General features: G+C 43.6%; 2 protein-coding genes and 1 long non-coding RNA gene across 12 annotated transcripts; 1 reads left to right on the plus strand and 2 right to left on the minus strand.

The window, feature by feature from the left end:
• Positions 1-20,328: 20,328 nt before the first annotated feature.
• On the plus strand, positions 20,329-345,826 carry DAAM2 (dishevelled associated activator of morphogenesis 2). Of its 6 annotated transcripts, XM_053305346.1 has the most exons (27): positions 20,329-20,506; positions 45,899-46,008; positions 168,537-168,742; positions 197,623-197,712; positions 227,505-227,579; positions 232,658-232,752; positions 249,094-249,427; positions 260,412-260,522; positions 261,003-261,106; positions 261,669-261,735; positions 263,582-263,699; positions 268,767-268,905; positions 269,701-269,759; positions 270,181-270,365; positions 271,420-271,740; positions 280,974-281,081; positions 283,659-283,691; positions 284,554-284,660; positions 301,917-302,001; positions 304,220-304,326; positions 304,852-304,940; positions 306,909-307,077; positions 307,436-307,543; positions 308,200-308,260; positions 319,169-319,300; positions 333,738-333,908; positions 338,628-345,826. In XM_053305346.1, the coding sequence occupies exons 3-27, from the start codon at positions 168,569-168,571 to the stop codon at positions 338,844-338,846; spliced, it is 3,261 nt and encodes a 1,086-aa protein (XP_053161321.1). In that variant the 5' UTR covers positions 20,329-20,506; positions 45,899-46,008; positions 168,537-168,568; the 3' UTR covers positions 338,847-345,826. The 6 variants fall into 6 exon arrangements, with proteins under 6 accessions (XP_053161321.1, XP_053161365.1, XP_053161337.1 ...); XM_053305390.1 differs by lacking the exon at positions 283,659-283,691; XM_053305362.1 differs by lacking the exon at positions 45,899-46,008.
• On the minus strand, positions 324,408-333,844 carry LOC128349323 (uncharacterized). Its single transcript, XR_008318739.1, has 3 exons — positions 333,493-333,844; positions 331,993-332,164; positions 324,408-324,645 (listed from the first exon to the last, which is right to left on the minus strand). It is a non-coding gene; the product is annotated as an uncharacterized LOC128349323 (long non-coding RNA).
• An 18,598-nt stretch (positions 345,827-364,424) lies between the features above and the next one.
• Positions 364,425-423,999, minus strand: MOCS1 (molybdenum cofactor synthesis 1). 5 transcript variants are annotated; one of them, XM_053305401.1, is made up of 11 exons: positions 423,735-423,988; positions 399,299-399,431; positions 396,847-397,014; positions 395,629-395,793; positions 385,614-385,675; positions 384,553-384,664; positions 382,895-383,010; positions 381,322-381,432; positions 376,831-376,951; positions 376,014-376,061; positions 364,425-369,562 (listed from the first exon to the last, which is right to left on the minus strand). In XM_053305401.1, exons 1-11 carry the CDS (start codon positions 423,897-423,899, stop codon positions 368,688-368,690), a joined length of 2,076 nt encoding a protein of 691 aa, XP_053161376.1. In that variant the 5' UTR covers positions 423,900-423,988; the 3' UTR covers positions 364,425-368,687. The 5 variants fall into 5 exon arrangements, with proteins under 5 accessions (XP_053161376.1, XP_053161377.1, XP_053161381.1 ...); XM_053305406.1 differs by having other exon boundaries at positions 369,426-369,562; positions 375,998-376,061; positions 423,735-423,995; XM_053305413.1 differs by having other exon boundaries at positions 369,539-369,641; positions 375,998-376,061; positions 423,735-423,999.
• Between the last annotated feature and the right edge of the window lie 152,717 nt (positions 424,000-576,716).

Raw genomic sequence — 576,716 nt, forward strand, 5'->3', positions numbered from 1 at the left:
CTTCTGGCAAAGCGTTTAATGTAAACAAAATGTCCCAGCTGCTCTTTTGTGAAATGAAATTACAGCCTTTGTGGGTCATAATGTGCATGAATTCTGTGGCTTTTAAATAATGTATTTGTGGTTCTTTTTTTAAAAATTATTTGAACAATGGAATTGAACAATTAATTCAAATTGGTTTGTATGGGAATACTTTTTCTCCCAAGATGTTGAAATGACAGGCTAGGGAGATTGAGAGGGCAAAGATAACTGATAACGTGGAGGACAGTAAAGTGATGTATGAATTAGCTACAAAGATCCACTTTAGTCTTGTGATGATCTGCCATGGCAACAGCTTGAGTTCAATATGCATAGTCTTATTTAATGTATATACTGCCTTCCCAAATTAAAAAAAATCAAAGTGATGCCTTGTTATAGCCAGTCCCATAGTGAGATGTGATTCTACAACCAATAATTGCTAAGAAATGCTCTCTTAAGGTCTAAATAGTCTAGAATTAGTGTAGTTAGTAAAGATCAAAGCAAATATCTTCTTGAACATGGCTATGTGTGTTTTGTACTTATGTTTAAAAACTAGAAATGTGCATAAAGAAAGTCCTAAGGAATGTTGCTAATCTTCAGCTCCAAAAGGAGCAGCTCCAAAAGGATCTCTCCAAACTGGGGGAGTGGGCGACAAAATGGCAAATGCAGTTCAATGTTAGCAAGTGTAAAGTGATGCACATTGGGACGAAAAACCCCAACTTCAAGTATATGCTGATGGGATCCGAGCTGTCGGTGACGGACCAGGAGAGGGATCTTGGGGTTGTGGTTGACAGCTCGTTGAAAGTGTCGACTCAATGTGCGGCAGCTGTGAAAAAGGCAAATTCCATGCTAGGGATCATTAGGAAGGGGATTGAAAATAAAACGGCTAACATTATAATGCCCTTATACAAAACTATGGTGCGACCACACTTGGAGTACTGCGTACAGTTCTGGTCACCACATCTTAAAAAGGACATTGTTGAACTGGAGAAGGTACAGAAAAGGGCAACCAAGATGATCAGGGGACTAGAGCACCTTTCCTATGAGGCAAGACTACAACACCTGGGGCTTTTTAGTTTAGAAAAAAGATGACTGCGGGGAGACATGATAGAGGTCTATAAAATCATGCATGGTGTGGAGAAAGTGGAGAGAGAGAGATTCTTTTCCCTCTCACACAACACTAGAACCAGGGGTCACTCCATGAAATTGATTGCCAGAAGGTCTAGGGCCAAAAAACGGAAGTACTTTTTCACACAACGCGTGATCCACTTGTGGAACGCTCTGCCTCAGGATGTGGTGACAGCCAACAGCCTGGATGGCTTTAAGAGGGGTTTGGATGACTTCATGGAGCAGGGGTCTATCAATGGCTACTAGTCGGAGGGCTGTAGGCCACCTCCTGCCTCAAGGGCAGGGTGCCTCTGAGTACCAGTTGTGGGGGAGTAATGGCAGGTGAGAGGGCATGCCCTCAACTCCTGACTGTAGGCTCCCAATGGCATCTGGTGGGCCACTGTGCAAAACAGGATGCTGGACTAAATGGACCTTGGGCCTGATCCAGCAGGGCTGTTCTTATGTTCTCAAAATCATGTAATTTCCTCTTGGAATTCCTGCAGTGATTTCACCAGAGCAAGGCCCTCTAAATTTGCTTTAGATAGGCTTTAGTAGTGATTTTAAAAATCATGGCTATCCAGGACCGAGAATAATTTATCAATATTAAACATGTAAAATAAACTTGCAGCACTCTTATACACTCTTACCTTGGAGTAAGCTTCATTTAACACAGTGTGATTTACTTTTGAGTAATATGCCTGGGATTGCACTGCATAGCTTTAGTCCTAAATACATTGATGGGGAGTAAATCCCATTGAAACCAATGGAATTTATTTCAGTGTAAACATGCTTAGAATTGCTCTGTTAATTTCTTTAAAAAAATACTGGACTTGCTTCTATTCAGGGCAAGAATGCAGGGTGAGCTAGGCTGGGTTTGTTTGTAGCCAGGGGCGTATCTAGGTTAGGGCAGGCAGGGCACATGCCCCGGGCGCCACTTGAAGAGGGGGTGCCATTTTGTAAAAATAAAAATAAAAATGGCTGCCAAAAACAAAATGGCCACCGTGCATGATCAAATGGCCTCTGTGAGGCCCTAAATCATGCCAGGCCTTGCAGAGGCCATTTGAGCATGCACGGCGGCCATTTTGTTTTCAGTGGCCTTTTTTTTTTTTTTTTAAGATTATTTTTTTAAATGGCTACCGCACATGCTCAAATGGTACATTCAAGGCCCTAGAGGCCAGCGGGGTGAGGGGGAACCTTTGCAAACCACTTCCCCCCACAGCCTTTAGGAAGCTCCCCAAAGGGGCTACAGGTAAAAAAGAAATTTAAAAAAATAATATAAGACACTGTACACATATTCAGATTGGCACTGTGTACAGAGAATCAGGGCTTGTGAATACTGAGCTGACGCTTATGACCTAGGATTGTATTCATTCGCTCTTACTTTGCTTCTTGTGATAAGTGAGTTAAATCTGATGTCTTGCTAATATGGCTATTAATGGTGAGTTCGTCTTTGAATCAGTGTGAAATCCTTAATCTTAAGGCCCACTGGGAGTTTCTTGCTCTCTTTCTCTCATTTTAACTGTCTTTCTGAAATACTAGAATATATTCCAAGCAGTGACACAGTTTACTCTGCATATCCTTTAATTATTTACAGAGTATCTGGGAAAAGTCAAATTCTCCATTGATTTTTAAAACTTATGTAATGGTGATGCTACAATGCATAGCAGAGAATTAAACAGACACTTCTGTTTAGTTTCCCAAGTACACCTCTACATAGTATTTGGGTATTTCATGAGCCCCAGCATACTGAAATTTGTAGTTTTCCAGCATTTTCTGGTCTGGCTACGTCCACTGCTAAATAGTTTTTGAAATATTAAAAGATTAACGAGCCTGACTTGTATTTTTCAGCTGATATTATGGTAAAGTTATCTGAAAGATGGGTGTCAGATGCTTGGAAAGGGGGTGCAATTTCAGTGTTTGCCCTTGGCACTATTTTCCCTAGATACGCCTCTGTTCATAACCCCTAGCCATATCTGTTAATGCTCTGGGTTGGATCCCCTTCATATTCATCTTGATGTTTAATGCAGATGATTATTGCCACCAAAGAGTAAAAGATAAGAAGAGAGTAAGCTGCTCTCGGTTGGAATAAATATGCAAGTTTCCAAATTACACAAATGCTTTGCCAGACAGCAAAGGTGTAGCAAATTGGGCGTGAACAGCAGCGACATAGGAAGAAGCTGAATGTATCATCTTATACTGTGAAGCAATGGCAATGGTAAACCTCTCCTGTATTCTACCAAAGACAACCACAGGGCTCTGTGGTTGCCAGGAGTCAACACCGACTCCATGGCACATTTTACCTTTACCTGGGAGAAAAAGTGAAGATGGGCCCCCTTCCCCCACTCCCACCTCCCTGCCTTTATCTGGGAGAAAAAGTGAAGATGGGCCCCCTTCCCCCACTCCCACCTCCCTGGCTTCCTCTTTGGAGATGCAGGAGGGGGAGCTTGAAGAACAAGTAGGTGTTCAGCTGGTAGCTCCCTCTCCCTCAGGGGCCCAGGGACATCCCCCCACCACCCCTTGTTTAGTTATAGGTAGAATGAAAAGCTAGCAAATGCGAAGAACTAGCAGCTCAGTTCTATTTTGCACTAGCTGTTGTGGCCTGCACTCTACTTTTCTTTAACAAAACAAAACACCTGATTAGTAATAATGGTAAAGGAAAGGCTTCTCTGGTTGCCTTTAGGATGCATTGTTAGACTACTTCTCAACCAAAAAGATCTCAAAGCAGTTTACATAGCAAAAGAGATGAGAAGATGGTTCCCTATCCCTGAAGGGGCTCACAATCTGAAAAACATAGTGTTGAAAAGCTAAAACATACATGTTCCTATTTCCTGTCTCCCTATAGGATATATCCCTATAGATGTTATTTCAGGTGAATTGTGACCTGTTCTTACGCCCATTGGAAACATGGTATTCATCTTTAGAGAATGTTAATGCATGCCTGTAGTGTACCTATCATGATTTGCGGGGTGGGGTGTAACTGCAACTCTGAAATTTTCTGCAGAAGCCAGTTGTGCCAGACTCTCTTAATAAGTGCTCATTTAGTGCTTCACTATAACCCACCAATCAGTTAATGAACTCTCCTTTCACAGACTTGGTTAGAGTATGTTTATCTGGCAATGCTCTCTAACCAGTGTTGTTGTAGATCAGCTTAAAGGGCAATAGCCAATTCAGTCCTAGATCTGCTAGAGAAACCATATTTCCAGGACTGTCCCATTGTTAATGTGCTTTAAATGTAGAACGAGGATGTGCTATGTCCCTCAATTAAGAGTATTTATTTGGCAATTGCAAGATAGGGTAAATCTACCTACCTTTCTTTTATAAAATATCTAAATATTTACTGATAGTTCAAATAGGGATTAGAATCACAAACAGACTCATGGACCTAATTATGGAGTCATAAGGACAGTCCTGCTGGATTAGGCCCAAGGTCTATCTAGTTCAGCATTCTGCTTCTCACAGTGACCCACCAGATACTTTTGGGAAGCCCACAAACAGGAGATGAAGGCATGTCCTCTCTCCTGCTCTTGCGCACATGCGATTGATATTCAGAGGCATCCTGCCTGGAGGCAGCCTAGACTTAGAAAGAATATTTACCAATGCATTAATTAAAATTGAAGAGAATATGTCAGGGAATTATTCTATCAATTCCATTAAATTTTTATACCGCCCTGAGCCTTTTGGAAGGGTGGTATAAAAATTCAATGAATGAATGAATGAATAAAATGCATTGGAGATTACTGATATACCCATCCTCCATGAATTTGTATAAGCCCCTTTTAAAGCCATCCAAGCTGGTGGCTATCACCACATCCCATGGCAGAGAACTACACAGATGAATTATGCGCTGTGTGAAAAAGTACTTGCTTTTGTCAGTCTTAAATTTCCTGACGATCAATGTCATGATTCAAGTGCTGTGAGGAGAAAAATTTCTCTCTATTCATTCTCTCCATACCATGCATAATTTTACAGACCTATAGCATGTCTCCCCTTAGTTGCCTTTTTTCTAAACTAAAAAGCCCCAGATATTGTAACCTTGCCTCATAAAGAAGGTGCTCCAGGTGCTGATCATCCTGGTTACCCTCTTCAGCTTTTCCAGTTATAAAATGTCCTTTTTGAGATACAATAACCAAAACTACACAGAACTCCAAATGTGGCTGCACCATAGATTTATATGTGGGAATTATAATACAAGTGGACCTCACTATATGCAGAACTGCTATTTGCAGTTCCACAAGTGTCTAACTGACACCCAACCTCATCATCCGGAGATACAAAAGGATTAAAATCCATGTATCCACGGTTCCTAGGTGGCCAGAAATGATCTTGGAGGTCATTTCCAGCCACCATTTTGTCAAGAGGAGCCATTTTGTGGTTCATTTGTTTTTTAAAAAGCATTCAAGGAAAAATTGGAAATTGGGGGCTTGTGGTAGGCATTCCTGGACATCTGGACACCCATGAAGTACAGTAGGGCACTTTATTTGCCTTTTTTCACGTTTCCCCCATGTTTTGGCACCAGTTTTCCAGCCTCCAGGAACCTACCCCCCCATCCCATTGACTTTAATATCCCCATTATCTGCAGTTTCGTTATCCATGTTCCCCTGCAGAACAGAACCCCTGTGGATAATGAGGTTCACATGTATTTGCAGTTTTGGTTTCAATCCCCTTCCTAATGGATCCTGAGCATGGAATTTGCCTTTTTCACAGTTGCCACGCACTGAGTCAACAGTTTTAATGAGCTGTCCACCATCACCCTAAGATCCCTCTACTGGTCAGTCACTGGCAGCTCAGACCCCATCAGTTTATATGGGAAGTTGAGGGGTTTTTTTGCCGCAATGTGCATCACCTTGCATTGAACCACATTTGCTATTATGTCACCCACTCATCTAGTTTGGAGAGATCCTTTTGGTGCTCCTCCCAATCTGTTTTGGATTTCCCTGCCCGAAATAGTTTAGTGTTATCTGCAAATTTGGCCACCTTGCTGTTTACCCCAACTTCTAGATCATTTATAAACAAGTTAAAGAGCACTGGTCCCAGTACCAATTCCTGGGGGACCCCACTGTTTACTTTCCTTCATTGTGAAAACTGTCCACTTATTCCTATACTCTGTTTCATTTTAGAGGGTTATCATGTTGTTAAAGTTGTTATAATTGTTAGTCTTGTTTCAAACCAGAATTTACATCAGACTGATGCCTATTTCACAGCACCAGAGGTGGGTGCTTTGGACATGTGTGTGTTGTTACTGAAGCATGCGGCATCTTTCTTGGACCATAAAAATAATGCTTGCCATACATTCACAAAAGACCTAGAGAAATACTGACATCAAAGAAATGCACAAATTAAAAAGTGCTCTGAGGGGTTTTAAATGAAAAACAAAACATTTTTTTTTTAAACTTAAAACAAGCTTAAGCAATACTCACACAGTATAATGTGTCAAATAAGTTACTTTTTTTTCAAAGCAACAAAAACAGAATTGGATATTTAGTCTTGTTTACAAAGCAGCTTCCAATGTTTTGTTAAGAATAAAGCAAGTTAGTTCAGTCATCTAGATTCCAAGACTGTAATCCTACATAGTTACATAGGCATAACAATGTCCAAAACTGTGAAGTTTCTCTGGGTGAATTCAGTTTAGTGAGAGCCATGCAGTAGTTGCTTAATAGCTTATCCCATGGAATGGCAGTAGTCTCTAACATTTGACCAGACAATTAAGATCAGGGTCTGCACTTTTTTTCCTTTCCTGATTTCCAGATTGCTACAGAGGTGTGGCAACACTGGGCATGGTCAGTGGTGCTAGCTGAAATGCTAGTCATCTCAATCCACATATAGACTGAGCCTGTTCTCACAACCATTTGGAGGTAGGTAGGAGCCAAGGTGAGATGTTACCCAATATCAGGCCTGCTCAATTTAGGCCCCCCAGCTGTTTTTGGACTACATCTCCCATAATTCTCAGCCAGAGCAGCCAATAGCCAGGGATTATGGGAATTGTAAGCCAACATCTGCAGGAGGGCCGAAGTTGAGCAGGCCTGCCCAATATGCAGCACACAATCACCATCTCTGTTGCAGTCTGCAGCCCAATCGGCACATTGTCATGGCTGGTGGTAGGTCTGCTACTGAAATGGGCAGCTTTGAGTCCCGCTGCCCATGGAAAGTCCTCCAAAGGCCTGGATGCATTTCCAGCATCCCCTTCCCTGCTAGCAGACTGGAAAAGCTTCATGATCAGTGGCTACCCTCCCATTGGCCACAAAGGAGCAGAAGGCAGACACAACCCTGCTGAAGCTGCTCCTGCTTAAGGAGCATAGAGTGTGCTTTGAAAGCTAGTCTGTGCGTGGACAGCAGCCACTATAGGCACAGCTCTTCATGGTTGCTATGTAGGTGAAAGAGTGCTGAGTGTCAGTAGCCAAGTAAGAGTGATACATTGGCTCTCATGACTGGATGATTGAGGTAGGAGGGCTTTGCTCCAGGGGCATATCTATGGTGGGGCAGGCAGGACACATGCCCTGGGTGCCACTTGAAGGGGGCGCAATTTTTTAAAACAAGTTTGTTTGTTTTTTAAAGGCCACCGAAAACAAAATGGCCACCGTACATGCTAAAATGGCCTCTGTGAGGCCCCAGGCCAGGCTTCAATGAGACCATTTGAGCATGCATGGTGGCCATTTTGTTTTTAGATGCCATTTTTAAATATATATATATTTTAAAAAATGGCCACCACACATGCTGAAATGGTCCCTGTGAGGCCCTAGAGGCTAGTGGGGGGAGGGGGAACCTTTGCAGACCCCACAGCCTTTAGGAAGCCCCCCAAAGGGGCTATAGGTTTAAAAAATTAATATAAGTCACTGTACACATATTTAGTTTGGCACTATGTACAGAGAATCAGGGCTTGTGAATACTGAGCTGAAGCTTATGAGCTAGGATTGCATCCATTTACTCTTACTTTGCTTCTTGTGATAAGTGAGTTAAATCTGATGTCTTAATAATATGGCTATTAATGGTGAGTTCATCTTTGAATCAGTGTGAAATCCTTAGTATTAAGGCCCACTGGGAGTTTCTTGCTCTCTTTCTCTCATTTTAACTGTCTTTCTGAAATACTAGAATATATTCCAAGCAGCGACACAGTTTACTCTGCATATCCTTTAATTATTTTCAGAGTATCTGGGATAAGTCAAATTCTCCATTTATTTTTAAAACTTATGTAACAGTGATGCTACAATGCATAGTAGAGAATTAGACAGGCACTTCTTTTTAGTTTTTCAAGTACACCTTCACATAGTATTTGGGTATTTCATGAGCCCCAGCATACTGAAATTTGTAGTTTTCCAGCATTTTTTGGTCTGGCTACTGCTAAATAGTTTTTGAAATATTAAAAGATTAACGAGCTTGACTTGTATTTTTCAGCTGATATTATGGTAAAGTTACCTGAAAGATGGGTGTCAGATGTTTGTACAGGGGGCGCAATTTCAATGCTTGCCCTAGGCACTATTTCCCCTAGATACTCCTCTGCTCTCCTCCACCCTTGGTAAAAAGTTGTGTACAAAAGCTGGGCTGGCCTGCCACAAGCAACCTGGACTGGGAGAAATGTGCGGGTTCTGATGATCATGCAAATCTGGATAGCCCATCTCCTACTCTGATTTTAATGGGCATGTGGACCTGCCTACTATCATTTTCTAAAGCTAACACTGCTCTTGCATATCTATCTGTCTATCTATCTGTCTATCTATCAATCATATTTCTATACTGCCTGATCAGTGTTCTTTCTAATTGTTTTCATCTGTGTGCAGAATGCATTTGTTCTGGGTGGCAGTATCAAGGCAGTGTGCGCGCACATGCATTCAGAGTGGGACCTTCCTGATTAAACCTGAGCAGGATCCAAAATTAACTGAGTGGACATCAAAATGTGTGTGAGTGTGTGAACACACACACGCCTTATAGGGAACACTGCACCTGATGTGCATCCCTAGGCAGCATACATAAATTAAAATACAACAAAAACAAGTTGTTCTAGTAAAAATTAATCTGCCTACTCTCCTTTCATTATCCTTACAACTGGACTAAATTTGGTTCAAATCGAGGTCCACAAGTTAGATCTCTTGTGCTTTAAATGTTCACATGTCCAACATCTTGGATCAGAAAGGAAGACATCATTACAAACTATACCATTGAGGTGTCCCTGTGTGTCACTCACTACTACTGTACCAAATTTAGTTCAAATTGGTTAGACAGTCCACAGGTTAGTGCACTTGTGCCTCAATAGTTCACATGTCACCTTAGATTGGGGTGGATTACATCATCACAAACTACACCATTGAGCAGCCCCGTGTTATTATTTATTTATTTATTTACATTTATATCCCGCTCTTCCTCCAAAGAGTCCAGAGCGGTGTACTATATCCTTAAGTTTCTCCTCACAACAACCCTGTGAAGTAGGTTAGGCTGAGAGAGAAGTGACTGGCCCAGAGTCACCCACCAAGTATCATGGCTGAATGGGGACTTGAACTCGGGTCTCCCCGGTCCTAGTCCAGCACTCTAACCACTATACCACGCTGGCTCTCTATGTGTCCCTACATCTGTAGTAAATTTGGTTCAAATCGGTTAGGCAGTTCACAGGTTAGCCCACTTGTTCCTCAAATGTTTATGTGTCCGCCATCTTGAATTGTGGTAGATCACATCATCACAAATTATGCCATTGAGGTGTCACTACAACTGTACCCAATTTGGTTCATATTGGTCCAGGCATTGTGAAGTTGATTTGGGGGGACACACAGAGACACACAAAATGCTGGGTGATCTCATAAGCCTACTGGAAAGTAGGCTAAAAAAAACCAGGATAAAATGATTAAAACAATTTTATGATATAAACTCAGTTAAAATTAATTAAAAGCCTGAGAAAACAGGTGAGTCTTAAGGGTCTTATACAATACAGAGGTTCTGCTCATATTGGTTAACATGACTTACAGCCGCCCATAGATTGATAGACTATTAATTTGTCTCATCCTTTTTTTAAAGATAGCTTTCTAACCTAGTGGCTTATCTTGTGGCAATGAATTCCATTACTTAATTATGTGTCACTTTAAGAAATGCTCCCTTTCTTTTTGTCAGAACTGCTGTTAGTCACTTTCATGAATGTCCCCAAATCCTATTGTGCTGAGAAATAAGTTTTTACTTTTCCGTTTACTTTTCCTGTTTTTAAGGCAATTCTTTAAAAATGCCTTAATGTTTTTTAAAAAACAAACAAGTCTTACTCCTTTCTTCATAATGAAAATACTCCAATGCTGACCATTTTAGTAGTCCTTTGATGTGTGTTCTCCTTTCTGAGATAGGTGACCAGAACTGTACACTATATTCTGAATGTGGTCGCACCACAGATTTATATGACTTTATATAATACTCCTGTTAACCTCCATAAGTCTCCACATGGCATATATTACACCATAATTCTTCTCCAATAGATATAAAACTACTTAATGAAGACTGGCTTGAAAGCTTATTGTCTTTGCGTCCAATTCCCAATCCTACTCAACTCTCCTTTTCCTGGGCTTCTTGCCATCTTCCTTTCCCCCTATCCTGTTGATGTTATGTGGAGTCAAAACTCTGAAATATCTACAGTTCATAAAGGAATCAAATAAACTGTTGTGTTCATTGGGTATTAATGAGTAAGTTAAGTAATGAGTTGGTTAAGTAAATGCAAGCATAAGCTAGCAAGAGGCAAATGCATAAACATATTTAAGCCAGAAAAAATTCCCAGGGAAATAATTTAGAGGCTTGTCAAACAACTCTTCCTACACAAAAGAACGATGATTTCCCAAAGACACATTGCATATTCTGGCATAGTAACTTTTTTATATGTTACAGTTTTTAAATTTAGTGTCTTGCATGTAAGCAACTAAAAGAGCTATAGAAAGGATAATAAAACCAAGCTTAGAGCACCCCTGTGAGGTAAAGAAATTGGATGACGTTTCGGTTTCTATGAGTGGATCCCAATTTTGTGTCTTCGACTCATCCTGGTAGCATTGACACACTTTTGTCAGCGCCAGGTAGTTGGGAGAGACCGTGGAGGTCTTCTAGTCCAGAGATTCTCGACGTGTGGGTCCCCAGATGTAATTGGACTTCAACTCCCATAATTCCTACCAGAGGCCACTGGGACTGAGGATTATGGGAGTGAAGTCCAATAACATCTGGGGACCCACACGTTGAGAAATCTTGTATCTAGTCCAATCCCCTGCTCAGTAAAAGAAACTTGCTACGGTATTCTTGAGAGATGCCTGTCCAACTTCTGGTTGGAAACCTCTGGCAAAGGAGTGCTCACCACTGCCTAAGGCAGCAGACTGTTCCACTGTGTAGGGGAATCCCCGAGATAGAGCCGATTGCTGCAGGTAAACATGGTGAGCTTCATGCCGGGGCTTCCCCCACCCAGGTCTTGCAGAGAGGACTGTATTGGGCAGGGGAAGAAGTAGACATCAGTAAGCCCACCTGGAAGCGTTCACACTGGCCCGAGCTGGGAGATGTTGTCTCGCCATCAACAGACAGCATAGGTTCACAGGATCGGGAGCAGCTTTTTTGTTAAATATTACAAAACCTTATATACCTGTAAAATATACTGAACTGTCTTTATATATGATAACTGCTGCTAGGATTCTTTATGCTTTATACTGAAAAGTTAATTTAATTCCATCATTAGAAGAGTGGCTATTTAAACTTTGGGAATATGCATCAATGGCTAAGATTACTTCATATATAAAGAATAAATCAGAGGATAAATATGTTTCAACATGGGAACTATTTATACAGTATAATTTAGTTCATGGTTTAATGCCACATCTGAGATTTGGATTTTCTCTGTAGGCCACAAGTTCTATATTTTTAATTTTCATGTTTGAATGGATGAGTAGATATGTTATTCAGCTGCCATTGGGTTAGAACAAAATGATAGGAGGAGACAAGATGGAGGAGTAGAATCCAAGTTGATGTATTAGATAACCATGAGGTATTGTTGGGTTTTGTTTTGTTTTTACTCTTTTTTCTTTTTGTTTCTGGCTGTTCTTTAATATTTCCTTAAATAAATAAATAAATAAATAAATGAGATCAGGAGCCGCTTTTGCGACAGCTCAAGGCAAGATCTCACGAGGCTTGCCCCAGGTGTCAGGACTATATAAGGCCTTCTTAGCAGCTGCATCACACTGCTGGCTCATGTTCAACTTGTGGTTCACTAGGACACCTAGATCCTTTTCAGTCTACAGCTGCTAAGCCAGGTCTCCCCCACCTTATACTGAATTTGTTCATTTGGTTTTTCTTACCTAAGTACAGGTGTTTATAGCCCCAAACTACCGAGCAGGACCAGGGCAGACAACTGAGCACTGCTACCAAGGATGAATGGAGGGGCTGAGCTGGGAAGCCCAACAGCATTTTGTCAAACTTAGATGGCTTCTCACAAGTCCACAATGGGATTTCGTGAGACTTCCATCAGAGTAAAGAACTCTTTAGGGCAGATGTCACGTGGCCAGCACCAAGGAGAAGAAGCAGGATCTACAGGGGCAGTTGGAGCCATTTTTGGAAGGGCGGCATAGAAATAGAATTAATAATAATAATAATAATAATCTTTTAAAGGACATTGTAGAACTGGAAAAGGTGCAGAAGAGGACAACCAAGATGATCAGGGGCCTAGAGCAGCTTCCTTATGAGGCAAGGCTACAACACCTAGGGCTATTTAGTTTAGAAAAAAGACGACTGCGGGAAGACATGACAGAGGTCTATAAAAATCATGCATGGTGTGGAGAAAGTGGATAGAAAGAAAATCTTCTCCCTCTCACATAACACTAGAACCAGGGGCCATCCAATGAAATTGATTGCCCAGAAATTTGGGACCAGCAAACAGAGGTACTTTTTCACACAATGCATAATCAACTTGTGGAATTCTGTGTCACAAGATGTGGTGACAGCCAACAACCTGGATGGCTTTAAGAGGGGTTTGGATAACTTCATGGAGGAGAGGTCTATTGATGGCTACTAGTCGGAGGGCTGTAGGCCACCTCCAGCTTGGGGGTGGGGGGCCTCTGGGTACCAGTTGCGGGGGAGTAACAACAGGATAGAGGGCATGCCCTAAACTCCTGCCTGTAGGTTTCCAGCAGCATCTGGTGGGCCACTGTGTGAAACAGGATGCTGGACTACATGAGCCTTGGGCCTGATCCAGTAGGGCTGTTCTTATGTTCTTATGGCATAGCTGCCAGATGTTGTGTATAATCTTCTTTGGAAGCGCACCAGCTTTGACTCAGAGTCTAAATATCTAAAAACTCAAGCCAGAGGCTTATGATAAATGGCAGAGGGCATTCAAGGAACATATACAGAGATTTTCAATTTGTGCTTAGGAGCTGAGGATTCTACTGCTTAACATGTATTTAGCACTATGTATCATAAAGTGGCAGGATCCTTGAGGTGAGAGTGCAGTGTATAGTACATTGGACAGATGAGCAGAGGGAACTGTACAAACTACAAATGCCATAGAAATGAATGACCTTAAAACAGTTGCACATATGCTGGTTACCTCCAGGTTTGACTATTGTAATGTGCTCTACGTGGGGCTGCCTTTGTACATAGTCTGGAAACTACAATTCGTACAGAATGCGGCAGCTAGATTCATCTCTGGGACAACACGAAGGGACCACATAACTCCAGTTTTGAAAGTACTGCACTGGCTGCCAATATCCTTCCAGGTGAAATACAAAGTGCTGGTTCTTACCTATAAAGCCTTTAATGGCTTAGGACCAGGCTACTTAAGAGAGCGCCTTCTTTGTCATAAACCCTGTCACCTGTTACGATCTTCTGGAGAGGTCTGGTTACAGTTGCCACTGGCTCGTTTGGTGGCGACCCATGACTTGGCCTTCTCTGTGGCTGCCCCAGGGCTTTGAATATGCTCCCTACTGAAATAAGAGTATCTCCTTCTCTGTTTCTTTTCAGGAAGAACCTCAAGACTTTCCTGTTTTCGCAGGCTTTTAATTAGAATTTCATTCTATTGTTTTTGTTATGTATTTTAATTTGTGACATGTATTTTAATTTGTGACTTTTAAATATTTTAAATTTTATACACAACCCTGATGTCTATATCAGGTGATATAGAAATATGATAGATTGTAAGCTCTTTGGGACAGGAGACCATTTTATTTATGTATTATTTATTCTTCTATGTAGACCGCTTTGATAATTTTGTTGAAGAGCAGTATATAAATATTTGAAATAGTAGTAGTGGTTAGATAGATAGATAGATAGATAGATAGATAGATAGGCAGGGCACCTATCACTCATGAATTTGATGTGAAGTATTTTATATTTCTGAAATAGCTGAAAATGTTATGATCCTTATGGATGCAGAACAAAAGCCTCTTTGGATAAGAAGACCCTGGCAAACTCAGGGTAACCCAGTGGTTCATCAGTTTTACTGATGAAACGGAAGAGGAAAACACTAAGGGAGGCAAAAAGCCTCAAAACTACCCTAATGTAACTCAATGGAGCACAATGTTTGCAGACTCAGAAAGCAGTTAACAGACATCCAGGTGGGTTGAGTTAATGGAACTCAGTAATTAGGAGCGGGAGGGGGGAGGGCTTGAACGAAAACAACAGGGAATTTCTCAGTTTGAAGAATACTCCTCAAAACAGTTACAGCCCCATTTGCTCCTGAGCAGAAAATGTACCTACAATTTTCACATATTCAGATAACACATACACTCGAGAGATATACTGCAACATTTTGTTGTGCATCCATATCTATCCCCCTTATTCTTTTAAAACTCAGCCTCATGGAAATGCATGTCTTTGTAAACCATGATGCTTACTGATTCTGTCAGTGGCTATAAAGTTTGAAAGAGTGTCTTACATTAATGTGACAACAGATGACTAACCAAAATAAGTAGTGAAACCACAAAACCTTCAGCGTAACATCAGAATTATACCACAGTAGCTCTCCCTCAGCTGGTATGCTGCCTCCAGCAGTAACTAAATACCTGGCAATTCAAGGAAGACAGAAAGCATAATATACCTGGCCAGTTCAGGTCAGAAATATCACAAATGGAAGAGATGGTATTCCCTTGGCTAGTCAATTTACACCCTAAAGCAGGAGTTCTCAAACTCGGGACATCAGATGTTGTTGGACTAGAATACACATCACCCCCAGCCTTTGGCCACTGTGGCTGGGAATGGTGGGAGTTTTAATCCAATGTCAGGGGACCAAAGTTTGAGAACTCCTACCCTAAAGCATGAGGTCTTGGATGATAGATTTCTTGGTCTGTTACTTTTATTATGTCATGAGATTTGATGAGAGCTATTCCTCTTATTCATCTTAGAGTGGACAACAAACACTGAATCCACAAAAGCTTATGCTTTGATATATTTGTTCAGTGAACTTAAAATGCCACAACACGCTGTTGTTTATTTATTTGTTTTATTTATTGTTAAATGTTTAATACTGCCTTTCATTAAACAATCCCAAGGTGGTTTACAAAATATTTAAAACAATATAAGACTATAAAAATTACACAATAAAAATATTAAAATTGATTCTAAAAATACAATCTTATTAAAGTTTTAAAACATACACAATTTTAATATAAAGGAGCAGCAACAAAAAAACACCACTCATCTAAAAGCCTGGGCAAAAAGCCAAGATTTTACTAGCTTTCTAAAAACTGTGATGGAGACTGAGGAGCATTCCAAAGTCTGGGAGCAATAACTGAGAAGGCCCTGTCCTGCGTCCACGACAGCCAAGCCTTCCTCATTGTCGGCATACAGAGCAGAGCCCCCTCCGATGACCTCATCAAGTAGTCATCAGAGTTGTTGTTTTTGCTGCTGCTGCTGCTGTTTTTGCTGCAACAGATTGATGTGGTTACTCTTCTAAAAAATTTAAAGAATAGCCTCCCTCCTGAAGTATTAGTTCTTACCACCTCTCTTTCTACTCTGGAGGTTTGAATAGTTAATAGTTCACACTCATTGGGACTATGATAGCAATGATTAGGTTGCTACATGATGAAAATGAGCTGGCTCCTGTTTTCGTAATGTAGTTGCTTTTTCCTGAAGACCACCAAATCCCATCTTTTCCTTTTGTATTATCATCCATTAGTGCTCTATAATTCTAAAACATACACTCAGGAAACTTGTTCTCAAACTTTGTGTTGGTTCTTTGGTCATTAGATCAAGGCTTTCGCAAAAGCAATGTTGGAACACACAACATTAAATACAGCCTAGATCCAATTCACAAGCTAAGTTGATATCAAGTTTGCTACCCACCAAGGAGGCAAACATCATGGCAATTAGCCTCATGTGTAAAGTAGCATCTATATGCTTTAACCAACTATAGCAGGGGAATTTCATAGAAAGTTGCCTTATACCAAATCGGACCATTCGTCCATCTAGTTCAGAATTGTCTATGCTAGTTGAATATTGTCTATACTGACTGACAGTGGCTCTCCAAGGTTTCAGGCAAGAATCTTCCCCAGTCTTACCTGGAGATGCTAAAGACTGAAACTGTATGCAAAGCAGATGCTCTACCATGGAGCTACGGCCCTATTTCCATCTCTTATGGAATGGGATATGTTCCCAAGTATGTATAGAGTTGGCCCCAACTACCTTGGTGCTGATACTTCCATAAGTGGATAAGCATGCAATTCAGCACACGTGCTATGGATACTTCTCTGAAGCTATTAATTTATCTTGTGGGTCAGGTCTCAATAATCACATTTGGACAATCTGAGACCCTTCAGCTGTTGTTGGAATACAACTCCCATAATTCTTGGCTATTGGCCATTATGAGTGGGAATGATAGGAAATGTAGTCAAACAACAGCTTTTATATAGAGCTTTGAATAACAGTTAGAGCCACTATTACACACCTTCAGGTAACTCTGTGGATGTAAGTGAAACATTGCCTGAGACCTCAGAGCACAATTCCTCAGGTATGTGAAATCTGCATTTATAGGGCCTGATGGCTATGACTACTAAAAATAGATATACTCCAAATGCACTGTTCCCATGCACACTCCTAATACCTTAAGTTGCAATGAAAGCCTATTGGGTCCTCTTGGTCTAGCAAAACAACTTCAAAAGAAGGCAATGGTGTTGGTAAGCAAACCATGTGCAAAAATTAGTCTCACAGATTAGTGCATTGATTCCTTATGATTTAAATTTTCCCTCCGGCTCTTAGGGACTGGGAACGGCATGTCTTCTTACAAATTAATCTGAGGGAATTATACATGAGTCATGGTGAACATTTTTCTCATTTCCAGCATTAAACAGTGCTCTTTATTGTTGTGTATTTATACATAGCAGCTCTGGGGAGCTGGTTCAAAGGGCAATACAAATAATTGCTACCTAGACATCTGCCTGTGGAACCTCTCCTGAAGAGAACTGCTGTCAAATCTTTACCGCAATGGCGTATCACCAGGCCTGACATTGGTGTCCAAGTATTTTGAAGCAATGATCAATGTCTGTTCACCAAAAACCAAACTAAGAATGACAAGTTGGGTAACGAAAGATGAGAACTGAAGGAATTCACACACATGGTAGAACTGCAGAAAGCATACTTATTTATAGCTGCTTATCCTCTGGGCTTGAATTTCTAACAAACTTATTTGAATATTTTTGAAGGGAGCAGTCATCGTGAGTGTTTCTTGTCGTAGAACTGGCTTGTGGATTCTCTGCATTCACTTGGCTTAACTACTGGGCAGAATTTTTCCACTCAGTTCTGCTGTCCTCAAGGAAGGAAATCTCCTTTTTGGACCTCAGTCTTTTAGTCATGATGGATATTATTATGTAGGCACCATGATTGTTTTATTTTATTGCATGCATGTCCCATTTTTCTTCCATGATCAAACTCAAGTTTCCCATTCCATAGAAGGTTCCTAGGTAGTCTCCCATCCAAGCATCAAGCAGAACCAGATCTACTTAACTTCAGCAAGGCTACTGCATCACGAACCCTCAGACCATGCCCTCACTGACAATAGTGGCTATTTGCAGTCCTTCCAAGATAACTGTCCAGGCCACAACAAGAGGTATACGAGTATGTAATGGCACCCTCCTTTGACTGGGTTGAGGGCTGGTTCATACATTACTGCGGTGGTGTGGGAGGCACTTCTATGGGGCCTGCCCTGCATTGATAACGTTTGTAAAGAGGAAGCAGGCAGAAAAAGTGCACATCTTGTGGTTTATTCCCCCATCAGTCCCATTGACTGCAGAAAAGTCCAGAAAAGAACTATGTAATTTGCCCCACACCATGCTTGTGGCATGGGACCAAATAATGCAAAAGCTGCTCCTATGCTACAAAAATACCATATAAACATGATCTCATAGATCACATAGATGACATCAAAGGTAGAAACAAGGGTTCTTCTGAGTGGCATGTGTGAGTTGGGCAAGACAGAAAATCAAGGAAGATGCCAGCCTGTTTGTCAATGAGGGTCATTTTTTTGTTGTGAGCTCTCTCTCCCTCCCTCCCTCTCCCCCATTGGTGAGTGAGAATTTCTAAGTACTTGCTGCTTTAGCTGTCCATCCTTGTTCTCCCTCCCCCACTGGTTTCTCCACATTTTCATCTGTGTACAGTACCACTCAGTTGTCAGTGTGGGAAATTAGTTTGCCATCAGAGCTATGTAGGAAATTTTGATCCTTGATTAGCCTTTTGTCAGAACTGAATGATTGAACCTTGACTGGCTTTTTGTCAGAATTTGTTCTTTCCTACTCCACACTGATGTGTCTTGTGGACACTAGTTAGGGGTTCCTTCAATACTGTAGATCCTGGTCACAATGGCAGGTGAGTGTGGGTTCAGCAGGATCACCACAGCATCTAGCACTATTGTACTAGAGTTCTGTTCAAAAACTAACAGTTTTGAGGCTTGGATACAAATACTCCAAATTGACAGCCTCATCGGTCAATAGCGTATAGATGGCTATTTTCATGTTTTTTTTAAAATAGATTAGATTAGATTAGATTGAGATTGCTTTCAGGCCAGGGGTAGTTGCTGCTCTCAGGGGCATAGCTATAATTGAGCAAAGGGGTTCAAAGAACCTGGGCCCCGCAGCTCCACTCCTCCCTATTTTCTTCATTATCTCCCTCCCTCTGAGGGGCTGCCCAAGAGAGGGGCAAACACAGGCCCCCTCTCCTCTAGCTATGCCTCTGGCTGCTCTACCATCTCACAGATTTAGGAGTTCTGCTCTATATCCAAAGGCAGGTTTGTAACCAGCCAGCCAGCCAAAGAAAAGCATTTGGGTTTGCAACTATATTCAAAGTCTACTGCTGATCCCTCCTTGATTTTTCTATGGTTTTTATTGTATTTACCCATTGTATTGTTTTTATGCTTGTATTTTATAGATTATAAATTTGGTTTGTTTTTATATTTTTTAGCTTAACATTTTTATTGTCTTTTTACTGTATGTTTAAACTTTTGTAAACTGCCTTGGGTTGTCTTTTAACGAAAGGCGGTATATAAATGCAAAAATAAATAAATAAATATTGCACTAAGAACAGCACAACTCTTTGAGACCTTCCTATGATTCAGCAAGAAGAATTGCATCATGTCTCTGAGAGGATCTGGGTTGACACTAAACAAGTGCAGCATTTCATCGACATCAGCTCCTTAGTGCTATGAACCAGTGGCATGGCAAGTTGGCCCTAATCTACTGGACACAAAAGAATGAAGGAAGCGCAAGCCTAGTTGTCTGTGAGGAGTTCAATATGAGGGACTGATGGATGATTCATTTCTTCTTAAACCCAGTCAGATGTTAGGAGCAGCACTGGGGCATTGCAGCAGCACAGGGTGTGGTGTGCTAAAGATGCCCTCCTTTGCCAATAGGAATGGCAGCCAACATGAACAGCACTTGCACACTGCATGTGGCAGTTACTGGATGGTGGTGGTGGTGGTGGGGGGGGACTCCTGGAACTGATGGAAGTATTTACCAGAGGACAGCAGCAGTTATTCTCTGCTGCACAGGCTGAAACAGCCATGCCCACTGTCTGCCGGAATCCACCTTCCCGTGTACGCACACAGCCTCCCCTTCGGAACAGCTGAAAGCATGAGAACGACGGAGCCCAAAGAGCTGCAATCCAAGCCCTGCTTAGGGAAACTTTTGACCATTTGAGCCAGAGATATCTTGCCGAGGCTGCCTGACGTCAGAGGCTTTCAGAGAAGGAGGCTGGTCTGAAAGTGAAAACAGCAGCAGTAGTTCCACTCGGAGGCCACAATAATCTAGAAGCAGTGAAAGGAAAGCAGGAGAAGCAGTGCTCTCTGTGTCTGTGTATGGAATATAGGATTGCTGCAGGGTAAAAGGGAGGCGGGCACAGAGATGAGGAGACTGCGACAGAAGCGTGGCTGATGCAGCAAGTGTCCTGGTGCCTGGCTGGGGGGGAAACCCCAAAGGAAAGGGTAAGCTCTGCTTTCTTTTCTCAAACAACCCATGAATGGTCTGGGGAATTGTAGGTTTCTCTGAAATGTTACACACAGGAGCTAACAGCAAGAACACTCTCAGGTTACTGTGTGTGCCTGTATATGAGTGAGTGAAGTGAGTGAGTGTGTATGAGAGAGAGAGAGAATGGAATGTGTAATATTAAAGCAGAGCTACCTGGGCTGTATCCCTGCCTAGGAACATGCACACACATCCAGCCCCCCTGGAAACCATCAACACAGAAAAAAGGTTGGAAAGGATTGCTTGTCCCTTCTTCACACCTTACAAACTATTGCAGAATCCCTCAAGATTTAACAGATGATTGCAACCAAGCTCCTGAGTACAAGCAGTAGCCCAGTTCGAACCCAACTTTTAAAGATTTCTTAGCTACGTTACGTATAGGTTTTTAAAACTCCTTCATTCTGACTCCCCCACATGGTGCCTTTTGATATAAAAAGCTAGAGAGAACACCACTCTCTGTCTAATCATGTCTGTCTCCACATGGAGACAAAAGCTAAATGACTTATTGGAGAAAAAGACCCAGAACTCTTTCCACTTGGGTTCTGTTTGCATAGTGTTGTGGTGTTGCTTCTCTTGGAGAAGAGGGGAAATACATCGGAGAGAGGCACTCTGAATTGATTTCAGGTGAGGAAACCAGCTCTCAGCAGGACTCTCTGAAAGGAGCTCCTGCAGCCAGGAAGACCTGGCTGGAAATTTTGTTAGAAGTGTGGACATCCTCTGCAATAATAAAAAAGGGGATTAAGGGTTTACAACTCAGAAGGGCAATTTAATTCACTGAAGTAACTTTTTTCCTGCTTCTGCAAATGAAAAGATGTTGAGTGTCTAGGGCTTTGCAGATTAATGAAGAGGGATGTAATGAGTACATGATTAAAAGCTCTTCTGCTAGTACAAATAATAAATTAACGAACACAGATTTTCATAAATGAAAACAGAATCCTGCTGTTTGTCACGTCGCTCACATATAGGGCCCCTCATGCAGCCACTTAGTCACATGGCCACTTAATTCAGTCGTAACCCTTTAAATTGGATTAAGCTTGTTGTACATGTGACAAGTGAGATTAAAAGTGAAACAATAGTAGAGGTATTGTCACTTTTTGTACTGCCTAGAGAAAAATCATGTTATTAAAAGTTCACAGTAGGCATGACTGTAAGAAACAGAATAACATCAGGGCACGCGAGTTTTACCTGGGATATAAGGAACTGTTCTGAAGTGCAGGTTCATATTGACGAAGTAGCTCTGTTTGATGATCTCCTTTATTTTGTTTTACATTCAGACCTACTCGTCTCAAAGTCTCTTCTCATGTTCCTTCCCTCCTCCCTCCCTCCCATGGCATCTGAAGAAAATGTATGTGTGCGTGTCTCTCTCTGTGTGTGGCATGCTTCACAATCTTCTTGGATTGCCTTAACTGGGTTGTTGTTGTTTTTTTAAGTGCTGTGTAAAATATGAGAATTGGCCAACATATCCCTTGTTACAAACTGGATTGTGTTTTGCAAAAAAGCCATCACAATTTAATGAGTAGGCATAAAAGATGTTAAGCTGGAGCAGGGGAATAAACAGGGGCACTTGTACAATGCCGGTCATGGTGCTCCACTCACTCGCAACCACAAAAGAGGCTCTTTCAAGGCTCTGCTGCTTTTGTAATGCTGCAAGGCTACAAATATTTTGTTTTTGGTGTGTAGGAGGGTAGGCTGCTGGTGAGGGAAGAACTGGATTGGATGGCGGCGGAGAGATGCTGTGTTTTGTAGAGAGAGAGCATGCTGATTGACTCTCCAAAACGTAATCATTGTAAGTTAAGCAGTTTCTGGAAGCTGAGTTCCTTCTGTAATGATGTGGGTAGAGGGTAATGTAATGTCTATGCCAGCTAATGAAGCCAGCTAATGTTTTAAGGGACAGATGTTCAAGGGCTAATCTAAGCTTGCATTTGCTGAAGAAAAGGAAATCTGCTGAGAAGGAATACGTGTGTGTGTGTGTGTGTGTGTGTGTGTGTATGTGTGTTTGGTTGTCCTTGTGCATGGCCTTCCAAAAGTTTTGCTCGATATAAATACATCTGGATTTGCAAAGGAGTAACACAGTAGTTGTTCAGTGCTTATTTCTCTGAGAATTTATTTCCAGTAAGTGGGCAGCAGCTTTTCCTAGAAGCAGCATTTCATAATGGACTAGTTCAGCAGCCTGGCTGGCACCTCAAAGAGAAATTCTCCAAAACTGGGCTAACATATTGTTAACTGTCAACCATATACCAGCCGGTATTTATTGATTGCATTTTGTTCTGCTTTTTGGGAGCCAGGGACCACAGTGTATACTATCAGTGCTGGGACTAGGTAGGATAATTTTGTTGGGCAATGGCATGAGAGAACTTTGGATTCATACTGAATGGTGAATCACAGAAAAATAAAAGCTGTGAAACAGGGATTAAATACTTAAAAAGTGAGTTAGTGGGACTCTGATCTACCTGAGCATAATATCCTCTGAACTGGACCTCCTGCAAACACACACCTGAATTCCATATAGTGTGCAAATGGGACATGATGAAGGATGGTTCACATGCTCAGAAGTGCTCTCTTTGGGAGCAGTCCCACTGACCTCAATGGAGCTCATTCTGGGAGTACACTCCAAATTAACACAGTGGGACTTAATTTCTGAGTAGCCATGCATAAGATTGTGCTGTAAATCATGTTTTTTAGCTTTGGCACAAAAGCAGGTTTCCAGGACTGAGCCCCAACACAGTGCTGAGGAAGGGTAGGGAGGGCTTCAAATGCAAAAATGAGTAGAGAACTGCTTAAATGATGTCATAAACAGACCGTGTGTGTGTGTGTGTGTGTGTGCGCGTGTGCAGTTGAATTTGCTCTTTGATAGCTTCAGCAGTTCCCCCACGTTTCAGTATGCGATTGCTATTCTCCAGCTTTCAAAATGAGCCCGTTCAAAGTAGCTGACAATGAACACAATGCACTGAAAACATTGGTTCAGCTGTCACTAACTTCACTGCATTCACTTACTATGACATGAAAAATGGACCATAGTTGGCAAAGTGGCAAAGTTCTGGCAGCCGCAGAAATGTACAGTACCTCTGCTGCAAGAGGGTTTCGGGGCATACACAGTCATCACAAAAATGGGAGCTTTTCTCTCTTTCAAACAGCAGCCACATGACTCCTCATACAGATCAGAAGGGGGCAATGGGTTAAAGCCCCCCCCCCATAGTCCCAATACAAATCTGCCTCCACATATACTAAACAAACAAAGAAATAGTTGCACTGCATGTGCTTAAAGCAGCGGTTCCCAACCTGGGTTTCTCCAGATGTTGCTGAACCACAACTCCCATCACCCCCAGCCACAATACACTGTAGCTGGGAATGTTGGGAGTTGTAGTTCAGCAACATCTGGAGGAACCCACATTGGGAACCACTGGCTTAACATCATTTGATTGTAAGACGACCTGGACTGAACTTTGGGGTAATTAGTATCCAGACTGAAGAATCCTGTAAGGAGGTGCTTGGTCTGATGAGGATCTCTGTGAGCTATTCTCATCTCTCATATGGTTGGAGCATATCTACAAGTTTTTGATAGGTTGGATATGTCGGAGCAACTACCAGTATATATGGCAGACCTGTGGATAATGGAGATAAAGATGGGGATACATACACATGGGTATGTTGTACAACATGTTACAAAGCATGGAGCCTCTGGGTTGTTTTTTTTAAAGATATTGCTTTCTTGAGCTTTAGGTTTAGTGCTAAAGCAGTGGCCTCATGGGAGAGCTGCCCCTACATCTACCCCAAATATGAAGCAAGTGAAACCCAATGGCTACAGGAAGAACACTGTAAGAATGCCTGTTCCCTTCGCAGAGCAGAGAAATAGCATTTGAGAATAGTAATGACTCCTCAACCTTTCTTTTTTGGTGGCGGGGGGGGGGATAATCTGTGACATCACTGAGGTTCATCTGAATAAGAGGATTCTTTGTTATCCTTAATAGCAGTACATCACTGTAAAAATAAGAAGAGAATTTTGTGGATGGAGCTGTAGTTCAGTGGAAGAGCATTTTCTTTGCATGCAGAAGATCCCAGGTTCAATCCCTGTCATCTCCAGGCAGGAAATACCTAGAAGGCAATACTCATCTGAAATCCTGGAGAGCATCTAGGGTCCCAGTTCCCTCCCTGGCATCTCCAAGATAGGGCTGAGAGAGATTCCTGCCTGCAACCTTGGAGAAGCCACTGCCAGCCTGTGCAGACAATACTGAGCTACCTGTAGATCAGAGGTTCTCAAACTTGGGTCCTCAGATGTTAATGGACTTCAACTCCCATAATCCTCAGCCTCAGTGGCCTTGGGTTGGGGATTATGGGAGTTGAAGTCCATTAACATCTGAGGACCCAAGTTTGAGAACCTCTGCTGTAGATGGACCTATGGTTTGATTCATTATATGGCAGCTTCCTATGTTCCTGTGTTCACTGCCAGTTAGTGTAGATCATTGGTTCCCAAGCTGGGTCCCTCCAGATGTTGCAGAACTACAGCTCCCAGCATCCTCAGCCATAATAAATTGTAGCTGGGAATTCTGGGAGTTGTAGTTCAGCAACATCTGGAGGAACCCAGCTTGGGAACAACTTGTGTAGACGATACTGAACTAGATGGACCAATGGTCTGACTTGGTATAAAGCAAATACCTATATAGGAATCACACAAACTGATTTTACAGATTTGCATTATATACCTCAATGCTATAAATATATTTAGCTGCAAGGGTGCACAGCTAGCTTCTAGTGCAAGACAGGTGAGCATGACCATCTTTTTATGCTGCCCCTGAGCTAAAGTCTCATTATAACATCTTAAGGACCATGTAGTAGTGTGTATGTGTGCACTGTACAAACCTGGCTGAGGGGTGTCTAGATGACCTGAAAAGATGTTGCACAAGTGAATCATTCCTAGCCCTGCTCATCTCACCCTCTCTCTGCTTAAGTCTTCACTGTGCAACTCTGTTCATTGGTTCTGGAATGGCCCATTTGGCAAGGGTGCTTGTCACCAAGGTAGCTGTGCTGACTGGCACTGGTGTATCAGTATGATATCTTGGGCAGTCCACAATGCCAGCATAGTGCTACATGACATGACGTTGCACTGGCACAGCACCCATTATGATCTTCCCTCAGTGTTTATTTCTCAGGCCAGCAGCTCATTGGCTTGCATTTGACAAACATAACTTCAATTTAACTCCTCTTATGGTAGGAGATGGAGTCATCACTCAGTGGGAAAGTATCTGAGGTTCCGGGTTCACTCCCTAGCATCTCCAGGTAGGGCTCGAAGAGACTCCTGCCTGCAGTCTTAGAGAAGCTACTGCCAGTTATTGTAGAGACAATACTGAGCTAGGTGGTCCAATAGTCTGACTTGGTAGAAATCAGCTTCCTGTGTTCCTGGGTTCCTAAAGATGAAATTCTGCTCCTGTAATCATCAATGAGAAACTTCACTAAGCCAGATAATTAATCTAAAACAGAGTCCAACCTTGGCTGCATGTTGTTGGACTGCAACTCCTTACCATTTCCATCAGCCCCATCCACAATGGCCAAAGGGATGATGGAGTTGTAGTCCAACAACATCTGGGGGGACACTGCTCCCTCTAACAAGGATTCCCAGTTGTTGTTGACTACAACTCCCTCAGGGAGAGGAGAGCTGGTCTTGCGGTAGCAAGCATGTCTTGTCCCTATAGCTAAGCAGGGTCTGCCCTGGTTGCATATGGATGGGAGACTTGATGTGTGAACACTGCAAGATATTCCCCTCAGGGGATGAAGCCGCTCTGGGAAGAGCAGAAGGTTTGAAGTTCCCTCCCTGTCTTCTCCAAGATAGAGCTGAGAGAGATTCCTGCCTGCAACCTTGGAGAAGCCACTGCCAGTCTGTGAAGACAATACTGAGCTAGATAGACCAATGGTCTGACTCAGTATATGGCAGTTTCCTATGTTCCTAACTCCCAGCATCCCCAGCTGCAATGACCTTTGGCTAGGGATTATGGGAGTTGTAGTCAACAACATTTGGGAATCCCTGTTAGAGGAAACACTGTGAGGGAGGTGCAAGGTTGGGAACCCCTAATCTAGAATATTTTCTTAAGCCCTGCAACTAGTAACTTACCAGGCTGGCTTTGAGGTCAACTCAATATATTAAGCAAGGATTCTTGACATATATCTAGATATATTAATGAAGGATACTTGAGGAAAAGAACCACTTCAGGAGACACTAACTTTTTAGTAGTATGAGGAAAAATAAAAGATAACCACACAAAGCATTCCATCTGATTAAAAATAGAAGCTCAGTTTTTTTTCTTGGGTTGGGAACATTTCGTTCTAGTCTTGATGGGTCATCTCTCTATAGTACTGACCCAGGTTTGAGTACTCACACTAATGTAAGGTTTGGGAGCTACAGTTCCTACTCATCCTCTCACTCCTTGTGCCAAGAAGTGGTGTCCTCCAATTTCTCAACAATCAGAATATGTAGCTGCCCTGGCTTGACTTTACATTCTTCTGGAGCTCCTTTGGAAATCATCCAGTAACCATGGTCAGCAAAGCAGTAGTCATTGTGACACATCTGGAAGATTTCTATGTGAGGCTGTGCAAATCCAGAGAGATCTCACTTGCTACTTAAACAATAAACAGTGGATTAGAAAGAAGTCTAAAACTACATGCAGTGATCTCAGTTGTTATTGGGGGGAAATATTTGACCCCAATTCCAATGGGTACATGTTCATGCTCCAGAAACAATTCAGCCAAAATGCTCTGCAGGTGTGGCACCAGCAAACACAAGCCACACATGTGATTTCATCAGCTTTATAGGATCTGGTGAAAAACAAGAAGCTATTTTAAAAACTGCAAAATTGGCCTAATCTTCTCTCTCCACTTGAAGATCAACATCAGTGGGATAATAAACACTGGTGGTGGCTTCCGCGGAGGAGTTCTTATCCAAGAGGGGATCATGAGATTATAACCAATGTACACACCCATTCTGGGCAAGAAAATAGAATGACAGATCCTGCTTTTGTACCAGAGTGCTATTTATATTGCATTTGTCCCTAAATAGAATTTCCAACTAGTCTCCCCCCCCCCCGCCTTGATTTTTGTAATAGGAGGGAGAGGTGGTTACAAAACCTATATTGGCAAAATAAATATAATTTATTATATTCATAATAATAAATAAATGCTGATAAATAAATCTCCAGCCACACAATAAGCACAGGTTCAACACTGCCATCATCCCCACATGCAACTGAAATCTGGAGAAGTACGGGGGAAACAGTAACGATGGGCTTACCAGAAATGACCCCACGGCATGTGATTCTACCTGCCACATGGCCAGATTTTTAGAAGCTACCATGTGGTTCTCAGCTATCTATTTATTTTGACAGGCTAGGTGGTTGATCTGCCAGTTCTTCTGTAAGCTATGAGTAGGCTTCCTGTGGTGATGTCCACAAATTCCCATTAGATTCCTTAGCATAGGGGTACCCAGCCTTCAGTCCCCAGATGTTGTTGGATTACAACTCCCATAATCCCACAGTGGCCTTTATGGAGTCCCGTGCTGACACAATAGATATAGCAGAGTCCAGAGATGATGCCTCTCCCTCTCATAGGGAGAGAGAAGAAGTCGGGGTTTGGGGACAAGGGCCCATTTTCACTTCTTGTCTCAGCCTTGTCTCAGGGCCCACTCCAGCCTTGTTACACCCCTGCCCCAGCCTTTGCTAAACATTAGAATATGTGGTAAGAGGTGGAGGTGGGGGAATTCATGCTACATTTTCATTAATGCAGACAAGCAAGCAACCATGTAATAGAAGACCCTACTGCCATGTGATAAATTATCACATAACAGTACTTTGTATCAGCTTCAGCTGATTTGACAGCTGTGCCCATTCCTTGAAGAAGACAAGCTCAAAACAGTGGTGCATCAGCTGGAAACCTCCAGGCTTGACTACTGCAGTGCATTCTATGTGGTGCTGCCTTTGTATGTAGTTTGGAAACTTCATTTAGTTCAAAATGCGGCAGCTAGATTGGTCTCTGGAGCACCCCGGAGAGACCATATTATGCCTGTTTCAAAACAGCTGCACTGGCTGCCGATATGTTTCTGGGCAAAATACAAAGTGCTGGTTATTACTTTTAAAGCCCTGAATGGCTTAGGTCCAGGTTACCTTAGAGAGTTCCTTCTTTTGCATGATCCCCACCACATGTTAAGGTCATCTGAAGAGGTCCGTCTCCAGTTACCAGTGGCGTATCTAGCATAGGGCAGGTAGGGCATGTGCCCCAGGTGCCACTTGAAGGGGGGTGCCATTTTTTTAAATTATTTTTTTTTAAAAAAATGGCCACCAAAAACAAAATGGCCACTGTGCATGCTTAAATGGCCTCTGTGAGGCCCTAGGCCATGCCAGGCCTCACAGAGGCCATTACAGCATGCGCAGTGGCCATTTTGTTTTCAGCAGCCATTTTTTAAGAATTTTTTTTTAAAATGGCCACCACACATGTTCAAATGGTCCCTGTAAGGCCCTAGAGGCCATCAGGGGGAGGGGGAACCTTTGCAGACCCCCCCACGGCCTTTAGGAAGCCCCCCAAAGGGGCTACAGGTAAAAAATTTAAAAATATATGTCACTGTACACATATTCAGTTTGGCACTATGTACAGAGAATCAGGGTTTGTGAATATTGAGCTGAAGCTTATGAGCTATGATTGTATTCATTTGCTCTTACTTTGCTTCTTGTGATAAGTGAGTTAAATCTGATGTCTTAATAATATGGCTATTAATGGTGAGTTTGTCTTTGAATCAGTGTGAAATCCTTATTATTAAGGCCCACTGGGAGTTTCTTGCTCTTTCTCTCTCATTTTAACTTCTTTATGAAATACTAGAATATATTCCAAGCAGTGACACAATTTACTCTGCATGTCTTTTAATTATTTTCAGAGTATCTGGGGAAAGTCAAATTCTTCATCTATTTTTAAAATGTATGTAATAATGATGCTACAATGCAGAGTAGAGAATTAGACAGGCACTTCTGTTTAGTTTTCCAAGTACACTTCCACCTAGTATTTGGGTATTTCATGAGCCCCAGCATACTGAAATTTGTAGTTTTCCAGCATTTTTTGGTCTGGCTACGTCCACTGCTAAATAGTTTTTGAAATATTAAAAGATTATCGAGCTTGACTTGTATTTTTGAGCTGATATTATGGTAAAGTTACTTGAAAGATGGGTGTCAGATGTTTGTATGGGGGCGCAATTTCAGTGCTTGTCCTAGGCGCTATTTTCCCTAGATATGCCTCTGCCAGCTACCACCGATAGGTCTGGTGGGCAACTCAGAGGCGGGCCTTTTCTGTAGCCGATCCTGGATTGTGGAATGCACTCCCTGCAGAAATTCATAATTTGAATTCTTTCTTGGCTTTCAGGAGAGCCCTCAAAGCCTATCTGTTTGGCATGGCTTTCCAGGGTTTTTAAATTGTTGTAAAGGGTTTTTAATGTTGTAACCTGATTTTTCAGGGTTTTTAAACTGTTCTGATTGTTTAATTGTTGTTTTATGCTGTTTTATAATTTCTGTTTTCACTATTGATTGATTTTAATGGTTTTGTTTAATTGTAAACCGCCCTGAGCCATTCTGGAAGGGTGGTATAGAAATTGAATGAATGAATGAATGAATGAAAAATAAATAGAATTGATAAATGCCACCTCTCAACACTGGAAGGTGTATTAGAACAAAATATTCATTTTGCCAGGTGGCATGGTAGAATGGCCACAGGGAGCCTTGACTACTATGAATAGTAAGAGAATAGGGTCTGTTTATGTTCAGGGCTCCTGTATGCCTGGTGAGCCCTTTAGCTGAGTAGAGTTAAAGATCCAAGGCACTCAATTCTGATCCTGCCTTGAAGTGTGGCAGAATTCATAGTAACACTAGGTGACCCTTACAGAGGCCTAGTGGTTTCCTGTAATGCATTATAGGGTTAAAAGGAAGGAGCTAAAGTGACTTTTCCCAGATGCTAGGAATGATCAAAGAGAAGGCATGACAGGATTACAAGGAGGGAGGAAAGTGGGGTGGTGTAAACATTGGATCAATATCTGGGGGTCTGACACATACGGGCATCAAAGAGAGAAACTTTGCTTACTTTCCAAATTTGCTAGCCTTAAAGTAATGATCCTGCCTGCAAGCCAACATCTCTGTTCATAGGCTTTGAAGCTGACATTTGTTTTTGTTCAAGATCTTCTTTTTTTCTTAACTGTATCCCAAAATGACTCAAGGCAGATGACATATATCCTAGTCAGTGAAGCTTTTCCAAGACTATTTGAATCAGGTGTTAGGCTAATGGAGACCTGGGCTGCTTCTTTTTTTTCATACTGTCCTTTGTGAATTTTGTTCTTATAGTAAGTGTGTGTGTGTGTGTGTGTGTGTGTGTGTGTGTGTGTATGTGTATGTGTATGTGTGTGTGTTCAGTTATCAGACCTATATTTTCTGTCTTTCCCTCCCACCCCGCTTTTGTTAGGAAAGAAGAAAATGCTTTTAGTTGTTTGATCATGGCCTTTATGGCCTATGAATCCCTGACAGGCTAAAATTTACACAAAGTCTAATGAGAAAGCTTTTAGCCTCTTTGAGGCCAGTACTCAGATATAGTTTCAATTTAAAGATCTGGATTGAGGGCATCACCCTGACAAACTGTATAAATGAAATAGATACACACTTAGTATCGTGTTATCTTTTCCCAGTCATGGGCAATGTGAATTGGGGCAGATGAGCACAAGCATTGGTCTACATGAAACATAAGCAAACATGCCAAAGCTTAAACCCTTAAATTGGGAAGAAGCAAATGCAAGCTCAAGGGCCAAATGCAGCCCTGGTCCCAGGAGAATCAGCTGTGGCAATGGTATTGGCAATCAGTTCATTGTGGGAGTTGGGGGTAGAGCCTCGGCCAACATCCTACACCCAAGCTCTAGGCATAGACTAGATGTGATGGCAGAAGATCCATGTGTTAAAATCAGGTTGCTGCTGTGCTGATATGAATGTATGAAGCTGCTGTATATTGAGTCAGTCAGACCACTGGTAGCTCAGTAGTAGAGGATCTGCTTTGCATGCAGAAGGTCTCAGGTCCAATCCCTGGCATCTCCAGGTAGGGCTGGGAAAGACTCCAGCCTGAAATCTTGGAGAATAGTTGCCAGTCAGTGTAGACCAGGCTTCCCCAACCTGCGGCCCTCCAAATGTTGCTGAACTACAACTCCCAGCATACCCAGCCACAATAAATTGTGCCTAGGGATGCTAGGAGTTGTAGTTCAGCAACATCTGGAGGGCTGCAGATTGGGAAAGTCTGGTGTAGACAATTCTGAGCTAGATGGACCACTTTTCTGACTCAGAAGGCAGTTCCCTATATTCCCATGATGTCGGAACCAGCCCATTGATTCATTGACCAATCATAGCAGACTGTAAACACTTTGCTTTAATCCAGTGAATCCAATATCTTACTTCAGTCCTGCCAGGAAACACCACTGGTGTCTTCTTATTCTATTGAAGCCAGGAGCATAATTTTTAATTCCAAAGCCTCACCATTGCCGTCCAGGCCACTGAAAGTGAGTTGCTAGCTGAATGGGACTTGGGTGAGATGCCGGCCCTTCTACTCTTCTGTGATACTCTTAGACAGAAAGGAAGTAATAACTATGGTAGGGGCCTGCCAATTTTGGCTGTTCTCCTACTGAGATACGATCATGGGTTCTCTGCTTTTTTCCATGTTTGAAGTCACATGTACTTACTCCTTCTGCTTCCAATGCAGAGGATCTGAAATGTGAAACCAGAGGCAGAAGCTCAAAGCTTAAGCTTAACTTTTCAGAACTGAAAGGTCTTTATGATTTAGACATCAAGCTCATATGAATACAATTTAGTCCCCAGAGCAATGAATAGATATATACAATGACAAAGAAAGAGCCACATCTCTTCAAATCACTCCTAAAATCCACCTGTTCCATTAAACATTTGTCTTAACTCCTTGGTCCCCATCCTCAGCTGAAGTGAAGCCTAAGAGTATGTAAATTTATGGCATGTACACCACCTAATGCCACAGGGGAAATGACTTGATTAGCAAGAAAGAAGTTGCCGGTTCAAATCCCCACTGCTTTGTTTCCCAGACTATGGAAGGAGATGTCGGCAGGGGTAGGCGGGGAGGAGGAAGGAGATGTCGGTGGGGGCAGGCGGGTGGGTGGGGAGAACTAGAGACACAGATGCTCTGCACCCAGCCCAGCTAGTACAACATAATGTCTGAATAGGGCAAATGTGTCCTCTAAACAGCTACAATTCTTTTAAAACACCCAGGTAAAGGAAATAAGTTTCTGAAATTCCCCTGTCAAAATGAAAGCAATCAGATGCCGATAAACTGTGCTTACCTGAACTTCCCAAAGGCATTTGGTTTCATTTCACTCAGACTGAGTTTTGTGCCACGTTTCCCATCTGTTTTTCGTTTATTTGAGCACCTCCATCCATCTCAAGAAGTTGTCCATAACTGTTTGTGTCAACTTCTCTGTGGCCAAACACAGAGTGTGCAGGCCCTTTTCCTTGAAAACCCTTGGCATTTACATAACCCCCAATTGTAGCAATGTGAAATGTGGCTCTGGTTACAATAACAAGGGTTTAGGGAATGTGGAGGGAGATTTTTAACTGCAAAAGCACAAAAGCAAAACAAAACAAAATGCCGCATACTGTTTTCATTTTCGATAGCCATGTGAGGACTGTCCTTTGGTTTTCAGCTATAAATAAACCACTGCTGTCATAGGAAGATGGAAAACAATTCACATTCCTCCTCCTCTCAATTTTTCTTAAAAGTTCCCTCCTTTAAAAAAAATTGTGAATTTTACTGAAGCAAAATGTATCCACCATAGAGGAAAGGATGCGGATTCATATAATGCTATCTCCTCTTATACCATGAAGATCCTATGAGTGTGCACACAGTGCACACAGAAATGCATGCACACAGGCTCCTTTACCAGGAACAGTCCCTATTTTTGGGAACCGATCCCTGATAAACCATTGTCCCTATTTTTTTTTTTTAATCAATAAATCACAATAAATCACTATCCCTATTTTTGCCTCTTGGGGATGCCTTGTACAATCTTTCTCATATGAGTCGCTAGAGTCATCATTCTACAGAGTTCAACTACCTTTCCTGAGTCTCTAGAGGCTAAATTTAGAGACTCTGAATCAAGTCACTAAATCAAGCAGGTGGGTGAATACATCATTTTGCTCTAGTACACATACATGTAAATGGGTACATATACACTTCGGTATTATGCTGTGCTTCAGAGCATCCAGAGCGAAATAATCTGCACTGCCCTTTTTGAACTGTATGAAAGCAGTTCTTCTCTGCACAGTACTATGTGCTTCTGGTGTGGGGCAGCTCCTTTATGGGAAGCGGGAAAGACACAGCTGGGATGACATGCAGGAAGTGGCAGTAGGTGTGTGTGAGGAATGCTGTGAGGGGTTGTCCTTTGAAGCAATTTCCTCTTAGAGTTATATGGGGGGCTACCCCAAGTCCCCAAGCATACCTCCTGCCATGGCTCATGTGCCTTAAGAAGCCCCCCGCCCCAGTGTTCCCTCTAATAGGGATTCCAAGACGTTGTTGACTACAACTCCCAGAATCCCCAAGCAAAAGCCATTGCAACGGGATTCTGGGAGCTGTAGTCAACAACATCTGGAAATCCCTGTTAGAGGAAACACTCCCACACACACACACACTTGTACCGGAAGTACACAGTATGGTGCAGAGATGGGCACATGGGGAGTGGCAAAGGGATGGTGTGTGGGTTATTTGGCCCAGGATGCTCTGACGCACATTCTTACTGCACAGTATATAGTGGGTGAAATCCAGTCTTCAGCCATTTACAAGAGGGGTGGGAGGCTTGGGCAGTAATACTTTGCATGACATTATGAGTGTATCTCTGTTTTCATCTGTGAAATGTCAGAGGGGATGGGCTTGGCTCATCTGCTGTGATAATTTAGAATAACAACAACAACTACTACTATATTTGTTAGCCGCCCTATAACAAATTGTTCTCTGGATGGCTCACAACACAATGAGGCGATTCTCATGATCGGTGAGAAGAGCCATAAGGGGGTTTGTGGGGAGAGCCCGCTTAGATGATCAGAAGGCAACCCTAGGCAACTGGATCGGCCGCCCACATGACTGCTGGCTCCGTCATGGAGCCAGCGGGGGCTGCCACGTGGCTCCCGGAAGTTCCAGGATGCCCCATGCGAGTGCACAGGGCATTCTGGAGAGACCCCCAAGCCCGGGAGGCTGCTTGCAGCCTCCCAGTTGGGGGTCTACTTGTGTGTTGCCGCGCGCCACGTCAATGGCAAGGGGGAAAAAAGGTGAATATTTTCACCTCTCCTTCTTTCTTGTGAAGAAGGAGTTAAAAATGAAGGACCGGTAGAATGTTTCTGGGGGTGGGGGAGGAAGGTCTGTAAACATAATTCTCCACCATTACAAGAGATGCGGGAGGGAAAGTCCATGATAATAACCATTGTAATGTATGAGGGTTAGCTGCCGGGAGCCACGCAGCTCCTATTGCAGCGCACAATCACCCAAAAGCAGGCTAGGCTCTCTTAGCCCGCTTTTGGGCAATCGTGGGAATCGCCTGAATGAAGTGATTCCCATGATCCGCAGAAATTGGGCAAAGTTTCTGTGGCCCAGTTTCTGTGGATTGTGAGAACCGCCAGGCTTGCGGGCAAGCCCGGTGATTCCACAGCAGCTAGCCCAACTAATTCCCTTTCCCCTTAAACCAGGTTAACAGAGCAAGTGCTCCATTAAACTGGGGGTTTTTTGGTCATGAGACACCACGTCACGTCTTCGTGGTGTGGCAACTCACAAGGAGAGCCTGACGGGGAAGCTAACACAAGTCTCCTGGCCTTGGGGGTCTCCCCAGAATGGCCTGCACACTTGCAGGGACCAGGCAGCCCCAGATCCCCACCACCCCTACTGGCTCTGTGACTGAGCCAGTAGTCATGTGAGCAGCCAATCTGGTCACTCAGGGACAGCTCCCCACAGAGCCCAATAAGGCTCTACACACCGATCATGTGTAAAGCCTCAATAACACAATTAACAACAACATTAAAACATAACACAACACACAGAGCCATCAAATTACAATAGAAAATACAATATACACTACAAAACATTTTAAAACTTTTTTAAAAAATCAGATTTTAAAAGCCTGAGTGAACAGAAAGGTCTTTACCTGGCATCTAAAAGAACAAAGTGCTGATGCCAGGTGAGATTCACTGGGGAGGCCATTCCATAGATGGGGTGCCAGCACTGAAAAGGTGGTTATAATGTGGAATAATGTGTTCTGCATGCACTGTATTACCTGTTTTCCATTTATGGCATAAATGGAAAACAGAATTACACATGACCACCACATTTCCAAGGTTACTTGGTCTTGCCCTCTACACATTTCACACAATTTCCCTGAAGTTACTTGGCCACACCACCTCCCTATTCATACTAGGTATGTCGCTATTTTCATTAGTGGAATGTTGGAGGGAATGCATGCATGCATAGCAGTTTGTGCCACTACAACTAAAGTGTTGCAGATCAGTTACTTATCTATTGTAAGTAATTGAACAGGATGCCAACTTTAAACAAGAAACAAGAGTTTGATATTTATTACTAACTAAAAACAGGCTAAGAAAACAACAAACAGGCTAACAGTCTCTTATACAGAGAGCGAGAGAGAGAGAGGGAGAACCTCTCAGTTTGAATTCTGATCAGCAAGTGAGGAGCTGAGAAACAAACACAGTGACTCCACCCCCAGGCCAATAGGGATGTGCAAACAGGTTCAACGTCGAACCAGTTCAGTTTGACTGTTCAGGGTCAAACCAAACCACCCCCTGTTTGGTCCAATCCTGGACTGAGCCCCCTTGGTGGTTCGCAAGCTTTTTGTTTGCTTGTTTGTTAAACTTACCCCCTCCAGGGGAGTTGTCCGAGGCGGCGGGGTGTGTGTGTGTGTGTCCATGGAGGTTCCCCCTCCCCACGCCAGCCTCCCTACAGCCAGTTTTTTACTTTTCTGTGCCGGGGGGGGGGGGTAAGGCTGAAAAATGGCCCATTTATGGACTAAGGGAGGAGGGAGAATCTCCAAAGACACCCCCCCCCCCACATACACACACACCTCAGACAACTCTCCCAGAGGAGATAAGTTTAAAAATAAATAAATAAAAAGCTCACACACACACACACCCTGGACCAGACTGCGGGTGAGGGGTTCAAGGGAGTGCCAGACTGAACCGGACTGGACCAGCCAATTCCGTTCACACCCCTACAAGCCAGTACACAGATACATTCAAATATATACAAACAAGCCCCATATAAAGAACTGAGACAATGTCCGTGACAAAATCCCAACATAAAGGGCATCTAAAGACAGGCAAGCAAGGCAGATATCTACAGCACTTTGTTATCTGACACTTCCCTCACCCTATTACTTATAAATGTCCCAGATGCAGAGGATCATAGGATAGGGTATGAAGGTGGATTTAGGAGCAGGCAGATTCCAGATTTAGGGGATTTGCCAGTCAGGGATGCTATGGCAATTTTCCGCACTGAGCAGGAGCTGGATTAGAAGATCTCCATACACAACTTCCAAAATCCTGCCCAACTCCAAGCTCTATTTTCATATAATCTCACGGAATTTTACTCTATGGCTCTGTGAAAATGGACCTTTGAGCTGTCAGGAGAACATTGGTTCCAGATTAAATGAAGATTTCTGGAGAATACTTCCAGATGTGGATCTATTCTACAGCTTCGATAGGATTAGGTGGTTAAGTAAGATGGCCTCAGGCAGTGGTGTAGCAACCTTACAGGCTGCCAGGGGACAAAGTGCAGCCAGCTCCTCACCCCCCCCCCCCGCCCCTGTTTTTCCATCGAGTGCGCAAAGCGACCACACAAGTGATGAGCTAGGAAATGTAATTTGATCTAAACGAGGACCAGTCTCTTGCATTCACCTTGGAATTGGCTTAGCAAGGAATGAGTGGGAGAGGCTCTGCTGTTTTGTTGGGGTCTGCATGTGGACATAGGGCAAGTGTTGGCAGGGAATAAATGAAATCCATGGCCACTGAATTTCCATCAGGAGTCACTGCTCCCAGAAAAAAGCAGCAAAGCGGAACGGGGAGAAAGACATTAACATGGCACAATGCAGAACTTTGTGTGGATACCCTTCCAACACCACCAGTAGCAAAGCACACACAACACATCACACATCTTTCCTGCAGATTGTACCCCCTTGTCCAATGGATGCTACGCCCCTGGCCTCAGGGCTGTCATTAGAGGGTTGCCTCCTCCCTCCACACATAGACTTCCCCACATGTAAACAATTAGCAATCTCTCCCTCTTTGCTAGCTTACTTGCGTTCGCCCTTTTACTTACTTGCAATCTCTTCCTCTTAGCTCATTCCTTGCTAAGCCACATAAATAAGATGTGAAAGATTTGGAAAGCAGATAGGGGTTCAGTTACTGACTGACTATCATTTAGCTAGCACATGGGATGATGGGAGTTGTAATTCAACAACATCTGGGACCTCTTGGTCTAGCACAGTGGTTCCCAGCAGGGGGTACTAGTAACCGTAGAGGTTCTTGAGGGGCTCCCAGGTACTCAGAGCTCACTTGCCTTCCCATACTGCAGCCATGCTATGGATGATCAACAAATTGAAACTTGTCCTATTAATTTCAACAAGACTGCTTATGATTAGCTTAGTGTGGATGTGAGCCAGTGACTGGAGTAGCCTGTCTTCCTAACTGTAGTGTGTGTGTGTGTGTGTGTGTGTGTGTGTGTGTGTGTGTGTGTAGACACACATATACATACATAAAAATACAAATGTAAGTAGCCTGTCTCATAACTGTGATATTTAAATGGGTGTGCATGCATGTGTGCACACACACACAAAATCTATGGGAGGAGAGCTGGTCTTGTGGTAGCAAGCATGACTTGTCTCCATAGCTAAGCAGGGTCTGCCCTGGTTGCATCTGAATGGGAGACTTGATGTGTGAGCACTGCAAGATATTCCCCTCAGGGGATGAAGCCACTCTGGGAAGAGCAGAAAGTTTGAAGTTCCCTCCCTGGCTTCTCCAAAATAGGGCTGAGAGAGATTCCTGCCTGCAACCTTGGAGAAGCCCCTGCCAGTCTGTGAAGACAATACTGAGCTAGATAGACCAATGGTCTGACTCAGTATATGGCAGTTTCCTATGTTCCTATGTACCTGAGCTGAAAGTTCATAACAGTAGGGGTATACGTGTTTTAAAAGGTTGGGAATCCCTGGCTATCATATCATGTCATAGCTAATCAATGGACTTCTACACTCAAGTCCAGTTTCAAATGGGAATGTTCCACAGGACCAGTGTGTTGATAATGATGCCCTTACTAAACCTCTGGGAAGTTTTTGCTTATAGTCACTCAACCCATATTCATAATTGCCAAGGTCCATTCCACTGATTTAACAACATTTTTCTTGATGACAGAGATAATTTTAGTCAACTTGGAAACAGCACAATAATCTAACCTCCGTTTCAGAAGCCCTGCTGTCTGTTATGAAAAATCGCTTTGTCTTGTCTGACTGATATTCTGTGTTGTCACACTGAGACTCTCTTTCCCCATCTTTAGCAAATGGATATGGATATTTCATAGCACCAACCATTTGCTTTAGTTATAAGCTGAATTCAAACATTTAAAAAATCTATCCTGAAGGTTTCCCCTGGTACTTTATCTACACATGATGGCTGGATCCAAAGAGCAGTCAAGGTGTGCACAGCATTTCCCACATATACTGGGGAGGAGAGCTGGTCTTGTGGTAACAAACATGACATGTCCCTTTTGCTAAGTAGGGTCCACCCTAGTTTGCATTTGAATGGGAGACTACATGTGATCACTGTAAGATATTCTCTTTAGGGGATGGGGCTGCTCTGGGAATTGCAGAAGGTTCCAAGTTCCCTCCCTGGCAGCATTTCCAAGATAGAGCTGAGAGAGATTCCTGCCTGCAACTTTGGGGAAGCCACTGCCAGTCTGTGTAAATAGTACTGAGCTAGATAGACCAATGGTCTGACTCAGTTTATGGCAGCTTCCTATGTCCCTATGGGGTGTCCTACTGCTACAGCTTTTCATGCACTTCATCCTGAAGTTTCCCCGAGTTTTCGGAATAGTTTGTAAACGTATGCAGTGTGGTGGGCTTCCTTTTTCACAAGAGAAGCTCAGAGGCCCCACAGCATGTATGGGTGTACCCCATATACCACTTTTGATCGTGCCAATATGTGAAACTGAAGTTATTCTCTACCAATATTGTAATATACACTAAAAGAAAATCTCTTGTAGGGGCTTGTGGGGTGGGAGATGTCTGATTTTGACAGACCCACAGCCCATTTTGCACCCACGTCAAGGCTAAGGTACTCCATACATGACTGATAAAATGCAGCTCACAGAGATTGTTTTCATGTCAGATACTGATTCCATCACAGTTAGAAGTGGCTTCCCAGTGCACTAAATGGGAGCTCTGCAAAGATAAATGGTGTGGGACATGATCCTGTCCCTTTTACAAGTAAGGAATCAGGTAATCCCCCATCCAATCAATGAGGCTATTCCCACGATCCACGGAAAGTGGGCTAAGCTTCCTTAGCCCGCTTTCCATGGATCATGGGAACCACGGGGCTTGCAGGAAAGCCCAGTGCTCCCAAGGTGGCTAGCCCACCTACAGCACCCTCCTCTTAAATGAGGTTAATGGAGTGAGTGAACATGTCTGGGCACTATAAGAACATAAGAACAGCCCTGCTGGATTAGGCCCAAGGCCCATCTAGTCCAGCATCCTGTTTCGCACAGTGGCCAACCAGATGCCACTGGAAGCCACAGACAGGAGTTGAGGGCGTGCCCTCTCTCCTGCCATTACTCCCCTGCAACTGGTACTCAGAGGCACCCTGCCCTTGAGGCTGGAGGTGGCCCACAGCCCTCCAACTAGTAGCCATTGATAGACCTCTCCTCCATGAAGTCATCCAAACCCCTCTTAAAGCCATCCAGGTTGTTGGCTGTCACCATGTCCTGTGGCAGAGAGTTCCACAAGTGGATCACGCGTTGTGTGAAAAAGTACTTCTGTTTGTGGGTCCTAGACCTCCTGGCAATCAATTTCATGGAGTGACCCCTGGTTCTAGTGTTGTGTGAAAGGGAAAAGAATCTCTCTCTCTCCACTTTCTCCACACCATGCATGATTTTATAGACCTCTATCATGTCTCCCCGCAGTCATCTTTTTTCTAAACTAAAAAGCCCCAGGTGTTGTAGTCTTGCCTCATAAGAAAGGTGCTCTAGGCCCCTGATCATCTTGGTCGCCCTCTTCTGTACCTTCTCCAGTTCAACAATGTCCTTTTAAAGATGTGGTGACCAGAATTGTACGCAGTACTCCAAGTGTGGTCGCACCATAGTTTTGTATAAGGGCATTATAATGTTAGCCGTTTTATTTTCAAGCCCCTTTCTAATGATCCCTAGTATTGAATTTGCCTTTTTCACAGCTGCTGCACATTGAGTTGACACTTTCAACGAGCTGTCCACCACAACCCCAAGATCCCTCTCCTGGTCCGTCACTGACAGCTCGGATCCCATCAGCATATATTTGGAGTTGGGGTTTTTCGTCCCAATGTGCATCACTTTACACTTGCTAACAATGAACCACATTTGCCATTTTGTCGCCCACTCCCCCAGTTTGGAGAGATGCTTTTGGAGCTGCTCACAATCTGTTTTGGATTTCACTACCCGGAAGAGTTTGGTATCATCTGCAAATTTGGCCACCTCACTGCTTACCCCTGCTTCTAGATCATTTATGAATAAATTAAAAAGCACTGGTCCCAGTACAGATCCCTGGGGGACCCCACTTCTTACTTCCCTCCATTGCGAAAACTCTCCATTTATACCTATCCTCTGTTTCCTGTCTTTCAACCAGTTAGCAATCCACACATGTACTTGTCCCTTTATTCCATGACAGCTAAGTTTCCTCAGGAGTCTTTGATGAGGAACTTTGTCAAAAGCTTTTTGGAAGTCCAGGTAGACTATGTCAACTGGATCACCTTGATCTACACACTCGTTGACACTCTCAAAGAAGTCCAAAAGGTTGGTGAGGCAAGATTTACCTTTGCGGAAGCCGTGCTGGCTCACTCCCAGCATGACATAACAGAGTGCTTTGTTAACTGCATATCGTTGCTCGTGTGTCACTACAGTGTGCAGCAACACACGAGTAGACCCCTGGCTGGGAGTCTACAAGCAGCCTCCTGGGCTCGGGGCTCTCTCCAGGATGCCCCGCATGCTCACGTGGGGCATCCTGCAACTTCCAGGGGCTGTGTGGCCCCCGATCCCCACAGTCCCCACCAGCTTCATGACAAAGCCAGCAGCCATGTGGATGGAGCCAGCAGCCCGCTGTCCCTACAGACTCAGAAGCAGCTCTTCTCACAGATTGTGAGAAGAGCTTCAATATGTTGCATGAAGAAAAGACCCTTGGTGGCCCCTTACAAGTAGGTGGCTCATGTTCTTTGAATGTATCTGCACAATTATAGCTATCCCCCTGGCTTTGGGGGGTTGCTCTCCCCCAGCTAAATACAGAGGATCACCAATCTGAAAAGTGCCTCTTGGGCTAGTTAGCAGGGAATTTTGGTGCATAAACCCCTGCTAACTTGGCAAAGAGGCACCTTTTAACGCGGTGATTCTCTTTATTTAGCAGGGGGAGAGTAATTGGCCCTATTCACCCCCAGCACAGTACCTCCAGTGACTGTTGCTGGTGTCTATCTTATGTTTCTTTTTAGGTTGTGAGCACTTTGGGGACAGGGAGCCATCTTATTTATTTGTTATTTCTCTGTGTAAACCACCCTGAGCCATTTCTGGAAGGGCAGTATAGAAATCGAATAATAATAATAATAATAATAATAATAATAATAATAATAATAATAATAATAAATAAATAAATAAAATATAATGCGTGGTTGTGGGGCTTGTATGCTCTGAGGAAGGTGAGAGCTATGCCAGAGGTCCAACCATACTGGACAAGTCTCACCACAGGAGCCAGATGAAGAGTGCCTCTCCCATCAACAATATGGTGAGACGTAACATTAATAAATAACAACAACAACAACAACAAACAGTATCTGCTCCAAAAATACCACCTAGATTCAAGGAGAATTAGAGATGTCCTGGAAATAATAAAGCAGCAAATAACAGCAGTGTCAAAGAAGATTAGGAGGTATGAAGCCAGAATTACACAACACAGACAGAATCTCCAATTCCAGACGAATCACAGACGTTTCTACCAAAGCATAGAAGGAGAAACTGCAAGAAACCTAGAAACAACAAATAAAGAAGAAACAGTGTAATTCTGGGGAAAATTATGGGACAATCCAATAGATTATAATAAAAAAGCAGGCTGGATGAAAGAGGTCAAAAAATGTAACCAACAAATGCAAGATCTAATAATAACACCAGAATTAATAAGTGAAAGAGCAAAGAAAATTAAAAATTGGACTGCTCCAGGTGACGATGAACTGCATGGCTTTTGGCTTAAACACCTAACAAGCCTTCATAAACAACTATCAAAATAGTTCAATCACATTTTTCAAGGAGGTGATATTGAACAATGGCTAACAACTGGGAAAACTCATCTCATCATGAAAGACCCAGCAAAAGGTGCAGTTCCAAGTAATTATAGACCGATAACCTGCCTGCCAACCATGTTCAAATTATTAACTGGAATAATAGCAGATGAAGTGATGCAACACTTATTAACTAACAAACAGCTTCCAGTTGAACAGAAAGGAAATTGCCCGAACACCAGAGGCACAAAAGACCAGCTGCTGATTTACAAAATGGTTTTAGAAAATTGCAAGAGAAGAAAAACCAATCTAAGTGTTGCATGGATTGACTACAAGAAAGCCTTCGATTCATTGCCTCACACATGGATACTAAAATGTTTAGAAACAACTGGTGTCAGCAAAAACATTCAGATATTTATTTTTAAAAAGCAATGAGCATGTGGAGTACACAGTTAACAATCAATGGCGAGACACTTGGACAGGTTAGCATTAGAAGAGGCATTTTCTAAGGGGACTCACTATCCCCTCTGTTGTTTGTAATTGCCATGACCCCACTTTCACAAATACTAAACAAAACAGGCCTTGGATACCAAACATCAAAACATCCAGTAAAATAAACCATCTGCTGTACATGGATGATCTGAAGTTGAATGGAAAGTCCCAGTCAGAAATCGAATCACTGCTAAACACTGACCGTATATTCAGTAGCGATATAGCAATGGAGTTTGGACTAGACAAGTGTGCTGCATTAATAATGAACAGAGGAAAAATAAGAAAAACAGAAGGAATAGAACTGCCCAATGGAAGCAAGATCAAGAACCTGGAAGAGAAAGAACATTACAAATACTTGGGCATTCTCCAGGCTGATAACATCGCACACACTGAAGTGAAAAGAAAAATGGGAAGTGAATACATCAGGAGAGTTAGAAAAATCCTCAAGTCCAAACTCAATGGCGGGAACACCATACAAGCCATAAACACCTGGGCTATACCTGCTATCAGATACAGTGCAGCAATAATAGACTGGACCCAGGCAGAGCTAGAGACGCTAGATCATAAGACCAGGAAAATCATGACCATCAATCATGCTCTGCACCCCCACAGTGATGTCGATAGGCTATACCTCCCTTACAGCTCAGGTGGAAGAGGAATGCTGCAAGTCCATCAAACAGTAGAGGAGGAGAAAAGAGGCCTTGAAGAATATATAAAGGACAGTGAAGAAGATGCACTTCAAATGGTCAATAATGCAAAACTATTCAACACCAATGAAAGAAAGCAGGCCTACAAGAAAGAACAAGTCAAGAACCGAGCAGAAAAATGGAAAAATAAGCCACTGCATGGTCAATATTTGCATATTTGCAATATTTGCAATATTTACAGTATCACTGGAAAATCAGACATCACCAAGACCTGGCAATGGCTTACGAATGGCAACTTGAAGAAAGAAACAGAGGGTTTAATACTGGCTGCACAAGAACAGGCACTAAGAACAAATGCAATCAGAGCAAAAGTCGAAAAATCCACCACAAACAGCAAGTGCCACCTTTGTAAAGAAGCAGATGAAACAGTGGACCACCTAATCACCTGTTGTAAAAAGATCGCACAGACTGACTACAAACAAAGGCATGACAAAGTAGCAGGGATGATACACTAGAACATCTGCAAAAAATACAAGCTACCTGTAGCCAAAAATTGGTGGGACCATAAAATGGAAAAAGTTGAAGAAAATGAAGATGTAAAAATATTATGGGACTTCCGACTACAAACAGTCAAACATCTGCCACACAATACACCAGATATAACTGTAGTCGAGAAGAAAGAAAAACAAGTTAAAATAATCGACATAGCAATACCAGGTGATAGCAGAATAGAAGAAAAAGAAATAGAAAAAAAATCACCAAATACAAAGATCTACAAATTGAAATTGAAGGGCTGTGGCAGAAAAAGACCAAAATAATCCCAGTGGTAATTGGCGCCATGGGTGCAGTCCCAAAAGACCTTGAAGAGCACTTCAACACCATAGGGGCTACAGAAATCACCATCAGCCAATTACAAAAAGCAGCTTTACTGGGAACAGCTTATATTCTGCAACGATATCTATAACAACAGCAACAACAAAGACAATAAAATTCAGCCATCCCAGGTCCTTGGGAAGGACTCGATGTCTGAATAAAACAAACCAGTCAATAGCACCTGTCTGACTGTGTAAACAAGAATTAATAATAATAATAAATAAATAAGTGAAGTTGAGGTATTCTGAATGTCTTGCCCTTTGTTTCATGATAGCTTTCTGAAAGGTTGTTTAATTGTGGAATATATGAAGAAAATGATAAGGAGCAAATTCCTATTGACTTTTCCCAGCGCAGACTGAAAAGCCCTGGCTCAAGGAGGAGGTCACCTTGGTGTTTTCTTGCATGACAGCAATCCAGTTGGGGAATGTCTCCGAGCAGAATTGTTTGGGTTTCTTTTCAAAATAAAAATAGCGCACCAGCAGAAAATGATTTGTAACAGTGATTCTGGGTTTCTTTAATGGAGTAATAGATGTATATGCTGTAGCCAAAATTACACTGCCCAAGAAATGCAGCTTAGCGGGTTTACACCAAACATGTCATTAAAGCAGACTGTCAAGGACAGAACCATAAAGCACAGCTCATTGGCATCTGGCATGTGGGAGCAGGTCCACAGAATATGTGCTGCTGCTCATACCCATATGTTCATACCCATGTGTATGTCATACACACAAACAACTATGCACAATTGTGTACTATATGTGTTTATGTTTTTCTCTCACAGAATATCATAAAAAGATTAATCAAGTCATTCTACGATGGGCACTGATACCATGATGATTTTATAAGGAGCTAAACAGACCAGAAAGGAAAAGTTCAGTTCCGATCGCACAGGTCAGTACTGAGCTGGATCTTGGAGAAGTGATTGTGATGGTGCTGTGGGGTGAATTCCTTTTAAACTATTATTCTGTTTAAAGTGTTATGATATCTCTGAAGACAGGGGCAGAGCCAGCAATGCACAGGGTTTCCCCCCCCCCACCCGCCAAAGAACCCAGGCCTCCACATCTCAGGCAACGCCCCCACCACACCCATGCATCTGACATGAGATGCAGGATGTGTGGCCGTGTTAGCAAATGGGGGCCGTGCACCCTGTTTGTAAGTAAAATCCAGGCAGTGCCGCATTTGCAGTTTCGCCGGGATGGCTCCTTGTGGCCAGGTTGAGGTGTTCCTGGCCAGGTTGCCTTTTCATGTAAGGAGAAGCCATCCTGGTCACCCTGCAAATGTGGCATGGTCTGGATTGTACTTAAAAACAGGGCACACGGCCCCATTTGCTAACATTCCCATGCCCCTTGTGTCTGATGTCAGATGCAGGGGTGTCTGACATCAGAAGCTGGGGGCGTGGCTGAGGTGGGGTGGGCCAGCAGTGGCAGGCTGAACAGGGGCTGCCAACATCATCCCTACACTACTGGCTGAAAATCTCTTGGAACTAATTGTGTAAGCATCTTTTCACCCAAGCTTTCTCAGCTTCCTAAATTTGGGGTTTTTAAATATCTGGTTTATTTTAAAATTCAAAACCTGATTTCGGGGGTTTTAATCACTGTAATTGTTTCACTGTTGTTTTAAAATGTTTTTAAATTGTTAATTGTTATGTTGTTTTTAAATTTGTTTTAAATCTTTACTGTTTTAGTGGTTTGTTAACCGCCCTGAGCCATTTTGGAAAGGCAGTATACAAATCAATAGCAATAGCAATAGCTATCAAGTCAATAGCAAGCAAGTCAAATAAACAAACAAAGAAACAAACAAACAAATTGCCAATATAGCTCAAAATGCAACATTTTGTATGATTATAGAGGGAACAAAATTTACAAGAGGAATGAATGAATTTTTAAAAAGATAATAAACAGACCGAAAACAGGCACATAGGGAGGTTGGTGGCAGCCCCCTGGCCCTGGCCCCACACCTGATGTCAGACACAGGGGGCCAGCTAGCCATGCGCCCGCATCTGACATCAGACACATGGGCATGGTCTCCCTCCTGCACAGCCCCATTTGGAAGGGAGATCGGCCCACACTGTGTTGGGCAGTGCGGGCTAGAGTGACTGTCCCTGCCTTTAAAGGCAGGGAGAGCCGTTCTGGCCACGCTGCCAATGCAGCATGGGCCGATCTTCCTCCCAAACGGTGTCACGCAGCCCTGTTTGGGAGGGAGATTGGTCCTGCTGTACTGGCAGCAAGGCCAGGAGTGGCTCTCCCTGCCTTTAAAAGACAGGGAAAGTCACTCCGGTCGCATTGTCGTCAGATATATCTGGTGGGCCACTGTGCGAAACAGGATGCTGGACTAGATCGGCCTTGGGCCTGATCCAGCAGGGCTGTTCTTATGTTCTTATTGCTAACGCTGCACGGGCCAATTTCGGTCCCAAACGGGGTTGCACGGCCCCGTTTGGGAGCGAAATAACACCCCCTCGTCTGATGTCAGATGTGGGGGTGGTGTCTGGGGCTGCACTTGCGGCCTCTGGTTGGGTGGTCCGGGTTCTTTGAACCTGTTCGGCCAGTTGTGGCTCCACCCTTAACCTAAAAGAGTTATATATATTGAGGCTGTTCTCACGAGCCGCAAAGTTCAGGCTGCCCATGAGAACTGCCAGGATCCATGTGGATCCTAATAGTGCCGCAACTCCAAACTCAACATCGAAGCCAGCTCCTAGCCGAGGTTAAGGGTGCATCTGGCTGCTGGGATCATGTGTCAGTGTGGGCTGTTTGTAACTCACACTGACACAGAGACCGGTGCCTAGAGTGCCCGTCCCCTGGGGGAATCCCCCAGTGTACCACACTCAGTGTAGGGGTGTGCACGGAACCATGGAGCTGCAGTCTGGCACTGGGGTGGGGGGTTCCATTGAGGGCAGGGGAGGGTTTACTTACCCCTCCCATGCTTTCCTCACTCCGGTGCCATATTTCCTTTACAAATCGGGCGGCAGTGTTTTTGTTTTTGTGAATAACCGTTAATGGTAAGCAAGATACAATACTTGTTTTAAGTAGTGTGTGTGTGTGTGTGTGTGTGTGTGTGTGTGTGTGAGATATGCATTTTCATAGCTGCAAATGGTACAGAATGTTACTGCATAGGGCAGGTGTTACAGAATAGGGCATGTTTAGACAACTTGCCTTCACCTGAAAGGAGAAGCCTTAAATTCAGAACTCAGTGCAGGATTGCAGCCTGCAGCTCTACTCTGTTTCTGATGAATATATTTTAAGCCTGCCAGGCTTTGGCTTCTCCCTATCCCAGTCTAAGTCATTTAATGTCCTTTTAAGCTTCAGTGCTGCCCATTTTCATGCACTAAATCCATGCTGACAAATGGCACAATACACCAGGAACTAATTTGTTGCTCTGTTTCATGGACATCTAAAAGCTGGTGCTCTCCTGTAATTGCTATTCATTTCAGCAGAGATGTTCCTGGACAACTGAGCCCAAAGGAAAGGTTGCTAGGCTCCTGCCCAGACCTGTGCTTATTCCTATAAATGGTTTGATGCATACTGAGAAGGCATGCAGTGACTGTGCTTATCACTCTATTCCTCCTCCCTTCCTTTCACATGTCCTGTAGCCAGCAGGACTGTAGCTTCCCCATGGGCAGAAGAGGAGACAGGAGGTGGGATGGGCCAAGAGGTGCATAGGCTGTATCCTGTCTCAGTCTGTTTAAAAATATCAGTGCCATCTGCAAGTGAGAACTTGGCAAACCTACCTGACTTCAGTACCTTCCTTCCTTCCTTCCTTCCATAGCTTGGGTTTCTCAAGGTATGTTCTCTCTTCCATACCGTGAGTTTCCTTTAAAAGGAAAGGTTAGGTAACCCTTGGGTTAGGGCGGTATAAAAATGTGATAAATAAATAAATAAATAAAAATGGATTGCATTCCCATTGCACTTTTGTAAGTATTATCTTCTTGTAATCCTTACAACAAACTCTGTAAAGTAAGTGAGTGTGATTGTCCTTACTTATTTTATTTATTTTTCCATTTATATACCACCCTTCCTAAAGTGGCTCAGGGTGGGTTACATTAAAATCAAAAACACATAATAAAACAATTAAAACAAAACATTTAAACTCATTAAAATGAGTTTAAACAAAAACTCATTAAGTTTCAAAAATAAACAAAAGATTCACACTCATTAAAATTGAAACTAATTGATGTTAAAGGCCAGGCTAAAAAGATGGGTTTTTAAGGCTCTCCTGAAGGCCTCCAAGAAAGATAATCCTCCCATATCCATGGGGAGTGTGTTCCACAACAAACGGGCAACAACTGAGAAGGCCCAATCCCATGTTTCCATCAGATGATGGACCCTTCCTGATTATCTTAATGACCAGTGGGGATCTTGTAGAGAAAGGCACTCTCTCAGGCAACACGGACCTAAGCCATTCAGGGCCTTAAAGGTAATAGCACTTTGTACTTTGCCTGGAAACATATTGGCAGCCAGTGCAACTGTTTAAGAACAGACATAATGTGGTCTCTCCAGGATACCCCAGGACATTTTGGACTAACTGAGGTTTCCAAACGACATACAAAGGCAGCCCTACATAGAGTGCATGGCAATAGTTCAAACTGGAGGTTACCAGATGGTGTACCACTGTTTTTAGGCCATTCTCCTCAAGGAACGGGCATCGGGCGGAGTTGTTGAATCAATTGTAGCTGTTAAAAAGCACTCCTGGCCACAGCCTCAACCTGAGCCATCTGAGCCACCAGGATGAGACCCGGGTCCAAGAGCACTCCCAAGCTACAAACCTGTTCTTTCTGGAGGAGTGTAACCTCATCCAGGATAGGAAGTTGTATCCCGTCTTGCAGATTATGACCCATAACAATGAGCATCTCCGTCTTACTTGGATTCAGCTTCAGTTTATTTTCCCTCATCCAGCCCATTACTGTCTGTAGGCAGGCATTTAAGGGGCTAATGCCATTTTCTGGTATTGATGACAAGGAGAAATAGATTTGGGTGTCATCAGCATATTGATAACATCCAGCACCAAATCCCCTGATGCCCTCACCCAGAAATTTCATGTACATGTTAAAAAGCATTTGTGACAGAATGAAGCCCTGAGGGATCATATAGCAGCTCCCATTTTGAAGAGCAACTGTTACCAAGTGCCACCATCTGAAATCTGCCCAAGACATAGGAGCAGAACCACTTTAAAAGAGTGCCTCCTATCCCCAAATCCCTCAGGTGATCTAGAAGGATACCATGGTTGATGCTATCAAAAGCTGCTGAAAAATCCAAAAGAACCAGCAGTCACCCTCCCTATGTCAATTCCCTGGCAAAGGACATCTGTCAGGCTTACCAAGGGCATCTCAGCTCCATAGCCTGTCCTAAAGCCAGTTTGAAATGAGTCTGGATAGTCAGTTACCTCCAAGACAGTTTGGAGCCAGTCAGCCGCTACCTTCTCAATCATCTTACCCAACCATGGGAGGTTGGAGACTGGCCTATAATTATCCATCACTAGAGGATCCAGAGTGGGCTTCCTAAGAAGATGTCTAACCATTGCCTCCTTCAAACGAAGTGGCACCCTGCCCTCCTTCAGTGAGGTATTAATGATAGCAACTAGGCCAGCTCCAACAACCTCCCTGCAAGATGAGATTAGCCATGTTGAGCAAGGATCCAAAGAACAGGTGGTAGGTCGTACTGCTCCAAGCAGCTTATCCACAACCTGAGGAGTCACAAGGAGTCATATGCTACCTATATTGCAGATCAGAGGCTGAAGCAGAATGGTCTCCTAGTGTGTTTACTACTACTACTACTACTACTATTACTACTACTACTACTACTACAAACATTTATATGCCACTTTTCAACAAAGTTCTCAAAGAGGGTTACATAGATAGAGATGATTCCCTGTCTCCACAGGGTTCACAATCTAAAAAGAAATATAAGGTAGACATCAGTAACAACCACTGGAGGAATGCTATGATGTGATTGGACAGAGACAATTGCTGCTAAATAAATGAGCACCACCAGTATAAAATGTGTTCCTGCTATCAGAGTTCACAGCAGAGATGAGATTTGAACCAGAGACTTCATGGTTTGTAGCTCAGTCTCTTAGCTATTATGCCAGACTAGCTTTTGTGAGTTAAGGGGATAACTTCGTTTTATCCCACCAACATGTTTCCTAAACACAAGTCTGTAGTTCATATGAATGCAGGGGCACATCTTTGGGGAAAGATTGGCAGTCAGTGGGTGCTTAACCCTGCCCATGCCTATTGATTATTCCCTGCCAATGCCCACCCCACCCTCTCCACCCCCATTGCTTTCTCCAGCCTTCTATAGACTTGGAGCTTGGAGGGATAAACAAACAGCAGAGATGGGGTTGAAGGGGAGAATCGGCAGCAGAAGTGCTAAGCATCCCTTCTGCCTGCTGATGACCCCTTGCAAATGACCCCTGCTCCTGCATTAGCATCACAAGAGTGAAATGGAGTTGGAATCACTGTGTTTCCCTCGCAAAGTGTGTTCCACCCTGAGCATTCCTCTTTGAAAAGCAAAGAGCCAGATTTCCTTAAGACCTTTGTCAGCTCTCCAGGAATGTTAAATATAGAGGAATTCCTGTAAGCAAAGCCAAGTCTTCTTCAGGAAATTGTGTGCCACAGGCTAACTAGGCTATCTTCTATGTGATGGGAAGGCAGGTAGTATTCAGGAAAAACCAGGGTGGGGTACAATGGTGTAATCAGCAACACTAAACCATGGGCTCGGGACTGCAGAGGAATGTATGAGTATTAGCCTGCAATCAGTTCTAGCAAGGCCTCCGGTAACAAGAAAAATGAATCCTCCCTCCCAGTTTTCATCTGGGTCATTTTTCCCTTTGCTTCTATTTAACTGTAAAATGTTTCTGTAGTGAAAAAAAGTGTTTATAAAACTGGCAAGCTTGGGCTTGGTTTCGTGCCAGGCTGCAGCCCTGGGGATTTGATTGGGGCTCATGCAGATGTGGGTCAAAAGAGCTAGAGGCAGTTGCCATGGTAAGGAAGAGAGCTGGTCTTGTGGTAGCAAGCATGATTTGTCCCCTTAGCTAAGCAGGGTCTGCCCTGGTTGCATATGAAAGGGAGACTAGAAGTGTGAGCACTGTAAGATATTTCCCTTTAGGGGATGGAGCCGCTCTGGGAAGAGCATCTAGGTTCCAAGTTCCTTCCCTGGCATCTCCAAGATAGGCTGAGAGAGATTCCTGCTTGCAACCTTGGAGAAGCCGCTGCCAGTCGGTGCAGACAGTACTGAGGTAGATAGACCGATGGGTTGACTCAGTATATGGCAGCTTCCTATGTTCCTATGGTCAGAACAGGTCAGGGTCAAGTGCTAGACTGGGTAGATGAGTATCAGAAGGGCCAGAGGCAAAAGTTAATAGTTGGGACCAGGCTGGGGTTGAGTACCAAGTGAGATAAGTGGAGGCAAAGCTGTTACTCTGTCAAGTGCATTGTTCAGACTGAGGAACCAACCCCAGAGCAATTGTTCTATCGGCCAGCCAGGTCTCCATTGGTTTCTCAGGTCATCTGGCTGAAGAACTGCAGTACCAATTCCTACCAGTATATGGGTAGCGCTATCCTGCAGCTGATATAATTCCCTCTGTCTGGCAGCTGCTGTGGAGGCACAGGGAAAAGCAAAAGGAGAGGGGGTACAGAAGAAATACAGCAAAAACACAAGACCCTAACTGTGCGAGGAAGAGAATATGACCTCTATAAAAGATTACAGAGGCAATTATTATATCTAAAATAAGTTATAATTAAATGAAAAGCAATTCAAAATAAATAAATACAAATAAAATAAGTGTGAACAACACCTGTTTGTTGTCCTACATTAATAAGCAGTAATACAATTGTAATTAATCTATATAATTAATTCTCCAAAATGTGCCACTTAGGAATGCGTGGCAACCTCTCACGAGAGTGGTGGCACCACTCGTGAGAGTTCTGCAATGAGAAGAAGCGGTTGTTGCTGGGCCGGCCAGTGGGGGAGGCGAAGCAGCCACTGGTGGGCTGAGGGAAAGCGGCTGTTGGCGGGTTGGCTGGTAGGCCAAGGGGAAGCGGCTGCTGCCAGGCCGAGAAGAAGCGGCCGAGGAGAAAGCTTGGGGAGGGGGGTGGCCGGCCAGAAAGCCGGGCATGCTAGTGTGTGTGTGTGTGTGTGTGTGTGTGTGTGTGTGTGTATGTGTGTGTGTGTGTAGGGGGGGAAACAGCGGTGGTGGCTGGGCCAGCCAGACTCGCAGATGCTCAGAGAGAGTTGTGTGAAGAGAGAGAGACAGAGAGTTGGTGTGTGTGTGGGGGGAAGAGAGCACAAGTTGTGGGGGGAGAGAGAGAGTGAATTGTGGGAGGGGAGAGAGAGTTGTGGGGGGAAGAGAGTTGTGGGGGGGAGAGCGAGCGACAGTGTTGGGGGGAGATAGAGGGTTGTGGGGGAGAGAGGGTGAGTTGTGGGGGGAAGAGAGAATGGTGCGGGAGAGAGAGAGTTTGGGGGAGAGAGTTGTGAGGGAGAGAGAGAGCGAGAGAGTTGTGGGAGGGGAGAGAGAGAGAGAGGTGTGACTTTCTTAGCAAGTCCATACCTACTTACTTGGAGCAGCAATAAGAAGCCAAAAAACCTGGAAAGGATTGCTTCAGCACGTGTGTCATTTTCAAAATGAGATTATGCGTCCTTTATCATGATCAATAAGTAGGGCTTGGTGGAGGGAGGTGGGGAAGGCTGCTCAAACTTTTCCCCGCAGACAATCCCTCGTTGCTTCATGGGTGGGCAGATCACCCGCCCAGACGATCAGGGTGCGGGATGCGGCCTCCTCACCCTCAAAACTCCCATAATGCACCACACGAGTGCAAGCAGCCGGTGCTGCACATGAGCAGCAAAATGGGGTTAAGGGAGCGAATGCTGTCTTAACCTCATTTAAGAGGGTGACTGGCACAGGTGGGTTTGCCACCTTGGCTGTCTTAGCCTGCTCTTGGCTGTGCGTGTGAACAGCCTCAATATCTGGACTCTCATCCTATAATTTTGTGATTGTGACTTGCTTGATACTTACAATCGTACTGTTGGATATTCATGTATGATTACAACCAGGTATTGTTCATTATTACACTATGGTTCTGTTTATCATTTTATTTGTATGTATGTATTTTATTATTATTATTAATTCGATTTCTATACCGCCCTTCCAAAAATGGCTCAGGGCGGTTTACACAGAGAGATAATAAACAAATAAGATGGCTTTTGATTTGTTTTTCATTTCATTATAAATTGTTACAAAGATTGTATTCTCTTTTTTCATACATACAAAGAGCAAAACACCTGAGCCCTGCTGTGAGAGTCCCTTAAGAACTTAAAAGCATAAGAACAGCCCTGCTGGATCAAGCCAAGGTCCATCCAGTCCAGCATCCTGCCTCAGGCAGCGGCCAGCCAGGCACACTTGAGAAGCCCATAAGCCTTCTTGAGAAGCCCATAAACCTTCCCCCTTCCTTGGTGCTTCCTAGCACCTGGTGTTCAAGGGCATGGCTGATGGGCATATGATACATCCTGATGGAAGTATATCGCTACCAGGGTTGATAGGCCTATCCACCATGAATCTGTCTAATACCCTTTGAAAACCATCTAGCTAGGTGGCAAGTGCCACATCCAATGGCAGCAAATTCCATAGTTTAACTGCATGTTGTGTAAATAAGTACTGCCTTTTGTCTGTCCTGGATCTCCCAACTGTTAGCTTCAATAGATGACCTTGGGTTCTAATATTATGAGACAGAGAGAGATATGTCTCTCTATCCACTTATTATACACTTTTGGCATGTCCCCCTTTACTCACCTTCCTTCTTGGAGAACCCTGGCACCTTACAAAAATATGTCAATTGTTTTCCAGCTTTACTAAGTCCTCAAGCAATGCAAAAGCTCACTAATGCATAATGTTTCCCACAAAAGCATGGTATGTTCATTTGCTCTTGTCTGATATTATTCCTTGCAGCCTCTTTTTTGCTTCAGATTCAGCAGTCAGTTTCAGAAATGACTCTAAGGAGAGTTGGGAATACTGACTAAATAAAAACAGATCTACTGGAAATGAATGAAAACTGATTGGGAAAGAGGAAGCAAAGCTGGGCCAGGATTGGAAGTGGAATTGCTTGCTCAGTCCAGATTTCATTAATAAGGAACATTCTGCTGCTGTGGTATTTTTCTTTTGTAATGTTCCGTGGTGCTGGAGGGTTTGGAAGTATGGAACAGCCTGTAAAATAGATGGCCTTAAGTGTAGAGCAAAGAAAAACAGCTGAAAAAGAGCAATCGGTTGTGATCTGGAGAAGGGACAAGCTCGATGCTGTAGAAATGGGACAAAAAACACTGTACCTTTCTCAGCCCTCTAGCCATAGCATTGATCAGTGCTGTAGTGGCAGTATTGAGTTTGAATGTGGTTTAAATCCTTGATAATCCACAAAGTGGCCCTGGCAAGCCACAATCTCTGAAGTCTAGGGTTGCCAGGTCCAGATGGTGAAAAAAGTCAATATGGTGGGGGGGGGGGGGACCTGCCAGGGAGGCGACTAAACCCTTAGATAATGAGGGCATGAAAGATATTATTAAGGAGGATAAGGAGATTGCTGAAAAGTTGAATGAGTTCTTTGCATCTGTCTTCATGGCGGAGGATACTGACTATATAGCTACTCTGGAACTGAGCTTCTCAGGTTTGGAAGCTGAATAACTGCGCCAATTTGAGGTGACAAGAGAAGATGTTCATAACTGTCTTGAAAAACTAAAAATTAACAAATTACTAGGGCCAGATGGCATCATCCAAAATTTCTGAGGGACCTCATGTGAAATTGTTGATCTCCTAGCAAAAATGTGTAACTTGTCCTTACAATCAGGCTATGTACTAGAGGACTGGAAAGTAGCTAATGTAACTCCGATTTCCAAAAAGGGATCCGGGGGGAATCTGGGAAACCACAGACCACTTAACTTAACTTCTATGCTGGGTAAATTGATGGAAAGCATATTTAAGGACAATAGTGTTGGTGGCTTTAGGCCACCTCCAGTCTCAGAGGCAAGATGCATCTAATTACCAGTTGCAGGGGAGCAACAGTTAGAAGCCCTCAGCTCTTGCCTGAGGGCTTCTCAGAGGCATCTGGTGGGCCACAATGTGAAACAGGATGTATGAAACTAGATAGGCCTTGGGCCTGATCCAGCAGGGCTGTTCTTATGTTTATTATGATTTCCATCAACAAAAATGTGGAAATAGAGGAAATAGTAGAAACACCAGCATCAGCCATTGAAGGAATGCTGTACTGGGGTTCAATAAGGCGATTTGCTTTTCCCATGATAAACAGAAGAAATTTACCACTTTAAAAAGATACCATTTTACTGAGTTAGCAGGTATAACTGCTGAGTAAAGTTAGTTAGCTAACTGCTAACTTCTATCTGCCACCACCACCACCTGAAGGAAGATAGCTGCACTTGTCGGCCCACCTACCCATGCTCCTGCATCGTGTGGCTCTGCAACCTGCCACTGAAGCAGAACCTGGCTTCCCCATTGAATGGGTGGTCAGGAGGAAGGGGAAGGAGACTGAGGAAGAGAAGCTGCTCATGAGAGCAAAGTTTTCTTCTGAGTGAACAAGATGTTCCAGTTGCCCCCCAGAACTTTGGACACTACAACACATGCAAAAAGTTGATTGGTCCCCAAAATAATTTCTATTTCTCCTAATGCAAAAAAAGTCATTTAGTTCCCAAAAAAGTCACATGTCCTCTATAAAAGTCCCTAGTTGGCAACTCTGCATGAAGGCAGTTGTGATGATACAGTGTGACTGTTTCAAGTAATTCTTTGTAACATGGAATACATATCGATATACTTAATTCTCGTAGATGTGCCGGTGGGGATGCATGGTGGAACTCTCGCAAGAGTGGCAGCACCCTCACGAGAGTTGCAGTTTGGGTGGGCAGAGGAGCCCCCTGCATGGCAGGAGGAGGTTAGCTGGTCGGCGGACCCGGCCTTGCTGGAGCAGGCAGCCAGTCGGCAGAGAGGAAAAGCAGCACCGCTGCTGGGCTGGCCGGTGGTGAGGGAAAGTGCTTCCTGGGCTGCCGCTGGGCAGGCAACAAGGGAAAGTGGTGCCACCACCAGGCTGTCTGGCAGGGGCGTATCTAGGGTAGGGCGGGCAGGGCATGTGCCCTGGGCGCCACTTGAAGGGGCGCGCCATTTTTGAAAATTAAAAAAAAATTAAAAATGGCTACCAAAAACAAAATGGCCACCGTGCATGCTCAAATGGCCTTTGTGAGGCCCTAGGCCATGCCAGGACTCACAGAGGCCATTTGAGCATGTGTGGTGGCCATCTTGTTTTCAGCAGCCATTTTTAAAAAAAATGTTATTTTTAAAAATGGCCACCACACATGCTCAAATGGTCCCTGTGAGGCCCTAGAGGCCAGTGGGGGGAGGGGGAACTTTTGCCGACCCCTCTCACGGCCTTTAGGAAGCTCCCCAAAGGGGCTACAGGTTAAAAAAAGGATTTTTTAAAACTATAATATAAGTCACTGTACACATATTCAGATTGGCACTATGTACAGAGAATCAGGGCTTGTGAATACTGAGCTGAAGCTTATGAGCTAGGATTGTATTCATTTGCTCTTATTTTGCTTCTTGTGATAAATGAGTTAAATGTGATGCCTTAATAATATGGCTATTAATGGTGTCTTTGAATCAGTGTGAAATCCTTAGTATTAAGCCCCACTGGGAGTTTCTTGCTCTCTTTCTCTCATTTTAACTGTCTTTCTGAAAGTCTAGAATATATTCCAAGCAGTGACACAGTTTACTCTGCATATCCTTTAATTATTTTCAGAGTATCTGGGAAAAGTCAAATTCTCCATTGATTTTTAAAACTTATGTAATAGTGATGCTACAGTGCATAGTAGAGAATTAGACAGGCACTTCTGTTTATTTTTCCAAGTACACCTCCACATAGTATTTGAATATTTCATGAGCCCCAGCATACTGAAATTTGTAGTTTTCCAGCATTTTTTGGTCCGGCTACATCCACTGCTAAATAGTTTTTGAAATATTAAAAGATTAAAGAGCTTGACTTGTATTTTTCAGCTAATATTATGGTAAAGTTATCTGAAAGATGGGTGTCAGATGTTTGGACATGGGGTGCAATTTCAGTGCTTGCCCTAGGCGCTATTTTCCCTAGATACGCCTCTGGCCAGCGGAGAGGGAAAGCACAGGCCAGGCCTGTGGGCAGGGAAGAAAAGCGCCAGGCACTACAGTGCAAGGAAGTACCCTGGGTGGGGAGGGAAGAGAAAGCAGACTGGGAGGGGGAGAATGGACTGGGGCTGAAGGGAGGAAGGTGAGACAGGGAGGACTAGGGGCGCAGATGTTATGCGTCCGGGTCAACTAGTTGAATAAAAAAACTGTTACAGGAATTTGAACATGGTTGGTTCAAGATTTTGTACATGACTAACTCACTGGAATTGTCTGACCGCCATCTTTGTGATTGTGCCCAGGCTTGAGTTTGCTGTCATCACTCATATCTAGCATCACAATAGGTTTTCTCTCTCCTCAAAATAACAGTAGTTGCCTGGTTTTGTTTTTGTTTTGTTTTGTTGGTGGGAGGAAAAATAATTAGAACTGCTGCTACTAAAAAAGGGATTTTTCGTTTCTTTTTTCTTCTGACCTATGCCGATGTATTTATTTTAAGTGGTTTATATAGTGCTATTCTATTAAAATTCCCAATGCAGTTTAAACAAACATTTATTGTTTTGTGATAAAGAGCACCATAATTAAAAACAGCAGCAAGAGGCAACTTAAAATCAGATAAAACAAAGAAAGCAGACCAATTAAATTAGCAGCCACCAATTAAAAGTCTTGGAGAAGAACAAAGTATTAGCCAATTGTCTTAAAAGCGGGGGCATTTCTAGCAGCCAAACCGGCTTAGAGGGGGTATTTCAGCACCAGCACTAAGAAAGCCCTCTCCTCAGTCAACAATCACCTGACATCCAAACCAGGGAATCTGCAGGAGGACTTCCAAAGTAAGTCTTAAATTCCAGGCTGGTTCATATGGTAAACAGCATTCCTTCAAGCATCCAGGTCCCAAGCTGTTTGTTTCCCCTTAGAATCACTATACTTAAAAAATATGATTTGCTGAGACTCAATTTCAGAGTCTCAAATAGTATATGGATATTTTACATTTTATTTTACATTTATAGCCTACTCTTCCTCCAAGGAAGCCAGATTGGTGTAAATAATTATGTTTATCCCAACATGGGATACTACATGTGAGCACTGTAAGATATTCCCCTTAGGGGATGGGGCCGCTATGGGAGGAGCACCTGCAAACTTGCATGCAGAAGGTTCCAAGTTCTCTCCCTGGCAAGTCCAAGATAGGGCTGAGAGAGACTCCTGTCTGCAAGCTTGGAGAAGACCATGAACCTTGGGAGACCATGAAGCTATTCTCACAAGCAGTGAAAACTGGTTTTTGCTGCGTGTGAGAACTGCTGGGAACCACGTGGCTCCCATCGGTGGTGGTAGCCCTCTTAAGTAGCCTGCCACCTAACCCAACTTCTGTGCATGAGCGTGCCCCAGAACCGGGCTGTGATCATGTGTCTGCTTGCAGCCGCAGCAAGCACACTCAGGAAGGGGTGTGTGCGGTCCAAGCAATGCACTGTGCTGTCACACAATGCATTATTGGGGCTGGGCGGGGGACACACATGGCAGTGCTTGCTTGCACCCAACCCCAAGAGCACTTGAATGAGGCACAGGAGTGTCGCAGGGAAGCCGCTGCTTGTCTGGGCAGGCGATTCACTTGCTCAGAGACCAATGTAGGATAGGAATGTGCACAAAACTGGTTTGCCCGGTTCGGTTCGAATTCGAACCAGGTTCGAACCAGGAGGGGGTAGTTCGGTTTTGGTTTTGCTTGAACTTCCCCCTGGTTCGGTTCGAATTTGAACCGGTTTGAACCAGTTCAGATACCCAAAAATTGGTAGGATGGTAGCTGGCACCCAGGGGTACCTGCCACCCAAACCCCAAAGCAATCAGACACTCGTACGATTTTTTATGAATTTTTGGAAATTATTTCTATTTTTTTCTCATAGGATATAATGGGACTCCAACCAGCCCATTATTCCTTATTGTGGAGCACCCATGGGTGCCAACAACCATGCAAACCCCGAAGCAATCAGACACCTCTATAATTTTTTATGAATATTTGAAATATTTTTAATTATTTTTCTTATAGGGTATAATAGGACCTGAACCAGCCCATATCCCCTATTGTGAAACACCTAGGGGCACAAAAGTGGAGTAGGTGGTAGACAACCAGGGGTGCCTACTATCCACAAAGTTCCAAGGCAATCGGACACTCCTCTGATTATTGGTGAATTTTAAAATTATTTTGGAATTCCTCATAGAGAATAATGAGGATTGCAGCAAATGTATAGCTTCACGTCGGGGAGAAAGGGGTGTACTAGAGTGGAGTGTGGTAGGTGGTAATTCCCAAGGTGGGCAAGGAAGCTATCAGAATTATTTGAAAGGAATTGGGCAAAAGGCTGATTTTTAAGTGATTTTTGAAGTTTATGTGACTGTAAGATTTTTCTCCACAAAGAAGCATGGAGGTGTCAGCAAATGTATAGCTTCACATCGGGGGGAAAGGGGTGTCCAAGAGCAGAGTGTGGTGGGTGGTAGTGCCCAAGGGGGGCCAGGAAACTATCAGAATTATTTGAAAGGAATTGGGCAAAGGGCTGATTTTTAAGTGATTTTTGAAGTTTATGTGTCTTTAAGGTTAGCAATGAGAGTGGATTCGTGGTTTGTCATTGAAAATCTTATATACTACCAAAGAATCTACACTCAGAACACTTCCGAAACAACAAAACCCAGTACCCCATGGGTTAGCAACCCATGGAGGTGGTTGGCACCCTCGCTCTGGGCCACCCCAGCACCCCCCAAGTGCAGTTATGGGGCTGCTGAAACCTCCATTCTTCCCTATGGAGAAAAACCTTAAAGCCACTTGTGGGGTGCTGGGGTGGCCCAGAGTGAGTGGTGGTCTAGTGCAAAGAGGGTGCCAACCACCCCCTGTAAGACCTGTAGCAGAATGGCAGAGCTTTCTTATAAGGAGCTTCATCATACTTTTGTAAGCTCAAGGACTGTACAGTTTCTCAAAGCCTGAGTTCTCCAGATTTAGTAACTCCACACTGAAATCCCATACTGCGGTCTGAGTGGAGTAAATAAAAAACCCTCTCAAATCAGGTAGCACTTTGAGTGAGTTTCGTCAGCATTTCAGGCTTAATTCTACCCTTTCAGGTGAATAAAGACCTTCTGTGACAATTGCAGACAGATCTTCTGTGACAGTATGAGGCATTCTGAGCTCAACCAAACCATGTCATGCTCAATGTCTCTGCTTATACACTACTACTTTGAGCTTGTAAATCCTCAAATCTGAATTTTTTTTTAAAATGGAGACCTATACATCTCCATTTCTTAAAAAAAGTACCTCTCATTCATCCTTCTCTCACCCTCTGGACAATAGATCAATATCATTCCCATTTTTCAGCTGGAGACACTGAGGTTAAAATTAGCGACTCAGCAGGGTCAACAAGAGAACCAATGACTGATATGAGATATCAAGCCATTTCTCCTAGCATGATCCGTACCAGCTCACTATGTCTGCTGTGCATGGCTCTGAAGCCAAATTGTTGTTTTTCCTTCAGTGAAGTCAGGATTTCTCTGTCACACTTCAGAGCAGGGATTAGAAGGGAGATTTTGCCACAGTGTGTCAGATGTAAGAGCCACTTATGCCTTCTAATAACAACATCAGGCATGGGTCTCCATCCATACAACAGGGTGTTTAACTTCTTTGTGAGAGAGAACAGGCAGCCTGGCACAGAAGTTCCATACACAATAAGCACCTTTGTCCTCAGCTTAACAATGCTCACATTCCTTTGTTTCGACAACTGATCTAACACACTATTTAGATTACCAAAGGCTGATACAGAAGCTTTTGCAGAAACAATTGATGCAGAAAACAATTCCCTTTTATGGCATAATCTCTCTTTTAAAAAGTTTCTCCCCTTAGCCTTTTCCCATCCCTAACCTTAAAACAGCTGGAGACATTAATGTCCATCCGGCTCTTTGTGGGACTATTTCACTGAAGTCTTGCATGAATTTATTTATTTATCTGGCACATTTCTATACCACCCCATATGCAAATCTCTGGGTGATTCACAATCTAAAAACACAACGAGGAGATTCTCACAATCCACCAAAAGCGGGCTAAGAGAGCCTAACCCTCTTTGGGTGGATCATGTTCTGCCATGGCTCCCGGCAGCAAACCCTCTTAATTCCCCCTCCCCTTAGACGAAGTGAGTGGAGCGAGCCCTCTGCTAACCCTGTCTATTTGATCGTGTGTTGCCACGGTGTGGCTCTGTGCCACGGCAATACATGAAGAGACCCCTGCCGGGAGGCTGAAACAAGCCTCCCAGCCCTGGGGGGTCTCTCCAGGATGCCGGGGCATCCTGGAACTTCTGGGGGCTGCACAGATCCTGATCCCTGCAGCCCCGGCCGGCTCCATGATGGAGCTGGCAGTTGTGTAGGTGGCCAATCTGGCCACCCTGGGCTGTCTAGGGATCATCTGCGGGGAGAGCGGGCTAAGCCTGCTCTCCCTGCAAACCCTCTGAAGGCAGGTCTCACCGATCGTGCGACTCGCCTCAACAATTAAAACATGAAACATTGAAACCAAAGGAATGGTAATGTTTCAGAAACCTCAGTATTGTGATTCCGGATTGTGGTGAATGGTGAGGGAGAGCAAAGACCAAATTATATGGGAGACTATGAAATGTAGGTTTTGTTAACTTCAAGGTACACGTACAGTGCAATGCTAGAAAATATGTGATTTTTAAACCTAATCTTGCATTCCTTAATACTCCTAATGCCCAGTGCTTCAAAGACACATATAAATCCTTAATTCTGTGCTCCATGAATAGTCCTAAAACACGGAGTACAGTTAAGCACCTTTGTAAACATTTCAGTTCAGGGCTTAGTGGGCTGTGTAGCTTCTTCAGGCATCTGTAACATACCTAAATATATGTTAAAATGCTGCAGCAGGGGCTGTAGTTTAGTGGTATGCTGCCTGGTTTGACTGCAAAAGGTCCCAGGTTGAGTCCATGGTATCTCCAGGTAGGGCTGGGAGCGATCCCCACCTGAAATCCTGGAGAACTGCTGTTAGTGAATGCAATAGACAATACAAAGGTTAAAATACCAAGGTCATTCACATAATCAAAAACTGTGTTCTACCCGGGTTTGGGAGCTGTGTGTGCTCTCAATTTTCTGTTGTGTGGAAGCAAGGTAGGAGGGAAACCTGGGTAGAAGTGATTGTGTGGAAGCAAGGAAGAAGGAAAAGCTACTCAAGTAAGTGTGTGTGTTGATTTGTTTGTTTATTTATTTGTTTGTTTATTGTTAAATTTATATACCACCTTTCATTAAAACAATCCCAAGGCGGTTTATAGCAAAATTTAAAAACAAGATTATAAAAATGACACATTTAAAATATTAAGCTAAAAATATAAAACAAATCTGAATAAAAAAATTAGAACACAAGTATAAAAACAATACAAAACACAAAGTACAAAGAGCAGCAGCAGAGACAATCATATAAAAGCCTGGGTAAAAAGCCCAAATTGAACATGCTTTCTAAAAGCTGTGATGGAGATGGAGGAGCGAATAACCACCGGGAGCGCATTCCAGAGTCTGGGGGCAGCAATAGAGAAGGCCCTGTCCTGCGTGCAAGACAACCTGGAGCAGAGCCCCCTCAGATGACCTCGTCAAGCGGGCAGCAACCCTTGGGAGGAGGCGGTCCCTCAGATATCCAGGGCCCAAACCATTAAGGGCTTTAAAGGTCAAATCCAGCACCTTGAATTGGACCTGGAAACAAACTGGTAGCCAGTGCAGCTCTTTCTAAATGGTTGCAATGTGATCCCATCGGGCAGCTCCAGATAAAACCCTAGCTGCCGCATTTTGTACAAGCTGCAGTTTCTGGATATTCTTCAAGGGCAGCCCCATGTAGAGCGCATTGCAGTAATCCAGCCATGACGTGAATAAGGCATGGGTAACTGTGGCCAGATCTGCCTTCTCGAGAAAGGGACGCAGCTGGTGCACTAGCTGAAGCTGTGCAAAGGCACCCCTGGCCACCGCCTCCAGCTGAGCTTCAAAAAGCAGAGCCGGGTCCAGTAATACCCCCAAGCTGTGTACTTCCTCCTTCAAGGGGAGTTCAACCCCATCCAGAACCGGTAAAATCTCCTCATCCCAATTGGCTCTCCTACTGACCAACATTACCAAGGTGTTCTTTCTACCTTGCTTCCACACAATCACTTCTCCCCAGGTTTCCCTCCTACCTTGCTTCCACACAACTGAAAATTGGGAGCACACACAGCTCCCAAACCTGGGTAGAACACTGTTTTTGATTGTGTGAATGACCTCACCATGTCCTGGCCTGGTTAGCAACTAGGTCTGTCAGGCTGCCAGTTTGACAAGAATTTTTCACTTTGAGTGAGATGTGGACCAAAGCTTCATGCCTCTCCATGCCTGGGAGGAGAGCTGGTCTTGTGGTAGCAAGCATGACTGGTCCCCTTTGCTAAGCAGAGTGAATGGGAGACTACATCTGTGGGCAATGTAAGATATTCCCTTTGGGGTGGAGCCACTCTGGGAAGAGCATCTGAATGTTTGGTTCCAAGCTCCCTCGCTGGCATCTCCAAGATAGGGCTGAGAGAGATTCCTGCCTGCAGCCTTGGAGAAGCTGCTGCCAGTCTGTGTAGACCATACTGAGCTAAATGGACCAATGGTCTTCTCCCTAGCTCAAGGGGCAAATGCAAAGCTTTATTGCCACAAATGCTGCTCCTCCACACCTCTCTTTTGCGTCTGGCATTTGCAGATGTGGGCAGGATGGGACTGATTTGACCCAGGGCTGCCAGCTCTTGACCTCTACTGTCCTGCCATTTGGAGCAAGCTCCCGCTACTTCTGAACCCTTGGTGATTTTTGAAACCCCATTCCATGTCCAGCAAAATTGTCACTAGAGTTCCTTTTCTGCATTTAAAAATAGCTGACCATGAACAACAGATTTATTTATTTTATTATAATTTTCTTATATACCGCCTCCTCCAAAGACTCTAGGCGGTGGACAACAATACTAATTACTATTCTTAAAAAACATAAAATAAATTAAAGGGCAAACGCCTGGCCAAACAGGTAGGTCTTAAGAAGGGCCTGAAAAGCAGCTAGGGAGGGAGCTGACCAAATCCGGGGCGGGCAGGAAGAGTGTTCCAAAGAAGAACAGATGTGTGGATGGAATGTCTATCCATCAGTGACACATGCATGCATTATTTAACAACAAGGAAAGCATGCTCTCTTTTTTGCATTAAAACTTTTATCTGTACTCATATGCAGATCTCACCAATTAATTAAAACACATATGATCAGGCAACTAGGATTTATATAATTAGATAGATAGATAGATAAGTTTATTTGGTCATTGACCAGCAAATTTATATAATTAGATGACAGCCCTTATTTCTAGGAGGACTTCGCTACTTTGGAAAATCTATGCAAAGTTTGTACACATAAATTGTATTTGTACCAATTCACTGTAAACATGGTCAGGAGCACAGAAGTATGTTACTGAGACACTGTGGTTGTGCAGAAGACCAGAAGTGGAGAAGAATTAATGTCATATTGTGGTTGGACAGCATTGCCACTTGCATTGCCAAGATGTACCTTTTCAGCGGTTAGCTGGGCATCTGTCTAGACCAGTGGGTTTCAACTACAGATCCTCACACCAGTGCCAGTTTGCTGACTGCTTCCTTTTGGTCTGCAATAAGACAAATTTTATTGCTGAGTCAAATGTTTTGTTCTCATCTTTCTCCAAGAACCAAACGAACCCTTCCTGCCAAGTAGCTTTAAAAAGGATACTTTCTCCCTTTTTTCCCCTGAGTGAGAGAAACTCTATGGGTGACAGAGTTTGAAATTTCCCCATACTATAGCTGCAAGAACTTGAATTTTGCTCTTGGGTCTATTAGCCTGCTGGGGTTTTAGAAAACTGAGAAGAGTCCTTCCTGATTCATGGATGTTTTATAGCTGCTGCCCTCTTAAACACAAAGCAATCTTATGTTTGTTTTACTATGCTTTATTTAAGCTTAAATAAATAAAATAAATTTAGAAACAACTCCATTTTTCTCCTTCTCCTTTCTCTCTCTTTCCTTTCTGACTCTACTCCCCACATTCTCTAAAGGATCCCCACTGGGACAAACTTCTAATTAACCAAACATACAATACTGCTAGATAGAAGAGATCCCTCCCCTTTATAATAAACAGAATTGAATTGATTTAAAATTTGGTGACAGAGTCTTGAAGTCTTTTAGGTGGTCTCCTGTCATGCACACTTGTCCTAATTCTTGAGGTCTTTGGCACAGGAGCTGTTAGTGATCTTTCTAGTACAGAGGATTGTCCATCACTTTCATCAAGTCAAAACCAGAGGCAAGATCAAATTCCAGTCCACTTCCTCTCTTGAAATCAGACTCCCTTCCCTCTTGTCTCATAGTATGCATGCTTGAAAGTCTTGAACTGTTCCTTTTATTTCCATCATCCAGTATATGACAGAATCTGCTTGGATTTCAATTTCCTTTGGTCCAGAATATCAGGAACACCCCATTTTCACTTTATAAGGCAACCATACTTGAACAAAGTCCCCCACCTGAAATGTTCGCTGTTTTGCACCAAGTTTCCAATCCACATACAATTTATCTTTTTGTTGCTTCTCCCTTACCTGATCATGAAACTCTGCATCCTCAGGGTGAGATGGCACAGAAAGCCTGATCAGTTGTTGCCATTGGGTCAGTTTGGTGGTAGCTTTGCATCCTCTCAGCAGTTCAAAAGGTGATTTTCCTGTAGTAGAATGAGTAGTTTGATAAGCAGAGTTTCATGGATTGCCTCCTTCCAGGATTGTTGTTGCATAGTAGCCAGTCATAAACTTTCTTTCCCTAATGTGTTCATTCCTCGAGGATGGTACAAGGAAATAGTCTTGTGTTTTACCCAATGATTATGCAAGAATTGCTCCATTTCAGAAGAGGTAAGCTGTGTCCTATTAGCAGTCACTGTGTCCCATCAGCAGTCTTCAGTCACTGTGTCCCATCAGCAGACCTTCCCTCGCAAAAACTGCAGCCATGAACTAGATCAGTGTTTCTCAACGTTTTGGAGTCATGGACCAGCACATTATTTGTGCACAGTTTCCCGGACCAGCAGTTAGTAAGGGGGTCTCCCCCCCTCACCCCCAAAACCCACCATCAAGCACCCCCAATAAACAATTTCGGGCAGCTCTCTGGAGCTCATTGCCAGGTAGCCCTCACTGCTTCTTCGAAATGAACATTATCCACCAGCGAGGGCTGTCTGGAAATGAACTCCGAAGAGCTCCTGCTGGCCCCCACTGGCCCAAAATTGTTATAAGCTCCTGCTTTGCTGGAATAAAAGCAGAGGTCTGTATAGGGAGGAGGTAATTGCAGAAATAGGACCTCCACTGTTTCCAGGGAAGGACAGGTTCTCCTGGGGTGGACAAGGAAAAAGGTGGTAGTGGGATATAAGCCATGCTGCAGTGGGCACCCAGTCATTGCTAAGGAAAAAGTACCTTTAGGGGTTGTGCAGCTCAGGAAGATGCAGAAACAATCAGCAGCAGCAATAGTAGAATGCAGCAATTCAGGAATGTAGACCCACTAATGCAATGAAAGAAAAATGCAGGAACCTTCACAAGCTTTGCAGGCTCACATGCATAGCTGGTTCAAAATCTTGTTGCCAAATGTTTTATAGCTGCTACCTTCTTAAACACAAAGCAATTGTATTCAGAAACGAACCCATTTTCCCTCTTTCTTCTTTCCCTCTCTTTCCTTCCCGACTCCACCCCCCACACGCTGTAAAGGATCCCCACTGGGACAAACTTCTAATTAACAAAACAAAAAATATTGTTAGGTAGAATACAACAATGAGGCTTAACTTGGAGGTATGCTGTTGTGAGAGGAAGGGCCAATGTAGACATGTGTCCCTGGCACAGACCTAAATGGATGGTACATTCTTGCTACAGCACAAAATGTAGTTTTCTGTTGAAAATGTGGGCATTTCTCATTAGTCCTACCTATGTACTTGGGCTTTCCCTGGGTGTGCTGGGACTTTCTGAGTTGTTTTTGTTAGCTTGGAATTGGTTGAACAGGAGCGAGAGATTTTAACTTTGCTTTGACTATGTTTATTTCATGGTTTTGTTTTCAAAATGCTACAAACTGCCACAAAACTCTACGGTAGGGTAGCGCTGAAACCTCTGAATAAATAACCAGGCAATTTTTAGAGACAGCAAGGGAAAAAAAGACAGAAAAATAAAATATATCAGCTTGTCTTAGCCTGGTTCTCATGACATATCCAGGGTGAGTGAATGCACAGAGAGAGGGAAGTTGGGATTAGAAAAATACAATTATTATTTTTTTGCTATATTTGGATTTATATCACAGCTTCCATACAAAATCTCAAAGCAGTGCACAACACAAATTAACAATAAACATCATAAAGCCAATCACTAAAACAACAACATCAAACAATAACAAGGAATTGAACAATGCCAGCATAAAATGCAGCTGCCTTCTATGGAGACAGATCATTGGTCCAGCAAGCTTAGTGTTGTCTGCTTTGATTAACAGTAGCCTTCCGAGGCTCTGAATCTCAGCCCTACCTGGAAATGTCATGGATTGAACTTGAAACCTTCTGCATCCAAGGCAGATGCTTGTGCCTTAAGCTGCAGCCCCATGCCTGGTCCCCTAGTAAAGCAGAGTTCTCAATCACAGGGAAAGAGCCTGGCATGTGTACGGTTCTACATGCATGCACACCATGAAGATATTCAAGTGAATGCATGTCAGTCACTCCCCTACTAGCATTCACTCCCTGGACCATCAGGCTTGCCTTTCTTAGTGTCCCCCCCCCCCAGCTGTTTTTGGACTACAACTCCCATAACTCCCATACAACTCCCCCCTGCTAACTGAGCAAAGAGGCACCTTTTAACATGGTGATTCTCTTTATTTTGCAGGGGGAGAGTAACTGGCCCCCTCCACCCCCAGCACAGCATCTCTCCAGTGGCTGTTGCTGGTGTCTCTCTTATATTTCTTTTAGATTGTGAGCCCTTTTGGGGTCATGGATCCATCTTATTTGTTTATTATTTATCTGTTTAAACCACCCTGAGCCATTTTTGGAAGGGTGGTATAGAAATCAAATACATACATACATACATAAAATAATCCCCAGCCAGAGTGGCCAAAAGCCAGGGATTATGGGAGTCGTGGCCAACATCTGCAGAAGGGCCAAAGTTGAGCAGCCCCAAGTCAAACCCTTGGTCCACCTTGGTCATGTTGTCTACTCGGACTGGAGGGGACTCTACAAGGTCTTACTACCAGAAATCCTTGTTCAGTTGTAGTCATCCACAGCTGGGGATGATGGGAGTTGTAGTCCATTTGGGGACACACGTTTGAGAACACCTGCTGCCCTAAAAGGTACACAGTGGTCACTTCTGCTTTGGGGCAGAGTTCCTTTGCCATTAAGAGCTACATAACAGGCAGAGATTTGCTTAATTTTATTGCTGATTTTCTGCCCATCACACCTTCGTAAAAGACACAGGCTCCCTGCCCCCCCCCCTAAAATAAAATAAAATAAAATGCTGGCAACCCAGTTAGGACACTTTGATTGGGGATAGGTAAAGCTTGCAGAAAGAAGTATGGAGCCGAGGCGTGATATCTATCTGATCCCTGCGCTGATCATGAGCAGCCGCCGCCACCAGACAATTAAAAGCTCCGCTATCTTTCCAGCTTCCCCCCTACCGAGGCCATCCTCCGACAGCAGCTGAACATGCAATTATATCGCCTGCCTGTCGAGTTGGGGCTTGTCCCTTTAAGAGAGCGTAGCACAGTAGCAGAGGAAAGCCCTGCCGCCTAGCTGAGCTTGCTGCACTGTAACCGGCCACAGGGACAGCGAAGCAGTTCCTGATCTTTATCCGAAGGATACAGTGGCGTGTCCTCCACGCCGCCTCCCGACTCGGTATCAACATCTCGCGTGGAGAGCAGCCCTGGGGGGGCCTGGCTGTCCCCCCTCCCTCTTTGCTATGGATGGGATGATCGTTCCTGAGCCCTGAACTCAGCTGTTGGGAAAGGCAAGTCGGGAAAGAAAACCTCTGGGGGAGATCGGTAAGTCAAACGAAAGTCACGCGTCTCCTCTCTCGGCTGCGGCGGTTTTCCAGTCTCTCTCCTGGCTTTCTAATCTCCTTTGCAAACTGCTGTTCTTGTCTTGGAAGCAGAGCAGCTGGGGAAACGCGAAGGCGATCCTCTCTTCGGCAATCGCACCACCCCTGCCGAATTTATTATTGTTATTCAAAATCCCCTCTTGCGTTTACACTTTGCAGCAGGAGCTAGAAGTAAGGCAAAGCTAGCCAGTGCTGATTCAGGGCGCAGCTGGTGAGAAAAGCTCTTTTGTGCTAAGGATGATTCATCTGAGATTTCTTTCTTTCTTTTAAAGAAAACAACAACACCTTTCTTTAAGTGCTTAAGATGACTAGTCATTTTATTTCTAAACGTGAATTGCACGTCAGCCTTTTTTTAAAAAAAAGTCGAAAAACTTATTGGGAAACAGCTATGCTCTTGATGAAAGCAAAGAGATTTGGGGAAAGTCTAGATTTTAGTACGTTCTAACCGCTGTCTGCACTCTGCAGTTATACGCAGAACTGAGCGCACCGGGCAGCGTCCGGGATTTGCAGTACTTGTGTGTGCCGACAGAGGGCGATGCTGCTGCGCCTGGTGACAATCCTCTTTAAAATGGCCAGGGTGAATAAAACTCAGTTAAGTGAATAATTCAATGGTGATAAGCTGGTAGAGTGTGATTCATCAGTGCAGAAAGCTCTGCACTACACCGTGGAAAAGACATCCATTCATGATTTTGAGAATATGAGTAGGCTAGCCATGTGAATTTTTTTTTATTTTTATGAATGAAGCATGGGCTGGTACAATCTGGTATTGCTCATAACATTAAGAGTTATAACATACCTTTCTGGAGTTTCAGCAGTTGATGCATGCTTTCAAAAGTGCTACAGGGAGCTACACAGAGCTGCTGCACATGAGCGACAAAAGTGATGTGCCGTGCTGTTCTGGGCAGGGCTACATCTGTGGATACATTGTGGATAAGGAAAAAGCTTTGGGGGATGCTTCACCTGCAGAAATTGCAGGTAGCAATGTTGATCCACTATCAGCTACGGTGACACAGCGGGGAAGCAGCTTGCGTAGGGAGCAGGAGGCTGTTCAAATCCCCGCCGGTGTGCTTCCCAGACTGTGCCTAGGAGATATATATTTCTAGTCACCTATATCGGGCAGCAGTGATATAGGAAGGTGCTGGAGGCAGATGCTCACTTCAGTGGGAACGGCAAAGGCATCGTCTCAGACTGCACAGGAGGAGGCAATGGTAAACCCCTCTACCAAAAGAAAACCACAGGGCTCTGTGGGTGCCAGGAGTCGAAATCGACAGCACACTTTACTTTACTTTACTTTAGTACCTTGTTTATGAACAGCCGTCTTCTACGGAGTCAGAACACTGGTCCATCTTTCTCAGTGTTGTCTACACTGATTGGCAGCAGCCCTCTACAGTTTCAGAAGGAGGTTTCCCCAGCCCTGCCTGAAGATTGCAGGAATTGCTTTTCCTGGTTTCGTTGGTTTTTTCTTGCCACTGCGTTACAGCCTTTCTCCTAAAGACCAACTATACTGTCACAAAGTCGTGGGTGAGTTTTTGAACCCTCAGAACTCTTCTTCAGGCTGGGAGTATTTTTCTTTTTTTTAAGGTTGTGATTGAATTTTTCAAAAAAGGTGCTTGGTGCATCTCTGCTTTTTTTTTTTTTAGCATGAAATCCACCTGAAGAAGAATTCTGGGAAACTCAAAATCTTGCTCACTGCTTAGTAGCATTAGGAACACAGGAAGCTGCCATAAACTGAGTCAGACCATTGGTCCATCTAGCCCAGATTTGTCTACACAGACTGGCAGTGGCTTCTCCAAAGTTGCAGGCAGGAGTCTCTCTCATCCCTGTCTTGGAGATGCTAGGAAGGGAACTTGGAACCTCAGATGCAATTCCCAGAGTGGCCCCATTCCCTAAGGGGAATATCTTACAGTGCCCACATGTAGTCTCCCATTCAGATACAAACCAGGGTGGACCCTGCTTAGCAAAGGGGGCAATGCATGCTTGCTACCACAAGACCAGCTTTCCTTCCGTAGATTTCAAATGGGGTCTAATCAATCTTTTGCCCTAATATTGCCTTTGTACTTTGGGATAGTTTGTTGAGTTCAATAAATACTTGTGTTGAGGGTCTTGAGTCGCACAGTCTGATAATGAAAAGAAATGTGGCATCTATATGCAGAAGTGGCCCAAGGATTGCGATGCCTGAAGCGAAGCACCAAATGCTGCCTTGCCCTCTACCCTGCTGGGGACCAGACTCCTTTTAAAGGCAGCTTCTGCAAGCTTTGAACTTGGTGCAGGCGGGGAGTGAGGAGGAAGGAATTTGCCAGCAGCCCTCTCCAAAGAGCTGCTCCAATGATATGGGGGGAGGCAAAATGCCACCTCCTCCCATGCCCCAATAATTGCCACTTGAGGCAACCATCTCACCTCGCCTCCTGAAAGCTTAGAATGAGCTGCCTTTTATGAAGTCAGACAAGTTGGTCTATTTTTGTTCCACTGCTGGCAAACCTGAGATAGCACTAGGTCTTGAACTTCTCTGAGATATTTTCTAGTGCCAGTGAGTAAGATCTCCTGATGGTGGGATGAGACTAGGGCATTAAAGTTTGCAAAATCCTCTAACACTGAGCTGTGATCCCTTCCCTCCAGCTCTCTAGCAAATATGGTCAAGGGCAAGAGATGGAGGACTTTGAAGGTAAAAAGCTAACCTTTATGCACTTTGCTTTTATATTGATGGTGCAATATTTGGAAAAGAGTAAGAGAGAGAGAGAGAGTGTGTGTGTGTGTGTGTGTGTGTGTGTGTGTGTGTGTGAGTGAATCCCTGCTGGTATGTTCCCCAGACTATGGGAAACACATATTGGGCAGCAGCGATATAGGAAGATGCTGAAAGGCATCATCTCATACTGCACGGGAGGAGGCAATGGTAAACCCCTCCTGTATTCTACCAAAAGAAAACCACAGGACTCTGTGGGAGCCAGGAATCGAAATTGACTTGATGGCACACTTTACCTTTTTTACTGCTTATTCCTTTTTAGTTCAGTATGGTAAAACTCACAATGTCTCAATCATGGTTTGTGGCTCTAGTCTTAAGCATACGTGTATGTATGTAAGGCCCATTGTGGACTGGGATCCATATCTCATTTTCAATTAATTTTCCTCAAAGAAAAGGAACCTCGGAGACCTTCTGCTGTGGTGTTAATGCAGATACTTTTTTGGTAGTGAAAAAATGAAGCTGTCTTATACTGAATCAGAACTTTGATCTATCTGGCCCAGTTCTGTGCTTAGATGTGAATCACTGAGAGAGGTCTTTCCCACCACCTACATAAGAGCAGCTCTGCTGTATCAGGCCCAAGGCCAGCATCCTCTTTCCCACAGCGGCCCACCAGATGCCTCTGGGAAGCCCCCAAGCAGGAGATGAAGGCATGCCCCCATTCCTGCCATTGCTCCCCTGCATCTGGTTTTCTGAGCCTGGAGGGAGTCTATAGCCATCAAGAATAGTAGCCATTGATAGACCTGCCCTCTATGAATTTGTCTAAGCCACTTTTAAAGCCATCCAAGCAGTGTTCTCCCTAACGGGGATTCCCAGATGTTGTTGACAACTCCCATAATCCCTAAGAAAAAGCCGTTGCATCTGGGGATTCTGGGAGTTGTCGTCAACAACATCTGGAAATCCCTGTTAGAGGGAACACTGCATCCAAGCTGGTGACCATCACCACATCCTGCTACTTGATCCTTAAAGAAAAGAAAAGAAAAGTTGGAGATGCTGGTGTTTGAACCTGAGATCTTCGGTGTGCAAAGCATGTAGGAACATAGGGATCTGCCTTATACCGAGTTAGACCATTGGTCCATGTAGCTCAGTATTGTCTGCACAGACTGGTAACAATTTCTCTAAGGCTGCAGGCAGGAGTCTCTTCTCAGCCCTGTCTTGGAGATACCAGGGAGGGAACTTGGAACATTCTTCATGGAAGCATGCAGGTGCTCTTCCCAGAGCGGCCCCATCCCTTAAGGGGAATATCTTAGTGCCCACATGTAGTCTCCCATTCAAATGCAAACCAGGGCATAACCTGCTTAGCAAAGGGGACAATTCATGCTTGCTTCCAAAAGACCAGCTCTCCTCCTAGAGGAGTACGCTTAACACTCCCCTAGCCGCTTAGTAGAACAAGGTAGCCTGAACTACAGACTTCCAATATATGTCCTCAAAATATGATTGTAGCTGTAGGATCCGAGATTCCTGGGACAGCCCCTCTTTAAACCTAGAACTTTAAAGAGAATTACTAAACAGGATTTACTGACTCTTTGCTGAGGTCATGAGCAGGTTGTTGTTATTATTATTATTATTATTATTATTATTATTATTATTATTATTATTATTATTTTATTGATTGATTGATTTCTATAGCGCTCTGTCAGAAATGGCTCAGGGTGGTTTACACAGAGAAAAAATAAATAAATAAGATGGATTGCCTATCATTTTTGGAAAAGCTGATAAAAACATTTTATGAAATCTGCTCATTCAGCTCCTTGTCCTTTACAATTCATTGAAGGTTTTTCAAGCTAGTGATTTTGGGTGCTGTGTTATTTATGCACTCGAGTGAATCTCTGTGTGCATATCCTGCTAGTTGTGCATGGGAGAGGAGCAGGATGCATATGTTCAAACTCACCCACTTTCTTAGATGTGACACTGATGTGCATCATCATCATCGTCAGAATATTTATTTCTTTTACTCCGCTTTCTTTCTTTCTTTCTTTCTTACACTTTATATCTCGCTCTTCCTCCAAGGAGCCCAGAGCGGTGTACTACATACTTAAGTTTTCTCCTCACAACAACTCTGTGAAGTCAGTTAGGCTGAGAGAAAAGTGAGTGGTCCAGAGTCACCCAGCAAGTATCATGGCGGAATGGGGATTTGAACGCAGGTCTCCCCGGTCCTAGTCCGGCACTCTAACCACTACACCACGCTGGCTCTTTATTTTTTTAAACAAAGTAGGGGAAATAACATTGTCAGAAGCCTGGGGAGGGTCTGAGAAAGCTGCTCTGGGCTTTGTTATTTGGAGTGAAGCTTATTGGACAATAAAGAGGCATTTTCATTGTTTCATGTTGTGAACAAGAGTCATTTGAAAGGATACCGTACTCTCAGACTGGGCTTCTCCCCACACTCCACTCTAAGAATTTGTAGACTGTTTTGCTCAGCATGGCACACTCACACTCTGTATCTCTGTATCAAAGGGATCGACAGCTAGAAGTCCCAGGGTCATATCTGATCACTGAGGAGCATCCTTTCCCCCACTCCACTTGCCAGACCCCGGGCAGGGCAGGACTGTGGGTATGGGGTCATTAGGGATGGGGCTATCAGTGGCAGAGCATTAGCTCTGCATGCAGAAGGTCCCAGGTTCAATCCCAGGCATCTCCAGGCAGGGCTGGGAATGGGAATGACTCCTGCCCGAAATCCTGAAGCTGCTACCAGTCAGTGTAGACCAGGGATTCTCAAACTTGGGTCCTCAGGTGTTATTGGACTTCAACTGCCATAATCCCCAGCCTCAGTGGCCTTTGGTTGGGGACTATGGGAGTTGAAGTCCAATAACACCTGAGGACCCAAGTTTGAGAATCACTGGTGTAGACCATATTGAGCTAGATAGACCAATGGTCTGACTTAGCATATGGCTAAGTCTGACTTAGCATATGGCTAACATTCCTATGTTCCTGCCACTATGGCAATAGGACTTGGTGGCAATCTACTTTATGGGATGGGGAAGGCTGGCCTACCATCCTCCAGCTCTCCTTCTAAGTGGCTCTCCCATAAAACTAGTTGGTGACCAGGCTGTGATTCTATTCCCACGATCACTAGATTCTATTCCCACGATCACTAGAAATTGGGCTAAGGGAGCCCAGCCCATTTTCTAGTGATCGTCAGAATCAACAGGCCCGCGGGCAAGCCTAGTGGTTCCACGGTGTTTAGCCTGCCTAAAAACCCTTCCTGCTAAATGAGGTGAATGAAGCAAGCTCTCCGTGAACCTTCTTTCTTTGATCGAGTGTCAGCAGCCCTCACACTTGGGGTGGCGGGGAGGGGGGACCCCAGGAAGGCACCGTGCACTTGTGTGGTGCCTTCCTGGGGTGCCAGGGGGCCTACACAGTGGCACTGCCCTTCCTCCAACCCCCGGAGCTCCCCAGTGAGTCGTGGCCAGACGCGGGCGCGCCCGACCAAAGCCGCCGCTTGCTCAACTGGGCGGCCGATCCTGCCACCCAGCCATAAGTGACTGCTCATGTGCAGAGAGAGTGGGCTAAGCCCGCACTCCTGGCCAAACCCCCTGAGCTCTACACCTTGATGGTGTGTAGAGCCTCTGTCTGTACTATGGAGTAACCACTGTCTGATCCTTTAGATTGGGGCTTCTCAACCTTGGGTGCCCAGATTGGCTACAGCTCCCATCCTTCCCAGCCACAGTGGCATTTGGCCATTGCAACGGAGGATGATGCGAGTTATAGCCCAACAGCAGCTGTGCACCCAAGGTTGGGAACCCCTGCTTAATATCACAGTTGCATTAATCACACTTTGCTCAGTTCTGGGAAGGACAGTGTTGGTTGGAATGGAAAGCATTAAATGCTCCTGTAGCAGGGCAGCAGGTTGTTCCTCATGGCAATGCTTGATGTGTTTGGTCTGTCAGAATCTTTGTTAATTATTCACTGTTCCTGCATTATCAGCTGCAGAGCCCTTAAAGTCAGTCTAGCAGTGCTTATTAGGCAGTTCCCATCACAACCAGGTGTTCTTGTAACATAACATTACCGACTAGAGATGGACATATCAGGTGGTATAAAAATATTATAAATAAATAACGAATAATGCCAGTTTCACTTTCAACAGATCTGCTCTTGCTCTTTTCATTGATCTCGCATCTGCAATGTGCTAGGTGTGGTACTACACAGAACATTGAGGCGAAATGCCATTCTGTGTGGTGGTCTACAATGGGCAACAAGCTTCATCGGTGATATGACTTGGCTGGAGAGCCCTCTGCCTATTGCAAAAAGGAAAGGGGTTTTCAAGTCTGTCATTATGATCTTTCCTATGCTTAAAAAATGTCCCCCAAACATGAAGATTCTAAGTGTGACAGCATTTTTTTCTACCTGTCAGCCATGGATAACCCTGAATTCTGATATGGGGAGTGCAGGTCTCCTGGGCAGTGATCTCGGTAACAAGGATTCCCATATGTTGCTGACTAACATAAGAACAGCCCTGCTGTTCAGGCCCAAGGCCTGTCTAGTCCAGCATCCAGTTTCCCACAGTGGCCCACCAGGTGTCTCTGAGAAGGCCACAGGCAAGAGGTGAGGGGTATGCCCTCCCTGCAACTGGTATTCAGAGGCATCTTGCCTCTGAAGCTGGAGGTGTCCTATAGCCACCAGACTAGTAACTATTGATAGTCCTGACCTCCATGAATTTGTCTAAGCCCCTTTTGAAGTCATCCAAGCTAGAGGTTATCATCTCGTCCCATGGTAGCTATAGATTAATCATGTGCTTTGTGAAAAAGTACTTCCTTTTGTTGGTCCTAAATTTCCCGTCCTTCAGTTTCATGGGATGACCCCTGGCTCCAGTGTTGTGAGAGAGGGAGAAAAATGTATCTCTGTCTACTTTTTCTACTCCATGGATAACTTTGTGTACCTCTATCATGTCTCCCCATAGTCACCACTTTTCCAAACGAAAAAGGCCCAAATGCTGTAGTATTGTCTCATAAGGAAGGTGTTCCAGGCTCCTATTCATCTTGGTTGCCCTCTTCTACACCTTTTCCAGTTCTACAGTATCCTTAAGATACGGTGACCAAAACTGTACTCAGTATTCTAGATGTGGCCACACCATAGATTTCTATAAGGGCATTATAGTATTAGCGTTATTATTTTCAGTCCCCTTCCTAATGATTTCTAGCATGGAATTTGCCTTTTTCACAGCTGCCATGCACTGAGTTGACAATTGACTACAATTCCTATCATCCCCAACTGCAATGGCCTTTGGGCATGATGGGAGTTGTAGTCAATAACATCTGGGAATCTCTGTTACAGGGAACGTTGCTATTGGGGAGGCAGTGACAGTAACATCCTTTCCTGGCTGACAGCTGCTTGGGATCATGCATAGGCAGATTGGGTGTCTTCTATCTGCCTGGGAAGGATGGGAAATGTGATTCTCAGAATTTCCAGTGCACCTGAATACTCTTGCATCTTATGATGCAACATTAGTAGGTGTGACAGAGATTTCCCATCCCTGACTGTCCACAGCCCTCTTGCATTGCACTGAGCAGGGGTGGGCGGGTTAGGGGGAGGAGAGAAGACTAAGTTCTGGAATTTCCGCTTTCTGAACTAATCAAAACCTGGCTGAGGAGAAGTCAATTTCATGCCCTTCTTAACAAGCAATTACATTTCTTCCCATTCATGATCCCCGGCTGTCAAGGGCCAAGGGGAAGATGTCTTCAAGAGAACACTTGGTTAGGGTATTGGGTTTTTTTTTTATTTTTAAAATCGCAATCTATAGGCAGGTTCTCACAACCGAAGCTGGGTGGGAAGAGTGTCCAACCAGGCTCCAAGCCCCATGCATGCTGCCGAGAAACAGTAGTGTGCTGGTGAAAATCAAGGTAGGAGGAGGGGGAGAGTGATCATGTGCTAGCCTCAATCTGGGTAGGATGGCAGTGGTCAATCCACATTGTGTACCCAGAACAGAGTGTAGAGGAAAAGCACGCTCTTCCTAATCCTACCCAGATCACAGCTCCACCATTGCTCAGGAGTACACACAGGACTTGAAGCCTGGCTGGATGTTCCTCTTGTGAAAACCAGCCTTATAAATGAACAGATGCTGGCATAGCAGCAGGAAAGCTTTGTTTGAACTGCTTTAGTTGTTCAAACTGCTTTCCTTTTTGGTTTGCAATTTTTGAGTCATTGCTTGGTCTCTAGTAGTAGTCGCCCTTTCACTTCCTGGGTAGTGCATCATGTTTCTTACAAATGGGACTAAAGCTCTTGGCAGTCTCTGCATGAATGTGCCTCCTGGAGTGTTCCCAGATGGCGATTTTACTTTGATTAACCACGGAATGGCAAGTGTGTGTTCACATATTGTCCAGCTTTTAGTCGAAGTCTCTGCGAGTTATCGGGGAGCACGCCATACACGATTCGGGATTTTCATTGCGCACTGAAACTTAGCCCAGTTCATGTCTGGGGTTTTAAAAAATCCAGTCTTTGCATTGGTTTTTTAAAGGTGAATTTGAAATATCCATAACTCGCAGTCCTTCACCCCTCTTAATCCCGTGATAAAGCCTGCTGTCTGGGAAAGCTCCTGCTGATACTAGTCTTAGCAGCCTGACTGTTCTTAAGGTATGCCAGACAACTTGTTTCTTGATGTTACGACAAGGGCCCATTTGAAATGATCTACTTTTTCAACCCACCATCTGTCTGCCACACTCATTTGATCGTTTGTATGATATGTGTTCATAATTAGAACTGTTCCTTAAATGCAGCTTTGTGCTTGGAGGATGTGATGATTGCAAGTTTCTATTCACTGAATGGCTGTATTCCAGGCATGGTAATGACTTTCAGCTCTCTTAGACTTTGCAGACGGTTCTATTTTGCATGTGGGTTGCTCTGTAGTTTCACCAATGTGGTGATGTGACTCCAGGGATAGAGTTATAGTAGGTGACTGCTGGACAGTTCTCTTGATATATTCCAAAGCACTGTTCTCCCCCCCCCTCTCATTTTGTACTGACGTGTAGAATTGACTTGTTGACACGTGTTTGAATGGCTTTCCTTAATGCTGAGACCTCTGGGGTCATAATGCCAGTGCTTCATTTTCATGTCCTTTTGCAGGAGTTGTGAACTTGGCACAGTCGGGAGGACCAGTTCTCCTCTGAAGTGTGGCTTTAATTGAAGGGCAGATATAAATTACATGTTCAGAAATATTACTGGGGCTTTAGAACCCAGGTTGGGCTGGGAAATCACACATGAAGGTCAGCACTTCAGGGAGAAATGTCCTAGCTGACCTTTCCCCCCACCAAAAATGCTAGTTCTCTATATGCAAAGAGGTGTGTTGTTTTTTTAAATAAACCTGGAGAGTTTTAGTCTACCATCATGACAGCTATATTTTCTTTTTAAAAATGCTTGTCGTTTTTCAGCTTCTTTCTTGGCTGATCCTGAGACTTTGGCTGGGTATATCTGTAATAAATATAGGCCTCACTTGGAGCAACTGTTGGGAGGGTGGGACTTTCCTAATAGTGGGGGAAAGCCCAGGAAAATAAAAACAGAAGGACCAGAGGACTGGGTGGGAACTACACTCAAAGCCACCTGCAGAATAAGAGAAAGCTTTGTTGTGTCCCAAGAGTGCCCTGAGGAAGCTGCCTGGAAGCTGAAGGCAGTAGGAAGATCCCTGCCTGTGAATGATAAGATAGGGACCAGTTCATTTAGATGCATGAGGGAAGTTAATTTCCTTTATTGTATTGCTTGCATCTGAATTGCCTGGTTAATGAAAACTTCTCTCTCTTGCAGTCTGCTCTGTGAAAAGACCACTGTTGCCTACCTATTTCTTTTAATCTAATAAGAAACCCTTGTTGGTGAAGTGTGCTACTCTTCATTTTGGGTCTGCCTTAGTCACATACCTCTGGAGGCCTAGGAATGCTCAGCCCCTTCTAGGGAGGGTTTTGCCCCTTTACCCCCCACTCCCCAAGAGTCTTATATGGAGAGAGTGGTTTGTCTCACATTAAAATAAAGTAGATGGTGGCAGCCTTCTATGAATCCCTTACAGCCAAACATACACCCCAGTGAATACACCCTCTCCTCCTCTGGCTCTGGTAGGAGGAGAGGGTGACAATATCAAACAGATCTACACCAACACAGGATCCAGGACATGATCAAAAGGCACATAACAAATCTGCCTTGCTGGAACTAAGCAGGTCTAGATCTGGGCAGAGCCTGGATAACTATCTGGGTGGGAATCACAGATAAACTACTTTAAGTTCCATAATGGAAGAAAGGTGGGTTGTAAATGTAATAAATAAACTACAATGCAAGGAACAGTTAAGTAGATAACTTATACGTGAAAGCTCTTCCCTTATTAGTAACCCTTGGCTTCAAAAAACAGACCATTTAAAAACCGTCTTAATACTTCTGAACTATAGAAACTGGATTTTGGTAATTTGCCAAACAATGGAAATTCCACAGCTGTGAAGCTGCCCTTGATAATATATCTCAATGTGTGCAGTATGTGCAGATGTGGCATTGAGATTATAGAGACTAGTCAGGCCAACTGGACTGGCCAACGTGAAGCTCTCCAGCTGTGGTTGGACTACAACTCCCATCATCTCTGGCCATAGTTTATTTTAGCTGGGGATGATGGGAGTTGTAGTCCAAAACCACCTAGAGAGTGTTGGGTTGGCCAGCGCTGGACTAGAGTACCCTTGGATCATATAAGATAGAATAGGATAGGCCAACATGCATGTTTTTGGGCATCACTCTGTTCTTTTGATGATTGTCCAGGAGCTGGAAGGATATTTTGTTTGCTGCGCAATCTGTTTTATTAGTCCTGCATTCAACAGCTTGTATGATCTCCTGTTTCTTCAGTGGCTGTTTCTTCTTCAGGCTTTCCCCCTAGAGATTGGAATTCACTAGGTTAAGATGATTGTGTCAGCTTTTTTGTTTCTAAAATAGTTTGGCATTGTCTTGAAACAGGTTTTATTTGCTGTCTAGGATCGCTCCAACAGCCGTAATCTTTCTACAAAGAATATTTCAAGAATGCAAATGGGAGTCTGTATTGTCTGTGTCTTAACTATTTCCTTATAAAACACAAACAAAGCTTTAATATGCCCACAATTTAATGATCCTGGCAAAAAGATCAAGATAATTGCCTATTTCTGGTAAGTGTCATATTTAGCTAACAAATCATTTTGTTAGCAGATCGTGAACAATGGTATTGTGGGGACCATCTTATTCTACAGTACCTCAATCTAGCATCCTCCTCCTTTCTAGGAACATGCCTTTATGATACTGGATTTATGGAGACTGGCTGGATATTTCTTTGTTGGGGAGACCACTGGCAGGATGTCTCCGAATAGCTGAGAGGCCTATAGAGGCCCTCTGAATGTGAAAGGCCACCTGGAATAGGTGTCCTCTAACTCAGGGGAGGTGCTGGGAAGGAGTGAAAAAGACTGCAATTTGCAGCTGGTGATATAGACTGCATATGGGAGACTAAGGGAAGAGAGCTGAAAGTTGGAAGCATCTTATGTAGGACTGTACAACTTCGATCCTCCAGCTCTTGCTGGACTACAGCTCCCATAATCCCAGGCACAGTTGCCAATAGTTAGGGATTATGGGAGTTGAGATCTAATAACAGCTGGAGGGCCAAGGTTGTGCAGCCCTGATCTTAAGCATTGCAGGGCTCTCTCTGGGAATTCATTGTGATCTGCTGATGACCTGTAGGAGTGTCTGTGTTGCTTGCCTCCACCTGATGCTCAACTTGTAGAATTGTAAACCAAATATTACAAGGACTCCCTAACCCTCCAGTGATCTCTCCTCCAAAGGAAGTCAAACCTTGGTAGTGCTGCCCCTGGAACTTCTCACCACTTGGTGAAGTGTAGAGTGCATGGCAATACTTTCCAGTGGATTCAAAATGCCCAATGAATGATTCTTGTAGTATGCCAGATAATAATCTGGGTCCATCTTGAAACAGTTAAGGGCAATCGATTTCAAGAATTCTAAGGGCACTTCCAAACTGATATTCTATAAGTCTTTGATGTGCTGAAGCAATGCACATGAAAACCACAAAGTTTTACAGGAACGATGCCTCTCTGCTGATTGCTGCTAACCCAAACAGGATAAGAATGGTTGGGTGATACAATCCAAATGAGTGTTTGTAAGGGCAGCCTGCACATTATGTTAAATGCAAGTGGCAGCTTCCCTCTTGAGGCTAATAGCCTTTTTGTCAGGACTATGAATACCAAGCATCTTAGTCTCCATCCAGTTGACTGTCCTTCACAGCAGCTATTTAGGAGTTGCTGTTGTTTTAAAAGAACAGCCATGCAGAACCAAACTACTCATTTAACCTAATCCAGGGCCACACAAGTTCAGCCCTCCTGTGGCTGTTGGACTGCAACTCCCATAATCCCTGACACTGTGTCTAGGAATGATGGGAGCTGTAGTCCAAAAACAGATGTTCAGCCCTGCCTTGCTAATGTATAGTTTGGTGGGTAAAGTTGTACCAAACCCCAGTGCTGATTGGTACATCTCCTCCCTGCATTTCTCATTGCAAGAGTTTTCTGGGGGAAGCTGCCCTCTGGAGCCAGCCCATAGGCATATGATATCCTGCTATTATAACTGTTGTCATCTTGCACAACCAGTTTATTTTGAGCAAACCTGTAGCAGATTATAAGCCTTTGTCTCAGAGCAAGCCCACGGGCGGGGAAGAAAAATGCTGAATCATCCCCTCTGAGCTTTCTGGCAAAGGCTTCTCCCAAAACTTTCCTTTATTTCCGGTAGTTCATGGCTGCCACCACCACCCAATGTCATAAATCTGTTAGCTCGGCTAACCCAACAGGATTTACAACCCCCTTCAGCACTCCCCGGTGAGTTAACAGAAAGCGGCAGTGGAACTGCACGAGTGAAAAATAAAAGTCTCACAGAGAAAAATAGTAAATGAATTAAGTCCCCTGAACTGAACTAGGTACCCCCCTCTAACAATAATTGAGTAATAAGTGAACAGAAAACACAGAGCAAGGAATGAAAATAGCAAAGGACAACAGAAGCAAGGAATTAACAAAACAAAGCAGGAAAGCATAAACAAGGCAAACTGGAACTCGGACAAAGTTTTGGAATTCAATAGCACACTGTCTGCAGACCAGCGAAAGTTGCAAACAGCACCTAGCAATTGAGAGACTGCCAAATATATATGGCTTAAGAGAACCAGCAGCCAATCAGGCTTCCCTGAGTCAGCACTTTGGCTTCCTCTCTAGTGATCTCCTGTGCCTGCGTGACTTCCACTGAGCCTCCCTCTTGAGCCATATTCTCAAGACAGGTGAAATCCCAGGCTCCTCCCCATCAGAAATCATGTCTGGCAGCTGTTGCGGGGGGCAGGAGAGCTGGTCTTGTGGTAGCAAGCATGACTTGTCCAGTTAGCAAAGCAGGGTCCGCCCTGATTGCATATGAAAGGGAGACTAGAAGTGTGAGCACTGTAAGATATTCCCCTCAGGGGATGGAGCTGCTCTGGGAAGAGCAGAAGGTTTCAAGTTCCCTCCCTGGCTTCTCCAAGATAGGGCTGAGAGAAATTCCTGTCTGCAACCTTGGAGAGGCCCCTGCCAGTCTGTGAAGACAATACTGAGCTAGATAGACCAATGGTCTGACTCAGTATATGGCAGCTTCCTATGTTTCCTATGGTCAGCTCCAGAGTATGGTCTCCCTGCCAACTCCTGTTGCTGTGCCTCTGAGCCTTCACTAGCAGGCGAATCCTCCCGTTCCTGCTCTGACTCTTCTGAGTCAGAAGTCTGAGCTGTGACACCCAATTATCAACAGAGTTTGCTCTCCCCGCCCCAGGCTTGGGTGGAATCTTAGGGAAGCTCTCTTTCCTCTGTTACTGGAAAAGTACAAAAACGTTCCACGTGCAAGCTTACACGTGGTATGAAAACTGGTAGATTTACTGAAAGTAACTAGGCGTGTTGCACCAGGGAAAACCCCCTTCCAGCCCCGCTTTCCTGTGTCAAAAACCCACTCAGAGAGGCTTTTTAAAATTACAAAGAACAAAAAGCTTTATTTAAAATACTACAGACGGCTTCTGTCTGAGGCTTTCTCAGCATTTAGTTACAGGTAAAAGAAATACTCAGTAGGTTACAAAAATACTTCCAAAAAGCACCCCGGATGATATCAGGGTGGCACACTTTAAAAATCATGGTTACCCAGTTACAAAGAACATGGATGTAAGAAAATACAAAAACACCTTCAAACTATTTTGTTTCTCTTGTGAAAGCATCCGATCAATCAAAAGTGTCATGTTTTCTTTTTCTGATCCAAACTTTGTCCTTCATGCAGCTGAATGAGGTGGGAAGAATTCTGAGTTGGTAGAATGGACCATCTCAGAATTCAGGTAAGGACACCAGTTTTGAATGGTCCTCCCCATGTAGAAACAAATCCTTGAAAATTAGAAATGCACATTGTTTAGCTCCGTTCACTTGATGTTGTGCTAATTTTATACTTGAAGAAAAATTTTCCCCATGGGGAGCATTAAAATATGAGCATGTACCTGCATTTGAAAGGGGTATAATCCATAATTATCCCTGTATTTGGCTCTCTAACCGTTCATTTGGCTATGGAGACCAGACTTTATTTGGCAACCCTTTTAGAATTAATCCCTGGACTGTATCTAAATGGGATGTGTATTCTATTCCATCATTTGGTTAGGTTTAATTATTGTTATCCAACCTGATAATTGAAGGGTGGTATCCCCTCCTCTCTCGGCTCCAAGAATGAAGCAAACCCTTCAGTGCTGACCTGCCTTACCAACAGAAGTGTGTGTGTGTGTGTGTGTGTGTGTGTGTGTGTGGCGCTATCTAGCTTATCAAACCAGTGGCAGAATGAAAGAGAACCAACTTCTCCTCATTCACCCCCAGCTGTCTTTGCCAGGCACCTGACACCCTGTCCTTAACTCAGCCTCTTGGGTTCTGAGGGCCCATCTGGGAAAGTTCGGTTTTAATGGAACCTCTTCACTACAAATGTTACATTCTTGTGGCCCCTCACTAGAAGAAGCGGCTCTGACATTTTTAGCCCAGACGTACCTTCCTTCCTTGTTGGCCTATTTATTATTATTTAAGGTAGCTGTAACAGAACTGCTGACTTGTGAAGGGAAGCTTATAGGAAGCAAAATGAATGCCAGAACCATTCATCATGCACCGTTCTCCGCTTCCTGGCCTTTCCCTCTGGGGTCTCACATTTGGTCTTTGGCAGTCTTGAGAGGTGTAGGTGGTTGAGAGGTTGTCCAATCACGGGATGCTCTTGCATCCTATTATTGATGCCTAATGCAATATCCATGCAGAGGAAGGTGGGTTAAGGACAGGCTGGATGAAAACCCCTCCCTGTTTTGATGATTTTCGCATTGGTGTCAGCTGCATGGCTTGAACCTGGCATTTTGTGGCTTTGCAAATATACAATGTGGGGGCCATGTAGCAAAATACAGCGGGTGTGCCAAAGTGTATATAATTCTGTGGCCGGTAACCGTACCTAGGTCTGGCTATTATGCAGCACGATCATATGGCTATGTTTTTTTTGAAATCTGCTGAAAGCTCTGTAACTTCAGCTCTTGGAGCGAAATGTTTCCAACAGTTGATGAAGCTGGAGTGCTCACCAGATGAAATGCTCTTGTGTTATCATTTTCAGTTAATTAAAAAAATAAACCTCCAAATCCCTGATAGAGGCAGTTTTACAAACACTGTGTATATTGCTTCAGCTCTGTGCTGGCTGCCTTTCCTCTTAAGAAAAGCAGCTGCCAGCGCCTTGCAGGATGACTGAGCCAGGGAGAAGAAAATGAGTTTGTTTCTCCTCCAGTAAGTATGTGTTTGACTAGAACGTTAAAAGTGCCCAAAGAGCATGAACTGGAAACTCTTAGCCTGCAAGTGAGTTTTTGATGGAAACGTTTTAAAGGATCAGTTTTATCTACTGGTAGGGAAGCAAAACATTTTTGTAGCAATTTGATAATACCAGTAAAATGAGTTGGGACTTGATTGGTTGTGCCAAATCTTTGTTTTAAGTAGAAAATACAATCCTTAAAAAAAAAAGGTGAATGAGAAATGGGGTTAGAGCATTTTTCTTGGTTCTCAATTACCATAACCATAAGATTACACCTTTTTGCTCAATTAAGCTGAACTGGCTTCTATCCCATAGTTTCATATGCACAATCACTAATGAATTACCTTTCTGGCATCTCCCCTAGCCATGTGTTGAGAGGGTGGGAAAAGACACTCTCTTGCTACTGAGCATTCTGATTCCAAGTACTGCGCCACATTAAGTGATGCTGCGTGTGCGCTTTTATGACCAGATGAACATAAATGTTGGCAGCTTATTTCTATCTATCTATCTAACTATCTATGTAATGATCTTTCAGAAAGGCTGTGCAGCTTTTCAAATGTGTTCTGGATTTGAGTCACCCCTTCTATTTTTCTTACGTTTTCTGGTGAGGAGTGCCAGCAATGAAGACTCTGGGCCAATTTACCCATCCGAGCAAATGCCAGGCAGTATCCTAGCAGTGATCCAATAAACATCTTTGTGATCATGGCTGCACCTTTTCCAGCAGCTGCAAACTTTAGATGGCTTCCAGGAATGGGTGTCTGCAGGGCTTTTCTGGGGGGGGGCAAAGCTAGAAATCTGATACCCCCCTCCCTGGGAGGATGCCCCATTTAATTCAATGGGAACTGCCCCCTCTTGCCCCCCTTCCAGACACCCATGGTGCCAGGTCACTATGTATACCATCAGGCTCACACAAATCTTTGTCCACAAGATTGTGTCCTGTGGAACATTTATCACTGCAAAAAGTGGAAACACTTTATAGGCTATGCTGCTGAGAAAAGCAGAAATGACAATGGAATATTCACTCCATTTTGATCACTACATTTCCACTCCTGTTAACATTTTACACTGAATTTGTAAGATGCAGCAAGCGGCCTGATCACACATTAAATATTTTACAAGACAACAGCTAGGTAAACGTTGCTGCTGCTATAAGTAAGCATGTCCAGGCAGATAACACCTGTCATGCTCTGCCTGCAATCTGATCCTGTATCTCACTCCCCCTTGTGGCAGCCTGCTACATTGCAAGCAGAATCCCTAAACTTTTGAAGCCCTGGGCAAGCCCCACCCTGGGAAATTACTCACTTGCTTTCCCCTGTCACAGGACTTCCAGGTGAGGCAGACCTTGCCTCAGTATCTGTGCTCCCTTGTGCTGGTGTGTTGTCTTGCTGTTTCTCATGATGGCCTTCTTGGTGTGATGCTTGGCTTTTCCTGGTTTCTGTCTAGCCGCCTGGCTCCTGAATACTCCTTGGCTTGAGCTTTGATGTGTTTCTAGCTTCCGGCTTCTGACTGGGCTTCTGGTTCCTTCCAGCTACTTGGCTTGACATCTTATGGCTTGACCCCCTGGCCCTGGACTGGTTACTCAAGCAGTAACCGTATCTGATAGAGCTCTGATATAGAGCTCTGATATAGCTGATATAACCAGTCTGATATCTCTCTGATTCTTCCATTCCTGGATGTGCCCTCTGTCAACTGCTGCCTATGTCTCAGCCCCTGATAATGCTGTTCCATGCACCATCACACTCATTAGTATAGACTGGTGGTACAAATGGAAACTTCCTGTACAGACTTGGATTACCGAGCCCTTATCTGAAAATCGTGTTTTGTTTTGTTTTTGGTGTGCTGGAGGATGGATCCACTGCTCGGTGTTGCTGATTCTCTCAGCCCCTTGGGAATGTTTGCCGGACTTAAATGTCTGAAAATGAAATGTGTAATACAGTGCTGTAGCTTTCCAAGCTGTTTATGCATGAAGGGATGGATACCTCATGTCTGTGCAATGGGGAGAGATAACAGGATGATGATGCAGCCTTTGATGCTGCGGTTTCCATGTGCTAACTTATATCCTTGGAAGGTCTTTTGAGATGTTGTCCTTACGGCCACTCCCTGCTGGCTTCTTCTTTGTGGTACTCTCTTCCCACTCCTTTGTGACTGTTTTGCTTTGGTATCTATGTATCTGGTAGATCTAGGAATCTTCTGTTCAGCTAGAAATCTTCAGAAATAACTTGTTCCCATTGAATTGTGGTTCCCTCCTTTTTAATGGCTCTGTGCAATGTTATCTAGACTCTAGGCTGGGCCTGCACAATGTAAGGCCTGGATCTGGCCCCTGGGGACTTTTTTGCTGGCCCACAGGTAGGTATATGCTGCTTTGCAGCAACACCAGGAGCCATGAAGAGCTCTTGGCCAACTGCAATTGGCCATCTGAAACCAGATGTCACCTGCCCCTGGGTCAGAACCCTCTGCCCCCTCACTTTCATTAATAATTAATTTTTAATGTAATGACATGCTGAAAGTTGATCTCGGCCTCTGCACAGCCAGTCATGGTTAGATTCAGCCCACTGGGGTTGAATTGTGCATCCTGAGATAGACTATTCTATCTTGGCAGCTGGTTCTAGGGACAGCAGTGTCTGTTCCTTTTCTGTTCATTGCACTATTGCAGTCCTCTCATCTTTAAATACCACCTTTAGTCTTAAGATGTTCCCCCCTGCAAAACCTTTCCACAGCCACCATGGCTTTGATTCACCATACCTATACCTCCATTGCTTCCTGACCTGACTTTGCCCACCTCACTTGTAAGTCCTTGAGTCTTTTGGGTTTTTTTATTCTGGGCTTATTGACATGTGTATCCCATATTATTTTCTAACATGTGTTTTGAAAATGCCTGTGGCGATGTGTTTGTGGATTTATGTCTTTGTCATATTTTATTTATGTGTTTAGTACATATGAATAAGTTGTACATGTATCTAAGATGTACATCTGGCAAAGCATTTTGTTTGTGTCTTGTAATCATACATGGCCACTCACTTAATGCAAATACATATCTGTGAGATTTTTGAACTGTTGGTCTCCCCAATTACTTGGATATGAAGAGATGCTTCTAGATTATGATGGGGAGATCTGCCTCCCCACCCCAGTCTTAACTGGAAATTATTATTATTATTCATTCAATTTCTATACTGCCCTTCCAAAAATGGCTCAGGGCAGTTTACAAAGAGAAATAATAAATAAATAAGATGGATCCCTGTCCCCAAAGGGCTCACAATCTAAAAAGAAACATAGGATAGACACCAGCAACAGTCACTGGAGGTACTGTGCTGGGGGTGGATAGGGCCAGTTACTCCCCCCCAATGTGACCGAACTTGAACAGTTCTGTATGGAGGAGTGGGCAAATATTGCTCCGTCTAGATGTGCAAGGTTGATAGAGAAGTATCCCAACAGACTCAAGGCTGTTATTAAAGCAAAAGGTGGTTCAACAAAATATTGACATGGTGGGGGGTGATCCTTTTTCAATCTCAGTAATTCTTGTTTTTTTATTTCTGACACTTTTTCTGGACTGTAATTGTGATGTTTTTCAGTTGGATGTTATAGGTTGCATTGGATAAGTACAGCTGGTGAAGGGAATTTTCTTTGTGTTTTCATTTCAGGATGTAAGGGAACCAGAATTTAAGGTCTATCAAAGGGGGTGATTCTTTCCTATACCCACTGTATATACTCGGCTTTGGTTGAAGATAAAGCTATAATAGACTGTATTTGCTTAACCATGATATTGTTTCTCTGCCATAGTAAAATACATTGCCACTAGTTGACCTTCTGTCATCTCTTATTTTTAGCCCAGTTGACATCCATGTATCCTACTACCTTGGGTTGCTCACATGCTGGTAGTATTAATTCCAGATCTGCTGTGCCCTTTAAATACTGTGCAATTCTTTTAATGCAATCCAGTCTTTCTTTGTTGGTGAGTTCATTTTCCAATGGATATTCCAACTGCTGCTGCAATATCACGATGTGGTACAGTTGTAATGAACAGTAACTTTCTAATTCCCATTCTGTAGTTTCCATCACTTTTCAGAGATTTGTTGGATTCCTTTTCCTTTAAGAAACCCACTTCCATCTCATTTGCCTTGGTTAAACCAAGACACTCAATTAAGTCTATTATCTTTTGCCTCTGAGTGTAAAACTTCCTTGCCTTTTTTATTTGATTCATCTTGCCTTTTTTTGTATCCAAGATTATATATTTCACCCAAATCTTTAATTTCTACTTCTTTATTTAAATACTTCACTATCTCATCATAATCTTTCTTATCCTGATGACAAACAATCAGGTCATCTACATATATAAGAATGTATGTCAATCTTCCATCTCTGTTCCTAGTGTACAGACAAGGATCAGCTTTTCCCTGTCTAAATCCTTCTCCCAGAAGCGATAGACTTAATTTACCATTCCAAGCTCTGGCTGCTTCTTTAAGTCCATATATACTTTTCTGGAGTTTACACAAGAGTTTCTTTACCTAACTCTTGAAAACCTGGAGGTTGCTGCATATCTGTCTGTCTATCTGTCTCCTTTGATATCACCATATACAAATGCAGTCTTTATATCCATTCCCTTAGATGCAGCAGTTGCAAGTAACAGTCTAATTTTTATACATTTTACTGGTGCAAAGTTCTCTTCATAGTCCTCATCATATTTCTGTGCATATTAATTAGCAACCAACCTGGCTTTATATCTTTGAATATCTCCATTTTCATTGTGCTTAATGGTAAACATCGATTTGCATCTTATAGCCTTTCTGTTTTCTGGTAACTTTACAATGTTCATGTCCTATTTGTATGAAGTTAACCAATCTCTTCCTTAGCAACCTGTATTCATTTATATATACCTGAATCGGGTATTCTTTTTATATTATGCCAATCTGTGGATCCAGGTATTTTCTCCTCTTTTGCCTCCAAAAGAGAATTTTTACCTGGAATCCCTTTATTAATACTATTTGAAAGTCTCACCTCTAATTGTGGTTCAGTTACCCCTTCTTGATCAGATCTCTCTGCAACATGATTGATTATTACTTTTTTGTTTTGACATTGTAGTTCAGCTTCTTCACCTGCTGGAAAAACGAAGTCATAATTAGACATTGTACTGACATTAGATTCCTGTTTCTCATTACAGTAAACAATACTATGCAATTTTATAGTATCTGTGGCAGGGTCAAGTATTCTATAATGTTTACTGCCCGATTCATATCCCACAAAAGATCCTTTCTCATTTCTACAGTCCAATTTTCCACTCTGCCATAATTCAAAAGGAGTGAAATCTTTTTGGTTTTAATAGGTAATCCATTTTGTAGATAAGTTGTAGGGATGTACATAAACTGGTTCGGAGGCCCTTTTACAGGCCTCTGAACCAGTTCAAACACAGCTCTGGCTTGAAGTTTGAAGCCGGTGGGGGTGCCTCTTTAAGGATGGGGAGGATGCATTCACCCCTCCCACCGCTTTTCCCCTGCTGGCACAGATATTTTTAGTATCTTATCAGGGCAGCAGTGTACCCCCCTGCCGCCCCGTTGTGCACCTTTTCCGGACATTACCGGAAGTTGCCGACATGCCTGCGTGCACCAGCACTGGTTTACTGGCATGTGTGACGTGCATGCAGGTGTGCCAGCAACTTCCGGTAATGTCCAGAGAAGGAGCGCAGTGGGGCAGCAGGGAGTATGCTGCCGCCCCAACAGGATACTAAAAATACCAGCGCCAGCGGGGGGGAGTGACGGGAGGGGCGAGTGCACCTTCCCTCTCCCTTAAAGAGGCACCCCCACTGGCTTCGAACCGCCTAGCAGCGGTTCCATGCACATCCCTAATAAGTTGCTGTCTTAATAGCTCCCTCCCAGTACTTATTCTCCAGTCCTGAGTCAAGTATCATGCTTCTGCACTTTTCTAGTAAAGTCCTATTTTTCCCCTCTCATCTACTCCATTTAGTTGTGGAGTATAGGGAATGGTTCTTTCATGCTTAATTCCCTGTTCATTTAAATACTGCTAGTTGTCATTTCTGCTGTATTCACCGCCATTATGAGTATACAAAGCCTTAGGTGTCTTCCCAGATCTATTGGTGACTTTGCTCACACATCTCTCTAAGTTTCATCAATACTTCACTCTTCTCCTCCTCTCTCCCTCTCTTTCCCCACCTTATAAATTTGTACATAGTGAGAAAAGTCATCAATCAAAGTCAGAAAACACAAATTCCTCCCTAGTGTTTTCACTGGGAAGGGACCACAAATATCACCATGGATTAAGTCTAAGACCTCACTAGACTGAATTTCCATGTTTGAAGAGTATGTATTTCTGATAGCATTCACTTTAACATACTCAGTGCACTCATTTCCAAATGTGCATGGCTTTATTTTTATATCTCTCTCCCAACAGTTTCTTTTCCAGCTTGAAGATGCTTTCTTCACTTCAGTGACCCATCCTATGATGCCATAAGATTATGCAGTCTTTGTGTACACAATCACTTGCTGTATTTGCCAGCTCTCTTCTACAATCAACTTCATGAAGCTCATTGTCTTTTAACATAGCTCTAAGTAATAACTGTCCTTGTTTAAACACAAAACAATGATTTCATCTAAAAATAGTTCTGCAGCCCCTTCTTGTAGCAGTTTTCACACTCAGTAAACTATTCTGCAAACATGGCACATAATAGGCATTTGGAATGCTTACTTCATTTATTTCAGCTGCTCCTACATTTCAGAAGAACTCTGCATTTTTCCTTATGCAGAAATTGACTGACCATTTGCCAAGAATATTTCAACTTCATAGTTCATATCAGTGTCTGATAAATCCTGTAGATTGTTAAAGAAATGTGAAGTTCCTCCACTGTCTACACATATCCTGTTTTTATTTTGGTTTGTATTAATTCTGAAAACAATTGCTCTTGTAGTACATAACTTTCTGTTATTTACAACTTTCTTTCCTTTCCTTTTTACATGCAGAAATCTGTTTATTAAAAAATCCACCTTTCTGAGATTTGTGCTTATCTGTCTTCCTCTCTTGGAAATTGTTTTTCTGTTCTCTGTTAGGACGTGTACTCTTTAAATGTCCTCTTTCTGCACACAACACTTTTCCTGCCATTAGTAAGTTTGAGTATAATTTTGGACTATTTCTTCTTTCTGTTTGTTCTCTCAGATCAAACTGCAAAAAAGGTTCTTGTACAGAACTTAAAGTCACATTCTCCTTTATTTGTAGGAAGTTAATACTTTCATAATGCTTGGGAGAAGTATTTAGCAAGAGCCCAATTTTGGCTGGTTCAGGTAATCTTATCTCTGATTCTTTCAATGCTCCCAAGAAAGAGCCTATGTGCTCCTGTAATTATTCTCCTTCTTTGAATCTTTTGTTGCACAACTTTAGCATGAAAGAGACTTGACTGGTCATCGTTTTATGTTGAAAAACCTTCTTCAGTTTCTCCCACATTTCTCTTGCAGTTTTCTTCAAGACCAGAAATTTCTGCAATATCAATTTATCACTTACAGCAGGGGCAGAGCCACTATTGAGCGGAAGGGTTCAAAGAACCTGGGATGCTGCCAAGCAGGGGCTGCACCTGGTGCCCCAGCCATACCCCTTGTGTCTGATGGCAGACTCACTAGTGTCTGATGTCAGATGCAGGGGGCGTGGCAGGGGGCTGCCGGTGGGAGGAACATGGGATGCCAGCTGGCTTCCTTCACCAGTGACTTACAGTTGAGATATGCCGTATGACCTGCATGTTTGCAGCATCTCATGCCTGCTGCTCTCTTCCACTCTGTAATGGCCTCTGTTCTTCCAGTACAAAAGACAGTCACAGTATTTAGCCACATTTTTACTTTAAATGACGAACTTCTATATTTTGTATCACTCAGCATCTCTACAGTTGGATGCATCTTTGTCAACCAGAAAGTAGCCATTTCTTGTTCATAAAGGTCTTGTCACCTAATAAAATAGGAATTTGGGGGGTCACACCCAATTGGCTTTGGGGGTGGCCATTTTTTGCCTACTTCTCACTTATTCTTCTGGTAGGCTTTCATTATCCAGGATGTTTTTGGTCACTTTGCTGAAGAGTGCAGGTCGGGGTAGGTTATCTCATATTGGTGTTTGATTGGAGGACCATTTTTAAAGTGAGTGGGAAGTTGAAGAACAGTCTTTGCAGGTTTTGCGGCCCTTGTAGGACCTGCCCCTAATCGGAGGCTGGCTGAACCCACCACTCATGCTTTGTGATCTGAGTCGGGTGGGGCAGGCTGTCCTCCCCTCAACGGGGATAAACCTCATGTTTGTGGTGATATCCGGACCTGGAGCAGGGCTGAATCAACACCCAGTCCTTTGCCCTGTTCTGGGCAGTCCTCCTTATTAGGCTGATCCACATGGGGGTACTGACACTCTATTTAATATGTTCCTTGTTGCAGGTTAATTGTAAATTCAGTCATTAAAATGGCCCTAGTTCTTCCAATTTATTGGTGTCCTGTCATTATTGGGGCCTGGGTGTGCAATTTGCAGCACTCTGGGCCCATAACCCCGTGTAACAGAGTGGAAACTGAAGTTTATTGAACAAAGTTACTAAAGTTTATTACTTAACTATTACCAAAACATAAACAGGCCTTTCTGTAGTTCCATCTTTCAGGAGGTTCCCTGCTGTCATGGCAGAACTCTCTCTGACATTGCCCAGCAGTTTGTTGGATGGACATGACTGCACAGCCCTAATAGTTAAGAACAATTGGAAGGGTTGGGTTTTCTTTTTTTGGCGATGTATTAAGGTTGTTGTAAGTTATGATTATGATATAGCTTTGAATCCAATTGTAGTTTTGCTAGACTGTCTGCAAGGAAATGTAAGAAATAACCACAAGGTTATTATAAGTATCATGTGGATGACTGCTTGTATTCTATTAGCAAAGAATTGGAGAACGGTATAATGGCCATCTATGAGGGTATGGAAACAAAGTTTTTGGCACACTATGCTGATGCATAATTTTATCTGTTATAAACAATTTTGAAGACTCTATATAGCTAGCTGGGACTTTCCAGCAATTGAACTTTTTTATTTATATAATATTAGAACTGAACTATGCCTAGAGAAAATGATGTAAGATTTGACAATGATGTAATTTCTTTGATGGAGGTCACGCTCTCTCTCTCTCTCTCTCTCTCTCTCTCTCTCTCTTGTTCTTTTTGTCAATTTTATATTTTTAATGAGATTCCTTGATAAGATTTTTAGCTTGCTTCAAACCGTTGCTGCTGCCCCCTCCCCCCCCCATTGGATATGTAAACAAGTTAGAGTTGGAGTGAATGCAGAATATGTTATCCCTGGAGATCTGATCATGTTCAGGTCAGAGTTGACCTTGAATATCTGTTTCAAATGAATTTCCTGGATACCATGAACTCTATCCTGGAGCTGTGTGTGAATCTCTCCATGGTATTTGATGTTTTGCTCTTCCATATGTATTATGATGGGCCAGAGTCAAAGATAGTCCTTTGACTAATGAATATGGTACTCTGTACAGGGATCAGGCAGAAGTTGCAGCCATTCATTTTTCTGGTCTCCAGTATCCTGAGTGACTAGCAGTAAAGTCCATGTCTTAATGTACATATGAGATGTACATATCAGGCAGTATAAAAATATGATAGATAGATAGATAAATAAATAAATAAATAAATATTCCCTTTAGTAGCTCTCTTAAGAACAGAATAGAACTGTGCTCTTTTATCCTTTAGAGAGGCAAGTTTTTGCTACTAGTCTTGTGGATAAATGGGGAATTTTTCTGTTGCAGGTAAATCTATCAAAATCTTTCAGATTTCTGAGGAGAACTATGTGAAATTGCAAGGGCATCCAGAGAAGGAAAGGAATCACATTTTAAACTAGCCAGTCTGAAATGAACTTCTGGGCATTTTCCTTTCTTGTGTAGCTTTTGGCTTCTTGCCTCATATGGCTCAGGGCATTCTTTTCTTCGTGCTCTGAAACAGGAGGAGTAGGGTAAACTCAAACATGCAGCGATGCTATTTTCCCCTTTAAGCCTGACTTTGCCTGGTGTGATCCCTCTTTTCATTAAATTATATGTTGTTCACTTAGCTCTGACACTGCCAGAATTAAAATACCTTCTAACAGAATCCCAGGCAAGTGAAAACCTTTTGCCCCATAATTTCTGTCCCAGTGGGTAATACAATACACAACAAAAGCTTGGAGGGCAGGAAATTCGGTTCCTCTGTCAGTTTGAATGAGGCATAGCAGGACTTGCTGAGAGCTGGTTGTGGGGGATACGGGGGTGGGTAGGAGATACCGTGGTGGGTGGGTGGCTAGACATGGAGCCTGAGTGTTTGCAAGCATTCTTCTGAAAATGTATAATAGACAGTAGCATCTTGCGTGAACGACACATTTAGGTGGCCTTTAAAAGCAGCCACCAGTGGGGTATTTTTATGATCTGAAGGTAACCATGGCTGACTGAGGAGAATTGTATTTTAATGGAAAGGATGCAAGATCTCCCCACTCCTTTTCCTTTCCTTTCCCCAAATCTCTTGTTGAGGTTGAAAGCAGATTTCTAGTTACAGGAAATATTTGAGAAATCAAGAGGCCTAATATGAGACTTGAGATTTGCAGTCTAGCCTCCTTCATTACTGCCCAACTTCTCCCCACCCCCCGAACTCCGAAAGCGTCTTCTCTTTCCTCTTATTTAAGCTGTGTACAAGCCCATCTGTTCATAAATGCACTGTTGCTTTAAACTAGAAGAGGGAAGTTGTTCTCTCTAGACACAATGAAGGAAAAAGGCAGAGCTGATTTTCATTAGCATATTGATGTTTTCAAATGTGTTGAAGGAGAGGGGATAATGATTCCCTAGGCCTCCATATATTAATATCCTTGAGAGACAAAAACAACTTGTAGTTTACATTCTGTCACTCAGCAGGGAATTGAAAATGTCACTCAATGGGGAATGAGGCCTCCATAAAGCAGGGCCTACTTCTGGGGGCTACTGCCAGCGATGGCACCTTTCAGATGGAAATGGGTGATGCTGTGAGATTAGAGGCCAGGCGGAGAGTGCTAACTGCATCCTCACAGGATTGCATTGTCACAGGAGCAGACAAATGAAAGAACCACCCATAGGAGCTTTGTAGTGTCCAGGGAACCAAGTGCACACCATACGTCCAACCCATTCCCACACATGGGAGTGCTCCTAGCCTTATAGCAGCTCACTGCCTAAAAGGGCCCCACGTGGAATTGTAGCTCGCTGGAACAACACAAGTTTATCATGGGAGATCCAGGGGTCGACTCCCGCCACCTACTATGGACCACCTGGGAAAAGGGCTAGCTTGAGGCATGCACCTGAGAGCACAGTGTAATAGAGTGATCTGTGAGCCAATAGACTCATTTTGACCTGTTGATGCCTTCTGTTTTGTGTACCTGCTTTCATCCCATTTAGTCATGTGCCCCCCACCCCTATGCTGCTTATAATAACTGCTGTTGGATTATTTTCTCAGTCGAGTTGTTGTGGAGCTTACCTCTGCCCCACTGTGACCCTCCACTTTCTGTAGCTTTACTATTAAGTTTGTTGTTACATCAGCAGCAGCAACAAGGGTGGGGTCAGGTGGATGTTGATCTGTTGGGGCATCCCTTCAGCATCTTTGGTAATAGGCAAGATGCAAATCCTCAGCCCTAAAGGGGTGGTGGAGAACCCACTGTTCCCCCTCTGAGATGTGTATGTGCTCCACGATGAAGACATTTGAAGGGTCACAGTTGCCTATCTGCTCTCATGAGAGCAGAATTCTCAGCACTTCGCTAGACTACAGTTACCAGGATTTCAAAGGCAAGCTGTCTCAATTCGTTGTATAAAATCTCCGTTTGTAAGCACAGATGGGGTCAGAGAGATCTCACGTGATGATGTGACCCAAGAGACCTGAATTCTAAACATCCGTGCTGATTGCTGGGCCATAAAACAATGGGATCACACAGACACCTACAGTAGCCCTCAAAAATGTAACTCTGGCCAGATTCAAACAATATATGGAACTGCGGGTCTTGTTACGGTCCAGGCCTGATTTATATACTAAATATGCTCATTAGCTAGCATACAAAATTAGGCCTGGCTCATAGTGTCACCAAATGACCAAGTTCTTTTATATGGTGACCATGTAGGATCTAGGCACATGGAAGAAAGGAGATCAACCCAATCCTCAAAGATTCAGTGGGCTTTATTGAGTATAAAAGAATAACAACCTTAATTCTAGTTGAGCAGAGAGCAGAACACTCTATCAATATTACCAACAGTATTTAAACAGAACATCCTAGCCAGTACCAATATTCAACCAGTGTTCCTAACTAACATAATTCAGATATAGATATAGCCTAACATAATTCAGATATAGACAGAAAAGGGGGGGGGGGTAAGGAAGGCTGAGGGCTGGCATGGTTTTGGGGGGATCAGGAATTAGTAGAGGGAAAGGGGGGAGAGAAGAAGGGGAAGGGATGAAGGGATCTAAGGCTTGTAAAGGCAGCATATTACCAGGATCAGAGAGACTTGAAAGCGGTGGGTCTCTTCAGCTGAAGGAGCGAGGCTCTTGGCTGGAGACAGGAGTTTTAGCATTTGCTCAGACCATGACTGAGAGTCAGAGCACCATGGCTGGGGAAGTCTTGACTTCTCACTGCGCAGTAGAAGTCACAGACAGCTCCTGTCCATGGACAGAGTTTCTGCTTGTTGCCCCACGGCTTAGCAGCAAACCCTGGAATTGCTTGTAGGCACAGCTTGCCCGTAGGCACAAGACTGCTTGTAGGAGACAGTTCCTGTCCATGGACAGAGTTCCTGCTTCTAGCCCCGCGGCTTAGCAGCAAACTCTGGCATTGCTGGTGAGTAGATCTTGCTTGTAGGCACAAGAATGCTAACTCTCTGTCCAGTAGCCTCATTCTTTATAGTGTATTTTCCTTTGATCTATTCAAATCTCATCTTTTCCTAGGTCCCCCCCAAAAGGGTGACAATGCTGTTACCTTCTGGACAATGTCTTTTAATTATTCAGGATATTGGCCAGTCCAGAGAGATCTGAATCTCATCTTCTGTAAACTGTGCACTTAGGAATGGGGGGAACATTGCCCAAAGCAAATCTGCATCACTGAGTTGCAAATGGGTCCCTTCCCAAAAGGTGTTTAAAGTCAGGAGTAAGTGAGAGAATTAGTTCTATTTGTGTGAGACAGCAATTACATTATTTCTTGTGTACCTCTATCTAGTGTGTAATTATAACAAGAGAATATTTAAAGTAACATAAAAAGGGGTACATGTGTGAGACGAGTTAATCAATACATTTGACTAAGGCAGAAGCATCCTGTCAGTGAGGTAAGAATTAAAGTCTACAGGTGTTTTCTTTGTATGCATTTACCTATGTTGAATCTCTGTAGAGAGCAATTGAGTTAATCGTTGACAAGGATTAACGCTGACTTCTTGCAACAGGAGAGGGGAGATCAGCCTCTGGCCTCTTCCACAGACATTATCTGGTAGTGAGTCACATTTTAGCATTTGGATATAGCATTTAGCATTCAGGCCTGGCTTTTGTACTCCCTTGAGTATCCATTTCACAATACAATGCTGGATTGCTTCCTCCTTCACAGAGCAGTTGACCTGGGTGTCAGTTCACCTTGAGTCCAGGCCTTAATTGAACTCTTAATATAAAATGAAATTAGACATAGGCCTGAATTCCACATACTTCTGAGTTGGTACCTTTTAAGTCTAAGGTTGGGGTACATACATGTGCCCGTAACAGTCTGGTGGACCTGCAGCTCCTCTCCCACCCGCTCTCCCGTCTGCATTCAGACCTATAGCAAGACTGCAGAGAGTCAGGGGAGCTGGCTGTGCAGGCTTCCTTCTTTCCTGAGGGACAGACTGTGCAGCCAATAGGGGCTGGAGCAAGAGAGGAGGAAAACTGGCTTTCTTCTGGTTGGAGGAAAGCCTAACTTGAGTAGCCAGATCGGATGGAACAAAGGTGCTGCCGAAATGTAGTTACTGGTAGTGTAACCCACTACAAAGCGAAGGTAACAATTGGAATTAGGGGAGGGAGACCACAGGTCGATTTTTCCTTCTTAACTACAGCTCCCCAGGTTCGGATGTTTGGGTAGCAAAACTGAAGGTGAATTGACCTTCCATATGTTGTCTGATTCCGGCTTTTCTTTGCTTTAAAGCTTTATTCTCCATTGTTTAAACCATGGGTTGACAGACTTGGCCCTCCAACTGTTATTGAACTGCAACTCCCGTCATCTCCAGCCACAGTTGTGATTGAGGATGATGGAGTCATAGTTCAACAACATTTGGAGGGCCAAGGTTTCCCACCCATGGTTTAAATATGTGAGGTCTGCTGTAAATACTATCAGCATTGTTTGCAACCAATTAACACAGTTGACTAGGATCTAGAGGAAGAGAGCTGGTAGTGCACATGAATTGTCCCCTTTGCTAAGTAAGGTCTGCTTGGTTTGCATTTGGATGGGAGATTACCTGTGAGTGCTGTAAGATATTGGAGGATGGGGCTACAGCTCAGTGGTAGAGCATGCTTGCATGCAGAAGGTCACAGGTTCACTCCCTCTGGCAACTCCCGGTAGAGCCGTGAGAGTCTCCTACCTGAAACCTTTGAGAGGAGCTGCCAGTCATTGCAGACAGTAGTGAGCTAGATGGAACAATGATCTGACTCTGTATAAGCAGCTTCCCTATTGCTTGTGTGTGTTTGTTTGCTGTCCCAAAGACAAGCTTTCCTGATTCCTGACTGATTATCCTATTAATCACCATAGGGCTTACTGATTGCTGTTTTTCCTGGTTTTGAGCATATTTCCTGCTAGTCCAGCTCTTTAAAGGGGTACCAATCCCAGTGTTTTTCATCTGTTGCTTCCCTGCTCCCCAGTTGCTGCCGCCATGGCTATTAGTTAGAAGGGCTTAGGACAGTTCCTATTACATCAGTAATAGGATAGATTACATCACTAGCTAACATGGAATTTGTGCATGTGTGGTCTCCATACATCGAAACAGCCAATTATCCACCCTGTGGCTCCCCCCACCCCCCGTTCTCTAAAACTAGTCCAGAGTTAGCATCCACTATAGAAAAGTCATAGGACCGATGGGAAAAGCTGAACTTAAAAATAGCACGGCTCATAGTGAATTCCCTCCCCTTCTTTCTCTGTGCTCAAACATTGCCTGCGTTCTTTGCAATCCACAGGGCAATTTCAGAATGGTTGGGAACTATATTCTGCTATATAGAAACTTGGCAATGCCTGCCTATTCACTTGGTGGCATGGAAGGAACTGCTGTTTCTTCTCTCTGGAAGAGGTCCTGATTAATTGGTTACTTCCCCCACCCCCATTTTGTGTGTATGCACATTGTTCATTAGACTTAGGGAAAACAATAGTCCTACATAAGTATTATGAAAAGGGCAACAGTCAATGTGTGGAGGGTAGGAGACAGTGTTCTCTCTAATCCTTTTCATCTGTGTGCAGAATGAGTTTTGTTCTGGGCGGCAATATCAAAGGCAGTTTGTGCGCAGATGCATTCAGAGTGGAGCCTTCCTGATTCAGCCTGAGTGGGATCTAAAATTGAGGGAGCGGATATCAAAAAACGTGAGTGTGCACACGTTTGCATGCCTTAGAGGGAACACTGGTAGGGGACAGGCATGCGCCAATTCACCATGGCCCACACTTCTTCGCTCTGCCCGCAACACTCACCACTTTCAGTGCTTGTCTGTAGAGGCAAGTACTGGATACTGGAAGAATTTCTCCCCACATTCCAGAACCATTCCCATCTGTCATTTAGTCTGCTTAGCAACTGTCTTACATCAGCCTGTATTTTGGTCTGGAGATTCTGCTGACACCTTATATAGGAAGTTGCCTTAGACTGAGTGAGACCTTTGGTCCATCTAGCTCAGTATTGTCTACACTGACTGGCAGTGTAGACTGGCGCTCCAAAGTTTCAGGAACGAGTTTCTCCCAATGCTGCCTGGATATGACACCTGCGGCCTTCTGCACACAAAACAGATGCTCCAGCAGTGAGTCATAGCCCCATCCATTTAACCTGTGCTTGAGTTGCAAGCCTTCTCACCAAATCAATTATCCCGTGAAAAGTGTTCTTAGCCATCATGGTTACCTAAAGATCCAAGTACAGCAACAAATTCAGGAACTGAAAGTCTGAGTGACTATCAAGGCTAAACCCTGCCTGAAGATGGTTTCATCTTACAAGGGTGCTTAGCAGTTCATTCCAACAACTGAGATCATATTGATTGTATCCCACCCAGTGGTCCCTCTAATGTTTTTCACCTCTGTGCGGAATGAATTTTGTTCTGGGTGGCAGAATCAAGGCTCTGTGTGTGCACATGCATTCAGAATGGCACCTTCCTAATTCAACCTGAGCGGGATCTAAAATTAACTGAGTGGACATCAGAAAATTTGTGAGCATGTACACATGCGCACACCTTAGAGGGAACAGTGATCCCACCATCTGAAGTTCAGTGAGTGGGGACTCTAGTATGGGCCTTTTTGAATGTAGCAATTAGATTGTCAAATGTCCTTTCCAGAGAGGCAGATATGGCTACTTTGCTGCTTGTGTTTCAACAAGCAGCTAAAAATGTGACTTATTGAGAGCATTTGGCCTGGATTAATTTTGTATGCTGGTGTTGTAAATCATATTGCTTAATCTTTGAAAATCTGCTTGGTAGCATCCAGATGATGTTAGTCATGACTAAATCCTATTACAATTAATGGGACTTAAGTTAGTAATGACGCTTTGCTTTGTAAAGCAACAGCTCTGAGATATAGATTTGCAGGAGGAGTCCGCACTGCTACCCAAGGGAATATACTTAGGTTCTCAAATTTTTAACTATAAACCAGCTGAATATTTAGACCAGATCTTGGTACCAAAATTTAGGAGATTTCTGACCCTCACGTGACTGAATATTCTCCCTTCAGCAGTACTTAATGTTAAATTCAAACTACTTCCTTATGGTCAGCGCTGTTGTTCCTGCGGCTCAGGAGATATAGAGTCTATCACCCATGTTATTCTTTATTGCCAGTTTTATAAGGACACTCGCACCAAATTTATTGCTCTTATTTTAGCCATTCTGGTCACACAGACCAATTTTGTTTGGAAATTATGCTGGCCAGTTTTAAACCTGTAATTTCAGATAATATGGCAAAGTTCTGTTTTGTGGCGTCGAAGCTCCGTAAAGACTGTATAAGTAATTTGAACAGTTTGTGATTTTGTAAACTTTTGAAATTCTTGAATTTTTTTTAAATTAATGCTATTAATTGTTATTGTTTGTTAATTTGGTCTGTGACCGCAATAAACATACTACTACTAAGTTAGTAATGACTAGTAATGATTTAGGTGGTGTTCAGTCATGACTAGCTAGTGCAGATGCTGCCCATTGCTTTTAAAACATTTGTCCTGTAATCTGCTTTGAGGGTCTCTGATGAAAAATGGGATATAAATGTCTTAGTCCCACAATATATGGGGACCCAGCTTTGTGAACCCATGTTTTTGTCCCCTGCTAACTGAGTAAAGAGGCACATTTTAATGTGGTGATTCCCTTTATTTAGCAGGGGGAGAGCAACTGGCCCTCTCCAGCCCCAGCACAGCATCCCTCCAGTGGCTGTTGATGATGTCTGTCTTATGTTTTGGGGTTTGTTTGTTTTTTAAAGACTGTAAGCCCTCTGGGGACAGGGAGCCATTTTATTTATTTATTTTATCGGTGGTGCTTTGATTCAAACGCAAATCGAATCAGCCCTAAACAGGCCAATTAGATTTGGACTTGATTCGATTGGAATTTGAATCTGAATCGATTTTACCCGTATGGGGGGAGGAGAGTTGAGAGGCCATTTGAGGGGATAGCCCAGTTTTGGGGTGTTTTTTTTGCTACCACACTGATGTTTTTGCGCAAAACACTGGCGTTCTAGCTAAAAGAACGCCAGGCTATCCCTTTAAATGGCACATGCACAGAAGCCATTGAAAGGGTTAGGTCGGTGTGAGCAGGCCTGCCACTGTGAGCTCTGCGGTTACCACTCTCAGGTGCAGTTCAAAGGTGCCTCCTTGCCTCGTGTTTTTAAAAGCAACAGCTGGCTGGCTGCAGGGGAATGGAAGATTAGGTCGCTGCCTCCCTCCCCCCCCTTGCTGCGGGCTCTGCACAGAGGCTCCCCTTCTCCTCCCTGCCCCTCCCCCATACAGGTCAAATTTATTTGGATTGATATGAATCGAATTTGACTTCTCGCACATTCTTATCGGCCATTGCCCCTAGCCGCTTCATGCTCAGTGCTGCCTGAGTTCTATTAGTGGGAGGGGACATGATCTCTGTGCCATCATTTTCAGGAAGGTCTATAGTAGTAGTGGGGAGCACTGCATGTGTCATTTTAGACTTGTGCAATTGTATGTGGCCTTTCACCAGAAGGTGGTTTGTGGCCATAGTTTGACTTGATGGATGGCTTCTACAGCCTTTGTTTTATTAGATGCCTCCAGAAAATAATGAATGCCTGTGAAAGAAGGAAAGATAGCACAGGGGAAAGGCTGTTTGTTTCCAGCTTGTGCAGCCAGTAGCTTAAGAGCGCTGGAGAACCATCCAAGACCCACAGCATTGCTTCAAAGCTCCAGTTAATACTGTCATATACAATGAAATGTGCATAATCCCCTTCTGTTTCTATCAGAAAATGACTGGCTTGTGTGATGAATTTCAAAAGTCCCAGGTTATTAATACAGCAGAGGCAAATGGGATGAGAGCCTGCCAAAGGCTGTCTTCTTCCACAGTTAACAAATGACCTCATTGTGGTTTTGATCTGTTGGAGTTCATGAGACCACGGATTTCCAAGATTTCTCTTGGAGGGTGCTTGCCCCACGATGAGGCATTTATGTTCCTCTCTGGGTGCCTGGCTTTTATGGTATAAGCATACTTTGGGGCTGTGCCGCCGTAGAAAGCGGATCGAGAGCTGTATTCTGGAATGGGCTGTGACTGCATGCCTGAGCAACGTGCCAATAGTTGAATGAAATGAAGAAGCTGAGGGGAAATGGCTTGCAGAACTCTGAATCCGTGTTTCCTGATAGGAAGCCTACAGGCACATTGGGTCCACTCAGCCTCTCTGAAGATAGCTGTCAGATACCCTGACTAAATTACTCCATAGTACTTCTCAAGATTTACTCTAAAGGACTACTGCATTTCAGTAGGATTCCCTCTAGTAAATTTAGTCTGGATGTCAGTCTCTGTATCAATTTGTACGTTTCCCTCTGTTATCTGCAAAGGTCTACATCCCAGTGGAGGGCTCATTACCAGTTCTTCCCACGACCCCAACCAGAGCTGTCTACGCCCTGCTACTCTCCCTCTTTGCTTTTATTGCCTGTTGACTGACACTCTTTGAGTGTGGGTCTAATGACAAGAGGGAAGAGAAGCAGTAGTGACCTACACTTGCTTGGTCCTCTCCCTCGGGGCAGTGGTGTGGATTGGGCCCTGAAGGAGATAGACAGCAGTGATGGTGGTGAAGGGTGCCATGCCCAGACCTCCAAAACAACCACCACAACCCTGAACCTGGCATTGCATATAGAAGACAATTTTATCAGTAGCTGCCATTTCTAATAGAGACATAAAACAGGACTGGGTAGGTAGCCTTGGCTCTCCAGCTGTTGCTGAGCAACAACTCCCATAATCTCTGACGATGATAAATTGTTGCCAGGGACAGTGGGAGTTATAGTTCAGCACCTGGGAGTTATTCGCACATGGCTTCATGCTGTGGGGTAAATGTTGAGTGAAGCCGCTTCGAATTACACTAGTGGCATTGAAGGAAGCAGCTTCCCTCTGCTCTCGGATTTTGTTCTGGTGCAAGTTCACATGGCATGCCTCCGTGTTTTCCTTCTAGCCAATAGGGGGGGGAAAGAGAGATTTCTAAAGAGCTATATCTGCATTTCTAAAGAGAGTATCCCTCTTATCATACTAATGATCGTACGGCAGTGCCTCTCCCTATTTGCTCCAGTGTTTTCAGAAAAAGTAGCTTAAAACCAGCATTTTAAAAACCTGGAAATAAATCGAGATAAGCTAGAATTGGCATTACAAAGCCCGATTTGTGTGTGGAGTGGGTCCAAGAATCTTGAAGGGACTTCGGGGTAAGTTTAGCTGGAGTGTGAACGCACACACTCTCTTCCGAAGGAGATTTGGAGTAACAGCCCTGTCTGTAAAGCCTCCTGGGCAGTTTTCACCCAAGGCTTTTAGCTCTCATCTCTTCTGGAATGGAGGGTGTGCATTCACATATCAGCCAGATTTACCCCGAAGTCCCTGTGAGCTATCAGGGAGCACTTCACACACGATTTGGGTTTTTCATTGCTCATTAGAGTGCAGTCCTATTTATATCCAGGGTAAAAAAAATCCACTTTTTGCATCGGGGGGGGGCAACTTTGAACTCGCAGTAAGGCCTTGCAGGACAATCTCAGTAAAACCTGCTGTGTTAAAAATGCCCTGGAGAGTCAGGGTTGCCTACCTCTGAGATTGTGCCCCAAATCATCCGATCTAGATACGGGTTGGTCCAATTGGATTAATGCTATTCTAGTACAACCTGTTCCTTTTAGAGAAATTAGATAAAGCCACATCCAGCATTTAACCTATTGAAATGCTAAACACAGCATTTTGGTGTGGTCAAACACATTGGGTGGTGGGGGGATAGATTTATTTAATTTAGGTTTTCCCACCTTATCCATATTAATTGTGAGATGGCTTGATGCAAGTTTAGACACTTCCACTGCTGGTTTAATATGCATGCTTTTAATAGGCATCTTTTTTTCTGATGGTGGGGGGAGGGAGGTTTATAGACCTATGGCAAATCTCCCCCAGCTTTGCCTGTCACGATTCTGTCAATAATGCAACTGGGAAAAATATCTTAACCATTGCATGTTAAGTCTTAGAAATGATTTTCTGCATTTGGCTATATGTTGTTTCCACTACACTCACCCACCCCCAACCCATCCCCTGTTTGGGGCCCAAACTTTACACCAAAAGTAATCTCACTGAATCAGCCATTCCAATCTATTGTGAAATGTGTCCATGCAGTGATGTTCTGATACGAGTGTTCCCTGAAAAGTGCTTGTGGGATTTGGCCATTGGCTTTGGATAGTGCGTATGCGAACGGGAGATGCAGAACAGTGTCGCCAGCAACTGCATTTTTTTAATGGGCCATATGGGGTAGCTGAGCATTTTCTTTCCCCTTTTTTAACGAAGTAGATAGGCTGATAAGCTTTGTTGCCTGTTCTGGTTCCTGAAGATGTTGTTTATTGCAGTTTGTTTTTGCACGTAGCTTCCGATGCATCTGAGTTGCAGTCCATGAGTTCCGATGCTGTGTGTACTTTGGGGAGCCTTCAGTGCATGCAATGGAAAAATACTTGCGTGCAAGCAGAGCCTTTCCTTCCTAGAAAAGAACAGGATGTCCCTGAGCGTGTGGGGCTTTGGATTGTGTGGCAGTCCATGTCTATGTGTATTTGAGCCCTTGAGAAGGAATATGATAGATTGTCTGACCAGACCTGAGCTCTGCTTCTTGTGGCTTCTAAAGAACTGACCACCACCACTGTTCTTGCTTCATTCTTTGAGGAATGGCATTTCATGTCATGGCCACCTACTTTAGAGCTGGGTATCTCCCCCTGGTTCTTAAATATGGAATGTATGAGAGCAGGTTATAGTTACTCAGTGGCGAGGGGGCATGTTCTCAGAGACAGTATACTGTCCATTGCTTCCTTGAAGCTTCCTTCTGTTGCTTTGAAACCAGTCCTAGAGTAGCAGCCTGGCTCCATGTAAGTCTTGCTCTCAGATGTATCCTGCATACAGTTAAAATGTGGCTTGCCTTGTGAGTAACTCGCTCTTGTCCCAGGTAAGACAAAAGAGTGAGGGCCGAGCTGGTCAGATGCGTTGAGACTGATGGGAAAGAGCCCTAAGGAAGAAAAATGCCTCTGGCTGCTTTTGCTGGTCTGCCAGTGTGGGTCTGCATTACGAGGCTGTAAATGCGCGTGCACACACACACACACACACACACACAACACACACACAATCTGTTTCCTTTTGTAATGTACCCCCCACACACACACACACCTTAGACTTAAATGTGCAACGCAGAAGTTTGTGGAATATAGGCCTGTGTCTGATTTCATTTCATTATTAAGAAATGAAATCACACCTAAACTCTGGGTGATCTGCCTGCTCGGCCTAAGGGTGAGACATTCCAGCATTGCATTGTGAACTGGATACTTAAGATAACACAAAGGCTGGGCCTGAGCTAATCAATATGCTAAAATGTAACTCACTATCAGATAATGTCTGTGGAAGAAATCTATGTTAATCATTTTTCAATGATTGGCTCTGCCATGCCCCAAGGGGGATTACTCAGTTGCTGTCTATAGAAATTCCATCCTGGGAGAACACCTGTAGATTTAGTCTTTCCACTAACACTTGCTTCCCACCCCCCCTTCCTGAGTGCACAGATTTCAGAAGATGAGATTCAGAATTCTCTGAACTGGCCAATATCCTGAGTAATTAAAAGACATTGTCCTGAAAGTAACAGCTTTGTCACCCCTTCTGGGGAACCCAGGAAAAGATGAGATTTGTATAGATCTAAGAGAAAATACACTATAAAGAATGAGGCTTTTTGAGACAGAGAGTTCAGCAATCTTGGCCTACAGCAATGCTGCTCACACGCTTGCCCAGGGTTGGCTGCCCAGCCGTGGGGCTAAGCAGGAACTCTGCCCATGCTCAGAGGCTATGACTCTCACTGCGCAGTGAGAAGTCAAGGCTCCCCAGCCATGGAGCTCTCAGCTATGACCTGAAGCAACTGCACAACTCCTGTCTCCGCCAGCGCCTCACTGCTTCAGCTGAAGTGATTCGTCTCTCTCCAGCCTCGGATCCTGGTAATATGCTACAAGCCTTGGGAATTCCCTTCATCTTTTTCCCCACTCCCTTCTCTTTCCCCCCTTTCCTGTACTAATTACCCCAAAACCATGTCAGCCCCCAGCCTTCCTTCTCCCTCCCCGTCTTTTCTGCCTGTATCTAAAACTGTACTAGGCTCTAGGAAGATTTAAGTGCACACACATATTTAGTTAGGAACACTGGGTGGAATATTGGTGATGGCTAGAATGTTCCATTTAAATACTGTTGCTAATATTAATAGAGTATTCTGCTTTCTGCTTTGCTAGATTGTTGCTAAGCCTTTTATATTCAATAAAGCCCATTGAATCCTGTTTGAGTGGTTTGCATCTCCTTTCTTCCTTGCGCCCAGATCCAACATGGGTCACCATATAAAAGAACTTGAAGCCAGACCTGATTTTGTATACTAGCTAATGAGCATATTTGGTATACCAATCAGGCCTGGTCTGTAACACTTTCATGAGATATGTCTATGTTAGGAAGAAGCACCTTTCCCAGCTGGGCCACTCTAGGGAGCCCAAGTGTAAACTCTGAGGACATGGCCTGGAAGATAATTGGTCCCAGCCAATAGCTCAGATTCCTAAGCTCTTCTGTCATTCTTTTCTAAACAGTGGCACAGGAAAAAAAATGTTATCCCGCTTGCTAAAACTCTATATTTCAGTCTGATTACTGCAGAACATATCATTTTCTGTTGGGTTTTATGCTGTGGCCAGTTGCTATTTAGAGCAGAAAAGTGAGGTTGGTGCTCAGATTCCACAGTGAGAGGTGGACATCTTTTGAGCCCCAAAGCACGGAGACCCATCAGAACCTCTTGTGTTTTGCTTTCACATTCCTCTTTCCTTTCTGTGTCCTGTGAAAGCTTGTTAACATTTTTGTGGGCCCCACTTGTGCTTGGGCCCTCTGTCGATGAGAGATGTGGCATGTCCACTTTGTAATGAAATGGGAATCTTTTAAAATCTCATTTACACATTAATATGGAAAAACGTTTCAAGCCCTTTCAAGTAGGAATTTGGACCAGGGAGCAATTTTTTCAGGGGATGCAGTGGGGTAGTCAGGCAAACCTGCAATTACGACTTCATCCACTTTGACATTTGGAGTCATCATTGCATTGCATAGTGAGTAGAGGTTCCTAATGAAAGTGAATAGTGCAATGCCTGTCTCTGTAACATTTCTAGCTTCTCTGGGTTAGGAACATAGGACTATCATAGGACTATCAGACCATTGGTCTATCTAACTCAGTATTGTCTTCACAGACTGGCAGCGGCTTCTCCAAGGTTGCAGGCAGGAATCTCTCTCGGCCCTATCTTGGAAAAGCCAGGGAGGGAACTTGAAACTTTCTGCTCTTTCCAGAGTGGCTCCATCCTCTGAGGGGAATATCATACAGTGTGCACACTTCTAGTCTCCTATTCATATGCAACCAGGGCAGACCCTGCTTAGCTAAGGGGACAAGTCATACTTGCTACCACAAGACCAGGTCTCCTTGCATGTGAAACATTGCTGTAGGTCGCTTCACACTTTACATACTTTAGGTGCACACCTAAGATGTTTGAAGTATACACCTGAACATATAAAGTGTTGGTGTAGCAGAAGGGTATGCAAACATGAGTATCATCCAGTGCATTTGCCTAGTGGCTGTATTTTGGCTGTTGAATGGACACTCGGTAGCTTGTCTTAGCTCTGGATAATGTGTGAAACAGCCCTGTATTACATGCTGGATATCTATGATTTGGAGTTGTGTGATGCTGTCTCTGGTGGAAATTGAGCATGCTTGTTAGGGATGTACCGAAACATGATTCAGTGCCTGAATCGCAGAGACATCCCTTTAAAAATGAGGGCTTACACAGCCTCTTTGAAGCGGAGGAGAGCAGGTCCTCCAATTGCCTGGTGCTCCCCTCAGCTATGCGCATCGGCGGGGCATCTCCCAGCTGCCCCTGCATGATGCCAGCACACAGAGGCAGATGGGACACTGTGCACAGGCATGGCTTGGTGGGAGTGCTGGGATTATGTCAATCGTGGTGATCGGAGGAGGAGCAGGTATGGATCTGCTCTCCCCGGCTTTAAATGGGCTGTGTAAGCCCACATTTTAAAAGGGATATGCCCATGATTTGTGTGCCAAGTTGCATTTCAAGCAATTTTTGTTGCCTCTGCTCCATAAGAGGCTTATAAGGCTTTCTGGAAGGAATGTGGACAAAATAATAGAAAGTTAGCCTTGGAAGAAGCCTTGCAGATCTCCTAGTCCAACCACCTGCTCAGTGCAGGAAATGGCTGTGTTATGATTGACAGATGGCCACCCAGTCTCTGTCTGAAAACCTCTAGAGAAAGGAGAGGCCACTGCTGCACAAAGCAGACTGTTCCGCTGTCGGACTGTTCTTGCCATTAGGACACTTTTCTTAATGTTTAGCCTAAATCTGCTTCCTTGTAATTTCAATTCATTGGTTCTAGTACTTTCCTCAGAGAAAGCAGAGATGAGGCAAGATCTTGCCAGCTTTACTGAGGCCATGATAATCTTTGACGCATAAAACTCAATTGTAAAAAAAGTTTGTTTGGGTGTATGTGTTACCTTATTAGCTCTTTGCTTTGCTTTCTTCTTCATTTTTTGAAAATCCGTTTTCCAAAGTGAAGTCAGGCAATTCCATTTATTTAAATTCCTGTTTAGATGAGCAATTCAGTTTGACTTTATATGGTTACAAAGAACAGAGTCTTCCCAACATTTGCACTGAGTTAATAATAAAGCAGGAACTGTAAGCTCCTCATTCTCTAGCAGTGCCCTGTTTTCCTCATTGGGAGGGTTTATTACTCTGGGTAATCCGGAACATTTCTTGAGAAGCCATATTCGCTTGTTATTTGTACAGCCAAGTACAATGTTCTTACCTGTGGTTTCTTTAACCCCTCTCTGTTTTCCATTTGTATTTTCCTTCCTTTCTTTCTGTGGTTGGAGTTGGCATTGCTGAATGTCTGGGGGCAATTTAAACAGAGATCCTTGCAAAACTAGCACCAGAAACAGGAGCCAAGCTAGAGAGGCACAGCTATAGTAAGGCATTGCCGCCAGAGCCACAAAAGGACCAGTGGCCCCTCCTGTCTCTTAACAGAGCTCAATGCCAGATGTTTCAAAGAAAAGCAGAGCTTTAGCCACAATAATACTGACATTTCACTCACTAGTGCAGCTGTTACAATTCTTACGGGTTTTAATGCTTGTTTTGCACCAGCAAGCATCGTGCAGGACAAAGGGGTGACACATCTTTGAGGAAGTGCTTAAATTATAAACCCTCTGGGATGACATCACTCAACACAGATTAACTGTGTTCTGCTAACTTAACACACTCTTTAAGCATTCTTTCATGTTCACAATCAGAGTGGCAAGAGAGTTCCCCCAACTGTTCCGTTCAGGGGCATTGGTGAAGTTTGGATTCCAGTGTATTGAGTGCCGAACCATGACATCATAGATCCTCCAGACTGATGAATGTGGTAAGCAAAGGGTGTACACAGCAAATGAGGGGAAAGGCTTGATGATAAGAACACTGGGTAAGGGAAAGTCCCCCAAAGATGAGGCTGACGGTCATTAAAGAAGGCTTGTTTGCTAAGGACAATCACCTGACTTCCTGTAATGCAACATGGAGTAATGCAATCCTCCAGAATAAAAAGCAAACAAAAAACCAGCATTTCTAAGAGAGGAAGTAATGATGTATTCCAGGAAATTTTGAAGCATTTCTTAGTGATATGCATTGTAATGATTGTCTCATGTCAAAACTGGCACGCTTTGGCACTGCAACTTGAGCTCTTATCTAACTCTTCCTTTTTCTTTTTCTATTATTGTTTTGGAGGGCATTGATATTGGAATTATTTGTGTATTGGATATGGGCATAAATTTGATGTATGATTTGAGAGAAAACCTGTACAATAATTTAGGGTGAGGGTAAATGAATATATTATCATCAACATTATCATCATTACGTTCTTGTATGTTTTATTTTGAATGCTAAAATTTGGAAATGTATGCTCAGGAAATTCTTAGTACCCATAATCTAGCATGTATTTAAATCCAAATTGAAAGTTCTGGGGTCTCTGCCCTCTTCTTCCTCCTCCCTCCTCCTCTTCCTTTGCAAAAGTTCCTTGCAAAGGCCCTCTTCTGCTGCTTGCTTGCTAATGTTGTAGCCTTAGGACTAGTTCATGCCATTACCAAAGCAGCATGAAAAACCACATCTCTGTGGTTTGGTTCCATGTTGCCTTGGTAACGTGGAAGATCCAATCACACAGAAGCCCTACTAATGTCAGAATTTCTATGCCAAAAAAGATGAAGCACTCAGACATTACCACCCTCAGTCAGCTAGGGGTGGTAGCATATGAAGTAACGATGAATGTGATCACAACTTGCAAACTATCTTGAGACAGTGTGGAAACAAATGGGCATTAGAGCACCAGTTTTTCAAGGGCTCTCACACTGCCTAAATAATGTATGAATGAGAACTTCACCTCCTGCTTTTTTGTTCAGATGATTTGCAGACCCCCAACTAATAAGCAGGTCAACCACAACTATTTCCCACAGTTCAGATATAGCAGACTTTCTCAGTAGTGGCTTAGTGATGTAGCATGACTGTTTGTGGCTTCGAGTCACAGGTTATCCCGTGTGATGTTGCTGTGGTGTAAAAGACCAGTGCTCTTTTCGGCTGTACCCTGGGAAAGATGAACCCACGGCCATAAGAAAGTAGGTTTCTCATGAGACTTCAGTGTGGTCACAGTAATTGTCAGTGCCTGTCCAGTAACGATGGTGACTACACTGGATGAATGTTGGGCGCTCTCAGAGACAGCTATGGTGGAGGAAGAGGAGTGACTCATATTGTTGAATTTGATTAGCTCTGCAGCTCAGTATCCTGACAGTGATAAATGAATGGGAAGGTAAAACTCCCTTGAAAGATGTGGGAAAATGTCAAGGATAAACTAGTATTTGTTTTCTTGCTGTCTCTCAACAAAAAGACCTGTTATTGCACAAAAAAGATAAACTAAAAGCTAGTAAACAGAAAAACATAAGACGTTTCGGTGTAACACACCATCCTTAGTAACTGAGGATGCTGTGTTACACCGAAACGTCTTATTTTTATGTTTAACAGCTTTTAGTTTATCTTTTTTGTGCAATAAAAGGTCTTTTTGTTGAGAGTTGGAGTTAATATGTGCATTGCATTTCTGACATAACAACTTTTTCTTGCCAAAGTTGTATTGTTCAAATACATTGTGTGTGAGCCCTTTCTAAAAGTATCATTGAAGGAATTTGTTTCAGTGTTTCCCTAAGAGTTCAAGAGGATATATGGAGGCAATTCTCACAATCACTAGGGTGTGTGGGCAGGCCGGGGTGCGGAAAGCAGGGTATACCTTACCTTCCTCACAGACCATCAAGGGGGAGGTGGTGGGAGTACACACATAGGTAGCCTTGCTCTGTGAAGCATGGAACAGGGCAGAGGGATTCGGGGTTGGAAATTGTTGTTTGCAGCCTACAGGCATCCCACAATGCAATGCGAGGCACACATGTTGCATTGGGGGATTCCCCCGTCAGACGGGTGCTCTGAGTTGGGTTGAACTCAGCCCAAGGAGACAAATGCTACTCATTACCACTACTGAGTAGCATTTGTCTCCTTAACATAACACACCCTTAACATAAACTAGCAGCTGGGTTTGTTTAGAGTGTTAGCGGGCAGGGAGTGGAGGAATCCGCGAGGATCCCGCCCCTTCTCACGACCAGCCTAACCCAGGCTGCACCACCTCAGGATGGGTTAGACTGACAGGGGCATAGCAAGGTTGGATTGGGCCCAGAGACAAGATTTTAAAATGGGCCCCCTCCTCACTGATGCTCAGCTCATGAAGTAAAGAAATCTTAAATGAGGCTGAATAGTGGTAACAAAAAGCATAGTAAAATTTATTTCATATATCTCCTATGAGCCACAATAGAACACCATCCTAAATTATTTTTAAAATGTTTTGTAAATTGTGGATGATGCAAGTCATGTAATGGTACTAGAGGAAGACATGCTGTTCTGGTAGCTCCAGGTCTTCACACTCACATCAACTTCGGAGGATGAATACAACTGAAGGAAGCCCGGACGGGTGCGTGGCTGGGGGAGTCAATCATGTGACTTGCCTCTGGGGGGCCCCCAAGGCAGTGGGCCCCCAGACAACTGTCTCCCCTTGCCCTGTTGTAGTTACTCCCCTGACTGATCATGAGAACAGCCTCATGTTCTGTTCATATACGACTCCAATGAGGAGTATATTGACCAGTCACTAACAAAGGAAGAATAATGTGTCGTAATAGCCATGGCCAGAGACAAGATTTTGGGTAAGATGGGGTGTTTCAATTTTTATAACTCATGAATGATGCTCTTAGATCATGTCCTTGTTATCTTTAAGAGTGCCACTAGGAGCCCTGTTTGTGTGGAAGGTTTGTGCTGGTTGGCTAGTTGGAGGATCCTACCCAAAATTCTTCATTCATTTGTGAAAATGTGGTGTAATCAAACACTTCAAATACTGACATTTTTACATCCACTTTTGGTTGTTCTTTTTTCTAGTTTGAAGATCCCAGCACACTTGAGTTCTGTTCAGAAAAATGTTGTTCTGCTTGTTCTTTTGTTACAAAGAAGCAAATAGGGTGAGAGAAAATCTAAATATTAAAGATATATGTTTGTACAGATTGGAGGGAAACAGGCCTGTCAGTTTCTGGGTCCAGTTTAAACTGCTGTAGGTATTAAAGTAATATAAGTACTTTAGGTATTTATGATGTGTTAAAAAAAAAAGGACGTTGTATATCACCTTGAATATATATTCTGCCTTTTTTCTTTTTTTTAAAAAAAAAAGGAAAGGAAAGAGAGAGAAATAAATGCTTTAAATAATAATAGGGAAAACATGAGCAATATGAATTGATTGTGAAATCAAGTTGTGCAGCCCTGCCTTAGTGATCGTTTTCTTGATTACATGACATTCAGTGGCCGTCTTTGACAGTGGTTGATTTGAAGTACAGGGATCATTTAGAAATGAAGATTGCATACTGTCTGGGTTTTTCTAAAAGAAGTTCTCTTTTAAAAATTTCTTTGTGGGAAGCTCTTTTATTTAAATAAATAAAAAGCCACATAAAAATAAAAATGTCTTTTCTAAGCTGTTCAACCGGCATCCCCTGAGAATCAGGCAGATGGGTAAATGCCTGGGGAAAGTACAGCCTATCTCTTTAGGAACCACTTTCCAGCAGTGGATAGATCTAGCACATTTTTCTGAAGCTGGATGCCTTCCACTACTTGCGTTCCATAGCTGGATTCCTGGAGCTGAGGATATCGTTGATGTGGAGTTGTAAACGTAATATTCTTAATGCAGATAATGCAACATACTCTCTTGGAGATTGAGCTGTCCTCTTGTTTAATCATCTGCCTACAACTAGCATGAATTTGTTTGCCCTTTTGGTTATCTGTGTATGCAGAAAACTCAATATGGCACCACCTTGGGTGGCTCATGTTTGGGGTGTTACAGGCGAGCGTTGCTATGGTGATTGAGATCACAATGGGCGAGGTTGGGTTCAAAGGCAAATTTAATCCTTCAGAGCTCAGCAACTGTTGTAACTCAGCACCATAGAGAGAGCATATATTTAGGGTCAATGCTCATCTGATATGCTGTCTGTGCTTCGTTCCTTAGCAATAGAAGAATGTGATCATGCAGTCACTCTTATTGTTGATGATCAGGCTCTGAATAGTAGGGTGAAGGTTATGATACATAGGCAGATACAGTTGCTGCTACCAGGGGTTGTTTACACCCTAAACAGGCAGAAATTTTATACGCCTATTCACTGATGACTCGTTAGCCACAGGCAGGCGGCTTCCACATGTGGACAAATACCAGCTTTAGCCCCAGCAAACAGGCACTGCTGCATCTACAGAAGCCAAAGTTACACAAAGCACAAAAAGTATTACCCTGGAATGTGCAGCGACCTGGGGAATGGCATGCAAACATGAGAGGAGAGCTGGTCTTGCAGTAGCAAGCATGACTTGGCCCCTTAGCTAAGCAGGGTCCACACTGGTTGCATATGCATGAGAGACTAGAAGTGTAAACACTGTAAGATATTCCCCTCGGGAGATGGATCACAATCTGAGAAGAGCAGAAGGTTCCAAGTTCCCTCCCTGGCTTCTCCAAGATAGGGCTGAGAGAGATTTCTGCCTGCAACCTTGGAGAAGCCGCTGCCAGTCTGTGTAGACATAGGAACATAGGTAACTGCCATATACTGAGTCAGACCATTGGTCTGTCTAGCTCAGTATTGTCTTCACAGATTGGCAGCGGCTTCTCCAAGGTTGCAGGCAGGAATCTCTCTCAGCCCTATCTTGGAGATGCTGCCAGGGAGGGAACTTGGAACCTTTTGCTCTTCCCAGAGTGGCTTCATCCTCTGAGGGGAATATCTTACAGTGCTCACACTTCTAGTCTCCCTTTCAAATGCAACCAGGGCAGACCCTCCTTAGCTATGGGGACAAGTCATGCTTGCTACCACAAGACCAGCTCTCCTCTCCGGAGAGACAATACTGAGCCAGATAGACCAATGGTCTGACTCAGTATATGGCAACTTCCTATGTTCCTATGTAACCTTTTCTGCGATGGTTGTGAATAACTGTGCTTGGTGACAGAATTGTAGCTTAATGTTGGCGTTCCTTTACTTGAAAGTAGGCCTGTAGCCTGCCTCAATTTTTTTTGTGGTGGGGATTGCCGGAGTCAGGGTAGGCAAGTTATAAAATGTCCAGTGAAAACAGTCAGCAAGGCTGGGGAGGGAAGGTAATTTTTGTGTGTGGCAGGTACACACTATGCCACCTGCTACGGGCCTGCTTGAAAGTCTGCTTCTTTGCTCTCTGGAGAAAGTTAATATTCAGTGGCCATTGCAAAATCCTTGTATCACATTGTACCTTGGTTACGATTCTGCTTATTGCTGCCCCATGTGGAAGTCTCCAGTATTGCAACAGGCTTTTTAGCCTCTAGACCAGGCCTGCTCAAGTTAGCCCCCACCGCTTTCTGACAACAACTCCCATAATCCACAGGCACAGTGGCCAATCACCAGAGATTATGGGAATTGTAGGCCAACTTCTGCAGGAGAGCCAAAGTAGAGCAGGTCTGCTCTAGACCCTGGCAAGCCCTGCCCTGTAGGATTAACTATTGGCTCCTGTTGCAACAAGAAGGGTACATGTAGCTTCCTATCTGAAGCAAGCCTTTCCTCCGTGTCTCCTTGGTCCTAGTCTATTGTAGCTATTGTTCTGGCTTGACTACTTGGCGTCTTTGAGCCTTGGCGCTGTTCCTGATGCCTGGCTTGTCCTCTGGCTTTCATCCAGCTTTTGACTCTTGACTCAGCGCCAACCTACAGCTTGCTGCATGATCCTGGTCAGCCTACCTGATTCCCGACCCTGGTTTCAACTCTGAATCTCATCCTTTCTTTTGCCTCTTGATTCATGATTGCCTTGCAAGACCCTGCTAGCCCTGCCCTCTGACCCTGCAGCCCTTGGAGTAAACTACCCACAGTTTAGCCTGGATTAGAGTGAAATATCCAGGTGGACATCCTGACTATTGAAGCGTGCAAGCAAGAAGGTTCTGCTGGGATCCTTCATGCCATTTCTCTAGCCCTACTGCATGCCAATTGCTGTGCTGGAAGGAGAAGACTTCCAAGCACTGCTCACACCCTGGAAGCACTCTGCAAGATTGCTGAAGGTCATAGGAACATAGGAAGCTGCCATATACGGAGTCAGACCATTGGTCTATCTAGCTCAGTATTGTCTTCACAGACTGGCAGCAGCTTCTCCAAGGTTGCAGGCAGGAATCTCTCTTAGCCCTATCTTGGAGAAACCAGGGAGGGAACTTGAAACCCATGTTTCTGATCTTCCACAGTGCTTCTGGAGTGCAAGCAGCGCTTGGAAGCAATCCCTATGGTGCCACAGTATGCATGCAGGAGGCTGGTGGGAGGTTGTATCGGCCTCAGCACACCCCTGCAGAACCTCTTTATATGTGACCTTCGGAATGCATATATACATATTATTATTATTATTATTATTATTATTGATTCGATTTCTATACCGCCCTTCCAAAAATGGCTCAGGGCAGTTTACACAGAGAAATAACAAATAAATAAGATGGTTGCCTGTCCCCAAAGGGCTCACAATCTAAAAGAAAAATAAGATAGACACCAGCAACAGTCACTGGAGGTACTGTGCTGGGGGTGAATAGGGATACACACACACACAGAGGAATCTGCCACCTACAGACCCTTGATCCTTCTAGCTCCGTATTGTCCACAAAGACTGGCAGAAGCTTCTCCAAGGTTGCAGGCAGAAGTTTCTCTCAGCCTTGTCTTGGAGACGCCAAGGAGGGAATTTGGAACCTTCTTGCTCTTCCCAGAGTGGCCCCATCTCCTAAGGGGAATACCTTGCAGTGCTCACATGTAGTCTTCCATTCAAATGATGACCAGGGCGGGCAATTCATGCTTCTTATCACAAGACTAAATGTCCTCCCTAGGAGTTATTTGCACATGGCTTCATGCTGCAGGGTAAATGTTGAGCAAAGCCACATCAAATCACACTCGCGGCATTGAGGGAAGCAGCCCCTCCCCTCTGCTCTTGGGTTTGGTTTTTACAAGTTGACAGGGCATGCTTCCGTGTTTTCCTTGTAGCCAATGGGGAGGGTGGGGAGAGAGATTACTGAAGAGCTACATCTGCATTTCAAAGACAGTATCTCTCTTATGATGCTAATGATTCTATGTCAGTGCCTCTCCCTATTTGCGCTTGCGTTTTGAGAAAAAGTAGCTTAAAACCAGCATTTAAAAAACCCCTCAAATACCTCAACATAAGCTAGAATTCGCAAGACAAAGCCCTACTTGTGGGTCCAAAGATCTTGAAAGGACTTCTGGGTAAGTCTGGCTCTTGTGTGAACGCACACACTTTCTCCCGAAGGAGATTCGGGATAGAAGACCTGTCTGTAAAGTCTCCTGGTAATCAGGATTTAGCCACAGGGTCTAAACTTTTTACTTTCACAGTACTGAAGACCTTGCAGTCAAAGCTAGGAAATCCTGTGTCAGTTTGAATGAAGATATCCATGGGGAGGAAGTAAAGGTTGTTCACAAGGTCTATATTGCCTGGCACATAATTTAGAGCAACCTTCTGCTGCTATGTATATCTCCCAGCAGAGCAGTGAGAAACACAGTATTTTTGTTACATCCATTCAGCTGTGAAGATAATTCACACTTCCTTTAAACCAATGATAACACATTAGGGAGTTTTCCATACAAGGTCAAACACACATAACAAACAAGCTTGAATGTCTGGGCAGTAGGAAATTGACATGAGTTCATTGGATGCTCTAGTATGAAAGGTGAGTGCAATCGACAAGTTATATGAATAGAAACATTGCGTATGATGCAGGGGAAGGACCGTAGCTCAGTGGAAGAGCATCTGAGGTCCCAGGTTCAGTCCCTGGCATCTCCATGTAGGGCTGGGAAATATCCGTCTGAAACTCTGGAGGACTGCTGCGAATCAGCATAGACAATACTGAGCTAGTCTCACTTTGTATGGCAGTTTCCTATGTAACCTATGATGTTGTCACAAATATTATATATATATATATATATCAGATGTGAAGCCTTTTCTGTCAGCACAACTTCTTAGTTGGTGCCATTGCACCAGCAAGTGGACTTGATCCCAGATTTGCAGACTCAGTGAAGACTACTGCAACCTTCTGTGGCATGAATTGGGCCAGATCTATACATTTCTGTGTTTCTCAGGACTGTTACCAATAAGCCTTTCCCGGTGCTAAAAGGGGAGATGAAGCATTTTGTGCACATCAAGTGGGGCGACGACGAGTGGGCGCCTTAAATAGAGGAAGGTGGGTCTTACCTGCCCCCCTCTGTTGCGCCTCCACCCTGCCTCACCACTGTGCTGTTGGGATAAATTGCTGTGCCACATGGCTGCAGTGCTGCTCCCAGCAGTCTGTGGGCATTGCCATCACATAAATGGTCTCTGCAAATGCATGGAAATCATCTTGAGTGGTCAGCATGGTGTTGAGTGGTCAGCATGCACAGACACCCTTTTCGTGCTGACTCTGCCCGTGGGCAGCTGGGAGTAGCACTGCAGCCGCGTGGTGTGGTATTTAATCCTGACAGCACCACAGTGGAGGAGTGATGGAGGGGCAGGTAAGACCTTCCTTCCTCCGTTTTAAGACCTTCCTTCCTTCCCCTGCTTGCCGCCCACCAAAATGATTCTGCTGGAGGGCTTAAAGCATTTTGGCGCCTCAAATTAGAGGCACCGAAATACCTCATGCACATCCTGAGCACTAAGCAGCAAGGCTTAATGCTCATGTTCCTCTACCAAGCGAGTTAGTAACAAATAAATAAACATGAGGTATTCACATGCCAAGACCAGGTAGCCTTGAGCCTCCAACACATAATGTGGAAATTGGCTCTGAAAGTAATTCCTTTGAGACTGGGTATTTTTAGCAAGGATAAGAAGTCAATGACTCTGTCTCCTCTGGTAGGGATAGGATGGATGCTGGTAGCTATTCTGCCACACCTGCTATGGGCCAGTATAACATAGCTGTTGCATTGCCTCATGTTAGAGTATTTGTTTTTTTCTTGATGACAGGTTTATGACAGGTCTGAGGAGTACTATTGAGGTAATGAAGATCTAGAAGGCAAGTTGCAGGTGAGGATCTCGGAGGCCTAGATTTTTCTGCTGAAGCTCTGTAGGGCTGGCTCTGTACATTGATTGGATGGGAGACTGCTTGGGAACTATACATCAGCTGTTCTGAACTCTGGAGGAAGACTGGGGTATAAGTTTGAATAAATAAATAAGAAGTCCTAGGAAGAAAGATGGAAGGAACTGGATATGTTTAGCTTAGAGACAAGAATATTTGTAGTGTGGCAGGGGGCTGTTGACATCTTGTCAGTTTTTGATTATTTAAAAGGATGTCGAGAAAGAACAACAATGTTTTGTATCTGTTAAGGATGGGAGAAACAGTGGGCTTAAATTAAGGGGAAGCAGATTTTGATTAAATTTAGAAAGTATTGCTCAAACTATAAGCAACAGAAGGAAGCTCCTGCTTGGAGAGATTCTGGAATCTCCTTCCTTGGAGGTTTTCAAGAAAAGACAGGACAGGACTGCCAGCAATGAATCTGAGCAGATGTTTGCTTGTAAGCAGGTATGTGTGTTCTCTTATCTTTGTACAACGTCAAGAATCCTTTGGCATGTTCACGAATGTGAAATTATGATGTTTGCAGTTAGCGAGTGAGCTTATGGTGTAACTATATATTACATGCTAATGTGTACAAGAAAGACCCAACAGCTGTGTTTTGCTGATTAATGCAAAAACAGCTTTGGGAGGGTGTGGTTTTGAGCAGAGGGACTGTGGAGAAAAAATGATGCTTAATCTTTCAGTGTTGGCTAGAACACCCAACACTGAAAAGTGAAGCATCCTTTTTTCTTGTCGGACATGCTTTTAAATAATCAAAGACTAACAAGATGACAGCAGTCCCCTTTCACACCACAAATAGCAGCCATTTCCCATCAAAATCTCCCAGCTGCTTTTCCACTTGAGAGGTTTCAGGCCCATGTTTGGAAACCCACCTAAAGAAAAATAGATGTCTTTTAGATGCCAGGTAAACACCTCTTTGTTCACTCAGGCCTTTTAAATTTTGATTTTTAACTGATTTTCAACGTGTTTTTAAATTGCTTTGCATTTTATTTTCCCCCCTTTTGTTCTGTTTTGATTGATTGTGTTACATGTTTTTATTTCATGTTTTAATACTGTGTCGGGAGCTACCCAAAGTTGTTGTTGTTGTTATTATTATTATATTGCAGGAGGAAGGGTTTGGAGCAGACAAAAAGCTGGCAAGGAAAAGGGTTGAGCATATTGGTAGTTGTTTAAAAACAGTCATTGGGATTTCATTGCATGTAACATTTCATTACATTACATTTGTGTGTAAGATGTACTTACACACACAGGCTGCCAATAAGGTCTGCAGACCATTAATAATGCAATTCTGGGTTTTGGGAAGTTGTATGTAGGCTCTTTGATTTTCAATATAGATTAGCAAATTGGCCCATTAATAGATAGTTAACTTCTTGGCATTTACTAGATTGAGGGGATTTTGAGTAATAAAATATTAGATTCTTCCACACATGTAACAGTGGCAGTTCCACCAGAATGTGACTTTTTGCTGGGGTGATTCCAGAATGAAGAAAGCATTCTGTAATTCTCTCTGTTGTTTTGAGTGCTATGTTAACATTATTGTTTTGCTTCGGATTGTGCTAGTGATTTTCCTCTGCTATTTTTCCAGCCGTAAAAGAAGGTAAAGAACGATACTAACAGCTGTCTGTTAGACAGCTGTGAGAGATGCTCCTGTCTTGTACATGAGGATAAACTAGGACTCTTCCAGAACTTGCTGAGACAAAATCCATGTGTTCTGCAAGGGCAGTGACAAATTATGTTTTAACGTGTGTCTTCCTGACCAAAGGGGAATCTAAGGGCAGGTTTCATGTCTCAAATTCATGTTGTTTTGACTCAAATGCTGTATTTCAGTCCTAGTGGCTTTCATCCAGATAGACTCCCAAGCATAGTACAATAGAGATTTTGAAAGATTTTGATTTCTGCCACTGTCACTGGTGGACATCTTTAGCCTAGAGAGCTGTCACTATTTTAACAGTGAATAGGGATGATAGTTTTCTTCTGTGGTTAGCACAGCTTGTTAAGCTAACAGGGAAAGATGAAATTCCATTCTCAAGGAGAAAGCTTGCTCCTCCTGCATAGTTCTTTACCTTTGATGTTTTTCTGGGCTCCTGTCCACTTATCTATATTTCTGGCATTCCTGGGTCCCAGAGAGTGGTCACGGGGCACACAATATAGTCACCTTGCTGAAGTGAAGGTGAATTGTGAACTGCCCCGGGACCTTTTTTGTATAGGGTAGTATATAAATGAACTAACTAAATAAATAAGTTAAGCATGTGTTGGTGTGGTTGGTCTTTGGATGGGATACCCATGTATGCCACCTTTTGGGGATGAGACCATAGCTCAGTGGTAGAGCATCTGCTTAGCATGCCAAAAGTCCCAGGTTCTCCTGACCCCGAATCCCAACTGGGCAGCTGGGGATGGGGAGATGGTTCCTGCCACTGTGTTTCTTCCTCTCACACTGCGGGAGCAGTGCAGCCACCCTCCAAAATGGAGGAGGGGGGAAATGAAAGACCCGTGAACAAAAACACAAAATGAAAATGAAAATAACCAGCTCTCAAACACATCTATATAGCATGTAATTACAAAATGCAACGAAAGAATGAGAAACCAGTATATCCAGGTGTCCAAACACAGTTCGAGATGTCTTCAAAAAGAGAAATAGAAGAGTGCATACAGTACAGGTAATGAGTCCTCAAATCCAATTGGAGGAGACAATGTATTCAGTAGGATGTTGTAAATACATGTCGTTCAAATCTTGAATCCTGCATATGAAGCAAGCAAGCAACCTGCTCTGTAATGACAGATGATGACTGGCAATGAGAGACAGGGCACACCAGGGAAAAATCACGATGAAAGACAGGGCACACCAGGGAAAAATCACGGACAGCCACCTCGGGATAAGGAGCTGTTTTGCCGTAGGCTTCATCAGGGGCTGGTTCCCATTAAGACAGGACAACAGTAGAAAAACATTTCTTATACGATCAAATTTCTTTTCCTCGACCCATTTGCTGGGGCTGGTTGCTGTCACATTTCTCTCACCACCTGCTGTTGCACTGCCCACCAAAGCGGAGGCATTCCTCCCCACCTGCTGGAACTGTTTCCATTCCACTACGTTTCTTCTCCCTCCCACTTACTGGGGCTGCTTTCTTCCTCCCACTCAATGATTGGAAGGAAAGGGAGAGACAGTGATGATGATGAATATTTATATATAGCTTGCCAGCCAAAGTTCCCAAAGTAGTTTACACAGAAATAAATAAATAAAATGGCTCCCTGTCCCCAAAGTGCTCACGATCTAAAAAGAGAAACATAAGATAGACACCAGCAGCAGCCACTGGAGGGATGCAGTGCTGGGGATGGATATGGCCAGTTGCTCCCCCCCTGCTCATTAAAAAGCATCACCACTTTAAAAAGGCGCCTCTTTGCTGAGCAGGGAGAGAGGAAGAGGGGTGGCAGGATTGTTTGTATACAATTTGGTACCTGCAGGTATGTTCAGGGTTTCTTTTTCTTCTTCTAAAAAATAATAACTAATAATAATAAATAAATCGACCTTTCCCTGAGCATATTTGGGAGTAAAAGGTAGTGCATTTATCTAGTGGCAGGATTGTCCATGCAAAATCTGATATCTGCAAGTCAGTGGGAAGTATGTTGTTCAGAATTCCTTCTTTTATAAAACATTTCAACCTTTCCATGAGCATGTGAGTGAGTGAGTGAGTGTGTGTTTGAACACACACCAAGAAATGTAGGCTTGGTTCACCAGCCGGACAAAAAGGCTATTCACATAACTGCATCTGGGGCATGGAGGGTGGTGGTGGGGAAGAAGGCAGGGACCAACCTACCGCCCCCCCACCAGAAGACGATTCTTGTCCATTTGGTTGTTGGCGGCCATGTGATCTATGCTGCTCCAAGCAGTGCAGATCTCTAGAGGCTGGGACAATGTGCCTCGGCCTCTGCATATCCCACAATGCACCATGCGATGAGCACAGTGCACTGGGGTAATCACCTGTGAGTCGGGCACTCCAGGAACCCAACTCCAGGAACCCAATTCAGGCTGCACACTCACACCCTTCTACCTAAGTAAACCATCAGGTTAAAAACCCAGGCTACCTGGGAGGGTGCCAGGATCAAGGCCCTCCTGCAGATTTTGGCCTACAGCTCCCATAATCCCTGGCTATTGGCCGTGGTGGCTGAGGATTATGTGAGTTGTAGTTAAAAAAGAAAAGAAAAGGTGAGGGGTCAAAGTTGAACAGCCCTATGATGGAAAGATGGATAGATATAGGGAGAGGAAGGATGGTTATCTTGTTCGGAAGAGGGGCTAAGTCCATTCAGTCCAGGGTCCAAAATTACATAGCTGCACCCCTGCTTGGGAGTTTGGAGGGTCTCTTGGGAATGGAACTCCAGAGAGCCATTAGAATCCATCTGTCCTTCATAATAGTGTGGAAGGTGTGCTTTGATTGTTCTCCTAAGGTTCCCACTGAGTGGTCATCAGAATGATCCCTACCTCTTATGTCCCTTTTCAGCACTCAGCCCCTTTTTTTCTTTCTTTTTGTTTCTGCACTCAGCCCTGAAGTTTTTTGTGCTGATGTGATATTTCAGAGCTCTTCCAGCATTTACTCTTTTGATTCCGGAAGGTCTGGTGTGTATAGAGGTGTCAGTGAACCTCTCCCTGCACAATAATTTAGGATGGTAAGTCAGCCAAATACTGTTTGCCTCTTTGTAATCACATGCATATACATGGGGTAGATAAATGGTCCTTGAGGACCTGGGCTCAGAGAAGAGACATGCCTGCCAAACAGAAATGTCTTGCTGCATGAACATAACATTTAATTAAATAACTATATAAAATAATGGAAGTCTCATGACATGGAGTTTATTGCATTGAAGTGAAGATCTTTTTTATTTATTTCCCCCATTATTTTTTTAAAATCAAACACACTCAGTTTCCATTAAATAAATGAGAGTGCTCAGGGACAAGATCACATGAAGCCGCAACTGATGATGTTGTAAACCTACCCCCATCAGTAGCTCTTTCAGGGTCCATAAGGATGACACCATCCATGTGGTTATGAAGAGTGTGCCTGATGTGATGTCCTCTGTGGATGTTCTGATACTCTCCCAACATGTCCGTTTTTATCATGTCAGGGCCTGTTCATGTGAATGGCCTCTCTACACCTGCTCCAGAGGAGGTAGCAGATGACAGGAAGTGAACAGGTAAGCCGTATCCTCCAGCATTTCACTGATGTCTCACTGGAGACATGTTTGTGAATGTATAGGAGGTGTGGCCAAACATCCTGGAAGGCATGGTGTACACTAGGGATATGGTTGGAGCACTTTTAGGGAAATTCTACTGGCAACTTTAAGAAAAAGGAGAGCATGTCTGCTGTCTGCCACCCCATGCCGCTTCCTGCTGGAGCGGTGTGCGTCCCAATAACCCCCCGTGTAGCCCCAGCATTCACATGGCATCTGCATGTTTCCCTAAAAGTGCTTGAACCATGGTTCAGGCACATCCCTACTGCTGACCACAAATATGCCGCAAATGGAAAGCAGTTAATAAAGTGCATGGAGAGCATATTATTCGAGTGCCAAAGCAGGTGAGCCAAGATGGCTCTCCATTAATTTGCAGATGAAAATCAATTAATCTATTTTTAGAAAATAGATTACAAGATTACACTTGTAACCTCCTACTACAGTTTACTGCCCCAACCCCCCAACCCCTGTGACACAGTGTTGAAGATGGGGTTCTATTTCTTATATGCTGTGGATTGCATACCTTATTGTTGAGCACTGATTTAGAGGCAGGTGCACCAGAGATGCAATGCATCCACCCATCCACTTAGAGATTTAGTTTGTAGAGATTCTAGGTAAGGAGTGCAGAGTGACAACTCCTGAGAGCCAGTATAGTGTAGTGGTTAGAATGTTGGACTCTAACCAGTTGGGGATTGGGGAGTCCCGGGTTCAAATTCCAGCTCAGCCCTGGAGTTCATTGGGTGACTCTGGGCCATCACAGGACTGTTGTGAGGACAAACATGCCCTGCTCCTTGGAGGAAGGGCAGGATATAAATGTAAAAATCAATAAAATAAAACTCTAGCAGGTCATGCAGTGATAAAAATGAAGGCAACCCCAAGAGGCAAAGATAGGGATAGTGATTTACCAGGGACAGGTTTCCAGAAAACTTCCTGGTTAAATATGGACAGTTGGAGCCTATGGTAAACAGCTGCTTCCCACCCATGTTTCCTTTGATCATACCAGCAGCCTGCTGAGGCTGCTTTTGTTGCAGGAAAAAAACTGCAGAGAAAAGTGTCAGGAACTCTGTGTAATGCCTAGTTTGGCTCGTAGCCATGAGGTCTTGAATGCCGCTGCTTGCTTGTGGTCAAGTAAGGTGGCCATCTGGATTTGTTGAAGTGATGGGTGGGAGGATGTGTATTGGCACATTTATCCAGCCCTTCTTGAAACAGTATTTTGTGGATATGAGAGCAAAGCCTTGTTTTAAAGCTGTGACATTTCTGAGGTAGAATTGCTCAGTTGTGCTCTCATAAGGGAGGGGGGTGTTCACAGGGCTTGCTTGCACTGAAATTGCCTGTACATTTTCTCCAAATGAGCCTGCCACCCCACCCATCCCTGGAGCTCTTGCATCATGATGACCTTTTTCTCTTCTCTTTCTTTAGAGTGGCATAAACAAAGCTAATGGTTATATTATCATTTACTAGCCAGTTGCAAGAGCTGGGCTCTGTTTCTGCCCCAAGAAAGAATGTTCCATCCTAAATTCTATTTCAGCCCTGAATTAAATGACCAAATAAATGCAGCAAGCCGAATTTAGACACAGATTGCTTTCCGTTCTTATAACATCTCCTGGACATGAGCAGCTTTGGGGTTACTAGTTCCAAGCCCCCTGGCCTCTGCCAGGATTAAACAAACATGAAAGCATAACCCACACAGAAGCTTACCCATATTTTCATCTCCTTTCTCAGAACCAAGGCTTGAATTTGAGGGATCCTTTAACTAACAGGGCACCTGTGAGGTAGGGGATGTGCAGAAACTCCCTGAGAAGTTTCCACTTACTCATTTGGCTTCCTTTGAACACTCTCAGATGTTTGTCCTTGAGAGGAACCCAGAGTTTTGCTTCGGATTTCTCTTCTTTGAAATTTTAGTGCCAAGCCTAGCAACTGGATGTTCTTAGGGCCACCAATAGCTGGTCCAGTTGGCATCTCAATGCACATGTCACACTGGCGACTACCCACAAGAGAAAGGCCAAGACCAACCATGGTAGGGAGGGCCAATTCAGGTGTGGGCGGGCCAGGTGGAGATCCAAAGGCAGGAGCAGCAATTGATGACAAATGTCAGGCTGCAGTCAAGTAGAGGGCCAGAGGCAGAAAGCGTGAGTTAGGTTGGGTTGAGATCAAGGGAACTGGTCACACTGAGGTGAGGTTGGTCGATACTGCTACTCTGGTGAGTTGCTCAGACTGCCAGGCGGGCCTAGAAACTGACCTCTGTGCTCAGCCCTGGATTATACCCCAGAGGGTGCCTTTAATCCTTGAGGGTTTAATCCTTCTGGCTTGCTGATAGACCAGGACATGGATGGCACTGGAGGTAAAGCACACATACATCTCATCCCCCAGAGTTCCTGCTGTTTCAGATGTCTTAGGAGGTAGTGGTTTTGAAAGAGCAAGTTTGAGGTTGATGCCTGCTTCATTTGCTGTGGCACTGTTTCGTCCATTCAGAATACCACTTGCTGAATGGACTGATTTCTGAGGGGTGCCTTGCTTTTAGAAACTATCATTCATTCTCTTCCCACCCCCACTTCTTGATCCTTGATTTCTGAGACCCAGATGTTATCTTTGCAAACACTTGATATCAGCCCCACGTTTGCCAAGATAAGGGGGATAATGCAGAGGAAGGGGTCACTTAAGGGAGGCCTGGAACAGAAGCACCCCTCCTGCACTGCTAATGCTCACTTGCAATGCTCACCCACACAGAGTAGTTTCTCCTCCCTCTTAACAAGGTTAACTTCTGATATTGGAGCCTGTGCCCTAGGTCAACATTACAATGGAAATATGGTGTTGGGAGCCCTGAGTTTCCCTGAGAGCTTCTCCTTCAGATTCTTTGCTAATAGATACTACAGCTAGGAAGCAGAGTGGAGCTTTTGGAAAGGGAATGATTGTAGCCTCCCTGGTTTGCTTTGGGCTCTAGAGTTAAGCAGTAGCATCTTGAAATGTGCCTGAAAGCCAACAGATGCTGGAGATTAGGACAAATGTGTCCCATTTTCTTTTGTCCTCCATGGGCCACAACACTTTGGGCCACTTCCCAGCTGCTGTGTCCAAGAGTACCCCTGCACAGAACACACTGCCTTAGCTGACTGATGAGAATACAAAACGGGGACCATAGTAACTAAACCCCCAGGATCAAGGAATAGTCACTGCCTACAAATTAGCTGCAGTTCTTCTATTAAGGAAAGAAGCCATGGTCACTTCCACATTCTGTTTCTCTGGCTGACTGAGAGTGTTCTGTTGCTGAAAAATGTTCCTCACTCAGAAATTCAGTTTCCAGGGTTTTTGGACGGCGAGTGCCATGTCATGTGGCCAAGAATGCTGTTTATCAGCTTCGGCTGATATGTCTGCTATGTCCATTGCTGTAGGCAAATGACCTTAAAACAGCATATACTGGTAGCCTCCAGGCTTGACTACTGTAATGCACTCTATGTGGGGCTGCCTTTGTACATTGTCTGGAAACTACAGTTGGTACAGAATGTGGCAGCCAGAATGGTTTCTGAGACTTCCCGAAGGGATGACCATATAATACCGATTTTTTAAAAATGACACTGCCTGCCGATGTGTTTCCAGGCAAAATACAAAGTGCTGGTTATTACCTATAATACCCTTAACAGCTTGGTCCAGGGTACTTAAGAGATCATCTTCTTCATCATGAACCCTGCCACCTATTACGATCTCCTGCAGAATTCCAGTTATGGTTGCCGCCAGCTTGTTTGGTGGCGACCCGGGCCTTCTCTGTGGCTGCTGCAGGCCTTTGGAACAAGTTCCCTGCTGAAATAAGTTCCCTGCTGAAATAATGCCTTTAGGAAGACCCTCAAGATGCACCTGTTTTCTCAGGCTTTTAACAAAATTGATTTTAGCTAATTTGTTTGTATCAGACTAATTTTATATTGTGCTTTAAACTTTGTACATGACATAGATTTACATATCAGGTGGTATAAAATAGGATTAATAAATACATATGGCCAAAGGAGATGCTGTTCATTGCCTAATGCCATATAGTCTGAGCCCTTGGTGCTTCCTTCATGGGGCAAACAGGAGCTTGCAGGCAATTTTAATTGGAATTGCAGTGATGGAGAAGAGGGTTAACCTTTCCACATATTTCCTCATGGCTGTTTTTTGTTGTTGTAAAGAAGCAGCACATTGATGCATGTATTCTGTAAATATGTTAAACATTTTATTTTATATTGTATTGTGGACTGTGTACCACCTAGAGATTTATAAATATGAGAAATAAAATAAAAAATAAAAGTATTGACACATGCTGTCTGCTCATCATGACCCTATGTTGGGACAGGAGGGTATTAATTCTTCCATCTTCATATCTGGCATTCTGCCTTACTTACTGGGCTTTTTTTTTTTTTTTTTGGCAATAATCTGGGCCATAGTTCTTGGATATATGTTACCTTTGAATCTGTATATGAAATACTTTCTGATCAAAAATCTTAACACTTGTTTTTATCATGTCTTCCTCATAACAATGTTACAGAAAATCTCTTAACTTTGGTCCTTCGTTTTGTTTTTTACGTTGCCTTTCTGGGAAGCTCTCTCTTGTCTTTTACTCTTTAAAGCACAGCAGTACAAAAATCTTCCTTTGGCATCTTGTTGCTGTTATTATAAATGGCTCTAGATGATGAGGCCACTTAAATGTGTTTTCTGCAGTTGTTTCTCCAGTGGGCTTGGGGTGGGGGCAAATCTGCTGAAATGCATTTTGTTCAGTAGCTCCAGAAAGGAAGCTTGTGTGTTTGAGGCCTCAATGCTGTGCATCTGCTGGATCAGTTTAGGCCAGTTCAGTCTCCCTCCTTTCCATTAGGCAAGCTAGATGAAAAACAGAAGCTGTTGGGTAAATAGGAAAAATGTGTAGCAGAGGAAACCCTTGCGATTAGGGAGCTGTTAACCAGTTATTCCATGTCCGGTTTTCGGTGTATTTATAAAAATGATGCTCTCTAATGGCGTAAATTACTATAAATGATGTCTGCTTTGGTGTTTTCTCAAATAACAGCTCTTCTTCATTCTTGTTAACTTGGCCCATTTGGTATAGTTATTATTAGAAACAATTTAGTATATGTGAAAAGCATCATACATTAGGGCAGTGGGAGATTGAACAGAGTCTGTTTGGAGATGACAGGCAAGCTTCTTTCACAATACCTTACTTTAATAATATGAATTAGTCACATTCTGTACTGATGTAATGGTAATAGTTTCCTCTTAGGAACTCTGGTCGATTTTTCAGATGGCCAGGAATTTCCAACAGAATTCTAAGTCCACCTATACTCAAACTACATTTCCCTGCATTCTTTGTGTGAGGGGGAGGCCTGAATTTTAAGCCTAGTAGAGCAGATACACCTCCAGTCTCCATGTCCATTCTTTTCAAGACCATTCTGTTTAAAACATCTGACAGATGCTGATTATTGCCAGCTGTGGAGGGAATCACTGTAGGGATTATGGGACCTGAAATGCAACATACGTGCTTTGCATTGATAATAAACATCTGTGGCATGACAGCAGGCACTTATGAAGCATCCTTCTAGATACTGAAGTGTTACACATGGTTTAGGTCAAGTGTAAGTGATATTTTTCCCATAGATAGAGAGCATTTATGTTGCCATGTCTTTTTTTACTCCCAGCTCAGCACGTGCTAACATTAAATGACAGAGAGGGAGGGAGGGGTGGAGAAAGCCCAGCCTATAGGCAACATGCCAGAGATTCCTCTGATGCCATTTAGTGGAAAGACTTGGATGAGAATAAACATTGCATCTAATTTTACATGATCACTTGTATATCTGATGGAGGCAAATGCCATTTCTCCAATGTCAGAACGTGGCAGAGTGGTGGCGTTCCCAACAATATTGCTGGTGACTTTTGTGAACGGAAACTGGGACTGTTCAGATAGTCGGCTGCATGCAGGAACTATACCAAGTTATGAAATATGGAGGACTCTTGTGCTATTAATAGTTGTGGCTAGGAGACTATTCATCTCTTGAGTTTTCCCTGATCAGACAAAGCATATAATTTTCATTTATTATATTTATTCTGTTAGTAGCTTATCATATCCAGAAACCTTCAGACTGGGTAACCATTATAGCTCAGGGGTTCCCAACCTCAGACATTGTTGGACTACAACTCCAATCACTTTCAGCCACAATGGCTGAAGGGTATGATGGGAGTTGTATTTCCATAGCATCTTGGGATGCAAGGTTGAAGACTCCTATATTAGATTAAACCCTCACTATAGCTTCAGCATTGGTGCAGCGGGGAAATGACTTGATTAGCAAGCCAGAGGTTGCTGGTTCAAATCCACGCGGGTATTTCCCAGACTATGGGAAACACTTATATTGGGCAGCAGTGATCTAGGAAGATGCTGAAAGGCATCATCTCATACTGCATGGGAGATGGCAATGGTAAACCCCTCCTGTATTCTACCAAAGAAAACCACAGGGCTCTGTGGTTGCCAGGAGTCAACATCAACTTGATGGCACACTTTGCCTTTATAGTTGCAGCAAAGTCACATAAACATAGGAAGGTGCTTTATGTGGAGTCAGAATATTGGTCCATATAGCTCAGTATTGTCTACAATGACTGACAGCAACTTTCCAAGGCTTCAGGCAGGGGTCTCTCCTAGCCCAACATGGACATGCCAGGGGTTGAACCCGAGATCATCTGCATACAAAGGATGCCCTTCCCTTATATATGTATTGTTTGGGAAATATGTCAGACTTAAAATATTGGAGGTGTGCGTGTGTGTGCTTAATTGTATATTTTATTTCATTTGTTTTGTGGACTACCTAGAGAACAATTAGTTAAGGGGTGGCCATATAAATAAAGTTATTACATTTATATACCACCAATGAGCCCAGAGTGGTGCATATGATGATTATGTTTATTCTTACAGCAACCTTGTGAAGTGGGTTCAACTGAGTGAGTGACCCAGAGTCACTCAGTGAGTTTCATGGTTGAATGGGGATTTGACCTCGGGTTATTCAGTATGTAGCAAGCTCTACATCAAATTGTCCTCTCCTGTACTGTGAGATTTTCTGAAATGTTGATGATTCATGTTACCGCTTTCTGTTTTTGGTGCTGAAATTACAATTCCCATTATGCTGGATCATTAGTAGTACATTAAGCTTGGAAGAAGCTTTATAGTCTTACTGTTTTGCCAAATGGTTCATGACATCATGCTGACAGAGATTAATGTGATGATTGAGTTTCTTATGGGCTGTGCACTTCTACAAAAACTAAATATTGACATTTTAGGCATGGTTCAAGGACAGTATTGAGGAAGGTTTGAAGTTGCATCCAAAGCTAGACTGCTTAGCATCCTGTAATGAACAGAGTTTTCCCCAGAAGTTTTCAGGATTAACAAATACAAAACTGTGATAGCCTGAATTGTCTACCCTAGGATGAAGATGTAGAAGAGAAATAAAAATGGAGCAAAGATCTCACAATGTTAACTTTGTAAAAGCTTGACTGGTACTTGGTGTCCCAAGGTTGAGCAGAGACAGGAGCTTTCTTCATAGGTCTCTGTAAAGGGCTTGCAGAAGTGCTAAAGTAAGGAGGAGGAAGGTAGGGTGAAAAAATAAGTTTGTGTTCAGCATCCTGCATTTGGGTCCTGCTGTTGGAATATTCCGACTTTACAGTGTTTATTTCCACTGTATCTCTACACTGTAAACAGGACATCTTTGGATGCTAATTTTGAAGCACAGGAAATGGTAAGGAATTTTGAACTTTGGGGCCATTGGGGAGACACTAGGGATTAGGCTTTAAGAGGGATGGTGAGAAAAGGTGTCAGAATGTCTCTTAGGTCTCTTATGTGGCATACAGAAAGTATGATGTCGTTAATGGAACCCTTAAGATCCTGTCCACTCTAGTGAGCATTCCACCACAGCTTTGTGTATGAGTAGAAAGAAGGAATTGAAGGATCTCTCTGTTTCCATTCTGTTTGAATTGCACTCATTTTCCTTTGATTTTCATTCCATGCTCTTACTCAAAGAATCCCCAGATTTTTTCTTTCACTGAAAAGAAAATTCCACATTTAAATACATATTTAATCCCCCACCCTGTTATTTCCTATCCTAACAATTAATGCTATAACACACTGCAAAGTATGCATTTAAATATTTGTGTTTTCTACAAATAAACGAAATGATCTATGGATCTATGGATACCACCATATTTTGTAAAACCTGATCTATGGGAAGCGGGAGAAGTCCAAAACTGTGTGTTCCATTGTGAATTTTATCGAGAGAAGCATTTGGTAACATCCCTTGTAGTAAGGAAGGCCTTGAATACAGTATTCCTAAAAACAGTGGCGTAGAATTGTGATGTAGTAGTGAACATAAAAGTGCATACAGTATGTGTATCAGACATTGTAATTGAAGCCTCCCTGAGAACAACTCTGACCTGGATAATCTGTCATCTCTTTTCCCAAGTTGTTTTTGCACAGACAATAGCTGTAGTCACTACTGTAAAAATGAGAAAACGAACCCTGCACATTCTCAGAAGCATATTTTATTATTATTAGGACTGTATTCCATGAAAACAGGATCCAAGACTGAACCCTTGAGAGCCCTGGCTCAAACTAAGCTCTGCTACTTTGAGTGATGCTAAGCCAGAGTGAATGTGTTAAAGAAAGTGGAAAGTGTGTTCTAATCTGTCATTTGACTGCTCTAAAAATACCCATAGCAGTAGCATTACTTTGGGATTTTAATAGAACTTCCTGCTGATCTGAATGGATGTAGAGTATGCACTGGGGCCTACAGGAAAAAAGTGGCTTTAAAACCTAAAAATATATGCATTGTGGCAGTGATTTAGAAAGAGTTTCAGCTTCTTCCATAGAGAGGAATTTGGAAGCTTTGAGAATAGGAAGGGCAATTTACATAGTCTTTTTCCAGCCTCCTTTTTCTTTTGCCCGTTGCTTCTGTGGACCCCATCTCAGTTACAGAAAGTGTTAAATATTTGGGGAGGTAAATGCCATGAAGCAGGAGGTCACTTGCATTCCTTGTCTTGCGACTTGCACACAGCAGGCTCACTAGGAGGTCTGCCAGATATGCTGTTCTTGGACAACAGGGCTTGCACTCTGGGAAAGGGCGGCTACCCTCTTTGCTGTCATTGGGTGTTTCACATAAACACTGAATACAGCTGGTTTCCAAGTACGAGGCCCAAAAAGTGTTCTGAGGGCACAGATGGAGAGACACTTTCTTGAGGCATTCCAATGTCCTTTTCCTCTTCAGCTGATATTTCCCATGACTCCAGTTAAGACTCAGATGACTGAATTGATGTGAGCTTGAATTAGATTTGGAATTCTGGAAATTGGCCACATTTTGAAATTAGCTGGTTTACTCTGCTGTTTCTTAAGAAAAGTGAAAAACTCACATGACCAAAGACACCAAAAACAGGCTTGTGTCATATCTAGTTCTCAAATCCACTAGTGTTCCACTTCTTTTTCAAATCCTGTGTTTCCCACATTTATACTTAATAGTGTATACCCGCCTTTCTGTCTCATCTTACATTCTTCCTTGCCTGCTGCTGCTGACCATTGTCACTGACTGGGCTTACTGGACAGAATATATGCTGACTGTGGATATTAGGAACATAGGAAGCTGCCATATACTGAGTCAGACCATTGGTCTACCTAGCTCAGCATTGTCTTTACAGACTGGCAGTGGCTTCTCCAAGGTTGCAGGCAAGAATCTCAGCCCTATCTTGGAGAAGCCAGGGAGGGAACTTGGAACCTTCTGCTCTTCCCAGTGTGGCTCCATCCCCTGAGGGGAATATCTTACAGAGCTCACACTTCTAGTCTCCTATTCATATGCAACCAGGGTGGACCCTGCTTAGCTAAGGGGACAAGTCATGCTTGCTACCACAAGACCAGCTCTCCTCTCCATTGTTGTGGGTTTGCTGATTGCTTTTTGTGAATAGGCCTATAGCTATAGCCTTATTCAGACATTATGTTATACCTCTGTTCAGGTGTCCGTGCACAGGTATGTGTTTTTGTGTACATTTATTCATTTTAATAGTGAATCTAGGTGCAGACCCCCTCAAATTCAGGGTACAGATAGGAAATATATACCTCCACATGCATTGAACATCACATGTGAGTGTGTGTGGATGTGTACAGATTGTATGTGAATACACTGTACACAGATTGTGTTGAACATAACATGTGAATAGAGCTTATGGCTTTGCTTTTAAAGCAGGCCCCCCATATATTTTTGGACTACAACTCCCATAATCTCCAGCCACAGTAGCCAATTGCCAGGGATTATGGGAGTTGTAGGCCAGCATCTGCAGGAGGTCCAAAGTAGAGCAGCTATGCCTAATCAGGGTCTGGAATTTGATAGTCGTATTTTAATATTTCTTAATGGCCCGGCTGATGGGAGATAATTGATAGGAAGATGGCTTCTTGATACAGAGATTTCTCTGGAAGATTTGGAAATTGAAGTTTGGGGAACATTATTAATCTTACCCCTCTCCAGCTTAGGGAAGTGGGGAGGTAGGTGAGTGTAATGGAACAGCAGTGTTGCAGTTTGGGAAAGAGACCAAGGTCAGAGAAGAAAAGAGAGCTGCATACTGCAAGACCTAATGAGGTACATGGCCTCTCTCTGGGGATTCGACATATGGCAGATGTGCTGTCTGGTATGAGTGTGCTGCCTGCTTCCACTGATGCTCTATTTGCATATTTAGTACATTAAAGCAAATTGTAATAAAACACCATACATCCTCAGTGCGCTCTTCTCCAGTACAAAGGAAATGAAAACCCAGGTAGTGTTCCCCCTGGAATTCACCACAATATGGAATGTTCCATTAACACAGGGGTTCCCAACCTGTGGTACTCCAGATGTTGCTCGAATCACCCCCAGTTACAGTATATATTGTTGCTGGGGATGATGGGAATTGAAGTTCAGTAGCATCTGGAGTACCACAGGATGGGAATCCCTGCTTCAACAGAAGCATTGGTTGGATTTTATACCCTTCTCTGATCTCATGATTGCCTTGGCTCTATCTTGGCTACAGTGCCAACAGAGCAGAGCCTAACAATGGTTCATGAGCGCAGCTGTAGCTCCTAGTCTCTCAGCTGACCAATCTTGCCCACATTCCAGAGCGCCTTGGCCAACTGTGCCCTTGTGCTACTGCAAGTCATTGGAGGAATGCAGCAAACCTAGCTTATTGTGTTTCTCCCTTGAAAGAAACCAAGTATTGAAACTCTCCTGAATCTGGACAGTTCTGTGCATTGGGGACCACCAGAGCTGGATCTTTTCTATTTTAAAAGGAAAACCTTTGCACATACCATTGCCATATACTACCCATTCCTCTCCCCATGCAGAGCACTCTGCCAATTCTTGGATGAAACTGACTTATGTATGATAGTGAGTGAATAGCAACAAATATTTATATACCGCTTTTTAACAAAAGTGCCCCATGCAGTTTACATAGAGAAATAATAAATAAATAAATAAATAAATAAAATGGTCCCCTGTCCCCAAAGGGCTCACAATCTGAAAAGAAACATTAAGATAGACACCAGCAACAGCCACTGGAGGGATGCTGTGCTGGGGCTGGATAGGGTCAGTTGCTCTCTCCTTGCTAAATAAAGAGCATTACCACATTTAAAAGGTGCCTCTTTGCCTAGTTAGCCATGACAACATGAAGTGGCAGTGGTTGGACCCCCTCTTCTTTAACACATTTCACTTTGGGCATTTCTGTTGGGGTTACAAAAAGACTTATTAATTCTAGCCCAAATTCTACTACTGATCTCAGAAAAGCAGATATGCAATTTGTCATAGACTCTCCAGGCCAATCTGCTGTCATTGAGCCAGTGAAGAAGCACTCAAGATAGACACAAGTTCTATTGGTGACGTTCTACTAGAAAGCTTGGTTAGTATTTATAAATACCAGGAGCAGCAAAGAACTGTGTGTGTATACACCAAACAGACTCTCCCTCTCTCATGATACATTATTTGGGATGCTTAGATATTTGGGGGGAAATGGTTCCTCAGCATAAATCCAAAGGTCTCTGGTTACTGATAAGGAATAGCAAGCATTCCTTCAGAGGTTTCCTTAGCCTAAATATTTGAAGATCTGATTGCAAAGGCATGAAGTCATTTTCTGATTTGTACAGTTTGCAGTTGACCCATCAGCTTTCCCTTCTCCAGAGGGAGGAATGACAAGAAGAAGCCTGGCTATAATATCCCCACAGAGCCCAGCAGCTTGCCAGCCAGAAAACCAATCTTCTTTCATTGCCCTCTGCTGTATCAGCTATCATAAATGGCTTCCTTACATTCAAACATGCAACTTGCACTCTAGCCTTGTTCGTTCAAGTCACGTGTTCCTATTCAGGGAACTTGATTTGCTAGGACAGGAGATGTTGCTATGCCAAGCAACATCAAGGCTGACTTTTCTGTTATTAAATGGAAGTGTCAGGACTCCATAGCTAAGGGAGTTTTATAACAACCATTGGGCTCCCCTGTCCTGCCAGTCTAGGGCTCTGCAGCATTTTATTTCCCCCTTTTTAATGTAACAATTTCTTGGACATAAACCAGGGCATTAAGTTATTATCACACTCAAAACTAAGTGTTGGAGGAATGCTTTGGAATATAGTGTGAGCACTTAACTGGAAACTAGCTGAAAGATGCACATAGGAACAAAGGAAGCTTTCTTCTATCGAGTCAGACTATTGGTCCATCTAGTATTTTCAGTATGGAAATTTCAGTATTTCATAGTCTGGCAGCAGCTTCTCCGAAGTTTCAGGCAGGAGCTTCTCTCAGCCCTATCTTGGAGATGCCAGGGAGAGAACTTGGAACCTTCTGTATACAAGCATGCAGGTGCTCTTCCCAGAGCAACCCCATCCCCTAGGGATCTTATAGTGCTCACACATGCAGTCTCCCATTCAAATGCAAACCAGGATGAACCCTGCTTAGCAAAGGGGACAATTCATGCTTGCCACCACAAGACCAGCTCTCCTCCCTCATCTTGTACTATGCTTATGAAGTTTTCTTAGCAGCTGAGAGTGGGATCTTTTGCTCTCAAATCAGTGGGTCTTGCAGAAGGTAACCAGCGTGCCAGAAAACTGTACAAGATTGGTTCAGCTGTACAAGAGAGGTTCCTCCTTTTGATTAAGAGGAACTTCCTGTGATAACCTGGACACTGAACTTGGATCAACTTAGTTGTATTTTGACTTTGAAAAGAAATTGAAAAATAAATTGGGGGAAAAATGAGTAAGTTGATTTTTAGAAGAGTTTGAAGAGTTTGCTGATCTGGAGAACAATTTAAGTTTGCTTAGCAATGCTAGATTAGACAGTCAATCAAATCAGCCAATCTCATCCAGTGGGGGAAAGGAAAGAAGCTGAAGAAAGGCTTTATGGGGTAAATATAGCCTGTTGTAGTAACAAGCCGTTTGCTAGTCCAAAAAAATAGAGGAGTCAAATGCTATTCCATATCACCTCATTTGCCACTGCAGTCTTGTAGACAAGTACAGTATAGGCAAACTCAAGAACACCAATTGGCCTTTTAGATAAGAGCTGTTTGGCCCAATCCTAGACATGTTTACTTGGAAGTAATTTCCATGGAGTTCAAAAGGGTTAACGCACAATAAAGTGTAAACAGGACTGCAGCCATAACTTGCCTCCCAGCAAATTAACTTGCTCAGCAGAATCTTAACATTTTTTTTGCTGGACACAATTCTAAAATGTATACACAAAGCAAACTGAAATCTATTGGACAGTATTCCCGCCAGCCAGCAATTCTTCAGCAAGACTATTTAGGTTAAAAGTTCAACTATTTTACCAAGTTGCTGGCTCAAAGTCCAAACTTGCTTGCGTAATATTGAGGTTTCAGGGTCATTGAACCCAGATTATCCCTTTTTAAAAACACTGAATGAAAATAAAAACAGTGCAATGAAATGCTGTGCGTAACCTTTTCTTGATAGTTTAAAGAGAATGTAGTGTTTGTCCCAACTTGTCAGCCCTGGAAGTTGATATTTTTTAGTTTTTAAAACTCTGGCTATATGTGACGATTCTTGGGATCCTGGCCATGTTTCTTTCCCCTTGATATGCAGAACCAGCATCGATGATTTTCTTTGGAAGGGCTGTAGCTCAGTGTAGAGCCCATGCTTTGCATGCTAATAGTCCCTTATTCAATCCATGGCATCTCCAGTGAAAGGATAGCAGGTGCTGAGAAAGACCTCTACCCAGGCCCCTGGAGAGCTACTGCTAATCAGAGTATTATTGAACCAGTAGCAGTATTATTGAACCAGTTGGTATTCTCCTCCTTGGTCTTCAACACAACCCCAGCCCTGGGCAGCCCATTGGTTCTCCATGATGTAGCTTGGATGTAAAAACAGGAGAACCCCATTATTCATGTGGGTTCCATTCCGCGAAGGGGGATGCAGATAGCAAATCCACAGATAATGGTGCATTAGGGCTATGGGAACCAGGGGGTTAGGTTCCTGGACTGCCCAAAACTGCCTGCAAATCACTGTTTCCCCCCATCTCCCCCCCAATCACCCCCCAAAGTGCCCTGCCATACTCCAGAGTAGTCCAGAGTGCCAAAAATCAGCCTCAAATGGCATGTTTTGACCTGGTTTTAAAAGCAAACGAGTCATAAAATGGCACTCAAATACAAAATGGTGGCCAGAAATGACCTCTGAGGTCATTTTTGGCCACCCCAACCCATGGATACATGGGTTTAATGCTTCCCCCCTGTACTTCCCCCCCCTTCCCCGTGTATACTGAGGTCAGGTGCCAATTACCCAACCATGGATACGTGAAACTGCGAGTGCTGGACCCACCGTTAACAAGGTCTTCCTGTAAATACTTGCAGGTCAGGCCTAGGTCTTTGAACAATAGCTAGCTTTGGCCTTTTTCTTGTCTGGTCCTTCCTCTGGCCACATTTGCTTGTTTTTGCCTCAAGTCATGTCTGCATGCCCTCCTTTTTGTCGGTTCAATCCAAACTTTATTCCAGTCTCTGATCAGCGAAACATAAGTAGACAGATAAGATAGAGAGATTTAGCAGATAACAATGCATTAAAATCCATCCTATATTGTACCATTTAAATTAGATGTTAACATCTGTCTGATTCACCACACAAAATTTGGCCACATTGTACGAAATGTCAGAATCCTAGCCAGAGAGAAGAAAACAAACATAAAACCTGGGGAATTTCTTAATATGGGAAATATAAAATAAATGTGGAAATCTCTGTTAAAAGTACAATATAACAAAACATGGGCTATTGATCTGATTGCTCCATCTTCACATGGGCATAACTGCTCCATGTAAGGGATCCTCTTAAACCTGCCCTCCAGTACCACTGATGGAAGAACATTAAAACAGGCCAGCAAGAACATTCTTCTATACTCATTAGCATACTAAGGTACCTTTCTGATATGTTATAATAATAATTGTTATATAATTGATTCCCAAGATAGAACTTATTTGCAACACAGCTTAATTCTTCTTTTTGTCTTCTTCTCACTTCATTGTTCCCAAGGACTTACAGAACTGGCACAGTTGTACATGTTCTGTCTGGACCTTACATCACTAAGAGACTCCTAATTCCTAGCAATGATGACCCCATAGCCATGGATGTTAACTGCCTTGAAAAGGAAGTGTTTCACATAGAATGGGCTTGGGTTTAAAGAGCCCATTCTATTTTACTACATATTCAGCTACATATAGTGATCTACAGCCTGACTAACAGAGAGACACAGGTGCTGCTGCTGTCCTTACCAAAGAGGCCTTTCTTTTCGCAGAAGCCCTCTGTGCCACCTGAAAATATGCCTTTGAGGACTGTGTGACCCTTGGTGACACATTCTCAGTTGGCACAAAGCACTCTGGGGCAAGGGGAATTTAGTCAAATCCATCAGCAGCACAGTCATAGGCAGAACTGGGGGGGGGGCAGGCAGGGCACGTGCCCTAGGCGCCACTGAGGTGGGGGCACCATGCCAGTCCCTACCACCCCCACCCCATTGCCCACCTGCCCAGCCCCAGGGCCCCTCAGCCATTTGCCTCCAGCTCCAGCCTAGGATTGGCGAGGCCTAGGATCGGAGCAGCCTGCAAACTGCAGAGCTCTTCTCTCCCCGCCTCTCAGCTGATCGGCGGGTAGGCGGGGCTTACAGAGAGGCCTCTGAGTAGGCCTCCCTGAAGCCTGAACTCGGCAGGCCCCAGCAAGCCAGGAAGGAGGCTGGCAGAGCTCCCTGCAGCAGACCAGACCATCCAGCACAGCTTTTGCCAGGTAGGCTGTGAATTCCTTTTTGTGGTTACCCCCGTATATAGGGATCTGCTTGCCATAGGGCTTTGATATGGGTGGTGGGGCGAGACTGAGAAGTCTCTGAATATTTAATTTAAAACAGACTGAAAAATGTGCTGGCTTTAAAAACAAAAACTGTCTAAAAAGGCCTATAAGTGGCTTGTTTCATGTCAGAAAATTACAAACACTTCTGGAACAAATATTTATTTTCATTCATTCATTCATTCATTTATAAATGCATTTATGTTCAAGTTGTTTTGCAACCCAGAAGGTCTGAGTGAGAACTGTGAAGCATGTGTTGTGCTTTTATTTTATTTTTTTTTTTTCTTGTGTGTGAACTGCTCTCCAATAACTTGCAGGGACTTCAGGGTAAATCTGGCCAACATGTGAATGCAGCACCTCCATTCCAGAGGAGATGTGTGTTAAAGGGCTTTAAAAGCCTCGTGTGAAAAACCTCCTGGAATCAAACTTTACTGAATTTGTTCAGAAATCTGAGAAAACAAACATAGGTTCACCCTGCATGGTTGAAGGTCTCCTTTGCTAATCTGCAGCGAGGGGGCCATTTTAATAATTAGCGTTGCTAGTGTGTTCTAGGCATTAAAAGTAGCACAAATATATACAGGTGAAACTCGGAAAATTAGAATATCGTGCAAAAGTCCATTAATTTCAGTAATGCAAATTAAAAGGTGAAACTGATATATGAGACAGACGCATTACATGCAAAGCGAGATAAGTCAAGCCTTAATTTGTTATAATTGTGATGATCATGGCGTACAGCTCATGAAAACCCCAAATCCACAATCCCAGAAAATTAGAATATTACATGGAACCAAGAAGACAAGGATTGTAGAACAGAACAATATCGGACCTTACCAGTATAGCTTTGAGCTGGTCAAGCTGGCTAAGTTCAAACTTGGGCCCAGCTTTACTGGGCTAAAACTGAACAGGCAAATCAGGTTTTGTGTACACCCCTAATCATTATATGACATTGTAAATACATGAGCTTATATTGAAAGGGTTGCACATACTAGAATTAGCCCAGTAGGATGCTTGATTTTTTTTTTTTTTTTTGTCTGTTCATCTGAATCCCTCCTCCTTATGCCATGTCACTACCTGCTTTGGACACTCTAATTTTAAAAGCAGTTTTAATTGTGGTATTAATAGTGGGTTTTAATCTATGGCAAACAGTTCAAAAATTTTTTTGATGAGGCAAGATTTATATTAACTTTTTTATTATTGGGTTTAAGTTCGTTACTTCTCTTGAACGTTCAGAATGTGGTAAGTTAAAAAAACACACGTTAAGATGTCTGAATATTTCTTCCATTTGCAATGGATTGGCATTAAACCTGTCCCATGAACAAGTCATCAAAATGTATAGTATATCAATTTGTGACTCAAAAGGGACTCTTTAACCAAGCTGAATACAAAATGGATAGCAACATAATTTTAGGGTCATTTTTGCAGGCCTTGATACATTTTCTTTAATACTGTGCAGATCTTGACGATATTACCAGACTTAGTGATGGACATTTGTGGAGGGGAAGGGTAAATGGGCTTCTCTTTAGCCCCACTATAACTAACATACTTAGAAGAGAAAATGGGCTGTCCTGGACAACTAAAATTTTTTTTAAATAGTTTTACCTCTGAATATCCTAGCCTAAGTGCCACAGTGTGTCCAGATGTCCAGGTGTCCTGACTCCATGGTGCCTGGGATTTGTCAAGCACTAATTTTGTGTCTCTGTGGCCAGTTCAGACTTTGGAAGTCATAGGCTGGGATCTCCCCCTGCCCTTGTTTTGACAAAAACATACAATGCACCATGCCAAAATTAATGCTCTCATACTTCCTTTCTGCTTCCATACATGTCTGAAGAGAGGAGACTGGAAGCTTCTATCCACTGTTTGTAAGACAGCAGCTCCCTGTTGTGTCTGAATATGGGAAACTGTGGTTTATATAAACCAGCATTTTGACATCTGAACCAGGCCTGTTTGTAAAAGCCATGACTTGGTTTTTTTGAGATTGCCCCCTGTCAAAAATCATATGGCTCTCTGGAGAATGTATGTTAAATGGCTTGACAGCTCAGAGTTATTGTCCGGGATTTGGCCTGACCATTGGGCAGCATCTGTAGAATCTGCAGGGGTTCCTCTCCTTTTATTTGTTTTTTGTTCTCTGTGCTCCCTCAATCATAGAGGCCCTGCAGGGAGAACAGCATCCACGTGCAATGGGCGCCTGCTATTTAAATTAATGGCTCTGCATATGTGACTGTGAAACACCCCCCCCCCCATAAATTCTTTTCCTTCACAAAGCATAAAACTATCAATTCCAGCCACTATGTAAACTGACTTTATATTGAACTTGTGGATGCTGCTAATCTATGCCTCTTACAGTCACGTCATTGTAGGAGTGTGAGCCCCAGGATTCTGGCTGAGTTTCAGTTTTGATGATTGCATTTGGCTAGCCTATATTCTTTTATTATTGTTGTTGTTGTGAAGCACTAGGAGTATACGTGGCATGCTTGAGTAAATGAGAAAGGTAGGAAAATACAGCAGAGATCGCACCTGTGGCAAATTTGAAATTTTAAGGGCACCAGATTGTGTTTTTATTATATAATAAAATAGCAGACTCGGTGCTCTCTTAAACTGATTCCTGGCATAGATGTGAATTTAGAATCATTCCTAAAAATATATTTAAAAAGTCTTACAGGTGGCTTCAGATCCCAGTCTTAGATGGAACCAAAAGTATCTGAAGAACCCCTCAGATAAATTTAGTTCATCTTAATGAAACTGTTGTTTCCTTTGCATTTTTTAAATATTTCTCCCAAATGGGAAACTCCCAAATTAGCCATGAAATTTCACTTTAGCTGACATTCGATGGCAACTGCAGATGTCAAATTATATTGTATTAACAGCTGAGAAGCGGCCTCGGATGTCACAGGGGGTTCAATAAAAGATTAAGTTTGGGAACAAATCATTTCATTTTAATACAAAAGTCCTATTGTTCTCTAAGGGCTTAAAAATTGACTTTTCAACACTTTGTCTGTAGTACTGCACATGTGTAAAGGAGAGATCCATAAATATGCAAGTCATCTTTCTTCAGCAGTGTTGGACAGTTTTTTTTTAAAGCCTGTAAACTACCTAAAATATTAATTAGGGACACATTATAAATTGATTTAAATAACTGCTCCAAAAAAGATTGGACCTTTCCCATCCCACTCTAAATAGCCCTCATATCAGATGCTAAAGGCAAAAAGGAGCAATTAGGTCATTTTCACAAGTGATGTTTAAATATGTTTTTGCATATTCTCTACATTTAATGAAGAAGCTATGTTGACTAGAGTGCAATTCAGTATAAAAATAGCTTCCTTTTACACTGCATTAACACTGAAAAATATGTGCTAGACCAAAAGACATTTTTAGTGTCTCTTGAAATCGTTGTGGGCTGTTGGAACATTTGATTGGATAAACTTTGGAAGACTGTTGAACTCTGGTTCCTTCTTTAACAAGAATATTGATAATCCTCAATATTCAGTTATCATGTATTAGCTAGCTAGATTTAAATGTGTTTCCATATGCTCAGTTAGTTAAATCCACCACAGAATGAAGGACTTGTTTTCTTTGCTTAGTAGATTAAAAGTGAGATGCATAATCTTTCTTGCCTCTTGCTATGTTTTTTGCAAGTATCCATATGAACAATAATTAGGCATTAAGAAGTTAAGTTGATCTGTGTTCTCTGTATATTTGAAGGGTGTTCAAAAAGTGTTTGTAGACACTTAAGATGATGGGGTTCAGTTTTTCAGATCTGTTTCTGAGGTGGTCTTTTCCCACTTCAGGAAAAATGACCTGTTTGCGGACAAATTTTGGGTTACATGGGTCAGAGAATAGTAGACAAAGACTATACTGGGAGGATTTGGAGGCCCTATTTTTTTGTCCATGCAACCTGTGTACAATGTACACAAGGGGCGTAGCAAGGTTGGAGTGGGCCCTGAGACAATATTTTAAAATGCCCCCCCTCACTGAAGCACAGCTCATGAAGTAAAGAAATCTTAAATGAGGCTGAATAGTGGTAACAAAAAGCATAGATCTATCTATCTATCTATCTATCTATCTATCTATCTATCTATCTATCTATCTATCTCCTATGTGCCACAATAGAACATCATCCTAAATTATTTTTTTAAAGGTTTTGTAAATTGTGGACGATGCAAGTCATTTAATGATACTACAGAAAGACATGCTGTTAGCTCCAGGTCTTAACACTCACATCAATTTTGGAGGATGAAATACAACTGAAGGAAGCCCGGGCGGGTGCGTGGCTGGGGGAGTCAATCATGTGACTTGCCTTTGGGGTCCCCGCAAGGCAGTGGGCCCCCAGACAACTGTTTCCCCTTGCCCTATTATAGTTACGCCCCTGATGTACACATGTACGGATAATTCACACATTTTTGTTCAATGCATGTGCAGTACTACACCTTTCTGTACCTCACATTTAATGGGGCCTGTACCAGGTTCACTTTTAACATTAATACAGGTACAGTGGTCCCTCGACTTACGAAGTTAATCCGTTCCGAACGCACGTTCGTAGGTCGAAATTTTCGTAAGTCGAAAAGCGCACCACGGAGGTCTGGAAACATTCGTAAGTTGAGGAAACCGCATCTAAAAATTCGTAAGTCGAGGAAGCCGCATCTAAACCGGCAATGACTTCCGATCATTTTTGTCGTTCGTAAGTCGAAAACTTCGGATGTCGAGTAGTTCGTAAGTCGAGGGACCACTGTATTTGACTAACAAGCGAGAGGTTGCCTGTTCAAATCCCAGCTGGTATGTTTCCCAGAAACACCTGGGAAATAGGAAACACCTATTTTGGGCAGCAGCAATATAGGAAGATTCTGATAGGCATTATCTCATACTGTACAGGAGGAGGCAATGGTAAACCCCTCCTGTATTCTACCATAGACAACCACAGGGCTCTGTGGGCGCCAGGAGTCGACACCAACTCGATGGCACACTTGACCATCTTTCACTCAAAAACATGTACATGTGTACAGATACTTGTATGCACTTGAAACATAATCCCTGATGACCACAAACACTATTTAAACTTCTGATCTGATCAGGAATTACTAACACTGGAGAACATTCAGCACTTTAAAAGTTTCTTCCATGAAACTGAAAAACAAGTCTATCTACCCCAATGAAGGCTATACTCAAACAAATTCAACCAAGTTGGCTGCTGACTATAAAAATGACTTGCTTGGTATTCAGTGCCAGTAAAAATCAATGAATCAACAGCAAATGTAATGGGTTTTTCAGCCCCTCTAGAGTTTTATCCTGCTCTTTGGTCGTACCAATTGCTCAGGACTTCCTTAGAAATTCATTTTGCTTGCTACCGTGAATACCCTTTGTCTTTTAGAAAGTGCTGTCTTTCATTTTTCATATTGCTTTGTCTCTGTTGTGTGTTTGACATATTCTTAGAAATGTTGAACAGGTATACTTGTATAAGAGATGGCAACCAAGAATAATTTTGCAGAATTTCACCTTTGTCTTGTGCTCTCCTCATAATGCAAGTAGAGTACTTCTTCATGAAGGAGAACAGGGACACACAAATCGCTTTTCTGGTTCTTTCTAGTGGTTTGCCAAATTGCAGTATGCCTGCAAGTGAAAATCTCCTGAGGCTGAATTTGCCTGTACAGAACATGGTTGCTTGTTACATTATATGAGCTGGTGAATGCACTGGTTGCTTGCTACATTCTAAATACCAGTTGCAGGAGAGTAGCAGCAGGAGAGAGGGCATGCCCTCAGCTCTTACCTGTGGGCTTCCTAGAGGCATTTTGGTGGGCCACTGTGTGAAACAGGATGTTGGATGAGATAGCCTGATGCAACAGGGCTGTTCTTATATACATTAGTGTGATCTAGAAAACTGTGTGGAATAGAAAACTGGACATAGATGGTGGCAAACATGTTGGCCACAAGCTGTGGTGGTGGCCACTGACTCAAACATTAAAGAGAGACGGGGCAAACCCATCGAGGATAAGTCTGTCTGGGGAACTTGCATGCTGTGCTTATATTAGTCTGCAAAATTCTGTCAACATAAATGGTGTTATATAAACCACCACAAGTCAGAATTCAAGAAGAATTCAAGGTATTAGTCATGATGTCTAAACAGAGCTTCCAGAGAGTGAGTATAGTTTGGACATCAGGTGCTGGCGGCAATCTTGGGGGAGGGATGCTGCATATCTATCTATCTATCTATCTATCTATCTATCTATCTATCTATCTATCTATCTATCTATCTATCTACAGTATCTATCTATCTAGTTAATTTATATACTGCCTGATATGTGCAACTCTAGGTGGTGCACACAATTTAAAACACAACAAATATAAAACAGAGTAAAAACAATTAAAACAATTTAATGGAATAAAAAATTAAGACAATCTCATAGGATTAAAAACAATTAAACGGTTTACAATTAATTTCCATTAAAAGCCTGAGAAAACAGGTGTGTCTTGAGGGTCTTCCTAAAAGCAAATAGAGAAGGAGGTGCTCTTATTTTGACAGGGAGCATATTCCAAAGCCCCGGGGCAGCCACAGAGAAGGCTCTGGGAAGGCATATGTGCTTCCCTGAAGCATCTGGCTCTGGGATGTTGATCTAGACCAGGATGTTGACCTAGACCAGGGCTGCAGAACTTTGGCTTGCCAGCTGTTATTGGACTAGAGCTCCTATCATCCCTGACAGTTGGCTACTCGATAAGAATGATGGGAGTTGTAGTCTCAACAACAGCTGGAGGGCCAAAACTGTGCAGCCCTTGTCTAGATTAACCTTTGATCTGATCCAGCAGGACTCTTATGAGTTTACATGAACTCTTGGATTCTGGCTTCTGGTGCAATCAATATTGATAGCATTTTACCGAGTAATATAAGCAAAAAATATGAGTTCCTCAGGTTAAGGACATGCAATTAAATTTGGCAGGAGGGGAACAACCAAGGGAGCAGGGAGGTAACAATGTTTTGCATACTAATGTTTTGGCTGAATCTCTGCTGGAATGGTTCTCACCCACAGTTTCATCTGTGTAGCAGTGGATTTTTGGGAATGTACCCGCAATTGGCACAGTGGGGAAGTAACTTGCCTAGGGAGCAAGAGGTTGCTGCTTTGAATCCCTGCTGGTATGTTTCCCAGACTATGGGAAACACCTATATCGGGCAGCAGCGATATAGAAAGATGCTGAAAGCCATCATCTCATACTGCGCGGGAGATGGCAATGGTAACCCCCTCCTGTATTCTACCAAAGACAACCAGCAGGGCTCTATGGTCAACAGAAATCAACACTGACTCAATGGCACAACTTTACTTACTTTACCCATAACTCTGTGGAACAAAAGCAGTAAGGAGAATCCAGACTCAGTTACTCAATAGCACTGCTCCGGAATTACTCTATTTATTTATTTATTTATTTATTTTTATTTTTGCATTTATATACCGCCTTTCGTTAAAAAGATAACCCCAAGGCGGTTTACAAAAGTTAAAAACATACAATAAAAAGACAATAAAAACATCATGTTAAAAATATAAAAACATATAAAAACAGGCATAAAAACAATACAACAAATACAACAAATAAAAACACAGAGAAGCTGCAGTAGAAAACGATCATGTAAAAGCCTGGGTAAAAAGCCAGGTCTTTAAAAGCTTTCTAAAAGCCGTGATGGAGTCCGAGGAACGAATGGCCACTGGGAGAGCATTCCAGAGTCTGGGGGCAGCAACAGAGAAGGCCCTGTCCTGAGTGCACGACAGCCGGGCCTCCCTCATTGTCGGCACCCGGAGCAGGGCCCCCTCAGATGTCCTTGTCAAGCGGGCAGCAACCCTTGGGAGCAGGCGGTCCCTCAAATACCCCGGGCCCAAACTGTTTAGGGCTTTAAAGGTCAAAACCAGCACCTTGAATTGGACCCGGAAACGAACCGGCAGCCAGTGCAGCTCTTTCAAAATGGGGGTGATATGTTCCCAACGGGCAGCTCTGGATAAAACCCTCGCTGCTGCGTTTTGCACTAGCTGCAGTTTCCGGATATTCTTCAAGGGCAGCCCCACGTAGAGCGCGTTACAGTAATCCAGCCGCGATGTGACTAAGGCGTGGGTAACCGTGGCCAGATCTGCCTTCTCGAGAAAGGGACGCAGCTGGCGCACCAGCTGAAGCCGTGCAAAGGCACCCTGGCCACCGCCTCCACCTGAGCTTCCAAAAGCAGAGCCAGGTCCAGTAGTACCCCCAAGCTGCGTACTTGCTCCTTCAAGGGGAGTGCAACCCCATCCAGAACAGGTAAAATCTCCTCATCCCGATTGGCGCTCCTACTGACCAACAGTACCTCCGTCTTATCCGGATTCAATTTCAGTTTGTTAGCCCAGATCCAGCCCATCACGGCCTCCAGCCCCCGATTCAGGACATCTACTGCCTCCCTAGGATCAGATGACAAGGAGAGATAGAGCTGAGTGTCATCCGCATATTGCTGACAACTCAGTCCAAATCTCCGGATGACCTCTCCCAGCGGCTTCATGTAGATGTTAAACAGCATGGGGGACAAGACCGATCCCTGCGGGACCCCACAGGCCAACGGCCACGGGGCCGAGCAGTAGTCCCCCAGCACCACCTTCTGAACCCTCCCCTCAAGAAAGGACCAAAACCACTGCAACGCAGTGCCTCCGATTCCCATACTCGAGAGGCGGCCCAGAAGGATACCATGGTCGATGGTATCGAACGCCGCTGAGAGGTCCAGCAGAACCAACAGGGACGCACTCCCCCTGTCTAGTTCCCGGCGTAGGTCATCCACTAGGGCGACCAAGGCAGTCTCAGTCCCATACCCGGGGCGGAAGCCAGATTGAAAAGGGTCCAGATAATCCGTATCATCCAAGACCCTCTGCAGCTGGGACGCCACCACACGCTCTATCACCTTGCCCAAAAAGGGGAGGTTAGACACAGGTCTATAGTTGTCCAGGTTGGAGGGATCAAGGGAGGGCTTTTTTAATAGAGGTCTTACCACCGCCTCCTTAAGGCACGATGGCATCCTGCCCTCCCTTAATGAAGCATTAACGATCACCTCCAGCCATCTACCTGTCCCCTCCCTGGCAGCTTTTATTAGCCATGAAGGGCAAGGGTCAAGAGCGCACAAAGTCGCCCGCACACTGCCCAGGATCTTGTCCACATCCTCAGGCCGCACCAACCGAAAAGAATCCAACACAACGGGACCAGATGGTACCAAAGGCACGTCTGCCGGAACTGCCAAAACTCTGGAGTCCAGGTCAGCACGGATGCAAGCGACTTTATCTGCAAAGCGACAGGCAAACCGATCACAAAGAGCTGTAGATGGCTCCTCTCCCATTGTCTGGGGGGATGTGTGGAGCAAGGTTTTCACCACACGAAACAGCTCTGTTTGTCTGCACTGAGCAGACGCAATGGAGGTGGAGAAAAAGCATTTCTTCGCCGCCCCCACCGCCACGGCGTAGTCCCTAAAATGGGCTCTAGCCCGTGTTCGGTCGGATTCGTGACGACTCTTCCTCCAGCGTCGCTCCAGCCGTCGCCCGAGTTGCTTCATTGCCCTAAGCTCCGAGGAAAACCAAGGAGCCGAACGGGCTCCACCAAGCCGGAGAGGGCGCTTGGGGGCAACCGTGTCAACGGCCCGGGCCATCTCTCCATTCCAGAGATCAACCAAGGCCTCGACAGGGTCACCAGCTCTGGACACTGGAAACTCCCCGAGGGCCGTCTGAAATCCAAGCGGATCCATAAGCCTCCGGGGGCGGACCATCTTAATCGGCCCACCACTCCTGCAGAGGACAGACGGAGCAGTCAAACTAAACCCCACCAGGTGATGATCTGTCCATGACAAGGGAGTGGTCTCAAATTCCTCCACCTCCAGATCATTTATTTCCCGGTCGGCAAAAACCAGATCCAGAGTGTGTCCCGCTACGTGGGTAGGGCCTGATACCAGTTGAGACAGGCCCATGGTTGCCGTGGAGGCCATGAAATCCTGAGCCACACCCACTAGGGGGGCCTCAGCGTAAACATTGAAATCCCCCAAAACAATAAGCCTGGGGGAACCCAAGGCCACCTCCGAGACCACCCCCGCCAGCTCAGGTAGGGAGACTGAAGTGCAGCGGGGTGGTCGGTACACCAGCAGAATCCCCAGCCTATCTCGGAGGCCCACCCTCAAGGACAAACACTCGAAATTCTGAGATGGCCTGACCGGGCACCTGGAAACGGGAAGAGTCTCTCGAAAGATGACTGCAACGCCTCCTCCCCGACCCTTAAGGTGGGGCTGCTGCACGATCTGGAAACCTGGAGGACAAAGCTGAGAGAGACCAACCCCGCCCAGCGGATCCAACCAGGTCTCCGTCACGCATACCAGGTCAGCACGCTCATCCACAATCAAATCGTGGATAAGAGATGTTTTTGTGTTAACTGACCTGGCATTCAGCAGCAGCACCCTAATCCTCGAAGGAGTGTTCCCAGAGCTCCCTAGGGTCAGAGGGTTGGGAGAAGGGCCGGAAAAAGGAACAGGCCTCAATTGCCTGGACCGATTTCCCCTGTAACAGCCTGCCGAACTCCCACCGCCATACCTCCCTCTGCCCACTACCTGTGATATTGCCACCCCCACTCCAGACCCACTTTTTCGCTCCCCCAGGCACATCTCCCCAGAATAAACCACCACGGCTTCTTGGCTTAATAAAAAACCAAGACCAGACTTGCGTGATCTCTATAGAACTACTTGATTGTGTTGGAGATGCATCGACCTTTTGCACCAACTATCCTGATGACCAATAGGGGCACTGGGAGCAGAGGAAGCTAGTGAGGGTCTCCGTACCTGTCCCTGCTTGCCTCTGCTCTATGACCCCTGCTTTGACTCCTATAGGGAGTCTTCTTCCTTTCCTCCTAGAGAGAAGATAGAAATCTCTCTCTCCCCCCCTCCCCCTACCTATTCATTATGTAGCTGATAGATAGGATAGGTCTTTCCCATCTCAAGTGTACTTCACCAATAAATCAGTTTAGTTTAGACTTTACAGTGATCTCTATGCGTGTTACCCAAATAGCTGCAACAACTAAACTCTGCACTCTGTAACTAGAGTGGTATTTTCCTTGGTGCTTTGCTAAATAATTACAAACCCTAATAGATTTCAATAGGGACTGCTCAGGAGTAATTTAGTGTGGCTGCTACTCTTTGATTCTAACTGGTTGTATTTAAAATAATTTTCATAAGGATTTGCATTCATCAGTTGATATTTGTTGCTTGCATTAGCCTTTTCTGGACCTCTCCCCTGGCTTCTTATATGCTAGTTTCTTTTGTATTATTTTTGCCTATTTCTTGGATAGACCTGATCTTGCTTTTCAGTTAAAAATAATTAGCTTCCTAGTAGGGATGTGCCCGAACCAGCTTGGGCAGCTGCGGGGGGGGATTGGTTCCTTTAAAACCCAGGTAAACAAGTCCTTACCTGCTCCTTTGTCAACCCACCGCTTTTCTGGGTGTAGTACTTGCTTCCCAAAAGGCTGCATACGGTTGCAGAGCTGCTCCCAGCAGCCTGGGTGTGGCATTGGCACAGACATATGCATAGTCAGTGTGGTGTTGTAGACCACACAAATGGCCACTGCGCATGCGTGGCAGCCATGTGTGTGCCAATGCCACACACAGGCCGCTCAGAGCAGCGCCGCAGCCATGCACAGCCTTTTGGAAAGCGAATGCTGCACCTGGAAAAGCAGTGGAGCAGCGGAGGAGCAGGTAAGGACCTGCTTACCTGGTTTTTAAAGGAACTGATCCCCGTCCTGCAGAACTGGTTTGGATGTGGGGTGCCCAAGCCGGTTTCGGTGCTTGCCTAAGGAGCTGCTGAACCGGTTCAGGCACATTCCTGCTTCCTAGATTGTTGTGAGCCGCCCCGAGCAGTGATGTACTTGAGAGGCAAGGCATAGATATTTTAAATAAATAAATATTAAATAAATGTCTAAATATTTATTTTAAATAAATAAATATTAAATTTAAATAAATAAATATTAAATTTAAATAAATAAGATTGGCATGTTGCCCTGATTAGGTTTGTGTGCTTAGCTGCCCAGGCTTGTGGCTCTCCGCATTCTCTGTTTATAAAATGCACGTAATGCACTAGCCCTACAAATGTGTCACTAGGGCAAGTGAAAACTACATTATAAACTTGAAGCATTTTGCGTAGTGATCCTGTGAGGAGGCCTGCAGAGTAGATCAGTATTGAATAGTTGCCGCGTAGATAGATTCTCTGTTTGGAGCTCAGTGTGGGTTGGTGGGGGCGGTTTCTAAAGGCTTCCCAGTAGTTGAGCTGAAGTTTGAACTGGGAACTTTCAATTAATCACTCATGCCCTTAAACCCCATTGTACTTATACTGTGCTGAAAAAGCTAAACAAAACTTGAATTTGACATCTGAGCATGGTTTGAACTCCTTTCAAGTAGAATTCCTTATGAACCAGTACCTACCATGGTTGCTAGAAAATCTGAACGGTGGCATTCACTGTGGGACTAGTATAGCAGCAGCTTGTCTCTCTTTGGACTAATTTTTCTTTATATAAAACTTTCCTCATTGTTGCTGTATATCGTTTTTCATTTGCCAAAAGCCGTGCCACATCATTGGCCTCGCAGGGGCTCTTTATTATAATACGCATTTCTGAATTGTCTCGGAACAGGAGATGCTGGGAGCGGGAGATCAAATATGTAATATTTTATTGCAAGCAGGGACAGTAGCTGAGAAACACAATCATGAGCATCCATCGTGCATTGTGGCAGCTCATTCGTTATGACTTTCAGGGAGATTTAGCCCAGGACCTCTGTAAAATTGGCTATAAAAGGTCAATTCTGGGAACAAGAACACAACTTTTATTTTCTGCTGCCTGTCTCTCCCCAGCCCCTGCAAATCAAAGAGAGGATGTAGAGACCCTGTTGGGGTGGGAGTGCCCTGTTTATGTGGGCAATTGGAGTGGATCTCCTCACATGTGACTAAACCATCTGATAAGACTTGGGGTTGGGGAAATTGCATTAAGCTAATTGTGTTTGGTCAGTGGGCCCAGTGGATTAGAAATGAACACGTACTCCCTGTCGGAGGAAGAGGACGTTGTTATAATTAGATCTCTGGCAGAGATCCAGGCCTCCAGTGCCTGACCTGGGCCAGCCCATAGCCTTCGCTAAGTAGGAAATAACAGGCTAAGGAAGGGTGGAAATGCTAGTTCAAGTGGCAGCGAGCTGCTGTGCATTTGTAGAAAACACCAAGACTGCAGAGCCAAGAACAGTTCAGAAGAAGAATGTGTAGATGGCAAACAGACTTCTCCAGAGGGAATTCCCATTGATTATCTCTCTAGATAACTTCCTGGAAGTATAAAGCCTTCAGTACATTCTGGTTGCATTATGCCTGTGTACCCGCAATGGACCTGAATGCTGTTTATTATCTTGACAGCAAAGGATAAATAATAGGGGCCTGAATAGTCGAGGTTTGCCAAGCTTTTAATTTGCAGGAAATATGTTTTCCTGAATGTTTGTTTTTAATTATTAATATAAGTGGTGTTTTGAGTGCAGTATTATCTTGAGTAGGGGGTCAGCAAAGAAGAGCTTTTTTTGGTTGTCATTTGCCAAAATGTTTCAAGAGTTGCAAGCATGCAACGGACACATGAGGTTTGTGTGTGCACAAACTAACTAATTGATATTAATTGTGATTGATTTTAAGAGAGAAAACACACAGAGGAATCAAATGTAGCTTAAATAAGCCCCTTCTATTTTGTTTGTTACGTGGTAGCAAGCATGAATTGTCCCCTTTGCTAAGCAGGGTCTGCCCTGGTTGCATTTGAATAGGAGACTGCATGTGACACTGTAAGATATTCCCCTTAGGGGATGGGGCCATTCTGGGAAGAGCACCTGCATGCTTGCATGCAGAAGGTTCCAAGTTCCCTGCCTGGCATCTTCAAGTTAGGACTGAGAGAGACTCTTGCCTGCAACCCTGGAGAAGCTGCTGGCAGTCTGTGTAGACCAGGGATTCTCAAACTTGGGTCCTCAGGTGTTATTGGACTTCAATTCCCATAATCCCCAGCCTCAGTGGCCTTTGCTTGAGGATTATGGGAATTGAAGTCCAATAACACTTGAGGACCCAAGTTTGAGAATTCCTGGTGTAGACAATACTGAGCTAGATGGACCAATGGTCTGACTTGGTTTATGATAGCTGCCTTTGTTCATATGTTCCTATTACCAAAATAGTGTAATCAGAGGTGCTCTTACCACTGGACTTCGAGGCTGAAGTTCAGGGTCCTCCACAACCTCTGGGGGTCCCCAAATCCTCTTTAGTATGTGGTGTGGTTACTTGTCCGAGCATGGTGATGCTTAATTTGCAGGGGATTGGGGGCCTCCAATGGCCTTTAGGTCCAGGCTCCAAAATTAGCTAGGTGCACCTCTGAGTGTAATAACTATATGCATGCTATTATTTATGTCACATTAACAAAGAGCCACATGCATCTTTTATTGGAAGCAACAGATCTAGCCACTGTCTCTTACTCCTTGGCTCCATTAAAATTGGATTATAGTAATGCTCTACATGAGACTGCCACTGAAGAGTGTCCAGAAGCTTCAGCTAATGCAGAATGCAGTGGATAGACAGTTGTTGGGAAACCTTTATAGAGGGTGGATGACCCCTATAAATTAGCACCTCCATTGGCTCCCATTTAGTGTTTGTGAACAATTCAAAGTGCTGGCTCTCACTTTTAAAGCCATAAATGACTTGGGAACATGGTTCCCTAAGGAATGCCTTCTCTCATATGAACCTGCCTGAACACTGAAATATTATTGGTGGTGTGTGTGGGTGGATGTGTCTGCTCTGTCATGTTTGGTGATGTCCCAAGACAGGACCTCTTTGGTGGCGGCAACAGTATTCCCTCCCACAGATGCCTTCTTTGACTGGCAAGTTAAAACATTTCTTTTTCAATAAGCATTTGCTGGCTGCCAATCTGAGTTTTGTAAGAACTGCTGCTGCTTTTATTATCCTGATTTTCTTTTTTATGCGGCTGCAAGTGTTTAATATATATGTATATTAAATAAAATTCTCTGTATTATTACTGTTTTACATATTTTCTTGTACACTGCTTTGGGTACATCAGTAGACAAATAGTCTAGAAATGTCATGAATAAATAAGTGACAAAATCCTAGTTCTGTATCCCACAGCAGCTTTTGTTTAAGTGCACAAAATACTACCTGCCTTATACTTAGGCTGAAGACTGCACAGCATTTGGTTGCAGCATGGTACTGCTATTGCTGCAACAGTATAAACTTACACAATAGGTTTGTCGGGCTGCAGGTTCTCATCAAACTAGGTTAGTGAATTTTGGGCATGCTTCATGGGGAAATACGGCTCCTCCTTGCAGACTGAGGAAGAAGGCTGATTTAACAGCTGTGATCGCTTCAGGCACTTAATGGCTTGTGATGTGACAGCTCCTGAGCATAATAATGTGCCTTCTGCCACCTCTAAGCCACTGAGAAGTCTTATAATTGTTCTGAAAACATTTTTGAAATTATATACGGTATATTGGAATGTGAACACATCTAGGCAAACATCCATACTGTGTAGGTGTTTATAGAAGGAAAGAAATTGTGTAAGATATGGGTTCTCAACCTTGTTGCACTACAACTCCCATCATCCCCGTCTCCACTGGCCAAAGGCCATTGTAGCTGGGGATGTTGGGAGCTGTAGTCCAACAACAAGGTTGAGAACCCCTGGTCTAAGGCATTTAATTTCTCCAAAATTAGAGTTAATCTATTTTAATCTATTATATTAATTCTCGTAGACGTGCCTCTGTGGGGATGCATCCTGGCAAACCAGCAGATTGGCTGGGAGGTGGAGGTACCGGATTGGCTGGGCAGCGGTTGGCCGCATAGGGAAGTGGCCACTTGCGGGGGGGGGGGGAAGGAAAGGAAGGAAAGCAGGCAAGTGGAGAGGAGAACTGAACGGATTGGGGCAGAAGGGAGGGGGAAGCTGAGGGGAGAGAAAGCAGTGGAGCCTGGCTGGGCAGAGACAAACAGCTGGCCGCTTGGGAAGATGCTCTCTAGAGGGAGGGCCGTGCAGGAAGGAGCTGGCTGAACGCTTGGCCGCCCGACACCAGGGACTGGAGGAAGGAGGAGGCGGCAACGGCCAGCAGGGAAAACACAAGCAGGCTAAAAAGCGGAGGTGGGGGGGGGAAGCATGAATGAGAGAGAGAAAAAGAGAGGGAAACGGAGGAGGGAGCAAGCTGGGGCAGAAGGCTTGGGGGGGGAGGGGAGTAGGGCAGAAGGTAGGGGGAGTGCACTGCCGCACAGATGCTCTGTGCGGGATCAGCTAGTAATTTTTAAAACTTGTTTTAATATTTTATTCTGTTGTTTTTATTGTCATGTATTTTGATTTGTGACTTTTAAATATTTTTTCGTTTTGTACACTACCTACAGATATACACATCAGGCAGTATAAAAATATGATAAATAAAAATATTCTGCTTTTTAACATGTTTGCAAGGAGCAAACAGACCTGTTCAGGCCTCCATTATTTTTTCCATTCAAAGTATGGCACATATTTTCTTACATTGTACATGCTGACTATCCAGATTTCAAAGCAGTATTAATTAATTAATTATTTTATTTGTACACTGCCCCAAATGTCTGTCTCTTGGCGGCTTAAAACAACATAAAACAAATACTAACAGACATAAAAATCTTAAAATGATTTATAACCATAGGTCTAGTTAAAAAGCTTGGGTGAAAGAAATGTGTCTTTAAAGACTTCTTAAAAGTATGGGACTAAATTCACAGTAGGTGGTATATGAGAACTTATTCAGAAAATACTGTATTGCTGTGGGCACCTTTCATGATTTGCAGTGGGAAGGTTGTGAATGAAATGAGGTTGGTGTGGATATCTGAACCAGTTCAGATTTGACAACCATTATTATCCAATTAAAACACAATTGCAGAATTGGAAATTGTTCAGAGTTGCTCCTTGCAAAATCACAAGTGTTTATATGAAGTAGTGATTTGGCTTCTCGTTTTTCAGCATTTAGAACACACAGCTGTATCGTCTTATGTCCCTTTTCCTTTCCATATATATATTGATGTTTTCACGGTTCTTATTGCACCTTCTCAATCTTTATATTTTTTGGAGAACTATGCGTTATGTATGAGCTGTGGAACTGTGCACAATGTGCTTGAGTTTATAAATTCCCAGTAATATACTCCACCCTGTGATTCCTCCAGTGGTCTGTATTTTTAAAATCTCCAGACACATTTCTGTGCCTATGTTTTACAACAGTTGAGAGTTTTCCCTTCATAGGAAGTGCTGAGTCCTAGCATGGTGGTGGACTGGGTGCTGGAAAGTGTTAGCGTTTCCAAATATAGATTATGTAACCAAGAAGGATGCTGTAAAGCTTTTACTACTTTGCATTTGGGATCACTGTGCTACTTGTGTGAGCTGTGCAGATTTTCCCTAACAAGAAATAGATCTAGGAAGTTGCCATATCCCGACTCAGACATCTGGCCCATCTCACTCAGTATTGTCTAGTATACACCAGGGCGGCACAACGCTGGCCCTTGGCCTGTTGTTGGACTACAATTCCCTATTGGCCACTGTGGCTGGGGATGATGAAAGATGCCTTTCAGCATCTTCCTATATTGCTAGAGAGGAGAGCTGGTCTTGTCATAGGAAGCATGACTTGTCCCCTTAGCTAAACAGGGTCTGCCCTGATTTCATTTGAATGGGAGACTTGATGTGTGAACACTGTAAGATATTCCCCTCAGGAGATGGAACTGCTCTGGGAAGAGCAGAAGGCTCCAAGTTCCCTCCCTGGAATGTCCAAGATAGGGCTGAGAGAGATTCCTTCCTGCAACCTGGGAGAAGCTGCTGCTAGTCTGTCAAGACAATACTGAGCTAGATAGACCAATGGTCTGATTCAGTATATGCTAGCTTCCTATGTCCCTATGGCAAGGGGAAGATAGCTTGGCCACCAGCCTGGTATATATCTCACCAGAGCTGAAATATACCAACATGGGATTGGATGGTGCAAAGCTTCCTTTTGCATGTCTGTTATTCATAGGGGTGGCCCAAGACAAAGAGGTACTTGAGGCAAAGCACCAAATGCTGTCCTGCCTCGTGACCCTGGTACGGGCCAGCTCCCTTTCAAAACTGACCTTTGCATGCTTTAAAAGTGTGCAGGGGCAGGGCGGAGGGAAAGTTGCCAGCAAACTTCTCCTCATGCTTCTTGCAAGCTTTGCAAGGAGTTGAGGAGAGAGCTCCTTGCAAAGCTTGCCATTCATAGCAAATGCTGACAGGGTCCCAATGAGCTGTTTCCTTTCACTGCTGCCATTGGATCTTGCAGCCCTGCTGGTGCTGCAATGATCTACCTCCTGAGGCAACTATCTCACCTTGCCTCATGAAAGGGACTGTCCCCAGTTATTGGATGCAAAGACCAAGGCCTAGATGAAGGCCCTGAACCTGGTGAGAAGAACCTTGCTATTCTTCTCGGTGGCTGCCTACATATACCAGAATTCTTGTGCCATTGCTACCTGAGATTACGAGTACTCTGTAAAAGAAAAGCCTTCTTAGCTTCCCCTTAGTGCTGAATTTGCATTTCATGTGCCCTTATGATCTAAACAGAATTTTGGATCTCTGTCAGGCAGCAAAGTTCCTGCATTACTAAGCATTGCTCTGGAGGCCTGGCCAGGCCACTGTATAATTTGGTTAAAAACACCCGCCTATGCACAGAACCAAACTGGGATCTTATATAGGACTTATTCATGTGATCCAGGAGACAGATTGCGAATTTAGAGGGAGAGTTGTTCAGCTCTGCAACAAACCCCAAGACCTTGCAAATTTATGGCTTTCTTTTGTAGTCCCTATCAGCATTTGCAATGAGGTGTGTATGTGTGTATACTACTCACCTTGAGCACTGACCATGGTGCTTCTTGCACAGTTGGTGAATCAGAGTAAAAGCAGACGTGAGTGTATCTGCTTTGTCTTGTGCTTTATTGCCTTCCATTCGTCATGTAAACAATTGGATCACTGAAATGAGTGAAGGGGTGGCTTTTGCTTCAGGAAAACAGAAGGGAGCAAACCATTTATGTCATCAGTGGGTATAATCACAGTGACTACACTGGAGCAAATTTATATTTACACCATGATAGAGAGTTTCACCATATTAGCAAATATCTTTCTTGAAAATGCCATATGAATCTTGAAGAGTAGGCATTATAACATGCTTTGCCTGCAGAAGATCCTGGTTTCAGTTATTGGCTAAGTGGAATTAAAATGGGGTTTAAACAGGGTTTTCCCCAGCCTTAACTGTTTTCATGCAGGTTGGGAAAAACCATGGAACAGATAATGTTCACTGAATATTAACCTTTTTGTGTGCAGAATGGCAGAAAATTAATTATCATCTTCAGCTGGAAAGAAACAATGCTCTCTTTCCCTTCTTCTTCAACTGCACACATTACAGTATTTCATAACAACAGCGGCATTATTACTTTCTTCTGTGTGGGTTGATTGGAGATGCATGATCCCACTCTAAACTGACTCTTGGCTCTTTGCACTGAGATTGCTAGAAGAATGTGCCTTGAAAGCCACTGCTGCTACCTCTGTGAACTCTGGTCCTGTCTTGGATCCAGGGACGTGGGCATCTTTGGCGCTTCTTTCCCCCCACCCCCAGTAATGGCAAAAGATTCAGTCTAGGTTTCAGGGAAGGGTCAAGAGTTGCTGGGCCAAGTGAGGACACACCCACTGTCTAGTTGTTCCAGAATTGGCACATTTGGGTAACCCTGAGGTGGAGTTGACTCAATATGGTGTTTCAGCTCTGCTGCTTCCACCGTGGAGCTAATTTTTGTAGTCCATGTGCCTGGCTTATGCAGGAGCATAAGGCAGCCTTGTTCAGGCAGATAAATAAGACAGTGTCCCAGGGTAGGTTATGGTGAACCATCAGCGGCAGCCTGCCTGACAAAACTCAGCTGTGTTGCTCTTGCTGTGGCATTCAGTGACTCTGCTCACCTGCCGTCTCCTGCTCTGACTCCTCCGTTGTGCCCAGAGGAGCCAGACTTTTGAAGGAGCAATTTAATTATTTACTCTCAAAATGCAGTTTATTCTGCCCATTAAGTGAAAAGGATTAAGCTCTCTGAAACAAAAAATAACACAAATAAACCTCCAAGCTGTCAAACAACAAGTCCCTTAAAAGGGCAAAAAATGCAGCTTTGTGTGGACTGCACAGATCCTTCCTTTCAAACTCCTGGCAGGAGACTTCCTGTTTGGATGAAAGGCTCACAATCAGTGTTGTGTGCTGAGATCCAAGGACTTCTTTCTCTTCATCCCGGCTAGCCTTTTTGCTAGCAACTCCAAACTCCTCACACCTGTGTTCTTTCAAACAGGAAACCTGGCAATAAAATGCAAATTGGAAATACGTTAAATGGTGAAGATCTTCTCTGCTTAGCCGCATGATATACACTCTTTCAAGAGACAGTCCTTTGACTTGAACAGTGGCCTCCAAGTTCCTGTGTGCATTCAAGAGTGCTGAAGAAAGTCGCTTGAGAGTCCGTCTGTGTGGGCAAATGTCTCCTGAGTAGACTTGGGCCTTAGCTCAGTGGTGGAACACATGCTTTGCATGCAAAAAGTCCCACTTTCATTTTCTGGCTTTTTCCAGTTTGGGCTGGGGGGGTACCTGGAAAGCTACTGGCAGTCCATGTTGGCAGTACTAAGCTAGATGAGTCAATGACCTGACTCAGTATAAGGCAGTTTCATATGTAGATCTTTATGGAGTGTCCTTTCTAAGGTAGCATGTCGGGACTCAGGGGTTACCTGCTGTAGGCCATGAGAACCGGAGCAGTCTGCAGAATAAAGCAGCACCCGTGGGATACTGAAAGTCCCTAGAGTAGCAGGAGCTGAGTTGTGTTGCCAGTTTCTGGAAGGACACAAGTTTCCCAGATGGTGCTTGGATTAGGATCAGAGTCAGGCAAGGAACTGGCTGCTAGGTATAATAAAGTAACAAAGTTGTGCCATCGAGTCGGTGTTGACTCCTGGTGACCACAGAGCCCTGTGGTTTTCTTTGGTAGAATGCAGGAGGGGTTTACCATCACCTCCTCCTGTGTAATATAAGGTGATGCCTTTCAGCATCTTCCTATATCACTGGAGAGGAGAGCTGGTCTTGTGGTAGCAAGCATGACTTGTCTCCTTAGCTAAGCGGGGTCCACCCTGGTTATAAAAGAATGGGAGACTAGAAGTGTTAGCACTGTAAGATATTCTCCTCAGGGGATGGAGCCGCTCTGGGAAGAGCAGAAGGTTCCAAGTTCCCTCCCTGGCATCTCCAAGATAGGGCTAAGAAAGATTCCTGCCTGAAACCTTGAAGAAGCTGCTGCCAGTCTGTGAAGACAATACTGAGCTTGATAGACCAATGGTCTGACTCAGTATATGGCATCTTCCTATGTTGCTGCTCGATATAGGTGTTTCCCAGACTATGGGAAACATACAAGCGGGGATTCAAACCAGCAACCTCTTGCTCCCTAGGCAAGTTATTTCCCCACTGTGCCTTTAGATGGCTGCTAGGTATAATTATAATAGGTGCAGAATAACCTGGGACATCAGCTTCTGTAATTCATCTTAGAAACTCTCTAGCCCTACTTCAGGGCCATCTGAAAAGAGCTTAAGGGGTCAGAATTCCCATCCTTGGGAGATTCTGGGGAGCTTGCAGGTGTCATCAGTTCACCAGGAATTAGGGGACTTAAATAATCAGCAGGTTGAGGAAGAGGAAGGTTGACATTTCCCACTTGCATCGTTGGGCTCACAATGCTCATATACAGGACCAGTTGCTGGTCTAGCCCCTCATCTTCCTCCCCCCACATGGAGGACCTGTCTGCATTTGACTAACTGAAAGCTGAGGCCTAGGTTTTTAATCTATTTAACATTGTTGCTTTTAAGCATGTGTGCCAGCGATTTCCAAATGCTGTTTGTTTGACGAGTTCTATAGTTAATTCTCATCTAATGGTCGACAGAGTGCCCCCCCAATACCACTTGGAAAACAGTGCAGTTCAATTGCAGATCAGGCATGGAATGACTCTGTCACAATCACAATGACTTAATCAGCAGCACAAGAGAGGCTTAACCACCCAGTGATGTATGCTTTGGGAAGTATACAAATATGTTAAATAAAATAATTAATCATTCTTCACTTGCCTGTGGTTTCCCAAAATGCTCTTATCTGTCTACTACTGCTGTGGGTGCAGCCACCTAATGGCGCAGTAGGAAATGACTTGACTAGCAAGCCAGAGGTTGCTGGTTCAAATCCCAGTTGGTATTTTCCCCAGACTATGTGGATCACGTATATCAGACAGCAGTGATATAGGAAGATGCTGAAAGGCATCATCTCATACTGCGCCAGAGATGGCAATAGTAACCCCCTCCTGTATTCTACCAAAGACAACCACAGGGCTCTGTGTTCGCCAGGAGTCGACACCGACTCGATGGCACACTTTACCTTTACTGCTGTGGTTGTTTCCACAATGGTAGCAACAGGGATGCGACAGAAAGATCTCCCCCTTCCCCACTATTTCCTTTCTCTTTCCCTCCCTAGCATTAGAACTCTGCTGTGGCAATATCCCAGGATTTCTGGTACACCATGTAGCAATGATCCAAGCACTGGAGAGTATAGTGAAAAAGGGAAGAGGAGGAAGATAATTTTTTCTTCTTCCCTATTGCCACTGTTGCTGAAGCAGCCTTAGTAGCCGGTGTATTGAGTCTGTGACTCGGATCGCAATCCAAGTTCACTCACATCGCAATCTGAGCTGGAGAAAAGCTATGGATGGTGGTTGAATGGACTGCTTTAAAATCTGAGGATGTTTTATGAGTGTGCAAATCAAGTAATTCAGCCAACAGCATTAGTTTAGCTTAGAGTGTGTGTGTGCGCGCGCACACGTGCACACACATCACATCCTTCTTCTTCATGTTAACATGGAGGAATTCCTGCTATGCTCAAATCAGTGCCACACCTATCAGCATGCATTAAACGTGTGGTGGAAGGAAGTCTGCTCATTTACCACCTTGATTGAAATACAACAAGGTGGTTAAAGGGAATTAAGCTATAATCCATTCTGAGCCCACACATGCTAGTAGAGAACTACATCTGTTTAAAGTCTGACATTCTGAGTATCTCACAGAGCTATCTGCATTAGCTGCAGTTTTATAATTTTATACACATAATTACTAATGTCTGTGGTTTCCTACTTCTACCAGGCTAGGATTAATGTGTGAGACTTTAATAGCTGCTTCCGGTATAACATTTTCTTCTGCAAGTTCTTCTCCCAGAGAAGAACTCTTTTGCTCTGAGAGAAGAAACTTCCTCTCTGTGGTAGAGTGGAAAATTTAAAACCCTGCAGTGTTTTTCAGGAAAAATTCATAAGCAGTATCTGGCCTCTATCTAGTCACTGCTGCCGCCACCCACCCCCGGTGCACCAATAACCAAAATGCGTGTGATCCTGTCTCTTTTAGGAAGCCGCTGTGTGGGCAGCTTCCTAAAAGAGAGGCAAGACTGCATGTGTTGGGGCTATGGTGCACTATGCACTGTGGCGTTGGGGGGTGAGTGGTACCACTGGCGGCAGCAGCAGGTAAGTAGACCCTTTGACAATCTTTCTCACCACCTCCCGGCAGCCCCTAAGGGAACCAGGACCTCCAACTCCTTTACTTGTAATGGAGAATTCTCATTGGGATTCCCCTTACAAGTATTAGCCACTCAAACTGCTGAACCAGTTTGGTCAAATGGTCCAGATTGGCTGTTGGTTCGACCCAACCGGCTCACTAGCATGCAGTTCAGCTTGAATTTGATTTGGATTTGAGCCAAACCGCGATTTTTGGTTCGTCCACCCTCCTGCTGGATTGCATGTTTAGGGACCATTCAAATGAGCCTCCTCTACCCCATGCACCAGCAGCCATCTAGCAGAGCCTCCCCTCCTGCAGTGAGTGTTGTAAAGTTGAAGGAAGCTGGCAGTTTATCAAAGTTTCAAGTGCCACTCGCCTTGACTCAGAGCGCCTGAAGTTGAGGGCTTCCTGTACTGTCATTCACACAAAAACATGTACGTGTGTGCAGATACCTGAATACATGTACAGTACTACATAATGTTTGTAGTGGGTTAAATCTTTATTATATATCAATGCTAACACAGGAATCCCCCCCTTCAAGTTCTGATGATCTTGCTGACAATGGTGGCTAAAACTGAGTTGACTAAGGTGAATTGAGCACACACTTCAAGAGCATCTTAGTGGCTCTCCCTCTTTTACAGAAGAGGTAAAATAGGCATAAAGGCATATTTATATTCATAAAGGCATATAGGTGTACAGGCATAATAGACATATTTTGCAGGTAAAGTAGGCATACAGAAAATCTTCAGAGATGAAAAGTATGAATAATGATTCAACATAATCATTTTTAACATACTGTAATGCACATCTTCATAAATCTCTCGCTCTCCTTTTTTTTCACCCAAACAAAAGCCTATTGCAGGATTTGATAGATACTTTTAAGTTTCAATGATTCTTTTCCTGTTTTTTTCTTTAGATCATGATCGTTAGATAGCACCCCACACCATAATGACCATGGCTCCCCGGAAAAGGAATCGCCCTGCTTTGGGGTTTCTTTGCTGCTTTGGGGGCAGTAACCTCCCGGAAATCAACCTCAAGGACAATAACCCCCTGCAGTTCCTGGAGTTCTCTGGGCCGATTCCACCAGCAGAGGAGCTCAATGCCAGGTTCTCTGAGCTTGTGGTAAGTTCTTGCTTGGATTTGCTTTATGGGAGAAGGTGGTTAGAAGATATCTAAAGGAGTGGTACATGTACTGCCTCTTGGAAAGCCTCCATTACAATGGGAAGGATGAGTTATCCCTATAACAAGGACAATCTTCCAAAGTTAGCATAGGATATTCATACACGCAGTGTGTCTCTAGCAGGACAAACTGAACTAACCATCTGGAAGGACACACATTAAACACAGATGAGAAGTGTGCTTCTGGCATTAAGAAGCCAGTTTTGATCTAGCTTCCAGAAAACTGTAATGCAACTCAAAGGTTCTTTAACTAACTGAGGGCTGAACATTATCAGATGCAGGGAGCTGCTGGTAAGCAGTGAAGACAGCAGCCCCTTATTGAATCCCTCCCCCCAGTAATAGGGATGTGCGAGCCAGCTCGGTTCAAACCGCATTTTGAATTGAACTGGCCCAATTTGACTGGTCAGAGTTCGAACTGGACTGGCTGCGGTTCTAAAAGAACTGGTCTGAACTGGTTTAGGGATATAAATCCAGTGAGGATTCCCCTTTACAAGTCTAGGGGTATTCCCTGTAGTAAGGCGTTTCCTACAGAAAGGGTACTTGGAACCTTGATTTTTCTGGCGTGGGACATTGGAGGTGGTTGCAGAGGCAGCGGCTCCTCCAACCCTGCTGCCAGCCTCCTGAAGAGCAGTCCGGGTCGGCTGCACAGAGGACTGAGCTGGGTCACAGCCAGCCCAGGCTGCTCTTTGGGAGGTCGACAGGGGATTTGGAGGAGCCCCTGCCACCACTGTCTCCACTGCTGCTGCAGCCACCACGGTCTCCTCTGCCATCCAACTGCTGGAAAAATCAAGGTACTAAGTACCCTTTCTCTCCCCCCACCCGCCTCCTATAGGGAATGCCTCTATACTTGTAAAGGAGAATCCTTGCTGGATCCCCAAATCAGCCCACAAACCAGATTGGCTCTGTTCAGTGACGGATCTGGACCGGATTCAGTTCGCCCGGACGTAGAAACCAAATTGGCCTGGCCAAACTGGTTCTGTGTTCATCCCTACCCAGTAACATATAGTTCAAGTTTCTCCAGTTCCATCAGTGGTAGCCAGTGATGTGAAACACACAAGTACACATTTGCAACGTTTAAAAACTAGTTTGACTCTGAGATTATTTCCCTGTAGGAAAAAGTCATGTGTGAATTTGTATCCTGGGCTTTATGGAGAAAAGCAGTGAGCATATACAGTAGTGGTAGTTTGAATTGGAAACTAGGCTGTAGAATTTGCCCCCTAGGCCTGGCTTGCACATAGCTGTGGCCTGTGCCTTGTACACACTAAAGCTCAAGCAGGCCACATTTGTATTGATTGGCTGGGCAGAGATTTTAATTGAATCAGAAAGGCTCAGTCTGTAAGTGTGCCAGTGTAAATCAACGACCTGGAAATGTTTGACAAAGCTGTGTGTTGTATACTAGCCACTCCACATTGGAGTCTAATGTGTGCGAGTGTATATTACAAAACCATTAGACAGAGGAACCTTTTGAGCAGCAGACAGAGAATCTGTAGTAAGCCAAGTATTTTGTTGGGCCCCTCGAAGTGTGCCCAAAGGCTACAGTTTGGCCTTTGATATTTGCCATCTGTTTTGTCAAAAGCACAATAAAATGCTGCTGCATTTATGTTTGTAAAAGCCACGAGTGTGTCATTGTACTAAGCATTGAAATGTGGGTCAGAACCCCTACCTTTTCTTTACTACCCCAACAAAAACCTTTCTTTGCTGCACTAATACAGGCAGATGTGATCTGCCCAATAAATATTAATTACCCTTGGATGTTTCACCTGCCTTCCTGGAACACATCACAACTGTTCTTGTGCTTGGACCTTTTAGACCAGCTGAATATCCTTTTTTACCCCCCTCTGTTGATTTTATCATTTTAATTCTCTCCAAATTTCTGGCATGGACTTCAAAAGCACTGCTGTACGCGATGGGAGCGGGAGGCATAATAAGATTTGTTCCATTTCTGGGCCCTGGAAAAACCAGCCTTTCTTTATTAGGTTATTGCTTCTCAGATAATAACCAGGATGCCCTCTCTCTCTTGGTGGCCAAGATGAAGGGTGATCTATCATAGGAAGCTCTGTGAGGACTTACTATATAAAAATCAAGAAGCTAGTTCACACAATCAAAATCCGGGTAGGAGGAGTGCCCATCAGTGATCCCTCTAACAGAGATTCCCAGATGTTGTTGATGACAACTCCCATAACTCCCAAGCAAAAGCCATTACAGCTGGGGATTCTGGGAGTTGTAGTCAAAAACATTTGGGAACCCCTGTTAGAGGGAACACTGGTGCCTATCCAGAGTGGGAGAGCTGGACATGTTTCCGATTGACAACTGTGTGGAAATGGCCGACGCTTGTGTACACGGCACACCTGCACATCGGCCATTTCTGGTACAATGCTGACCGGGGCTGCAGGGGGGGTATGCTGCAAGCCCAGTCCAGTGTTTTGGGAGAGAGTGCAGGGCTGGGGGAAGCGACGAGGCAGGTAAGAGCACCATCCCTGCCCCTTAAAGGACCCCCCACCTCCGAACTGGCTCAAATGTCAGCATTTCCGAATAGGTTCGGTGCTCCAGAAAAGAAACCCTGAACTGGTTTGTGCATATCCCTAACTCTTAATAAAGGAAAACTATGCACAGTCAAAGCAGGACAGAGGATGTCATGTTTGTGCCTTTTTGTCTTCCCTAGCAGAACGTCTTCCCTGGATTACGGAAATTGATCTTCTGTATTTTTCATCACATGCTTCCTCTCATTGGTTATTCAAAGACATAAAATCATATCATAGCAAATGGAAAATTAAACAGAGTCCTTTTCCACTGGTTATTTACCATACCTCTATGCAGATGTGCTGCTGCCTCACATATTTCTTGCCCTCTGACCTTTTTGGAGTGTTCCTTTTGCTGCCTTGTTCTCTGGTTTTCCCATCTCGTCTACTACAACACCTTTGTTTCGCTGCTCCTGCTGTTGCCCCATGCTTGACCTCTGACCACATGTATCTCTTACATTCCCTAGTGACAAATGAATATTTAATAGCTTAGCTAGCTGAGAACAACCATTTGTTAAAATATCTGCCCTCCCCTCACCCTTCAGCATCCATCTTTGACCAGTCCCTGACATCTCCATTTGTGCCCTCTAGGAATAATTTCTGTCCACTGTGTTTGTTTGAATTCTGAACTTTATATTAAAAGCATGCTGAATATACCTTGCCCAGGATCTGTTCTTATTACTTGGACCACAAATGCTAATCTGTTGTTTGGAGTTTGTTCTCCCTCTCCCTCGCTCTCTGGTCATCCACAAGTTTTGAGATCTCTCTGCATACCTTCGAAGAAATCCGAGCAATAAGACTTTGACTTAAGCCAGTGATTTGGGTCTCCAGATGTTGTTGGACTACAACTCCCATCATCCCTTTCCACAGGAACCAAAGGGAGACTCCCTAGCTTAAGCACTTGCCATCCTGGAAACCAGACTCAGGTTCTATGCACATCAGAGCTTCTTGAATAAGTCCCCCCGCAATCTTTTTCTCATGTCCCAAAGTAATGGAACAAAGAGCAAAAGCCTCCCTGTACTTTAGAAGATGCTGGTGTGGTAGGTCTGTACCCCATCAATGGTGAAACTGGCCCAAGGCCATCATTCCAGTCTGCCTTGGCTAGCTCCCCATTTTTCTCTTCCCATCTGGCACCATCCATACTGCTTGTAATGAAGTGCTGCTGCAGTTGGTGGTCTACACAACATGTGCCAAGCTGGTTTTGTGCCTGCTGGCAATGTGGGCTATTGTAAGAGCATGTGTTTTTCTTTGCACAGATTTATTGACTGAACAGGAAACAGAGGAGGATCTGGAAGAACTCTTAAAATCAGCCACAAAGCAGAGAGAGAATTGCTCCCCAAATCCTCTGCTTCTTTGCCTAAACATATGAAGGCTCTCTATGAGGCCATAATTGGATTGGGATTTGACACAGTTTCTTCCATGGCATGCTGGAACATGTATGTCTTGTGGCAACTATGTGCTTTTTGATATCTTTTGGTACTCAAGGTTCCACAAATTGAATTAATAATTTATTCCTGGGGACTGAAGTATGAAAGGTTCCTGCAAATGCTGCAAATTTTAGACATTAAATGGCAAGAGGTGTCAGACAGTAACCAACTCAGAAATGTAACCTGAGCTTTCTGGAGCGTTTGAGTGTCAAGAGTGTAGTAATTTTTAAGGATTAAGATTAATAGAGATTTAGGTGTTTTCCTTTTGAGCCTTCTGCCATTACAGCTCTCTCCATTCACAACTTTGAGCTTCCTTTTTTTATTTGAAGAGAAGAAACAAAACATTCAATATGGAATGTTGGTGGCACAAGTATGCAAGTACAGGATATATCCTTCATAAACAGAAATGCTGAGGCAAAAGCCAGACCATAATAATTGTATCAGAGATTCTTGACTACTTAGAAATACATCCCCCGCCACCATTTGTGGCCTTTCCTGTCAGGTAATTACCTTAATCAGAATGGGTACATTTATTTATTTGTTATTGACTCCTCTCCTTTAGGGGTGTGCAGAACCTGTTCACTTATGAACTGGACTGCTGTGATCCAGACCGGTTCAAGTGGTTCAGTTGCAAACCACTTTGAATCAATTCAAGCTGGTCCATGGAACCAACCAGGCCAGCCGATTGGTTTAACTGAACCAGTTCGCTTTGGTATGGTTCGGTCTGAATTTTGACCAAACCACACCAAATGGTCTCTGCACACTCCTATTTGCCTTGCTCTTACATTTAGTCTGTTCACCAAGTCATGCCACTGCTTTCTTGACAAAATTGCAAAAATACAGCCGTTCCTTCTGACTCCTGGGTGAGAAGTCTGATTCATGCTCTGGTCATCTCTTACATTAACTACTGCAAGCCCTTCTTTCTGGTCTTCTGTTGTCTCACCTCTGTCCATCACTTTGCTGCCAAAATAATTCACCCCTTGTTGCTCTGATCATATGACATCACTCTTTAAATCTCCACACTGCTTTCCTTCCCATTCCTGGATCCAGAACAAACTCCTTGTCCTTACCCTTGCCTACATTTCCTTCACAGTCATCTCCCTTGTGCTGAAAACTGGATTGTAAGATGATCTGTGTACAGACTTGACTCTTGTACTTTGTACAGGGTTGCACAACTCTCATGATCCTCTGCCCCAATGCCACTAGTCCGTGTCGATGGGAGTTTTGGTCCAACATCTGCAGGAAGGCTGAAGTTGTGCATTCCTAGTATAGTGCTATGCAGATGTTGTAAGGCTGTTTTAATAACTAGTGCTTCAGTAATTTGTCATATTTTTAAATTACATGTATGTCCCATTTTTCATGCAGGAGCACCGGGTGGCCCACATGATCCCTCCACCATTTTAACCTCACAACAACCCTGTTGTACACTACTTTGCATTTTTTTAAAAATAGAAAAGTCACCCAAGAATATCTTAACTAAATAAACCATCACCTACTCCTACTTGGGGACGCACAGGGCCAATTTGGATGATGCCTTGCCAGCCCATGTGATTAGAAAGGAGACACGTTGAGAGTGCACCTGTTGTGGCTTCTGCAGAAGATGTTCTGATGCCCTCCCAGCATGCTCCTTTAGTGGGTGAAGGGCTGCACATCTGAATGGCTGAAGGCCATCGTGGCTGGGGATGAGGGTGAATCGTAGTCCAATATCATCGAGGGACCCAAGTTTGAGAACCTGTGCAGTAGGGCTTACTTCTGAACAGTTATGCATAGGAATTGTGCTGTATGGTTTTTGTGTTTATATACGTCTGGAAGACGCCTCTGCTCCAGTCCATTTCCTAGTTAATATTTTAATATTTTCCTAGTGTAATATTTTAAAAGTATAGTATTGGATGGTGGAGCCAAAAGCTTTCTGTTGATAGTTTTTGGCTTCAACATCCAATACTATAACTTTTGTGAGTGTGTGTGTGTGTTGTCCTGCAGCATGTACATGCCAGTTGAATTATACATTCTTAAAGGCAGCTGTTAATGGCTATGAAACTCTATTAAAATGTAGCAGTTTTTCTACCCTGCCCAAGCCACACACATACAACAGGCTCATAAGGACAGCACAAAAAAAGGAAGCCTGCTAGCCTAATTTCTCACTGACTGCTACCATTTATGATGATGAGAATGAATATTTATATACCAGGTTTCAACATTCTCAAGCAGTTTACATAGAAAAGTAAACTTGAGGCTACTCAGGGTGGCATTTTTCTTCTGTGGCTGATGCCATAAAAATTCAGCAGCAGTTTAAAAGCACTAAATCAAACAAAATTTCAAACTAATAATGTAATGATTTTGACTGTTTTGGGGTTTTTTTGTAAACCACCCTGGGCCAAATTGGGAGGGGCGGTATAAAATGCAATAAATGAATAAATATATCCTGCTCTTCCTCTGAGGAGCTCAGAGTGGTGTATATGGTTATTTTTCTCCTCACAAAAGCCCTGGGTGGTAGTTTAGGCTGAGAGATACATGACTGGCCAAGAGTTACACAATGAGTTTCATGGTTGACTGAGGATTCAAACTCAGGTCTTCCATCCCGGTCCTAGTCCAACACTCTAACCACTACACTGTGCTGGCTCCCTCAGTTTCTCCCCTGACACTTCCTTGTGTACTACCAATTCAATCCCTCGATTACATAACAAATTGAACTCTTGCAAGGAGAGTTCCTGGGAAGTCATAAGGACATAAGGACAGCCCTGCTGGATCAGGTACAAAGCCTATCTAGTCCAGCATCCTCTTTCACATCAGACGCCTCTGGTAAGCCCATAGGCAAGAACTGAGGGCTTGCCCTCTCTTCTGCTGCTGATTCCCTGCAACTGGAGGTGGCCCTCAGACTAGTAGCTGTGTATAGACCTGTCCTCCATGAATTTATCTAAGCCCTTCTTAAAGCCACTTACAGACTGGTGGCTGTAACCACATCTTGTGGCAGAGAATTCCATAGGTTAATTATGCATTGTGTGAAAAAAAATACTTCCTTTTGTCAGTCCTAAATTTCTTGGCAGTTCAGTTTCATGGGATGACCCCTGGGTCTAGTGTTATGCAAGTGGGAGAAAAAACTATCCCTCTCCACATGATGCATAATTTTATAGACCTCTATCATGTTGCCCTCAGTCATTCCCCCTCCCAAACTAAAAAGCCCCAACTGATGTAGCTTTACCTCATAAGGAAGGTGCTCTGGGCCCCTGATCATCTTGTTTGCCCTCTTCTGCACCTTCTCAAGTTCTATAATGTCCTTTTTGAGGTATGGTGACCAGAACTGTGCACAGTAATAGAAATGTGGCAGCACCATATATTTTTACAAGTGCATTATGATATGAGTATTATTTTCAGTCCCCTTCCTCATGATTCCAAGGATGGAATTGGCCTTTTTCACAGCTGCCACACATTGAGTCAACACTTTCAATGAGCTGTCCATCACAACCCCAAGTTCCCTCTCTTGGTCAATCACCAACAGCTCAGACCCCATCAGCATATTTGTGAAGCCAGGGTGTTTTGCCCCAATATGCATCACTTTACACTTGCTAACATTGAACCACATTTGCCATTTAGTTGCCCACTCCCCCCAGAGATCTTTTTGGAGCTCCTCGCAGTCTCTTTTGGATTTCACTACCCTAAATAGTTTGGTATAATCTGCAAATTTGGTGACGTTGCTGCTTACTTCAACTTCTAAATCATTTATGAATAAATTAAAAAGCACTGGTTCCAGTACAGATCCCTAGGAGATGTCACTTCTTACTTCCCTTCATTTAGAGAACTGTCCATTTATACCTACCAGCTCTGTTTCCTGTCCTTCAAGCAGTTACTAATCCACACATGGACCTGTCCCCTTATCCCATGGCTGCTTTCTCAAGAGTCTTTGATGAAGAACTTTGTCAAAAGCTTTTTGGAAGTCCAGGTATGCTATGTCAACTGGATCACATTTATTCTCTCAAAGAACTCAAAAGGGTTAGTGAGGCAAGGTTTACCTTTGCAGAATCCATGCTGGTTCTCCTTCAGCAGGGCCTGCACTTCGGTATGCTTAATAATTTTATCTTTGAGAATGCTTTCCATCAATTTGCTTGGCACAGACATTAAGCTAACTAGTCTGTAATTTCCCAGATCCCCTGCCCCTGATCTCCTTTTTAAAATCTGTGTTGCATTGGCTACTTTCCAGTCCTGTGGTAAAGAGCCTGATTGTAGGGATGTTACATAATTCTACAAGGAGGGATCTTTGCAAATGTAAAGGGTTGTCCTCTTACATCTCTGTTGCTTTCCAAAGAGCTGGTACTCATGTACAAGGTTTAATTTGACTTATTAGATCTCTCTCTTAGAAACTGTTTTTAGTACACAGTATGAATCCTGGAATATCTGAAATAGTAATTAAATGTCTTTAAGCATGTGCAGAATGTTTCTCCCTCACCACTGAATTAGGGACGCCAATTCACAGCACAACCCTTTAACACAGAGGGATTTTACACTCCCTTTAACACGGAGGAGAGCAGGTCCATACCTGCTCCTCTGCTGCTCACCACCACTTCTTTAATCACAGCACCCAGTGTGCCAGTGGCACTTTTGTGTGCCAGTGGCACTTTTCCTGCACAACGCCGGCACTCACATGGCCTCTGCGCATGTGTAGCAGCCATGTGCATACTGGCGTTGCACAGGGGCAGTTGCGGGAGAGTGCTGCCAGTGCATGATGATTGCTGGGGGTTTGTGTGTGCTGTGATTAAGGAAGTGGTGGTGAGCGATGAAGGAGCGACGGAGGAGCAGGTATGGATCTGCTCTCCTCAGTGTTAAAGGGGATGTGTAATCCCTTCATGTTAAAGGGATGTGCTACGATTCGGAGTCTGAATCATGTTTTGTGCGCATCCCTACACTAAATACCCATCGCAGTGTTTCACTCCATGCTTAGGATTTGGAAGCAGGATTTCCAGGGCAGGTGGTATTCCTTCCAGGTAGAAATGAGTCCTAGAAACTTTCCTTTTAGTAACATAAGCATGATAAAGCATCAGTGCTGCATGTTTCTTTCCTAATTTGGACAGTGTTGCTTTCTTAGAATGGATCAAGTTAGCCATTGCCATTGAGGACAATGTCTCAGAAGTACACTGCAGATGCTCAGTGCAGTGAAAAGGGCTGTTCAGTGCTTAGCGTGTTAAATTGTGCTCCAGGTCAGCTTGATCTGGGCTGAGCTGTGTGTGTATATATCTTAAAAATGAATTTTTCTTCCATTTTTGCCTCTCTTTGGCTGTATGTGCATGGTTGTTTTGTTTTTTTTAAGGGTGATATTTCACTCATACTAAAAAATTGTTCAAAAATATATGCATTGTTTGAAACAGCCAATGACTGTAAAAGTGTTCAGTAGCAACAATAACTGCAGTGCGTGAAGATGAAGGAAGAGCATGCGATGCTCAGGTGAACCTCCTCCTGAGCAACAGCTCATGTATGCAATCATATGCCTGGCCTGCATTGTTAATGGTTATTAGGGGAGCATATTCAAGATAATTGAATGCATATTATTTTACACCCTTGAGCAATCTGGATGTGCTCATAATCAGAAGTGCAAAGAGATTTCTCAGAATTGGAAGAAACCAAAAGGATTTGAAAGCTGTGAGAAAAATACAGGTGGCGGGAAGGGGGGACCCAGCAACATTGTTAGCTGTATATTGAAGTAGCTTTGAGCCAGTCTGAGAAATATGTTTGAAATAGTAGAATGGAATCGTGAAGCCTTTTTCTCCTCGAGAAAGACTAGTGTTTGAAACACACTGGGAATGCAAGACACCTCTTCTCTACATAGCTGGTTGCTGCGCTTTCTCATGTACTTGTTTTACATGCTTTTGATGTGTGCACTGGTGGCTGGTTTGTGTGGCTGGGTAGTGGTTTGTGTGAGGAGCAGTTCAGGCTGGTGGGTTCTCATTCTAATTATTCTGGTGATGGTGAGTGCGAACTGCCCTGAGCCATTTTTGGAAGGGCGGTATATAAATCAAATAAATTAAATTAAACAAAGCAGGGAGGGAATTGTTGGTTCTAGAGCAGAATAATGTTATCCTTTCTATCAAATCTTCCTTCCTTCCTTCTACCCCAGAGGCCTTCCTGCAGCCCCTGCCAGCGCCCTTCCTCACCCCACTGGGGGTGCGCTGTTCATTTTTCCTTTTCCTGCTGGGATGCCCTTTTTGTTTCCCCTCTTTCCCCCCACTGACATGAGCTAGGCCCGCCTCTGCCACTGCTCCCTTGCTTAGTGGCACATTCTAAGAGGGAGCCAGCGTGGTGTAGTGGTTAGAGTGCTGGACTAGGACCAGGGAGACCTGAGTTCAAATCCCCATTCAGCCATAAAACTAGCTGGGTGACTCTGGGCCAGTCACTTCTCTCTCAGCCTAGCCTACTTCACAGGGTTGTTGTGAAAGAGAAACTCAAGCATGTAGTACACCGCTCTGGGCTCCTTGGAGGAAAAGTGGGATATAAATGTAAAATAATAATAATAAGAAGAATAAGAGTGCTTGGCGCTGTGGCCTAAGAATGCGGAGCACTGGCTTGCAAACTGAGGGGCAGGAGGGGTTGTCCTTCTGCTTCAGCAGCAAAATGTCTTGGCCCACCCCTGGTGCTTGTGATATGGTGTTCTCTACAGCCGCAGCTGGGGATGGCTTAATTCACTTTCCGTCATTTGTATTGGTACACCTTCCCTTCGGTGCTTTTACATAACATTGTTAGAGAGAATTAAAGGTTAGCTTAGGCCATGTCCTACAGCCAGTGTTTCGCTCAGCAAAGTCATTTCGTGAATCGGATGCATGCAAGGGGATAGAGCTGCTGAGGAAGTGAGAGGGTGACACCAACGCCCTGCCCTGGAAATGCAGCCTGCTTTTGGCACGGAGACTCAGCTTGGGTGCAGCAATTCTCTCCCCCCACCCCCAGCCTTTCCTGGCCCAAACAGTGGCATGAGCCAGCAGACTTTTGTTTGAGCAGGAAGCGATCAGAGAGGTGTGTGCCTGTGTGCTTTGGCTGGAGCTGGCGTGTTAATTGCTGGAGCTAGATAGAAAGGGACTGCTGGAGAGGAAAAGGGTGGCCGGAAAAGTAGCAGCTATTTCCTAATAACTTTTCCCACACCTAGCTTCCCTGATAGAGGCTCATTGGAAGGAGTCTGACATTGGAAAACAAAGATGGAGGAGTGGAGGGAGAAGGGAGGAGAAGGGAAATGAAGGGTGGGGATGGGGGTGGATTTCTGCTGAAACAGCAGATATTGTTGATTTGCTGCATATTGTCCAGAAGCTTTTGTAGGGTCAGGCTAGACCACACTGTATTGCATCTTCGTAGACATGGCCTTGCTTCACAGAGTTGCTGAACTGAAATGATGAGTAGTATGCAAAAAAGGATACTCACCTGCTGCATATGTTGGATATTAGGGTTGCTAAAGTTGCATTTATTAGGGTTGTCAATTCAAATGCATTCAAAGATCTGTGATTTTGAAAAGCACCAACTTAGCTGTAGAAACAAAACTTCCCTTGAAGCATAGAAAGATGGGGTATTTAATTAGTGGGAAATGTCCTTCCCATAATAAAAGTCTCTTGTGACTAGTTGATGCGGCGGGGGGAGGGAGGGAGAGAATGGTATTTTCATTAGTTCTTTTCATTTAATCAATTAATAGTGCACAGTTGCGGCCGAACAATGAACCCACTTCCTCTCATTGTTAAGCAAAGTGTAATGTGAAAAGTACACAAATCTGTCAGAGATCCAGCAATTCTTTACGTAAAGTGGAGCTCAGTCAATGAAGACAGCCAATGATTGCCCCACCCAGCTGTATAACAACGCAGCAGTTTATCTCCTAGGCAACTCATTGCATGATCACAAACATTGCGTTTTTTGCAGTCTTTTAGGATTCTGTAAACTGCTTTGGAGTCTTTTGATGAAAGGTGGCATATAAATATGGAAAATAAACTGAGTCTGAGTCTATATTTTATGGTGATCAAAAGTATCCTGTAGATTGCAATCCTAAATACACTTACTAAGGAGTAAGCATTGTTGGACACAAGGTGCATTTGCTTCTGAGTAAACACACCTAGGATTGAGCTGGGATTGTCTGCTTCTGAAGCCCATCTGTTTTAGTTGTACCTGTGAGCACATGGGAACCACTTTACACGAATACATACAGCTCAAGGCTACATAAAGGAAAAAGGAAAGATTGTGCCATTGAGTTGGTGTCGACTTTTGGCGACCACAGAGCCATGTAGTTTTCTTGGTAGAATACAGGAGTGGTTTACCTTTGCCTTCCTCCCACGCAGTATGAGATGGTGCCTTTGCTGTTGTCACTGAACCGCCTCCAGCACCTTCCTGTTTACGTATGGACATCTTTATCATCATAATGATCGGGTAGATTAATAGATCTTTCCTATGGAAATTCTATGCAATTGACCCACACGGTCAGCCCTACTCCGCTGGTTGCATCATTCAGATGAGGCTGCAGCAGGTATGTTTGTAGGGTACCTTGCTTGGCTATAAGTGACCCAAGGGGAACCCTGAAGCTTAAACATAAATCATGTCTGCAGGGTGTATGGGAAATCTTTTTTCGGCAACTGTGAATGAAAGAAACTTTCCCCATTGCTTTTAAATGAGTTTTCTTTCCAATAAATAAATAACTATACTTAGGAGTTTGGTGTTCTCTAAATATAATAGCTTTGAATGAATTCATTTATTTACGGTCAACGACCAAATAAACACGACAGCAAAGAACAATACAATACAATAACATAAGTAAAAATTTAAAAGCTAGTTTGCAGACACCTTATTTTACATGCCTGTGAGGAGGCATATAATAGCATTGAGGCTCAACGAACTGATCATTGTCTGGTGGAGAAGTGTTGGGTGCCCCCAATGTCTTCTACATCTGTAGAGAGGCCTTTTTGGACAGGCTCTAGTTTTCTTAGGGAAGAGGCACCTTCACGGTAGGAACAGGCATTGCTCTTTCTATCGCCTAACTTCTTAGCTGGCAAGTTCTCTTTCCTTTTCAGCAGGGGGGGCTGGATAGGATCCAGTCACCAAGAAGCTTGTCTGGGGAAGATCCAGCCCCCCCCCCTCTGCTCTTAAAAAAAAAAAAAGTTTGCTGCTTCTGGCCCTGATCAATGCCATTCAGTGCAAAATTATCATAAAACTGTCAAATGAAGCTATGTTACAGGGACCAGAGAGGCAGATGCACAGGCAGGGTCTGCTCCTTGCCTCAAGCATTTTCTCACATGGTCATGACTGCTCTGGAGCTGTTTATGATAGCAGGATCATCCAAAACGTGCTTGCCTTGCTTGTGCATGCAGGATTGTGCTCTGCTGAGCACCATCACCATGATAATGATAATGATGTGAGTGTGCAGCCAACCCACCTATTGAACATGGAATAAGTATATGGGATCTTAGGGTGAAGACAGACAGGCATTCTAAAGTGTAAGGGAAGTCGTTTTAAACACACATGCACTGCCTTCCAAGGCTTTTTTTTTTTTTAGGGCAGGGAATGTGTATCGAAACCACTGTTACCACATCAAGAATGTCTGTCTATCTTCGCCCCTAGGTTCACTGCAGTTATGGGTGCCCTGGCATGTTGTTCCTTTCAGGAAAGCAAATCAAAGCACTTCCTCCCAAGTATAAATTGTATTTACAGCACTGTTGAAATGTGCTAGAAAAAAACTCTCACAGATTGATTGAGAAGCAGGGTGGCTACAATGCAAATGTGCATGTAGAAATGCCACAACACTTGGCATTTATTAGCCTTTGGCTACATGCTACATGCATCTGCTACATGCAAGAAAGTCAGGAGATTGTCTGATTGTCAGGAGATAGGTGATTAGAGGGCATTTCTCTAAAATGCATGAGTGTCTAGGGGTTGCAGTGTTGGGGGTTGTTACTTTTACCCCCAGTAGGCAAACAGCAGAGCACCAAGGAAGAGAGCACCCACTCCAGCTACAGAGTAGGTAGCAGAGGATGGTTTAGTTGTTGCAGCTATTTAGAGAAAACACATGGAGATTCTTGTAGAACTAAATACTAAGAATTTATTGGTTAAGTACACTTGGATAGGAAAGTCCTAGTACTAATCTAAAGGACTACATAATGAATTGGTAAGGAGGGAGAGAGACGTTTCCATCTACTCTCTAAGAGGAAAGGAAGGATTGGGACTCAGCACAGGAAGTGCTGAAGAGTCATATATGGGGTCCTAGAGCAGGAACAGATAGGGAGACCCTTACTCACTGTCTCTACTCCCAATGCCCCTAGTGCCCCTGAAATAAATAAAATAAAATAAACAAGTGGTCATTAGGATAGTTGGTGCAAAAGGTCAATGCACTGGAACTCCATCACCAACATGCAACAGTATCTCTAGACAACTTCCCTGCAATGGGAAATGGGATGTTTTCCCAGAATCAGCAAAGGAGAGGCAGAGAATATACTCTAAAAGGTTTATGGAGACTAATTAAGGAGACACATGCATTCCTGGTGTTTTCTCTAGCAACAGGGTTGGGAACCTTCATCATCACTTAAAACTGGATAAAACATTCCTACTAATGGAAACTTCCCTCTCAGGGCTAATAGCTTTTGCCGGAAGAGTGCTGATCTGGATTGGACTGTGGTGGGACCCAAGGATTAAAGCCTCTTTCTCCCATCTTGCAGTCTGGATTCCCACCCTGCCCTTGCAGCTTTTCTTTAGGGGGAAGAACAACTATCTCATGGCAGTGATGCTGTCACCCTCATCGCAGAAGCCCTTTTCAGCCACTATGTTGTTTAGATGTCGATACACATGTGTCTTTGTATGAATGATTGTATATTCATTCAATAAAAAAGTTAACGCAGTTACAGGCCCCTTGAAATGCAGAAGCCCTATTCAGATATTATGCTGTACTTGTGTTCAGATGTCTGTATACTCATGCGTGTTTTCATGTGAATGACTGTACCTGTATTCATTCTAGAAGTAACCTGGGTACAGGTCCCTCAAACGCATGGTAAAGGTAAAGTGTGCTGTTGAGTCAGAGTTGACTCCTGGTGAACACAGAGCCCTGTGGTTGTCTTGGGTAGAATACAGGAGGGCTTTACCATTGCTGCCTCCCATGCAGTATGAGATGATGCCTTTCAGCTTCTTCCTATATCGCTGCTGCCCAGTATAGGTCTTTCCCATAGTCAGGGATACATACCAGCAGGGATTCAAACCAGCAACCTCTGGCTTGCTAATCAAGTCATTTTCCCACTGCACACATGGTACAGATAGGAAATGTACTTTTGTACCTGTGTTCAGAATTGTGTGAAAAACTAGCTGCATACAATTCTGTGCCTGCGTGCGCTGTAGACTGATTGTATGAGTATTGAACATAATGTGTGAATAGGGCTAAAATAAAATCTCCAAGTCCAGATGCAGCTGAACGGGAGTGTAATCCACTCTTTAAACGAACTATTCCTGGGCTTTCTACTAATTGAAAATGCAGTTGCTAGCCTGGTAGGTAGTGTAAATCACATGTTTTCCATGTGGTCTTACTCAGTGTGCTTGTTAACACCCTAAGAGGCTGGATGGGATCCTAGTTTGGAAAGGCCCATGGAGCAAAACTGAGCAAGTCCTCTCCATTTTATTCTTATTTCTCTTCCAAAACTTAAGAAGCCAGAACTTGCCTTAACCTGCCTTCATTAACCCCAAGGCTCCCTATAAATGACAAAACTGAGATTCCTTGAGACTTTGTGGTTATAGCAGGCCTAGGAAGAGAAGGCTGTGGAGGATGGACTTTCGAACACATTTGAAAAACAAGGCAGCTTCTTCAGCCCAAAACAATGCCTTCCCACTTAGGAGCTCTTGTTTGGAATGTTTATTGGCTCACTTTAAAAAAAAGTGTGTTCTCTCTCTCTCTCTCTCTCTCAAAATTCTGGTTTCACATACCATAGAGTTGGGCCTCCAGTGCCAAGTGTTTGATATAAGTACTGCAGCTAAACTTTCTTTAAGTCCAGAATGCTGTCAGAGTACAGACAGGGATTCATGGTACATGTGTAAAATTTACTAAAGTGTGCTGTCGGGTCGGTGTCGACTCCTGACACCCACAGAGCCCTGTGCTTGTCTTTGGTAGAATACTGGAAGGGTTTACCATTGCCTCCTCCCTCACAGTATGAGATGATGCCTTTCAGCGTCTTCCTATATCGCTGCTGCCTGAAATAGTAGGTAGCCCTTTAAAATATATGAAAAGAGGTGGTAATTGGGAAGGAACAGGGCACCTGCTTTTCAGATATTTTAAAAAGACATGAATGGAATTTAATATTATTACTAGGTGGGCTGGGCGCAGAGCATCTGAGCCTCTAGTTTGCCACCACCTTCTTCCCCGCCTGCCCCCCACCTTCTTGGGTCAGCCACCAGCCTGCCACCTTCTCCCACCCCACCGCCAGCCACCATCGCTGTCTTCTCCCCCCATCCCTGTCGCTATCCGGGCAGCTGCTCATGAATTCTTGCAAGAGCTGCCATGCATGGGATTAGTGACGGGTACGTCTAAGAGAAATCTGTCTGTCTCTCTGTCTGTCTGTCTATCTAATAGCTGCTCCTATAAATATTATTTATTATTAACATTTTTAGCTGCCCCGTAGCAAACTGTAAACATCTGATAAAAACAAGTACACAGCTTGGGGGTATTGCCGAACCTGGCTCTGCTTTTGGTAGCTTAGCTGGAGGCGGTGGCCAGGGGTGCCTTTGCACGGCTTCGGCTAGTGCACCAGTTGCTTCCCTTTCTCAAGAACGCAGATCTGGCCACAGTTACCCACGCCTTAGTCCCGTCACAGCTGGATTACTGTAATGCACTCTACGTGGGGCTGCCCTTGAAGATTATTCGGAAATTGCAGCTAGTGCAAAATGCGGCAGCTAGGGTTTTCTCTGGAGCTGCCCAGTGGGAGCACTAGGGGTGTGTCCGAACCGGTCTGGAGGCCATTCTAAAGGCCTCTGAACTCTCCAGACCGGTTCGGACGTGGCCGGTCCGGGTCCGGGTGGGGGGTCTTTCTTTAAGGGCGGGGAGGGCTTACTTACCCCACCCGCCTCTTTGCTCCCTCCAGCGCCTGTATATGACCAAGTAATTGGGGCTCTGGAAACCAGCCGCCCCCGCCGCCCCCTCGCAAGCGAATTATGGCCCTGGGCCAGGGCTACTGCTGCCCCCGTCGCCCGCCCGTCCGCCCTCCCAGCAGCCCGCCCTCCCTCCCTCCCTCCCTCCCAGCTGCCCGGCCCGAGTTCTCACCAGAAGTTGAGTTTAAAATAGAGAGGAGCTCACGAAGAGAGCTCCTCTCTCAGCAAAATCACAGATGTGACTGAGCCTTTGCGCGCCGCGCGCGCCGCAAAGGACATCTGGGGAGTTCTGGCGGAGGCCCGGGTTCAATTCGTCCCGGCGGGTAGACCGGGCCTCCGCCGGAACCCCCCAGACGTCCTTTGCGGCGCGTGCGCCGCGCAAAGGCTCAGTCGCATCTGTGATTTTGCTGAGAGAGGAGCTCTCTTCGTGAGCTCCTCTCTATTTTAAACTCAACTTCTGGCGAGGACTCGGGCCGGGCAGCTGGGAGGGAGGGAGGGAGGGAGGGCGGGCTGCTGGGAGGGCGGACGGGCGGGCGACGGGGGCAGCAGTAGCCCTGGCCCAGGGCCATAATTCGCTTGTGGGGGGGCGGCGGGGGCGGCTGGTTTCCAGCGCCCCAATTACTTGGTCATATACGGGCGCTGGAGGGGGCAAAGAGGCGGGAGGAGTAAGCAAGCTCTCCCCACCCTAAAAGAAAGGCCCCCCTTCGGTGCCGGTCTGGACTGCTCCGGACCATGCACATCCCTAGGGAGCACATCACACCCATTTTGAAAGAGCTGCACTGGCTACCAATTTCCCCCCGGGTTCAATTCAAGGTGCTGGTTTTGACCTTTAAAGCCCTTAACAGTTTGGGCCCTGAATACCTGAGGAACCGCCTGCTCCCAAGGGTTGCTGCCCGCTTGACAGGGTTATCTGAAGGGGCTCTGCTCTGGGTGCCAACAATGAGGGAGGCTTGGCTGTCATGCACGTGGGACAGGGTCTTCTCTGTTGCTGCCCCCAGACTCTGGAATGTTCTAAAGATGGTGTCGTGACTCAATGCGGGGCTCAGCCATTGTGACTTGGGATGATGGGGATTGTAGTCCAACATTTGGGTACCCATGTCTGAGAATCCTTGCAGCAGGGTGATTATGAATCAAAATAGGAAACAAGCAATGATTTCTGTGGCATATATAAATGAAACAGGATTTAAAGAGAGTGAAGAAAGATAAAGACCTGTTATGTTAGGTCAGGGGTTCTCAACTTTGGGTCCCCAGATGTTGTTGTATGACAATTTCCTTCATTCACAACCACAATGACTGAATCCTGCATTATGTCATGACACCATCTCTAGTCCAGTGTTCTGGTTCCTTCAGTGATCCTTACCCATATGTGAGGTTAAAAAAAATGCAAAGAAAAATCAGTAGTGGAATAATTCCTGTACTTCACCTGTAGGAGGAAGGTTATGTGTACATATGTAGGTACGTTTCATTATGAGGTGTACAAAGGAACAGTGTATGAATAAAAGATAAATAAGCTTTTGTTTGCAATAAAGGTGGAGTGGAGACAGTTGAATTAATGGGAAAGTGTCTTATACAAATAAGCTGTAACTTTCAGTATATATGACCAATATCTCAGATAGCTGGTATGATTTCCTACTATTTAACTCCTTCCTATTCTTTATGGGTACTCCTAAGCTTACCTAAATTTAGGGATATGCATTTGTTGTCTGAACCCAAATCAAATGGGGGCCTATTTGGTTTGTGTCCCATTCATTCCAAAATGAATCCAACCATGCATGAATGGGTAAAAATGGGGTTTGTTTTTGGAATAGCACCTTATTCTTTATTTTTAAAATCATAAAGAAATTTTACGTCTGTTTTGCCACCACTTCTAGAGTTGGTGGCAGGAGAAACCATGGAGAACCTGGTGGGTGCTGGCCTTCAGACACAGCATCTTCCTGGGGCAATGTGGGTAGAAAAGAAAAAGGCCACCATCATCAAGAAATGGTGCCCACCAGTGGCTTAGGGCAGTTATGGGCATTCAAGATGGCACCCACCAGGAAGTGACTATGCATTGCAGCAGCTGCTGCTGACAGTGACAAAAAATTTTTAATGGATGTTCACACTCAGTCACAACAACTTCTCCCCTAGTAATCTGTTAGGTCTCCTGCTCCATTTGAAATGTGTAGGCTAGACTTGGCTTTTGTCTCAAACTTTCCTATTTTTGTTTGATCAGCCTTTCACTGTGAGTCAACTTGTTTGTTAGTTGCGGCAAAGTCAATAAGAGATTATTCTACTGTGTCAGATTTAGCTGTGAACATCTTCCACGCTTATCTTCAAATGGCAGGAGCTTGCCATTAGCTTGCCAGAGTTTCTTGGAAAAAGGGGGAGGTAGAAATGTAGCAAGTAAATTTAAAAATAATTATACAACTCAGGAGAGCCTTCCAAAAACTGGATAACATCTTTCTCGTTTACCCACAATATAGTTAAATGACAACAGAGCTAGTTTGGGAGTAAGACTTTTTGGTTTTGAGTAAACTTTTGGAGATTTGCAAGCTGAAACTGGTGGAGCTGGGGAGAGAGACTATAAAAGTTCGGAAGTTAGTATAGAAACTCCTGTGCAAAGCACCACCTAGACTCCAGAAAATGACCAGGCAATTATAAAAACCACTCATTAAAAACTGGTCCTGTTAAGTAGCTTCTTATAGCAGGAGTTCTGTCAAAACCACCTATAAATATAGTAAATTCTAGACGCAAGCAGGAACATCAGATTGACATAAATACAACATGAGTTACTATTTCCAAAATGAAACGAAAAACACTCTTAAGAGAAATGCATCCGAAAGTGGGGGTGGGGGGACACATCCCTCAGGTTTAAAAAAAAGAAAGAAAAAAGAGATGTTGCTATTGCTGAAAGGGGTTGGGGATGGAGGAGCCAAGAATCATGAAATGTGGCTAAAATTAGAATATTGAATAACTCTCTTTAGACATTTTTAAAAAGGGGGATGCTATAGTTGGGTACAGTGTCCTGAGAGGAAGCCCACAAGCCCTGCCCTGGTGCTGCTGTGCTCAGAAAGACCTCATCTGCATGTGCTGCCCATACTTATGGTACTTGAAGAGTCAAATGCCATAAGTGTGATGGTGGTTATTGCCATAAGTGAAAGTCTTGGGGCTGTGGCTCAGTGCTAGAGCATATGCTTTGCAAGCAGAAGGTCCCAGATTCAGCCCCCGCCATTTATAGGAAGGACAGGGAATGACTCCTGTGTGAAACCCTGAAGAGTTGCTTCCAGTTGGTATCAACAAAGCTAATCTAGATAAACTCATGATTTGGCTCAGTGAAGGTATTCCCACGATCCACAGAAACTGGGCTAAGGGAGCCCAGCCCGGTTTCTGTGGTGGTTCCACGGTGGCTAACCTGCCTAATTTCCCCTCCCTTAAACCAGGTTAATGGAGCAAGTGATCAGTTAACCTTGTTTTTTTGGTCGTGAGACGCCCTGACGCATCTCCACGCCACGATGACTCATGAGGAGACCATCGACCGGGAGGCTAACACAAGCCTCTTGGCCTTGGGGCTCTCCCCAGGATGCCCCACGCAAGCTCATGGGGCATCCTGGGACTTCTGGGGCTGGGCAGCCTCCGATACCCACTGCCCCTATCAGCTCCATGACGAAGCCGGTAGTCGTGTGGGTGGCTGGATTGGATTGGTAGTTGTGTGGCGGCTAGATCAGGACAGTTCCATGCTCATCTGCGTAAGCTTGCTTTCCCCACGGAGCCTGGTAACGCTCTACACACCGATCATGTGTAGAGCCTCAGTGTGTGTGTGTGTGTGTGTGTGTGTGTGTGTGTGTGTGTGTGTGTGTGTGAGAGAGATAAATAGCTATCAAGGTGGATATAGCCAGCAAAGGGTGAAGTTTTTCGTGAATCCTTAATATAGGATGTGCTGGGTAATAAATATTCTGTCCTGGTACTAGCCCCAGGAATGTAGGTCTCTCCTACAAGGCATATACCTTTAATTTTTTTTTTTAAGACCACAGAAACACAGAAACACACACACACACACCACTGTATGCCCCTTGGGGACTTATGTGACTACATAGAAATTTGCTTTATATTGTGTTAGGCCATTGGTCCGTCTAGCTCAATATTGTGTACGTTAACTGACAACAGCTTCTTCAAGATTTCAGGCAGGAGTCTTTCCCAGCCCTACTTGGAGATTCCAGGGACTATTGTACCACATCTAGTTTATCCATGAGAACCTCCAGTTTCCTTTAATAAATTATGCTTGTTATTAGTATGTTGGTGAGCAGCATTGGTGTATGCCAGAGGTTCTCAACATGTGGTACTCCAGATATTGCTGAACTAAAACTCCCATAATTCCCAGCTGCAATTGATTGTGGCTAGGGCTGATGGGAGTTGTAGTTCAGCAACATCTGGAGTACCTCAGGTTCGGAACCCCTGGTGTATGCATGCCATCAAATGTCAGCTGTGTTTCTTTCTCTATCCTTGTTGAATTTGTGACACAGTCCTTATCATAATTTGCAGCAAAAGCTTTCGAGATGAAATGTGGGTATTCTTGTTTTCTTACAAGATCCCCCCCCCCCGCTTAAATGTTATGTTGCATGATATTTTCAAACAAATATTCTTTAACCTTGCTGTGAAGATGCAGGTAGAAGATTCCTTTTCATTGTTTGCTATATCTGAACTTTGCACATGTTCTTCTCCTGCATCCAAAGAGTGGAGTATCAAATCCAGCTTTCAGATTTAATGTCCTCCAAAGCGCAAGGACATAATTAAACCTTAATTAAATGCAAGGACATAATTAAACCAAGGACATACCATTTTATGTTTCCTGCCTATTCTGTTTATTCCCTCTTTTCATTTTCTCTCATTTTTCAGCCATTTTGAATCTATTCTGGTTTTCCTATTCTGGCTTAGGAACCTGGACTGGAAACAGTTTGGCCTCAGGTCCAATTCTCAAATGTTTCACAAGGTTTTATCATTGAAATTCTATCTATCCTAGTAAAACGTGATCATATTTTAAAAAATTGAAATTAACTGACCATATCCTTCCCTCAGTAAATAAAATAAAATAAGAAAGGAAATGGAACAAATGGTAAGGAACATTAACTGGACCTTTCTTTTTAAATCTCTCCCTGAGGCCATCCCAACAAATGTCTTCTTAATTGGCACTTTACTGTAGTATTTGCATCTTGAAGTGCTTTCTTGAGAGCCAAGCAGCTGATTCCAGGATATTGCACACTGGCACAAACTGCTGGGATGAAGCTTTCTGCTTAAGATATGGAAGAAGATTTAGTGCTCTCTTGGAGAATGGCCACAACAGATGGAGCAGGGCTTTTGTTATTTGGTGTGTAAAGAAAAGTTCTTCTTCTTCTTTTTTTAAACTGTTGTGGCTTTTGGGCAACCAAACTTGTACCTTGTCGGCTGCATAGTCTGGGCTGTGTTTTCCATGGTGTCTTGGTTAGAGTGTTAGAGACCTGGGTTCAAATCCCCATTCAGCCATGAAAGTCACTGGGACTGTTTACACGACGACACTCATGAGGCCAGGTGGGGCATGGGGAAGGCAGAGTTCAACCTACTTTCAGATGATCCTTTGCAGCCCTGGCACACAAGCCGCGCACCCACATGACCAGTGCTGCCGGGATCTGTGTGGTTGACTCTCCACGCTGCTCCCGGCAGTGCTGGTAAACGGAAGCCTGGACCTGTTGTCCCAACCTCCATGAATCCTGCAATGCACTGAGGGATTCCCCCCAGAGGACAGGTGCCCTAGACACAATCCGAGGAGCTGGGTTAAGGGCGATTTTGCACCCTTCACCTCCGCTAATAGCCAGGTTAGCCCCAAAGCACTATCAGGATTTGTGCAGATACTGGTGGTTCTCATGGGCAGTCAAGTCCAGACTTGGCTGCTCATGAGAACAGCTTCACTAAGTGACTCTGGACCAATCACTTGTCTCTCAGGCTAATCTATGTCACAGGGTTATGAGAATAAACTTAAACCATGTACACTGCTCTGGACTCCTCAGAAGAAAAACAGGATATTATGTGGTACACATTGGGCTGGTTCAGGTGATACTTTGCCTGCCAGCTGCCCACATTATAAGCATGTTCATGTGCCATGAGTGCCCATGCCCTCCCCCAATGACTAGGACACTTTCTCCTAATCACATGGGGGATGGTCCAGACAAATTGCCTAAAGACAAATGTGCTTTACCTCCTAGGATAAACTGGTGTTTCCAATGGGTGTAGAGGAGTGATTCAGATGAACTGCTCCCCACGCAATTATTGAAAGGTGCCCTGACATGCTGGGGACTGGGAAAGGTCCTGTGCCCTTACAGCATTTGCATGTCTTTATCACGTGTGCACAACTGGCAGATAAAAGTATCATCTGAGCCAACAGATCATGAAAAGTATCATGAAATGTTCTCTTCCTCTCAGGATTTAATAGCATTATATGCAAAGTAATCTGAGATTATTTTAGGTGCTTGGTCTATACTTTAAAAGACTGCCAGTGCTACTATTTTAGCCTTCCCTTTTAAGTTAATCTTACCACAGTGTTGGCTTTTTCATATTGTCCCCAAAAAGAGAGCTGAGAATGGAGAAGGTGAAAATGCATGCCCAGATGCCTTTTTTCAGTTTTGCTGTCTACTCATATTATCTTCTGGCTTCTGCAAGGAAGCTCATTATCGTGGATGCCAAATGTGCCATATAATTAGATGACCAAATGCTATTTCTCTGGGAGGAGTGAGCAAACTGAACTTTGTGTGCATTATACTCAAAATGTTGGATGGAAGTTGATGGATTCCAACACTAGCCTTCAGGCTGTGCTTGGCCAAGGAGAACTATTGGCCGATACCAAAAAATTGTGTCCTGTGCAGTCAGTGAGGTGCTCCAGAATGTCCGCTCCCCTTTCCCATGCTGCAATTGGCTGGGCATTTGCAAAAATTCTCAACTTGCTCTTCTCCGTGAATTAAGCTTCCTAACCAACGTCTTGTTTATGTTACAGAATAAACAGGAGTTTCTTAGATGCTCTTATGATATGCCAAATCAAATTCAGTTTATTGCTTCTTGCCTTTCTTTGCCAAGCAAACAAGAAGTTGGCTTGGTATTTCCATCAAGCAGTGGTTCCTTTGTAAGGAATTTTGTTGGGGCAATCCATCTTGTAACTTCTGCTAGACCATGTCGGACTTTTGCCAGACCTGATATCCACATCATCCCAAGTCCAAGTTATCTTGTATCCTTTTCACACTCTTGATCTCTTGCAGTGTTCTGTACTCCTTACATACAGTTTCTCTCTGCCTTCCTCTCCTTCAACCCCGCAAGAATGTGTTCCTGGTACACATTTTCTAATTGTGTATAGCAAGGATTAAACTCTTTGCCTTGCTTGGCTGCCCCCTTGTTTGGAAATGAACTCTAAGCATTTCCACATGGTTCACACTCATTCATATATATATATATATATATATATATATATATATATATATATATATATATATCTCCCCCTCACTCCACCACTGGCTTCTTCCGCCTTGGACTGCTGGCACTGACCTAGCCTTGTTACTGTTTGTGTTTCTTTTGTACCTTTCTGCGGCTGAAGTCTCTGTGGGCCTTTAAACCTGTCAGCAGCCGCTACCAGGCTCAGTATACAGTTTTAGCTCAGTGTTTTCACAAGTTTCCCGACCCAGCACGTTTTCCAAATAAGCCATTGTGGGGCTGTCTTAAAGAGGAGTGGTCTCTGCTTTAGGGTTGGGCTTTATTTAATAGCCCTCACGATGTCACCTTAACATTGAAATTCCCCTCCACTTTCAAGGGGTCCCCTTGTTGGACACCCTTCTCCTAAATTCCCTGACGGAGAGTGGAAAAGTGGGTATTTTCAGGAAACAGCAGCTTTTCTGTAAGAGGAATTCTGTATACTGTACAGCAGCCCATGCTCTAGATAGCAATGCATAGAGCATTTAAGTACTGCTCTCCCACCTGCCCCCCCCCACATCTGCATTGTGCTTTATTTTGGGGAGGAAACTGTTGGGAGGAAATAAGGGGATTTAAAGGATGGATTTGTGACTAATTGGAAGGTCTGGCAACCTTCCAAGTCTGCCACATTTGTTTTTAGATTTTTTTAAAAAATGTCTTGGTTGAAGCATGATGTAAAATTGTGTGTCAGACAGGCATCAGTGCAGTCTCTACTGCATATTTCCTCCCTCCCCCCAGTTCAGCATATATTGAATCAATGGGCACAAGGAAGTTGCTTAACAGTTTGCCTTTCACATGCTGCACAGAAAGGACAAAATTTATTGGCAGTTTTTGTTCCAGTAGTCTCAACACTGCAGTATAGATTCGAGCTCTACAGGTAGTGTTCACATTAATAAAATAAACCATGTGAGTGATTTAGCTCAGGGTTTCTCAACATGGGGTCCCCAGATGTTATTGGACTTCAGCTCCCATAATCCCCAACCAAAGGCCACTGGGGCTGGGGATTACGGGAGCTGAAGTCCAATAACATCTGGGGACCCAACGTTGAGAATCCCTGCTAGCTTGCTTGCTTGCTTATATGTAGCCAGAGAGATTGTTGGTACAGCAGTGCTACCTGATCCGCTTATGCATATGTTGAATTTGCTGGATCTGGGGCAGCCTTCTAACTTTGGGAGCCCTTGTGCAAAATAGCAACTGAAGCCCTCAATATAATATTGATAAATCATTTACATTTATAAAGAAACATTGGTATATTCATTCTGGCGGTTCATGCTAGATTATCAGGATTGGAGGTATCATGTACATGTGAATACAACCCTATATAAGAGGGTTATGCCCCTGCTATCTGGGCAAAGAGGCACCTTTCTAACATGGTGATTTTATTTGTTTAGCAGGGGGAGAGTAACTGGCCCTGTCCACCCACAGCACGGTAACTCCAGTGACTGTTGCTTGTGTCTATCTTATGTTTCTTTTTAGATTGTGAGCCCTTTGGGGGCAGGGATCCATCTTATTTATTTATTATTTCTCTGTGTAAACCACTTTGGAAACTTTCGTTGAAAAGCGGTATATAAATATTTGTTGTTGTTCAACAGGTATGATAAGTTGGGTGAGGAAGGTCAGTTGGATAAGTTGGGTCAGGAGCTCACACTGGCGCTGTCACTCACCCTCTCCAGCTGGCTGCTCATGGTTACAGCACTGTTTGTGTGAAGGAGGAAGCTCTGTAACCGTGATGCTTCTGTGAGTGACAGCCTGGATCACCCGAGGTTGCCGCCTACAGAAGCACCAGCCAACATGGTTACAGTGCTTCCCCCTTTATATAAACAGTGTTGTAACCGTGAGTGGCTGGCTAGAGGGGGTGAACGTCAGCACTGGGCAGGACTTCCAACCCATTTTCAGTGCTGTATCTGTGAGTGCCCCTGCCCTACATAACATCTGAATAGGACTCCAGTGTTGCCAGAATCTAGATTCCTGACAACCTGGTGTTAGCAGAACCCTATTAAATAAATCCTTTTTGAACAACGTAGTTTTTCCGAATTCCCTCCATCTCATTACTGTGAAAGTTACTAGGGAGTTAAAGGGGGCGGGGGAATTCTCAGAATCTGTCCTCTACGACAGAAGAAGATATGGAACCCTCTTTGGATATTTCATGAGGTGCACACAGTCAAGTAAAGTTAGCTGCAAATCGGCAGTAATTATGTGCAGATATTAAGTTTACTAGGGCAGTGCATTGCATTAAACTGATAATTGCGTCCAAGGCAATGCAAGCCCTATTGGGGCATTTCCCACCCAGATATGATTATGAAGAAAAATTCCTCCAAGATTGGAGCTGATTCAATTCCATAATCAATTGCATCAATCGGAGGCTGGAGCTTACCACAAGTGAAGAGCCAGCTTCCATGAAGAAAGCAGCTGCCTTCCATCAGCCACAGGACTGGCATGTCAAAATGCCCCTGGTGTACCACCCTAGAATGACCCAGAGCAGGAAACAATGTCATGATGTTGCATCCTTTTCCTGGTACATTGATTGATTGATTGATGTGCCATCAAGTCGGTGTTGACTCTTAGTGACCACATAGATTCTCTCCAGGATGATCTGTCTTCAGCTTGGCCTAGGTCAACGCTTTAAGGTGGTGCATTCATAGCTGGGTCTTTGTATAATGTGTCCAAAGTACGATAGTTTGAGCCTGGTCATTTGTTCCTTGAGTGAAAATTCTGGATTGATTTGTTCTATGATCCATTTGTTTGTTTTCCTGGCTGTCAATGGTATCCTCAAAAGTCTTCTCCAGTACCAAAGTTCAAAAGCATCAATACTCTTTCTATCTTGCTTCTTCAAAGTCCAGCTTTCACATGGTGCATTACTGGGGGGGAAATGGCCGTGCCCTACAACTTAAAACAGTGGTGCATATGCTGGTAACTTCTAATTAACTACTGCAATGCACTCTACACTGGGCTGCCTTTGTATGTAGTCCAGAAACTGCAGCTAGTACAGAATGCAGCAGCCAGGTTGGTCTCCGGCGTTACCTGAAGAGATAATATTACACTCATTTTGTGGCTGCCACTGGCTGCCAATAAGTTTCAGGGTGAAATACAAAGTGCTGGTTACTACCTATAAAGCCCGGATTAGCTTGGGCCCACGGTATTTAATAGAATGCCTTCTTCTTCATGAACCCCACCACCTATTAAGATCATCTGGGGATGTCCAGTTGTGGTTGCCACCAGCTCCGTAGATGGTGGCTTGAAATCGGGCCTTTTCTAGGGTTCCCCCAGGACTTTGGAACATGCTTCTTAACAAAACTAGAGCCTCCCCTTTCCTGAATACTTTTAAGGAGGACCTGAAAACATGCCTGTTTAGTCAGACAATTCTAGTTTATAGTTTTAAGTGTTAGAGTTTTAGCTGTATTTTGAACTGGTTTAATTGCATTAATGTTTAACATATTGTATTTTTAGATTGTGAACTGCCTGGGGACTTGCATAAGGGGCAGTATTAAAATGTGTTGGAATGAATGAATGAATGAAAATTATAGGGTGTAATAATCCCCACTACGCCCCCATAATACACCAGGAAAAGAATGCAACCTTATGATGCTGCATCCTGCCCTGGTGCATTTTAGGGTGGTACAGTGGAGGGAAAGGCGATGTTTTGAAATGCCCTTGCTGTGGTTGCCGGAAACCAAAACTTCTTTTGCAGAAGTCTGCTTTTTTCATGTAAGGTTCACAATCACCATCCAGACACAATGAGCCAATAATGATTATTGACTCCTGACCAATGCAATCCTGACCATCCTCTGCATTGTTAGCATTCTGCGAGAAGGGCCTGGATTTAGATTGGGATTGGGATCAGCCTAATTTGGCCTGTGCATAGCCCTAAAATTTATCCCTTGTCACTTTCAACTACCATTTGTTTATCCTGAGCTGCTAGCAAGTATCCTAGGAGACCCTGGAGCAGCCAGTCCAAATGTATTAGTTTGGACAAATTTGGAGAATGTGTTTTCTGTTCAACCTTGACTATGTACATATTTCAGGCATCATACAGATGCTGGTAATTTAACTGGCTTATTGACAGGGTTCTGTATATCTCTCTGGGTGAGCTCTTAATGTAGGCCAGTAACAGGATTTCTTCTAGCCTAAAGGAAAAGAGCAGGGGTTCACTGGATCTGGAAGTTTTATTGTACTTGAGGGGACAGCACACAGTTGATTCACTGTGCCTCAATACAACACAGAGTGGGAGCTGTGCAAGGGCAAAGCTTTGGAAGTGTCAAGGCCCTCAGTGGTGTGGAGATAAGGATGGCCCTGAAAACTATCTGCATAAATTAATGTAGCCATTGACTGTATGTTTTTCTCTTGTCATCTCCAGGATGAATTGGATCTCACAGATAAGAACAGAGAGGCAATGTTTGCACTCCCTCCAGAGAAGAAATGGCAGATTTACTGCAGCAAAAAGAAGGTACAATGTTTGGCTTAATTGAATTACTGATAAAGTATGTATATGTGTATGGTTTTAGTAGTATTACCATGTGTTTTTGTCACTGACTGACTCTAGTTCCTACACTTAATAAAGACATTCTTGATTAGCTTCAAGGGCATTCAGCATATATATGGACACTGTATGGCTGGAGATACTTTACTGGCTGGAAAGATTGATGGTCTTATGGGGGTTCTAGTGCTAAAAAGTGAAAGATCAAGGGCCAGAGCCCCATCATCCCAGCTGCCCAAGTTGATTGTAGTGCTTCAGACTTCCGTAGCTGCAAGCATATCATTTAAGGCCCTCCTGAACATCTACCAAATAACTGTTGCTTCTGAGGTCTCTACAGCCTTGACTTCATCTGTCCCTACTTTTCTGATCTGTGCTGCCAACTATGCCTCTGAACCCGCAGCCAATGTAAGGCCTTGGAAACCTTTGTCTGATGTTCCTTCCTCTTCTCTCCCAGTTGTGCAAAAATACTAGGCAGGTTGCTGTGCTAGAGGGCCCCTCCTACTTGCACCAAACCCTGTAAATCCTAAAAATATGCATGATTTATTCCCAGCACTCAAATTCCTTTTATATCACATAATTATAATGCCATCCCTAACAACTTCCAGCACACAAATACTACTCCAAAGTAGTCCATGGTCATTTTCTTCTCAGCCCACACATCTCCAAATAGTATTGCTGCACTCTGCACTTGATAGTGTTCATGAACTACCCAGAACCTTTATATATTAAAAAGTTTTCAAACGGCTTTTTATACATCATTTTATACAGGAGTTGACCATAGCTGGAGTTAATCACACTCCAAAGTAAGCCACAATGAATGTTGTACATGTATTTCAGGAAAAGTAAGAATAATTTCTGCCCTGAGATTCTGCAGACCTGCACTATTTATAGGATTTGTTTGTTTTCATCCCTGTAAGTGCATATGGCTGCCTGTGAAGGAAAGTTATAGCCCCCTGTTAATTAATTTACATTTTAGTTTTCAGGGCTGATGATAGTATCTTATGAGCCTGGTTATTATATTTGTGTTTAGGCCCTTCAGGGGGGTGCAATCTTAGATCAAATGAGAGCCTCTGTGATTTCTATCCCTTCTCCATAATATCTTCATGTGACCACCCCGACCATGACTCTACATTTGTTAACAGATTCAGCTGGTATTTTTTTTAAATTTAGCTTTTATGGGGGAGGAACTTTTTATAGCCATCTTGCAGAATGATGCATTCCATCCACTAGCCAGCCAGGTTTGACAGGAAGCAGCCGTCTGTAATGGTATTCAATATGTCTCTTGGATTTATTGTATTGCTCCCTTCTCCTTTTTAAAGGGAGTAGAAGTAGGTTGGATATAAATATTCTGAAGATGACCTGGAGGAGCAGTGGACTGAAAACCTTTCATGTGCACTCAGAGATGTGTTGGCCAAAGGGACCAATCAGGCTGATGTTAAAAGATGATCGGTTCTGAAGTTGAGGCATGGGAATCCCAGTTCCCATTATCTCATCTGCAAGTACAGTTAGTACCTGATACACCAACGTTCAGGTATGAAAGGTAGTCATATTCTACTCACTCTATGATGCCAAAGAGGCACTGTAGAGACAGCACTGAATCTTAACTCAAGTTGCTGATCAACTCTTGCTTTGTTTGTAACTTTCTTTAGGAAATCTTCGTTGCAAAATCTTTTTAAACCTCCACTGGCGTTGTGTGACTTTTCCTAGGCGAACTAGGTCATGGGAATTCTCTTATATTTGTATAATTATTAGTCACAGTGGAAGAGGCTCTGGTGGTAGTAACAGTAGTAATACAGTATTATAATTATTTTGTGGTTATTAGTCATGGCAGTGGTAGCAATAATAGCAGTATTATGTTTCTGTTATCCAATGACAAAGACTGACAAATACTTAACGTTATTGAAAAGGTTATTTTAAAATTTTTATTTATTTTTAATGGGTCTGAAAGCAGTTCGCAGTTATAAAATCACAATGACTGATCTGAAATATTCGGTGCTATTGAAGATATCAAATATTCGTATTGTAAGGCTCCTGGTTTTGCTCCCCTGAAAGGTAGCGGCAGCAAAGGCACACCTGGGAAGCAGATGTTCTTCAGTCCTCTCCCCGCTGGTCCACCAGGTGTTCCTCTTGTCACTGCTGATGCTCTGAGCAGATGGAACAAATGGCTCTTAGCCATTAAAACCCTGAGGCGATTGTTGGTGGAGGCACGGAAAATCTTCTTCAGTTCTGCTGATATTGGTGCCACATCCAAGTCTGCAGCAGTTTTCATAGGGAACTGCTCCCCCTCTGAACTTGGCTACTAGTGCTCAGTGGCCAGATGTGTTCAGTTTCTGTGGAGATGACTTCTCTCCTGGCTGGTATTCAGTGACTCTGCTTCTTTGAACATTGTTGGCTTCCTTGCCTTCCTTGCCATGCAGCCTTTGAAGCTAGCAGGTGGGTAACAGACATTCTTCAGAGTTGTCCCCCCAGTCTACTAGGTTAAGAGAGCTAATACTAAGCCATGTCCATGGTTTAGGACCAGGCACACTGACTGGGATAATTTACATTTGTACCATGTAAGACCCATTAATATGGAACCCTAGTCCTGGAATAATAGCAGCCATGGTTCTGAATCAATCTGGGTGGACTTTCATTTATAGGAGGTCCGCCCTGATGTGGTTGTGTTAACTCTGATGCAGCATTCCAAACTCCCTGTTTCACACAGGGCTTTTACACAGAGAGCAGATCCTAACAAAGCTGGAGTTGGGAAAAAATGTCTTTGAGCTAATTCTGTCTGCTCTCTCTTGGCCTTGCCATGCAATTTTTCAAGCTAGCAGGTGGGCGATTTAATACCAAATGCTCTTGATCTCTGGAGTCAGATTCCTTGCTTCTGCCTCTTGAATGGGAATTTGTGCCTCTGTAGGCCTAGGGCTGTGAACTGAGTATTTTAATCCCTGGGGCTAATCATTTCTCTAGAAGTTGATGAGGGGCATAGCTAGGGGAGAAGAGTTCTGTGTTCACACCTCTCCCCAGCAGCCCCTTGGAGTTGGTAGCAAGCATGACTTCTCCCCTTAAGCTAAGCAAGATCTGCCCAGGTTGCATACGAAAGGGAGACTAGAAGTGTGAGCGCTGTAAGATATTCCCCTTAGGGGATGGAGCCGCTCTGGGAAGAGCATCTAGGCTCCAAGTTCATTCCCTAGCATCTCCAAGATAGGGCTGATAGAGATTCCTGCCTGCAACCTTGGAGAAGCCACTGCCAGTCTCTGTAGACAATACTGAGCGAGATGGACCTATGGTCTGACTCAGTATATGGCAGCTTCCTATGTTCCTATGAGATCATGAAGAAAATAGGGAGGGGTGGAGCTAGAGGGCCCTGAGTTGCTGGGGCCCCCGGGTTCTTGGAACCCATCCGCTCAATTATAGTGACACCCCTGAAGTTGATCAATGTGTGAAGGATAGTGTTTTGGAGCAGGGAAACCTTTGGATCTCTGCCAGCATTCTGATGATATGAGAAGCTTCATGCCTAAGCACCACCTGATACCTTGGGTCTTTCTGTATCTTGATAAAATTGGTGGTATGACAGATACTTGAGGCAAAGCTGGGGACCTTGTTATTTCTGGTGCTCTAGGTGTTAGCAATAGCTACACTACTGTCTTTATCAGGAGTAACCTAAAACCAAGTGTTCCGTCTCTTCAAATCCTTTCTTAAAACACCTCTCCCATGGAGATTTCCAAAGAAAACCTTCCCTGAATATTCATCTGTTCTCATTTAAAGACATAATGCACCAGATGAAGGTCATGTCATCTGTTCTCCCAGCATGTATATGTGTGTGGGGAAGTGGGGGTGGCTGAAATTTTAAAATGTATTTTCTGTTTTGTATTGCGTGTCCTTTGCGGAAGAAACTACACTTCCATTATGTCAAGCAAAATGTGGATACGCAATAAATTAAGACAGTACCTCCATTATTTCGTTTTAACCTCTAACTGTCACTTTAAAAAGTACTTACACAGCATCTATCACTAACTTTGCCTGCTAAACAGTTTTTATTGCTGATGCAGTTGGGCTGACTGTTCACAACCAATTTTTCAAGGGATCTTTCTTTTCTCCTAGTAGCTTCTCTACACCCTGTGTTCTCTTGCGGTAAATGTATTGGCTGCTCCTGATTTGTAACTTTTTGTTGCTTTGAGGGATTCACCTTGATAAACATTCCTGCTGAATTCTGCAAATTGTAATGACCAACACAACTTTGTTCTTCTCTTAGCCTCCTTCTGAGTGATGTGAGAGAATATATTTTTTAAAACATTCTTTTTACTTTTGTGATATCCACTGACTGGGAAAAATTCACTATTGTTGTGAACTAGAGAAAGATGGTCATTCATGATGATTGAAAGAAGCAAGGCAGATGCAGGAGATTATTTCTTCCTTCTCCGCTCCTCTATAGGTCTCCAAACCTCTGCAAGCCACTTCCATGAGGCATAATTGTAGGAAGAGGCACCCCTCACCAAACTTCTCATTCTGACATTCCTTAGGTCTAGCAGGTCCCTTTGTGAACTACCTCTTTGGCAACTCATGGAGAGTAGGGATGTGCAATCAGGTTCCCTTGTTTGGTCCGACCCCGGACCAACCCCCACAACTGTTTGGGTTGTTTTGGGTTTTTTTGCAGATTTTTTTTTTTTTAAAAATTTACTTATCCCCTTCGTGGGAATTGTTGGAGGTGGCGGCGGGTGTCTGCAGAGGTCTGCCCACCGGCCTCCATTTATGCTGCTGGCTCTTCGGCCCATTCAGGCCTTTCCCTTCTGGCGTTGTGGCCATTTTGGAGGCTGCCATGCCTGCACAATTGGCCTCTGTGTGACCCCCCTGCCGCCTCCAACAACTCCCCTGAAGGGTAAGTTAAAAGTTTTTTAAAATAATTTTTAAAAAATTGTTCGCGAACCACCACCCCCTCGAAACAGGGAGGATTCGAGGGGGTAAGGACCGAACTGGTCTGGTTCTGGTCTGGACTTGAACCAAACCAGCTGGTTCCGTGCACACCCCTAATGGAGAGCACCTGATTGTGCTGCTCATGCTACTTCTGTAAGTCCACTCGGTTCAGATTTATAGCCAAGGCTGTTCTCTCTGCTTTCCCTCTATGAGGAAAATGTAGGTATAGCAGACTTTACATAGCAACATAGGTCCATTTAGCTCAGTCTTGTCTACATTGACTGGCAGCAGCTCTTCAAGGTTCCAGGCAAGAGTCCTTCCCAGCCCCTACCTGGAGATGCCAGGGACTTGATGTATGCAAGCAGATGTTCTACCACTGAGTTATGGCCCCATCCCTGATGTTTTGTTTTAAGCTGGGGCAAAGCAGGGGCAGGTTAAAGAAAATAAATATGTCTGCAGCACAAACCTCCTTTAGTGTGGTGTGAAACAAAGTGGCAATGGGCTGTATCCATGCTCTTTGGGAGGACTGCAAGGGATATCTCCTTGATAATGCTACTGGAAGACATTACATGGTGGCATTGACCCTCACCATATTGAAGCTGAGATGATGTTTCAGAGGCAGCTATGCCACTCTGATAACACAAGAACTAGTCCTAAAAGAACCCATTGGCAGCCTCTTTTTTTGCACTCCTGTGCAGCTTCTGCAGCTTATGACGTAGAAGCTGAAACTCCATGAGCCACCTGTTGGTGATTCCAGATCCAGTGTTAGAAGACACTGATGTAAGTTTATGTGCATCTCTCCACCTGTTGACCAAATTACCAATTACAGAAGCTCTAGTTTATCTTGACCACCCATTATAATTGGATAAAAGGTGACAAATATTTTCCTGATAAACCCTTCATCAGTTTTTCACGCTATACTTATTGACATTGAGGGGCGGGGGGCGGGAAACAACACCATGATTGGAACTCTTCTCAGGATTCCATCAAAGTGCTGATGTCCCACTGGAGAATATCTACTCTTAGATAAAATTCTGAAATGTCAACCCTATTCTGGGGAACAGCAGAAGGGATGAGAGTTCTGTTTTTTATCTTGCACTCTAACTTTCTCAGCTTAACTCACAGTTTCCGTTATGTAATGTTGGCTCATTTGTTTATCTTAAGAATGGAGGTCACTGAGGTCAGGCCCTTGAAATTATATATTTATTTTTGAAACCTGAAGAATTTCGTTTTTACCATGGGAAAGGCAGAGAGTATTTGTAGTTTCTCTGCTTTTACTTAAAAAAAAAAAAAAGGCTTACAGCTGTCTGAAAATGTGCAGTTACAGGAATAATTTCTCTTAGCAATTTCAGGCAGGCTTCTAGGAAAAATGTGGCCAAGCTATGAACACAGTCAGTCAGGGTGACTCAATAGTGATTTACCTGGTATAGTGGTGATGAAATACACATGACGCTCAAAGCAAGTCTCCTTTGTAGACCTTATTTTTATTGTGTATAAAAGAAAATAAATCCAACAACATTCTATAAACAAAGGAATCCAACAAAATGATGTAAAGAACAGCAAACATTTTGATGTAAAAACATCATTATTAATGACATTTGGTAGTGTTTCTCTTTTTTTAAATGGATAATAAATCTGGATTGTCCCAAACCCTTAACCACTCACTCCAGTCAAATTAACGGCTGCCTTATGTTTCCAGGAATGACTGCTCCCATGCCATTTATGGATGGTAATGTTTGAAGAAAGCAAACTACTGGGTAAGGTAAAATTGTGCCGTCGAGTCGGTGTCGACTCCTGGCGACCACAGAGCTCTGTGGTTGTCTTTGGTAGAATACAGGAAGGGTTTACCATTGCCTCCTGCCACGCAGTATGAGATGATGCCTTTCAGCATCTTCCTATATAGCTGCTGCCCAATATAGGTACCAGCAGAGATTTGAACTGGCAACCTCATGCTTGCTAGGCAAGTCATTTCCCGCTGTGCCATTAGGTGGCTTAAACTATTGAGTAGGGCTGGCAGTATGGTTGCTGCCCCTACCCACATGGACAGCTTTCTTCAAATGTTACTGAGAGCAGCACAGGAGTAGCCACACTGGGGTGGTGCCTGTTGGCACTACTGATAACATATAAGCAGCACTAAGGGTCTCATCAGCCAATCCTTTTGGTCAGTTCGGGGGATAACGAGGGTGAGGTCCAGGCTGTTTGGCTCAAGATCCCTTGTGGGTGTGTAAAGGAGGGCGGGTGTTATAATTGGGCTTCTCTTTGAAATCTTGGGTGAGTTGAGTTTCCCTGGAGAGTTTCCCTGGTCTGGAGATGGGGAGACAAGGGGTGTATCTACTGATTATGGGGTAGCTATTCCAGTGGTGGTGGGGAATAGAAGAAGTAGCATTGACAGGTCAGCAGGCCATTGCAGGGGAAGGGAAATCAGAAACTTGATTGCTGTCTCCCCTTCTGGCTGTCCTGCCAGCTCTTTGACTTTGGAAAGCAATGCTAACCACCCACAGAGCCTCGTCTTGTTCTTTTGTAATGCCAGGTCGGTCTAGAATAAACCTGAAATCATCCATGATTTGATTCTGGATGAAGGGGCCGATCTGGTATGTATTACGAAGACTTGGTTGGGGGAGGCTAGTGGCCCAGTCTTGTCCTGGCTTCTTCCTCCAGGGTATTCTGTTGAGGAGCAGGGGAAGGGAAGTGGGTGGGGAGGTGAAGTGGCTGTGGTCTACAAGAGCAATATATCCCTTACCAGGATCCCTGTCGAAGTGTCTGACCATATTGAATGTGTTTACCTAGGTTTGGGGACCAGAGATAGACTGGGACTTCTGTTGGTGTACTGATCGCCCCGCTGCCCAACAGAGTCCCTAACTGAGCTGATGGACTTGGTCTTGGTATTGGCTTTGGAGTTTCCAAAGTGGTGCTGGGGGACTTCAATGTTCACTTTGGGACCAATTTGTCTGGGGTGGCTCAGGAGTTCATAGAGGTCATGATGACTATGGGCCCATCCCAGGTGGTCTCGGGACCGACACATATTGCTGGTCACATGCTCTATCTGGTCTTTCATTCTGAACAGGGTGGTGTTCCATAAGTGGGGACTCTTTGTCATGGACAGACCACCATCTAGTTAAGGCTGGACTCACGACCACATCCCACCTCCGCAAAGGCAGGGGGCCCATTAGGATAGTCCTCCCAAGAAGGTTATTGGATCCAATAGGATTCCAAGAAGCCTTGGAGAGATTTAGTGTTGGCTCTGCTGATGACCCTGTCGACACTCTGGTGGAGAATTGGAATAATCAGCTCACCAAAGCAGTGGACACGATAGCTCCTAAGTATTCTCTCTGACCCGCTTTGAAACTTGCCCCTTGGTATATGGAAGAACTATGGGGGCTGAAGCCGCAAGGTAGATGACTAGAGCAAGTGGAGGAAGACTCAACACAAATCCGACACATTATTACATAGAGAGCATCTGAAGATATATATTCAGGCAATATGTGCAATAAAGAAGCGATTCTTTTCCTCCCATATTGCCTCCACAAGTTCACGTCCACTGGAGTTGTTCAGGGTCATGAAGAGGCTGATGTGTGCCCCTTCCCCCTTGAATCAGTACTTAGAACCAACAATTACTCACTGTGACGTTTTTAATATTTTCTTTGTAGACAAAATCTCTCATATTCAGGCCAACCTGGATTCAAATTTCACAATTGTAACAGAGTCTAATGCCGAGGTGTCCAACAGCTCCTCTTTTGTGATGACTCCTGAGGATGTGGAAAAGTTGCTTGGAATGGTGAGGCCTACCACCTGCCCTCTTGATCCTTGTCCAACATGGCTTATACTATCTGGCAGGGAGGCTGTTGTAGAAGGCCTGCTAGAGATTATAAATGCTTATCTGAGGGAGGGCAGGATGCCTCCTTGTCTTAAGAGGTCTGAAGAAGCCTGCCTTTGGATCCCTCATAGTTAAATAATTATAGGCCTGTTTCCAACCTTCCATGGTTGGGCAAGGTGATTGAGAAGGTGGTAGCCTCACAGCTCTAGGCGGTCTTGGAGGAAACTGATTATCTAAACCCATTTCAAACTGGATTTCAGATGGGCTATGGGATGGAGACTGCCTTGGTCGGCCTGATGGATGATCTTCAATTGAGTATTGGCAGAGGGAGTGTGACTCTGTTGGACCTTTGGGACTTCTCGGCAGCTTTCGATACTATTGTCCATAGTATCCTTCTGGAATGTCTGAGGGGATTGGGGGTGGGAGGCACTGCTATGCAGTGCTTCCACTCCTACCTCATGATCAGATTCCAGATAGTGTCTCTTGGAGGCTGTTGTTCTTCAAAATCTGAACTTTCCTATGGTAATCCTCAGGGCTCTGCATTGTCTCCGATGTTGTTTAGCATCTACATGAAACCGCTGGGAGAGATTATCAGGGGATTCGGTGCATGGTGTTATCAATATGCTGATGACACCCAAATCTATTTCTCTATGTCAGCAGCAACAGGAGAAGGCATAACCTCCCTAAACGCCTGCCTGGAGGCAGTAATGGGCTGGATGAGGGATAACAAACTGAGGCTGAATCCAGCTAAGATGGAGGTACTTATTGTGTGGGGTCGAAACTTGGGAGACGATTTTGATCTGCTGGTTCTGGATGGGGTCACACTCTCCCGGAAGGAACAGGTGCGCTGTCTGGGGGTGCTTCTGGATCCGAACCTCTCCTTGGTGTCCCCGGTTGAGGTGGTGGCCAGAGGTGCTTTTTATCAGCTTCGGCTGATACGCCAGCTGCATCCATTTCTTGAGATGAACGACCTCAAAACAGTGGTACATCTGCTGGTAACCTCTAGGCTGGATTACTGCAATGCGCTCTATGTGGGGCTGCCTTTGTACGTAGTCCGGAAACTGCAGTTGGTTCAGAACGCGACAGCCAGGGTCATCTAGGAGAGACCATATTACTCCTGTCTTGAAGGAATTGCACTGGCCACCGATACGTTTCCAGGCAAAATACAAGGTGCTGGTCATTCCCTATAAAGCCCTAAACAGTTTAGGCCCTGGGTATTTAAGAGAATGTCTTCTTCGCCATGAGCCCCACCGCCTGTTAAGATCATCTTGAGAGGTTCACCTGCGGCTGCCGCCAACTCATCTGGTGGCTGCTCGGGAATGGGCCTTCTCCGTTGCAGCCCCTGGACTTTGGAATCTGCTCCCTGTTGAAATAAGAGCCTCCCCATCTCTGGCAACTTTTTAAAAGGCACTGAAGACGCATTCATTCACCCAGACTTTTAATTAGATTTATAGTTTTAAATAATTTTAATACTGGGTTTTAAATGTTTTTAATCTTTTAAATGATTTTAATTCTTAATTGACTTAATGTTTTTAAATGATTTTAACTGTAAACCACCCAGAGAGGCAAGTTTTGGGCGGTATGGAAATATTTTAAATAAATAAAAATAAATAAATAAATTTGAGATGGTAGTTATCAGTCAAAATGCATTACCTGATAAGCTTCTCTCTATTGATGTCACGGCGAAGCTCTGTAGTGTGACATCTAATTAATTAGAACTGTTTTGCATTGCCAAGCTATCACTTGGCAGATATAGTTGTCATTTGGCAAACATGGCCAAGTGAACTGGCCCTTTAAGCCCTCATATTTGAGATATCAAAGCTGTTACCTAAGGACAGTGGTAACAGATGCCCAGGAGGTTAGGTGGGGCATCTCCAGCACTGCCCCATTCCTTCTTCCCTCTGACAGCTTCTAGAGATTGATGCATGATCTATCACACTGATAGCTCAGTGTCATTTGCTGTTTAAAGGGGATTTGACAATTATTTGGTTGAGTCTTGGCTTTTCAAGCCTCCTTACATGTTGCTGAAAAGCTGTAGAGAAAGTAAGGTGAATTTTGGTATGGTCAGAGCAACAAGCAAGATGAGCAAACCCAATAGCTGAGTGGTAAGCAGGCACGAAGAGGGGAAATGATGAAAGATCACATAGAATAAGTTGTTCATTCTTAAAATTATATGGGATGAGTGCTCTACCCATCATCTTAGTAGTAGGTATGGCCAAAAAAAAAGGGGAAAAAAGATGTGTGTTCCCAGTGATATAAGTGGGATGTCAGCTTGGTATAGGACTGAGTGATGGGCTGGGTGGTGAGGTTAATAGTAAAAGACAGCAGGAAGGGGAAAATGAGATATCTCATTTTGGACACATTGAATTTTAGGTGCTGGCAAATCATTCAGTTTGAAATGTTAGTGAGACAATTGGAGATGTGGAATTAGAGAATGCAGGAATGTGTGAATGTGACTGGCCCAGAATGTAGGGATGTGTAAATCAATTTAATGATTGAAGCTCAAAATGAAACTGCCCAGGCACCCCTGGCCAAATTCGAGCTCTAATCAAATCGTGCCAGATTCTGGAATATGACCGAGCTTTCAATGTTAAAATGTATAACACAGTGGTTTAAACTTTACTGAAATTGGATTGTATCTAGAAACCTATGGAAAAGTCTGTTCTAGATACAGTTATTGTAAAGCTTAAGTCTTTTTTTAAACATTACAATTATATCGTTTATTTAAATCAGAGTCTGAGGTCTTTGAAAATGCATGGGTTTAAGAAAATATGACTTTTGTCTTCAGGTTTCACGTAATGCTCTATCCCAGTCTGGAATGCTGGACCATATCTGATGCCTAACTGGCTGTTAAGTAGCCCAGACGAGGAGGAAAGAACCCAATCCAAAAAAGCCCAAATTCTTCACCTAGGCCTGTTCAGACTTATTCATGTGAAGCAGAGAGAATTATGATGAAGTTAATTAAGAGTCAGGCTCTGTGTGTGTGTGTGTGTGTGTGTGTGTGTGTGTGTGTGTGTGTGTGTGTGTGTAAAGAATGCATAACCCTTCCAACTTGTGTGTTCTGGAAAATGTGGTGAGCAGAATTTTGAGGTAATTCTCATAAATGCTACCTGTTCCACGCGCAGATACAGTGAGACAGGCAGAGCTGAGGGGTTTCAATGTGTGGATGAGACGTTGGTGCTGGGAGGAGGGGTTTAGATTTGTTAGGCACTGGGACACATTTTGGGGCAAGCAAGGTCTGTACAAAAGGGACGGGCTGCACATGAACCAAGATGGAACCAGACTGCTGGCGCTTAAAATCAAAAAGGTTGCAGAGCAGCTTTTAAAATGATGTCTGGGGAACAGCCGATGGGAGCTGGGCAGTATCCCATTTGGCAAAAGCCATCCTTTAAAGTGTGAGGGTGGAAAGAATTCAGATAAAACCGAAGGGGACAGAGCAGAGCCACATAAAGAGCAGACGGGAGCCTGTGCCAGCAGGCCAAAGAGTCAAAAGAATAGCATACATCAGGTGAGAGATTCAGTGTATAGGTGCTTATATGCCAATGCCAGAAGCCTCTGAGCCAAGTTGGGTGAGCTGGAGTGCTTGGTTGCTAATGCAGAAATAGATATAGTGGGCATAACAGAAACATGGTGGAACAGTGAGAACCAGTGGGACACTATTATCCCTGGGTATAAACTCTATAGAAAGGACAGGGAGGGGGTGCCTTGGAGGAGGGGTAGCACTGTATGTTAAAGAAGGGATAGAATCTAACAAGCTAGAAAACCTATGTGGACTGGAGTCCTCCACAGAAACCCTGTGGGTGACAATACAAGGCCTGAAAGGGGATGTGCTATCGCCCTCCGGATCAAAATGCTGACAGTGACTGGGAGTTGCAGAAGGAAATCAGGGAGGTGCCAAGGAGAGGCAAAGCTGTAATTATGGGTGACTTCAATGACCCACACATAGACTGGGTAAATTCACATTTCTAGATATGCTATATGACTGTGCCCTAGAACAGTTGGTCTTGGAACCAACCAGAGAGAAGGCGACCTTGGACCTAATTCTGAGTGGCACCCAGGACCTGGTGCATGATGTCAGTGTCATCGACCCTTTAGGGAACTGTGACCATAGTGCCATCAAATTCAGCATACATGTGGGGAGAGAATCACCAAGGACGTCTAAGACAGACATTTTGAATTTCAGAAGAGGAAACTTCTCCAAAATGAGGAGTATGGTGAAAAGAAAGCTGAAAGGGAAAATCAGGAGAGTCACTTTGCTCCAGAGTGCCTAGAGTTTACTCAAAACCACAATACTAGAATCCCAGTTAGATTGTATACCCAAAAAGAGGAAAGGTACCACTAAGTCCAGGAGGATGCCAGCATGGCTAACGGGTACCGTCAAGGAAGCCATAAAAGGGAAGAAGACGTCCTTCTGAAATTGGAAGGCCTGTCCAAATGAAGAGAACAGAAAGGAACACAAACTCTGGCAAAAGAAATGCAAGGTGACAATAAGGGAGGCAAAAATAGAGTTTGAGGAACATTTAGCCAAAAGTATCAAGGGGAATAACAAAAACTTCTTTAAGTACACCAGAAGCAGGAAACCTGCCAGGGAGGTGGTTAGACCATTAGACAATGAGGGAGTGAAAGGGGTTATTAAGGAGGATATGAAGGTTGCAAAGAAGCTGAATGAGTTCTTTGTGTCTGTCTGTCTTCAGGGAGAGGATACTGGGCATATACCTGTTCCTGAACCAGGCTTTTTAGGGATGGAGGCTAGAGAGCTGAGTCAGATAGAAGAGATTATGTTCTAAACTGAAAGCTAACAAATCACCAGGGCCGGATGGTATCCACCCAAGAGTCCTCAAAGAACTCAAATATGAAATTGCCGACCTCCTTGCTAAAATATTTAACTTATCCCTGAAATCGGGCTCTGTACCAAGGACTGGAGAGTAGCAAATGTAACACCGATTTTCAAGAAGGGATCCAGGGGTGATCTGGGAAATTACAGGCCAGTTAGCCTAACGTCCGTTCCAGGCAAAATGATGGAAAAAGCATCCTAAAATTGTAAAGCACCTAGAAGAACAGGCCCTGCTGGGAGTGAGCCAGCATGGCTTCCGCAAAGGTAAATCTTGCCTCACCAACCTTTTGAACTTCTTTGAGAGTGTCAACAAGTGTGTGGATAAAGGTGATCCGGTTGACATAGTATACCTGGACTTCCAAAAAGCTTTTGACAAAGTTCTTCATCAAAGACTTCTGAGGAAACTTAGCAGTCATGGGGTAAGAGGACAAGTACATGTGTGGATTGCTAACTGGTTGAAGGACAGGAAACAGAGGGTAGGTATAAATGGAAAGTTCACAATGGAGGGAAGTAAGAAGTGGGGTCCCCCAGGGATCTGTACTGGGACCGGTGCTTTTTAATTAATAAATGATCTAGAAGTAGGGGTATGCAGCGAGGTGGCCAAATTTGCAGATGATACCAAACTCTTCCGGGTAGTGAAATCCCAAACAGATTGTGAGCAGCTCCAAAAGGATCTCTCCATACTGGGGGAGTGGGCGACAAAATGGCAAATGCTGTTCAATTTTAGCAAGTGTAAGGTGATGCATATTGGGATGAAGAACCCCAACTTCAAGTATATGCTGATGGGATCTGAGCTGTCGGTGACTGACCAGGAGAGCGATCCTGGGGTCGTGGTGGACAGCTCGTTGAAAGTGTCGACTCAATGTGTGGCAGCTGCTAAAAAGGCCAATTCCATGCTAGGGAATATTAGGAAGCACACTGAAATTAAAATGGCTGATATTATAATGCCCTTATACAAAACTATGGTGCGACCACACTTGGAGTACTGCGTACAATTCTAGTCACCACACCTTTAAAAAGAACATTGTAGAACGGGAAAAGGTACAGAAGAGGGCAACCAAGATGATCAGGGGCCTGGAGCACCTTTCTTATGAGGCAAGACTACAACACCTGGGGCTTTTTAGTTTAGAAAAAAGACGACTGTGGGGAGACATGATAGAGGTCTATAAAATCATGCATGGTGTGGAGAAAGTGGAGAGAGAGAAATTCTTTTCCCTCTCACAAAACACTAGAACCAGGGGTCACTCCATGAAATTGATTGCCAGGAGGTCTAGGACCCACAAACGGAAGTACTTTTTCATACAATGTGTGATCCACTTGTGGAACTCTCTGCCACAAGATGTGGTGACAGCCAGCAACCTGGATGGCTTTAAGAGGGGTCTGGATAAGTTCATGGAGGTCTATCAATGGCTACCAGTCGGAGGGCTGTGGGCCACCTCGAGCCTCAAAGGCAGGATGCCTCTGAGTACCAGTTGCAGGTGAGTAACAGCAGGAGAGAGGGCATGCCTTCAACTCCTGCCTGTGGCTTCCAGTGGCATCTGGTGGGCCACTGTGCGAAACAGGATGCTGGACTAGATGGGCCATGGGCCTGATCCAGCATGTTTGAGGAGCAATAGAGATAACAGTGATTGGTTTTTTTATATAATGCTATTATGTTTTGCAGAAAGTAATCTCCTAGGATGGGATTTTTATCTCTTCTATCTCTGTGCACTATGCAGAGGATCTTAATGGAAACCCACAGAGGTCATTCCCAAAAGTGAAAACTGAGTTCTACCTAGTTGTTTGTAGGGATGTGTGGAACCGGCCCAGCAGTTCTGTCCGGGGGTTCGTGATCGTACCTGAACCAGACCGCTGGGTCCGGTCAGGGAAGGTCCGCGTACTTTTTTTAAAAAGCAAAAAACTTTTAAACGTAAAAGCAAGTACCTGTAGCCCCATCAGGGGGCTTGCGGTAGCTGTGGGGTGTGTGTGTCCGCATGGGTTCCCCCTTGCAGCTACAGCAAGCCCCCCGAAGGGGCTACATGTACTTGCTTTTACGTTTAATTTTTGTTTTAAATGTTCGCGGACTTGGCAGACCAGTCTGGGACTGGGGGGTGGTGTTCCGAGAGGGGGGGTGTTTGATGTGGGCCAGACGGTTCCGGGCACACCCCTAGTTGTTTGTAGGGGTGTGCACAAAACTGGCTGGCCTGGTTCGGTTCAAACCAGACTGGAACTGAACTGGGCCAGTTTGGTTTTCCCCCCCATTGGAAAACCCCCCCATTTGGTCATGACCTGGCCAGGCAGGGTCCTATTGTGCATGTGCGGCCTGGAATACGGCCAAAAGTTGCCCAAACCGGGCACTTTTGCATAAAGCAAGGCTGGCGGGGGGGGGGGGGGGGACGGGACCGAACTTGAACAGTTCTGTATGGAGGAGTGGGCAAATATTGCTCCGTCTAGATGTGCAAGGTTGATAGAGAAGTATCCCAACAGACTCAAGGCTGTTATTAAAGCAAAAGGTGGTTCAACAAAATATTGACAGGGGGGGGGGTGATCCTTTTTCAATCTCAGTAATTCTTGTTTTTTGTTTCTGACACTTTTTCTGGACTGTAATTGTGATGTTTTTCAGTTGGATGTTATAGGTTGCATTGGATAAGTACAGCTGGTGAAGGGAATTTTCTTTGTGTTTTCATTTCAGGATGTAAGGGAACCAGAATTTAAGGTCTATCAAAGGGGGTGATTCTTTCCAATACCCACTGTAGCTTGTATTTTTTGCAGATGTTTCAGTGTATCATCCCTGCTACCTTGTCATGCCTGTAGTTAGTCTGTGTGATCTTTTTACAACAGCTGATTAGGTGGTCCACGGTTTCATCTGCTTCTTTACAAAGGCGACACTTGCTGTTTGTTGTTGATTTTTCGACTTTTGCTCTTATTGCATTTGTTCTTAGTGCCTGTTCTTGTGCCGGAATTAACCCCTCTGTTTCTTTCTTCAAGTTGCCATTCTTAAGCCATTGCCAGGTCTTGGTGATGTCTGATTTTCCAATTATTTTGTGCAAATATTGACCATGCAGGGGCTTATTTCTCCATTTTTCTGCTCAGTTCTTGACTTGTTCTTTCTTGTAGGCCTGCTTTGTTTCATTGGTGTTGAATAGTTTCTTGTTATTGACCATTTGAAGTGCATCCTTCACTGTCCTTTATGTATTCTTCAAGGCCTCTTTTCTCCTCCTCTACTGTTTGATGGACTTGCATCATTCCTCTTCCAATTTATTATTATTGTTATTATTATTATTTACATTTATATCCCGCTCTTCCTCCAAGGAGCCCAGAGCGGTGTACTACATACTTGAGTTTCTCTTTCACAACAACCCCGTGAAGTAGGTTAGGCTGATAGAGAAGTGACTGGCCCAGAGTCACATGTAGTTTCCCATTCAAAAGCAACCATGACAGACTCTGCTTAGCAAATGGGACAATTAATGCTTGCTACCACAAGTTCACCCTTTCATCATCTCTTACTCTTTATCCCTCTCGCTTTTAAAAAAAAAAACATTTGAAAATTGTCCAGTAGCTATAGTACACTGAGCTGAGATTGGCTTATTTCTGTGTTTCTCATTGCCAGCTATTATAGCTATGTTATCGCAGCTTCTTTTTACAGTTAATAGGGCTGGAACTTGTAACCTCTGTGTGATGAATGATCCTTGTCTGGAATGCATTAAACAATTTGTAATGTGGGTCTTATTTGCCATTATATTGTGAGCTGATGTTTAATTAGCATTAATCCACAGCTGATGATCTGTGTTCCTGCTGGCTTCTGGAAGGGGCAGTATGCTTGAGAGATCCAGAGCAGTAAGCAGTTCTATATATTATGAACAGAGGGTCACATGCTGGAGGGAGGTGATTTTTGTTGGCTTCTCTGCAGTGACAGAGTGCTTTAGTGCTAAGACTAGGCTTGCCACCCAAAGATCTCCAAAAGAAGGAATACATTGAACAGCATATTCTACTTTGCAAAACTGAGAAGTCTCTGTTACATAGACTGCAATGAGTTTTCAAAGCTCATTGAAACTTTGAGTTTCAGTGCACTTTATTGCGCATTTTAAGCCACCATCAGAATTGCTTTCCGCATTCGTCATGATATTTCTGAATTCACCTGTCCCCCACTTTTTTTTTTTTGCCTGAGGCTGATTGGAGGAAGATGACATGATGATAGTATGCAGCCAAAAGCTGTCCCAAGAAAGAGATAAAGAGAGCATGTGTCTTTCTTAGAATGAGCCATAGCTTCACAGGCCTGGCTGCTAGGTTCTACAAGGCCTAGCCTCCTTCCCATTGCCTGTAGGGCAAGGGTAATAGTTTGGCTCCGAAGCTTAATGCGAGTTGTAGTTCCTACCACAGTATAGTCTGCTATTTGGCCCACAGGGCTAAAGACTGTTTTCTAGAGGCCGGCAATATGAAGCCACCTTCCTGTCTTTGTGTGTGCTGTCCACTGTCTTTGTGTGTGCTGTCCAGCAGTCAGTGCCCCCACCGCGACGCATATCCAAGGCCACGAAAAAAGAAAAAACTCCATTCCTTATTAACTTGAAAATAAACACTACATTTTAATCCTATATAAGGAACAACTCCTTGAAATAGGGAATGGGTGGCAAGCCTAACTTAGTCCCATGAGCAGGCAACTGGGCTGTACATGTGGTAATTATATTTAAAAATGTTGTTTTGCCCCTCCACCCCAATCTCCAAGGGAGCTTACAATAAAACAGTATTCAACAACATATGTAATACTGTACATAGGAACCTGCCATATACTGAGTCAGACAATTGGTCTATCTAGCTCAGTATTGCCTTCACAGACTGGCAGTAGCTTCTCCAAGGTTACAGGCAGGAATTTCCCTCAGCCCTATCTTGGAGATGCTGCCAGGGAGGGAACATGAAACCTTCTGCTATTCCCAGAGTGGCTCCATCCCCTAAGGGAATATCTTACACTGCTCACACTTCTAGTCTCCCTTTCATATGCAACCAGGGCGGACCCTGCTTAGCTAAGGTGACAAGTCATGCTTGCTACCACAAGACCAGCTCTCTCCTCTGTAAAATGTTATCTCCTCTGTAAAACATCATCAAACAAACAGCAACTGATACGAACCATCTCATAAGGTTGGGATTGTAACCCAAGTTTCTCCAAAATGAAATCTGAAAGAATTTTAGGGTTTATCCTAGGAAAAAACTCAAATTCAAAGAGGAGTTTCTGGACTTCTCGCCAGGAAACGCACTGGAAATTTTCTCAGAGTTTTTCCATATCCCTAGGCCAAATTACACAATTAAAAGCTCGCTGGAATTTCATAGTTTTCACTGCCCACCTGAGAGGGAAAGCTCTTGGGAGGTTTCTTTGGGCTCCTTAACCAAAAAGGCCTTATCATTGTTCACATCTGTTGCAGACCTGACCTACTGTTACTACAGTAATAGGAAAATGGGTTGCTACTGTAATACCGCCCCCCACCAAAAAAATTGCATACTAGAAGTGCAAAACTCAACATATTTTCAGTTTGGAGATTTAAATGTTGATAGCTGCTGTATTTCTACAACTCCTGCCTCCTTCAGTGGTCATGGAACAATTTTTATATATCTCTTCAAGCCACAAAGTTACATTTATGACTTGATATAAATTTTCTACCTACACTGATAGAAACATGAAAACCTTTGCTTCCTGGCACAGTCTGATTTTCTAAAAGACCAATTGGTTTTCTCTATTTTCCTCCTTCTTGCTGAAATATTGATTAAAACTGAGCCGGGGAAAAAGGGGGAGCACATTATGAAAGTCTGATTCTCCAAACTTACTCAGAAAATAAGGATCATGAGAGTATTTTGTTGCAAGTCTTTATGTCTGACTGCTAGAAATCAGTTTATCTGACTGCTAGAAATCAGGACACTAGTCCTGTGTTTAAATGAAAAATGTCATTTATCTTGGTCTATCAAGCTGCTAATCAGTTTATGGGGGATATTTTGGTTTGTACACCAACTGGCTGAATAGAAACTTCGGGGAAAGTTCATGCACATCTGCTGTCTGATTCTGGAAGAGAGATTAATATTTACTGCTCTCCCAATGGGTGTATCCCCCGACCCACTTAGAAGCCTTGGGAAAGTGTATCTTTTTCTACAAAAGTCTAACAATACTTTTGGAAGTGCTAATCATGCATTATGGGAAACCGTGCAGCAACCACATCTGCCTACTGAGTAACTTGGCTCTGTGGTCTGTCCTGTTTCAAAATTGAAACCTCTTGTGGCCTGACTAGCTTGGGGGTTGGGTGTATATGTGAGAGAGAACAGTCTGAAAAATCTTGAATTTGTTTCAGCTCCGGTTATAAATGTATATTGTGTCTCATGAGAGGCTGTGCATACTTTGCACATTAATCAGAGAGCACCAGCCAACAGAAGTGCAATCCACTGCAGAAAAAATGAGGCGACCTTTCCTTATTTTGTGGAATGTTCCTTATTTCAAAGATCTGAGTAAGAAAAAAAGCTAAATCCGATTTTACGGAACAGGGCCAAACAATGCATCAGTTGATTAAATGTTGTTTTCGTTGTAAAATTCAGCCTAAAGAAATCTGGTTTTAAAACCAGGAATAACTTTGAGACCTTACCAGCCAGGAAAAACCTCAAAGAAGTCTGGCCCAGTCTCAGGATATGGTTTAATGTCCCCCTCTGCAGATCTTAGTTTTCAAAATGTATGGAATCTATTCCTTCTATGATTGATTGATTGATTGATTAAGGTTTATTTCAGGTCAACACTAGAATGACAATTTTAAGCACAAAAATTACAATGCTATAACTGTTTCACTCCACATTGGAGAAAGTGGATTATAACTCATGAAAGTTCATGCATTAAAATATTAGTTATTCCAAAAGGTGCTGCCTTATTCTTTCTTTCTTTTTTTAATTTTAAGGACATTTATTCATTGAGCTTTCCATTTATCTCACTTAGCAGGCTGTGGTTAGAGGAATACACCTGTAACCTTTGACACTCCTAGCCTCAGTCTTGATTTTTTTAAAAATGGGGAGACACTTGAAGAAAGTCTCTGAGCTGCTCTGTTTTAATGAGCTAGAGTTTGAGGTCTGTTCCCACTCGCCCAACCACACACACAGGGTTGATTTTATTTAAATCAAATTGACTGAAATTGTAATTGACTTACCCACATGTATAGGAATTTCATTGAAATATTCCCAAATGGGGTCTCCTTTACAGCCTGCTGCTATGATAGGTGTTTCCCTTCTATAATGGAGGATACACTAAAAAAAAAAAAAATTCCCAACTGCATGAATATGTTCTATTCACTTTTGGTTTCAGTTTCTATTCCCCTCCCCTATTCCTTTCGTGTATATCCACACTCCTCCTCCTTGCTCAGATCTCCTTCGTCCTCCCAAATCCTCTATTCATTCATTGGCCTTCTTTGTCTTTGCACTTTTGCAGGGCCGGGGCTGGGAGGGCAAGGGCTTGATTATGTGTGTGTCCTGCATGTACACCACTTACAGAACAGGATTTATCAGTCTGTTATCTCTAATTATTATTTATTTATTATATTATTTATTTGTTTGATTTCTAGACCGCCCTTACAAAATAGCTCAGGGCAGTTCACAAATATCACAAAACAGTTAAAATCAATCAGTGATTGGGAATAAAGATTTTAAAATACAATAAAGCAGCTAAAACAAAAAATCCCCCCCCAAAAACCAATTCAAAAACTTATAAAAACCCGATACATTAAAAACCCTTTAAAACAATTTTAAAACCCTGGAAGGCCAGGCCGAACAGGTAGGTCTATAGGGCCCTCCTAAATGCCAATAAAGAATTCAAATTACGGATTTCTGCAGGGTGTGCATTCCACAATCTAGGAGCGGCTACAGAGAAGGCCTGCCTCTGGGTTGCCACCAGACAAGCCAGTGGCAACTGGAGCTGGACCTCTTCAGATGATCTTAGCATGTGGTGGGGATCAGACAGAAGACAGCGCTCTCTAAGGTAACCTGGACCTAAGCTGTTCAGGGCTTTAAAGGTAATAACCAGCACTTTGTATTTTACCCAGAAACATATTGGCAGCCAGTGCAGCTGTTTCAAAACAAGCATAATATGGTCTCTCCAAGTTACCCCGGAGACCAGCCTGGCTGCCGCATTTTGAACTAACTAAAGTTTCCGAACTATGTACAAACGTAGAGCCACACGTAGAGCGCATTACAGTAGTCAAGCTTGGAGATTACCAGCTGGTGCACCACTGTTCTGAGGTCATCCTCCTCAAGGAATGGATGCAGCTGTCGAATTAGCCTAAGCTGATAAAAAGCACTCCTGGCCACAGCCTCCACCTGAGATACCACGGTGAGGTCCGTATCCAGGAGAACCCCCAAGCTGCGGACCTGCTCCTTCTGGGGGAGCGTGAACCCATCCAGCACAGGGAGATCTAACTCATCCCTCAGATTCTGAGCCCCTACAATGAGCACCTCCGTCTTGCTTGGATTCAGCTTCAGTTTGTTATCCCTCATCCAGCCCATTACTGCCTATAGGCAGGCATTTAGGGAATGAACACCATTTCCTGATGAAGCAGATGAAAGAGAGAAGTAGATTTGGGTGTCACCAGCATATTGATAACATCCAGCATCAAATCTCCTGATGACCTCACCCAGCTGTTTCATGTAGATATTGAAAAGCATTGGTGACAGATTGGAGCCCTGAGGGACTCCATATAACAGCTCTCATTTAGAAGAGCAACTGTCACCAAGCTCCACCATCTGGGATCTGCCTGAGAGATAGGAGCGGAACCACTGCAAAGCAGTGCCTCCTATCCCAACTCCCCCAGGCAGCCCAGAAGGCTACCATGGTCGATGGTATCAAATGCCACTGAGAGATCCAAGAGAACCAACAGAGTCACACTCTCTCTGTCGATTCCTTGGTATAGGTCATCCATCAGACTGACGAAGGCTGACTCAGCCCCATAGCCTGCTCTAAAGCCAGTTTGAAATGGGTCTAGATAATCAGTTTCCTCCGAAACCACCTGGAGCTGGCCGGCCACCACCCTCTCGATCACCTTGCCCAACCAAGGGAGATTAGAGATTGGCCTATAACTATCCATCACCGAGGGATCCAGGGAAGACTTCTTGAGAAAAGGTCTAATTATTGCCTCCTTCAAGCATGGAGGCGCCTTACCCTCTCTCAGTGATGCATTTATGATATTCACCAGGCCTCCTTGAATAATCTCCCTGCTAGATGGAAGCAGCCAAGTCAGCCAAGGGTCCAGAGAACAAGTGGTGGACCGCACTGCTCCAAGCAGCTTGTCCACATCCTCAGGAATCACAGATTGAAACTGATCCAACCTAACACTGCAAGAAGGATTGAGGGACACCTCCTCCATAGACCCTGCAGAAAAAGTAGAATCCAAGTTGGCCCAAATACAGGAGATTTTATCCACAAAGAACCCACTGAGGGCTTCACAGCAGAGCACCTCTGGGAGCTGATTAGAAACAGAAGGAGTAGAAATTAGACTCCTTACTACCCGGGATAACTCCGCTGAACATGAACCCACAGAAGCAATGCGAGCTAACCAGAACTTATTTTTTGCTGTATGCACTGCCTCCACATAAGCCCTCAAGTGGGTCACATGCTGCAGCCTGTCAAATTTGAGCCAGATTCTCCTCCACCTGTGCTCCAGTCACCTACCCAGCTGCTTCAACCCTTGCAACTCCTCGGTATACCAGGGAGCCGATTTTGAAGCGGGTCTGGAGGGATGCTGAGGTGGCTACAATGCCCTTAATGCTACATTGGTGAAATATATTTATATTCATACTTGGTGTATAGGCAAGGCAAGGGCTATCGCTGTGCTTCTGTTCTGCAGTAACTCTTAGTATGCTGGGTCAGGAGGAAAACAGAAGTGGAAAATCATAATGTTCATGGAAAGTTCAGTTGAACTCTCAAGTATTTTAGTTTCCAATTCCATCTCTGCTTAGTCTGCTGTGATATTGACCTTGACCTTTGTCTGAGTCTGAACTAACCAATGATTTTCCTGCTTTGGATTTTAAAAAAAAGAACAAAGTGCTGCTTCTTCCAAGAATAATGAAGAATTCATTCTTGCCTGGATGTTCAGTGGGCAGACTTTTGTTTTTTAGGGTTTGGTTTTTCTAAGTATTTGAAGGATTCTGTTTAAATCTCAGTTTCTACATGAAGTAATTTATCTCTCAGTTCCCAGTTTCCATGCTGGAATTGAGCCTGTCGAAGACCGCTTCCATGCTTATATGTTGATTATGTTACAGTTGTAGCATGTTGGAACATGGTTCTCATAGTGGTTACAGAGTTGTTGCTCTGGTAAAGAATGAGACAGCTGCTTATAGCATCCCACAGATTGACATCTGTTTTTAAATTTAATATTTACACTATTCACTGGGAGTTAAAAGTGGACTTTGCTCTAATATATTCCTTCGTGCATGGTCTGCTCATACACTTGGGTAATTGTTTCCATATATTCATGCCTATGTGGCTTTGGAGAGTAGGATCCTTGCGTTCCTTCTGCATCTCCTGGAGCATAAAAGAATTTTTTCACCCATATTAAGTTCTCTTGCAGCCATTTGACATAAGATTTTCCTTGCTGATCAATGTTCTGAACACTGTATTAAACATGCTCAATTTTCATTTTTGAATGAAAACGCTACAGAACAGCAATTTGCGGTCCTCTCCAGGCAAATTCTGATGTCTTGAAAATGTCCACTGAGCAACTGGCTAAGAGAGAAGATGGGATGAACTAACCTCAAATGATTGATACTCGATAGTTGAACCTCTAATGTATCAAAAACCTTTATGTCTGCAGAATGTCCCCTATGGGCATAAAAGGGGATCTCTAGTATTTGGTGTAAAAGAATGCATGTGAATGGTGAAATAGCTAGTACTGTACTATTTCCTTAACACATACATCTCTCATATGCATGATAACTTTACTTGGATAAAGACAGGTATTAAAATATTCTGATATTTGGAACAATGGTTCTCATGTTTAATTTAATTTAATTTGTTTAATTTAGCATTTTGTGTCTGGTTCTGAAGTGTGGAGGTGGGTATCATAAAGAAATTTGTTGGAAATATAAACTAAAACTGTATTCAAGACTGAATTTTAGAAAAACAGTGAGATTCTTCTTTTTATTTTGCTCATATTTAAAAGAGGGGGCAAAACCTGAAAGGAGGACGTGTATTCATTCTCTCTCTCTCTCTCTCTCTCTCTCTCTCTCTCTCTCTCTCTCTCTCTCTCATTCATTCTTCAGGGTAGACTCACAATATATAATATACATAAATGAACAGACAAAATACTGGAATTTGATTAAGGACGATAGGATTAAATTTAATGCTAGCTTCTTTGTGATGAGATGACCCAATATATGGAGCCCTGCTACCTTGATAAGAGATCATCAATAGTTCATTGATGTCAATAATTCATCAATAGTTGACAGTTCATAAGTGTGAATTCTGAAATACCTTGCTTTCAAATCTACAGTTTGATACTGAAAATCTGGAAAATGTGTTGGTATTCATGAATATGCTAATGCTAAAGTATACAGCCACATCAATGTAAGTGCTGTGGGCATCTGAAATTAACTTTTAAACAAGTATGCACTGCTGAAAATTACGGTAATTTAAACAGTGATTGCTGTGACCCACCCATAAAAATTCAAAGTCAACTCAAGCCCAGAGTTTTCTTGGATTCAAGGAGGAGACAGTTATGTTAGGAAGTGTAAGAACAACGTTTGCTAACACAACCAAGGGGTTTTTTTTGGGGGGGGGGCGGGATCCTAGAAAACTCTGGCCTTGGGTTAATCTTGAATTTTAGAGGGTGGGTCACAGCAATCACTGTTTAAATTAAATCTTTTTTTCTTCTGCAGTAAGACTACAATTAGTCTTTTGTGTGTGAGCACAACAAAAGAAGAACAGGTTAATATTTTGCTTAGCTGGCACAGCATTTATCATTGGGTGTCCTGTACTTTCACTTACCTCAATACTAGCACATCTATGAAGACAAATCTGCGTGTCTGAATAGGAAACTGTATCCCCCCGTTGTCACAGTTTATAAATTTACATAATTATAGAATTTTAGAGTTGGGACATATCTTGAAGGTCTTCTAGTCCAACGCCTCCCACTCAGTACAGGAAACTGCTACAGCTTCCCTGACAGATGGCTGCCCAGCCTCTGCTTGAAAATCTCCAGGGAAGGAGAGCCCATCACTGCACGAGGCAGTCCATTCCACTGTCAAACATCTCTTACATTTAGACATTTCTTCCTAATGCCTAACCTAAATCTGCTTCCTTGTAATTTCAACCCATTGACTCTAGTCCTGCCTTCAGGAGAAATGGAAACAAGTCTGCCCCGCACCTTCTGTGTGGCAGCCCTTCAGATATTTGAAGAAGTCTATTATATCTCCCTTTTGTCTTCTCCTTTCCAGGCTAAACATACCCAGCTCCTTTAATGTCCTTCATAGGACTTGGCTTCCAGGTCCCTCACCATTCTGACTGCCCTCCTCTAAACATGTCAGCTTATTCAAGACCATATAAGCCATAAACCTCTCTGAAATGACCTTTATTTAACTAGGTGTAGATTAGCTCTCTGTGTCTCTTGTTGTACTCAATGCAGGATAAGATTATTCTCTGGAATAATGCCCTGGTTTTTTGTATGTTCTTGTGCTGAGCCAAAAATAGGAGGCTAAAGCCTGTCATGTGGAAAACAGTTGCCTTCCTAGTATAAGCCCTAGTTTATTTGTCTGTCTCTTAATGAGGCACCATGTGGAAAGAAGCATCTCAGTGGCTGTAGTGACTGCTGGCCCCCAAATAGCAACCAGTAGCTATGCCTCAAGATCACCCCTTCTAGCCATCTTCTCACTTTTGGCCAAGAGAGGGATGTTACTCACTTGCACACCTGCCACTAGACTTCTTTTGTTTGCTAGAGGGAGCAAGGAAATTGAGCCACTGGGCAAGGAACTGAAGCAGTTTTAGGTTCCAGCAACCACTCAACCACCAGGATGCTTCTATCCAAAAGGTGCCTCAAGAATTGAAGGTATGAAACAGGGCCCAGAGGGCGAAAAAAGTAAAAGCTGATGACATGTGACAGAATCTAGCAATCTCAGGGTTGGTCCACAGTTTTAAGGGCCTTTTATTTATTTTTATTTGTTTTAACATTTATCTCCCACTCTTCCTCCAAGGTGCACATAAGAACAGCCCTGCTGGATCAGGCCCATGGCCCATCTAGTCCAGCATCCAGTGGACCACCAGATGCCTCTGGAAGCCTACAGGCAGGAATTGAGGGCATGCCCCCCCCTCTTGCTTTTAGTCCCCTGCAACTGGTACTCAGAGGCATCCTGCTGGAGGTGGCCTATAGCCCTTTGACTAGTAGCCGTTGATAGACCTCTCCTCCATGAAGTTATCCAAACCCCTCTTAAAGCCATCCAGGTTGTTGGCTGTCACCATGTCTTGTGGCAGAGAATTCCACAAGTTGATTATGCGTTGTGTCAAAAAGTACTTCCGTTTGTTGGTCTTGAATTTCCAGGCAATCAATTTCATGGGATGATCCCTGGTTCTAGTGTTATGTGAGAGCAAGAAAACATCTCTAACTCTTACCCCTGCTTCTAGATCATTTATGCATAAACTAAAGAGCACCGGTCCCAGTACAGATCCCTGGGGGATCCCACTTCTTACTTCCCTCCATTGTGAAAACTCTCCATTTATATCTACCCTCTGTTTCCTGTCTTTCAACCAGTTAGCAATCCACACATGTACTTGTCCACTTATCCCATGACCGCTAAGTTTCCTCAGGAGTCTTTGATGAGGAACTTTGTCAAAAGCTTTTTGGAAGTCCAGGTAGACTATGTCAACTGGATCACCTTGATCCACACACTCGTTGACACTCTCAAAGAACTCCAAAAGGTTGGTGAGGCAAGATTTCCCTTTGCGGAAGCCATGCTGGCTCACTCCCAGCAGGGTCTGTTCTTCTAGGTGCTTTACGATTTTATCCTTGAGGATGCTTTCCATCAATTTTCCTGGAATTGATGTTAAGCTAACCCTCCTGTAATTTCCCAGATCACCCCTGGATCGCTTTTTGAAAATCAGTGTTACATTTGCTACTCTCCAGTTCTCTGGTACAGAGCCCAATTGCAGGGATAAGTTATATATTTTAGCAAGGAGGTCGCCAATTCCATATTTGAGTTCTTTGAGGACTCCTGGATGGATGCCATCTGGCCCTGACGATATGCTCAGGTTGTTTTTGTCCTCACAACAATCCTGTGAGGTTGGTTAATGTTTGCCATACACTGTAAGGCTGCTCTGTATACCCTGCTTAAATGACATAACTGCCCCTGGGTATGCACATTCTGTACAGAGGGGATCCTAGGTTGCTGACTAAGGAAATAAGAAGAAGAGAAGTCCTTGGATGGCCACGCAAAGTTTCCAGTTTCACTCCCCATCATCTCCAGATAAAATAATCAAGTGGCAGGTGATGAGAAAGATCTCTGCCTGAGATCTGGAGAGCTGCTAGCCAGTCAAAACAGGCAATTGTCAGCTAGGTGGACTAATGATCTAACTCGGTATAAGACAGCTCCATATCTTCATATGCCCCTCTGTTTTTTCTAATGTCCCAAACTGTGTTACAAAGCTATTAAGGCAATTAAGCATTTTCTATGTGGCTTCTAACCCGTTTAAGCCAATTAGGTATATTTATTATTGGAATAGTTGTGGAGAGTGTTTTTTAGTTAGCTACCTAGAATCTGATGCGTAAGGTAGGATATTAACCGTATATGTGTATGTATAAATTCATAAATGGAAAAAGAAAAAGAAATCATGATAATTATTTAAAAGTATTTGAGATAACATTTGTTGGTGTTCTGAGGTGTAGAATTAAGGGTGATTCCACAATCCTGCATAAGAGGCTATTGGTTGGATGTTCTGTACATCCAAAGTTTATGCAGTTGTCTGAAAAGCCGTCATCTGGTCTGATTCCTATCCAGAAACCTTGGTTTGATATTATTTTCTGATCAATGTTATCGCTCTGCAACAAGTTGTGGTAAATTAAAAATTTTTTACAACAGTGACTGCTGTACTCTTTTGCTTCGGAGCTTTGTCAGCATGTTTCAAGAGTTATCAACTAGGCATTCAAGGACAACTTTCCATCATTTTTCTTCCAACATTAAGTGTTATTTTAAAAATGAAAACAGCAAGAAGAAAAATATTTTATTACCATAAATATCACCACAAAGCAAAATAAAAAGGAGAAGAAAGAAAATAAAACCTTGTTGATTCTAAATTACAGAAATCTTATTGATGGGCATAAAATATGGCTATAGAAAAAATATGCACAAAGTATACAGAGTGAAGGAAAAACTGCTGTTTAATATAGTACCACACAAATAAACAAGTCATGAGAGATCCCAACTTGAAAACAAAAGCTATAGCATTGAAACATAATCAGATTATGCATTTATGTCTAAAATATTTTTATAATTTGTGTTTGGAATTTGTTTCCAGGATATTGAAGTTTTTTCTATGTAAGAAACTAGTTGGTGCAGCCATCATTGACCAGGCAAAGTTATTTTTGCGTAGATCACACGCATAGGAAAGTTAAAGAAAGTAAATATGTCATACTTCGTTTTATTAATGTGCTTGCAAAAGTGAAGTAAAAGTTTTAAATTTGTAGGATTTCAACTTCAAACATTCATTTTATTGAATAATTACCATACATAGTAAATTTGAATCATAGTAAATTTGAATCTGAAAAGTCTTCTGCTTCTCTTGGTCATGATGTCATTTTTGAGTTATTGATCTGATGACTGAGTGTTAAAACATCTGTTGAACAATAACAGTTGATTTCTGCTTTTTTTTAAAAAACCTTTCACCCAGCATCTGCCAGTGTAAAAAGTAGTGCATTCAGCTAATTTCAGTGGCAGGATTGTATATGCAAAATTTTGTATTTGTAGGTATTTGAGAAGTATGACTTTATTTTGCACACACAAAGGCTTCAAACTATATGAGAGATAAATAAGAACCATAGTGCCATTTTCTTGCTATTGTCCTTAAGAGGGGATGAGTGATCCTTTACCATAATGTTCCAAACTTGGACGGTGTGCCTTCCATGGCAGTTTTTGCTAAATATGATGGAAATACAAAGAGATGTGGATGGCCTCTCAAAAGGCAGGCCAAATAGAATCTATGGTTCCTTCAGTATTTATCGTATAATTTTGTTTGATTTTCTGTTTCAGGAGCAAGAAGACCCTAACAAACTTGCTACAAGTTGGCCAGACTATTATATTGACCGCATCAACTCCATGGCTGCCGTAAGTAAGCCTGTGGCATAGAAGAAGAATCTGTTTAACTATGAAAGGTTTTCTCAGGAAAATGGTAGAGAAGTTGATGACTTGTGTACCCCAGATGTAGTGGGTTGTAGAAGCTCTGCTTTATCATCTCCCCTTATGCCTGGGTTGTGACAGGGCTGCAGCCATAGTTAGGCTTGTAAGAGCTTGTGCTGCTAAGGAGTTTTCCAGGGCCCACCCTGAATATTTAGGTGCTCCCCTGTGACTTAATATATTGGCATTCCTGGATACTTGTGAGCATATGAAAATCATTATCCCTGCCTTCTCTCCCCTGTTTTCCCTTCCTTCAGGAACTTGGGCATGTGAATACTTCATGTGTTCTTCCAGTCTTCAGTAGCTAAGCTTAACAACCCAAATAAACCTATCCCCCTTTTTACTGAGGAATAGAAAAGTTACTTTTATGCCGCCATGTTGCTTTTGGAAACTTGTCAGTGTATGTGCTCCAATATATATTTGTACTATAGAAGAGTTTGCAAATGAATAATTGCTTCAGAAGCAGTTCTTTTGAGTCCTGGCTATCCTGAACATATGATATCAGGATCAAAGGTCATTGATACAGCTGTTACACATTTCTTTTCTCTGGGTTGGAAATAATGAAATTGGAGCACAACAGCTCTATAGAGTGGAAAAGAAAATGTATCTTTCAACACATCTCACAGATGGAATCTAACTCTGCTTGGGTGACTTTCTCTCACACCTACACAGCCCTTACAAATGCTAGGGATGAAATGACTAAATCAAGACATAAATTGCATTTATGTGTCCGACCCCAAGGACCCCATTACCCGTGAGCTGCTAAGGTTCTATCTGGAACCCCTTTGAAAGAGCTGCACTGGCTGCCAGTCTGTTTCCGGATCCAATTCAAGGTGCTGGTTATTATATTTAAAGCTCATAACAGTTTGGGTCCATTAGCTGAAGGATCACCTACTCCCAAAGGTTTCTGCCCTCTCAACAAGGTCATTGGAGGAGGCTTTGCTCTACGTGATGGCATTGAGGAAGGCTCAATTGCCATGCACGCGAAACAGCCTTCTCTGTTGTCCCCAGGCTCTGGAATGCTCTCCCACTGGGTGTCCATTCTCTGGTGTCTGTGGCAGCTTTTTAACACATTTAAAACTCTTTTATTTGTTCAGGTTTTTACCCCTTAGGGTAAAAACCGTTCTCTTTTTGTTTTTATGGCTATTGCTTTTTGTTGTTTTTATGGTATTAATTGATGTGATTTTATGGAATTTTAATAAATATTTGTAAACCACCTTGGGATAGGTTTGATGAAAGGTGGTTTATAAATTGAGCAAATAAATAAATAAGATACAATCAGATTTTTTTAAAAATGGAGAAACCAATTAAGGGTTTGGCAAACAAGTTCTAGGACCTAGAAGAGAATGGAAAATGAAAACATAGGCTGCACAACTGCAGCCTCCTTTTGTTTTTGGACTAGGAGCCCAATCATCCTCAGACACAGTGCCAGTAGTCAGGGATTATGGGAGTTGTAGTCTGACATCTTTAGGTGGGCTGAAATTGTACAGCCCTGCAATAAAGAGACCTTAGGAACAGGAACATAGGAAGCTGCCATATACTGAGTCAGACCATAGGTCCATCTAGCTCAGTATTGTCTTCACAGACTGGCAGCAGCTTCTCCAAGGTTGCAGGCAGGAATCTCTCTCAGCCCTATCTTGGAGATGCTGCCAGGGAGGGAACTTTGAACCTTGATGCTCTTCCCAGAGCGGCTCCACCCCCTAAGGGGAATATCTTACAGTGCTCACACATAAAGTCTCCCATTCATATGCAGCCAGGGTGGACTCTGCTTAGCTAAGGGCACAAGTCATGCTTGCTTCCACAAGATCAGCTCTTCTCCTTGCTTGACCTTGTAAGACCTTACTTGAGTTCCCATCAAAATACTAGTTTTCCCCTCTCAAACCTTTTCATCATGGTAACTTTCACAATTTTCACATGGAGGATATTTTAACAAGTAAGTCTTCATGCAATACTGAAGTTGTAAAATTCATGTCTGAGGCCTTTACCACTGACTTTACTTATGTAATATGAATCCTATATATTGGATATAAGTCAGCAAAATGATTAGTCCTCCTGAGCTGCTTGGAAGAAAGATGAGATACTAATGTAATAAACAAATACATTTATAAGGTGTTGCCATTATTTAACATGCCAGTTTGACTAGCAGATGGTCTTTCAAAACCAGGTTGTCAAAGTATAGGACTAGTCCTGGAGAGGAGTGAATCCCATGCCTGTCATCTTTCCTACCAAAGTTTGTGATGTGTTGAGTTGACTGGACAAGGACTTGAGTGTGTGTTCAATTTCCAGACTAATGTCACACATGGACAATAACTGTTCGCACATGCAGTGTGGGAGGGGTAATTTTTGCCAGACCTATCTTCTATCTAGAGCTCTCTGTGCCTCCCAAAAATATGTCTGAGGGTCCCACCCACACCCCTCAGGGTGATAATCTGAGGAGGCACAGGCAGCTGTAGACAGAAGGAAAGACTGGCAAAAATCACTCCCTTCTCTGCTGCACACACAAAATGTTATTCCATGTGTGTGATGTTAGTCTGGATGCCAGCCCATCTCATGTAATTCTTTCATGATACTTTAGCAATTCTCATGTGGATGATTTCAAGCAAACATCCATCCCGCAAAAACCTGTGTGAGGGCTTTACCCTATTGGATATGTTTGTAGAATTCAGCCCCTGTTGTGTTTCATGAGATGGACACATTAGTCTTAAGACAATGGAGGAAAAAAGAGGCCAAGACTGTGTAGGAGTGAGGAGGATTCTTGGCTGCCCGCAGCTTTTGGAGAATAGTTGTCTGTAATCACGCTCCCTTGGGAATGCTAGGATTATTTGATACTGCTATACTTGCACACCACCTCCATTTTCAACAAAACCCTTAGGAGTACCTTCTAGTGATCCATCTATCATTTCCCCAGAGTAGCTCTAAGGAGGAAAAACAGCCACCCAGAAAACAGTGAGTTTTTCAGATGGACACTTGTGGGCCAGCAGCAAAAGGCTGAGGGCCCATTACTGAAGGAAAGAGCTTTATATTCTCTTCTGAGGAACCTGCCACTGAGATTACAACTGCGAAAGAACGGTTTCTTCAGAGCTTCTATTTTGAAAACAAGGATTATATGACCTGGTGTGAGTGCTTCAGTTTGTTTGTGGCTCTTGGGCACAAGATAAAACATTATTTCCTCTCTTTTTTATTGGTTGCTCTCTTTCTGTTAGCAAAGGAAGTAACTTGCTCCATTTCACTGGGTGAATTTGACTTCAGCGTGAATCAGAGGTGTGTCAAGTTAAATCCAGCTCTCTGTGCCAGCTGCGTAGCATAAAACAGTCACATTGCTTCACCAGCTGACAGTGACCACCCTGAAGATTTGACATATATTGGCACTGAGTTACAAATGCAAAGTGAAATGAGAGGGCTTGAGAGGAAGGGATAGCTGGGTAAATAGGCATTCCAGTGAAAGAGAGTTGTTCTCTGATTTGTACTGAACATTGCATGAAGGGTTTTACTATTTGGAACATGTTGTAAGTGCCTTGAAAGGGCTGAGCACTGCACTTTCACTAAGCTTGTGTTTGTTTACATCATGATATATTCATTCAAAGTGCACCACTGCACCCAATGTAAGATGGAAGGTGTGGAATGCACACCTAAGGGTGTTTATTCAAGATGTAAACTCTGTTCAATTTTAGTGGGGCTTAGTCCCTAGCAAGTATGCTTAGGATTGCAGTCTCAGTAAGTTTGCATTAGTCATTGAAACTTGCCTTACTAATTAGGTGGTGATTTATCCCACTTATACAAAGAGAAGGTTTTCTTGTAAGATCTTGTGTTTAGGTTCTGAAAGGTCTATACCAGTGGTCTCAAAATGCAGCCCTCCAACTGTAATTGGACTACAACTCCCATCATCCTCAGACTCAGTCACAATCACCAGTAGCCAGGGATGATGCGAGTTGTAGGCCAGCATCTGCAGGAGGGCCAATGTTTGAAATCCCTGGTCTAAACCGAAACGCTGAATTCATTTAGTTAATTGCAGCTGAAATACTCTAAAGACTAGAAAATGCAAAGTAGCAAATCCTCAAAAAGGATATTGGATCATCTACATATGGGATGTGAGATTGTTGCTTAAAATCTTAACATTCAAACAAAGTTGCTTATGAGTAGACCCTTTGAAATTAATGGATCAAGTTAGTCATGAAAACTTCCAAAAGGCATAGTACTACAGGGTTTCTTTTCCTTTGGATGAGAATGCAGTGGAGATTTATGACGTCTTTGTAATGTCTCTTATTTACAAATATATGGAGAAAATGTAGTGGAAGCAGGATCCGTGGAACCACAGATCCTGCATCAGGTTCTCAAAGCAGTAGCATGGACCACTGCAGCCCACTACCAGGCTGCTTCCAGTCTAGCACACTGTTCTCTGTGTGTGTGTCCACATTCAGTCTGGAAGAACTTATTCCCGCTGTCTTTGTGCCTCTCCCAGATCCTGAAGGGTGTCCCATTGCCAAGACTGGAGAGAGATTCCTGAACATGATATACCATTAAAGCCTTTTTGTTATATTTCCACTTGTCTATCTGTTTTGACAGGCAAAACTATAGGAGAGGCCCACTTATGCTAATTGAGACCACCAACTTCTATATACTGCCATAAGTTAGAATGTCAGTTTGGTTTAGCAGTATTCATTGAGATCCTTTCAAATCACAGGGTAGAAGAACATGATTAGAAAAGCATATACCTTTGCGGAAGATCTGTTGGCAAGCATGATTCCTACTGTAAGCCCATAAACTTGAGTTATCATGTCTGTACTGCCACATGGGTTTGCCAAGCCACAGAGTTAGACAGAACCTCGCATCTACCCAGCTTTATTACTGGAGACTTGGCTTTCCTGGTGAGTAGCCAGGCAGCATCTCCAAGTTTCGTTGGCAAATGGCTCTTGTTTGATGAATCCTGATTTGCTCAGTAGCTTCAGATTGCTGTGATCTTTCATCCAGTGCTAGATCTGTGTAACTATTTATTTGCCTCTTCCAAACAGATGCAGGCCCTGTATGCTTTTGATGAAGAAGAAACGGAAATGAGGAATAAAATAGTTGAAGACTTGAAGACAGCTCTGCGGACTCAGCCCATGAGGTAATTATCCGTCCTCCTTTCCCACATCATGTAATTTTTGGGTAAGGATCTGAAAGCAACTAGCATGGAGAAGTATAAGATATATAGGAGGAAGTGCAATAAGACTGTGGAGAAACTTTGTTTTTTCTCTGAGGTTAATTCGGATGGAACTGTTGAAGGGAAGCTTCAGGAACCTGTCAGGGTATATTTGAACTGGTCAGCTTTCCCCAGGATCAGCAGTATTTGCCAGCGTTTTTCAAACTTTTTACAAGCTTCTCCCCTTCTAAACTTACTAGATCTTCAATGTGCTCCTTTCCCCAAAGCCTCTGAGTATATCCATCTGAGTCTTATACCTCCTGCTGTCTTCCCCACTTCTCCAGATCTGACATCCTCTGGTTTCTTCCCTCTTCTGTTTGCTCCTCAATCATTTTTCTCTCAAAATCCTATGTACATGGTTACTCAGGTTTTCTCTCCCTTTCCCCAAGTCTGACCATTTTAATGTATTTGACAAAATCCAGAATCAACCTTGGTGATAGGGTTGCGCGTTTTGTATTTTTTCTGTTTCAATTTGTACCAAATCTGAATCAACCACATTTTGTCCCCTGCTAACTTGGCAAAGAGGCACCTTTTAATGTGGTGATTCTTTTTATTTAGCAGGGGGAGAGTAACTGGCCCTGTCTACCCCCAGCACAGTAACTCCAGTTACTGTTGCTTGGGTCTATCTGATGTTGCTTTTTAGATTGTGAGCCCTTTGGGGACAGGGATCCATTTTTTTAAATTATTTTTTCTCTGTGTAAACCGCCCTGAGCCATTTTTGGAAGGGCGGTATAGAAATCTAATTAATAATAATTAATAATGATAATAATGTTGTATTTTGTCAGAAATTAAGCCTTCCAAATCACCTCAGTTTTGTTTTGTATCCGAATTAATCCAAATCCGTATCCGAATTAATTCAGATTTTTTTAAAAATGGGTCACATGGTCAAAAGAGTGGGTGGGGGTTATAGTGCCCAATGAATGGAAGCTACCACAAAAATTTCAAAAGAATTGGGCAAACTACTCTTTTTTTGGTGAATTTCTGAAGTTTGCGCGTCTTTCAGATTTTCCCCATAGGGTATGATGGAGGTTTCAGGAAAAGTATAGCTTCACGTGGGGTGCGGGGGTGGCTCAGAGTGGAGTGTGGTTGCTGGTAGTGCCCAGTTGGTACAAGGCAGCTACCACAATTTTTTCAGAGGAATTTGTCAAAGGGCTGATTTTTAAAGAATTAATGAAGTTATGCATCTTTCAGATTTTCCTCGTAGGGTATAATGGAGATTTCTGCAGTCCCATAACTCCACTTGGGGGGCACTGGGGTGGCCCAGAGCAAGTAGCGGTGTAGTGCACATAGGGTGCCAACCCATGAAGTACAGGGTTTTGTTGTTCTAGAGGTGTTCTGCGAGTAGATTCTCTAGTAACATATGAGAGTGGATTCATGGTTTTTCATTAAAAATCTCATTTGCTACCAGAGAATCTAAACTCAACACCTCAGAAACAACAAAGCCCAGTACCCCAATGGGTTAGCAATCCGGGGGTGGGGGTGGTTGGCACCCTCTGTGCACTACACCACCACTCACTTTGGGCCATCCCAGTGCCCCCCAGCTGGAGTTATGGGGCTGCTGAAACCTCCATTAGATGCGTAAACCTCAAAAATTCCTAAGAAATCAGCCCTTTGCCTTATTTGGAATTTGAGATAAATGGACCAATGCTTTGACTCAGTAAATGGCAATTTCCTGTGTTTCTAAGATCCCGAGTGGGTAACGAACATTTTGTTTCTGGACATATTAATCCCTTCAAAGGGCAGGTCAAAAATGTTGGTGTGACTTTGAAGATGCAGACTTGAAAAACAATAACAACCACCTCAGTGCAGATCAGGACAAGGCACAGGAAGAACTGAGAGATTAGGAGTGGACTGCATTATGTAGCCATGGTGGGTTAAGAAACATATGACTTTGAAGCCTGCCATTGCTGGCATAACCAAAGGGCCACTCCACATGTTACAGAATGGCAAACACATGTTTGCTACCAAATATATAGTATATGCCCAGTATTATTTCAGTAGTTACATAAAATGCCTACAAAACTACTTCCCAAGGTTTCTTTATGGAGAATAAAATATGAGTAAAATAAATACAGGTGGATCTCATCATTCATGGGGGTTCCATTCCCTCCTACAACTGTGGATAATGAAACTGTGAATAACAAAGAATTGAGTCTATGGGAATGGGGGGGGGGTTGGGTTCTGGAGCCCTGGAAAATTATTATTAATAATAATAACAATAACAACAACAACAACAACAACATTTATAAACCGCCACATCCAGAGGCTCTCGGTGGTGTACAACAGCTTTAAAAAGACATAAAAACACACAATTAAAAACACAGTGCTAAAAACAATATAGAAACAATTCAAAAACAATTAAAACCATTTAAAACCAATCAAAATAATTTTAAAAAACAACAACACTTTACAAGCCTTGGAAGGCCAGGCTTGACCTAAAAACAACAACAACAACAGGAAAGAGTCAGAAATAAGGATGGAGTACAGCCTTGGTCGCCTTGGTCACCTCAACCCTCCTGCTCTTCCACTCTCCAGCTGCTCCAGCAGTGATCCTCATCTCCTCCAGTAATGGGTAATAGTGAAGTTTCCCACCGCACAGTTGAAGTCCAACACTTAGCAGTGCTACAGTCTTTTTGCAGTGGCAAAAATCAAAAGAAAATAGCAGTGGCGTTGTTGGGATGCCATGTTAGCTGTTTGCTTGGGTGGCGCTGTGGAGTCTGGGCGTGGAACCCCTCCTCTGAGGCTTTCGTTCTCTTTAGGGGGTAGTAGCGCTGAGAAGGGCCCAGGCTGGTCGGATACCAGTGGGGTTGAGTGGGCAAGGTAGGGAGAGCTGCAGGAAACAGCTCCAGGGGGGCAGCTAGGTTGGTTGTGGCAGGAGTCAGGAAGGGGGCAAGGCTGGGGCTGGAAGTAGGCTTTAAGCCCTGTCAGTTTTGAACTGGGTTATTTAAAGACAAGGCAGCTGATGATGAGGGGCTGCTTCTGAGTATGGGAGCTAGGAATTCTCCAGGAGAGGGAACTGGCTGAATGCAGCAAGCCAGGAGGAGGACTCAGGTGACAAGCTAACCTCCTACCCTGGCTGTTCCTGAAGCGGACCTTTCTGGGGGTGCTCCAGTCATTTTGGAGTTCAAGAAGGGCTAGGAGCCCACCTTGTCCCCTGGGAGTCTGACAGGAGTGAAGGCACGCCATCTCCAGTCTTCTGCTTGGAGCACAGTTCATATAGCAGAAGCAGGCCCTGCAGAGGCAGACCTGCTGCTGCTGCTGTCATCAACATCATCCTCTTCCTTCTCAAAACCAGTGAAAGTGCAGTTGTTGCTTTCTGGTGATGACAGCCACTGCTGCTCCACAGCTGTGGTGGTAGATGTAGCTACCTTGGCAAGTAGCTGGTGATGCTGGTTTGCTTGACCTTGTTTTGCAGAGTCCAGTATGTGTCCTTGTAGGGTTGCAAAGTAGCCTCCAGCTGCCTCTTGAACTTTATGCTGCACTCTATCAGGGGATCAATCTTGAAGACTTTGTCTGCTAAGGCAGTCCCAAGCTGCAGGATCTCGGAGAGCCCCTTTGGAGTAAAGAGCTTGGGGAGCATCCCTTCCTCTTTCTCCTCTTCTCTCTCTCACTCTCAGGAGCTACCTGGATCATCTTCTCCAGTATTTCCTCTTTGAGCTCCTCCTGCAGGGATTGTAGGAGCTCCTCTACCTTGTGTGCCTCAGTGTCTTCCAGGCCTCCCCCAACAATGGCCCATGAACGTTTGGCAATCTGCTGCACCTTGTCAGCCATAGAGGAAACTGCAGAAAATGCTGCAGTAGATGAAGAGGTGACTGCCCTGGGCCACAACCTCCGCCACACTGCATTCCATGTGTTGCTTGATCTCAGAAAGGGATGCCACAATGTTCACTGTGCAGTCTGCAATGCTGTAGCTCCTCCAGCAATTGCTGACTGACAGTGGGGGATCGGTCTATATCAGATCCAGCAGCCTCCTGAAGGTGCAGTGAGTGTGATAATACCTTGGTCCATCGCCTGCATCAATGAAGTGGTGTTGGGCGGCAAGAAGGCTGTCTGCAAGTCTGGGTGTGCAAACTGCATGGCCTCAGGATAGCCAGAGGTGTTGTCCAGCAGCAGGAGGAATCTGAAAGCCAGATTCTTGGATAACAGATACCTCTGCACCTCATACAGGAATCACTTGTGGACCCAGTCGGAGAAAAGCTCTGTGGTCACCCATGCTCTTCAGAAGATGGGAAGCTGGCCTTTATTCTTCCCTTTCAGGGCATGTGGGTTCTGTGCTCGGTGCAAGAGCATGGGCTTTATAGTCTCCTGCAGCATTGCTGGACACCAGCAAAGTGAGGCAGTCCTTGGCTGCCTTGAAACCCAGAGCAGTTATTTCTTCCTTGTTTATGAAGGAGAGGGATGGCATCTCCTTCCAGAACAGGCCTGTCTCATCAACACTGAAGACGTACTCTGCCATGTACCCTCCAGACTCAATCAGCCACTGGAACTCTGATGGATAATGTACCACCTTGTGCTCCACTGATGCTAGTTCCTCTGACCGCTTTATGTTGTGAAGCCTGTAATGGTGCTTGAACCTTTTGAACTAGCCCCTGCTGGCCAGGAAACCACACTCAGTGCCTTTGCATGGTGTTGCCATTTGACTGCCTTCCACCGCAAAGTGCCTGTAGAGCCACAACTAATATAAATATGAATATTTATATACCGCTCTTCAACCAAAGTTCTCAAAGTGTTTTACATAGAAAAATAAATAATACATAAAGCACTGTTGAGGCTCAGCACTTTCTCGTGGATTACTGGTCCACTCAGTGGCATGTTTCTCTGGGCTTGGTCCTCTGTCCACAGGCTGAAGGCCTTTCCCATCTGTTCCATGTGGGACTTGAGTGTGTGGAACGTCACCTTGAGACACTGCTACGTGCCAGACACCACACTCGCATGGATACTGGCTTTTTATGGAGCAGACAGAGAACTCGTTGATGCTGTAATGGCGTGCAACAGATGCTGCACTGTCCCCATGAGCCAGCATATCCAGCAGCTTGACCTTCATGCTCAAAGGCAACACTTTGCAAGACATTTTGCCACTCCCCTCAGCAGAGCTCTCTGTGGTGCGCTTACTCATTTTGACTTTGGAGGAAGGAAAAATTTGTACAATGATCTACAGAATTGATAAAGTATGGTACAGGACAGTAATTGATAATTAAAATCAATTTTGATTGAACAGATGCTTCAAATCAATTTTCAATCGATAGAGTATTTTAAATCAATTTTCAAAGGATACTTAAAATCAATTTTTTCTGGGGACTGGACTGTAAAGTACAGTATGTACTTAAAATGAATTCTAATGAATAATGGCATTTAAAATTGCTATTTAAATTAACTGCAGTTATACGGTACAGTATTATAATTTAACAAAATTTTAAATTTTTAAATTAAAAAATAGAATTTCATTAAAATTAAATTGATTAAAGTTAAGATTAGGATCTTTCCAGGGCTGCACAGTGCTGCAAGAGGCTCCTCTTAGAAGCTCCACAGGAATGGCAGAGGAAAGGCTCCCAAAGGCTCCTGTTGCCTTAGGAAGGCTTTGCAGAAACACCTGCGAAGTGTTTCTTCGCAGGGGCGGGCGGGCTCCAAAAGTTCAATCACAATGGCTCCAAAAGGTTCTCACTGGCTCCCTGAGGACACCAAAGGCTACTTAAGGCTGCCCAAAACTTTGAAAATAGTGTTTTAAAATAACACACAAAACACACAGAAACTCACTCCTCTGTTCTCTAAACTCCTCTCACTATCCACAGAGCACATGAAGGAAGAGCATGACCATATATGGAGGGATCTGTGTGCTGAAAACTACAGATATGTGGGACACTCTACTGCAAATATTGGGGTCGGGTGCATATTTTCTGACCGTGGATACACGGAACTGCGAATAGCAGAACCGCAAATAATGAGGCCCACCTGTACCTGAATATGGTACTGGCAGATGCTGATGATGTATGCAAAAAGTGCAGCTTTATTCTTGTTGTATGGAAAAAGTGATGAAGCATTATTGGCCCAGGGCAATCCAGACTGATTACTGGATTCCTTAACATAATATAATGTTTTGATACTTATGTTAGATTATACACAAGCCACTATACAACCTGAGTTGTTCAGAAAGGTGAGTAACTAGTGAAGTGCTGCTAGAATTAATTTATCAAGGATCTGGAAGGCATTGCAAATGCTTGGTAAAATGAACTGTATTAATTTAGTCCAATATATAACATTAACAACTCATCCATTGCAAGTGGAAAACTGGTCTTGTGGTAGGAAGCATGACTTGTCCACTTAGCTAAGCAGGGTCTACCCGGGTTGCATATGAATGGGAGACTACAAGTGTGAGCATTGTAAGATATTCCCCTTAGGGCAGGCATCCCCAAACTGCGGCCCTCCAGATGTTGCTGAACTACAACTCCCAGCATCCCTAGACACAATTTTTTGTGGCTGGGTATGCTGGAAGTTGTAGTTCAGCAACATCTGGAGGGCCACAGTTTGGGGATGCCTGCCTTAGGGGATGGGGCTGCTCTGGGAAGAGCATCTAGGTTCCAACTTCCCTCCCTGGCTTCTCCAAGATAGGGCCGGGAGAGATTCCTGCCTGCAACCTTGGAGAAGCCACTGCCAGTCTGTGTAGACAATACTCAGCTAGATGGACCAATGGTCTAACTCAGTATATGGCTGCTGCCTATGTTCCTAAGTGATTGCAACAAAGTTATGAATTATTTTTAGGTGATATAGAATCAGCTTGTCGTGTAATGCTATGACTCACATCTGGAATATGGAGTTTGGATTTACATTCCCTTTCATGTTTTGGTGGTCTGAGGTTCAGTGCTTGTAAAGGGGAATCTGGTGAGTTCTACACCAGGTTGAACTGATCTTGAACAGACAGGGCTTGGCCTGGTTCGATCATGGACTGAACCAGCTCTCCTGCAGGCCAGTTTGTTTCATGGTCAAACTGGCCTTGTTCATTGTGAACCAGTTTGTTGTGGACCGGTTCATGCACACCCCTACCCACCAATCTCCATTTTCTGTGTTCATGGTCATTATAATGAATGTGTGGCCAGTATCCCTCTACAGCAGGGCTGCTCAACTTCGGCCCTTCTGCAGATTTGACCTACAACTCCTATAATCCCTGGCTATTGGCCCCTGTGGCTGGGGATTATGGGAGTTGTAGTCCAAAAACCATGGACAGCCAGGAAAGCAAACAAATGGATCATAGAACAAATCAATGCAGAATTTTCACTCAAGGCACAAATGATCTGGCTCAAACTATCATACTTCAGACACATTATGTGAAGACCCAGCTCCCTTGAGAAGTCCCTTGAGAAGTCCATAATGCTGGGGAAAGTTGAAGGAAAGAGAAGAAGAGGACGACCAGTAGCAAGGTGATAGACTCGATTACAGCAGCAATGAATGCAGCACTGAGAGACCTTAAAGGCCAAGTTGAAGACAGATAATCCTGGAGAGAATATTTATGTGGTCGCTAAGAGTCAACACCAACTTAACGGCACTTAGTCAATCAATCAATCAGTCCAAAAACAGAGGGGGGGGGGGCAAAGTTGAGCAGGCCTCCCAGGGAGGTAGGGAACAATAAATTGTAGCTGGGGATGATGGGAGTTGTAGTTCAACAATAGTTGGTGAGCCAAGGTTGCCTACTTCTGCTCTACTGCCTCCATTCACCCTACTACTTTGCACCCGGAAGGTTTTTTCTAATAAGATAGGCTCCCCTTGCAGAGTCTGGGGGAGTAGGGCATGGGAAATCTCCACTCAAGAGTAGGCTTTTCCAAATAAGCCCTACCTTACTTTGGCTGGATACCTCTGACAGCAGGCATTTATTTCCTCTGTTTATAACAGCCCTAATGAGTGTCAGCACTAGCATCCACAAGCTGTCACATAAAGCCTTTGCTCTTAAATCGCTGGCTGTAGCCCTACGGTCTTATTTTTTCATAGCTGTAGCCAAGCCAAATTTTGAGTTAAGTCCCCATGTCTCAACTAATTTCCAGTGACTCAATTTGTAAGTTGCCAAGTGGGCCACTTGCCAATGCCTGATGAGTGAGCCAGTTCCCTGTTTTAATGGAAAGGATGCAGTGCAGGGGCCCTTAGCTATATCAAATCCCTTTCATGAGCAGCTCCCGTATCTCAGCCTTCAAAATACCAGTCTTGGAATTGAACAAGAAAGTTCCCTGTTTCATGTCCCGTCCTCAGTTCCTTGATGATAATGCCAGTTCAGAAGCCATAGAGTCATAGAGGGAAATGGGACTGGAACAGAGGTAGCAACAGCTCTAATCAAGATGCTCGTTTCTGAATCATACCTGTCCCAAAGGTAGTGAAACTCAATATATTTTGTTGCTGTGGACAGAACATTCAGCTATAAATGCCTGAATGATAATTGCCAACTACGTACAAAGTTTTATGTGGCTTGCTGAGTTTATTATGATTAGGACTATGCAGACTCTGCCAAAAAAAATCCCAAACTCTGCGTTGTGGAAACCTAAATTGTGTGCTCAGAATAATTACAGCAAATTGAGCACATCTGCAAAGTATCCTGCTTCCAAGAGTATGTGTTTCAAAGGGGCTGTGTTTGGGTAGGCAAAAGATAAGATTTCTTGAAAGAGCATTTGGGATATGGGCATCAATTGGCATATCGGGCAGGAAGGATTTGTTTATTATATTATTACATTTATATACTGCCTAATAAGAAAAGCTCTAGCTGGCTTTGATTGGAGAACAGGACAAGGGAAAGGAACTCTTTGCAATATGCGTACAGGATACAAAAATGTTAACCCTTGGCCTTGGAATCCCTAAGTGGATTTCTTTGGATTTTAAGTCTTGACACCAAGTATTTCTAAGCTATCCTTTGCACCTAGACAAGGGTTTCCCAATTTTGGGTCCCCAGATAACCTTCAGCCATTCTGACTGGGGATGATGGACCTTGCAGTACAGCAAATTCCCAAGGTTGTCTCCTGTTGCTTCACTATGGACATATTCACATTACATTGCAGAGCAGAAAATCATTCTAGGATGAATTTGGGGCATACAGATAAAAGATCTCTTGGTACAGAAATAAAGGTACAAGTAAACCAGACTATTCCCATGTTTGTTTGAAGTTTGGCTGGGCTGGTGGATGCGGGGATCTCCCTGCTTGACCTACAATGAATAAGGTGGATATTTATATACCGCTTTTCAACAAAAGTTCCCAAAGCAGTTTACATAGATATAAATGCATACATGTATGTATACATACAATGGCTCCCTGTCCTCAAAGGACTCACAATCTAAAAAAACCCCAAATGATAGACACCAGCAACAGTCACTGTGCTTGGGATGGATAAGGCCAGTTGCTCTCCCCTTGCTAAATAAAGAGAACCAATAGTTTTAACAAGTGGCTCTCTGCTCAGTTGGCAGGGGACCTCATATTCTTTCTAGAGACAAATTGGGCTCTGAGGAAGATACCATGATCAAATTAACATGGTACAGCCCAACTCAATTATCATTTTTCTTTACATGTTTAAGAGGCAGAGGTGCATGAGAACCCAAATGTCAGCTGAGATTGCTCTGCAGAATGTGCTTAGCAAACAGGCTCTTTGGAAAGAAAGTGTTATAATAAAACTAACTCTTATTAGCAGCAGCTGCAGGCATCCGAACACTGGGAACATCCCTATCTAAGAACATAAGCCTCTACAGGTGCATTTCAATGATTAGATGTAATTCTACAACAAACCAGCCCAATCATTGCAGTGCTTAGTGACAACAAACACACAGTAAAATGAAGGGAATGATTGGAAGGAAGTGAAATTTTCTTCATGAATTGTAGCTGTAAACAGTGGTGATTATAAAAATAGGCTAGAAACATATGGGAAGGCTGCATTACTCCCGTTAGTCATCACTTGATCTTCGAAATGCAGATTACAGTGTAAACAAAGGCAAACTAGATTTGAAGTAAAATGTGTCATTATCTAGTTAAGGACTTGCTTTTACTCTAAAATAGCAGTTACGCTGCCCCCCCCCCAACAAGGGTAGGGGCCATAGAACAGAGGCAAAGCATGTTTAACCCTTTACTTCTGTGTGGCTTTTACACTGAAAATCTCCCTCAGTGGCTGTTTATTTTCACAGGTGCCATTTTCTACAAGGCAATAGCCACATTGGGGGGTGCAATTTTTGGCAGGAAAATTGCTTGGAAATAAACTCCCTTTAGATCAGGCCTGCTCAGCTTTGGCCCTCCAGCTGTTTTTGGACTACAATTCCCATACTCCCCAGCCACAGCAGTTAATAGCCAGGGATTATGGGAACTGTAGGCCAACATCTGAAGGAGGGCCGAAGTTGAGCAGCCCTGCTTTAGACCATCAACCTAATCTGGAGCAGGGCCCTATATGGTGGTTACTTTGGAGTAGAAACAAGCCCATGAAGGCAGCATTTAATTTATTTTGTAAATACTTAATTTCGTTTAATAAGCCTTAGTTAAAGCTTGAAGAAAATAGGCTTTTATTCCCAGAGACAGATTTTTCCTGTTACAAAATATTTCCACCCAATTGCCCACCTATTTTTAAAAGGCAGGGTTTACAAGTGTGTTCTTTATTTTGGCTTGGTATTACCTTGTCACACTTCTGATAACCTCTGATCTATCTGGCAAATGGAACCTGTTCTGCTGTGTTTTTCCAGAAGGACAGAAGTCCAGCATTTGTCAGTGGTGTGTGCATGCCTTCACATCCAAAGGTCTCTGCTTCAGCTACGTTAGGAAATATTACTTTGACTGTGAACAGGGTGGGAATATCCTGCTTTCCCCACACCCCAATCCTTTCCTAGCTGAGTGCCCTATAGCAAGACTGAAGTAGAATTCATTTCAGATAAATTAGAGGGTGAGAGAGAATGAGGGAAACTATCTGTTGTCAGTTTGATTGCAATCCCAACCTTTCCCACATGAGTCAAATTCAAAGTAGGTACTCTGTGGTACGTCTAAAAAGGCGTGGTTCTGACAAAAAGGAGATTCAGTGGTCAATGTTTCTGTGCTACATCCCTTCAGAATGCATGTGGGGATTCACATGGCTAAAGCCATATTCAGACATTATATTGTACCGGTGTCCGAGTACATGCACATTTTTTTTCTGAAAATGACTGTACTTGCATTCCTTTAAAAAGTGGACCTGGATACAGGCCTCCTCAAATGCAGGGCACAGTTGAGAAGTGTACTACATTGAATGTAATGTGTAATGTAATGGGAGAGGAGAGCTGGTCTTGTGGTAGCAAGCAGAGGCGGAGCGGGACCGCTGGTGGCCTGTGTGCAGCCGCCGCTGTGGCCCCTCTAACCCCGCCCCCGTGTCTGACGTCAGACACGGGGCTAGCCACGCCCCCGCATCTGACGTCAGATGCGGGGGCATGGTCTGGCCGAACGGAGCCTTGAGGCTCCGTTCGGCACTGCAGAGCAGACAGAGTTGCCTGCGTCTGATATCAGACGTGGGGGGCGTGTCGGGGCCACTCTTGCGGCCCCTGATTGGTCAGCGGCCCGGGTTCTTTTAACCCGTTGGCCCAATGGTGGCTCCACCCCTGGTAGCAAGCATGACTTGTCCCCTTAGCTAAGCAGGGTCTGCCTTGGTTGCATTTCAATAGGAGACTAGAAGTGTGAGCACTCTAAGATATTCCCCAAAGGGGATGGAGCCACTCTGGGAAGAGCAGAAGATATGAAGTTCCCTCCCTGGCTTCTCCAAGATAGGCCTGAGAGAGATTCCTGCCTGCAACCTTGGAGAAGCCGCTGCCAGTCTGTGTAGACAATATTGAGCTAGATGGAACAATGGTCTGTCTCAGTATATGGCCACTTCCTATGTTCCTATAAATAGAACTTGAATGCTCTTTCATACAAAACAATTCCCTCCCCATTGAAAACTAGTATGTGTCAGAGGAAGCCCTTCTCTCTGACACCTGGCTTTATATATGCAGGGAGTTTTTAACATGGAAAAGTGTTCAAGACCTAGCTCTCCGAGGGGAAAACAAGAGACAAGAAGGCCAGGGCAGGGATAGCATGCTGGCATCTTCCAAAGAGACCATCAGTGGTCTGGGAGTCCAGCGGGGTTTGGGTAGCCTCTCTTCTGACTCCCCAAGAGCTACTGTGTGGGAGAAGCCTAGGCCTAGGAGGTTATGGCATTGGCTTCTCAAGAGGGCTTGGGACAACGCTGCTGCTTTACTGATTTGTTTTTAGTAACTTTTGTATTTATTTATCTATTTAACACATTTTTATACTGCCCCAAACCTACGTCTCTGGGCAGTTTACAACAAAAACAAAAAGTTAAAATATTAATTAAAACAAATAAATGACAAATTAAAACATTGGTTAAAATAAATGATGACAAAGTTAAAACATGATAAGAATTTAAAACCTTGAAACAGTATTTTAAAATGAAGTTAAAACTATTAAAACAGTATTTAATTAAATTTAAGTAGTGTCTTAAATTTTACACTTCCTTGAATGCATTGGCAGAAAGATAGTATATAAATTAGGTCTGGGCCAATGAAATGTTTTCTGTGGAGGACTTTAGGCTTGAATATTTGTGGGGAAGGGGGGAAATTCTATTCTATTTGTGGGGATGGGGGAAAATTCTATTCTATTTGTGGGGATGGGGGGAAATTCCCCCCTGCTATTCACCTTGTTTTTCTGCCACTGTCTGTTTTCTGATGGCACATCTTCCAGCAATAGCAGTAAGGAGTAGTATAACTTCTATTGCTTTGTGGCTCCAATCTTTTCCTTCCATAACTCCCCTGGCATCATCCTGAAAGGGATGTGTGTGGGGAAAATGATGGCAGCCACCAGACACTGAGAGAAAGGCAACTACCAGCAGTAGCCTCCCCCCGCCAATTTCCATCCCCCATTGTCCCACTAAAAATAAGTGAAATTGTCCTCCAAATGTCATGATTTGCAGATGGGACCATGAAATTGAGAGATCTATTTAAGCTCAGAACTAAATGTGCTAAATAAATAAGCCTGTACCTATAGTATGAAGTTCTTCCTTACTGAGATCTAGGCTTGAATCTACTGAACCAATGATTGGGCAGCAGTAGGGTGATTGGTAGGTGCACTCAGAGGTGCACCTAGGTAATTTTGGAGCCTGCAGCTAAAGGCCTTTGGAGTCCTGCCTGCTGCAAGTTAAGCATTATTTTTTAACACATAGGTTCTTGAGGACACAAACCACACCACCCAGGACAGACTAAAGATAATTTGCGGGGAGCAGAGAGTATGGAGGCCCTGGACTTCTGGCCCTGAAGTCCAGGGGTAAGAGCACTTCTGGGTGTACTGACCTTACTCTGTGTCATAGCTAGGGTTCATGACCTTCCTGTTATTGTTCAAGCATGCCATAAGTTCCCAGTGCCTATGCCACTTGTGGCACCTGTGCCCCTGATTGGCGACCCATTCCTAAGGCAGGCAGAATAGTAACTGTGTGTATAGAAACATCAGTGTTATATGCAACAAGTCAGAAAACCAGAGATTGAACCATGGGAGCCTAAATTTTCATTTTGCATAAACATATATTCATACAGACACAGGCATCACCACCAGCATCAATATGTAAGGACGATAATGGTGCTGCATAAGCTGCATTGAATTACCCCACTTTGTATACAATGGAATTGTTGCCTTTTCTGCAGATGGGAAATGTAATACCAGAAATGGAGGGCAAAAACCAAATCATAATAGGCCTCCTGTTGCTTATGTCAACTAAGATTGAAAAAGGGACCTTTTGTACTCAGCAGTGATTAGCATAGAAATGCCATTTAATGCATTTCTGAGGAACCATTTGTGGTGGTGTGTTTACTTTCAAGGCATGCATGGGTCAATCTTAAAGTTTAGGTTTGAACAGACACCAGGCTTCATGTTTGACCCCTCTTGCTATATAAAGTTCTGATTTTGCCTGGTTTCTGATCAAAACCAATCTGATGAAGTTACTGAAGGAAGATGACAAGTCCATCAGAGAATGTTATATATAGGTTCTCAAATTTCTGTTTTGGAGTGAAGAATACATGTTCCAGATCCAGCCCTTATATTACTGGTGTATGCTTTGTTTATACATTATGGGAGCAAAAGCAAGACTTGTAAATAGTGTGTACTATGTTAAAGGAGCCAATGCAAAACAATAGGATGTTGACGTTTTCAGGATTTGATCCTGCCAAATCTCTAGACTGCAAATATGTGAATTAGATACAGTGCAACTGCATGTTTATACCATAAATATGCCAAACCAGTTGTTTCACTGAAACTCCATGATCCTGCACTTGAATTGCTTTATTCTGATAGTTCCTGTTTGGAATGCACCTATCAATAAGTGATAACCATTTTACTGAATTTGGTTGTTCATTTTATTTATTACAAGAATAATTAATTGAAGACTACTGCCCTCAGGCCTTCAGGGGATTGTCCTCAGTTGTTGCCCAGCTCAAATTAGTTCTGAACTATTTCAATGTAACAAAGCACATTTTTGCATGGTTGTGATTTTTATAGTAATAAATCACACATGCATCTGCCATAATGGAATCTTCTTCTAGAAGCCTAGAGCGAGGCAGCACAAACAGCAGATGTTGTGATGAAGCTGTTCCTGGACTCACTTCTAACTGCAGGTGGAGGACTGCATGAACGAATGCTTTCCCAAGTCAAACAACTCCCTACACATTGAAAAGGAGATGTCAGGGAGAAGGAGCCCTGTTTTTTCTCAACATGCTAGTTATTTGTGTTCAGGTTTCTTTTTCCTACAGGGGCAAATTCAAGCATGGGTCCCAGAGCATGGTCTAAGGGCACATGATACAGCCCCTTGCTGAAGCTAAGCAGGTCTTGGTGTGGTCAGTGCCTTCATGAGAGACCCATGTATGCCATCTTTGGGGGTGTGGCTATAGCTCAATGGTAGAGCATCTACTTTCCATGCAGAAAGCCCTTGTTTCAATCCTATGTAGGGCTGGGAAATACTACTGCCTGAAACCTTGGAGAGCGGTCACCAATCAGTGTAGACAATACTAAACTAGACGGATCTATGGTTTGACTCACAATAAGGCAGCTTTCTGTGCTCCCAAGTTCCTATGCATGACTCACTCACCTTTCATACAAATATAGCCTCTGCAAAGGCATAGAAACTCAGATTCTTTGTAGGGCTACAGTACTGTAGTGCTTAGAGTGCTGGACTAGGACCGGGGAGACCTGAGTTCAAATCCCCATTCAACCATGATACTTGCTGGGTGACTCTGGGCCAGTCACTTCTCTCTCAGCCTAACCTACTTCACAGGGTTGTTGTGAGGAGAAACCTAAGTGTGTAGTACACCACTCTGGGTTCCTTGGAGGAAGAGCGGGATATAAAATATAAATAAATATAATATCCATCGGGGGATTAATATTTGAACCAAGCTGTTGCCCATCACTAACTCAGATGGTAGTATATTTTATTTTATTTTTTTAAATCGGCACAGAAGGAAACTATTCAAATATTTAGAAAATATGAAAATGTAAGGGAAAAGTTTCTTTGAAATACTAAATGGCTAACTTTAGTGGGGGGGAAGCCTAGGAGATCATATTTGTGATAACAGTTCAGGTAATTAGTTTTTTCTTTGGATCACTTTCTATATCATGTTTGAAGGTAGATTCATGAAAATGTAATATTGGAACCATAATGCATACTTATGTCTGACAGAAAGCACATGTAGAGAAGCAATCTTCTTTTCAAAATAAGTGTGTTTAGTATAGCTCGGATAAAATGTTTGCAGGGATCCTCAGGCATATACATGGCTCCTGAGAGTTCCCTGTGTTTTTCAAAGTAAAATGAGAATCAGCTCTATTCCATTAACCAGATGCCACCTAAACAAGAGCCTTATTTGTATATGAGTACAGGTGTCTATACACATATAAGTGTGTTTGCGTATATGCGTTCATTATCAAAATAAAACTGCAAGCAGGCTCATTCAAATGCTGGGTACAGATAGGATATGGATTATTGTATAGGCAAACCACAGGTAACTGCGGTCGGGTAATGGACATCTGACCTCAACATATGAGGAAAGAAGCGGTCAACAAAGGTAATTTTGCATATCTGCAGGTTTGGGGTGGCCAGAAATGACCTCAGAGGTCATTTCTGGCCACCATTTTCAGGAGAGGAGCCATTTTGTTGCTCGTGTGTGTGTGTGTGTGTGTGTACACATGTTGTACATGTGCTGAATGTATTGTGTGGCTAGGGTTAATGCATCTTGTTCTTATTGTACTGTCTTTCTTCTGTTCAGATTTGTGACAAGGTTCATTGAGCTGGATGGCCTGACCTGCTTGTTGAACTTCCTGAAGAGTATGGATTATGAGACGTCAGAGAGCCGCATACACACATCCGTTATAGGGTGCATCAAGGCTCTGATGAACAACTCCCAGGGACGGGCACATGTTCTGGCCCACCCGGAAAGCATCAATATAATCTCTCAAAGTTTACGGACTGAGAACATCAAAACCAAGATTGCAGTGCTAGAAATCCTCGGGGCAGTTTGCTTAGTGCCAGGAGGTCACAAAAAGGTGCTGCAGGCCATGCTTCACTACCAAGTCTATGCGGCGGAGAGGACAAGATTTCAGGTAAAATCAGTATGTATAACCCACAGTTCCTTGTGCAATATTATCTCCAAAGTGGGTTCCATGTCATGATTTACTGTGTATAAGCCAGAGCACCCAATACTGATTTTCTAGTCAACTATCTCAGTACAGTTGATGTCTGCGTTGTTGCATAATACTTTCACTTTCTACCCTGCCCTTTTACCTATGTGAAAACAAGCATAGTGGCTGAGTGAACATTTGGCTCTTACTCCTAGCCAAGTTTCAGTACGGTATTGGAACATAATTGCATATAATGAAGACAATTTTATTACACCAGAGGGACCACTTTACATATTATGCAGGACCTCCATGTTCAGAGGCAGGAAGGATGCCTCCGAATGCTAGTTGTGGGGGTGCTTTTGCAGCAAAGAGGGCATGCCTTCATCTCCTGGTTGTTTGGATTCCCAAGGCAGACTGTCTGGTGGGTCACTGTGGGAAATACGGTGCTGGAAGGCTGTGGGCCTGATCCAGCAAAGCTCTTCTTATGTTCAAACACAGGTTGCCACAGAAGCAGCAAATCATGGCTCCCTGGTATGTGTGTAGTAGTAGTAGTAGTAGTAGTGCTGTTTCATTAATGCACAAGGTGCTTTGCAGAGTTACAAAGAAAAGAAGCAAATGATCCTTCTCAAAGCATAACTAAAATTTGTCTAAAATTTGACACAGGGAGAGGTAACAGAGGGGAGGAAGATGAATTTATAGTAAACATGGAAAGAATGACTGATATCCTGACTAACTCTGCGCTTGTGCAATGAAAGATTGCGGACCAGAATCCCAGCAGTTGACAGTATCTGATGCTTGGGAGGCAGTTGCCTTATGTGTGTCTTTCTGTCGGTGTGACAGAGAGGCCACAAATACAACCTGTGTACTGGCAGTTAGCCTGAGGAAACCTTTCTGAATCTTTTCTTTATTTGCATTGGAGGTGGCTCAGAATGACCTTGGGTGCTTGACAAGGATTTTGCATAGTACATGGCCCTTACAACATGCAATCAGATTTTAATCCCTTATCCCAACTTGACTGGGTTGCTATGCCAAATAAACCCACATGCTGCTGTGAGCTTGGCCTCACTCGAATGCCTTCTCCATATCTCAAAGTTTCCCTGTTTTTAAAGAAAGTCTAAAACTGTAAATTGCTTAGCTAGGATAGAGTAGCATAACTTAAACAGCATACAGCTGGGCCTTTTGATAAGTTGCTGCTAATAGTTTGCAGAAGCTTTTATGAGCCTCTCGGGAACTAACTTACTATCTCATCTATGAATGTGCGGAATGCACAAATAATTACCCCTGTCAAATATTTTTTGGATAGGGAAAAGGAATTAAAGATGTATGTTTGCCTCCTTGTTTTCTTTAGAGCAATAAGGATATGCTCCTGTTTGGTGTGTGTTTTGTCATTGATGTTTGCAACCTTTTTTAAAAATTGGCTTTAACACAATGTTCCTTCCGAGAGGCTTCTTCTCTTAGCCCCATGGTCATTTGGATGCTTTCAACCCCTCTTTCTTTGATTGGTAGCACCAGTTATGGCTACATTAGACTTGACACCTGTCAGGATTTGAAACTTGACTATTATTCAGGACTGGGCTGATTCTATCATTATGCACAGGTGATTGTTGTCAGGGTTCAGGGCCTAAACTCTTGCTTTTGAAGTTAAGCTAATCTTCTATTTAGAGTAACATAGGAACATAGGAAGCTGCCATATACTGAGTCAGACCATTGGTCTATCTAGCTCAGTATTGTCTTCACAGACTGGTAGCGGCTTCTCCAAGTTTGCAGGCAGGAATCTCTCTCAGGCCTATCTTGGAGAAGCCAGGGAGGGAACTTGGAACCTTCTGCTCTTCCCAGAGTGACTCCATCCCCTGAGGGGAATATCTTACAGTGCTCACACTTCTAGTCTCCCTTTCATATGCAACCAGGGCAGACCCTGCTTAGCTAGGGGGACAAGTCATGCTTGCTATCACAATACCAGCTCTCCTATAATTTGATAATAGCCTTATTTGGCATTATTTTGTATGAGTGTATAGAGGTCTGCATGCTTGTGCATATCTTTGTGTGAATGACCGTACCTGTTGTTTTTTAAAGTCAACCTGATACAGGCCCCTCAAATGTACTGCAACGTAACATGTGGGTATCTGTACCTGTGAACACTGTACATTCATAATAGTCTAAATAGGACTAACATGAGCTAAGAATTTTGATTCGCACCTTAGAATTCTTTTGAGGTAAAGATTCGTCTCTTTCTCAACCAGGGTATAGTTCTTCTTTCTAGAAAGCATGTTTATTTGTACTGTGTGGTCTTTATGCTCTTATTTGGGCAACTAAAAAAAAAAGAGAGAGCTTCTGGTAGTTTCATTACATCATAGATTTGAAGCTCCTAGTAGACTCATCCAGACGTTTGTGAAAGCCGCTGCACCCATGGTTACAGCTCCCAAAGCAGGGAGGAAGTCCCTCCCCAGAGCTGTCACTCACCCCCTCCTGCCAGGCACTCACGGTTCTGGCACAGTTTGTGTGAAAGGGGAAGTGCTGTAAAGGTGATGTCTGGTGCTCCCATGAGCAGCAGCCGAGTGATCCAGACTGCTCACAGAAACGCTGGCCATCATGGTTATGGCACTTCTCCTCTCACACAAACAGCTCCATAACCGTGAGTGGCTGGTTTGAAGGAGTGAGTGACAGCTCCAGGGAGCGACTTCTTCCGTGCTTTGAGAGCTGTAACTGCGAGCAGAGTGGCACTCACAAATGTCTGAAGAGGGCAAGTATGTGACCTTGAGTGGGGACTGGACAGCTAGCCAGTGTGCTATATGGAGAATCATCCCTATATGAAATCCAGAGGTAGACATCCCTCTTGTTTTCTGATGTGACAGTTAAACTGAGGCAATGCAAATACTTGGGAAATCTGTTAACTCCCAGTTTTGACCCTGAAAGGAAATGCCTTCAGTCATCTGAACAATATCATTTAGATTCACCCAGTGAAGGAAGGATTCCACAGAGTTTGAAACTTGCTGACTTGAGCTGATTCCAATCAGCAACCATGTCTTTTCCCCATCTCCCCTTGGATATTATCTCTCAGCCTCAAACGCCAGCCTAGGATTTCTACAAATGGATGTTTGGCATTGACAGCAAAAAAGTTATTAACATTCTTCCTGAATCATTAAAATTATAAAAAAAACAAACTTCCATCAGAAGTAGCAGAGAAATGAAGATGCGGAGTAGAAGTGAATTCTTTTGGCTTTGTTGGTTTATATGATTGAAGATGAACTTGTGGGTTGATTTCATGCAAGAAATATTTGGGAAGTCTGCTTCCTAGATGAACAATGTGGAAGTGACATGGAGACTACAGACCATTTTGAAAATGGCATGTTTTGCCAAAGGGTGTTTCAGGTTGTCAAAATGAAAGATAAACAAAGTGGGGCTTACAAAGAATGGAAGGACCACTTTATATCATGCATTTTCATTATCAACTCAGTACATTATACCATGGGGAATTTCATTGCAAATTAAAAAAAATATTTTTACTAGAATGACATGAATAGGAATAATATTACTTAGTAAGGAATCCACATAGGAGATTGAAATTGCTCTCTGAATTTCCCAGGTCTCTTCTGTATCACATACATCTGAATTATGAAAGCTCAGGTTTTCATGCTCCTCTCCATTCTCCATCTTTTGTTGTGGGAGAGCCCATGACCCTTTGCAGAGAGTATCCATGTTTCTGTAATCATGATGGATTTACTCATCTTTTTTGGAGAACAGAAAAGCTCATGTGCTTTTGGGGGGGAAAAATCACAATTTTAAAAAGACAGATACCTAGGGAGGTATAATCTAAATCTAATCTAAATTTCCATTGGATATTTCTCATGTTACATTTCTTGAAAACCATATCCACAACTAAAAAAGAAAAAGGTGAAAAAATGCATCCTCCAGGAACTTACTTTACACATCATGGTTTGGAATGAAAATGCCCCTATTGACTTCAGTGCTTGACATAAGAAATGGGAGTGACTTATCTGGAGCTGTGTCAGCATGGGAGATTCATACTGCTGTTCAATTTAGCTTCTAAAATGGAGTTGGCTCTTTACAAAAAGTGTCATTGTTTTAGACGTGGCAGATAGAACACTCATGCCTCACTTCAAGAAAAATGAATACACATTTTTTTACATGAAACATATAAAGCTGTTTATACTAAGACAAACCACTGACCCAACTATCCTAATATTGTCTAGTCTAAACAGTCCCAGTCATGGTGTCTAATATCATTTTCACACCAGATGCTAGAATCGAATGTGGTACATGTACTACCACTGAGCTATGGATCTTCCAGTATTCTTCATGTAGGAAGTATTAACGATAGAAATATTCTCAATGTAGGGAAAGAAGAAGTAGAGATGAGCAGAATGGTTTGATGATATGGACTCCTTACTGTGCTGGAGGACTCCGAATTAAATATGAAAATTATTTCATGCTACTGGTTTCCATAGTGAGAAATAAGGGGCATGTGTGGAAAGTTTTGCTAAAATAAGAGAGGAGAAAACTCTTTATAACTTTATAATGTCAAAGATCACAGAATGCCAAGAAGACACCAGTGGAATCTGTCTGGGAAACACATAAATCAGTATTTCAACATATCTAGAACAATGCTAGATGTTTTGGAAATATGCCATTAGGAGTTAACTAAAAGAACTTATTTTTTTTAATGGAAACCTCTTTTTTGTTTTTGTTTTGTTTTGCTTCCCAGGATCTGCATTGGGGAAATGGGAGGACAAAATGAAACAAAACTTTGCTAAGATTTTCAAGCTACCCTTCTTCCTTAGCAGCTAATGGTTCTGGGCAGTGGGTGAGCAGCCATCAGTGGGACCTATTCACAGTTAGCTCAGTGCAAGATGTATAACCTGTGTTTTTTCTTCCCAACAATGCTTGAATTTCAGAGGGGAATTTATGCCTCTTATCTTTTGTTACAATATTCTTAGCTATTGATTTTAAAAGGTGATGGAGGGGATGGTTTCCTCAGCTACTGTTTTTAGAAGGCTACGGCTGGGGTTGATTAACATTTGGAAGGGAGTGAAATGTATGGGGGTTCATTATGGGCCCTCCAACTCCCCCCGCCATAATTTATTTATTTGATTGATTGATTGATTTATATACCACACTTCCAAAATGGCTCAGGATGGTTTACAACAGAATAAAAACAAGTAAAACCAGTTAACAACTAAAATCAAAGCTATAAAAACAGAATAAAACCAATTAAACATTCAAACAGCTAAAAACCTGGAGAACCAGGGCAAACATTAAAACAATTAAAACAAATTAAGAACCCTGAAAAGCCAGGCCAAACAGATGGGTTTTAAGGGCTCTCTTGAAGGTCAGAGAGGAATTAAGATTACGAATTTCTGCTGAGAGTGCATTCCACAGCCTGGGAGCAGCTACAGAGAAGGCCCGCCTCTGAGTCACCACCAAACGAGCCGATGGTAACTGGAGACGGATCTTCTCAAATGACCTTAACATGCGGTGGGATCATGTAAAAGAAGGTGCTCTTTAAGATATCTCAGGTCCAAGCCATTCAGGGCTTTAAAGGTAATAACCAGCACTTTGTATTTTGCCCGGTAACATATCAGCAGCCAGTGTAACTGTTTCAAGACAGGCATAATATGATCTCTCCGGGTTGCCCCAGAGACCAATCTGTCTGCTGCGTTCTGAACTAACTGAAGTTACTGGACTATGTACAAAGGCAGCCCCACGTAGAGAGCATTGCAGTAGTCAAGCCGGGAGGATACCAGCTGATGCACCACTGTTTTGAGGTCATCCTCTTCAAGGAATGGGCACAGCTGTTGAATCAGCCGAAGCTGATAGAATGCACTCCTGGCCATGGCCTCCACCTGAGATACCAGGGTGAGTCCTGGGTCCAGGAGTACTCCCAAGCTGCGCACCTGCTCCTTCTGGGGGAGTGTAACCCCATTCAGCACAGGAAGATCTAACTCACCCCTCAGAATCTGAGCCCCCACAATGAGCACCTCCATCTTGCTTGGATTCGGCTTCAATTTGTTCTCCCTCATCCAGCCCATTACTGCCTGTAGGCAGGCATTTAGAGAATGAGTACCATTTCCTGAAGTGAAGTGAAGTGAAAAGGAGAAGTAGATTTGGGTGTCATCAGCATACTGATAACACCCAGCACCAAACCTCCTGATGACCTCACCCAGCGGTTTCATGTAGATGTTAAAAAGCATTGGTGACAGAATGGAGCCCTGAGGGACTCCATATGACAGCTCCTGTTTTGAGGAGCAACTGTCACCAAGCTCCACCATCTGGAATCTACCTGAGAGATAGGAACGGAACCACTGCAAAGCAGTGCCCCTTATTCAAGTATTGGATAGAACTGTAAATTTTCAAGCAGCACTATACCAATTGGGAGAGAATGTAATAATACTTCACATTTGTTTAGTGTTTGTGTGTGTTCGAAGGACTTTGTATTATCTTGTTGTATTCCTCACAACAATCTTGTAAAGCAAGTACTACTATCCCCATTTTGGAGATGGAAGGGCTGAGGCTAAGAGGGGATAACTTGTCTAAGGCCACTTGGTGAATTCAAGGCGGAGGTGAGATTGAACTGGGGACTTCCTGTTTCATAGCTCAGTCACCATGCTGAGCTTTTGTTTGAACTGAAGCTTCTTACACTTGTACATAAAGGTAGGCTCTTAGAGGCTGCTTCCATTTCCAAATCCTGCACCCTAATCTTGTAAAATGAATTCAATTGCTTCTTAAATCTACAACACCTGCAAGATACTATTGCTCAGGGAAGATGGCTCTCCCAGAAATGCAATTCACTCTCATGTGAGACCCACCAAAACTTAAGACCAAACGTTATGCAGCTGCCATACATAGCCACTTGTTTCTAGTGTTAGTAGTTAAAATGTCATTGGGCTGAAGAAGAGATTGGCTTCCTGATTTTGTAATTTTTTTAAAAGACCTACATCTTTAGTTTTAAACCTGGAATCTTCATAAAAGATGACATACTATAAACAGTCTCAATAAAATAAGAAGTGGAAGAGAGATGCTCTGAGCCTTCTTTTCTGTGCTCATGTAATATCAGAAAGTCTGAAGTCTTCTGCATTTGTGTGTTTTAAAAACTTCTATAGGAAGAGAGTTGCCACTGGGATTTTTTCTTGCTGTTTCTACAGCTTGCTGAATCAGTTACTTTTATTTGAATTGCAGTATTTGAAGTGCCTTCTCCTCCCCCCTCCCTTTAAAAGAGAGGGTGAGGAATGACAACTTGAACAAATGATTGTAGTGAATGGGAAAATATTGAATTTGGTTAGAGATCAAATAGCTTTGGACAGAGGCAGTTTCAGATGGCAGTAAATACAAAGCTCAGTCTTGTTCCTGGTTGCCCACCGAGAAATATAGAAGTAACATTCACAGTCTGTGGAACATGCTTAGAGATGAAAACCTGTAGAAGCATGAGGGTGAAATGTACTGTTCTTTTAACTAAAGCTAATGCATCAAGGTCCTTGAACAGCCCATAGCTGTAGCCCTTTTTAGGTATGATGTAATCATTACATGGCTACAGTGACCATGGGAGTGCATTAGAAAGCACTTCCCCTACACCGAAACACACTGCAACCCTGCCCTTCTGCCCTCCATGAGTATAGCATTTGTCCCAGTGTTTTTGACTATGGAGAGAGCCTTTCCCTAGGTACAGAATTTGTTGCTTGTGGAGGGTGGGGGCAGTGTACAGAGCATAGAGGGCCAACTACAGAGTTTGAGAAGCCAGACTTCTCAATTGGCTCCTCTGGGCATTGTAACCATGTACAGTGTATGTGGTTACTTAACACCAGAGGAGGCTATAGAGATAAAGCTTTAGAAGATACTAGCTCAGCACTACTCAGTTCAGTTATCAGGAGGTGGCATAAATCTCAACCCACTAACCTGTCATGTGAGCCTGTCACCTGTCATGCACACCTCTTGCTCTCTCCCAGCGGTTCTGAAATTCTCCTTTGAATTTCTCTCCTTATTTTGGAGTTCTGAATCACCTAGTCTGGTTTTCAAAGTGGAACAGATAAATTGGAATCCTTGATTGTTCTGTGTTTTTCTGAATGTTGTACAAGAGCGATTTTGGTTCATTTGTTTCTTCTCCTCTATATTAGCCATGTGTGTATGTGAGCACATTGGTAAAACTGTAAAAAAGTAATCATAAAGGCCGTTCTCATAAGCAGTCTAACCCAGGCTAGGGCAGCCCAGCCTGGGTTAGGGATGTGCACGAACCAGTTTGGAGTTTGGGCTGGTTTGGCAGCGGCGGTGGAGGGGTTACCTTTAAGGAGCAGGAGGGGGGCTCATCCCCCCCGCCGCATTTCCCCCATTGGCACTGTTTCAAAAACAGCTGATGCGGGCGGCAGCATAGCTCCTTGCTGCCCTGGTCAGCATCAGATCAGAAATGTTGCTGGAAAAGGCAGCTAATATTCAACTACCTTTTTATAAGCCTTTATATATAAACAGCAAAGGCACCTCTGGTACCTTAAAAGCTAATTATTTTATTTTTTCGCATAAAATGTCATGGATCAAGTCCATTTAATCATATTCATCTATCTCAATCTATCTCAATAGACAGAACACACACACACAAACACACTAAACATTGGGACCAAAAGGCCATAAAATACAAGAGATAACATTCATTCTATGCAAAGCCCAAATGTTTAGATGAAAAGTGACGCATTTGCAAAGCAGAGATACTGCTTTTCTTGATGTGCTAATGTAGCAGTATCAACAACCTTTATTATCAGAGATCAGTTACAAAGTTTAACAAAACGAAAGAACAAAAACATTCAGAACCAACTGGTTCATGACTGAGTCATTTGTTGTCCTGTTTTCACTGCTGCCACACAAAACCTAGCTAACGTACAAGTTATCAATTTGTTTGTATCAGAAAGAAGTAATGTGATATAAAACCCATGCAATCTACCTGGATATTTCAACAATAGGGAGGTGTTGTAAATCTGTTAGCTCAGCTAACCCAACAGGATTTACAACTCACTTCAGCACTCCCCTTGTGAGATAACAGAAAGCAGCAGCGAAACTGCAAGAAGGACAAGAAAAGAAAAGGCTCACAAAGAAAATAGTAAACAAATTAAGTCCCCTGAACTAAACTTGGTACCCCCCTCTAGCAATAACTGAGTAATAAGTGAAAAGAAAACACAAAGCAAGGAATGAAATGAGCGAACAAGGAGTTAACGGAACAAAGCAGGAAAGCATAAGGCAAACTGGAACTCGGAAAGGTCTGGAATTTAAATAGCACACGGTCTGCGACCAGTGAAAGTTGCAAACAGCATCTGAGCAAGTGAGAGACTGCTAAACATATATGGCTCAAGAGAACCAGCAGCCAATCAGGCTTCCCTGAGTCAGCACTTTGGCTTCCTCTCTTGTGATCTCCTGAGCCGGCGTGACTTCCACTGAGCTTGCCTCTTGAGACACCTTCTCAAGACAGGTGAAATCCCAGGCTCCTCCCCATCAGAAATCATGTCTGGCAGCTGTTACGAATCCTCAACTCCAGAGTCTGATCTCCCTGCTGCCAAATCCTGTTGCTGTGTCTCTGAGCCCTCACTAGCAGGCAAATCTTCCTGCTCTGATTCTTCTGAGTCAGAAGTCTGAGCCATGACAAGGGGTGATATACTTCATGCGAGAGTCCTTATAAAAGGGGCAATACAATAAAACATGCTGTGTCATTTTGATCTCCTCCAACCCACATGGACAAGTTCACTGTGCTAATGGCACTTTAGAATATCTACCCTGCAAAAGTGTCTAGCCCTAAAGAACTTCTTTTGCAACCTAGTAAAAGGGAATGGGTTATAATTCCCAGGGTTCCCAGGCAAAATTAAATAATGTACAGGTTCCCAGGCAAAATTTACATCCCAGGCCTTCATATTCTGCGATATTCTGTTAACTTCATTTTGATATTCCATATCATTCAGCCTCTGAAGAAATAGTTGTTTGGCCTGATTATATCCTAGAGAAGTAAGGGTCTCTACCAAAAGTCCGTATGAAAGTAACTTCTTTGCCATTTTGTACTTCTAATTGGAAAAGCGCTCATCTGATAGGACTCGTGAAACTAATCCCATTGGAAGAAACTGCACCTTGAGCCAATAGCTGATTTAACAGTGTCAAGTATTTAGCTTATGGTATGAAAAGATACCCCACAATTTTTAGGCCTCTGTATGGTGACCCACAATATCGGATCCTGCCATGACACAGCAGTGAAACTGTTGGGAGGGGCCATGTTGGCCCTTCCCAACTCTTGGATCCTATTATGTCAGGTCAGACATCTGCCATTTCTCTTGGACCCCTGATCCCCCTGCCCTGCCCTGCCCTGCCCTGCCCTCTCCTCCTCCTCTACCCCAGACTGATGGGATGGAGCAGAAGACAGGCTTCATAAGGTCCTCTTTGCTTTGGACACAACACTACAGCAGCCACCTTACCTTCTCCTATCTGTGCTGCATTTTAAAAGGCATTTTTCCACCCCAACTTCTCTTCTAGATCTCTGAGTGGTGCAGGGGTTTCTGGGACTTGTAATTCTTTTGAGGCTTTAGTCTGGCCTCTGTCTCCTCTCCAGCCTTAAAGAGTAAGGTTGATCCATAAGCCTTTCTTTTAATTTTGTTATATTTCCCGTCAACATTTGGAAAAATATACAAAATATAAGCTAAAAATAAAGAATTAATTATAGCTTCAAACTTTCAAAATTATATCCCCATATACATGTCTGTGACCATGAAGAATTCCTTATGGTGAAACTGTGAAATAGAAATCATATATTTGAAAAAGGTCTTATAACCCAGAATTTTGTGTCCTATACTCAGGCTTCCCCCCACCAACTTTCATCATGGTCTTTATTTCCTTTTGCCCTAAAGACTTGTAATTTGGGAGATCAGCTTTCATGAAGAGACAGACTTAACATGGCAGCTTGGTTTACTTTCTCACTGCTGTTCTTTTACAGTCACTGCTCAATGAGCTAGACCGAAGCATGGGGCGATATCGAGATGAGGTGAATCTGAAAACCGCCATCATGTCCTTTATTAATGCTGTTCTGAATGCTGGTACTGGTGAGGTGAGTTTGTATGCCAGAATATTTGACAGAGAATGGGCTTCTCTCTCTCTCTTCTGGAGGCTACTAAGAGAAATTACAAATATAATGAACTGTATATTGGTTTATCTATTTTTCCTGGAGGAAAAAGTCTAAAGCATTCTAAATTGCATTGTCCTCCCCTTGAAATTTCACTAAAATTAAGCCAGCTATATAAATGATGAGGATACTGAAAACAGCCCTATAATACATCAGATTAGGGGGGACATTGAGTAAATAGAGTTTACCAGACTTGCAATAGTTCTTCAAGGTCTCAAGTGATGGTCTCCCCTGCCCGCCAAGTCCTGCTACTAGCATTCCTCCCTAACTGGAGATGCTGGGAATTGAACGTGTGTGTGTTGCCTCTGTACTATGGCATTTCTTTCATTTCCCCCAAAACTTCCTTGAAGGGATCCAAAGCCCTTGGAATTTGATGGGTTGGCTAATTTTTAATCTCCTGTTTAGGATAACTTGGAATTTCGGTTGCATCTACGATATGAATTTTTAATGTTGGGTATCCAACCTGTTATTGACAAGCTAAGAGGACATGAAAATGCAACACTGGACAGGTGAGCCATTTCTGCTGGAAAGCTATGCATGGTGTGAGACTAATCTACACTGATATTACGCCTTGGAATGAATGGACAGCGCAATCTACTATGGCTCTGATATTGAACAGTACATCCCATATAGATGGGAGGAACATTGAAAACCCACAGGTTTTGTACTACAAGACTTGGATGCTTCAGTGCATGCATGTGTGTGCATGCCTTAAACTGCCTATAACTCTGTTCTATTGTGTGTTGTGTATTGATGCCATTTGTTCATTGTCTGTGCTGATGGCTTCTCAAGGTCCCAAGCTCAAGTGACACTAGCAGCCTCATGGTTCCCCATCTGCTTTGGATTTTAGCTCCTTAAACACTTAAAACCTTTATACTGTGGGAAGACAAACTTTGTGAAAGTCATATTTTAACATGTCACATCAACCCAATTTGGTATAAGGAAAAGGGATTGCCTCATCTCCTTATGATCTTGTTCAGTGTAAAACAAATGTTTTCCCCTCATCCAGCTTGTACTACTGCATGCAAGAGATGAATTATGCCCATGACTTTATTTCGCTCTGTTTTCTAGGCACTTAGATTTCTTTGAGATGGTTAGAAATGAAGATGACTTGGAACTTGCCAAGAGATTCGATGTGGTAAGTGTTCCTGTAAAGAGGCTTCTTCTGTTTGTTAGTCGTGAACTGTTTGCCCACCTAGATTATGGAGATGGTCTGTTATGGGGGAAAGCCAATTGCGGTGGAGGGGGTGTTTACATGTCATGTATCTGGAGGAGCACTGCTACATCTTCACCAAATCATAACTGTGTATTGCAAGCTTCTAATGTGTAACCTGTAACCTGCAAGAGGCTTCAGGGCTGTTGCTGGATTCAGCACCATCAGTCTTAGAGAACAAATGGACAGCTCCCTGATCTCTGAGACAAACACCTGTCCTAGATTAGGAACCCTTTTTAATAGGAAGACTTTTTAATAGGAAGTGTTTTGAACATATGCTCCAAAACCACGCCATGGTGGTTTCATTGTATGAATACCTAGAGAACTTCATATGAATGTACCCTTTGCTGCTTCCTGAATAGGCTGAAGTATTTTTAATATTGTTTAGTGTAGAGGTAATCATAAAGACCAAAATATGAACCAGGTAATGGGAACTGTTTCCTCAAGTTTAATGAGCTTTGAGAATCTTTGTCTTCTCAAGCCATTCAGGGTGTATAAAATGTCAAAGATAACAAGTGATGCTCTAGAATGTAATCTGCAAAGGCCAAGAGAACAAGAGCAAAGTGATTCAAGAATAGAAGTTTGGGGTTTTTTAGATTTAACCATTTTGGTGAGACCTTATAATTATCTGTTAACCAAAGATCTCATTGGCCTGGCTCAGACATCACATGGAGCCAAGATTACACCTTGGCTTTGCACACCACATCTCAGCCTTAGGAGTGTGTGCTTCCTCTTACCCTGCCTGTGCCTGAATAATTCAGAATAATTCTACTTCTGATTGTGGTTAGAAACAAGCTGGGATAGGAAGTTGGAATGATGCTGAACTAACCAGTTGTAACATATCCTAACCAATGTTAGGATATGTTACAACAGAGCCCCTGGTGGCGCAGTGGTAAAACTGCCACCCTGTAACCAGAAGGTTACAAGTTTGATCCTGACCAGGGGCTCAAGGTTGACTCAGCCTTCCATCCTTCCGAGGTCGGTAAAATGAGTACCCAGAATGTTGGGGGCAATATGCTAAATCATTGTAAACTGCTTAGAGAGCTTCGGCTATAGAGCGGTATATAAATGTAAGTGCTATTGCTAATGTTCTTTGAATAAGCCACAATCTCAACTCAAGGTTTGAAGTTGAGCTTAGATGGTTGTTTGTTTCAAGCACTCTGATTAGAATGAGGTAGGATTGTTCAGGTCAAATGTCTCAGTTGATCCTGGCTTGTTTCTATCTACAATCAGAAGTAGAATTCTTTTGACTCATATGTTGGCAGCAAGGCAGGAGGTTGGTAGTATGTGCTCTCAAGACGAAGAGATGACATGCAAAGCCAAGGTTTAATCTTGGCTCCACGAGACATCTGAACCACCCTATTTATTTCCGTTATAGAAACTATTCAATGTGTTTTCACAGATGCTTGCCTACACCTTTTTAACAATACAGATTTCTTATTTCACCATTTAATCTATTTCTCTAATGTATCTGTTTCTTGATTTTATAACTTGCAAGAGTTTAATTTCTTCAATACAGTTATGTGAGCTTTATTACTAGTTCTTACTTCTTATGTTTAACTGTTCTATACCTTTAGTTGAAAGTGGGCTTCCAATTTTTATATTGTCATCAGTCTTGTGTTGAACTCCCTTTCAGGCTAAAGGATTTATCCGCAAGTAATGCTTTGCATTTCTGCTCTCTGGAAATGTGCTTCTGTTTGCTAGAAGGCTTTCCATGAAGGGTCACAGTTTTATTCTGTGTATTTCTTTCCCCACTTTTCATTTTCTGCAGGTGCATATTGACACAAAGAGCGCCTCACAGATGTTTGAGATGATCAAGAAGAGGTTGAAGCACACTGATGCTTATCCATATTTACTCTCTGTCCTCCAGCACTGCTTGCAAATGCCTTGTGAGTATATTAGTCCTTCCCAGGGCTAAAGGTGACAGGAAATTCTGAAATAGGTTTGTGGGAGATTAAATAGAGCAGTAATATGGCTAATTAAATCATTACGAGGGCATTTGAGACTGCTTACAGTGAAACTCTGGGTAATTCCCCATGAATAATAGCGAAGTCTAAACATGGGGTGAATGTTCAGTGCAGGGGTGCTTGACCATGCAAACACCCCGGCTCAAATTGTTAGCATAATCAAGGCAGGCAGAGCTAATTTTGAAACAGGGTGCCTTCCTCCATTTGGCTCACAGTCCTAGCTCTCCACCAGCTGCTATCCCATCCTTAATCCCCTCCCCAGTGTACAAAAATCTCTCACTTTGGAGAAAGTCAGGGGGTTTTGTACACTGGGAATGGGTACCAGGGGCTTCAACAATGATCAGAGAGACCTGTCCTGCAGGAAATGATTATGTTAACATCTATTTCTAAAGAGGTTGATGAGGCTGTCCTGTGCCATCAGCCCTATGGAAAAGAACAACATTTGACTGACTGGCAGAAAGTAGCCTCCATACTTAATGAGTAAATATTGAAATAATTGAAGGTACTTCTCATTCAAAGAAGCAATTATAATTAAACTGTGCTGAGCATAAAACAAAGAGAGTTTTAATTGCCCAGAGGCGTATTTGTATTCAGCCAATCCCCAAACCTCACAATCAGTCAATGAATAGATTTAAAGAATGGCACTCCAGCTTCCAGTTATTCCAAATTTTTACTGCCACTCCTTAAACCTGTGTTTACTTGTGTTATGGGAAGGGTTTTGTGTATATGTGTTGGGTGATCATAAATTACAAGAGGCAGCATCCAGAGGAAAGCATAACACTTCTGGTCATGCGTGGGAGGAGAAGTGATTTTCATAAATCCTCCCTTTCCTCTGCAATCCCCTGTGACCATCAAATATATGACCCTGAGGATCCCTCAACCCTCAGAGACATATATTTTGTGGGTACAGGGGGCTGCATAGGGGAGTAGGAACTGGTGAAAATCACTCCTCCCTATGCACAAGGGGAAGCATTCCACTCACATAGGAACATAGGAAACTACCATATACTGAGTCAGAAAATTGGTCTATCTAGCTCAGTATTGTCTTCACAGACTGGCAGCGGCTTCTCCAAGATTGCAGGCAGGAGTCTCTCTCAGCCCTATCTTGGAGAAGCCAGGGAGGGAACTTGAAACCTTATGCTCTTCCCAGAGCGGCTTCATCCCCTGAGGGGAATACCTTACAGTGCTCATACTTCTAGTTTCCCATTCAGATGCAACCAGGGCAGACCGTGCTTAGCTATGGGGACAAGTCATGCTTGCTACCACAAAACCAGCTCTCCTCTCCAAGACCAGCTGTCCTCTGCTCTCCACAGAAGTTTGAAAATCTATATTTTGCCTATTGACAATGAAAACTACCAGAAATGTATACAGTGAAATATGTACAAGATTAGTCAAATATAATATGCAATGCATAAATCTGTTTGATATGTCATAACTGTGAGAATGCCTGAATTACTAAGGACCACTTTCCTAAATTTCACTTTATTTATTTATTTATTCATTCATTCATTCATTCATTCATTCATTCATCCATCCATCACATTTATATACCATCCGAACTTTCGTCTATGTTAACTTTCGTTAACATAAAACAACTAAAACACATATAAAAATTTAAAACAATTCAACAATTTAAAATTAATCACAAAATTAAAACCAACAAATTTTAAAAGGCTGAGAAAGCTTGGTTAAAAGATGGGGTTTTAGATGTTTTTTAAAAATTGCCAGAGATGGGGAGGATCGTATCTTAGTGGGTATCAATCTTTGATGATTCTGATAGCCTTATATTTCAGTCATCTAAAGGAGTTTCTCAGATATTACTGGTTAGAAAATGGTCCAATGCAGTGGATTTGAGAAAAGGTGGAAAGAAGTAACCCCTTTCTATTTGTCAGTGCTTAAAACAATATTAGGTGATGATTTTAATCATATGATGAGTTGGTAGTCTGTACATTTTGGCCATGCAGTGAATGGAGTGTTTCCATGTTCCCACAACCACAGGGAAGTGGGGAGGGACTTGCTAATGCTCAGCCCACCTCAGAGCTGGAGCCCACAGACAATTTGCTTTTCCATGCTGTATTTTAAATTTCCTCTTAAAATCCTCAAAGATGAAATGGCTATGTCTCCTTGCTTAACTAGGGATTTAAAAAAAGGGTCCTTGGATGCTGTCCATCTGGAAACAAAGTCTTACTTGATTAAATTTTTTAGTTTTTAACGGGGAGGGGGTGTACCATTTGTGCTCAGAATCTGAGAAATCTCTAGAAACAGATGCCACTTATAATTAACATAGAATAAGGATTTTTTTTTTTAAAATGAATCAAGTGAAAACTCTGTTCTTATCATTAAGGGAGTATTTCACAGAAAATGCTTTATTTTACTGCCACCTCATGGGAATGAATAAGTACAAGGTTCTCAGGTCATAATTGGAAAATCAAATTAGCGGTTTTTCTTCAAGGAACATGATACAAATTGGAGATATTTAAGCTATTTGATTTAATAATAATCTAGTAACAACTGCAGATTGTTTGCTTCCAGGCAGTCATATTAGGCATGGAACTGCTATACAGGATTATTATGTAACAGAAGCTCCGTTCAGGCATTATGCAGACAGGGAATGCTGTACTCGCACACAGCATCCATGTTAGAACAGGCTTAAAAGGCCCACATATGAAGCTGCCATATACTGAGTCAGACCACTGATCTATCTAGAGCAGTATTGTCTTCACAGACTGGCAGCGGCTTCTCCAAGATTGCAGGCAGGAGTCTCTCTCAGCCCTATCTTGGAGAAGCCAGGGTGGGAACTTCAAACCTTCTGCTCTTCCCAGAGCGGCTCCATCCCCTGAGGGGAATATCTTACAGTGCTCACACTTCTAGTCTCCCATTCATATGCAATCAGAGCAGACCCTGCTTAGTTAATGGGACAAATCATGTTTGCGACCACAAGACCAGCTCTCCTGGTCAGCCCACACCCACACTAATGTGCTTTGGGGCCCCACCCCACATATTATAACCGTGAAGAGTAGGGGACACAGTTTCCACATATGTCATGGTGGGTGCAGGCCTTTCAAGGACATTCTCAGGGATTCTATACATGACTTCAGCATCTCTACTTTGATTTATGCCAGAACAGGGCTACTGATAGTCATCTTTTCCTTTGAGGGTGGCACTAGTCTTTGGCAACAAACCTGAGTTTTCTATTCTGTGTTGGTCTTTGACATGCAAAACAGGGTGGCAATTGAAGGGGATAAGTGACAGGCAAAATGGACTGCTTGACCCTTCCCTTAGACATTGCTTTTCCTCTGAGACTCCTCCCTTTGACAATTACCCTCCACTCCCTAGTCTGACTCCAAGACTGGGTTTCCTGGTCAAGTGGAGGAAAGCAGCTGGGAGAGAGCAGTTGTAGAGGGAAATCAGCATGTAGGGAAAGGGCCAAGCACCTCTCCATTCTCCCTCCTGCATTCCCCCGCCTTCAAATCTCCCCCACCCTTGCACACATTTTGTGCAAACATGCAATTAGGAATCTCGTGTTTGCTGCTGAATATCTAGTTCTCTCCTCTCCACAGGCTTGATCCATAGCCTCAAGTTGCTTTTATCTCATGAGGCAATGTACATCGCTATGATGTCTCTTGGTTCGGAGTGGAACCAGGAACAAATCTATTCAAGAACTTAAATATTATTGATATACTGAAAAACATACAATCTAGAAATTACAACAGGTATATGTTCAAATTATTCAACTGTTCCTTGCTAGCCAAGAATACAAGTCTCCAACACAAGTAAATATTACCTATTCTACATCTGTTTAGTAGCATCCTAATATAAAGACCATAGTATGTGTTATCTCCCATTAGTGTTTCATTAAAGCTTACACACAGTATAAATTAAATTCAAAAACAACAAATCAGTACATTTCAACCGAAAGCTTAGCTGAAGAGATGTGTCTTTAGTTGTTTCCTACAAGTTATCAGGGTCAATGTTCTCTCTAATTTTTTTTAATCTGTGTGAGGAATGAGTTTTCTTTTGGGTGGCGGTATCGAGTCAGTGTGTACCCACATGCATTCAGTGTGGGACCTTTCAGATTCAACCTGAGTGGGATCTAAAATTAACTGAGCGGATATTTTAAAAAGTGTGAGCACACATATGTGCACGCCTTAGAGGGAACCCTGATCAAGGTTAATAGTCTAGAAAGCCTTCGGGAGATCCAAAAGGACTAACAGAGTCACACTTCCTCTGTCAATACCTAACTGGAGATCATCCATCAGGCTGATTACACCTCATGTTCTGTTTTAAACATTAATAGGAGGCATAGATTGGTGGTGGCCACACATTTAAAGTAGAAGATAGTTTGGTACTAAGGATATAATAATTTGCATGTACTGAAAGAAAACAGAGAGAATGATTGGAGGCTGAGACATGAACATACTGAAGGTATCACAACCAAGGTAATTGTGATGCCCACAGGAGAATGATTTAAAAAAGGACAGTTAACAGAAATATGTGGTTCCAGGGTTAAGATGGAGAAAGGTAGATTATTTGGTCCATCAAGACCTCATGTCAGAGGGGATGTGACATCCCCTTTAAGCAGTCATTTGTAATTAAGTGAACCTGCAGATGACTGACTAGGAGCCATTTTGGATGCAACAATAAAGCTGCACATCTCTCCACAAGAGAGATGCAAATGTTCCCTTCAAAAGTTATATTAAAAAGTACAGGCAACAAGAAATGCAAGTCAGTTGTTCATCTTGGCTGCCTGCTGTACAAATGACTCTCTTTGAAACTCACAAAAGCAATAACTGGTAAAAGAACAAAGGTAAAGATTCAGAAATCATAGGAAGCAATAAGAAGTGAAAAAGCACTGAAGGAACTATATTGTCAATGTGTCTAACTGAAACATTCAAGGAAAGTCAGCAAGGGTTTAAGTCACTAGCAAAGCCATCTGCCTAGATGCATTTGGTTAACACCATAGTTTCTTTATCTCTATTTGTATTGCAGATAAACGAAATGGGGGAAACTTTCAACAGTGGCAGCTGTTAGACAGGATACTGCAGCAAATTGTTCTTCAGGATGAGCGAGGGGATGATCCGGATATTGCTCCTTTGGACAACTTCAATGTCAAGAACATCATTAAGATGTAAGAAGCATGTTCTTCCTAACTGAGTAACTATACCTCAGTTATGCAATATATCCAATGTAAGGACTCTTTCACATGTAACATTTTATTTAGTAGCTGAGGCAGGCCAGTGGCGACACTGCTCGCAACAACGGCCCCACTCGCCCTGCCCCCCTATATCTGACATCAGACACGGAGGGCGTGGTATGGTGCAGCCCTGTCTGGGAGTTAGATCCAGGCCAGCGCTGTATTCGCAGTGTGGCCAGGAGCGGCTCTCCCTGCCTTTAGCCTCTCCTGGCTGTGCTGCGAACGCAGCATTAGCCATCTAACTCTCGAATGGGGCCATGCGGCCCCATTCAGGAGCTGGATCGGGGCCGGCGGTGCATTCACAGCGTGGCCAGAAGAGGCTCTCCCTGCCTGGCAGCGCTGGGATGCAATGGAATGCAGCGCTGGCCATTGAACTCCCAGACGGGGCCACGCAGCCCCGTTCGGGAGCTAAAAGAGCCTCCCCGCATCTGATGTCTGATGCAGGGGGCATGTCAGGGCTGCGAGGTGCAGCCCCTGAGTGGTGGCAGCCCAGGTTCTTTGAACCTGGTCGCCCAATAGTGGCTACGCCCCTGATTTTATCTTTGTGGAGATAATCTTTTTTTATAGGGAGTTTCCTTCAAATACGTTTGTCAGAAACAATTACGTATTGTAGGAGAGTTTAAATTCATATATTATTATGCTAATAATAGTACGGAGAGTCCCATCGGGAATATTTATATTTAATTCTTTTCAAATGGATCTCAATAATCTGACTCCATCTCTATTCAGGTTGGTAAATGAGAATGAAGTGAAACAGTGGAGAGATCAGGCAGAGAAATTCCGGAAAGGTATGTAGCCTTGCTATATTTTGAAATAGTGGAAAGAGAACCCATTTTCACCATAGATCCCTTGGCTGTGGAAAGAGGGACTAGAGCATTGTATAGGTCATTTTAAAGATGATGATCTGTGACTAAGGGATAGTGACTTGCTCTGGTTGCCCACTGAGTCTATGGGTGATCTTGAACTTAAATATAGGTCCAGAGCCCGAAGTATTCCAGCTTTTCTTTGCAATCCTGTTGCAGCGTAAGAGACCTCATTGCCAGAAATTATATGCTGATTCAAAGTCTAAATTATGTTTTCTAAACCACCATTTCTGGTCTTAATGTAGCAAACAGTTTACAAGATTCAGATGTCTGCAGTTATGTATCTTGCCCCTATCCCTTCTAGAAATAATTCATGGTTCAGTCTTCTCTCCATTGCTATTCATAGAACATGCTGAACTGATGAGTAGGCTAGAGAAAAAAGAAAGGGAGTGTGACATAAAGACCCAGGAGAAAGATGAAATGATGAAGACGTTGAATAAAATGAAGGACAAGCTACAGAAAGAATCTGTGGAGCTACGCCAAACCCGGGACCAAATGACTGACCTTGTAGCTCAACTCGGTGAATTCTCGGTATGATAAGGAGCCTTTTCTTCTCCATCCAAAATCCATTAAAAATAAATAGAAAACAGAGGCACATTAAGGCATTAACTGTCGAGGTGGACTCTGTTATCCGCAGGGGTTCCATTCACTGCTACAACCGTGTATAACAAAACTGTGAATAACAAGTCATTCCGTCAAAGGGATTCAGGGTGTTAGGGTCCTGTGGCGCGGGAGACTAAAAAACCCCCAAAATCTTAAGAAATAACAGAAACAAAATGCTGTACCATGCTGTGTGGGTCTACAGATGTCTAGTAATGCCCCACAAAATGCCCACTTTCACAATTTTTAAATGAGAAATTGCAATTTGTTTGAATTTGGCAAATGAGCCACAAAATGGCTTCTATTCTCAAAATGGTGGCTGGAAATGACCTTGGAGGTCACTTCCAGCCATCCTGAAACCATGGATACATGGAATTTAACCCTCCTTCCACCCCACGTATGCTGAGGTCGGGTGTCAATTACCACTAGCAAAGGTCACTTATACGTCAGTGTAGATTATATTGAATTCGATAGATCAAGGATCTGCCTCCATATAAGGTAGCCTCATATGATCATTGGAGAGAAGATTAGTAGTTGTCAGTGGAACTAATGGAGCCTACTTTTCGTTTATTTCAACATCAAAGTCTCATTAAGACTTTACAGTGAAATCCATTTGATAGTGTTTGATTACTGTACTGTTTTTGGAAATCAGGCTTGTTTGTCCACTATTTTTATTGGGAAACTGTCCACATCTATGAAGGTGCTAGAAAAGCAGCTTAATTTCACTTCTTTTACTGTTGCCTTCCATTGAGGTGGTTATTAGCATTTGTGCTGAACAGTCAAAATGAGATGTCTGTGGCACTCATGCAGGAAGGAGAGATAAAGGAATGAAAACTCCACCTGCTAATATTGAATATAGTCTATAAATCTTATCAGGATGATTCATAATTAATTTTAGCACTGTGATAGGGTAGAATATGAGCACGTTATATCATGTGGTATTGGCTTCTACTCTGCATTCTAAACATTCTTTTCTTTTTTCCAGCAAGGGGGTACCATTTCCTTCACCCCTCCTCCTCAGCTACCTCCGGGTGGTCCATTTGCTTTGTCTTCTTCTCTGTCATCTTCTGAAAGCTTGCCACCTCCACCCCCACCTCTTCCATTCTCCAGTTGCCCCCCTCCACCAGCTCCACCACCCCCTCCAGGAGGACCTCCTCCCCCTCCTGGAGCACCCCCGTTCTTCAACATGGGCATGCCTCCGCTTTCCACTACCACCTTCAGTAGCAGTGGGACCAGCCTGAAGAAGAAATCCATCCCACAGCCAACTCATCCACTGAAGTCTTTCAACTGGGCCAAACTGGGTGAGGTAAGGGGCAGAAATGCAATTTTTGTTTCTTTTGTGCTGTTGGTTAGGGCATCAGAAATTGTCTGGGTTTTAGGGATGTGCACAAACCAGTTCAGCGGTCCTTTCTGGACTGGTTCGGAGGTCTGGAGTTCAGGCCGGATGGGCAGTGGTGGTGGGGTTACCTTTTAAGGAGCGGGGAGGGTGCTCATCCCCCCGGGCCACATTTCCCCCGCCGGCGGTGTTTCCAAAACCACTGGTAAGGGGCGGCAGCGTACCTCCTTGCCACCCCGGTCAACGTTGGACTGGAAGTCCGCCGGACTAATTTGTGCACATCTGGTCCAATGCTGACTGGGGTGGCAAGGAAGTAAGCTGCTGTCCCGCGCCAGCAGTTTTGGAGACAGCGTCAGCAGGGGAAATGTGGTGGCTGGGGATGAGCACCCTCCTTGCTCCTTAAAGTTATCTTTCCCCTGCTGCCGAACTGGCCGAGCCTCCGTTTGTGCCCATCCCTGCTGAGTTTTGCTGCCAAAAATGATCAGAGAACATGAATTGGATGGTTTAATTACCTTCAGGTACAATGTAATTTGGAAGGCCACCCTTTGAAGAACCTATAGTACAGTACTATTTTTACATCAGCCTTTTAAAGTGGTACTGGACTTTCTTAGTCCTGCCAGGGAATTTTGCAATGGGGGAATTTGGAAGCAAACTGCTCCAGTTTGGAAATCCTTGCTCCATTATAAGCCAAGGCCATCACCTCCACAATTTAAGACCAGCTGCTACTCCTTCCCAATATAACTGTTGTGAAGCCTGGGTCCAGAAGTGGGAAGGGCCAGTAGACAACAAGAGAAGCCTTAAGTTCCCATCTTTAAAGTCTTGATGTTCCTGAGCATGCTTAGGAGCATTAGTTTCTGATGGGATTCATAGAATTTGTAGTTTCCAGTGTGTTGAATTGGGAAGCACTGAAAACTACAACTCCCATGCTCCCTGGTAGTAAGTAATACTCCTAAGCATGCTTCTCCAGCTTGGTCTTTCCAAATTCTGAAAACACAATCCAATTGTGTCACTTCGGCAGCACGCATCTTGAAAATACAAGCTAATTACACAGAGAGGTGGGGGAAGCTTGTCCATCACTACACTTTATGCAGTAGACAGGATTGCTGAAGGTACATTTACTGTTGACTATACTCATATCTTTATATATCAAAGAGCCTCAGTTCAGTCACGATTCTTTGGCTTGTATTCTTGGGTGTTTAAAGCTGCTGTTATATTGTCCACACTTTTAATGTGTTTACTGCAGGAAACATCAGTGTAACATCATGTTACTAAAATGACTAATTAGCCATGCAAAGTCCCAATTTTGATGGGACTTGCTTGAGTAAATTTAGTCAGGATGTCAGTCACTGAAACCAAGAACACAAACCTGTTTAACAAAAAACTCTTGATTTTGACTGAGTGAGTGGCTAGAGGCCAGAGCAAGCTCTTTCTTGCAGTATTTCATCAAAGATCATGTATTATGTTAAGTCATGCCATTGTGGCATTCTGTGGGTATAGAATAAATATTTCACGGTCTGTTCTGCAATCAAGCCTGTCCAGATGCCTCACCACTGCCAAAGGGCTCTTCTTTGTAGATCTTCTGCATGTGGAAAGGGTTCTTCTGCATGTGGAGTAATTTGCTGGTCACTCAAACATCTGCAGGTCCCATGGTATGCATGGGATTTACATCATACTTACCTGAGGACAGCTAGTGCTGATCTGCAGATGACTACATATATTCATTCACACTTATATGGATACTTCTATGGGTTTAGAGATTACTGCTTCCATGAGAAAAAACTATTTGATAGTCGTCAAATGCAGATAGTGAAGTCTAAACCAGCCCTCAGGCTATAATAGTTGTAGGAACTATATCAAGCAATGATCTGACACTGATACGCAGTTTAAAAACCCATCTTTTTTGCCTGGCTTTTAATGATATCGTGTTCTAAGTTTAATCTGCTTTTAAATGGTTTTTAAAATTTTAATTGTTATGTGTTTTTTATTTTAATGCAAACCACCCTGAGCCCATATCGCTCACAAAATATTGTAGCATATCCTTCAGGAGGAGTATCTAGATTGATTTTTGTAGAGCACATTCACTCTCTCTTAATTCTGCAATGTCTCCCACTCCTACCCCTATTTCTCTTTTGGTGTTTTTTTTTTAAATTACAGCTAGAATAGTGTCTGTGTTGAATTTGGGTGGCTGCCTAGAAATCCTCGCTCTTTTTTAGACTCCAAGTCACTCAGGGCTCAGCTTAGGCATTTGGAATGAGTGTCCTGGGACCTCTGGAATGCCACAAGAATTCTCTCTCTCTCTCTCTCTCTCTCTCTCTTCCCCCCCCCCACCCGCCGCCCGGCTCTCCCATTTTCTTTTAAAATAAGATGAAGTGAAATATTTGCTGCACCACCTGTGCTTGTCTGTCAGAGCCACATGGGGCTGTGGGAGAAAATATAAGAGGGATTTTCCCCCACCTTCAGAATAAGGGACTTTGTGCTTTGAAGAAAAGATATAGCAATTACTTATAATTTCTCCTGAAGGGCAATATAACAATCAATTCATTAGACACACAATAGACACACACACACGTACTGTACATAGGGGAGAAGGCAAGAGAGACACAGGTGTTTCTGTTTAGAGTACAACAACCACAGACTTATCAAACCTTCAGATTAAGACTGGAGGCAGCTGTATTAATAAATGGGGGCTTGGGGCATGCATTAGGGCAATGCCCTTTGGGGGCATGCATTAATAGTTTGGAAGCTGAGAAGAAGGATATGATAGAGTACCATTATTAATGTTTCTAATGTAGTGAATGCATTATCGTTTCCTGAGGTGGTTCTGTAGAGAAGTTAAATGATTCTGTTCTTTGGGGTAATTATTCAAGAGGGACAGTAGCGAACATACTTTTTCATTCAGAGGGTCCGGGGTTCAACTCCCAGTAACTGCAGTTTTTTAAAGGGTTAGGTAGGAGATGCTGGGAAAAACCTCTTCCTGAGACCCTGGAGAGTCGCTACTTGTCTGTGTAGACAGCACTGTGCTAAATGGAAGAATGATCTGATAAGGCCACTTCTTATGTTTTGCATGGGGTTATGTTTTGTGTGCCCTGAATGCTCTGAGTTCTTTATATGACTTCAGTCAAGTAATCCTCCCATCCAAAGTAGTACAGTCCATAGGAGTGGTATCACATGGTACTGCTGTTAATGTAGCTTGGCTCTTTCTTTAAAACTGTGGGTCTGATTCTAGTTTCAAAATTCAGTAACACTTGATAGCTCTCTAGTGACATTTATTGCCACTTATTGAGAGGCCTGATATCTCACCATTACAGAGCAAAGCATATCAAGATCAAATTATCTATTATACAGGAGGCTGGTGATTGGATCTACACTTTCCACCCATACCTGCACCTTTTCTCTAATCTAAATCACCTTACCCTCCTGATCCACTCCCTAGTATTAGTGCCCTGCAGTGGGAAAAATACAATGTTTTCCTAGAGATGTGCACGAACCGGGGTTTGGCCACTTTTTGGGCAGGGGGACCAGGAAGCTTAAGAAAAAAGAGAGCAGGTCCTTACCTGCTCTCTGCCACCCCATGCAGCTTCCTGCTGGGGTAGCACACATCTCTAGAAGCCCTACATGGCATCAGCGTGCACAGGGGGTCCATGCATGCACGGGCACCACTTGTGTGGTCAGCAACAACAGTTGCTGACCATGCAACTGACACCCATGCATGTGCAAGCACCGTGTGTGCTGATGCCATGCAAGGGGTTATTGGGATGCACGCCACCCCAGCAGGAAGCTGAATGGGGCGGCCACTAGTGGAGCCACCATAGTGTGAACAGGTCCAAATAACACAGGCCGCCACCCTTCAGGGGCCGCTCCTCACGCTTGAGCCATGCTTCGAACCATGGTTCGGGCACCTCCCTATCCTGTGGGGCCCTGTGGAAAAGAGGCAACTTTAACCCTTCCCCCCCCCCGCCCCATAGTCCCCATCTAGATTGGGCCTCTATGCGACTGCTATTTACATTTTTTAAAACAAACATGCAGGTCTTTGTCATGTCATGCACTAGGCATATTGTCTAGTTTGGCCCTAGTAGCATGCTACAAGAAGGGTTTAGGAACAACAACGGCTGCTCTTCAGTGCTGGATTTCACTGTGGCATGCCTAACTCCAGTTTAGATCTGTAGGGCTTTATTGGGGTCAGCATTTAACAAAGAAGGAAAATACAGCTGTATTATTTCTTTTATACTGAGATATTTTCAAGCATGTGTTGACAAAGTGTTTGATAACAAAGAATTATATCCCCTTAGTCCCTCTGGGGTTACCATAGAGGGAAGTTAGAAAGAAAGAGCTTTGGAGGAGGATGTTCTCTTTTCTAGTGAGGAAACGGTGACACTTTTTCTTCTTCTTTGCCTAGGACGCTTATTTTTATTACTTTCACTCACACACAATGGATACTGAACACTTGGAAGCCATTGACTAACTATCCTGAGGATAACTCCTTCCATGTAGAGTGTGTGTGTTTTGGGGCGGGGGGGTGGCGTTGTTTTTGTTTTTGCTTGCCTGTAGTACCCTTAAGAAATATTTCAGTGTTCTAGAATGGTTTTTCCTTTGCTTCCTAGAAAAGAGATATATATTCCAGTCTCTAGACCAGGGCTGCAGAACTTGAGCACTCCAGCTCTTGTAGGATTTACACTTCCATCATCCCTGACTTTTGGCAACTGTGTCAGGGGATGATGGGAGTTGTAATCCAACAACAGCTGGTGGGCCAAAGTTGTGTAGCCCTGCCCTAGATTCTGAAATGAAGGATAAAGGCCCTTTATGTGTCATTCAGGTACAAATCCTCTTGAAATGGAGGGTCTTCTGAAGAACTGAACACTTGAACACTGGGCTGTGGTGGCTCCATGGGCTTTGGTTTGCCTATTTATACTGAAACAGCATTGTATGTCCTAATCCTAAAGCACTCTGTTAGAAAGTATATTCGATCTGAGGGCCAAATAGGTGTCTTTTGAAATGCATTGCATAATGTCATGCTTGGGACTCCCCACGTTCTTTCTTTTACCTAAAGTATCCATCTGGGATCTTGATCCAGTTCAGAACCATGATGTGACATAAGGGGTTTAGCCTTTTCCCCTGTATAACTTTTCAACTAAATATTGCCCCTTGTCAAGCTGTCATTTGCTGCAAATAGCAGTGATAGGGTAACAGGAGCTGCAGAGGGCAATTTTCAGCAGGAAAATGATGCAGGGATGAGAGGGCTATACCTCCTCCCTCTTTGCTATAGTCCTGAGGATGCTTTAGGTAAAAGTATTGGGACTTCACAGCATTATAAAGTTATGTGCATGGAGTTTGGAAACAGAGGAATCCTTTTGGAAGGTGAGTTCTGTCATGTTGGCCAGAGATGTGGCTAGTTGTATTGCAAGAACACCAAGATGTAGCACTAAGGACCGAAGTGGACTCAATGGCAGCTTCCCTCCTGGGTCAAATAGCAGCAGAGGTCTCTGTTCTGGATTGGGACTGTGTGCAGAGTAGGAAAGGGTTGAATCCCTCTCCTCCCATGCCAGGGTCCTGATCTAGGGCCCCTTACAGCTGGTAGGGTCTTAGGGCTGAAAGTCACATCTCTTCTGCTGTCTATAACCAGGAAGCAATGAAATTGAGTCAATAAATAACATCCTCATGTTCCCGTGCTGAAAATTCATTTAGGATTTTGCGATCTTGATCCCCTTTTTGTGGCAAAATAACATAAATTATGTTTAGGAATTTCAAAGCAATGACAGCATTGTTCGCAACATTTCTGGTTTGTGATGCTGTTTGATAACAAGAAGGAATTGAATCAAACTGCTGGATAAACTCCTGTTGATGACCATGCTCTGGGCTTATCCTGACCCTGGTTTCTCTTTCAGTGTGCTGTGCTTAATTTCAAGTATGTAAGTGCAAAATGACATGATTGCGATTGGATTGTACAATGCATTTAGGAAACAAATATTCCCAGAAAGTCCAGTTCCTTATAAAGACTTACTCTGGCTAATTGCATTGCTCCAAATACTTTCCCCCTTATGTCTTAGACAATCTCTGGGGAGTCCTGGGAAATATTGTTCACAGGTCCGATTTCTCATAATGGACGAAAACATTTGCATAGCAGAGAAACCAGATAACCAACTTGACAAGACTCACTTGGAACAACAAAAAAGAAAACCACCCCTCTCATTAAGAAGGAAAAATGGGATGGTCCACAGATTAAGTAATTTATAATAAAATAAATACAAGAATAATTATTTGTTTCATTTTTAAATTGCTGGTTGGGGACTGTAAATATTATTATGGAGTTAAGGGAATCATTTATCTTAGCAACTACATTAGGTGAGCTTTTGTTTCTCTCCAAGTACTCAGTCTTTCTAACCGATGACAAACTGCTATAAGCTTCTTAATCCATAGCTGAGCGAAAAGAGTGCAACTAAGGAAAATATCAGGCAGAGCTCTGCAATTTTTCCAGGAGTGAAAAGGGTCACTCTTGCAATGGACTTTCCCCTCTACTTCTGAGATTGTATGTGATGGCAGATTGCTTTCATATGTTCCTAGCGCCTCTATTTTATGTCACCTGTCCCTGGTAAATCATCTTCCTCATTATGTTCCTGGTTGTTGGGCTTGTTAAAATGTTGATTGTCTGAACATTCCCACAGTTTGTGGCAAAGCTTGCCTTTGGTTCTCGGTTTATAATGTTATACTTGAGGAGGAGATGAGCAAATTTACTGAACTCTAGTATGAGTCTCTTGCAAATAACCTTTTGGATGTTTGTTCAAATTCCTTGGTACTAGCTTCAAAATTAAGAAGTGATAACATTGTTCCTGGATTACACCACTTCAGAAGAAGGAGGCTGAAGTCTTCTTCCTGGAAAAAGAAATCATATAAGCACAAAGTTAGCATATGAGGGAAATAGCCGGGCTTCTCCCTCGTATGCCAGTTTTCTGTGTGAAAGGAGTAGTTTTGGTCATGTAATTCCCCACCCACAATCTGAAGTGGTGCAATTCAGGAACTGTTTTATCATGTGATTTTGCTATTTGTGTGGAATAGGCCCAAACCCTCTTCAAATATGTACAGAATTGAAGGACTTTTTGGATTAAGACAAACAGGTAGGCAAAATAAAATACAAGAATGGGTGTTGGCTATGGGAATAGTGGCGTGCCATGAGGATGGAGCCCACGGAAAGAAAAACCTAAATGTTGCCCTCATAAAAAATGAGTTCTCAGAGTTTTCAGTTCCACCTTTGAGCTTCTGGTCTCACAAAGAAAATGTTTAAGATTCTGCCAGAAAAGTTGGAGAACATTCAGACAGTTCTACTTGTGGGACTTAGCATTTCAACACAGTGCCCCAGGCAGGATACTTTAGCCAATAATGGGTCCCACAGGTTCCTTCTAAAAGGAACCAATGCAGGCTCTGGTGTCTAGAGAACTGGCTTCCCATGGTCACCAGGAAGATGTGCTGAAGAGGGTAGAGGAAGGCTTTTCTAAAGATACTTCTCATAGTCTGGTAGTGCGTGCCACTGGAAACTGTGGTCTTCATGCCCTAATAGCTCTGGTTGGCTTTTTTTTTTTTCACATGACAAAGCGGAAGCTTTCAGAGTGTTGATGGATCCTATACAACACAGCTTTGTATACTAACAAGTCATTTCAAGGGAGTCCAAAGGCACTGCTGTTTATTATACTTTTTGTTCTGAATTTCCTCAAAATAAAATTCTTTCCTTTAACCATATTTTTTTCATCAGCTCTGCTTTTTCCTCCATTCATCATGTTGCTTCCTGACTGTTTTAGCTTCCCAGCAGAACACATTTCTCTTGCTCTTTTTAATGACTGCAAATGGAAAATTGAAGCTGTTCCTAATTAGTTTGATAATGAAGTGTTAATGCACTTTCCTACATGAGTGCATTTCAGGAACTTCAACCCAGGAGCCTATGAAAGGTCTCATTGCAGCCACTTTGAAATCCTCTCTCCTCCACCACAAGACACCTCATGTTGTGAAGGTCTTCATTGTTGGGGAAATTATTTTCTTAGGGATGTTTTTGGCCTAAAAATGTCTTAAGTTCCATTTTTTAAAGTTTCCACTGATGTATTATAAAATGTAACAATCGTAAGAATACTGTATAGTCAATTAATATATGAGGAAAGTAAAGGTTGTGCTGTTGAGTTGGTGTTGACTCATGGCGACCACAGAGCCATGTGGTAAGATGTAACAATAGTAAGAATACTGTATAGTCAATTAATATTTTAGGAAAGGAAAGGTTGTGCTGTTGAGTTGGTGTTGCCTCATGGCGACCACAGAGCCATGTGGTTTTCTTGGTGTAGAATACAGGAGGGGTTTACCATTGTAATCTCCCATGCAGTATGAGATGATGCCTTTCAGCACCTTCCTATATCGCTGCTGCTTGATATAGGAGTTTCCCATATTCTGGGAAACACTAGCGAGGATTCTAACCAACAGCCTCCTGCTCTCTAGGCAGGTTACTTTCCCGCTGCACCATTAGGTGGCTAATATTTGAGACACTTTACATAAAATACAATAAGCTGTAATAAGGTAATATAACATTCATTAAAATCACATTTTAGAATGGGCTGGTTCAGATGAACAATGGCCCATTGTGCAATCAGGGCAGGGACATGACGAGAACCTGCCCGGCCTGACATCACTAAAAAATGTTCCAGTGTACTGTTATAATGTCCTTTAACTGTGTGAGGGGTTGATCATCCGAATTGCTCCCCTACACATGTAGAGGGGGCAGTTTGGATGAATGCTCTCTCAGGTGATTAAAGGATGTCCCAACAGGTGCATTCTCGCCGCCCTGAACACACATGCTGGCGGATGCTTATTTGAAACGGTTTAATGTAAAAAAGGGATGGAAAAGAAACAGTGTTCTAGGAGGGTCCTCTAAAAAGCATACAGAGAATAAATATTCTCTGCTATTTTCCAGGGTTGAAGGTAGAGCCAAGACAAATATTATACAAGTACAATTTCCATGCGATTATCTTCATATGAGACCAGTACAGATGTATCATTGATTGTCTCTCGACTGTGATCATGAGCAAGTTGCAGGGTCACAGAGTCTCTCCCCTCAGCCTCTTCCCTCTTGTGCAGCAACATCCACTGTCCTTCAATTTATTCACTTTGTTTTGTCACAAGGCTATATTCTGAGGTTTGTCCCCTGAATGTATGCATATCTCTTTGGATTGTAGGAGAAAATACATGGCACAATATGGCACGAAATTGATGATTTAAAGGCATTCAAGATGTTGGATCTGGAGGACTTTGAAAAAATGTTCTCAGCTTATCAGAGACACCAGGTGAGTATTCTCTGTTCTTTTCCATCACCTTACCCAGGGCTGCTCAACTTCAGTCCTCCAGCTGTTTTTGGACTACAACTCCCATAATCCCAAGCTACAGTGGCCAATAGCCAGGGATTATGAGAGTTGTGGGCCAACATTTGCAGGAGGGCTGAAGTTGAGCAGTTCTGCTCACACAAAGTGTTCCTTATGCTTCTTGGAGTAAATAGTTCCCGCGACTGGTGCACAAATAGAGAGGAACCAGAAGTTGGAAGTGTTTTCTCTCTCATGTGTATTTGATGCATTCAAGGTAAAGACAGGAGCCCAATAAAGCAATTGGGTTATTACTTAGAATCTGCCTTGTAGTTGCCTCTGTCCTCAGTGCATAAATGACATTCCTGGAACCTGGTTCATAATACTCCAGTTTGGTTTGGAATGCTGGTTGCTATAAGCTGTAGAGCTTTGTATCTGGTGCTGATACTTTATTTTTAATTTCTCCTGCTCATTTGCTCTTATAACCCAGTCATATTTTGTGAGCAACTAAAAGAGTTTTGAGTAGTGAGATTTGATTAGTTGGGCTTTGTGTTGGTTTTACTTTTCTTCCTTTTTCTTTCCAGCAACTCTACTGGATAAACTGGTTAAAGACCATAACATTAGCAGCATGTTTTAACTGTAGCTATTTATTTGATCTCTCCCCTCCCCACCCCACTTTTTTGGAGAAAGCGAATTACCTGCATTCTGTCTGCCTCTGGTGAATGAGATTCAGCTAGGGGAAAAAACAGTGGGGTTTTTTACCCCTCTTTGCGTTTTCTCCAGATGTTTCTTTCTATCTGTTGGAATGTATTCTGAAAACATGGTCTCACTCTCTTCAAGGCTTCTTGAAGCAGCTTGCTTGGCAGTTGTGCAAATGACAGCTTGGAACTGCTTTGAATTCTAAACCTCTCTACTCCACTGATGTGCAGTTGTGAAACTAAAATCTAATTAACTCTGTTTTCTCCCTCTGCTTTTCCTTTAGTGCTGTATTACAAATGGCATATAGGCATTGTGTAAACCTGTTCCTCAATATATTAGAGAATATAGATAGGGATTCCAGTATCATATTTTAGAAAGATAAATTTGAAAGCGTTTATAGGGGCATGCAGCCCTCATCTATTTTCCCAAAATGGAAATTTTATACCTATGCTAGTCTTGACAGATGCTGATCCAAATTCTTTCATAGAATCCTCCAGTGATTGCAGTTTCACCAGTGCCCAAGCCAGTGGTGTAACTATAATAGGGCATGGGGAGACAGTTGTCTGGGGGTCCACTGCCTTGGGGGCCCCACCAGAGGCAAGTCACATGACTGATTCCCCCAGCCGTGCACCTGCCTGGGCTTCCTTCAGTTGTATTCATCCTACGAAATTGATGTGAGTGTTAAGACCTGGAGCTACCAGAACAGCAGCATGTCTTTCTCTAGTACCATTAAATGACTTGCATCGTCCACAATTTACAAAACCTTAAAAAAAATAATTTAGGATGATGTTCTATTGTGGCACATAGGGGATATATATATATTTGTGTGTGTGCTTTTTGTTACCACTATTCACCCTCATTTAAGATTTCTTTGCTTCATGAGCTGAGCTTCAGTGAGCGGGGTCCATTTTAAAATCTTGTCTCTGGGCCCGCTACAACCTTGCTACGCCCCTGGCCCAAGCAATGTATTCCAGTTCTTATTCTTCTTCACAGCTGCAAAGAGACAAGTGTCCTCTCCTATGACTGAAAACATTCTTCTTTCAGTCTTAAACAGAAGAAGATTTCATTCATTTCAATAAGACTTAATCCCCAATTAGTATGTTTAGGATTGTGGTCCTATTGATTCATATCAGTAAGACTGCTTTTAAAAAAGAAAAATAAGATCAAGACATCAAACCCTGTTCTTCCATTTAAAAAATCTGACAAGAACTTTCCCTGTTTCATTCTTATGATTTCCACCTTCTCTCTCTCTCTCTCTCTCTCTCTCTCTCTCTCAGAAAACGTGTAGTCTTTCCAACAATTACCTTCCATAATTTTGTGACTTTTAAACTTCTGTCAAATGTATCCAAATCCCTATTCTTGTTCTTGAGAAAGAGAGCATGAATGAAATATTTATTTTTCCTGTTGCAATTAACATGTATTAATGTTGTTTCCAGTTTAAACTGCTCACTCTTTCTTTGAAAAGACAAAGGGTCTGTTCTCCCCACCCTAAAAATGAATCAACCAAAAAATTACTCCTCAGTCACTCCTTACTGTTTCAAATCATTATTTATTGTTAATGTTTATTTTATGATCATTATGAGGCTTAATTGGTGTTAGTATTGTGCAAAAGGGGTCTTGCACAAAAGGTTCAAGCACGCTGTTATATCCCTGCTGACTATTCAGGGTATATGTGTGCATGGAGGGGAGAACAAACCCTGTTGTGTTCCTCTTTGTTTCTTTTAATAAATGGTCACGTTACTGGCATAGCATTTTCATCGCTTAGAAAACCAAACAGTGTTGCTTTGGTAAGCTCCATACCTTTATTGTAGTAGCTAACTGTTGGCATGTTTCCTTCTCTGTTATCTTCAACTGCTGCCTGGGTAGGACCTGCTAACTAACCCTTCCTCCAGCAAGCAGGTGAGTACTATGGTCTGTCCCCTCTCTCTGACTTGCAGAGTTCTATTCCACTGTTTACTTTTAGAGATCCAGCAGCAACACCACGATCCAAACTGTTTACTGCATGAGTAAGCCTTCACTTTTATCTGCACTTTAGTGAGCTATCCGTGGCAGGGAGGAGATAGTAAGGGCTCTCTTGCATGAATTTTGAAGAGTGACATGGAAAACCACCACTTTCATATATCTAGATCCACAGGCAGCAAGGACAGATGGAAGTATGTTATCATATCTTCCTTGTCAGACATGGTCAGAAGGGAGATGTTTTGCTCACTGTTCCTGAGTAGTAATTTTATTTAGATAGATTCCACAGCTGGTACTTCCCCATGGAGGTGTTTCAGATTTCTGTTTGTTGGGATACACTATATAGGCACAAACTGCACCATAATGCATGAAGGTTTTTGGTTAGGTTTTATTTTATGCTATAACTTTAATTATGCTACAAAATGTAGTTTAGCTGGGATAAATCTTATCTAAAGTGATGGAAATAAGTTAAGAACCAGGCACAGTAAATACAAGAGCGGATGAGTGTTATTCGCCTCATTTACAATCCAATGTGTGTAATTATACCAGAGTTAGCAATTAAATATTATCGGTTTAACAAGGAGAGATTGAGATCTGTCATGTGCTTCCCTAATCTTTTAAAGTCCTTTTTTTTAAAGCATTACAGTACTTTGGGATGAATTTCCTCATAGGTTCAACTTGTTGGACTGAACACTGACTACTTAATACAGTTGTTTATTTCTAATTACTACACAGTTAGAAAAAAAGAGGATGAGGAAGAAAATTCATGGTATTGATTTTCATGTTTTTACACTGTTTGTAGAAGGAAATGGGATCAACTGAAGACTTGTACCTCTCCAGTCGAAAAGTCAAAGAGCTTTCTGTGATTGATGGCCGGAGGGCTCAAAATTGTGTCATCCTCCTTTCTAAGTAAGTGTGCTTAAACTTGAAGTTTCTTGTTGTTTGGTTTCTGGTTATGCAGAAATGATACAATATTGTAGCCTCAAATATTTCATCTCAATGCAAAGTAGTAGGTTAAGATACAAGCTAATTTGAGAAATAAAAATTCAAGGTGTGAATCCAAATATGAGTCCAAATGATATAATTTGGATTTTGAATCTGTGAGTTCAAGCATTAGGTGTCCGTTTTTCAGTTGGGGTTTCTAGAGTTCCAGAGCTCAAGAGAAAATGTTTGCCCTAAAGTCAGATTTTGATGATGAGCTGCAAATTAAAATTTTGTGGGTCTCTTGACTAAAATTTGAGGGGGGAACTGTCAAATATCAGATGTAGAGATGTATGTCAGCATCACTTCTGCCCGCCAACTCTGAGCAGTAGCTCTAAGTTCAGCCCTGAGCTGGGAGGAGCAGTTGGGCTCCATGCCCTATTCCAGGCTGGAGAGCCCAGAGCTCAAAACCTCAGAACCCTGGAGCCAGTGCTCTTTGAGCCCATGCCCCCTGATAAACCAGCTCCTTCCATCCCAAATATTGCATGCTCCTCCAAGCCTGCACAGCAACCTCAACAACAGGCCAGGAAGAAAGTGGTTGATAGGAATAGGAGGAGTGTATAATACACTCCAGAGGAAGAGGGCTGCTGATTTAAAGGCAAGTGGTGGAGCAACTTGTAGGAGGACTAATCTGAGCCTGGAAGTATCTAAAACATCATTCCTCTTCTGGTCCTTGTTGGAGCAAGTTGCTTACTTGGAGCTCTCCATGGTACTGCAACTGTGGCTACCTTGTCTTGCCTCTTCTCCTGTTGGACTTTGTGGATTCCTGCATGTGGGATGGGGCACAACACCAGTTCTGCAGGAGATAAAGATGCTTGGCAGAAGTTGCTCAACATTAGAAGTTGCTTAAACTTTAGGATCCAGCAGATATTTTGATTTTCATTGTGTATACTTTATATTGATTTATGTCCTGACATACTCTAAATTGTTTGCCTAAACTCTTAAGCAAATATTTCCAACCTAAGGTGTCACATTTATTTTAAAAAGTATTCCTTTTTCTAATTATGTTTAATAGTTCCTCTGTCTTCTGGTTGCTTTATTATAAACAGGTGTCTCTCTACCATTAATATCATCCTGTTTGCCGACCTCATTATTTGCAGCAATGAGCAAGAATAATCATATGCAAATACTTTATTTGCACGTAAAGTCTGTAGTGTGCAAACAGATGGTGTATTGACATCTTTGGCATGTATTTGTAAGTAGATGACCCCTTGCTGCTTGTCAGTAGCAGAGAGGTCAAGAACTGAATTGCTTGTGGAGACAAAACTGCCTGTTCTGTTTTTAGAAAGTTTGAGTCTAATTACTGGAGATGTAGTGAGTACAAAGAATAGAACAGAACCAAACCATGAAAGCAAGACAGATCAAATTATTAAACTTTTTAAAAGCCCACAAGTAAATGATACAAGCTGTGCTCTTCTTCAAGGATACTTGTATAGATAAAACAAATATTTGAACTTAAGACAAACAGAATTCAGACATGCTTATATATTACTGAATAACTACTAATTCATAGTCTCCTTCAGATATACAAAGCACTTACAAGATATCACGTTAATAACAATATTTTTAAATGCTTTGTTAATGCTCTTATAAAAATTATTTCATAAGGAAAATGTGCCAGATACAGTATATTAAAGCAAAAGAAAGAAAAAAAAAAGATTAATGCTTATGTCTCTTTAAATGTCACATTGATTAACTATCCTTCACTTAGGACTCAGAAAATATTTTTTTCTCCAATGTCTAGAAAGAGCAGTATTTTCCCTAAAACACATCATTATCCTCTTTTGAACGATGAATAACTCAGGTGAGGTTGTTGTCAAAATCTTTTTAAACAAATAATCTAATCAGTGGCCAGGTGAAGAGGTCTCATTTAAAATTACTTACTTCCTACATGGAGAAACAACACATTCTTACAGTAGCAATTTGCTTTGCTCTTCTTAGAATTGATTTAAGACTGAATCTAAGATGGAGGCTTCAATGATCGGTAAAACAAGCTGTGTCTTTTTAAACAGAATATTTTGAAAACATTTCTTACAGCTTTTTGAAATGATTTACTGATAGATTTTTTACACTCTTCTTCTGTTTTCTTTCCTCTAATTTTAGACTATAAGCTGCCCAGGGCAGGGGCCCATCCTATTACACTTCGAAAATCACTTTGATAGTGCTATATAAGTAAATGTTATGCATATTATTATATTTTTCCATATCCATGCTATGCTTTCTGAGAACCTGGAACATGTATTTCTCTAGGGTGATTGAACCAGAAGGCAATTCACTAGGACATTTGCAGTATTTCATTAGAACGTGGATATTTCCTTGAATAAAAGTTATGTTTAACAACTGACCAAGGACCACAAGATTAAAATGTCCAACCTCAGTTGTAAGGAGGGTCTATTCTGATTGGAGCTTGATATAGTTTCTTTTTCCTTAGGGCAAAACCCCCAGATATAGCAATCCCCACATGTTTGTAGTATAGTGTGTGTGTGTGTGTGTGTGTGTGTGTGTGTGTGTGTATTATATTTGTCCATCACCCCAAACTCAGTCTCTGAATTTAAAGCCATAAGTCTAGTTTAAAAGCTTAGATGGAAAAAGTGTCTTTAAAGACTGCTTAAAAGTTGTCAGAGATGGGGAGGTTCTTATTGCAGCAGGGAGTGAGTTCCAGAGTCTTGGGGCAGCAACAGAGAAGGCCTGTCCCTGCAGACGAACCTCTCCGGATTATCACAGTGTATGATGGGACTCATGGTGAAGATGTTCTTTTAAATACCCTGGGCCTAAGCTTTTTAGGGTTTTATAGGTTATAACCATCACCTTGTGTTTTTCCGGGAAACTTATTGATAGCCAGGGTAGTTCTTTCAATATAAGGGTTATTATGGTCTCTTCGAGTTGACCCGGAGACCAACCTGGCTGCTGCATTCTGTACTAACTGCAGTTTCCAGACTACGTACAAAGGCAGCCCCACATAGAATGTGTTGCAGTAGTCAAATCGGGATGTTATCAGCATATGTACTACGGGTTTGAGGTCATTTTTTAGAATGAGCAAAAAACTCATTCTAATTAGAAGTGCAAAAGACTGCTTTGCTAGCCTAATCACATCCAAACTCACAACATTATGTTCCTGATTATCACTCTTCCTTATTTATGAATTAAATTTTAAGAAAGGAGACTGTGTAAGAGGTTTCTTTGAGGCCGTCCTGTTGGTCTGAGTTGGGATAACAAAGAATAACAGCAGCCCTGGAAAAACTGCTGTGCTGAAGGGCAAAACAGACAAAATGCTAACAGTATTATTTCTGCTTCATTTCTGTTTTTCCCCTTAATTAAAATAGCAGCTGTTGGGAGTGGGGGTGGGAAAATCAGGATTGGAACCATGTGCCACAGGGTGGGGGCACTTAATTCTTTCCCCTCAAGCCATGTTACAAAAATGGCCCTCTTGAAATTGCTGTAAGCACTGCAGGAGAAGCTTCCATTGATGCCGATGAAATCAGTGTCTGTGAAAGTTATTATGAAGGATTTGGGGTGGGAAACAGTGAGGTTCTACAATGATCGGTGTGTAGAGCCTAATAGGGTTCTGTGGGGAGAGCGAATCCCGCTCTCCCTGCAGATGATCATCAGGCTAGCCCTGGGCAGCCATATCAGCCGCCCACATGACTACCGGCTCTGTCATGGAGCCGGTAGGAGGCTTGCTGTTGCCTCCAAGTTGGGGGTCTACTCATGAGTCACCATGGTGCATGCTCTGGTGATTCACGATCAACTAAATGGGGTTAGCAGAGCGCTCACTCCACTAACCATTTAAGGAGGGGCAATTAAGCAGGCTAACCACCGAGAGCTGCGCAGCTCCTAGTGGTTCACACGTGTGGGAGAAACCGGGCTGGGCTTCCTTAGCCCGGTTTGCTCCGTGCATGTGAATAGCCTCAGTATCTTTTAACCTACACCTTTACAACATGTTTGGCCATCAGAACCAACTTATAAGGGTGTTGTTCACACAGGGCTTTTAACTCGCATCTCCTCTGGAATGGAAGGGTGTGCGTTCACATATCAGCCAGATTTATCCTGAAATCCCTGTGAGCTGTCTTCACACACTATTCAGGTTTTTCATTGTGCATTAGAGTATAGCCCGATTTATAACCAGGGTAAAAAAAAAATCTACTTTTTGCAGTGGATGTTTTGGAGCAACTTTGAACTCATAGGAACATAGGAAGTTGCCATGTACCAAGTCAGATCATTGGTCTATCTAGCTCAGATTTGTCTTCACTGACTGGCAGCAGCTTCTCCAAGGTTGCAAGCAAGAATCTCTCTCAGCCCTATCTTGGAGATGGTGCCAGGTAATTTTTGAGACTGTATTGTTTAACAAGAGGAAGGGCAGAGAGACTAGTACTTCTTAGTAATGTCTACTTTCTTCCATGTCATTTTGTCTCATGGTAGGACTAGCTTTGCAGTGTCTCCATATTCTGGTCATCTGATGTATCTCTTTGCTTCCTTCTATTCCCAGGCCCTCCTGAACCTCCAGTTCTTTGCTTTCTGTATATGTACACGCACACTTTATCTGTGGTCATACTGAAGAAGAGGAAACCTGATAGGGAGATAGGACATAGGAAGCTGCCATATACAGAGTCCAGCCATTGGTCCATCTAGCTCAGTATTGTCTATACAGACTGGCAGAGGCTTCTCCAAGGTTACAAGCAGGAATTTCTCTCAGTCCTATCTTGGAGATGGCGCCGGGGAAGGAACTTGAAACCTTCTGCTCTTCTCAGAGCAGCTCCATCCCCTAAGGGGAATATCTTACAGTGTTCACATGTTTAGTTTCCCATTCATTTGCAACCAAGACAGATGCTGATTAGCTAAAGGGACAAGTCATGTGTGCTACCACAAGACCAGCTCTCCTTGCAGTAAAGCCTCACAGTAAACCTGTGGTAAAGCCTGCTGTCTGAAAACCCTCAATGCAACCTTTTCACATTGTCCTGTAATGCCATAGCAGAAGACTGTTACATACTTATATGCATTTATTTTTCCAAATCCAAATCACAGATGTTGTGCTAAGAGTACAGTACCTGAAAGTCATCTGTTACATAAACCAATATCATGATCCATTCAGATCACTGTTTAATCTGAAATGGGAGCTCATTTTTGGCAATTGACATCTAATGTGCCACCCCCTTAACCTCAATGGCTTGATCCATATATCAAGCTAAGGGCAGTTTAAATATGTTTTGTGGGCAATTATCTTTATTAGCCTTTAAAAGAGCCCTTAAGATGCTTTTTTTTAAGCCTGGCTTTTAGTAATCTTTGAATGTTTTGAATTATTTTAAATCATTGTTTTAATAGTTTTGGTGTGTTTTTATTGTATTTATTGTTTCACCTAGAGCCTTGGAGTCTGGTGGTTTTATAAATTAAATATATGAATACAATAATAATGTAAGGATCTTTTTAATCACTCCTCTGCTAGCTGCTTTTGCTTCTTCCACATCTCCTTTTAATTGGCTGTTGATTCTTAAGAACTATAGCCAAAGGCAAGATGGTATTTGCTTCTGCCATTTCCCAAGCTCTTTTTGTAGCAAACGTTGCATGATGAACACGTTGCATGATGTAACACACTTTCACATTATGCAAAAAGTGTACATTGAGAGTACCTCCTCTCAAAAGTATGTAAAAAAAATTTACAGTGTAAATTATACAATTTACAATTGTAAATTTACAACATAGTGTAAACTGAGAGACCCTCCTGAAACTCTTGAGTACCACACCCTACTTTCAGGTTGCCCTTTCTCTTTTCCAACAGCTGTTTCCAATTGATTGTAACTTTGCATATATCCTTGTAATTTATTCCCCCTCTGTTTACACTACACTGTCATGCCCTTTAAAGTAAAATAGCTGTACAGAGCCCCCACCCCCACCACTACTTGAAATGTTTTTGTTTTACTAACACTGTCTTAGAAAGGGTTAGGCAAGTCTCATATTTCATAGGGCTGAAGAAGCCAAAAGCTAGCGTGAATGGGAAATAACCATCTCTTTTTCTCTTTGCCTTTCCTTTAACAAAACTGTGGGAGCAGAAATTAACCAGGACAGATGAAAATTGGATTACTAGCTGGCCTGTGCTGATGCTGAGATGAATGTGGAGCTCTCCTTCAGAGCTACTTTTCTCTTTCTCAATGTCTTTTCCAGTAATTGAAAAATAATGCATTGGTGCATGGCCTGCATTTTGCTCTCCAGTGCATATTTCTGCTCTCATGCACACAGCAGAGTGTATCCTCTGTGTGTGTGTGTATGTGTGTGTGTGCGCACGCACGCACGTGAGCATGCTCAGATGTGTGCTGTTCCACAAATATTTGCATATGACATACCAGTGTCCGTTAGCAGTTTTACAGTATGTTCCCGTTGCCTTTGCAAGTTCCCAGGCTGATGTATCAAACAGTTGCTGTTAGCATCTAGAGATTTATTAGGAGTTCCATTCCAACAGTGGGTGGGGAAACAACCCATCCGCAGTTTTAATATCAATTTTGTAAACAGAGAGCCTCTCAAAGAAAAGACCCATGCATGAATTTTATGTCAGGTAGTCAAACCAGCTGAATCTTGGAGTAGCACACATGGCAGTGTTTTAAATGCATTTATTAGTTCCTTCTTGTTGGAGGGCTGTGCCTCTTCAAGCTCTTCTGTACACTACAAATGAGACTTTCAAAACAAAATGGGCAGATGCTGTATGATGCTGCCTAGGGGGATGAATTGTCTATCTACTGTTTATTTAATTTATGCTTTATTTAGATATTTCTATTCTGTCTGTCAAATTCAATTTTCCAAGGCAGTTTTTAAATTAAAGCTCAGTATCAGTTGCAATAGTGAAATAAATGAAAGCAGCAACAGTTCAAGCTAAGAGGATTTTTAAAAAGTATTTGCCTGACACCAAAGTAATAGTGATGTAGGTGTCATATCAGCCTCTTTGGGGAGGGAATTTTGTAAACATGGCAGTGCTGTAGAAAAGGCCCGCTCTCTAGTCATCACTTGCCTTACCTGTGATGGACGGGGCACTTGGTGGAGAACTTCTGAAGGTTATTTCAGAATATGGGCAAGTTGATTCAGGAGCAGGTGCTCCTTTGGGTACCCATGCCCCAAGCCAGATAGGCCAGCACTATGAATGGTGCTTGGATATTGGTAGTGGAGTTTTTTTTAAGACCTGACAAGATACATCTAGTCTCCTGCATTTTCAACTGACTGTAGTTTGCAAACTACTGTCTTCAAGGGCAACCCATGTACAATGTGTCTTGTAAACTTGATGAAGAAATAAAGGGCCTTTCTTTTAAACAGTTGGTACAGAAGTGTTTTGCAAAGAACACCTATCCATAGTATCCACATTATCCCCTCATTGCCATCTCAGTTTCCAGAAGGGATGAGTGCTAGAGCATTTTGATGCCCAGTCTAGAAGCATGAGACATCTCTAGAAAAGGCAGGATCACCTTAGAATTGGTGCATTGGTGGGGTGCATCTGAAGGCAGGGAAGCCAGTCACACTGTCTTTCATGTTTAATATGAATCATGACTTTGAATCCAGAGATGGCTCAATTGTTCAGCCCTGTAGAATGAAGAGATGACTAGTGTTGTTGGCCTGACTTGGAGAACAGACTCCTTTTAGATTTTCTTTTTAGATCTGAAGCAGATCTAAAGATTTTCCTTTTAGCTCTTTAGATCTGCCCCCTCAGTTTTGAGCCTCCTGCAAGAGCTAGAACAGGTTTTATCTTTGTCTTCAGATAACTTTTTCTGTCTTCCTTCTTTTTACCAGTATTTAGGCTGTCAAACAAACTGCTCTCCCAAGGGAAATGACTGAAAATAGTTGTCATTGCATATATGAAATGGAGTAACTGGAAAACACTAGATCATTGACTGTATTTCTTGAGGGAGGTAGCATCCAGAAAGAGGGCTTAAAAAAAAGGTCTTTGATGGATAGTTTTACCTTCAGTTCAGTGTGCAGTAAGCTCTCCAGTTAAATCAGACATGCCATGTGCAGCTATCCTGTCTTAAATCTCTCTCAGCAGGCTGTGTGCTCAGCTTAACTCTCCATACATCACAAAGTCAGGTAGGCTTCTGTTTTTTTAGCAGAGGGAGACCTAATGAGAGCCAGAGGAGAGAAGGCAAAGCTAAGCAAGCTGAGATTAAAAAGGAGGCACTGCCTTATAATGACTTGCCATGAAGCAAGGATACCAAGGGAGGTAATGGATTCTGTATCCCTACAGACCTCAAGTCAATAGCAGGCACGCGTGAAAAAGACGTATGCTTGCTAAATACCAGTTAATGAGCTCTGATACAGTAATATCCACCAGAAAGAGTACATCATTTTAATGGCCCCCCTTTTGACCTTAAAATCTGCACTGTGCTAGAATGCTGGAATCTCCAGGTTTATTTTAGACTTGCTCTGTTTGCCTCATAGTTGGCCGTATTTGCATTGTTGCATTAAGGGACCACTTTTGATCAGCACTCAGGCAACGGCTGAAAATGTAGAGAACAGGAGATAGAGCACATGATGAATACTGTATTACTTGTTCTTGGTAGAGACAAGGCTTGGGAAGTAGATAAGAATAAGCAAGTAAGGCTCTGGGCGGTGGTTTCTATACATTTGTAGATCCTACCCTCGTAATATGATAGTGTGAAACAGATGAAGTTGTCAATAAATAATTATTGGCAAGTGGGAAAATGTGATGAATTCTTTGTAAATATTTGAAAGTATAAAATGGGGGTAGGAGGAATTACGAAATTTGAAAGCATAATATACGTTAAGAAGTAGTATATTCTACTGAGCTTTATAGATTCTTTTGAGGATCTAGGTGTTTCTAACCATGTGGACTGGAAACATCTTTTATAAACAGTAGAAAGTGAAGGTTGCAGTCCTACACATACCTTTTTCAGAGTGTGCCTCATTAATTCCAAGTAAACATACATAGTATTGGACTGCATGATTCTTGCAGGCTGCACAAAATCATGCTTAGCACTGTTAAAATCTGGTGCCTATACATGACTTAACCTTAGTTTTATGTATTCTATGTTCAGGGGAGAAGTTTCCTATTTTACCCATTGCTAATAATGACTATACAATGATACCTGGAAAGGCCATGGACCCCACTTTGGTAACTGTGTTTTCCCATGCAGCCTTCTGGCCCCTTTTCCAAATGGTGGTTTGTTGTGCAAAAGGCTGTGTTCCAGGAGCACTGAGGCTGTTTATTGGGTTTGACTTTGGCCCACTTCTGTCCAAAATGAAGCACTGACTGATTGTGGGGCTAAAGTGAAGAAACCAGATCAAACCATTTGCACACACACACACACCCCAGGGCTTCACTCCTCCAAGTTCTCATATGACACCAGGCAGAGAGCAGGAGACCAGTCACTTTCCTGAATCTTAATTTCCAGTGGCAAGGAAGTAGCCTCTGCATGCGACAGCATGAGGTGGTCCCTTCAGGCGGCAGATTATTGGAACACCAGCAGGGTGGCAAGATGCCCCTTGCTTTTGCCATTGGAGCAGCGCTTTGGGACTGATCTGGCTCTTGCAAACTCTGCAAGGAGTACACCGCTCTGGGCTCCTTGGAGGAAGAGCAGGATATAAAATGTAAATAATAAATAAATAATAATAATACATTGTGAGCCATTTTGGCACAGGGGACTCTTTTCTCATAATTTTGCTATGTAAACCACCTTTAGAACCTTTTCATTGAAAGTGGTAAATATATTTAATAATAATAATTTTAAAATTTTCTAATCTGTTTTTCTTAAGAGTCTGAAAATGCGTGAGTATACCCTCAGTAGGAGTATTTTCAAATTGGGAGGATGTTCCTCAGCACTGTCCCTCCCTTATTGTCCTGTCATTTTATTAATATTTTTCTTCCACTCTCCAACTTTTTAAATGTTCTAAACTTTCTATTCTGTGACTGTTTTTACATGCAAGGCTTAAACTGTCTTTTCGCCTTTTTTGTGCAATTTATTAACATCTGATCATTGCTGGTGCAGTAGGGGGAAAAATGGAGGAGAAGCATTTGTGTTGCAAAGGGGCATTCTGGCCAGTTTAAATTGGTAACAGGAGTATATAGTAAAAGCTTTAAAACTTTTATAAGAGATTCTTTGAGCTACAGACGTGAAATTTCCCTACTTCACTAATACTAGACTGTACATATACCTTTAAAATACTGTCAGTAATTGAGGTTTCCCCACCCTCTCTCAGCAGTAAACCCTTCCCTCCACACACCATCTCTCTACCTCCAATTCCACTGCATGATGGTAAGATCTTACTTTTCTATCCTAGATCATGCTGCAGTTATTTTAACACCAACAGTAAAATGTAGTCCCCTCCACCTTCTAGACTGGAAAAGGCCCCGAAGTAAGGGCTTTCTCTTTTACCATGTATTTATTTAAATTTAATTTATATACCACTTGGCTCCAGGGCTCTAGGTGATTCCTGGACTCTAGCCCTTGCAGGCACTGACTCAACCAAAGGGACAGAGGCAAGGTATTAAGCCAGAATGACATTTTTGTCCTTTTTCTCAATATTCTTGTCTCGATCCCCTCTGCTTAGTCATTCATAAGTGGTTTGAAACAAGGAAGTTATTTAAACCGAAGGAGATAGTGCCGTTTTTGTTGAATAGCTATGATATGATTCACATCACATTGCTCCACCAACACTTTGGTCCCCTTTCGGCAATCTGTCTAATTCTGGCTACAAGCCTCCTTTTTTTCTGTAAGATGAACTGAGCTATAACGAATTGGGAACTCCAAGAATGCATTACGTTAGTTGGCAATTTGCAGCCCTTTGCTGTTTTATCTAGAGAGAATGAGAATGGATGGAAATTTTGTTTCCAAAACACTGCAGTAAGCAAACTGGAAGTGTAATATCCCACGTTATAATTGACTTGCAAAGGAAAGTAATGAATACGAATTGTTCCCTTTGTTAAGCAGGGCCCACCTTGGTTTGCACTTGGATGAGAAACTATATGTTAGTTCTTTAAGATATGTCCCTTGGGGGATGGGGCCATAGCTCAGTGGAAGAGCATCTCCATGCTTGCATGCAGAAGGCCCCAGGTTCACTCTCTGGCTCTCCAAGTAGGGCTGGGAGAAACTCCTGCCTGGAACCTTGCAGAGCTACTGCCAATCAGTGTAAAAAATACTGTGTTAAGAAGGACAAACATTCCGGCTTGCTATAAGAAACTTCCCATGTTCCTAGAAGAAGCTAAGATTGTTGGGTTCAGATGTTTTGATCAATCTTGACTTTTCCTAACTTAGAAAGGAGGTAGACATTCACACAGGGATGGGAGTGGGTAGCGGAGGCTGCCGTGGGATGTTGTCGGGGCAGAAGGAGGCCAGTGGCTGCCCAGGTCCAGCTTGCTGCTGTGCCCCCCTAGCCCCGCCTTCTGCATCTGATGTCAGATGCTAAGCCCCTTCATCTGACGTCAGATGTGGGAGGCATATCTTTGCTTGCAAACAGGGCTGCATGGCCCCATTTGCGAGCAAAATCCACTGGCCTGCGACGTGTAAAAGGGAGAATCGCTCCCAGCCACTCCGTGAATGCGGCACTGGTTTAGCTTGGAAACGGAGCCGCGAGCACAATCCAGTGCTGCATTCACAGCGTGGCTGGGAACGACTCTCCCTGCCTTTTAGGCAGGGAGAGCTGCTCCAGCCGCTCTGCTAACGTGGCACTGGCTGGGGATTTTGCCTGCAAACGGGGCCATGCAGCCCCGTTTGCAAGCAAAGATACGCCCCCGTGTCTGATGTCAGATGCAGGGGGCGTGGCTGGGGCAACAGGTGCGGCCCCTGATTGGCAGTGGCCCAGGTTATTCAAGCTCGTTTGCTCAATGGTGGCTCCGTCCCTGAATGTTGTGCAGAAGGGTTTTGTGTGGAGCTTGGCAGCAACAGCCAGCGTGGTGTAATGGTTAGAATGCTGGACTAGGACCGGGGAGACCCGTGTTCAAATCCCTGTTCAGCCATGATACTAGCTGGGTGACTCTGGGCCAGTCGCTTCACTCTCAGCCTAACCTACTTCAGCAGGATATAAAATGTGAAATAAAATAAATAAACAGAGGTTCTGCATGACATCTAAACCCACCCAGTGTCTGACTAGGGCTAGATCATCTCTTCCATGAGAAATGAGCAAAATGTACAGATGAAGCAGAATTGGATTTTTCCTCTTCTTTCTGAGGATAAATGATATACTTTTTGTGTCCTTTTTCTGAAGCATTTTCTTTGTTGGGTGTTAGCTTAAACTGTACCAATGGCAAGGAGAAAAATGAGAGAGCCCCATCTGTCAATGAAAATATAGCACATGTCCCAGGCTTGTTTAGAATAAGTCACTGTCTCTTTCATTCAATCCCTCCCTCTTCCTTTAAAATGGCCAAACAATAAACCCCTTGATGTCTGCTGATGTTAAATCAGCTGAGGTGTCCTGAGGAGATTAGTGATGAATGAGTCTGTAGAGTCAATAGGCATCATTTATATGTCCGGAAGGGATCAAGAGGGGTGGGCAGGCTAAGTAGCACATTAGAAACTATTTCATAATTGTGCTACATCAAACTGAGTTGGAGATTATCCACACATTTGGATCTCGGCTCTCCAGTATGAGTTACATAAGAACAGCCCTACTGGATGAAGCACAAGGCCCATCTAGTTCAGCATCCTGTTTCACACACTGGCCCACCAGATGCCTCTGGGGAGCCCACAGGCAAGAGGTATGTGCACATACTCTCTCCTGTTGTTGCTCCCCTGCATCTGTTTTTGAGAGGCATTGTGCCTCTGAGGCTGGAGATGGCCCACAGCCATCAGACTAGTAGCCAGATCTGTCCACCATGAATCTGTATAAGCCCCTTTTAAAGCCATCTAAACTGGTGGCCATCACCATATCCCATAGCAAAGAATTCCATAGATTAATTATGCACTGTGTGAAAAAGTACTTCCTCTTGTTGGTCCTAAATTTCCCAGCCTTCAGTTTCATGGGGTGACCCCTAGTTCTAGTGTCATGAGAGAGGGAGAAAAATTTCTCTCTGTCTACCCTCTCCACTCCATGTCTCCCCTTAGTCGCCTCTTTTCCAAGGTAAAGAGCCACAGTTGCTGTAGCCCAGCCTCATAAAGAAGGTGCTCCAGATTCCTGAACATTTTGGCTGCCCTGTTCTCCACTTTTTCCAGTTCTACAATATCCTTCTTAAGATATGGTGACCAAATCTGTACACAGTACTCCAGATGTGGCCGCACCATAGATTTGTATAAAGGCATTATGATATTAGCATTTTTATTTTTAATCCCCTTCCTAATGATTCCTAGCATGGAATTAGCTTTTTTCAAAGCTGTCACACTCTGAAATGACACTTTCCATGAGCTGTCCATTAGGGGTGTGCACAGAACCGTCTGGTCCGGTTCGATTCAAGTCTGGACTCGACCCGAACCAGACTGGGCCAGTTCAGTCTGGCACCCCCTTGAACTCATCTGGTCCGGGGGTGGTGGTTCATGAACATTTTTTTAAAAATAAAAAAATTGTTTTTACTTACCCCCTTTGGGGGATGTTGGAGGTGGTGGTTGGGGGTCCACAGAGGTTCCCCCTCCCCCTGCCAATCTCCCTTATTGCCACCACCAGCTGTCTCCCCTCCAGCGTGGTGGCCATTTTGGAGGCCACCACACCTGCGCAATTGGTCTCTTCGTGGCCCAGGTGGTTCCTTGGAGGCAGCTGTGGGGGGGGGTCCACGGAGGTTCACCCTCATCCTGCCAGCCTCCCTTATTGCCACCCCCAGCTGTTCCCCCTCCGGCACAACGGCCATTTTGGAGGCCACTACACCTGCACAATTGGCCTCTGTGTGGCCCAGGTGGTTCGGGGATGGTTCAGTTTGACCCCGAATGGTCAAATTGAACAGGTTCATGTCGAACATGTCTGCACATCCCTACTGTCCACCACGACCCCAAGATCTCTCTCCAGGGAATTACTGTAGTGGCAAAGAGATCTAACCAGGGAGTTACTGTAGTGGCAAAGAGGAAGGAAAAGGCTTTCTCCTCTGTGTTTCTTCATAAACATATCTGAAGTCCCTGAAGGCTAGCGGGACTGAGTGGGACTAAGAACAGGGTGAATATAATGAAACTTTACAAAAAAAACCCACCCTCTTTGAGATCCAAGTAAATAGATAAAATGCAGTTGCCAACACTATGGTAGGGGCAACCAGGGAGTCCATGTGCTGGAGAAAAAAGTCACAACGGAATAGGGCCAGAGATCAGAGGGAAATGCTATGGCAGATCTTGCAGGAGGCTGAGGCAGGACTGGGAAGGCAGAAAGACAGAATGGGGAATAGTTAGGAAAAGAGGGAAACAGAGGTATTTGGGAAGCACCCAGAGAGCCATACATACAAACCAGGCCAGAATATGGTTGTTCCCCAGGCAAAGAAACGTGGAAGCATTTGCAGCCAGGCCAAGTCGGGGGAACCAATGGGTGGCCCATGTGGGCAGAGCTATGATAGAACCTGAGAGGATAGTGTAATTGCCTTTTAACGTTCGTCTTCAGTTTTGAGTGGCTCACTAACAAAGGGCCATAGAATATAGCTCAAAAGACCATTTCATAATAACTCTGGTCATTCATGAGAGAAAGAAGGTGATCTTTAAGAGGGCTGAGCAGAAATGCAGGTACTTTTTCTGAAAGCTTCTGCCTTCTGCAAGGGCATCGCAAGGTTGGAGCAGGCCCTGGGACAAAAAGTGAAGATGGGCCCCTGCACCCTCCGCCTTCTTCTTTAGAGAAGCTCAAAGGGTAAGAGTAAGAGTAAGCTGTCACCAAAGAGTAAGCTGTCACCAAGCCGGCAAGCCCCGATCCCTCAGAGGCCCAGGGACATCTGTGGATTGTTTAATTGCAGTTATGTCCCTGACCGCCTGTGAAGTTCCTCCCCCTTTAGCCATTTTTCAGGGTGGGTAGTAGGCTATGAACAAAGGAGAAAATGATCATCTTTTCAGAGTGACAGCAATTCTTCATGTCCTCATTTGGAACTGGCTGCATGACATTATGTCATATATGCAGATCTGATTGGTTACATAGTATAGTGGTACCATCACACTTAGTACACTATCCTTGATTGGCTGAGATCACACAGTGAAGGAGACGAAGCCCTCAGATAGTTCCAGAGGAGCAGCAAGGAGTGGGGAACACAGCAACAAAGAGACGCTGAGAACTCTGGGGGTACCAAAATGCTCATATATGCACATATGGTGCAGCTACACTCTGTATTTCTGTGTGTTATCAGCAGAAATGCTTAGCTTGGTTATGGTAAATGAATGTGGAACAGATATGATGGGGCTTGAATTATGCATGCAGTCTGGGGTAGGTCAGTATATGTGCCAGTGGGATAAATCTATATTTGGAACTTATAAGTCCAGTAGGAAAATTGCCGATGATGCAAATCCAGGATTGAGATATTACTTATTTTAGTGTCTCTCTTCTGGCCAAAATCACATTTCAATGTGGTATCTGTGTTACAATCAGCACACTCCCCACCCTGCAGGTAGTCATCTTCTTTCAGGCCTGACTGGAAAGATTTTAGGGATCTGCTTTAGGTTTCTATTCAGTCAGTTCACCTGTTTTTGCTTAAAAAACAACACATCTGCTTTATGTTACTATTGGCTATTTTAAGATGCACTGCACAGTTGGTTAAAGGTTTTTAAAACAACAATGCAAAGACATGATTAACAGCCCTTTGGCCCAGTTGTTTGCCCAGTTTTTAGCAGTGTGCGAATAACACATTTATGGTCGGGCAAATTACAGGCTGTTATTGGGTGTTTCCTGTGAGTGGCTCTGTGCTGCATCAGTATAGACTGTTCTTTGAGATTTAATTGAATCTGCAGTGTACTTTGAGGCACAACCTGCAGGTGTGCCATATATTCCTCTGTAGATTTCCACGTAACTATGTTGAACTATCTTACTATGTGGGCCTGAGAGAGGAGGACAGATCACCTGTCGGATATTTCTTCGCTAGTTGTTGGCCACTGTTACACAAACATTTGGGTGCCTTCCATTTCATTGCTTTTCCTTGTTCTAAGTCATGCTTCAAGATAGCAAGGTGCCAAATTGACAGACATAGATTTTGAAATCTTGGTGAGATCACAACCAGGAGCAGCGAAAAATTCTTAGAGGGTCTTGCTTAATCTGAAACTTGAGTTGGAGGGAACTTCTAATGGGATGTAAGGGAGCAATTCGTTCTCCATGGTCTCTTCAGTTTTTGGATTCTCTGCTAAAACTGATGCCAGTTGGAAGGATGAGTATTTTGTTTTTCCATACTCAAAGAACAACCATTATCCATTCAATATGAATTGTGTATTCTGAGATGAAAGGGAATGACAAAATAAGAATAGTAGTGAAGTTTCTCTGACAGCCCATTCCTATGCTTCAGTGCACAGTTTCAGTGAAGCATAGGAGCCAATGCTAGTCTCCCACCTTAAGGATGTGCCTTGTTCCAGTGTTGTGTACTGGCCCCACCCCATGCACTTGGGCAGCATCCAGCAGTCATTGACTGAATGCACAAATTCACCCTTACATTTTTAATAGATTAATGGAGCAGCACACAAGTTATTCCACCCACCCCCCAAACACATACTTCCATATTTTAATTTCCAGCTGCTGGTTATACTTTTGGCAGTTTAAAAACATTAAATTTCTCAGTCTGAGGCCTGCCAGTAAAAATTAAGCATTGACATTCGTTCATCATTCCACAACAATGATACTATACAGAAGGCAACAGAAAATATCAAACATTTCCATGATTTATTTCTGCAGTTGTTTCATCAGTCTGCATTGTATTTGCCTTTTGCTTTCTCTTCTATACTAAAAATTAGGCATTGGAAGATCCCATAATTGAGAATGTAACTCAGTAATGTAACTTACGTTAACTCCATTCACACATGCGATGAACTACATAGTTCTTTGAAAAAACAACTATATAAAGCAGTCCCATGTGAAACCATTTCCATTATTGTTATGCATGTATTTATTAAATGACTAAGTTTTAGTCACATATTGGAAGTGCTATGAGTTCCTACTAATGTATCCCTTATCCATAATTTTCAGCTTTCAGAAATAAAGTTCATAACCTTCTATTTGTGTTCATTTCTATGGATCAAGGGCTAATTTCCCCAACAAAATCCTGATTAACTTTCATATTTGTCAAAAGATTAGTTGTACAAATGAAATAATTGTACAATATTGATGTTAAAGGTTGAAACTATCTAATGAAGAAATACGACAGGCAATCTTGAAAATGGATGAAGAAGAAGATCTGGCTAAAGATATGCTGGAGCAGGTAAGAGGCTTTCTGGATGCAAATTTTGAAAGCCATGAGACACATTCTTCTCTTTGAGACATTCTTTCTTTCATGGCATCCTATTCATTAGCTACAGCTCAGCCTTCAGGAGAGTAACCTTTGCTTTCTGGTAGTTCTGAGACTGGCTTTGAGATGCAATGGTGTAAATGACAGAATGTCTCTTGCTTGACATACACATTATGTTAATTCCATTATTTTATCTGAAGTCTCTCCTTAGCTGTTAGCCTCCCAAACTGTACCACTAATAATACTATCAGATGGGCTAGTAATAATGCCATCATCTTGTGGAGGAAGTGGAAATTGGATCTGAGACTGAGAGAAGCAGGAGGAGAAAGGGCATGGGCAAAATTCATTTAAAAGAAGAAAGGAAACCAACGTACGTTATTTTAAGGAATCTCTTGAAATAGTGTCTTCACTAGTTTAGGGTGGTGTCTAAGAGTGGGAGGACTCTGCTTGATATCTCTTGATGTCACTACTTGACCTCATGTGACCCACTATTTTCCACTTCTCACCATGAAACATTTTGCAACCCCGCTGCTTTCCCCAGCCCTTGGTCAGCTTTTGTCTTTTTGTATCTTTCAGCTAGTGTGCCTGTCATGCAGAGTCAGGATCCTTTGGTACAGATCTCAGCACAGAATATACAAAGCTGCTTTATATTGAGTCAGACCATTTGATCCAATACCTGCTTTTGGTTATAGTTAGCTCCTATTTCTATTTCCAGTAGACTGGACCATAATGACAATGTCATGGAGTTTAAGGGAACACTCATCAGAAACGTCTATGAAGCTGCCTTGTCCTGAGTTAGCCCTTTGGACCATTTAGCTCAGTCTTTTTTGCACTGACTGGCAGCAGCTCTCCAAGAGGCTTTACACACAGGGCTGTTACCCCGAATCTCCTCCGGAAGAGAGTGTGTGCATTCACACACCAGCCAAACTTACCCCAAAGTCCATTCAAGATCTTTGGAAGCACTCCACACACAAATCGGGCTTTGTGATGTGAATTCTAGCTTATCTCAATGTATTTCCGGATTTTTAAAATGCTGGTTTTAAGCGAGGTTTTTTGAAAACACCAGAGCAAATAGGGAGAGGCACTGAAGTAGAGTCATTAACATGATAAGAGGGATACACTCTTTTAGGAATGCAGATATAAGCTTTAGAAATCTCTCCCCCCCCAATTGGCTAGAAGGAAAACACAGAGGTTTGCTGTGTGAACCTGCACCAAAAGAAAACCCAAGAGGAGAGAGGGATCTTTTCAGCCTCTATCTGGAGATGCCTGGGATTGAACATGGGACCTTCTGTGTGCAACCATTTATTTTTTATTTTTTTAAATTTATTTGATTTCTATACTGCCCTTCCAAAAACGGCTCAAGGCAGTTTACACAGAGAAATAATAAATAAATAAGATGGATCCCTGTCCCCAAAAGGCTCACTATCTAAAAAGAAACATAAGATAGACACCCACAACAGTCACTGGAGGTACTGTGCTGGGAATGGGTAGGGCCAGTTACTCTCCCCCTGATAAATAAAGAGAATCACCACATTAAAAGGTGCCTCTTTGCCAAGTTAGCAGGGGTATATAAATTGAATGAATGCATAAATAAATAATTTTTTGTGGCCAGGCTAAGTGTTGCTCCTGCCAGATATTTTAAAAATATCTGTCAACATATGAGCTTTTAAGTACAGCACATGAATAGGAGTTTGTATCAAGCATCTGTTTAGTGGCATTGATATTGTTCATTGTCTTTGTGAAGCAGAAGCAGGAGGGTGAATAGCCATGGCTTTGTGTGTGTTCAGGGATGAGTGGGGCAGACACTTTTAGAGCCAGATTGTGCTGCACTTGTACCGGGACCCTCTGTAGTGTCTCTGCCATCAAGGGACTCCTTTCTTAATATTAACAATGTACATGGCTGGTGGTAGTTAGAAATGAGGTATCCTGTATGGAATTTAAAAGTATCTAATGAGGTCACTGAGGGGAGAACAGAGGCAGAGTAACAGCCAGATATTTTGAAAAGGTCACTTTTGTATCCACAGCTGCACTGTTTTGAAATTATAAATCAATTAAAAAATGGGGGATTTGGAGCATCATTTCCTAAGCAATTCTGCTAGTTCATTCGCTCGGTATCTGTCTACTTGTTGATTCCCTCATGCTGTTTTGTTTTGTTTCTCATTGGTGGTTTTCTTTGCGCCTGTATTTCCAGCTGCTGAAGTTTGTTCCCGAGAAGAGCGATATTGACCTCCTGGAAGAACATAAGCATGAAATTGACCGCATGGCCAGAGCAGACCGTTTCCTTTATGAAATGAGCAGGTTATATTATTATGCTTATATATTTCTAACATACTTTGCACCTTTTATGAGCATAACATTTTGCAAACAACATGGAGACAAGTTGCTGTCCCAAGGGTCACTGTATGTGTATGTGAGAGAGAGAGAGGGAGAAGGAGAAGGAGAGGGAGAGGGAATGGATTCCCTTTTTTCAAGCTCCTGCTGGTCCAGCTCTGCAGCGGACTGCTCCTCATGTAAGGCAATGGCTACATATGTGGCTTTAGGTACAACATAACAGTTCCTCAAGTAAAGCACTGGCTACATATGATTTACTGTATGTAGACTTGGCAACTGGCTGCAGTTGGTCCTTGTACCGAAAGCAAAGGCATGATAGAATTCCTTATACGTTGTAGGCTACTTGATGAATTCTATTCACTGGGTGATTAAAGCATCTTCAAGTTATGTTAGACTTTGTGTAAAAATAGACCGAGCTCACAGGTGTAAATATGAACTGAGATTGTCTGAGACTCTTCTTGAAACTTAAGACTTCTGCTTCCTTTTCTTCAGGATTGATCACTACCAGCAACGACTTCAGTCATTGTTCTTTAAAAAGAAGTTCCCAGAGAGGATTGCAGAAGCCAAGCCAAAAGTGGAAGGTGAGACTAAAGCCCTCACAGAAGCAGCATACCAGAGATGACAGACTACCACTAGTATTCCAGTGTTAGGAACAAGAAGATTTCTAACCATATCATCCATTGGGCCTGCCCACTGTTCAAAGAGAGGAAATAAGCACATATGTCCGTATTCTACTTTGTGTAGCCCTCTGAATTGCCCTTCATACTTGATTGAAATACTACATTAATGTGCTATTTAAATTGCATGATGAAGGGCAGTTCAGATACAGCCCAGCAAAGTGGAACAGTGTGCCAGGAGAGGAAGCAGGACGTGTCTTCTCATGCCCCTCCTCACTTGGTGAACAAGGCCAGCAGATGGTGGCATCCCAACTGGCCCAGTGACATTGGTATTACTAGATGAGAAGCCCAGGTGTTTTCTCAGTCAGTAGGGCTAACCAAAGGTGCTTTCTCAGTCAGTAGATCAAAATCCTGTGTGAGGCAAGCAGAGAAGACTTGAGTGACTCTACCTCACTTTGAAAGTATTGGAGGACCTTGATATTTGCGGGGGTTCGATTCCGTGGTTGTACAGCGGATACGGAAACTGCAAATATTGAGGCATTAGGGCAATGCGATCACGGGGTTTAGGTTCCCGGTCAGCCAAAGATGGTAAAAAATTGCCAAAAATGGGCCAATTGGGGGGGGGGGAATTGTGGGGGGAGCTCCTTACCATGCTTTGCTGCTCCCCCGTGTCACACTGTGCCCCCAGAATGGACCCAAATCAGGTGAAAATCACCATGTTTTTTTTTAAAGACAGGAGCCATTTTGTGGCTCCAACAGACAAAATGGTGGCTGGAAATGACCCACACAGATACACACAGTCACACACCCCCCCCGTGTATGGTGAGGTTAGATGTCTTTTTCCCGACCACTGATACACAAATCCGTGGATAACGAGGTCCTCCTGTACATACTATAGAATCCAAAGGAAAGAGTTGGGGTATGCAAGGACAAGGCAGTGGAGTGGAATCAGGAATATTAATAGTTTAATGGATATTATGTACAGAGAGGCAAGTGCAGACTGCTTTTCTGTGCTCTTGCTGCTGTCTGTTTGTTAGCTCCAGGACTGGAGTACAAGTAACTAAAGAATCATTCAAAAGCTGGATCAAGGAATGGATTAACCAAAAACACCAGACATACCAGAAGATTTCCAGTTGCCCCAACTCCTGGCTGGCTTGAGGATGAGCCAGATGCACATTCATCAACTCCCCATTCTTCCCCATAATAGAAAGAAAGAAAGAAAGAAAGAAAGAAAGAAAGAAAGAAAGAAAGAAAGAAAGAAAGAAAGAAAGAAAGAAAGAAAGAACCCCTTTGACACTGGCCTTGCAAAGTCTTCTCCCCAGAACTGGAGTTGAGCAAATAAACATACTTGGTCTTGGATTTGCATACACATTTGGAACGATGTGTACTGATGCTGAGAGAGGCTAAATTGTTGTGCACATGGGACAGGGCCTTCTCTGTTGTTGTCCCCAGGTTCTGGAATGCTTTACCAGTTAATGTTCGCTCTTTGACATCTCTGACTGCTTATAAAAAACAACCAATGACCTTTTTAATTTGTTCAGGCTTTTACACCTTAGGGGTTGCCAGCCTCTCAGTTCTCCTGCTTCTGTTGTCTTGTTTATGGGGTGTTTTTTTTTTTTTAGTGTGTTATTGTTTTTACTGTTTAACTGATTTTAAGGCTTTCAATGATTTTAACGGAATTTTATTGCGTTTTACCTTTTGTAAACCCCCTTGGGATGCTTTATGAGAAGTGGTACAAAAATTGAACGATAAAATAAAAAATAAAATTCCAGGTTGCGTCTTGGACAGGGACTGTTTTCTATGAAACCTGGGATTTAGAGAAGATTGCTCTCTGATTGTACTGTTCTCCCCACATAATGTTCCCCACCACCATTTGCTACCTGAAATTTCTCTGCTATGATAACTGAAGGGTGCCTCTTGTCTCTCTTTCAGCTCTTCTTCTGGCCTCCAAAGAGCTCACCCGTAGTAAGCGCCTGAAGCAGCTCCTGGAGGTGGTGTTAGCCTTCGGCAATTACATGAACAAGGGCCAAAGAGGCAATGCATATGGCTTTAAGGTCTCCAGCCTGAACAAAATAGCAGATACCAAATCTAGCATTGATAAGTAGGTTTGAAAGTCACCTTTTTTTACTTGTGGGATAATTTGTAGGGCATAAAATGTGGAGGGAGAGATAGGTTTCAGACTCAGCGGGGTGTTGTGTCTGCTGTGGGGAAAATAAATAAGTATCCAGTCTTCAGAGGGAAACTTGGGGCCACATGGAATATTACTTTTGGGATAAATGCTTGCTTTTTGTTGGCTTTGTTTCATTAAAAATATAATTTATATATATAATTTATAAAAACAAATACTCATACTTATTGTAAATGTTTGCTGGTGAACCTAACAACATAGCCAAATTATGATGCATTGCAGTTATCCTCACCATCTTGATTTCTGCCTTATTCATATCTCTTTGCCTTAGGAACATTACACTGCTACACTACTTAATTATGATAATTGAGAAGAATTACCTAGATATCCTAGACATGCAGTCTGAACTGCAGCATCTTCCAGAAGCAGCAAAAGTCAAGTAAGTGGGGGAGAAATGGAGAGACCATTATGGTAATAGAAAGGGAGGGGTTCTAGCTAACTGTCTCCATAATATACAGATTGATGTGCAAAATATTGGGGACATGCAGCAGCTTATAAAAAGTGCATTTCTCTTAACATGCCATATAGAAACGGCATGGTAAAGCTCTGTAGAGAAGATCATCATGGAATATAATCTTTACCACAAAGGTTTCTAGGTACAGTATGCTGTTGCCTTATACTGAGTCAGACTATTGATCCATCTAGCCCAGTATTTGGCTGGCAGCAGTATATCACAGGCAAAGTTACTTAAAGTTGGCCATATGGCTAGCTTATTATTCTGAAAAAGGAAGTGTCGTTCACTGGTCTGGTAGCCCACTGTTACAGAGGAGGCTAAAATTCTGGTTCTCTTCTGAATGTATGTGATCTTTAACATGACAACAAGCAGCCTAGGATTTTTAGCTTCCTATTAAAAGCCAGTGCAAAGCTGCACGGGACCCCTTCCTCCCATCTCTCAGCATCTGGTGTGGGGCTGGTGCCGGAGGCAGGATACCAGACTGGATGGACCAGTGATCTTTTCTGCTTCGGCAGTTCCTGTATCCCCATGTAACACTGCCTTTTTTGTTTTAATGGCTGGGTCTCTGTGTCTCCTTGCAGCTTGGTGGAGCTGGAGAAGGAAGTTAACAACATAAAGACTGGATTGAAAGTTGTTGAAGCTGTAAGTATGTCATGGTTTCCAAATACTCCACATTAAAAATGTCCCACTCGGGATCTGGGGCACTATATTTTTGGTGAGAGAAGAAGGGGCCTTTCGTCCTTTGTCGAGCACAGCCTAGTTCCCCAGGACTGAATACATTTTGAAAAATCTCTCTTGCAAAGGCTGAGCTGATGATCTTAACAGACCTGACTAAAGCAGCTTGTCTGATCTGCTACTGAGAGCAGTAGAATGGAAGTTTGACAAATCACAAACACTAAAGATGTGGAACGTTTTTCTTTTATTCTTTTAGAGACATTTGGTCTCTGAGCAGGTGTTTGGCATAGACCCTGTGGACAGCAATGCACTGATGGGGGTGTGGCTTGCTTGTTAAGGCATTTGTTACGGGCAGGCGTGGCCTGAGTGGACACAAAGCGCTGGAGTATACAAGCTGCACTGCAGCAGATAATTCTGCTTCCTGCTCAAAGTCCTCTAAGGAGCCTTTTGACTTAATGTCGGCACATAAGCCTTTCCCGAGACTAAAGCACTAATGGGAATGACTTGTACAGCTTGCTGCTTCTGAATGCAGACATATAGATAGTCCACTCCTAAATCTTTGCCATGCACAAGATGCCATGCCTTTCTCAAGGCTCATAATTGTGTCAAGATTGTATGACGTGCTTAGATCTGTGAATGTCATGTGCTCCATTTTGAGTATTCCCAAGCATCTTTAAAAACGTCAGAATGCTAGCAGCACAGCAGCAGCAGCAACAGCATCCTTCAGGCCAAACACACACATTCCCATCCGCTTCTGGGCCTCTTCTCTCCTCCAACCCCAACGTGTACACCACAGAACCTTCTATATCAGGGCTGCTCAACTTTGGCCCTCCTGCAGATGTTGGCCTACAGCTCCCATAATCCCTGGCAATTGGCCACTGTGACTGGGGATTATGGGAGTTGTAGTCTGAGAACAGCTGTGTGGCCTACGTTGAGCAGGCCTGTTCTATATACTCAAGGTGGTTTACAAGATAAAATCCAGAACCAGAATCTTTATTATGGTCACTGACCAGTAGAAGTTACAAGATAAAATCTAAAGCTATGATGATCAATAGCAAGAATGATTTAATTTCTATTTTTAAATAGAAATCAGTTAATCAGTTCATTAACTGCCTAGAGCTGTTTGATTAGGCAGTATATAAATGTAATAAATAATAAGCAGCAGAATATAAACAGTAGCAACTGAGTCCAAATTCTATCACTGAAAGCATGGGGAAAAGAGGTCTTAGCTTGGCATTGAGAAAACTAGGATAATTGGGCAAAACGTCACCTTCTAAAGTGGAGGCTGTCTTATATTTAGTGCCAGGCTGGTGCCGGGGGGTGGGGTGGGGGAAAACGATAGTCCCTGTTCAGCACAGCATGGAGAAAAAGCATTTCTCCAGTGGCTGTTTGTGTCGTCTTTGTGTTTGTTTTAGATTGTGAACCCTTTTGGGACAGGGAACAGTGTTCTCATTCTTTTTGCTTTGAAAACCACTGTGAGAACTTAAAAGCAGTATATAATATACTACTATTACTACTACTTATTATTTCTTGTTTACACAGTCAGACAGGTGTTATTGACTGGTTTGTTTTATCCAGACATCGAGTCCTTCCCAAGGACCTGGGATGGCTGAATTTTATCATCAATACTGTTGGTTATTATAGATATCGTCGCAAAATATAGGCTGTTCCCAGTAAAGCTGCTTTTTGTAATTGGCTGATGGTGATTTCTGTGGCCCCTATGGTGTTGAGGTGCTCTTCAAGGTCTTTTGGGACTGCACCCAGGGCGCCAATTACCACTGGGATTATTTTGGTCTTTTTCTGCCACAGCCTTTCAATTTCAATTTGTAGATCTTTGTATTTGGTGATTTTTTTCTATTTCTTTTTCTTCTATTCTGCTATCCCCTGGTATTGCTATGTCGATTATTTTGACTTGTTTTTCTTTCTTCTCATCTACAGTTATATCTGGTGTATTGTGTGGCAGATGTTTGTCTGTTTGTAGTCGGAAGTCCCATAATATTTTTACATCTTCATTTTCTTCAACTTTTTCCATTTTATGGTCCCAACAATTCTTGGCTACATGTAGCTTGTATTTTTTGCAGATGTTCCAGTGTATCATCCCTGCTACCTTGTCATGCCTTTGTTTGTAGTCAGTCTGTGCGATCTTCTTACAACAGCTGATTAGGAGGTCCACGGTTTCATCTGCTTCTTTACAAAAGCGGCACTTGCTGTTTGTTGTTGATTTTTCGACTTTTGCTCTTATTGCATTTGTTCCTAGTGCCTGTTCTTGCACAGCCAGTATTATTATTATTATTATTATTATTATTATTATTATTATTATTATTATTATTCCATGTTGTATGGATTGACTACAAGAAAGCGTTCGATTCATTGCCTCACACATGGAGACTAAAATGTTTAGAAACAACTGGTGTCAGCAAAAACATTCAAATATTTATTTTTTTAAAGCAATGAGCATGTGGAGTACACAGTTAATCAATGGCGAGACACTTGTACAGTTTAGCATTAGAAGAGGCATTTTCCAAGGGGACTCACTATCCCCTCTGTTGTTTGTAATCGCCATGACCCCACTTTCACAAATACTAAACAAAACAGGCCTCGGATACCAAACATCTAAAACATCCAGTCAAATCAACCATCTGCTGTACATGGACGATCTGAAGTTGTATGGAAAGTCCCAGTCAGAAATGGAATCACTGCTAAACACTGTCCGTATATTCAGTAGGGATATAGCAATGGAGTTTGGACTAGACAAGTGTGCTGCATTAATAATGAACAGAGGAAAAATAAGAAAAACAGAAGGAATAGAACTGCCCAATGGAAGCAAGATCAAAAACCTGGAAGAGAAAGAACATTACAAATATTTGGGCATTCTCCAGGCTGATAACATTGCACACATCATACAAGCCATAAACACCTGGACTATACCTGTTATCAGATATACTACAGGAATAATAGACTGGACCCAGGCAGAGCTAGAGACGCTAGATCGTAAGACCAGGAAAATAATGACCATCAATCATGCTATGCACCCCGCAGTGATGTCGATAGGCTATACCTCCCTCGCGGTTCAGGTGGAAGAGGAATGCTGCAAGTCCATCAAACAGTAGAGGAGGAGAAAAGAGGTCTTGAAGAATATATCAAGGAGAGTGAAGAAGATGTACTTCAAATGGTCAATAACGTGAAACTATTAAACACCAATGAAACAAAGTGGGCCTACAAGAAAGAACAAGTCAAGAACCAAGCAGAAAAATGGAAAAATAAGCCACTGCATGGTCAATATTTGCACAATATAAGTGGAAAATCAGACATCACCAAGACCTGGCAATGGCTTAAGAATGGCAACTTGAAGAAAGAAAAAGAGGGTTTAATATTGGCTGCACAAGAACAGGCACTAAGAACAAATGCAATAAGAGCAAAAGTAGAAAAATCAACCACAAACAGCAAGTGCCGCCTTTGTAAAGAAGCAGATGAAACCGTGGACCACCTAATCAGCTGTTGTAAAAAGATCGCACAGACTGACTACAAACAAAGGCATGACAAGGTAGCAGGGATGATACACTGGAACATCTGCAAAAAAATACAAGCTACCTGTAGCCAAAAATTGGTGGGAACCATAAAACTGAAAAAGTTGTAGAAAATGAAGATGTAAAAATATTATGGGACTTCCACCTACAAACAGACAAACATCTGCCACACAATGCACCAGATATAACTGTAGTCGAGAAGAAAGAAAAACAAGTTAAAATAATCGACATAGCAATACCAGGGGATAGCAGAAAAGAAGAAAAAAAACCCCAACAAAATACCAAGATCTATAAATTGAAATTGAAAGGCTGTGGCAGAAAAAGACCAAGATAATCCCAGTGGTAATTGGCGCCCTGGGTGCAGTTTCAAAAGACCTTGAAGAGCACCTCAACACCATAGGGGCCACAGAAATCACCATCAGCCAGTTACAAAAAGCAACTTTACTGGGAACAGCCTATATTCTGCAACGATATCTATAACAACAGCAACAACATTTACAATAAAATCCAGCCATCCCAGGTCCTTGGAAAGGACTCAATGTCTGGATAAAACAAACCAGTCAATAACACCTGTCTCACTGTGTAAATAAATAAATGAATAAATATTTGACCCAATCACTTCTCTATGCATGGTGTGGTGCAGGAGTGGGAACAAAAGTGGTATTTCCCACTCACCTGGCAAACCAGCTCCACCTCCAGTGCCACCAGACATTCTTATGAGGACATATTCAGTGGGGCCCACATGCGTATAACATGGCACACGTAGGCTTGGTTTACTTGATGGATTCTGGGATTTTAAAACATTCCATTTTTGTTCCCTTGCTGGATTAAGACCACTGTCAGTTGAATCAAATCCCAGAGGTTATTCACACAACTGAAAACTGGGTAGGACAAGTATCCTATCCAGGTTTGGGAGCTGTGTGCACTCTCAATTTTTGATTGTGTGGGAGCAAGCAACTAGCTAGGAGGAGGACTGTGTGGATTCAAGGTAGGAGGAAAAGCTGCATAGGACACCTTTCCCCCCTACCTTGTTCAGATACAGGGTTTGAAAGCTGGGTAGGACAGCACTGTCCTTCCCAGCTCCTGTCTCCCACACACTCACTTCTCCCTCCTCCTCCTTGTTTGCTTCCAAACAACCAAAAATTGGGAGCTCACGCACAGGGGCGTAGCCATCGAGTGGACGGGTTCAAAGAACCCGGGCCGCCACCTCTCAGGGGTCATGCCTGGTGCCCCCAACACTCCTCCTCCATCTGACGTCAGATGCTGGGGGCGTGATTTAGCTCAAAAACGGGGCCACAGCGCAGCAGGAGCAACTCTCCCTGCCTTGTAAAGGTAGGGAGAGCCGCTCCAGCCACACTGTGAAGGCAGTGCCGGCTGGAGCTAAACCACACCTCCACCTCTGATGTCAGGTGCGGGGGCATGGCTAAACGCTCCCTGTGTCTGATGTCAGATGCAGCTAGGGGGCTGCAGCGGCGGCAGAACCTGAGCCGCCACTGGCCTCCCTCCACCCCTGCTCATACAGGTCCCAAACCCTTGTCCTACCCAGTTTTCAGTTCCGTGAACAGCCTCACAGTATTGAAGGCATTTTAAATCCAGAGCTCCTTCATTGACATGCAAATGACCTTTTTAGTCATCGTCATCAAGTTGCTCTTGGAGTTGCTCTGTCATATTTTAGCAATAATAAATGCTGGTTGTTCAGCATGGGAATCTTGACTGCCTCTCTCTGGAGTTGTTTACAGTCTGTTTGCACTTCATGCTTAGTAGTGCAGGCAGCATTGATATTTTATATCAGGCCAACATCATGACTGGTAGGATCTCTAGCACATTTACAGTTGAAATAATATAATAATTTATCAGGGGAGCTGATGCCGTATGCACGCGATCACACACCTTGTTCCATATTAATCTTTAAGATGTGGCAGACTACGCCCATTCAGAACCTGTCAGTGTTCCCTCTAAGGTGTGTGCATGTGCGTGCGCTCATAAGCTTATTGATGTCTATTCAGTTAATTTTAGATCCCACTCAGGTTGATTAAAGACGGCCCCATTCCGAATGCACATGTGCAGTCCCTGCCTTGATACTGCCACTCCCTGCCCGGAACAAAACTAATTTCGCACACAGATGAAAAAAGTTAGAACACTGATCCAGGTCAAAAGTATTTCTAGAGCTGTGGCATTTCCCTAGGCTGTGCTAACCCCATCTTACATTGCCACTTACACAGTTGAGCACATGAAGTGAGGACTTGCAAAGCTCAAAGATATCCCTGTGCTGTGCTAGGCCTTGTTTCATATACTCCAAGGATTCTGACATTGCGAGGAGTAGTGATGGTTTCTCCCCACCCCACACCGCCCCACTGTATGTGAGACCGAACTCAGCCTGGGGACAGCTCTGGACCACCACATGCCCCAACCTAAGCCTCTCTGCATATTCTCTGAATAGACTGTAGAATCCACTCCAGATGAATAGAATCCACTTCCTGTCCTCCTTTTGTTCTGTTGCTTTTATTTACTGTACTTGATTTGATGTATTTTTATTTATTTATTTTTTTGTAATGTTTTTATCCTTCTAAGCCACCTTGGGGGCCCTTTGAGGGCTAAAAGGTAGGAAATAACTGCTAGAAATATATAAAACATATAAATGTCCATTCTTTTACCAAAGTACTTTAACACCACTCCTGTACTTGCAGTCACTAAAGGACATTGTCAATTCCAGTTCGCCCATCAGAATGCTTGGGTATATGGGAGGATAGCACATCGTTTAATGGTTTTAGCTGTGGATAGGGCAAGATGGTGCTGAATGCTACCTAAACTGCATGAAATGCTTTTTTTCTTATCTATCTTTAAACACAAATTTCATGTAAACCCTATCAGTGCTAGGGCCAGTCTGTGTGAGATGAAGGCTCTGAAGTTCTATATTTATCCATGAAAAGGTATCCTCTCTTTTCACTCTTCATGACAGGCAGGCAGGTTTTTCACACAGTGAGAGAGTTCTGTGTGCCTCAGCTCCTCTGGGTTGTCCGTTCCATGCAACAGAGAAATGGGAAGATTGTTGCAGCTGTTGAGCGATAAACCATTGATTTGGTTTGCCTTCAGCTTCTGGGTTGTTTGCCCAGTGTCCTTGCAGTACCTACTCCTCCCTCTTCTTGGGCAAGATCTTTTCCCCATTCATACACACCAGTTCCCCTCCCTTCCACCAACCCTTGCATGCATTTTTAAAAGAGCCTTGGCAGCCAACACCTCCCAGTCTTGCTCATTCATTTCACGTTCCCCCCCCCCCTTTTTGGCTTGTAAAAATGCAGCTCTATAGCAACAATGGAAGATCATTGTCAGAAAGGAACGGCAGAAAAAAAAGAAGGTGCAACTCTTGACTGTGTTCCAGTGTGTTCTTGCCACAGTCCTGGCTCTGACAGTTCAGAGGGTTCTTCAAGGCCCCTTATTACAAACACAAGACTAAAAATAGGTTCCCAGTCAGCTGCTCACACAGGCACTTTGTAATCCTTCACTTCCCAGGGCTGGCAGCACCGTTTAAAAATGAGACGCAAGTTCAGCTTTCAGAAACTTCACAGAGTGAAGCCGCCAGCGCAAAGTATATCATGATGCAAAGTTGTACATGTTCTTTGCTCCTTGGGAGCTTTTCTGCCAGAGTGTCTGCCTTTTTGCCAACAGCATTTGTACCACCTATGGCCAGGCCAATTTTTTTAATTTTTATTTTTAGATCTTGAACCAGAACTGAAAGAGATTTTGGAACTAATTTTCCAACGTATAATAGCATTTTAATTTTCCTCTTGGTTAAAGAAAGAAAGGAAGTCCCAAACAGTTCTGAGACAAGATGGTATATTTGGTGAAAAATAATTGGAAATGTATGCTAAACCATTAGTGTAGAGTGTGTGTGTGTGTGTGCGCGCACGCACACACACACATCAAACATGGAACCTTTTAGAAAGAAGAAAAAGACAACTCCCTGTGCCCAGAACACTTTACAACCAACATTTAGAAAGGAAGGAAGTGGAAGAGAAAAATAGAAGGGAGAGAACAAGGATAAGTTCACATTCATGGGGGATGGGGGGTAGATTTGCATTTGAGGAGTTCCTCCCCTCATTTTACTGAACTCTCCCCTGCAAAACCTAATATAACCCATCTCTCTGCCCATAAGTATAGAGTTGCTCCTGAAGTTTTTTCTCGGTCTTCAACCCTGCACATTGACAAAAAGAGTTGTGAGGGGTTCTCCCAGCATTAAATACATACAGGCCATTAATCTTTCCAAACATTTCTACTGTTCATTTATTTCTCTTAATGTATATCTTATTTATCTTATCCATCTTATATATTTGTTATTTCTCTGTGTAAACCGCCCTGAGTCATTTTTGGAAGGGCAGTATAGAAATTGAATTATTATTATTATTAATAATAATAATAATAATAATAATAATAATAATTAATATCCCATATAAAGATCTACAAAAAATATAAAGATCTAAAAAAAATACAAAGATCTAAAAATCAAAATTGTAAGGCTGTGGCAGAAGAAGACCAAAATAATCCCAGTAGTAATTGGCGCCCTAGGTGCAATTCCAAAACAACTTGAAGAGCATCTCAAAACCATAGGGGCCACAGAAATTGCCATCAGCCAATTACAAAAAACAACTTTACTGGGAACAGCCTATATTTTGTGACGATATCTATAATAATAACAACAATATTGATAATAAAATTCTGCTATCTCAGGTCCTTGGAAAGGACTCGATGTCTGGATAAAACAAACCAAATAACACCTGTCTGACTGTGTAAACAAGAAATAATATATCCCATCCTTTCCTCAAGGGATTCAGGGTGGCATATGTTTGATTTCCCCCATTTTTTTCCTCTCACAACAGCCCTGCGAGAAAGTTTAGGCTGAGTGTGTGTGACTGTCCCAAGGTCACCCAGTGAGTTTCATGGCAAGCAGGGATTTGAGTCCAGGTTTTTCTGGTGCAAAGAAATCTCAAACTATAAAGTGTTCAAAATTTAGTCCACAGTAGTGAATCTGTGAGATCCAGTGTCCTAGATATGCAATATTCTCTCCCCCCCATCAAATGGGTCCATTTTACAGGTAACCTGGACCACTTTTTGAGAAAATGTATGTATGTATGTATGTATGTATGTATGTATGTATGTATGTATGTATGTATGTATATATTGGTAGCATAGTGATAGCTGCTAACTAAAAAATTGTTGTAGTAATTACAGTCTCAAAATATGTGGAGAAATTGTCCACAGCCTAATTAATGATTATTTTCCTTTGCTTGGGGAAAATCAATTTATGTATGTGCCAGTTGAATGAACGCAGCAGCATATTTGGTGCTAAAATACAAATACTAATATAGTAATATACTAGTATAGCAATATCGACTAATATCGCTATGGAAGAAACAGTATTGAAAGGAAATAGATGGTAAGGAACACTTAATATTGTCCTTCACTGACCTCCTGAGGTCATTCAAAGCACTTATAGCTTTTTAAGAAAGAAATATTCAAGTCCTCTTGATCGCATTAGCATCACAGAGTCTTTTATTTTTGTCATCTGAAATAAAAGTGGAAGTAATGTATTTCAGACTTTGAATGCACGAGTATTTTATACTTCTGACATTCTGGAAAGATAACTTGGAATTAACCCGTGTGGGCCACCTTTAGCTCTTGCCAAGTCAAGGTAATTTTTGAGACTGTTTTGTTTAACAAGAGGAAGGGCAAAGAGACTAGTACTTCTTAGTAATGTCTACATTCTTCCATGTCATTTTGTCTCATGGTAGGACTAGATTTGCAGTGTCTTCATATCCTGGTCATCTGGTATATCTCTTTGCTTCCCTCTGTTCCCAGGCCCTCCTGAACCTCCAGTTCTTTGCTTTCTGTATATGTACACACACACTTTATCTGTGGTCATACTGAAGAAGTGGAAACCTGATAGGGAGATAGGACATAGGAAGTTGCCATATACAGGTGAAACTCGGAAAATTAGATTATCGTGCAAAAGTCCATTAATTTCAGTAATGCAAATTAAAAGGTGAAACTGATATGTGAGACAGACGCATTACATGCAAAGCGAGATCAGTCAAGCCTTAATTTGTTATAATTGTGATGATCATGGCGTACAGCTCATGAGAACCCCAAATCCACAATCCCAGAAAATTAGAATATTACATGGAACCAAGAAGACAAGGATTGTAGAATAGAGCAATGCAAGGAGACATAAGACAATAAGACATGCAAGGAGATCTATTTGGCACTTCATGTTGTACTGACTATCACATCAGCAAATATTTCTGCTCAATATTCCAATCAGATTAGAGTGATTTTGGTAGCTAGGGTTTAAAAGAGCAACCCCTGACACTTATGACAAGCATTACTTCAGCATTCTGATGGGTGAACCCAAAATGTTTTTTCTCCCCATATGGTCTTGTTATTAAGAGAGAGAGAGAGAGAGAGAGAGAGAAATAGCATTAAAAGTAATTGCCCGAGTACTTGTTAATCATAAAGCTGAACATTCTGGAAAGGGGCCTGGAACCTCTAAGAAACAGCTGGGCCTCCCCAACCTCTCCCACAGAAATGGGCCCTGGGCTTCTGGATGCTTAGCAATTGGGTAATCAGGGGTGTAGTGGAGGGGGGATGTGCAGGGACTGTGCACTGGTACTTCTCAGCTTCTCTGGCTGTTGGGCTGTGCATGGCCATGGGGGCTGTCATAGAGAGCGCCTGCACTTCTGAATTTGCAACTACATCACTGTAGGTAATACAGAGGAAGCTGCTTTATGCCACGTCCATCCATGGCTCATTTAGCTCAGTATGTCTACACTGACTAGCGACTCTTCTGCAGGGCTTCCAGACAGGTGTCTTTCTCAGCCCTACCAGGATATGCCAGGAATTGAACCTGGAACCTTCTGCATGTAAAGCAGATGTTCTACTACTGAGCTATGGTCCTTCTCCAGTAGAATATGATCTGCATAGTTTTCCTTGTGTCTCCTTGTGTAAAAGGGCCGGAACCCTTTTTAAAAAACTTAACACTTCCCAACACATTATGGGGAAGGGCTTTGAAGATGGGTAGGTCTCCACAGCACTCCTGAGGCTAGGATCCTGGCTACCTTGGAAATTAACATAAGAAATACATTTCCACTTGATTCCAATCACCATGTGTAATTTTGTGTCCCGCCCCCAGGAATGCTTACTAACTCACTGTCTGTCTCTCTCTCTTTTAATGTCCTGGGGGAGGCCACCAAACAAATGCTTGCTTGAGTTTAGCAATATGGCTGCACCAGGTACAATAATCTCACCAAAGACTTCATTGCTAGCTGCCAATCATCTGACCTTTTTCTTTTTTCAGGAACTAGACTATCAGAAGAGACGTATGCGGGAAGCAGGTGATAGATTTGTCCCTGTCATGAGCGACTTCATCACTGTAGCCAGTTTTAGCTTTTCAGAGCTAGAAGACCTTCTAAATGATGCAAGGGATAAGGTAGGAAAACAGTTCTAGTCTATTGTCTTGATGCATTGTCTTGATATTGTCTTGATCTCATGGTCCTTAATACCTAGCAGCCATTAAAATGCTGGGCATTTTAATGGGCCACATAGGATATAGCACATGTATCAGAAGGTGTCCCAATCTGATTGGTTTTTTTTTTAAAAAAGCATTTTTCTTTTTCTTTGGGGAAATGGTAAGTTCTGATATATGAAGTCTTCTTTTCAGTGCCTTGGACACAACGTTGAAACTTTGAGAATTAACAGTGGGGAAAAGCTTGCAACATTTGGATCAAAATTTCAGGGAGAATCGAGACATTCCTGTTCATAATCTGGTTTATTTGCGGACCAGATGTTGACAAGGAAAACTCCCGTAATGTTGGACATAAACATTACAGATACCATTTAGGTGTTTGTTAAACCACATAGGTTAATATAAAATCTCTGAAAATTTATAAAATGTAGAAATGGAGACAGTGGCTGACATCCTGTTAGTGCACTTGCGCAAGGACGTTACACAGGTGAGTTCTGCCAAGTCTGGAGTTTGCAGTCCTGACTAGTGTTGTGCTACTGCAGGCACGCTTGCAGTTGCGCACCAGTTGTGCAACCTGTGGCATGCAGCTGTTTTAAAAGGAACGTTTGCACAAGAGCACTGGGGCGCAAGAGCACAATTTTACAACTCTCCATTTTTAGCACAAGTATGCAGCTGCCTTGTGCTAGAGCAATTTGGTTTGTTATGCAAACCCTTCATTATTCAGATTGTGGCTACTGTCTTCCCACTCCTAGCAGATCCACTCTTTTCTGCAGCATCCTGATGCAATATGGTGGGGTTTCTCCAAAACCACCAGCAGAACGGGATCTCTTTCTCACAGAGTACGTCTGAATCAGTGCTCTCAGGATTGTGTTAGGAGTTTTTGCCTGGAGCTCTCTCACATTAATGACATATGAAAAAAGAATAATTGAGTCTGTTGGTAATTAATGATTTATGGCACACTTTGCCTCAAAGACCATAATTAGAGAGAACTGATATGCTAACCAAATATAGCTACAACCTGCCAACCTAAATGTGTTCTCCAGGAAAGTGAATATGTTAGTTCTCCATTTCCTTCTTTAACATTGTTCCCCCTTAGGTAGTGTGTTTGTTTCTGTTAGCCAAGATGTAAGTCACCCCAAATGTACTGTTTGTTGAGTACTTCAGATAAAGAAACATTAAAACACAAAAACTTTGACTGAAGTCCTATCCCGAAGTTCTTTCCTGGGAGTAAGTTTCACTGAACATAGTAGGGTATACTTCTAAGTAAAAATGCGTAGGATTGCTCTGACTTTGCCTCCTCCTTCAATGCCAAAATTGAAACAATCCATTCTGAACTCTCTTCTTCTGTCCTTCTCCCTGTTCCTGCTCTTTCTCCTCCTTTACATCCCCCAATTATTTTGTTTTCCTCACACTGTCTCTTGTTGGATGAGTTGAATACCCTGTTGTCCTCATCAACTCCTTGTTCCCCTTGACCCTATCCTCTTTTGACTCCAGGTTGCCATCTCCTCTGCCAGTATCCCTCCTTCCCACCACATCATCAATCTGTCACTCTCCTCTGACTGCTTCCTTAATTCATTCAAAAATGCCATTGTCTCCCCTTTTCTAAAAACAACAACTCATTCCTTGACCCATCCTCCCTCCCGAGCTACTTCCCAGTCTTCCTTCTACTCTTTGGCTCCAAACTCCTAGAACAAACTCACATTGCTTTGACTTTCTCTCCTCTTGTGCCACTTTTGACTTCCTCCAATCTGGCTTCCACCTCCTCCCTATTCTCCACTGAAACTTCTTCAGAAAAACAAGCAGTGATCTCCTCACCTCACAATCAAAAGGTATCTATTCTGTCCTCATCCTTCTTGACCTCTTTGCTGCTTTTGATACACACACTCGTCTTTTTATGCCCTAAGTCTCCATTATTCATTCGTTAACATGGTTCTATACCTATCTAATTGTTCTTACTAGGTTTCCACAGCGGGAAGTTCTTTCTCCTCCTTCTTGACCTCTTGCTATTTTCTACAAGCTGTCCCTGAGTGACCTCATCCATTCCCATGGCTTTCAGTCTCATCTGTATACTGGTGATACTCAGCTCTACTCTTGTACCCCAATCCTCTCTCCCCTCCTTCCAGTCCCCCATTTTCAACTGCCAATATGACATATTACCTTGGGCACTTCCCTCATCATCTCAAGCTCAATATGTCCTGGATGAAACTGGTCATCTTTTCTCCTATGCTCACTCTCCTGATACCTTCTACTTACTGTATCCCTTGACACTGTCATATGCACAAAACTTTGTGCACAAAGGCACAAAGCTTTTGGCTTCTGTTTGAGCAGGCTTCAAAGCTTTGAATCTTATTTCTATGTTCCCTGTATCCAGTTTGTCACCAAATCATGTTGACTCTCCCTTTACAGTATTGCAAGAATACAGTCCTCCTTCTCTGCCCCCTTGGCAAAAGCTCTAGTTCACACCTTGGTCATCTCTTGTCCTGTCTACTACAACTTTCTCATCTCTGGGCTCCCTTTGGCCCACCTTGTCTTGTCTTCTAACGTCTATCCAGCACTCTGCTTACAAAATAATTCATCTCTCTTTTTGCACCGAGACATCAGGTCTTTCCTTGAATCTCCTCACTGACTTTCTGCCCTCTCCTAGAACTAGCACAATCTCCTTGTGCTTACCTTCAAAGCCTTCCATGGCATTGCCTACCCCTCTGCTCTCATATCCCTTTATACTCCAGCCCTTCCCTTCTCCAGCTCTATTGCCCTCAATTGCCTGAAAGTCTCCTGCTCCCTCAAATGACTCTATCCTTTCTCCCTTGCTGCCTTTTATGCTTGGAACTGCCTTGCAGAAAACTTGTACAGTGCTTCCTCTCTTACTTTCTTGAAATCCCTTCTTAAAACAAACCTTTTCCATGAAGCCTTTGGCACAACACCCAAGTCATCATTCCCTACTGTAACTATGCTTAAGTACATGTAACTTAAACAATCACATATTCTTCCTTTTTTTTTTTTAAGCCCTTCTTGTTTTCCTTCTCTTCGTCTGTTATCTCCCTTGTGCTGTGTTGATATCTAGATTGTACGTCCTCTGGCAAGGATCTGTCCTTCCATTCTTTATAAAGTGCCGTATACATGGATGGCATCCTATTGATAACAATAAATTACTGATGTGATTTATATCAGTGAGTGGACTAAGTATCTCTCTTGTTCTAAAATACCCGTTAGAAAGGTGAGGCATGTATCCGCTTCCTAACCCGATACTTGGAAAACAGACACTTCTTCCTGGCCTGATGGCTAGCACTTGTGTCAGGAAAATGCATGTACATCTTGTCCAAAGAGGTACACATTATACAAAGAGGTATACAGAAGCCTAGAGAGTTTAGTTTATTCGCTCCTGAGAAGAAGCTGGCACTAAATTTCCAAGGAAAGGAGCCTATATGAAAAGATGATAAAGGCATGAAGATGTCTTAAGATGAAGTTGTCATCATGTAAACAGTGATGACTAGTGATGACATCAAGTTTACAATGGCAAACTTGTCTTGCTTGGCCAACATTATAAAAGGCAGGTAATAAATGTGCTACTTGTCAGCCCATTTTTTCTCTCCTTTATGTGATGTATAAAGAGATGCCCTCCTTCCTTGGCATTGTGGTAGAATCTTGTCTGAGTTGGTTGGATTTCCTGGGTCTCAGAGGATGCAGTTACAGGCCACTTTGCATGTTACAGCAAAGGATGCTGTCTTTCCCCTGCAGATTGGTTATATAATAGCATACTCCTCGATGTCATCTCTGTAAATATGTGAAGTGTCTTTGTCTTGATAGGTTAAAGTATATGGGAGCTTAATGCTCAATCATGTTCAGAAGGCCCACAACTCACCTTCTCATATGAACATAGGGAGTGGAGCAGATCTGGTCTTGTGGGAGCAAGCATGACTTGTCCCCTTTGCTAAGCAGGTTCCACCCTGGTTGAATATGAATGGGAGACTACATGCATGAGTACAGTCAGATATTCCCCTCAGGGGATGGATCTGCTCTGGGAAGAGCAGAAGGTTTCAAGTTCCCTTCGTGGCAGCTTCTCCAAGATAGGGCTGAGAGAGATTCCTGCCTGCAACCTTGAAGAAGCCATTGCCAGTCTGTGTAGACAGTACTGCTAAATGAACCAATGGTCTGACTCAGTATATGGCAGTTTCCTGTGTTCCTAAGTGGCATACCAAGTTAGACCATTAGTCTGTCTAGGTTGTTATTGTCTATGCTGGCTGACAGTGGCTCTCCAGGACTCCAGACAAGGCTTTTCCAGTCCTACCTGAAGTCTTCTGCACACAAAGCACATGCTGCATGATTTCCTCATACTGTAACATCATACAGTAATGGTCATGGAGCTGGAGAACTGTGTACCTTTCAACTGGCACAGTGAAACCCATGTCGTTCTATCTGATACTGGTATGTAGCTGCTGTGCTTGTTAGACTTGGCTAGCTACCAGTTTGTTTCACATTTCCACTGCACACCAATGACAGCATGGCTCCTGCCCTCCTCTAGGACAGGGATTCTCAACGCTGGGTCCCCAGATGTTATTGGACTTCAACTCCCATAATCCCTAGCCCCAGTGGTTTTTGGTTGGGCATTATGGGAGTTGAAGTCCAATAACATCTGGGGACCTAAAGTTGAGAATCTCTGCTCTAGGAGATGAGGGAAATGCCAAAGTGTTTGAAAGATGGTTAATTTTAAAAGTCAACAGGACAGCTCCATTCTCCACCCAGTGGTGCTCTCAGATAATTACACCACTACACAGGCCCCACTGTGACCCTACATATTTAGCCAGTTGCTTAATCCAGCCCTGGTATCTCATGTCATGGCACATGACAGGGCCGCACTCTCTGTGTGATGTTATTTCAAAATGTTGTACCACAGCTCTGCTCTGACATTCTATAAGTTATAACAGTCTCTCCTCTGCGCGGGTGTCTGTTTTTCATGGCTAAAATGCTTTGTCTCTTAACGGAAAACTCACAAGGTCATTTCAAATGCAAACGGAAATTTTAATTTTTTAAATGGGGAAATGGAAATGTTATAAAAACACTAAAACACACAGTGTTTTATCTGGCTTTATTCAAAATTAATGTCTTTTATCTTAGAATAACACTCCTGTTATTTTAAGCTGTCAGATGTCTGTCTTGGAACCCTGGGTTAATATAGTATTGGCTTGAATAGTGCTGGTACATAGTGCTCTGCTTCCTAGACCCTTCACTTTTTGTTTGGTTTCTCTTCATTAACAGGACCTTGTTCTTGGGTTGTTTTCTTGCTTCTATTTCTGTCTGGACTCAGTGACCTGGGGGAATAAATAAAACCAACAGGCAAAATGAAGAAAAGAAAGCTAGCCAAAATTTACAATCCCCTGAAAAGGCCTGGTTTTAGTGGAAATGTTACCTGTTGACCGAGCCCAATTTCTAGGATAACTGGAAAAATATTTACCCACTCTCATGTAGGAATGTCTATAGCTAGTTTAAAGGGTCTTATGTCAACTCTGAGGTCTCATATCTCTCACTTCTCTCACACATAGAAACACTGGCTCTTTATAATGACATTTGAAATCTACTTCAGTACAGACAGTGTGGCTGTGTCACATCTAATGCTCGATAGGTCCTGGGATTTTGCACATTTTCATACCTTATTCATTCATTCATTCATTCATTCGATTTCTATACCGCCCTTCCAAAAATGGCTCAGGGCAGTTTACACGGAGAAATAACAAACAAATAACGTACCTCCACTGCTTTTTTGTTATGTGACAAGGGAATAACACAAGGTTTTACAGAATTTTAGCATAGTCCAGTAGAGAGTGATAGATGTGTTCCCTCAACACATTGAGGAATTCCCAGATTACACCCCATGGCAGAAACCTTATGGTGACTGAAACCTTAAACTATACTTACTTCGTATCATTAATAACTGAGCCCAGAAATTGAGATTTTTCTACCTATTTTTGTTAGCACAGCATAAGGCAAACTCTCCCATTGTCATAACCTTTCCATCACACCATGTAATGCTTTCTGAAGCTGTATGGATTAAGAATTGAGGGTTTTATTTTTATTTTTATTTTTTTTTAATCCAAAGCAGGATCTAATCATACTGGGGAAGGAAAATCAAGTTCCTGTTTCTGTTAAGTTAATTGAAGAAAAGGGCTCATCTCCACAGAAAAGCCAAACATGCCTGGAAGTGGTTGCACATGTTTTTAAGCATTTGCCAACATAATGCTCTCAACAAGAGATGTTTAATACTAATTACTATAACATGTCCTATCAATCTCTCATTCCACACTATCGTCTCATAACATGAGCATAGCTACTATTCTCAAACAAGTTCCTTTTCAGCTTCTGCTGGAGGAGCTTACAGCTTTCACTCCTCATCACGCCCTGAGCTCCTTTTGGAGCCAGAAATTGGGATTTTCTGTCCTTAACAGAGCTGAAGCTATGTCTCATGCTCACTTTTTCCCTCTCTTCTCTCTCTCCCCGCTCTCCTCCTCCTGTTTCAAAACTAGCATTATTTTTTTTAGCAAACCAGATGTGATTCCCAGGACCTGAAGCTGCTCCATTCTCAATGGGCTCTCTGTGTTTGTTGAATCACGAGTGCTGTTCCTGCCATGGAAACGTACTACAACTGGCCAGCAAGGGAGACCAGAATACGTAGACATTTCTCGATACTGTTGCTTTTGGTTTTTAGCAGGAAAAATACACACATACATATGATTTGATCATAATCAAGATGGGGTCGTGTTTTAAAAGGTTTAGTCATTATGCTGTTGGACAATGACAACCATTGGAATTAATTGTTGTTCCATTTATGGATCTGACTAAATGAGTGCCAAGGCCTGCAGGGAAGAAGTGTTTTTCCAAAGGATTGGTTTAAAGCAGGGACAGAGAAATTGCTCAGCACTAGAAGCACACTGGAATTTCTCATGCATCCAAGGTCCAGATGTAAATTAGCAAATCACTTACTGGAGATTGTGAGTGACAGGTTCTCTCTCATCAAATGAAAGCAAATGCACAGGGTCTGGTAAGAGTGTGGGTTGAGTGGCTCTGCAAAGAACGTTGACACACCAGGAAGCATTTCTATTATTTCTTAGTAATGCATTCAGCCCCCTGACATATAACTATTGACATGCAACTATTCAAATTGTCTTTGCAGTGACAGTGCTCAAAGTGCCTGGGCCTTTGGAGCTGCACATCTGCAGAAAGCATATGAGTGCTTCAAAACATGTTGTTGCCTGCCTAAATCCAGCCAAGCAATCATTTTCAACATAACTATTCATAACTCTTGCACCTAGCAAATGGGTAGGCCAGGGCTGCTAAACTGTTCCTGAGCCACCAAGGAGAGGTAATTGAGCAAAAGGGTTCAAAGAACACGGGCCCCCAGCTCCTGAGGGCCCTCCAGCTCCATCCCTCCCTATTTTCTTCATTGTCTCCCTCACTCTGGGGGGCTGCCAGAGATTGGGATGAACACAGGCCCCCTCTACCCTAGCTATGCCCCTGCCAGGAAGTGCTACATTTATATTAGCCATGTTATATTAATTACTGGATTAATTTATATTAGCCATATTATATTAATTTATCTTAATCTGAAACCAAAAAAAGGCTTTGGAACCTCTGCAACATCTAGGAAACAACCAAGAGAGTCATAGAAATGTATAAGCGAGGAAGGTATGTTTAAATGAGCTTCAATTGTTTTTCGAACAAATAAAATACATACACTGACTGGCATCCTGACTAATAAAGCACCAGTGCTTTGTGAGATGTGCCAGTTCAATGGATGAGTTTCAGACTAATGCAACAGGGTAGTCTACAGCCTCCTCTTTCCAGGAAGTTCTCTGTGCCACCCAAATAGATGTCCCAGAATGCTGCATGGCCCTCAGACATATTCTTTGGAGGCACAGGGTGCTTCTGGGGAAAGGGGAGGCCATCAAGCACCCCTTACTCAACAGATACTGCTAACTAGACAGAGAGGCAGATCTCAAAGTGGTGATTCTTTCATATTTAACAGGGTGAGGGGGAGCAACTGGTCCTATTCAGCCCCAGCACAGCATCCCTCCAATGACTCTTGCTGTTGTCTACCTTGTGTTTCTTTTTAGATTGTGAGCCCTTTGTGGGAAAGGAAGCCATATTATTATTATTATGCTACTTACACACAGTCTACCAGATGTTATTGACTGGATTTGGTACTTTAATTATCGGGCCCTTTCCAAGGGTCTAGGATAACAAAAGAAAAATTAAAGATAGTGTCATAGTATTCGTGCTGTCCTGAGTAGTGTGGCCTTCTGTAGTTGATGTGTTGTAATTTTATTGATGCCCAAGGTGTCAAGATGGTGTTCAAGTTCTTTTGGTACTGCACGAAGGGCACCAACAACTATTGGCACCACTATTGTTTTCTTTTTCCAGAGCCGCTCAATTTCAGTCTGAAAATCCTTGTATATAGTTATTTTCTCCAGTTGTTTTTCATTATCTATCCCCTGGGATTCCAATAACAATTATCAGAACCCGGTTCTTCTCGATGACTGTCAGATTAAGCGTATTGTGCGCTAAATGCCTCTAATCACTACACCACGCTGGCTTCATTTGTCCGCAGTGATTGTTCCTGGGCTGCAAAAATGAGACCTTCAATTTCTTTCTTCAGTGTCCCCTTCTTTAACCATTGCCATCATCTGTTGTTTTTTGTATTCATCCTTTGATTCCTTTATTTTCAACAGTCCTGTCTTACTCAATTCCTGAGCCATTTTGGAAGGGCGGTATAAAAATCAAATAAATAAATAAATAATCCCCCCCCCTGGCTTTCATTGTTGTATTCCGCCAATGTTCATTTTTCTTCTTCAGCAGACTGTCTGACTTGCAACATTCTATGTCCAGAATCAGTAAATGGCCTGGCCTCGCAGAGGGCATTGGCGCATGCACGGCGGCTGCCAAAATGGTGGCTGCCGCACTCATACAGAGGCCCGAAAGGGCAGAAAATGGTTATTTACCCAGTTGTGGCGGGCCGTGACAGTGATCAGGATGGCTGGCGGGGAGAGAGGGAACCCGCGCCCCTCCCCCCGCGGCCTCAGCAAGGGCCTAAAAGTACCTATTGTTTTATTTAATGTTAAAAAAACAAAGCAAAAATTTGCGGACCGGCCAGACCAGACCCGGCAGTCCGGTTCCGGTCTGAAGGAGCTGGGGGTGTGTGGTTTGGTTCAACCCCGGACCGGAATGCCGGAACGGTTCGCACATCTCTAATCTCTTTGTGGTACCTGAGCTGAAAGTTTTCAACAGAGGGGGTTCCTTGTTAAAAGGGGTTGAGAATCCCTCAATTTTGAGGGATTCTTTGATCTTCCTGGTATCCAAGTGGTACTTCTTTACTAAGTATTCCTTGATCTTTTCATTCTTAACCTTTTTCTTTCTCATGTCCTTCAATTTGCTGGCATCTGCCCTTAACGTACTGATCTTACTTTCCAATCTAACCTTCCATTTTGGTTTTTCCTTTTGTTGTACCTTTGGCTTGTTAAGTTCATATCCAAGCTCTTGTGTGATCACTGCTGCTGCACTGTACATGAGCTAGTTTGTTTCCTGTAATGTCTAAGTCTTAATCTCGGCTACAGCTTTGTTCAGGTCATTTAATGCTTGTGCCAGATCTTTTTTGGACACCAGCTTCAGTGCAGACAGTCTTTTATGCTCTTTTCTTACTTTCATATGTTCAACAATTTTTTCTTTCAGTTCTTTTTGCATCTCAGTTAGCTGAGGATCTTGAGAATTTGGTACAATCAACAGAGGTGTTTCACTTCTTTCTTTGTATTCATTTTCGGCTATGCCTTGTTGCTCTACCACTGTTCCTTTAGGATCTGCTGGAGAATTTCTCAGCGGTTCATGGTCAGTATCCTCACTCTGGATATTTTGTGGAGTTCATCCAATTCCACATCAGTAAATAATCTTTTGCATTATAAATCGACATTGATCCGCTAATCTAAGTTCCATAATGTTCGAGTTCGGATGTTTTTGTCTCCAAATTTCATGCATTCTTCTCTGGAATCCACATTTCGATGTGTTCGATTTAAAGTAACAAATAATAATTTCTTGATTTTCTGCAACTGTATACTTTCAATGTTGAGTTTGTTCTTCCAGTAACTCTACGGTCTCCAGCCCTGGTTGCTCAGCTGAAGATCCTGAGTCCTGTAACCCATTTTTCGGCAAGTGCCCAGGTACTCTAGCACTTGACGTGGCCCTCGTTAACCCAGGCAACGACCAATCTGATATAGAATTTATGTTTCTTCTTCTCACCATAGTTATGGGATTAGGCACATTTAGTCTGACTTCTCAGCAGAGGCCTGTCTCGTTTGGGTGACCCTCCAGCATAGCCCTCTGCATCCTTGAAGCTTGCAAGCCCCTCCATCTCATCAAGGTAGTGCCCAGCAGAGGGGTCCTCAAAGCTCTCAAGCCCCTTATCAAGGTAGTGCCCTTAATAATAATCAATATAATTATTTCTCCAAGATGGTCCGGTCCAGATGTGTGGCAACCTCTCGTGAGAGCACGCAAGAGTTCCAGAGCAGGAAGTTTGGTGGCTGCAGGCAGCTGTAAAGCCAAAAGGAGTTTGACAGTTGGCTCTAGGAGCTGCGGGTGGCTGTCGGTTGGCCGCATCGCGTCGTGAAGTGGCAGGGAGTTCAGAGGCTGGGGGCGGCTTTGGGAGCCTGAGGTGGTGTGTGGCCGGCGGGCAAAGCCACACTGGCCTGAGGCGGCCACTGGCCTGAGGCGGGAAGAGGTGGCGGTGGACCCAGCCTGGCAGCCGGGGTGAGGTGGCAACTGGGCTGCCAGGAAGAGGAGGTGGCGGCAGGAGGGCTGGGCCTGCTTGAAAGCTGGCCAGAAACTGCAGACGGGGGTGGGGGGGAGAAGCGGGCTGGGCGGGCGTCAGAAACACCCAGGGGAAGAGTCAGGGAGAACAAAGGGCTCAGACACTCTGTGCCTGGTCAGCTAGTAATATCATCATCATCATCATCATCATCATCATCATCATCATCCTTTTTCTATGTAAACTGCTTTGAAAACATTTTTGTTGAAAAGCAGTATATAAATAATAGTAGCAGCAGTAAATAGTAGTTCTGCAATCTCACATGATTTCCTTTCTCCAACACTACCCTGCTTAGATGGGTAGATTTCTTTTGTTAACAGTTACATGAGCAAGCTGAGGTAATGCATGAAACTTGCTGTCAGATTTAAGGACTCCTTGGGTCACCAAACTGGAGCTTAACTAGCAACAACATTGGCAATGTTTGAATATGGAGGAACGCTCAGTTTGTTGAGACAGGATGGTGTATGTCAATCTTCTGTTTCCTTTCCTACCTCAAATAACAGCTCAGCGTTGTGGGGCTGTTTCCATCTTTGCTCTTTTTTTTCAGTTGCATGTTCCCCCCACTCTTTGCCATCCTTAATGGAGTTTCTGCAGCGACTTAATTTCATTGGCAGGAATAGCAGTGATCATGTGCCGCTATTCCACTTTCCATCTCCTTGCTGAAACAACTTTATAAAATAAACTACTGTCTAAATTATTTGCTTTGGCTGAAAGAGGGATTCAGTGGAAAGTTTGGCAGTGGGAGGGGTGTTTGGCACTGGTCTACAGACCTGTTATGTCATGAGATGGAGTGATAACTTGGGGAAAGTAATTCATTTTGTAACACAAATACATCTCTACCTCTCCTTTATTGCAAAGTAAAAGAACAAGAAGTGTGCGGTTCATGTTGCTGCCTTTAGTCATGGGGTTAGGGTGTGATGGCAATCAGGCTCTCTCTCTCTCTCTCTCTCTCTCTCTCTCTCTCTCTCTCTCTCTCTCTCTCTCTCTCTCTCTCTCGACAAGAGTCCTAGTGGGTTCTGAAGAGTTAGGAAAGCTGAAGTGAAGGTACCAGCCATTTAAGGACAAGCAATCGGATAAGATGGCATAGTAACAACAAAGCGATTTTATGGTTTACATAGAGAAATTATAAATAAATAAATAAATAAAATAAAGATGGATCCCTATCCCCAAAGGGCTCACAATCTAGAAAGAAACATACAGTAGACACCAGCAACAGTCACATCTTTCTTCAGCGTGGATGATCATCAGTGTCCTCATTTAGCAAACAGGGAAACAGAGCAGTAGATTCCTCTCCACTGTGAGAAGCCTGAATTCTGGATTTGTTGGCATTGTAATGCAAACAATAGGGACGTGTGCTAGTTTCCAAAATATTACTGACCAATTGCAAGTGTCCAACCCCTGGCTTGTTTATGCAGCACATATATATATAGTGTGTACTATCATATTTTGTACTGAACATGAATGACTCCCCAAGGGGGATGTATGATTAATGGAGATATATTTTATAATGGGCATGGTAAGAGTCCCTTTGAGCATGAGTGTTTGCTTATAAATCTAAAACCACCCAGGTGAAAGTGCTGGGGTGTGCAAAGAAGTGAGAGTGTGTGTGCGGGCATAAATATATATTTCTTGGCAAGAATGTGTGCATTTCTGAGGACCAGTGGAAAAAATCCAGTAACTGCTGTGAATTCACCATATCTAAATCATGGCTGCCTTGTGAGTGATGTTTTGCCAGTTGGCAGCTGCCAAAGCCTGCTTATAGCCTCTGCATTCTCCTTGTAAAATAAAGGCCACTTGTGATGTTTCCACTTACTTTTTATGTCTGCATGGGAGTGCTGCCCTCTCACTGCCATCCTTCAGCCAGACGGTCTGTCCATTGTGTCACTGTTCCTTGGAAAACAACCTTTTATGTTGGGCATGAGTGATAGATTGCAGAGCAAAATGCCAGTACTATTACAGTAACTTCAGCTTTGCAGGTGATTAATCTGAAAGGGAGAGGGTGTGGGGAGAAGTCAGGTACTATTAAACCTTTATCCCCACCATCAACCACAGTTCCTCACTGAACTGCAAAGGGTATCAATACCCAAGCTTTTAAAATACCTGATCTGCGCCTGTGTAGGTTTAAGAGGGGGTTTTTTTTTGGTGAAACCCAGACTCTGCAAGCCTCATGACCAGTGATCATTTCTTACGTTCAAGTCAAAGTCCATCACAAACTCTTTTTGGCCGATAGTATTGCTGATGACGAAACACTCCAGTTTCTCCTAGCACATGAGGAAGTGATGTGGGTAGCACCAGATCTGACTGCCTTGTCAAGGCTGGCTCAGTCATTGTGCCAAGTAAACTACTGAGTGCTGCTTCAGCCCTACGGTTGTATAATTTCTTTGGTAATTTCTTTGGTGTGCCTTAGTGTGCCCTGCCTTTAAGCACTGCAGCCTTAGTTACTTGAGCCCTATTCAGACATTAATAGTATTCGCAGGACCGGAGATGGAGTGGAGAGGGCAAGGGGAAGGCTGCACTAAACCTACCTTCCCCCCCAAATGATTCCCCAGTGTTGGTGGGTAGCACGGAACCCACAGGATCTGTGCTGCTGCATGCATGTGGATCTTCACATATCCCACAATGCACCGCACAATACCCCCCCGTGAGACAGGCGCTCTAGGTACCAGTGTTCTCTCTAATTTTTTTCATTTGTGTGTGTAATGAATTTTGTTCTGAGTGACAGTATCAAGACAGTATGTGCACACATGTGTTCAGAATGGGGCCTTCTTGATTCAACCTAAGCGGGATCTAAAATTAACTGAGCGGACATCAAGAAACTTGTGAGCGCGCATACGTGCACATGCCTTAGAAGGACCACTGCTAGGTACCCGTCTCTGTGTGTGCTTGGGCTACAAGCAGCCCAAGAACATGCATGGTCCTGGTGCCAGGATTAAGAGCACACTCACACCCTTAACCTCAGCTAAAGCACAGACTCCAAAGTAGGGTCAGGTGGGTGGCCAGTGCCCGATCCACACGGATCCCAGTGCTGCACACAAGCAGCCTAACCCAAGCTGGGCTGCCTGTGAGAAGAGCCTCCTTGCGTTGTATGAGTGTACAGATGTCTGCATACTTGTACATGCTTTTGTGTGAGTAACTGTACGTGTGTTCGTTTTAGAAGGGAACCTAGTTACAGGTCCCTCAAAATCATGGTACAGATAGGAAGTGTACTGCTGTTGCTGTATTAAGCATAACCTGTGAGTCACGGTAGCTGCGTACTCTATGCACTCATTGTACTAGTGTTGAACATAATGTGTGAATAGGCTTTGGTACTTACTTTATGGCTTATGCTAAACTTGGTCCAAACCTGTGAGGATCCTTCACGTGTCATCCGAAATAATCCTTTTCCAGGAGGGTTGTTTAGAATGAAATGCAAAATCCTTTGCTCTGCAGGACATCCAGACAAATTTTTACTAGGAATAAGTGGGTAAACAATTCAATATAAGCATGCATTTGTACATTTTCTTTCTAGTTCTAACTGTCAGTGTATGCATCTCCACTCCTCCTTTCTTTTATTAACAGTACGCCAAGGCGCTCAAGCATTTTGGAGAGAGTGAGGGTAGAATGCAGCCAGATGAATTTTTTGGCATCTTTGACACCTTCCTGCAGTCATTTACGGAAGCCAAGCAAGATCTGGAGAATATGAGGAAGAAGAAAGAAGAAGAGGAGCGCAGGGCACGCATGGAAGCTATGGTGAGGACTCAAGAATTGGAGGAAAGACAAGGGGAAGCTCCTTTAGCAGCATTCTGGGAAATGGCTTCTGCCAGCATCTCAGAAAACTAAGAATAGCATGTGCCGAAGGATGCATCTTCTTGGCATCACTCACTGGTGGGGGGGGGGGACAGCTGTCCTGAACCTTTGCCTGACTTTAGTGCATATCTTGTTGACCTTTCCACACTTGTCCCAAGTGTTTTGTGGTAGTATCCTGTGCCTCCCACTGATCTCTCAAAATTTTGACATGCCTGCCATACACACAATCAGCAAAATGCTGACTGAAGTCAACTGTATGGAAGAATGTCTCATACATGCGGATGGGGGAGGGGTGATTTTTGAAAATCTCCCCTTTCCTCAGCTGTCCATGATGCAACCCCCCTCAAATGTCCCTGATGGTTCCCCAACTTTCAAGGACATATTTTCAGGGGGCATTGGAAATAGCTGAGGGAAGGCGGGATTGGTGGAAATCACCCATCTTCCTATTTGTGCATGAAATATTCTTCCCTATGCATGATCTTAGATATTTTGCTGTTTCCAAGTAGCTTGGAAACCTACAGAGAGAAGAAAATACCAATGGAAGAATACAGTAACATCGTGATAAGCATGAAAGTAATGGAGAAGCAATCGGAACAGTTGAGGGAGAGGTATCTGCTTTGCATGCAGATCCCTGGTTCAATCCACAGCATTTCCAGATAGGACTAGGAAATCACTGTCTGAATCTATATTAGCTGCTAACTTGCAAAACTACTATGGTCTGTATAAACAGTACCAAGCTAGATGTAGTAATGGTCTGACTTGGTATAAGGCAGCTTCATATGTAATTAATCACTTCCACTGAATCAGACACCACAAGTGGAACCTGCCCCCCCGCAATTATTTATTATTAATAATAGTATATTTGACCTCTCTCAAATCTTCAGCAGAATACAGCACATAAGTGGCTAACTTGTTATTAGAGATACAGTTGTATCTCTGACTAGCACTCATTCTAGGGCCGGCCTGCTCAACTTTTGCCCCCCTGCAGATGTATTTCATAGTATATGTTTCTTGGCTGACATGATTCACAGCCCTCCGAAAGTGTATATCCCACTCTTCCTCCAAGGAGCCCAGAGCGGTGTACTACATACCTAAGTTTCTCCTCACAACAACCCTGCGAAGTAGGTTAGGCTGAGAGAGAAGTGACTAGCCCAGAGTCAGCCAGCAAGTATCATGGCTGAATGGGGATTTGAACTCAGGTCTCCCCGGTCCTAGTCCAGCACTCTAACCACTACAATATTTGTTCTATTAATTTCAGTGGAATACTCATGAGTAACTTAATATGGATATAAGCCTATGACTGGAGTAGTCTGTCTCGTATCTGTAGCATTTGACTTGAAAACAGTGGTGTACCAGCTGGTAACCTCCAGGTTGGACTACTGCAGTGCTTTCTATGCAGGGCTGCCTTTGTATGTAGTTCAGAAACTTTAGTTAGTTCAAAATGCAGCAGCCAGATTGGTCTCTGGGATATCCCAGAGAGACCACATTATGCCAAACAGTTGCACTGGCTGCCGATAATGTTCTGGGCTGTTGTTGATCTAAGATCGTAAATAAACAACAACAACAACAATGTTCTGGGCAAAGTACGAAGTGCTGGTTATTAGATTGAAAGCCCTGAATGGCTTAGGCCTGGGTTACCTGAGGGATCGTCTTTCTCTACAGGATCCCCACTGCTCATTGAGATAATCAGGAGGGGTCCGTCTTCGGGTGCCACCAGTTGATCTGGTGGTGCCTTGGGATAGGGCCTTCTCTGTTGTTGCCCCTAGGCTGTGGAAAGCACTCCCCATGGATATGAGAGGATTATCTTCATTGGAGGCCTTCAGGAGAGCTATAAAGACCCATCTTTTTAGCCTGGCTTTTAATGATATCTAGTTTTAATTGTAGTTTTAATTTGTTTATAATTGGGTTTTTAAAAAATTGTTATGTATTTTTTATTTTAGTGTAAACCGCCCCGAGCCACTTTAGTAGGGCGGTATATAAATCACATCAAATTTTTAAAAGATTGGGTGTGCATATGCGCACACATACAATCTCTGTGTGGTACCTGAGCTGAAGGTTTTCAACAGAAGGGGTATCCTTGTTAAAAGGGGTTGAGAATCCCTGACATAGAACCTGACTAGTGTACGCTGATTTTTGGTACTGGTGAGCTGATTCTCTTAGTTGTAATGAGGCTGAGTTTGTGATGCCTGGATCATGTCAACAGACCTCCCTCTTTGACCTTCCTCTTTTCCAAAGCCGAGAACAGTGTTGAGGCATTCCTTTGCCTCTTTTCATGTTGCCAGCACTTTAAGCCCAGCTCCAGTCTTGTTTAGAACGAGGGTTGCTTTTTTGAATTTCAGTCTTCCTCAAATTTCCCAGTGTGAAGTCATAAAGATTTGGAGAAGGGAAGGGGAAGAGAGACTTCTTTCCAAGAAATTCCATGGGTCTTTTGCAGTGAATGAATGCACTTACTGTTGCACATGGTTTAAAATGTCAGGACTTGGTTTCAGCTTGTCCGAGTGCAATAATAATGAACCATTTTACAGACAATGGAAGGCAGAATTGCTAATTCAATTAGGGCGAGACCCTCGTGCTCAGGAGTGAGAGGCATGGGTGGGTTTCCTATTGGGCACAGAGAGGGATGCTGTTGATGGGGGGCAGAAGAGCTGTGTGTGGCCAGGACAAAAAGGGCAAAGGAGATAAGTTATTGCTTTGGATGTATTCCTGACTTGAGTGAAGCCATTGGGACCTTATCTTCCAAATTCAATAAAGTCAGGGTCACACCCTTGCACCCCACTTCCTGCATGGATGGAAGAAGAATGCATTCTCTCTCCCCCTCTTCCCAAATCCATTCTCATGGGAATGCCTTCATTTGGAGGCAAAAGGTCTGGCCTCTCTGTTTGTTTTCATCATTTAGAGGCATGAGTTCTATTAAGTGACCTTCGCTATCATTCACTCCTTGTTTATTCAAGTTGTCCGGTTGCAATAAAATTATTCTTGTGTAAATGGATTGTGGCTTGCAGCTCAAACTGCATTTTCAAAAAGACTTTCTCAGATCCATGCAACTGTCCATTTTGGATTTGGCATTATAAGAGTGTCACCCATTCCAAACTTAAACTTTAGAAGTGCTGTATACACTCTTGGATCCCTCTTTGCAAGTCAGTGTAGCATAGTGGCTAAGAGAGTGAGCTGTGAATCAAGAAGTCCCTAGAATCTCACCTCTGCTGTGTGAATTCACTAGGCTCACTAGGCCTTCGGCAAGTTGTTCTGAGACACACACACACCATCTGCAATATGGGCAGCGTAATACTCACGGGCATGCATACTGTCCGGGCCACTGTCCTTCTAAGCCAGGGATTCTCAATGCTGGTTCCCCAGATGTTGTTGGACTTTAGCTCCAATAACCCTCAGCCCCAGTGGCTTTTGGTTGGGGATTATGGGAGTTGAAGTCCAATAACATCTGGGAACCCAACATTAAGAATCCTTGTTCTAAGCAAGATGCCCCCACGCAGCAGCACTGTACTCAGAATCATGCTGCTGCTGCTGCTGCTTGCAGTCATGCTACGTCCATGGCTCCCAAACACAGGACCCGAGTTCATGCTCCCATGACGACACTGTGCTTAGCAGCCACAGAGGCTTCTGCATGTTTGCAAGCAGCGGTGTTGTGTGTTGGAGTATAATATTGCTGTGGCGGGGGGCATCTTGCTTAGGAGGATGGTGGGCTGTGCAAAATATGTAGGTCACTTACCTACTGTTTTAAGTTGTAAGGCTTATAAAATAATACTTGTGAAGTGCTTGGAATACTCAAAAGTGCAATACAAATGTTACGTATTCTTATTTTTCTTATTTTATGTAATCAGGCTTTTGCTTGTTGATATCTTGGAAGTTCACTCAGTAGTCATTCATCAGGCATCCTTCTCACTCCCCATGTTTCATCTCAAAACATAAGAAGGCTAGATTTAATCAGATGTTTGTATGTAATGCCATCACATTTGTGTCTCTTTTCTTAGCCATCAGTTTCTATAGCTTAGCCTTGCCATAAAAATGCAATGAATGGAAGTCAATATCTTTAAACAGAAGTAGAATGTCCAGAGGCAGTATACTTCGAAATATCAAACACTGGAGACAGACAATAGGAGATGGCCATTACCTTCACACCCTGCCCGTGAGTTTCCAGACATCTGGCTGGCCACTGTAGGAAACAGAATAAGCTGGTCCCCTGCTAACAGAGCAAAGAGGCACCTTTTAAAAGTGGTGATTCTCTTTATTAAGTAGGGGTAGAGCAACTGGCCCTACCTATCCCCAGAAAAGCATCCCTCCAGTGGGCGTTGCTGGTGTCTGTCTTTTTTTTTTAGATTGTGAGCCCTTTGTAGACAGCCATTTTATTTTTTTATTTATATCTAGGTAAACTGTTTTGGGAACTTTTGTTGAAAAGTGGTGTCTAAATATTTGTCATTGTGTTTGCTGGTGGCCTTTTGGTCTATTCCAGCGGGTTTTTCCTTGTGTTCCTATGTCCTGTCAAAAACTTAGAATTATAACTATTGAATGGGTCATTCTGAGTTTAGGCTCCAAGCAGCAACAAAGGTTCCAGGACTTCAAAAACGTCTCTGCTCAGCGTCTTCAGCAGTACATTTTATATTCCATTACTGCCAAGTTTAAATCTATCTCTATTTTTCCCAACAGCTAAAGGAACAGAGAGAGAAAGAGAGGCGTCAAAAGAAAGCCAAGGCTGGCAGCATTTCTGAAGAGGGAGGAGGAGAGTTTGATGATCTCGTATCGGCACTGAGGTCAGGCGAAGTCTTTGACAAGGACTTATCAAAGCTCAAGCGCAACCGCAAGCGTTCAGGGAACCAAAATTTGGAGACAAGCCGAGAACGGGTGGTAACAAAGCTCAACTACTAAAAGAGGAAGGTGCAAAAATAAAAAGGAATCCATGAAACAAAGACGATAGCAGCAAAAAGTCAAGAAAGATGATGGAGACTGGCAAGTGTCTTTCTGTGATGAACGTCTTGCTCTTGCCCTCCCATCGTGCCCTTTTCCTTATTCACCTAATCCGAAATGGTTGTGAAAGTGCCTCTAAACAGCCTGAAGGATTTTTCACCAAGTTGTTGCTTTCGGTTGATGTCTCTGCTCCTTAATATTGCCCCTGTACGTTAAGTTCAACCATAATGGTGAATGAGAAACCACTGGGACTTCTGAACCAAATAGAGGTAAAGGGAGGAAGAATACGGTTTACTCCGTACCAGATATATACATAAACATATTCTCCATCTTCCTGAGAAGATGCAAGACAGTATCAGGCTGGTTCTGAAAACTCCTACTCTTTCTTCATGGTTCAGCTTGGCCTTTAGGAATTTATGGCGGAGTGGTTCTACAGACTTGTTCTTCCACAGGATTTGCAAAAGGCCACTGATGGGAGCCTGAGAAATGCTTTTGGTCTTACGAACGACTACTTGGTGGCCTACAATATGCAAAGCAAGTGAGGTTGCGTCAGAGGAAGTCGATAGAACTGCTTAGCTTGTGGGATGGAGAAACTGTTTGAAACCTCCAGTTTCTCCCCCCGGAATTATTTGAGTCTTCGGGGTGTGCCAAATAATGAGAGAGAATGAAACACACATTTTGACAAAGAGTTGCCTTGGTATCTAAGCAAAAGAGACCACAATTGGTCTGAGCCAGATTAGTTGTCATTGCTGAGCAATGTGGCAGGAAGGTGGGAGCTGGGAATGGAGCTCTAAGAACCACCCATATGCAAATCTGCATCTTTTTGTGTTAGCACACACACACAAAATTGTAATTGCAATGGATAGAGGCAGGAATTTGAAAAACAGGTAAATGGAGCTGACTGGTGATTGGAAAAGGGAATCCTTTCATTTACTGGCAGCCATAATTTTATTGGGGTGGACTGGAGCTTGCAGTTTAACAGGCTGGCCTTCTCAGAAGCCCCACCACTCCCAGCAAGTGCTGCACAATAATAATAACAATAACAATAATAATAATAATACACTGCATCAGTAGGTAGCTGTGGTGTTCAAAGACTTTTCCTTTTGGAAGGGAGTGAAGGAGAAGTCTGCCAAGAAGAGTCAAATATAAGAAAGACCCAAAGGTGTGGATTACCCCAGTGGATCTTGAAAAGAGCTCTGGAGATCACAGATAATTAATCCCAAAATAATTTGTTATGCAGTGGAAACTATCTAACACACAGAGCCAAAACAGAGAAAAAGCCTGCTAATGGGTTCCTGTTTCTGTGTGGCTTTATGACTGTACACTTATAGAAATATACGCTGTAAAATGTCTTTATTCATTTTATTTTTCCTAAGTGAACACTTGGCCATCTTCCCTCAGGTGAGCATAGGAAGGAAAGACAGCAATAAGCTTATGTGTGAAGCACAGAGATTGAGGGTCCAACCCACTTTCTGCCAAACGATTGCATCCTAAATGAGTGGGAACTCCTTGGTATTCTGAGAAATCTAGAAGAACCTCAGATTCTCACTGTAAATACTTGCATTTGTTTGTCTCCAAAAGGTGTTTAATTTTCAGGCAGAGTCTGCAGAGCAGAAAATCCCTGCATCTTGAGCACCGTCCAGTCAGTATTCTATGCAAACAACATTAGAAAGTTGTAAGGCGTGTTGGTGTTGGTCAGAACATTTGGAAGAATGAATGAAATGTTCAGAACTCTTTAGAAAAGCCAAACCAAAATGAAAAAAGAAAACAAAAAGAAAAAAAAACCCACCCAGTCTGAACTCTGTTTTTGTGTGCTGATTTTTGAGTCTCTCACCTCCTGAATTATTCTCTTCATGACATTCCAGAACATGGCACTTCTGTTGTACTCTCTTATTGGACAGCTGGTTACCTTTCAAGAAATGGATTCATTGCTCTCCATTACTGTGGCTTCCCTTTGAGGAGACCTCATTTAAAAGAGAACCCCTCTGCAAAAAGCACAAGCGCCTTTTAAAAAGGAACTTTTTGTTTGCTTTAATTTTGTAAAACTTTTTGGAAGGTTTATACATCTATATGTTGGGGGGTATTTTTCACAAATGTTAAAATAGATGTTTTATAAGGGGGGGGGGAGTAAATGCTAGTTCAGGCTCCTTTCTGCTCTCCATAGTAGAGATATGGTACTCCCTGCTCATGCCTTTTAGGTTGCAGTGTGGAAGCCATAAAAAAAAGAAGTGTCTCCCACATTGTGTCTCCCACTATGTGCCATAGTGGGAGACAAGTGGCTTTAGTCTGCCATAATCCCCAAGATATCAGTTTTTCGTAAAGTTTAGATTTTCTCCTGTAAACATTCTTTCTTTTCTTGCTTGCTTGCTTAGTTTCAAGCAGTGCAGAGCCTGTCACAGGCATTTGTTACAAGGAAGAAATCCCAATCCCATTAGAGATCCTGGTGTATCCATACCACTCTCCCTAACTGCAGGAAGAAAACTCATCTGATTCAGCCTATACCACATACATATATTTGAATGTGTTTTGTCTCACTAGTGCCGTAATCTTAACTCCCAGCCAGAAAGAATGGGCAAAGATACATGTCCAAACTTGGATCAGACCATACTTGAGGGGGCAGGGACAGAGCTTACAATACTCTCAGACAGATAACAAGAAAAATCTTCCCCCGCCATAAGTTTGTCAACAATTATAAACAATAGGACACCAAAAGTCTGTCTGACAGACTTTTCTTTCTACCATCAGCCATACTTAAAACATAGGTGTTCCTTGGGTGTCTTTTTCACATATGCCATAAAATCCACAGCAGTTCTGGTCATGTTTGCCTAGGCTGAAGGACCAGAGTATCTTGGCATGTTTCTACAGCCCTTCTGTGGTTGCTCTTTTGTTGGCTTCTATGATGACACCAAGTTCATTTTTGTGTGCCAAGCTCTACTACAGATTTTGTAGTGAATGCATACAAATACCCTAAAATGGAATGATAACAGTCCTCCATTCTGTAGCAAAGGTTTGCCCTGTTTGGGTCACATTAGAATTGAATGTCTAATGGGGAATGCCAATTCATGTCAACAGTTTGTGGGGCTAAGCTGCCATTTCCCATGACCTCTAACGTATATTTCAGACTGTCAGAAATCCCAGAAATCGTTGCGGCTGAATTCCATAATCTAGTAAGAGCAAATGCTTGCTAGTTAGATCACCTCCATCCAGATCATGTTTACTCAGAAGCAAATTTCACTGAGTTCAGTGGAATTTATTCTTGAGTATGATTAGTATTGCAACCTTACGTTCAAACTTGATGTTGGCTATGTGCTTGATTTTAATGTTAGCAGCTGGATCAGGGCTCCTTCAGATTAAGACCATAATGGAAGGAGGGGGTTCTTTAACCTGCCCATGACCAATCCAGATTCTCCCCGCCCCCCCGCCAACCAGTTGTTGTTTGATGAGACCATCCAATGAGAGAGAATCCTTTTGCCTAAATATAGCAGACCTGATTCAGCTTAAATCAATTTCTTTTCTCATTGTGGACTGGGATGAGTATTCTTTAGTCAGATCATGGAGTGACAAGCTCTAGAAAGCTCTCATTTTTCTTAAACTTCCAAAAGCATCTTTTAATCAGTTTACTCACTCTAGAAGTCATTCCTAGAAGACAATGGCTGACATATCGCTTGGGGTACATCAGCCCAGTAACATTGCATGCATATAAATTGTGCAAACACAAGAAATGTGCAAATGATGTTACACAAGAGTAAGTCCATTGAAAATGAACAACCGACAAGTATGCCACATTTCTGGGTTGAAATGTACCCTTGTGTGATATGTCAGCCACGATCCTTATTCACACATTATATTCACAAGTACACATGACTGCTGATCTGTGTGCATATACAGTTATTCCCTTATGTTCAGTGTGTGTATAGTAGTACACACAATCTGTACTCTAGATTTTTGAGGCATTCAGTCCCTGTATGAACATTTAAAATGAATATACAGTCATTCATAGGAAAATGTGTACAAGTTTGGACAGCTGTATATATGTATAATATAACATGTAAATAGCATATATAACTCTTCTCCCTCCCACCACCCCATCCATTATCTGGTCTTACCCTGTCACTGGAATCAGCTTAATTCAAAGTGGGCGATCTCCTGATCTGAAGCTTTTTTCAATGGCCACATGATGGCAGCATTTCCTAAATAAAAATCATGTATTTGCAGGATCCTTCGAACATGTGATTCCCCTACCTGCAGGAAGACTGTACCACATGCTTCTTCTGAACATGTAGACAGATTCTTAGACATCCAGCATGTCTTGCAGTACATTCTCTCAAGCCTGTCTGTACAGATGGGACAGCTGCCACCCTGCAGAATTAATCTCTGTTCATTTCCAGTGATGCATGCCACTTTGTGAGCCACAAGAGTGGAAAGCATCAGCACTCGCCTGTGTGCTAGGCTCTGTTTCGAACTCCATGGGGTGGGGGAGCAGATGGTGTGCCAAATTTGGAATGGAGTTGGAAGGGACAGGGTTAAATCTGGCCACTGCTCCCACTCCAAGTGCTGCTCTCCTGAACCTGGTATTTCTAAAGACACAAACTGTCAGGAATCCAACACCCACCTTTGCATATAACATAGCTAGACCTGATTTCACCTGTATCCAGTAGGCTGGGTGCATAGCACCAGTAGTGACTGTTGTAGAGCCTAAGGGAGCACACCACCAACACTTCTGCAAAGCTCCCTTATAGTGAATCAGACCATTAGCCCATCTAGTTCAGTACTGTCTGCACTGACTAGCAGCAGTTCTTCAAGGTTTCAGGCAAGAGTTTTTCAAAGCCCTGCCTTGAGATGCCAGGGATTTGAACCCAGGACCATGCATGCAAGGCATCTGCCCTGCCACTGATCTATGGCCTCATTCCACTTCTGCCTCAATGCAGTTAACAGTTGTGACATTTTATGCTCAGGTTGCATGTCTCTCGCTCTCTCTTTCAACCAGTGCAGAATCACAGAGAGAGAAGAGCTGGTCTTGTGGCAGCAAACATGACTTGTCCCCTTAGCTAAGCAGGGCCTGCTCTGGTTGCATATGAATGGGAGACTTGATGTGTGGGCACTGCAAGATATTCCCCTCAGGGGATGGAGCCACTCTGGGAAGAGCAGAAGGTTTCAAGTTCCCTCCCTGGCAGCATCTCCAAGATAGGGCTGAGAGAGATTCCTGCCTGCAAACTTGGAGAAGCCGCTGCCAGTCTGTGAAGACAATACTGAGCCTGATAGACCAATGGTCTGACTCAGTATATGGCAGCTTCCTATGTTCACAGAATGGGGCTGAGAATGTGTAATTCCTAGGTGCAATGGGCCTGTTTGTTTGACAAGTGGAAAGAGAGAGAGATCTTAGTCAATTGACTAATCTTAATCAGTTGACAAAAGACTTTGACAATTCTAATATTCTAGGTCTGTGAACATTTTGGCAAGTTACCAGGCAATGAAGAAGTGCCCACTGGCGGCACACAGCACCAGTAACTTCCCTTGTAGGAGGGCAGCTGTTAGTGCCAATTCTCTGGGGAAATCCCAAGGGGAAGGGAATTTAATCAAATAGAGCTCAGATATGATTTATTCATTTCCTTTGCTCTGATGAAACACTTCCTGAAACCAAGGCATCCATACAAAAAACGTCCGAACATTCCAAGTTCTGAAAGGAATAATAAAGTCGAATTTTAAGTCACCCCCACCCCACCCCTAAATGCTGCAACAGTATGGCTTTGAGAACCTTCTAAGAAGGGAGGTTGTTTGCATGGCCATCTGAAGCAGGGAGCCAAGGAACGTGAGGAGCTCAGTACAGAGAAAGAAGTGTGGAGCGCTCCATCATAGTTCACCTCATTGGGCAGACCTTTCTCCAGTCACATTTTGCCCAATATCAGCTGCAGGAGGCTTAAATCTTTGGAGTTTCCAGGAAGGGAAAGGAGAGCAGTTGTACAGTTCTGTTGTGTACATGATGTATGCAGTTCTGTTTGTTTTTTTAAAAAATATTTTAATAATGAAAAAAAGTACTGTTTTAGGAATGTTTTTAGGGAAACCTGTAAATGCAGCACCTCTATTTATTTTGCCTTATTTTACTTTGCTATTTTTGTGTATACACCACATTTCAGCCACGACTATTGAGACTGCACCAGGGCATTGTGAGCAAGCTGGATGATGGACTTGGCAAGTCTGGGACAGGCTGGAGGAGGGTTGGGCTCCTTCCCTTTCACTCATTTGGCACCATGAGTGGGGCTGTGCTGCCATTGAAGTGCATGCCGTCATGCCCCGAAGGGCTCTATTCTCCTTTCATTACTGTATTGTGCCAGTAGCAGCTCACCAATTGGACAACCGTGCCAAAGTATCAAGACCCACGTATAAAACAGTGCCACCGGGCACAGCTTCCTGGTGCCTGGGAGCTTGATGGGAGAGGCAGGTCCCTCCAAGCAGAGGCACGTGGTCAGAGTATCTGATCTTTCCGATAAGTTGAAGGTTCACAACTGTTTCTCACCATGATTTATGCAAGCATGTGAGGTGCATGCACATGGCCACAGTCTTTATCCCAGCTAGATGAGATTGGCTTAACTAATACATCCTGGTTTCATCATACTCAAAACCCAGTAACAGGTTACTGGCACTGTTCTACCTACAAGTACAGACGTATAATGGAAGAATGCCACCCTTTTAAGAGAGAACTAATCTGCCTTAAGTGCTCTTGTGTAGGATCCTCTGGAGTGTCCCCTCCCACAACGGCAAAGGTGGCTGGTGTGGGGGTCTGTCTTGCTCTTCTAATGCTTTGGTGTCTCCTCATTTGTTGGTCAATTTAAGACTATAAATGAATTAAATGTACAAAACTTGTAGTGTCCTTTTTATCTGCACCTTTTTATAAGAATATAATGTAATACTAAAAAAAAAAAATTAAAGATATATTGCCCCTATTTTATTCCAGTGAGTTATTTTGTTTAGGTGAGCCAAACATATTTAAGCAATAAACTCTAATGATATTTACTAAGAAAAGCATTATTTTATTCTTCATTTCAACAATCTCAACAGAGCAACTCTCCAAACTTAGGATAGATTGACATGTTCTCTGTTTGCACTAGGGTTGTAAATTTTGGGGGTTTTTGTTTTGTTTTTGGCCTGAAACACCCCTGTTTTGTTCTTTGTTCGAAATCAGTCAATCCAAAACACCCCAATTTTGTTCTTTGTTCAAAATTGCAAAATCCAAATCCAAAACATTCTGGATTTTTAAAAAATGGCCCTGGGGCAAAACTAGTGGTGGGGGTGGTAGTGCCCAATGGGTGAAAGCTACCATGCACATTTCAGAGGAATTGGGCAAAGGGCTAATTCTTGGTGAATTTTTAAAGTTCAAGATTTTTCCCATAGGGAATAATGGAGGTTTCAGGGAAAGTATAGCTTCACGTGGGGGTGGGGGTGGCCCAGAGCAGAGTAGTGTGGGTGGTAGTGCCCAGTGGGGGCAAGGAAGCTTCCAGAATTATTTCAAAGGAATTGGGCAGAGGGCTGATTTTTAAAGATTTAATGGAGTTTACGTGTCTTTAAGGTTCTTCCCCATCGGGAATGATGGAGGTTTCAGCAGCCCCATAACTGCATTTGAGAGGCACCTGGGTGGCCCAGAGTGGGTGGTGGTGTAGAGCACATAGGGTGCCAACCACCCCCATGGGTTGCTAACCCATGGGGTACTGAGTTCTGTTGTTTCTGAGATGCTTTGAGTGTAGATTCTCTGGTAGCATATGAGAGTGGATTCATGGTTTGTCATTGAAAATCTCATATGCTACCAGAGAATCTACAGGCTCGGCTCAGGCTGGCAACAAGGCAGGGATACGCAATGGCATGGCATCATCATGGCAACTTGAGGCATGCCATGCAATGCAAACAAGTTCTCTCTCTCTCTCTTCAATGAGGCAGAAAGGCAAAATGGCGAATGAGTAACTAACTTGTTGAATGAATTGAAAACCCCTCTTTGAACTCCCCACCACACTTGCCCCTTCTTCAACCCTTCCCCTGGCCAATGTGGGGCCAGTAAAGAGTGGAAAGAGGCAAAAGAGCCAATGGGGAACAAGGAAGGAATCGTCAGCAGGTCAGCCCATGCTTTAGGTCACCGACTGGAAGGCTGGAAGGGCAGGGAATTCAAAGAGATATCAAACACAAAATGGAGACTGACTCAGAGATCGACACAAAATGGAGGTCTGAAACAACAAAACGTTTTGTAGCTGAAACAGGGCCATTTTATTTTGTGTACAAAACTTTCCAATTTGGAAAATGGGCATTTTGTTTTGTCTACAAAACACCCGAAATGGCCTGTTTCGAGTACAAAATGTACCCAAAACATTTTGCACATCCCTAGTTTGCACCAAAGATTAATGCAGTAAACACCAAAGCAGAGGGTTCAGTATACTCCCCTATACTCCAGGGGAGCTTCCACTAGTGCCAATGGCTCTGCGTGGTGTAGTGGTTAGAGTGCTGGACTAGGACCGGGGAGACCCGAGTTCAAATCCCCATTCAGCCATGAAACTAGCTGAGTGACTCTGGGCCAGTCACTTCTCTCTCAGCCTAGCCTACTTCACAGGGTTGTTGTGAAAGAGAAACTTAAATATGTAGTACACCGCTCTGGGCTCCTTGGAGGATGAGTGGGATATAAATGTAAAAATAATAAAATAATAAAAATAATGTAAGCAAATTAGGCAGAAGGCTGTTGGAGTCTCCACTCCATTTGATTTAGAGTCCTCCAGCTGAACCTATCTATGATGGTGCTGATGACCCATGCAGGATGCCCTGATTTTATGGGAAATAAGTTTCTCCCAAGTCTGGATCTTCTGAACTACTTCATGGAGGGACCATGACTTGTGCCAACCTTACAGTATACCTGAGTTTACCGACATATGGTCTGTGTGAATTAATATATTCATGCCTGCTATATGATGATGGAGAGCATACAGCTCCAGCTTGTTTGAGTACATTCATATTGTATTCAGATTTCATTCTTGACCATGTGCATTAGGTTAGCACCTTGGGAAGACACCCACTCACACCAATGAGACTTGCATCTATGATGATCAAGGCACATAACCCCAAGGGCCTTTGGAGCCTTTATTTTTATATTTATATCCCACTCTTCCTCCGAGGAGCCCAACACACTGTACATGGTTTTATGTTTATCCTCACACCAAGCTTATGAGTTAGGTTAAGGCTGAGAAATAAGCAACTGGCCCAGAGTACCCAGTGAGTTTCGTGGTTGAATGGACATTTGAACTCGGGACTCCCCATACCCCATGCTGGCTGGTGTCTCTTGATGGGAGAGCTTGCACCCCGGCAACCAGTTTCAGCCACTACCAAGTGACTCATGATGGTAGGTGAAGAAGAATACTCTTGAGCTACAGTATTCCATCTTAGAGCAGAAGTAAGCCTCACTGCAAGGGACTGGAGTGAAACCTTCTCTGGGAATCACTTCCTGGCAGGACACTAGCATACTCAACAAACAAGATGGGGCCATCAGGCCTGAGTGGGCCTTTGCCAGACTCCTGCTGATGGGGCATCCTTCTGAGAGGAGCTTCTGGGAAATAAAAATGGTGGCTGACAGCTGCTGGAAAGAGCACTATGACTACCACTGCTTCTAAGTTTCACTCCACAATCCAAAATTGGCAAAATGTCCCTCAGTCTCACCCCTGATTCACAGATGGCAAATCTGAATTAGTGTGGGAGCAAAGGAAGGGCTTTATTAGGGTTGCCATATTCTGGGTCTCCAAATCTAGGTGCCTAATTTATATATTATGTAAATTTCTGAGCAGAATAGTGACTGCACATTTTATTCCATAACTCCGCTTCTACAAGAGCTTAGTTTTTAAAAAGAAGAAGAAAAGAAATGAAATCTGGGAGAATCTGGGTGGGCTAAGCAAGCTGGGTGAGATGCTTAAAATCCAGGTGAAACCGGAGTTTCAGGGGACATGGCAACTCTAGGCTTTATTGACAATGGCACTCCCAGTGGTTGATTGAGGGCCCCTCCTCAAACTGATGTTATGCCATAATATAGCAATGCACCAGTGGAGATTTTGAGGCAGCTAATATGCAGAGCAATGATGCATGGGTGCCATGAAAAAGGAGCCTGCTGGTGCAGCAGGGAAGTAGCAATTTTTGAAGCCCTCCTCTTCCCTAGGAAGCTCTCTGTGCCACCGTAAAATATTGGCCAAGGGTTGCGCAACCCCCAGGGGCATATTTCTGGGTGGCACGGAGGGCTTGCCAAGGAAAGGAGGAGTGTTGAAAATTGTCACTTCCCAGATGCACTGCTGCAGTTATTTGGGAAGTTCTGTTGGGCTGCTCTCTTGCAGCACCAATGCATTCTTGCTCTGATCACTTGGCAGTGACTGCCAGTTGTTGGCTGCTAGAATGATCACTGCAACCAGAAAACAAGCGGGAACTGTAAAAAACAACAGTAAAATAACGTAAATCGGGGAGCTGGTTTCATTTCTACCAAATTCAAGGCAGAAGATCTCAGGAGAGAATGGGAAGTTCAGCCTTCGTAAAAATTTCCCTCTGAGTTAGCTCTGCAGTTAGTCCCTAATTTGTCTGGGCACTATAAGAACATAAGAACAGCCCTGCTGGATCAGGTCCAAGGCCCATCTAGTCCAGCATCCTGTTTCACACAGTGGCCCACCAGATGCCGCTGGAAGCCACAGACAGGAGTTGAGGGCATGCCCTCTCTCCTGCTGTTACTCCCCTGCAACTGGTACTCAGAGGCACCCTGCCCTTGATGCTGGAGGTGGCCCTCAGCCAGGAAAGAAGGGCAAGGAAGAAAAAAAAAATCACGTTAAAGATCACACTAAAACACGTGTCATGGGGCATGGGGTTGAACTACAGATACCTGGTGAGCATACACCTCATGGAAAAGCAGTGTAACATGAAAAATCAACAAGTGGGCAGTTTCATCCGACAAAGAGGGCAGTTCTCCAGCTTCACAACAGAATACCACTCTTCCTACCACTCCGCCTGCAATCCCCAATGAGGCTATCCACTCTCCCACACCACTCCCCACACCACCTTGGCTCAGAAGTTTTTCTGAAGGGATGTTATTCCCTTATTTTCTGAGGTGTGAATTCTCATTCAATGATAGCAAATGAGATTTTTTTCAATTAAAGAACTCTCATGACCCCACTTTCACTTTTTCACACTCTCATTTACTATGAATATCAATCTAGCACACTGCACCTTATGAAGAAAAACCTCAGAAATTCACCAAAATCCAGCCCTCTTCCCAATCACTCTGAAATTGGGGACGGGTGGTAGCCTCCACCCTAGGCACTATCTACCAGCCCACCCCACTCTTTTGGGGCAGATCCACTTTCTGCCCCCAATCTGCCCCAAAGACACCCAAACTTCAAAAATTCCCCAAAAACCAGCCCTCTGCCCAATCCCCCTGAAATTGGGGTGGTAGCCTCCACCCATTAGGCACTACCACCCCACTCCACCCTTTTGGGGCAGATACACTTTCTGCCCCCAAACTGCCCCAAAGACACAAAAACTTCAAAAATTCCCCAAAAATCAGCCCTTTGTCCAATCCCCCTTAAACTGGGGTGGTAGCCTCCACCCATTAGGCACTACCACCCACCCCACCCCACTATTATGCCCCAGGCCCCACTTTCTGCCCCAATCTGCCCCAAAGACATGAAAACTTCAGAAATTTCCCAAAAATCAGCCCTTTGCCCTATCCCCCTGAAATTGGGGTGGTAGCCTGCACCCATTAGGCACTACCACCCCACCCCACTCTTTTTGCCCAGATCCCATTCTATGCCCCCAAACTGCCCCAAAGTCACTAAAACTTAAAAAAATCCCCCCCAATCAGTCATGAGCCGAATCACCCGAATTTTTCGGCCCCGAAATTCGGGTGATTTAGCTCGGCCCCGAAAAATATCGGGGGACATCAAGGGTGATTCGGTTCGGCCCCGAATCACCCAAAATTGCTCATTTCGGGCACAGATCGATCTGTGCCCGAAATTTTTTGCACATCCCTAGTGTCCTCCTCTTGAGGCATGCGCGACTGGTGGCAGGGCGGCGGGGCGCGCCGGGGAGTGAGAGTCAGAGACTTGGACTACGAAGACGCCATGGCGCCCAGTGCTGGATGAGCAATGCCAATGGGGGGGGGGGCCTGCCGGGACCGGGGGAGGGGGACTGCTCTGCAAAAAATAAAACTAAAAATTTAAAAAAATTTAAAAAAAAATTCCGGCAAATCGGCAGGGGCACTTTTTGGCGCCCCCTGCCAAGTGGCGCCCGGGGCACGTTCCCCCCTGCCCCCCCTATAGTTACGCCTATGCAGAGGGAGGAAGGCTTCATCCAGCCCCATTAGTGGACCACATTAGAGCATTGTCCAGAGTATTGGGCAATAGCAATGGTTACCTATGTAAAAAGTTTAGAATCAGTTTCCATTATAGGAAGACGAGAGGAAGAAGTGTTCACTCAGGTACTGTTGCTAATTCTATAGTCTCATGGCATTTCCTTAAAGTGGAGCTTGCAAGGCCAAAGTAGGAATCTACTCTATTTGAAGAAGCAACATGGAGATCTCCCAACCAATACACTAATGCCAAAGTCTATTCTTCATCCCTCACAAATTCAAGCATTTTTGTTGCACTACATCACCCACAAAATACACAAACACCCACTCATATATGTATATTGCAGTATTGCTTTGTATCATTACAGGCCAAGAAGGTAGCACCTACCTTGGAATTGTTCCAGATTTCGGGAATTACCTTTGCCATACTTAACAGAATACATCATTTTAAGCATTGCACCGCAGAGATCAGGGCAAAACTGTAACAAATGTTAAACAGCCAATGCACAGCTAGGCACTGTTAGTGGCTTGGGTCATTCACCTGAACAGGAACAAGGCTAGGATCCAATTGGGGAAAAACTCATGTCCATGTCTGTGTTAAACCTACAAATAAACCTATGTTCTTTGTCCAAAACAGATCTGTATCATTAGGATCTTTTCAATAGTGAGGATAGGGATTCCTTTTCCTTAATGGGGTGCTTTGGGTTGTGAATAGGATTTGGTTGATCCAGATGAGTGCTGCCCAACATCTTTTTAATTTCAATGGGACTACTTTGAGTAATTTTCCCCATCTTGTCAGCCTAAGTATTTAACTTGGTACTCTGCTCCCTTCCTCACAGTACAATACCACCACTGCCTTAGGAAATAGTATAGTGAAGTTCAAGCAGTGCACAAACAGATAGTGTTCCCAACAGACTGGAACAGTAACCTCAAATCCTTATCATCTTTCCAGTTCCTTTCAGTGTAATGATCACATCTCAGGTCCTGGCAACATTTTGTGGTCTCCCCTCTCCCAACACACACCCAGTTTGCCTCCTTTTCAGTAGAAAAGAGAGTGAGCTCGCCTAGCCTCAATAAGCATCATTTTACCAAAAATGCTGTTCTCCAAATGTAGCAGTCTGAGGTTTCAACCACAGCTGACTGCATTTCCCTGGGCAGATCCCAAATACTTCAACTTAACAGCCAAGTCTCAGCAGAGCAGGACAAAGCCCATCCCAGCATTGCTGCAGGTCTGAAAAGAGAAACTCCAAACCTACAATCTGAATCTCATTCATACTCCTCCTTTGTGCAGATGCTCTCAACTCCTATCCATTTTCCATCAATCTCTCCCCTGCTTCACTCACACAAGCCAGGTATGGGTTTTTGAAGAGGGAATGAAGTTGGAGGACTGGAAGTGGCGCCAAAGACATTTCCACCTTCTAGATCAAGGCTGCTCAACTTCAGTCTCTATAGGCACATAATCCTATTGGCCACTGTGCCTGGGGATTATGGGAGTTGTAGTCCAAAAACAGCTGGGGGGGGACCTAAGCTGAGCAGGCCTGTTCTAGATCAGGGCTGCACAACTTTGGTTCTCCAGCTGTTTTTGGACTATAACTCCTAGCATTCTCAGCCACAGTGGCAAGAAGTCAGGAATTATGGGAGTTGTAGTCCAACATCTGCAGGAGGGCCAAATTTGTACAACCCTGTTCTAGATTTTGGTTCAGATCAGACACTCCTATATCCAAGTAGAGTAAAGCGACTAGAAAGCCAGAGAGTGCGTGCGCCCATATGCTGCTCAAAGTGAAAGCAAAATGGACCTGGCTTTTTTTAAAATAGGAGAAATGCTAGATGAAATGCCTGCAGTAAACTTTAATTCCTGCATGATTAGAAAACCCAGATGAAAGGGTCTTGAGAGCATTTGCTGAAGAAGTGGGACAGACTTTTAGAGCAAGTAAGTAAATAGGGGAAGACTGAAACAAAATTAATTCTGGAGACAGAATCAGATATTGTTGGGTCTGGAAAGGATCTGACAGTCAGCTCATCCAAACCTCCACTCTTCCCAAAAAAATGTTCCCCACGTCATAACATCAGTGCCACATTACAAGGATGAGACAGAGCAATTGAGATGCATTGTGCCTGGAGTTCTGTCAAGACAAAGGAAAGTTCTGAAGCCAAACCAAAGTGCTCAAGAGTCTGCTCCTCAAAATACATTCACTACTCTTAAGGAAAACAGAAGTTGGAGAGATGCCCATGTTGTTATGGAACTCCTTGCTCCTGTGGCTTTAACAGCAACCAATGATAATTGTTGCCTCTCTGTCCTGTCTCACCTGCTGATTTCTGCAGGTCCAGCAACTAGGCCTTTTCTCCCACTGGTCAGTTGGGTAGACGCTCCATGGTGCCCGATCCCCAGCAGGAAGGGAGATCAACCCCAACCATTTCCATGAGAGAAAATTATTGGAAAGCATGGCCACTCCTGCCCTAGTACCACAACCAAAAGAAATTATGCAACTGGAACAAGTTGTCCAGATGTGCACTGCTTACTCCACACACAGAATTGGAGGAATTTTGTTTTTGTTTTTTTTAAATTATAGAATCTGGATCCTGCACTCTGTTGAACACAAAACTTGCAATTTGGCAATGCATCTCCTAGGGAGGGGGAAGAAGCCTGAAGTAGTTGGCCAATGTTTATTTCATTGCAGCAATAAATCTGCCATCACATGAGATGCTAATCAAGGCTTCATTTATTGGAGGGAGGGTTGGGAGGCAGGGCTGTGCCTCAGCGGAAAGACATGTATCTATCATATATACATACACCACCTGATATGTGTGTCTCTAGGCAAGACTTCAGTTATGCTTTGCATGTCTGAAGTCTCAGGTGTCATGCCTGTGATCTGTGGGTCAAAAGGGTATCATTGCAAGGTTGCTACCATGATAGACAATGGGTGAGATAGTCCTTGTTCTAACTCCATGTAATACAGTTTCTTTAAATCCTAGAGATAGGAAGGATTTATTTAAAGAGAGAATTCTAGCAGATTTGGAGCAGCAAAATGTTTTCTAAGCAACAGTGGTGTTTTCACAGGCCTCATTGTATTCACTGAATGGATTTCTCTCTTCCTCGACACTCCTGTCAGCTGCATTTAATTTTAGCAGTAGTACTATCTCAGGGCATCTTTTTCCATGGAATGCAAGTTTTAAAAGTAAACAAATAGCCCGTTGCTGCGGAAGAACTGACCAAAACCACCCTGCAAGATGCACAGCAGCCAGACAGGTCCTGGTTCACTCCACGTGGTGCCACTTTATACAGCTGCAGCAGCTCTGCAAGGCTGCCTCTTCCTTCCCTTCCGAAGGTTTTGCCAGCCCGCAACTCCTCCCCTTTCCTATGGAAGAGAAACAATAATGAAGTTGGTAGAGGGCCACAGTTCCTCCAAAGTGGGGTTTTTGTGCAATCCGTCAGCTCTTTTTCCGATTTCCTAGTATACTAGGCAAAGAACCACCTTTTAAAATGGCGAGTCTCCTATTTAGCAAGGAAAGAGTACCGGTAATTATCCTCATGCAACATCAGCTGAGCATCTCTACACTGCTGAGCTGCTCACTGCTCACATGTTCTTTGTGCACGTGTTTGTGTTTTCGACTGTGATTCCTGATAGGAAACCATTTCCTCATTCTTTTGGCTCTGTAAACCACTTTGAGTACTTTATTGTTGAAAAGTGGTATGTAGTTTTTTAAAAAACATACCACCATTGCCTGGAAGTATATCCAATATAATAAGAACATCTCTGCTGGATCAAGCCCAAGGCCTATCTAATCCAGCAACCTGTTTCACACAGTGACCCACCAGATGCCTCTGAGAAGTCCACAAGCAAGAAGTGAGGGCATGCCTTCTTTCTTGCTGTTCCTCCCCTGCAACTGGTATTTAGAGGTATCTTGTCTTTGAGGCTGGAGGTGGCCTATAGCCACCAGACTAGTTGCCATTGATAAACCAGTCCTCCATGAATTTGTCTAAGCCCCTTTTAAAAGACATCCAAGCTAGTGGCCATCATTCACCACTTCCCATGGCAGAGAATCCCATAGATTAATTACGCACTGTGTGAAAAAGTAATTCCTGTTGGTCCTAAACAATCATAGAATTGTATTCTAGAGCTGGAAGGGCTTGGAGGTCTCCTCGTTCAACCCCCTGCTCACTGGAGGGAACTGCTATAGCATTCCTGACAGATGGCCATCCACCTCTAGGGAAGAATATATCACTGCGCAAGGTAGACTGCTCAACTGTTAAACAGCTTAGCCTAAATCTACTCCCTTGTAACTTAAACCCATTGGTTCTAGTCTTGCTCTTGAGAACAACAGAGAACAAGCCTGTTCCTCCGTGACAGCCCTTCAGATATATCATCCTTGTTTATGTGACATCCAAGGCATTGCCAGCACGTCTTGGCTATTTGTACCACTGTGGACAGAGGCCCGGACTGCCTTACAATCATAGAGAAAGTACACCTTCCAGTTGCCAGGCAACCAGCAAAGGCTCAGTTCAGTTTTAGTTCAGTCTCTGACCAGCAATACAAAGTAGACAGATAAAAAACTTTAAGCATTAATAACTAGCTTAACCTGTACAGAGCATCTGCACGCTAGTACTTGATTGCTCCCCTCACCCCGTACCACAGCCTCCCTCACCTCGGAGATCTCTCCACACTCACCTGAGCCGCACTCTTCCTCCTCCTCCTCCATCCCGTTGTTTCCATCCCCCTCACTCCTCTTGGTCACTCCTCCATCCCTTTACTCCACCCCCTCACCCCTCTTGGTTACAGCTGCAGCGTTGTGGCATCTATTGGCCAAGCTGCAGTCCTCTATCCCCAGAGACCTCCCCACCCTCACCCGAGCCCCACTCCTGCTCTTCCCCACAGGAGGAGCAGCAGTTGACTGGGCCCTTCCTCACTGCCATGGCCGCTCATTCCCCTCAGGCCTTGGTAGCCCCAAACAGCAACAGTGGTTGACTGGGCCCTTCCTTGCTGCCAATAGGCACCACCATGGCCACTTGTTCCCCTCAGGCTTCTGATGGGCTTGGGCCCGTCCCTCGCCCTTCTTTTTCTTTCTTCTCCACTTGCTCTTCCCCTCTGTTATTCTTCCCCCTTCCCCCTCTCCTTTCCTGAGTTAACAGATCTTGTTCATCTTGTTTCCTCATCTAATTAACACAACAACAGCCTCCTTCTCCTGAAGGGGCTTTTTCCTCCCTCACGACCCCTCTCTTTGAAAACCCCTGCCCACTATCCTTTTATCTATATTGATTCCTCTCCTCTACAATCAAGAACATCTTCCAACCAGCTACCGTTGCATTCCAACTGACCTTAAACATCACAGGCTCTTCCTCCCTATCTGCATATGGAATCCCCACTGCCCAATCACCATGGTGCTTCTGCTTGCGAACTCTTGTGAGAGTTGCCATGCACAGGATTAGCCATGGGTACGCCTTAGAGAATTAGATAGATAGATAGATAGATAGATAGATAGATAGATAGATAGATAGATAGATAGATAGATAGATTCTAAAGTATAACAAATGGATTAAGTATTAGAGTGTCTGAGTCTATTAGCCACCATACAAAATTTGGCTATATTATATGTAACGTCAGAATCATGGTCGGCAAGAAGAAAGCAAACAAAAAACTCATCTGAATGGCCTGGAAAAATTCTTATAAAAGGAGCTATAAGAAGAATCTCGATTACAGTATAATAAATCATGAGCTATAGACTCAACTGCTCCATCTCCACACAGGCATACCCATTCCTCATAAGGAATCCAATTAAACCTACCCTCCATAACTGCTGGCGGGAGAACACTAAGACTTGCCCACAAGAACATCCTTCTCTACTTAGGCACTGTTAATACACTAAGGTACCTAGCTGGTCTGGAGTTATATATTTGGTTCCCAAGACAAAACTTATTTGTAACATAGCTTAGATTGTTTTGGCATGTGATGTCTAGGAGCCTTGTTTGAGGGCTAACTCAGCACATTGATGGCCCCACACTATCAATAGCTCAGGAGAGAATCCAAGTGAATAGAAAATTTCTTCTCTATTAGTAATCTCCATCGTGATTGAAAGCCATCCCTCAGTATCAAAGGTGCCAAATGCTTAGAGGAAGGGGGGGGGGGAAGCTTTAACCATAAATGACACACTGCTAGCCAGACCCTGGTTTCCACACTTGGTACAATACCTGCCTTTAAACATAAAATCATATTAGGCACACAGCAAGGCATTTGAAACAAGCTTCTCAAAAACTTGGTTTGGGTTGTTTCTAAGGCCAAGAAATTGGCGTATAAGGTGATTTGGGCACCATATAGGAGATGAACCTGCAAAAATGTCTTCATCCTGCCCTCTTTGGTACTGATAAAAATGGTGGCCCAGGAACACTAGTGTGGCCATAAAATGGACTAGAGGGATGTGTGTGCTCCGCCCAGTGCTTGGGCCAGCTTTCACTACTAGGGATGTGCAGACAGGTTCGGGGGTTTGAGGTTCGTGGTTTTGGTTCAGGGGTTCAATGGTTCGATCCCTGGACCAAACACCATCCAGCTCGATAGCCCCCAGAACCAAAAGCACCCTGGTGGTTCAGGGTTTCCCCCCACCCGCAAATCTAAAGTACTTTAAAAATTAAGTTACCTTTAAAATAATTGCTGAGGTGGCAGGGTTGTGTGTGGATGTTCCCCCTCCCGCTGCCGGGCTTCAAAGGGCACCCCTCGGGCATTTTAGGCCCATTTTTTGGCCTGTTGGGGCCTTGCTGAAAACAGCGCGGTGGCCAAAATGGCGGCTGCCACACATGCGCAAAAGGCCTCTGTGAGGCCTAGCATGACCCATAGCTTTGCAGAGGCCATTTGTGCATGTGTAGCCGTCATTTTTGTTTTGGTGGCAATTTTTAAAAAAATGGCCGCCGCGCATGTGCAAATGGCCTCTCTGAGGCCGTGGGTCATGCCAGGCCCAAATGGGCTGGAAAATGGGCCTAAAAGGCCTGAGGGGTGTGCTTTGAAGGCTGGCAGGGAGAGGGGGAACCTCCGCGCACCCCCGCCACCTCGGCAATCATTTTAAAGGTAATTTTTAAATTTTTTAAAAAGTACTTCAGATTCGCAAAAAACCCCTCCCCCCGTACCGGACCAGACCGGGGTTCGAGGGGTGCCAGACCGGACCGGGGGCAGATGGTTCCGTGCACATTCCTATTCACTAATGTACCTAGAATTGTTCTGCTTAAAATGGAGTGGGGGGTGGATACCATGTATTACAAAATGAAGAGTTTTATTTGATGCTGGTCTCTTTTTAAGCAAACAAGTAAAAAGAACATTGTGCTTCTAGAGTGACTTGCCTTTCTAAATGGGGAATTTCATTGTGGTTCACAACTCACGAGCTGAGTTCAATGCCAGAAAACATGCTGGTTGTCCCTCAGGTTGAAAGTCAAAGCTCCATCTTTATATTTAAAAGCTTTAGAATATATGTAGCAAATCCCATGGTACATGGCACATCTTATGAAATTTCCTGGCAGGGCCAAACAGAGCAGAGCACAGCAGGGAGAGCCTTTCTCCTAGCCAGCCTGCTGAGGAGGGAAGGAAGTCAGGGAGGAGGAGGAGGCACCACAGCAAGCCGGAGGGAGAGCGCAGGTGTGCTCCAGCCACCCGCCTCCTCACGAGGAAGATGGCCGAGCAGGCAGCGACACGGGTGGCGAAACAAAGATGGGGCAGGGAGCTGGATCAGTTGTGGTGGCAGGCAGGGGGAAGAGAGACAGGGAGAACTAGGGGCGCAGATGCTCTGCACCGGGTCAGCTAGTAGAAAAGAATAGCCCTTATGTGAACTCTTAGCAAGGCTTATTCTTGCCCTTCTACCCACCTAGGAATCACTCCACTCCAAATCAGTGGGCTTAGATCAGTCTTGCTCAACAGCCCCCCCCCCGCCCCAGCTGTTTTGGGGCTACAACTCTCACAATCCCCAGCCGCAGTGGCCAATAGCCAGGGATTATGGGAGTTATCGGTCAACATCTGCAGAAGGGCCAAAGTTGAGCAGCCCTGATCTAGAGAGAGCTGGTCTTGTGGTAGCAAGCATGACTTCTCCCCTTCGCTAAGCAGAGTCTACCCTGGTTGCATATGGATGGGAGACTAGATGTGTGCGCACTGCAAGATATTTCCCTTAGGGGATGGGGCCACTCTGGGAAGAGCAGAAGGTTCCAAGTTTCCTCCCTGGCATCTCCAAGATCGGGCTTAGAGAGAGATTCTTGCCTGCAACCTAAGAGAAGCTGCCTGCAGTCTGTGTAGACAATACTGCGCTAGATGAACCAATGGTCTGACTCGGTATAAGGCAGCTTCCTATGTTCCTATCAATGAACTTTATAATCAAATGAAGCAGCCACCACGCCACAGAGCATGTTCCATCAGCTGCAATGGGTGTATCAGCTGCAGCCCATCCTGACCAGAGACAGTTTGGCCTTAGGAACTATAGAATCCAGAGGAAAGAGTTGTGGTATGCAAGGACAAGACAGTGGAGTTGAAATCAGGTATATTAATGGTTTGATGAGATAGATATTATTTATAGAGAGGCAAGTACAGTCTGCCTTCAATGCTCTTGCTGCTGGTTGATTTGTTAGCCCCGCATCTACTCCAGGATTGGAATAAAAGTAATGTAATCACCATTCAAAGGCTGGCCTGTACTAATGAATGGATTAACCAAAAACATCACAGGAACGATCTCCCCAGAGAGGCTGACTTGATGCTTACTCATGACCTTAAAGCGCCAAGTGAAGACATTTTTATTTTTCCAGACCTTTTAAACTCCTGTGATGTTTGTTACTGCCTTAAACTGTTTTAATGCTGGTGCAGTGGGTTTATTTTATTTGCTGTTAAACAGTTTTAATTTTGGGATTTTCTTGCTAGGTTTTTTGTTTTTGGCTAAACTTCATTAGCCAGTCTGGAAACACGTGAATTGAAGAGCAGGGTGAATATATTAAATAAAGGAATGGTTCTGTGTCGGGGTTGGTGGGGTAGAAGTGTCCCCAGCCTTTTCACTCATAGCTGTGGGGAGGTTCTTTAGTTACCCAATTCCTGTGGGAGTGAGAGATGTTTGGCTGCATATCACAAGCATTTCTGAAACACTTTGGAAGGTTTGCCCAAGTCCTGGCCTTCTTTGTTGGTGGGACTAATCCAGCTCTGTCTGAATTCCCCATGAACCCAGAAGTATGGAGTCTCTGGCAGCGTCTTGGCTTTTCCATTGACCACAATTGGTATTAAATTTGGGCAGAATGGAGTCTCTCCAATCGCCAACCACAATCAGAGACACGAGACTTTGTGGGTAGCAAGCATTATCCCCTCCCCTCAGCTATGTTTATTGCTTGGACCTCTGTGAAAGGTACTCTCAGCCACCCAACTCCTCACCTCCCACAGCTGAGCTGTGCCAGCAGCCAATGCCACCCACAGTTATAGCTTGTATTTCAGCTCAGCACCATGCCTTGGCTGCAGAGGCACGGATTACTGAAGCTTACAATTTGAAGGCGACAGAGAGGGTGTTTGTTTTCCTAATAGAAAACATCAATGACATTGGCCTGGAGAGCTGTACAAGGAAACTAAGATGCTCCATCCAAAATAAGATGGGCATCCCTCAGCCAGTGTTCTCTCTATTTCCCCCCCATCTATGTGCGGAATTAGATAGATTTGTTCTGAGTGGCAGTACCAAAGCAGAATGTGTGCACGTGCATTCAGGGTGGGGCCTTCCTGATCCAACCTGAGCGGGATCTAAAAATATGTGAGGACACGCACATGTGCAAGCCTTAGAGGGAACATTGCCCTCAGCATATGTCCATTTACGTATGTTGCATATTTTGATGGATTTTAATTGTAAGCCACTTGAAGAACCAATATTGGCTGAGAAGCAGGATATAAGAAACAGATAAAAAGGTGGCATGCACAGATAAAAAGGTACTCAAGGAAGCATCTCTCTGGCCATGCTCACTTTCACACAAACGACTGCTAGCTGAGGGAAGGGGGACTTGTGCTGCTGGTAGCTTTTAAGCATCTTTTCTTCTTGCCTGATTTCAGTTTTTGTAAATGCAAGCAAGGACAGCCTCATTCTCCTCAGAGAACACCCAAAGTGTTATTAAAGGTAGACCTGGCAGTTTTTCCTGTGATGGGAAGCACAGGAGAGAGAGAGAGAGAGAGAGAGAGAGAGAGAGAGTCCCCAAAACAGACATATGAAGGTACCACAGTCAGACAAAAATCATTGCCATTGGTTTTAAAAACACTAGGATTGACTCTACAACAGAGCTTCTTTTATCTATTTATCTTGCTGTAATTAATCTTAAACTGGATTTCAGGGTACATTTCTACCCCTGGCTACAGGAAAGTGCATAAACAAGCAAGCCACTGCACTTCCAGCTGTGCCCTTGTCATATTCTCACTTACCCAATATTCTTACGTACACAATATATCCACAAGTATGACCCCTCGCCAGTTAAGTCATACAAATATGGCACAGGATAGAAAGCACCCCCCAAATAAATGGACTCCCTTATAGTGAGGAGTTCTCTGTAGCTTCTACCCCAATCTCATACTGAGACAGTTGGGAGAAAAACCACCCCAGAAATGAATGGATTCCCTATGGTGGGATGGTTTCTATCCCATTCCCATGTTAAGCCAGTTAAGAGAGAACACCCTGAAGTTGTTCTCATTACTGGGCGGGCGGGGTGACGGGGAAGGCTGCAGAAGCCTGCCTTCCCTGCAGACGATCTCCTGAGGACATTGTGGGTGCACGGATCGTGGACCCAGATGGTCCACCGTTGCCCCAGGAAGCACAGAAGAGTGTGGGCCATGATGTGTTATCCCAGCCCCCAGAACTCCCACAATGCACTGCGTAAGTGCACAGTGCTTTATGGGGATCCCCCCAGCAACAGGTGTGTGCCCTGAAAGTAGTTGGCACTGGCACTCTATCAGGGAAAGGTGGTTAAGAGAGTTCTCGCTCCCCTAACCTCATTTATGAGGTGCTGCTGGGAGCCACGTGCCTCCTGGCAGTTCTTACGGGCAACCAAGCCCAGGCTTGGCTTCAGTAGCCCGGTCTTGGCTGTTTGTGAGAACAGCCTCCGTTTCTCTTTGGAAAATTTCATTTCGTTTTGCCTTACAAGCTCAAATTGACCTTGAAAGAGGATAGTGTCTGAAAAAATAATCTGAGGCACTGCATAGTTCTTTAATCCCAAATTTGGATAGAGAAAGACCAGCCTCTCCCAGAATGTTAGATCTAGTGTTTGCAATGAGTAAGTTATTCAGAAGCATCTGAGTTCACAGAAGCAGGGATCCTAGCATGAAGAACAAAAGGTAGAAGAATCACAAACAGGCAGCACCCACAATATCTCAGCGTCATCATACCTGGCATCATTGGATCAACTGTTAAGAGTATGTATCTGCTGTCTTTTCCATTTCTCACGGTGGGATACAACCCAACAAAAGGGGTGGGGTGGAATGCAGAGTACAGGTTCAGGTCCAGGTTTAGCTACCTGGGTGTGGGTGGGTGTATATATATTCCTGGTTGTGTGGGGTACTTGGTTGTATGTACTCATGCAGGGTTGCGGGAGCACCGGGTGAAATGGAGGATATTTATTTATTTTCTTTATTTGATCACGCTTCCTCAGCTCATTCACAAGAGGTTTGGATGATGAGGAGCCTATTAGAACAGCAACTGAGGAATCTCAAGGAAGAGGGAGAAGATGTAGAGGAGGTATGCATGGCACTGAACACTTTGCTGCACTTCATTCATTTATCAATGAAGACCCTGAAGTTCTGGGTTACAGGACAGGCAGGAATGGCAGAAGATGGTGTACAAAACCACAACCAGTCTATCACGGGCCCAATGCAAATGTCAAACCGTGAATACTCAGGGGTAGTATTCACATTCGAAACAGGCAGACACACAGTAAGAGAAACTTTGAGGCTTGTGGTCACAGAAAGTATTTTGCACATCAACGTCAGGGAAACCAATCGAGTGGCTGAATGTGCATTCATGCACTGGAATGAGAGCCATCCCGAGAAAGCACAAAATGTGGAAGCCCCTTGACCTAACGGAACTGAAAGTATATCTTGGCCTGCTAATTCTGACATCTGTGTTTCATGCCAATCATGAAGTGCTTAGGGTGCCCTTATTTCTGTGCAACAATGCAACTGAGATGGTTTGAGGCCATCAGAAGTTATTTAAGGTTTGATTACAAAGCCACATGACCAGAAAGAAAACGATTGACAAGCTGGCACATATTAGAGATATATGTGCCTTGTTTGTGCACCAGTAGGGGTGTGTGGAACCAGTTCAATTAGAACCGGGTTCAACTCGAATGAGACAGCATTTGCTCCTTTCTCGTATTGAAGAACTCATGGATGCCCACATAAGATGAAGACTGTTAGATGTCCAGCATTTCATACAGCAGATGAGAACAGCATTGGGCCATCAGGCCCCTCGTGCTGTGGAATGTGGCACTGTACCCCCACATTCACTGTGGAATGTGGCACTGTACCCCCACAAAGGGACATTTTTCCCTTTGTCCAAGGAAAACCGTCATGAAAACAAACAACAGATGTGATGATTATGGGAGGCTGGTTTGTAGAATGCACTTGACCAGCTACTAAACCTGTGATTATTATCTTTTGGTCAGTCATACTGTGTTTCTCTCAGCAGTAATATTGAGAACAGAGCTGTTGAGGTTTGGATCCTCATTAGCGTTGGGTTTGAAATGTTCATTTTTCTTATGTAGCAACTTACATTTTCAATTAGTTGTGCAGTCACAGTGTGTCATGCTTGGTGTGGGGGCATCATCATTGCAACCCTCCCCCCCAACCAAGTAAAATATATTGCTATTGTAGGTTCTATGGTCTGGAAAACTTGGGGGAACATCCAGTGGAACTAGTTCAACTCATGACCAAAAACTGTGACTCAGGATGAGGAATAAATTGTATAAGTTGATCCGATTCATTTCTTATTCACCCAAAATATTACTCACTCATTGCTTCCTTAGGTTAAAAAACAATAAAAACAGAAAATTTGTATCCTGTGGAAAGATACGATTTCTGCTGATCTGAACAGAACCTTGCTTGCTGTTCCTTCCCATAACCCGACATGCTTCTCCTCCTCTCTCAAATCAAACTTCCTTTCATTGCTAGTATTTCTTCAAACTCCAGATCTTAACAATGTCAACCATTAAAGACCCACTGATTTGTTACCTCTTACCAATTAATCTTTTACTTTAAGGGGAAAGAACACAGTCCAAGTATTTCATTGACACAGATATACAGTGATGGCTCAATTCCAAATATTTAGGTTGACTGAAGGTTAATTTTGAAGGGCGACACACAAAACTGTAACTGGAATGACACACAAAAGAGATATTTATCATTCCTGTCTTCCCTCATGATTTCTTAAAATCTCATATACTGAATAATCTCTCATCTACAGAGAAAAAATGCATAACTAATTTTAAATAAAGCCATATATCCTTGTTTTAATTGCAATTTTTCTTTATTAAAAGTGCAGTAAAGAATGAACATTTTTTCCTCAACAAAATTATCTCAGTAAATCTCTCTGTAATTCTGCCCCAGTTTTACCCTCATCTAGAAAACATACCGACTTTTAGCAGTTACTTGCACAGTGTTTGACTATAAAAAGAGCATTTTTAAGAACTCACTTTAAATATAAAATGACCTCTTCCCAAAAAGGATCAAAGAGTCATCTTTCCAACCCCCCTTAGCACAAATTATGCCCCCTATAAGTAAAGCTCAAGTGCAACTTTTCAAAAAAGTGCCATGTCTAGGTACCCTGTTATCAGTCACTACACAGTTTTTAAAGTAATCAGTTCAACATATTGAAAGCCAACATTTGTGCTAAGTTTCATTTTATGAATTAACTTTATTCCTAAGCCCTTGTAAAAGAATTCAAATCATTGCATTTAAAAATCAAAATCAAAAACTTTTCTTTTAAAGCAAAGGAACTTCCTGACATTTAGAAGTTGAAACGTATACTGGTTGAGTATATGGAAGCTTTCAGATTCAGCTACAGTATCGTGAAATTACAGTTAACAATTCTATTAGCTCAGGATGATGTTTTGATGAAGCCCCTGCTGGGACAGATCTCACGATCCAGGGTCCCTCACCCTTGGGAGGAGGAACAGGATGATGTGAAAAAAAGAGGGAAGTTTAACCAGAAATCTGAAGAAATGCCAAAGGACTGATGGTGGAAGAATATGGTATTCTGTATTTCTGTTCTCAAATACTGAAGGGAACATTCAGAGTGGAAAAGATTTCTTTCCCAAGAAGATTTGAAGGGCTGTTTGATGCTGCAGAGAAGAAATGGAGCACAGTTTTGCAGAGCATGCCTGTTGGGGACAACTAGGGGAGCAGGGATCAAAGGAGAAAGAGGTGCAGACTACAAAGGACACACATTTAAAGTGTGTCTCTCTGCTGAAGCCTCTCCTCATGAGAGCTACACGATTCTTGCAATGCTGTATATTAAACAGAAAGAGAAAAAGATCTCACAAGATCTTTTACAAAAGCTCAGTGAGATCTTGCAGGGCTTGCTACGTGGTCCAGAAATGGGACTGTTGGCACACTCCCTTGGAACCCATACAGAAGCTCCTAGTCTGGCTTGACCTGTGCTTGAGAGAGTCCACGAAAGGAATAGTGTTCAACACACTGAAGCTATGGGCAGCCTAGGAAATCAAGCAAGGAGGCATGGCTGTCACATCCTATCCTTATAGAAACCTGCATAGGGCTCCCTGACACCCCAAAATAGATTCTCCATATGGCCTCAGAAGCTTTCATCCTGAGACCGCAGACCAGGCTTCATGACTCCTGCTGCTTTTCTGCACATATTCATTTTTGCACTAGGTGTTTAAACCATGTAGTTCCCTACTCTGGATCTGTCTAATCCTTAGGGCCATGTTGGACTTAGTGCCAAACTACAGTTAAGTGTACCTGAGGTTGGCATTTCTGATCATGCAAATATGGGATTATCTTTCCAACCGCAGTTCCATTAGTGCCCAGACTTGGCGGGCCATTTAAAAACACTGGAGTGTATCTTATCTGCATCAACAGTTGCATTTTTTTAAAAGTTTCTTTTTTAAAAAAAGAAAAGAAGTGAAATGTCTTCAAGCTAGAATTTACAAGAACACCACTAACTTCTGTGCTTCTGCCCTTTCCCCAGTCCTTTACAATGAGTAAAAGGAAAATCCTTTTCCTTTTTTTCTCTGTAGCCTTCCTGTCTCCCAGCCCAGTGGCTTTCTTCTCTCCCGCCTACTGCTTCAATCCATACATTCAATATTTGTTAGATAATGTAAAATGTTGAATCAGACTCCACATGCATCTGAAAATCAGAAGTGTAGCTAAATATGCATACTATAGGACTGAAATGAAGTTATATATATATTATACATTAAAATGCATCAGTCAAGTTTTAAAATTCAAGTTTAACTTTCACTTTTGGAATTCAATTATAAAGGGAAACCTTTAAAAAGATGCATCCTCTCTATACAATAATGTGCACGCACAGCTCTGTATATGTAGGAAACACCCCAGCACATTCAGAAGCGGGGAAGGAAGTTGCCCTTTAATCTTAAATCTGGTCTGATTTACTTTACAGTATCAACTTATATTTAAAGCATGGAACATGTCAGTTTGTGTCTAAAAGCCTTTATGCTCAACAGCATCAACTATGAATAAGTGTGTGTGTGTGGGGGGGGAATTGGATTAATATAAATCTGAAGTTTTGTAAGAAGACTTTGCTTGAAAACTTTTCCCTCTACTATGCATGTACTCAGTATGACACCAACATGAAAGTTATCATGAAGGACATGGTGACTTCCAATATCTAGCAGGTTCTGGGTAAACAGAGTCAAAATTATATGGAGTAGTGGCCAAAAAATACCCCTGCAAGTGGTTCCAGCACAAAGAGTATGCATCTCAACTCAGAATTCCTTTCAGAATCCTGCAGAGAGAAACAAGTCTATCACCCTTTGGAAAATAATTTGAAGGAAGACTTTTTCCAGATAAGGGTCAGAAGGGAGATACAATATTGCACATTCAGAAATAGCAGCTATGTTAGGCACACTTTAGTTGCCAGGAAACTATTTTGACTGTGCAAGTTATTTTGCTTGTTAACACTCAACACACTGTTTAGCCTGAAGTCTTGCTGTACATAGCTGGAGCAAGATCTGAATTACTCTACAATTTCCCCAGCTGATAAAACATCTGCTTCCTATTTTTAAGGTCAGAATTGAGCCTCACCTCATTGTAATAGTGACCAGGCGGTCGGGTGGCTCCTAGTTTATCTCTCCCAGTGTTTGTCCCATGTATAGAATTAAAATACTTGCTCATTCTTTCATATTCTCAGAGACTGCCCCCACCTGGTTTTGGATCAGACTGTTCTTGATCCAGAACCTACTTGGATTTCTGCTGGGTGACTCTGGGCCAGTCACTGCTCTCTCAGCCTAACCTACTTCACAGAGTTGTTGTGAGGAGAAACTTAAGTATGTAGTACACCGCCCTGGGCTCCTTGGAAGAAGAGCAGGATATAAAATGTATATAATTAAAAAAAATAAAATTCAAGTGGACTGTACTTGAAATTCTGTTGTGCAAGCAATATTGGTGCTGGTGACAGACACACAACTCCATAGTAGGGACTACAGGAGAACCTTGTTAATTGTGGACTCACCATCTGCAGTTTTGCATACCTGTAGTCAGGTAATGGACACCCAGCCTTGGTATACACGGGAAAAACACGGGGTGGGGGGAAAGAGAGTTAAACCTGCGTATCTGTGGGTCAGGGTGGCTGGAAATGACCTTGGAGGTCATTTCCAGCTGCCATTTTGCATTCAGGAGCCATTTTATTGTTCTTTTTTTAAAAAAGGCAAGAAACCATGATTTTCTACCAAAGTTCGGTGACTTTTTGGCTCATGGGGGGCATTCTTGGACTTCTGAAGGATAATGGAGTACAGCAGGGCACTTTATTTGGCCCATTTTCTCATTTTGGGGGTGATTTTTTAATTGTCTTGGAACCTATTCCCCCCAATTTACATTGACAATGCCCTGTTATTTGTGTATTTGCTATCCACTGTCCCCCCCCCCCGAATGTAACCCCAGTGAAAAACAGGGTTCTCATGTAGAGCTTTATACACAGACATAGCAGTCACTCAGCAACCCGCACTTCAGCAAGGGCCACAAGCCCTGAAACAGTTTAGTACGGTGTGACCCTAGAAGCTGATGGCAAGGAGGCTGACTGCTAAACGGGGAGAAGGGAAGCAAATGAGAAGATCAAGCCTACTTCATACAGACTCGACAACTAATTTCAGTAGTTGTCAGTGCAACAGGAAGATGTTGTTCTTGATAGTTGTTGATGGTTACAACACTGATTCCTAGTATGCGAAGGAGATATCTGAAGCTATCATTCAAGAAAAGGACACATGGATGATCTTTTGGTGCAGAATCTTTAGAGCTGTTTTAGCCACGCTGGAAGTCTCCTCTTTGCCCTCCTTTCTTGCTGAGCAGTTTCACATCTTCAATAACTATGTCATGAGTGACTGCTTTGCACATGTCATACACTGTCAAGGCAGCTAAGCTGGCAGCTGTCAACGCTTCCATCTCTACTCCTGTTTTTCCATGAGTACGGCACAGAGCCCGGATCACCACTGCATGCCTCCTTTCATCCAAACTCAAAACAATATCCACCAAGCTCAGAGGGATGTTATGGCACAATGGTATCAGTTGACTGGTCAGCTTGGCTCCCTGAATCCCTGCAATCTGGGCAACTGCCAGCACGTCCCCCTTCTTCATTTGGTTCTGCTGCACCAACTCAAATGCCTCCTTGCCCAGCAGAACTACAGCACTGGCCACTGCAGTTCTTTCAGAATCCGGCTTCCTGCCCACATCTACCATGGAAGCACGACCCTCCTGGTCAATGTGGGTTAAAGTATCTGGGGCACTAGATGATTTGGCAGTGGAGCGAGAACCCAGGATTTCCTCTTCTGGCTGGTTTGTTAGCATCCCAGAGGGTCTGTCCCCAAACATCCAAGAAGTCTGCTTGGAGGGAGGAGTTCCTGTCCTATGGCACTTTGTGTACGAATGATAGTTCTTCTGGAGACTGCAATTGCTACTTAGCTGAGCTTGTGGAATTCCTACTGCAAGCTGTCGTGCTGAGTGAGATCCTGGCAAGGCATGATGTCCTGTAAACACATTTTTCTTAAATGTTTTCCCCATCTGCTTGGATAAACTTGCTCTCAGAGTCAGCCAGTGGCCAAGTCTGTAGCCCCAATTATTTAAACTTGCTTGGTCCTGTAGGGCATCTTGGAGCAGTGGGAATGTCCTTGCTGTTGCCTCTAGGGAAAAACAATGGAGATTTTCAGCTTATTAGAAGTGAAAGCTATGTGTGGTTTTATTGCAGAGTTCTGCGAATCCCTACAGAGCAGAGAGAAACACAAAATAAGTCCACACCTTTTCTAATTTGCCTGGGTTCTTATCTGCTATTGGGAAGCAGTTGCTGAGGTCTATGAGAGCCACAATTGAGAGAACCTGCACCATTAACTGCCCCCTGGCAGGACTTTCCCAAGCTCGTATCCCATACCACATGGCAAAATGAGTTTGAAACACAGGGGGTATTTAGGAAGCTGTTTGGGATGTAGCATGGAAATCTGCTGTTCGGCCAGATTTTTGTGTGTGTGTGTGTTGGAGAATGGAAAAATTGCTGGGTACGTGCAGGTCCTTCATGCACCCAAGGTAGCTTCCTGAATTGTGGCTCAAATCCCCAGACACCACCTCTCTAGAATGCCAAATTCTTCAAGTGATCAAGAAGCAGAATTATACAAACACTATTGCATCTAATCCACCTATTCATTTAATTAGAGACACTACATTCATTCAGAGGTGGTAGCATATTCTTACTGGGAACTAGAAGAGTTGTACTCAGAGGGTACTCATGCAAAGTAATAGGAAAAAGTGGGTTGGCTGACTGAAGCCAATTTGAAGGACCACAAACAGCAAACAATGATGTTCTTCCTTCACTGTTTTCTTGGAAGACCGACTTGTAGGTCTGGAGCCTTTGACAGATCATGCTACCAAAACTTACCTCTCTATAGTAATGACAGCTCTTTTTCTTTTCGAAATGGAAGTAGGGGAATCTGACAGATGTGAATTGGAAACTGAGTCCAATTCATGACAAGGCTGCAACCACATTGGTAGAACAGCACAGCCATAAGTTAAGGAGTTCATTTAAGGGAACTCAGGAGTCCACATGCACCCAAGAGGCATTTGACTTTTGTCTGAAGAGCAGTGCCTGACCAGGCAACATCACAAATTAGCAGTGACATACAAAAGCAGGTTGCAACATGGCCAAAAGGGCAGTAATTTGGGGCAAAAAAGGGAGCTGATAATATTTATATAGATTTAAAATGGAAATGGCCCCACTGGGTGCTCAGAGCTAGTTGCTTGGTTCTCTATACTGTGGTGCAGTTAAATGCACTTAAAAGATCACTCACAACAAGGCTGATTCCCCCACTCATACTTCCATCCCAAACAGACCCTAAGACTTACTTGTGAAATGTCACATTGTCAAACTCCCTTTGAAAGCAGCATCTCATTAAACCAAGTTAGAAAATAGTACCATAATTCTGGCTACCATCTGAGTCCTTTGTAGCACATCATGCCTGATCTCCTGCAAAGAACTTTGGTGGCTGCTTCAAATGAGAAACAATTTAATGCTGCAGCTCCCTTTTCTGCTCACAGCACCTGAAGAAGGAACAGGCAAAGCTTCAAGAAACTACAATAGGGCAACTGCTTGCTGCTGCTGGCTCTTGCTGTGTTAACAACTGATATGTCATGCTTGGAGCTGCTGAAAGCTCAGATTCTCTTACTGACACACATTACCTCTGCTCTGGCTGGGAGCTTTGCCAGCTTAAGTTCCAAGTCTACTGGGAACTCGTCCTCTCTGCCCTTCTCATTATTAATCCTTTGGCTGTGGCAATTCTACAGCCCAGTGCCAAGGACCAAGTCAAAAGGAGCCTGTTAAACATAATAGAAGCAATTCTCTTTATGAGCGAGAGAGGAAAATAGGAGGGAGATGTAAAGCAGTAGCCAAATCTCTCTTTAATGATGTGCACCTTTCAAGAGCTTTGGCACAGGCCCAGTTCAGATGTAACGGGAAGCCAAGGTTTCCCACTATGAGAACAAGCTTCGGAGAGCTACACTTACCTTCCTCTCTCCTCCCCTGCACGGGAGAGGAGAGTGAACACTTCAATTTTCAGCTCAAACAAAACCACAGTTTCCCATTATGGATGAGCTCAGGGAAATGTGGTTGATTCAAATCACAGCTAGGTAAGACAAACCAGGGTCAAACCATGGCTAGATCCTGGCTTGCTTTAGCTAACGGTGGCAAGATTTGGTCAATAAACCACAGTTCCCTGAGTTCATACATAATGGGAAACTGTGGGTTTACCTGTGGGGTTAGTTCAACCCAGAAGTACATGCAAAAGGGGAAGGGGGTGAGCCTGCAGCTTTCTGAAACTCACTTTTGGGCGGGGGGGGGGGGGGGGGCGGGCGGGCGGCAGGAAACAATAGTTGTCCGTTACATGCCAGTAAAGCTTCTGTTCTTCCAGCAGGCCTACTTCATTTAGAGTGGCTGATGTATCTTAAAGATGAAAGAAGATGATTCCACTTTGGGACCATACTCACTGCTTTTGAGCCTTACAGCTGACACACAAAGGATGTCTCGGCCTACACTGGGCAACATCCAGTCTAAGTTAGGCATGACTAAGTCCCATTGCCATTAACACAACTTAAGCTGGTCATTATTATTATTACATTGTTAATAATATTAGTAGTTAGTAACATTATTACATTATTACAAGTCATGACTAACTTGTCTCATTTGTTTGGGGCTTAGCTATGGATGACTGTTCTAGATGCTGCCCAGTGTAGGCCGAGACATGTAGGTTGTGCAGCTGGCTTCCTGCACCAAGAGAGTGCACATTAAAGGGGGCAAAGTGATTTTCATAGATTCCAAGGGAAAGAGTTGTGGTATGCAAGGACAAGGCAATGGAGTGAAATCAGGCACATTAATCGTTTAATTAAATAGATAGTGAAGTTCTTCTCACGATTGGTGAGAAGAGCTTCTGGCGGGTCTGCAGGGAGAGAGGGTTAACTTACCCCTCCCCATAGCTGATTGCTGAGCCGTCCTTGGGCGGCCAGTTGGCCGCCCACACAATTACTGGCTCCTTCACGGAGCCGGTTGGGGCGGCGGGGATTGGGGGTTGCCTGGCCCCCGGAAGTCACAGGATGCCCCACGTGAGGCCTCCTGAGGAAACCCCTAGGACCGCGAGGGTTGTTTGAGCCTACTGGCGGGGGTTTCCCCATGTGTCGCTGTGGTATGGAGCCAGGCTGAGGTGGCACATGATCAGAAAACCTGGGTTAGTGGAGTGCTCTCTCAGCTAACCGGGGTTAAGGGGAGGGCTACTATGGCGGGCTAGCCACCAGAGAACCACTGTGCTCGCCTGTGAACCTGGTGGTTCTCACAATAGGGGGAAACCGGGTTGGGCTCCTTTAGTCCAGTTCCCCCGCATCGTGAGAATAGCCTCATTATATACTGAGGGGCAAGTGCAGACTGCTTTCCAGTGCTCTTGCTGCTGGCTGTTAGCCCCACCTTTACTCCAGGACTAGAATACAAGTAACTAAAGCCCCATTCAAAAGCTGGCCTGGATCAAGGAATGGATTAACTAAAACCACCACAATTTTGTGGACACTTTTTCACATGCCTGGGTCAACTATATAGTGCCTGACTGGGAGCAGCAGGCCTTTTAGAAGAATGGAAAAGGATACTTAACAAGCATTTCCCCATCCACTATCTGCTTTTGTTTCATGGATTTATATAACCAGCTGCCTCATGGACAGTGGCCTAGAAGCCCTCCAGAAAACTATGTGCCTTCACTCCCTATGACACATTTAAAGGGTACAGTCCCTAAACCAATTTTGGAATTCTGACAAATGGAGAATTTGGGACCATCACTTCCATAGTGCTTGCCAAACTTGCCTTTTCTGGATAAATCTGCCCATCCTCTAAGACTGGACAGAGATGGTCTCCTGCATGTGCCGCCTTCAGCTGAGGTCCGTTTGGTAGTCACACATGGTAGGGCTTTCTATGTTGTGGTTCCTCCCTTTGGAGGCTTGGTTGGCTGGTATAAATGGTATTGTTTAGGCAAACTTTTAGATCAGTGAGCTACACATTTTAAAGTTTTCTCTCTTTTAGAGAGGATGTTTGTGGTTTTATTTTTGTATTTTGATCTGCATTTTTTAGACTCTCTTTAGATAAGTTGTTGATTGATGCTTACTGTTATTATTGATTTTTAATTTTGTAAGCTGGCCCAAGACTCTGCGAAGGGGCAAGACACACATCTTTCAAACAAAACAAAATCAACAAACAAATAAATATTTGGGGCCAAGAATGCTGAAAAAATAGGAATGGAATAGATGGACCCTCCTATTAGGTACAGTGCAACATTCAGCCATCTTTTTACTGAGGTGGCATTCTAGGGGGGATGGTTGTGTGTGTAATTATCTAGACGAAGACGAAGTTTCTAGCAGCAGAGAGTAGAATCTTATGCTACAAAGGAGACAGTGTGTCACCATGCATTGCTAATGGTGGGCTGTACCTAAAGGGCTGGATTAATCTTTAAATATGAAATAGAGTAGGTCCCCAAACTGCAGTGATTTGGTGACAATTATATGTGCTTGTCTTTTTGGTAGGTTTCTTCTTGGAAGAAGAGCTGGTCTTGTGGTAGCAAGCATGACATGTCCCCTTAGCTAAGCAGGGTCTGAATGAGAGACTATGTATGCGAGTACTGTAAGATATCCCCCTCTGGGGATGGAGCCACTCTGGGAAGAGCAGAAGGTTCCAAGTTCCCTACCTGGCTTCTCCAAGATAGGGCTGAGAGAGATTCCTGCCTGTAACCTTGGAAAAGTCGCTGCCAGTCTGTGCAGACAATACTGAGCTAGATGGACCAATGGTCTGACTCAGTATATGGCTGCTTCCTATGTTCCTATGCTCAAACTCCTCACAGCTCAGAACAGAGTGGTTGGTTTCCTCTATTATGTCCAGGAGAGAACAGGGGAGCAGAGCCCATGTTATTAGCAGAGGGGGGAAGGGGGAAAAAACACAACCCACCTCTCCTTCGCATGGCATGAGAAGCACAGAATAGCAAACAGGAAGCTGCCATATACTGAGTCAGACCATTGGTCTATCTAGCTCAGTATTGTCTACACAAACTGGCAGTGGCTTCTCTGAGGTTGAAGGTAGGAATCTCTCTCAGCCCTATCTTGGAGATGCCAGGGAGGGAACTTGGAGCCTTCTGCTCTTCCCAGAGCAGCTCCATCCCCAGAGGGGAATATCTTACAGTGCTAACACATGTGGTCTCCCATTCATATGCAACCAAGGCAGACCCTGCTTAGCTAAGGGGACAAGTCATGCTTGCTACTACAAGACCAGCTCTCTTTGATGATCCTCCTCGAATATCCATGAGCAAGGGAAGGTGTCTCAAACACTACCTGCTTATGTTGGCTTGACTGCAGCATACAAATTAGGGCAATGTGGGGTCTAAGAATAAGATGCAGAAAGGCCACCCATGTTCTATAATTCAGCGCTGTCTGCTCACAGCAGTGTTTGCATTATCTTCTCTGCATGGCAGCAGCATCTCCTGTAGAAATCTTCATAGCATGCTGTTTTTGCAACTTGCTAAAATCTCTCACAGTGTCAGTGAACCTATGCAAAAGGACTTGTCAAAGGAAAGATGCCTCTGAAAGGAAAGGCTGTGATCAGACTATAATGGAAAAGGACCCAGCCAAAGCAATGAAGGGAAGTGTTGTAATATGCGAGGACAGCAGAACAGTAGGATTAATTCTTTTCATAGCCTTCTGTTAGTATGCCGTTCAGGCTACATTCCTTCAGCCCCTCCTTGGGTCTTCTCCACCCACTTCTATTCCTTCTGCTTGTTCACACACTAGCTGGCTTCCCTGGAACTATGTAAGAAGCTTAAGAGTCCCAAATGAGGGAGCTCCTGTAGCTGTTCTCTGTATGAGAGCCTGCGTGTCAAGATCAAGCTGGCTCCTGGCTCAACTCTGGTCACAGAGACCATAGTGTTTGTACAGAGAATGCCAGTGGTTAGTTTCCCCAAGATCCAGAATGCACGCCTGTCAGACTCAATCCAGTCCGTGGCTCTGAAACAGGGTGTAGGCAGCCAGTCTGCCATTCCCAAACTAGCTGGAGGGATCCCATCTTTGTATCTCGCTTCCTTCTCTTTCCCCTAAAATGTCTTGCTCAATTAAAGGCAAGCCCCCAAACCCGCCTCAATAGAGCGCCAGTGGGATGGGGTCTGTGTTACCAGATAGTTCCCACATGCCGCGGAAGTGCTAGTAGTTAATTGTCCCAGTTCCTCCAGTTGTCCACAGCCCAGCTATGCAATTCTGGCAACACATTCGGTTTTAAAGGGGCTGAAAAGAACATTGAGAGAGAATGAGGGACTTGCTCATTTTAAGCCGCTCACCTACAAATTAGGAGGAGGGGAAAAGAGGGGGGGGGGAGGAAATCCCAAACTTTCATGATGCTGATAAGGAAGATGTGCACTCAGCATAATGTTGATGTGAACCACACACCAACACAGGTACAAAAATCCAATATGTTTAGTAATATGTAGAACTTTAAGAGTTATGCATAACTTAGGTTGAGTGCCTTCCCAAGAGGGAATTATAGCATTATATGGTTTATTACGTACTGATTGGATCACCCACCGATGAGGATCATTGGTCTGTTCTTCATCTGGGAAATGTTGAACATGCCTGGGAAATAAAGTAGGCAATAATTACGGAATCTTGTGGATTTCTAGTCATCTAGATATTATGTTGTAAATGGTAACAAGTGCGGGTACCTACAGATTCTAGCATTCAAAATATCTTGATAGCCAACCTTGAACAGAGCAAACTGTTTGAATGTAGAAAGTCTCTCCACAAAGAAAAAGTTTGAGTTTCCTCAAACATGACTAAGATGAAACAAAATCAGGCTACACTGAAAATCCAGCACAAATGACATCTTGTGTCATCCTGGTATGGAATGGGGAGGGTTGAACTTCTGAGCCAATCAGGACACATGGAGGCAGAGGTCAAAGAGAAGCTTGGACCCTTCACCATAAATAAATTGGCTATGCTTCCCTATGGATGTCCACCTTAGACTTTGAGAACTACTATAATAAAACTTGGGTTTTCTGGCTGAAGAATTTTGAATTGTTCTTTTCCAGGATCTGGTCTAATTGTGTTGATAAGGCAGAACACTGGCTTGTTTGAAGGGTTGGAGATCTATTTCCCAAGAAAGCAAAATAGAGGCTTCTTTTCCTATGGAATTGAGCTCACATATTGCTCAACATGATTTTGCCCGCCTGTGCTTCTTAGTCTTTCCAGTCCACAATCAGCAGCAGAATTTGCCACCTACTAGGAAAAAAGCACTCTGAATAAACGGAATGTTCATAAATAGAATTCAACCTGTACCTGGTCTCGCATGCTGTGTATAATACAGCCTGTATTACTTGGAGGAAAACACAAAACAATAATATACCGGCATGTTGCTTCTTTTTCCTGCCAACAGCTGCACTGATGATTTGAACCAGTTCTTCTTCTGTGGCATTAGATCGTAGGTGATCCCGTAAGGACACTTCAGAGTTTCCAAAAAGGCACACCTGAAACAAACAAGAGAGGAGAGGATAGAGATAATGAGTGGATAGAATTGGGACACTCGGAAGAGAGAGAGAGAGAGAGAGAGAGAGAGAGAGAGAGAGAGAGAGAGAGAGAGAGAGAGAGAGAGAGAAGCTTCTAAGTGGAAGCAACACTTTTAAAATGTGTTTCTGAAAACACTGAATTTGGTCCTGGCAATAGCTCTATCAGGAAACATGAAAACAGTCATAACGTTTTCAGCTGTGGGATTTTTCAAAGGGAAAAAAGCCAGTTCTGGGGTTATCACTCTGGTGCTAGGGGAACCTGTTCCTTTCTGCAGCTGTTGAGTTCTAAAGCAGTTTTTGAGAGAGGCTGCTGTCCATCGAACGGAACTTGCTCAGCTTGCTAGTATCTGTAATCCAATTATCAAAAGTAATGCATGTACAATTTAGGGCTGTGGGTCTAGAGAGTGGAACTTCAAAGCAGAGCATCTCAAAGAGACAAGTGCGCTAGAAAGGCTAGGACCTTTTCTAAAGAGAATTTTTAAAAAGAACTTTAAAAAACCCAATGCAATAAACAATGAAAAATAGTTTTATAATGAAGGAGCTGAAGGCTGTTTCAGCAGAGAAGTGGTGATGGCTATGGGATTAGGGCTGTCAACTCTGACAAGCTATTCCTGGAGGTCCCCCCACCCGCCGCTCCCCCTGTCAGCTTTGCACTTATTCTGCAATAACATTGATACAATTTCTGGTGGCAAGCTCTGGGAGGGATGAACACCTACTGAAATCTTAGTTTTCACTTGAGCTTCACCATTTAATAAAACGTAGCTTCTCAAACGTACAGACAGCCATTTAAAAAAAGAGTTTTAAGGGTATATTGTACAGGTTAAAGATATGCGAATTTTGGAACAAACACCTGTAGAATATTTGCAGCCAAGATTCACCATTAGCTAATATTTTGTAGCAGGTCTGGTCAATCAGATGCTGGCAGCTGTGACTAGTCTCTTATGTGGAGATAATCTGTTGCAGGGGACAAATGACATTTTTCAGCACAGCTGTGAATCTGTGCCTAGCATGGAATTTTATTTGTAAGAAACAGTTTGGGGGAAATGCAACAAGTTTTGTTTGAACAGCTGAATAGTCTCATTTAAATTAACAATTCATTCATATGGCGATGTGATGATGATGGAACTTTCTTCCCACTGGCTACTATTGCTCTTAGGGGATGAAAAGGACTTTCTTATGGCAAGTCACCATATGATGATGAAAACTTCAATGGGTGTCTGGAATGCGACAACCAACTTCTGAATCCACTTCAAGTCCTGCAGCCACGTCCTAGTCTGAGCATTCAAGAGACACAAATATTCAGCTCTGTAAGTAGCTTAAGATGTTGAACTCACTCCAACTTGGAGTCAGCGGGTAATATGGCTGCTGTCACCACTGGGTGGGGTGGAACACGAGTGCCAACATTTAACTAGAAACTAATATTAAAATACACAACAGTTTAACGTGGCAGGAAACACTGTTGATCCTCCTCCTCCACACAACCCATCTCGTGGGTTGCTCAGTCTGTGCAACACATGTCTAATTTGACAGATCATGCAGAGCTCTGCAGTGAAACGGGATGTTTGAAGAAGAGAAGAAGAAAACCTAAGCCCTTCACAGCGCTTCGCCATGTTACTGGGAGTAGCTTGCCTGTTGCCAATTTCAGATGATTTAACAAGAAAAAAAACAACCCCCTTAAACAATGTGTTTATCTTCTCAGGCTTCTCATCAATTAGTTTTACAGCTCAAGTATCCTGTAAGAGTGAAAAGGTTTCTGAAACAGCTGAGCAAGGAGGCAAGCCGTACCTTCAAGCAGTAAATTAAGGGAGGGGGGAAAACTATAGTGGAATGCAGCACGGGTGGTCATGATGCCCTTTGCCTCTAGGCAGCATCCATCCAATGAAATCAGGACCTGGTTTGGATGTGATGCCACCTTTAGCCTGTGTGTGCTTGATGGAGCTTATATTCCCTGCTAACTGAGAAAGAGGCACTTTTAAAAGTAGTGATTCTCTTTATTTAGCAGGGGGAGAGAAACTGGCCCTATCCATCCCCAGCACAGCATTTCTCCAGTGGTTCTTGCTGGTGTCTATGTTATGTTTCTTTTTTAGACTGTGAGCCTTTCGGGGAGAGGGAGCCATTTTTATTTTATTTATTTATATCTATGTAAACTGTTTTGGAAACTTTTGTTGAAAAGTGGCATATAAATATTCATTGTATATGAATATTCATCATATATAATCAAATATTAGCAGGCACTCATACTGGATTAAGCTGTTAAGTTCTGGATGGGGTCATGCTCCCCCAGAAGGAACAGGTATGCAGTCTGGGAGGTGCTTCTGGATCTGAACCTCTCCCTGGTGTCCGAGGTCGAGGCGGTGGCCAGAGGTGCTTTCTATCAGCTTTGGCTGATATGCCAACTGCATCTGTTCCTTGAGATGTTCTTATTTATTTATCATATTTTTATACCGCCTGATATGCATATCTCTATGCGATGTACAAAATTTAAAATATTTAAAAGTCACAAATGAAAATAGATGACAATAAAAACAATAAAATTATTAAAACAAAATTTAAAATGATTAAAATTAGTTCTAATTAAAAGCCTGAGAGAACAGGAGGGTCTTGAGATTCTTCCTGAAAACAAACAGAGAAGGAGATGCTCTTATTTCAGCAGGGAGCGTATTCCAAAGCCCTGAGGCAGCCACAGAGAAAGCCTGGGCCTAGGTTGCCACTGAACAAGCCAGTGGCAACCATAACAGGACCTCTCCAGAAGATCATAACAGGCAGCAGGGATTATGACAAAGGAGGCACTCCCTCAAATAGCCTAGAACCAAGCCATTAAGGGCTTTATAGGTAATAAACAGCACTTTGTATTTCACCCAGAAACATATTGGCAGCCAGTGCAGTTCTTTTAGAACTGGAGTTATGTGGTCCCTTCGTGTTGTCCCAGAGACCAATCTGGCTGCTGCATTCTGTACCAATTGTAGTTTCAGGACTACATACAAAGGCAGCCCCACATAGAGCGCATTACAGTAGTCAAGCCTGGAGGTTACCAGCATATGTACTATTGTTTTAAGGTCATTCACCTCTAGAAATGGACGTAGCTGACATATCAGCCAAAGCTGATAAAAAGCGCTCCTGGCCACTGCCTCAACCTGAGAAACCAGGGAGAGTTTTGGGTCCAGGAGCACTCCCAAGCTACGTACATGATCTTTCAGGGCGAATGTAACCCCATCCAGAACAGGCAGATCTAAACCATCTCTCGGGTCCTGCCCCCCCCGCCCCGCCCCCAGTCAGTACCTCCATCTTATTTGAATTGAATTTCAGTTTGTTATCCATCATCCAGCCCATTACTGCCTCCAGGCAGGCATTTAGGGAAGATATGCCATTTCCTGATGAGGTCGGCAGGGAGAAGTAAATCTGGGTGTCATCAGCATATTGATAACACCCAGCACCAAATCTCCTGATGATCTCTCCCAGCGGTTTCATGTAAATGTTGAAACGCGTTGGAGACAGTATGGAGCCTTGTGGGACTCCATGCTTCAATTCTCGCTTAGCAGAACAACAGTCTCCAAGTGATACCATCTGGAATCTGCCAGAGAGGTAGGAGCGGAACCACTGTAAAGCAGTGCCACCCAATCCCACCTCCCTCAGGCGGTCCAGAAGGATACCATGGTCAATGGTATTGAACGCCGCAGAGAGATCCAAAAGGACCTCAGAATGGTGGTACACATGCTGGTAACCTCTAGGCTGGACTACTGAAATGCGGTCTATGCAGGGCTGCCTTTGTACGTAGTCCGGAAACTGCACTCGGTACAGAATGTGGCATCCATGTTGGTCTCTGGGTCGTCTAGGAGAGACCATATTACTCCTGTGTTGAAAGAGCTACACCAGCTGCCGATAAGTTTCGGGGCAAAATACAAGGTGCTGGTTACTACCTATAAAGCCCTAAACTGCTTAGGCCCTGGGTATTTAAGAGAACGTCTTCTTCACCATGAGCCCCATTGCCCATTAGGATTGTCTGGAGAGGTTTGTCTGTGGTTGCCAGTGCCACCAGCTCGTCTGGCAGCTACTTGGAGATGGGCCTTCTCCGCTGCTGCCCCGAGGCTTTGGAATGCGCTCCCAGTTGAAATAAGAGCCTCCCCAGCTCTGGCAACTTTTAAAAAGGCACTGAAGACATATTCATTCACCCAGACTTTTAATTAGATTTATAATTTTAATACTTTTAATGGTAGGTTTTAAATGATTTTAATTTTTATCTGATTTTAATTGTAAACCTCCCAGAGACACAAGTTTTGGGCAGTATAGAAATATTTTAAATAAATAAAAATAAAGTGACACGATGCTTCTACCTTCAAGTTGCCATCAGCTGTGATCCTCAGTCGATTACAGGACCCACAGAAGTGCTCAGACATTGAAGTGATGAAACTGACTTGTCCCTGAAAACGTGGCACCTTATATGTCTGCCAGGACCAAGAAAGGAACAAGAAAAACAAAAACAAAAACAGAGACAGAAGTTGAATCAATAATATTGAAGCACTGGCTATCAACTGATATTGCTGACCAGTGAGGAAAGCACTGGATCCTTTCATGGAAGTAAGTGGGTTGGGAGAATAGGATGCTGTTCTCTATACCTCTAAGTATAGGTATAGTCAACATTACTTTTTTTAAAATAAAAGAAATATATTGCAAACGTGCTTAGACAGTCAAACAAATATTGAAAATCCTTCCACTATGCAGAGACATGTTTTCTAAGAAGAATTGCCACCAGAATTACAGGGATTCTTTTGATGTTGACCTTTCCCTGTAATAACTTGGTTGCGTAAAATCACCCTAAGAAGTACACAAGTAGAAGTTCCCATGACAGCTGTTTTTGTGGTAATTAAGTAAATATGTGATCAGGTCTGCATCAAGATTCCCATACGGAATGCACTTCTGGGTAGGAAGCAGCATCCAGTCCATGTGCAGTTAATTGTAGCAATTGGATTTGTCTATATTTAGAAGTGTGTACACATTCCAGAAAAACTGCAATTGGCCATGGATTCTCAATGTTTGCACACCACATGTATAGGCAACAAAATACATGCATGCAAATTCCTTATAGATAGCAGACAACATCAAGAAGAGACTTATCATAACTTATGGACCGTCCATGTGTCACGTCCATCGTTCTACAGAAGATTTTTGTCACACATGAACAGACCATAGCAGTTTCTTCACATGACTTTTGTAGAAATTGCAAACATATGTTATCTCTGCACAGAGACTCATGCAATTTCCCAGGCACATTGTGTGAATATGGATATGCACACATGTATATGGCTGCACATTTATTCCTGCCACTTTTACCAATGCAGGAAAAATGCTATACCTGAAAATACCCTGTTTGCAATGGGTCAGTGAGGACACAATCACAAATGGTACAGATATCCTTAAACATTCCAGTGACAGACAGAACATGCTCCCTTTATCGTCCCACTGACAAACTAGGAGCTAGTTTCAGCTAGGTTGCAGGACAGGGTGACCAATCTGAGGCTCTTCAGCTACAATAAATTGTGGTTGTGGATTGTGGGAGTTGGTCCAATAACAGCTAGAGAGCCTCAGGTTGGACAACTCAGTTGTTGGATATGAAAAGTTCTGATTAGCAGATACACTTCCCTTTGGCCTTGCCAGTATTAAAATTAACCAGATGTAAACTTGCATCTCTCCCACTGACACCAGAAATAGTTTTTGGCCAGCATCATCTAGGTTAGTGTGAGCAGCCACAGATGCCATTTCCCCCCATCAGCTTTTAGTCACTGGCCTCTGAAACCATTCACATTTTCTTTCAAGATCCAGTTTCACTGGAGCCAGCTCAGCAAGTGTATAAGCATGCTCTGCACTTTGATAAACTTTGGGGGCTCCTTTTGTCATGTGATTAAGTACTTTGGCAGTGCTAGAGGCTTCTTCACATGGCAGCTTTTCCAGCTCTGGCCATCTTTGCTTGATTGTGTCCAGCATCTCCTTGTAGCTCACCATTTTCTTGAAGTTCCACTTGTTGCCTAGAATGAAAAGGGTTCTGATATTACTGACCAGAGAGACCAATCAAAGTGCAGACTGGGGAAAGTCTAGAAATTCTGGGCTACAAAGGGCATATTTTGTGACTCAGACACAACAAGTTGCCTTATACTCAGTCCATAATGAGTTGCCTTATTCACCATTGGTCCATCTAGCTCAGCATGTTTACACCAGGGATTCTCAACGTTGTGTCCCCAGATGTTATTGGACTTCAACTCTCACAATCCCCAGCCAAAGGCCACTGGGCCTGGAGATTATGGGAGTTGAAGTCCAATAACATCTGGGGACCCAACGTTGAGAATCCCTGGTCTATTATTATTAATTTGATTTCTATACTGCCCTTCCAAAAATGGCTCAGGGCAGTTTACACAGAGAAATAACAAACAAATAGGTTTACATTAGTGGGCAGCAGTTCTCCAGAGTTTCAAGTAGGAGTCTTTCCTGCACTACCTGGAGATGCTAGGGATTGAGCCTGTGACCTTCTGCATGCAAAGCATGTTTTCTACAGCCTCATCCCCTAAGGTTTTCTAGAGCTGTGCCAATCTCTTCCCCAGTGAGTTGAACCCAGGGCCTCTCACCCAAAGCAAGAATCATACCCCTAGCCCAGCGGTTCCCAACCTTTGGTACTCCAGATGTTGCTGAACTACAACTGCCATCATCCCCAGCTACAATTTATTGTGGCTGGGGATGATCAGAGGTGTAGTTCAGCAACATCTGGAGTACCAAAGGTTGGGAACTCCTGCCCTAGACAAATAGCTGGCTAAGTTAGGCCAATAAAGCAAAATTTTATTTTTGCAGAATTAAACTTTATTGTGGTCAGCAGCAGGGATCCTTTTATGGTCGTCTGAACCGGTTCAAACATCCGGCAGTTCCTCCAGTTTGAAGGCAGGTCAGATTTAAGGACCGGGGAGGATGCTCTCACCCCACCCCCGTTTCCCCCGCCAGCGCCGCATGCAGAATCGGTCCCGCGGGGCGGCAGCGTACCTCCTTGCCGCCCTGTTGCATCGCGGACCGGAAGTGGCCAGTGTGCGTGCACAAGCCAGGCTCGCTCATTGTGATGTGCACACGCTCAACGGCCACTTCCGGCCCATGACGCAACAGGGCAGCAAGGAGGTATGTTGCTGCCCTGCAGGACTGATTTTGCACGCAGTGCCGGCAGGGGAAACGCAGCGGGGTTAGGGCAAGAGCACCTTAAAGCTATCCCCCCACCTTCAAACTGGCAGTCACTTGTTCCGTGCACAGCCCTAGTCAGCAGTAGCAAAGCATGGTACACTGAGGGTGGTGCAGAGGCCAGTGTGGGCAACAAGTAAAATGGTAGAGTAGAACCCCATGCAACCTCTACTCAAGTCAATGGGAGCTGCACAAGAATGCTACTTTCACAGTTGTAAACCTGTGTCTAAGTGAAAACACCAAACAACATTTTAAAGACATAGATTCAATACAAATGGAACACAAGATGTTCAGCTGCCATTTCCTAAGAGGGGAGAAATGGAAAGCACAGTACAGTTACAGGCTGAAACACTCACCATCAAAGGGCATGTACTCTATGAAGCGCACATCCAGGGGCTGCTTCTCTGTGAGGGCTACAAAATCCACCACTTCATCTTCATTGAGGCCTCTCATGACCACACAGTTCACCTGGGAAGAGTGAAAAGGCATGTGACTGAAGCAAAGCTGTAGGTTAAGAGCATCATCCGTCACCCAAATAAGGGCTGGACATCACTGAAAAGGGCAGTTATTGCCTTTTTAGAAGGATAACCAAACGCCTGAGTGCTGGAATTTATTCCAGAGTCCTATTACTGTGAACAAAAAGAATCCAGGAGATCCTAGGGGATGGAGCTGTAACTCAGAGACAGAGCATTTGCTTTGCATGCAGAGGGTCCCTGGCATCTCCATGTAAGGCAGGGAAAAACTTCTGCCTGAAACCCTGGAAAACTGCTGCCAGTCTGTGTAGACAATCCTGAGCTAGATGGACCGTGACTCAGCAGAAGGCAGCTTCCTATGATCCAAGCAAAAAACAGAGACCATGCATTTATTTAAACAAACATTATTAAGGACTGGAGAAGAGAATTAAAAGATATGCAATCTAAAATAAGATTTCTAAATCTAGAATACTAGTCAATTCAAAGAAAGCAACTAGGAACCAATAATAATATTTTGGCATATCAAAAGACAAATCATGATTCTAAAGGAGAAAGTTTTATTTATCTCAGTAGAAGTGAACAGTAAATTAAGACAGGCAGAAGCCTTTCCCAACCACAATATTGGAGAACTATTAACTTTAAATGTCAGGTACCGAATATCGGGGTCTCTGTATGCAAAGCATGTGACTCTCCCTATAACAAGATTCTTTCCCCCAGTTGTGTGGGTTTATTCAGGATTTGAATCCAGTACCTCCAATACCCAAAGTTGGAACCAGATCCCTAAACCAGCAAGCCAGTATTTGCTCCAGTATTCTAAACATAGACAAGTGAAATGCATTTTGAAGTGATTAGATACCATAAGCCTTTCCCACTCCAAACACAATGCTACAAAAAAATCCTAACAAAAGGAAGTGAACATAAAATGCCTTATGAAATACTCTCACCTTGACAGGATCATATCCAAGTTCAAGAGCTTTATGAATCCCTTCCATTACCTTGTGAAAACCTAAAATATAAACAGGGATTAACCATAAAACATACCTGATTTTTTTTTTAAAGTGTGTGATTATTTGCAAATGAAAATTCAGTTACATAGTATGTGTCTTAAAAAAATTAATCTGAAAAAAATGAGAAAGATGTATAATAAACTATTAATAGACAGACAGAAAGACAGACAGACTTCATTATGGTTGTTGACATATATAAAAACAACAACAGTAATATACAATTTACAGCAGTAGTAGATAGCAAACATTGCTATAATGACAGTGTCCTCAAATTACTCAGAGGCATTACTCCAAACTTGTTTTCGAATACGGGTAGAAGCTGAACAAAACTTGGCTACATGTTGAATTGGTGGTCTGAGAACTATTAATAAAAATACAAACATCACAAACACGTTTAAACCTACACTTATAATATTTTAAAGCTGAATTCATGACCCTTAACTCATGGAGTTAAAGCCTGTGTGAACTATGGGGGAAAATAGGACTGTTCATGCCAGTATTACATGTGTGTCCTGTAGGGATGTATGTAACGTTTTGACTCTAAACAGGCCGTTTCGAGTGTTTCAAGCTCAAAACAAAACAACCTTTAAATAAAGGGACTGTTTTGAGCTCGGAACAAAAACAACACAATTTTTATTCGAGAAGTTTTGAGTGTCATTTTGGAGGTCTGTTTTTCCCTTTATGATTGGTTTTCTGGCACTGGCTTGTGACCCTATGGGGGTTTGGGGGAAAAGGATAAAAATGTGTTTAAAATCACCTGCTTGCCCATTTCTTTTGTGTGTTAGGTGGTAGGTAGCACCCATCGTGCCCTACCATCCAACCCACTTTGGTGTCCCTAGGAGTTACCCATGGGGAACAATGGGGTGGCTAGAGTTTCCCATTTTCCCCTATGGTTGAAATATGCGAAACGTTTCGAGTTTTGTTCCATTGAAACAACTGAGTCGACCACTGTTTCAATGAACCATTTCGGCTGTCTGCATTTTGTTTTGACCTTGAAACAAAATGCAAAATCCATTCCGTGCACATCCCTAGTGTCATGTATTGTATTTTTGTGCCAAGCTACCAATATTTTTGAATCCTTAGTTGTGTATACAAAATGTTTTTGGCATGTGCAATGTTAATCTGGATGCCAGACACTGCTCTTATTAAATAGCATGCCAAAGAGAAGATTGAAGGCCAAAAGCCAGGCAAAGGTACAAAGTTGGAGTAAACGCACAATGCCGCAGCAGCTGCTTGAAGTCAAAACCTGTTTGTTACTCTTCCGTCCTGCACCTCAGAAAACCTATGACATTTATTGCCAGATTTATTCTGATAAAATAAGCTTGCAGACTAAACATGGCAGATGAGAGTATAACATACTGTGATAAACACTCCAGGGTTACACGCAAGAACAGAATGCCCAGGGAAATGCTTGGAAGCCAGTCAGAAAGAGGGGGACACTTGTGTAATTTCAGAGAGGTCAGAAGGCACTTCAGAATCAAGAGGATAGTAATCAAAACACAAGGAACCACGTAAGACACACACCAAACACACAAATGTCCAGACAAAATGTCTATCAGCTCAGCTGGAAGATTTTTCCTTTGGGAACTCTGGGGAAATCTGCGAAGAGATCTTATAGTAGATCATACCTCTGCAAAGGATAGTACCAAGCTTTCCCAGACATCACTCCCATTATCAGACACTCAAGGGGGCATTCAATTCAAGCTCACCACCCACATGTCGTGCAGGATTATGTCAGCGTTTCTGATCGGCCTGTACTGCTGCAGGCATTTGAGGAAGTATCAGCAGTGGTGCACAAATACTTAAAGGTTACACAGCGGCACTTCAGTAATGCAGCTTACATTGTTTCCAGTACAAGCTGCATTACTGAAGTGCGGGTGTGCAACTTTAAGAATTTGCATACGTATTTGTATAAGACTGTCGGTGCTTTCTTAGGTACAGCAGAACAGGCCACTCAGAAATGCCGACATAGGCCTGCACTACAATGCAGGCCACCTTTAAAAAAAAATCCAAATGATCATATTTGAAATGATTACTTTGCTTATTTCCTTCATTCTGCATGACATCAGTTTCATGACAGTGATGCAAATGGGATGCCATGAGCATTATCACAAGAGCTCTGGACAATCTGCTGCAGATCGGTTCATTTGTTATCATCATATAGCACCACAAATGCACACAGTGCTTTACAGAGCAACATAAATAGGTCTTTTAAAGTGGTGATTCTCTTCTATTTACACATGCATATACCACCCAAAACGCAAGTTCTCTTTCCCTTAGCAGAGGGAAAGCAACTGAATCCAGTGAGGATTCCCCGTTACAAGCAAGGGGGAATCCTTGAAAAGGATTCAAAAATGTGGTTGGGGAGTGGCAGTGAGAGGGCACCTTTTAATGTAGATTTAAGGGACTTACTGCTCTGGTGGCAGAAGCGGTAGTAGTACTGCCACTCCTCGAAGGCTTCCTGGCCCCGACCCATTGCATGCACAGTGCTCCTGCCCACAGCCTGCTCATATGGCAGCAGTGCTGGTCTGGAACTAACCTGGCCTCCACATATGCACTATGGGTGTGAACAAAACCTGTTCATCCGGTTCAGTTTGAGTCAGACTTGAACAGAACTGGGCATATTTAGTTTTGTGCCACCAAACAATCCCCACCCCCACTTGAATCTTAGCCAATTCAGGGATTCTAAAAGGGTTTTTTTTAATGACTCACCAGCAGGTCTGGCAGCCTGGGAGGGGGCGTTCTGGAGCAGCCATGGGGAAGGGGGTGTCTCCGTAGTCTCCTTCTACACCCTGGTCCTCTAAGGGCCATTTTGACCCATTTTGGGGCCATTCCAGCCCTTTCCCTGGTGGTGGTGGCCATTCTGGAAGTTGCCATGCATGCGCCCTGGACATTTGAGTGGCTGGGTCATGACTGTGGAGCCATTTGCGTGGCCAGGTCAGGGAGAACCCCCACTGCCTGCGGCCGTGCCAGCACCTCCTCCCAAGGCTGCTGGACCCACCAGTGAGTCATTTGTTTTTAAAAGAATGTTAATGTTAGAACCCCTGAGCTGGCCCCAAGCCGGCCAGGGGAGGGGGTTTGGCTCAAGGCTCAACCTCAAGCCAGTTCACACATCCCTAGCATGCGCCATGCGCATGCACTGGAGCTGGGCCAGGAGGGCCTTCGAGCACTGGCAGTACCACTACTGTGGCCGCTGGTGAACCAGTAAGCCCCTTACATCTATCACTCTTCACAACCCTTTTCAATGAGTCTCCTTTGCCTATAAAGAGGAATCCTCATCAGATTCCCCTTTACAAGCATAGCCCCTCGAACCGCCGAACCAGTTTGAGCTGGTTTGGTTGAATGGACTGGGCCAACTGAACCAGTTTGCAGACCTGAGGTTCAGTCCAAATTTGGACCACACCACAAAAAGTGGCTCACCCACACCCCTAATTTCTCTATTATCTATTTTTCTGTGTAAATCGTTTTGAGAACTTTTGTTGAAAAGTAGTATATAAAATTATTGTATTATTATTATTATTTTTATTTTTACATTTATATCCCGCTCTTCTTCCAAGGAGCCCAGAGCGGTGTACTACATACTTGAGTTTCTCTTTCACAACAACCCTGTGAAGTAGGTTAGGCTGAGAGAGAAGTGACTGGCCCAGAGTCACCCAGCTAGTTTCATGGCTGAATGGGGATTTGAACTCGGGTCTCCCCGGTCCTAGTCCAGCACTCTAACCACACCACCACACTGGCTCCTTTAGATTTTAAGAGGGATTTTAGATTTGTAGATTTTAAGAGGGATTTGGAGGGAGGGAGGGATATGGGCAGGGATATGTCAAGATATAAAGGTGGGAAGAAATCAGAGAGAGAAAGAGAAATAGTGTGGAATGATAACATACACAAATGGACAGGAAGCCAATTTAGGCTTGGTCTGAACAATTCAGTTGAATGATCATTCTGTTGAATGATCCAGTCAACAGAATTTTGCAATTCTGCATAATGTTAGAACATAGAGGTGTTACCAATGAAGGCCAAAGAGAAAGTTGTAGTAGCTGAGACAGGAGATGATAATTGATATATCTGGAAACCTGTTAACTAGCTGACAAGATTCCCACAGCCCAGAACTTGAGAGTGAATTATCTATTATGTTGTTCCATTAATTAAAAATAATGTTTTGAGGCAAGATTTGTTTCATTTAATGTTTATTCCAAACTTTTTCCTCTATTATTGCTGCATTTGAGTCTCAGCAGTGTTCTTTCCACTCCTCAATTATCATTATCCCCTGCATAATCACTGGAAGATGACAAATATAGATGGAAACCTCAATAGCTTCTAGTTTCTAATCCATGGGAGTTCTCATCTGATTTACAAAGCAATTGGGGCAGGTTTCTCACATGAACAGAGCAGTATAACAGAACCCAGTCTACTTAATGCTGCCATGTGTTTAAGAATTAACTAGATCTACTGGATTTGGACCATCCAGTGTCCAAAATATTGGCAAGTCAAAACATTCCTGGGAATTATATTGAACTGATGGCATTGTAGCAGAGTTGCAGTACATCACGTTCGTTTATCAGGCCTATTATGTGAAGGTGAAAGCTGATCCATGATCAATTGGAGGCACTGATAAAAATATGTCTCTTTATTCAGCGATTTCCCTACACAGCAGAACACATATTTAGAAATAACTAAATATAACGCAGAGGAAATATGCAAAACATCTTGAACTCATTAAAGCTACTAATATCAAAGTAATTGATATTGCAGCACCATCTAGTGGCTACACACAGGCATTTCTCCTGAAAGTGCAGATATTCATAACAGAGACTAGATTGCTTTCAACAATCTGGTTTCAGCATTAGTGTTCATGTGATTCTTCCATAGCCACACAAATCCTATTTCCATGCTGCCTATCACCACCCTGAGGCTGTGAAATCATTATTTGCCTTTTGGTAACAAATAGCATAGTCTGAAATAAACTATGCTACCAGCAAATTTTGGTATAAACACTGAATTACCCAATAAGAAAAGAGAGCATGCAAAGCTAAAACAGCTGCACATCACCGACATTCTTAGTATGGAAGGTACATATTCAAATTCACATGGGCATATTATGGAAGAATGCCTTTTCTACTAAGTACAATCAAGTTAGCTGTCATTTTGAGGAGGGGGTCTCACCTGAGACCACCCACACAATTCACTGATTATCAAGACGACTTTTAACTGCAATAGGAAACAAGCTGACAATTATGATACAGCAATTTTTTGTTTTTACCACTGAATACTTTTGCAGTAATGGAATTAAAGTGTCTTCTATTCATAACAGAAAACTCTAGTATAAACACCATTTAAATCACCCTGGGAGGGAAGAGTGAGCATGCAAGATCGGTGGGTTCATATGGCATGCCCAATCTCGGCATATCATTGTCTTGTCCAGAAGTAGGCCTCCTGTGCACTCTCAGGGCTGCAGGCGCTTGTGGCAACCTCAAGTGCCATGTTATGTGTGAAGTCGCCCTAAAAATCCTACAAGCAAATTATACCTGCAGATCATGTATAATACTAATCATGCTATTTTTTATGGTCCATCTGATCTGTAGTAATCTCAGAACAAAGTCTTAAGAACTCTCCTAAGCATAAGAACATAAGAACAGCCCTGCCAGATCAGGCCCAAGGCCTATCTACTCCAGCATCCTGTTTCACACAGTGGCCCACCAGATGCCTTTGGGAAGCCCACAGGCATTCTTAGCAGTATGCCTTTGATAGTATTAAGAACTGAAACAGGCCCACTTTCAACAGCATGGAGAATCTATCTGTAGGTATTTAAATTATTAGCTGAAACTTACTCACATGTGAGAAGGCAAGATTTCTGAGGATATGTTTTCAAGCTCAGCAATGAGATTCCCTCTTAATGACACACTTGGGTATAGAAAACAGTCCAACTGATTCAAACATACGGTTTTTTCACTCTCCCACCCCCCACCAAGTATTAGGTATCCTTTGCTAGATTAGAATTTAATACCATAGAGAAATCTTTAATCAGAATGATTTAGTCTTAATGGCCAATAATAAAATAATGCCCTGGTAGTCAGTGATGCAATTTCATCACAGCATGGAATATACATGAACTGATTTATCTGGGTATAAGTTGAGAACAACTCTCACACTGCAGAGATTTCAGCAAACACCTTCTACACAGATAGATAATAGGGATGTGCGAAACGTTTCAGATACAAAACGTTTTGTACCCAAAAAAGCCTGTTTCAGGTGTTTTGTAGACAAAACAAAACACCCATTTTCCAGATCCAAAAGTTTTGTATACAAAACAATACGTCCCTGTTTCGGCTACAAAACGTTTTGTTGTTTCAGACCTCCATTTTGTGGTGATCTCTGAGTCAGTCTCCATTTTGTGTTTGACATCTCTTTCAATTTCCCACCCTTCCAGCCTTCTGATCGGTGACCTAAATCATGGGCTGACCTGCTGACAATTCCCTCATTCCCCATTGGCTCTTTTGCTTCTTGCCACTCTTTACTGACCCCACATTGGCCATGGGGTGCTGGGTTCTGCTGTTTCTGTGGTTTTCTGAGTGTAGATTCTCTGGTAGCATATGAGAGTGGATTCTTGTTTTTCACTGAAAATCTCATATACTACCAGAGAATCTACAATGAATACCTCAGAAACACAAAACTCAGTACCCCAAGGGCTTGTGGGTATGGAGGTGGTTGGCACCCTATGTGCACTACACAACCCCTTGCTCTGGGAAACCCCAGTGCCCCCCAAGTGGAATTATGGGGCTGCTGAAACCTCCATTATTCCCTATGGGAGAAATCTTAAAAGACACATAAATTTCAACAATTCACAAAAGATCAGCCCTTTGCCCAATGGAGAGGAGAACTGGTCTTGTGGCTGAGCATGACTTGTCTCCATAGCTAAGCAGGATCTGCCCTGGTTGCATATAGCACTGCAAGATATTCCCCTCAGGGGATGAAGCCGCTCTGGGAAGAGAAGAAGGTTTCAAGTTCCCTCCCTGGCTTCTCCAAGATAGGGCTGAGAGAGATTCCTGCCTGCAACCTTGGAGAAGCCGCTGCCAGTCTGTGAAGACAATACTGAGCTAGACAGACCAATGGTCGGACTCAGTATATGGCAGTTTCCTAGGTTTCTAATTCTTTTGAGATAATTCTGGAAGTTTCCTTGCCCCCATTGGGCACTACCACCCACCACACTCCGCTCAGGGTAATCCCTTTCCCCTTGATTTGAAGAGATACATTTGCTGGAATCCCCATTATTCCCTATGGGAAAATTCTTAAAGATGTGTAAACTTAAATTCACAAAAAAATCAGCCCTTTGCCTAATTTCTTTGAAATTTGGGTGGTAGCTTCCACCCATTGGACACTACCACCACCACCCACTCTTTTTGCCCTGGGACCCTTTTTAAAAATCCAAATCGATTAGGATTCGGAAAATTCAGCTACAAAACAAAACAGGGCTGATTCGGATTCAGAAAATTTGGGTACAAATAGGGGTGTGCACGGAACCGCCAACTGCGGTCCGGCACTGGGTGGGGGGGTTTATTTAAGAGCAGCGGGAGGGTTTACTTACCCCTCCCGCCGCTTTCCAGCTTGGCGCCCGTATTTTGTGTAGAAATTGGGGCGGCAGGAAACCAGCCGCCCCCGCCGCCCCCCTGCGCCCGGATTAGGGGCCAAATCGGCCCAAACTACTGCCACGGCCGCCAACCACCCACCCAACACAAGGCCCGATTTCGGGCCAAGGAAGCCAACCCCAAACGGCCGATGACGGGCCAAACCGGGCCAAACCGGCCCAAACTACTGATGCCGACGACGACGCCCGCCCGCCCACCCTCCCAGCCGCCCGAGTCCTCACCTAAACAAGGCCCACATCAGTCGATCGGAGGCCCGGTCTACCGGGCCTCCAGCGGAACTCCCAGGTGTCCTTTGCGCGCAAAGCCTCAGTAGCGGCCGAGACTTTGCAGAGAGAGGAGCTCTGTTTGTGAGCTCCTCTCCTTTTTGAATTGTGGGGCCCTGATCGGCCCGACTAACGCGGGCCTTGTTTAGGTGAGGACTCAGGCGGCTGGGAGGGTGGGCGGTCAGCGGCGGCAGCAGTTTGGGCCGGATTGGCCCGTCATCAGCCGTTTGGGGTTGGCTTCCTTGGTCCGAAATCGGGCCTTGTGTTGGGTGGGTGGTTGGCGGCCGTGGCAGTAGTTTGGGCCGATTTGGTCCCTAATCCGGGCACGGGGGGGCGGCGGGGGGGGGCTGGTTTCCTGCCGCCCCAATTTCTACACAAAATACGGGCGATGGAGGGGGCAAAGCGGCGGGAGGGGTAAGTAAACCCTCCCCGCCCTTAAAGGAACCCCCTCCACCCGGACTGAACCGGTCTGGAGAGTTCGGAGGCCTTTACAATGGCCTCCGGACCGGTTCGGACACACCCCTAGGTACAAAACAAAACGGGGGTATTTCGATTCGGATACAAATCGAAACAAGAAAATTCCAAAATGCACACCCCTAATAGATAACCTAGTGTACTCTTAAATCTAGGCTATTATATTCATGGTGAGAACATTATGGAAGCTATTCCATGCCATATGCTCTGCTGTCCCATACATGAAAGTGTGCATAAGAGATTATTCATCCTATGTCAAGGACCATGAACATCATATCAACCAACATGGAATTCCTGCTTGCTAAGAACAAAGAGGTCACCTGACTTACAGCTGCCATTGCTCTGGTTGCTGCCAGATGCCAACAAGAAATACAACTGGCTATATTCAAGTCAAAGTATGTTGGATATTTAAGCATATCTAGTAATAAAACAGCAAAGTTTTGCTGATGCATTTCCATTTTGTTTTAAAATTCTTTTTCTAAATTGGTTTTGTTAGTCCTGGGTCATTTCCTTTGTTATTCTAATTCATTCTTTCCAGGCTACAGCCAAAAACAACTGAAATCAACTACCTTATCTGCTCTCAGTCCAGAATGCCTTAACTCAAATTTCCTCTCTTCCCCATTACTAGGGCCACATCTGTGTGCTAGTTCCCTCTGACTTTCCATGTCAATTTAAGCTTCCAACTATTACCATTTAAAATGTTCTCTGTATGAATTCATTATTATGGGCTTGTGACTCCTCCTTGCCTTCCTGCCCCCATGCTGATCCTTTCTGATGGAACTGCCTCCCTCTCTATCTTTGTCAAATAACCTCCCATAAATCCACCTAAGAAGTCAAAACTTGTCTTTTCCAGCAAAGCCTTTCCTAAACCACCACAGTGTTCTGCACCATGCATGATCAATTAACCCTCCCTGACCCCTTTCTTTACTATCCCTTTGTAAAGCTCTTTTCTCTGCCTAACATAGATTGTGAGCTTGCTCAGCAGGGACTGTGACAGCTTGTGTGTTGTGTACCAGGCCTAGCATGCTGTTTGTACTTAAAAAAAAAAAAAGACTTAAATAATTACTGTAGCAGTCACACAGTGGGCAATTCAAGGTTTTAGCCATATACACTGAGCTGCAATGAAAACAGAATCCTGCTTGAGCAAGGCAGAATGGAAAATATCAACTCTGGATCAAGTGTAAAATAAAAGTAAAGTGTGCTGTCGAGTCGGTGTCAACTCCTGGCTAACACAGAGCTATGTGGTTTTCTTTGGTAGAATACAGGACGGGTTTACCATTGCCATCTCCCACGCAGTCTGAGATTATGTCTTCCAGCATCTTCCTATATCACTGCTGCCTGATATAGGTGTTTCCCATAGTCTGGGAAACATACCAGTGGGGATTTGAACTGGCAGCCTCTGGCTTGCTAATCAAGTCATTTCCCTGCTGCGCCATTAGGTGGATCAAGTATACATACTCTTAAATTAACCTTGAATTCTCCATTCCATGCCAGCTGCAGATCAGGATGCAGTATGCAGGATAAAAAAATAAAAATGCTAAGCGTGTTAATGGTGAAAAGACCCTGCTGTACCTTTCCGACGGACAATGAATTCAAATTTGGCAGGGACCAATGTATCCAAGCTGATGTTAATGGCATCCAGGCCGACATCCTTCAGCCGGGGTAACAGTCTGGCCAAGTTGATTCCATTGGTTGTGACAGCGATGGTTTGCAACCCTTCTAGTTTGCGCATCTGAGCTGAGAAAACACAGCAGTGAAAAAGGGAGGGAGTGTTTCCAACAATGACACTTAATTCTGAAGTCAGATGAATGAGCAAAAACAAGCTCTAGGTCATAAGACAAAGAAATAACACATGCTCAGATCACAAGCTGGTACTCACATAATACTAATAATACTCATTGTATTAGACTTTCAAGCATCAGTGTTTAGTAAAAGCTAGTCTCTCACATGAGCCTTTTAAACTTGTTTTTTGTAGCCTAGCCTTTTTGGAAAGACAGAGAACACCTTTCCTCTTCGTCCTCCAAAATGCCTGTAAACTTGGATAAATACATACACAAGTATCAAGGGCCACTGTCAATTACCTCCCCACCTGGCCGGAAGCACTCTACTACCTGAATGTCCCTGAGGGTTGCACACCCTTCAGGGACATATTTTCAAGTGACACAGAGTGATTCCTGGGGAAGGGGGGGCTATCAAACCACCCCCCATGCAAGCACTGCTTCATTAGTAAGGATGCCAGTCAGCATCTCTTTGTAGAAGAAAACATGGTACAGCATTTCATTGATTGTTACAGTTGGACAGTAATTGCACTATGGAAGAAGATTGTTCTTCATACTTGACAGCACTCAGTTTTTCCTGCACAGAGCTTACAGCTATGAAGTAAAATGCAACCCATGAGGTAAAACAGTGTGTCTACCCTTACAATGTATGGCTTTATTGAGAAGCAAGCCTTGTGAGAGATCAGTTCTCAAGTATTCAGACACACAAAATACTAAATTATATTGTGCCCAGAATATTTTTAAAAACTGCAGAGCAACTTCAAAAGAGTAGAGAAGAAGAGGAACTCCTTGAAATAATGAGATCAGATGAAACAAATAGCCCTGCACTGTACAGGATGACTATCATTTCCATATCTGGCTATTTGTGCATACAAAACCCAGCTAAATATCTGTCCAACTTTGAACCCTGTAGGTAGGGTTCCACAACATGGGACACTGCCCTAAATTAAGTTTTTGTTTTACAATGGAGGATCTCACATACATTGTGTACAAAAGTCTTTGAGAAACATACCAATGATGTCAACCACATCAGGCCGGATGAGAGGCTCTCCCCCTGTCAGTCGGATCTTGTCCACACCTTCCTTCACAAAGAGCCTGGCAAGAGCGATTATCTCCTGTGTAGTCAGCAGTTCAGACTTGGGAGTTAGCTGAACTCCCTCCTCTGGCATGCAGTACTGACCTGAACCATGCGAAAAATGGAAACACAACAAAATGCAATCTATCTATAGTTATCCACATTTTTTGATAAATTGTTTCCATATCTGAGAAATGCCATAAAAGAAATGCAAAATGCTGTATAAACACAACAACTTTTACCCCCTTCTAGAAAATAAATCCCAAAGCATCATTTACTCGGTAAATACATTTACTTCAGCTGCAAATAAAATTACAACATCAATTCCATTTTTGATCTATCCAATTTCTTTTTCTGTCTTTTAAGCAGAGACAATAAATCATTTTGATATGATCTGGTACAGAGACGCTTTCTACAGAGGAAGTAGCTATCATCTGTGGAGGACGGATGTACTATGCTTTCCACAGTACCACAATCCTGCTTTCCACCTCATTTTAACATCTTACCCTCCAATTTATGTGCTATCATAACAATGTGATGTGGCTACCAAAAAGCTGACTTTCACTTTGCAGCAGTAATACATACATAGGAACATAGGAAGCTGCCATATACTGAGTCAGACCATAGGTCCATCTAGTTCAGTATTATCTACACAGACCGGCAGCGGCTTCTCCAAGGTTTCAGGCAGGAATTTCTCTCAGCCCTATCTTGGAGATGCCAAGGAGAAAACATGGACCCTTCTGCTCTTCCCAGAGCAGCTCCATCCCTTAAGGGGAATATCTTACAATGTGCACACATCAAGGCATATGAGCCACTTAGATTCTTAAAGTATAGAATTATGGGGACCAAGCTCTCTGGATTATATTATCAGATCTCAGTTTCACAACCTAGCAATCTCCAGGAAAGGGCAGCAGTGGCACAGGAATCTACCATACAACTCAGTTATAGAACAGCCCTTTTCAGACACTCAATCATGTAATGTGATTTGTGGGGCAAGGTGGGGGATTTTATTTTATTTTATTTATTGTTAAATTTCTATACTGCCTTTCATTAAAACAATCACAAGGCGGTTCACACAAAAAATTAACAAGACTATAAAACTTACACAATTACAATTTTAAGCGAGAATATAACAAGTTGTTCTAGATAGAATTAATCAGCCTACTTTCCTTTCACTGTCTCAACAACTGGACTAAATTTAGGTCAAACCGAGGTCCACAAGTTAGATCTCTTGCACCTCAAATGTTCATGCATCTGCCATCTTGGATCAGGGTGGATGTCATCATTACAAACTGCACCACTGAGGTGTCCCTGTGTGTCACTCACTACAGTGGTTCCGAATTTGGTTCAAATCATTTAGACAGTCCTCAAGTTAGTGCACTAGCTCCTCAAAAGTTTATGCATCCACATCTTGAATTGGGGTGGATGACACTGTCACAATCTTCGCCGTTGAGATGTTCCCATGTGTCCCTACATCTGTAGCAAATTTGTTTCAAATCAGTTAGACTGTCCACAAGTTAGCTCACTTGCGTCTCAAACGTTTATGGTTCTGCCATCTTGAATCAGGGTGGATGACATAATCACAAACTATACCACTGAGGTGTTCCTGTGTGTCACTCACTACAACTGTAACTAATTCGGTTCAAATCAGTTAGACAGTCCATAAGTTAGCCCACTTGTGCCTCAAACGTTCATGCATTTGTCATCTTGGATTGGGGTAGATGACATCATCACAAACTACGCCACTGAGGTGTCCCTATGTGTCCCTACAGCTGTAGCAAATTTGGTTCAAACCAGTTCAGCGGTTCACAAGTTAGCCCACTTGCGCCTCAGGTTTTCACGTTCGCCATCTTGAATCAGTGTGGATGACATCATCACAAACTGCACCATTGAGGTGTCCCTATGTGTCCCTACAACTGCACCCGATTTGGTCCAGGTGTTGCAATAGGATGGACACACACACAGAATTCCGTGTGATCTCATAAGCCTACTGGGAAGTAGGCTAAAAATACCATAATGGCAAGTTCTGTCCCTGACCTACACATGGTTCATGAAAACACCTCTAGAGAGCCTTGGCATCAAGGAGTGTATTGTTTTTATACCAGCTATTTGTATTACAAGATTGTTTTATTACTATCAATCACTGTAAATCACACTGAAGAATGCCTGAACAACATGTGCAATGTGATTTCCACTTGCACGTTAACTGTTACAATATGGGGCTCACCATGCAAAAGCAGGTTTTTTAGACTGAGCCCTATTGCAATATTACGTGGGATTTGGTCCCCAGAAGAGTTGTAGTATGCCAAAGGTGTGCCTAGTAATTATTTATCACGAGAAGAGAGCTTTTTACTTTACAAACATGCTTCTGATCAAATTGAAGACTTACATCGGAGGTTGCATTTCTCTGTCAGAGAGATCCTCAAGTAGGTGTGTTGGCGGCCAAAGCTGTCAGTCAAGAAAGCAGAGAAAGGGGCAGCGTGTTCAGTTAGGAATCCTTTTCTTCTTGCACTTGTAATCTCCTGAGTTGCAGAGAAAAGTAATGTCACATTTAAGACTAGATAAATTTAGGCGGGGTGGCGGGGGGGCTCCTTTTGCTGGAGGCATGGAGAGGGAAAGATACACAGTGAAGTCAGATATTTTTCAGCCCAGTTTGCCTACTGTATTTGTTTGCCTCCCTGCAGTTTAAGAGCCTCGATGTTTCTATGCAAAAGAGCACACTGAAGTCTCAAACATAAGGTATCACTGCAAGGTGCAACTGGGGATGGAGCAGACCAGTACCAAGCAGCTACTAATTATGGATTTCTAGCATGGGTTTGTTGCTGTGAAAGGAAGTATCAAAAATATTCATACACTGCTCTTCAACATCACCACAATACGGTTTATATAGCAAAAGCAAAAATGAGCACATGGTCCCCAGTCCCCAAGGGGCCTGCAGTCTAAAAAGAAATCAAGGAAGACACAAACAACAGCCACTAGAGGATGCTATGCTGGAATATAGGGACAGCTGCTTATCATCCCACCACCACCACCCCACTAGTAAATGTCATAACCACAATTTCTAGAAGGTGCCTCTTTGCCCAGTTCGCAGGGGTTAGAATACATACTGTATGCTCCCACTTTTCAGAATGACGGTGCTAAACCTACAGCAGTCCCGAACAAGCTTGTAACTGGTTTTAAATCTCCCCCAGTGAACCAAGGAATATAAATTCTAGAAATATGAAAGTGCAGGAACCCGACTCTCTGCTTTATAGCACACCATCTAGAAATCTCTCTCACACCAGCAGGTTGTCTTCAAGGCAAAACTGCATCAGCTGAGGAACAAGGATGGACAGAGAAGCTTAAACTCTAATCCTCTGCATACTTACATAGGAGTAAGCTATATAACACTGTACTCCAATTTGCTCAAAACATAATAAAAAGGTATCTGGCCTATCACATAACTGTATCAAGTGAACACCACCAGGTCATCCTATTCCTACAACAACCAATTCCTACAGCTGATGACTAGAAGCACAGTACAGTACATCTCTTGCCAACCACGGTTTTGATAACTGCGGTTTTGAGTGGGAAATGGGAAACGGTGACTGGTCTTGCCAACTGCTACCAGAGTATCTATCTGCATTTGGCAAAGTTCTTTAATGATTTTGGAGGGGGTTTTGCTATTGGGGGGGCAGGGGGGTTCAGAGGTTTGATCTGCTCATTCCTCTTGGTGACTCTTGCTGAACTTGCTGTCCCTTGCCAATTTAAAATGCCTTTGAGTGATTTGGGGTGGGTTTTTTTTTGGGGGGGGGGGATTCAAAAAATGTCCAGAGATTTAATCTGCTCATTCTTCTTGGTGACTCTTGGCGATGTTACAAGATTGTTCTATTCTACAATCCTTGTCTTCTTGGTTCCATGTAATATTCTAATTTTCTGAGATTGTGGATTTGGGGTTTTCATGAGCTGTACGCCATGATCATCACAATTATAACAAATTAAGGCTTGACTTATCTCGCTTTGCATGTAATGCGTCTGTCTCATATATCAGTTTCACCTTTTAATTTGCATTACTGAAATTAATGGACTTTTGCACGATATTCTAATTTTCCGAGTTTCACCTGTACACTAAGATCAAAACTTTTTTTAAAATTTAAATTTAAAATTCAACTAATACCCCTGCCCCGCCAAGGGTCAGCACGTCAAGGAATAAGTTTAGCACAAAAACAGAAACCCAATCAAATAAATGATCTACTGTGCTCTACCGTCAACTTACCCTGACTTATCTGGATGCAATGTTTTTCTGTTTAGTTTGCCCCATGACTTTTTGTATACCATGATAAAACTTCATACTTTAGGGAGAAAGCAGAATTCAGATTGGTGGATTGGTAGTGTTGTCAGTTTTATTTTCAGTGCCACTGGAAAACAACAGCAAGTGCAAAAGACAAAAACTCATGGTGTTGTTAAAACAAAGGCATTTAAGAAACTTTGGGCACAACACTTGGCAATCTCCTGGGAATTTCTCCTGCACATACCCTGCTTGCATAGCTCTGCAAGATCATGGTAGTGCTCTTGTTCTGTTCCCATTCATTTTGGTAGTACTTGCGCAGGGGAGCTTCTGGGTGATCTGCCCTTTGCCAGCACAATCCCATGAATTACTCAGAAGTAGGTTCTACTGAGTTCGATAGAGCCTCCCTCCAGGTAAGTGTAAGACTGCAGCCTGTGTGTGGTTAAGGCTCTTGATCTGTGGCATATATACCTCCAATGTCAGCTTAGAGAGAGCACTGTTTGAATTTCCATGCCAACAATTTAGAGTTTGCAACCTTGACATTATTTCAATTGTGGGAGTTGGGGGGGGGGGCACCTTATCAGAAGCAGTTTGTTTATTTTATCTCCTATTTAGAGCAATTCCTACTTCATAGACTTCTCTAGGATGGTACACATTTCCCTGTTATGCAATAATGCACACTTCTAAATGTTTAGGCATAAAGATGCCTGCTGCATTGCTCTTCTGCAAGAAGTGGTTAGAGTTGAAAAGAAAAAGAGGCACTCCACACCAATAGGCTGGATGCTGAAATCAGATTTACTCATACCTTTGCTGCTTAGTTTAACAAGCTACAGGATATTAGACTGAATGAATCTTGGCAGGGAAAAGGCACATTGTTTTGTTGTTCAGCTAGCAGTAGTATTGTCTTTCAATAAGGGGAGAACAGCAGAAAAGCATGCCCATGAGTAGTTGCTGTTTGCTCTCTCTCCCACCATAAATACTTGAAGCAGAAAGGAGAGTGTAAAAGTTAGTGAGGGCATTGCAGACTGAATGATAGAATCAACAGGCAACTTGTCAGTTCTTTTTGATATGACCGCTATAAGGTTTCAGTGGCAGATCATAAAGAGTGAATTCGATCAAAAATGCATGGAAATCAATAACTATAACATAGTTCCTTGGTTGCTGGGCCAACTCTGCCACACTCCAAGAGAATGAGAGCCAAATGGCTCATGTTTGCTTGAATTCTGTTCTTCTGAAGGAGAGTACAAGCATACTCCTCCGCCCCCGTATTTCATGTATGAGCACAATTATTTCAGATCTTCCATTAATACTAGTTCCAAGTTCAGTAATACAGCTGTACCTCATTATCCACATGGGTTCCATTTCTGCATATTACCATGGATAATGAAACAGCAGATAATGAGGCCCTGAGTCTATGGGATCGTGGGGTGGTTCCTAGACTTAAAAAAGGACAAAAAAAGTGCCCCCAAATGCAAAAATGGGCCAAATGAAGTGCCGTATCAGGCCACTGTGAGTCCAAGGATGCCCCCACCGCCAAGTCTCACAAAGTCCCAGGAATTCCGTGAAATTGCGTGTGTGTAGTTTTTGTTTTAACAAATAAGACACAAAATGGCTCCCATGCTCAAAATGGCTGCCAGAAATGCCCTTTGAGGTCATTTCTGGCCACCCCTGACACATGGATACATGGGATTAACCCTTTATCTGCCTTTCCCCCCCTCACGTATGCTGAGGCTGGGTGTTAATTACCCAACTGCGGATATGTGAAACCACGGATGTTGGGTCTGCACATAGGGAGGTCCAGCTGTACACTAATGATGCCTTAAAGCAGGGGTTCTCAAACTTGGGTCCCCAGGTGTTATTGGACTACAACTCCCACCATCCCCAGTCACAGTGGGCTTTGGCTGGGGATGATGAAAGTAGTAGTCCAACATCTAGGAACCCAAGTTTAGGAATCCCTGTTTAAACAAATATCATCACTAGATGCTACCCCCTACATAGCGGCGATAGTAGTATTTTGATCAAACTACAATTTTATGACGGCAACAACATCAGGCATGTGTTGATAAGTAAACAACACTATGATAGGAACAAGATGAGAAGGAAAATTTGGTTCAGCAAGGTTTTAGAACACTAATTCCAGATAAGCACTCAATGAATCATCTCCAGGTGAAAAAGAAGAACACGATGCACAAAAGGGATATGCTGACAATACAAATGCCACTTATTTCCCAGAAGTGCCAGTTGTATTTGTGTGCATTCTGTAACTGATACAGACAGAATATATTAGTAATGAAATGAAGAGAAGACAGGTCAGTTAAATTTAAATGGTTACACAAGATGCAGGATATTGCATTAATGCCAAATAAACTAGTCTGGACAAGAACGTTTTGGAACACTCTGATACTTGGACTCACCGCTGTTATCAAACACTTTCTGCTAAAAATGATTAATTATTAATGGACAACCATGGATAGTGTTGGAGATTGCTGGGGGTGGGGAGCATGCTCAGTTCCAGAACTATTATGCCCAATACCCACCAGCACTATCCATCACTCCAGTGTTTAGACAAGATCACAACATGACTGGATTTCGAAATACTTAAAATATTTCACAATATCTAGATAAAGGCAAAATAATCCAGCCCAAACATAAAATCCTCTACACTCTCCACAGTTCAAGCCCTATTCAAAGGGGACCTATATTCAGAAAGAAAACTGTTCAGTTCAGGGCATAAAGAGCAGCAGCAAGACAGTGAGATGACCATTGGTGAATTTGGCCATTTCAGTTTGTGGGCAGCTTTAGGTTTACTGCAACATGTTTAGAAGAGAAATAAAAATGGCCATAATTAACTCTTCCAGAGACTCCTACTGCATTATTTCAATCATCTTTACCTTTCACTAGCAAATGCCAGGGCAATCAAATATCTTGTAGACAAGAATAGACAAGATAGCAGCTATCTTTGTCAAACAGGTGGCAGAATGAAAATAATTTCTGGTTGGAACACTAGCAAACTAAGCATTATTGTCACTCAACACTCAACTATCTGAGCTGGTCTAAAGAACTGTAGTGGTTGCTTGCATTCAGGAACATGGGATGCCACATCATACAGATTTCAACTGTTGCTCTATCTAGCTCAGTATTTTTTTCTACACTGATTGGCAGCAGTTATAATGTTCCAGAGATCTTTCCAGCCCTATTACTGGAGATATCGGGGTCTAAACCTAGGATCTTTTGCATGCAAGGCACATGAACTATCACGGAGTTATTTCCCCTACCAATAAGCTCCATGCTAAGACTTTACCTTGTTTTTTGAGTGATTTCAATCATTGGGAGAGCTACATCAGATGCAAAGCTCCTGTGAATATGGAAGTTTTGTTTGCCCATACTGAGGAAGTGGAGCACAGGCAGCTTGGTCTGATGTAGAAAAAGACATTGGTCTTACTTGTGAAGGGTTCTTTTTCACTGTAATCGGAGCCCATCCTTGGGTATAGGGTTGTGTACCCAGCATGCCTCAGGACAGACAGGAAATTATTGCAGCAGATTTCCGTTCAGCAGCAGGAGGAGCCCAGAGCCCCAGTTCTGGACTGTCTTGATGAAGAATGCCATGATAAGCAGAGAAAGCTGTAAATTACCCGAGGGGAGAGATTTAAAAAACTAATACAGATATGAGAACAAAAGAAGGACTCAAACCCTGGGTGTCGTCCGCCACCCCAACTGGCAACCACCACGAAGGAGGCAGAAGATCAACAACCACTTCCATGGGAGGGCCAGATGGGCTCCGATTACGGTGAAAAAGAACCCTTCACAGGTAAGACCAGTGCCTCTTTCCCACCGTAAATACATACCCAAGCAGGAACCCGAACAAACTATGGGGAGGGGGAAGCGGAAAATCTGTACTACTTGTTGGAGGAGAGTGTGGCTCAGAGCAGACTGTTCTGAATGAAAGGAAGATCTCTTATAGTGCTTGAGAAAGGGAGTAACGCATGACCATGTTTCTGCCTGACAGTCTGAAGAGAAGCATTAGCTGAGAATGCTGCCAAAGCAGAGGCGCTACGTGTCTAATGTGCAGTGATGCCCTGGGGAACTGGAATGTGCAAGGACTTGTATGCTAGCGAGATGGTGGCTCTGATACATTTAGAAACTGTTGACTTAGAAAACTTATTTCCCAAGGAGGAAGGTAGGAAGGGAATGAACTATGCATCAAATTTCTGTAATTCCTTGATCCTCATGATATACATGCGGAGGGCTCTCCGAACACCGAGAGTATGCCAGGTCTTCTCTTTGGCATGGACCAGAGAGGGGCAGAAGGACTGTAGAACCACTGGTTGTGATCGATGGAATGTCAAGTTGATCTTGGGAATGAAGGTTGGATCTAGGTTGAGGATGACTGCATCCTGTTGGAATATGCAGAGTTCTTTCCAGACTGACAGTGCACCAAGCTCTGATAACCCTGTGAGCTGAGGTAATAGTCAGCAAGAAAAGCACCTTATAAGAGAGAACATTGAGCAAGATCTTGTATGAAGGCTCAATGTGAGTGAGCACATTGAGCACCTTTTTTAAATTCCATGATGGAAATCTGTGGATAGGTGGGGGAGCTAGATTGTAGGCCGCTTTTAGAAAATGTCTGATATGCAGAAAGGATGAACCTGGGGAATTAATCTCAAGAATGGATGCCAACACTGGGTTTTAGGCCCTGTCGAAAACCAGAGTGTAGGACGGACAACGCCTCCGGAACACCCAACAAAGTGGAAAGAATACTCTTCCTTCTGGCTCAGAGGGAAAATGCCATCCATGTAGCTTGATAGATCCAATTGGTAGCTGGCCTCCTAGAGGCTAGGATGGTGTCCTGAATTTTACAGTTGTAACCCTGACCGGCTAGAAATGCCCGCTCAATGTCCATGCATTGAGTTAGAGCCAGTCTGGGTCAGGATGAAGGATTGGACCTTGTAATAGAAGATCTGGATGTCTGGGAAGAGGCCATGGTGGATGGACTGAAAGAGAGACTAGGTCGGCGAACCATGTCTCCAAGGCCAGTGAGGAGCTTTGAGGTTGAGGTGAGCCCTCTCTTGACGGAGTTTGTGAATTACCTTGGAGGTGAGGGCTATGGGGGGAAAGGCATAAAGAAGGCCCTTTGGCCAGGGGGCTGACAAGGCATCTATGGCCTCTGCCTGTGGATGCTGGAATCGGGAGTAGAATCTGGGAAGTTGACTGCTGAGGTGTGTTGCAAAGATATCTATCACTGGATAACCTAGTTTCTCCATCAACGGGAATATATCTGGGTTGAGTGCCCACTCCGCCGGGTCGACTTTCTGTTGGCTGAACCAGTCTGCTCTTAGGTTGGAGGGTCCGCTCAAATGCTTGGCTGTCAGTGAGAGGAGATTCCTTTTTGCCTAGGCGAATACAAGGGTGGATTATGACATGAGAGTCCTTTAACTTGTACCCCCTTGATTGTTTATGTGTAACTTTGCTGACACATTGTCTGTCCTGACAAGGACATGCCAATGTTTTATGTGTGGTCGAAAATGAATGAGGGCTAGTCAAATGGCTCTTCATTCCAGCAGGTTGATGGATTTTTTTCTGTTCCCTCGAGTGCCAGCTGCCCTGGGTGTAGAGATGGAGGCAGTGGGTTCACCAACCCAATAGACTGGCATTTGTGGTGGTGGTGATGTGGGTAGGAAGAGTCAGAAGGAGTCCCTTTGAGAGGGCTTGTTGTAACTGGTTTTTGGATTTACATACTTTATGTAAGTTACTACTACAGACAGGCCAGTTCAGAGATTGATTTCCCTCTAATAATTAATAATAAAGCAGAGAAGGTTTTAAAAATACTAAGATAGTTTTATTAATTAAATAGTTAAAAAGGATATAATTAATATAATATTTAAAATGGTTGTTGAAATAGTCAAGATAAAGTTCTTCGAGAGTAAGCTTCTCTTAGAAGCTGATGTTCTTTTTACAAGTTAGATTCCACAGTCTATGACAAGATAAGACAATTTGAAAAGCTTACTTACATATAAGTTTGTAATCCTAAAATTTCCAATATGGACTGCAGTCTCACAAATCTTATTTCTAAGCTCTCCCACACTTAGTTCTGTACCTTATACTCAATCTTAAAATACAAACTAGTCCCATAATGCAATATACTTACAACCAGGCTTGAACCTTGATCAGGGGTTCACGCCTGATTGTGATAAGTTCTTAGAGAGATCCTTTTTGACCAATCAGCTAGCTTACGTGCATGCCATCTCTCCCTTAGTTTTTATGTTAATGCTGAGAGGCAAAGTGACTTAGTGCGTAGCAGGTTTTTATATCTAGTTTTCTGTCCTGGGAGGGTTCAAGCAAAATCAGAAAACAATCCCCTATATTTACCAAATATGTCCATGATGGCTCCTGGCCCTTGCTCTCCCATATCAAGGGGGATTTCTGAGAAAAACCTAGGAAACTATTTAAGAACAACACATGAAAAAATTCCCCTAGCGCTTACGTACAGAATCTTCCTCCTAAATGTCAGCTTCATCTCTGAGATGGCAGCCCAAAAGTCTGCAGTAGGGGTGTGCACGGAACCGGCTGGCCTGGTTTGGTTCGAGTGTGAACTGCACTTAAACCTGACCAGACCAATTCGGTCCAGCATCCCTTCAAACCCGACCCCACCCCGGTTTGGTCCAGGGCGGGTTCACAAATATTTTTAATATATAAAAAATGAAATATTTTTAGTCCTTGTTTGGCCGTACTTGTCCTCAATATCCATCCAAGGCAAAACTTTTGTCATAAACAGATTACAACATGGTTCAAGACTTTAGACATAGAACAGGCTGTGTGGTTTGTTTTTACAAAACCATAATATGTGCAGAGTTCACGACTAGGCCCAAAATCCAGGCCTATTCACAACAGGCTGAAGACCTCCACCAACGAAGAGACATGCAGAGGGGGAGTGGAATGGGAAGCTGCACATGGCTGAGTGCTAGGATCTGGTCTTGGAAGGGAAGTTGGTAGCCTTGCAGAGTGTAGGAGTGCCATCTGGCACAGGGGGTACTCTACAGACACAACCATGGAGTCCAGGAGCTTGACCAGTAGCAGAGTATCTTTTCCCTTCGATCTGGAGAAAGGGATATCAGACCTTTGGAAGTATGAAAGATGGCCCCTATGTGGTGGAGCCTCTGGGTAGGCTGGAGATGGCTCTTCTGTCTGCTGACTACAAACGCATGAGACTGAATGATATCCAGGGTGTCCTGGATATCCCTCTGGGCCTGGTGTAGGGAAGGCGATCTGATCATTAGGTTGTTCAGATAAAGGTGAATGTGTATTACTTGTGCATGCATGTGAGTGATCAGGGCTATCATGACCTTTGTGAACACCCTCGGGGATGAGGATAATCTGAAGGGCATCACTCAGTACTGGAAATTGAGATTGTTGAAGGAGAACCCGAGGAAACGTCGATGGGCTGGGAGTATTGGAATGTGCAGGAAAGATTCTGACAAGTCCAGTGATGCTAGGAACTCCTGTTCCTTCACCACCTCTTTGATGGTATTGAGGGATTCCATTCTAAATGAGGATATTTATTTATTAAAAATTTCTTATATATTGCCTCCTACAGAGATTCTAGGCGGTGAACAACAATACCAACAACAATTTAAAGGAGGGGGAGAATTAAAGGGCAAAAGCCGGGCAAAACAGGTAGGCCTTAAGAGGGGCCTTAAAAGCACCTAAGGAGGGGGCTAAATAAATGGGCGGGGGGGGGTGTTCCAAAGAAGAGGCAAAAGGATATGGCAATTCAGTGCCTTGAGGTCTAGGACGGCTCTCCATGTACCATCTTTTGGCACCAAAAATAGAATGGAATATAGGCCCTGACATGATTCTGTCAATGGCACCGGCTTGATTGCCCGTATCTGGAGGTGGTAATGAGTCGCTTGACACATGCATTGAAGCTTGTCCAGCTTACTGGGGACTGGCGTGGGAAGGAAGCGATTTGAAGAAAGAAATGAAAATTTGAGGGAGAAACCTTGGGAAACCATCTCGATTACCCGGCCGTAGAAGGTGACTCTTGTCCAGGCCTCTGCAAAATCAGGAGCCAGCCGCCAACCTGTGATGAGCTACTGTTTGCAAGGTTGAAAAGAGGAAGACTGGAACTGCTTAGAGCCTTGTTGACAGAATGCTCCTCTGGAGCATTGCTGCCACTGGGGGAGGCCTATTGGTCTAAAATTGAAGTTCCGGTTGTCCCAAAAGGAGCTGCTGGAAGAGCTGCTGGTGGTGGGTGGGAATGGTATGTGGTGTTTCTTTGTTGCACTTCTTTGGAGCTTCCTGGAAGCATCTGGCTGAGCACTTTGGGAAAGAGGGTGCTTGGCTGGAGCACATGACCAGCAAATCCCATTTTAGGCAGTGCTATAATGACTGAACTATACAAATTGCAACCTAATGCTTTATGAACATTTGCAAGGGAGCACCATTGAACTCAATTGGGCTTACTCCCAAATAAAGAGGAAACAATTGAACAATCCCTGATTGACAATGATGGTGGTGGTGGTTGGGAGAATAATGGACAGATCCTTTTAAAAATGTAGTTAGGAAACAATGTAAATGTCCTTCTAAAAACTGGTGGGGGAAATAAAAGATGAATCTCTATTAGGAAGTATAGGGGGCAGGGTAGAATTAAACCCACCACTATTATCACACCCAGCACACCGACAGTGCTCACCAAACCCTGACATTACCAACAGCATCCCCAAGGGCATAAGATTTGTTAGTATATTGAACAGCACTGGGAACAGTAGGGCCAGTTACGCTACTTGTTTTTGCAGGCCTGCCCAAGCCACACAACTTGGCAACACGGATACCACCACGCAACCATTGCAGGGGACGTGCCGAAGAAACTCCTCACCCAGGAAGCTATTTATCCTAGGGCTCGCCCTGCTCACAACATATTTTCTGGAACATTTTCCCATTCATCATTCTGTGGAAAATGTTCAATTTCTAAAATTTCTACTTGGCTATTTGAAAAACTTGGAGATACAGTGAGGGAAAATTAATATGGTGGAGGCCTTTAAAAAACCCAGTATAAATAGGTCAAACAACACCATTTATTTATGGCAACAGAGAAATTTGTATAGTAACCTTTTCGGAGATTAATGCAAATTTTATGCAAATGAGGGGAAATTTAAAATGGAGATTTCCCCCAGAATGTTCCCAGTTCAAAGTTTTCTGAAAAACCCACATCCCTGCTCTAAGCAGAAGGATTTTTCAAGGGACAAAATGGCTCAGTTTGATTGCATCATATCATCAGTTTTTGAAATAGGGCAGTAATCTCGACAAGTTTTGGCAAAACTATGGCAAAAGAAATGCAAGATGACAATAAGGGAGGCAAAAAGAGTTTGAGGAACATTTAGCTAAAAGAAATAAGAGGAATAAGTGCCATCAAGTCTGTGTTGACTCTTAGCGACCACACAGATGGATTCTCTCCAGGATGATCTGTCTCCAGGATGACCCCTGCTAACTTGGCAAAGAGGCATCTTTTAATGTGATTCTCTTTATTTAGCAGGGGGAGAGTAACTGGCCCTATCCACCCCCAGCACAGTACCTCCATTAACTGTTGCTGGTGTCTATCTTATGTCTCTTTTTAGATTGTGAGCCCTTTGGGTACAGGGCTCCATTTTATTTATTTATTACTTCTCTGTGTAAACCACCCTGAGCCATTTTTGGAAGGGCGGTATAGAAATCAAATAAATAAATAACATAACATAAAACATAACATCAACCTTCTTTAAATACATCAGATGCAGGAAACCTGCCAGGGAGGCAGTTGGACCATTAGACAATGAGGGAGTCAAAGAGATTATTAAGGAGGATATGGAGGTTGCAGAGAAGCTAAATGAGTTCTTTGTGTCCATCTTCACATCAGAGGATACTGAGCATATACCTGTTCCTGAACTTTTTGGGGATGGAGGCTAAAGAGCTGAGTCAGATAGAAGTGACAAGAGATGATGTTCTAAACTGTCTGGAAAAACTGAAAACTAGCAAATCACCAGAGCCAGATGGTATCCACCCAAGAGTCCTCAAAGAACTCAAATGTGAAATTGCCAACCTCCTGCAATCAGGCTCCATACCAGAGGACTGGAAAGTAGCAAATGTAACACCAATTTTCAAAAAGGGATACAGGGGTGATCCGGGAAATTACAGGCCAGTTAGCTTAATTTCCATTCCAGGCAAATTGATGGAAAGCATCCTCAAGGATAAAACTGTAAAGCACGTAGAAGAACAGGCCCTGCTGGGAGAGAACCAACATGGCTTCTACAAAGGTCAATCTTACCTCACAAACCTTTTGGAGTTCTCTGAGTGTGCCAACAAGTGTGTGAATCAAGATGATCCAGTTGATATAGTATACCTGGACTTCCAAAAAGCTTTTGATAAAGTACCTCATCAAAGACTCTTGAGGAAACTTAGCAGTCATGGGATAAGGGGATGAGTACATGTGTGGATTGCTAACTGGTTGAAGGACAGGAAACAGAGGTTAGGGATAAATGGAGAGTTTTCACAATGGAGGGAAGTAAGAAGTAGGGTACCCTAGGGATCTGTACTGGGACCAGTGCTTATTTATTTATTTATTTATTTATTACACTTTTATACCACCCCACACTCGTGTCTCTGGGTGGTTTATAATGTATTCATAAATGATCTAGAAGTAGGGGTAAGCAGCGAGCTGGCCAAATTTGCAGATGATACCAACTCTTTTGGGTATTCGATTCCAAAAGAGATTGTGAGGAGCTCCAAAGGATCTCTCCAAACTGGATGAATGGGCAACAAAATGGCAAATGCAGTTCAGTGTTGGCAAGTGTAAAGTGATGAAGGAAAGAAACCATATACATAGAAACATGTATATAAACCGTGTATATAATCTATAGAAAGGTTACACACCATAGATTATCATATTGCCAAAAAAACCTTGGTATCAAAAAAAAATTGCCATACATACAAATTTCTCACACATCTGTGATTATTTTCACAATGGACAATTGTATGGACATATTAACAATGAAAAAGCACACAATGGCAATGGCACACAATGGGTCATGGTGGACAGCTCGTTGAAAGTGTCAACTCAATGTGCGGCAGCTGTGAAAAAGGCTAATTCCATGCTAGGGATCATTAGAAAGAGGATTTAAAAATAAAACTGCTGATATTATAATGCCCTTATACAAAACTATGGTGTGGCCACACCTGGAGTACTGCATACAATTCTGGTCACCACATCTAAAGGAAGATATTGTAGAACTGGAAAAGGAAAATACCAGTTGCAGGGGAGTAACAGCAGGAGAGAGGGCATGCCTCAACTCCTCTCTAGGCTTCCAGCAGCATCTGGTGGGCCACTGTGTGAAACAGGATGCTGGACTAGATGGACCTTGGGCCTGATCTAGCAGGGCTGTTTATATGTTCTTGAGGATGGAAGACATATTCAACATACTTTCACACAGCTACACTATGCATGCCTATGTTCTATATATGTTGTACGTTCTATTTCAATCTGCACTCAGAAAATATTTAATCATTCAGTTTTGAAAGACGCAGTAAGCTTCTTCCTGTTGTCAGAAAGTCTTCTCCAAAGAAAGCATGAGGTAGTGACAGGGGCGTAGCTAGTCCGCCGGCGGCCCGTGTGCGTCTGTGGTGGGCGCCTCGATAGCCCCACCCCCTGCATCAGACGCAGGGGATAGCCACACCCCCGCGTCTGACGTCAGACACGGGGGGCGTGGTCTAGCTCCCGAACGGAGCCTTGAGGCTCCGTTCAGGAGAAGCAGCTTAACTGCTGAAGGGGCCGCGCGGCCCCTTTGGCAGTTAGACGAAGGCTGGTGCTGCGTTCACAGCGCAGCCCAGGAGCAGCTCTTCCCTGCAGAGAAGAGACACTTCTGGGCTGCGTTGTGAACGCAGCACCAGTCTTAGCTCCTGAAGGGGCTGTGCGGCCCCCGCTCAGGAGCTAAACTACCGCCGCCGCGTCTGACGTCAGACGTGGGGGGCGTGTCTGGGCCGCAAATGGAAGCTCCTGATTGGGCACGGTCCGGGTTCTTTGAACCCATTCGCCCAATTATAGCTCCGCCCCTGGGTAGTGAGGAGATGAATTTATGGAAAGGGGAAGCAGAAGAGAAATAAGAGTGTCAATGAGGCCACAATCCATATGCTGTCTGTGACCCAGACCCTAAGAAAGGTAAAGGTAAAGCTAAAAAGGTAAAATGCTCAAACTCCATCACTTGCAGAAGTGCTGTGGACATTGAGACACTAGATTGTGTCCATACATTTCTAGTCAATGCTATCTTCTGACTGCATGTTAGGACTTGAACTGCTAAGAGCAGCTCTTCTGAAATGGTTCCCTTTGAAAAGTTCCTCTGAAGACTGCTGTCTTTCCATTAGCAACGTGAACGGTCTTATATTGAATAGCCGATTTTTCACGTCTCTGAAGTAGGTGCTGCTTTCAACATCACCAGTGGAAATCTGTTCAGCAACATATGCCATGTGGAAGAGGTGGTTACAAGCCTATTTTGTAATGAAGCAGTAACTCCTAATGCAATATTTAATAAATTCCTCAGTTTAAACTGAAACCTATTCCTAGGACAGTTTGGTTCACAGCATATTCCCATATTATTTCCTGCCTCTCGTATGCCTTCTCTTTAGGATATCTACAGCTATTCCTGCAATTTTCATGACAGGCACTATTTGTATCCATCAAGTACTTTTTGTTCAGATATACAGTTTCAAATTATTGATCCAAGACTGTCAAGTATTAACCAGTAAGAGGTCTGCTGCTTATTTCCTACTCAGCACCAAGTCGGCTAGTGTGTGTCTGGAGGGATAATGCATAAGTTCCAATGGGACACACCAACATGTTATAGATTACACGAAAGAGAGAGAACAATACCAAAGGTCATAACAAGTGATTCGTGTACTGATTAACTTGATTTCTAAAGCTATGCCATTGTTGTTTTTTAAAGAAGGAAACTGAATATGGCACAGGGGAATGTAAAGCAGACTTGCCTGGCTTTCAGAATATAAGTCAAAATCTTAAAGCATCTGGTTGATTTTGGTAAATCACGCAAATTCATCTTTTTTTTAAAAAAAATTCAGAATTCATTCTATTTCCTTCTTCCAGTATGCAGCATGTTAACTGCAGTCCTGTTTTCTCCCAGGCATCTAATTGCTAGATACTGTATTTTAATCAGTGAGGATACAAAGGAGTTCTATTCAGACATTATGTTGTTCGAATGTACAGATGGGGCCAACATGGTGTAGTGCAGGGGTTCTCAACGTTGGGTCCCCAGACTTCAACTCCCATAATCCCCAACCAAAGGCCACTGGGGCTGGGGATTATGGGAGCTGAAGTCCAATAACATCTGGGGACCCAACATTAAGAACCCCTGGTGTAGTGGATAAAGTGTTGGACTACGACTGGGGACACCAGAGTTCAAATCCACATTCAGCCATGATACTTGCTGGGTGACTCTGGGCCAGTCATTTCTCTCTCAGCCTAACCTACTTCACAAGTTGTTGTGGAGAAACTTAACTATGTACACTGCTCTGGACTCCTTGGAGGAAGAGCGGAATATAAATGTAAAAATAAAATAAAATAAAATCTATTTACACATGTGTCTGTGTGAATGACTGTACCTGTATTCATTCTAAAAGTGAACCCTGGTGCAAGCCCGTCAAATGCATGGTACAGATAGGAAGTGTACTGCTGTACTTGTGTTCAACACAGCATGTGGATAACTGTTCCTGTGTATAGATCTGTAACTGAGCACACTGTACACTCATTGTACAAGTGTTGAATATATAAATAGCTCTATAGAAGACTGCAGATATGGGTAGTTCAAATGTGGGGATAGAATTCCAACTCCAGTGGCATTCACCTGGTTAAAGAGAGAGGGGAGGACAGAATGCCGTTCATCTACTCAGATCTTTCATCATTCCACAGCATATCCCTCTGGCCTTTGGAAATGGTACTCAGTGAGCTTATATGTGCAGTATGAACAACTGATACCATGGCTGTTCTGGAGTCAGCCATGGAAAGCTTTGAACGGCTCTACTGCTTGAGGGAATAAACATGGAGCTCAGGTCCCTTGTGGCAAGCAGTTATCAGCCCAAAACATATAAAAGAAATATATATATACAATAAGTGTTGTACACAGCCATTCCTGACAAGACACAGCTTTGAGGGTTTACTACCCAAGCAATTCTGATAATGAAGAACAGACACATAAGGGAACATTTTCTTCCCTGGTGCTCCCTTGCACACCATCTGTCACCTTGATCACTTTCTAAAACTTCAAGGCCATGCTTGTAAAAGCTAAGCCCATACACAGCAACCTTGAAGACCTAGCGTCAAAGACTTCAGCAAATATCATGTGGGGGGAAAGCGAGGCAAACACTCTAACAGAGATTATCTAGAGACTCTGAAGCTTCCCAGGGATATACAGTTTCAGCTTTAAGCTGTGGTTCCTCATCAGTACGATAACTGTCAGCTTGCCAAATTCAGTTACCTATAAAATCGTATTAACTTTAGAGCGGAAAGAACCAAACTAAATTCTTGGTTTCACTGTCTAAATAATATGATTATTTTGTAGGCACACCTTAGCAAAATCTCAGGGTATCAATTAGAAGAGTAAAAATAAAATCAATACAGCATACAGTTCAAATTAATAACAAGTATTGTGTGTTTACACTGCAGGAAGATCAATTTGAACACTCTGAAAGACAACAGTTCTTAACCACTGTTCCCTCTAACAGGGATTCCCAAATGTTGTCCGCTACAACTCCCAGCATCCCCAGCTGTAGTAGCCTTTGGCTGGGAATTATGGGAGTTGTGGTCAACAACATCTGGGAATCCCTGTTAGAGGGAACACTGTTCTAACTAGCCACTTTGGTGGTTTGGAAGGAAAGACCGGTTCGGCAGCTGTTAGAAATGCTTTAGGTATCAAGTATTTTGCCTTTGGGCTGTTGATGACTAGATGACTTTTGGGCCCAAAAGTCATCAACACCCATTAAATATTTTTGTTTTAATTAAGTTAGGTTTATTTACAGAGACAAGATAGCTAATCTACTCAGTTTAGCTACAACTCACAAATTATTTTTTCCATCTCCAATCCCAATAGTTTTATTATTCTTCATCCAGTCAGCCAATGGCAACACAATCCTAGCAGATCTCATCAGGATTAGCACAAACCAATAAACAGAGTTTATGGCTCTGCTTGAGCACAGAAGCAGAGAATTCAGAAGTATTTCTAACTATTACTGTATGGGGAACCCAAATTTTTCAGGGGGTGGGGGAGATACAGCATCATGCAGTGCTTAGCTGGGGGATATAAAAATGAGGAAAAATATAGAGAAAAAGCAAATTTAAAAAATCACAGATTTAAATTCTTTGTTATATAATTTGCTAATGCCTGGAATGCTTGTAGAAGAGTAGTCACATTAGAACCAAAATCTGGTCAAGTATTTTTTGCTTGTTGAAGATGCAGCATGTGACAGCATGTGACCAATAAGTCATGCATCAACTCTGATTATTCTAGGACAAGCTCTATTTATTTTATAAAGTTATAGCTACAAAAAAGGGTTACTCTGTATGCCATTTTGGCCCGAGACAGTAGAATTCATTTTTAAAGATACTTAACTGTTACAAGCCAGTTACTCTGCAACTCTTAAAAGGCAAGTTTCTTGACAGAGAAACCACCAACAGTTCTTAGGTGATAGTCCGTCATGACTTGGCCAATCTAAAGAACCATAATTTATAGAATATGTATGCATACAAATCATGTTCAGTAAGTATAATATAGGGTGCTTGTTGAGCAATTAAGGAATCATTAGCAAAAAAACCAAAAAACCCACTTCACACATTACTTTTTCAAAAACGATATTAAGTAGATATATTAAAGTATTTTAAATTGTACAAAAATGTTGGTATGACAAATTGGAGATGGAAGACACGCATATAATGCAGATACACTGATTAATAGGGTGAAAGTAGGGGTGTGCAAGTTGGCCAGATCTGGACCAGATTTAAACTGATCCAACCCACCTCGGGCTCGGCTAAGCCGGCTCACGGGTACATTGGAAGTGGCAGTGGCAACGACATCAGAGGTGGCGGCGGCTCCTCCAATCCGCCCCCTGCCAGCCTCCCAAATGACAGCATAGCCTGTCATTTGGAAGGCCGGTGGCAGGGTTGGAGGAGCCCCCACCGCTGCCTGCAATCTCATCGCCGCCACCACCGCTGCCCCTGCCAGTGGGAAACTAATGATAAAGATCCCTTTTTTGCCGCCCACCCTCTCATTAGGCTAGGGAACCTGCCCCCCCGCCCATTTACTTGTAAAAGTGAATCCTAGCCTGATTCCCTGAGCCAATTCTTAGAACTGAGGCCGGTCTGGTTTGAACTTGGACTGCCTGAACCAGGCTGGCTCGATGTCAAGCCCAGCTTGAAGTGAGCCAGCTTGCACATTCCTAGGTGCAAGCTTGATGGCAAACCCTGGTTGGTTGCTGTTTGAAGTGAGCTACAAATTTAGGTACAAGAAACAGTAAGAGCAATTGTCAACAAAGGAGAAATTAGAAATAATGTTTCATGTTCAAATAACTGTTTTAAGGTCCCAGAACCATTAGAATTCTAATCTTTTACCAGTGACAGGCAGTGGTTAAATTCTTACGAACATAGGAATATAGGAAACTGCCATATAATGAGTCAGACCAGTGGTCTATCTAGATCAGTATTGTCTTCACGGACTGGCAGCGGCTTCTCCAAGGTTGCAGGCAGGAATTCATGTCCTACAGTTTTGGAAACTGGATTTTTGTGAATGTCCATAATATGTCCAACCTCCTGCAAAAAACCTGGGTCTCGCTTTTCGCTCTGCGTTGGCGCAAGTCAGCATGGGGCATAGCATGGTGGGGGAAAGGATCTTTCAATGGTAATATCACACAAGTATTAAAAAGAGAACACCCGGACTACTTGAGAGATTTGTTATTCACACTTTAAAAGTGGAAGGTTGAACCGGATCTATTTAAAGGATCCTCCTCAGTTAAGCAGCTAAGGAAAACAATTTATGGAGAGATTCTAGAAGTGGGTTTTTAAAAACCTGATTTAAAACGTAAACGCTACAAACACCGCACTTCACAGTACTTGCTGCAACCCGATCACTCTATCGCTCTCTTTAAGGAGAAAAAAGTCCCTTTCCATTTATGGGAAACAAGGTGGCACTTATACCACCAAGTACTACCACTTAATGCGGCTAAGCCATGGCTCCCAGAGGACCAGCAAGAGTGCCGCCAAATCACCTGCAAACAGAAAGCTAGTGAGCTGGGCAAAACATTCAGAGAAACCCATTCACATTTCTTAAAAGAGTGTGTCATAGCCAAAAGAGTGTGGTAGGGAGTAAACAAGCTGTTAGAGTGGCCTGATTTGGAAAAACAGACTTGGGAAGAACTAACCTCGGGGTTGAGTGATAGAACCTCTTTTCGAGATCCCAGAAAGAAACCTTCAAGGAAACGGGACGGCACGGGTGCCCTCATACTAGGGAACTGGAACGTTCCCCTTCTCGTAATCAGGTTAGTAAAGCTGTATGTCATTTATGCAATGCTCCTGCATAGGAATAGGGAGGGAAGACGCGACCAAGAGGTTCACGCAAATTAGACAGTAAATCTCTTCTGGAAAAGTTTGTATGGTTATGTGCAAAAAGACAAGAGTATCTCTTCTAAACAGCAATGGGACAAATTATGGAAATGGACGTTGGATGTAGTCCTTCCAATTACCTGATGTGCCTTGTAATCCCCTATCCCTGAGTTACAGTACTACTTGCATATACTTCATAACCTTGTGGGTTTCCAAATCCTTGTGTGTAAATCTTTGTAGATATATGATGTACAAACAACCACTTTATATATAATTGTGCTTTGGCAACGTACTGTATGCTTTGGTAGTTTGTTGGTTCAATAAAAAAAAATCTTGTCCTATAAAAAAAAAATCTTGTCCTATCTTGGAGAAGCCAGGGAGGGAACTTGAAACTTTCTGCTCTTCCCAGAGCGGCTTCATCTCCTGAGGGGAATATCTTGCAGTGCTCACACATCAAGTCTCCTATTCAGATGCAACCAGGGCAGACCCTGCTTATCTATGGGGACAAGTCATGCTTGTTACCACAAGACCAGCTCTCCTCTTCTAATGTAGTTGAATGGAAAATCTCTACTAATTTATGTTCAGTAGTTCAAATTCCATAGTTAAAACTGCTTTTGTTGGTAGTTAACTCTGTAGTTTAACTACAAACAATATTTCTGATACAACAGCAGGGAGCCCCAATTGTCAGAATTCCAACTAATTCCTTTATGCTATCGAAAATCCTTCTACTTCTGATAGGAATATTGGGACAAAACCAGTCCAGGGGCTTGGAGAGACTCTCTCTCCAAGCCGGCTCCAGGCTGGTTTTTAAGGACTACACCCAACAAATCAGGGGGTTACCTTGGACCCCCACCCCCGATTTTGGGGGTGCCATCCATAAAGTACACGTTGGAGCTCACTTGGAGAGTTTGTCTCTCCAAGCTGGCTCCAGACCTGGATTTTAAGGACTGCATCCCCAAAATTGGGGGGGGGGTAAACCCCCGGAAGCTCCCCTTGACCCAGTGGTTGTTTCTTGAGGGTTTACCTTGCCCCTCCACACCCAGATTTCAGGGGTGCAGTCCTTAAAGTCCAGGTTTGCAGTCAGCTTGGAGAGACAGTCTACAAGCCATCTTTGGGCTATTTTTATTGGAGGCTTTCAGGATTATCAGGATCAATGCCGACCTGATGCCAGTAGTTTTGGGGAGGCCATTTCAGTCTCCCGGATATATTTTCTAGCAAATAGTTAGGTAGCACAAGCCTACTAAGCAGCACTGAGAGGCAGCCAGAACCCTTGAGTGACAAGATTAGTGAGTCAGCATTCTGTGGTAGATAAATATAGGACCCTTCCAAGTAGCTGCAAGGAGATATTTAACCACAAGCTTTGCACCTCAGATCTTGCATATCCCAGAAAGAGTGCTTCCGTGGCACTTTTGGAATTAAAACTTGTGTAACCACCTTGTAAAAATTATGCACCTGTCAACTGTTTTACTGCACTTCAAAAAGAAGATACCATCTTAGATCTCAACTAAAACATAAGCACACACTCAAGAAATTGGTCTATAACAATCTAAATACTCATTAAAATCAACAAGACATTTTGATAATGCAGTACCCATCACCCACAATGCATTCAGTGAAGCTGCGGCTGCCACATCCACCATATAAACTCTCCAAATAATTTTAGCAAGTCTGTACAATACAGTAAACTAATTAAAACTACTAATACTGAAATTCATTCAAAATACTGTTTTCAACCAAAATCTCTCTCCATGACATTCATTGTCTCTTTTATTGTGCTTGTTTTTATAATCTTTTAATTAGATCTGTATTTTTATATTCTAGCTGATATCTTAATTGTGTAATTTTTGTAGTCTTGTTTTAACTTTTGTGTGAACCACCTTGAGATTGTTTTAATGAAAGGTGGTATAGAAATTTAACAAACAAATTTAACAATAAATTACTTCCTTAAAACAAAAAAAGTTAAACCAATATGTAGTATCAATATTCACAATAAAAACATATAAATAGTCACTTCAGGGTCAATATATACTTCTCCTCACATAGGAATGGAATATATAGGGAATTACTGGTCATCCACCTACAGCATTAAAAAAAATCATCTGTATAGACAGAGATTATTTCGGCATGAGTTTCTGAACAACTCCCCTCCCCCCGCCTTAGTGTGTATGTGTGTGCATGCATGTACAGGCTGACATGATACACATTGTATTGGAGCCAGAACGCTCTCTGTCAGGGCTGCAAAAGAGCCAGAAGGCAGCTCCAACACTGCAGAGACTCAGTGGTTGCACAATCAGCATTACCACTGTTTTCCCCATAGTCACAAATGGGAGAAACACTGGTAATGCTGATTGCATGGCCGGTGGTTCTCTCCAGTGTTGGGGCTGCCTTCATGCTTTGCTGCAGCCCTGACATGGAGCGTTCTAGCACACGTCATTCATATTCATTCCTATGTGAGGAAATGTACATACTGAGGCTGAAATGAATATACCTGTGTTTTATTGTGAATGTCATCTAGACACAACTAATGTTCCCTCCAACAGGGATTCCCAGACATTGTTGACTACAACTCCCAGAATCCCCAGCCAGCCATTGCAGCTGGGGATTCTGGGAGTTGTAGTCAACAACATCTGGGAATCCCTGTTAGAGGGAACACAGAAGACAACATATTAGTTTTTAGAACAGCCACTGAAATAAGCCCTAAAAGGTAAAGTTGTGCCATCGAGTCGGTGTCAACTGGTGACCACAGAGCCATGTGGTTTTCTTTGGTAGAATACAGGAGGGGTTTACCATTGCTATCTCCCACACAGTGTGAGATGCTGCCTTTCAGAACCTTCCTATATCGCTGCTGCCCGATATAGGTGTTTCCCATATTCTGGGAAACATACCAGCGGGGATTCAAACTGGCAACCTCTTATTCCCTAGGCTTCCCCACTGCACCATTAGGTGGTACGAAATAAGCCCTAGTCACATGCTATGTTCAATGCACATGCAATCATGAGCCAGCGTGGTGTAGTGGTTAAGAGTGCTGGACTAGTACCGGGGAGACCCGAGTTCAAATCCCCATTCAGCCATGATACTAGCTGGGTGACTCTGGGCCAGTCACTTCTCTCTCAGCCTAACCTACTTCACAGGGTTGTTGTGAAAGAGAAACTTAAGTATGTAGTACACCGCTCTGGGCTCCTTGGAGGAAGAGCGGGATATAAATGTAAAATAATAATAATAATAATCACTGTACAGTGTATGCATGTATGGATCTGTACATACAGATATTCCTGATCAACAGATGATCAGTAAATACATTTTCTTTGTGTGCCAAATACCCTGCATTTGAGGAGGCCTGTACCCAGTTTCACTTTCAAAGTGAACACAAGTAGTTATTCACACAAATAAAGTACATGTGTACAGTCACCTATATGCATGTATAATGTAATGTCGTACTGGTGATTTTAATAATGTTAAACTGATTTACTGTATTGGATAATCTGACATTTTTCTCTGGAGATGTTCTATGATGGATACAACAGCCACAGCGTGTCAGTTTCAGTGAGTATATTGTAAGCAATATAGAGCAAGAAATTGTCTTTATTTATTTAACAAATTTCTATACCGCCCAAAACGTATGTCTCTGGGCGGTTCACAATCAAAACACAATCAAACAAAATTCAAACATTAAAACAATGTAAAACTTAAAACAAGTTAAAAGTATTAAAACTGTAAATCTGATTAAAAGCCTGGGTGATCAGATGTGTCTTGATTGACTTTTTAAAAGTTGTCGGAGATGGGGAAGCTCTTATTTCAACAGGGAGCACATTCCAAAGACTGCAGTCTTGACTGTAATCAGAGTGCTCAGATAATAGTTATACACCAGCTTCTTGTTTTTCTTCTTCTCTGCACCTCAGCCCAGATGTTGTGAGGGTAAGAGTAACTTGACATGTAACCACCTGCCTTTACTAATCCTTCAACTCTTTCTTCTAACCTGTACATGCAATCCTGCCTTTACTAATCCTTCAACTCTTTCTTCTAACCTGTACATGCAATCTATCTAGATTACCATTGCTAAATCACATTGGGTTTAATTTGGTTCAGCTCTGAGCCTAGTCAGAATGCCAAAGCACAGCCGCATATCTCGAATATAGAAATGGCTCTGGGCAAGCGCAGAGCGCATGTTCATCAAACCAGGCACAACCACCTCACAAATGAAGGATTAAAAATAAGACCTCTAAATGTTCTTTCTAGGCATACTTCAACCCCAATAGCTCTCTTCTCCAGTGACTCACTCTGTTCCATGGTCTCTTAGCCATTTTACCTGCACACCTTAAGCCCTAGTCAGACCTTATATTGTATCTGCGTTAAAGATGTCTGTATGCATGTACATGCTTTTTGTGTGAATGACCATACCTGAGTTAATTTGAAAGTGAATCTGGGTACAGACCGGCGTAAACTGCAGGAGACAGGAAGTATGCTACTCTACTACTACTACTACTACTACTTATATACCGCTTTTCAACAGAAGTTTCCAAAGCAGTTTACACAGAATAAATAAATAATAAACAAATAAATGGTTCCCTGTCCCCACAGGACTTCACTCACAATCTAAAAAGAAACACAAAGGATTGACCAGCAACAGCCACTGAAGGACTGCGCTCAACTGTACCCGGCTGCACATCTACATTTTTGTGCACAGATCGTACTCGTGTTGAACATAACGTGTGCACAGGGCTTTGGTCTTCAAGGTCGCCCCAACTCCAACGTGCAGCCCGATTCTAGGCATGCTTATTGGCAAGCAAGCCCCACAGCACAGAGTCCAACGAGGCTAACTCTCTCTCCGCGCCTCTTAACCAATCAGTCCCTCCTCCCCTTCTCAGCCGCTAACGGCCCAAGCTCCCCGGCACCTCCTCCGCCTCCCCTTCGTCTCGTCCACCCTCCAGTCCTCACCTGAGCCGCGGGGACTTGCAGCGCTTGCTGCTGCTGCTGCTGCTGCTGCTGCTGCTGTTGTCTCACCGGCACCCCAGAGCGACACCCTCTGCCTGGCTGGGCTCGGACGAGCCCTCGGAGGAGCAAAAACCGGCGCCCTCGCTGCGCTACTGGGGCGGCTGCCATGGGCCCTACCTAGGGGGGTCCCCGACCCAGCTCCCCGCTTTCTGCCGCCTTCTCCAGCACAAGCCCAAAAGCGACGCAGAAGTGAGCGACAGCCGGCCTGGCTAACGTAAGCCTAGGGGGTAGGGCGCCGGCAGCCAATAGCAACCCAAGCCCGGCGGGACCCTTGCGCTTGGCATGCTGGGACTTGCAGTTCAAGAGGTACATTTGCCAAAGCAGGTCATGGGTCCCTTCCACAGAGCGTGACGTGCTGCCTTGTATCAAAATAAAATCAAAATGGGTTGCTAGTGAGGTAAGAAGGGCAGGACTCAAGAGGTTCAAGTTACAGGAGCAGCGAAAACGTCGAAATTCGGCAAGGACATTATGTTTTGAAAGAATAAAAGAAACGGATGCAGCAGCGTACTGTATTGCAGAAGTTAATCTAAATATTGCTCAATCCGTAATTCGGATACTGTCACCTTTATCACTTGAAACGTTAAGAAAGTATAGGCAGTCGAAGCACTGTAACCGAAAACAATTAATTTTTGATGGGATTTCCCCTTTGTAATGCTTTTTACCCGCAACGATGAGACAGCGGGCAACATCCAGTCATGACTAAGCACCATTGGAATACATGAAGCTATTAACTTTGGCACCATTACTGTAATGTCAATGGGATTTAGTCAGAACTAACTTAGTTTTGGATAGTTACTACTACTACGGATATTTATATACGCCCTTCAACCAAAGTTCTCAAAGTGGTTTACAATACATAGAAAAATGAATAATACATAAATAAGATGGTCCCCTGCCCCTAAAGGGCTCACAATCTAAAAAGAAACATAAGGTTGACACCAACAACAGCCACTGGAGGGAAGCTGTGCAGGGATTGGATAGGACCAGTTGCTCTTGCCCTGCTAAGTAAAGAGAACCACCACATCTGGACTGGACTTGAACCTGACTAGACCAGTTCAGTCCGACAGCCCCTCAAACGCCCCACCCCACGCGGTTTGGTTCGGTCCGGGGGGGGGGCAGGTTTCACAATTTCTTTAAAAAAATGTTTGCGCATGCAGAGGCCATTTGCGCAGAGGCCATTTGTGCATGCGCAGCAGCGTCCCAAATGGCCACTGTGCCGAGCTCCGCAGGCCCGAACAGGCTACTACCAAGCTAATATTGACTGAATGTTTGTAAAAATAAAAGTAGAAAAAGAAGAAAAAGAAAAACCCTGTGGAATTTGGTAGATTGACCGCAGTTACAAGGCTCCTTTTTTAACATTTGCAAATCAACAGATCTGCCAAAAATTAAGTTGTTTAATGAATTTCTGTAGGCGGTCTTCAGTTTAGCAGAAACTCTCTTAGTGTTTTGCTGGATCATGGCCATGCACGGCCTTCAACCAATTTTAGAGTCTACCCAGTCAAAAGAACACGTGACAAGTTCCAGGGAGAACACCCTGTAATGTTTAAGAAAGGAAAAAGAGGGGAATTGCAATAATAAAATACCTCTTTGTCCAGATTAAATGTTGTGTGGAATACTTTCTTCAAGGAAGCAGAATGACTGCCAGTGTGGTGTAGGAGTCAGAGTACTGGCCTACGCCTGAGGAGAATCTTAATATGCAGTGAAGCTTACTGGGTGACTTTGGGCCCAGTCATACACTCTACCTAACCTCCCTTACAAGGTTGTTGTGAGGATAAAATGGATGGGAAGAGTATGTTTGTTTGTTATTTATATTTTTATTCCACTCTTTGTCCAAAGACCCCAGGGCAGTTCACAAGATAAAAACAGTAATAAACTTCAATAATAACAAACTGCTTAAACAAAGACTCAGCTATGTTAAGAAGATAGCCGGGGTCATTCATTGGCCAAATGCCTGTTTAAAAAGGTCCCAAGTTTGTTGGAGTAAGAATGAAATAAAAATATAATAAAGAAAGAAGTATAATGAATAACTGAACAGAGATCCCGTTTTGATGAAATTTAAATTCAGATTTGTATCTGGGAGAATTTACAATTTCTTATTTTGATGTAAACCGCCCTGAGCCATTTTTGGAAGGGCCTTTTAAAATAAATAAAATCAATTATCTGTTTTTTTCTTTTTTTTAATCTTCCTCATTTCCAGTTTTGAAAAGAAGAAAACTTTCAAAATGCCCAAAGACAGCTTTAAAAAAAAAGTTGTTATTTAGAATGCTGTGATTTCAACATCTAGTTCAAATGTCGGATTTGTGTTGAAACAGAATTTAATATTTGTTTCCAGCTGTGAAAGAGATGCTGTATTTCTTATGTTTTTAAAGCCAACAGAAAGAATGTTATCTGCAAGCATTAAATCTCTCTGCTCTTGATGGGACTCTTGTTTTTGGCAGCCATGGGTCAGTCACACTACATTTCCCTTTAATCGTGTATCTTTCACCTCTACTCCCAAGCATGGCTCTGAATGCACCTCATGTGGAAGGAATGCCTCAGCAGTGTGCTGCTGATACATACACTGAGTCAGGAGATCAGGGAGCAAGTGGAGCAGCAGACCACAGAATGGAATGGAAGTGGTCAACTGTGCTTTGGGTCAGCCTGTAGTTTAAAAGAGCCGGACATGGCACCAAGTAAAACAACTCAGGTCTGAGTCCTTCTTGATGGGAATTGGTTGGCTTCTGCTTACCTTCCATGTGTACATAATACAATTCTCTGCGAATGGTTTATACTTTGTCCACTCACCCCTGCAGTGGAATGCATTGATTTATTCTACCTTTCAGAACAGATTTTCAAAGCAGTTTCTATAATACAAATTGGATGACAATTAACTCTTCTGATTTTTAATCTTTATTCTTTCTTGAACAGAATGTTCCTTGAGTCTTGTAGGCCTCATCAGGCAGATAGCATCAGTGGAATGCTGTAGAAGTGGCTACTGGAGCCACCGGGGAAATAGTGATGAACAATATCCCCTTCTCAGGACTCTTCTTCTTGTCTCTCCATACCCGCATTACCATGGAGAAAATAGCACACCTCTTGCTCCTCTGAAATGTGTTACTGAGCATCAGAACCTCAGGTAAAACATCCTTATCAATATGGACAGGGCCTTCTCAGCTGGACAGATGGTATCAATGGCTCCGGGTACTTGGAACTCTTGTTGAAGGTGAAATATGTAAAATGCTATCACATTTAAAGTATAATATATGAATGGAAGGTTATCTGGAAAATTCACACAACTATATTTAATTTTTAAAAGGAAAATTTCTCAAGCATGAGCAGATGAGTTTGAAACATCTGAAAGATACAGGAGGGTGTAAGCCTTTCAGAAAATTTGGGAATTATTAAAAAAAAAAATTCTAGCAGGTGATCAAAGAAAATATATTGCTCTTTTTCTTAAAAAAAAAAAGGCGGGGAAGCTTACATTTACTTCCCCCCCTTATTGTCATCATTTATTTTATTTCAGATAAAATGCTCTGAGTGCTAGTTGGGTAGGGATAATGATAAAACCTACAGGAAGCAAGATAATGTAGAAATTTTAAGTGTACTGCTGATCTTGAAGTATTGCTTCTGTGCAGGAATGTCCTGAAAACCTGTTTTAACCACTAATAGTAATCTAATGCCACAATGTACTCTATTATGAACCAACAGACATCTCAAAGTTCACTGCACAAAATCAAAATCCCCTTTAATGAGGTGAGTGCTTTGCTAGGGTAGGACCAGGGAGTACTTTGTACTACCTAGAGTGCTGATTTGCTAAACCTAGGGTTGTTTTTTTTAAAAAATGTATTTTTAATAATTTGCAATTAGCAGCTTTCATTAAAAGAATCAGAGTTTGTTTTTAGAATGTGAGCATCTGGTTCAAAAACAAAACAATGGACAATGAGACTAAGTTATTCAATAATACTACTCTGAAGGACTACTTAAGTTCAATAGGACTTCTATCAAGTAATTTAGACAGAATGCCAGCTAATGATGGCATCATCTCCCCCCCACACCACTGCAATATGGCAGTGATCTAAAGGTCACTCCCCTGACTTGCTCCATTTTGCCAACCAATGACTCCTGATGGCTCATAGTGGATTTTTAAGATCATTATCATCATTATCAAACTTCAGTAATCCTTGGGGGTGGTGCAGGGTGACTATGACTTTGGTGACTATGACTGTGTGCTTAAAAGGGGTAAAGGATAATTTAAATGGCTCCCCCCAGTTCATTATAATTTGCCCCCTAACCTTCTTTAAGCACCCTGCCAAACTCATAATGCGCTCTTTCACAATTGTATGAGAGGGCTTGAGGGCAGGTGGTGGGGAAGGCAGCAGAAGCTTGCCTTCCCTGTGGACGATCCAGCTTCTGGGTCTGGGTCTGGGTGGGTCAGGGCATGCAGATCGTGTGCCCAAATGGTCCGCCACTGCCCTAGGCAGCGCAGAGGTGCAAGGGTTAGGATGCATCATCCTGGACCCTGGAAATCGCTCCTGTGCCAGCACCGGCTGGGAGCAGCTGGCGCTTGCACATGAGCAGTTAGCCTGAGTTAAGAGCACAAATGCACTCTTAGCCTCAGCTAACTAGCGGGCTCCGTAGGCTGGTTTGCTGCAGTGGAGCTGCCAGGAGCTACGCAGTTCCCACTGGTTCTTATGGGCAACTAAGCCCAGGCTTAGCTGCCCTAACCGAGTCTTGGCTGCTCATGAGAAGAGCCTCAATGAGTAGGTGGCTAAAAGTTTGATTTTGTCCACACTCATTCAAGGAGTTTTATGACTACTGCTTTTATCCTTATCACCCTTTTCAAATTTATCTTTTCTAAACCGCCATTTTAGCAGCTCTGATGGTAAGTATGGAAGGGTGCTTAAAAGAAATAATCTGATCTTGAAAAATATCGGTGCCTGATGATACCCTTTTTTATGCCCCTTGCCACATTCACAGTTATAGTGGCTAATGCAGTTAAGGATGGTGAAGAGTGAAAGCACACTTGCCTTGCACACAAAAACATGGGCACAGCCCCCAGGGCACAAAGCACACATACAAGCATGCAAACTCAGACAACCTGGGTGCTTTCCAGATTAGAGCCTGCAACGGGGTCACGACATAGCTGCGAAGTGTGCTTCCACACTTCTTGTGTTGTGACACCACAGTCCCTATACTGTCAGTAGGGTAGGGATGTGCATAGAACTGGCAGGGGACACCTTTAAGGGTGAGGTAGGGTGCACTTACACCCCCCCAGGTTTCCCCCACTGGTGCTCTCTTAAAAACCGGTCTGGTGGGGCAGCAGTGTACCTTCCTGCCACCCCGTTCCCTCCTTGGCCCGGAAGTGACAGGAAGTACCCCTCCGGACTGTTTTTTAAAACCACCAGACCAGTTTTTAAGAGAGCGCCAGCGGGGGAAGTGCACCCTCCCCCACCCTTAAAGGTGTCCCCCCCCCCTTCAAACCGGCTCAACTGCCAGCTGTTCGAACCTGTTCTGAAGCCCATAAAAGGGCCTCCGAACAGGTTCATGCACATCCCTACAGCAGGGTGCCATTCACATTTTTGATGCCTTGTTTGGGATTTAATTGCTGCAATTTATTGTTATAATGTTGTATGTCCAGCGTAAAAAGGTTGCTGTATTTTCCAGTTGTGAGTTTTCACGAGACTGCTCCCCCTGCTGGTAGCTTTGTGCAAAAGCCTGCCTTTACGTTTTGAATGCGATTTGCCCGAACCGAAGCATTTTGCCGCTGTTGAGCCGGTAATCTAGAAAGTTCCCAGGAAGTCCTCCTCACAAACATTAACCTTGTTGAACTCACAGGCCAGACCACACCTGGAAAATCCGTTCTGGCCACCACACCTTAAAAAGAATATTGCTAGAACTGGAAAAGGTGCAGAGGAAGGCAACCAAAATGATCAGGTGGCTGTTTAGGTCTTTTTCATTTAGAAAGAAGGCGAGTGGTGGGGGGAACATGACAGAGGTGCATAAACTTATGCAAAGTGTGAATCGAATGGTTAGCAATCCTTTTTAAAACCTCTCTCATAATATTAGATCCCGATGCCATCCATTGTAACTAAATGCTGGGAGATTCAGAACAGACAAAAGGAAGTACATTTTTACACAATGTGTAGCTAAACTATGGAATTAACTGTCACCAGATGTGTTGATGGCCACCAACGTAGTTGGGTTTAAAAGGGGATTAGACACATTCATGGAGGACAGGGCTACCAATTCAGCTATTCAGCTACTTGAATAGCTGGATATTTCCTTAAGATTCAGAGCAGGCATGCCCCTGAACACCAGGTGCTAGCAGTGGTCTCTCTAATTTTTTTCATCTCTGTGCGGAATGGGTTTTGTTCCGGGTGGCAGTATCAAGGCAGTGCACGTGCACCTGCATTCAGAATGGGGCCTCCCTGATTCAACCTGAGCGGGATCGGAAATGAACTGAGCAGACATCCAACAACTTGTGAGTGCGCGCACGTACGCATGCCTTAGAGGGGACAGTGGAAAGGGGCATTTCCCCCACTTGCAGGCTTTCCAGATGCACCTGGCCCCTGTGTAAAGCAGGATGCTGGGCTAGATGGGCCTTTGGCCTGATTCAGCAGGAGCTTATTTATTTATTTATTTATTTATTTATTTATTTATTTATTTATTTATTTTTACATTTATATCCCGCTCTTCCTCCAAGGAGCCCAGAGTGGTGTACTACATACTTGAGCTAGGAGGCAGTTTGCCCTCCTTGTATTTGAATGAGATAACCAACAAAGCCTGAGGAAAGTGACCCCAGCTAAATGGAGGAGTCAGGTGTGTGAAGAAATAAGCAGTTTGGCAGTTGAAACAGAGAGATAAACCCTGATCAGTCCTGCCAGATCAGACCCAAGGCCTATCAGGTCCAGCATCCTGTTTCACACAGTGGCCCACCAGATTCCTCTGAGAAGCCCACAGGCAAGAGGCGAGGACGTGCCCTCTCTCTTGCTGTTGCTCCCCTGCAACTGGTATTTTGAGGCAGCTTGCTTCAGAGGCTGGAGGTGGCCTATACAGAAACAGAATGAGCCACTAAGTTGAAGGCTGGAAACACCTGCAGGTGGAGGGCTTCTCTCTGGGGACCTGATGTGGAGAAGTGGATCTGCTACTTTGTACGAATGCCTGCTCTTTGCTTCTGCCCTACCTGTAAATATGTTGACTGGAATGATGCACAGCCCTCCATCCCTGGAAGGAAGCCTGCCCTGAAGGCTGCTTTGTAGTCCAGGCGTGGAGGGGGAGGGAGGAGCAGTGCTTGCATCCCTCCCTCCCAAAGCCCTTTCCAGTTGTAGCAAGCTGTTCCTGAGGGCTGTGTGACCCTCAGGAGCAGCTTTCTACAACTGAAATGGCTTGGGTGGGGTGGGCTGCGATGTGAACATCACTCCACCTCGCCCTCCATGCCTGAACTGCTGTGCAAAGTTGCCTTCAGTGCAGGACCACCGAAAGCTGCTTGTGCTCATCAGGTCAGTCAAAATTACAAAGATATCTTAAGTCTCCAGTCCCCTCTCAGACAAAGGTCACCACATCTGAGTGAGCCCAACTCATGGAACATCTTGGTACGCAGGGAAGTGGGAGTGTGCAACACTGTTTTTTATATCTTCTTCTCCCTATATCTTCTACTTTCTTTCTCTGGCTCTGGAACCTGTATGTTCTGAGGTCAGTTAAAACTCTGCAAAGGGCAGCTTGACCACAAAGGGATCCTCCATGGACAAAAACATGCTATTTGTTTTAACAGAACAAATAGGCAGAATATATGTGAGCTTATGTACTCTTTGTTTAATCAGTAACATGATATAGTAGCATCATGACATGTCCCACAATTACTGCAAATCAGTTATAAAAACTGAGAGTCAAAGCCATAAGAATGGCTCACCATATCTGATTGGATGCAGAGATAGCACTCCATAGGAACCTTTAAGGCTGTTTGTATCTAGTTATAATCTTATAAACTAAATCTATTTCTCCATGTCTAAATCTAGTGTCTAGACTCTAAATCTATTTCTCCATGTCAGCATCATCAGGAGAAGACATAACCTCCTTAAATGCCTGCCTGGAGGCGGTGATGAGCTAGATGAGGGATAACAAACGGAGACTGAATCCAAATAAGACAGAGCTACTTAATGGGGCTATTCTGATGATGAGCAAAAATCGGGCTAGCCTCTGCTAGCCCGATTTTTGCTGATCGTCAGAACCACATGGCTTGGCTGCGAGCCCGGTGGTTCTGGAATGGGTAACCCGCTCAAGAACCCCTGCTCCAAAACCAGGTTTGCAGAGCGAGCACTTCGCAAACCTGATTTTTAGAACAGTTAGTAGCCGCAGCGTGGCTTCACGCCGCGCCTACTCACGAGTAGACCCTGGAGGGGAGGTGAATAGCCGCTTCCCAGCTCTGGGGATCTCCCCAGTATGCCCTGTGTGCTCGCGCAGGGCATACTGGGGCTTCCGGGGGGCGCGTGGCCCCCAAGCTCTCTAGCCCCCACCAGCTCTGTCTCAGAGCTGGCAATCGTGTGGGTGGCTGATCCGGCCGCCCAGGGCTCCCTCCCTGCTCGTGAGCGAGGAGAGTGGGCTTAGCCCACTCTTCCCGCTCACCGCCCCAAACCGGGTTTCACGGATCATGAGACCCAGTCCATTGTGTGGTGTCAGAACTCAGGAGACAATTTTGACCTGCCAGATCTGGATGGGGCCACACTTCCCATGAAGGTACGCAGTCTGGGAGTGCTTCTGGATCCAGACCTCTCCCTGGCACCTCTGGTTGACGCAGTGGCCAGAGGTTCTTTCTACCTCGGAACAGTAGTACATATGCTGGTAACCTCCGGACTGGACTACTGCAATTTGCTCTATGTGGGGCTGCCTTTGTACGTAATCTAGAAACTGCAATTGGTGCAAAATGTGGCAGCCAGGTTGGTCTCTGGGTCATCTCGAAGAGACCATGTTACTCCTATATTAAAATAACTATACTGGCTATAATAGGTTTCTGGGCAAAATATAAGGTGCTCGTTATAACCAATAAAGCCCTAAACAGCTTAGGCTCAGGGTATTTAAGATAACTTCTTCACTATTAGCCCCATCATCCACTGAGATCATCTGGAGAGGCTCATCTGCTGTTGCCACCAGCTTGGGGACAGGCCTTCTCCTCGTGGCTTCGTTTGTGAGCTAAACTACTCCCCTTGCATCTGATGTCACGCAGGGTGTGTGGCTAAACTTTGCTCCCTGTGTCTGATGTCAGATGCTTACATCTGATGCAGGGAGTGGGGCTGGGGGCCACAGCAGCGGGACAAACTGGGGCCACCACTGGCCTCCCTCCGCGCCTGGTTTAAAACTATAAATGTTAGCACTTCCCACGTACTTCTTTTAGATCAGCTTCAATCTGCTGATTCTCATAAGTCTCTTGTTTGGTTGTAGGGGGATGGGAAGCAGGCCTGAAACTGAAAAGTCTCTGGATTCTTTCGAATCACAATTCACAATATACAGTTGCAAATCGGTCTCTTCATCCAAACAGAAATTCCTATCTATCTGTCAGCAGTTGCCTCAGAAAAGCTTTCTCTCATGTTGCTCAGGTGAAACATTCTGGGCACTGAGCCTTACAGGTATTGCCTCACTTTTTGATGTGAGGGTAACATTTATGGAATGGCACCCACTTTATCATCCTTTAGGTGTCAGGTGAATACTGTTGGGTTCCTATGCAGCAGTACACATGATCAGACTCATAAGAATTCTGTTTAAATGAGTAAGCCGCATTGCACATAGGCGAGATATCTCAAGGGTGCTGGTTAGCGATTTTGTTCAATGTTTTGCAGTACTGTACAAAATGCAAACTGGCGTGCTAAGATATGGGATGAACAGGCCTTTTTCTTTAAATTTAGAAGCGGTTATAAAGAGGAGGAAAGGGAAGTTGGTGTGGAGCGGGGGGAAGGTAGAGGCTCTGCTTGATCACTGAAAATCTGACACAGAAGTTCTTCTCACGACCCATGAGAAGATCTTCTGTCAGGTCTGTGGGGAGAACGGGCTTAGCCCACTCTCCCCGCAGACAATCCAAGAGCAGCCCTGGGGTGTCTGGATCAGCCACCCACACGATTGTCAGCTCTGTGACAGAGCCGGCGGTGGCTGCGGGGATCGGGGGGCCGTCCCAGGATGCCCCGTGCAAGTGCGTGAGGCATCCTGGAGAGATCGCCAAGCCCAGAAGGCTGGCTGCAGCCTCCCAGTTGGGGGTCTACTCGTGTGATGCTGTGCACCACGGCAACACATGAGCAAAAAAATGAGGTCAACAGAGCACTCGCTCTGTAAACCTCATTTAAGGTGCGAAGAATTAGGTGGGCTAGCTGCCTTGGGAGCACGGGTCTCGCCTGCGAGTCCGGTAGTTCCCATGATCACTGAGAAGCGGGCTAAGCTCCCTTCACCCTCTTCCCAGTGATCATGGGAATAGCCTCTCAGTCTCCTTGCTTGCAACGCTTCACATACACCTTTAAGGCTGCAATCCTGTGTCCATTTACTTGGAAGCAAGCCCCACTGAACACAGTGGGAGATACTTCTGAGTTACTTGCTGCTCATGGAGGAGAGCTGGTCTTGTGGTAGCAAGCATGACTTGTCCCCTTAGCTAAGCAGGGTCTGCCCTGGTTGAATATGAATGGGAGACCACATGTGAGGACTGTAAGATATTCCCCTTAAGGGATGGAGCCGCTCTGGGAAGAGCATCTATGTTCCAAGCTCCCTCCCTGACAGCTCCAAGATAGGACAAGATTTTTTTTTTAATAGGACAAGATTTTTTATTGAACCAACAAACTACCAAAGCATACAGTACATTAGGGCTGAGAGAGATTCCTGCCTGCAACCTTGGAGAAGCCACTGCCCATCTATGAAGACAATACTGAGCTAGGTAGACCAATGGTCTGACTCGGTATATGGCAGCTTCCTATGTTCTGAGTTAACATGCACAGGACTGTGCTCCAAGTCTATTGAGGCACCTCTAAATACTAGAAACTTGCTTTTTTTGAGAGCGAGAGCGAGAGCGAGAGAGAGAGAGAGAAAGAGAAAGAGAGCGCGCACTGAATTGTGTGGCTACTACCAAATCTGGTTTTCACATGGAATGACAGAATACACACAGCCCTTGTCTTATTAGTACATAATGCCAAGATATGAGAGTAAAGACAATATCCGTGCCTCCCAAGCCTCTGTGGAGAATCTACAGGCCTGAAGCACGAGGTGCTGGGGGCCCTTGTTACTTTTTCTCACTTTCTTATGCTGTAGTTTCAGATTTACCCTGAAATGAACACCACATCCCATAGTGACAGAGGTGTGTGACAGGACAAGTTACACAATGGGAAAGCACTTTGCATGAGCTGTCATTCCAACTTTTCTCCTACAATCATGATGGTAACATGGAAAGAAAAGGTCCTATTGTTCATAGGTCTCCCTTGAAGCGATTTTGTGGGGTGACTGAAGTGATTCTGACACTGCTATCTATAGGAAAGGATGGAAATGGCGTGACCCAAATGTCATTTCTGGGACATTAGGAAGTTTAATTGTATTTTAAAAATACACAGTTTTATTGCAGAACACTTAGTGGACCTCAAGACTTTATTTTAAGTTGAATATCGTAGGCTTTATTTCTTAGGTATTTTGCTGAACTTTAGAGGAAATAAGAATACACAATGACAATATTATCTTTCAATCTTTTAATGGAACATAGCAAGGATTCCATCAGTGCAGATTTTACTTTGTCAATAAGCTCTTCAGAGTATGATGTCTTCTTGTTGTCCTGCTTGTCACTGTCTTTAGCTCACTGATTAAATGGAACAACTATTTTGTAAATGTCACACATCACTCAGGAAGTGATTCTTCAACCCACAAATGGCTCCCAAGCAATACAATCATATGTATTATTTCTGGGAAATGTATTGAGTGAAACTAAAGATCTGTGCATATTTATTGATTGCTCTGTCTCCAGAATCTGTTGCTAGTCTCTCTCTCTCTTTTTCTGGAAGCTGATCTTTATCTTTGTCTTCTAGTGGGGAATATACATACAGTGGTCCCTCGACTTACAAACTACTCGACATAAGTATTTTTCGAGTTACAAACGGCAGTTTTAGATCCGGTTTTAGATGCGGTTTTTTCGACTTACAAATTTTTAGATGGGGTTTCCTCAACTTACAAATTTTTAGATGGGGTTTCCTCGACTTACAAATTTTACATGCGGTTTCCTTGACTTGCCTGCCTGTTTACTGCCTGTTTATTCTTGAAAAGAAATGTTCCTGTGCAGTTTGCAAGCCTTACTGGGGGTCTGGGTCTTTTTTCTAGGCTCCGGAACGCATTAATCCGTTCCCAATGCATTCCTATGGGAAACCGCTTTTCGACTTACGAATTTTTCGACTTACAAATGTGCATTCGGAACGGATTAATTTCGTAAGTAGAGGGACCACTGTAATTGCTTTCCTCCAAAAATAAGTACTCAAAGATTGTATTAGTAATATCAGTATGATTGTCCATTCATTAAAGAGTTTTTCAATAACTGCCTTGCTTTCAAATCATGAATTATCAATCAATTCATCAACATAGTGTCCCAATACAAATGATATTTTGGGAATACTGAATGAAGACAGCTTTTTCTTTGCCAAACATAAAACATTCATTTTATTGCCATGTTACAGGGTCCAGAAATGAGACTGTACACACACCCCTGGCACCCCTACAGAGGTGCCTAGACTGGCTTGATCTGCATTTGAGAAGGTCCAGGAATGAGACAGTGCTTACCACTCCCATCAACAGCTTCCTGGGGATAAGGAAGGAATCTAACAGTGGCTCCACATCTTAGGGCAGCCTGGTCAGGGCATCCGAATACTTAGAATTTGGCCATCCTGAAGACCTAAGAGTTGGGGTTCACCTTTTTTCAGTTGAACTTCTGACCTGGACACTATAGCCCTCAGTTACCCCTCCCAGATTATTCAAATTTCTAGAGCTCAGGAGAGTAAACATTCAACCTCCATCCAAAGGAAAGCCCATCATTCAGTAATAGCTAACCCTGAAACCTATTATTCTTAGCTAGAAGGTAACCATTACAGGTAACAGGTAACCATTAACCTAGAAGCTTAAACAGAGCCCTCACTTCCAGAAGCATCTTTCTTCCCCTATATACCATCCCCAAATCCCCAAATTGCACAGTCTTTGGAATTCATCTCAAGGCTTTTAATCCTCTGCTTCCGTCACTGCATCCCCGTTTCATTACAGAGAACCCAGCTTCCTTTTTCTTCATGTCGGACAGGTCATGGGCCGCCTTCTCCTTTCCTTGTTCCCATTAATCTTTCCCTCTCCTCCTCAACTCCTTTCTTCCCTTGTCCATGGGTGGGTGTAATCCTAAACAGCAGACCAGAGGGCCTGCAATGGCCTCTGAACTAAATGGTCTTAATTTACTGCTGAAATGCCAGCAATGAAGACACCAAATGCCCTTACTCTGAGAACAGGGGTGCAGACAGGGAGAAAGCTTGAGGAGCAACTCATCACTTAAATTTTTTGTGGGAAGAGGAAAGACAGTTTGGGGAGATAAAAATATGTGTCGGGGAAATCATTAAAATTACTGGGGGAAAACCACAAATGCTTTAGGGGCGATCTGGACCCCCTACCTGTGAAAGAGTTCTAGAGTTCTTGGTACCACCAGGGAAAAGGCCCTGTCCTGCATAATCTTCAACTACAGTATACTTCAGAAAGCAATGGAATCCAAGCAGAGCTTAATAAAGGATCTGAAGCAGAGCTTAATAAATGAGCAGGTTCATATCAGAGAATGAAGTTCTTCAGATACCATGAACCGAGGCCATTTAGGGTTAGGGTACCTGAAAGACCACCTACTCCTATATTCATAAAGATCTATGAAAAGGCATTAGCAGCTGCTGCAGTACAGCCACCAGTTTCCTTGGGACAGTCAGGGAACCATCTCGTACATGTCAAAAACATCCTTCTGTGACCACATCCTTCTCTGCCAAAGTTTCTGCCCACTTATTACACCCATATAACAGCTACAGTTCCTGGCTTGAGGATCTAGAAACAGCCTATAAAATGGAGAGTTTAAAAGTTGACAAACTCTCTTCTGTCCTCTCCACTCTTCATGCCTGCTGTGCTCCAAACAAGGCCAATTTCATGCATTGCTTACTGTAGGGTGGTAAGCACCCACATTTCTCCACTGTTTCTCCACATTTTCAAGTTAAACAATGGCAATGAAGATGGCTGATTCTGATTCCACATGCATTATCATTTCCCATCTACTTTACAAGAAACTCCGTACTATATCAGATCTGCACTGCAGCCTTCAGACATCCACCCCTGAGGATATGGAGGTTCCCCTATATTGCCTTAAATGGATATTTCACTGCTGTCCTGGAATGCAAAGGATGTACTGCAGAAGGGAAAGTGTACATGTCACAGAAAGGAGTCTCAATATTGGGCTAGAAACATCAGAAAGATCTCCAGATAGTGCTACACCCAAACAGCATGGAACCTGTATTACAGTTAAGAACATAAGAACAGCCCTGCTGGATCGTGCCCAAGGCCATCTAGTCCAGCATCCTGTTTTACACAGTGGCCCACCAGATGCCACTGGAAGTCTACAGCAGGAGTTGAGGGCATGTCCTCTCTCCTGGTGTTACTCCCCTGCAACTGGTACTCAGAGGCATCCTGCCTTTGAGGCTGGAAGTGGCCCTCCAACCAGTAGCCATTGATAGACCTCTCCTCCATGAAGTTATCCAAGCCCCTCTTAAAGCCATCCAGGTTGTTGGCTGTCACCACATCTTGTGGCAGAGAATCCCACAAGTTGATTATGCATTGTGTGAAAAAATATTTCCATTTGCTGGTCCTAAATTTTCTGGCAATCAATTTCATGGGATGACCCCTGGTTCTAGTGTTTTGTGAGAAGGAGAAGAATTTCTCTCTATCCACTTTCTCCACTCCATGCATGATTTTCTAGATCTTTATCATGTCTCCCCGCAGTCGTCTTTTTTCTAAACTAAATAGCCTCAGGTGTTGTAGCCTTGCCTCATAAGAAAGGTGCTCTAGGCCCCTGAACATCTTGGTTGCCTTCTTCTGCACCTTTTCCAGTTCTACAATGTCCTTTTTTAGATGTAGTGACCAGAATTGTACACAGTACTCCAAGTGTGGCCACACCATAGTTATGTATAAGGGCATTATAATATTAGCAGTTTTATTTTCAATCCCCTTCCTAATTATCCCTAGCATGGAATTGACCTTTTTCACAGCTGCCACACATTGAGTCGACACTTTCAATGAGCTGTCCACCACAACCCCAAGATCCCGCTCTTGATCAGTCACCAACAGCTCAGATCCCATCAACATATACTTGAAGTTGGCGGTTTTTATTCCAATGTGCATCACTTTACACTTGCCAACACTGAACTGCATTTGCCATTTCGTTGCACACTTCCTCAGTTTGGAGAGATCCTTTTGGGGCTCCTCACAATCAGTATGGGATTTCACTACCCAAAAGAGTTTGGTATCATCTGCAACTTTGGCCACCTCGCTACTTACCCCTGCTTCTAGATCATTTATGAATACATTAAAAAGCACTAGTCCCAGTACAGATCCCTGGGGGATCCCACTTCTTACTTCAATCCATTGTCAAAACTCTCCATTTATACCTACCCTCTGTTTCCTGTCTTTCAGTCAGTTAGCAGTCCGCATATGTACTTGTCCCCTTATCCCATAGCTGCTAAATTTCCGCAGGAGTCTTTGATGAGGAACTTTGTCAAAAGCTTTTTGGAAGTCCAGGTATACTATATCAACTGGATCACCCTTATCCACACACTTGTTGACACTCTTGAAGAACTCCAAAAGGTTTGTGAGGCAAGATTGACCTTTGCAGAAGCCATGCTGGTTCTCTCCCAGCGGGGCCTGTTCTTCTAGGTGCTTTACAATTTTATCCTTGATGATGCTTTCCATCAATTTGCCTGGAATGGACATTAGGCTAACCGGCCCTTTTATGACTTCCTTGACGGTACCTGTTAGTCATGCTTCCATCCTCCTGGACTTCATGGTACCTTTCCTCCTTTTGGGTATACAATCTAACTGGGCTTCTAGTATTGTGGTTTTGAGTAAACTCCATGCATTCTGGAGCGAAGATACTCTCCTGATTTCCCCTTTCAGCTTTCTAAACCCCTCATCCCAGCATCAATGTCTCATCCACGCATCGAAACTCCTCAGCTCTGCCTGTCTCACTGTACCTGCATGTGGAACAGGTAGCATTTCTAACAATGCTATCTTGGGGGTCCTTAATTTCAAAATGCTACCTATAAGCCTAAATTGGGCTTCCAGAGCCTCCCGACTACATTTCCCCACATTGTTAGTGCCGAAGTGCACCATGACAGCTGTCTCCTCCGCAGCACTGCCTAACAGCCTATCTAGATGCTGCGTGATGTCCGCAACCTTTGCACCAGGCAGGCAAGTCACCATGTGGTCAACACGCGGGTCACAAACCCATCTCTCTATACCTCTAATGATTGAATCACCCACTACAAGGAGGCCCCCACTCTCCGGAAGAGTATCCCCTGTGCGAGAGGATATGGGCTCATCATCCATGGAAGGGGTCACTTCTAAAGGGGCATTTCCCTCTTCCTCAGACCAATGTCCTCCTTCCCCGAGACCTCCATTCTCCCTAACAGCAGCAGAGCTATCTGCCCTGTACTGGGATACCTCTACCACATCCCTGAAGGTCTTGTCCGCATGCCTCTCTGTCTCTCTGAGCTTCTCCAGATCCACCACCTTGGTCTTGAGGGAATGAACTTGTTCCCTGAGAGCCAGGAGCTCCTTGCACTGAGCACACACCCATGACTTCTGCCCACAAAGCAAACAGTCATACATGTGGCACTCTGTGCAATACACTGGGAAGTGCCCCCTCTCCTGGCTTTCTAGCTTCATAGTGGTTTTGTTGGCTGTTTACAGTATTTAGAGATAGTTTATTTGAAGGATAGGTCTCAGCTGTAATGGTCAGCTATTTAACTGTCCAAACAGCCTTGCCACTAAACTCCAACATCCTGTTTGCTATCCCTGTCCACTATGCTCTGTTTGCTATGCTCTTGGGCCTACACCTCTTATGTAGAGAGTAGGCTTCCAACTGAGAGACAGGATTTGGGTCAAAGGAATGTGAGGCCTCCCCCAGCCCTAGCTGACTCCACCCCCTCCAGGCAGGGGACAAACTAAAACACAGGAATGTGCTAGCCCTGGCAAATGCTAGCCCTGGCAGTTAACACACACGCAGACTAGGACTTATCCCTTAAAAGAAACCAGCCCCTCAAAGTCTCCCCTCCTCCTGTTAGTTAGTTTAAAGGGGAAAAATGCTAGGTGTTGTTGATTAGAAAAGCTTGCTCACCCCTTGAAGCTGCTCCTGCTCTCTCCACAGTAGCATCCATATGGAGCACATATGTACCACAGTAGCATCCATATGGAGCACATATGTACCACAGTAGCATCCATATAGCAATAGCAATAGCAATAGCACTTACATTTATATACCGCTCTATAGCTGGAAGCTCTCTAAGCAGTTTATAATGATTTAGCATATTGCTCCCCAACATTCTGGGTACTCATTTTACTGACCTCGGAAGGATGGAAGGCTGAATCAACCATGAGCCCCTGGTCAGGATCGAACTTGTAACCTTCTGGTTACAGGGTGGCAGTTTTACCACTGTGCTACCAGGGGCTCATATGCTGATATGATTGCTGATTTCTCAGACATTTTTGCTGATACTCCAAAAACCTGCTGGGAGTTCCCAGCAAGAGCCATGAGTGAGGATATGGGACATGTCCTCTCTCGAGATGCTCACCTCAAATCAGCAGGGAGTGTAATGGGGCAGTGTCTGCCAGTGCCACCGCCACCACTTCCTTCTTGCTCCCCTTGCTGCTGCCACTCCATGATGTTCTCCTCTGTTTCTGGGTGAGCAGCATGAGAATGGACACGTCCTATCCTCTCACTCATGGCTCTTGCCAGGAACTCTTGGCAGAAGCTGCAAGTGAGTCTATCTATCTATCTATCTATCTATCTATCTATCTATCTATCTATCTATCTATCTATCTATCTATCTATCTATCATCTATTCTATATCACCTTTCATTAAAATTATATCAAGGTGGTTTACAAAACATTCAACCATATAAAACCATAAATACTACACAATAAAATTAAAATGAAATATACAAATACAAATCTCATTAAAGGTTTAGAAAACCATGTACAATATAACCATAAGATATAAAGCAGCAGCAAACAAAACACTCATTTAGAAAACTGGGTAAAAAGCCAAGATTTTACTTACTTTCTAAAAACTCTGATGGAGACTGGGGGATGGAGGCTCAGCGGGAGAGCATTCCAAAGTTTGGGGGCAATGACTGAGAAGGCCCTGACCTGCGTACATGACAGGTGAGCCTCCTTCATTGTTGGCACATGGAGCAGGGCCCCCTCTGATGACCCTCTGCGTCCCTCTGAGGGGACACATAGCACTCCCTGCTCACCCTGAAACAGTGGGGAGTGTAATGGGGTGACAGCGAGAGGAGGAAGGTGGTAAAGTAGCAAGGCAGTGGGCCGTGCAGAAGGGCTAGCACCAGCCCCCACAAACCATCAGTGGCTTCTGGTGGTGCGGTGGCTCATGTTAACAGCACATGTGTGGTTACTGGTGACGACGCCCACGATTGCAGTGTTAGGGCACCCTTTCTTTACACCACACTCCAGACCTGTACACTGAGTCCTAGGAACCACCGGTTAGTGCCACAGGTTATATGACTGGACTGTAATGGGTTTGTTCAGTCTGCACATGATGGATCTCTCTGGAATCTTTGCCTGATTTGCAAGATTTCCATCAGGAGGAAAATTTAAGAGAATGGCCACTTTCAAATAAATGAGCTCCTTGCATGCTACTTGGGTGCTACAGTCACATAGAGATTTGTGCTACATGACTTCTTAGACTGGCTCAAATACAGCTATTGTCCTGGTACTTAAAACTAGCAAAAAACTGTTTAGCAGCTAGATGGAGTCGTTGGCCTGTAATTCACAGCTAAGCCTACATTCAATGTTTTTCCTCCAACAAATATATAAAGTCCTGAGAAAATTTAAATGATTCACATTTAATCATTGGCTCGATTATATATTATTAACAATGTGCAAACTTGCATAGAAGGGCTCTGTCAGTTTCACTGGAGAGATTAAAAAAACAACCTGAGTCAAAAGGCCAACATGAAATTGCAATGTTTCTTACTCCAGAGGCCTCAGAGAGAATCATAAGATGCTGCTGCTCTCTTATGAGTTCTAGTGTGGTCCAAATATTCTAGGCCTTGCTGCACGTATGCTGAGATACCTCTCATGAAGAGGAAGAGGAGACATTGCTTCCTCTTAGATGCACTGGAGGTGGGTGTCATGGGGATATCCTAGAGCATGTCCCATAGTATACCTATCTGGGATACTATATCTGGAGTGGTCTCAGAATCTGCTGGATCGTTTCAAGACCTGGACCCATTCCAGATATATTTTTGCCCTGACTGAAACCTGTAGCTCCAGTCTAGAATCCATGCCATTCCTACGTACACAGGCAGACTTGCTTAGCTTCAGCGAAGAGCTGTGTTATATATGCTGTCAACCTATCCTGAGCATGCCATCCAGGTCTTTGATGGAGTGGCCCTCTGTCGACAGAACTGCGCTCACAAGAGGATCCTTTTCACTTATGCAAGGCCTCATTCTGTGAGGATAGCTCTCTTTCTACTTACGGATGGAGCTTCTGTTGAAGGGGCACCACTCCAGCAAAAGCCTGGATGCTCTCCAGTGTGTTGTTTTCAGGCACAGTGAATTATTTGTGTGCTGTCTCTTTAAGGACACCCCAGTGTCCAGACTCTCCCTCTCTCTCTCCCATCTGACTAGGACAGGAGTTTCCCACCTTGCTTCCCAGATGTTGCTGATCTACAAGTCTCATCATCCTTAGCTCCAGTGGCCAAAGGACATTGCAGCGGAGGATGATGGGGCCCCGAGGTCAGGAACGCAGCTGCTGTCTTGTGTTTTTCATACTCCTGGCAAAGAGCTGGATATAACCTTGTGCATAAGTACAACATAATTCAACAAACACATCCCAGACCATCTTCTGCAAGAGTGTTTTATTATTTGTGAAATTTCAGTAGATTTTAGTCTCCTTTTCCCTGGTTCTGTTTCATCCTCTGCTTTGGACAAACAAGAGAAGAAACAAAATAACACTTCCAAACCACAGGAAATACAATGTACAAAAATTATGTTTGCACTCTTGGGCAGATCAAAATAGTTTATTTCATATCACACTGTTCAAGAAACATAGTTTACGCACTAAGCACAAGATATTCATGTAATATACACAATACAATTTATGTCTCAATACCCTGGTAGTCGTTTGAGGCAAACAATGCCCTCTTAGAATTTCTTAAAGGCAAGTCCAAACACTGACAGTATGTTCACACCAGGGAAGCAAAGTAAACAGCATGGCAGTGATGAGATGAAAGGTCACTGAATGTGAAAAGAGAGTATCAGAAATATGCTTTCCTTAAGATAAAAGCAGTTTTTCGTGTGTGTGTGTGTGTGTGTGTGTGTGTGTGTCTATCTGTCTGTCTATCTATCTATCTATCTATCTATCTAACGAGTTTTATGCTGTTTTCATGGAACCTGTTGGGGATAGGTTGAAGCATATGCTGGATAGGGATGTGCACAAATCGATTTTTTGGATTCAATTTGTGCCCCATACAAATCACCCCAGATTTGTTTTGTATCCAAATCTACCCCCTCCAAATCACCCCAGATTCGATTTGTATTTGCTTTGATTCCATTCAGATTTGGACCGATCAGACCACTTAACAAGGTCCTAGGGGCCCCAAATTTGGTTGGTGGGTAGGTCCCCATGCGTGCCGCCTACCACCCAAATTTCAAGGCAGTGGGGCACTTGGTTGATTTTTAATGAATTTGTTTAGTTTTTACTGATTTTGAACATTTCTGCCATAGGAAACAATGGGGATTCAAACTTGCCATATCCTAACCCTAAAGCAGATCCCCAGCTTTCATTAAAAAACCAAAGTTAAGCAATAGCCCTTGTAGAAATGGAGTTATGGAGCAAAATGTGCAGTCATTTTTCAAGTGTTTGGATTCTTTGGTGTATAATAACTTTTCCTCATATTGAATCCCTGTGAGGATTCTTTGCACACCTTCATTTCTTCTGTTCATTTTGACTGTCACTGGACAGTGCCAACTGTCAACTGCCATGTGCTAACTACACCCCGCCCCACCTGCAAGGCAGTGGGGAACTCATTTTAATTTTTAGGAATATTGAAATGTTTAGATTCTTTTGTGTCTAATAACCTTTCCTCATAATGAATCCCTATGAGGATTCATTTGTTTTGTATCCAAATCTACCCCCTCCAAATCACCCCAGATTCGATTTGTCCCTATGAGTATGAATACCTATGAGGATTCATTATATGCTTTCATTTCTTCTGTTCATTTTGACTATCATTGGACAGTGCCAACTGTCAACTGCCATGTGTCAACTGACACCACCCCCTACACACACACACACACACACACACACACACTTTATTTTTAGGTATTTTTGAAATGTTTAGATTCTTTGGTGACTTCATTACACACCTTCATTTCTTCTGTTCATTTTGACCCCATTGCTTTGCAGGTGGGGGTGGGGAATTAGTGGCATCTCATGTTCCAACTACCCCACAACCCACAAGCCACTGGGTACTCAGTTTATATTTTAGGAATTTTTGAGATGTTTAGACTTTTTGGTGTATGAGGAAAGGTTATTAGACACCAAAGAGCCTGAACACTTGAAAAAAAATCCTAGAACATAAACCGAGTAGTACCCTACTGCCTTGGGTGGGAGTGGGGTGTAGTTGGTACATGGCAGTTGACAGTTGGCACTGTCGAAAAGACAGACAAAATGAATAGAAGAAATGAAGTTTTGTAATGAATCCTCATGGGGATTCATTGAGGGAAAGTTATTATACGCCAAAGAACCCAAACACTTGAAAAATAGTAACCAAACATTTTACTCCATAACTCCACTTCTACAACGGCTAGAGCTTAGCTTTCTTTTTTAAAGAAAGCTGGGAATCTGGGGGAATTAATAGGAGGGATCTGAATCCTGAACTGATTTGAATCAAATCAGGCACGATTCAATTTGTACCCAAATCTAGCCAATGGACCACAGGGGTGATTTGTTTTGTCTCCAAATCCAAATTGATTTGTATGCACATCAATTTGCACATCCCTAATGTTGGAATAACCCTTTTCCCTCCCTCCCCTCCTTTTCTTAGGTATGTCTTTGCTTTTTGCACACAATGCTTTTTGGTCCATGATCATGTGTTACTTCCATATATTTTCCTCATTTCTGGCTTTGCCAGTAAAAACTCCCTCAAAATGGAAGAGTGCATTTTGGTATCCTACACTACTACTACAACAAATATTTTTTTACTGCTTTTCAACAATGGTCCTCAAAGCACTTCACAAAGATAAATAAATAAATGATAAACAAGATGGCTCCCTGTCCCAAAAGGGCTCATAATGGAAAAGGAAATATAAGGCCAGCAGCAGCAACAACCACTGGAGAGATGCTGTGCAGGGGTTGGAGATGGTCAGTTGCTCTCCCCTTGCTAAATATGAGAATCACCACTTTCAAAGGTACCTCTTTGCTTAGTTAACAGCAGTTATCAAACTTGCGCTAGAAGTATGCTGGATCTCCCAAGCCTGGTGGTCTCACATTCATATCCATTATCTGGTACGATTCCTAACTTTGTCTTTGAAAATACTGGCATCCTTTGGGGAGTCTTGGGGTTAAAACTAGGAGAGGCAGAGCCAAAGCAATGTTGTAGAATAATTACTTATCTTGTACAGGTGGACCTCAGTATCTGCAGGAGTTCTGTTCTCCGCTACTACCATGGGTACTGAAACCATGGATACCGAGGCAGTAAGTCACAGGGAAGTGGGCAGGTCTAGGTTCCAGGAAGATGGAGAAAAGGCCAAAAATCAACAAACATACCAAAGGAGTGGGGAGTATCCTACCATGCTCTGTGGGTCTCTAGCTGTTCTGGAATGCTCTGCCCCAGTCCCAATTCCCCAATTTTTCATCAAAATATCACAGGGAAAATGTGCTTTAAAAATAGTCACAAAATGGCTCCTTTTCTTAAAATAGTGCATTGTCTGCTGGGTCCGACTGGCCACTAGGGTAAGTGCCTCTGGGTTCTCCCCACGTCCTCCTGTCAAATTAAAACAAATTCAGGTGGTGACCCACATGATGCACAGCATTACAGTTCTATAACACTGTGCCCCAAGGCTGCTGCAGAATTGGAATGCCGCCATGATGCTGCTAAGAATGGGCAGCTGCCCTGGCAAAGCTCCCACAGTTTCCCTTTTGTCACCAATTGGGGAAACTACAGAAGCACTGTGTCAAGTTCCCCAGGCACCCAGGGTTCCCTGGCTGTTGCTTTTGGGATGCATGGTAAGGCCTCAGAGTAATTCGGCCAGAGAGGGGAGGTTTCACCACCAACTCTGGCCCTCCGTGCGTTGACTCCTAGGCCAAAGGAGCTCAGCCTTTGCCAGGAGATGGCCCCTCATCGTTGGCCCGCCTGCTTTTAAACAGTCCCTCGCATCTCCCGCAAGTTTTATGAGACATGGGGCCAATCCGAGATCTCACTACTGGGTCTCACGAGATCAACATGAGTACTTGTGAGAGTCTCTGAGACTCCCACGCTCCCTGTCCTCCGTGGCCCAGGCATGCCCAGTCAAGCCACGGCCACCCTGCCCCCACTTCAATCGACACTGATTGGTGGGATGTGCGCACTGCACTGTTGGCCAGGCCCAACTGGCCACCAAGGTAAGTGCCTCCGGGTTCTCCCCACCTCCTCTTGTCATGTCCCGACACACTGCTAGTGCTACTGCCCATCCTGAACAGTGTCGGGGCTACATTCTAATTTCACAACATCCCTGGTGCACAGGGTTATTATGGAGCTATAAAGCTGCACGTCATGTTGGCGACTAAGTTGTTCTGTAGAAATACATTCCTAGATTGGGGTTTTTATGTCATGAAAACTAAAATTGCTGTGTAGGATAATACAGACTTCTAGACATTAGTGACCTGTTTCATTTCCCTCTCCCGAGTCACCTTAAAGGCCAAGTTGAAGACAGATCATCCTGGAGAGAATCTATGTAGTTGCTAGAAGTCGACACAAACTTAATGTCAGCAGCACTTAATCAATCAGTCAGTCACCTTTGTATTATATTTTTCCAACAGGCAGCTCCATGGCTCAGCAGTGATTTGAATTCAGATCTCTCCAGCCAAAGTCCATCCACTATACCACACTGGCTCTCCGGGGTGAGACATTTTGGCACTAGATTCCCATGATTATGCTGTGGCTGCAAAAAGTGGCAAGCCCATTGGTAACCCTACACACTAGAAAGGTAGAGAATAAACTGCCAGATGGCTGAGAGGGAAAGAATCTGGAGTAGGGAAGGAGTAGATGGAGGAGCACTGGAGTAGACTGCTGGTCTTCTGTTGAATAGTTAGCAGAGTGCAATTTATCCAGTCCCCATGACAACCCCTTCTGCTTGCTTATGTCTGGGCTGGAAGCGAATGCAAAAGGAATGAGACACAAATTGTCCCTTGGAATGAAGCTATTCTGATATTAGTCAGGCTTCAACAGGACAATTTAACACCTGCCCTCACCCTTATCATTAACCTCACCTCATGAATCAAAAGCAGACATACTTTGGTATTGATACTAGCTTGATTGCAGAAGTAAGTGTGTGAGTGTGTAATTGCACAAAAGATCTATATCGATATAGATATAAGGGAGGAGAGCTGGTCCTGTGGTAGCAAGCATGAACTGTCCCCTTTGCTGAGCAGGGTCCACCTACATTTGAATGGGAAACAATATGTTTGAGCACTGGAAGATATTCCTCTTAAGGGATGGGGCCGCTCTGGGAAGATCACTTGCACACTTCTTGCATGCAAAAGGTTCCAAGTTCCCTCCCAGGCATCTCCAAGATAGGGCTGAGAGATACTCCTGCCTGCAACCTTGGAGAAGCCACTGTTGGGGGTTGCTAATTTTAACTCTCAGTAGGTAAACAGCAGAGCACTAGGGTAGAGCACACACTCCAGTTACAGAGTAGTTAGCAGAGTTTAGTTGTTGCAGCTTTTTAGAGAAGACACATGGAGATTCTTGTAGAACTAAATACGAAGTATTTATTGGGTAAGTACACTTGGATAGGAAAGACCTAATCTTAATCTAATGGACTACATAATGTTACAGGTAAGGAAGGAGAGAGATGTTTCCATCTGCTCTCTAAGAGGAAAGGAAAGATCTGATTCAGCACAGGAAATACCTGAAGAGTCCAATCAGGGGTCATAGAGTAGAGAAAGGTAGAACAGCTAGGGAGACCCTTACTCACTGTTTCTACTCCCAGTGCCCCTAGTGGTCATTAGGATAGTTGGTGCAAAAGGTCAATGCACTGGAACTCCATCTCCAACAGCCACTGCCAGTCTTTCTAGACAATGGACCCACAATGCTCTGACTTGGTATAAGGTGGACCAGTGGTCTGACTTGGTACAAGGCAGCTTCCTATGTTCCTACCTATACCTATATCTATATTTATTTTCCCTTTTGGGGGTTGTTTTGCCTATATTTGTATTTTCTCCCTCTCTCCCTCTTTCTCATGCATGCTCTGATAACTTCCCTCCTCTTGCAGTTTAGACAATCTTGCTACATTTAGTGCCAGAAATCTCTCTCTCTCTCTCTCATTTTATTTAACATATTTGTATACCGCCTAAAACACAAGTCTCTGGGAAGTTTACAACAAAACAATAAAAACAACAAGATGTTAAAACATTACAACAATCTAAAACTTAAAATGATGTTAAAACTATTAAAAATCATCCAACTATTAAAACAGTATCTAATTAAAAGCCTGGGTGAACAAATGTGTCTTGTTTCCTGACTCCTCAGTCATTCCGTGGACTCAGCTGTGCTTCACATCTGACACATCTATTGTCAGATGTAAAGAACAGCTGAGTACATGGAATGATTGAGATGTATATATCTGGCAGTTCAGAAATATGATAAACAAACAAATAAATGAAATCTATTGAATATGACCCCCCCATTTGGCATGGTTCCCTCCTTCTTTATTACTGGATACAAACCTCTTAAGCATTGCTCTGGAAGAATAGCCTGCTTACCTGAGAACCATTTGCATTGTGTTCCATTTATTCACCGTCATGCTCATTCATCCTCAGTGTGCATTATTTGTTTCTTTCCATGCCTCTCAACATATTGCCTCTCAAGGGAGACAAATTACTTGCTTTTTAGAATGCTAGTGTTTGAGAATCTGAAAGAAGACACTTCAAGTGACTTTGGCTGTTGGCTTCTATTTAGGAGCAGAAGCTTTATCAGATGATGAAAACATCACCTGCTTGCATACCACTGTATTTCTGGCTAGGAAGAACAAACAGAAAGCTCTGAATTGCCAAAAGTGAACAGTGAAGCCACTGAGTGGAGAAAGAGTTTTCATCCTTGCTGCATGAACCATTGTACTGTGACAGCGCATTGATCCTCTTTGTTTCCAAAGCCTCATTTGCAAAAACAAAGGTAATGGTGGCCTCTACCTTCCATCTCAGCTTTCTTTTTGGTGTGAGCCATTTTGAATATATATCTTATTATGTTGCATTCCAGTACATCTTCACACCCTGTGAGCGCAATTATAATCCTATGTTTTATTTATAAGTGAGGCAAAAAACAAACAAACCCCACTTCCCACCAGATTATCTCAGCTGGACTCGCTCACTTTGCTTTACCTCTGGTTTCTATTTCACTTTGAAATGTTCATCTTTCTGGTCTCTGCTTTTGGCAACTCCTCCTGATCGTGTTCGCTTATGCCTTAATCCGAGCAAAACACAGAGGGCTTTGCATTAGGCTTATCAGACTCTGTTGTTGTTGGGTTGTGTTTTTGGTTTTTTTAAACCTTATTATCATTCATTACCCAAACTGTTTTCTGCTCCTTCAGCTTTGTGATTTCAATGCTTCACCAAAAATGAGCTCACTGTGGCTTTCCATATTGCAGAGGGAGCAATGCCATTTCCCTCATTTTAGGCTAACATTTCCAGGGGTTCACAACTCTTTATGTTTCCCACTACTCGTTCTCGCAGCTTCTGCTATTGTAATCTATTGAATCATTGCTGTTCAACTATTGGGACTCTCACATATTTTGCTGAATGCCAGGACTGATGAAGGGCTTGATGTGAGCCACACAAACTATTTTCAAAGCCAGGGCACACAGTTTTGAAACACAAAAAGCAATAATAAAGGAAACAGGAATGGCATCATGTCAGGGATTGGTGTTGCTGGGTAGCTACTGAGGGCAGAAGACCCCACTGCTGATCCCTAATACAACCTCTGTGCACATAGCACAGGGGTGGTGGTAGAGTAACTCTTTTAGGCCCCCAGGAGGAGAGGGATCGGCGGGGCAGAGGGACCACTTTGCTGCCCCCCCCCATATCTGGAGCTGGCAAAAAGAAAGAAAGAAAGAAAGAAAGAAAGAAAGAAAGAAAGAAAGAAAGAAAGAAAGAAAGAAAGAAAGAAAATGGCCGGCATCCTAATGCTGCGCTTATGCAATGAACAATGTTGGACTAGGGCAGGAAGATCAGTAGCTGCACTAAATCACTGGGATTTTCAGATAGGTGCTTTTGCAAGATGGCGCCAAAGTTCCCTGCAAAACATACAGAGGTGTGCCAGAGGTTGTACACCTTGTTGTGCAAGCACAAACAAGCACAACACTAGTTTGGAACACAAGCTCCACACTTAATAGAGGAGAGCTGGTCTTGTGGTAGCAAGCATGACCCTTTGCTAAGCAGGATCCACCCTGGTTTGCATGTGGATGGGAGACTACATGTGTGAGTGCTGTAAGGTCTTCCCCTTAGGGGATGCAACTGCAGATTCTGCATTCCTACATTCCCCTTAGGGGATGGGAACCAGAGCCTGCAAATCTGCATGCTTACATACAGAAGAGTCTATGTTCCCTCCTGGCATCTCCAAGATAGGGCTGAGAGAGACTCCTGCCTGTAACCTCAGAGAAGCTGCTGCCACTCTGTGTAGACAATACTGAGCTAGATGGACCAATGGTCTAACTCAGCATATGGCAGCTTCCTATGTTCCTAGTGCACTTAGCCAGCACAACATCCTTGCACAAACACAGCACTAGGATGTCAGCCATGTCTTTGGTCATTCACAGACTATCTTGTCCCCACCACTGAGGAGTAACAACCAGGACATGAACTTCAGGGATTAGAAAGGAAAGCTTAAAGAGGCAATTATTAGACTGCTTCTAAAGAAGCCTACCTTGGATCTCTCAGAGCTGAGTAACTACAGGCCTGTCTCCAACCTTCCGTGGCTGGGCAAGGTAATTGAGAGGGTGATGGCCTCCCAGCTCCAGACAGTCTTGGATGAAACTGATTATCTAGACCCATTTCAAACTGGCTTCCGGGCTGGCTATGGGGTGGATACTGCCTTGGTCGGCCTGATGGATGATCTCCAACTGGGAATTGACAGATGAAGTGTGACTCTGTTGGTCCTTTTGGACCTCTCAGCAGCTTTCGATACTATTGACCATAGTATCCTTCTGGAGCGTCTGAGGGGGTTGGGGGTCGGAGGCACTGCTCTGCAGTGGTTCCACTCCTACTTCTCAGGCAGGTTTCAGATGGTGTCCCTTGGAGACTGTTGTTCTTCAAAATCTGAACTTTTGTATGGCGTCCCTCAGGGCTCCGTATTGTCTCAGATGTTGTTTCACATCTACATGAAACCACTGGGAGAGATCATCAGGAGATTTGGTGAAGGGTGTTATCAGTATGCTGATGACACCCAGATCTACTTCTTCATGTCAGCATCACTGGGAGAGGGCATAACCTCCCTAAATGCCTGCCTGAAGGCAGTAATGGGCTGGATGAGGGATAAGAACTGAGACTGAATCTACATAAGACAGAGGTACTCATTGTGCGGGGTCAGAACATGAGAGATGATTTTGATCTGCCAGTTCTGGATGGGGTCACACTTCCCCAGAAGGAACAGGTACGCAGTCTAGGGGTGCTTCTGGATCCAAGTCTCTCCTTGGTGTCCCAGGTTGAAGCAGTGGCCAGAAGTGCCTTCTATCAGCTTCGGCTGATACGCCAGCTGCGTCCATTTCTTGAGACAGACGACCTCAAAACAGTGGTACATCTGTTGCTAACCTCCAGACTGGATTACTACAATGCACTCTATGTGGGGCTGCCCTTGTATGTAGTCTGGAAATTACAGTTGGCCAGAATGTGGGAGCCAGGTTGGTCTCTGGGTCATCTAGGAGAGACCATATTACTTCCGTATGGAAGGAGTTACACTGGCTGCTGATATGTTTCCAGGCAAAATACAAGGTGTTGGTTATAACCTATAAAGCCCTAAACAGCTTGGGCCCTGGGTATTTAAGAGAGCGTCTTCTTCGTTATGAACCCCACTGCCCATTGAGATCATCAGGAGATGTCCGTCTGCATTTGCCACTGGCTCATCTGGTGGCTACTCAGGGATGGACCTTCTCCATTGCTGCCCTGAGGCTTTGGAATGCACTCCCTAGTGAAACAAGAGCCTCCCTATCTCTGGCAATTTTTAAAAATTCTTTAAAGATGCATCTGTTCACCCAGGCTTTTAACTGATACTGTTTTGATTGTTTTTAATGTTGATTTAGAATATTGTTTTTGAAAATTTTAAATGGTTGTGTGTTAAATTTTTTGTTTTTAACTAATATTTTAATGTTTTATCTTGTTGTAAACCACCCAGAGATGTAAGTTTTGAGTAGTATAAAAATATGTTAAACAAACAAACAAACAAACGAATAAAATAAGCTTCCATGCCAGAGAAGGCCATAACTGGCATTTTTCATTTTGAAACACTGGATTGAGACAGTTCAGTTTCCACTGCAGTGCATTGTGTGCTAGAGATTAGGGAACCCTTCTGACCCGCAGAACTTTGTACAACTATCTAGATCAGGCCTGCTCAACTTAGGCTTCCCAGCTGTTTTTGAACTAGAACTCCCATAATTCCCAGCCACAGTGGTCAATAGCTAGGGATTATGGGAATTGTAGGCCAACATCTGCAGGAGGGCCGAAGTTGAGCAGGCCTGATCTAGATCCATTTCAGTTGGGCCTGGCTTTGGAATAGAAACTGCTTTGGTCACCCTGTGGGATGACCTATGCAGAGAGACACTTATGCAATCCTGTTCATTCTCTTGGATCTCTCAGCAGCTTTCGATACCATTGACCATGGTATCCTTTTGGATAGGCTAGCTGAATTGGGTGTGGGAGACAGTTTGGAGGTTCTCCCATTCCTACCTCGTAGCCCATTCCCAAAAGGTGGTGCTGGGGGACTACTGCTCAACCTCTTGGCAGTTATGCGTTGGGGTTCCACAATGTTCCATGCTGTCCCATATGCTGGGAGAGGTCATCAGGAGATTTGGCTTGGCTTGAGGTGTCATCAGTATGCAGATGAAAGCATCTATTCCCCTTTCTTTCCAGAGAGGGAGAGAAAGGGAGAATAGATGCTTTCAGGCAGCAAGTGCTGCCTGGAATGATAGGGAGGGGCTTGCTTGGGCTTTTCGGAGCTTGAGGCCATGCCCCCTGCACGTGTGATTTCACACGTGATGTCACTCTGGAAGGACAGAAAGAGGAACAGATGCTTTCAGGCAGCAAACGCGGAAGGGCTTGCTTGGGGTTCTTACTAGCCTGGGTGTGGGTTGGGGGGTTTGTTCAGGGCTCTTCCGGAGCCTGAGCCATGCCCCCCTGGGGGCTTCAGCAGCTCCTACCATTGGTGGCCCAGATTATTTGAACCCATTTGCATAATGGTGGCTACGCCTCTGAGGGTGAATAAGCTGAGACTCAATCCAGACAAGACAAAAGTACTATTGGTCAGTGGTTCTTCTGCCTGGATGAATGATGTTCAGCCTGTCCTAGATGAGGTTGCACTTACTCTGAAGGACCAGGTTCACAGTTTGGGGGGTGCTCATTGATCCAGCATTGTCACTAGAGGCTCACATGGCCTTTGTGGCTCAGGGCATCTTTTATCAGCTTTGGCTGATATGCCAACTGTAACCTTACCGGGACAGAGATAGCTTGGCCACAGTTACTTATGCTCTGGCAGAGGCGTATCTTGGGAAAATAGCTCCTAGGGCAAGCACTGAAATTGCGCCCCCTGTCCAAACATCTGACACCCATCTTTCCGATAACTTAACCATAATATCAGCTGAAAAATACAAATCAAGCTCGTTAACCTTTTAATCTTTCAAAAACTATTTAGCAGTGGAAGTAGCCAGACCAAAAAATGCTGGAAAACTACAAATTTCAGTATGCTGGGGCTCATGAAATACCCAAATACTATGTGGAGGTTTACTTGGAAAACTAAAAAGAAGTGCCTGTCTAACTCTCTACTATGCATTGTAGCATCACTATTACATAAGTTTTAAAAATAAATGGAGAATTTGACTTTTCCCAGATACTCTGCAAATAATTAAAGGATATGCAGAGTAAACTGTGTCACTGCTTGGAATATATTCTAGTATTTCAGAAGGATAGTTAAAATGAGATAAAGAGCAAGAAACGCCCAGTGGGCCTTAATACTAAGGATTTCACACTGATTCAAAGACAAACTTACCATTAATAGCCATATTATTAAGACATTACATCACATTTAACTCACTTGTCACAAGAAGCAAACTAAGAGCAAATGAATACAATCCCAGCTCATAAGCTTCAGCTCAGTATTCACAAGCCCTGATTGTCTGTACATAGTGCCAAACAGAGTATGTGTATAGTGACTTATATTATTATTATTATTTTAAAAAAACTTTTACCTGTAACTCCTTCGGGGGGCTTCCTAAAGGCTATGGGGGGGTCTTCAAAGGTTCCCCCTCCCCTCACTAGCCTCTAGGGCCTTGCAGGGACCATTTGAGCATGTGCAGTGGCCATTTTTTTAAATATATATATATATATATATATATATATATATATATAAAAAATGGCCACTGAAAAGCAAAATGGCCACCACGCATGCTCAAATGGTCACAGAGGCCATTTGAGCATGCACGGTGGCCATTTTGTTTTTGGTGGCCATTAAAAAAAATTAATTTTAAAAAATGGTGCCCCCCTTCAAGTGGCGCCCGGGGCACATGCCCTGCCTGCCCCAGCATAGATACATCCCTGTGCTCTGGTAACCTCTTGCTTGGATTACTGCAATGTGTAGTCCATGCGGCTGCCTTTGAAAAAAGTCCGGAAACTGCAGCTGGAACAAAATAGGGCTGTAAGATTATTTACTGGGACTAGACGTTTTGATCATATCACACTGTGTTTTGTCAGCTGCACTGGCTCTAAGTCCATATTTGGGCCCAATTCAAAGTTCTGATTTTAACTTTTAAAGTCCTAAATGGCTTGGAACCAGGTTGACTGAGAGAGCGCCTTGCTCCATATGTCCCTACCTGAACTTTAAGATCTTCTTCAGAGGCCCTCTTCTGGGTGCCCCTGCTAAACGATGTGAGGAAGGTGGCTACCAAGGAGAGGACCTTTTAGTGGTTGCACCCCATTTATGGAATAGCCTCCCCAGTGAGGTTCACCCAGCTTTGTCACTTTGTTCTTTTAGACATCAGGTAAAACACTTTTTTGTTCACACAGGTCTTTTACATTTTGGTTTTTCAGATCTGATCCTTAACTAATTTTAAAATGAGTTTTTAAGCTGTTTTGTATTGTGTTTTGTATTTTCTTTTCTTCTTTTTTGTCTGTTATGATTTAATGTGTTATGTGTTTTTATTGTACATTTTAATTCTCTGTTGTGAGCCAGCCAGAGAACAATTTGTTATGGGGGGTTAACAAATAAAGTTTATTTATTTATTATTACTTATTAATCATCATCATTAGTCTACACATCTTGGAACACAGGTAGAATGTAGGAACATAGAGCTGTTTCTTTCAGTGGCCAATCAGTAGAAAGCTACTTCTTTAAGTGGCCAGCCAGATGCTTCTGGGAAGCCCACAAGCAGGCACTGAAGGGAAATAGCCCTCTCCTGCTGATATGCAGAAGAATAGTTCCTCTGAACTTCAAAAGTAGCAGACATCAAGACTAGTAGCCATTGATAGACTTGTCTTCCATGAATGTGTCTCATTCATGGAAGCCATCTAAAGGTGGTTTTAAAATGTTTCCAATGGAAGTGATTGATTGATCGACTAATTAAGTGCCATCAAGTTGGTGTCAACTCTTAGCGACCACATAGATAGATTCTCTTCAGGATGATCTGTCTTCAACTTGGCCTTTAAGGTCTCTCAGTCCAATACTCTCATTCATTGCTGTTGTAATTGAGTCCATCCACCTTGCTGCTGGTTTTCTTCTCTTTCCTTCAACTTTCCCAAGCATTATGGACTTCTCAAGGGAGCTGGATCTTCACATAATGTGTCTGAAGTATGATAGTTTGAGCCTGGTCATTTGTGCCTTGAGTGAAAATTCTGGATTGATTTGTTCTATGATCCATTTGTTTTTCCTGGCTGTCCATGGTATCCTCAAAAGTCTTCTCCAGCACCAAAGTTCAAAAGCATCAATGCTTTTTCTATCTTGCTTCTTCAAAGTCCAGTTTTTGCATCCAGACTGTCATGGGAAAAACCAAGGTCCGAACGATTCTAATCTTTGTAGGTGTAGACATGTCACGGCATCTAAATATCCTTTCCAAGGCCTTCATTGCAACCCTACCAAGTGCTAGTTTGCGGCATATTTCTTGACTGCTGGATCCTTTACTGTTGACGGTTGATCCTAAAAGGCAGAAACTATCCACCACTTCAATGTCTTCATTGTCAATTCTGAGCCTGGTTGCTGTACCTGTTGTCATTAGTTTAGTCTTCTTTACATTTAGTTGTAGTCCCATTTTTTCACTGTGCTCCTTAACTTTCATTACTAGAGCTTGCAGTTCATCCACATTCTCAACTATCAGAGTGGTGTCATCAGCATAGTGCAGGTTATGTTTCTTCCTCCAACTTAAAGCCATGCTCAACTTCTTCCAATCCAACTTCTCTCAGTATATGTTCAGCATATAAATTGAATGAAGAAGGAGAAACTAGACAGCGTTGTCTTACTCCTTTGCCAATCTGGAACCAGTCTGGTTCACCATGTTTCATCTGGACTGTGGTTTCCTGTCCTATGTATAGGTTTCTCTACTTCCAATGGAAGTAGCACTGCACAATTCCCTGAGGCTGTTTTAAGCTGTTGCACAATTTCCCTGCTACACAGTATAACAGGAGCGGTCTTTTCACATTATGCAGCAGCTCTGATGGGTCCCTTGAGTGGATGTTTCACTGCACAGCATATTGGCCAAGGGCAACATCAACAACAACAACAACAACAGCGATTATGATGATGATAATGACTAACTTCCTGGTTTGTTGAGCTCTCAGAAGCATTTGCATGGCACACACAAATTTTTTGTCTTAAGAACATCCTTTTTTTTTTGCTACTCTGCAGGTGCTATGCTTTTATTATTCCAGCCCCATCTAGGAGAAAAACAGTTTAATTTGTTTTAATACTTATTGCTAATGTGTCTTTAACCATTAATGATAGGAAACTCAAATTATGGTGTTTATTTCACAGCTAAAGAAAATCATATTCTGGAATGTGAATTGACCAAATTTAAATCAATCAATCAATCAATCAATCAATCAATCAAACAAACAAACAAAAACACCCTCCAGTTGCTTTACATATTTATCCTAAGGAGGTACCTGATTCCGCCATCAAATGAAGGTCATGTGAACCAGGCAACTAAATTGGGGATCTACTCAGGTCCAATTCATTGAGCACATTTTCTTTCCTTTTCTGGACCATCTGCTAGAATCCCATATTTTATAACCAGAGGATTTCTGGCAGCTGAATTAAGTAAAGCTCCATCTGCTGTTAGTTAAAGAAATGACGCACAATGCACTGTTGTACTGTTAAGTTAATTTGAAGGATCTTTGACTGATACTATGAAACTTCAGATGAGGTATTAATAAGGTGTTAATATCTCTGTAGGTAGCTCTTAAAAGAACTTTTAATGGCCACTGGTTTACAGACGGAAAGCAAACTGTCATTAACCAGATTGATAGTTTCACTGTTTTCCCCTGTTCACACTCTCTCTCTTTCTCTCTCTCTCTCACTCCTCAGTGTGTGTGTGTGTGTGTAAGAGAGAGAGAGAGAGAGAGAGGTGGGAGGGGGAGGGATGTTAGCATATACTTCAACCCTAATATGACTACTACCTACGGCAAATGTAATGACAACTTTTAAATATTCTGACACATAATTACTACTATTCTGGGCCAATTGTAGTTATATTCTGACAAATTCCACTTGGTTGCTTGTTTTGGTTTCAGGACGTTAGGCCCACATATATTAGGCTTTGCAAAGCATGAGTGTATTGGTGAGCATTCTGTTCAGTGATGAGGCTTCCCACTTTTCCAGAGGAGAGAGGGGATGGTAGGAGGGGTTGTAACTCAGAGGCAATGCTCATGTGGGAAGTCCCCCAGCTCCAGTCCCTAACATCTCCAGGCAGGGCTGACACAGAAGACCCTTCTCTGAAACCTTGAAGAGCTGATTCAAATCAATGGTTGACATTCTGTGCAGTGAAATCCTGGCATTAGCAAACCACCAAGGCTGGTCTGCTCGTGTGGTACCAAGCAGGAATTGTCCCCTTTGCTAAGCAGGGTCTGTCCTGGTTTGCATTTGAATGGGAGACTAGATGTGAATATTGTAAGAAATTCCCCTTAGGGGATGGGGCCATTCTGGGAAGAACACCTGCATGCTTGCATGCAAAAGGTTCCCTCCTTGGCATCTCCAAATAGGAATGTGCATGAACTGGTTCAGAGGCCCTTTTACAGCCCTCCAAACTGGTTCGAACGTCAGGCAATTCATCCATTTCGAAGTGGGGGGAGATGTCTTTAAGGATGGGGGAGGGTGCTCTTACCACTCCCACCACATTCCCCCCACCGGTGCTGCCTATTAAAATGGGCCGACGAGGCGACAGCATACCTCCTTGCCACTCTGGTGCCTCCTTGGACCGGAAGTGACCAGAAGTGCCTGGTGCGCATGCACATTATGTGTGTGTGTGTGTGTGTGTGTAACATGCGCACGTGAGTGCGACATATGTGCACACACAATGTGTGCACATGCACTGGTCACTTCTGGTCTAAGGAGGCTTCAGGGTGGCAAAGAGGTACACTATGGCCCTGCCAGAACATTTTAAAATGCTGCGCTGTTGGGAGAAATGCAGCGGGAAGGATAAGAACACCCTCCCCCATCCTTAAAGATATCCCCTCCACTTTTGAACTGGCAGGTGCTGGTTCTGGGCACACAACTATCTCCAGCTAGGGCTGAGAGAGACTCCTGCCTGCATCCTTGGAGAAGCTGCTGCCAGTCTGCGTCGACAATACTCAGGTAGATGGACCAATGTTCTGACTCAGTATACAGCTGCCTACGTCCCTAAGGCTGCTAGGGATCTGCACAAACTGGTCCGGAAACCATTGTAGAGGCCTCCGAACTGGTTTAAATGTGGTGCTGGCTCTAAGGTTCAATGCCATGGGTGGGGTGGGTGGTTCTTTAAGGCTGGGGGGAGGGTGCACTTCCCCCCCACCCCCGCCACACTTCTCCCGCCGGTACTCTTTTTTTGCAAAATTTTGGGGGTGGCAGTGTACCTCCCTGCCACCCCTGCCCCCATTCCTGGCCAGAAGTACTATCTGCTGCTCAGAAAGACTGAAGAGCTGCTGCTGCTGTTTTGATTGCTTTGCGGTCTAGACTGGTGGTCTCCAGGAGAGAGAGGTTTGACTGACTCCTGCTTTTCCATCCACCTCTTCTAGTGTTTTTTTTAAATTACAATATTTAAGTATTTTCCTTGCTGGCTGTAGTGGGCTTCAAGTGTGTGCGTGTGTGTGTAATGAGTGAGTGCGTGATGGGGCCCTTATCCTCCCTCCTGCTTGTTGCCCAGCCAGCTAGCCTGGCTTTAGCTTCTGGCCAATTTTTTCTACATAATGAATCCCTATGTAGAATCTATGTGCCATCAGAGAATCCAACACATGTTTATTATTTATTGATTTATTCATTCGATTTCTATACCGCCCTTCCAAAAATGGCTCAGGGTGGTTTACACAGAGAAATAACAAATAAATAAGATGGACCCAAGAGCTCACAATCTAAAAAGAAACATAAGATAGACACCACCAACCATCACTGGAAGTACTGTGCTGGGGATGGATAGGGCCAGTTACTCTCCCCCTGCTAAATAAAGAGAATCACCACGCTAAAAGGTGCCTCTTTGCCAAGTTAGCAGGGGTTTCTCTGATGGGGCTTCTCTCAGAGCATGTGGATTCTCTGATGTCAATAGTATTGGGTTCTCAGATGATACATAGATTCTACATAGGGGTTCACTATGTAGAATCTATGTGACATCAAAGAATCTAATCCCTATTATTCCATATGGGATAAATAATAAAACTTTAAAACATCTTTTAAAAATTATTAAAAATCGCCCCTATAACCAGTTGCTTTCAGGCCTGGGTGGTAGTTGGCACCCATGTGGTCCTACCATGCACCCCACTTTGGAACCCCTGGGTGCTATCCTTAGAGAATAATGGGCTGGTATGAACCCCATTATTCCCTATGGAGAACTTTTTAGAACTGGTTCTAAGGGGTTCTAATTTGAACTGAACTATGGGCCAGTTCTAACAGTTCAGCACCCAAACTGGTAGAACTGGTTCGGGTTCAGTTATAATTAGAACTGAACCACAAAAAGCTGGATTTGTGTACATCCCTACACAATTTTGCCTTCCGCATTATGTTTAATCTTGAATGTCTAGTTACAGCCTATAGGCTTTCTATCTGGTGGTAGCGGAGTAAGCGTCCAGGCATTATTGCTACTCAGAGACTTGATTTCCTTTTCTGTTGCCTTGGCCCATTTCTTGGCTCCCCCTTCTGGCATCTGCCATATGTCTTCCCAGATGATGGTTCAGGTAACCTATTGGTACTAGCTTTGTATGAGAGACAGAGAGGTAGTTTACCTATGTTTGTCCTGGATGATCATCTGAGCCCAACTTCTGTTCATTCTGCTTGCCTCTGTACTTCAGCTGGTTGTTACTGACTTCAGCCATTTGTTCAGAAAGTTCTTCTTTCCAGGTGATTCCTTTTGTGTCTTTGAGTGGTGGTTCTCCCAATTCTTGTAAAGTTGTGAAATCAGCAGCAAAGCTTTGCTCAAATGTCATGCAGCTACTAATAGTTACTTTATCTGTGTGTGGGTCTAGAATTCTGTTTCCTTTATAGCTTTCACTGTAGCTAACGAGAATTCCTCCCCTCCCCCCCCTTTTTGGCAGCTTGGTACATTTCTCTTTTGGGATGTATACATACACTTTGCATCCAAATAATTTAATATGTCCCACACTGGATTTTTCTCCATATCAGAGTTTATATGGGGTTCTCTTCACTGTTGTGGAGAAGGATCGGTTCTGCAAATATGTAGCTGTGATTTCTGCTTCTCCCAAATATTTTTCAGGTAGACTGGAATCTGTCAGCATGCATCTAATATTTTCTGTTAGGGTCCTATCTTTGCATTCTGCCACTCCATTCTTTTCAGGCGTGTTCTGGACTTTGTGATGCTCTATTCCATGAGCTCTTGAGAAGTCCTCGATTTTCTTCCCTGTGAATTCGCCTCCATTGTCAGTTCAAAGTATAAATGGCTTGTGCTGAAATCTGTAACTTGTCATGGATACGTAGTCTTGCAGCTTTTCCAACACTTAATCCTTGTGCTTTATGAGATAGGTGACTGAATATCTTGAGAAGTCATTTATAAAGGTCACTATGTATCTGTTGCCTCCAGGTGTTGGTACTTGCATTGGGCCACATATATCACTGTGTATGAAATCAAGTGGTTTTGAAGCTCGGGTTTGGCTTGTTTCGGGATGTGTCGCTCTCGTAGCCTTATTTTTGATACAACAGACACACTTCATAGTCCCTGGACAGGCTGACATCAGGATGCCTTTTGTCAGGTGCTGTGTTGCAAGTTCCTTTACACATTCAGGGTGCCTATAGCACCAACACCGATGCCACAGATTAATGCAGTTGTCATGTAGCTTACTGTATGTGTGGTGAGTTTCACCTGCTCCATCACTGTGCTTAAGCGATAAAGGTATTCATTTGCAATTGCTCTGGCCAGGGTTTTGTCCCCTCTTGGGTTGTGCACTCATTGCCCTGGAACTTAATGATTAGTCCTTTGGTTGCCGTGTACTTAACTGATAAGAGACCACCTTCCAAGTGAGGAACATATAGCACATCTTTCACTGGTATAGCGAGGAGGTCCCCATCTGTCTTGATGCAATGTAGAAATCCTTGTTCAATTCCCTCTGCAGTTATGTTGTTTCCATCTGCAAGATAAATCTTTTCGCTACTGGTTAAGTCCAATTCTGTGAAAAAGTTTATATCACTGGTCATGTGACTAGTATTTATTTATTTATTTATCTATCAAATTTATACCCCGCCCAAACTTATGTCTCTGAGTGGCCAGAGTCAACACACCAGTAGCACCAGAGTCAGCACGCCAGCCCTGGGATGAGTTACTCCATGTTGCTTTGAAGTATCCACTCCATTGTTCTGTGATTGTGTCACTAGCTGTAGCCTTTGTCTTCTGCTTAGGTGCTTGTGGATGCTTTCTTTGTAGTTTCCATTGTTCGGCCTTCCATAGTGAGCAGTCTTTCTTTAAATGTCCCTCTTTCTTGCACTGGAAACATGCTCTTGTTTCCTTCTTGTGCACCTTGTCACCTGCGGTTTTCTCAGTGCAGATTTTCAATGGTTTCCATTCTGGCTGATGCTGTCTTCCATGACCTCCTTTCTGTGCTGGAATTAATCCAGAAGTCTGCCTCTCACAAATTCTAGTGGCAGGTCTTCCTAAGGCCTTGACTCAAGGGCATTAGTGAGGGCACCATAGGAATCAAGCAAGCTACAGAGTAATAGGGCTGCTATGTGACTGTCATTTCTGTCTTCCCCAATGCCACACAGTTGTGCCATCACTTCCAGCATGGCATTCATATGGTCTTGCATTTCTGTTCCCTTGCCAAGTTTCATTTTGTACAGCTTCCTCAAAAGGAATAGTCTACCGTTCAAACAAGTTCTTTCATGCCAATTTCTCAGTGCATTCCAATACCCTTTGCTGTAGCCTCATTCCTTATATGAATTAATTAGTCATCTTCCACTTGTAGACTAATGGTTGCTCATGCCTGTCTATCCTTTCCATCCCATTCTTGGGGATTTGCTGCTGTTCTATCTGTGACAGTAACCTCCCACAGGTCATCCTTAGTTAAAAGCATTTCTACTTTAAACATCCATAGCTGATAATTTCTATTATTCTGCTTTCCCACAGAAAGCTTAAATTCAGAGCTGCAAGCCATTTTTTCTTTTTAAAATCCTAGCTCAGCTTACTTGCATTCAGCAGGCTTCCTCTTAAGAGTGTCTCCTTGTGGCTTTTGCTCTTTCCAGGCTGCTTCAAGGTCTTCTTCTCTTTAAGGTTGTTCTGGGCTGTGTACTGGGTTGCTTTGAAGACATCTGAGCCCATAACCTGTTGCAGAGTGTGTTCTGTCTGCTTGGTGTACAGAGCAAACACCAGTGAAAGAGTTTTAAGATAACTTTACTTGTGAGACAAAGGCACTCAGAGATCAGTACAGAACTTGTTGACTCATACACAAAGGAACAGGAACAAACAGGAACAGGAAGGAGAATAGAAACTCCTAGCTAGCCCAACCAATAAAGAGGAAACAATAGTGCCCCATCTGGCTTCCTAGTACATTACATACAAACAATACAACAAGTTAAGCTGTAGCTGTTGCATATCCCAACAAAAACAGCCTGCAATTACTTCTGCAGCACTGCTTCCATTGGATAAAATGCTGCTTTTGCCCTTCCGTACTATTCTATTGGGAAGGGGAAGATATTTGAATGAAGTATCGGCTACTAATAGGGGTGTGCATGGAACCACGGGGCGTGGTCCGGCACTGGCAGGGAGTGTGGCTTTAAGGGTGGGGGGTAGAACTTACCTCTCCCGCCGCTTTCCCCCCTCTGGCGCTCGACTTATTAGCAAAGTTTTTGGGGTGGCAGAGTTCCTCCCTGCCGCCCCTACCCGCATCGTTGTCTTGAAGAAGGAGAAGTTGGCGCCACGCATATGCTCATCACAGCGCTTGCACGCCCACCACCACACGTGCTGTGGTGACAATGGGTGCACGGCGGCGACAGTGGGTGCACACGCACCACGACGGGCGCATGCATGGCACCAACTTCTCCTTCTTCAAGACAACGGTGGGGGCAGGGGCGGCAGGGAGGAACTCTGCCGCCCCCAAAACTTTGCTAATAAGTCGAGCGCCGTAGGGGGGAAAGTGGTGAGAGGTAAGTACTACCCCCCCACCCTTAAAGCCACACACACACACACACACACCCCGGACCGGCTGAATTCTGAACCGGTCCGGAGGCCTCTTACATGGCCCCGGACCGGTTCCGTGCACACTCCTAGCTACTAGTTGGAGGGCTGTAGGCCACCTCCAGCCTCAGAGGCAGGATGCCTCTGAATACCAGTTGCAGGAGAGTAACAGCAGGAGAGAGGGCATGCCCTTGACTCCTGCCTGTAAGCTCCCAGTGGCATCAGGTGGGTCACTGTGTGGAACAGGATGTTGGACTAGATGGGCCTTCGGCCTGATCCAGCAGGGCTCTTCTTATGTTCTTAAGTAAGGAATCAGGGATGTGATTTTAATGGGGGAAAGAGAAGGGGAGGAAAGGGAGTGGATTCCATTTGTTACTCCACTTTAGTCAGCAAAATGTCCTAGGCCATACTGCAAGAATGCTGGGAGTTGAGAGCTGGGGAATGTTTCAGCAAAACTGTAGTTGCTGTCATGCTTACATCTCCACTAACTTGGGTAAAGGTATATAGATAAGATAGGTACTGGCAAGATAAGAACAGAAGGCAATGAATCTGTATTGATGTTGGCAAGTGGGAAATAGACGGAAGGAGAGAGCTGTAGGCTTCATTACCAGGAAGTGGCAGTAGAGATTACTGAGGGCTTAGAATAACCAGTCTGAGAACTCTTTGCCCACCAAATTGCTCTTCCTCAGTATTTGCAGTGTTTATTTCTTGTTGAATGCTTCTACTTAAATGCCTTTGTGCTACTTTTTTTAAATGGAAAGTCAGCAAACCACAAAATGAAGATGACATTTTGGTGATAAATTTCTGTCTCCAGCTGGTAATCAAAAATGGGTTGGAAAACATCCTCACCATTTAACTTTTAAAATTAAAGCCATAAATGAATGCAAGGACAGCCTTTACTAAACTGCTTCAGTCCAGGAGCATGTCACTTATAAGCCAATCCTTCTAAACAACAGGGGAAAATGTGGACAGGCAGCACAGTCCAATTCTACTGCAAAGGTATTAGGGCAATTTGCAACATTGCTTTATGAAGACAAGAAAGGAATCCGCATTATACGGTCATATATGTCGACTTCGACTTGCTTGCCATGCTTCCCCTATACAGAGTGGCTTATATACTGCAGAGGGAATTGCTGACGTGCACTGCTTGCCAAAAGCCCACTGGTGCTGTTTGTGAAGGTGGGGCTGCTCTGCTCCATGGCTATTGAGGAGTGTATCATTGCACTCAGGAAAATAGGAAGTTGCCTTATAATTGGAATGTGATTCCTGAGCATTACAAGTTCGATTCTAGATCCCAACTTCTTGGTGAAGCTATTGATCAATAGGTCACAGCATTGTGTGCCTAAAGTGTAACCTATGTGTTTGTCAACTTTACTGATGAAAGTTTTCATGATTGTTATGAAAACCAACTTCTCCAAAATGCATCAGAAACTGCTACTGGAGAAGAAACTTACCTTGGATAGAGTTATAGAGATGGCTGGGTGGTGGAAAATGCTCTTCATTGTGCCAATTCACTCTCTTTGGTATTTCAAAACCAACTTCCTGAAATCAGCTGCGGAGGGAGCCAAGCGGCGGCCCGGGTGCTGCCTCTGTTCAGCCCCACCCCCTGCGTCTGACATCAGATGCAGGGAGCATTTAGCCACACATCATTTGGTAATGAACCACACACTGTTTGGTGATGGAGCCAGCAGTCGTGTGGGCAGCTGATCCGGCCGTCCAGGGCTGCCATTTGATCGTCTGCATGGAGAGTGGGCTAAGCCCGCTCTCCCCGCAAACCCCCTTACAGCTCTTCACACTCATTGTGTGAAGAGCCTCAATATCTTCTAGAATGTCTGTAACTGACAGAAGGGGATGAGGTCAGTACACCAATGAAGAAAAACTTCCTGAAGCTAGATCAGGACAGTGAGCCATTGCCAGACAATAGTCTATACAGAAGAGCAGTTGGGGAGCTTCTGTACATAGCAAGTTACAAGGCCTGGCATAGCTGTAGCAGTGGGAATTCTGAGCAGAAGAGTAAGTGTACCAGCCAAGAATGACTGGACTGCAGTCTACAGGCTGGGAAGATAGTTGAAGGGTACAGCACGCTTCAAGCTCTTGAGACCAGCAAGCAGCAACCCCGAACGAGTGGGATACATGGACACAGATTGGGCCGAGGGCGGACCCTATTGCAGCTCCACAAGTGGATATATGTTTTTCTATGGAGGCGGAGCCATCCGTTGGACCACCTGGAAGCAATCAATTGTTGCAGTTTCATCCACAGAAGTGTGGAGTCCATATCAGCTGGCCTAGCATGTCATAAGAACATAACAACAGCCCTGCTGGATAAGGCCATGGCCCATGGCCCATCTAGTCCAGCATCCTGTTTCACACAGTGGCCCACCAGATGCCGCTAAAAGCCTAAAGGCAGGAGTTGAGGGCATGCCCTCTCTCCTGCTGTTACTCCCCTGCAACTGGTATTCAGAAGCATCCTGCCTCTGAGGCTGGAGGTGGCCTATAGCCCTCTGACTAGTAGCCGTTGATAGACCTCTCCTCCATGAAGGTATCCAAACCCCTCTTAAAGCCATCCAGGTTGTTGGCTGTCACCATATCTTGTGTTAGATTATGCATTGTGTGAAATAGTACTTCCGTTTGTTGGTCCTAAATTTCATGTCAATCGAGAAGCCACATGGCTTCACAAGTTACTGTTAGACTTTGGAATTGATGAGCCAAAGCCAACTGAGATGTTTGAGGATAACCAAGGATGCATCCAACTCTCTCTGATGGAAAAGACTATGTTTTTATCATAGACGCAAAGCACCACTATGTTCTAGAGGCACAAGAGAGTGGGCTTGTTAAGCCCTACTTCATGTCATGGTAGCAGATGGGCTGACTAAGCTGCTACCAAGAGACTAGTTCCAGATTCTTCAAGAAAATATGAGAATCGTAGACCGGTGTATGAGATGAAGAAGGGGTGTTGGAGATGCAGCTCCTGATGGCATTTACCGTTCGCACCAGCAATCCTATTGACCACTAGGGGCCTTAGGGGTAGAGATAGCCAGTAAGGGCATCCCCCCTCTGACCATGCTCCCCCTGCTATGATTCCCCTTTGTTAGACTGATCATCTCAGGTTTCATTCTTTCACCTGAGAGGTTTCCATCTTCTCCCCTTTCCCCACTTCCTGTATGAAGCTAGCAACCAAGCATTTGGCTTTTATCTATCTCCCTAATGGATTTCCCAGATAAACTACTTTATTTGGAACTTTAACTCCATGTCTCCAGACAACATTAATTAGCAACACTCCCTTACCTTCCGCTGTAGCTGGGGCAGATTAAAAAAATCTCCACTTGCCCAAGCTCTCTAATATGTACAGCAACAGTAGATTCTCCTGCTCCCAGTATGATACTGTGGCACATCAATGGGCATGTGGGAAACATCCCAAAATTATCTTTCCCCCACATATGCCACACAATGAGGCAATTCTCATGATGGGGGAAAACTGGGTTAAGGGAGCCCAGCCTGGTTTTTCCCCATTGTGAGACCCACCGGGTTTGCAGGCAAGCCCAGTGGTTCAACAGTGGCTAGCCTGCCGAAATAGCCCTCCTCTAAAGGAGGGCTACGTCTTTCGATTGTAAGATGCTACAGCATGGCTCCACGCCATGGCGACTCATGAGTAGACCCCAGTTGGGAAGCTGCAGCAAGCCTCCCAGCATCGGGGTTCCCCCCAGAATGCCCCGCACACTCACATGGGGCATGCTGGGACTTCCAGGGGCCAGATGGCATCCAATCTCCGCCGTCCCTACCGGCTCCGTGATGAATCCAGTAATTGTGTGGGTGGCCAATCTGGCTGCCCGGGGGGTGGAATGCTCATGTGCAGGGAGAGCGGGTCAAGACTGATCTCCCTACACAAGCCCTGCAGGCTCTCCACACTGCTCGTGTGGAGATCCTCAATTGCTATGAGAGTCAACCAAATTCTGATTCACATACCTCTGAAAAAAGAAATGTGCTCAGAGTTCTACTGCTCTGGAAGTAGGGACAGATTTCTTTTTTGGGTCTGGATACATTTTTTCCAAATATACATTTGTTGCATATGCATATGAGGCTTTCACAGCAACATGGGTTTTGTTGTGACTATGTGTAGTTGGTCAAGTTTGCATGAATGTAGCATGTGTGTGTGTGTGTGTGTGTGTGTGTGTTGTGATTTCATCTGTTTTATGTTTTTTAATTCTATGCTTTAATGCTGTGTTGTGAGCAGCCCAGAGAACAATTTGTTATGGGTCGGCTAACAAATAAAGATGATGATGATAATGATGATGATAAATTATTATTTTAAAAAAATATTTATATTATTATTACTCTTCATTATTTTTCATGTAAGGGAAGAAAACATTGAAAGACTGGACATTCCTAGTTTCTTCCCGAGTGAATGGGTGTTATTGTGGATTTTGGCAAAGAATACGGAATTTTCCTTCTGCTGGATCCAGCACTAGACTTTGGCCTACACTGAAATGAACACCGCTTGCAAAAGTACATTCCACCCACATAAGCAGGGAGTGGGATGAATTTTTGGTGAACCTCCTCTTCCCTCTGCAGCCCCATATCACTCCCCCGGAATGCCCCTGAGGGTTTTGGGAGCCTCAGAGACATATTTTGGGGATATCTAGGGAGTAGTAGAGAGGAGGGTTTGCAAAAATAAATAAATAAATAAATAAATAAATAAATAAATAAATAAATAAATAAATAAATAAATAAATATCACCCCTCCTCCTTACGCAGGCAGAATGCACTTCTGTGAGTACAGCTTTATTTTGGATATAAGCCGCTGCCTGAAAATACATATTTCAAAGCCTGAGCTGGCCCCTGTTGGCCATATAGTCTGGCGAGGATGGCATGTGGGATGAAACAGCCTGTTGTGTGCACTGCAGAGTTTGAATGTGTTGGAACAGAGCATGTGATCCCTTAAATTAGCACTCTCTGGATCCACCTTCAGAAATAGATGCTTGGGTGACCCTTTGTATGTTAAATGTTCAGACTTCTTAAGACGTGTGAAAATAATGTGGGAGGTAGCCCATTTTTAACTGCAAGGAACATGTACCAGCAGAATAGCTGGAATATAAAAATCAGAATGTATACACAGAAAAGGGAAAACATCAAGAACTATACATATTTTCATGTTGGGATCAATTTATTCTGTTCTATGCTAATCACTCACTGCCTCAGTTCGTTAAGTGACTCATTTTTAACTCAGTGTTGTTAAACTCATGCTGTTATATGCCCTATTTGACCAAAATTAAACGTCTGCTTGTCATCATGTCATGCTGTGAAAAAAAGGCATGAATTCAAGTGCATTTCCCCCCCTTGGATAAACAAATGTTTAGCATAGGTCTTAAATATAAAATTACAGGCTTGATCCTGATCTCATGTACTGTGTAACTGGAAGTGAAGTAGTAACTCCAAACCTCAACAACTGTGAAAGCAGCATAATATTTGAATGAGACCAAGTAAATCACATGTATTGGACAAGTTACCATTTCCAAACAACACAGAACATTATACTGTGAGCTCCATTTATGCTTAGTGCAGCATCACCGATGTTAACAGAGCTGAAAGCAGGTTGGTTTCTCAATAAACATGTGTTACAACAAACTTTGCACAACCACTGATTATATTCTGTGTGGTATGTTATTTCTGAAATAGGCTTTCGGAAAGTTTTGTTGCCACTCTTGTATGCATGGGAATGTGAGAGTAGTAAATATTCAGAGTGTTTTGCTATGAATACAGCATCTGCTGGGTATATAGTGCAAGACAACACAAGAACCTGCTCAAGCAGGTGTCTCACTTGCTAGCTGTTTATGCACTTGCTTATGTCCATGTATAAATTCGGATACCCAGGGTGTTTCCACACAGCCTGTTTTCTCAGACATATCCCATGAATTACTAGGAATAGCTGATACAGTTGATACCATAGCTGTCGCACATTCACCCATATGAATCTGTCAGGATGCTTTGTTCTTCCTCACAGGTTCCGCTCTTTGCTGTGGAGCCAAGAACAGAGCCTGCAAGGAAGCAATGACACAAATTGCCCTTATACAAAACTATGGTGCAACCACACTTGGAGTACTGCATACAATTCTGGTCACCACATCTTAAAAAGGACATTGTTGAACTGGAAAAGGTGCAGAAGAGGGCAACCAAGATGATCAGGGGCCTAGAGCACATTTCTTATGAGGCAAGACTACAACGCCTGGGGCTTTTTAGTTTAGAAAAAAGACGACTGCGGGGAGACATGATAGAGGTCTATAAAATCATGCATGGTGTGGAGAAAGTGGAGAGAGAGAAATTCTTTTCACTCTCACATAACACTAGAACCAGGGGTCATCCTATGAAATTGATTGCCAGGAAATTTAGGACTAGCAAACTGAGCTACTTTTTCATACAACACATAATCAGCTTGTGGAATTCTCTGCCATAAGATGTGGTGACAGCCAACAACCTGGATAGCTTTAAGAGTGGTTTGGATAACTTCATGGAGGAGAGGTCTATCAATGGCTACTAGTCGGAGTGCTATAGGCCGCCTCCAGCCTCAAAGACAGGATGCCTCTGAGTACCACTTGCAGGGGAATAACAGCAGGAGAGAGGGCATGCTCTAAACTCCTGCCTGTAGGCTCCCAATGGCATCTGGTGAGCCACTGTGTGAAACAGGTTGCTGGACTAGATGGGCCTTGGGCCTGATCCAGCAGGACTGTTCTTATGTTCTTAAAGAGGAAGAACAAAGTACTGACACAGATCCAGTTAGCAGGGACCAGGGACAGGGCCTTTTCAGTACTGGCCCCCATCTATGGAATGAGCTCCCAGAGGATTTTCACAATCTCCCTCCCTGATGAGTTTTTTTTTTCAAAAGCTTGACAATTCACCTTTCAAGAAGCATTTTAAATCCAGTTTTAATTAGTTTTCTGGTTTTACCAATTTTAGCCTCTGTGTTACTGTTCTTGGTTTGTTTTTTTGCTGTTTGTTATAATGCTATTGATTTTTATCATAGTTTCCTGTTGTTGCTTTTATGTAAGCTGCCTTGAACAGCAGTAAGCTGGAGGGGAGGTGTAGAAATAATTTTAAATAGTTCTACTTCTGGTTTTCCTGTTTCAATGTGGCCACATAACATAAAAGAGTATATATGTATGAAGAAGCACAAAGAAGGGAGAAGAGATCACTGCACTTATAGGTGGGGCACCTCTGAGCCACACCTGTTGATGGTAGTGGAGCATTCATGCATGCAGACCTACTCCTTCACCCCTGGAGGAATATCATCAGTTAGGTAAGCATGAGATGACCTTATGTACTTTTCAGGAGGACAAATGAGGCTGTTTGTTCCCAGATCAGATTGTTTACCTCATTGAGCCAGATGAAAAGTTTTCATTGTAGCATCTAATAGAACATATCTCTTTATTATATTTGAAAAACAGGTTCTCATGAAATTTACATACACAAATCATTAGCTCTGTTCTCTGATTAGAATGCCAATGACATTTTTGACTTCCATAGAATTTTGGAGATGGCGTGCACTTGAGGTCTTGGAGTCCAACTCCCGGCTCAGAGCACGGACCTTCTACAGAATCTTTGACAGATACCCATCCAACTTCTGCTTAAAAAACTCAAGGGAGTCAAGGAGACCCCACAACTGCATGCAGCAGACCATTCCACAAGCTCTTATATTTAGGAAATTCTTCTTAATATTGAGTCTAAATCTTTTTCCTTGTAATTTCAACCCATTGGCATAACAGAGAACACACCCGCACCTTCTTCTATGTGGATGTCCTTCAGATATTTGAAGATGGCTATCTCAGTTTCTCTTTTCCAGGCAAAAGATACTGGCTGCATTTGCACCTATCACAGAACCGGAGTTGCAGGGACCAGAGGTTGCCAAACTGTAACGTCCAAATGTGTGCAACTCCTGTCCTGTTTGTAAAGCAACCTGAGGTTGTGCTCTGCAAACTCCAATTTGGAACTTTGGCTTGTGGTGAATTTTGCTGCTCAAAAACCGGGGATGAAGTTTCAGAGCTATTGAAGAACTATAGGCTGCATTCTCTCCAACTAGAGTTGAGGGAGGAAGCTCCTCCCTCTCTCCGGCTGTGATTGGGTGTGTGCAATGAAGGACTGTCCTTCAAGCTAGAAGGAAACCCACACAGCCAATTCCCCTTCCTCTCTGCACATCTCCTGACTGCCGAGAGCCTACTTTCCATTTTGTCTGAATGGGCTTGGGTGGCATGGGGAGCAGAACCATCAGTTCTGTGGCTCAACGTTCTGTTCAAATGCAGCCACTAGATCCTAAAATGGTTGCACATGGGATTTGGTTCCTAGACCCCTCACCATCTTTATTGCCCTCCCCAGAACTCATTCCACTTAATCAATGCCCTTATTAAAGTGTGGGATGCAGAATTTGACACACTGTTCCAGCACCGAAGAGGGTGGAATGATTACTGCTCATGAACTGGATGCTCTGCTTCTGTTAATGCAGCCTGCATTCACTATTTTTGCACCTGCATCACACTGCTGCTCATATTCAGCTTGTGGTCCACTAAGACGCTTAAATCCTTTTTACCTGTACTGCTGCCAAGCTAAGGCTCCCCACCCCCATTCCGTACGTGTGCATTCTTAGCTGTACAGTTGAACAAACAGATCTGCCTCCATTGCTTGATTAATGAATAATTCTATTTCAAGGCTTTTAATACTTTCTGAGTTGGGCAGCGCTTGTCTCAGGAATTATTATCATATGTGTGAGAATGCTGCTTTGCATTTCCATGGAGACTTGTAGCTCAGCATCTAGACGCGTTACAAAAATCAACCCAAGTGTTTTCTCAGAGAGACGTCGTTTTCTATCTTGCAGAAGGGAAGGGAGGCACAAGGAGACTTAGGCAAGGTGCCATGGCTGGTCAGTTGCGTGAGTGGGAGCACCATTTCACAAATCCAGTGACAACTCACTTATTTTAACTGATTTATACTACTGTTAGAGCTGGTGGGAGGACTGGCTCTGTCATCTGGAAGTGCTGCACTGCGGTCTGTCCTACTTGCTCCTTTACATGGGGCCTCAGACTGGGAGGGCAGGTTATATTACCTCACTCCCTTTTTAACATTCATTCATTCATTCATTCATTCATTCATTCATTCATTTGATTTCTATACCGCCCTTCAAAAAAGGGCTCAGTGCAGTTTACACAGAGAAATAATAAATGAATAAGATGGATCCCTGTCCCCAAAGGGCTCATAATCTAAAAAGAAACATCATATAGACACCAGCAACAGTCACTGGAGGTACTATGGTTGGGGTGGATAGGGCTAGTTACCTGCCCCCTGCTAAATAAAGAGAATCACCGTGCTAAAAGGTGCCTCTTTGCCAAGTTAGTAGGGGTTTCTCTGATGGGGTTTCTCTCAGAGCATGTGGATACTCTGATGTCAATAGTATTGAGTTCTCTGATGACACATAGATTCTACATAGGGGTTCACTGTTAACTGAGACTTAACTTAGGCACAATTACTGTAATGTTAATGGGACTTCATCATAACTAACTTAGTTTTACTACTACTACTACGGATATATTATTATTAATAATAATAATAATAATAATAATAATAACAATAACAACAACAATAATAATTCAATTTCTATATTGCCCTTCCAAAAATGGCTCAGGGTGGTTTACGCAGAGAAATAATAAATAAATAAGATGGATCCCTGTCCCCAAAGGCCTCACAATCTAAAAAGAAACATAAGATAGACACCAGCAACTGTCACTGGAAGTCCTGTGCTGGCGGTGGATAGGACCAGTTACTCTCCCCCTGCTAAATAAAGAGAATCACCACATTAAAAGGTGCCTCTTTGCCAAGTTAGCAGGGGACTTTTTGCCACTGGACAAGTTCCACACCTGACTCATCATCAGGTAGCACCTTGATTCCCATTGTGGGTGGCCAGCAGAGCAGCAGCCCATGTTCCACCCTTCCAGCACGCCCCCCCCTTTGTGTGTGATGTCAAGCATAAAGGGGGTGGGGCCCGGGCTCCGTGTAGCTCATGAGAGCCCTCTGGAGATCATTTCTAGGTAGCGCTTGCTGCTGGATCGTGTTTATTTCCCTAATCCGTTTTATAAGGGAGATAAACCCAATGAGTGAGAGGAAGGGAAATAAATGCAATCCAGCATGCATATCATTCAGTTTTGTGTTCCATGCTCTTGCATCCTGTTTTAAACCATAAATGCTCTTTTGCAGTTTGCATACATAGTCCTCTTTGCCTTTCTCTAAGAAACCTGGTGGTTGTTGCATGTAAATATCCTCTTCTAGTTCGCCATGCAAGAATGCAGTTTTCATGTCTAGGTGTTCGACATGCATTCCTTTGCTACCAGCAGTACTTAACAGAGTCCTTACTGTGGTATGTTTAACCACTGGTGCAAATGTTTCATCATAATCTTCTCCATATTTCTGCGAATATCCTTTTGCTACTAATCTGGCTTTGTAGTGCTGAATCTCACCATCAGCATCATGTTTGAGTTTGAAAACCCATTTGCAGCCTGTAACTTTCCTTCCTTGAGGTAATTTAGTAAGAGTCCAGGTTTTGTTTTTCTGTAGAGCCTCAAGCTCTTCAATTGCTGCATGTTTCCACTTCTGGGCTTCTGGTTGTGGTAGCTGGGATATTTCTTCCCATGATGAGGGTTCTGGTTGTTCCGCCATTCTTGCGAGGTAGGACAGTCTCGGGGCTGGAACACCTCTGGTTGAGCACGTTGATCACCTCACCTCACCCTCTGTGGTCCCTTCCATTATCTCAGGTGCATCTGGTGGATCGCTGTGGGTCTTTGTGTTGAGCGTGGTTGGATCTGGATCTGTTGTCTCCTCCTCCTCAATTCCACTGAGACCAGGAAGCATAATCCAATCGTCAAGGTGTTTGGTCTGGTTGCTTGCTTCGGTGTAGATCCCCTCTGAAGACGTAGCTCTTTCATTCTCATCAAAATACACCGATCTGCTTATGGTTAGCTTGTTGGTGTCAGGATCCAGAATTCTGTAGCCTTTGGATTGCACTGAGTAGCCTACAAAAATCCCTTTTGTGGCCCAACCCCTATCTTAGTCCTTTTTTCCTTTGGGATGTATGAGTAAGCCGTGCTTCCAAAGACACGCAAATGTGTTATGGACGGCTTATGACCATGCCAAAGTTCATATGGTGTTGTTCCTATAGGCTTTGTGTGCATTCTGTTTTGTATGTATGTAGCAGTCATGAAGCCTTCTCCCTAGAGTTTCTATGGGAGGTGTGTGTCAGCAAGCATGCATCTTACCATATCCAGGAGGCTTCTGTTCTTTCTTTCTGAGACTCCATTTTGGGATGGATTGTAAGCTACCATGGTTTGATGCACGATTCCATGTTCTCTCAGGAACTGCTGTGTGGCGCTGGACATATATTCTCCTCCATTGTCTGTGCGCAGGATCTTTGGCTTCCACCCAAATTTGTTGCTTGCCATGGCCACGTAGTCCTGGAGTTTCTCAAGCATCTGTGATTTCTCCTTTAGTAGAAATACACATGTGTATCATGAAAAATTGTCTGTGATAGTTAAGAAATATTTGTGATTACCTATGGTAGCTGGAGTGGTCCAGATATATCGCTGTGGATCAGCTCCAGGGGTCTTCTGGTCTTCCTTTCACTCTGCTTAGGAAATGGCTTGTAAACTGCTTTGGACTCAAGACAGCAAACACAGTTAGTTACAATGTCGCATAGTACAAAATCAATGCCATCAGCTAATCCCCATTCCTTCATGTTCTGGATTGACTCATAGCTCCTGTGTCCTAGGCATCTATGCCACAGTTGCAAGCAGTTTTCATGCAGGCATGACTTAGCAAGGTTCACTTCATTAGGCTGGTATGCTTCAGGACTGGATCAGGCTGGTCTTACTCTGTCTGTCTTTGATACAGGTTGCTCCTGCACACTGTATAGGCCTTTGCATTCAGAGCCTACAAGGCAAACTTCTCTATTCTGGGTAACAATACCCAGAATAGAGAACGCATCTTGCGTTTTTCTTCTTAGCAAGATGTAGGAGGAAAGGTCGCCTCTATAAAGACTGTAAGCCTAAACAGGAAGAAAGTTGAACAAATATGTGCTCTGATGAAGGACCATCCGAAATAGGCTTAAGAATTCCGGATTAGCCTATAAGGACTTTTTCACAGGATTTTCTCCAGCTTGCCAAGAAGTTTTACTCCTTTTTGATGCTATATTTTTCTACATGCATGTTTAGATATCATCTACTCCATTAGCACTTTTTTGGATTTTTCATCAATGACTGAGTGTTCATTCTTCCATCTCTCCTCATATGGACTAACATACATTGTGGTGCAGTACATTTATGTGCTTGTTTATATGTATATTTCTTGTTATGATCAACTATATGAGTTACAATGTTTGGAAATATGCATGTGCAGAATTATCTGCTAGATTGTTGTTATTGATTCTAGTTCTCTAGACTTATGTTTGATACGGGTTTATAACCCTCATTTATAATATAGCATCTTGAATTTGGTTCAAGGATACAAGTGTCTTGCCCCTTTCCCCCTCTATTTAGTTCCTTGGCTATTTTTGCAGTTATAGCAGTGCTACTCTGGCCAATTTTGCAGCGTTTGCCACTATCAATAGCATTTTTATGGTATCTGAGCATTTACCTTGCACAGTGTTTTTTCTATCCCAATTCCTTCCATTTGGCGTGCATCCCGTTTTTTTTGCCATGTCTCCTTAGCAGTCTTCTCAGCAGCTGTAGTTCCATCTGCGGGGTGTTCCTCTTCAGTTACTTTCTGCAGCCCTTCAGCGCGCAATGCAAGCCTCAGTCGGGTTTTCCATTCCAAGTAATTGTCTGGGTTCAGGATAGTCAGCCTGAGCTTCCCCTCTAGGTAAGTAGCCATCCTCACTGAGCTCCAAGAAAGGTCAGCTGCTGTAGATCAGCAATTCAAAGTGACCACGGCTAGATCTCAGTGGATCTCCTGGAACAAACTTAACTCTTCAGTTGCAGTACACGCAGCTCCCATAACCTGTTGGGAATTCTCTCTGGTAAGAGAATCCCTTCTTCATTATAGCAGAATGCACAGAGGCACAACACAGCAGAATTTGGTTAGGCATGCATGTATGCTGAGAGTAAAGTAACTTGGAGCCAGTTCATAGTTTCAAATCAACATATATGGCATTTAGTAAAGAACTCCATTCTAGATAGGAAAGTGAGGAGTTAGGATCTCTAATCTAGCTAGCTAGCTGGATGCAGATGGATTCTGCATCTCTGCACACATGGTGCAGGGAAAGGAGCTTGCATGTTGCAAGGTAGAAGGAACAGGAAGAGAAGAAAGGAAGGAAGTGGCTGGAAGGAAGGAAGTCCCCTGAGAGTAGCAATCTACATTCCAAAGGGATAGTGTCAGAGCAGTAGAGAAGGGATGACCAATGTCTTGACCCTCTAGCCCTCTGACTCACTAGTCTGTCCTCCACTGTCTTTGAGACAAGAGACAGCACATAGTCCTTCACTAGCAAGAACAAAACTGAAGAATAGCTCCTGTACTTTTGAGAAGAGATGTGGGGTCATAGGAACATAGGAAGCTGCCATATACCGTCAGACCATTGGTCCATCTAGCTCAGTATTGTCTACACAGACTGGCAGCAGCTTTTCCAAGTTTGCAGGTAGAAGTCCCTCTCAGCCCTATTTTGGAGATGCCCAGGAGGGAACTTGGAGCCTGCAGATGCTCTTCCCACAGCAGCCCCATCGCCTAAGGGGAATATCTTACAGTGCTCATATGTAGTCTTCCATTCAAATGCAACCAGGGCAGACACTGCTTAGCTAAGGGGACAAGTCATGCTTACTACCACAAGACCAGCTCTCCTCCCAGTTTACACCACCTGTAACCAACTGGATTTTCCCTGCCCCCACCCCACTGAGTGTCATTAGTTTTGGATCTCTGTGAAAGAAAGAGATAGAAAAAAGCAAAATCTGTAGAATTTCCACAGAGGATAAAGTTGAAACATTTAAGTTCCACTGGATGGAGGAGCACTGAAGTCTGAGCATTTTGCTTTTCATCAGGCTCTGTCATGCAACTGACAAGATTTGCTGATGTCTCCTTCAATTCTGCTGTGGGGACTTATTAAACGTCTTCCCTATAGTGCAGCTGCAGCATAACCTTATGATCCCACTCTCTGCATGTCATTATCAGCAGTTCCATACATCTTAGAGAAGTTGGAGAGCTTCAGGAATTCACACCAAACACAGTTTATGCCATTAAAATAAAATGGGGGTGTGGAGGAGGCTAGGATTTCCTCAGGGAAGACGAGCTCTCCTTATCAGCCTTGCAGATCTAAGGCCCCTTTCATTTTTACTCATTAAAAACAAGCACAAAATCTTAGCTCAACAAAACCCAAGACAATATGGACAACTGTAGTCATTTTGAATCCTAAAAACCGGGCACTCTAATTGGGAGTTTTGCTGGTCATTTAACTCTGTAGCTATGGTTTCTTGCACTTGTATACCAATGAACTGTATACCACATGTTATGAGGTGCAGAATTGCAGATTAAAAGTGCAATCCAGATAATGTCATGGGTTATTTAAGCCCCACTGATATCAAGAAGAGTAAAGAGCAATGTTAAGCTGTTTGATTTGCCTGAAGATCAGCATGTGTAACTTTCTCTAGAATGCACTATTTTACAATTATTTAGCCATTAGTATTCTTGGGAGGTTGCACATGAATTAATCTTCCAGCACAGTAACTGAAGAGAAGTTATTTAAATTCTGCCTCACAACCAGGAAAACTTGAGAAATATTACTTTTGGTGGCCATACCAGAATTAGCCCCTGCCTCAGCTATCATCATCACCTCAGACAGGGCTTAAGAATGGCTCATCCTCCAAGGTTGTTTTGTATATCTCTCATGAACAGGAGAGGAAGGGGAATTTGGAGCTGATATTTTTTTATTTACACAAATATCATACAGTTAGTGCAACTTAAATTCATTTTTCAAGAACCTTGTGGTCAAGTGAAGCCATTAGTATATACACGGATTCTCAACATTGGGTCCAGTGTTCCCTCTAACAGAAAATCCCAGATGTGGTTGAGTACAGCTCCCAGCATCCTCAGCCAAAGCCCACTGCAGCTAGGGATTCTGGGAGCTGTAGTTAACAACATTTGGGATTCCCTCTTACAGGGAACACTGGTTGGGTCCCTGGATATTATTGGACTTTAACTCCCACAATCCCCAACCAAATGCCACTGGAGCTGGGGATTATGGGAGTTGAAGTTCAATAACATCTGGGGACCCAACGTTGAGAATCCCTGGTATAGTATACAGGTGAAACTTGGAAAATTAGAATATCGTGCAAAAGTCCATTAATTTCAGTAATGCAAATTAAAAGGTGAAACTGATATATGAGACAGACGCATTACATGCAAAGCGAGATAAGTCAAGCCTCAATTTGTTATAATTGTGATGATCATGGCGTACAGCTCATGAAAACCCCAAATCCACAATCTCAGAAAATTGGAATATTACATGGAACCAAGAAGACAAGGATTGAAGAATAGAACAATATCGGACCTCTGAAAAGTATAAGCATGCATATGTATTCAGTACTTGGTTTGGGCCCCTTTTGCAGCAATTACTGCCTCAATGCGGCGTGGCATGGATGCTATCAGCCTGTGGCACTGATGAGGTATTATGGAAGACCAGGATGCTTCATTAGTGGCCTTCAGCAATTCTGCATTGTTTGGTCTCATGTCTCTCATCCTTCTCTTGGCAGTGCCCCATAGATTCTCTATGGGGTCAGGTCAGGCAAGTTTGCTGGCTAATCAAGCACAGTACACTGTATACTTTTCAGAGGTCCGATATTGTTCTTTTCTTCAATCCTTGTCTTCTTGGTTCCATGTAATATTCTAATTTTCTGAGATTGTGGATTTGGGGTTTTCATGAGCTGTACGCCATGATCATCACAATTATAACAAATTAAGGCTTGACTTATCTCGCTTTGCATGTAATGCGTCTGTCTCATATATCAGTTTCACCTTTTAATTTGCATTACTGAAATTAATGGACTTTTGCACGATATTCTAATTTTCCGAGTTTCACCTGTACACTGGGCTTGTTCTTATGGCCGGCAGCTGGGTAGGAGGAGAATCTAGCAAGGCTCCAAGCCCTGTGTGTGCTCCAAAGAAACAATCATGTGTCAGCAAACTTCATGGTAGGAGGAGGAAGTGACCACCTGCTAGCCTCTTTCTGGGTAGGATAGGGTGGACTTTTCCTCCAGCCTCGGTATAGTGCTGGGTACATGATGTAGGTTGGCTGCTGCCATCCTACCCAAATCAAGGCAAGCAGATGATCACTTTTCCCTCCTCCTGTCTTGATGTTTGCTGACACATGACTGCTTCTTGGGAGTGTGCATGGAGCTTGGAGTCTGGCTAGATGCTCCTCCTACCCTGATTTTGCTCATGAGAACCAGTCTGTAGTTGTCAACTCCCTTCCCATTAGTTGAGCTTTTTAGCCAATCCGGTTGACTGTGTTGCCTAGAGTTTAAAGTTTTGTACTAGGACTGGCATAAAACTAGGTTCAGATCCTCACATAGCCATGAATTGCCCAGGGTGCACAAGGCTTAGCATTTGTTAGATTTTTTTTATAAGCAGCCTGTTAGGGGTTCTTTTATTTGTCTTTTCATCATTAGAATGCTTGAGAGCAAGTGATCTGGTGCCTACAAGGTTAAACCTTGTAACAAGGTTACAAATCTGGAGTCAGATTTTTATCTGGAGAAGCACTTATCTCTAAGGGTTTGGATATTTCAGCCTCAAATCTTTATCTGTGGAGTGGGAGATATACTTTGAGGACAAACTAGAGTTTATAAATCATTTTGTATATAAAATGCAATATTAATCATTAATAACAATATATTCCTTTTATTATTATTATTGATTAATATTGCATTTGTTTTTATAATTCTTCAATTTTAGCTTTTTAAAGAACTTTTAATTTGAAACTTTTAAAAACTGCAATTCTGCTTGTGGTTTTAGCTTGGATATTTAACTTGTTTAACTTAATTTGTTTAGTTTTATTAGTCAGATTTTACATGGTAACTATTTTATGAATGTTGTGAGCTGCCCCAAGAAGTCGTGTACTGGAGGGCTGGGGTATAAATATTTTAAATAAATAAATATATTTGGTATACAAAATGATTGTAGGGCACCCAAAAATATGTTTTTAATGCTTCATTTTGTAACCATAAGGGGTAGAATTTGGTTTTTTTGTTTTTTTAAAGGGGAGATTATCCATCTAATAAGCAGCCAAATTCATACATGCAGATGTACGGGCAGACTGGTGGTTGCTTGGATGGCAACTGAGGTTTCTCTTATTATAGAATTTCAGTTAGAAAAGGTTTGTTTGTATTAAGCTATAACATTATCCTGAACATTTTGTACTGAATGAAGTACAGGCAGCAAAAGCACTGTGGTGATTGAGCAGTGGAGATTCCATATGCAGATTGGGAGAAGGAGTATGTGACAGTTAAGGTCAGATGGGGAGTTACTGTTACTGGTTGGAAGATGTACTTGATTGTAGCTCTGTGTACAGGGAAAAAAAAGTCATATTTATTTCAAGACAAGAATAAATCCTTGGTTGTTGTTTATCCTGGGTGGCATCATTTCCCGTCAATTCCCATGTGAAGTCAGAAGGATGGTTGTGCCAAGACAACACAGCTACCCTGAGATGATTGAGGGATCAGGGTGAGGGCTGAAAGTTTCTTCAAGTGTTGGCAGTGGCTGATTATTCAGCTATAAATATCTCAAAACCTCAAGGTGAGGCGTCACAGTTGCGCATGTGGTTTGGGCAATTTATGGCCACTCTCCCCCAATTTAGAGATTTGCAATACTGTGGATGAAATTACGTGGACTGGAGGGGTGTGCACTGAACTGTTTCTAGCAGTTTGGTTTGAATTCGGACCAAATTTGAACCGGACCACTGGTCTGCAAACTGGAACTGCTGCCACCACTGGCACCACTGGCACCCTCTCACCACCCCTCTGGCCCCCCTTAGAGGCCTTTTAAAGGCAGGATTCCCCTTTGCTTGTAAAGGGAGATCCTCACCAGATTCCCCTTTATAAGCATAGCCCCTTGAACCTTCGACTGATCTGTAACGGATTGGGCCCAGTTTAGTTAGAATTAGAACTTGGCCTGGCTGCCTTTTTTTGAGGCCAGTCCATTTCAAGGTTGAACCGGGTCAGTGTGAATGGAAACTGGTTTGATTCAAACCTGTTCTGCACACCACCATAGCTGCATGAGAGTTTATAAAGCAGGAGAGCTGGTCTTGTGGTAGCAAGCATGACTTGTCTCCTTAGCTAAGCAGGGTCCACCCCAGTTGAATATGAATGAAAGACTTGATATGTGAGCACTCTGTAAGATATTCCCCTTAGGGGATGGAGCCGCTCTGGGAAGAGCAGAAGGTTACAAGTTCCCTGAATCTTCAAGATAGGGCTGAGAGAGATTCCTGCCTGCAACCTTGGAGAAGCCACTGCCAGTCTGTGTAGACAATACTGAGCTAGATGGACCTATGGTCTGACTCGGTATATGGCAGCTTCCTATGTTCCTATGTTCTATGTACTCATACTCCAGTAGTTGTATGGCAAGCTACTCATACAAAAGGCTTGCCCTGTGGACTTGCATCCACATGACTGTGACTCCTGCTAAGCCACAGGGCTACCTGCATGTATGAATCAGGTGTGGATCTAAGGGCTGGTTCTCACAATCCAGTGATGTTAGTTATGCTGCCAGAAGTTGGGAGGCACAGGGGCACAGACACAGGCACAGAAGTTGGGAGGCATCTGTGCTCCCATGAAAGCTGGTTGACAGCTGGGGGAAGTTATTGTTGCCAGCTCCAATGTTTGCTGGAGCATTTCCAGAAAGCCGGCTTTACTGCTGTACACTGCCTAGAGATTTACATATCAGGCAGTATGAAAATATTATGTATAAATTAAAAAAAATACTGCAAGGCTTTACTGCGGGTTTGGATTTGCCCTCAAAAACTGATGCAAGAAGTGGATTTTTTTAAACCTCAGACATAAATTGGGCTCCACTACAATGCTCAGTGAAAAACCCAAATTGTGTGTGAATTGCTCCCCGATAGCTTGTAGGGTCTTTGGGGTAAATCTGACCAATATGTGAACACACACCCTCCATTCCAGAGGAGAAGCAAGCTGAAAGCCCTGTCTGGAAATGCTCCTGGGTGCCACAGCTTGCCAGATACCCAGTCACAATCAGCCCCATAGATCAGATCTTAGATTGCTGATTGTGGTTGACTATCCAGCAGGGCATGGCACCCAGCTGACATTGAGCCAATCACTTCATCAGCTTTCATGGGAGTGTACACACCTCAGCCTCCTGACTTTCAGCAACATAACTAATATTGCTGGATTGTGAGAGCCGCCCATAAGTGTGCCAAACACTTCAGAAGCCTATGGCATACGAGTTGGTATACAAATTGTATTCTACTCATGCTTGCTATAGGCAGAGTGAAATAGGTAAACAAATAAGGTAGCTGATGAAATATTAGAACATTTGTGGCTCTTTTGCTCAAAGGAATAGAAAGATCAACTTAGAACTGGAGAAAGATAGATCTAGCCCTTGGAATCATAAAAGCATAGGGTAACATCCAGACCAGTTAGTATGACTAGTACCATTGAAATCAATGAGACAAGCTAATCATGGCTAACTTAAAACACATTAATTTGAATCAGACCTAGTCATGACTAGTTTAGTTTAGCTGCTGCCCATGAATTTAGAGTGGGAAGGGACCTTGTTGGTTTTCTAGGGCAACCTCCTGTTCAGTGCAGTGCAATGTCCCTGACAGATGGCCATTCAGCCTCTGTTTGAAAACCTCTAGAGGAGAGCCTCCACTGCATGAGGTGGACTGTTCCACTGCTGAACAGCTCTTACACTTGGGAAATGTCTCCTAATGTCTGGCCTAAATCTGCTTCCTTGAAATTTCAAGTCTGCTCCTTCTTCTTTGTGACAGGCCTTCAGGTATTTGGAAATGTCAACCATATCTTACCTTAGTCTTTTCTTTTCCAGGCTAAATGTGTCAAGATCCTTTAATGTGTCAAGCTCCATGTGTCAAGCTCCAAGTCTGCAGAGGACTTGGTTTCCAGACCCATCATCTTTGTTGCCTTCCTCTGAACTCATTCTAGTTTATCAACGTCTTCCCCAGAGGTGTAGGGAGCTTGAAGTCCTCCAGCAGAAGGCATCTCCTCTGCCCCCGCCAGGCTTTACAATTGTCTGCTCTTCGAGCATGCGGATCCCAAGCCACATGGGAAGAGAGCTGGTCTTGTGGTAGCAAGCATGACTTGTCCCCTTAAGCTAAGCAGGATCCACCCTGGTTGCATATGAAAGGGAGACTAGAAGTGTGAGCATTGTAAGATATTCCCCTCAGGGGATGGAGCCGCTCTGGGAAGAGCATCTAGGCTCCAAGTTCCATCCCTGGCATCTCCACGATAGGGCTGAGAGAGATTCCTGCCTGCAAACTTGGAGGAGCCGCTTCCAGTCTGTGCAGACAATACTGAGCGAGATGGACCTATAGTCTGACTCAGTATATGGCAGCTTCCTATGTTCCTATGTTCCAAGCCATACCTCCTGTGTTAGGTGTCAGATGCAAGGGGGTTGGGCCAATGCCAAGGATGAGGCCCATCAGACCCGGTAGAGCTTCCCTTCCTCAGTCAGAGATTCCATAAACATCAGATGCTGGGGATGGGGCCGATGCCTGGCAGAGGGTCCATTCAAACTCCCTCCCACCTCTCCCCAGTTAGCATTTCATTGAAATGCTGGCTGGCTGGGCTCCCCCCTCCAGCACAGCCAGTGTTTCAGTGAAACACTGGCTGGGGAGATGAGGGGCGTATTTTGTGCTATCAGCTGGGGAACACCTCGTTTTCTGGCTGGGTGTGGGAGGGTGAAAGGGGGTGCCTTGGCTGAGGGGTAGAGGGTGTCTTGGTGCCCCCCCCGACTATGGCAGCTGGGGGATGATTGTCCCCCCTTGCTCCATAGTTCCTATGCCCCTGGTTCTCGATAAGATGCATGTCCCAGAAGAATAGAGTGGAACAATAACTTCTTGGGATCTGTAACTGTGCTTCTGTTAATGCAGGCCAATACTGGATTAGCCATTTTAGCAGCTGTATCATACTACTGGCTCATGCTCAACTTGTGGTCCATTAAGATACTTAGATCCCTTTCACATTATTTCTTGTATACACAGTCAGACAGGTGTTATTGACTGGTTTGTTTTATCCAGACATCGAGTCCTTCCCAAGGACCAGGGATGCCAGAATTTTACTGTCAATGTTGTTACTGTTGTTATAGATATCGTCGCAGAATATAGGCTGTTCCCAGTAAAGTTGCTTTTTGTAATTGGCTGATGGTGATTTCTGTGGCCCCATGGTGTTGAGGTGCTCTTCAAGTTGTTTTGGAATTGCTCCTAGGGTGCCAATTACCACTGGGATTATGTTGGTCTTTTTCTGCCACAGCCTTTCAATTTCAATTTGTAGATCTTTGTATATTGTGATTTTTTCTGTTTCCTTTTCTTCTATTCTGCTATCCCCTGGTATTGCTATGTCAATTATTTTGACTTGTTTTTCTTTCTTCTCGACTACAGTTATATCCGGTGTATTGTGTGGCAGATGTTTGTCTGTTTGTAGTCGGAAGTCCCATAACATTTTTGCATCTTCATTTTCTACAACTTTTTCAATTTTATGGTCCCACCAATCCTTGGCTACAGGTAGCTTGTATTTTTTGCAGACGTTTCAGTGTATCATCCCTGCTACCTTGTCATGCCTTTGTTTGTAGTCAGTCTGTGCGATCTTTTTACAACAGCTGATTAGGTGGTCCACGGTTTCATCTACTTCTTTACAAAGGCAGCACTTGCTGTTTGTTGTTGACTTTTCGACTTTTGCTCTTATTGCATTTGTTCTTAGTGCCTGTTCTTGTGCAGCCAGTATTAAACCCTCCATTACTTTCTTCAAGTTGCCATTCTTAAGCCATTGCCAGGTCTTGGTGATGTCTGATTTTCCACTTATATTGTGCAAATATTGACCATGCAGGGGCTTATTTCTCCATTTTTCTGCTCGGTTCTTGACTTGTTCTTTCTTGTAGGCCTGCTTGGTTTCATTGGTGTGGAATAGTTTCGCGTTATTGACCATTTGAAGTACATCTTCTTCACTCTCCTTGATATATTCTTCAAGGCCTCTTTTCTCCTCCTCTACTGTTTGATGGACTTGCAGCATCCCTCTTCCACCTGAGCTGCGAGGGAGGTAGAGCCTATCGACATCACTGCGGGGGTGCAGAGCATGATTGATGGTCATGATTTTCCTGGTCTTACGATCTAGCATCTCTTGCTCTGCCTGGGTCCAGTCTATTATTCCTGCAGTGGATCTGATAACAGGTATAGCCCAGGTGTTTATGGCGTGTATGGTGTTCCCGCCATTGAGTTTGGACTTGAGGATTTTTCTAACTCTCCTGATGTATTCACTTCCAGTTTTTCTTTTAACTTCAGCGTGTGCAATGCTATCAGCCTGGAGAATGCCCAAGTATTTGTAAGGTTCTTTCTCTTCCAGGTTCTTGATGTTGCTTCCATTGGGCAGTTTTATTCCTTCTGTTTTTCTTATTTTCCCTCTGTTCATTATTAATGCATCACAATTGTCTAGTCCAAACTCCATTGCTATATCGCTACTGAATATACGGACAGTGTTTAGTAGTGATTCGATTTCTGATTGGAACTTTCCATACAACTTCAGATCGTCCATGTACAGCAGATGGTTGATTTGTTCTGATGTTTTAGATGTTTGGTATCCGAGGCCTGTTTTGTTTAGTATTTGTGAAAGTGGGGTCATGGTGATTACAAACAACAGAGGGGATAGTGAGTCCCCTTGGAAAATGCCTCTTCTAATGCTAACCTGTCCAAGTGTCTCGCCATTGATTGTTAACTGTGTACTCCACATGCTCATTGCTTATTTTATAAATATCTGAATGTTTTGCTGACACCAGTTGTTTCTAAACATTTTAGGATCCATGTGTGAGGCAATGAATCAAAGGCTTTCTTGTAGTCAATCCATGCAACACTTAGATTGGTTTTTCTTCTCTTGCAATTTTCTAAAATCATTTTGTCAATCAGCAGCTGGTCTTTTGTGCCTCTGGTGTTCGGACAATTTCCTTTCTGTTCATCTGGAAGCTGTTTGTTAGTTAGGTTTGCTATTATTCCAGTTAATAATTTGAACATGGTTAGCAGGCAGATGATCGGTCTATAATTACTTGGAACTGCACCCTTTGCTGGGTCTTTCATGATGAGATGAGTTTTCCCAGTTGTTAGCCATTGTTCAATATCACCTCCTTGCAAAATGCGATTGAACTGTTTTGATAGTTGTTTATGAAGGCTTGTTAGGTGTTTAAGCCAAAAGCCATGCAGTTCATCGTCACCTGGTGCAGTCCAATTTTTAATTTTCTTTGCTCTTTCGCTTATTAATTCTGGTGTTATTATTAGACTTGCATTTGTTGGTTACATTTTTTGACCTCTTTCACCCAACCTGCTTTTTTATTATAATCTATTGGATTGTCCCATAATTTTCCCCAGAATTGCACTGTTTCTTCTTTATTTGGTGTTTCTAGGTTTCTTGCAGTTTCTCCTTCTATGCTTTGGTAGAAACGTCTCTGATTTGACTGGAATTGGAGATTCTGCCTGTGTTGTGTAATTCTGGCTTCATACCTGCTAATCTTCTTTGACACTGCTGTTATTTGCTGCTTTATTATTTCCAGGACTTCTCTAATTTTCCTTGAATCTAGCATCCTCTATTTCCAACACCTCCTCCTCCACCTGCACCTGAGCAACTTCTTCAGTTGGTGGTAATTCTTCTTCCATATCTTGATCCTGTGTTGCTCTTTGCAGTTCTTCCAGCTCAACTTCTGTGAATACTTTATTTCTTATTATGAATCTTCCTTGGTCTGCTAGCCTTTGTTCTGTTATTTCTGTATCTGGATGCTTCTCTTTCCAAATTTGGTACATTATTTTAAAATAACCTCTTCTAGTTGGACTAGACTTGTAATAGCAGATCATTATTTCCTTGTTGGCGTTTTTCGTATATATTTTTTCGGTTAAGCGACATTTCTTCCAGTAACCTTGCAGTCTCCAGCCTTGGTTGCTCAACTGAAGATCCTGAGTCCTGTTGCCCACTTGCCACCAGATGTCCAGGGACTCCAGCACCTGGCGTGGTCCTTGTTGACCTGGGCGATGACCAATCCGGTATAGAGTTATTAAAGTTACGTCTCACCATATTGTTGATGGGAGAGGCACTCTTTGTCTGGCTCCTCTGGTGAGACCTGTCCAGTATGGTTGGACCTCTGGCATAGCTCTCACCTTCCTCAGAGCACGCAAGCCCCACAACCATGCCAATGTTGTTGTTGTTGTTAATAATAATAATAATAATAATAATAATAATAATAATAATATTTCTATACTGCCCGTCCAAAAATGGTTTACCAGAGAAATATTAAATAAATAAATAGATAGATAAATAAGATGGATCAATGTCCCTAAAGGGCTCACAATCTAAAAGAAGCATAAGATAGACACCAGCAACAGTCACTGAAGGTACTGTGCTGGGGGTGGATAGGGCCACATGTACTGCTGCCAAGCTTGATTTTCCCTATCCCAGTGGTTCCCAAAGTGGGAGCCTCCAGACGGTGCTGAACTACAACTCCCATCAGCCCCAGCTATAATTTATTGTGACTGGGGATGATTGGAGCTGTAGTTCAGCAACATCTGGAGGCGCCCACTTTGGGAAATCTTCCCTATCCTGTACTTGGGCATTTGATTTTTCTTACCGAATGCAGGGCTTTTACTTTTGTTTTATTGTTGACAACCTTGTTGGTTTTGACCCAGTGTGTGAGGTTGTCAAGATCATTTTGAATCTTTATCCTATCTTTTAAAGTACTAACCACCCCCAAGCCACAGCTTTATATCATCTGCAAGTTTGATAAGCATTTCCTCTACTCCCTGACCCAAGTCATTTATAAAGTAAAATAAGATAGAACTTCCTTCTTACAAATAGAAGAAGAACGGAGATATAAACACATGCACACATGCCCTGAATCCAGCATGCATTGTTCAGGCAGATGCCCTATTTATTTCAGTGGCATCTTCCTCGATGGATTGTTCGCAGGATGATATCTGATCAAAATGTCAAAAGCAGAAGTCACTGAAAAATTGAGCCTTTTGAAGTAAGTCCCTTAAAATGCAGGGCATCTTGCAAACCTCACACAGGCAGGAAATTTAACATGGCTTCTGGTGATTATCTAAGCTCACCATTCACTTTCTGTACATTTTTTGGCCTTGTAATGCTCAGCCGCACGCGTGTTCCAGGAAACACAAGCACAAAAGAAGCGGCAGGAACAGGACACAAAAGAATGTGTTTCAAAACAAGGATGAATATTCATGGGGATTTCTCTGCGGCTTCACCCAGCTTTGTGTGGCAGATGAAAAAGAATGGCTTCCTACTACAGTTCATGAGCAATAGGTTAGATTTGCCCTCACAAGGCAGTGCAAGACAGAAGCTTAGTGTTCTAACTGCTGAAGAGAGGGTGAGCAAGCATTTATTACTCTTTCCAGACTAAATATATTCAGCCTCCTTTGTGGCAGCAAAATATAGTGGTCTTTCTGATCTAGACCCCTTCAGAGATATTTTGGGGTTCTGGGAAGCTCCTGTTCTGTACCCACAGCTGCCTTCGACTCATTCTTCCTTTTGCCAGTCCTCACAATTCCATCAAATGTCTTCCCCCCATTTCAGGGCTGGTTTATTTTTTTATTGAGGCTACTAGTCAAACTACCACAAGACCAGAGGAGAGCTGGTCTTGTGGTAGCAAGCATGACTTGTCCCCTTAGCTAAGCAGGGTCTGCCTTGGTTGCATATGAATGGGAGACCAGAAGTGTGAGCACTGGAGGATATTCCCCTCAGGGGATGGAGCCACTCTGGAAAGAGCAGAAGCTTCCCAGTTCCCTCTCTGGCTTCCCCAAGATAGGGCTGAGAGAGATTCCTTCCTGCAACCTTGGAGAAGCCACTGCCAGTCTGGGAAGACAATACTGAGTAGATAGACCAATGGTCTGACTCAGTATATGGCAGCTTCCTATGTTCCTATGTGCTATGCAGTCATATGCTTGTTTCTTCTGTGGTTCATGACCATGGTGGGGGTAATAGGTTTGAGTCCCTCTTTTCCCTGCCATGTGTTCTCCAGTGTTCCCTGTGACAGCGATTCCCAGATGTTGTTGACTACAACTCCCATAGTTCAGCTGCTTGGGCCAGCTGAAGCCTGGCCATTTTTGTGACCTCCTCACATGCATGGAGGCCATTTGCGTCACCATGCAAATCATGGTCACCACACAAATGCACGGAGGTCACAAAAATGGACTCTACACATGCTTGGAGGCCCGAACTGGGCTGCAGCTGGCCTGGGCTGTCATTTGAGAGGCTGGTGAGTGGCAGCTGATGTTTCTGCAGCTGATGTATCTGCTGCAGCCCCACCACCTATGCCATGGTCCCTGGTAAGGAGGCCACTTTCTCTCATCACCCCCCTGGTGACCTTTATGGAAGATTAGGGATGCCCCCTTTACTTGTAAAGGGAACCCTCAAGGTTTACAAGTAAACCCAAATTTGCCAGCAAACTGGTTCTTAGAACCAGGGCCAGTCTGGTTCGAACTTGGACTGGCCAAACCAGGCCGGTTCAATTTGAACTGTGGTTCGAATTGAACTGGCTCACACACCCCTAACTGTGGCCTTGCCACAGCTAGCATACCAAGGCTGTACGCAAATGGGACAGTTGTATGTGGTAGGTGCACTGAAACATAATAGGGACAAGTAGAATATTTATACAGGTAAGTATCTCCAGTGGTCCACATCATGTCTGTTTCAGGCCTTAAAGCATCCTCCACATGATGGCTGTAAGTTGTTGAATGGCCTTCAGGCTTAGCAACAAATGGTGGAACACAGAACAGTTCCTGTTTTCTAGTTCACAACTTCACAGGGTGCTATCACAGGGATCGCTTCTATCACCTTCTGTTTTTCTTCACTCACCTGCTGACCTGTTTGGCAAAGGAGAAATGGAGAAGTACAGTCATTGCAAAATGGACAGGACAGCTCAACGAGAGAAGACAAGATCTGGGGATCTTTCAAGCAAGACCTTTTCACTTCCTTGATCTACTTTTTTTAAAATTTTAATTTCTGCTGATTTCTTATTTCTTTTTTATTTATGCTTATGCAGATCATGCATCATAATGAAATACTTTCAAAACATTTCAGCATCAATATGCATTTATCTACAGAACATCTTTATTTTCAGTTTGCAGTCTTTCATTCTAATTATCAACAGTAACTTGTTGACGAAAAGAAGGTGCTTAATCTGCTCATAGAAAAGAGAAACATGATTCTGCATTACACTTAAACAGACGTATTTTTTTTAACTTGTTGTCACTACTTTCCTTCCCAACCCCAGTTGTCCAGTCCATCTGGAAAGAATCAGCGGTGAAGCCTATGTGTGTTTCACTCTTCTTTCCTGTGCAACCAAAAGGAAAGAAATATATTTTTCTAACAGCAGCATTAGAGCAAGAGGTGCCTTTTTTCCTGCCAAACCATTGAAGAATGACATTTAAGCTGTGGAGTCCAATCCAGAGCCCCTGGTCCCCCCTCCCCCACCATGCACACACATCAACTGCTCTTGAAGAATGGGAAATGATCAAAGCAGGGTAAATTGGCTGCCTTCAGACATAATGCTGAACTGTGGGTCCAATTGACCTGTGATTCTGCACCCCTCCTCCTGCTCTCCGGTCTGATTTCAGACATTTGAGAGAGCTGCCTCTCTGCAGTCAGCAAGACTACAGAGAGGCAGGTGATCCGGCTGTGCATGCTTCCTTCTTGACAGAAAGACAGCCCGCACAGACAATCAGGCTGAAATGAGGGAGGAGCTTCCTGCCTCAGCTCCAGTTCCGTGGAACTGAAACTGCGGAGCCAGCGTCCGAGAAGGATGTAATGTTGGTACTGCAGAACTGGAGGTAAGGGCAGTGGAACTCCATTCTGACCAAAGATTCAGAGTGGAGTCTGGGAGGGGAAACCGCTGGTCCCTTCTCACCTTAACTCCAGTTTCATCAGTTTGGATGCATGGCTTGGAAAACTGGAGGTGAAGGGACCTCCGGTTTCCTGGTACATCAAAATTTGGCAATAACTTGTGGTTGGAACTGAAATTTCTCCAAAGTGAATTTGGAAGAGAATTTCAAAGTTTGTCTCTAGGTCAAACTGAAACTCAGAGATGACTTCACAATTCTTTCCAAGAAGAAACACTGGAGAAATACCAGAAATGTTTCTCCACATTTCCTAAAACCCAGACAATTGCTGCTTCTAGTCAAGGTCACTTCAGGAGGGAGCGATTTGCAATGGAGAAGTGTAGAGGGGAGCAAGAAGGGGATGCTTAATCCTTTCCTTACCTGCGCCTTTCCAGCGTAAGTCCCCCCAAAACCATATCCTTACAAGAAGAAAAAAAGGCACAAATGGCAACCTTAATATAAAAAGAAATAAGGCTACAAGGGTCCTGGTGGAGCATAGGGCTAAATCCTCCTCCCACCACACTACTGGCCCAAACTGGGGCTTCCAGCAGCTGCTTTTAGCCAGACAAGCAAACACAGGGTCAATCAGTGCGAAAGTCACATCTAGTTTGGCCCTCACGTGAGGAAAGTATGGTTTTGCTTTACAATCTACTTCTGAAAGAGCTAGAAATCTTATTATCCTTATGGATGCTTAACTGGTGCACCTGTGGACAAGATGGGGGTACCATCAGACTCGGGGTAATTTTCAGATAAATCAATTTCACAAAAATCTGGATGGAAAAATGTAAGGGGGAACCCCCCCTCAACTGAGCCAGTGGATCAGAATGTTCACAGACTCAGAGGGCACTTAACAGACAACTGGGTGGGTGGAGCTAATGGAACTCAGTGGTGAGGAGGGGGGAAGGAGGGCTTGAACAAAAAGAGTGGGAGGTTTCTCAGCTTGAAGAATACTCCCTGAAGACAGTCACAACCCTCTCTGCTTCTGAGAGGGAAATCTGTCTAAAACTCTTTAGTTATCTCTCCAACCATTTCACAGCTTTGTGTTTCAGAGAGGGAAGGATTCTGAAGCATTTAAGCTCTTGTTGTGGAGAGTTAACTTCCCCCATGCAATAAGATAAAAATAACTGTATGTGTGTGAACTTTCCTGAGGAACAGAAGGGGAAATTGTGCACTAAATCTGTTAACCGGCTAATAATTGTATGTGCGCATGCACACACAGTGGCACAATAAACTAACATTCACCACTAGATCCCAAAAGTATCCAGCCACATGGCTATGCCCCATGGAGAAATGTATCCCTGGAATCCTCTCTTATTTTGCTTCCTGCAAAATGCTTTTGAATGGTTTATTTCTATTACATCCTGGGAATCCAGAATCTGAATGTTCATTCCCATCATTATTATGTATGATGCCTACTTTCTTCCTACGTAAGTTAATATTTATTGATTGCCTCAGCTTCTGCAATAGAAGCTACTATTGATGGCATTTTTTCTTTTGCTTCAAGACTCTGTCTATTTAAATGCTTCCGTTACCCAAAATAATTGTCTCTGAAAGTGTGTTCAATCACCCTTGACTGTACTGTATTGTTGTTACTCCGCAATTTCTGTCAAATGCTGGCTCTGGAGATCTTAAGAAGGCTGGATGCCCCTGTGCCTTCATCAATTTCCTTTTATGGCTTTTGTGTATGGGCAGATTCTAGTTTAGGATGGAACACTTAGATGTAGTGGCATTCTTTTCCTGAAGCATGCCATTGCAAAAATAAAATAAAATAGAATAACCACCTAAGAACTTCGTGGAGATCAACTTATTTGTACAACATGATTGCTTAAAGCCTTGCCTAGCCCATATTTAGGCTTCAATCCTAAGCATACTTGCCAGGGAGTAAAATCCATTGGACACAGTGGGGGCTTACTTCTGAGTAAACAAGCATAAGATTGCACTGTGCAAAAGACCGAGAAGCTGGTAATTTTCTCTTGAGTCTGTGGTGGCTAGTATATGGCTGTTTTAATAATGAATGACATTCTAGGCTTCTGTCTAGTTGTGTGATCTTGGTGTTTCTTAAACTAGGTTCAGATGCCATTTAGGCAGGTGAGATTGAGCAATAACAAGTCTGACATTCTGGAATATGTGTGTGTTTCATTGGTTGGCTCAGTATGTTTCTGCGCTGATGGGTACAGGTTTCTGGATGAACCCCATTTGACATGGAGATATGAGATGGTTAAGATTCTCCATAAACAAGAAATGGCCAGTCACCGTAATCCATAACACCACTGTGAAAAAGGCCATGTCTTCTGCCTATAATCCAGCATCTGTTAGCCATCGTAACGAAGTGCCAACAAAACCAGTGGGATGTTTTTCAGATGTAGAGGTTGTTCACATGACCAGTCCTACAGGGGTAGGAGACATCTACCCTAGGTAGGGCTGATCATGTGTAGCACTGAGAACACTCCTGAACCCAGTGCTCCAACCCTGAGCAGTCCTGCTTTCAAATCTGGGCTAAAAGTGAGTTAGGAGGACGGGTGCATGTCTCCTACCTCACTCACGGTTTGTGTGGACGCTCAGGCTTCGGCAACTCCTTCCAGGCTGTCTGCAGCCATGTTTTCCAGAGAGATGGGGGAAGGAGTGGCCTGGAAATAGGGATGTGCTCGAACCATGGTTCGTGCACATCCCTACCCGGCAACAGGAACTTTCCCAATGCACTGCACTGCTTGTACAGTGCATTATGGAATTCCTGGTGGCCTGGTTACCTTTCCCCCTTCTCCTGCTCATCACACTGCTTGTTTGGGTGCATGGGCAGCAGAGCCCTGTTTGGGCTCCGATCGTGTGAGAAAAGGCAGGCAGGCTTCCGCTTTCTCCCTCGCCCTCCCCAGTCCCAGCCCTGTTGGTCGTGTGAATGACCTTATTACTGTGTACATGTGTGCAGGTGTCTATATACATATGTTATTTCATGCATGACTGCACATATGTTCATTTAAAAAGTGAAACTGGGTACAGGGCCCCTCAAATGCAGGATACAAACAGGAAGTGCAGTAGTGTACTCAGTCATCCACCTGGGTAATTTTGGAGCCTGGACCCAAAGACCTTTTCTCGCCACCACCCTGCTGCCGCCACCACAACATAAGCTGCCACACACTATTTTTTACACCAGAACAGCTCAGGGAAAGCTGGAAACTTTGTATTTTTAGAAGAAATTCTGAATAAGATACTTCCCACTGACCTGCAGATACTATGTTTTCTTGCATGGACAATCCTGCCACTTCAATTAGCTAAATGCACTACCCCCATGCATGCATGCATGAACGAATGAACTCATTCACTCACTGTTACCGGCTGCTGTTCTCTGGACTGGACTGGTATGGTAGTGGTACTCTGTTGGTCTAGATGTATGTGCACACAGTAGCAAAGAAGAGAGGTGCATGCTAGTTGCCTCACTGTGGGCGCTTGCCTAACACTACTATTTGCTTTTGCCTCAGCCTCTCCACTCATGCCTGTAGTCACCGCTTGGTCTGGGGGAGAGAATTATACTCTGAAAAGTATAAGCATGCATATGTATTCAGTACTTGGTTTGGGCCCCTTTTGCAGCAATTACTGCCTCAGTGTGGCGTGGCATGGATGCTATCAGCCTGTGGCACTGATGAGGTATTGTGGAAGACCAGGATGCTTCATTAGCGGCCTCCAGCTCTTCTGCATTGTTTGGTCTCATGTCTCTCATCCTTCTCTTGGCAATGCCCCATAGATTCTCTATGGGGTCAGGTCAGGCGAGTTTGCTGGCCAGTCAAGCACAGTACACTGTATACTTTTCTGAGGTCCGATATTGTTCTATTCTTCAATCCTTGTCTTATTGGTTCCATGTAATATTCTAATTTTCTGGGATTGTGGATTTGGGGTTTTCATGCCATGATCATCACAATTATAACAAATTAAGGCTTGACTTATCTCGCTTTGCATGTAATACGTCTGTCTCATATATCAGTTTCACCTTTTAATTTGCATTACTGAAATTAATGGACTTTTGCACGATATTCTAATTTTCCGAGTTTCACCTGTAATGCTGCAATGCTTGAGCATAAGACCTCCATCACATCCAAGGCCTTACTGCTAGATGGTTGCATGGTGACCATGCCTGATTTAGGCTTTTAATGCTGCCTGAAAGTTCAGAGGGGGAAATGAGCATGTTTACTTGGAAGCAATTCCCTCTAGGTTCAATGAGAATTGATTCTCCATGTGTCCTTAGGACTGCAGACTTCAAGGCATACTATTGAGCATCAACGTAATGAATGAGTAGTGACAAGACTCCACACTGCCTGCTTTGCCAACAGCAGACTACCCTATTCGCTGTTATCAATAAGTCAATGACATACAGTTCAGAAGCTGTGACTTGTCCAATACTATGGCACTGCACAAAACGGTAGAAAGAAACATATGCCTAGAATCCTTAGATGTGCTCAATGAGTTAAATTAAACCTCTGGGCATGCATTGACATGCATTCTCTGAGGATATCGGTGTTTGTTTTAAATGCCACACACAATGAGAACCCTGGGGTTTTTTTAGTGATGCTCAGCCCCACTTTAGATTTTGTCACACTGCTTTTGGTGTCGGTTTGTTTGTTTGTTTGTTTATTTATCTATCTATCAGATTTGTACACCGCCCCAAACTTTCATCTCTGGGTGGTTAACAATAGCATAAAAACAAGTTAAAAACATACACAGAAACTTAAAACAATTTAGATAATTTAAAATCAAACATGAATTAAAACCAAAAAAGCTTGGGTGAAGTGGTGGGTTTTCAAATGCTTTTTAAAAATTGTTGGAGATGGGGAGGATCGTATTTCAGTAGGGAGCACATTCCACAATCTCGGGGCAGCAACTGAGAAGGCCATTACATGTGAATGTGTGCATATGCATTATTTAAGAGGCAATATCAATGTACTCAGTGCTTTACCTTGGCAGTGGAGAAGGCACTGTTCTTGACCCTTGCAATAGCCTGTAGACTATTTCAAAGAGAGAGGGAGATACAAGATCCAAAGTGCCAAAAGGCCTATAGGAGGAGATCAGAGCTGGAAAGATGGCTCACTTGGGCCTATGGCTTTGCTTCTGGCTATTAGATTTGGGTTCCCTCTCTCTTACAGAACAGCTCTTATTAGTCATGGAAGCCAGCAATTGCTTTTATGCTTGTTATGAAGTTAAATACATTCTGTGTGCATACATCTGCATCTTCCATTTTGCGCCACTAGATGTCCCGAGAGTTCTTTGACTCCCGACTGCTCTAATGAATGAACCTCTTACCAGAAACAGCAACAGTTCCACAAAGACATAGCTATGTATGAAAGGATCTTGGCTGCTGGGGCATAGTTTTAAGATTATAACCAATATTTACTGTATGAATGCATTCAGTTTAAAAGCTGAAAGGGAAGTTCTGTGATAATAGGGAACTTACCAATATGGGTGATCTGTATCAAAAGAAGGAAAGATGGTTGCTCAGGGCCATGCAGATGGAAGCTGAGAAATTAATATTACAGAGATGGAAAGTATGCGATTATTCAGAATAATAGATGGGTTTCATAGTATCGTTTAGAGGCTTAGCAAATCCATGAAAAATGTCCTTCAAGCTATAGAACATGATAAAGACAGTTAAAATTTGGAGGACTGAACTTTGCTACTAGTGTAAACCTAGGGTCTTCAATGGAACAATTCAAGGGTCTATTCATACTGTCCATAATAGTCACCACCTGTTTGCTTTACAGAGATATGAATCTCTCTGTCCTCTGGAATATTCTCGGAGCAACTTCCTTCATGTACCTCTTCTATCAATACTTCGGTTGCCTGGAGGATGGGGTAGAGCCTTCTCTGTTATTACACCATGCATGGGAACTCTTCTGTAGGTTTTATTATGAACTTGGAACTCCAGCCACCAGTGTTCCCTCTAACAGGGATTCTCAGATGTTGTTGACTACAGCTCCCATAAGGTCCAGCCAAAGGCACTGCAGCTGGGAGTGCTGGGAGTTGTAGTGAACAACTTCTGGGCATCCCTGTCAGAGGGAACACTGCCAGCCACCAGAGATTATAAAATTTTGTTTGCATGTCTGTTAACCTAATCACAGTCAAAAGTAGGGCTGTGTATTGCATCGGACTGACAATTGGATCCAAGGCAATGCAAGCCCTATTGGGCATGTTTAATCGGAAACAATTCTGATGGGAAACTATTCTGATGAAAAATATATCTGGTATTGGTAGACAATTCAATTAAATACAGAATCATATTGATACTGTATTGGAGTATTGGAGAGTGGGGAAAGTTACTTTTAAGCAAAGATCTGGCTTCTCTGAAGATACTGGCTGCCTTCTGGGCAACCACAGTGGCAGCATTTTGAACTGGCACCTTTCCTTCCCCAGTTTCACCCTCTAATGCACCAAGAAAGTAAGCAACAGCATGGTTAATTACTTGGGGGTGGGGCGGGGGATGACCATACCCTGTAAGTATATGGAGCAGCCATCCCGCCCCGCCACTGCACAGTAATGCCGCATGAAATGGACACAATGTCATGATGTTGCTTCCTTTCCTGGTGCATTATAGGGTGAGACCAGGGAAAGGAAAGCAGGCGTTCGATACCATTGGCGTTCGATACCATCGACAATGGTATCCTTCTGGGCCGCCTCTCGAGTATGGGAATTGGAGGCACTGCGTTGCAGTGGTTCCAGTCCTTTCTTGGGGGGAGGGTCCAGAAGGTGGTGCTGGGGGACTACTGCTCAGCCCCGTGGCCGTTGGCCTGTGGGGTCCCGCAGGGATCGGTCTTGTCCCCCATGCTGTTTAACATTTACATGAAGCCGCTAGGAGAGGTCATCCGGGGACTTGGACTGAGTTGTCAGCAATATGCGGATGACACTCAGCTCTATCTCTCCTTGTCATCTGATCCTAGGGAAGTGGTGGATGTCCTGAATCGGGGGCTGGAGGCCATGATGGGTTGGATGTGGGCTAACAAACTGAAATTGAATCCGGTTAAGATGGAGGTACTGTTGGTCAGTAGGAGAGCCAATCGGGATGAGGAGATTTTACTGGTTCTGGATGGGGTTGCACTCCCCTTGAAGGAGCAAGTACGCAGCTTGGGGGTACTACTGGACCCGGCTCTGCTTTTGGAAGCTCAGGTGGAGGCGGTGGCCAGGGGTGCCTTTGGACAGCTTCGGCTGGTGCGCCAGCTGTGTCCCTTTCTCGAGAAGGCAGATCTGGCCACGGTTACCCACGCCTTAGTCACGTCGCGGCTGGATTACTGTAACGCGCTCTACATGAGGTTGCCCTTGAAGAATATCCGGAAACTGCAGCTAGTGCAAAACGCGGCAGCGAGGGTTTTATCCGGAGCTGCCTGTTGGGAACATATCACCCCCATTTTGAAAGAGCTGCACTGGCTGCCGGTTCGTTTCCGGGTCCAGTTCAAGGCGCTGGTTTTGACCTTTAAAGCCCTAAACGGTTTGGGCCCAGGGTATTTGAGGGACCGCCTGCTCCCAAGGGTTGCTGCCCACCTGATGAGGACATCTGAGGGGGCCCTGCTCCGGGTGCCGACAATGAGGGAGGCCAGGCTGTTGTGCACTCGGGACAGGGCCTTCTCTGTTGCTGCTCCTAGACTCTGGAATGCTCTCCCAGTGGCCATTCATTCCTCGGACTCTATCACGGCTTTTAGAAAGCTTGTAAAGACTTGGCTTTTTACCCAGGCTTTTACATAATCGTTTTTACTGCGGCTTCTGTGTGTTTTTATCTGTTGTCTTGTTTTTATGGCTGTTTTTATATGTTTTTAGCTTGATGTTTTTTATTGCTTTTTTATTGTATGTTTTAATTTTTGTAAACCGCCTTGGGGTTGTGTTTTTAACGAAAGGCGGTATAGAAATGTAAAAATAAATAAATAAATAAAAACAATTTCAAACACTGGCATTGCAGCTGCCTAGGAGGCAACTGATCTCTTCAGAAAAGCTGGATCTTTGTTAATGGGTGAGTCCCCACAACCCTATTCTGCCACATTGAGCCACTACCTATTGACTACTATCCCCTGCATCATGTGCACAATGCAAGAATGGCCTGGATCTTTATCAGGATTGGACCGCTATTTTGCCCCACGCATAGCCCTAGTCAGAAGCCTTTGATCTTGTCCAGAGTTGTTGGTGTTTTTGAAGCTCACTTTAACATCTCATCTATTCTAAACTTTAAAATTAATTTTAGAATTTTAAATTATTAAAATAAATTTAAAACAAAATTAACCATGCCTAGATAACTGATCTTCTATAAGGCACCAGAGACCCCGGCAGCAGGGCTCAGATGTTTTCCTCTTGGCACCACTTCACAGAGTGAATAACTGGCTGACCTGGGCCTTTCTGCTCCATACCACCCCTTTGACATTGGCAGGAATGGAAACTGCAGCCAGCCCACCCACCCAGTAAGAATCAGCTGACCTGAAAAGGAACAGGGTCCCTGCTCACCCTATATAAGAACTCTCCTGGATTTGACTCCTTATGTTGTGAGAGAAGATGCTAAACAGCCTTGCCCCTGAAACCTAACCACTAAGGTCCTACTTAGACCACATCACCTATCTTTGCATCCCTGTGTGCCTGCTCTAGAACCTGATCTTTGCAATGTTGTCTACTTGCTGTAGAGTTTGACCATGCCATTTCCTCCAGAACCTGCTATATCCTTTACAGCGCAGAATTTCGTACTGGATGCAAATTCACAACTAAGGCCTAGCCAACACTCAGCAAAGTGCAATGATTAATTTGATTATTTCCAGCCCTAGGGAGTACAATGCCTACACTTTGTACAAACTCAGTTCGGCAAGGTTTTGGTTCAGATCCCATAACACATGCTTAATTTTAATCATGTTTGTAATTCCACTGGCGTCACTGGGACTAAATGTGTACTCAAAATTTATCATCTGTTTAATTGCTGTATGGGATCAGATGCATTAAACTCAGCATCTTGCTTGACTGAACAGCAGGTTGCAGAGTAGAAAGGTATGTAACAGGATTGACTTGTGTTTGATAATCCCACACCTTCTTTATATCAACTACCAGTTAAACCTGATTACAATGGCTGCTGTTGAAAAAAAACCCCACTTCTGCATCATGGGGTTTGGTGTCACAGTGTTAAGGAATGCAAACAGCAATCACCTGGATGTCCTAGATGAGACTGCACCCCCCACTCCCATTACCAGTGATGCCAATTGAAGATGTGGTGCTGGTGTTGGCAGAACCAGAAATCCATGTGGCTGATCTTTGCATATGCTACAAGCTATGATACAGGAATGTAGAACTTTTTCAGAGGCAATGACATCACCACGGTACAGTAGTACAAATCAAGTCTAAGTTAAGATACTTCAAGGGCTTAAGGACAATCAGTGTTCCCTTATCCTCTGGAGATTGTCTCAGCTTTGCACTGACACAGCTCAATTTCCTTTAATGATAATCTTCCTTCATTTATAGTATGCCCCCTTCAACTGAGAGATAACATGGAGGAATATTCTTATCCCATGTTTGAAGATGAGTAAACCAAATTCCAGGAAGATTAACAATGCAATCCTAAGCATAGTTGCTTAGAAATAAATCCCACTGTGTTTAGTGGGATATTCTCTAGTACAGGTGGACCTTGTTATCTATGGGGGTTCTGTTCTTGATAATGGAACCATGGATAAAGAGACCTGAAGTCAATTGAGGAGGGAGTTTAGATTCCTGGAGGACAAAAAAAAAAAAAGGCACAAAAAGCATTAAAAGGCAGAAATAAGAGACAGGAAGTAATGTACCATGCTCTCCAGGCCTCCAGCTGTCCAGCAATGCCCTCCCAAACCCTGAAACTGGCCAATTCCTTGCAAAAAATTTATTGATTGTTTTAAAAAACAAAAGAGCCACAATACGGCTACTTTCAACAAAATGGTGGCCATAAACTACCTTGGAGGTCATTTCTGGCTACTTAGGGACCTTTTGTAAACCACATATACCAAAGTCAGGTCTCCATTGCTCTACCACAGATACGTGCAACCGCAGACGACAAGGTCCACCGGTATGTATGTCCAAGATTGCTTAGCCTACAGTCCTATGTACACACGGGAATAGGTATTACTGATGGGAATTAATTCCAGCTAATCATGCACATAAATTATCCAACATTACTTAGGGCATTGGAGGTAGACAAATACAAAACAGATGCCTTGGCACAACACTTTACTATCAGTGGAGACATTTGTCTTGTGTAGCTGAGCATGCTAACTCTGAGTTATTAAAGCTACATTAGAATTCAGTATGCTATGCTTTGGGATTTATGCAACTATTTTGGTTTTTAAGTGCTTTATCATTTTAACTGTATGTTTGTCCTCACCCCACCCCCATTAGACCAGTCACTATCATTTCCATTGTACAGACTAAAAACTAAAAGGTGGGGGCAATTAACTTGGTTGATATCACCATTGAATCACTATATAGCTGAGATTAAATTGGAAGATTGCTTTCCCAGATCTAAAGACCAGCTCCATGTCCACTGGACCAAATGGGCACACATTCATATTCAGATTAGAAATAATAAATTGTAACATTTTGCTCTTCTAAGCTTCTAGATTACCCTGCTAACTGAGCAAAGGCACAACTTTTTAAAAGTGGTGATTCTTTTTTTTTTTTTAGCAGGGGGGAGAGCAACTGGCCATATCCAACCCCAGCTCAGCATCCTTCCAGTGGCTGTTGCTGATGTCTACCTTTTTATGTTTCTTTTTAGATTGCGAGCCCTTTGGAGGCCGGGTACCATCTTATTTATTTATTTATTTCTATGTAAACCACTTTGAGAACTTTGGTTGAAGAGTGGTATATAAATATTCATCGTCGTCATAGTAGATTATTCTGCAATCAGAATTTTGAAAATTACCCATGCAACCAGAAAAATATTGTCTAAACAGATGTAATACGGAGCACTTAAAGAATTACGACTGTAGTCCTATGCATTCTTAATTCTGTGAGCTTCATTAAATTAGTGGTGGAGTTTACTTTTGGAGAAACATAGATGGAATTACAGCCTTCCAGCCCAGTCCTAGGCATATGTACTTGCAAGCAGGACACATTGATTCAGATGGACCTTAATAAATATGCACAGGAATGGCCTGCATGAACATCTCCAGTGACTGAGCAATGCGGAACATCAAAAGGTTTCACCGTTGAGCACCTTGCAGATGAAAGTAGGTCTTTCTTGTAAAGCAAAATTCTGGCCTTTATGCTTTCTGTTCCTACATGTGTAACAATTATGTAGGATCCCTACCTTGCTTCTCTTTTTTTTCTGAAGTATACCATTGTACAATTTATGGCATTCTCATTACCTTGGTCTGTGGCTTCAGGGCTTCATCCCTACTTATCACATTTAAATAATCAAATATGAAGAACTGGTTATTGCCCAGAGTGAAGAAAAATATTTAACATCCCAGAAGGAGGTATGAAGATAGGCAATCTGCTCGTTTAGGCCCAGTCAAGGTGCCTAGTAAAACTGCATTGCAGATACAAATTGACCTGAAGTACTTAATGGCTGCAGTCCCACAACAGAACTCCCCACTCACGTGCATGCAGGGATCTTTCATGGTTGCCTCCAGCGACTTCTTTGGTGTATTCTGGGTTGGGATGGCTGTTCCAATCGCTGATTACAAACCTGTCCTAATGAAAATCTTTACATTGATGGTAATCATTCTTTTAATAGCTTGCCATATTGGATGTGAGCTGGCTCTCAACAGGTGCTGGCATCATGATAAAAGAGCAGGAGTACCCTCATTCTCAGCATGAGTCAATAACAGGGGAATCAATAGAAATGGAGAATGGATCCTGCCTTCTAAGGGACCACCAAGAGGGCTGTGTTGCATTTAAACTTGCTATTGATACACTCCCACTCCTGGCCCCACGACCAAGACTCCTGGGCTTCTGCACATTAGGATATATGCAAGATTGAAGGCATCACCAAGCCCTTTGCTAGAATATTCTGATCAGTCAGTAACCTCCTTTTGATGCCATTCTTGCCTCCATATAAATATGTTATTGTCAGGCATGGGCTAGCTTTCTTTCTGTCAAGCTGTTGCTTACCCTGCCTTTGAGGCATCTCTTTGCTTTCTCTGTTCCTTTAAGATTTTTGAAAACATTTCCAGTTGTTTACCTTTCAAAGTGTTCCTTCTCAAGGCAGGGATAGCGTCTCTCCCCCACAAACAACTTTCTCTCAAATATCTGTATGCATAGTTGAGCCTCTGTACCCAAGGGAGAACCTCCTCACATGGCTGCAGACAGAATATAATTCTGAAGGAAGGGAATATCTGGATCACAAAAACCAGAATCTGCCAATAACTTCTGTTTTCAGGGGGAAATTCAATTGAACCTCTGGCTGCTTGCAGTCTAGGCTTCCAGGAAGCAATGCATTGTCTTCAAAATTTCTGACCAGCCAAAAGTCCAGGTGTTAAAAATTCTCCTCACGTACCTTTCATTGTGTGAGTATTAGAACACTTACCAGACAGAGAGCGGCTTGATTGAAGAGTTCTGTTCTTTCACTCTGCAATAGTTAGACTGAGCTCTCAATAAGAAGCATTTATTATTTTCTAATTCACCCCAAGACTCTTTTAATGCCATTACTCCAAATACAATAATGTTATCTGAAAGAACAGAATTGGCCACACTTTTCCTGCACTGCTGCTTTAGTCTCCCGAGTTACAACTGAGTGTGTAGGCTGAGCTTCCTGGCAGCATTTGTTTATAAGGGCAGTCTCTCTGTTGTACTGTAGATATTATAATATAGTAGGGTCAGACTACAAAATATAAACAAAGCATTGATGATTTAAATATAATAATGGCTTTCCATTTCTAGCTGTTGGTTTCTAAAAGTAGGACTGTATACATTTATGGAAGATAGGTCTATCAATGGGTGTTAATCATGATGGAACTTCCATGTTCAGAAGCAGTATACCTCAGGGTCCCATGTGTTAGGGTCAAATAACAAAGGATGGCCATCACATTCATGTTCTGCTTGAGAGATTCTTAGCAGCATCTGGTTGCCATTACTGGAGAATGCTAGACTAGATGGACTTTGTTCTGATCCAGCAAGGACTTTCTATTCTAATGTTCTTAAGTTTAAATCTGGGATTTGGGGTTTGACTAAGCAGGAAAAATTAGCTCCAGTTTGGGCCAGAACTTGTATATCCTGGAGGTGATTTCATGACATATATAGTCACTTAACATGTAGTGAATATAGGTGAACCACCCATAATCATTTTGAAGTGCAGTCTACCAATGCATTTAGTGGGAGACTACATGTATGAGCCCTATAAGATATTCCCCTCAGGGGATGAGCCATTTAGGGAAGAGCACCTGCATGTTTGCATGTAGGAGGTTCCATGTTCCCTCCCTGCAATCTCCAAGACAGGGATGAGAGAAGATGAATTGGTATCCATCTAGCTAGACTGAATTGGTATATGGCAGCTTCCTATGTTCCATTTGAGACAAGGACTTGTAATTTTATTTATTTTTCTTTGTAAACCACTTCTGTTGAAAAACAATATATAAATATTCATAGTAGGATCAATAATTTTCCATCTACATACTGTAGGTAGCTGCCTTATAGTGAATCAGGTCATTTCCCCATCTAGGTCAGTATTGTCTACCGTGACTGTCAGCAGCTCTCTCTTCTTATGTTTACAGATATTCAAAAGTGCCTCCAAGGAAAGCTAGAAGACCCCCAAGGTTCCTTCCAACTCTAAAATTCTATGGTTAAACTTTCCCTATCACCACAGGTAAAAAAGGTCTCTCTGGGAGTCTTTTCCAAGCCTACCTGGAGATGCCAGGGATTGCAATTGGGACCTTCTTCATGCAAAGCAGATGTTCTGCTGTTGAGCTAGAACTCCATCAAAGAACCCCAAGGCCATGTTGCCAAATCCTGGGATCGAACCAAGGCCCCTTTCAGTCTAGTGTTCTCCTGAGCTATTTTGGCACTGCATTCATACCTGTGTGATTACTTCAGTTTCTCATATCCTTTCCCAAAGAATAAGCTTAAGCCAGTATATACACCTACAGTAGCGAAGCAACAATTATAGTCCACCATACATACAACAGTAATTCTGGATTAGTAGAGTGGAGGACTGATGACCAACCAGTGTCACCAATCTTTCTGAAGCCAGATTTGACCTACATGGGCAACTATCTGCAAAACCTTAGTGCAGAGGTTCCCAGATGTTGCTGAACTACAATTCCCATAATCTCCAGCTACAATTTATTGGGAACCCCTGCCTTAGTGCATACACTAAGCATTCTATATGCTTGTTAACTCATATTGTTGTGTTCAGAGCAAAATGGCTGTTTTGAACAGGGGTGCAGATCCTCCCCTAAGCATTTGAGGAGTTTGTTTATCATGTTACTGAATTCCTTCTTGCAGATCTAACAATTCATACCTCCCCCCACAGAAGTAAATATGATCAGTCCCAATCATATTTCAATTTTTGCAAAGTTCACTTACACTCCCTAACAGTGTAGGATTCTGCCATGAGGAAATAGATGATACCACTGGGTGTGTCAATGAAGGAGGCCTAATATTAGCTAGAGAGGGGCTGTAGCTCAGTTGTAGAGCACTTGCTTTGCCTGGAGAAGGCCCTAGCTTCAATTCCTGGCATCTCAGGAATGGCTGAGCAAGACTCCTGTCTGCTGCCAATCAGTGGCTGACATATAGACTAACACTGAAAGTGCCAAAAATGCTTGTTTGAGCAACTGGGGAGAAGGTTTTGTTTTTTTTTGCTGATCTCCCCTTTCCTCTGCAGCCCACTATGCATTCTGAAAATATGTCCCAGAAGGTTAAAGGACCCTCAAGAGCATATTTTTGGGACACACAGTGGGTTCCGGAAAGAAGGAGAAATTGGCAAAAATGCTCCCTTCCGCGCTGCATGCGTGAAACATCCTTCAGCATGCACAGCATTAGTCTGGATGTCAGCCACTGCAGGCAAAATCCAAGCTAGATGGTCCAATGGTCTGACTTCATAAGTTCAATAAGGCACTTCATATGTTCAGTGTATGCAGCTACCAGGTGTCTCCACAATGTACAGACTAGGAAGCAAGCTGCAGTTCTTCAGAATTAGGTCACAGCTTTCAAGAAGCCATTCACATGCAATATATCATTGCAATGATCTGTTCCCTGGATCACAGTTCCATTTTCTTCCAGTCCTTTTTGCCAATTCTTTTGCAAAGACCATTAGATTCATTTTCAGCATCCATGTTTAGTACTGGCACTAAATGGGGCTGACCTGGTATGTATCACAGAGACTTGGCTGATGGAGGCTGGTGGCCCAGTCTGGTCCCAGCTTCCCCCTCCAGAGTACTCAGTTGAGGATCATGTGAGGGGGTGTGGGTGGGGAGGTGGAGAGGTTGTGGTCTATAAGAATAACATCTCCCTTACCAGGATCCCTGTTGAACTATCTGAAGGTGTGTACTTAAGTTTGGGGACCAGGGATAGGCAGGGACATTTGTTTGTTTGTTTTGTTCATTTATCATATTTTAAACTGCCTGATATGTACATCTCCGATGTTTCCTTTTAGATTGTATCTCCTCACACTTTCTGGTATTGGGAATTTGTTGTTGTTGTTGACAAGCAGTATATAACCAAACAAACATAGATCTTCAACAAAAAGTTGAAGTAGAACCCTACATGTATTAACTGAGCCTGTGACTCAACATGGTGGAAAAGAAACAAAAGTTAGCAACAAAGATGGGAGTCTTTACTTTAACTCTGTTTTTCAGGGGTGGGTGCACACTGGTACTCACTTTTCATCCAGTCTCATGAGCTCTTAACATTCAATAGTTAATGTTAAGCAGAGTTCTTCAGTTGTGTGTAACTGCTACAGTGTGGGCTACGTCATGTTTCTTATGTTAAGTCTCATTGTGGTTATCTGAATTACCAGAGCGTTCACATAAAGCTGGGAAGTTGTGAGGAAATCCCCCAGATGTTGCCCACCAGCACCTGGGAGGACAGTAGTTCATAACACAGAGACAATAACTGCATCAAACTCCTTCCCCTTCAGAAAAAAAGGAGGGTTACCTGACTGGTAAGGGAGCCACAGAGTTTCAGCATTTTCTTCTGTGGAGACTATTAGTTAGCTTTCCCCCTCAGAAGCAGAAGGGTAGACTGCTGCCTAAGGGCATTTTTCATTACATCCATCACCTTTGAGCATCTCCCTTATGCTAGGGGTGTGCACAGAACCACTCTGGGCTGTTTGGTTCAAATTCGAACTGGACTCGAACTGAACTTTCTGGTCCATGAGTCAGTTCATTAGCTAGCTGGTAGTTTGTTTCGGGCACTAGAACTGGATTGAACTGATTTGGCCGAGTTTGACCTAGTTCTGCATGTGTGCAAAGGGGAATCATCTCATTACACTCAGCACCTTTGAGCACCTCCCTTGTGCTGTCTATGCATGAAAGATGTTAATGGAGGATAGAAAATAGATTAGACAATTTTTAAATAGAATCTTCAGTGTCTCCAATGCAAGTGTAACATTCAAATAAGAACATAAGAACAGCCCTTCTGGATCAGGCCCAAGGCCCATCTTGTCCAGCATCCTGTTTCACACAGTGGCCCACCAGATGCCACTGGAAGCCACAAGCAGGAGTTGAGGGCATGCCCTATCTCTTGCTGTTACTCCCCTACAACTGGTACTCAGAGGCATCCTGCCTTTGAGGCTGGAGGTTGACCTCCAACTAGTAGCCATTGATAGACCTCTCCTCCATGAAGTTATCCAAACCCCTCTTAAAGCCATCCAGGTTGCTGGCTGTCACCACATCTTGTGGCAGAGAATTCCAAATGCTGTTGCAGTTTCCTGCACTGAGCAGGGGTTTGACTTGAAGACCTCCAAAGTCCCTTCTGTCTCTGGAATTCTATGATTTATTATTCATATTACACACCTGTGAGATGCAAAACAGATCCAAGCATAACTTGTGAACATGACATTAAGAGAAAGTACTAGTGATGAATTTGCTTCCTGGGATCCTATCCTGGTCCAAGGTGGCAAGAAGAGCAAAGGGATGCAGTGATTCTCAATGGATTTGAGGGCTAGGCTGATGGAACTATTATACACCACTGCACAGGAATGCAAATTACTTCAACATTGCATCAAAATATTGAGGATTCAAAACAAAACCTTTAGATTCAAATAGACTAATTTAAAGGAGAGGAGAGCTGGCTTTTGGTAGTAAGGATGAAATGTCCCCTTTGCTGATCAGGGTCCACCCTGTTTTGCATTTGAATGAGAGACTACATGTGTGAGCACTGTAAGATATTCCCCTTAGGGCATGGGGCTGCTCTGGGAAGAGCATCTGCATACTTACATGTAGAAGGTTCCAATTTCCCTCCCTAGTGTCTTCAGATAGGACTGAGAGAGACTCCTGCCTGTAACCTTGGAGAAGCCGCTGCCAGTCTGTATATACAGTACTGAGCTAGATGGACCAATGGTCTGACTTGGTAGAAGGCAGCTTCCTGTGTTCCCAAAGTAATCATAAATGACAGGCATTCCATGCAGCAGTATGTCAGTGTAAAGGAACCACCTTGATGGCACTGATGGTCAGTGAAATGCAGCCCTGATGGCATTTCACAATATGTCAGTTGCACAATAGCATAATGCAGTGTCTCTGCAGACAAATGGAGCTTCCAAAGTGTCCCCTGTTCACCTTGGCTCCTTCAGCCCCACTTTGAGGGCCTATGAGCCACACCACTCATTGAGGTCATCTGAGAAGGTCCGTCTCCAGTTACCGCTGACTCATTTGGTGGCTACACAGAGATGGGCCTTCTTGATCGCTGCCCCGAGATTGTGGAATGCGCTCCCTGCTGACATATGATTCTCCCCATCTCTGGCAGTTTTTTAAAAAGATCTGAAAACCCATCTTTTCACCCAAGCTTTCCCAGCTTTTAAAAACTGTCTGTTTTTAATTTTATGGCTGATTTTGAATTGTTACATTGTTTTAACTTTTTATATGTGTTTTAATTGTTTTATGTTAACCGCCCAAATACGAAAGTTTGGGCGGTATAGAAGTTTAATAAATAATAAATAAATAAATTCAGAAATGTATTGTCTCTGAACCTGGAAGTTCCATGGCAAATTACCATCAACAGACCTGTTCTCTGGGAAGTCTTCTAGCCACCTTTCAAGCCATCAGGAAGTTTTTCACACGGGGCTTTTAAAGTCTTCTAACTCACATCTCCTCCAGAATGGAGGGGATAGATTCACATATTGTCCAGATTTACCCCAAAGTCCCTGCGAGTTATCAGGGAGCACTTCACACACAATTCAGGGTTTTTCACTGACCTTAGAGTGTAGCCCGATCTATATCCGGGGTAAAAAAAATGCACTATTTGCATCATTTTTTGGGGACAATTCAGAGTTTGCAGTAAAGCTTCCCAGTAAACTCATGGTAAAGCCTGCAATGTGTAAAAGTCCCTGGTGCAGCAACCTGCATCAGTTCATCAGGCATTGTGTGAAGAAGTATTTTCTTCAGAATATCCAGCCAATCGTTGAGAAGGGAATGTAACCAGGCTGCAGCGGATCATGATTTGGAATATTTTGCAGTATTTACAAGGCCAGTTTGGTAAGCAAGCATCCAAATGAAAAAGCCAGCAGGTTGACTTCCATGTGCAAAACAAAGCAAAACCATCGGAACTGGCTGTGAGTTTGCAGCAGCTATCCAAGTGTGCACAGACTCTCATAATTGTTTCCCCTGAAAAATACATGAAACACGTGCTTGCCTCAGTGTGCACATTTGGGGAGAATGCTGAGCTCTGTTGCCTCTTTTGTCATCATTGGCATATCTCTAAATATCCAGGCAGTAGTTGTTTTCTCTGCCCCTCTTTTCAGGTGAGAGGAGGAGAAAAGCTTAAAAGCAACCCATGCCACCCCAGCCATGGCTGTAGCTAGACGAAGATGAAGAAAAGCTCAGTTCTAACCCTCCAGCTGCCCTGAAGGCTACAGTTCCTTGCTGATCTCTTGCTGCTTAAGAGGTCTCAGTCACTGTGCTTTGGACCACTGATTCAGCCTGAGACATCGCTAAAATAAAAGGAAGGAATGTCACCCCCCTGCTCTGCTACTCTTCTCAAAACTTCAGTCAAGCATCAGAGGAAAATTCTTTTTCTCCCCTCACGTTTAACATGCTTTTAGTGTGCCCGGGTCTTTCTTCTTTTCAACAGATCATCTCATGCAGAAGGAAGATGGTTGCAGGCTCGGACAGGCCCACAGGGCAACAGGGCATATTCCCAGTGTGCCCCACCACACTTGGCAGCAATGAATACTCCCTTAAGTACCCATTCTGTTCAAAACCGGGCACCCTCCCCACATACATTCCACTGCCCTCTCAGTGCCCCCAGTCTGGCCCTGGATGGCTGCAGATATCAGCCATCTCTGGTGCTTAATTTCTAAAATGAGAAGTTCAGGTCTGCCTGGAATCTATACTTTCCTGGAAACTTTAAAGGGGATTGAATGACTGAAGTCTATTGATGGCAAGGGCCATGTGCTTTGTACATGCGCAAAGGCACGAACTTCTTTGTTGTTGAAATTTAAAATAAACTATTGAAATTTATATTTATCCTTATCTATAAAACGCTTGGTGACCATCCGTGGACGGACACCAAGCGTGTGTCCGTGCCTCCCTGGCCTCTTCTGGGCATGCGCAAAGCGCATGGCCAGAACAGAGCCAGGGAGCCAGGACCGCCAGCACCTGGCGGCCATCTTGGGCGGCCAGAAGCGGCCGACCCGAAGAAGCTGGGTAAGCGGCGGCGGGGGACACTGGCCGAGGCGGCGGCAAAGCCGCCGCCTCGGCCAGAGGAGACGGCGCGGCCAAGGAGACGGCAGAGCCATGGCCAAGGCCTGGCCGTGCTGCCGCTTACCCGGCTTCTTCGGGGCGGCCGCTTCTGGCCACCCAGGATGGCCGCCGGACGAGGCGGCGGAGAAGAATGTGGCGGTGGGCCCGGGCAGCGGTGGACCAGGCCGGAGCCGCGGGCGGCGGTGGGTGGCGGGCCCGGCTGGAGCCGCGGGCGGCGGTGAGTGGCGGGCCCGGCCAGAGCCGCGGGCGGGAGGGGTAATGGCGGCGGTGGTCTGGAGCGCAGAGCTCCCCTAGCGCCCGTTATCCAACGGGCTACAAAACCACTAGTAATATAAATACTGTACTAGTGCTTTTCTGCTAACAGAGCAAAGTGGTGATTCTCTTTATGTAGCAACTGTCCTTTTCCATTCTCAGCACAGCATCCTTCCAGTGGCTGTTGCTGGTGTCTTTCATTCATATATATATATATATATATATATATATATATATATATATATATATAGGCTGTTGCTGGTGTCTTTAATATATATATATATATATAGAGAGAGAGAGAGAGAGATTGTGAGCGCTTTGGGGACAGGGAGACATTTTATTTTATTTTATTTTATTTTATTTTATTTTATTTTATTTTATCCTGCCAACCAACACACACACACACACACACACACACACACACACACACACCCCTTTGGGAACTTTTTGTTGAAAAGTGGTATATAAATATTTATTTATTTTATTATTATTTAACACATTTAATAAAATAACATATAAAATGAATAAAAAATTGCAATATTTGTCATGCTTGTATTTGTATTTGTATTGCTTTACAAGTTGTACCTGTGCTAATGTGCTTCCCGTGGTGGAGGCCACAACTGAGGCTCAGGAGCATTTGCACCTGGCAGCACACAAATGTGAGTTACCCAGTCATTGTAGATGTGTTCGTCCATTAGAAAAATGCTTTGCATCCATTTGGTTAGGGTTGAACAAGGGCAGTGGCTGAATATGAGAGCCAAGACTTGAAAGGTGCCTCTTCATCCAGTAGTTACCAGCAGTGTCACACAACTAAGAGAATGTGCTATTATGTTTTAAAAAGGACCTCCCCACCCCCCCGCCGAGTGGAAGTTAATTTTTAATTTACCAGGTCCATCTCACCACTGTCCCTTCCTCCCACCTGTATTTAAAATGCTCTTTTAATTAGCTTGAGTGGCAGTCCATTAATGAAAAGTGGCAAAATAAGCTGGAGAGGGGCAGAGCTTGATGTTGAGGATCTGTTGGTGTACTGAGTGTGGCTGGTTTTTCCACATGTTCTCTCTCTCTCTCCAGCTGAAAGTGCCTTCTTTAAACATTTTTCTCCTTCCCTTAGCCATCCAAGAGATGGGCCAATCCTCCCCAAAGACCAGACAATACAAATTTGTAATTGATGCATGAAGATCATTAACTCACAGTGTGATCTACAATGTATCAAATAAATTTTCCAATATAAAGAGACAGGGCAGTTTCCTAGGTATTTAAATAGATGCTTCTGATGCCTCAGATCACAATATATATGTAGAGAGGATGCTGGATTTATAGTGCTCTGCTACAAATTTTAATATCTTGAAAATTAGCCAATTTTGTCAATAACTGAAATGTATTCCAGGAGGTTTTGCTTCCACTTAGCTCTTGTTCCACCATCTGGGAACAATAATAGTGTAGACAGACTGTCTAGGGACAGGCTTCATAATAAGGCGTGAGATGCAAGGATTGTTTTATAGCTTAGTAAAATGTAATTACAAAAGTACAGAACTTTTGAAATTAGAAGAACAGAATGTAAATTATGAGCCTCAATGCTGTTTAACTCGGCACAGTTTGCTTTGGGTCTTGTAACCATAAATTTTTGAGGCTCGATTTACTCAACTAGTTTTGAGGTGGAAGAGTAATTGTGCATTGACTTTTCCTCTCTATCATATTCAAATAGGTCAAAATCACATTTTACTTTCTAATAAAAGCCCTATGCAAACTGTTGAAACCCACCATGCAGTGGATGATCAGGATTGTGCCAGCACATACCCCCACCTGCCATTCTCACGTTTGCACAAAGATGTGCAGATCCCAATACATATAGTCATAGGAAGCTGCCTTAAACCAAATCAAACCTTTAGTCCATCTGAGTCCAGTATTGTCTACACCATGCCTGCTCAGTTTAGCTCCCCCCCCCCCCGCTGCTTTTGTACTACAGCTCCCGCAATCCCCGGCCACAGTGACCAATAGTCCGGGATTATGGGAGTTGTAGGCCAACATCTGCAGAAGGGCCAAAGTTGAGCAGCTCTGGTCTACACTGGCTAGCAACAGCTCTCCAAGGTATCAGGCAGGAGTCTCTCCCAGTCCAACCTAGAGATGCTCCAGGGAGTGAACCTGGGACCAGCTGCATACAAACATGCAGATGTTCTTCCATTGAGCGATGGCCCCATCCCCTATGGAGGGTATCTTTTCAGCACTCACATGTAGTTACCCCCCGAATACAAACCAAGGTGGAGCCTGCTTAGCAAAGAGGACAATTCATGCTTGCTGCTACAAGACCTAAGAGCCTGAAGCGGCTCCCTGAGACCCCTTAGGGACATAGGAGGCAGCCTTATATCAAATCAGACCATTGGTCCATCTAGCTCAGAATTGCCTACACTGACTGGCAGTAGCTTTCCAAGGTTTCAGGCAGGAGTCTTCTCCAGCCCTATAGGGACAAACATTATACAAACATTAGCTCCAGCCCTTGAACTCCCACTATGTAATGGATCTGAATGGTTGTATAAGGCTATAGGAAACATGTGACGAGGGCCTGTGTGTTTTAGACTGAGCACAGGAATAGAGGTTGCAACTTGTGTCATTTCGTAGAACACTGACGCTATTTTGCTGATACTGAAGGAAATTATATCAAGCAGGAGCAGGCCCCGGTCACCCTGCCACCCGCGTCTGACACCAGACATGGGGGCGTAGTCTGGCTCCCGAATGGAGCCCCGTGGCTCCGTTCAGGAGTTGGGAGTCAGGACATTTAACTGCCAAAGAGGCCGTGTGGCCCCTTCGGGAGCTAGACTGGGGCTGGTGCTGCATTCGCAGCACAGCCAGGAGAATCAAAAGCCCTTTCGAGCAGCCATTAGCAGAGAACCCAGCTGGAGGAAAAATGCCCTGAAAGAACTATACAGTCCTCTGGCTATGTGTAATGAGTGAGCCTATGGGTAGGATCCAGTCAAAGATCAGCGCTTTAAAATCCCATTGATTTCAGTGGGATGGTTAAGGACAGGATCTTAAGCCTCACCCTTTGAAAGAGGTGGGTCGTAAAGGTGCACTGTATTGCTAGCAATAATGTCTCGACTAGCCTCAGCTCAGATCTCTGAGGGCAGAAGAACCCACCAGTGGATTGTGGCTGGGTGCGTGCGGGTTGGACCTTCTCTTGGAAGAGCTTCAAGCCCTCCCCCTGCACCCAGTTAATTTGAATTGCTCCATAAGAGCTTGGTGTGTGCCTCCCTCTCCCCCCCTCATTCCCAAAAGTTGCTTGGGAACAGACATGGAGTCTGACCACCAGTGGCCTGTGTGTGGCCACGGCCCTGCTCACCCTGCCCCTGCATCTGACGTCAGCGCCGGCGATTTAACTCCCGAAGGGGCTGAAAGGCCCCTTTGGGAGCTAGACTGGGGCTGGGCTGGTGTTGCATTTGCAGTGCAGTCAGGAGCAGCTCTTCCTTGCCTTAAAGGAAGGGAAGAGCCGCTAGTGGCTGCTCTGCGATTGTAGTGGCAATTTAACTCCTGAATGGGGGCTGTGCGGCTCCCACCTGGGAGCTAAACCAGCACTCCCACGTCTGACATCAGATTTCCATCTGTCGTGGCCATGAGGCATGGCCCCTGATTGGGCATGGCCCGGGTTCTTTGAACCCATTTGCCCAATGGTGGTTCCGTCCCTGTGCATGAGGTTTATGGGAAATTTCTGAGAAGATAATCTGTAGTTTTAGACACAGTTGTTAAAGCTTTTGTTATTTTTAATGTGTGTCTGTGTGTTAAGAAAAAGGAAATAAAGAAGTACAGATTTAAAATGAACACAGATTACCTGCTTCTTGTTATATCTTTATTCATCTTTGAATAATCATGAGGTGGGATCATACTATCACTATTACTGAATCCACTAATTTCATATACTTGTGTTTTTTTCAGGTGGGGTAGGGTGGGAAGTGTGACTTTATTTTAGTTGAAAGTTTTACAAAGTTTTGTTGTAGAGGTGTGCACAAATCACAATTTGAGGAGTGATTCCTAATACATCCCTTGTACCTTTAAAATGGAGGACAGCAGCACTCCTCCCAGCTCTCTTGGCACAGTGTGGATTCTCAGTTTGTAATGACTTCATAAGTCATTACAGAGAATCCACAATACATTTTTAAAAAATCCCTTAAAAATCACCCCTTTGCCTGATTGCTTTGCGGGTTGGGTGGTAGTTGTTACCCATGGGGCCCTACCACCCAACACATTTTGGTGTCCCTAGGCACTACCTATGGAAATTATGAGCCAGTTCAAATCCCTGAACCACAAAATCCAAACCGAACCACAACATGTATGCATCCATGGGGAGGGGTGTGTGTTGTGCATTCCCCTAGTGGCTGCATACTTGAAAAACAATAAAATAGATGTGTCCTAAAGTGTTTATCAGGGCCAAATTTGCTGTTAAAGACAGGGAACAGATGCCACCAATCAAATCATGGTTTTCAGATCCTGTTTTATGCACTAACCACAGTCAGAACACAAATCTCCATTCCCTAAATTTGTATGCAATGGGAAATTGTGGTTTATTCAATATAGAAAATGGAAACTTTGAGTCTCTGCCCCTCATGTGTGAAGGAGAGGAGGAGAACTGATGGAAATTCACGTGAAGAACCCAAGTTGCACTGTGGGTTATTCATGATAATCTAGGTTATACGATGATAGGTGTCACTTCTCACAGCAAATAAATAGCATATATTCAATATCCACCTTCATTTGACATGTCAGAAAGGGTAAAATAAAGCAAGAGAGAGAGGGAGAGAGAGAGAGAGAGAGAGAGACTGATGAAAGAATGAATCAGTTTTGGGGGACATTTCATGTAAGAGATAAGTAAATCACTGGTTTTGTAAAGAAGTACAGAGGAAGTTGCTGAAAAATGATCCCAAGATTTGAAGGATGAGACAGAAGAAGCTAAATGTATATAGTCTAGAAAAAGAGAAAGCACATCTCAAGGAGACATGATGGGTCTATAAACGCCTTCATGGTAACAATATATAAATGTTAGCAGTATCAAATCATTAAGGAGGATTTGATGGAAGACACTAACACAGCCTACAATAAAATGCTACAAATCAAGCGATAGTTCTAAGTTTGAGACGGTCACAGAGTGTCCAAAAATTCTGACATCCTTTGAAGTCTAGGCATATTCTTTTGTACTTCTTTGGCACTGTGAATAGCAGATATGACCACATAATGAAACCTTGTTGTTAATATAAAAAAGGGCCCCTTATCTTATAAAAACACAACCTGAGACTCCAATGTGCGTGGGAGAATCACACTGAGCTTTGTGATACCAGCAATGTCTCTTTTGCTTTCTTCTCCAGCGCAAGATAGATAGGAATATATGGCAAAGGGATTGGTTTAAAAGAAATCCAGCAGTTCAAATTTAAAGCAATACAGTCTCAAAATATCTCTGTTTGTAGGACTTATTCCATGATAAAGATATTTTGGAAGAACATGCTTGATAAGATCAGTAGGAGAACTGGCTGCTGAATAGCTTTAGAAGTGAGAGTGATATTGTTAGGAGATGTGCATAAAATTAAGAATGGGCATACCAGGATATTAATTAAGAATCTATTACTGACAGCTCATGTTTTAGTAGCTACTAAGTGGGAAAACTTTGGACTGCCCATTATTACACAATGGCTAAACAAGGTTTGTTTGTAATGTAACTTGAGACTAACATTAAATATGACAGAAAATAGAGCTAAGGAAAATCATTTTTATATATTATAGGATTTATGTATGTATGTATGTATGTATTTAATTTATATTCCACTCTTCCTCTGAGGAGCTTAGAGTGGTGTACATGGTTATTTTTATCCTCACAACAGCCCTGTGAGGGTTAGGCTGACTCACCCAGTAAGTTTCATGGTTGAATGGGGATTTGAACTCGAGTCTTCCTGGTCCTAGTCCGACACTCTAACCACTATGCTATTCTGGCAATACTACTACTACTACTACTACTAATAATAATAATAATAATAATGCCAATAGTTGTTGGTGCCCTTGGTGCAGTACCAAAAGAACTTCAACACCATCTTGACACCTGATGTAACGTGGCATCAATAAAATTACAATACATCAACTACAGAAGACCACACTACTCGGGACAGCACAAATACTATGACGCTATCTTTAATTTTTCTTTAGTTATCCTAGACCCTTGGAAAGGGCCCGATAATTAAAGTACCAAATCCAGTCAATAACATCTGGTAGACTGTGTGTAAATAGCATAATAATAATATAATATAAGTTACTAGATAAGAAACCATTTATTAAGTGAGTTGGAACTGTACTTGCTGTAATCTGATGGTGCATGCATAATGGAAGTTTTATGGATGCTGTTTGTTTGTATGTCATTTTATTTTTTCCCTATAATATATTTTAATTTTAAATAATTCATTGTTGGAAGCCTGATTATCATAGGAATATATTACCGGAAGACTGGTAATTAAGAAATTCAGTGAAAATAAATTCAGTGAAGGAAGATGGTTTGATAATATAAAATGCTGCTGGGAGCCTACTTGGAAAGAGGGCATGCATGAGCCCTGTGTCTCCACCAGGGCGCCCTCAGAACTTCTTTCCTTTAACTCCAGTTCGTGCAGCTTGCACAAACCAACATCACATTGGAGCCTACGGACCCTCAGTTTGGTAAGTATACCTTACTTCCAAATGAGGGTTCATTCCGAGGTTTGGGGGAGGAATCAGAATTGTGGTTCCAATAATTTGGACATCATGGAGGGTAAGTTTGCCTCAGGTTTCCCATGGTGTCCGAAGGTGGCCAATACATCAGTTATTAATGGATCGTGAAAGATAGTAAAGTTATTTTACATTCACTTGATGGTCACCAGAAAAATGGCTTTCTTTCTCCAACTGAGACTGAGACTCTGGCTACCTTTACATGTAACGTGGAACCAGAGTTTTAGGGGGCAGAAGTTTTCTCAATGTATTGTCCAAATGCTTGCACCTCTGGTTCCGTGAGGCAATGCACCCTCAGTTTCAATTTTGTAACCACAATCTGAACCCTCAGGTTGTAGTGAGTTTCATCTTCCCAACCCAAAGTTCCACACAGCCTGCAAATCATCTGAACCCCCGAACTGCAGGCTGCGTTAGATATAGCCAGAGTTGAGGGAGGAAGCTCCTCCCTCCCTCCAGCTGCGATTGGCTGTGTGGGCTTCTTTCATGCCAGAAAGAAGTCTGCATAGCCAGTTCCCCCTCTTCTCTGCAGTTTTTCTGACTGCCAAGATATAGCTCTCCATGACATCTGAATTCATACAGGAGAGCTGGGGTAGGGGGTAGGTTCTGCATTACATGTGAATGCAGCCTTAATCACCTTGCAAAGTCTTGTGGACAGCAGCTGCCAAAAGAAAGTGCCCAACTGTTAGGTGACCATTTGGGCAAGGTTCAGTACTTACATCTTGCACCCAAGCAATGAACCTGGCGAGAGTAGGAGGTGTGGTTGCAGAGTGTGGGGGAGAGCAGGGGGCATGGCTACAGAGTGTGTTTGTTACCTCAGGATTTGGTAAAAGGGCACTACCCACTCCTTGTGGCGTGGACCAATACGTATCTTTGATGTCCTAGAGATGGCAGTTGGCAGGGTTTTTGAAAGCCAATTAGGAAATTGTATTCTAAGCTGAGATTTCCATTGTTCATGCTAATGAAAGTTGCTTATTTAAGCACAGTAAAGTTGGGAAAGTCAACATTTCTACTGTATTAGGCATGTGCTCAAATCATTCTGGCACCTCTCTGGAGAGGCATCAAAATGATTTGGCCTCCTGAAGCTGAAAGGTTTAGGCGTGGGGCAAGGGGTACCTTTAAAAGGAGGCAGGCAGGCCATACTGCAATGGAGTGGTGCTGGACCACTTGCAGTTCAATCCTAAGCACACCTTCTCAAATTAACAAGTAGGACTGGTTGTGTCTCTCGATCCTGCCGCTCCTCCCCCAGGTAGTCCTGCTTCTAAACCCAGGTTTACAGTGAGGTAGGAGGACAGGTGCACACCTCCTGCCTCAGTTGTAGGTCATGTGGGTGTTTGGGCTGCCAGCAGCAGCTCCTGGGCTACTGGCAGCCATCTTGGCCATAAAGGCTGGGGGAAGGCGTGGCTCGGCAGCAGGGAGGTATCCCAATTTACCATGCTGCTCACGTGGTGCATTGTGGAATATCTGGCAGCCTGGCTTCCTTCCCCTGGCCTCTTGGTCGCCATGCCAGTCGCCACCATGTGCTCTGTGTGTGTGTGTGGGGGGGGAGGCAAGCTCCTGCCTTCTCACCAGCCCTCCCCAGACCCAGACCCTTTGTTCGTGTGAATGACCTTTATTTGTCTTCAAGTAAATATGCTTAGGACATTTACAGCTTAGAATGCAGGAAACAGCCTAAGAAAGAGGATGTTCAACTAGATGGATAATTGGTTTGATCCCACAGGACTCTTCTTACATTCTTAACTTTGTATTTTATTCCTTTTTTTAGCAGTGGGAGAAAACACAACTTCATCTCTCCAAAGTAACATTTCAGCAAGCTGGGGAACTGTTTAAAGGCAGAATCTTAAAGTTCTTTCCCCACTTGATGGCTTGTGCCTGGAGTTTGGAATAGCAGCTGCATTGGAGAAAATCTAAAAGCAATTTTCCTAAGTGCATAGTGAAAGATACCGTCAAATATAACTGTGTTACAATTCTATAACACTGTTGCAAAGTAAATTACATTTGAAGGAACCCCACTGTGTAGAATGGGAGCATTTATACAACCGGGACAGCAGATAAGCATGAACTGTTGATTGAAGATCATGCAAAATTCAACTTGAAAATTGGAGCTAGCTTAGTGGAGAACTGAAAGACTTGTAGGTACTAAAATGATGCCCAATTAATTATATTCTTGTGGTTTAGACTTAAACTTGAGGATTTGAGAGCTGGTTGAGAAACTACTATCAATATTCTCTGAAAATAGTCTATCAGTTGTCACCATGTTGGGTGTTCGATCATGTTACTCTTCATGTTACAAAGAACAAGCCCTTCATGTTACAAAGGATTCTGGGGCATCTTATAGGGCTTATGTTCAGTTTACATGGGGCTATATGGTGAGGCACAAAAGGACACAGTTACTTTGCCTCTGTAGAGTAGGGAGTGAGGAAGCCATGCTTCATTGTTAATAGAAACATCAAAGAGGGGTTTGTCACCAGGCAATGGTCAAACCAGTGAGCACCGGTTCAAAGGGTTAGACAGAGCAGAATCAGGCAGGCCAAGGTCAAACCAATAAGCAGTGTGCAAAGGGCCCAGAGAGGCTAGCCCCCTGCCTTCTTAAATGATGTGGGTAACCACAGGAACAGGACCTCCTTGGTAATTGCTCCTTCATTCTGAAATCTTCTTCCCAGAGAAAACCTCTGTGGCAGTGATTTAACTATTTTTGCGAGCAGCACTTGGGCAAAAAAACCTTCAACGTGAGAGTCATTTCCCATTGTGCTGGAATGACCCATTAAGAGAGGTGGAATGACCTCTCTTAAGAGCTCTAGGGGCAAGCATTGGGAAGGACTACATTTCCCAGCACTCCTTCCACGCATTCCAAGATGGTGCAGGGAAACCAGAGGTTTGAAGCCTACTCTGGAAAGAGCGCAAGGAAATTCGAGGAGGCAAACAAGCTTTTCTAAACAAAACAATATCAAACCTTTTTCCTTCAAATGAACTAGGAAGAGGAGGGGAGATTTTGAGGGGCTGGATTTTCTTTAAGGGAAATTCCGTGTGTGTGTGTGTGTGTGTGTGTGTGTGTGTGTGTGTGTGTTCTTTGCCAGGGTTTGCTTTGGGGGCTCTGTGGCATTTAGCAGTTGTTTCACTCTGCCTGGAGAGGGACAGAGAGGGGAGTCAGTGTGTACTGAATCACACCTGGTGGGAGGGGCCATATTCCTGTGAGCCACATTCCTACCTCAGTTTGAACCTTACTCTCTTTAAAAGAGGAGAAGGCCCAAAAGATTAGCCAATAGAGTTTGGTGAACAGGGATAGCAAACAGGGCATTGGAGTTTTGCGTGGAGTTTAGCAAGGAAGTATGCAGGGGAGCCTGAAACGAGTCCCCCTGATCACAAGGAGCCCAGTGGGAAGAGAAGGAAAGTACTACTCCCTCCTTCATATTTTGGGAAAGGAAGTTTAAATTGTTAAATAGCTAAGACCTAACTTTCTAATAAACAATTTCCAAATACTCTAAACAGCCAACAGTTATGAAGCCAGCAAGCCAGCAGGAGAATGGGAACTTCCCAGTGTATTGCACAGAGTGTTGCATGTATGACTATTTGCTCCATGGGCAAAAGTCATGGGTGTGTGCTTGGTACAAGGAGCTCCTGGCTCTCAGGGAACAAGTCTGTCCTCTTGAGACCAAGTTGGCAGATCTGGAGAAGCTCAGAGAGACAGAAGCATGTGGACAAGCCCTTCAGGGACATGGTAGAGGCATCCCACTCTAGGGCTGATAGTTCTTATGCTGTCAGGGAGAATGGAGGTCTCAGGGAAGGAGTACATCGGTCTGAGGAAGAGGGAAATGCTTCTTTAGAAGGGACCCCTTCCGTGGATGATAAGCCCATATCCTCTTGCACAAGGGAAACTCCTCCAAAGTATGGGGGCCTCCTTGTAGTGGGCGATTCAATCATTAGAGGTATAGAGAGATGGGTTTGTGACCCGCATGTTGACCGCATGGTGACTTGCCTTCTGTTGCAAAGGTTGAGGACATCACATGGAATCTAGATAGGCTGTTAGGCAGTGCTGGGGAGGAGCCAGCTGTCATGGCCGGCACCAATGTCAGCACCAACAATATTGGGACTGTAGTCAGGAGGTCCTGGAAGCCAAATTTAGGCTGATAGGTAGCATATTGAAGTCCAGGACCCCCAAGGTAGCATTCTCAGAAATGCTACGTGTTCTATGCGCAGGGTCAGTGGGACAGGCAGAGCTGAAGAGTCTCAATGCATAGATGAGATGTTGGTGCCAGGAGGAGGGGTTTAGATTTGTTAGGCACTGGTACACATTTTGGGGCAAGCAAAGCCTGTACGAAAAGGGACGGGCTGCACTTGAACCAAGTTGTCACCAGACTGCTGGCACTTAAAATAAAAAGGTTTGCAGAGCAGCTTTTAAAATAACGCCTGGGGAATAGCCGACAGGACCTGGGCAGTATCCGGTTTGGCAAATGCCATCTCTTAAGAGAGGCATAAAAGATTCAGATAAAACAGAGGGGGACATCGTAAAACCACATAAAGAGCAGACAGAAGGCTGTGCTAGGTGGTCAAAGAGATCAAAGGGTCAAAAGAAAGATAGCACACAAGAGATGACATTCTAAACTGTCTGGAAAAATTAAAATCTAGCAAATAGCCAGGGCGAGTTGGCATCCATCCAAGAATCCTCAAATGTGAAATTGCCAACCTCCTTGCAAAAAATATATAGCTTATCACTACAAACCTTCACCAGAGGACTGGAAAGTAGCCAAATGGGGCTATTCACATGATTAGCAAAAGATCGGGCTAGGAGAGCCTAGCCCGATTTTTGCTAATCATAAGAACCACCGGGCTCAGCTGCGAGCCTGGTGGTTCTTGAGCGGCTAACCAGCTCAAGTAGCCTGCCCCTTAGCCCGGGTTTGCAGAGCGCTCGCTCTGCAAACTCGGGCTATTGGATTGTGAGTAGCTGCGGCGTGGCTCCGTGCTGTGGCTACTCATGAGGAGACTCCCGGAAGGGTGGTGAAAAGCTGCCTCCCAGCTACAGGGGTCTCGCCAGCATGCCCTGTGCACTCGCGCAGGGCATGCTAGAGCTTGTGGGGGCCAATCGGCCCCTGTTCCCCCAAGCCCCCACGGGCTCCATCACGGAGCCAGCAATCATGTGGGTGGCCAATCCGGCTGCCTAAGGCTCCTTGCCTGATCGTCTGCGGGGAGAGCGGGCTTAGCCCGTTCTCCCCGCAGTTTTGGGGAAAGCGGGTCTCACAGATCGTGACACCCGCCTCAATGTAACACGGATTTTCAAAAAGGGATCCAGGGGCAATCCGGGAAATTACAGGCCGGTTAGCTTAACGTCTGTTCCAGACAAATTGATTGAAAGCATTCTCAAAGATCAAATTATTAAGCACATAAAAGAACAGGCTCTGCTGAGGGAAAACCAGCATGACTTCTGCAGAGGTAAATCTTGCCTCACCAACCTTTTGGAGTTCTTTGAGAGTGTCAACAGGTGTGTGGATAAAGGTGATCCAGTTGACATAGTATACCTGGACTTCCCAAAAGTTTTTGACAAAGTTCCTCATTAGACTCTTGAGAAAACTTAGCAGTCATGGGAAAAGGGGACAAGTACATGTGTGGACTGGTAACTGGTTGAAGGACAGGAAACAGAGGTTAGGGGAGAGTTTTCACAATGGGGGAAAGTTAGAAGTGGGGTTCCCCAGGCATCTGTTCTGGGACCGGTGCTTTTTAATTTATTCATAAATGATCTAGAAGTAGGGGTAAACTGTGAGGTGGCCAAATTTGCAGATGACACCAAACTCTTTAGGGTAGTGAAATCCAAAACAGTTTGGGAGGAGCTCCAAAAGGATCACTCCAAATTGGGTGAGTGGGTGACAAAATGGCAAATGCTGTTCAATGTTGGCAAGTGTGGCATATTGGGGCAAAGAACTCCAACTTCACGTATACACTGATGGGACCTGAGCTGTTGGTGACTGACCAGGAGAAGGATCTTGGGGTTGTGGTTGTCAGCTCCTGGAAAGTGTAGACCCAATGTGCGGCTGCTGCGAAAAAGGGAAATTCCATGCTAGGGATCATTAGGGAGGGGATTGAAAATAAAACTGCTAATATTACAACATCCTTATACAAAACTATAGTGCAGCCAAAATTGGAGTACTGCATACAATTCTCGTCACCATACCCAAAGAAGATCATTGTAGAACTGGAAAAGGTGCAGAAGAGGGCAATCAAGATAATCAGGGGCCTAGATCACCTTCCTTATGAGGCAAGGCTACAACTCCAGGGGCTTTTTAGTTCAGAAAAAGGACAACTGCTGGGAGACATGATAGAGGTCTATAAAATCATGCATGGTGTGGAGAAAGTGGATAGAGAGATGTTTTTCTCCCTCTTGTATAACAGTATAACCAGGGGGTCATCCCATGAAATTGATTGCCAAGAAATTTATGAACAACAAAAGTAAGTACTTTTTCACACAACTCATAATCAACTTGTGGAATTATCTGCCAGAAGATGTGGTGACAGCCAACAACCTGGATGACTTTAAGAGGGTTTGGACCTCTCCTTTCATGGAGGAGAGGTGTATCAATGTCTACTGGTCTGAGGGCTGTAAGCCATCTCCAGCTGCAGAGGCAGGATGCTTCTGAATAACAACTGCAGGGGAATAACAGCAGGAGTAACAGCAGTTCCTTCCTGAGGGCTTCCCATTGGCATCTGTGGGGCTACTGTATGAAACAGGATGCTGGACTAGATGAGTCTTGGGCCTAATCCAGTAGGGCTGTTCTTATGATCTTATGTTCCTGCCTCCCTTTGATGGGGTGAGCCCTCACAAGAGCATCCTTGGCCACAGTAGGCCAGACCCCGCCAGGATCTTTTGCCCTCCTTCATATACATATCCCCTCCTAGGAAGTCATCAGGTTCCCCTCCCTTTCCAGAGTAACAGGAATATAGTTCCACTCTCAAAGTCTCTCCCCCTCCCCCAGAAATTGTGCATGTGCAAGACAGTATTGTTTCAGGAGTCTTAGGCAGGTGGCAGTGCAACCACTGTCAGAAGAAGTGCTGGCATGGCATTTAAAGGGATTTAAATGCCCTTTCGATGCCAAAGGTGGGCGGACCATTCCAAAAAGGCATGATCATATTCGGCACCACCCCTTGAAGTTTATGGCCTATGGCTGCCACCCTGGAGATGTGCTGATGCCTTGCCCACAGTCTGGTGATGTGAGTGCTGTGGAACTGGCTGGGATGCGGCCTTGGTGGACCAGGAAGAGGGAGAGGCTCCCCTGTCCTGAAACCAGAGGTTGCTGAACTGTGGTTGGACGAACATCTGTGATGAGATTCATAGCTTCAAATTGAAACCGTGGGTCTGGTGACCTTCGGTTTCACATTGCATGCGAATGCGGCCATTAGTCACAAGGCTGAATTTTGAGTCCACCACTGCCCCCTGAGTCTTACTATCAAGAACACTGCACTATGGCTACATTTTATCTTATTACTGTCTCCACTGCTTTAAAAATAGAATTATAGACAATCTGTTTCTTGCTAGTGCCATTCTGTAGATTTAGATAATTGATCTTGTGTTTTAAAGATATTTACTGTGGCTTCATTAAGTTTATTTGCAAGCCGCATCCAGAACTTTACTATAATATGTGATGTACATTTTAAGATGAATAAAAAATATGTTTGTGGGGGTTTGGGGGAGATTTCAGTTTGTATATTCAAATCCAGATCAACAACCATTCCTAGGAAGTTTATAAGTGTTAAAATTATCTTATTCATTGCTACAGTATCTGCTGAAATCCCAAATAAAACATAGAGAAATTAAAAAATATATGCTGTAATATACTAAGCGTGGATCTGTGGATGCTAGGAAAATGAGTCCAGGCCTCCAGGAATCCCAAAATGCCCCACGTGAGCAGCTCTTGCTCATGACCCTGAACCTGGGATCCACACAAACTGATACACACAAACTGAGACCTGGGGTAAAGGTAAAAGTCCAGGTTAAAAACCCGTGCTACTGGGGGAGGCAATGCCAGGACTGGCCCTGATCCTGGCACTTCACATGAGCAGTCCTTCTCAGGTAGAGCTGCCCAAGCCTGGGTAGGGCTGTTCGTGTGAACAGTCTCATTGATTATCTATCTCCCCCCCCCCCCGGAGTGTATTATATTTCAACAAATTCCGCTAACAGCATCCCATTCTGTAAAATCTGCTACCCAGCATTAACATTTTAAAAAAGATTGCTGCAGTAAGAGTCCTTTCTGGGCCTAAACAAATGACATAAAAATTGTGGGCATCATTCAGTCACTCTTGCAATCTCCCCACATGCTAGTCTATATACAGGAGTTTCCTGATGCTACCCCACCCCCGCCATTGAGAGTCCTTATATAAATACCACTTCCTGATCCCAAACAACATTTTAAGCCCCTCCAGTCATGACATTTGTTTCTCATATTGCTTTGCTCTTTGGAGTCTGCTTTTCCTAAAATAAAATATATATCCATCCCACCCACCCCCTGCCCATGTCCATGAGATCAGTGGTATGAGAAGCCCTGTAATGGCCCACGTTCAGAATTTCAGAAGCCCTGCCCCCTTCCCCCCCTACACTGCCAAATATTGGGGAGTGAATTTGGGGGAATTGCATCAATCACCTGCTGCAATGTCCCTTACTCCCTGCCCCTGCAATGTCCCTTACTCCCTGCCCATGCAGGGACCAGTGCTTGCTCCCTTTGTGTTGCCACCTGCTTTGCTGCCACTGCCACTCTGCTCCCCTCCTCCTCCAGCCACTACCACTATTTCCCAGCCAGCTCGCATGGCAGTCAGCAGGTGAATGGGAGGTGGGAGCTGGGTTGGACAGTGATGTCCTGCCCAGTGCTTGTACCCAGCATATTATTGAGGGTGGATGAAAAGCTGTCTGACCTAGCTTCCACCTCCCACATGATCATTTCCATCTCCTCCTACCTAGGTTTTTGCAAACATAGCTCCTGAAGCTGGTTTGGATGCTTCTCCAACCTACTTTTTACTCATATGGATCGATCCATGTTTCCCAGAAATGCTAACTGCAGTCTGGCCCGGGGCAGGGGGTATTGAAACTCAGTGGCTGTATTCTCATGTGACGTGGAACTGCAGTTGAATAGGTCTGGGGTTCCAGGGATGTTACGTTCAAATGCAGGGAACCACAGTTGCGCACAGTGACAGAACTGAGGTTTCAGGACTGGAACTCCAATCTGAACTCTCGGGTTGTAGTGAGTTTTGTTGCCACAACCCAAGCTTCCTGGCAGCCTGCAGTAAATCTGAATTTGGAACTGCAGGCTGCTGGTCTTGGAACCACAGTTGAAGAAGGAAGCTCTTCCCTTTACTCTGGTGTGATTGGCTCTGTGGGCTGTCCTTCAGTCAAGAAGGAAGCCCGCATTGCCAGCCCCCACGCTTCTCTGCTGTCTTGCTGACTGCAGAGAGACAGCTCTCCTGAATGTCTGAATTTGGATGGGAGACTAGGGAGAGAGGGGGCGTGGATCTGCAGTTCCATTGGACCTGTGGTTCCGTGTTTCATGTGAAGGCGGCCTATGGCTAACATCCAGATGAATGAAGTGCTTGCACAAACGTGTTGTAGTGCATGGATGTTGCACTAGCCTGATGTGCTAAGGTTGGAGCTTAAGTTCTAGACCAGTGTTCTGTTAGTGGCTCCTGCTGTGAAGCCTCTTCCTCGTTTGTTTTGTGGGGAACTCTTGCACAAGTGTGCAACTCCAACCTTCCATGGGACATCTCACAGAGGCACGGTGATCTTGCACCATTGCAGAAGTGCTTCTTTACTCTGAATATCAGCCACTGATTCTGTGTCCTTTGCTGTGGATAGTGATTATACAAATATTATGGGCATCTAATGGAGTCTGCCCATGGCATCACTGCCAGGTGCATCATATCACTGTTCCCCAACTTACCTGAGTAATTTTGAATGGACCCCAATTTCCCCTCTGTTGTTTTGTTTTGTTTTGTTTTGTGTTGCTCTGGGTTGTACTCACCCTCTCCAGCACCAGGGTGCATTCTTGAAACAATTTAAGATAACAATGGGCTGTAATTCAAAGCTGATAATTGGCCATTCATAACATATGGATCTCTATGACTTGTGGAGAATTAAAAACTCAAATGCTACGGAATATACTTATTTCTCTGAAAGATACAAATCTCATTCAAGGATAGATATGGTCTGGACATCTAAATCTAATACACTCTGTATAAAAAGAATGGATATTTTGACCAGAACCTTTTCAGATCATAATGCAATTTGCTTTACATGGAAGAAGAAGGGAACGGTTTCCTTTCACTGGAGACTGAATGAATACTTGCTGAAAAAAGCAGAAGTTGTGGAGAAAGCCAAAAGGAAGTTAAAGTACTATTTTGAATTGAATTTAAACCAAGGAATGGACAATAAAATAGTTTGGGATGCAAGAAAAGCGGTTATGAGAGGTTTTTTTATACAACAAAATGCATACCTTAAAAAAAAAAGAGAACTTCTATGGGCTAAGGACAAGAAGAAGACTATTCAAGTCATTAAAGTGCTTCAGCACCAGCTCTCTATGTTATTATTAAATGAAGTTGAACGGAACCTAAAATATGCGAAGCAAAAGTCATTTGAATTTGCAAACAAACCAGGCAAGTTGTTGGCTTGGAAAATTAGAACTGAGAAAAAGAATAAATACATATCCAAGATATTAACAAAAAATGGGCTTTCCTATGATGAAAAGGAAATAAAAAGGGAATTCTTTAGATATTATTCTGAATTATATAAAGGAAACAAAGCAGAAGATATAAAAATCGACAAATTTCTCAAGACACAAAATATTCCAAAACTTTCTAAGGATCATATAGAAATTATGAATGCACCGATATCAATAATTGAAATAACAGAAGTAATAAATCAAAGCAAAGCTAATAAGGTGCCAGGGCCCGATGGGTTACCAGCTTCGTACTACAAATCTTTTAAAGATCAAATATTACAGCCTTTACAATGGACAATGAATGATATTTTGCAAAGAGGCATTATGCTGGAGTCTTGGAAGTATGCCAATATTGCAGTAATTCCAAAACCAGATCAAGATTTAACGCAAGTCAATAACTACAGGCCAATCTCACTCTTAAATAATGATTATAAACTTTTTGGCACCATTTTGGCAAGGAGAATGAAGGTTGTATTAAGACTTTTTATTCATGAAGATCAAGCAGGCTTTTTGCCCAAACGGCAATTAAGAGATAATGTGAGAACAGTCTTGAATGTATTGGAGTATTACGAAAAACATAATGATAAACCGATAGCTATAATCTCTCTGGATGCAGAGAAAGCATTTGATAATGTCTCCTGGCAGTTTATGTCGAGGCTACTAGATGTAATGGGAGTTGGAAATAATTTTATTAGGGCTATTAAGACAATATATGTGGAGCAATATGCTAAAATTATTATAAATGGGGAACTATTAGATAATTGTAAAATAGAAAAAAGGAACTAGACAAGGTTGTCCACTTTCCCGATTACTTTTTATATTAGTACTGGAAGTGCTTTGTAGAAATATTAGAGAAGATGATCAAATACAAGGCCCAAAAATTGGGAAACAGGAGTATAAACTTAGAGCCTTCGCGGATGATGTAGTGTTTTTTCTAGAAAATCCATTAGAGAAGATCGGAAGACTCTTGGAAAAAATACAACAATTTGGCCAACTGCCCAGGTTTTATATAAATAAGATTAAAATGAAGGTGTTGACAAAAAATATGGACCAGAAATCTAATGATAGATTTTTTGAAATAAGTGAACTGAAAGTGGAGAAGAAAATTAAATACTTGGGCATCTGGTTGACAAACAAAAACTCTTTGTTGTTTTCAAATAATTACATCAAAATATGGAATACAGTAAAAACTGACTTTGCAAAGATGGACTAGAATGAGCTTATCTTTAATTGGAAGAATTTCAGTTGTGAAGATGAATGTTTTACCTAAAATGCTCTTTCTTTTTCAGACTATTTCTATAACTAACACCTTAACTTGTTTCAAGCAATGGCAAAAGGACATAACCAAATTTGTTTGGCAAGGGAAAAGACCAAGAATTAAATTTAAAAATTTAACAGATGCTAAAGAAAGTGGTGGTCTTACCCTGCCAGATTTAAGGTTGTATTTTGATGCTGTTTGTTTGACGTGGTTAAAAGAATGGATAACATTAAGAAATCCCAGAATACTTGATCTGGAAGGATTTGATAGAAGGTTTGGATGGCATTCATATCTGTGGTATGATAAAAGTAAAGTGCATAAAGATTTTCTTAATCACTATGTAAGAAGGAGTCTAATGAGAGTGTTTTTAAAACTCCATCATGGCTATCCCTGATTGAAGCTTTAGCACATAAAGAGATAAATATGCAACCTGAATGGGGTACCTATAGGGATTTGTTATGTTTCCAAGAAAAGGGCTGTAAGTTAAAAAACCTAATTGAAGTACAAAATTTGGTTAGTAACTGGTTTCAGTACCATCAGTTAAATGAAATCTACAAGAAGGATCTTAAAGTTGGATTTGAGGATCAAATGTCGAGATTTGAGAAGGAGCTGTGTGAAAATGATGAAAAATTAGTTTCTAAGATGTATAAATAAGTTGCTGCTTCTGGAAGAGACAAGAGATGAAGTGGTTAAAATGACTTAAAATGAGTTGAAGAAAATTTTTTAAATGACATTTCCTAAGAAACCAGAATCCTTCCTGCTGGGAATAACGCAAGGAGAGTTTTCCAGAAGAAATTTAACATTTTTTATGTATGCAACCATGGCGGCCAGAATTGTATATGCGCAGAAATGGAAGGACAATGAAATGCCCTCAAAAGAAGATTGGCTGATAAAAATTTTGGAATATGCTGAGATGGCAAAACTTACAGTACTGATAAGGGATGAAAACATGGAATGTTTTAAAGAAGATTGGAAACCATTCTTACTATACTTAAACTAGTATTTTTAAGCCCGTTATAATAACGGGCGCTAGCTTCCCCCCCCCCTTAAGCGTTCTTCCTTTCTATTGCCCTATTTTTTTTTGTCCCTGTCTCTCTTTGTTTCTCTCCTTTCCTTCCTTTTCTTGTTCTCCTTTTCCTTCTATCTTTTTATTTGTTTGTTTTTTATATGTTTTATTTTCTTCGTTATCTTTTTCTCTCTTCTTTCTATAAGGGGTGTGTTCTTTGGGGGTTTTGTGTGTGTGTGTGTTTTCCTTTTTCTCTTTTTATATCTTTTGTTTTTTCCCCTTTGTTCTTAACTTTTATCTCTCTTATTCTCCCTTCCTCTCTCTTTATTTTGTTTTTTTCTTTCCCATCTCTCTCTTCTCTCTTTTTCCTTGTTTATTTCTTTTCTTTTCTCTATTGTTCTGTCTCCCTCCCTCATTCCTTGTTTTGTCTTTTGCTGTCTGTCTATTTTTTTGTCTGTCTCTCTCTCTCTCTCTCTCTCTCTTTCTCTTTCTCTCTGTCTTTGTTTTGCACACCCATTGGGAAAAATGAGAGTACCATCACAATTAGAATTATGTATTGCTTGGTGGCCCCAGAGTGGTTGCACTTTGGAGTGGCTTGCAAGCAGTACATGCATATCTCAGAGCTATGGATCTCTGCACAGTATGCAAAGTAGTATTGGAAAGTTCTATAATTTTGAACAATTACAGTCATCTTCACAAATAGTAAATAATTAAGCAGAGCATTAATATAATATATATGGAATATAATGTATTCCACATGCCATTAGAGTAGGTAACCTTGCTATTTCTTCCTCAGCACACTTGAGACAAAGAGGGACAAACAGAAATGATTAAACAAAAGTCAATGGATCCTTACACTGGGGTGCTACAGAAATCAAGTAGTCAATGTAGTCATTATCACAGGAAAAGATTCAAGCAGTGTTTAATTTCTAAAATGAGACACACAAACTTGTTTGCAAGCTCTGTCCCCCAACCCCAGATCCAATATCCTGTCTTTCCAAGCTTGAGGCCAACTTCACACTGAGCCTTAAAGGTCTAAGTTTTTTTAAAAAAATGTTGGCAACCATAATGGTACACACCTTTTTGGAAAAGAGCCTGGTTTTAGGGAAATGAGATAGCTAGCAATAGTGCGAGCAGCAATACATTTCTTGTTCTGCCTGTGGAGAAGTGCGCTCTACTAACCCCGAGGGTTTAAATAAATAAATAAATAAATAAATAAATAAATCCAAAGTAGGAAGGGGGCGCTTAAAGCCTGCGGAAGGAATGTGTCCCTTACACAAAGGAAATCGCAATACAGTTAAAAACCCAGGTGTCCGTCTATTTCCCGGTGCTTTCTGAGGTAAAAACTAAAGGTAGCTCGTGCAAGGAAAGGCTCGCCCGGGCAGCTGTGACAGCGTTCAAGAGCATTTCTTTGCCACAGATGAACTTGCGGTTTGCATCCTGCACTCCCGCTTTCTCTTTGGGGGATTGGTGGAGTCGCCAAAGCAGCAAGTCCCGTGACATCAGCCAAGGAGGCTGTTTAGCTCGTACTGAAATATTCATTACTTGGTAATGAGACCCTCGATGCTGCTGCTGCTGCTGCTGCTGTTTCCTCCTCTGGCACGCGCCAAGCGACCAGCCGCCGCATTACATACTTGTTCCATCTCCCTCCAACAGGCGCAGGAGCGCGCGCTTTAGCAATAGCAATAGCAATAGCACTTACATTTATATACCGCTCTATAGCCAGAGCTCTCTAAGCGGTTTACAATGATTTAGCATATTGCCCCCAACATTCTGGGTACTCATTTTACCGACCTCGGAAGGATGGAAGGCTGAGTCAACCTTGAGCCCCTGGTCAGGATTGAACTTGTAACCTTCTGGTTACAGGGCAGCAGTTTTACCACTGCGCCACCAGGGGCTCTATAGGAGCCCCCCTCCCTGCACACCTTGAGAGAGCTGCCGCGCCCCCTTCCCCGCGTGGCCGTCGCTCAGGATGGGAGGTGCCCAAAGTTGTCTGGCTTCTGAAGAGGAGCCATCAGGACTCCTCTGGGGCGCACGGGGTTGGGAAGGCCACACTCTGCTTCGGGCTCCTCAGGCGAGGAGGCACCGAGGAGGGCGGGTGGATTATTGACGGTGGGCGATGGCAGCATCGGTGCCGAGTTGCCAGGGGTGGCGAATGAGGGACAGGAGAAGGTGAAGGAGCTACGCTTTCAGTCCCCAAGACTTTGAGACTCTTTCTGACTCTCGATGCCATTCCTGGCCAAGCACTCCCTTCCCAAGATTCTTCCTTTGCTAGCTCCATGGCCGCCCTTGTCATCTCCCTCCCCATGGCCGCCCTTGTCATCTCCGCGGCACGGCACGGAACTGCCGCCTGTGGGTGGTCAGCAGCCTCCGCCGCCTCTGCCTCCCAGCGGCTGCCGCAGCCACATCTGTCCTTCCCATGGCCGCCTTTGTTAACCCCACGGCCGGGAAAAGTCACAAACATGGCCGCCTGGTGCCTGTCTCCGTTTCTGCCTCAGCCGTTCTGCGCATGCGCTCTGCACATGCCCAGAACGGCCGAGGGAGCACGAACACACGCCTTGGTGTCCACGGACGGACACCAAGGCTTTTATTAGAGAGGATAACTATTTTTCTAATATCAATTTTTCAGCAGGGTTTGAAATTTAGTAATAAATAGCAGGTCGGGTAGAGTAAAATTGAGTTTGTAATGTGTAGGATATATGCTTTGAATTATTATAGCAATGGGTGATTGTATAGTTAATGAATCGCACAGATTGGTGAGCGGGAAGTCAATATTTACTTAATTAGATGTAATGGGATTGTTAAGATATTGTAAAAACCAATAAAATTTTAAAAAGCGATAATTGGCCATTCATGATAAGCAAGACGAGCTCCACCCTCATCCATTACACAGGGGTGGAGATATTGCTTTATATGGTCAGCATGAAAGTATGTAGAGGCTGTCCTCAAAGATAAGGAAAGATGTATTTGGGGCTAAGATATCAAAGAAACCAGAAGTCAGAACCAGCAGTTCCAATCTTTAAAGCAATAAGCATGATGAGTTGTGGTCTAAAAGAAGCTGGAATCTTATGAGCTAAACCCTATTACAGATGAGATTTCTTCTTTCTAAGGTCAGATAAGAGACACATTGCATCTTTCCACAGCTAACTACTGGAATTAACCCAGTAGAAAGACTACAGTAGAAAGTGGTGAAAGGCTAGCTTTAAAAAAAAAACCCCAAGTTTGGCATGATGCAGAGAAAAGGGCCTTATGTAGAATGATGATGATGATGAAGAAGATGAAGATGATGATGATGATGATGATGAATACATGTTCTGAAATGAGACAGAGATTGCAAAACATATTGCTGTAGTTTCCCAATCACTTAAGCCAGCCTACATGCTCCTTGGTTCATAGAGTTAACAAGATTGTGGTAAGGCCAATGTGTAGAGAGCTATTGTGTGCAATGCATAGCCATCTACTTTTTGTTTGACCCTGGAGCAAACCCACCTTGTGGCAAGCAGATTACCTGAAAGGCAATATGAGTTTAGATTGTGATAAGGCAGACCATGACTCAAATCATGTGTTAAAAAAAAGAAAAGAAAAGTCTGCCTAAATGGTATGAGAAATTGAAATAGGTGCTTCTGATGAATGCTGCAGATATGTGATTCACCAAGAGCAGAATTCTATTAGGCTTTATAAACACAGCAGTTGACCGCATGCAGAATGATCATGTAGACTAGTTTAAGATTATTTTGTAATCAAACAGTGATGTAGCTAACTAGAGATGGATTCAATTTCATTTTCTGATCCATCTTACTTGATATGTTAGGTTCAACTCCATTACAATTATCTTGAAAAAGCCAATGTCATATTCCATATTCCATGTGATTTTGGGGGGTCCTTGGTAGGGATGTGCACGAACCTGTTTGGTGTTCTATTCTTAGAATGCCAAACAGGTTCGGAGCCCCCGCGTTCAAACCAGTTTGAACGTGGGGGTGGCTTTAACAACAGGGGGGGGTGCACTCCCCCCTGCCACACTTCCCCCTCCGGCACTCTGTGTATAAATAGTCTGGTGGGGCGGCAGCATACCTCCTTGCCGCCCCATTGTTTCAGTGACCGGAAGTGATCAGAAGTGCCGCCCGTGTGTTGCACGTGCGCATGTGGGCATGGCACTTCCGGTCACTTCTGGTCACTGAAACAACGGAGCGGCAAGGAGGTATGCTGCCGCCCCGCTGGACTATTTATAAAAAGAGCACTGGAGGGGAAAGCGTGGCGGGGGTGGGTGGGTAAGTGTACCCTCCCTCATCCTTAAAGACACCCCCCACCCTACCATCAGCTCAAAGGGAGCTGGTTCCATGCACATCCCTAGTCCTTGGAGAATCCTTAGCAGTTTGCACTCCAGGGAGTCACTAGCAGGGATGTGCAAACTGGTTCAAATTCGAATTGGAACCGGTTCTGTTTGAAAGTTTGAACTCGGACCAAACAGGGCATTGCATTGTCAATGCCGGTCCGAGTTCAAACTGATCGAGACAGGTTCGGTTTGAGCCTGTTTGAAGGTTCTAGAGGCCATTTCAGATGTCCTCCATTCTGTGTGACTTATGTTGCTTAATTTCATTGGCTGGGAGAACTCATACAGCCACCAAGAATCCAATTTGTGTTTGGACTTGCTGTGTATGAATTCTCTCAATGAATCTCTATCAAGATCTCTCTCTCTCTACACACACACACACACACACACACACACACACACACACACACACACACCAGAGAAGCTACTCTGATAGAATATTCTTGTTTAAAGGACAGTAACTGAAAAAAATTCCTGGGGAAAAAAAACATGAACCCCACTGACTTGGGGCTGTCTGGGGGGTGTTGTGGTATAATCAACCATGCCCCCAGACCCACTTTGGGGTACCCTGGCACCCCCCCCCCAAGGGAGGGGATGGGGCTGTCTCAAATCCTCTTTATTCCCTATGGAAGAAATGCAAACATTGGAAGAATCTTCAAAAATTCATTAAAAATCACAAAAGCGTCTGATTGCTTTTGGGTTCAGTGGTTGGTTGGCACCCCTGGGTTCCTACCACTTACCCTGGTTTTGTGCCCCTAGTTGCTCTAAATAGGGAGTAATGGGCCAGTTTGAGTCCCCATTATATCCTATGTAGAACCTTTTAGAACCAGTTAGAACTGGGTTCAAATTCAAACTGGGTTCAAATTTGAACCAAACTGGGGGGGGGGGGGGTCGAGCAAAACCAAACCCAAACCTACCCACCCTGGTTCAAAGCTGGTTTGAATTCAAACCAAACAGGCCAAGCCGGTTTTGTGCACATCCCTAGTCACTAGGTAAAGCAAATTGGATTAATGCCAACTTATTCTACCATTGATAGATCCCCGCTAAAATATCTAAAGCATCATCATCAGTCACTTTGTGATGAATTAAAGAGCAGTAGACCTCTTGTGTATGAAGAAAGAGAGATCTAACTGAAGTATGAGTTACAACTCTGCCAGTCCCAGTCTCTTCCACCCAGTTTCCCTAGAGGGCACACTCCTTTGCAGTAACTTCACTGAGAAGAATAAAGCATTAATGTATTTGGCTCTAAGCTGAGACAGGGTGTTTCCCAAGGCAGGATCTGGGAAGGACACAGACATGAGACAACTCCATGAAAAAAGGGGCCAGGACTTTGGCTAGCTGTAAGCATGAACCATTAAAAGTTGGGTCTAGCAAAATATGAGGGATGTTGCTCCAGAATGTTCTTGGAGAAGGCCGTCAGTTTGCATGGCTGCTGCCCAAGCAGAGTCCCTTCCATAGGGAGAGCTCTGTTCCTTAAAGCAGCTTTGTCAGATTTTCTAAGTACTGGCTTTGGTGGCACTGGGGGACCTCAACAAGGGGGGGCTCCAAGTCAGGGGACTCAGAGTCAGAGGATGAAGGCAGAACTGTCACTTCATGTCATGGTGGAGATGCTGGCTTGGGTTCCACTGTTTCTCTTAGTGTATGTGTGTGTGTGGGGGGGGGGGGGCGATCCCAGTGGCACAGGATCACCTGGGATCTGGATTGTAGTATCTACCCACCATGTCTCATCTCCTGAGCTTTCTGCCTCATCCACCAGGGTGTGTATGTGGTGTGTGTGTGTGTGTGTGTGTGTGTGTGTGACCAATCTGGGTTCATGACATAATGCGGGGTGAGATATGACCAGTCAAAATCCCCCAAATCAAATCGAAAAGTTAGAATTATTAACAATCAGAGAGAAGTGTTGTCAAGGCCATAAAGATAAACTTTTAATATTTGTCCTACTCAATATAATAGGCAGGTAGGACATACATTATTTGACACCAGAAGAACCAAAGTACAAGACAATAGAAGCAAATGAGGAATCAAAAGTCCTTCTCTCTACCTTCCTTGCAGAAAATACAGCAAGGAATACAGCAAGCATAGTTCTGCTAGCTCCAGCTGAAGACCCTTATCACAGGATATGGCTGTACATTTATATGATCTTGCTTGCAAAAGTGATGCAGTGGCATAACCTATTTTATGATATAGGGCAAGAATCAACTAAAGATCAACCAATGGTAGCAAAATAAATATTTACCTCTCAAAAAGGAAAGTGGGTTGGGTCATTCAGATACAGAGTTGCGAACATGAACACAGTTCACAACTGTGCATCTCTAACTCTTCATGACACTCCATCTTTGTTGTGGTTCTGTGTTTTTTCCAGATGTTGACATTTACAAGCTTTCTATTTCACACATTATTTTTATGCCTGTGTGTGCGTGTGTGTGCGCGCACACACACACACACGTATCTTGGGAATGTACAGTCCTCGCCAACCTCACTCAGTAATTTATGCAAAACAATCTGACCTGTTTCTGCACAGAGACTTTACTTAATTGTACATCATTTCTTCTCTTGTAGACTTGTACTAATTTTGAAAATGTTGTAAACAAATAGTTATTGTGCGGTGGTGGCAATAGCTTTCCACTCAAAGTGTTGACTTGGTTACTGTTGCTCACTATAGATCTTCATTCAAAGCTGAATATTCTGCATACCTTCCCATTCTGCTTAATTGCACAATCTCTTTTGAAACAGGGCAATCTTTAAAGCTTTTGTGATTATTGTCTGGAATGAATTTGCTGTTTCGGATCTCTTATCTGCAACCGTACCACATCAGCATCAAGATCAGCATCAGCATCTAGTGGGGTGTATTTTTAATTGAGCTGCTCCTAGGGAATTGGCAAATACCCTTGGCTACGTTTTAGGCTTGTGTGGGGAACTAGCGAGCTTGAATGGAGCAGCTCACCTCAGAATAAATTTGTTTAAAGCTTCAGTTTTGGAAACTAGGACTGATAGAGAGTCTGAAGTTCAAAGAATGAGATTTATTTTAAGGTTTAGGGGTACAGGAAAAGAAATATTGGTTAAGATGAAACACAGTACTAACAAGCAAACTAAGAAATCAATAAGGCTATGTTATGGCTCACAAAGAGGCAGTTTAGCTTCAGTTCTGAATTAGGTTCACTCACGGCTGATCCAACAGTCTTCGGATTTTAGAGGGAGAGAGAAAGGAGGGGAGTGAGAAGCATGAGGGTAGAGGCTAGATACTACCTAAGTCAATCCATTAGGGTGTTTGGACCCCTGAAGCTCAGCTGATGCCAAGGGACTTCTCTCCTCTGGGGCAGGAAGGAAGGCAAAAGGGAGGAAAGGGAACATGGGGATCAGGCAAAATCTAAGGAGGAACTTGGCAGATCAGGATGTTGCAACCAAGATGGCTACACAGACTGGGGTAGGGAAAAGGGCCGGTTTGGAGGTGACAATCAAGACAGGAGCAGAAGTCCAGGCTGTTGGGCTATGCAACAGCTGCAGCCTAGTTTGCTGTATAGTTTGCATGTAATCTACTATGAAGCCAGAGAGGGCACTATAGTTTCCTCTGTATTGGTTGGGCTAGCTAGGAGTTTCTGTTCTCCTTCCTGTTCTTGTTGCTTTGTGTATGAGTCAGCAAGTTCTGTACTGATCTCAGAGTGCCTTTGTCTCACAAGTAAAGTTATCTTAAAACTCTTTCACTGGTGTTTGCTCTGTACACCAAGCAGACAGAACACACTCTGCAACAGGTTATGGGCTCAGATGTCTTCAAAGCAACCCAGTACACAGCCCAGAACAACCTTAAAGAGAAGAAGACCTTGAAGCAGCCCAGAAAGAGCAAAAGCCACAAGGAGACACTCTTAAGAGGAAGCCTGCTGAATGCAAGTAAGCTGAGCTAGGATTTTTTTTTTTTAATGGCTTGCAGCTCTGAATTTAAGCTTTCTGTGGGAAAGCAGAATAATAGAAATTATCAGCTATGCAAGTTTAAAGTAGAAATGTTTTTAACTAAGGATGACTTGTGGGAGGTTACTGTCACAGACAGAACAGCAGCAAATCCCCAAGAATGGGATGGAAAGGATAGACAGGCATGAGCAACCTTTAGTCTAGTAGTGGAAGATGAACAATTAATTCCCATAAGGAATGGGGCTACAGCAAAGGGCATGTGGAATGCACTGAGAAACTGGCATGAAAGAACTTGTTTGAACAGTAGACCGTCTCTTTTGAGAAAGCTGTACAAAATGAGACTTGGCAAGGGAACAGAAATGCAAGACCATATGAATGCCATGCTGGAAGTGATGGCACAACTGTGTGGCATTGGGGAAGACAGAAATGACAGTCACATAGCAGCCCTATTACTCTGTAGCTTGCTTGATTCCTATGGTGCCCTCACTAATGCCCTTGAGACAAGGCCTTAGGAAGACCTGCCACTGGAATTTGTGAGAGGCAGATTTCTGGATGAATTGCAGTGCAGAAAGGAAATCATGCAAAACAGTATCAGCCAGAATGGAGAAGCTGCACTTCAAACTGAAGGTGACAAGGTGCACAAGAAGGAAATGAGTATGTTTCCAGTGCAATAAAGAGGGACATTTAAAGAAAGACTGCTCACTATGGAAGGCCGAACAATGGAAACTACAAAGAAAACATCAGCAAGTACCTAAGCAAAAGGCAAAGGTTACAACTAGTGACAGAACTACAGAATAATCAAGTGGATGCTTCAAAGCAACGTGGAGTAACTCATCCCAGGGCTGGCATGTTGACTCTGGTGCTACTAGTCACATGACCAGCAATAGAAACATGGACAGAAGATATGCTGCAGATGGAAACAGCATAGCTGCCGAGGGAATTGGACAAGTATTTCTAAACTGCACCATGTATTGTTTAGTCTAGGACCGTAAATAAAACTTGACTTGACTTGACTTGACTAAACTGCACCATGATAGACGGGGGCCTCCTCTCTATACTAGTAAAAGATGTCCTATATGCTCCTGACATGGAAGGTGGTCTCTTATCAGTTAAACACATGACAAGCAAAGGACTCACCATTAAGTTCCAGGGCAATGACTACACAATCCAAGAGGGGACAAAAACCCTGGCCAGAGCAATTGCAGATGAATATCTTTATCACTTAAGCACAGTTATGGAATAGGTGAAACTCACCACACATAAGCAACCTGACAGCTGCATTCATCTATAGCATCGGCGTTGAGGCCATAGGCACCCTGAAAGTGTAAGGGAACTGACAAAACAGCATTTGACAAAAGAAGTTGTGATGCCAGCCTGTCCAGGTACTATGAAGTGTGACTGTTGTATCAAAAATAAGGCTATGAGAGCAACACTTCCCAAAGCAAAGCAGACCAGAGCTTCAAAACCATTTGATCTCATACACAGTGATCTATATGGCCCAATACCAACACTTGTGACCTTTACATAGTGACCTTTATAGACAGCTTCTCAAGATATATAGTCACCTATCCCATGAAGCACAAGGATGAAGTTTTGGAAAAGCTACACGACTATGTATCCCTGGCAAGTAAAAGATTTCAGCGCAAACCACTTATAGTTTGAACTGACAATGGAGGTGAGTTCACAGGGGGGCGAAATTGAGGACTTCTTAAGAGCTGATGGAATAGAGCATCATAAAATAGTCCAGTACACACCTGAACAGAATGGAGTGGCAGATCGCAAAATAGGACCCTAACAGAAAATATTAGATGTATGCTGACAGATTCCAGTCTAGCTGAAAAATATTTGGGAGAAGCAGAAATCACAGCTACATATTTGCAAAACTGATCCTTCTCCACAACAGTGAAGAAAACTCCATATGAACTGTGGAGAAAAACCCAGTGTAGGACATATTAAACTTTTTGGATGCAAAGCATATGTATATATCCCAGAAGAGAAATGTGCTAAGCTGCAAAAAAGGGAATGGAAGGAATTCTTGTTGGCTACAGTGAATGCTCCAAAGGATACAGAATTCTAGACCCACACAGAGATAAAGTAACTATTAGTAGCAGCATGACATTTGAGGGAAGCTTTGCTACTGATGTCATGACTTTACAAAAATAGCGAGAACCACCACTCAGAGACACAAAAGGAACCACCTTTCTGAACAAATGGCTAAAGTCAATATATAACCAGCTGAACGCAAGCAGAATAAACAGATGTTGAGCTCAGATGATCATCTAGGTCAAACATAGGTAAACCACCTCTTCTCCTGTCATACAAAGCTAGTACCAATAGGTTACCCGAATCCCTAAGTTACCTGAACTGGGAAGATATCCAGCAAATGCCAGAAGGGGAAGCCAACAAATAGGCCAAGGAAGCAGAAGAGGAAATGAAGACCCTGAGTAGCAATAATATGTGTACACTTTTTCTGCTGCCACCAGATAGAAGTAGACATCCAAGTTTAAATATAATGCAGAAGGCAAAACTGAGTGGTACAAGGCTCGGCTTGTTATAAAAGGCTACTCACAAAGGTTTGGAGAGGATTATGAAGAAACAGTCACTTCAGTTATTAAACATACAACAATTAGGACATTATTAGGTGTAGCAGCTGGTTGAGGAATGCATGCCAAACTTATAAATGTTAAAACAGCCTTTTTGCCTGGTGAGTGTAAAGAAGAAATCTATATAGAACAGCCACCATGTTTCAAAGATACAGAAAGATGGACTTTATATGTAAGTGGACTTAACAAGAGGCTTGCTGTATAGTTTGCATGTAATCTACTATGAAGCCAGAGAGGGCACTATAGTTTCCTCAGTACTGGTTGGGCTAGCTAGGAGTTTCTATTCTGCTTCCTGTTCCTGTTGCTTTGTGTATGAGTCAGCAAGTTCTGTACTGATCTCTGAGTGCCTCTGTCTCACAAGTAAAGTTATCTAAAAACCTTTCACTGGTGTTTGCTCTGTACACCACACAGACAGAACACACTCTGCAATACAGGCAAGGCAAGATGCAGGTGCCACTGCCGTGATGATGTTATGATGATCGTGATGACAGGCAGCTGCTGAATCTGAGGAAGAGACACACTAATTGCTTGTGTCTTGACTAGAAATAGCCAGCATCTTGGGCTGAGGGGACATGTTTACCAAACCTTTCTAAGGAAAAGGGTGGCAACAATCATGAATTGCATCCTGATGGACCTTTATGGGGTGTCCTTCAAACAGCACAATGGGATGATCAGGTCAAGGGACATGTGTAGGGCAGAATGAAATGGGCACATCAGAGCCTATCTCGTGCGGACAGGAAAGACCTTGGGAAGGTCTAGGAATGTTTTAACAAGCTAACTTCCTCTGCCCTGAGTTAGTTATTCACACCTTGTTAGCAAAGGAGATGAGCTTGTTACCTCTTATGTTCCTTTCTGTGAAGGTGATAAGATTGAACAGTCTGATCTGCCAACATAGGCAAGGTAAAGTGTGATGTCAGGTCGGTGTCGACTCCCTGATGACCACAGAGCCCTGTGGTTGTCTTTGGTAGAATACAGGAGGGGTTTACCATTGTCTCCTCCCGTGCAGTATGAGATGATGCCTTTTCAGCATCTTCCTATATCACTGCTGCCCAATATAGGTGTACCCGTGGGGATTTGAACCGGCAACCTCTTGCTTGATAGTCAAGCATTTCCCCACTGAGCCCTTAGGTGGCATGATGTGCCAACTTAGGGGAGAGTATTTGGCTAGTTCTTGAGAATAATAGCACTTAATTAACTCACATCTACTCCGGCTTCCCCACCTGAAAGGTGATCAAGGGGGTGACCATAGAGATAGTTCTCCTGCAGTCCTGGATTAGACTTGACCAAGGGGCACCTTTCCCAGGCTACATGCCAAGTGACATACCCCATGAGTTAGCTCATGCAAATCAAATGGAGATATCATGGTCCCGTGAGAACTGAAAGGCAAAAATGGAAACTACAAGCCTGTAGCTCCAAACTAGGTACAGGCATGCTCCTGGGAGCCCCCAAACAAGCTATCTCCGTGACACTATTTCCAAGACCAGGTCTGGACAGATTTTATCTTGTGTAAAATTCTAAGATTAATAGAAACTGGCCATATTTGCATGTAACATGGAACCACAGTTGAACGGGCCAGAGGTTCCACAAGTGTTGTGTTCAAATGCGAGCAATTGGAGTTTGGTGTGGCAGCGAACCTGAGGTTTCAGATTTGGAACTCCAGTCTGATCCCTCAGATTGTAGTGAGTTACATTGCTGCAACCTGAGGTTGAACACAGCCTGCGGTACGTCCCAGTGCAGAACTGCAGGCTCCATTCCCTTCAACTGGAGTTGAGGGAAGAAGCTCCTCCCTCAGCTCTGGCCATGATTGTCTGTGTGGGCTGTCCTTCAGTCAAGAATGAAGCCCATACAGCCTGTTCCCTCTCCTAACTGCAGTCTTGCTGACTGCAGAGGACTCTCTTTGTTACATCCAAACTCAGATAGCAGAGTGGGGGGACGGGGGAGTCTAATAGTGGGTCCATTGGACCCACGGTTCCACGTTATGTGTGAATGAATATATTTTCCACTAAATGTTCCTGGTGCTAAACTACAAATGATTTTTGACTATGCTGGGACTTTCAAGTTCTCTCTCATTTCCCTGAAATGTATAGTAGCACTTTCTGTGTCATTGACATCATCATGTCATGTGCCCCCCCCCCCCACTTTATGCCCATATCCTTGACTGCTGCTGGTGGGAAAAGGGAAATGCAAGATATTATGACATGTGATGCTCCATAACATGACTATATTACAGGGCATCAAGGAGGATAATATGACATAAGGACACTTTTTCAACAGAAGACGTGTGTCTCAGTGATGAAGGGGAACCTCATATAATTCACAACTTTGTTTCCTAGTTGTTTATAGAACTATGGCATCGCCTGCCTCTTCAAGTTGTGTGGCTTAGGAGAGTACTTCAAGTATTTTAATGGCCTTCTGAAACTGTCAGTGGCCCAATAAAATGTATCCAGATACCACAGCAATAGAATCATAAAATTTTTAAGTGATTATGTTATTCATGAACAGTTTATTAACCAGACAGTAATAAAATCTACTGCAGGCTTCCATGCTAATTGGCAGATACACTGATCTGCTATCCATAGAAAATCAGAAACACAAGATCTAAAAATTCATAAAAAATGATTTATGCACAAGAGGGTTTCTTATATCTTTCTTCCTCCTACCAGCAGTCAAACTTCTTTCAAATGAGGGAGGCTTTGCTATCATAGACTTCAGGGGTGGCCCTCCCATGAAGCAAGGTGAGGTGGTTCCCTCAGGCAGCGGATTATTGGGGCACAGGCATGGTGGTAAGATGCCTCCTGCCATCCTCTGCTGCCTCCTCATCATAGGAGCCTCTCTCTATCTTCTCCCCACCCCCAACCTTGTCCGCTTCTTCTTTTCTGATGCACATGCATTGGCCTTGAGTGTGCAGGCTCTCCTTTACTTTTTCCACTTTCTCCCTCATGCACCGATGGGCTGATTATAAATACTGCTCCATCCCCCTTTTCATAATCAGCCCAGTGGTGCATGAGAGAGGAGGTGGAAAAGGGCAAGTTTGGTACACAGTGCTGGCTATTGCCACTGCAAAGAAGGAGGAAGCAGAGGCAAGTGCATTTGTGTGCGTGTGCATGCACTTGCACGTGCATGAACTCAAGCAGCAACTATTACTACTTCTGCTTCAAATAAAAGGGAAATAGCAGGAGGAGAATGTGTGTGAGGGGCAGCATTTGACATTCTATCTCAGGGGGTCATGGGCTGCCATTCTTTTCTCCAATGATTAGATAGTCTGTAGGGTTCTCTCAAACGTCTAGGGCTATTTTTGTACTGTTGCACTGTCACATTTTGTTTTGCTCCCTATCAGCTGAAGGAGGAGAAACAATAGGCTGACAAATCATCACTTATAGGGAGTGTCACTTCTATATGACCAATAAGTATTCATTAAGAGGCTCAAGAATTCACCCTACCAATTTGTCCCAACAGGGCGTCATTCAACATAGAAGCTCAGTTTGTATGTGAAATTTTAAATTGTTCAGAAAACAGAATAAAATTTAAATTAAAAAGTCCACATAAGCAATAGCTATAAGGTCTGCACAGTGGAGAAATGACTTGATTAGCAAGCCAGAGGCTGCCAGTTCGAATCCCCACTGGTATGTTTCCCAGACTATGGGAAACACCTATATTGGGCAGCAGCAATATGGGAAGATGCTGAAAGGCATCATCTCATACTACGTGGGAGGAGGCAATGGTAAACCCCTCCTGTTTTCAACCAAAGACAACCACAGGGCTCTGTGGTCGCCAGGAGTTGACACCGACTCGACGGCACACTTTACCTTTACCTGAGCAAAAGCTTCTTGTTGATCTTAGATGCTAAGATCTCCAGTCATCCCTAGCATTCAGTTGCCTTGCCATAGGCTGCAAAATCCTTTTGTGATATCTAAGCAAATAAACTAATAGCATCCTGGCAGGACCATGACACATTTGCCTCCATAGGCCTACTGTGTCATCAGGGCAGAACTACCAGTGGTGTCTAGGATGGAAATAGAAAATGTTTTACACGGATGAAGAAATCAGAGGTTGAGAATAACACTCTGAGAACTCTGAAGGGATCCCATGCCTCAGATGCCTGAGTCAGGAATTCCCAAAAGAATAGAACAAAAACCTGTATAATTGTTGGGTTGAGCCTTTTTCAGTGAGGTAGTTTGGCTGAAGCATCTGAGGGTAAGATACAGGTGAAACTTGGAAAATTAGAATATTGTGCAAAAGTCCATTAATTTCAGTAATGCAAATTAAAAGGTGAAACTGATATATGAGACAGACGCATTACATGCAAAGCGAGATAAGTCAAGCCTTAATTTGTTATAATTGTGATGATCATGGCGTATAGCTCACGAAAACCCCAAATCCACAATCCCAGAAAATTAGAATATTACATGGAACCAAGAAGACAAGGATTGTAGAATAGAACAATATCGGACCTCTGAAAAGTATACAGTGTACTGTGTTTGACTGGCCAGCAAACTCGCCTGACCTGACACCATAGAGAATCTATGGGGCATTGCCAAGAGAAGGATGAGAGACATGAGACCAAACAATGCAGAAGAGCTGAAGGCCGCTAATGAAGCATCCTGGTCTTCCATAATACCTCATCAGTGCCACAGGCTGATAGCATCCATGCCACGCCGCATTGAGGCAGTAATTGCTGCAAAAGGGGCCCAAACCAAGTACTGAATACATATGCATGCTTATACTTTTCAGAGGTCTGATATTGTTCTATTCTACAATCCTTGTCTTCTTGGTTCCATGTAATATTCTAATTTTCTGAGATTGTGGATTTGGGGTTTTCATGAGCTGTACACCATGATCATCACAATTATAACAAATTAAGGCTTGACTTATCTCGCTTTGCATGTAATGCGTCTGTCTCATATATCAGTTTCACCTTTTAATTTGCATTACTGAAATTAATGGACTTTTGCACGATATTCTAATTTTCCGAGTTTCACCTGTATATGTATAGGTCAGAAATGTGAGCTGAAGTCAATTTTGGCCATTACAGGGAAAGAGAAATTAGTAATTTAATAACTGTTTCCACTTCTGGCTGTCCTGTCAGCTCTCAGGCCTTGGGGAGCAGTTCCAGCTACCCACAGCAGCTGGCCATGCTCTTCTGCAATGCCAGATCAGTTCAGAAAAAGACTAAAATCATCCATGATTTGATCATGGATGAGGGAGCTGACTTGGCTTTTATAACTGAGATGTGGATGTGGGAGGCTAGTGGTCCAGTTTGGTCCCAGCTTCTCCCACCAGACTACTCTGTTGTGGAGCAGGCTAGTGGAAATGGGCGGGGTGGGTGGAGTTGCTATGGTCCATAAGAATACCATCTCCCTTACCACATGAGACCATTGACTTATATTGAGTGTGTATTTTTGAGACTGGGAACTAGGGATAGATTAGGGATTCTGTTGGTGTGCCATTCACCCTGCTGCCCAACCGACTCACTAACTGAGTTGACAGAGTTGGTCTCAGAGTTGTTGCTGGAGTCACCCAGACTTTGAGTGCTGGGGGAGTTCAATATCCACTTTGATGCTGAGTTGTCTGGTACAGCTCAGGAGTTCATAGTGGTCATGACAACTATGGGCCTATCCCAATTAGTTTCAGATCATGTTGCTGGTCACACACTTGATTTGGTCTTTTGTTCAGCTCAGGGGGGTGTTCCGTGGATGAGGGATCTTGTGATTTCCCCATTGTCATGGACGGATCGCCACCTAGTTAAGGTTGGTTTCACAGTCACAATCTAGTCCTGCAGGGGTGGTGGACCTATTAAGATGGTCTACCTGAGAAGGCTGCTGGATCCAGTAGAGTTCCAAAGAGCCTTGGCGAGTTTCAGTGTTGGTGCTGCCAGTGATTCTGTTGATGCCCCGATGGGAACCTGGAATAAAGAATTCACTAGGGCAGTGGACACATTCCCTCCTTCCAACCTACTTTAAAAGTGGCCCCTTGGTATACTGAGGAGTTGCAGGGTCTGAAGCAGCAAGGTAGACGACTGGAACGCAAGTGGAGGAGAACGCAACTCAAATTTGACAGGACACAGCATAGAGCCCATTTGAAGGTTTATGCGGAAGCGGTGTGTACAGCAAAAAACCCCTAACGATTCTGGTCTGTGCACATTGCTTCTGCAGATTCACATTCAGCAGAGTTGTCCCGGGGTCTTGAGAAGTTTGATTCAGGCTCCTTCCAGTTCAAACCAGTTCCCAGAGACTATGTCCTGCTGCAATGCTTTTAGTAGGTTCTTTGTGGACAAAATTTCTTGTATTCGGGATGACTTGGACTCCACTGTTTTTTGCAGAGTCTATTAAGGTGGTGTCCAGCAAACCCTTCTGCAGTATTAGACTGGATCAGTTTCAATCTGTAATGCCTGAGGATGTGGGCAAGCTGCTTGGAGCAGTGTGGCCTACCACTTGTTCTATGGATCCTTGCCCAATGTGGCTGCTTCTGTCTAGCAGGGAAATTGTTGGCGATGGCCTAGTTAATATCATTAACGCATTGCTCAGGGAGAGTAGAATTCCTACTTATTTGAAGGAAGAAATGATTAGACCACTTCTTAAGAAACCTTCCCTAGATCCCTCAGCGATGGATAGTTATAGGCTGGTCTCCAATCTCCCATGTTTGGGCAAGGTGATTGAGAGAGTGGTGACTAACTAGCTCCGGGCAATTTTGGAGGAAACTGATTATCTAGGCGCATTTCAAACTGGCTTCATTGCAGGCTATGGGGTTCAGTCAGCCTTGGTTGGTCTGATGCAGGCCTGCACAACATGCGGCCCGGGGGTCGGATGCGGCCCGCAAGGCCTTTTTTCCTGGCCCCTGAGGCTATTCCCTCTTCCTCCCCCTGCTGCTTAAAAAACACCTCCTCAAAAAAAATTCCAGCCGCTGCACGGCCTAGGAGATGGCTGCGGGGGTGCGGGTGTTCTTCCTTACCCTCCCCCCATGGCAGCAGTGGTGCACACTCGGGTCTGCCATTTGGCCCGGTGTTGCTTCCCAACTGCGAGACGCGCCTGCGCAGTTAAGTCTCTCTCTCTCTCTCTCTCTCTCTCTCCCCCACCAAGACTGCTCCATTTTTTCCTCTCTCTCTCTCTCCCACCACGACCACTCGATTCTCTCTCTATCTCACCCCCACCAAGACTGCTCCATTCTCTCTCTCTCACCCACCAAGACTGCTCCATTCTCTCTCCCCCCCACAAAGACTGCTCCATTCTCTCTCTCTCTCCCTCCCACCAAGACTGCTCCATTCTCTCTCTCTCCCCCACCAAGACTGCTCCATTCTCTCTCTCCCTCCCTCCCACCACGACTGCTCCATTTTCTCTCTCTCTCTCACCTGCCCACCAAGACTGATCCATTTTCTCTCTCTCTCTCACCCACCATGACTGCTCCATTCTCTCTCTCCCTCTCTCACCCACCATGACTGCTCCATTCTCTCTCTCTCCCTTGCTCACCCACCATGACTGCTCCATTTTCTCTCTCTCTCCCTCCCACCACGACTGCTCCATTCTCTCTCTCTCCACCTCCTACCATGACTGCTCCATTTTTTCTCTCTCTCTCACCCACCAAGACTGCTCCATCTCTCTCTCTCTCTCTCTCACCCACCAAGACTGCTCCATTCTCTCTCTCTCACCCACCAAGACTGCTCCATTCTCTCTCTCTCTCTCTCACCCACCAAGACTGCTCCATCCTCTCTCTCCCTCCCTCCCTCCATTCTCTCTCTCTCTCTCTCCCACCAAGACTGCTCCATGCTCACTCTCTCACCCACCCACCAAGACTGTTCCCCCCTCTCTCTCCCCCTCCCCAAGACTGCTCCATTCTCTTTCTCTCTCGCTTTCCCCAAGACTGCTCCATTCTCTCTCTCTCTCCAAGACTGCTCCATTCTCTCTCTCTCTCTCTCTCTCTCTCTCTCTCTTTCTCTCTCTCTCTCCCCAAGCCTCCTGCTGCATCCTTTCCATCTTTCTTTCCCCTTCTCCATTCTTTTCCAAAATTATGAGAAGAGGTTCTCATTTTTTTTCTCCTTAAAAGTGTTCCATGTTTTGTGTGATGATTTGGCAGAGGTGGAAAGGAAGAACAATGCATTTTATTATGTATTTTGTACAGTTTGTATAATATTTATATTATTAGAATGAATTTTAATTCAACTTATTTCATATTACTTTAAATCAATCTTGGCCTGCCAGAACATCAAAAGTTAAATATTGATTAAATTCATTTTAAATTCCTTTCACTTTAATTCAGTTGATTGGTTGATTGATTGATATTAAGTGTTACTCTAATAATCAGCACCCTAGGAATTGACCTCGGCCCCCATGAACCAAGTCACGGTTGGTTTCGGCCCACCACGTCATTTGAGTTGTGCAGGCCTGGTCTGATGGATGACCTTTACCAGGGAATTGACAGAGGGAGTGTGACTGTTGGTTCTTTTGGATCTCTAAGAGACGTTTGATACCATTGACCATGGTATCCTTCTGGATTGCCTAAGGGAGTTGGGGATAGGAGGCACTGCTTTTCCGTGGTTTTGCTCCTATCTCTCAGGCAGATTCCAGATGGTGGAGCTTGGTGACGGTTGTTCTTCGAAACAGGAGCTATTATATGGAGTCCCTCAGGGCTCCATTCTGTCACCAATGTTTTTTAACATCTACATGAAACCACTGGGTGAGGTCATCAGGAGATTTGATGCAGAGTGCTATCAGTATGCTGATGACACACAAATCTACTTCTCTGTGTCAACTTCATCAGGCAACAGCATAACTTCCCTAAATGCCTGCCTAAGGGGAGTAATGCACTGGATGAAAGATAACAAATTGAAGCTGAATCCAAGCAAGACAAAGGTGCTCATTGTGGGGGATCGGAATTTGAGGGATGTGTTAGATCTTGCTGTGCTGGATGGGGTTACACTCCCCCAGAAGAAACAGGTTTGCAGCTTGGGAGTGCTCTTGGATCCAAGCCTCACCCTGGTATCCCAGGTTTGAGTCTATGGCCAGGATCACTTTCTATCAACTTTGGCTGATTTGACAGCTGCACCCATTCTCTGAAGAGAATGATCTCAAAACAGTGTCACATCAGCTGGTAACCTCTGGGATGGACTATTGCAATGCTCTCTACATGGAGCTGCCTTTGTACGTAGTTTGGAAACTTCAGTTAGTTCAAAATGTGGCAGCCAGACTGGTCTCTGGGGTAATCCAGAGAAACCATATTATGCCTGTTCTCAAACAGTTGCATTGGCTGCCAACTTTTTATATTGTTTTAACCTGTTTGTTTTAAATGGTATTTGTTCTTGTCTTTTACTTGTTGTATTCTGCTCCGAGCCTTTGGATGGGGCAGTATAGAAATGTAATAAATAATTATAATAATTTTTAAAAACACAACAGGAAAGAGAACAAGGAGAGAAGGAGGTAAGAGGTTTAACTGAAACAAAGAACTATGGGAATGGTGTAGAGTTGTAGTAGCTAGTTTTTTGCACAAGCAGAACCTGTTAATTGGAAGGGGAACTAGATAAAAACAGGAAAGAGCAGCAGGATGGGACAGGTGGAGCAAGTCAAAAGTGGCATAAAACTGACCTGGGCACTAGGTGCTCAGTTTTTATATAAAGATGTAGTGGCTAAATGAGTTACTTGCAGCCCAGTTCCAAAAAGGCCTATACTTTGAGTCTGTTCATGGCTGATGCACATGACAATAAGGAAAGGCATACACGGTCATTGAGGAAAGTTCTAGAGATGCTTGGGCACATGCTTTCTGTGATTTGCCATGATGAGACACACAAACACATACAAACTTGTCACCTGTTTGTACAAATGGACGTGAATCCACACACACATCCCATAGTTGGTGAACATGGTCATTTCTGGAATGAAGTTGGGAAGGTCACCTCTATGCTGCTGCTGCTGTTGAGACATGATAAGTTATGCAATCATAATTGTCCCCATCCAGGGGCAGCCCTTGCATGAGGTGAGGTGAGACAGCGACCTTGGGCAGCAGATTATTGGGATGTCAATGAGGCATGCGAAACTCTACCATTCAAGAAGAGGAACCACTGAGAGCATGTCTGGCAAACTGGTGAAGTTCATACTGCCTCAAGGTTGTGGAATTTCTGATGGAAATTTTTGGCAACGCACTTCAGTTCCTTCCTTCAGTTCTTCCATTCGCTGGTTCCCAAGGCAGAATGATTTCTACAGCTTTAATCCTGCTGATGGTGAATGCCCCTTAGGAAGTAAGTGCAGGTTGGCCTCCTAAGAACTTAATAAGCTTTAGTGAAAGTTTCTGCAAGATGTAATTTAAAGAGCCAAATCTACATTTTCTACCCATTTGTAAGATTCATCTCTTCCTAGCAATCCATGCCAGAAATACATCTGTTTCAGAGCTATCAGAGCAAGGATGTGAATTATGCTTTAAATTCTGCATCTGTAATAGGGAGGGAGTCAGCCAGCTCAGAGAGTTGAGAATAAAAATTGCATACCCTTTATGAATTAGCATATTTCTAAATAACTACTGTACAAGCATTGATAGGGCCAGTCACACTATGTAAATCTCTTCTGTTTCCTGATACCTTAAGCATACTTAAAAGTATCACGCTGGGGAGGGGGGCAAAAAAAATAATGCCCAATCTTTTAAATATAACCACTCTTTTATCTTTTGAAGAGCCACATTCTGTTGTAATATTAAAAAAGCAGGAAGTATCTAGATATCTATATAATGCGTTAGGCTCCTGTTAGTCCCAGAAGGTGTCTGAATCAATGACATTGGACCCTGCAGCTGGCTGATCTACCTAGCTGAGCCATTCAGTTACCAAAAATCTACCAGCAGAGGGCTGTATTCTACTCTATAAGTCTACTTTGTAGTCCATCCACTACTCCTGTGATGGGAAGAGTCAGTAGCCAGATTCAGACATTATGCTGTATATACATGCAGATGTCTGTACACATGTATATGATTTTGTGTGAATGACTGTACATGTGTTCATTTAAAAAATGACAGGAAATGTACTACTGTATGTGTACTGAACATAAGTACACCCAGACTACACGTATGTTGAATATAACATATTAATAAGGCTAGGAACAGAGTGCCAGATATGGGCTGGCAACCCAATTTTAAAACTTTTCAAAATTAATTAATTAATTAATTAATTATTAGCTGGCATACAGAGCAAGGAAGCACTGGTGCCGTGAAAGGAGCAGGCCAACCAGGGGCGGAACTATTATTGTGTGCACAGGTTCAAAGAACCCATATAAAGCTGCTGTCGGGGCCACCGCCAGCTGTTTCTGGGGCCACTGCCACGATGGGCAGCTGATGGTGGCCCCCCACCCCGCATGATGCCCCCTCTCTCTCTGTCACTGCGGGCACCCAGTGGCACCCCCCAGTGTGGTTGCAGCCTCCCCTCGATTGAGCAGCCTGGGGTAGGCTGCCCTGCTCCCGTCACTCAGCTGTCTGCTGCACATGTGTGGCAGCTAGCTGAGCAGGGCAACCTACCCTGGGCTGTTCAGTCAGGGAGGCTGCCACTGCATGCATGTAGGGGGGGGGGAGGTGGCACTGTGCAGTGGAAAGAAATGGCATTGTAGGTGGGTGGGAGATGTGGCACCATGTGGGACAAGGCCCCCCCAAAAGAGGTCACTGAGGCCAACAGCATTTCCCAACTAACTGCACTAGTGCGCTGGGGAAGGGTAAATTTTTATTAACCCCCCCTTCCTCAGGAAGCCCTTTGTGCCACCTGAAAATATGTCCATGAGAGCTGGAGGGGGTGGTACAGATGTCTTCTAGGGACAGGGAGATGATTAAAAATGGCCTCTTCCCCAGTGCAGTTAGTTGGGAGGTTCTGTTAGGCTGCTGCTCTCGCTGAACTGGTGCCTCCTTGCTCTTTACATCAACCAGTGTTGTTATTACTATAATTAATATTTCCATTTTTATCTGCCCTTCCAGTAGGAAGTTCAGGGATTACAGGCATGCTCATCCCTTGATTTATCCTCACAATCACCTTGTGAGGTAGGTCAGCCTGAAAGAAAGAGAAGCTTCACCTAGTGAGCTTTGTAGCTGAGCAGGGATTTGGATCTGAGGCTCTATGGTCTTACACTCTATCCAATACTAAGATGAACATCTCTGCTATGGATCTTACTTATTGGCCAATCATGGTCTCTCAGCATAACCTACCTCAAAGGACTGCTGTGAAGATAGAACACAAAATCCTTTGTGTGCTGCCCTGATCTCTTTGTGGGAGGAGCAAGGGGAGAATATAACTGTAATGACAGAAATAGTGGCGGGGATCCAAAGAACCACACAACTAATTCTGTACTTTTAATTGGCCCTCAGTGCTGTATGTCAAATCACTTTTCACATTGAGGGGACCTTCAAAAGCAGTTTGTGATACAGTGTGAGGTTGTTTGCATAGACAGATCTACCAAGGTTTGCTCAGACCTACCCAGGTCGGACTGCTCATGTGGAGCATCAGGATCAGGCCCAATCCCAGTGCTGTTCCGCTGGGTACCCCAAGATTGTTACCTGGGCTTTTTACTGGGGTAGAAGGGTGTGTGGTCCCTTCTGGTGATGTGTCTGCAGCCCAAGCATGCACAAAGTTGGGCAGCAAGAGCACCCAGCCATGAAGGAATCTGCCAATGCACTGCTCTCCTGGCACAGGACATTGTGGGATACTAGAGGACTTCCTCTGCTGGCTCCAAGCTCTGATGCTTGCTGTAGCTCGGCTCAAATGCTGTGGTGAACAGCAGAGCTGAAAGAGAAGAGCAATCATGTGTGGGGAGTTAGGTAGGAATCTGCCCGCCCACCTGCGCTCCCCAACAAAGTTGTATACATGACCTCATGTGTATGTGTTGGGGGGTGGAAGGAGTCTGCTATTAAAACAAAGAAGCCATAAATCACAATGGGGACAATGAAATAGCTCTTCAGATTTCGGCCAGTGAAATCAGTGAGCTGAGCAAAGGTTTGAACTCAGGTCTCTTACATATGCTCTGCATCCACAGACCACACCCATCGATTCTCAATTTGTCCTGCAACTGTCATTTATATGGTTCCCAGGCAAAATACAAAGTGATGGTGATTACCTTTAAAGTTCTAAATGGCTTAGTACTGGGTTACCAAGGAAAGGGCCTTCTTCTGCATGATCGCAACCACACATTGAGGTCATTGAGAGAGGTTACCAAGGAAAGGGCCTTCTTCTGCATGATCGCAACCACACATTGAGGTCATTGAGAGAGGTCCTTCTCCATATGCTACCGTCTCCTCTGGTGGTGATGGGCAGGATGCCTCTGAGTACCAGTTGCAGGGGAGTAACAGCACGAGAGAGGGCATGCCCTGAACTCCCGCCTGTGGCTTCTAGCAGCATCTGGTGGGCCACTGTGCGAAACAGGATTCTGGACTAGATGGGTCTTGGGCCCGATCCAGCAAGGCTGTTCTTATGTGAATTGGGGGTGGGACTTCTCCATAGTCACTCCTTGGCTATGGAATGCACTTCCTATAGACGTTCATGGTTTAATAATCTTTGCCAGCCTTCAAAAGAGCCCTTAAGACACATTTTTCAACCAGGCTTTTAGTAATCTCTGAATGTTTTAAATTGTTTAATTGCTGGTATTTAACAGTTTCTTTTATTTTTCTTGTGTTTTGTGAACTGCCTAGAGCCTTTGGAGTCAGGCGGTTTATAAATTAAATGAATGAATGAATGAATAAATATGGTATGCAGTATGATGTAGCAACTGGACTCTTCATTGCTATCTATACCACTTCAAGTGGTACATTCATATTTGGATTTCCAGTCTTCTAATTTTCATCATAATGCTGAAAGTAGGAGAAGAAAATAGGGCTAACTTGGATTGGGAGCACTTATCCTGCGATTCAGTCCAAGCTGGCAGAGTACCAATACCTAAAAACCCCAAAGGAGCCCTCACACCCGAGTAGGTGGTTTAATTAGTGCTATGCTCCCATTTATAATTAGATTTCTGTTAGTTCAGTTTGAAGCTTGATTTCATAATAATGAAAAAAAAATTAAAAATTCCTGTGGGACCTTTCCTGGTAAATTAATACTGTGGACTTTGATGAACCGATGCTTTTAATAGACTGTGGTATTTGAAAAGAATCTAAATCAAGGCAGGAGCATTACCGTCCCATAAAAGTCAAGGCCACAAGATAATAAATCTCTTTACAAGGAAGAGGAATGGGTCTTGGATAGAGTCCGAAAAGACCGAACAACCTGGACTGTGAAAGGAAAGATTGATTCGCAATAGCAGGGAAGTAGCAATGGGAAGAAGGAGGGAGAATGTCACCCTTCTTCTTTTGAATTATTTTAACTACAGCCAGGGCTGCACTGTCATCATCGTCAACCAGTAAAGAGAGAGAGATGTCCCACCCCACAGGGAAGATCCACATCTGGCATTGCAGGATTCTCTCTAGCATTATGTTTTCAGAGGCAGAGGGTTAGGCATTTCTCCTGGCCCTGTTACGAGCCCCATAAAGCAAGAAAACACAGCAGCTGGAACATCTGGATAGCTGGGCAGAAGGACTGGACATCAGTGCCTCTGCAATGGCCAAACTGAACTGTGGCTTTGTTGCTATCAGCAACTAGCCTTGCTGTTTAGCTACTAAAAATCCTGCTGGATAAGCACCATACCAGACTTCATAGCTCAAGCTGCCCTGCACTGTTCCCTCTAACAGGGATTCCCAGATAGTGTTCACAACTTCCAGCCTCCCCAGCTTCAGAGGCCTTTGACTGGGGATTCTGGGAGTTGTAGTCAACAACATCTGGGAATCCCAGTTAGAGGGAACCCTGCTGCTGTGTGATAAGTGTATGCAGATAGATAAGCTTTCCACACTGCTCTGGAAAGTTAGTGCAAGCTGCCAACCTCTGAACCAAAAGATGACTGAACTGTGAAGAATGTCAAAAGCAGTGAGGCAGCCATCTTGCTCCTTGAGGAATTGGAACAAGGAAGCTTCGACAGGGAGTGTGGTACATGTGTTCATGCACACCCAGCAAACAGCTAATTTTTGTTTGGGTTGTAAATTGTGTTGGGAGTCATGGTGGCTGGAAAATGGTCTATAAGAAATAAATAAAACTTCATTGTGTCACATTCTGAATGTAGAAACTAGGACCCTTAGGAGAAAGAAGGAGCAAGGGGGAAAGAAACAAGATCCTCAGTCATTTTAATCAAAAACAATCTGCCTTGGGATTGTTTTTAATGAAAGGTGGTATATAAATTGAACAATAAATAAATAAATTGAACAATAAATAAATTTTGCCTGGTGCTTATTTTTCTGGTCAATATGCCACACACACAAAGTATGAATGTTTACCTTTTCCTTCTTCTTTAATTTATGCCCTGTCCTATCTTGTGGGTATAGATAAGGTAGCAAAATGTTACCTAAGAGCCATAACCAAACAATGCTCAAATCCCCTTTCCTCCTGCTTAACATGAAGCCATAAAATACCTTCCATGATATGCCCATGCTATTGGAGTGATGAATCTTAAGTGGAGAGAGGAATTTTGCTACCGGCAGTGATGTACTAGGTCAAGGCTTCCCAACCACTGTTCCCTTTAACAGGGATTCCCAGATATTGTTCACTACAACTCCCAGCATCCCCAGCTTCAGTGGCCTTTGACTGGAGGTTCTGGGAGTTGTAGTCAACAACAGCTGGGAATCCCTGTTAGAATGAACATTGGTTGGGAAACCCTGGTTTAGGTAAACAGGTGGTCTTGGTCACTGCTATTGGGCATTGAGAACATAGTAGGGAGAACACAAGTTGTTTTCCTCCCTCTTCCCACAAGTAACCATGGAGGTGCTGGGCAGCCTACTAAGGGCTAATAATCTCCACAGAAGCAATTTTCCCTGTCTGAGACACCATTGTTCTTCCCACAGTCTGCATAGTGCATACCCAGAAAAGCAATGGGCAATGTTACTGTAAACTGGGTGGTATTCAGATAACAGTCGTTTCTGCAGTTGTATGCAATCCTACTTCAAGCAGCTGCCACCATTCCTTCCTTCCTTCCTTCTCTTATGTTTTTTGACATTTTGTATTTTACATACATCTTTTCCCGTTCCCCACCACCACCATCCCTTCGCAATTGCTTGCATGTAGGGGAAACTGTCTATGCAAACCTGGGCCAAAGGATGGTTTTCATGCCTGTTGTCACCTTCTGTGTATCTTGAAGATTTTTCTTCCTGTCCCAAATGTATTAATTCATGTCCAAAGTATATTGATTTATCCCAGTTGAGTACTGGGTGGCTTCTTTGCTGAAATTCTTCTCCCTCTCACATAACACTAGAACCAGGGGTCATCCCATGAAATTGATTGCCAGGAAATTTAGGACCAGCAAGTGGAAGTATGTTTTCATAATCAACTTGTGGAATTCTCTGCCACAAGATGTGTAGACAGCCACCAACCTAGATAGTGTTAAGAGGGGTTTGGATAACTTCATGGGGGAGAGGTCTATCAATGGCTACTAGTCGGAGGGCTATAGGCCACCTCCAGCCTCAATGCAGGATGCCTCTGAGTACCAGTTGCAGGGGAGTAACAGCAGGAGAGAGGGCATGCTCTCAACTCCTGCCTGTGGCTTCCAGCGGCATCTGGTGGGCCATTGTGCGAAACAGGATGCTAGACTAGATGGGCCTTGGGCCTGATCCAGCAGGGCTGTTCTAATACATCACTAGTGTTTGCTTTACCTCCAGCAGCCAATGCAGTGCTCCTTTTTGTCTAACTCTTTTTGCTATGAGAAAGAGATTATATTGAAATAGTATGAGATGATACTGAAAGTTGTGGTGGTGATGATTAATGCTAGCTGAGCAATGCTTTTCTTAGGCAGAACACTGGTTGCTAGTCCAGGAGGCCAGTGGATGCCTCTAAATGAGATGTTCATAGCTCTGTAGCCTGAATGGGAGAAGCTGCAAATTAAAAGTCTTTTCCAGGTGGCGTGTACCTCCCCCTCATGGACAGGACAGATTTGTTAGTGAAAAGTGAAAGCAAAAGGATGAACCATTTTCTAGCAGCCTTTGAGGCTGTTCTCATGACCAAATGGGGCTGGGCTCGGGCTGGAGGGAAGGCAGGATCCTAGTATCCTGCTCTCAGATGGCCAGATCGGCCATTTGGCTCTGCAGCTCATGTGCCTACACGAACTCTGCAGTGGCATTCTACATAGCTGAAATCGGGAGTTGGGACCTCTAGCGATTCCACAATGCATTGTGTGAGCACCCAATAGGCAGCCCTCAGTACTTAAGCAGCTCTGCTCTGCCTGGCCCCGCTGTCCTCAGAACTGTTTGGTAAAAATGTCTGCCGGGTCCCAGGAACTAAAAAACCCAATGTGATCGCCCAGATGACTGAATTCTGAGGTAGAACAGTCAGAGGTGCTCTTACCCCTGGACTTCGGGGCTGGAGTCCAGGGCCTCCACAGCCCCTGACCCCCACAAATCCTCTTTAATTTATCCTGGGTGTTATGGTCACCTGGCCGAGCATGATGATGCTTAATTTGCAGGGGAGGGGGCCGCCAAAGGCCTTTAGGTCCAGGCTAAAAAATTACCTAGGTGCACTTCTGAGGACAGTGGGTATTTCTGTCCTATCTCAGTTCAGACCTGGGCTAGCCACTTTGGCAGGAGCTGGGTAGGATGGATTTCCATGACTCCAGACGAGCCTCTAGTTTACCCTCTCCAACCCAGAAACGGCTGGTTGTGAGAACAAGTTCACTGAGTGGGACAAACAGGGCAAGCTGAATGGAGAAGTTGGAAGAGACAGCGCTTAGAGGTGAAGCACCTTTTGAGGTACAGGGTTGCTCTCTGGGAAGCTGAGGTAACCTGCTGCCGCCTTCATGGAGTGTGTAGGCTGCTTCTGTCCCCCCAGTGCTCAACTTGTACATTTTCAAATGAACCAAACATTGTGAAGACACCATAAGCCACCAATGATCTCTCTTCCAAAGGAAACCAGAATCTGAGAAGTGCTGCAGCCCTGGAATTTCCCAGTGCTCAGGTAAGTGGGGAGCACTCAGAACAATAGGTTTTCCTGAGCAGTTTATTCCCAGGTGACTGTCCCCACATAAGCTTCCCCCAGTTGCACCACCCAACCATGCTTATGCCAAACAACCTTCAATGAGCTTTATCAGTGCTCTTCCAAGCAGGTTTGCTCACTTAACAGTCTACAGATGAATCTTTTATGAAAACTAATTAACATTTTGCCGGACCGATGAACAATTTAATTCTGTTAGGCCACCTTTGCCTTGCGTGGCAGAGCAGGCGAGAAAATTGTGCAGGGTTCGTATACAGTCAGCAGAGACCTTTATAAATAAATAACAAAACCTCCAATGGCAAGTCCCCCCCCCCGCCCCTCAGATTCATATTCTCTTTGTCAAATGGGACCTGCTGCTTTGCTTACCAATGTAATTATGGAAGTCGCTCCCATAAGTTGAGTATACTTTTGACATTTTACTTGTGTGTTTGCCTCTCTCGACTATTTGGCTTAGAAATCCTTTGTGGCAGAGGCTGTACCTTTCTCAGCATTGCACAGTATCTAGTATAACCCTGATCGGGTGCAAAATATTAGTCAATTAATATTCTAAGCATCACACATGACTGTTTTCACAATACCTGTTTAAGAACTGGAGGCTGCCTGAGTGTATTCTAAGGTACAGCCACATTTGGAATATTGCGTACTGTCCTGGTTGCCTTATATTTCAGCTATAGAGTTGAAAGAATTGCAGAAAAGGGTAACCACAACAATCAAAGGCTTGGAGCACTTCCCCTATGGAGGAAATAATAAAGTGTTTGGAGTCTTTTAAGTTTAGAAGGGGGGAAATGACTAAAGGGGCACAATACAGGCTTTCAGAATTGTTCGTGGTGTGGAGAAAGTAGCAGCAGAGAAATGTTTCTTCATATCTCATAAGAGAGAGAATAACGTGGGGTCATCCATTGAAATTGCTTGCCAGTAGACTCCAAAGAAAGTACTTCTGCACACCATGCATAGAGAATTTGCACCACACAATGTGGGTGATGGCTACTAGCTTAGATGGCTTTAAAAGGGGATGATATTCATGGGAGGTAGGTCTGCCAGCTGTTTTTATTAGACATGTGGCTATAAAGAACTTTTATGTTCAGAGACAGTTCGTAAGTGTGGGTGACCACTATAGGAAGAAGGATGCTGGACAGGCTCAAATACTGGGCCAAAACCAACAAGATGAGGTTCATCAGAGGCAACTGAAAGGTCCTGCATCTGGGCAAGAAAAATCAAAGGCACAAGTGCAGTATGAGGAAGATCTGGCTTGGCAGCAGTACAGGTGAAAGAGATCTTTGTGTCTTAGTGGACAACAAGTTGAACATGAGCTATCTGTGTGATGCAACTGGTTTTTTTAAAAAGTGAATGCAATCTTAAGCTGCATTAAGAGAAGCAGAGTGTCCAGTTCATGAGAAGTAATTGTTTCACATTTTATTCTGTGCTGGTCAGACCTCACTTGGAATACTGTGTTCAGTTCTGGGCCCACATTTTACAAAGCGCATTGATAAATGGGAATGAGTTCAGAGGAGGGCAACAAAAGTAGTGAGGGGTCTGCAAACCAAGCTCTATGAGCAACAGTTGAAACAACTGAGTGTGTTTAGCCTGGATTAGAGAAGATATGATAGCCGTCTTCAAATATTTGAAAGGCTGTCATACAGAAGAAGGAGTGGACTGGTGTTCTTGAGGACACGAGTAGAAGCAATGGGTTGCAATTACAAGAATGCAGATTTTGGCTAGACCATAGGAAGAATTTCCTAATTGTAAGAGCTGTGTGACAGTGGAACAACCCCTCAGGGCTGCTCAATTCTGGCCCTGCTGAAGATGTTGGCCTCGGCCTCCTCCTCCTCCTCCTCCTTGTCCGAACATTTATATACTGCTTTTCAACTAAAGTCCCCAAAGCAGTTTAGATAAAGAAATATAATTAAACAAATAAAATGGCTCATTGTCCCCAAGGGGTCCACAATCTAAAAAAGAAAAATAAGACAGCCACCAGCAACAGCCACTGGAGGGATGCTGTGTGGGGGATGGATAAGGCCACTTGCTCTCCTCCTGCTATATAAAGAGAACCACCACTTTTAAAAGTTGCCTCTTTGCTCAGTTAGCAGGGAAGCTGGTACAATGCCTGGTTATCGAACACTGTGGCTCCAGATTATTGGAGTTGTAGTCCCAAAACAGCTGGGGGCCCAAAGTTGAGCAGACCTGGTCTATTTCCGGCAGCGAAGGCTCTCCTCTAGAGGTTTTCAAACAGAGGCTGAATGGCCATCTGTCAGGGATGCTGTGGCAGTTTTCTGCACTGGGGGCTGGACTAGATGACCTGAAAGTCCCTTCTGGCTCTAACATTCTAAAAGTCTATGGTTTCCATGATGCACAGCCTAACAGAGCTGCAAGTGTCAATGCAGGGCAGCAGCATAAGCCACAAGACAAGCCCTCAGACTTTTAAAACTTTCAGCTGCCGAAACAGTATTACCTTATTGGCCATTGTACAGTGCAACTATATTATGGCCCATTATGAATGGAGATAAGTGTGGTAACGCTGCTTCCATGGATACCAGGTTTTTAAAGTGTCGCTCATAAGTGATAAGTTCATCACTTATGAACAGGTACCCTCTCACAGAGCTTAATGGCTCTTTTAGACTGGGCAGCCTATCATTCTGTGAATTCCATGACTTGAAGGAACTTTGATCTGATCTATCAAGGCTCTTATTATGGTCTCCTGTTTTGCAAAGATCCAGTTTAGAGAGTGATCTCAAGGCATTATTAGAAGCATGACTTTAAATTCACTTTAAAAATCACCTGCATATCTCTGATGTCACCACTGAACAAGCTGATTTGCATTTGTTCATAAGTGATGCTTCTGCACTGTTCATGTTGTGATGCTTCCCTTCAGATCTTCTGGATGACAACCATGATGCCTTCCCCACTTATCTAGTTCATAAAATGATATACATTTAAGGTAGAACATATCCGTTCATAGATGTAAAGTACACAGAGTTTGACATGTGAATATAAAATCATTTTCCTGCATGACTTTTGTTCAGTTTTAAAAACTGGATTTCTACTAGGGATGTGAGAAACAATTCGGGTGCAAAACGATTTGTGTGAAACGATTCAGGTACAAAACTATTTGTACCCAAATCTGGCTGATTTGAGTGATTTGTAGACAAAACAATTCACCCCTGTGCTCAATTGCCCAGATTCAAAACAAATCACCCCAGATTTGGACCCAAAGCATTTGAAGATTCAGACCTCCTTTTTGTGGCCAAAGTGGCTTGTGTGGTAGTGCCCAATGGGTGGAAGCTACCACCCAAATTTCAAAGAAATTGGGCAAAGGGGTGATATTTAAATAATTCTTGAAGTTGACGTGTCTTTAAACTTTTTCCTATAGGGAACAGTGGGGATTTTAGCAGCATTATAGCTCCATGTGGGAGGCACCAGGGTGGTCCAGAGTGGGTTTTGGTGGGTAGTGCCCAATGGGTGCAAGGAAGCAACCACCCAGATTCCAAAGAAATTGGGCAATGGGGTGATTTTTAAAAGATTTTTGAAGTTCATGTGCATTTAAGTTTTTTGCACTAGAGAATAATGGGAATTTCATCCGCCTTAGTTATAACTCGGGAGGGGGGGGCACCAGGGTGGCCAAGAGTGGGTTGTGGTGGGTGGTAGTGCCCAATGGGTGCAAGGACGCTACCACCCAGATTTCAAAGAAAGTGGACAAAGGTGTGTTTAAAAAATATATTTTTGAAGTTAGCATGCCTTTATGGCAGATTCAGGGCAGAAAAGGTGTTTTGGGGCAGAAGAGTGGGTCAGGTGGTAGTGCCCCAATGGGTACCTGCTACCACCCAGATTTCAAAGAAATTGGTGAAAGGGGTGATTTCTATCCCCCCCCCCGAAGTTTGCACGTCTTTAAGCTTTTCCCCCATAGGGAATAATGGGGAATTTCATCAGCCCCATAACTCCACTTGGGGTCACCAGAGCAGTTTGTGGTGTAGTGCATATAGGGTGCCAACCACCCCCAGAACGACAAGCCCATGGGGCACTGGGTTTTGTTGTTTTCAGTGTCTGAGGTGCTCTGAAAGTAGGTTCTCTGGTAGGAAATCTGGTAGGACCAGGTTTGGATCTGCCACCATGGGGAATCACGGAAGAGGGAAGCCCTGATTTTCAGTGACTCTAGGAGAGTGGGGTCGCCATTCTGAGCACAAACAAAAGTGGACATGTCCAAATGGGTTGATGGGCTGGCAGAGGGCATGCTTTGACAGCTTATTGGCAGCTTTTCAGAATGTGGCAGCCAGGTTGGTATCTAGGTCATCTAGGAGAGACCATATTACTCCTGTCTTGAAGGAATTGCACTGGCTGCTGATGCGTTTCCAGGAAAAATTCAAGGTGTTGGCCGTTACCTATAGAGCTCTAAACAGCTTAGGCTCTGGGTATTTAAGAGAATGTCCTCTTCGCCATGAGCCCCATGGCCTGCTAAGATCATCTGGAGAGGTTCTTCTGTGGCTACCACTAACTCATCTGCTGTCTACTCAGGAACAGGCCTTCTCCATTGCAGCCCCTGGACTTTGGAATGTACTCCTTATTGAAATAAGAGCCTCTCCATCTCTGGCAACTTCTAAAAATGAACTGAAGAAAAATTTATTCACCCAGGCTTTTAATTATATTTACAGTGTCTTATTTATTTATTTATTTATTTATTTATTTATTTATTTATTTATTTATTCTCAGTGTAAACCACCCAGAGCTATTTTTGGAAAGGCAGTATAGAAATTGAATTATTATTATTATTATTATTATTATTATTATTATTATTATTAATGCCCTGGGTGCAGTCCCAAAAGACCTTGAAGAGCACCTCAACACCATAGGGGCCACAGAAATCACCATCAGCCAATTACAAAAAGCAGCTTTACTGGGAACAGCCTATATTTTGTGACGATATCTATAAGAACCAACAGTATTGATGATAAAATTCAGCCATCCCAGGTCCTTGGGAAGGACTTGATGTCTGGATAAAACAAACCAGTCAATAACACCTGTCTGACTGTGTAAACAAGAAATAATGTTAGCATCAGAAGAGGCGTTTTCCAAGGGGACTCACTATCCCCTCTGTTGTTTGTAATCACCATGACTTCATTTCATAAATACTAAACAAAACAGGCCTCGGATACCAAACATCTAAAACATGAAGTAAAATAAACCATCTGCTCTACATGGACGATCTGAAGATTTATGGAAAGTCCCAGTGAGAAATCAAATCACTGCTAAACACTGTCCATATATTTAGTAGCGATATAGCAATGGAGTTTGGACTAGACAAGTGTGCTGCATTAATAATGAACAGAGGAAAAATAAGAAAAACAGAAGGAATAGAACTGCCCAATGGAAGCAAGATCAAGAACCTGGAAGAGAAAGAACATTACAAATACTTGGGCATTCTCCAGGCTGATAACATTGCACACACTGAAGTTAAAAGAAAAATGGGAAGTGAATACATCAGGAGAGTTAAAAGAATCCTAAAGTCCAAACTCAATGGCGGGAACACCACACAAGCCATAAACACCTGGGTTATACCTGTTATCAGATACACTGCAGGAATAATAGACTGGACCCAGGCAGAGCTAGAGACGCTGGATCTAGACCAGAAAAATCATGACCATCAATCATGCTCTGTACCCCCGCAGTGATGTAGATAGGCTATACCTCCCTCGCAGTTCAGGTGGAAGAGGAATGCTGCAAGTCCATCAAACAGTAGAGGAGGAGAAAAGAGGCCTTGAAGAATATATCAAGGACAGTGAAGAAGATGCACTTCAAATGGTCAATAACATGAAACTATTCAACACCAATGAAAGAAAGCAGGCCTACAAGAAAGAACAAGTCAAGAACCGAGCAGAAAAATGGAAAAATAAGCCACTGCATGGTCAATATTTGGACAATATAAGTGGAAAATCAGACATCACCAAGACCTGGCAATGGCTTAAGAATGGCAACTTGATGAAAGAAACAGAGGGTCTAATACTGGCTGCACAAGAACAGGCACTAAGAACAAATGCAATAAGAGCAAAAGTCGAAAAGTCAACCACAAACAGCAAGTGCTGCCTTTGTAAAGAAGCAGATGAAACAGTGGACCACCTAATCAGCTGTTGTAAAAAGATCACACAGACTGACTATAAACAAAGGCATGACAAGGTAGCTGGGATGATACACTGGAACATCTGCAAAAAATACAAGCTACCTGTAGCCAAAGATTGGTGGGACCATACAATTGAAAAAGTTGTAGAAAATTAAGATGAAAAAATATGATGGGACTTCCAAATACAAACAAACATCTGCCACACAATACACCAGATATAACTGTAGTTGTGAAGAAAGAAAAACAAGTCAAAATAATCGACATAGCTATACCAGGGAATAGCAGAATAGAAGAAAAAGAAATAGAAAACAATCACAAAATACAAAGATCTACAAATTGTAATTGAAGGCTGTGGCAGAAAAAGACCAAAATAATCCCAGTGGTAATTGGCACCCTAGGTGCAATTCCAAAACAACTTGAAGAGCACCTCAACACCATAGGGGCCACAGAAATCACCACCGGCCAATTACAAAAAGCATCTTTACTGGGAACAGCCTATATTTTTTACGACGATATCTATAAGAACCAACAGTATTGATGATAAAATTCAGCCATCCCAGGTCCTTGGTAAGGACTCGATGACTCGATGTCTGGATAAAACAAGCCAGTCAATAACACCTGTCTGACTGTGTAAACAAGAAATAAAACAACAACAACAACAACCGCAACAACATTGAAAATAAAATTCAGCCATCCCAGGTCCTTGGGAAGGACAAGATGTCTGGATAAAACAAATCTGTCAGTAAAACCTGCATGACTGTGGAAATAAATAAATAAATAAATAAATAAATAATGGTTTTTAAATGTTTTAAATCTTTTAAATCATTTTAGTTGTTAATTGATTTGATGTTTTAAATTATTTTAATTTTAAACTGCCCAGAGTCACAAGTTTTTAATAATTTTAAGTTTTAAAATATTTTAAATAAATTAAATAAAAATAAATAATCAGTTGCCAAGACAGGCAGAGCTGTTGGTGGGGTGCCCGTCTCCATGGCTTTCTTATATAGAGCAATCTGGCTGGGCAATATTTACTGCCTCGCCCCCATGGCATGACACTCTAATGAGAGCAATCTGTGAGGGAAGAAGGATTGATGTCACATATTATTAGAGATTCTGCCTGACATCCCTGTCCCCACAGATGGTTCTTCTCATGAGTTGTAAATTGCTATCCCTATGGCCTTACACTCTCATGAGTGAGTGGTTCTCTCTGGATCAGCTTTCATCCTCTTCGCATATGAGGAATTGTTCCTTTCACTAGGGCAATGCTGATCCTGCTGCTTGGCGCTTCTCATGGGTAAGCCTAGGGACTGCACAGGTACCCCCAAGGGGTAGGGGCTGGGCCCTCCTTCCCCAATATCAGTGTACAAAAATAGACCTTGACCATTCAAGAATCCCAGGTTGGGGCTGCCTTTTAAACCTGACCCTGGGTATCCCTGCCCTGCCATATGTTTCCATCCCAGCGCTCTAATGTGGTTGCCCTGCCTGTGTTGCCGCCCTGAAGAGGTGAGCTTAGGAACATACATCATTGTCACTTCATTTTCTGGGAGCAAATCTCTTAGTGCCCATCTTGACATCCTGTCCCCGTTCTCTCCTGATTGCCAGGAGTAGGGAGCAAGGGACAGAGTGGGAACAGGGAAGACAAAGTCCCTGTGTAACTTTGCTGTTTGACAGGCTTTGAAGCTTGGGATGGGTCATGACAACGTCCCTGTTGCGGGGGAACTCCTTTGTTGGATCAGAGACAGGAGGGGCAGGGCAAGTGCTTGGAGAGTCGGCCAGTGACGTGCTGCTGGCATGGAGTGGGCACGATCCTGGGTGGGTCTGCACTGCTGTCTCTATGATTTCAGCTCCAGAAAGTGAACAAAATCGCAGTTATGGCACCATCCATGTTCAGATGTAACACTGCTGCCGCCAAACCTCAGATTGGTGTGGCGAAACTTACTACAAACTGAATTTTCAAATTGGAGTTTGGTAACACAAACCACAGGTTGCTTTTGCCATGAAACCACAGTTGCACTCATTCAGAAATAATCGAGTTTCAACCTCTGCTCCGTTTAACTCTGGTTTTGCGTTATGTGCGAATATAACCTTCTTGTTCCTTTGACCCTTAAATAAGGGTCAAGGGAAAGAGTTTTCATGTTCTGGAAATTTTATGTTTGTTCTTGCTCTCTCCTATGGACTCAGTAGAATGGCAGCTGCTCATGCATAGCTCCTTTTCATCTGCATTACAAAACTATTTTCTGAGTGGAGTCATAGCTACAGACCAGACTGCTCTGCTTCTGATTTTGACTCTTTGAAAACAAAGCTGCTACAGAAACTGGTATTACAGTTCAGCTTGCACATTGTTGAAATATTTTCCCCCTAAACATATTACAACGCTCCTGAGACTTTGCCTATGACTGTGTGAAAAATAGGTCAACATTTTCAGAGAACCTTATTTCCTGTTCACAATTCAAGTGGCAGCAAGTTTCATTTCCTGCTGCATAAAAATAATTACACTAGATTTTTTTTACATGCTCTATTGATCTCCCCCTTTTTTATAAGTTAACATAGAGTTCTCCTCCTTGCTTTCCCATCCACCTCATGTGACAAATCAGTCTGGCAGAGTAGAATCCAGGCCCTTCCATTCCTCCCTGATGTATTATGCTGCTTGCCATAACTTGGTATGGTTGCTTATTAGAAGTCTGCATAAAACAGGGGAGTGAGATGGAATGGAAGACTGATCACAAAGTTCTTAGTTTACCATCCTTGTAGCAGTGCCAACTCTGACTGAAGCTATTCCTGGAAAAAAATCTCACCCAATAATTTTTCCAGTATGTTTCACAATACCAAGCCTTTAAAGTCTCCAGCATTGCTTTCAATAGTCACCTGGAGATTGATGCCAATTACTGGAGGCTTCAGCCCAGTCCTGGAGTGATAGCAACCCCATTTCCTTTAGGGATTAACAGGGCACAGTTTTCTCTTCCTTTGTTCATCATATATTGATAGCAGCCATCTTTGTTCAAACAGTGGCCAAGCTGTCGCATGCAGGACATTACACAAGTAGGGCATGATGAGTACAGCCATATTCTGTTTGCCTCCATCATCTGGGATTCAAAGATGCGTCTTAATAGGGTGCCCCTTCATATGGTGGCTTCATTTTTAGTGATCATGACAAAGAGCTTCTGATAAATCAATCTTTCACAGATCCTTTTTTAAAAGTGTCTATGCTAGGTGCCATCAAGATGTGCTATGCCATCCTCTGTCTCTTTCCCCTCACTATTCATTCAGCACAAGCCCTCCTTATTTTTCTCTGACAATGAGGCTATTCTCATGACCAGCAAAAATCAGGCTAGGAGAGCCCAGACCGATTTTTGCTGCCTGTGTAAACCACTGGGCTCGCAGGCGAGCCCGGTGGCTTACAAGCAGCTAACCTGCTTGAGAAGCCCTCCCCTTAGCCCAGGTTAGCTGAGCGAGTGCTCCACTAACCAGAGTTAACGGATCATGTGCTGCCGTGGCATGGCTCCACACCACAGCAACTCATGAGGAGACCCCCGACCGGGAGGCTAAAAAGCAGCCTCCCGGCTTGGGGGTCTCTCCAGCATGCTCTGTTCGTTTGTTTGCGCAGGGCATGCTGGAACTTCCGAGGGCTGCGCGGCCCCTGAATTCCCAAGCCCCTGCTGGCTCCATGATGGAGCCAGCAGTTGTGTGGGCAGCCAATCCGGCAGCCCAGGCAGAGCTTGCTGATCATCTGCAGGGAGATCGGGCTTAGCCTGCTGAGGATGCATCGGCATCAAACCAGCGATCCTCAGATAAGGAATAAATAGCACAGCTGCAGTGTGCGGAGGCAGGATGGATCCGCATACTCTCTGGGAGCCCTTCAAGTATATCTAGGGCAGTGGTTCTCAATGTGTGGGTCCCCAGATGTTGCTGAACTACAACTCCCAGCATCCCTAACCAAAGGCCAATGGGGCTAGGGATGCTGGGAGTTGTAGTTCAGCAACATCTGGGGACCCACACGTTGAGAACCACTGATCTAGGGGGTAACCGCTGATTTAGGACATCACGGTAACTTGACCAAACCCCAGAATAGATTGACTAGGTGCAAAGGAGGTCAGAATCTCTGTACCTTTAACAGTTGTGTAGAAGGGGGACTTTCATTATCAATCATTATCATCATCACGCCATCTTTCAACAAAAACAAGTTCTCCAAGCAGTTTACGTGGCAAAAGGATTGAGAGGATAGTTCCCTGTCTCAAACAGGCTCACAATTTTAAGAAGAAACACAAGGCAAACACCTACCACTGGAGGAAGCAGCAGCGTGAAAATTAACACTAGCTGAAATTCCCTTTTAGAACTACTACTAAAAGTATGAAAGCCCCATCTTTGTTTTAATCTAGTGACTAGATTGGCCAAGTTTTGTATTGCCTCCCGTAGCTCTGCCTTGAAGAGCTGATCTGCAGACATTAGCAGGTGCTAGTGCTTATCTCCAGGCTGTAAAAAAAACTTCACCTGCTAATTGCTACACCTACCTTTTGAAGCAGCAGCTCTAATATTTACATACTCTCTGACATTTCACAGAGGAAATTAGGTAATAGCTGTGAATATGTAGGTGGTGTCGCCAAGTAACCTGGGAGATGTGGACTTTTTTCACTTATCAGGCATCATTTTTCACAGACTAGTAGACTAGTGGATTTCCTGAGCTCTGCTAATGTTAAGTGTGATGAATAGAATGTGTGAATGGGCTTCTGTGTACAGTGTTCACATGTTATGCTGAATGCAGGTACTGTAGTACACTTCAGCCCGCTTCAGATGTTATGAGTGCATGGATGCTCATGCTTACAGTGGGGAAAATGGGGAGGAAGTTCCTCCCCCTCGGACCTGACCAACTTGTGCCCTCACACCTGACCAAAATGCTTATGGTGCTATTGGTCTGGAGGGGGCAGCACTGTAAGTGAATGGGGGCAGCACTGTAAACGGCAACTCCGTGAGTTGCGGTCTGAGTTGATCAAGGTTGCAGCACACTGAATCACTGTTGAACAAGCTTACAGCACCTCCCATTTCAGACAAATGGTGCCATAAGTGTATTGGTTGGGTGCGAGGAAGTGAGTGGCAGTGTGATGGTGGACATCCTCTCTGCTTTTGCTCTCCTAAGCATGAACACCCACAGCACTCATGATGTCTAAATAATAATAATTCGATTTCTATACTGCCCTTCCAAAAATGGTTCAGGGCGGTTTACAAAGAGAAATAACAAACAAATAAGATGGATTTATAAATAAAGAGGGCTTTCCTTTCTGTATCCAGCATCTGAAAGGGGGTTGTGCCCAGGTTCACTTTTAGAATGTACTCATATCCTGTAATTCACATAAAAACATAAACATGTATACAGACATCTGAATGCACATACCACGTAATGTCTGAATTAAACTATAGTGAAGTACGTTTTTAATCCATGGCTGTGGTGGGCACAACAGCTTGCCTGAAAGCACTTATTCTAGTTTCTGGTAAGAAGGCTACTGCCCTTTTTTGTTGTAGGGATGTGCAAAATGTTTCCATGTCAAAACGTTTCAACTCGCAACGGGCCATTTCTAGTGTTTCGAGCTCGAAACAAAACACCCTTTAAATAAAGGGCTTGTTTCAAGCCCAGAACCATGTTTTGAGCGCCATTTTGAAGGCCTTTCCATTTTGAAGGTTTTTCCCTTGCTGATTAGTTTTCTGGCACTGGCTTCTGATCCCATGGGGGTTTGGGGAAAGGTTAAAAATTTGTTTTAAATCACCTGCTTGCCCATTTCTTTTGTAGGTTGGGTGGTAGGCAGCGCCCATCATGCTCTACCACCCAACCCACTTTGGTGTCCCTAGGAGCTACCCATGGGGAACAATGGGATGTTTTGAGTTTCTCCATTGTTCCCTATGGCTGATACACTTGAAATATTTTGAGTTTTGTCTTGTCAAAACAATTGGTTTTACCACTGTTTTGCCAAACATTTCGGTTGTCTGTGTTTTGTTTCAATGCACAGTACAAAGAGCATGGTGCATTGGGGGATTTCTCTGCAAGCTGGGTACTCTTGGAGCCTGGCTCTGTGGCTGCTTCGGCTGCCTGAGACACGTGACCAGGTAGTGAAGTAGAAGCACCCCCCTCTACATCAGTTATAGCCCTGCAAAAATTCTCAGTCTACCCAGTGGGGCAGCACTGGGATCGGTCTCCACATGAGCAGCCATACCTGGATAGGGCTGTGTCAGCCCAGGTAAGGTTGCTTGCATGAACAGTCTGTTTGGGTTTTTTAACTTTAAAAAATAGTGGCCATGCAGGGGCCTGATTTGGAGTTAGTGGGTGGATTTGGGCCTGATATTGTGGCGTTAGGAGGCCTTTAACACGTTTTCTCTGGGATGTTTTCCCACCAGAAACCAGAATTCCTAGGAACGCTGATTCAAATAAGGCCCCTGCAAGGCCTGAAACCAGAGTTGTTAGTGGGGTGCGGGGCCCGGGGAAAATCAGCTTGGCCCCTTTCCAGTTAATTCTAATGGGGGTTAAAAGAGTGGGGCCCAGGGCCCCTTCTAAGGAAGACCTGGTTGTTAGCTTTCCCATCAGAAGAGGTGCTAGGAGCCATTTGTTTCAGAGGCCTATAACAGTTCCAGGGAGGGGGATGCACCAAGGGAAGAAATGTTTTTGTGGCACAGAAAATGTTTCCTGTCTGTCTTAAAGGCACAGGGGCCATGCCAGAAAGTGTTGGTAACCTCACAGAACTTTCAAATGGTGTTTGCTACTGTTCAAGTTCACACAACCTCAAAGAAAGGCATGTGTATATCAGGATCCAGTAGGCACCCTACAGTATCAGTACCTGTCACAGAAGATCAGCTAGCCTGTTCCTTGTGAAATCTTTACACAGTAAGAATTGCTCGAGAGGTCCCATGCTGTATAAAGATGGGGTGAAAAATAGCCACGATTTACTGGTTCCTTCTTCAGACCTTCAGAAGTGTTGAGGCTCATAGATCACCCAAGGGCTGCCACTCCGTAGCTGGGGCAACATATCAAGAGAATAGGAAAAAGTAGTCCGGATTATTTAGGCAGATCACGTTGCCTCCTCTCACTTTGAATCCAGCAGAGAATGTCAGGAAAGCTCAAAAAGCCACTAATCGATGTATGCATTACTTTTCCTTAGTACTTGTAAATGATTTGCATCTTATTCCATGCCCTGAATCTTCAAGCTAAAATTAAAAGAACTACTGAATGATTCCCAGACCATAGGGGTTTTGTGCTAGGGGAATGACTCAGCAGAAAAACGATGAAGGGTTGTTGCATCAGCAGGGTCTTTTCCTCAAGGGACAATACGCGTTGGAACAGGAAAGCAAAATAATTGAGCACAAGCAGAAAGGAAGTGCCATTGATTCACCACAACCTAGAGTCGCCAGCCTTCCTGGTTTGGCTTGGAGTCTCCAGGAATTGACATCAATCTCCAAGTGACAATGGAAAGCAGTCCTGGAGATTTTAATAGCTTGAAATACTGTGAAAAATATTGGAGGGGAAAAAAAAATCTCCAGGAATATCTTCAATCAGAGCAGGCAAACCCGCCACAGCCTCAGGGGCAGCCCAAGCTAAGTCGGTGCCTGAGACGAAATGCCAGATGTGTCCTTAACCCACACCCTCCTTTTTCAAAACTGAAGACTTTGCAAGTGTCGATGGTGGCATGGAGTGGGAGGAGAGAAGGTTGCCAGCAGCCTCTCTCCTTGTGCTTTTTGCAAGTTTTGCAAGGGTTGTGAGGAGAGTCACTCTTTGCAAAGCTTGCAAGGGTCAGGTGGGTCTTGGAGAACGGCTCCAATGGTGGCAGTGGAGCCAAGGGCAGATTAACCTTTTTGCCACCTATAGGCAAAAAGGCTTTTGCCACCCTTTAAAAAAGAAGAAGCAAGTATGCAGGGAGGGGGACAAGAGCAAAGTCCCCCTCCTTTACTTCTTTTTAAAAATAGCCTGGCAGCGGCAATAGCTGCAGGGAGCGGGGGAGAGGAAGGTCCCCCTCCTTCATTTTTTTTAAAGGCAAGGCAGTGGCGGCAGTAACTGCTGCAGGGAGAGGGAGTGGCTGGGTGAGAGGAAAGTTCTCTCCTTTTGTCCCCTAAAAGGCTGCTGCCACTTCCGGCGGCCGTGAGGTGGGATGGGACATGGTGGCAGCTGGCTTCAGGGAGCAGAGGTGAGGAGGGGAGAGTTCCTCCCTTTTTTAACCTTTGAAAGCCCGCCGCTCACAGCAGCAAACTTAGCTGCTTCCTCCTCCCCATCGCCTCCTGAGTGAATGCACTCAGGCTGAGCCTCCGCCTCCTACTCTGCTATAGACTGTAGTCAGGCGGAGCCTTGAGTGCATTCACTCAGGAGGAGGCAGGGAGGAGGAAGAAGCTAAGCTTGCCACTTTGAGCAACACTCCCCCCCCCGCCGAAGCCAACCGCCGCCGCACCACATCCCATTCCACTGCCACTGGCAGAGGCAGCAGCCTTTTAGGGAACAAAAGGGGAGAACTTCCCCTCATCCGGTCACTTCCCCTCCCTACAGCAGCTACTGCTGCCACTGCCCTGCCTTTAAAATAAATGAAGTAAAGGAGGGGGACTTCCTCTCGCCCCCCATCCCCGCA

Source organism: Hemicordylus capensis, chromosome 1 (genome assembly GCF_027244095.1).
Source record: "Hemicordylus capensis ecotype Gifberg chromosome 1, rHemCap1.1.pri, whole genome shotgun sequence".
Lineage (NCBI taxonomy): Eukaryota > Metazoa > Chordata > Lepidosauria > Squamata > Cordylidae > Hemicordylus > Hemicordylus capensis.

Coding starts and splice junctions, on each gene's coding strand:
- MOCS1 (XM_053305401.1), bottom strand. CDS start 423,899: ATGGCAGCCGCCCCAGTAGCGCAGCGAGGGCGCCGGTTTTTGCTCCTC. Junction 399,432..423,734: donor TGCAAGTCCCCGCGGCTCAG/GTGAGGACTGGA, acceptor TCTGCAACTCAG/GAGATTACAAGTGCAAGAAG. Junction 384,665..385,613: donor TTGGATATGATCCTGTCAAG/GTGAGAGTATTT, acceptor CACTCTTCCCAG/GTGAACTGTGTGGTCATGAG.
- DAAM2 (XM_053305346.1), top strand. CDS start 168,569: ATGACCATGGCTCCCCGGAAAAGGAATCGCCCTGCTTTGGGGTTTCTT. Junction 268,906..269,700: donor GTCAAGAACATCATTAAGAT/GTAAGAAGCATG, acceptor ATCTCTATTCAG/GTTGGTAAATGAGAATGAAG. Junction 319,301..333,737: donor TAAATGATGCAAGGGATAAG/GTAGGAAAACAG, acceptor TTTTATTAACAG/TACGCCAAGGCGCTCAAGCA.